The following is a 510,853-nucleotide window of genomic DNA, read 5'->3' as shown; positions in this document are numbered from 1 at the left end:
TTCAACTTTAATAACCTTTCTCCAGGACAGGGAAAATCGAGATAGGGTACAAATTTGAAGGTGGTGCGAGGGGGGGGGAGTGAAGGGGGGAGAGGGTGTGAGGGGTGGAGAGGGGGAGAGGAAAAGGGAAAGGGAGGGAGGGGAGAGAGGAAGGGAGATGGAGGGGAAGAGAGGGAGGGGAGGAAGTGGCTGCAGCAGTAAAAGGAAATGAATGTCAGGTGTCAGAGGTTGTGGGGAGAAGGGGAGAATGGGTTAGGAGGGAGAGATAGATCAGCCATGATTGAATGGCGTAGACTTGATGGGCCGAGTGGCCTAATTCTACTCCTATCACTTATGATCTTATGATGTGGTAAGATGGTGACTACGAGAGGTGGGTTGACATGGTGTTGGTACTGGCTGACAAGAATGTATACACGAGGGAGCTCTAAATCGGAAGGAATGAATGAAATATGAACCACTAGAGAGACAAGTAAACAATACTGGAAATATGAGATACAAAGGTTGGAGAGGCTGATTTACAGCAATAACTGAATTCAACGCATGTTTTGAATGCTCTCGCCTGCCAAGTTGGAAGAAGTGACGCTGTCCTTCAGTTGGTGGAGTGTCAGAGCCAAATGACAATGAGCTCAACTGGGAGTGGATGGAGAATTAAAGTGACGGGCAATTGGAAACACTGAGACACGAGAGACTGCAGATGTTAGAATCTTGAGCAAAACACAGTGTTGGAGCAAGATAGACGCAACATGCTGGAAGCAACTCTGGAGACGCGGGTCGGGACCTTCTTCAGTTTTAGAGACCTGGAGTGTCAGAGGTTCATATGACAATGAGCTCAACTGGGGTTGGAGTGGATGCAGGAGAATTTCCCGATGTTGGGGAATTGGAGGACACTGAGTCACACAAGAGACTGGGGGAGATCCTTAGAACCTTGAGCAAAACACACAGTGTTGGAGCAAGACAGAGGGTAGCAGCATGCTGGGAGTAGACTCAGGCAGGGCAAGGGGAGCAAGGGTCTGGAGAGAAGGAATCGGGTCGGGACCTTTCTTCAGACTGATTGGAATTGGGGTAGAGGTGGGGGGAAGAAAGCTGGTAAAGAGAGGTGGGGGGGTGGGGAGGGGGGGGTCAGGACAAAGCCTGGCAAGTGATGTGGATACGGGTGAGGGGGAGGTTTGATTGGCAACTGGGTGGTGCAGAGTAATGCCCCAGTAGGTAGACTAATGCCCCAGAAGCAGGTAGGGAGGTTTTTGTCAGTCTCCCTACCTGCTTCCACTACCTGCAACCTCCGGCAACCACCTGCAACCTCCGGGAACCGCACGGAAACCTTGGGTGGGGCGCAAAGTCTCCAGAGGTTTCCGTTCAGGCTTCCTAAGTGGGACAGGGGCATAAGTGACAAAGGCAAGAGGTGAAAAGGAGACAAAAGTGTTACAGGAGAGGAGAGGAATGAAATGGAAAGCCTGAGGAAGGTATGAGGGTGGAAGGGAACTCGAGAAGAGGGGGAACAACGGAAATGGGGACTTGGAAAAAGGAGGGAAAAAGAAGCTGTGTGATTGTGGGGTGGGGGTGGTATATGTTGTGGGAAATTGGATTGGAATGGGATGGGGGTGTGGATTGGCAAGCCTCGTGGTTGTGGTGAACGGGGTTGCAGTGAATAGAAGAGTGGGAACTGATGGAAATGGAAGTGTGGAACAGAGAATTGCAGAAGGAACAGTCTCTTTGGAATGTCAGGGGTGCGGCACGTGAAGGTATTAGAATATATGGTTTATTTCCAACATTTTCTGCTTATATATATCAGATCTAGTTTCTCCAGCACCTGCACTGATTTTGCTTGTGGATTAGCTAAACCACATCACCGCCAATCCCATTATAATCACATTGGAATTTTGTTTACAAAAGGAAGCCTTTTGCCGTTGTTAACCTCAGTTTTGATCCAATGAAAGGAAATCTTATCACGGTCGAGCGTTTTAAAATACCAAGGAACTGAATCGGATAGTCTCTGACTAAAGGCATGGCAATGGTAGCCATGTGGGAGATACGCTAGTGGTGTTTAAGAGGCTTTTGGATAGACACTGGGGTATGCAAGGAATAGAGTGATATGTATCATGTGCAGACAGATGTGATTAATTTAAATGTAATAAAAATGAATTGCAGATGCTGGTTTATACCAAAGATAGACACAAAATGCTAGAACATAGTTGGTGGAAGGGCCTGCTTCACCGCAGTATCTCTAAACTAAATCTGATGGGAATGTTTCTCACACATACTTATCTTAGCCCAGTCCACTTGGCAGGTTGTACAATGAATCACACAATGGATGCCAATGACTTTGCTGTTTCCTCTCGCAACCAGTTGCAAGATATCGCAAACAGTCACGTTGCTCTTTTCCCCCCCTGTATATAGTTGGAACCTGTCTTGGGTGTGGGGGAATGGAATGAATATGCTCCCTCCTATATTCAATAATCTGTAATCACAATTCAGGAAGATTCACTTCTTTTTCAAAACTACAAGTTCAGAGTGTTCTGATATTTAAGTAAATTGCAATCTAAGTGGATGGGGTTAAGATAACCCAAAGAAAAGGACATTCCAAACTGATGAGAGAGTCTGAGCACTTCTGTAAACAATCTTGTCAACCGAAGATAGACACAAAAAGCTGGAGTAACTAGAAGGGTCAGACAGCTTCTCCGGAAAGAAGGAATAGGTGAGACCTCCTCAGACCCGAAACGTCACCTATTCTTTTTCTCCAGAGTTGCTGCCTGACCCGTCGAGTTACTTCAGCTTTTCGTGTGTATCTTCGGTTTAAACCAGCATCTGCAGTTCCTTCCCACACACAAAAAGCTTGTCATCCACTTTGGAATTTAGCCCACCAGAAAATACAGGAAGAATGAGCAAAGTAGAAGGAATGCACAAAGCAAATATAAATTGCATGTATTTTAAATGATTTCTAATTATTTTGTGCCATCTTGTTCGTTAAGCAATAATATTAGGTCACACACAAGGCATCCATTAAAATCTTCCATCACATCAAATGCCATTAATACTCTTGGGAATACAAGAGCCTGCAGATGCTAGAATCTTTTCTTTCTCATACTGAAATTGAAAGTGTATTAATATCTTGATTCATCCTGCATTAAAGTTCAGCATTTATTGTAATTTCTAATCACATCAAACTATTTTTGTGTGAATGTTGGTGGTTTACTGGAAACAACTTATTTACAAATCTTAAAAGCTCTGTCATTACTTAATGTTTATGGCTACTAATGCTAGCATGGATGTACATAGTTTTTAACTAAATATTACATAGGAAATAGACCAACTGTTAACTGTATATGTGAATGATGCCAGCATAAATAATGCACCATAAAGGATCCATGTTATTTATTTGTTAGTTAAGATTACTAATTGTCATTTAGACGTGAGTTACGTGCGTATATCTTGGTCTGACGGGATGGCTTGTATGAACTTGCAGACTAATTATATCAAACATACCACTATAACATATCTCGACAAAATCTTTTAATCACGGCAAAGACATTCCATCTGATATTGCATTTCTTTCCTTAATACCATTTGACATCCTGACTCCCACACTGTCAAATGGGGCTGAATGTGGCGCAGCGGTAGAGTTGCTGCCTTACAGCGCCAGAGACCCAGGATCGATCCTGACCACGGGGGGGGCTGTCTGTACGGACTTTGTTCATTCTCCCTGTGACTGCGTGAGTTTTCTCCGGGTGCTCCAGTTTCCTCCCACACTTCAAAAACGTGCAGGTTTGTAGGTTAAATGGTTTCGGTAAATTATAAATTGCCTCTAGTTTTTCGGATAGTGTTCGAGTAGATGATTGGAGGCCACCATTGACTCGGTGGGCCGAAGGGCCTCTTTCCACGCTGTATCTCTAAAGTCTAATGTCCAAAGTCTAAAAGAAAAGTGATTTAATTAATTCTTGGATCTGGGATCTGCAATAAATGTTTTGTTGATTTGACCTTAGCACAAATTAGTTAGCGTTTAGACTCCTACTCACATTCACTGCGTTTCACACCCAGCTATTTCAACAAATAAACAGTGAAAACTTTGTTATTTTATAGAGAGACAAGGAACTGCAAATCTCATAGTACTGAAGGAACTCAGCAGGTCAGCCAGCATCTGCGGAGGGAAATGGACAGACGACCTTTCAGATTGGGACCTTTCTTCAGACATAGTAGGGTGTAGATAGCTGAAAAAAAGAGGTGGAGGTGGGACAAAGCCTGGCAAATGAAGAAGGGTCTCGACCCGAAACGTCACCCATTCCATCTCTCCGGAGATGCTGCCTGACCTGCTGAGTGACTCCAGATTTTTGTGTCTATCCTGGCAAGTGATAGGTGGATACACTTCACTACTCTTCTCTCCTTATCCGACACCCTTTTGTCTCCTTTTCACCGCGAGTCTTTGTCGATGACTCCTCTCATCTGCCAACCAATCCCTCTCACTTGTATCCACCTATCGCTCGTCAGGCTTTGTCCTGCCTCCGCCTCGTTATTGCAGCTTTCTCCACCCTACTCCAATCGGTCTGAAGAAGGGTCCCGGCCATAACATCACCTGTCCATTCCCTGCAGAGATGCTGCCTGACCCACTGTCCTCCCCCAGCAATTTGTGTTCTGCTGTCGTTTGATAACTCGGATCCTACCGTCCTTCGTAGCTTTATGATCCATCAGTAATTCTGGTTGTATGAGTACGGTGGTGGCACGAGGGGTAAATGAGAGCATGGTAATCCAGAGCTCTGAACGAATCATGGGGAATTCAAATCCCACCTTGGTAGCAGTGGAATTTAAATACAATTCATCCAATAACCTGGAAGGACTGGTGGAATGAGGGCTGTAGAGCTTCTGTCTGGTGCTGTCGATCGCTGCCACAGTGCTGTTTTGTATATTTTTGGTTGTTTGTTTGTTTGTGTCGTCTGTGAAAACCCCACAAAGATCACTTTCATGAGAGAGGTACTCATTATCAGACATACGGCACCTCCAAACATCGTTCCATCCGGGTTGCTACTTTTTTCTCACTCGCTGGATTATTTGTACATACTCGTCGGTGGGGCCGTGGCTGTGTTCAAGGTCTTGAGACGGAGGAGGAGGACCCGTGGGAAGCGCTCTGGAGCACTCACCCAAGTCTGGCGATGAGGATTACGTGCAATGCTCCCGAGTATATTCCATGCAAATCTACGTTCTCTCAACAACAAAGTGGACGAACTGCAACTCCTGCGCCAGACAAACAAGGACTTCTCTCGTGCCGCTGCCCTGAGCTTCACCGAGACCGGGCTGTGTGAGTCGACCCCGGACAATGCGCTGCAACTGACTGGCTTTCAACTACATAGAGCGGACCGCGAAGCAGAGGCAGCGAGAAAATCAAGAGGCGGTGGAATATGCTTCTATACTAACCAGGACTGGTGCAGTGACATCACGGCACTATCAAACTTCTGTTCTCCCAATCTAGAATCTTTCTTTATAAACTGCAAACCCTTTTATTCTCCGAGGGAATTGACCTCTTTTATTCTCGCTGGAGTTTACAACCCCCCCCCCCACCCCCCACAAGCTTGCGTACGTGAGGCGCAAATGCAACTCGCTGACCAGGTAATGAGGGTAGAGAGGGACTTCCCGGACTCCATGGTCATTATTTTGGGAAACTTGAATAAGGCTAACCTCAGCCGAGAGCTTCCCAAGTACAGACTTCATGTTACCTGCCCCTCCAGAGGGGAGAGAATACGCGATCACTGTTACACTTCAATCAAGAATGCATATCGCTCTGTTCCCCGGGTGACTCTGGGTCTCTCTGATCATTGTTTAGTTCACCTAATTCCAACCTACAGGCTGAAACTAAAATCTGCTAAGCCTGTGGTCAGAACAACGAAAAGGTGGACAACCGAGGGCATTGAAAACCTACAGTTCTGCTTTGACTACACTGATTGGAATGTGTTCAGGGAAGCAACCACAAGCCTCATTGACAATGTTCCCAATGTTGGGCAAGTCCAGAACCAGGGGCCACAGTCTTAGAATAAAGGGGAGGCCATTGAAGACTGAGGTGAGAAAAAAACATTTTCAACCAGAGAGTTGTGAATTTGTGGAATTCCCTTCCACAGAGGGCAGTGGAGGCCAAATCACTGGATGGATTTAAGAGAGAGTTAGATAGAGCTCTAGGGGCTAGTGGAATCGAGGGATATGGGGAGAAGGCAGGCATGGGTTATTGATTGGGGACGATCAGCCATGATCACAATGAATGGCGATGCTGGCTCGAAGGGCTGAATGGCCTCCTCCTGCACCTATTTTCTATGAGTATACAGACACTGTGACATCACATGTCATCTTTTGTGAAGACAGTTGCATTTCCACTGGGACCCAGGTCTGGTTCAACAACGGCAAGCCCTGGTTTACAGCAGAACTCAGACAGCTCCGCCAGTCTGAAGATGAGGCCTACAGGAACGGGAATGCAGACCTCTACAGGCAGTCCAAGCACAAGCTGAGAAGAGGAGTCAGAGCTGCCAAGGAAAGGTACTCTGAGAAGCTGAGGAGCAAGTTCTCAGCTAGTGACTCAGTTTGGAAGGGCTTGCAAGAAATCACCAGCTACAAGAGGAAAATCCCCAGCTCCTTGGACAATCGTCAGCTGACCAACGACCTGAACGAGTTCTACTGCCGGTTCAATAAACAGAAACTTAACCCTGGTACCACCTCCCCTCCCCCCTCCCCAACCAACACTTCACACCTACTCACAGCCTGACCCCAGTCTGCAAAGACTGGGCCCTCATCCACTACCCATCCCCTCCTTGCTGCTCAACATCAGTCTGGCCACTTCTCATAGAAATTGAGGAGGTGGAGAGGCTTTTCAGAAGACAGAAAAGCCAGAAATCTCCAGGATCGGACAATGTTTCCCCCTCTACCCTCAAGCTCTGTGCCGAACAACTGGCACTGGTCTACGCAGACATTTTCAATTAGCCCCTGCAAACCTGTACTGTCCCTGCATGCTTCAAAGTTTCCACTATTGTTCCCGTACCCAAAATGCAAGGATTACTGGTCTTAATGACTACAGGCCTGTCGCACTGACACCTGTAGTCATGAAGACCCTTGAAAGACATGCTGGACAAGCTGAAAAATATCACAAACCCCCTGCTGGACCCTCTGCAGTTTGCATACTGGGCCAATAGATCAGTGGATGACCCAGTCAACCTAGGCCTGCACTTCATCCTCCAACACCTAGACCACCAGGGGATCTATGTTTGTGGATTTTAGCTCTGCATTCAACACCATTGTGCCAGAGCTACTACACTCCAAACTCTCCCAGTTGACTGTGCCTGAACCCCTCTGTCAGTGGATCACCAACTCCCTGACAGAGAGGAAACAGCATGTGAGGTTGGGAAAGTACATCTCGGACCCACACACGCTCAGTACAGGAGCACTGCAAAGCTGCGTACTCTCTCCTCTCCTCTACTCCCTCTACACCAACGACTGCACCTCCACAGACACCTCTGACAAGCTTCTCAAGTTTGAGGACGACACAACCCTGATTGGACTGATCCAGGATGGGGAGGAATCTGCCTACCGGGTACAGGAAGTGACACAGCTGGCGTTCTGATGCCTTCGTAACAACCTGGAGCTCAATGCTCTAGACAGTAGAATTGATTGTAGACTTTAGGAGAACCCCCCCCCCCCCCCCCCCCCCCCCCCCCCCCACTCACCACTCACCCCACAACAACAACACAGTCACATTTGTAGAGCCTTTTAAGTTCCTGGGAACCATCATCTCCAAGGACCTTAAGTGGGGGGCCACCATCGACTCCACAGTCAAAAAGGCCCAACAGAGGATGTACTTCCTGCGGCAGCTGAGGAAGCACAATCTGCCACAGGCAAGGATGGTCCAATTCTATACGGCCATCATAGAGTTTGTTCTCACCTTCTCCATCATGGTCTGGTTTGGCGCAGCCACCAAGCACAACATCCTGCACCTATTGTCTATTGTCTCCTTTTGCTCTGGTATTTTATCTAATTCACATGTTTAAACTATAATGTTTTATTGTTTTATGTTTTATTCTTAATTGTCTACTGTATGTCCTGTTGTTACTTGCGAGCGGAGCACCAAGGCAAATTCCTTGTATGTGTACATACTTGGCCAATAAACTTAGTCATTCGTTCATTCATTGAGGGAGCCTGAATAAAAAACAAAGGGCATGGAATCGAAAAAATAAAATCACACGCTATCTTACCTATAGGATTCATTCGACCACCATTTTGTTGTCTTTGTAGGTGTTCCTTATACCAGACAGAACACATTCCAATTTGTCCGAGGATTCTCATAAAATCCACATCCAGTAGTACACAGCAGAGGCACTTGAGTTTGATTAGTCGCTTGAGCCATATTTGGACACTGTGTGAACAAGATTTATGGGATTGGTCACAATTTGGAACCATTTTACAACATTTAACGTCTTTCAATTTTACATTGGGCCACAACTATTTTATACATTCAATAAACAATACATCAAGTGTCAGAATTCAAAGAATCTTTCCACATGGATTTATGACTTGCAGCTACACAACACAAGAACACAAATAGGAAAAGGCCATCCAGCTCCATGGAGGCATCACCAGTACGGTGACATGCCTCAATGTCTGCCGACTGGTCACACCGATGCTTGAGGTGATGAAGTGGTTTGAGGGATTGGTTATGATACATATCAACTCCCACCTTGGCAAAGGTCAGGACCCAACACCATTCACCCCCACCCCCACCACATAGGTCAGTGGATGCAATCCAGTTTGTTGTTCAGACTGCAGCTTGGTGTTCAACACTACCATCCCCATCAAACGTAAACTGGAGACAAGGATGGAGGGAGTCGACGACAGTGGACATGAGAGCAAAGGGCTAGAGAGAATGAACCGGGGTCTAACCTTCCGTGAGTTCATGATCGGCTGAGGAAGGTGCCTCCAGGGCACGAAGGCTGAATGTAGCCGGGTGAGGAGAGGGGGCGACTGTTCACTGGGTGATTCAGATGGAGGCGATGGCTGGAGGCCCTGCAGCATCCTGGGCCTTGCCTGGATCGGGCACCACACCAGGAGACCAAGTGCATGGACCGGACTGGACTTTGCAAATAGCGCCAAAACCTGGCGAATCCTGCATGCTTTCTGAGTGGATTATTTCTATAGACTTTGTACTAATCAGGGATTGTGCTTGGGTATGGCAATACTTTACTGAACTGCATGCAGAAAAAAGAATTTCATTGTACTTCAGTATGTGTGACAATAATGAACCATTGACCATATGCTGTTAAACGACCATGATAATGCTTCAGGGAAAGACGTCTGTCCAAAGTTTCATGGCCTGCAGTGTCATCATTGTGGTTGACTCTTAGCCATTGGCAATTCAATTTCTCTCATATTTCCTCATGATGTAGATGGAGGCCAGTTGTGCCCTTCGTGTCCATACTAGCTCTGAGAGTTCTAGGATTATGATCTAGCGATGATGAAGGGAAAAAATCTCTCCCTCTCAACCCCATTCTCCTGCCTTCTCCCCATAACCCCTGACACCCTTACTAATCAGGAAACTATCAATCTCCGCTTTTAAGGTGAGATCAGTTTGGCATCATTCATCATCTCAAGTTATTGGAGGTAAATATTGTGAATGCTGGAAATCTGGAATAAGGATTGAAATGGTGGTTAGCTGAAATTGTTAATTCCAAAATATATTAAACCATGTAAGGAAATGATTCAAGACTTTGAATTGTTTCAAGTTATTAAGTATTTGCTACAGCCTCTGAGGTTTATTGCATGTCTATAGGCATTCTGCATAAATATTTCCTCAATTTGAAATCCTCTTTAACATGGACTGGCATAAAACAAGGTTGTCCCATGGCATGGCACATTGCCAATGTTAGGCATGGAACATCTGAATAAATCATTGGTGAAAGCTTTCTTCTACAGCACAGCACATTGTGACATTTTTTGCTTCCTTTGTTGCTGGAGGCATTCAGGGGAATGTTTCTCAGAAGTTAACGTTAGCTGTGCAGAAACAGTCTCTACCTTTCAAGTTGGAAGTGAACCAAGGGTCATATTAAACCAATAATAGTTATTCTGACTCTGGTGGAACACAGAGGAGAAAAACAATTCCGTGTTTATGCTACCAATTTCAAGTATTATTCTTGGAATTTGCGCAAATCACGCAAAAGCGACCATGATTTTTATTATTTCATGCATATGAGGTATTCCAGTTGTGTGGTAGACTTAGCTCCAGCTCGGAACAAGATTTGAAACGCCAGCGATTCAAAATTAAAAGAGCTACGCCCGGAAGTTTCACATAGAAACAGAAAATTGATGGTAGTTTAGTTTAGTATGGTTTAGTTTAGAGATACAGCATGGAAACAGGCACTTCAGCCCACCGAGTCCGTACCAACCAGTAATCTCCACGCATTAACACTCACCTACACAAACTAGGGACAATTTACGTTTTTATACCAAGCAAATTAACATACAACCCTGTTCGTCTTTGGAGTGTGGGTGGAAAAAGAAGATCTCGGAGAAAGCCCACGCAGGTTATGCGAAAACGTACAAACTCTGTGTAGACAGCAGCCGTAGTCAGGATCGGACCTGGGTCTCTGGCACTGCAAGGCAGCAACTCTACCGTTGTGCCACCATGCCGCCCATGTGTACAGGCTTTGCAGTGAGTGAGGATGGTGGATTAGGCAAAGCCTCTGCAGTTGCATGGTTTGGGAAGTAAGGAATCTATCTGTTCACTGCAGAAGAAAAGGAAGTTTAAGTTTAGGTTTAGGTTTAAGTTTTTTATTGTCACGTGTGGTGAGGTAGAATGAAAAGCTTTGTTTCGCCTACTATCGAATCAGATCAGATAATACTATTGAGTCAAACTCAAGTACAATAGATAGAGCAAAGGGGAAGATACAGAATATAGTTCTCAGCATTGTTGCGCATCCGTTCCTTAGACAAAGACCTATGTCCACACTGGGGTAGAGGTGAATCAGACAGTACCCTAACTTAGGGAAGGACCATTAAGAAGCCTAATAACAGAGGGGAAGACGTTATTCCTGAGTCTGGTAGTCTGCTTCTAGACCATTTGCCCTATAAAAGCAGGGAGAGAAAGGAGTGATTGGGGTGGGACAAGTCTTTGATTATGTGAAGTGTAGATAGAGTCAAAGATGGGGAGCATGGACTGTATGATGGACTGGCCGACATCTGCACTCACTGCAATTTTAACGGTCTTGGGAAGAGCTATTCTCAAAGCAGGCTATGATGCAACCCGGCAGTGTGCTTTCTATGGTGTAAATTTGTAGACATTTCTACGGATTTTGTGCGTTCTACCCGTGACAGTGTGCGTTTCCTCCGGGTGCTCCGGTTTCCCCCCACACTCCAAACACATACAGGTTTATAGGTTAATTAGCTTAGGTAAAACCGTAAATTGTCCCTGGTGTGCAGGATGGCGTTAGTATACGGGCTGAGCGCTGGTCAGCGCGGACTTCGTGGGCCGAAGGGCCTATTTCCACGCTGTATCTCTGAAATCTAAAGTCTACAGTCACTGTTTATGTTCCTATTAGAATGTCCCAATGTACTTCATAGCAATGAAGCATCTATGAAGTGTGGTCACTGTTGTAGTGTCATCAGTTTGAGCCTCGGAAGCAGGTGTACAATAATGATCAGCTAAATCGTTCCTGGTGATGTTCGACAAAAAACGCTGGAGTAACTCAGCGGGACAGGCAGCATCTCTGGAGAGAAGGAATGGGTGACGTTTCGAGTCGAGATCCATCCTGATGATGTTGGTTGAAAGATTGATTCTGACCTGGGCACTAGTCCCAACACCTCTATTCCTCTTGCTAGGAGTACCTTGTGGTGTTGAGGCTTCAGTTTAAAGGCACCATGCTCATAAGTTATAGGAGCCGAATTAGGGCATTCGGCCCATCAAGTCGACTCCACCATTCAATCATGGCTGATCTATCTCTCAATCCCATTTTCCTGCCTTCTTCCCATAACCCCTGATACCCATACTAATCAAGAATCTGTCAATCTCTGCCTTAAAGATATCCATTGACATACAGTCGCCTCCACATAGCCTTCTGTGGCAATGAATTATACACATTCACCTTGCCCTGACTAAAGAAATTCTTTCTTATCTCCTTTCAATTATTCTGAGGCCTTGGCGTCTAGTCCTAAACTTTCCCACTAGTGGAAACATCCTCTCCATATCCACTCTATCCAAACCTTTCACTATTCGGAAAGTTTCAATGAGGTCATAGAAACATAGAAACATAGAAATTAGGTGCAGGAGTAGGCCATTCGGCCCTTCGAGCCTGCACCGCCATTCAATATGATCATGGCTGATCGTCCAACTCAGTATCCCGTACCTGCCTTCTCTCCATACCCTCTGATCCCCTTAGCCACAAGGGTCACATCTAACTCCCTCTTAAATATAGCCAATGAACTGGCCTCAACTACCCTCTGTGGCAGAGAGTTCCAGAGATTCACCACTCTGTATGTGAAAAAAGTTCTTCTCATCTCAGTTTTAAAGGATTTCCCCCTTATCCTTAAGCTGTGACCCCTTGTCCTGGACTTCCCCAACATCGGGAGCAATCTTCCTGCATCTAGCCTGTCCAACCCCTTAAGAATTTTGTAAGTTTCTGTAAGATCCCCTCTCAGTCTCCTAAATTCTAGAGAGTATAAACCAAGTCTATCCAGTCTTTCTTCATAAGACAGTCGTGACATCCCAGGAATCAGTCTGGTGAACCTTCTCTGCACTCCCTCTATGGCAAGAATGTCCTTCCTCAGATTTGGAGACCAAAACTGTATGCAATACTCCAGGTGTGGTCTCACCAAGACCCTGTACAACTGCAGTAGAACCTCCCTGCTCCTATACTCAAATCCTTTTGCTATGAAAGCTAACATACCATTCGCTTTCTTCACTGCCTGCTGCACTTGCATGCCTACTTTCAATGACTGGTGTACCATGACACCCAGGTCTCGCTGCATCTCCCCTTTTCCTAGTCGGCCACCATTTAGATAATAGTCTGCTTTCCTGTTTTTGCCACCAAAATGCATAACCTCACACTTATCCACATTATACTGCATCTGCCAAACATTTGCCCACTCACCCAGCCTATCCAATTCACCTTGCAGTCTCCTAGCATCCTCCTCACAGCTAACACTGCCCCCCAGCTTCGTGTCATCCGCAAACTTGGAGATATTGCCTTCAATTCCCTCATCCAGATCATTAATATCATTCCCTCATCCAGGTCCTTCTAAACTCCAGCAAATACAAGCCTAGTGCTGTCAAACGCTCATCATAGGATCATTCCTGGGATCATTCTCATGAACTTCCCTGGACCCTCTCCAAAGCCAGCGCATCCTTCCTCAGATATGGTGCCCAAAGCTGCTCACATTACAGTGTTTCCATCAGTGGTGAACTCCCTCCATACTGCACCAGACCAGCAACCATTCTATGCAGCATACTCTGGGCTCACGGAGGCTAAAACTGTAGATTCAGGCATTCTCCATGGAAAAGAGTGGACAGCAGTTAAAGAAGTTCCAAGTCTAAAGAGAATCAAGAACTTTTTACCTCCTTTGAAGCTTCCAGTTACACCAGCACCATGGCCAAATCCCACTGAAAGATCAGGCCATTACCATTCAGTTCGAGTGGTATCTCAAGGGACAGATAAATGTCTTTGGCTAACACAAGTCAGCAGTACAGAACTTTTTGTTCCTTGGCTAAGCTTCTGGAGTGGCTTCCACTATAATTGCTTTAATACTTCCTAAACTCCACCAGCTTTATTACACCCCTGTTGCCAGTCAATGTCAGGCATCTGCTAACTTGCCCTATCTTGCTGTTATTGGATAACTCCCATAAAGAACAACAGTTTATAGATGGTGTTTAAAAACACACTAGCTAATTCGACAAGCATAAGGTCTACAATGTGTACAATTATAGTCATAGACTCATACAGTGTGGAAACAGGCTCTTCAACCCAACTTGCCCAATCCACCCAACATGCCCCATCTACACTAGTCCTACCCGTCTGCGTTTGGCGCCTAACCCTCTCAACCCGTCCTATCTATAGTATGTTTAGAATTTATAGGGTAATAGAAGTTTTATGGCAAGGGGGTAGGCCATTCGGTCCATCAACATTTGGCAATAACTGTTAGAGGAGACTCATCAGTCCCATTCCAGTCTATCTTTGCACAACCCTGCAAGTTATACTCTCCTAAATGTATCTCCTGGTCCCTTTTGAACAAACAGAAACTTTCACAGTCACCTCCAGGTTCAAGAACAGCTTCTTCCCAACAACCATCAGCCTCTACAGGGCGGCACGGTGGCGCAGTGGTATAATTGCTGCCTTACATCGCCAGAGACCCAATGGGTGCTGACTGTACAGAGTTTGCTCAACCAGTCCAGGAAAGGTCTTCTTAACCTTATCTTTTTTCCAATTGGGTACCAAGATTTGAATGTTATTCCCAATTCACAACCAGCTGAGTTACCACTAACCTTAACCAGAATTTGGCAATTTTCATTTAAGCATAGTCATACAGTGTGGAAACGGGTCCATTGGCCCAACTTGCCCACATGGACCATCTGCAATTGTCCCACCTGCCTGCATTTGGCCCATATCCCTCTAAACCTATCCTATCTATCTGCCTATTTAAATGTTTTTTAAACATTACAATAGTATCTGCCTCAATTACCTCCTCCGGCAGCTCGTTCTGTACATCTACCACCTTTTGTGTAAAAACGTCACTTCTAAGTTTCCTATTAAATCTTTCCTCTCAACTTAAACTTTGCCCTCTGGTTCTCGATTCGCCTACTCTGGGCAAAAGATCTTGTGCGTCTACATGATCTATTCATCTCATAATTTTGAACACTTCTATAAGATACTTCACTTCTACACTTCTATAACACTTCATCCTCCTGTGCTCCAAGGAATAGAGACTTAGCCTGCCAACCTCTCCCTATAGCTCAGGCCCTTGAGCCCTGGCAACATCCTCGTAAATCTTCTCTGTACCCCTTCTAGTTTGACAATATCTTTCCTATAACATGGTGCCCAAAACTGAACGTAATACTCTAAATGTGGCCTCACCAATGTCTTGCATAACTGCATTCTCTACTCAATACTTTGAATGATGGCCAAAGAGCCAAAGGTTTTTTTGACAAACCCTATCTACTTGGAATGCCACTTTCAAGGAACTATGTACCTGCACTCCTAGATCCCTCTGCTCTGCAACACTTCCCAGAGCCCTACCATCCACTATGTACTTGTAAGCTTGTACTTAAGCTTGTTAAATTTCAATCCATTACTTCACTCTGTGCTTTCCGAAGCTATGATTCATTTCTCCCGGATCAGTGAACCTACCTCGGCCATGTGAGTTGGAAAATGCAACTTAGTTAAAAGCAAAACTCATCATTATAAAAACTTAAAAAATAAGAATAAAAGAAATGTTTAATATTGCATAAAGTTACTGTAAATTAATTAAAGAAGATTATAAAGTGAAATAAGAATAAGAATTTAAAGCACGCTTTACCTTCACTTTAATGGAGACACAAGGAGTTTCAGGCACCTTGAACAAAGTGCAGATTGCACTTAGTTTAGTTTAGTGTTGTTTAGGGATACAGTGTGGAAACAGGCCCTTCGGCCCACAGATTCCGCGCCGACCAGTGATCCCCGCACATTAACACTATCCTACACACACTAGGTACAATTTATATATACACCAAGCCAATTAACCTACATACTTGTACGTCTTTGGAGTGGGGGAGGAAACCAGAGATCTCAGAGAAAACCCACGCAGGACACGGGGAGAATGTACAAACTCTGTACAGACAGCACATATAGTCGGGATCGAACCCAGGTCTCCGGCGCTGCATGCGCTGTAAGGCAGCAACTCTACCGCTACGCCACCGTGCCGGATTTAGAGATACTGCTCGGAACCAGGCCCTCAGGCCCACCGAGTCGAAGGTGGGGGGACTCGGAGGTGAGGGGCCGCTGAGAACTTGCGGCGGCAGGCTGTAGATAGAAACGTTTGGTACGTTTGTTCTAACGTTGTGGACACCAGACAGTGGTGACTCTTGTTGTTCTGGGACGCCAGTACCATCTGTTGAGCCTTCCCGAGGTGTTGTGGGCCTAACTCAACGAAACACCAGTGAAGGGGGGTGACCACTTGATAACCCCAATGATATACTTGCATCTATATGATTCGTTTTTTTAAGAGCTAGTTAACAACATGTAGGTCGCTGATTTGTGCAAACGGATGTTTATTGTCCTTAGCATAAGTTGATATATTCAGTTAGATACTTAGGTAATACTCTGGCTTTGAGCTTGGTTTTCTGAGTTGCGTGCTTATCCTGGAGTTAGAGCACGAATTTTGCTGTTAATTGTAATTACTGGGTTATATTCAAAACAAAGCATTTGACTGTCCACCTGGGTACATGTGATAATAAATTATCGTTGAATCATCGAATCAACGAATGACTGGGTGAGACAAGTCCTTGAATATGTTACAGTTAGTATACTGGCAGTCGGGCGGTCACGGTGGCACAGCGGTAGAGTTGCTGCCTTACAGCAAAATACAGCCCCAGAGACCCGGGTTCGATCCCGACTACGGGTGCTGTCTGTATGGAGTTTGTACGTTCTCCCCGTGATCTGCGTGGGTTTTCTCCGAAATCTTCGGTTTCCTCCCACACTCCAAAGACGTACAGGTTTGTAAGTTAATTGGCTTGATAAAAATGTAAAATTATCCAAGTTGGCGATATGCAGAGTACTGCCCTGCCGACTACTACAAAATTCAGGTTATAATGGATGTGATTTTTGGGAGCATCTGACCATCCACTATTTCTGAGGCCTAGAGCAGTCATAGAGTCATACAGTGTGGAAACAGGCTCTTTGGCAACTTGCCCACACCGACTAACATGCCCCATCTACACTAGTCTTACCTGCCTACCTGTGGCCCATATCCCTCCAAACCTGCCCTGTCCATGTACCTGTCTAAATGTTTCTTACTCCCTGCATCAACTTATCTCCTGCAGCTTGTGTGAAAAAGTTACCCCTGACCAGATGGATAGATTATTAGAATCCATTCCTCTTTGCACAGACGTGGACAGGCACCGCAAAGCAAAAAACGACATTGTCCACAGATATTTCAAAAGCCATATGGGATGGGGACAAGTAATGTATAAATTAAGTAAATAAATCTGCTTGGCTTGGGCATTGTTGAAAGGAGCTTTTCCATGCCACTAGTTTTGACTGTTTTTCTTGGAGTTTTGTCATTATGATGAAAGCAGCTTTAAAAGAAAATACATTTCTGAAGAAGGAAAGATATTTTTTGTTCATTGCGCTTTCTCAGACAAGGGTAGAGGCTGGAGGTTCTGGTCTCTATTGTCTATGTGCTGCTGGTGCAGCGGTAGAGTTCCTGCCTTACAACACCAGACACCCGGGTTCCATCCTGACTATGGGTGCTGTCTGTACCGAGTTTGTACGTTCTCCCCGTGACCCCCTGGGTCTTCCCCAGGTGCTACGGCTTCCTCCCACACTCCAAAGCTGTACAGGTTTGTAGGTTAATTGGGTTCAGTAAAGATTGTAAATTGGCCCTCATATGTAGGATAGTATTAGCGCTGGTCGATGTGGACTGAAGGGCCTGTATCCATGCTAAATCTCTAAACTAATCTAACCTAAGACAGAGAGTGTAGTTCTACCTTTTCAATTTTAAGACTTGAGATGTTCACATAATTGGATTGGAGTATCAATGATTCAATGGTTTCTTTACCATAACGTGTTCCAAGCTGCAGTGAGATTCTTTTTTTGCATACACGATCAGCAAGATTATTGCCACACATAAGTCCAATCCCTGGTGAAGTACAGAATGTAAAGAAACAGCCCACTGAGTCAGTATGCAAGAGTCGCCAGGTTTTGGTGTCATTTTCAGTCCCAGCTGCAGATGGCTCTCAAGGCCTGTTACAGCCGTCACCTACATCCAGTCGTCCCGTGAACTGTCTGTCATCCATCTCCTCAACCGGCCACCTTCAACCTTTTTACTTGACTCTATAGATACAGCGTGGAAACGTGCCCTTTGGTCTACCAAGTCCACGCCGACCAGCCAGAACCCATACACTAACACTATCCTACACACCTACAATCTTTACCGAAACCAATTTACAATTTTTACTGAAGCCAATTAACCTAAGATAGACACAAAAAGCTGGAGTAACTCGGCATGGCAGGCAGCATCTCTGGAGAGAAGGAGTGGGTGGAGTTCAAGTTCATGTTCAAGACCCTTCTTCAGACGAGTCTGAGGAATGGGAGACATGAGATATAGACGACGATGTAGAGAGATAAAGAACAATGAATGAAGGATATGCAAAATAGTTTGTTAGCTGTTTGTTGGGTGAATACAAGAAGCTGGTGCGACTTGGGTGGAGGAGGGATAGAGAGAAAGGAAGTGCCGGGGTTACTTGAAGTTAGAGAACTCAAATTTCATACCACTTGGCTGTAAGCTGCCCAAGCACAATATTAGTCCTACATACCTGCTCGCTCATGGAAACCTGCCACCCCAGATGTGTAAAAGCAGTGTAACGGTATGGCCGGCGATTCATGACAAGACATCCTTCCCACACTTCAGTGAGTTTACCAACCCAGTGAAGAAGTGGTGCACATAGCCAATACCACGTTCCAGTGCATCTAGCCTCTGACTGCCCTGTCTAGAGGCTGTTCCTTATCACCCATTTGCACTTCACATCTGTGCCCTCCATCCCAGACTGTACATTAGCCTGTGCATGCACTCCTAAGGAAAGGCAGAAAGTTCTAGAGTAACTCAGTGAGTCAGGGAGCAATGCTGGAAAACATGGATAGGTGTTTCGGATCGGGATTAATTGCGGGAAGGCCAAAGCATGGCATGTTTCACTAGTTCCCCTTTTACTGGTGCCCTTCCCTAATTCCCATTTACTGGTGCCCTTCCCTAATTCCCATTTACTGGTGCCCTTCCCTAATTCCCATTTACTGGTGCCCTTCCCTAATTCCCATTTACTGGTGCCCTTCCCTAATTCCCATTTACTGGTGCCCTTCCCTAATTCCCATTTACTGGTGCCCTTCCCTAATTCCCCATTTACTGGTGCCCTTCCCTAATTCCCATTTACTGGTGCCCTTCCCTAATTCCCCATTTACTGGTGCACTCATGGACCTATCTACAACAGTCTTTGGGACATCTTGTACATCTTGTATTTGAAATAATTTGCAAGTCGAATCGGTAATAAGGAAGGCACATTCAATTCTAGCATTTATATCTAGAGGACTAGAATACAAAGCCAGAGATATAATGCTGAGGCTCAGTAAGGCGCAGGTCAGGCCGCATTTGAAGTACTGTGAGCAAATCTGAGCCCCATGTCAGAGGAAGGATCTGCTTGCTCATGAGAGGGTCCAGAGGAGGTTCACAAGAATGATTCCAGGAATGAGTGGGTTAGCATATGATGAGCGTTTGACTACACTGGGTCTCTACTCGCTGGAGTTTAGAAGGCCCAGTTTGACCTCTTTGACCTTAAATACCTCTTTGAAACTTAGAGAATAATGGGTGTGCAAAGGATGGAGTGGGTGTGAGTCTAAGAAGGATATAGCCTCAGAATTAAAGGGTCTTTTAGAAGGGAGGTCTAAGACTTCTTTAGCGGGGTCATTAACCTGAGAATTACAAGGCTGTGGAGCTCTTTTCAGAAAGGATTTTTAAAGCAAAGGAACTTCTGATTAGTCAGAGCGTGGGTTATCTGTGGAAGGCAGGAAAATGCCACAGAGGGGCAATTCAGCCATTATTGAATTGCAGAGTAGACCCAGTGGCCTAATTCCACTCCTGTTTCTTGTGAACTTGTGTGAACTTGAGAAATACAATCTAATCAATCTGTGAATATCTGAGTATAAAAAGACACAATATGCTGTAGTAACTCAACGGGTCAGGCAGCATCTCAGAGAATACGGATAGCAGACCTTTGATGTCGAGACCTTCCTCGTGGACGTTTTGGGTCGGGACCCTTGTACATATGCAGACTATTTGAACCCAGTGCCGAAGCAATGCATTGCCTATCTTGGCAATGAGTTCTATTTGTATGGATCAATGTGCTACATTACATTGTGAGGTGATGCTTCATTGGCAGTGTAACTAAACGAGATACAAAACGCCTGAGTAACTCAGCGTCGTCAGCCAACTTCTCCTTTGGAACGTGGATAGGAAACGTTTTGGGTTGTGTCCCGGAACTGTCTCGCTTGGAGATGAGTCAATATTGATATTACTAATTACAGCAGTTGCTTCATACATTGGAAGGTGACATCTTGGAAATGCCACTGAATTAACATGTAATGGTTCCCATTCTATTGTCAACTGGTTTGAAATTTGTTGGCAAAATTGATTACAGGATCCAGGTTTTGGTTTTGAAATCTGGGTTCCCATGAATAGATCGCACAACTGAAAAGATTGTAATCTTTAGGGATTAAAAGCTAGCCAACATCACAAAATATTTGCAACCCTTCGAGATACAATATGTACATTAAAATGTACAGATATGGGATGACCGTCATGTAACTGGAATAAGTGCAGAGAAGATTTACAGGATATTGCCAGTACTTGAGCACCTGAGCTACAAGGAGAGGTTGGGCAGGCTAGGACTTTATTCCTTGGTGTGCAGGAGGCTGAGGCTGATATATTTTAGAAGTGTAATAAAACACGTCCTCCACTTTGATGACCTCGAAAAGATCATCCACACATTTATCTCCTCCCGCCTAGATTACTGCAACTCTCTTTACACTGGTATCAGGCAATCTTCCCTGTCCCGCCTGCAACTGGTCCAAAACGCCGCAGGGAGACTCCTGACGGGCACCCGAGAAAGGGACCACATCACCCTGATCCTGGCCTCTCTCCACTGGCTCCCTGTGCGGTTCCATATACATTTCAAGACCCTCCTCTATGTCTACAAAGCCCTCAATGGGCTTGCCCCCTCCGACATTAAAAGTCTTCTCACCCACCACTCCACCTCCAGGTCCCTCAGATCGGCAGACTTGGGGCTGCTGAATATCCCGCGGTCTAGGCATAAGCTCAGGGGCGACCGCGCCTTTGCGGTTGCAGCTCCTAGACTGTGGAACAGCATCCCCCTTCCCATCAGAACTGCCCCCTCCATCGACTCCTTTAAGTCAAGACTAAATCTTATTTATACTCCCAAGCATTTCCTGACGTCCACTGAGCGAGGGCTATATGTATAGATGTATGTAGTTTGTTTGTTTATACTATTCTTATAACAAATGTAAAGCACTTTGGCCAACGAGAGTTGTTTTTTAAATGTGCTATATAAATAAATGTGACTTGACTTGACTTGTATAAAATCATGTGGGGAATTGACAGGGTGAATTCACAGAGTCTTTTACCATAGGTCGGGAAATTGTGGTGGGAGGTTCTGGATGAGACTTGGTTAAACTGAAGTGAAACTTCAAGTGAAAATAAACATTCTTTTCCTGCTGACCCTATAATTTGCTGAATATTGCTGGTTTATGCAGCAACAATATTGCTCAATGCCATCTTTCCCCTCAAGAACGAGATCCAAGGTAAACTTGGCGGAATGAGAGTGCAAGATCATCAGAAGAGTTCTCAGGCTGCTATTTAATTGGTGTTGTGGTCATTGATGTGAACACTCCAGTTACATTGCATCTGTGTGTGGTGTGACCATTACAACTCTTTAAAACCAGGACCTGGAGTATTCAGAAACATATAATCAGCATATAAGAAACATAAGATTATAAAGGGATTGGACACGCTAGAGGCAGGAAACATGTTCCCGATGTTGTGGGAGTCCAGAACCAGGGGCCACAGTTTATGAATTAGGGGTAAGCCATTTAGAACGGAGATGAGTTAAAAAAAATTCTCTCAGAGAGTTGTGAATCTATGGAATTCTCTGCCTCAGTGGAGGCCAATTTTCTGGATGCTTTCAAGAGAGAGTTGGAGCTCTTAAAGATAACGCAGTCAGGGGATATGGCGAGAAGGCAGGAATGGGGTACTGATTGTGGATGATCAACCATGATCATATTGAATGGCGGTGCTGACTCGAAGGGCCAAATGGCCTACTCCTGCACCTATTGTCTGTTGTCTATTGTCTATATGGGAAGACATAGCTGTCCAAGATGGATATGGAGTCAACATGCCAGATGCATACTGCCACAAACAGCATAAATTGGGAGAAGTCAAAAGCAGGAATGGAGACAGGGGATGGAGTTTTTAAAACTATGAGCCGTTCCCAAAAGATGAACATGCTGCATAGAACAGTATAGTACAGGAGCAGGCTCTTTGGCCCACAATGTCGGTGCTGAACACGATGACGTTAACCTAACCTCATTTACCTGCACATAATCTGTCATCACAGCATGTTTTGGGAACAGCTCCATCCAAGACCACAAGAAATTGCAGGGAACTGTATACGCCGCCCAGACCATCATGCAAACCAACCTCCCTTCCATTGAGCCCTTCTTCACCTCACGTTGCCTCGGCAAGGCCACCAGCATAACCAAGGATGAGTCTCACCCTGGTCAATCTCTCTTCTCCCCTCTCCCATCAGGCAAGAGGTACAGAAGTGTGAAAACGCACACCTCCAGATTCAGGGACAGTTTCTTTCCCGCTATTATCAGGCAACTGAAACATATTATCACCAACTAGAGAACTATCCTGACCTACCATCTACCTCATGGGAGACCCTCGGGCTATCTTTAATCAAACTTAACTGGACTTTATGTTGCATTAAACGTTATTCCTTTTATCCTGTATCTGTACACTGTGGATTGCTTGATTGTAATCATGTATAGTATTTCTGCTGACAGGCTAACACGCTCCAAAAAAGCTTTTTACTGTTCCTCGCTACATGTGATAATTAAACTAAACTAAACAAAAGTGTCCTTCATTGAGCCATCAACGACTCAGCACTTCCTCCAGTTTCCGCATACGCTCCACAGACAGGCAGGTTTATAAGCTAATTGGCATGGTAAAATTGTAAGTTGTCCCTAGTGTGTGTTGGATAGTTTTTCTGTGTGGGATCACTGGTCGGCACAGACTCGGTGGGCCGAAGGGCCTGTTTCCGTGCTGTATCTCTAAACTAAACTAAACTAAATCAGATGACTGGCCTGATACTTTATTCCTGTGTAAACCGTGGTCCTATGAATTTATCTTCGATCAGTAATTATTTATTTATTTATTTATTTATTTTAAAAAAAAAAGTTTTTAATGTATATATTTTTACCTTTTCTTATATATTTAAAATTGCTCTTGTGAATCGCACCGTGGGATTGACTTTTAAATTTCGTTGTACCATGTGCAATGACAATAAAGAGATTCATTCATTCATTCAACTTGCATCTGTGTCACTGTTTGGATCCTTCCTCCTGTCACTCACCAAATGTGTTGTAGTTTGTGTATCTAACAGCTCAGCTGCGTGGCTCCTTGGAGCCCATTTTCTGTGGTGGCTCAGGGTTTCCCAAACTCCATCAGTGTCTGGAGTGTTTTGTCACATCGACCAAGTTTTATCTTGGGGGTTTATTGAACATAAAAAGGTGCAATTGTAGTGCGTGGGTCTCAAAATGAGGCAAGTAGTCTGAAGTTTGAGAAGCACTTTACTTTAATTCCTCCCGGTTCAGGGGAAGACGAAACCAGGAAAAGATGGCACCCAAACCCTGCCTTTTATACCCTCCGGCTAAGGACCGCCTCCGGACTGCGCCACTCCTGTGCCGAGGGGTTCGGCAGTATAATGGCACGACCCTTAGGAGCCGCCACACAATCACGATATATGTGCCCGACACCATGGCAAAATAAACTCATCTGCCTGCATATTAATCATACCCCTCCATTCCCTGCTTATTGGCGCAGTGGTAGAGTTGCTGCCTCACAGCGCCAGGGACCCATTCACTCCTGACTTTGTGTGCTGTCTGTATGGAGTTTACACGTTTTCCCTGTGACCACGTCAGTTTTCCCAGGGTGCTCGGGTTTCTTCCCACATTCCTAAGACATACAGGTTTGTAGGTTAATTTGGTTCTGTAAATTGACCCTAGTATGTGGGATAAATCTAATGTACGGGTGGATTCGGTGGGCTGAAGAGCCTGTTTCCATGGTGTATCTCTAAACTAAAACAAAACAAGAGGCCTCCTAAATGCCACTATCGTATCTGTCTCTACCTGGTGGTGTGTTGTTCAGGCACCCAACACCCTCTGTGTAAAACTACTTGCCCCGTACATCTCCTTTAAACATTGCCCCTCTCACCTTAACTACCGCCCTGTCGCCCTGACCCCAATAATAATGAAGTGTTTTGAACGCCTGGTGAAACCCCACATTACTGCCAGCCTCCCCTCATCGTTAGACCCCCTCCAGTTTGCCTATCGCCCCAACCGTTCTACAGAGGATGCCATCTCTACCACGCTGCACACAGTACTCACGCATCTGGAAAACAAAAACACATACGCCAGAATCCTGTACATTGACTTCAGCTCAGCGTTTAACACCATCATCTCCACAGAGACTTGTGGAGAAACTAACCCTGCTGGGCCTCAACACCACCCTGTGTCACAGGATCTTGGACTTTCTGACAGAGAGACCGCAGTCAGTCCGTGTTGGCAAGAACACTTCAGGCTCGATCACGCTGAGCACCGGCTCCCCTCAAGGCTGTGTGCTCAGCCCGCTGTTGTTCACATTGCTCACACATGACTGTGCTGCCAGATTCAGGGACAATAAGATCATAAAATTTGCGGATGACACAACAGTGGTGGGACTCATCAGCGGAGATGACGAATCAATGTACAGGGAGGAAGTAAAACAACTAGTGGACTGGTGCGGCAAAAATAATCTAGAATTCAATGTCGACAAAACGAAGGAGATGGTTGTCGACTTCAGGAGGGCGCAGCCAAAGCATACACCCCTCAACATCAGTGGCACTGCAGTGGAGAGAGTGGAGAGCATAAAGTTCCTCGGTGTGCAAATTACAGACAGACTCACCTGGTCCAGGAACACCACTGGGACCGTCAAATGGGCCCATCAGCGACTGCATTTCCTGAGGAAACTAAAACAGGCCTCACTCCCCACCAACATCCTCAGGACTTTCTACAGGGGTACGGTGGAGTCTGTACTCACGTACTGCATAAATACGTGGTACTCCACCTGCAACTGCTCGGACAGGAAGGCTCTGCAGAGGGTAGTGAGGGGAGCAGGGAGGATCATTGGCGTCTCCCTACCCTCGGTACAAGAACTGCTCCAGAGCCGCTGTCTGAAAAAAGCTCAGAGAATTGCTAAGGACAAACTGCACCCCCTCCACATACACCTGGATCTCCTGCCATCAGGCAAGAGATATCGAAGCATCAAAGCCTGGACTACAAGACTGCTAAACAGCTTCCTACCACAGGCTGTGAGGCTGCTAAACAGTCACTCTGTACTCACAGTCACTTGATTCTGCGGCTGGCACGGACACTTTAATAACTGGCACTGGCCACTCAAATCAGCTGCCCCGGACATTTTTATGATTGGTTTATTGTATTTTAATGTTGTGTTTTACCTGCTTTTAACTATTTATTTATACTGTTCCATCAGGGACTGGATTGTTTTTAGTGTTATTATGTGTGAAACGTTTTAAATTTCATGTGCGATGCTCCGCTATTCCCTGGGAAACGTCTTTTCATTTTGCACTGTACAACTGTTACCTGCAAGATGACAATAAAGGTTGATTGATTGATTGATTGATTGAATTGATTGATTGATTGATTGATTAAAACTGTGCCCTCTACTTTTACATTTCCACACTGGACAAAGCTCTGACTGTCTCCTCTATCTATACCTCTATTAGTTTTATATATTTCTATCGGGTGCCAAGATAGATGAAATACAGAACAAATGAGCATAATCAAGTTGATGAAGGGTCCCAACCCAAAACTCGAAGGCACAGATTGAAGGTGGGATGGGTACGTTTTAAAGGGGACCTGAGGGGCATGTTCTTCACACACAGAGAGCGGTGGGCATACGGAACATACTGCCAAAGGATGTTGTTGAGGTGGATACAATTACAATGTTTAAAAGATGCACGGAGCGAATGACTTTAATGGAATATTGGCCAAATACAGGCAAGTGGGACTAGCCCAGGAAGGCAACTTGGTCAGCATGGATGAGTTGGGCCGAAGGGCCTGGTTCTGTGCTGCATAACTCTATGACTGGTCAGGGACATGGACAGAAAAGGTTTAGAGAGATATGGGCCAAACGCAGGCAGGTGGGACTAGCGTAATTGGGGCAGCCTGGTCAGCACGGGCAATTTGGGCAGAATGGCCTGTGCCTGTGCTGATTAAATCCACAAGTCTATGACTCAAATCCCTCTTCAAAATCATTTTCAAAGTTATAATTTACAAAAGGATGTTGTGTAAATGCAAGATTTTTGGTTTACAATTTTTATAGAAACATATACAAGTAGACTTTTAAGATGTTGCAACTGGCTCACAAAACATCTGGCCAAGTGATATCTTGGCCAGATGTTGCCTTCCGTATGATGACTTCATAAATAGTATCAATAACTCCAGATTCAGGGAGAGTTTCTTCCTTTTACACAAAGCATGAAAATCGAGAACCATAGGTTTAAGGTGTGGGGAAAGATTTGATATGAACCAATGAGGGGCAACTTTTTTCACACAGAGGGTGCTGGAACAAATTGCCAGAGGAGGTAGTTGAGGCAGGTACCCTGTATATAAAGCATTTAAAAGACATTTGGACAGGTACATGAATAGGAACAGAAACATCCCTCTCACCAACTAGAGAGCGGTCCTGAGCTACTACCTACCTCATTGGAGACCCTCGGACTATCTTTAATCAGACTTTGTGTGTAGGAAGAAACTACAGATGCTGGTTTACACCGAAAATAGACACAAAATGCTGGATAGATCAACCCTGCTGAAGGGTCTCGACCTATTCCTTTTCTCCAAAGATGCTGACTGACTCACTGAGTTACTTCAGCATTTTGTGTGTGTCTTTAATTGCACTATATCATGTATCTATCTGTACACTGTAGTCAGCTTAGTTATAATCATGTATTATCTTTCTGCTGACTGGCAAGTACTCAACAAAAAAGTTTTTCATTGTACCTCGGTACACGTGACAATAAACTAAACTAAAATTGTCATCCCCTCCAGTTCACAAGGCACGGGACTAATTCCCTAAAAAGAATTAATACCAAATAGAACAATCAAAAACAAAAAAAGAACAATCAAAAAAAACATCTAGACATTTCTACAGGGTGATGATATTATTCCACAGCCTGTTTTTTAGCTTTCATATTGTCCACCAGATTTTTAAGTTTCTCCTCCAGTTCTGGTCAGAGTGCCTGTCCCAAAACCTGTGGGAGGAGCATTGTTCTTTTGTACAACACCACACTCTGCTGGTGGACCTTGAGAACTGCAATAGCAGAACTGAAACGTGACCGTTCCCAAGTTCTGAGTCTCATTCACGCAGGTAACTTTCATTATTTACCTTGCTTTGGCTACAACAAGTCAAAAATAATTTTCGCAAGGAAACGCGTTTATTCCCAAAGATACCCTCAGAGTCTGTGAAACCGTACGGCTGCTAGTCAGCAAATCAATGCATCGAAGCTGGTAGAGCTGCTGCCTCACAGCTCTGGAGACACTGGTTCAATCCTCACTTCGGGTCATGTCTGTGTGGTTTGCACTTTCTTCCTGTGACCACGTGGGTTTTCTCCAGGTGCTCCGGTTTCCTCCCACATCCCAAAGACGTGTGGGTTTTTAAGGCTAATTGGCCTCTGTAAATCACACCTAGTGTGTAGGGAGTGGATGAAAAGTGGCCCTGAGGTAAAGGCTGACACGATGAACTAAATGGACTTCTCAGGTTTAGGTTTCAGTTTATTATTGTCACGTGTATCGAGGTACAGTGAAAAGCTTTCCCATCTACAGAAAATACTACACCTAAATATAATCAAACTAGTTTAATTTATTGCCACATATATCGAGGTGTACAAAGTTAACAGCTTCTGTTGCATGCTAACCAGTCAGCGGGAAAACTATACACGGTTACAATCTAGCCGGCCACTGTGTGCAGATACTGTGCAGATACTTTAGAATAAAGGGGAGGTCATTTATGACTGAGGTGAGAAAAAACCTTTTTCACCCAGAGAGTTGTGAATTTATGGAATTCCCTGCCATAGACGGCAGTGGAGGCCAAATCACTGAATGGAATTAAGAGAGAGTTAGATAGAGCTCTAGGGGCTAGTGGATTCAAGGGATATGGGGAGAAGGCAGGCACGGGAATTGATAGGGGATGATCAGCCATGATCGCAATGAATGGCGGAGCTGGTTCGAAGGTTCGAATGGCCTACTCCTGCACCTATTTTCTATGTGTCTATGTTTCTATGCAGGATAAAGACTGTGACATTTAGTGCAAGAAATAACGTTTAGTGCAAGAATAACATTTAGTGCAAAACTCAAATACAATAGGTAGAGCAAAGAGGAAGACACAGAGTGCACAATATAGTTCACAGTAGTGTATTACAACAGTTCATTTGTCAAAGTCCAATGTCCGCAGTGGGGTACAGGTGAATCGGAAAGTACCTTAGCTTATGGAAGGACCGGTCAGAAACTTGATAACCGACGGATAAAGCTATTACCCTGCTGACATTTCTAATATGTTGCAGAGATCAATCAGAAATTTGGCCTGTATAGAGTGGAGTACAACATCCAACATAATATGGAATCATTTAAAGAGTTGGATTAGCCTTTGAAGAAGTGGACGCATGGGAGATATTAACTTTATGGGATAAAACTAATTGGATTGTATTTTGGACTTGCAAATCTCCCCAATGTTCCTGGAAAGAAATTGCTAATTGGAAGGCAAAGTTTTCAGATGGTTCGTCCATAGCATTGAGAGTGACCATCAGATTGAGAAACGTTGAGATCCTTACATGTAGAGCGACACATACCTGGCAGTGTGTAGAAATGAACTGCAGATGCTGGTTTATGCCAACGATGGACACAAAGTGCTGGAGTAACTCAGTGAGTCAGGCAACATCTCTGGTGAAAAAGGATGGGCGACATTTTGGATCGGGACCCTCCTTCAGACCTGTCTCGGGTTGGGATCCTCTTCAGACCCGTCCCAACCCGAAACGAGACCTTTTTTTCTAGAATGCTGCCTATCCTGCTGAGTTACTCCAGCATTTTGTGTCAACCTTAGATGCCTGGCGGTGATTGTTTGGTAATAAAAAGGAAATTGAGTGGGAAGGTTTAATACTTAACTATTGGACCTCATTGAAGTAGGTCATAAAGTAGTGATAGTAGCAGAATTAGGCCATTCGGCCCATCAAAACTGCCATTCAATCATGGCTGATCTATCTTACCCTCTCAACCCCACTTACTTACCCTGCCCTCTCCCCATAACCCTTGACACTCGTAGTAAACAAGAGTAAACGGCGTGACTGACGTTGCAGTGGCCCCTGCAGCCTGTCTGTCTTTTTTTTTGTCCTGTTGAATGTAGTTTGTTGTGTTCTTTTTATATTGTTTTTGGCTGTGTATATGTGGGGCGGGTGGGGCAACTTTTAGATGTCTACCCTGCACGGGAGACCCGACCTTTTTCCTGTCGGGTCTCCGTTGTCGATGGGGCCTAGTACCGCAAAGCGGGCCTCCAGCCGGAACGACCTGGGGGTTCCAGTCGCGGAACCTGCGGACTACTCACCATCGTGGGGCGGGAGGTGTGGTGGCGAGCGGTTGTGACCCGACTCTGGTGCTCGGAGGCTCCAGTCACAGGCCCGGTGGACGGTGACATCGGGAGCTCATGGGTCCCTGGTAGGAGACAGCTTTGTGGAGCTCCCGCAACGCAACTTCTCCCGCCCGAGTTGCGGGGTTGGAACAACCCGGAGTGGCGCGGTACATCGCCCGGCGCGGCTTTAACGGCCGCGGAACGTGCCAACGCCCGCCGGGGGCTCCCACATTAAGACATTAAGACCGGGAGCAAGGCCTTACATCGCCCGGCGTGGCCTTTACAGCTGCGGGACTTGCCATCACTCGCCTGGGGCTTTAACATCGGGAGAAGAATGGAACACAGAGGAGAGAAAAGACTTTGCCTTCCATCACAGTGAGGGAGGAGGAGATTCACTGTGATGGATGTTTGTGTGAATTAAATTGTTTGTGTGTCTTGTAGAAATGGTCTCTTTGGTATGGCTGTAGAAACAGAGTTTCGTTTGAGCCTCATTGGAGGTTGAATGATAATGAATAAAAATATTGTAAATATTGTAATATTGTATCCATCACTGCCTTAAAAATATCCATTCACTTGACCTCCACAGCCGTCTAATCCACACAGTAGGGAGGCTAAATAGATTTGGCACAAGTGCTCAGATCAGTGGGGAAAGAGGCAGCTGAGAGACATTCCCAGTAAATAAATGAGAAGAGGATTAAGTTCAGTGGATGGCAATGACTTTGCTATTTGTATTGGGACTGCGGTTCAGGATATTAGCACGGAGTGGTTTGTTTAGTGAGAATAAACTGGACAAGGGTTCAAGGGTAAATGGAAATAATAACATCAAACTCCAGATGTTAGAGATCTGAATTAACAGCAGGAAAAATTGAAAATATTCAGCAGGTCAGACAACATCTGTGGCAGGAGAAACTGTTTCATGATAAGGATTCATCTTTGTTGAAGTAATTCACTCACTAAAAACTGGTGTTAATAGTTGTGTAACTGTGGAATGGGGGTGGGGGAAGAGAGAGGTAGGTGTGGCGGTGAAAGAGAGAGGAGTTGGTGTAAGTGGGGGAGGAGGGGTAACTGGGCAAGTGTAGGTGGGGAAGAGTTGGTGTCATGGGGTGGAGGCCGGGGAATGGTGTAACCAAGTGAGTGCAGGTGGGAGGAATGTTATAACTGGGCGGGGATGGTGAAGAGACTAGTGTAACTGGGGTGTCAGGGGGAGAGTTGTGTAACTGGGCAGGGTGTTTTGGGCAATTGGAGATGGGGGGGTGGGGTCATGGTGTAATCGGGTGGGGGAGGGTGGTGGGACAATGTGACTGAATGAGGGGAGGGGAGGGTGGGTGAGAGAGTATATGTGGTGGGGGGGGGGGGCGAGGATGGTGTACTGGGTGGTGGAGGGGTGGGCGGTAAATGACGTTGTAACGGCATGAAGAGGGATCAGGGTGTATCTAGTGGCGAGACTGCATTGTACCAACTCCCTATTGCAGGCCTCCTGGGGGACCAGGCTGACTAGGAGAGGGGCCAGCTTCCCTCACCGTCTCCATTCTGAGGGGAAATGGCCTGATTCCTCGAACAGAATCGATAACAACACCTCCATAAACTGGCCCCATCACATAAAGTTCACCTCAGGTTAGTAACTTTTACTTGTTTCATTTCCTTTCGACAGCTCCCTGCACGTTAGCATTCCGTGCCAAAGGCCCAGAACAATCCCTCCTTGTTCGGAATCTCTTTGGCTGTTGATGCCCGCCTGTTTTTATTCTGTAATTGCAGCACAATTCGGTCTTGGCAGAGTGGGGTGGCCGGTTGTGGGCTCCTAGGACAATGGGCATCTCTGTGTACAGGCCGTCAGACCAGTGTTCTCACTGTCGGGGGGGAAGGTGGTGATATCATTCGATGCCGGGCTGCGACCTTAGTGAAAATCTGCTTGGTCAGCAGAATTCTTGGACAGCGTTCAGAGGTCAGGGGTGTGAGTGGGAACGGAATATGTAATTCATGGGAGCTCTGGTCTCTGGGAGATTTGCAATGAGCCTGGTTTGATTCCTGATGCAATCCAAAGGTCTTCAAGAGCCTTTGAGTCTGAAGAAGGCTACTGACCTGTCTAGTGATTGAGTCATAAAGTCTTACATATACGATATGATACGATAGAACATTATTTATCCCAGGAGGGAAATTGATCGGCCAACAGTCATAAAAACACAAAATACATGAAACATGAAATTAAAGTGACGAGTGGAAAAGACAGGGGATGTGCAAAGATTGGGAGGGGGAGGGGAGTCGGTCTACCCCATAATAGAAAGGGGAGCAGTTCTACAGTTTGATAGCCACAGGGAAGAAGGATCTCCTGTGACGTTCTGTCCTGCATCTTGGTGGAACCAGTCTTTTACTGAAGGTACTCCTCAGGTTGACCAGTGTGTCATGGAGGGGGTGAGCTGTATTGTCCAGGATGATCTACATACAGATATTAATCAAGAATGGAATGCCTTCCCCCATCAACCTCCAGCTAAATTCCTTCCTCTGTTCAAATCCTTGTCAACCATCGATCAACCATATTCAAGATTTAAGAGTTTATTATCATGTGTCCCAGATAGGACAATGACATTCTTGCTTTGCTTCAGCACACCAGAATATAGTAGGCATGAGTTCAACACTAGTTCTGTTGTTCCATTTTCTCATCCACTCCTTACACATTAGGGGCAATGTACAGAAACCTATAAACCTGCACATGTTTGGGATGTGGGAGGAAACCAGCGCACCCAGAGGAAACTCACGCTGTCACAGGGAGAAGGTACAAACTCCTCACAGACAATGGCAGAGGTCAGGATCGAACTCGGGTCTCTGGCACTGTGAGGCAGTGCCTCTACCAACTGCCATCCTTCAGGTGCCACCTACCAGATTAAAATGATACAGTTCCCAAGGCAACAGAAAGGGAGACTCAAGGACATTTGCTTCAGGTTCGGCATCATCAATGAACCGCATAAATGAAAGAGAATTTAATACGGTTACCCTCTTGTAACTCGTATGAATACTGCGTTGTTTACATGGATTTAGGGTTAAGTTAATGCTTTAAATAAAAATGACGTCAAGTCAATTGTCATATAGATGTGTAAGGTGAGGTCCAGGTACAATGAAAAGCTTGCAATCAGTATCACATGCACTCAAACACACACTCCAAAACATAACCCCTACAAGACAGTGAAAATAAAAAGATTATGAGTGTAAAAACAAGACATTAGTGCAAAAATACACAATTGGAAATCAAATCCATGTTTGTGCTAGAGGTCCATAGTGTTCCATTGGTGAGGTAGGTTATTATACATGTCGGTTCAAAAACCTGATGGTTGTAGGAAAGTAGCAGTTCCTGAACCTGGTGGTGTGAGACTACAGGCTTCTGTAACTCCTGCCCAACAGTAGCAGTGAGAAGAGGGCTACCATCTGGCAATAGCGAGGCCATATTTAGAGTATTGTGTTCAGTTCTGGGCACCATGTTACAGTGAAAGGCCTGGATAGAGTGAACATGGCAAGGATGTTTCCACTAGTGGGAGAGTCTAGGAACAGAGGGCACAGCCTCAGAAAAAAAGGACGTACTTATAGAAAAGAGATGAGGAGGAATTTATTTTGTCAGAGGGTGATGAATCTGTGGAATTCGTTGCCTCAGACGGCTGTGGAGGCCAAGTCATTGGGTATTTTTAAGGTGGAGATTGACAGATTCTTGGTTAGTCCAGGTGTCAGGGGTTACGGGGAGAAGGCAGGAGAATGGGGTTGAAAGGGAAAGATAGATAAGCCATAATTGAATTGGACAGTAGCCTTGATGGGTCAAATGGATCACTTCTGCTCCAATGACTAATGAACCTTATGAGAGGCAGCAATGAGTTTTACTCTTGCATCTGGTGCAGTGCTTTTGGATCCAGACTGAACATAACAGGACAACCAAAGCTGAAGAAGATTCCCGACCTGAAACGCCACCGACCCATGTTCTCCAGAGATGCTGCCTGACCCGCTGACTTACTCCAGCACTTGTGTCCTTTTGTTTTGGACAGGACAACAAATGTGCCCTTTTGAGCAAGTTAACTGAAGTGATAAATGAGTGGCATTGTTTTCTGAAAGTTATTCACCGTAGGCCAGCGAGTGAAGTCATCTCCTCTGGTTGACCTTTGGGTGAGAGCCATTTCATCATCAGACGCCGTGAGTGGGTGGAGAGGGTTAATTGCTGAAGCCACTTCCCTTGGCAGTGTGAAGAGCAGCCAATTTCAGACTCCAAAGGATAGATGATGGGGGTGGATGAAAGAATGGGTGGGAGGGGAGAAGGGAAGGGGGAGACGGGAAGGGGAAGAGGGTAAAGTGGAGGAGAGGAAAGCAAAGGAAGAGGGGGAAGGGATGAGTGGAAAACAAGGAGAATATAAAAGCAGAGGAAATCTCAACTCTTTATGTCTGGCCAAAACCAGACGTAAGCAAGTTTTTATCCACGAGTAGTTGCTCTACTCAACAGCCAAAAATCTGTAGCCTCCCTTTGATCTGGTATTTTTGTGGTTCACATGCTTGATCAATGGTGTTTTATCATTAATGGTTTTTTTTATTATTAATGTTTAGTGTATTCTGAGTCATTCGTAACTATCATTGTATGTCATGTTGTTGCTTGTGGGCGGGGCACCAAGGCAGATTCCTTGTATGTGAATACTTGGCCATTAAACTTAGTTACTTACTTATTTAGTGCATGAGATGAGCAAAACTGCAACCAGGTGTCTAGCGAGGTTGTGAGTAGCCCAGGTGGATATATTTTCTCTGCATACCTGTAAGCATTTGTAGTGGAGAACCCAGAACGAACGCTATAGCAATTTGGCACTCTGTGTGGGACAGTGCTAAGCAAGGTACTGTGGGAAGAGTTAAAGTAATCTCTGGCTGTAATAGCCAGAAATTGGTCCAGAGTTCCTGTGATCAGATTATAAACTCCTTGTGACATCATCTTTTCCCACCCTCGCCTCAATAATGCTCTGAATGTCACAAATCTTTATCTATAGAACGGGCATTTTTAGTTTGTATACGAGGTTATATTTTCTAACTGTAATCTGTGACCAGTCAGTTTCAAAGCTGATTTTTTTTTTCCGCCAGTACAAGATAAGAATGAAACATCACTACATCTTGTATTCCAATTTAGCTTTGCTCCTAGCCTGGCTGAGCTCCAGAGGGAGTCATGAAACGAATATCTACGAGGAGACTAACAAACAGAACGTTTAATGTTTAATTCAGAACTTGTAACCTTTAAGATTGATGATCTGGATCAGAATATTAAGAATGTTTATAGGCCAGATCAAAGGACGTTTTAACGGGAATGGGGAATAATTTAGATGTTTATCAGTGGGGACATAATACATCAATGCAACTGTGGATGAAGAACTAAAAGAAATCCTTGCATGAATTGAATTTGTCATCAAAAATAAATGCAACATTTAGGACCTTGGGGCATAATGGAATTGCATTGTCTGTTTCATATTGTGATGAAAAGATGACAATATAGCTTTAAATAACTTTGACCAGAGCTCACTCGAGCCTGAAGCATGGATTTCTGGGCAGCGGAGGCCGAGACCCTTTCCTGTGTGTTTACACAAAGCTTTTTGCACAATTCATTTGTCTGAAGGGCAGGGAGTTGTGTTGCAGCGAAACGCAGCCCCATTGTTGACTTTAGTTTATTTATTGTCACTTGTAGCGAGGTAGAGTGAAAAGTTGTTACGTTGTGTGCCCTCTAGTCAGCGAGAAGACTCTACATGATTACATTCAAGCTGCCCGCAGTGTAACGACACAGGATGAATGGTTTAATGTTAGTGCAAGATAAAGTCTGATTAAAGATAGTTTGAAGGTCTCCAATGGAGTAGATGGTAGGCCAGGGCTACTCTCTAGTTGGTGATAGGATGGCCCAGTTGCCTGATAACAGCTGGGAAGAAACTGTCCACCTGAATCTGGAGGTGTTTCACAATTCTGTACCTCGAGCCTGATGGGAGACGGGAGAAGAAGGAATGGCTGGGGTGAGGCTTTAAGGGGTGTGAGAGTTGTGGATTATGAAGCTTGGGGGGGGGGGGGGGGGGGGGGGGGTAGGTGGGTGGGGGGTGGGGGGTGGGGGTCCAGGTGGGGCACAGAGGAGGGAAGGGGGGTACCAGCGATCATCAATACCATTTTGAAAAGTCAGTTTCCACTTTGAGGCCTGTCTCATGGGCCAGAGTTTCGTAGGACTCGGTGGGATGTTAAATTTCTTCAAGGGAAGCTTGGAACACATCCTTGATTCCATTCCTCAGTCCATCCAATAATATTTTACAGTGGAACATAAATAATAGGGCAGAATATCATAAAACATTGAACATTGACCATAAAACAGCACAGGAACAGGCCCTTCAGCCCACAAACTTGGTGCCGAACACGATGCCTGTTTGTGATCCGTGCGTGTGTGTGACCTTGCCCCTGACATCTTCTGTAAACTTCTCCCCTCCCCCCGTAAAGCTATATCCTCAAGTCTTTGACATTTCCACCCTTGTGCGAAAGGCTTAGACTGTCTACCCTGTCCCTTCCCGGTCGACCCTGTCCATATAGGGAATAACAGTGTTTTAGGAGTGATTTATAAAGCAAGTCATTGTCAATCTCTCAGCTGTGTTCAAGTCCCTGTTTTTATTGAAAACAAATAATTGACCTCAATCCTTACATTATAGCAGGGGACATGTTTCCAAAATCTCTTCATTGGCGGTAAAATATTTTGGGATATTCGGGAGTGAGAGGTGGAGTGGTTTAAATGGGGAAAAAATGTATATTGGTGCCACGGCAACTGAACGGCTGACGTGACTAAATAATCTATTTTGGTGCAGCTGGTTGAGTGGTTACTTATTGAACCAGAACGTCAGGGAGATCTCCAGGTCTTTTTGCAACTGGGGCCTTGGGACATTTTTAATGCCCAGCTACTGAGGGCCTTTCACGAGCAGCATCGAGTTTAACAGTTATCTGTGTGTAAAAGATGGTACTGATCCAGAGGTTGTGAGAAGGTGCGGCAGGAATGGAACCCAAATATATTTGTATTCCAAAATGTCCATTTTTTAAACACATGGCATTTCCTCAGGGTGCAATCATGTTCCCAAGATGTGCAATGACAACTCCCTTCATTTAATACTAGAGGGCAGAGCTTGAAGGTGAGAGAGGCATAGAGCAGCACGGTGGTGCAGCGGTAGAGTTGCTACCTTATAACTCCAGAGACCCGGATTCAATCCTGACTACGTACAGGGTTTGTACGTTCTCCCCGTGATCGTGTGGGTTTTCCCCGGGTGCTCGGGTTTCCTCCCACACTCCAAAGACGTGCTGGTTTGTAGGTTAATTCGCTTTTGTAAAGATTGTAAATTGTCCCTAGTGTGTAGGATAGTGCTAGTGTGTGGGGCTCGCTGGTCGGTGTGGACTTGGTGGGCCAAAGGGCCAGTTTCCGTACTGTATCTCTAAACTAAACTAAAGTTTAAAGAAGATGGCAAGGAAAGACACAAAATGTTGCTGTAACTCAGCGGGTCAGACAGCATCCCTGGAGTGACGTTTCGGGTCTGGACTCTTCTTTAGACTCAGGATATGTACGGGGATATCTAGTTTTCTACACAGGGGGCGTGAGCACCAGAAACCTGTTGCCGTGGGTGATAGTGGAGGCAGATGCAATAGTGGCATTTAAGAGACTTTTGGATAGGCTCGTGGATATGCAGGGAATGGAGAGATATGGATTATGTGCAGGGAGATAAAAGTTGGTCTTGGCATGTTTGACACAGACATTGTGGGCTGAAGTACCTGCTCCTGTGCTGTGCTGGGCTATGTTCAGGCTGACAACCAGCTGGTGGAAGGATGAGCAAGAACAATCAACCATGGCTGTGTTAATCACAACTGAACATAGAACATGGAAACGTAGAAAGGTTCAGTACAGCAAACGCCTTTCGGCCCACAATGTCTGTACCGAACATGATGGCAAGCGAAACTAATCTCCTCTGGCTCCACGTGTGCGCCATATCCCTCCATTCCCTGTATATCCACATGATATCTAAAAGCCTCTTAAATGCCTCTATTATATCTGCTTCCACCACCACTCCTGGCAGCTCGTTCCAGGCACCCACCACCCTCTGTGTAAAATAAAATACATCTTCTTTAAATGTTGCCCTTCTCGCCTTTAAGCTATGCCCTGTAGACTTTGAGTAATTCAACCCATTAGTTTTGCTTATTGGCACATGTACCGAGGTACAGTGAAAAGCTTTTTTTTGTTGCGTGCCAACCAGTCAGCGGAAAGACTAAACATGCTTGCACTGGAGCCTGGGAAATAGGTTCTGACTGTCTACCCTATCTATGCCTCTCACAACTTTAAACTTCGAACTCTTAACATCTGCCGTTCGAAAGAATCTTGGTATTCTCTGGAACACAGGCAAATAGAGAACACTGGTTCACAGGGGGATTAACAAATTCATAACAGAAGTCGATTTGGAGTTAAGCTAGGTCTTGCAGCCAATACATAGAGTGCTCTGTCCAACTGGCTCAAGTCTATGTGGAGTCCACTTCTGCCTGCAGGAGCTTACAGCACAGGCTTGCTGATCACCACCTCTCCTGTTGCACGAGTGGTCTCCCAGTAAGGTTGGGTTTTCATTCCCTATGTTCCAGCATCCTTTTGGGATGCAAAACTGCTTGGTTTGGCAGCAGCACTCTCCCTGACCACGAGAAATTGCAGAGGGTTTTGTTTGTAGTCCAATCCATCACACAAACCAGCCTCTTTCTCCCCCCCCCCTCCGTGTTTCCTCATCTCCGTTCTAAATGGCTTACTCCTTATTCTTAAACTGTGGCCCCTGGTTCTGGACTCCCCCAACATCGGGAACATGTTTCCTGCCTCTAGCATGTACAAATCCTTAACAATCTTATATGTCTCAATGAAATCACCTCTCATCCTTCTAAACTCCAGAGTATACAACATATGCTCCATTATCTCAGCATATGACTGCCAGAGGACATTGTTGAGTCAGTTGCTATCACAAGGTTTGAAGCATTTAGGCAGGTACATGGATTGGATAGGTTGAGAAGGATAAGGGTCAAACACAGGCAGGTGGGGCTAGTGTAGATCGGACATGTTGGTCAGCATGGGCATGTTGGCCAGCATGGGCAAGCTGGGCTGAAGGGCCTGTTTCCACGCTCTGTGATTCTGCCACATTTGACACTCTAGTGAACTCATCTTTAAAGAAATAAAGCTGAATGTTTGGTGACTGCACTTTGTTGGAATGCAGTATAACAGTGCCGACGTATGCACTTTGCAAAGACCTGTGCTTGATCAGAATGGGTCCTAACACAGAACAGATCTTCAGGAGTGGCGCTGTGCATGTTTGTACCCATCAGAGAATTCATGTCAGCGTGAAGTGGTGAATTTTAGGGGATGTCAGATATCTTTGTACAGTCAAGACTGGATTTTATTCCTACTGTTAATTATCTTACAAGTCATTAGATGTTGGTGCTTTGTAATCTAATTAAACTTTGCAAGTTACCAACAATAAATGTTTGCAGATCAGCAATGAAAACGCTCGTCCTGATTATATCTCAATATTCTTGAAGATCTTATCTTTATCAGAAACAGGACTATGATTACATGTTAGATAAAAGCTTGTATAAACTAGTCTTTGCAGGGAAGGTGCAGCAGAATGCATTTAATAACTTTGTTTTGAGTAATTTCTTATGATATAGGAAGAGGCCAAATAGCCCACGAGTCTATGTTAGCTCGCAGTGCAATCCCATTAATCCAGTATTATGACAATAGACAATAGGTGCAGGAGTGTTTCGAGCCAGCACCACCTTCAAGCCAGCACTACCATTCACTGTGACCATGGCTGATCATCCACAATCAATACTTTATTCCTGCCTTCTCCCCATATCCCTTGACTCTGCTATCTGTTAGAGCTCTTATCTTATTGATATTGATCATTTGATTGGTTTATTTTTGTCATTGAGTGGGAAACTGTTTCGTGTGAGGAAACCGGAGCACCCGGAGGAAACCCACATGGTCACAGGTAGAACGTGCAAACTCCACACAAAGACAGCACCCAGGGTCAGGATCGTACCCGGGTCTTTGGCTCTGTGATACAGCACCAATCTAACTATAATAGCAATAATCTTACTGATCTGTACGCAAATAACTAAGAATTTGGCTGTACCTTGGTACACGTGATAATAAAAGAACCGTTGAAACCATTGATGTGGCCCTACCGCTGTGCCGCGGTGCTGTGCTACGCCTACAGCTGCACCACGGTGCTGTGCTACGCCTACAGCTGCGCCACGGTGCTGCGCTACGCCTACCGTTGCGCCATTGTGTTGCCTGTATCTTATGGTCTTGTAACCCAATAAGGAGGAAAAGGGAGAGGAAATGAAGAGAAAAGGAAGAGAAAAGTGACGAGTGGGGGAAGGGGACTGTTGTGGGGCAAAGGTTAACTAGCTGCCTCTAAACGTCGAGTGGAATAGAAAGTAACTTGGCTTGTGTTGCCTGTCAACCCCTCGGAGACTTTGCATTTGAGTCCTTCAGAAAGGTCGTGCGTGACAGCTCAATTGTCAACTCTAAGGGGATAGAGGAGAAGGAAAAACGCGATTGTGCGACTTTGGGCAAACATTGGCTATTGTTCCCTTGGCCTGGAGAAGCTTTCACGGGAAGAAACATTGACCAAAGGGCATTGAATAGAAAGAAAAGTGAAAGAAAAGAACAAGTAGATTGAAAGCACAACCTCGATTGCAAATGTATGGACCTCTTTCTTTAAGATGAGTCTGCACATTCCATGGACTCGTACACAATTTCGAAGCAATCCTTTGAATAATAACAGAGGAATGTCCACGCTGAGAGGATTCGCTTGCGCAGTAAGACTTAAAGATAAATTCTCCCTTGAATGACGGTGAATTGGACCTCACACACATGCTCTATTGAAGAGCGTCTTTCCTGCTCCCACTCTCAATCCCTTTTGTTGCTGATTCCAAGTCTTATTCATAGTCTGTTTTTGTGTCTGCCACAGCCAGACATAAAAACAGTTTTTATCCACGAGTAGTTGCTCTACTCGAGCCATAATTCTGTAGCCTCCCTTTGATCTGGTATGCAAACATTGGTTCACATGTTTGATCAATGGTGTTTTATCATTAATGTTTTATTATTATTAATGTTTAGTGTTTTCTGAGTCATTTGTAACTGTCACTGTACGTCATGTTGTTACGTGGGCGGAGCACCAAGGCAAATTCCTTGTATGTGAATACCTGACCAATAAACTAATTTATTTACTTACAGGCAGACACTCAAACCCTAAAAGCAGCTGCTTGTTTAAGAGCTTAAAAGGCACACAGCATGCAATTAAAACATTTTTAAAGCACAACTGGTTTCCCAGCGAGGGTGCCCACCACCCTGTTGATGGGAACTCCAGAGTCCCCTCTGAACTGACCCGCGCTCTCAGCTGGAACGACCCTGCACTGGCACAAGGTTGACAGTGGAGAACCCACATGAGAGACATCATGCTTGGCAGCCAGTCCACCAAGAATCTCAGCGCGGCCTCGTTTACCCCTCGGACCACCACTCTGATTATTGAAGATTGACCATGTTATTGTTGGAAGAGACATAGTCATAGAGCGTAGAAACGGGTCCTTCGGCCCAACATGTTCCATCTGCACTAGTCCCATCTGTCTGTGTTTGGCCCATATCCCGCTATACCTCTACTATTCTTCCCCCCCCCCATCCCCACCTTTTAACCATAAACGTATGTCCCCTGATTCCTCTATTCTGGGCAAGAGACTTTATGCATCTAGCCGATACCTAAATCCAGTAAATGCACAGTTTCATGCTCAGAGTACAGGATTTGGTAACCAGATGACACAGGTTGAAGGGGAGGGGGCGATAGATTAAATGCGAACCTGAGGGGGTAGCTGTTTTTACACAAAGGCAGGTGGGTGTACAAAACGATCTGCATAAGAGATAAGAGATAAGTATTTGACAAGTACATAGATATGGTAGGTTTAGAGGAAAATGGGCCAAAAGCAGGCAGTCGGGACTAGTTTAAGTGGGGCATGTTGGTAGGCATGAGCATGTCAGGCCGAAGGGCCTGTTTCCACATTGTATGACTATAACATGCTATAAACATTCAATTCTTCAATTTTGGGTTTCATTAACAACCCACATCCCCCCCCCCCACAATCAGTCCGAAAAAGGGTCCTGACCCAAAACATCACCTATCAATCTTCTCCAGGGATGCTGCCTGGCCTGCTGAGTTACTCTAGCTCCATGTGTGCATTGTATATTAACCAGCATCTGAACATCCATGTTTCTACAGCATGATTTATCTCCGTGTCATTCCTTCCTTCCTTCCTTCCTGCTGACTTCACAATTCACAACTCTTCACAGGTGATGTTTCTGGTCGAGACCATACTTCAGACACAAAGCATTTCTTCTCCGAGATGCTGGCTGATCCGCTGAGTGACTCCAGCATTTTGTGTCAATCTTCGGTGTAATCCTATCTGGGACACATGACAATAAACTCTCTTGACTTGACTTGAGATCAAGGATCGGCCCTGGTGGGGAAGGTTTGGCAGCATTACGGTCTCTGCAGTCCTATGTCTTAAACTCAGTTGTGTCAACATTTTGAAGCAGATGTTTTTCAGTGTGTTTCTTATCCAACATGGTTCTAAATGAAGCTGTCAGTGTTGTAGAGGGATTGGAATGTGCTGCACTTTGTTTAAACCTTTACCTGCTGGGCAACATAGTCATCATTGCTATGGATCGTTAACCAGTATCCTGGAGCAATACTAACAATACTCACTGCAAACACAATAAAACCATTAGCCCCTAATTGTGGGTGGGTATGAGTTTGTCGACAAGGATTTACAAATCTCCTCAGATATCAGAGTTTACTATTCCCTCATACATTAGCACACGACAATTCATCTCATTCAATGAAGAAATATCAGTGTGTGGGATTAATATGTTCATGTTAATGTTGAATGGTTAACTGCATTAAATACAAGAGAGTCGCAAGGAACTGTAGGCACTGGTTTACAAAAAGAACAACACAAAAGTGCTGGAGTAACTCAGTGGTTCAGGCAGCATCTCTGGAGAATATGGATAGGTGACAATTTGGGACTTTTTCCAGTCTGAAGAAGATTTCCGACCCAAAATGTCACCCATCCATGTTCTTCAGAGATGCTGCCTGACCTGGTGAATTACTCCAGCACTTTGTGTCTATCTTTGGTATAAAGCATCATCTGCAGTTCTTTGTTTCTACATTCTGTTCTTATGCCATTGTCTTTGATTACCACTGCTGATAACAAGAATCTGCATTATTAATGGCACTAAACTCCTTCATAAATGATCTGAAGTCTGAAGAAGGGTTTCGGCCCGAAACGTCGCCTATTTCCTTCGCTCCATAGATGCTGCTGCACCCGCTGAGTTTCTCCAGCATTTTTGTGTACCTTCGATCTTCCAGCATCTGCAGTTCCTTCTTGAACTCCTTCATAAATTATGTTGTTTATACATGTCATTTAAATAAAAGCAGTTGGGTTTATTAGAGGCTATAAATGGTCCCACCTTCATTCCTCGTCTTTATGACATCCTCTGGTCCATCATTTAGATTTCAATCTTCTAGTTACTCTTGCTTACCCACCACAGCACCTCCAGGTCCCTCAGATCGGCCGTCTTGGGGTTACTGACCATCCCACGGTCGAGGCATAAGCTCAGGGGCGACCGCGCTTTTGCGGTTGCAGCTCCTAGACTGTGGAACAGCATCCCCCTTCCCATCAGTACTGCCCCCCTCCATCGACTCCATCGTTGGATGATCAGCCATGATCATATTGAATGGCGGTGCAGGCTCGAAGGGCCGAATGGCCTACACCTGCACCTAATTTCTATGTTTCTATGTTTCTATGACTCTTTTAAGTCGAGACTCATCTTTACTCTCAAGCCTTTCTTGACGTCCTCTGAGGGAGGGCTATATTTATGTATGTACTTAATCTATGAACCAATGTTGTATAACGTTAGTACCTCCACCAATGTAAAGCACTTTGGTCAACGAGAGTAGGTTTTTAAATGTGCTATAGAAATAAATGTGACTTGACTTGACTTGTGTTTCCGTTGATCTCGACAGACTCGCACTCTCTGAACTCTCAGTCTGCAACTAGTTTCTAATGATCAATTACTCAACCGTGATCATTGTCTTTTAATCATCCCAGGTCACTAAATTGTTTTACAGGTTCGAAGATTCCCTTATTCCCTCTCATCTACCTCACTGAAGATCTTCAAACTATCTTTAATCGGACTTTACAGCATTTTATCTTGCATTAACCATTATACCCTTTATCATATCTCCACACTGTGGACGGCTTGATTCTAATCATGTATATATAGTCCTTTCACTGACTGGACAGCACGCAATCAAATTTACAGAAGCCAATTGACCTATAAACCCGCACGTCTTTGGGATGTGGGAGAAAACCAGAGCACCCGGAGAAAATCCACGCGGTCACAGGGAGAACGTACAAATTCAGTACAGACAGCACTTTTGGTCAGGCTCGAACCTGGGTCTCCAGAGCTGTAAGGCAGTGACTTTACCGCTGTGCCATCGTGCTGCCACAGTGCTGCCACATGTCTATAACCCTCGTATACACAAATCAAAAACAACTCCATGTACTTTTAAGGAGTCTGAAGAAGGGTCTCGACCCGACACGTCGGCCATTCCTTCTCTCCAGAGATGCTGCCTGACCCACGGAGTTACTCCAGCATTTTGTATCTACCTTCTACTTTAAGGAGAATGTTGACAGGTCCCAGAGGGATTTGGTGAGAAATCTCAATATTGAATTTGCTTTTCATGTGTGGTTGCCATTCAACTGTGGACAACACTGAACGGGTTAACACTCTGACAACGTTCCTGGGACTCAGTGGAATGCAAGCTACTAATTGTGTATGGCTGGAGTCAATACAGGCAGTTGTAAAATCAGGTTGGTGTCCCGGAGGGTTTTGTGTTGATGGTTTGTTTGCTTCTGATGGTCATAGAGACACAAGCTTTCACCTGCAGTTGTTGACCTCCCTTACGGGGAGAGGTCACAGCGATGCTAACTCCACATTGTCCATCGGGTGATTAGGGTCAATCATCATTTGATTAGTTCCCTATTCTGTGCTAACTTCACATATGTCGACCTGATTGGTATGTCAAATGGTATGTTCCCTATTCAATGCTTGACTCCGAATTTAATTGAAAGGTACAGCATGGAAATGGGTCCTTCAGCCCAGCGAGTCCATGCTGACCATGGATCAATTGTTTGATTCTGAATTTAATTGAGAGATACAGCATGGAAAGAGGCCCTTCAGACCACTGAGTCCATGCTGACCTTCGATCAACGTGTCACACTAGTTCTATGTTTTCTCTCACTTTCTCGTCCACTCCCTACACACAAGGAGCAATTCAGAGTAATCTACAAGTAATCTACAAGTCCACACGTCTTTGGGATATGGGAGGAAACTGGGGCACCCGGAGAAAACATACGTGGTTACAGAAAGAACATGCAAACTCCATACAGACAGCACTTGACGTCAGGATTGAGCCTGGGTCTCTGGCTCTGTGAGGCAGCAGCTCTACCAACTGTGCCACTGTGCCACCCTCTGCATGCAATGATCTGTAACTCTCAGAGGCTAGATTACACCCTTGTAAATCACAGCATGGTTTGAGAGGAGCTCCGTCCAAGACCGCAAAGAATTGTAGACAGTTGTGGACGCAGCCCAGACCGTCACGCAAACCAACCACCCTTTGCGTACATTTCACGCTGCCTCTGCAAGGCCACCATCATAATCGGGGACCAGTAACATCCCGGGCACTCCCTCCTCTCCCCTCTCCCCTCTCCCATCAGGTAAGGGGTACAGAAGTTTGAAAACACACACCTCCAGATTCAGGGACAGTTTCTTCCCAGTTGTTCTCAGTGTGCTACAGCTAAATCACAGCTGACCCATTGCTTACCCTCATTTGCAGGTAGAGGGTCCAGTGGTCTGAATCACCCTAACAAGAGGATTGGGCTCATGATGAGAATGGAATCTCCTCCCCACTCACATCTGGCAATAAACATTACACTTTAATTCCATCCCTCCCAATAGCTCAAAGGCAATTGTGCCTGACAAGTTGAAACTATCCAAGTCTTGGCATGAAGCCCTGTTTAAATTGGTTGGAGATAAGGTTAGCAAGATCGATGGAATGAGATAAAGGCATTCAAGCTATCAATCCTGTCTGCCCAGCGGGGCCATGCAACCAGGTATCTGCTGCTATCTTCACATTCCCACTACCTCAGAGTTGCTCCTTATCTCCCCCTACATTTAAAAAGGATTTATTACCTCGAGAGGAGATTTGGGCCTGGCTTGCTTCCTGCATTTGTCCTCTCAGCTCCTGTGCACATATTTCACAGCCGGGAGAGAGGTATTGGTTGCCGCTGGAGACCGGACCATATTTCCATTTCTATCATCAGCAGCTGGCACTGAGTGTGTTTGTAGACACAGAATGCTGGAGTATTTCAGATGGTCAGGCAGCATCTCTGGAGAAAAGGAATAGGCAATGTTTCGGGTTGAGAACCTTCTTCCGACTGAGCGTCAGGGGAGAGGGAACCGATAGTGATGTAAAGGTACAATAGAACAAATGAATGAAAGATATACAATAAGGTAGATCAAAGCCAGCAATGATGATCAAGGGGAGCCCACAATGGTCCATTGTTGGCTGTGGGGAAGGTGACAATGAGCAATACGATACAATGAAGATATACACAAAAAACTGGAGTAGCTCAGCGGGACAAGCAGCATCTCTGGAAAGAAGGAATAGCTGACGTTTCGGGTCGAGACCCTTCTTCAGACTGGTTAGGGATAAGGGAATTGAGAGATATACGCGATGATGTAGAAAGATAAACAACATTGAATGAAAGATATGCAAAAAAGTAACGATGATAAAGAAAACAGGCCTTTGTTAGCTGTTTGTTGGGTGAAAACGCGGAGCTCTGTGCGACTTGGGTGGGGGAGGGAAAGAAAGAGAGGCTCTCTGAAGAAATCAATATTCATACCACTGGGCTGTACGCTGCTTCACCAATTTGCGTTTAGCCTCAATCTGACAATGGAGGAGACCTAGGACAGAAGGTCTGTGTGGGAATGGGAAGGGGAATTAAAGTATTTGTGGGAGGAAACCTGAGGGAAACCCACGCATTACAGGGCGAGACACAAAATGCTGGGGTAACTCAGCAGGACAGGCAGCATCTCTGGAGAGCTGAAGGAATGGGTGACGTTTCGGGTCGACTGAAGAAGGGTCTCGACCCGAAACGTTGCCCATTTCTTCTATCCTGTCCTACTGAGTTATCCCAGCACTCTATCTTTTATTTAGTATATATATACCAGCATCTGTAGCTCCTTGTTTCAAGATTTAAAAAATATTGGTCTCACTGGGTGGTGGATCATTGTTTGATCGTGTACGGGCAGACGTGATTTGTTAACTTTGCCATCGTGTTCAGCACGGACATTGTGGGCCAAAGGGCCTGTTCCTGTGCTAAACTCCCATCCTACACGAGAGCTTTGATCAACCCCCTGACTCTGAAACTCCTACCCATCGCCTGCTCAGTTTTCACAAAGACTCTCAGGATGAAGTTCTATAGCAGTTTAGTTTCATAGCTCACTAAAGGTGGCAACACAAGAGGATAGAGTGATAAAGAAGGCACTAGGTGTGCCTGCATTCATTGCCAGAGGCATCGAATATAAGCGTCTAGTTTAGAGATGCAGCACGAAAACAGGCCCTTTGGCCCACCAAGTCCTAGCTGACCAGCGATCCCCGCACACTAACACTATCCTATACACACTTGGGTCAAATCACCATTTTACCAAGCCAATTAGCTTACAAACCTGTACGTCTTTGGAGTGCGGAAGGAAACTGGAGCACTTGGAGAAAACCCACATGGTCACGGGGAGAACGTACAAACTCCATACAGACAGCATCCGTGGTCAGGACCAAACCCAGATCTCCGGCGCTGTGAGGCATCAACTCTACCGCTGCGCCACCGTCCCGCTCTACAAGGAAGGAAGTGTCAAGAAGACATGATGCAGCTTTATGGGACTTTGGTTGCACATTTAGTGTATTGTGCGCAGTTCTGGTCGTCCCTTTACAGGAAAGATGTGGAGGCTTTGGAGAGGGTGCAGAGGAGGTTTACCTTGAATGCTACCTGGATTAGAGGGTTTTAGCTGCTGGGAGAAGCTGGATAGACTTATAATATTTTCTCTAGAACGTCAGAGGTGGAGGGGTGATAGAACTATATAAAAATTATGAGAGGCATAAATAGCGTTCAGAACATTTCTCCCAGGATGGAAATGTCTAACACTAGAGGGCATAGCTATAAGGTGAGAGGGGGAATGTTTAATGGAGATGTGTGGGGTAAATGACTTTTTGCACAGAGTAGTGAGAATTAAGGGACTGATGTTTAGGGGTAACATGAGGGGGAAACTTCTTTACTCAGAGAGTGGTAGCTGTGTGGAATGAGCTTCCAGTGAAGGTGGTGGAGGCAGGTTCGTTTTTATCATTTAAAAATAAATTGGATAGTTATATGGATGGGAAGGGAATGGAGGGTTATGGTCTGAGCGCAGGTATATGGGACTAGGGGAGATTATGTGTTCGGCACGGACTAGAAGGGTCGAGATGGCCTGTTTCCGTGCTGTAATTGTTATATGGTTATGGTGGTAGTGGATGCCTGGAATGCATTGCCAGGGGCGATGGTGGAGGCATATATAATAGTGGTGTTTAATAGGCTTTTAGGAAGGCACATGGAAGTGCAGGGAATAGAAGGAAATGGATCATGAACAGGCAGATGAGATCAGTTTAACTTGGCACCATGTTTGGCCCAACCATTGTGGGCCGAAGGGCCTGTGCTGTACTGTTCTCTGTGTGCCACTGTATTAAAGGCAGCGTGTAAATGTGCAATGATGATTTTGTGCCTTGAATGAACCTGGTCCCGACCACTACATTTTCCCTTGAAGTGTCAAGTGAAATGTGGAGTTGTGCTTTGCTCATTAATTCACAGGTTAAGTGGAGTTTACTGTGAGAAAATGTTAATCGCGTTACTGAAATCCTAGCGGGATTGCTTGACCTGGCAAATTCATGGGGCAGATTAGTACACTGATCATGCACTCGGTCTGCTCAGTGGAGCCCTCATTGTGTTTGGGGGTAAAGCTTGCAAAATGAATCAATGATTTACGGGGAAAACCTTTGTTTATATAATGGTCTTCATGGTCTCAGGCCAACTCTAAGTTTATTGGAAATTTTGTGAAATATAATCACCGTTCAAATGGAATAAATCCAATCTTTAGACTTTAGACTAAGCACGGAAACAGGTCTTTCGGCCAACTGAGTCTGGGCTGACCAGCGATCACCCCGTACACTAGCACTATCCTACACAATAGGGACAAATTACAATTTTACCAAAGCCAACTAACCTACAAACCTGTACGTCTTTGAGGAGACGGACGTTAGTTCCGCGGGCCGATCTGGTCAAAGACAACGGAGAAAGACCCTGCATGAACCTGCGGCTTGCCTGGATCGGGAGCTGCTTCAGTAGACAGAACATGTGGGCAGCAGACTGGACTTTAGACTTTGGAAATGGAGCCAAAACATAGCTGCGCCTGCATTGTGTAAATGTGTAAAAATAATTGAACTGTGCAGTTGCACATGTGACTACTAAAGCACCATGATGATTCAGAGTGTGGGAGGAAACCGGAGCACCCAGAGTAAACCCACACGGTCACAGAGAACATATAAACTCTGTACAAACAGCACCCATTGTCAGGATCGAACCCGGGTCTCTGGCAATGACACTGACACTGACACTGGCAGCATCACTACCGCTGAGCCACTGTGCTGACCCAGAATATATCAGAATTAATAAATGATTATCATGTAGCCATTCAAACTCCCTTTTTCTTTTGCCTGTTTGTAGAAGCACACACGCTGATGATCCTCTCCAGATGTGTTAGTACACCCTTGGCAGATCTATCAGAACTCATTATTATATAAAAAAAGGTATTTCAATTACCTGACTTCAGTGAGTCACATATGGTTAGCTGTTTGTACGCCTTGGGTGTCAATTGTACAAAACTTTGGCTTGTTATACAAGAGTGTCAGTAATTGACTAGGCCTGTGTGTAACAGAACTGGCTTGGTAATTATGTACTTGCAAAAGTGGTTGACTTATTGTGTGATTGGGGTTGACAAGGCTTTTTGCTAATCATGCAATTGCACAAGCCATGTCTCATTGCCGCTCGACTCCACTAATTTGAGTAGATGTGCTGTTGCTAAAAGCCTTAGGGAGCATCCTTTTGTTCCCCTGCACAGCCGAGCCTGGCAGACACACATCTTTATCATCGGATAACTCTCGAGAACATTTGTTTAACTTTGCACACCTCGTGTGCTGCGAAAGACAAGTTTTTTAGATTTAGGTTTAGGCTTATTATCGTCACGTTTATCAAGGTATAACGAAAAGCATTCCTCCAGATTCAGGAACTTCCTTCCAGCTGTTATCAGGCAACAGTCATCAGTTAGAGTGGGTTCCTCACTTCACCATCTTCCTCACTGGAGATCTTTTATCTGACTTCAATGTTATATCTGTGCACTAAATGTTGTACCCTTTATCTGTGCAATGTGGACAGCTTGATTGTATTCATGTATGGTCTTTTCACTGACTGGATAGTGTGCAAAAACAAAAGCTTTCCTCTGTTCCTTGGTAGACACGACAATAAGAAACAAAACGAAACTGTTTTGCACTATCCAATAGATCAGATTACTTACTACACTCAAGGCAAACTCGAATACAATAGATAGAACAAAGGGAGTGATACAGAGGGAAGAATGTGGTTCTATATTTGGGGTTTTTTTCCGTATCGTATCTCCGTCCGCACTGCGGCCTAACATCGTGGAGCTGGCGGTCTCTTGCTGGAGATCGACTTCGGGAGCTCCAACCGCGGGAGTTTGCTGAACTTAACATCGTAGATCTCGTGGTCCCTGGTTAGAGACCGACTTCGGGAGCTCCAAGCCGCAGGAGTTCGACCTCTTCTACTCGGCAGCTACGATCGCCCCGATCATGGGAACATTGATCGACCTGACACGGGGGCTTCAATCACCGGATGCAGAAGCTTCGTTTGCCCTGACTGCGGATGGTTCGACTGCCTGACCGCGGGAGAAAAGGTGGGAAGAAGATTAGACTATATTGCCTTCCATCACAGTGTGGAATGTGGGGAATCCACTGTGGTGGATGTTTATGTTAACTTTTATGTGGTTGTGTGTCTTGTTGCCTTTTTTAGTATGTCTGCATGGTTAATCGAGTTTCACTGTACCGTATTTGGTACACGTGACAATAAAAGACCTTTTGAACTTTTATTACATTTCTTGGCAGTCAAATCAAATTGAAGGCTAGACACAAAATGCTGGAGTAACTGAACGCTGCGTCAGGCAGCATCTTTAGACCTTTAGACTTTAGGTGTACAGCGCGGAAACAGGCTTTTTGCTACTGAGTCTGCGCCTTTATGACCTGTGCCTTCATGATCCTAAATGATGAAACGGAAGTAAACTGAGCCCCCAGAGAAAATCCCCACTGTCACAGGGAGAATGTGCCAACTCCGTACAGACTGCACCCGTAGTCAGAGTCAAATGTGGGCCTCTGGCGCTGTGAGGCAGCAACTCGAACACTGCACCACTGTGCCGCCCACATAGGCTTGAGTGAAGGAATTTCAGCTCCTTTGTGCCCAGTTTTCCCTCAACCAAAAGTGCCACATGCACCCGCATGAAGGGTTAACTGGCCAACAATGGGGAATGCGCTCTCTCTCCCCATCCCCTCTCCACTCCACCACCTCCCAGCTGAATCTAATCTTTGCCTCTCCTTCTAGCCCAGAGGCAGCACGAGGTGAAGAACATTAACACAAAGCAGAGACCAAGCTTGGGGCCTTTCTGCCGACTTCTGCACTGGGGAGAGAATGAATGTGCCTTTGGGCAGCGTCTCCAACTTGACGGAAAGATCTAAAAATGAAGTGTGAGCGGGTGTTGTGGAACTGAGCAACCTGGCTCTGCAACGTCAAAAGCAATTTATCTCGTTCCTGCAAGGGAACCCACACACGCAAATGTCAACCGCTGATCTTTGTGTGAGGTGCGTGTGATATGCGATGGCAGGCTTTGCTGAGGGCCTCTTTGTTGTGTCAGCCAGTGACTTAATGAAGATAACCTACACACAACCAATGTTGCAGGTTGTGGGGGGAAGAAAATTAAAGCCAGCCAGGAAGCACATGGCTCCTCTTAAACCCCAAGTCCCCCACACCACCTCCACTCTCGTACAGCTCCTTTCTTTCATTGCCAGGTGAAGTCTCCAGCCTCCCTCGACCTGTTGTTCATTACCAGATCTCACGGGATTCTTGCCTTGCGGAGGAAAAAAATGGTACCATTGGAATTACAGTGTGTCATTAACAAAAAAAAAGGTTTTTGGGCAAGATCAAAGGAAGCACTTGCGATGAAAAGAAACAGAATTTCTTTATAAAAAGCTGATATGAGCAGCTGGAATTGAGACTGGTGGGGTAACATTTCCAACCGGATTAGAGTTGCAATATCAGCATGGTAATTCCACAAGCTCTCTCATATCGTCCCTCTGATATATTTGAAGTTCTGAGTGGAATTGTTTAAAGGTAGTGCGGGAACAAAAAAAAAATCAAATGGTACACAGAAATGCTGGAGAAACTCAGCGGATGCAGCAGCATCTGTGGAGCGAAGGAAGCCTATTTCCTTTGCTCCATAGGTGCTGCTGCACCTGCTGAGTTTCTCCAGCATTTTTGTGTACCTTCGATTTTCCAGCATCTGCAGTTCCTTCTTAAACAAAAAATCAAATGGTCTTTGTCTTCTATGTCCTGGATTTGTTTGCGGTCCGGCCAGATTCTTCCCAGCTGTTATCAGGCAACTGAACCATCCTACCAACAACTAGAGAGCGGTCCTGAGCTACCATCTACCTCATTGGAGACCACCAGACTATCTTTAATTGGATCTTGCTGAACTTTATCTTGCATTAACTGTTGCTCCCTTTATCGTGTATCTGTACACTGTGGGTGGCTCGATTGTAATCTTGTATAATCTTTCCACTGAAAAGGTTAGCACACAACCAAAGCTTTTCACTGTACTTCTAAACTAGATCTAGCCAAGACCATGACCATTTGTAACATATTTATAGAATTATAGGTTAAATGAATCCATAGTCTCACAGTAGGTGCAGATAGTTGTGCTTTCATATGGGGCATACATACGAACAATATGAAAAGAGTAACTTGGCTCAAGAGCATTTACTATGATTCAAATTGTAAGAAATTGGAAATTCATTGAATCACAAACACAGAAGTAAAAGCACACTTTGTAATTTCAATATGATAACAAACTCAAATTCCACTCGTGTTCATGTCAAATATTTCCTCGTGCAATGTTGTCTTGTCTCTGTCACTTTTATGAGTTCACTGCAAGGCCTGGGGAAAAAAAACCTTCTCAATTTGCCTTGGCAATGTTGACATCAACAAGCATTTTTTCTCCCATTTTTCTTAGAAAGCACACCTATTTTTTATATCTTTTTGTCTTTTTTTTCCACACACACTTGAAAGAAAGTACAGTTTACCTCAACAGCACGCACTTGAAGTATCTTTGGCATACAGCTTACACTTCAAGGAAAGCCCCATTAATCTACCAATTCAATAAAGGCACACACGTGTATGATTTAGGCATTCTTCAAAGAAAACACCATATTTTTTTAAACAGCACACTAAAATCAAAGAAAGCATCTTTTTTTTCTTTCATTAAAGAGAGCACTCAAATTACTTTGATATCTCTTTTTTTAATTCCGTTGTCACATTTTTTAATTAAAACATAACAGACTCTATTCCAAAAGGGAGCATACTCATGCTTAACTCTGCACAGAGTTATCAAAATATTTAATATTGAACTTCAATATTAGGGATTGAAAAATAAACTGGTGTGTGAAAATGACCACAAAATGTCCCATCATATGGTTTTATACAGTGCAAGGCTAACTTGGTATACAAATGCTAGATCTAGTATTGATGAGAAATCTGTTCAGCATAACACTTGCAGTTCATTTCTTTTTGGGAACTTTTCTGTGTGATATTGGGAGGAGCCTACAATCCGGGCAAAACCATGTTTTTGGCATCTCATTATTTTCTGGCAATTTCAGGCATTCAAATTGAAACCATGAAGTAGGACATATAGTGTTGCCACACATGATCATTTTCCAGCTCTCCACCATTTTTGTTCATCCTGGTCATCGGTCTCCATGACACAGTCTGCCATATTTTTGGGAGGATTGGTAAAATACTTACCAACAAGCTCCGGCGACAATTCAACGGCTGCTGGGACCGAAGACGGATCCGCTGTACTGTCAGCCATAGTAATCAACACACTCGTGCTTGCCTCCAGTACGTCGCTTGTCCTCCAGAAGGCGTTGAGTGGCAACATTACGGGTCAGGTGTCAACTGTGCAGTCGCCCTATAAACTCTGTACCCATAGACTGGCTCCTTAGACAGGATCAAACCCGGGTCTCTGGGCAGCAACACTACCACGGCGCTGCTCTGTAACAGCACAAAATTAATACAACTGATGTCAAAAGTTGCATCTGAAGAAAGATCCTGATCCGAAAACCTACCCATCCTTTTTCTCCGGAGATGTCGCCTGACTCGCTGACTTACTCTGGCTCTTTGTGTCTATCTTCATTGTCTTGATCCAGACGCAGGTGAGTCAGTCAAGGGTGGCAAAACCAACCAAGAATGAAGAGGGCCAAATCTCCAAGTTTCTCATTAATTCTCTTTAACAAATAAATGCTGTCTTTCGCCAGCCAATCCAAGTTACAGTTCATAAAAATAGAGTCATACAGCATGGAAACAGACACCTCGGCCCAACTTGCTTATGCCAACCGACATGTCCCAACTACACTAGTCCCACCAGCCCACGTATGGTCCACATCCCTCTAACCTTTCCTATCCATGTACCTGTCTAAATTTTTTGTAATAGATGTGGGAGCAATATGATTTAGTAATGGGGGATTTTAACCTTCCCAGTATTGGCCAGGATTGCATGAAGGTGAGGGAATTTGTTGGGTCGGAACTTAAATACATGCAAGAAATAGAGTACATACGTGGAGCGATACAGCACAGAAACAAGCCCTTTGGCCCACACCAACTATCAGGGCAGCACAGGAGCACAGCCTCATAGCACCAGAGAACTGGGTTCGATCCTGACTGCGGGTGCTGTCTGTACGGAGTTTGCACGTTCTCCCTGTGACAGCGTGGGTTTTCCCCGAGTGCTCCGGTTTCCTTCCACATTCCAAAGATGTGCGGGTTTGTAGGATAATTGGCTTCTGTAAATTTCATCTAGTGTGTAGGACACAAAGGTGCGATACCATGGAACTGGCATGAACGGGTGGGTGACAGTTGGTTGCCACAGACTCGGTGGGCCGAAGGGCCTTTTTCCACTCTGTATCACCAAAAACTAATTAACCGCCCATTTATAATAATTTATATGAATCTCCTTTTTATTTTGCCACTTTCCCATCAATTCCACCACTCATCGATACACTCGGAGCCAATCTACCAACCGCCATGTGTTTGGGAACTGAGATATGCGAAACCAGAGCACCCTGAGGAAACCCACATGGTCAGCGGGAGAACGAGCAAACTCCACGCCGACAGCATCCGAGGCAAGGATTGAACCTGGCCCTCTGGTGCTATTAGGAAGCAGGTCCACCAACTGCTCCTTTGTCATTGTTGACTTTTATTTAGACTTTAGTTAGAGATACAGCGTGGAAACAGGCTTTTCGGCCCACCGAGTCCACACCATCCAGCGACCTCTCTAACTTACCCACACTATGGACAATTTTGACCTTATCAAACTTACCAAAGCCAATTAACCTACAAACCTGTATATCGTAGGAGTGAGGGAGGAAAATGGAGCACCCAGAGAAAACGCACGTGGTCACAGGGAGAACGTGCAAACGCCGTACAGACAGCACCTGTAGGCAGGATTGAACCCAAGTCTCTGGCGCGGTGAGGCAGCAACTTTACCGTTGTGCTACTGTGCTGCTCCACTAGTCACCTCTTCAATTTCCCCCCACAATAAAACGGTAGCATATAACCAGTTAACACAGTAATTCGCGCTGAGAAAAGAAATGATTCCTTACCAGAATAATGTGGGCTCGGTGTTTTACAACATTAAGTGGTAGGAAGTCCCCTGCAGCAACAGCAGGACCCAAGAATCTGTAGCCCTCCCATGTAGAAAAAGGATTATAAAGAGAATGAATGCATAAGACAAAATCTGGGAGAGGAAAGGACGGAACGGAAGCACAAGGATATCATCTTTGCGTTGTCAACTCTTGCCAAAATTAATTCTGGCACATAACTGTTTGTGGCTTTTCATAAATGCTTGGGAGAGATAACTCACTTTAATAGATAGGTCCTGGCGGCAGCTTCTGAAGAAGGAACTTGGCGCGGTTTGTAGACAGTAACGTACAACCCACCGCAGAATGCAGGGAACAATTCATTATCCCGCAGCAGGCAAGCAATTGAAGATTTGAAGGCACCTTTGAACGACCGGGGGAAAAACTCACTGTCACTGATCTCACTTCAATTTTCAGATAAATATATCTTTCTTTAAACTCTTACTTTACAAGGGCAGCTGCCTCTCAGCTGCCGCGCTCATCCCTCTGAAGTTGAAGACCTGGGAAGAACATCTAGGCTGATGGACTGTTGGAGGCGGCACATTTTCAGATGAGTTAATAATCTCAAGCTTCTCTTTGAAGTAACCGATTGAGAGATGGAGGGAGAGAATGATACAGCATGGAAACAGGCTCTTCGTTCCACTGTCTCCATGCTGACCATCAACCAACCCCTTCAGCCCACCAAGTCTGTGCCGACCAGCGTTCACCTCATACACTAGCACCATCCTACACACTAGGGACAATTTACAGTGGCTAATTAACCCACCAACCCGCACGTCTTTGGGATTTAGGCAGAAACCGGAGCAATTGGAGGAAACCCATAGTAGAACATCCCAACTCCACACAGACTGCACCTGAGGTCAAGATCGATCCGAAGTCTCTGGCGCTGTGAGGCAATGGCTCTATCACCAGAAGAAGATCCCACCAGTGGATCCACCACAAACCATCTCCCATTTTGGATCAGACTTCATTTGGATTTTTCCCGCTGAGATACTTCATCTCACCCCCAATCTTTCAGCAAACGTGGGACTGCCAGATGTCCAGTGGACACAAGTCATCAACAACCCCAAGGGACTACTCAAGAAGGAGGAACAATTTGGGACATTCCACTGGGGAGGGCTACATTGGACAAGCAGGTGAAGGTCGAATCACCGAACAAGGCGGACAGTTCTGGGTGAATACACTTGATGTTTCTTGCTGGTCCGACAAAAGAGCCAAATTTCACAACCTCATGAAAGCTTCTTGAGCCTTTGTAGTAATGTAAAATTTAAATGTCCACAAACTACAGCTAACGTTTAAGTACTGTAACCTAGGAACATCGCGAGGTGAAGTATTTTGCAATGTTTAACTGAAATGCTCTTTTGTTGTTGCTCTCCCAGCATCAGGTATATTTATACAATGATCCTTCTCTCTGTGATTATTATTTACAGTCACACGAGGCAATGTTAACAGATCAGACACATCCTGTAAAATAACTTAATTAAGTCAGTCATGGTGGCGCAGCAGTAGAGTTGCTGCCTTACAGTGAATGCAGCGCCGGAGACCCGGGTTCGATCCCGAGTACGACTGTCTGTATGAAGTTTGTACGTTCTCCTCGTGATCTGCGTGGGTTTTCTCCGAGATCTTCGGTTTCCTCCCACACTACTAAGACGTACAGGTTTGTCGGTTAATTGGCTTGGTAAATATAAAAATTGGACCTAGTGGGTGTAGGATAGTGTTAAAGTGCGGGGATCGATGGTCGGCGTGGACCCAATGGCTCGAAGGGCCTGTTTCCATGCTGTATCTCTAAACTAAACTAAAATTAATTGTTCTCAACAGCCACATTTAACTAAGGAAACAAAGCATTAGGTAGAGATACAAGGAACTGCAGATGCTGGAATCTTGCATAGAACATCAAGTGCTGGAGTAACTCAGCGGGCCAGGCAGCATCTCTGGAGGGTATGGATACTCTGCTTCATGAGACATTCTTCAGACTCATGGAACTTAGTATGGTATGGTATGCTACCATGGTACAGTACATGAGCCATGGTACGGTAATTGGATGGTAGTATATTAGAATTAAGGGACAGAAGTTTAGGGGTAATATGAGGGGGAACTTCTTTACGCAGAGAGTGGTGGCGGTGTGGAATGAGCTCCCAGTGGAAGTGGTGGAGGCAGGTTCATTGGTATCATTTAAAAATAAATTGGATAGGCATATGGATGGGAAGGGAATGGAGGGTTATGGTACGAGTGCAGGCAGGTGGGACTAAGGGGAAACACATTTGTTCGGCATGGACTTGTAGGGCCGAGATGGCCTGTTTCCGTGCTGTAATTGTTATATGGTTATATGGTTAATGCATTTCGGATTGGATTGGATTGGATTCAATTTATTGTCATTGTCTCAATTAAGAGACAACGAAATGCTATTTTCCTTACAGTCATACAAATTAAAAAAAAGCACAAAACACAGAAGTCCACGACACAACATCCCCACTTTTATAGAGCCAAAAGGATGTTATACTTAAGACAGACACAAAATGTTGGAGTAACTTAGTGGGCCAGGCAGCATCTCTGGCGATGTTCTCCCTGTGACCGTGTGGGTTTCCTCTGGGTGACCCAGTTTTCTCCCACGTCCCAAAGACGTGCGGGTCTGAAGGTTAATTGGGCTCTGTAAATTGCCTCATGTGTGTACAAAGCGGACGAGAAAGAGGGATAACATAGAACTGTGTGAAGAATGGATAGAAAATGCTGGAGCAACTCGACGAGTCAGGCAGCATCTCCGGAGGGCATGGATAGGTGACGTTTCAAGTTGGGACCCCTCTTCAGACAGAACCCCGGACCAGATAGAAGAATGGGGTTGAGATGGAAAGATAGTTCAGCCATGTTTGAATGGTGGAGTAGAATTGATGGGCCGAATGACCAAATTGTGCTCCTATGCCTCATGATCTTATGACCAAGATGATCAAGTCCTATTTTCCCATGTTTGGCCCAAATCCCTCTAAACCTTTCCTATTCAATGGTTCAATGGTTTCTTTATTGTCGCGTGTACCAAGGCACAGTGAAAGACTTTTTTGGCATACAGCTCCACAAGACTATCACCTTACAATTCCCCGATTAGTACAGAATGTACAGAACAGTCCACTGAGTCTACATGCAAGAGGTACCATTTTGGCACCAATTTACAGTCCCAGCTGGCCATGAAGCTGTCACCTCCATTCCAGTCATCCCATGAACCGGCGTCCCTTCCACGTACCTGTACAAATGCTTTTTAAATTCTGTTATTGGTACCTGTCTCAGATGATGAGTTTAGTTTAGAGATACAGCAGGGCAACAGGCCCTTCAGCCCACCGAGTCCCTGTCGACCAGCGATTACCCCGTACACTAGCACTAGCCTACACACAAGGGACAATTTCCAATCTTCACCGAAGCCAATTAACCTGCAAACCTGTATGCTTTTGGGATGTGGGAGGAAATCAGAGCACCCGAGGAAAGCCTACGCAGGGAGAACGTACAAACTCCGTACAGACAGCATCCATAGTCAGGATCGAACCTGGGTCTCTGACGCTGTAAGACAGCGGTTCTACCGCTGTGCCACTGTGCCGCCCTATTGACACCATCCTGCCTGGTTGATGGGGTTGGCACCAGCAGCTACAGGTGATCATTGAATAACCCACATTTGGGCAAATGGGATGGAGAGGATGAACAGGCTCCTTGTTTTAATTCCCCTTCCCATAACCATACTGACCTTTCAGTCCTGGGCCTCCTCTACTGTCTGAGTGAGGCCACACGCAAATTGGAAGATCAGCACCTCGTATTTCGCTTGGGCAGCTCACAACCCAGCGGTATGATTTTTGATTTCTCTAATTTCAATTAACCCTTGCATTCCCTCTCTCTCCGTCCCTCCCCCACCCTAGTCATCACACCAGTATCATTGTTCATATCTCTTCATTATCACCTCTTCCACAGCCAACAATGGACCATTGTGGGCTCCACCTTCCCTGGGTCATCGGTGCCGGCTCTGCTTTGTTCTGTACCTTTTCATACCTCTAGTTTCCCTCTCCCCTGACCTTTAGTCTAAAGAAGGGTCTTGATCCGAAACGCCACCTAGTCCTTTTCTCCAGAAATGCTGCCTGACCCGCTGGGTTACTCCAGTATTTTAGAGCCAAAGAGTGATTCAGTGTGGGAAAAGGCCCTTCGGCCTAACTAGCCCACACCGCCAATATGTCCCAGCTACACTAGTCCCACTGCCTGTGTTTGGTCCATATCCCTCCAAACCTGTCCTATCCATGTACCTGTCTCAATTTTTTAAACTTTGGAATAGTCCCAGCCTCAACTACCTCCTATGGCAACTTGTTCCATACACCCACCATCCTCTTTCTGAAAAAGTTACCCTTCAGATTCCTATTAAATATTTCCCCCTTCATGTTAAACCTATGCCCTCTGGTCCTCAATTCACCTACTCTAGGCAAGAGACTACCCGATCTATTCCTTTCATGATTTTGTACACCTCTATAAGGTCACCCCTCATCCTCCTGCGCTCCAAGGAATAGAGTCCCAGCCTACTCAAACTCTCCCTATAGCTTACACCCTCTTGTCCTGGAAACATCCTTGTAAATCGTTACTGTAGCCTTTCCAGCTTGACAATACATTTCCCATAACATGGTGCCAAAAATTGAACACAATGCTCTAAATGCAGTCTCACCAACGTCTTATATATTTGGTGTAAAGCAGCATCTGCAGTTCTTTCCTACACTCCTTGATACTGTTACCCTGCCTGCCCTCAATTGCTGTGATCCTCTATAATGCCGCACAGTGAATTACTAACCTGAAAGATCCCATGATAAAATAATTCCCCTCAGCCCATCTGATTCACCACTTCTTTCTTGAGCCAACAAGGCACCAGTTCAAGTATCAGATAGAACAAGGGCTAACTGATTCTTTCACAATCTACTTAGCACGGCAACAGTGCTTCTACAGTTAATTTGTTCTTTGTGTTGGAGATACAAAAATTTGAAGCATTTACAAATACAGTTACTGAAATCTCTTTATTCATATGAAGTAATGTAATCCTTTAATAGCCCCTTAAATGTAATTCCCTCACAATGATGTTATCCTCGTATGTCAACAGTCTGAAAAAGTAATGGAGTGATTGTACTTTAAGAATAGAACATGGAGTGGTTTCAAAATGTTTCATTATTTCTTGGTCACTTAAGCCAGGAAGCAGTTAGTCTTTATCCCAGATGGAGTCATTATTAGTCAATCAAAATTAACTGACAATAACTTAGAACGCACAGTAGCGCAATGGTAGGGCTGCTGCCTTACAGCGCCAGAGACCCAGGTTCGATCCTGACTACGGGTGCTGTCTGTATGAATTTTATATATTCTCTTTGTGACTGCAAGGGTTTTCTCTGAGTGCTCCGTTTTTTCCCCACACTCCAAAGATGTGCAGGTTTGTAGTTTGTTTGACTTTGGTAAAAATTGTAAATTGTCCCTAGTCTGTAGGATAGTGTTAGTATACGGGGTGATTGCTGGTCAGCATAGACTCGGTGGGCCGAAGGGCCTGTTTCCATGCTGTAGCACTAAACTAAACTTTCTGATATCATTATGCAACAGCTCAGAGGTGCTCACTTGAATCGATTGGAAAATACAACATTGAAATAGGCCATTTGGCCCACTGAGTCCATGCTGACCCATTCACATCAGTTCTATGTTGTCCCACTTGCACACACACTCCCTACACACTAAGGGCAATTTACAGAGGCCAAGTAACTCACAAACCCACAAGTCTTTGGGGTGTGAGAGGAAACTGTAGCATCTGGAGGCCATAGGGAAAACATGCAAACTCCACAGAGGCAGCACCTGAGGCCAGGATCGAACCCGGGTCTCTGAATTATGAGGCAGCAACTCTACCAGCTGCGCCACTGTGCCACCCTGGGAAACAAATCCTCACTGGAATAATGTTTTTACGAGGATGTTGCCAGGATTCTAGGATCTAAGCTATAGGGAAAGGTTGAGCAGACCAGGACCCTTCCTTGGAGCGCAGGAGGATGAGGTGTGAACTTGTAGAGGTGTACAAAATCATGCGAGGAATAGATTCGGTAGATGTACAGAGTCTGTCCCCCCAGACTAGGAGAATCGAGAACCAGAGGACATAGGTTTAAGGTGAGGCGGGAAAGATTTAATAGGAACCTGAGGGGTAACCTTTTCACACAAAGGGAGGTGGGTGTATGGGACGAGATGCCACTGAGCCACCCTGTTGTCATGGAGAGATAGAAGGAGATCGTTCAGCCGGTCAGGCCCAGACTAGCCCCCTCGCAAAACAATCCATTCAATCCCCTTCACCTGCTCTTTCGTAAGCTTTCCCTCAGGTGCATATCCAGTTCCATTTTGAAGGCAGTGATTCAGTTTCCCCACAAACAGTGAATTCCAGATGCTTATCACTTTCTACATGAAACATACTTTTCCGTGCACGTTGACCCTTTAACTTGAAGGCGTGCCTAATGCCTTACAAGTTGTTTTAAGGAATAGTGATATAATTAGCATGATGCCTGGAATTAATGGATTCTATGTTGTGTCTCTGTCTCGGCTTGTCTCTCTTTCTTCCCCGTCAATGGTAAATAAACCACCAGCGAGGCACTGATCACAAAGAATAACTTTAACGTTTTTTTAGAACATTAGAGATGATTATTGCCTTGTAAACTCTGACCTAGACAGGATGGTTCAAGTGCTCCCACTGTGGATGATGTGCCCTAAGAACGTGCTTAGCTTCGAGCATGTTCACTTAATCTTGACAACTTCACAAAGCTGTTCCTTGTTTCTACATTTGCAAAATCTCCTCATCTCTTTCAGCTTTCTTACCCTTCCCCACCCCTTATACAATCAGTCTGAAGAAGGGTCCTGGCCTGAAACGTCGCCTATCCATGTTCTCCAGACATACCATGTGACCCGCTGAGTTTAGTTTAGTTTAGAGATACAGCGTGGAAACAAGCCCTACGGGCCCACCGTGTGCGCGCACATAGACTGAGTGGGCTGAAAGGCCTGTTTCTATGCTAAAACTAAACTAAACTGGTGCGCTACAATTCTGACAACTATATTCTGCACTCTGTATCCTCCCCTTTGCTCCACCTATTGTACTTGAATTTGACTTGATTGTATTAATGTATAATGTTATCTGATGATAGGTCAGCATGCAAAAACAAAGCTTTCACTAAGATTCAATGATATTTTATTGTCACGTGTACCTAGTGAAATGCTTTGTTTTGCGTACAACTCAGTAAAATCATACGGCAGAACCTCACCTAGGCAGCGCACAAGTGTCGCCACATACCTGGCGCCGACATGGTTACCAAAGTTGACCAAACAGTCCTATCTTCTGTACCTCGGTACACGTGACAATAATACACCTAAATCTAATTTGCTCAGCCAAGTGCCGGCCCCTCCATTTCAGACATATCTGCCTGTCCCGAAAGCTAGAAGGAATTTCGTAAAGTCCCGGGACAGGCACAATGGCTCACATTGTACACTGCCGATGGTGGGCCGCTGAGGAATTTGTCCTCGACCGTGATTACTGAGAGTCCTGCACACTCTCCCGCAGTTTGGAATTAATCGGGGAGGAGGTTGTGCCTGACGTTCACTGACTCAGATCTGGGAAGCTGCTCGTTGTATCCAGTAAGTGTTCGCTCTCTGAAACCTCGTGCCACTGGACGCACCTGTTGTTGCCGTGTAGAACTTACTTTAGCTGTGAGGCTTTATTTGGGATGTTGTTGTTTATTAATTATAAGCAGAATGGTTGTCGAGCCATCACCCCTGTCATTTATGCATCGAGTTGGCTGAGTAATGCACGGTGTGACAATGGGTATGCATGGAACGGGGGCAACCCTACAAATGGAGCCCTAAAGGGATTTGGGCTTTTAACCTCAAATGCGTTTAGCTCAAGGCTATGAGTTAACTCTGATCACGTTGCCCCACTTGCTGCGATGGGATGTTGCTTGAGAGGCCAACGTTCTTTAGCTGAGAGGACTAGAAAGTAAGAAAGGTGTTAGCAGAAGGGAACAGATGTGGATTGAGATGGTGCTGCTTAGAGTAAGAACGGGGAATTAGGATTTTAAGATGGAATTTTGCATGTGTTCAGAAAACTGGGAATAATTTGCTGTTTGCCTGCAGTCGTTTCATTCTGTTGATCCAATATTGATCTGTTTGCTTGTCTGGATCTATCCCTCCCTCTCTCCCTCTCTCTCTCTCTCTCTCTCTCTCTCCCTCTCTCTCCCTCTCTCCCTCTCTCCCCCTCTCCCTCTCCCTCTCTCTCCTCTCTCCCTCTCTCCCCTCTCTCCCTCTCTCCCTCTCTCCCAGTCGTCTTTCTCTTTCTCTCTCATCCTGTCTGTCTCCTCCTTACCTCTGTTTCTGTTTCTCTTTTCCCCCCTTTTTGTCTCATCTTTTTCCACATCTGAATCTTCCTCTCTTGCTTTCCTAGTATTTATCTGTGGGCATTTATGTCTCTTGTTCTCTTCTATGTTTTTTTATCTCTCTCACTCACTCTGTCAGTCCCACGTACATGTCTGTCTCCCCTGCTATATATCACTCTGTTCGTGTCTGTACCCCGTGCATCTATCTGTACCACATTTTCTTTCTTTTTGATCCTGTATTTCACACTCTATCTCCCTGACTACCTTTCTCCATCACTCTATTTATCTCTCTATATCTCTCTCTAAATCTCTCTCGCCTTGTCTATCTCTCTCACTGTCAATCTCTCTGTCTCTCTCTCCCTGCCTCTCTCCAACTCTTCACTTCCCTCAATCTCACTCTCTCACTTCCTCTATCACTCTCTCGCTCTCTCTGTCTTTCTCTCTCTCACTCTCCCTCTCTCCCTCTGTCAATCCACCACCACCCGACAGTGTGTTCCAGGCGCCCACCATTCTCTGCGTAGAAAAAAAACCTTTCCTCGCACATCTCCTTTAAACCGCCTATTTCATCTTCAAAGTATTTTACATTAGAGATAGTCTGGAAACAGGCCCTTCGGGCCATCGAGTCCCCGCTGAACAGCGATCACCCCGTACACTAGCACCATCCTACACACCAGGGACAATTTACAATCTACTGAAGTCAATTAACCTGCAGGTCTTTGGAGTGTGGGATGTAACCCGGTCACTGGCACTGTGAGGCAGCAACACAACCGCTGCACCACAGTGTCACCTGGTCTTTGACATTTCCACCCTGGGAACAAGTTTTAGCAAAACCTGTCTTGCAATCATTTATAGGCAATCAAACATTTGCTGAACGTGGTATGTTTTAATATATAATGGACTTCATCAAAGGATAGAAGTGGGTGTGAGAAGTGACAGTGTGTTGCGACTATTATGGGGAAAGAGAAGGCAAGGAATGCAGGAAGGATGTGGAGACTTTGGAGGGAGGGCAGATGAGGTTTACCAGAATGCTGCGTGGATTGGAGGGTATTAGAGCTATAAGGAGCGATTGGATAGACTTGGATTGATCTCTCTGGAGCTTTGTAGGTGGAGGGAATACCTGGTAGACGAATATAAAATTACGAGGCGTAGATAAGGTAGACAGTCAGAGTCTTTTTTCCCAGTGTGGAAATATCAAAGATTAGAGGGCATAGTTTTAAGGTGAGAGGGACAAAGTTTAAAGGAGATGTGCGGGGCAAGGTGTTTACACAGAGAGGAGTGAGTGCCTGGAACTCAGTGCCAGGGTTGGTGGTGAAGGCAGATACAATAGTGGTGTTTAAAAGGGTTTTAGATGGACACGTGGATAAGCAGGGAGTGGAGGGATGTACAGTAGATCATGTGCAGGCAGAGGAGATTAGTTAAACCTGGCATGATATTCAGGATGGGCAATATGGGCCGAAGGGCCTGTTCCTGTGCAGTTCTGTTCTATGTTCCGTGTTCCATGGATTACCTGAAGAAATTGATTCAATCATTTATAGGCAATCAAACATTCATATTGCATCTTGTAGATTAAGGAATCATTTTGAACACCTTCAATATGGTTAGAGACAGGTGTGAAAATGTGCATTCTCTCCTCTGCTGTTCAGATTTTGTAATGATAAATGTGCATTTACTAATGCAAGACCTTCCCGATGTCGAACAAATGTTGAATGAAATGCTTTGTCATGCTTCAATGACTATTCCCATTGCTGGCATACCCCTTCCCAACTCTTCATCCACAGCAATTATAGAATGCAGAGAAAACATCTCATGTTAACTTAAAGTATGTGTGCCTATGTATCTCTTTCAGTATATGTGTTAATGTCTGCTTGTGTGTGTGTTAATGTCTGCTTTGTGTTTATTTATGTTAATATCTGCTCTATGTGTACATGTGTGTGTTTCTTTCTATGTGTTAATATCTGTGTGTGTGATGTATGTGCATGTAACAGGGAAACAATTCTAATAGCAACATGAGAGGCAATTTTTTCACACAGAGGTTGGTGGATACATGGGACAAGCTACCAGAGGAGGTTGTTGAGGCAGGTACTATAACAATATTTAAAAGACCTTTAGACAGGTACATGAATAGGAAATATTTAGAGGGATATGGGTCAAACATGGGCAGGTTAGAGCAACATGGATTGTGCATCTTGGTCGGCATGGACGAGTTGGGCCGAAGGGCACGTTTCTGTGCCGTATGACTCGACGACTCTGTGTTTGTGTTAGTATCTGCTTTATGTGTGTGTGTGTGTGTTTATATACATGCACGTGTGTGTGTTTAATTTAGTTCAGAGATACAGCATGGAAACAGATCCTTTGTCCACCAAGTCTGCGTCGACCATCGATCGCCAATACACTATTTCTACATTATCCACTTTTGCATCCTACACATTAGGGGCAATTTGCAGAAGTCAATTAATCTACAAACCCACACGTCTTTGGAATATGGAGCACCCGGAGAATCCCACGCAATCACTGGGAAAATATACAATCTTTACACAGACAACACCCATGTGTATGTGTAATTGTGTGCATGTGTCTGTTTGTGTATGTGTGTGTGTGCGTGTGCATGTGTGTGTGTGCGCGCGCATGTGTGTGTGGTGGGACAGGGAGGGGATTAGTGCTTGCATATGTTTATTCCCACAGTTCAGAACTGTCACCTCCATTATATTTTGATGCGAGTTTGCACTCTGAAGGTTCAGACACATTGGCATCTTGTGCGACAACTTGGTGATAAGTGGCTGCACTGACTTCAACACTAATTGATATTTGAATGCTCTGTCCGACTTTTCTCCACAACCACATGATTTAAGGCATGAAGTCATTACCCCCTGGTGGTTCTTCAGCAGACCCAGTGGCCTCCCACACACCACCCGGCTCCAGAGCACCAACGTTGCATTAATCAGAGTGAATAAATCAGTGATCAGTGAGATTACATTCCTGTACCGTGAGAGCATTTTTATTCGCTGAATTTAATTTGAGGTGGAGAAAATGAAAAGCCTCTTTTATAAAGATGATTTTTTTTTTCCCCCTTTGCTTCCCACTCAGATCGCTGTGTCTACCAAACTACCCAACACCAACTGAAGCCAAGCTCTGTCTTGAGGCTCAGGTTGTGTGGTTCTCCAGCAGCTTTTGACAAGAGACAAGAGACATTTATTTGTCACATGTATGGTCACCATACAGCCATACGAATAAAAGAGAGCACAGAACACAATAGTCTTTAACATAGACATCCCCACACAGTGGAATCAAAGTTTCCCACTGTGAGGGAAGGCACCAAAGTTCAGTCATCCTCCTCTGTTAATCACCAAAGGTGCATGGATGGAGTCTGAGTCGTACAGCATGGAAACGTGTCTTTTGGCCCAACTTGTCCACTACAACCAAAATGTAAGGTCTACACTTGTCCCACTTGCCCATATCCTTCCAAACCTGTCCTATCCATCTACCTGCCGAATTGTTTCTTAAAAGATGCGTTAATCCCTGCCTCCTCTGGTAGCTTGTTTTGTACACCCACCACCCTTTGTTGGAAAACAGTTGCCCCTCAGGTTCCTATTGAATCATTCCCCCTTCACCTTAAACCTATGTCCTCTGGTTCTTGATTCCTGATAGGAAAGGTTTAGAGGGATATGTATCAAATGTGGGCAAGCAGAACTAGTTTAGATGGGGCATCTGGTCAACATGGACAAGTTGGGCCGATGGACCTGTTTCCGTGCTGTATGACTCTCTGACTATGACTCTATGATTGTTAGACATGCTTGATTTGATGACCATGCCCTGTGATGAGTTAATGCCAATGACCATTGGATTATCATTGGCGCCAGCTTCAAGAGGTAACTGACCTTGTGTTAACAAGCTGGATATGTAATAAGGAACACACTTCCATTATACTCCAGCCTGGAGCCAAGCTCATACCCAGGGATTCACATCGTGGGCTGAAGGAGTTAACTGGCTCTGGTTTCTTTTGTCCTTTGCTGTATCAGCTGTGGCATTTGAATGGAAAGAGCTGAATCCTGCCCCATTTACATGGTCTTTTGTTCCACAGGAGGCTTGTTTGCAAAGCAATCGTTCCTCAGTGGCCATTGCTTAGCTTTGCTGTTTCGCATCGAGCTGGGCCGAGACCCAAGTAATCCACTGGACACCCGGCAGTTTGGCATTGGAGTACCTTGGCAAGCTGGGATGTAGATAATCTATAGGGCCTTGTTGGAAGAATGAACATTGTTTACAACCAAGACTAAAGCAGAATGCTGGGCATGTGGAAAGGGAGCCAGAGGAACAGAGAGTCAGAACTGTGGCTGTCTTACCCACCAAGAGCTGTAGTTGGTGCTGTCGACTTATTAAATCACAGACATATTCCACAAACATTCAAAATTATGCCAACTTAAAAGAATGGCTTTGTCATTGTACAGGGACTCCCTGGTAAATTCTCCCCAGGAACATTAGGGTGCTGCCTTACAATGCCAGAGACCCGGGTTCAATGCCGACTACAGGTGCCGTCTGTACGGAGTTTGTACGATCTCACTGTGATTGCGTCAGTTTTCTCGGGATGCGCCGGTTTCCTCCCACATTCTAAAGACGTGCGAGTTTGTAAGTTAATTTGCTGCGGTAAATATTGTAACGTTTCACATTCTCTGAAAGTGATGTTTTGGATCGGGATCCTACTTTGGCCTAAGAAGGGCCTGGTTCCATGCTGTATGACATTGAAAAGGTATATCTCCTGTACGATTAAAGGGAAGGATATTAAGGAGCATGGGTCGCTGATGTTAAATAGATAGCCATTGATAGAACCAATGAGGAATTTATCTCTAAATTAAACTAAATATCTGTGCCGAACATGACGTCAAGTTAAACTGACCTCCTCTCCCTGCCCACAATCAATATCCCTCCATTCTCTACATATCCATGAGCCGATCTTTAGTTTAGTTTAGAGATACAGAATGGAAACAGGCTCTTTGGCCCACTTGAGTCCGTGCCGACCTGAGATCACCCGTACACTAGTTCTAAGTTATCCCCATTTAGCCAATTAACCAACAAACCTGCATGTCTTGGAGTGTGGGAGGAAACCGGAGCACCTGGAGAAAACCCATGGGGTCACAGTGAGGATGTACAAACTCCGTACAGACAGCGCCTGTAGTCAGGATTGAGCCCGGGTCTCTGGCGCTGTAATGCCCCTGTCCCACTTAGGAAACCTGAACGGAAACCTCTGGAGACTTTGCGCCCCACCCAAGGTTTCCGTGCAGTTCCCAGAGGTTGCAGGTGGTTGCCGGAGGTTGCAGGTAGTGGAAGCAGGTAGGGAGACTGACAAAAATCTCCGGGAACCGCACGGAAACCTTGGGTGGGGCGCTAAGTCTCCAGAGGTTTCCATTCAGGTTTCCTAAGTGGGACAGGGGCATAAAAAGCAGCAACTTTACCGCTGTGCTGACTAAAAGCCTCTTCAAAGCCACTATTGTATCTACCTCCACCACCACTCCTGTCTGCGAGTTCCAGGCACCCACCCCTCTCAGTGTAAAGAAAACTTGCCCTGCTCTGCTATTGAGCATAGTTCTACAGAAATACAGAGCTACAGAACAGCGCAGAGCACAGGAAGAGTGAACGTTTACTAAAAGTGATTATGTATCATTGTTTGGGAAATATGTTGCAATTTATTTTCTCTCCCACATTAACAAATCATGGAAAGTGAAGAAGTCAGCAGGTTTTCACTTTTGATTAGAACTCACAGCTACTTCAAGCAGAACTGTGACATTTGTTTAAGCCCAACTGTCCTTTGCATTGACTTGTTGAATGCCGCTGGCTATGTGTCAGCTGCCTGTGTCACTTCACGGTTTGCTGATTGTCCTACAAAAACAACCTTCCCCCTTTTCTTTTAGCATTCCTCCCTTTCAGCAGCCTTCTCTCCCTTCTCCCTTTTCACCCGCCGTGCTTGCTGCCATGATGCTTATTTTCAAGCCAACGTGATGAAAGTGCGCACCACCAGACTCACGACCAGCTCCTTCCACTCCGTTATCAGGGTTCTCATCGGTCCTTCGATAGCATGGTGGCACAGTGGCAGAGTTGCTGCCTTACAGCACCAGAGACCCAGGTTCGATCCTGACAACGGGTGCTTTCAGTATGTTCTCCCTGTGACTGCGTGGGTTTTCTCCTGGTGTTCCGGTTTCCTCCCACAACTCCAAAAACGTGCAGGTTTGCAGGTTAATTTGGCTTCTGTAAATTGTAAATTATCCCCAGTGTGTAGGATAGTGCTAGTGTACAGGGATCGCTTGTTGGCTCAGACTCGGTGGGCAAAAGGGCCTGTTTCAGTACTGTATCTCTAAACAAAACTAAACTAAGTTAGAGATGCAGCGTGGAAACAAGCCCCTTGGGCCAAACGAGTTTATGGCGAACAACAAGATCACCCATATACTAGCTTATCTAGAAGATAAAGATTTAATAGGAATTTGAGGGGCAACTTTTTACTCAGAGGGTGATGGGTATATGGAACGAGCTGGCACAGGAGGTAGTTGAGGCAGGTCTATGGCAACATTTCATTTAGTTTAGAGATCAGGCCCTTCGGCCCAACGGGTCTGCGCCGACCAGCGATCACCCCATACACTAGTTCTATCCTACACACCAGGGACAATTTACAGAAGCCAATTAACCTACAAACCTGCAAGTCTCTGGAGTGTGGGAGGAAACCAGAGCACCTTGTGGTCAAATGGAGGTGTGGTCCATGGGCTCTGTACAGACAGCATCCTTTGTCAGGTTGAACCTGGGTCTCTGGCGCTGTAAAGCAGCAACTCTACTGCTGCGCCACCGTGCTCTTCAGGTACTAACTAAGGCAGGCTGATAAAGACGTGTGTTTTCATAGACAATGGAAACTGCAGATTCTGTGATCGTAATCAATGTGCAAAGTACTGGAGGAACTGAGCAGGTCAAGAGGCATCTGTGGAGGGAATATACAGGTCACATTTCGGGTCGTGATCCTTCTTCAGACCCTTCACTAGTGTGGCTTCCCCTTGATGCGCGTTGATTTCAGATTTAGCCAGGATTATCGACACCACAGTCCAATGCCACCTTAGCATTGAGCAGTCACTCTCACCTCACCTCTGGAACTTTGCTCGATGCTTTATAAAGAGACCGGGACGGACAACGTTTTGGGTCAGACTGAAGAATAGTGAGAGGGTAGAGTAAGTGTGGAGAGGATGTTTCCACTAGTGGGAGAGTCTTGGACCAGAGGCCACAGTCTCAGAATAAAAGGATATACAGGTATCTTTAGTCAGAGGGTGGTGAATCTGTGGAATTCATCGCCACAGCCAGCTGTAGAGGCCAAGTCGATGGATATTTCTAAGGCGGAGATTGAAAGATTAGTACGGGTTGAAGGGAGAAGCCAGGAGAAAGGGATTGAGAGGGAAAGATAGATCAGCCATGATGAAATGGCGGAGAAGACTTGATGGGCTGAATGGCCTAATACTGCTTCTGGAAGAAGAGCTACATTCCTAAAGGCCGATTGTCCATTTCGCTCCACAAATGCTGCCTGAGCCGCTAGATTTTCCAGTTTTGTTATTTCTCGGTATCAAGGGACCACCTAAGATTAAGATCATTGGAATGTAGAAGACTGCTATAAAGCCAATGGAAGTACTTTGGACATTACAATACCATAATAATATCCTCTATAAATACAAACACTAATTGTGTGGCAAACTTGCAGCCTTGCTCCACAAACAGCATTTTGTTTCTGTGTAAGTACCTGTTAAAATTAGTGCCCTACATGAGCGGAACCTGTAATCTACCCTTAATCCCTCTGTAAGGTGTGACATAGGATTGAGAAGGCAACAAGAGTTCAGTTTCACACATCATGGCCTCCTCATCACAGACTTTATAAAAAAATATGATGGGAAAATGGTTTTGTAAGCACACAACAGACTATGAAAATAACTTGTTTAAGAAGGAACTGCAGATGCTGGAAAATCGAAGGTACACAAAAATGCTGGAGAAACTCAGCGGGTGCAGCAGCATCTATGGAGCGAAGGAAATAGGCAACGTTTCGGGACGAAAAACGTTGCCTATTTCCTTCGCTCCATAGATGCTGCTGCACCCGCTGAGTTTCTCCAGCATTTTTGTGTACCTATGACAATAACTTACCTGCCACCTAACTCCACCCATTCCTTTTCTCCAGAGATGCTGCCTTTCCCGCTGAGTTACTCTACGCATTTTGTGTTTACCTGACTCCTTTCGCAGTTTAGTTTAGAGATGCAGCAGGGAAACAGGCCCTTCGGCCCACCGAGTCCATGCCGACCCATTCGATCACCCATTCACACTACTTCTGCGATATCCCACTTTCTCATCCACTCCCTACACTCTAGAGGCAGAGGCCAATTAACCTACAATCCTAGAAAGACACCAGGTGCTGGAGTAACTCAGTGGGTCAGGCAGCATCTCTGGAGGAAAAGGATGGGAAACATTTCGGGTCGGGACTCCTCTGCAGACAAACTTTTTCCAACAAATCTGCACGTCTTTAGGATGTGGGAGGAAACCGAAGAAACGCCACGCGGTCACAGGGAGAACTTGCAAACTTTACACACAGACAGAACTCGAGGTCAGGATTGAAGCCTGGTTTCTGGCTCAGTGAGGCAGCAGCTCTACCCGCTGCACCACTGTACCGCCCTTGTGTCCCCCAATGTAAAAGATTTGTCAAATATTTTTGCACTGATGGTGGCCCCTAAAATCTATTAAATTTATGATCACCTACCTTGTTTATGTGGTTGTGATAATGGTCCCAAAACACACCGACTTTGGAGCCAACCAGTCACGATAAAAATCAAACCATTTTGTTATTCTGAAATGCAATGCATTTCGTTGTCTCTGTACTGTACACTGACAATGACAATTAAATTGAATCTGAATCTGAATCTGAATCTGTGGTGAATTTTCCATTATCTGCTTCCAGCTTCCCACACACACACAGAGTGGAGCTTAGATTTGGATAAATAACTTTGATATTTGCAAGACTATCCAAAGACTGCCAGTTATTAGCTTCTTGAATTTGACTGGGGATAATTCGGTCAGCAGAAATTATTAGTTACTCACCCAAGTATTTGATACAAAATCGTAAGCTGATTCAGTGTTTCATCAACTTTTGTCCTGTTCTCCAATAATTTGTGATCGGTAGTTGATAGTAATGCCAGCTGGAGCCAGGAGTGACTTGTTGTCTAATTATTGAGGTAAGCAGGCATGATATCAAAGTTACTACTGACTAATCAGGTGGTTTGTTTGTTAACATATCTCTTGTGCAAAATTATGACTGATCATTGTTTAATCTTGTGTTATCTTAGAACCTTCCCGAACGTCTACCTCCATCTAAATCAAGTGGCCTTCACATCCCTCTAAACCTTTCCCATCCGTGAACCTGTCCAAAAGGGGTGGTAGGCTGGCGCAGCGGTAGAGTTGCTGCCTCGCAGCACAAGAGAAGCGGGTTCAATCCTGACTACGGGTCAAAGTTCTCCCTGTGACCGCGTGGACTTTCTCCGGGTGCTCCGGTTTCCTCCCACACTCCAAAAACGTACAGGTTTGGTGGCTTGGTATAATTGTAATTTGTAATTGTAATTTGTCCCTAGTGAGTATAAATTAGTATTAGTGGGTGAGGATTGCTGGTTGGCGCAGACTCAGTGGGCCGAAGGGCCTGTTTCCGCACTGTGCCTCTAAAACTAAAAACTAAAAAAATTATTGAGCTAAGCAAGCATTATGTCAAAGTTACTACTGTCAGTGAACATAATCTGGTGGTTAGTTTGTTAAAATAACATTCATGCCTCTTAGATTAAATTCGGACTCATCATGGTTTAATCTTGCATTACCCTTGTAACCTTCATGAAAGTCTATCTATCTCTGCGTAAAGGATTCAAACATCAGAGGTGCAAAGGGACTTGGGGTAGCTGGTGCAGGATTCCCAAAAGCTAATTTGCAAGTTGAATCTGTAGTAAGAAAGGCAAATGCAATATTAGCATTTATCTCGAGAGGACTAGAATGCATAAGAACAGGGATGTAATGCTGAGGCTTTATAATTGCACTGGTCAGACTGCATTTGGAAATGTTGTGAGCAGTTTCGAGCCCCATATCTGAGGAAGGATGTGCTGGTTTTGGAGAGGATCATAATAATCATATTTTATAAGCCAAGTATGTTTTGCAACATATGAGGAATTTGATTTGCCATAAAGGCATACCAATAAAAAACAACAGAACACACAAAATCCATTTAATATAAACATCCACCACAGTGACTCCTCCACATTCCTCACTGGAAGGCGAAACAAAAGTTCACTCTCTCCCTCCTTTGTCCTCCAGTGGTCGGGGGCCTCTAACCTTCCGTTGACGGGACGATCGTACTCCCGTAGCCGGCAGCGAGCCTCCTGCAAGCTCCTGCATCGGGGGGGAGGGGATGCAGAGGAGATTTATGAGGATGATTCCGGGGATGGTTGAGTTAACATATGATGAGCGTTTGGCAGCACAAGGTCTGTACTCACTGGAGTTTAGAAGGATGAAGGGCACTTCATGGAAACTTACCGAATAATGAAAGGCCTGGAGAGAGTGGATACGGAGAGGATGTTTCCACTAGTGTGAGAATCCAGGACCATACTTACAATAAATGGATGTACCTTTAAAAAGGCGATGGGGAGGAATTTTTTTAGTCAGAGGGTGGTGAATCTGTGGAACTAATTGTCACAGAAGGCTGTGGAGGCCAATTAGATGTGTATTTTTAAGGTGCATATTGACAGGTTCTTGTTTCGTAAGGGTGTCAGGGGTTATGGGGAGAAGGTAGGAGAATGGGGTAGAGAGGGGACGATAGATCAGCCATGATTGAATGAGAGAGTTGACTCAAAAGGCCGAATGGCCTAATTCTGCCCCTATGACATGAACATAAAACTGGTGGGCACCATATCCCTCAAAACCTTTCCTATCCACGGAACTGTCTTTTAAATGTTGCCAGAGTCCTCACCTCATCTACCTCCCCTGGCAGATCGATCCATACACCCATCACCCTCTGAGTATGAAGCTGCACCTCAGGTTCCTATTAAAGCTTTACCCTCCCACCTTAACTCTATGTCCTCTGGCATGTGCAATAAGGTGGCATCAGCTCTTTGGGCAGCGTCCGGGGAGGGAATGGACAGGACACAGTTTGGATGAGGACTGACCCGCTGAGTTCCTCCAGCACTTTGTGTTTTGCTCAAGATTGTGGCACCTGCAGCCTCTTGCACATGGCATCAGTTCTTGAAAGGTGCACAATGAATTTCTGCAGCATGTCCCTTCTAGACTATTCAATACTGTCCACTGTGACTCTAATGTTGCTGTTGTGGATCTTTCAGGAGTGCAGGAGGTCAGTTTATAAGCAGTGTCTATGGTGTATGGACATTATGGTGTAGCGTTCTGCTCACCACATTGGAGGAAGGATAAGAACCTGCCAATGGGCAGTGGATCACTGCATAGACCTGGCTCCCCTGCTGCCGAACAAGGGACCCTGCCTTGTGTGGGGACGATGCTTCAGGATGGGGGAATCAGGAGCCAGAGGACGTGCGTTTGAGGTTAGAGATGAGAGATTTGGTTGGAGAATTTGAGGGGTACCTTTTTTGCGCAGAGATAGTGGGTGCATGAAATGAGCTGCCAGAGGTGGTGGTTGAGGCAGGTACTCTAACAACATTTAAGGGACACTTTGACAGGTATGTGAATGGAAAAGATTTGGAGGGATAGGGACCAAACGCGGGCAGGGGGGACTACCGTATATGATCAGCCTGGATATGTTGGGCTGAAGGGCCTGTTTCTGTGCCATATGACTCTGACTGTAAATGAGACTAGCTTAGAGGGGACATCTTGGTTGGCACGAGCAAGTTGGGCCGAATGGCCTGTTTCCGTGCAGTATGACTATGACTCTAATATTTTCCCAGGTTCTTGTGTATAAAATCCATTCGTAGCGATCACACCAAGCAGTCTTTCAAATCTTGCACTCTGAATTTGAAAATAATGCATTTGTTGAATAGGTTTAATGCCTTTGCCAATAGTAATGCCTGTAACAGCTGCCCATTTAGTGGCTCCGGAGAGATTTTGTTTCTCTCCGTCTTTGCTGAATTCTTCCAGCAAAATGCAAGGACTTTCTAGGGTCTGACGTTATGTTCATCTTTGGATGAACCCCAGGCGGCTGTGCCGTTTCTTTGGTGTTGACTCTGAAATCGCTTCTATTTTGTATGGATTGTTACAGTCTTTTTGGTTGGGCATGTTACCAAATGGATACTCAAGAATCTCTATCTCCCAGAAGAGGTATTCAGCATGTGTTATTTGGAATTGGCTCCGTTTGGATTGAGTTACCAGAAACATGAGCCTATTTCCTAAGTCGCTAGAATATGTATTGCTGGCAAATGATGCTGTAACGTACAGAGGCTAGAGATGTTCAGTTTGAATTGCCCCTATTTGGTTTCTCGAGTCAAAGCACTGGCAAATTGCTGTTTGTCAACAGTTTAGAGATACAGCGTGCAAACGAGCCCTTCGGCTCACCGAGACTGCGCCGTCCAGCGATCACCCGTACACTAAGTTCTAACCCACAAACCAGCAACAATTTACCATAGCCAATTAAGCTACGAATCTGCACGTCTTTGGAGTGTGAGAAGAAACCGAAGCACCTGGAGAAAACCCACAAGGTCACAGGGAGAAGGTGCAAACTCTGTACAGAGAGCACCCAAGGTCAAGATTGAATGCGGGTCTCTGGTGCTGTAAGGCTACAATCCTTCCACTCTGCCACTGTGCCACCCACATTAGGTTGAAGTTCAAGTTTTTTACTGTCACTTGTATCGAGGTATAGTGAAAAACTCTGATTTGCATGCTATCCAAACAGATCAGATATACCATATGTAAATACAATCATATCAAACTCATGTCACGTTCAATATATGTAGAGCAAAGGGGAAGATACAGAGTGTAGAATGTAGTTCACATCACTGTCGCACATCAGTTCCATTGACTACAATGGGGTAGAGGTGAGCCAGACAGAACGTAGCTTAGGGCCTGATAACAGAAGGGAGGAAGTTGTTCGTGAATCTGGTGGCTTTCAAGCTTTCTGCCAGACAGGAGTGGGGGAAAAAAAGGAATGATCGGGGTGGGTCAGGTCTAATCTGTGTGGGTCATAGAGAACAGCACAGGAACTGACCCTTCGATAGGGGGTGGGTTTGGGTTGAGGTGTACTATTGTCACTCGTACCAAGGTACAGAGAAAAGCTGTGATTGCATGTTATCCAAACAGTTCAGATACACCTTACTGTACACCGATATAATCAGTTCAAACTCAAATGTAGTAGATAGGACAAAGGGGAAGGTACTGAGTGTAGTTCTCAGCATTGTAACGCATCGGTTCCAGAGACAAAATCCAATGTTCACACCCCAGGCGTTAATACAATTTGTTCGTAGCAAATCCCAACAATTTATTGATATTAACATCTCGGTCCACACACGAGGTACAGAAGTTAGGAAAAACAGACCTCCAAGTTCAGGGGCAGTTTCTTCCCAGCTGTTATCAGACAACTGAACCATCGTATCGCCCACGAGAGAGTGGTCCCGACCTAGTATCAACCTCATTGGAGACCCTCGGACTTTCTTTAATTGGACTTTACTGGACTATATTTTGCACTAAACGTCATTCACATTATTCTCTTTATCCTGTGTCTGTACACTGTAGGTGGCTCGATTGTAATCATGTATTGTCTTTCTCAGTGGCGGACTGGGTCCAAAAATATTGGTTGCCAGGAGACAAAGGGGGCCCACTTCATCAGGGGCCCAATTGATATAGGGAGCCCACTTTATCAGGGGCCCACTTGCCATCGGGCAAGCTGACACCCTGGCCAATCAGCCACTGGTCTTTCCACTGACTGGTTTGCACACAACAAAAGATTGTTACTGTACCTCAGTACACGTGACAATAAACTTAATTCATAAACTCATGTATAGTCTTTTCGCCGACTGGATAACGTGCAACAAAAAAGCTTTTTGCGGTACCTCGGTACACGTGACAATAATACACTAAACTGTAATAAACGGAACCAAACAAAACTAAATGTTGAAAACGTTTGGAATTCTCTAACTCAGTTGGCTGTGGATAGTGAAGTTGTCGAGTATATCCCAGGTTGAGAGTGATAGGTTTATTGAATCGGGAAAATTGGGAATCAGAAGAGAAAAGGGATGAGGCAAGGTATTTGAAAGGCACATCAAGCATGAGGGAACATTGGGGCCTTATCTTTCCTCCTTTACTTTTGTTATTCAAAGAAGTGTTGCTGGAGTTCAGAGTGAGATGAATGAAATAATTACTGATCAGTGATTGATTGCCCTAAGACTGGAAGACAATGGAACTGGTTAAAATGTACCTGGAGCATAAAGAGGAAAGGTTGTATAAGGGGTAATTTAAAGAGGGCCAATTAACGTACAAACCCACAGATCTTTTGGATAAGGGAGGAGACGGGAGCACCCGGAGGGAACCCATGTGGCCACAGGGAGAACGTGCAAACTCCACACAGACAGCAGCTGAGGTCAGGATCAAACTTGCTCTCTTGAGCTGTGAGGCAGCAGCTCCACCAGCTGCGCCACAAGCTAACACTTGTCTAGCAGTTAGCCTCATTTCTTTGGACTGCCTTACAATGGACACTCCCTGATGGATTAATAGTAAAAGCTGTCTGGAGTCTTAGCTAATCCTTTATGCTAGTGCCAGTAATCTGACATCCACTGCTCACACACAGCAGTCTGTATTTCAGCTATAGCCCGTGTGGAAATCATTTAGAAAAATCAGTGAACTTTTATCATGCTGAATCCACATGTTTGACCAACATATGAAACAAGTGCGCAAAGCTCACTTCAGAAAACATCCTTGCCTGACTTCTCGACTGAATCTTTGGGACTGTATCACGACACCAAGGGTGGCAAAACTGGCAGAGCCGCTGCCTCACAGCACCAGGAACCCGGGTTCGATCCTGACCTTGGGGTGTGCCGTCTGTGTGGAGTTTGCATGTTCTCCTTGTGACAGCGCTGGTTTCCTCTGGTGCTCCGGTGTCCTTCCCACATCCCAAAGATGTATGGGTTTGTAGATTACTACGTTGCCGCTGTGGGTGGGATAGCATCGAACTAGTGTGAGAAAAGGACATCAAATGGTGGAGTAACTCAGCGGGTCAGACGGCATCTTTGCAGAAAAGGAATAGGTGACGTTTTGTGTCGAGGCCCTTCTTCAGACTGAGAGTCTACCCTCTCGAGGGGGCTAGTTCAAAAATATCGCAGTTTGTTTTATATTGAATTTTAGCGATGCAGCGTGGAAATAGACCCACCGATTCTGCACCGTCCAGGGATTACCCAACACACTAGTTCTATCCTACACGCTAGGGGTAATTTACACAAGCCAATTAACCTACAAACCTGCACCTCATTGGAATGTGGGAGGTTAACCAGACCCACACGGTCACAGGGAGAACGTGCAAACTCCATACAGACAGCACCCATAGTGAGGATTGAACCCAAGGCTCTGGCGCTGTAAGGCAGCAACTCCACCGCTGCGCCACTGTGCTGCCCTCATTCTCCCAACAAAATGTAGATATGAGGAACAACACACAAAGTGCTGGAGGAACTCAGATCCAAGATGTTGCTTGTCCATTCCCCCCACAGGCGCTGCCTGACCCGCTGAGTTCCTCCAGCACTCTGTGTTTTGCCCAAGGTTGTTCCAATCTGTGTTTATCGGTCTAAAAACAGATGATCAGATAAGAAAGTCTCTGGCCTGAAATGTAAATTGTTTCTATTTCCACTAATGTTACCTGACACACTGAGTTTCTCTAGCACTTTGTGTTTTGCTCATTTCTTCCAGACTATTTCTCTTCCCGCAAATGATGCCTGACCTGCTGAGCATTTTCCGCATTAGTTTATAATTCTGGCATTTGCAGCTTTTCTTGTTTTTCGTCAGGTCATTATCACCTTGCGGTACATGGGGTTTTGCTGTGCGCAAATTATGGGCACATTTTCTTCAGCTACAAAACTATTTCATTGCTTGTAAAATGTTTTAAGCCATGACAGGTGTTGTATAATGAATTTCATCCTAATATCCATCATTCCCAGGAAAATTCGGCCCATCGGCAAACGCCGCCATTCAATCATGGCTCACCTATCTTTCCCTCTCAACCCCATATTCCTGCCTTCTCTCCATAACCCCTGACACCCGTACAGATCAAGAATATATCAATTTCTGCCTTACATATTGACGCCTCCACAGCTCTGTGACAATGAATTCCACATGTTCACCACCCTCTGCCTAAAGAAATTCCTCCCCATCTCCTTTCTAAAGGTGTGACCTTTTATTTTGAGGCTATGACCTCTGCTCCTAGACTCTCCCACGAGTGGAAACATCCTCTCCACATCCACTCTATCCAGGCCTTTCGCTATTCGGTAGTTTTCAATGAGGACCCCTTCATCCTTCTAAACACCAGCGAGTACAGGCCCAGTGCCGTCAATACTCATCATATGTTAACCCGATCATTCCAGAGATCATTCTCGAAAAGAACGAGACAGTGTGGAATTGGTCTTCAAGATATTGTCTCGATCCGAAACGTCGCCAATTCCTTCTCTCCTTAGATGCGCCTCACCCCGCTGAGTTACTTCAGCATTTTGTGTCTACCCTCAAGATATTGTAACACCCCTGACAAATAGAGACATTGAAATTGTTGTCAATCCTGCTAGGATTTTCAAAATCAATGACTTTATAGATTTTACATTCTTATGCCATTTGTACTGGTCAGTTAGAATGTAACTTTTTTGTAATTCACAGAATTACAGAAACTGTAAATTTATGTTTAAGGTTTTTGGGGAGAGGGGAAATGTTTAATAGAAAACTGAGGGGTGACTTTTTCGCACAAAGGTCGGTGGGTGTATGGAACGAGCTGTCGGAGGAGGTGGTTGACACAGGTACTATTGCAACGTTTAAGAAATGTTTAGACAGGTACATGGATATGGGCCAAACGCTGGCAGGTAGGACTAGTGTATGTTGATCGGCGTGGGCAAGTTTGGCCGAAGGACCCGTGTCCACATTGTATAACTCCATGACTCTGTGATTCTAAATGGCAAAGATAAAAAATAGAATAGTATGGCACAGGAACAGGCCCTTTGGCCCACAATGTCTGTGCCGAACATGGTGCCGTTAAACTGCCCACTGTCTGCATGTGTCCCCATATCCATGTGTCTATCGAACAACCTCAACTTTCTTATCTGCTTCTACCACCAACTCTGGCAGCCATTCCAGGCACCTGTCACTCTCTGCACATCCCTTTTAAACCTTGCCCCTTTCACCTTAAAGCTATGTCATTTAGTCTTTGACATTTCCACCCTGGGGGAAAAGGTTCTGACTGGCTACGTATGCATGCCTCTCAAAATGTTATATGATTCTATCAGGCCTACTCTCAACTTCTGACGTTCGAGAGAAAACAGTCCAACCTCCGGTGCTGGCTCGAAGGGCTGAATGGCCTCCTCCTGCACCTATTTTTTATGTTTCTATGTTTCTACTTGTCGCTATAACTCTCTAATCCAGGCAGCATTCTGGTAAACCTCTTCTGCACCCTATCCCAAGGCCCCATATCCTTCCTATTTTGGGGCGTCCAGAACTGCACACAGATGCATAAATGTTTAAGAAGGAACTGCAGATGCTGGAAAATCAGAGGTAGACAAAAATGCTGGAGGACCTCAGCGGGTGAGGCAGCATCCATAGATGTTGCCTAACCCACTGAGTTTCTCCAGCATTTTTGTCTACAGATACATAAATGGTAATTTTACTTATTTTCCTCTAGATTTCTGGTTAATTTTTCAATAATATTTGGCTGCCTGTGGAAAGTTAGGATGTCTTTACAATCCCTGTGCATGGTCACCAAATTATTGAAAGCTAGTCCTTTCTTACTACATGTGACTGATTTGATGACACCAGTCTCAAAGGCTCTAAAGCTATATCTTTAGGTCATATATCTGTCACATGAGTGGTGGTGCTGGCTCAAAGGGTCGAATGGCCTCTTCCTGCACCTATTTTCTATGTTTCTCAGTATGGACAAGCTGACTTTGGAGAGGGTCCAGAGGAGATTTACGAGAATGATCCTGGGAATGATTGGATTAATATTTGATGAATGTTTGACGTCTCTGGGCCCGAACTCGCTGGGGTTTTGAGGGATGAAGGGTTGCCTCTTTGAAACCTACTGAAGAGTAAAAGCCTGGACAGAGTGGATGTGGAGTGGATGTTTCCACTAATGGAATAGTCTAGGACCATTGGTGAATCTGTGAAAGGCCAAGTCATTGAGTATTTTTAAAGCGGAGATCGACAGGTTCTTGATTAGCAAGCGGGTCAAAGGTTACAGGGAGAAGCAGGAGAATGGGGTTTGAGAGGGAAAGGTAGATGAGAAGATGAGACATAATTGAAAGGCGGGGTAGACTCTATCTGCTGAATTTATCTAAAGGTAATATAAATGACGAGGTGCCTAAATGGCAGCTTTGGCTCAATCATTACTCAATTGATAACGTCAGGAAACTCAAGGGTTCAAGTCCTCGATCAAAAACTAGAAAGCAAAACAAATCTCATCCTGTTGGAGGTGCCATGCTATGAATGAGGGTGTAAAATTATACCCTTACAGGTGGATGTAAGTGAGGCCATCGACCTATTACAAAGGCGAATGACGTCGAGCCAATATTTATCCTTTGATGTGCTGGCCAATATTTACCCTTTGACCTCCAACATCAAAACAAATTATATGGTTATTGTCACTGCTCTGGGCACGTTTAGAATTAGTGGAAAGATACAGTGTGTAAACAGGCCCTTTGGCCCACCGAGTCCATGCTGTAGCACTATCCCACACACGAGGGACAAAGTACAAATTTACCAAAGCCAATTAACTGACAAACCTGCCCGACCTTAGAGTGTCAAAGGAAACCGGAGCACCCGGAGAATGCCCACGTGGTCACAGGGAGAACATGCAAACCCCACACAGACAGAGCAGGATCTTCTGGCGCTGTAAGGCAGCAACTCTACCGCTGCGCCACCACTGTTCCACCGTATTTCACGGGAATATACTTCCAACGTGCTTTTGTGGCCCAAGCCTTACATGGAGCTCCGAGAAGCAGCAATGAATCAGAACCAGGGAGAAGAGATTCTTGGCTGAAACCCGTGGGAGAGTGAAAAAGCAGTTTTAAACTGAGGAATTTGATTTGTAAAATGGTGAATTAGGCAATTTATCAGCTAATATAAGCAAGGTTGCTCTAGGGGAGCGGCCTTCAGAGGGAAGTGTCTTGAGAGTCTTCGACGAGAAGACTGAGGAGAGGAGACTATACCAACAGCTGGTGAGGACGGGACGTGGTGAACACATGGTGGGTAGGATGAGTCAGTGTGATGTTTGCAGGATGCGGGAGGACAGGGGCACTGATGGAGTCTCTGGCTGCTAGAACTGTGGTAAGTGTATCCAGGTTCAGCTCCTGTTGGGGCACTGGAGAAGCAGCTTGATGACCTCGGGGCCATCCGGGATAACGAGAGGTTGTCACGCCAAGGATGCGGGAAGAGCGAAGGTGTGTGACCGAGAGAAAGGGGAGTAATCGTGGAGTGCAGGAGAGCCAGGCGGCTGTGCCTAATGGAAACAGGTACACCCTCTTGGGAGCTGTCGGGGGGGGGGGGGGGGGGAGGGGATGGGGGGGGGGGGGGTGAGCGGGGGACAGGTCGGTGGCTGATGACTTCCAGTCTGAGCGGCGGACAGGTCGGTGGCTTCAATCCTAGAGATGAGACTCGACCCACGAGACTGACTTCGGGCACAGCCCTAGTGGTGGGTGATTCCATTGTCCGAGATGAGGACCGGAGATTCTGTGGTGGCAGGCGAGACTCGATAATGGGTCTGTTGCCTCCCTGGTGCCAGGGTTCAGGATGTCACGAGCCAAATTCAGAACATCCTCGAGAGGGAAGGTGAGCAGCCGGCAGTAGTTGTGCACGTGGGCACAAACGATGTCGGGAAGTAGAGGAAGAAGTTCGGCAACGTGAGTTTAGAGCGTTAGGAAGAAGACTGAAAAGCAGGACTTCTAGGGTGGTTATCTCTGGATTGCTTCCAGTACCTCATGCTAATGAGGGCAGGAACAGGGAGATAGGGGATCTGAATGTGTGGCTGAGGGGCTGGTGCAGGGAGCAAGGATTTAGATTTATAGACCACTGGGATCTATCTGGGGTAGGGGTCACCTGTACAAAAGGGACGGGTTACACCTTAACTGGAGGGGGACCAACGTTCTGGCAGGCAGGTTTGCTAAGGCTGCAAGTGTGGGTTTGAACAAAATAGTTGGGGGGAGGGATTGACAAATTGGGAGTATAAAGATGGAGTGAAAGGGGAAGTGACTACAGGAAAAGTTATAATAGACTCCTGAATTAATGAGAAGGAAAGTTCGAGAAGGGATAAGAGAGTAAGGTCAGGGCCAATTGTGAGTAGTGTGAGAGGGGGGGTGAATACCAAAGTCAAGGTGTTGTATATGAATGCGAGAAGTATAAGAAATAAAAGTCTAGAAGTTAGGCAAGGATGTTTTCTGAAGTGAGCTTTGTACACTTGTTTCATTCGTTGGTCGAACGGATGGATTCAGCATGATAAAAGTTAACTCGGATTTTTCCAAATGATTTCAGTATGGATCGAACTCAGGAATTGTAAGGGTAAAAAGACCCTAATGGGACTTATCTACAGGCCGCCAAACAGTAGCCTGGATATAGGGTGCAAGTTGAATCAAGAATTAAAATTGGCATGTCATAAAGGTAATGCTATGGTTGTTATGGGAGATTTCAACATGCAGGTAGACTGGGAAAATCAGGTTGGTGCTGGACCCCAAGAAAGGGAGTTTGTGGAGTGCCTCTGTGATGGATTCTTAGAGCAGGTTGTACTGGAGCTTACCAGGGAGAAGGCAATTCTGGATTTAGTGTTGTGTAATGAACCGGATTTGATAAGGTAAATTTAACTCGAGGTAAAGGAGGCATGAGGAGGTAGTGACCATAATGTGATAAGATTTCATCTAGAATGTGAGCTGGAGAAGGGTAAATCGGAGGTGTCCATGTTACAGTTGAACAAAGGGAGCCATGAGGGAGGAGCTGGCTGGAAAGATACCCTAGCAGGGATGACAGTGGAACAACAATGGCAGGTATTTCTGGGAATAATACAGAAGGTGCAGGATCAGTTCTTTCCAAAGAGGAAGAAAGATTCCAAGGGGAGTAAGGGACGACCGTGGCTGACAAACATCTTCTTATTTTGCACTGTACAGCTGTTGCTTTGCAAGATGACAATAAAGGTTGATTGATTGACAAGGGAAGTCAGGGACAGTATAAAAGTAAAAGAGAAGGTTTATTTCCAGGATGGCTGAACTGCCATATTCTGAGAGAATGGAGCGACTGGGCTTGTATACTCTGGAATTTAGAAGGATGAGAGGGGATCTTATTGAAACATATAAGATTATTAAGGGTTTGGACACGCTAGAGGCAAGAAACATGTTCCTGATGTTGGGGGTGTCCAAAACCAGGGGCCACAGTTTAAGAATAAGCATTTAGACCGGAGATGAGGAAACGCTTTTTCACACAGAACTGTGAGTCTGTGGAATTCTCTTCCTCAGAGAGCAGTGGAGGCCAGTTCTCTGGATACTTTCAAGAGAGCTTCATAGGGCTCTTAAAGATAGTGGAGTCAAGGGATATGGGGAAAAGGCCGGAACAGGGTACTGAGTATGGATGATCAGCCATGATCACATTGAATGGCAGTGCTGGCTCAAAGGGCCGAATGGCCTACTCCTGCACCTATTGTCTATTGTCTATTGTCTAAAACGGTTTCAGATAACCTAATATGTGAAAGTGCTACAAATCTCTTGTAAAATGCCTGTGAATAGTTCTGAGGTCAGTAATTTACACGTGAAAATAATTTAAATAATTATAATAAACATTTGGACAAGTACATGGATAGGATAGGTTTTGAAGGATCTGGTCCAAATGCAGGCAGGTGGGCATGTTGGTTGGTGTGGGGAATTTGGGCCGAAGGGCCTGTTTCCACACTGTAATACTCTATGACTTGGATTGGTGTTTAAAGTCTGTTTACTTTTCCACGTACCATTCCCCTTTCCTTGCCCTTTAACTCCCCAATTATTTTGGTAATTGACCTGCACTAGGGGTAGTTACTGGGTCAATTAACCTACATATGTCTTTGGCATAGGGGAGGAAACAAGAGTACCCAGAGAAAATCCAAACCTTCACAGGGAGATTGATCGTGCAAACCCCACACAGATAGCACTGGAGATCAGGATCAAAAGCAGGTTGTTAGTTGTGCCACTGTGCTGTATCCACTGTATTTGAGTCAGCCTTTAGTTTTACTCATCCATCCTGTCGGGTGGATTGCTTCCAATCTATTTTATCGCTATTTGCTTCCTGTTAACAGTTTCAAATTTACTTTGTAAATTGTCGACAAACTTTACAAAGTAAATTGTCTCCCTTCAAATTTAATTTGCCATGATTTGAATTAATTTCCTGCTTTTCATTTGGCTTGGAGCAATATTCCCACTTGATCTTATCCGCGCCATTAATATTTTGATCACTTTATTGCTTTGCTGCCTTTTTCCTAGAGAGTGCATATCTCTCATTACTGGAGTTCACTCATTTTTTTTTCTCGAAGGGCATCAGCTATGCTCCAAGTTTAAATTCCATTTGGAATATTTTGGAGGACCAAGAAACCAAGAACCAAGTGTGCTTAGACCATTTTTGGCCATGTATCTCAGAATGCTCTTACATTTGTTTTCAATTTAACAACCTCGCTTTCCAAAATCTATTTCCCAAACTTTGCATTACGAAAGAAGCACGATGGCGCAGTGGTATAGTTGCTGCCTTACAGCGCCAGAGACCCGGGGAAAATCCTGACCACGGATGCTGTCTGTACGGAGTTTGCACGTTCTCCCTGTGACATTTTGGTGTGGGTTTTCTCCAGGTGCTCCGGTTTCCTCCCACACTCCAAAGACGTGCAGGCATGTAGGTTAATTTGGCTTCAATGAAAACTGTAAATTGTCCCTAGTGTGTGGGGTAGTGCTAATGTATGGGGATCGCTGGCTGGCACGGACTCGTTGGGCCAAATTACCTGTTTTTGCGCTGTGTCTCTGAACTAAACTAAACTAATACGTGTATTTTAGCATTGACAACACGTATTACACTTTCATGTGGTATTGTTAATAAATAGTCCTTGCTGTCTATTTTTAGCCAATCCATTAGCTGAAAAAAAAGTGGATAAGTCTCCAGGTCCTGACAGGATATTCCCTAGGACATTGAGGGAAGTTAGTGTAGAAATAGCCAGGGCTATGACAGAAATATTTCAAATGTCATTAGAAACGGGAATAGTCCCCGAGGATTGGCGTACTGCGCATGTTGTTCCATTGTTTAAAAGGGGTTCTAAGAGTAAACCTAGCAATTATAGACCTGTTAGTTTGACTTCAGTGGTGGGCAAATTAATGGAAAAGATACTTAGAGACAATATATATAAGCATCTAGATAAACAGGGTCTGATTAGGAACAGTCAACATGGATTTGTGCCTGGAAGGTCATGTTTGACTAATCTTCTTGAATTTTTTGAAGAGGTAGGGAAATTGACGAGGGTAAAGCAGTGGATGTTGTCTATATGGACTTTAGTAAGGCCTTTGACAAGGTTCCTCATGGAAGGTTGGTTAAGAAGGTTCCACTGTTGGGTATAAATGCAGGAATAGCAAGATGGATTCAACAGTGGCTGAATGGGAGAAGCCAGAGGGTAATGGTGGATGGCTGTTTATCGGGTTGGAGGCAGGTGACTAGTGGGGTGCCTCAGGGATCTGTGTTGGGTCCTTTGTTGTTTGTCATGTACATCAATGATCTGGATGAAGGTGTGGTAAATTGGATTAGTAAGTATGCAGATGATACCAAGATAGGGGGTGTTGTGGATAATGAAGAGGATTTCCAAAGTCTACAGAGTGATTTAGGCCATTTGGAAAAATGGGCTGAAAGATGGCAGATGGAGTTTAATGCTGATAAATGTGAGGTGCTACACCTTGGCAGGACAAATCAAAATAGGACGTACATGGTAAATGGTAGGGAATTGAAGAATACAGTTGAACAGAGGGATCTGGGTATAACCGTGCATAGTTCCTTGAAGGTGGAATCTCATATAGATAGGGTGGTAAAGAAAGCTTTTGGTATGCTAGCCTTTATAAATCAGAGCATTGAGTATAGAAGCTGGGATGTAATGTTAAAATTGTACAAGGCATTGGTGAGACCAAATCTGGAGTATGGTGTACAATTTTGGTCGCCAAATTATAGGAAGGATGTCAACAAAATAGAGAGCGTACAGAGGAGATTTACTAGAATGTTGCCTGGGTTTCAACAACTAAGTTACAGAGATAGGTTGAATAAGTTAGGTCTTTATTCTCTGGAGCGCAGAAGGTTAAGGGGGGACCTGATAGAGGTCTTTAAAATGATGAGAGGCATAGACAGAGTTGATGTGGACAAGCTTTTCCCTTTGAGAATAGGGAAGATTCAAACAAGAGGACATGACTTCAGAATTAAGGGACAGAAGTTTAGGGGTAATATGAGGGGGAACTTCTTTACGCAGAGAGTGGTGGCGGTGTGGAATGAGCTCCCAGTGGAAGTGGTGGAGGCAGGTTCATTGGTATCATTTAAAAATAAATTGGATAGGCATATGGATGAGAAGGGAATGGAGGGTTATGGTACGAGTGCAGGCAGGTGGGACTAAGGGGAACAAAATTTGTTCGGCATGGACTTGTAGGGCCGAGATGGCCTGTTTCCGTGCTGTAATTGTTATATGGTTATATAATTGTTCCGCAATGATTTTTGTATCCAGAAGTCTTTCATGTGTTACTTTTGTGACAACACGTCTTTGGCTCTTGAGCAAATGACAAAGCGCTGGAGGAACTCAGCGAGTCGGGCAACCCATTGTGTTCATCCGGTTCTTTGTCTTTGCTCAAGATCCCGAAAGCTGCCTGACCCACTGTGTTCCTCCCGCACATTGTGTTTTGCTCAAGATTCTAACTTCTGCAGTTCCTTGTACCTCCTTCTTTGGTACTTCTTTGACAGCTGAGCATTTTGAGATGTGCTGAGGTGTGGGATAGTGATAGTGAGGTGTTGGCGCTCCACTAGAAGACTTTAGAGATAGAGCACGGAAACAGGCCCTTCGGCCCACCGAGTTCACGCTGACCAGTGATCACCCTGTACGCTAACAGTACTGTATGCACTAGGGCCAATTTACAATTTTTACCAAAGCCAATTTACCTACAAACCTGTGCTGTGATACAGTGACAAGCTTTGTTGGCATGCACTCCAGTCAATGCTGTACATGAGTGCAATCGAGCCATAACCAAGTCCAACAGTTAGTGCAAAGAGAAAAATATCAGGTTGAAAATATAACGCTGCAGCATTACAGTTACAGAGAATGTGCAGATGAATAAATAGCGATTTGAGTGCCAAAGAGAAAGTTGTGTTTTGACAGCACGTTGAGTTATGGGTGAATACTCAACATTAAAGATCGGCTGTATCTACTGGGAGGGGCTTGTTATGCAACTCACACATGTATGACCTGCTGAAAGAATGCTCGATACCACCATTAAATGCAATACGTGGAAACGTTTATTGTTCTCTTATGCTGACATTCCTCAGTTCAGCAGCACAAATTTCCCTGCTGCCTCCAAAGAAAAAAAAAACATATTGGAGCATGAGGTCAGTCATAATTCCAAACGTTTTGAAATAACATTGGTAGCGAGCCAGCGATTGCCTGTTTTTTAGCAATGTAACTCTTGTATTACATAGAATCACATACCGAGCGGACAGAGAGAAAACCGTGAATAGAGCCTCTCTGTCTCTTTCACCACTTCAAATATTTCTCTGTTGTGTCATCAGTTCTTGTATAATTTTACCATCTGTGTTCTCTTTTATTAACACTAACGTACCTCTTGTGGCATTGTTCAGAGTGAGTTGGATGGTGTTCTTGTTCATAATGTTGGTAGTGTCGCTTCAAGCTTTGCAAAGTGTGCTGCACTCTGGTTACCATGTTAAATGAGGTTTAACATGGTAACTTCTTCAAGGGTACATAATTGAAGGTGTCAGACACAATGAGGTAAGTTGGACATTCGTTACCTTTTAGATAGAGCGTGGAAACAGGCCCTTCAGCCCACTGAGTCCATGCCGACCACTTATCACCCCGTACACTAACACTATCCTGCTAGGGACCATTTTACAGCTTCCTGAAGCCAATTAACCAACAAACCTGCACGTCTTTGGAATGTGGGGGGAAACCGGAGCACCCGGACAAAACCCCCACATGGTCACAGGGAGAACGTACAAACTCCGTACAGCCAGATCATAGTCAGGATCGAACCTGGGTCTCTGGCGCTGTAAGGCAGCAACTCCACCCCTGCGTCACTGTGCCGCCCAAATAAGAAACCAACCGGGGTGAAAGAATTATTTTTCTGAGCGCTTGGTCTTGTGAAGTGAAAGGGTTTATATTTTAAAATGGTTACATGGTGTTATGACCAACTTTGTATCTATTTTTTAAATCTTTTTAATTAGATACATTAATTTCAGATAAAACCACGAGCAATTTATGATGATGATGATGTAATTAAGTTGGAAAGGTTACATCGAGATTCACCGGGATGCTGCCAAGGTTTAAATTAGTTTAATTTGGTTTAGTTTAGATCGTTGCGGGCTAGAGATATAGGGAGTTTTTAGCTTATCTATAAATTAAACTAAAAAGTCTTCTTAGATTGCATTGCTCTTCGAAGGACATTGCAAATTGGTGAACACATATCATGTGAGGTCTTGAAAACTAGAGATTTTCGATGACGTATTCGATGAACACCAAGAAATCTAACGAGGATTTCAGAGAAAACATCTTAACCCAAAGAGTGCTGACAATTGGGAACTGGTTCCTTCAGTGATTGAGGTGATTTGTGTTGAGGCAATTAAACAGTGCCCAGGGAAGCATATACAACAATAAGAGTTTAGTTTTAGTTTAGTTTAGACAGTAGACAATAGACAATAGGTGCAGGAGTAGGCCATTTGGCCCTTCGAGCCAGCACCGCCATTCAATGTGATCATGGCTGATCATCCCCAATCAGTACCCAGTTCCTGCCTTCCCCCCATATCCCCTGACTCGCTATTTTTAAGAGCCCTATCTAGCTCTCTCTTGAAAGCATCCAGAGAACCCGCCTCCACTGCCCTCTGAGGCAGAGAATTCCACACTCACCACTCTCTGTGAGAAAAAGTGTTTCCTTGTCTCCGTTCTAAATGGCTTACTCCTTATTCCTAAACTGTGACCCCTGGTTCTGGACTCCCCCAACATCGGGAACATGTTTCCTGCCTCTAGCATGTCCAAACCCTTAACAATCTTATATGTTTCAATGAGATAACCTCTCATCCTTCTAAAGTTTAGAGATACGGTGCGGAAACAGGCCCTTTGGCCCACCGAGTTCACGCCGTCCAGCCATCCCTGTACATTAGCACTATCCTACACACTAAGGACAATTTACAATCATTACCAAAGCCAATTAACCTAGAAACCTGTACATCTTTGGAATGTGGGAGGAAACCGGAGCTCCTGGAGAAAACCCACGCGATCATGGGGAGAACGTACAAACTCTGTACAGAGAACACCCAGGATTAGACAGGATGGAATTTCTGGTGCTGTAAAGCGGCAACTCTACCGCTGCGCCACCCTGCCACCCATGTTAGTTCATGTTGATAGATTTGGATGGGTATGAGGGAAGAAGACTCAAGTGGAACCCAAATACCAAATGCAGTAACCCAGCAGGTCAGGTGCCTTGTGTAGAAGGAATAGATAGACCGGCAAATGGGACGAACTTGGATGGGACATTTTGGTTGGGCTGAAGAGCCAGTTTCCATTCTGAACGACTCTATGCCGCATAGACCCAGAAGGGTCCCAAGCTGAAACGTCGCCTCCTCATTTCTTCTATAGGTGTTGCCTGACCTGCTGAGTTACTCCAGCACTTTGCGTTTTGCTCGATTCCAGCAGATCCTTATATCTCCTAGCCTGAAGAAGGGTCCTGACCCAAAATGTCGCCCATCCTTTCTCTCCATAGATGCTGCCTGACCCCTTGAGTTACTCCAGCACTTTGTGTCTATCACTGATTGGGCCTAATGCCCAGTTTTGTGTTGTTTATCCTGTATTTTGCACTGGGTTTAAAGAGAGTGAAGGGATCTATAGAAATAGAGGTTCTTTTGTTTTAGCATTGGTGCGGATTGAAGTGGAAAGATATATGTTACAAAGTCTGACAGGGCCCATTGAACACTATGCCTAGAGCATGAAGGAATGTTAGTCACACTGTACAGAAGGACAAAGAAGGAATGCTGCATGTTACACTTTCCGGAAAGATGCCAGAGTTTGCATACATCTTTTCCTTCTTTGACAGTAAGTCATAGAGTCATACAGTATGGAAGCAGGCCCTTCGGTCCCAACTCTTCAATGCCGACCAAGATGCCCCATCTAAGCTAGTTCCATGTGCCCGCATTTGGCAAACCTTTCCTATCCATGCACCTTGCCAAGAGACTTTTAAATACTGTTACAATACCAATACCTGCCTCAACTACCTTCTCTGGCAGCTCATTCCATACACCCATCAACTTCTGAGTGAAAAAGTTGTCCCTCAGGTTTGTATTAAATCTTTTCCCTCTCATCTTAAACCTATGTCCTCTGCTCCTTGATTCTCCCACCCTGGGGAAAAAGTGTCTGCATTCACCCGATCTATTCCCCTGGTCGTTTTGTGCACTTCTAAAAGATTATCCCTCAGCCTCCTGTGCTCCAAGGAATAAAGTCCTAGCCTGCCAAACCTTTCCCTATAGCTCAGCCCCTCAAGTCCTGACAACTTCCTCATAAATCCTCTCGGCACTTTCCAGGGTCCATTGACTCTTTTGATCTCCCTCACCTTCAGCTCATCAATTTGACCCCATCTTTGACTGCTTCCTTCACCTTTGCCAAACTCCTATCCAATGTTCATTCCAATCCCAACCCTTTTAAAAATGCTGGGACATTTTAATCTGTTACGCTGCTGTTGTACGCAGTATTACACCAGTCCATGTATGTGAGGCATTTAGTTAACTCTGCAAAGTCGGGGCGGCACAGTGACGCAGTGGTAGAGTTGCTGCCTTACAGTGCCAGAGACCCAGGTTCGATCCTGACTACGGGCACTGTATGTATGGAGTGGTATGTTCTTCCAGTGACACCATGGGTTTGCTCCAGGTGCTCCGGTTTTGTCCCACACTCAAAAGACGTACAGGTTTGTAGGTTAATTGGCTTCGGTAAAAAATGCAAATAGAGTCATAGTCATAGAGTGATACAGTGTGGAAACTGGCCCTTCAGCCCAACTCGCCCACATCGGCCAACATTGTCCCAGCTACACTAATCCCACTTGGTCCATATCCATACAAACCTGTCCTATCCATGTACCTGTCTAATTGTTTCTTAAACGATGTAACTTACCAACTACAAATGTGAAGCTCACCGGCCGATAGTTCCCAGCATTTTCCCTGCAACCCTTCTTGAAAAGAGGCACAGCATTTGCCACCCTCTAGTCTTCCGGCGCCTCTCCTGTGTGTAAGGACGACTCATAAATTTCAACCAGGGCTCCCACAATTTCTTCTCAAGTTTCCGCAATGTCCTTGGATATATCTGATCTGGCCCTGGAGAATTTTGTACCTTCAAACACGATAGTACCTTCAGTACTTCTTCGACGGTAACCCTGACTGCTCGCATGCCACTTCCAGTGAGACACATCTCCAATTACCTCCATCCTACTGTCTTTCTCCTTGGTAAATACAGAGGAGAAATACTCATTGAGGACTTGCTCATCTCCTGTGGCTCCACACAGAGGTGACTGCTTTGATTCCTGCGAGATCCCACTCTCTCTCTAGTTACCCTTTTCCCCCTAATGTATTTATGAAATATTTTGGGAATGTCCTTAATGCTACCAGCCAGAGCTATCTCCTGGCCTCTTTTTGCCCTTCTGATGCCCTAACCATAACCCTTTTTCAGTTTACTCCTTAGTTCCCGAAACTCCTCCAGGGATGCATTTGATCCCAGCTGCCTATACCTGTCCCATGCATCCTTCTTGTTTTTGACTAATGTTTCAATTTCCCTCATCAGCCAAGCCTCCTTACGTTTGCCTGTTTTGCCCTTCACTCTAACAGGGACATGCACATTCTGAGCTTTCTTCAGCACACTTATAAAAACATCCCACTTGTCCGATGTTCCTTTCCCCTCTAATAACCCGTTCCAGTCAACTTGAGCGAGACCTTCTCTCATACCCTCAAAGTTGGCCTTACTAAAGTTGAGCATTTTAACACATGGACCCTCTCCGTCCCTATCCATAACTATCTTAAACCTAATCGAACTGTGGTCACTGGTCCCAAAAGGCTCCTCCACACACACTTCTATACTTGCCCCTCCCAATTTCCCAATACTGGATCCACGTGTGGGGGCCTCCCTGTACTGCGTAAGAAAACTCTCCTGAACACTTTTGAGGAATTGCACCCCATCTAAACCCTTCGCGCTATCATTTTCCCAGTCTATATTGGGAAAGTTAAAATCCCCTACTACCACAACCTTATTGCAGCTGCCTGCAATCTCCCGGCACATTTGTTCTTCTAATTCTCGTTGACTATTTGGGGGTCTGTGGTACACCCCTAACAAGGTGATCATCCCTTTCTTGTTCATCAACCTCCACCCATATAGCCTCACTAGATGAACCGTCTGTAATATCACCTCTGAACACAGCCGTGACATCCTCCTCAACCAAAAATGCAACACCCCCTCCTCTTTTTAGACAATAGACAATAGACAATAGGTGCAGGAGTAGGCCATTTGGCCCTTCGAGCCAGCACCGTCGTTCAATGTGATCATGGCTGATCATCGCCAATCAGTACCCCATTCCTGCCTTCTCCCCATATACCCTGACTGCTGTTTTTAAGAGCCCTATCTAGCTCTCTCTTGAAAGCATCCAGCGAACCTGCCCCACCACCCTCTGAGCAGAGAATTCCACAGACTCACCGCTCTCTGTGAGAAAAAGTGTTTCCTCGTCTCCGTTCTAAATGGCTTACTCCTTATTCTTAAACTGTGTCCCCTGGTTCTGGACTCCCCCAACATCGGGAACATGTTTTCCCTCACCCCTGTCTCTCCTGAAACTCCTGTACCCCGGAACATTGAGCTGCCAGTCCTGGCCCTCCCTTAACCAGATTTCAGTCATGGCTTCAACGTCTGAGTCGCTCAAATCTATCCAGGCCCTAAACTCATCTGCCTTACCCGTCAGTCCCCTTGCATTAAAATACATGCAGTTTAAACCAACTCTCCTTCCTCGCTCTCCACCTTTCACCTGCCTATTCTGTCCACTAGCCTTTCCCACACCACCCTCCATACCAACATCTGGCTCTCGTGCCTCTGTTCTGCATGAGACCCCTCTCCCCTGCCAATCTAGTTTAAACCCACCCGTGTGCATTAGCAAATCCACCCGTGCAGCATTAGCAAGCCCACCCGCTAGGATGTTGGTCCCCTCCAGTTTAGGTGCAACCCTTTTATACAGCTCACCCCTTCCCCCGGAAGAGATCCCAATGATCCAGAAATCGGAATCACTGCCCCCTGCATCAACTCCCCAGCCTCTTCTTCATTTCCCCTATCTTCCTATTCTTACCTTCACTAGCACGAGGTACTGGAAGAAACCCTGAGATCACCACCCTGTAGGTCCTGCTTTTCAGTCTTCTACCCAATTTCTTGTTGGGTAAATTCTTGTTGCCAAACCTCCTTCCTCTTCCTACCTGTATAATGTTGTCGCTAGTGTGTAGAATGGTGTACGGAGTGATTGGTGGAGGGCATGGACTCAGTGGACTGAAAGGCCTGTTTCTGTGCTGTATCACTAAAGTCTAAAGTCGAAAACGCGGCTGGAATTCCGTAAAACATACTCTTATCAAATGTATTTTTTTTTAAAACTCTATTTCCAAAGGGTATGGCCTTTAAGGCATTTTTCTTTATCAAGACCATGTGGTCTTGTTATGTTGGGCTGTAGAATTTCTGGCAGTTCACATTCCAGCCCCTTGATGGGTATAAGAGGCTGATCATTCCTCAGTGAACTGGAATTTCTGAAACACAAATTCACAAAGTACATTCGGGGCAGGGAGTGAGTTTTTATGGAGCTGCTAATCTGATAGATTGTGTGGTGTCTATGTTTGATTGATTAGGTGTGTTACCTGTTCAACCTGAAAGGATTATCAACAGATAAAGGAAATTCTTGGTGAGGACAAGCGAGTTAATTGCAATGGTACACAAAAATGCTGGAGAAACTCAGCTGGTGCAGCAGCATCTATGGAGCGAAGGAGATAGGCGACGCCTATCTCCTTCGCTCCATAGATGCTGCTGCACCCGCTGAGTTTCTCCAGCATTTTTGTGTACCTTCGATTTTCCAGCATCTGCAGTTCCTTCTTTAACAAGTTAATTGCAATACATGGTTCCTGAGACTAGTGACTGTTTGCTTGCACAAGTGAACCCTCCTGCTTCATAATGTTTAGATTAGTTTGGTTTAGAGATACAGCATCGGACGAAGGCCTTTCGGCCCACTGAGTCCGTGCCGGCCAGTGATCACCCTTGTACACTAGCGCTGTGCAACACACTCGGCACAATTTTACCAACGAACCTGCAAACCTGTAAGTCTTTGTAGTGTCGGAAAACCTGGAGAAAACCAGTGTAGTCACAGGGAGGTGGTCACATAAAGCCGGAGTAACTCGGCGGGACTGGCAGCCTCTCTGGAGAGAAGGAATGGGTGACGTTTCGGCTCGAGCAGAGAGAATGTACATACTCTGTACAGACAGCACCTGTAATCAGATTGAACCTGTGTCTCTGGCGCTGTAAGGCAGCAACTCTACCGCTGCACCACTGTGCTGCCCCTGGAAGCTGCCAATACAACTGGAGCTTCCTGTTGACTTGTTATCAAAGGTTCAAAGGTTATTTTATTGGTCACATACACCTAGGTGTAGCGAAATGCTTCTTGCCAATGCAGCACAGAAAGAAAGAATACAAACATAACAGTTATAAAGAAATTTAAACATTAAAACAAAACCCCGCGCTCTGGTTCCCATTATGAGGGAAGGCACAATGTCCAGTCCCCATCCCATGTCCACCCATAGTCGGGCCTATTGAGGCCTCCACAGTTGCCTTTACAGAGGCCTGATGTTCCAGGCCGTTCTCGCCGGGTGATGGTGCTCTGGCGTTTGACAGTTGCATCATTTTGAGTCATCGGCCACTCTTGTTTTTACAAGCGAATCACCTCACAGTGCCAGAGAACTTTGTTGTATCCTGACCCCTCCTGTACTGTTTGTGTGGAGTTTGCATGTTCTCCCTGTGACCGTGTGGATTTCTTCAAGGTGCTCCTGTTTCTCTCTCTCAACCCATTTTCCTGCCCTCTCCCCATAACCCCTGACACCCGTACTAATCACAAATCTATCAGTCTCTGCTTTAAAAATACCCAATGACGGCCTCCACTGTCACCTGTGGCAATGAATTCGACAGATTCACCACCCTCTGACTAAAAAAATTCCTCCTTGTCTCCTTTCCAAAGGTACGTCCTTTAATTTTGAGGCTGTGCCATCTGGTCCTAGACTCTCCCACTGGTGGAAACATCCTCTCCACATCATCTCCATCCAGGCCTTTTACTATTCGGTAAGTTTCAATGAGATCTTCACCTCATCCTTCGAAATTCCACCGATTACAGGCCCAGAGCCGGCAAACGCTCATCGAATGTTGTGAGTGGACCATGAATTCTTGGCTGTTTGCCTTGTATGGATGTCAAGAGTCAAGAGTATTTTATTGTCATGTGTCCCAGACAGAACAATGAAATTCTTACTTGCAGCAGCACAACAGAATATGTAAACATAGTATTCTGGGAACAATGTCACAAAGCGGGACAGGCAGCATCTCTGGAGAGAAGGAATAGGTGACATTTCGGGGCAGAACCCTTCTGGAGTCTAAAGAACCTGAAATGTCACCCTTCTCTCCAGAGATGCTGCTTGTCCTGCTGAGTTACTCCAGCATTTTGTCTCTATCTTCAGTTTAAACCAGCATCTGTATATGTATATATATGTGTATATATGTATATTTATATATGTGTGTGTATGTGCGTGTGGATATATGTGTGTGTGTGTGTGTATATATATATATATGTATGTATGTATATATATATATATATATATGTATATATGTATGTAGATATATATATATATATATGTATGTATGTATGTAGATATATATATATATATATGTATGTGTGTGTATATATATATATATATAGTGGGGGGGAGGGTAGGGACTGCTCTGGGTGGGGAGAGTGGCAAAGAGAAAGGCTTACGATTGAGAATTTGAAGGATAATAATGGAGAGGAACTGACAGTTCACAGACTGGCCTCTTGATACCCTGTAGATGTCGAGAAACATAGGCCGCAACATCTGGGAATGTGTGATCTTTCAGGCCAGTCTCCTGGGCCATTTGCCAGCAAGGTTCTGGCATGGAGGAGTAATATTCAGCTGGTCGGCAATTCCGACGATGTTGACGTTGGAACTGGGGTGAAGCTGAGGTTCCTGTGCATTTGGTGGCGAAAAGCGGTTCAGCTTTCTCCCCACAACCCATCAGAATGCTACACAGGATGCCGTTAAATGTAACCACTCTACTAGTGCGTCTGCTGACTTGGTGTGGAGCTGCCATGCGGCCACGTGCCATGTGTTCCATCCAGCAACCCTGTGCTCCTACACATCTCATTCCAGCTTGTAAAATGTCGGTGGCTGGCAACTCACACGCCTCCTACTTTTGTGGGGAGCTGACTAGCCAAAGACCAATGCTATAAAGGCACAGGCCCTTCAGCCAACCGAGACCAGGCTCATCATTAAATGTAGAAGGCCAAGACGGCACCCAGGCCAGGCGACTCTCTGAAGTGGGTCTACTATCATTCATTACTAATGCTCCACTCTTTTAAATCTTTATTTCAACAACAACATTTCTTACTCTGTGCCCACTAAACGTTATTCCCTTTATCCTGTATCTGTAGCCCATCTACCTAGGAAACAGGATCCCCTATCTATGCCTCACATATATTTTTTAAGTTGAATCAGGAATCTCCTCAATCTCATGCTCCAGAGAAATCAATCCAAGTTTGTTCAACCTCCTGCAGCCAATATCCACTAATCGAGACAGCATTCTGGTAAACCTCTTGTGCCTTCCCCCCCACCCCCCTCAAAGACCCCACACCCTTCCTGTAATGGAGTGACCACAATTATTCACACTAGTGTTCATCTGATGAGAAACTGTTTGACACTTGCTGCTCATCTACAACAACTCTCATCTCTGTGGAGTTTGTACGTTCTCCTTGTGACCGTGACGGTTTCCTCCCACATCCTAAAGACATGCAGGTTTATAGATTAATTGGCCTCTCCAAAATTGCCTCTTGTGTGTGGGGAGTGAATGAGAAAGTAGGATTAGATAGAACTAGTGCAAACAAGTGATCGATGACCGTCTTGGACTTGGTGGGCCCAAGGGCTGTTTCCACGCTGTATCTCTAAACTAAAGTAAACTCAACTAAACTAAACACAGCACAAACCCTATGAACTCCATCTGGTTTGTGTTTCATTAACTCCTGTAATCAGAGTTTATATTCCAAGTGATTTATATGAAATATTCACGAGCCCCGCTGTTATAGCACAGGCATTTAGTGGAGTTGCTTTTAGTGTGATGTTACTTTTACTCTTCTTGATTTGAGTGGATGGCGTTCCCTGTTCTAACACGGAGCAGGGCCTGTGATTGATGCAACCAGGGAGCACACACGGGGCACAGTGACCATTGTAGTACTAAAGCTGGATGATGTTGGACTCTTTGAGTAGACAAGTTCTTCCCTCTGAAGGCTGACTGAAGTTTCCACAGTTTGATGACGTACACTCGCAGTCAATGTGATTCCCATCAATTGGGAGTACGACATGTCTGGGTTCAATCCTGGCCACGGCTGCTGTCTGCACGGAGTTTGTACATTTCCCCTGTGACCGTGTGGGTTTCCTCTGGGTGCTCCAGTTTCCCTCGACATTCCAAAGACGTGTAGGTTTGTAGATTAATTGGCTTCTGTAAATTGTCCCTAGTGTGTAGGATAGACACTGGTGATCGTTAGTTGGCATGGACAGGGTGGGCCAAAGGTCCTGTTTCTACGCTGTATCCCGAAACAAATCATAAAACTGTCATATTGCATGGTTAAATCAGTTTCTCTATCACTCCATGATTGGCGTTGTATAAGTAGATTCACATATAATGAAAGGCCTACATAGGGTAGATGTGGAGAGGGTGTTTCCAGCAGTGGGAGAGTATAGAACCAGAGAGCACAGGCTCAGAATAAAAGGACGTAGCTTCAGAACAGAGATGAGAAGGAATTTATTTGACCAGAGGATGGTGAAACTGTGGAATTTATTGCTACATGGTGGTGGAGGCCAAAACATTGAGTATTTTTAAAGCAGAGGGTTAATAGGTTCATCTGAGGCAACTGTTCAAGAAGGCATTTGAACAAAATCTCTGATGCAATTATGGTTGGAAGAGAAATGCTGGTTGTTCCAAAGACATTCTTCTCCAAATTAATAAAGTCTGCTACAGTTCGTTATAAATGTTGAAAAATGTACTACCACTTTGTCAAACAAACAGCAGTAACTAGGAAGGACACAAAGTGCTGGAGTAACTGGTGGCATCCCTGGAGAACATGGATAGGTGACGTTTCGAGTCAAGACCCTTCTTCAGAGAGCTAGTGATTTCAACTCTAACTGTTGGAATGTGCGTTTCAGTGATTCCCAACCTGGGACCATATGGCAAATTTCAGGGGGGCCACAGAAAGATTTGGGGGGCCACAGGTTCAATGAAGGGGGCCCACTTTTTTTCCGCTAATAATGTCAGGGGGGGGTGCACAGAAAAATTAAAGAGCCCAAGGGGGCCATGAACTAAAAAAGGTTGTGAACCACTGCGTTAGATGACACAAATGGAAATAATTCACCTAAAGTGAGTTTCAAACTTTGCAGCCCCAGGTGAAGGCGTTGCCTTGGTGAATTGTTGAGATCATTATCTTTAGTCAAACAATATTTGACCTTGTCACTTAACTTGCTTCTAGTCCGAGCCTGCAGAGTTCATCTCTGTACACTGTCGCGTGCATTTCTTTAGTTTAGTTTAGAGATATAGCATGGAAACAGACCCTTCGGCCCACCGAGTCCGCGCCAACCAGCGATCCCTGCACATTAACACTATCCTCCAAACACGAGGGACAATTTACACAAACACCAAACCAATTATCCGACAAACCTGTACGCCTTTGGAATGTGGGAGGAAACCGAAGATCTCGGAGAAAACCCACGCAGGTCACCGGGAGAACGTACAAACTCCGTACAGATAGCACCCTTAAGACGGGATCGAACCTGGGTCTCTGGCGCTGCAAGTGCTGTAAGGTAGCAACTCTACCGCTGTGCCACTGTGCCGTTTCTGTGTCTCTGTGGGAAAAACCTTGGCCCTGGCTCGGAGAATTCATGCCACACTCTAGCAGTGTGGTGAGGCACAGTGGTCGAGTTGCTGTCTTATAGCGCCAGAGTCCCGGGTTCGATCCTGACAATAGATGCCGTCAGTATGGAGTTTGTGCATTCGCCCTATGACTGTGTGGATTTTCTCCAGGTTGCTCTGGTTTCCTCCCAAATTCCAAAGAAATACAGGTTTGTTGGTTAATTGGCTTCGGTAGAATTGTAAAAAAAATTGTTGGTAGTGGTCGGAGAGGACTCGGTGGGCTGAAGGGCCCGTTTCCACACTGTATCTCTGTACTGAATATTAGCATAGACTTAATGGGCCAAAACGCCTCTTTTTATATTGAATGGAAATATGAGCTTAACATCTGTCAAATAAAAAAATGTTAGGAACTTTTCTTAAAGACATGAGAAAAGAGCACATGAGCAAGGTGATTAGTCATGGTTTGATCAATCTATGAAAATGCAACATCTGCAGACAAAGGGGAACTGGTGAATGTCTAATACTCAGATTTCCAGGAAGCATTTGATAGGTTGCCGCAACAAAGGTTTAGAAGAAAATGAAAACTGATTGTGTGGGAAACTGTAGTGACATTGTGTTGTATTGGCATAGATAGAAGATTGGCTGTTGAACAGAAATTTCAGATGTTGGTTTTCTGTCAATCTGGCTGAATCAGGTTTATCAGACTTAATGAATCCCTTTACAGTCTGAAGAAAGATCCCGACCCAAAACGTCAACTATCCATGCTCTCCAGAGATGCTGCCTGAACCAATGAGTTACTCCAGCACTTTGTGCCTATCTTTGTTATAAACCTGCATCTGCAGTTCTTTGTTTCTGAATCAATGTTTCAATGGAGCTTTATTTATCACACGTGCAACTGCACAATTACTTTTATTTTGCATAATTGCCATTTTTGGCGCCATTTCCAAAGTCCAATGTCTGGTTGTCCCGAGCGCTCAGTCTACTGGAGCAGTTCCTGATCCAGGTAAACCCCAGGCTCCTGCAGGGCCTCCTCTGTTGCCTTTGACTGGATCGACCCGCGAACCGACGTCCGGCTCCTCTCCCGACCATCTTTGTGTTCCGGGTGCACCTCCTGCTGCCGACCTTGAAGGCACTGGAGGAATTACCCTGATTCACCCTCCTACAGGCCCTGGTTTGGTCCTCCTGACTGATGTCTCCAGTGGCTCCTTCATCATCAGTTCTCCGGTCTCCAGTGGACGAGCAGGCCACGGGCCTGAGGGTTTCCCCCGACGGGCCATGGTCCGCTGAGCCTACAGGTCCTCCGGGCGGGTCCAGGTTTATCAGGTTTATGTTTATTTGTTCCGTTGAACAGACGGCTTGTATTTTCTCAGCACCCCGTTATAATGCCGTTAATGAAAGCTTCTAATGTTTTCTTCTTCATGGATGTTTACACCCTTCATAGTTTATTGAACATTTACAGACTATTTATTGACAATACTGTACCAGCTGGCGAACATGTATGAGGCACACTCTATTCTAGAGAAACATATGAGGCACACTCTATTCTATGGCAAAGTTAATTTACTCATGATGCAGAATAAATCAAGGTGGCGCAGTGGCGCAGCGGTAGAGTTGCTGCCTTACAGCACCAGAGACCCCGATGCGATCCTGACTATGGCGCTGCCTGTATAGAGTTTGTACGTTCTCCCGGGTTTTTCTCTGCGTGCACCAGTTTCCTCCCACACTCCAGAGATGCGCAGGTTTGTAGGTTGATACAAAATGCTGGAGTAACTCACTGGGTCAGGCAGCATCTCTGGAGAAAAAGGAACAGGTGACGTTTCAGGTCAGAACCCTTCTTTAGACTCGTGAAGGTTTCTGACCCAAAATGTCACCTTTGCCTGTTCTCCAGAGATGCTGCCTGACCCGCTGAGTTACTCCAGCATTTTGTGTCTGTCTTTGCGATAAACCAGCACCTGCAGTTCCTCCCTACACAGATTTGCGGGTTAATTGGCCTCGGAAAATTGCCCCCAGTGTGTAGGATAGAACGAGTGTACAGGTGATTGTTGGTCAGCGCGGACTTGATGGGTTGAAGTCCCTGTTTCCCCTGCTGATTCTCCAAAAAAAACTACATTTATTCTGATACAAAAACAATTTAAAGAGTAGGGGGAAGAGAAACCACTCTAGCTCGTCCCCCCAAAACCAGGGGAATTTCAGGAAAGAGACTTTGGAAGCTGGTTCGATATAAATAATGTGCATTAAATCAGTCGCAATCAGTTACCAAACCTATTGAGATGGAAATGACCAAACCATCTCCTCTTTGCACGACTCTATTGTCATGCTAAGCAGCCTAAGCAGCATTTAGACTTGTTTTTTATCTAAAACCTGCAGGAATAGAAGCTGGAATCTCTGTTGAACCTGCTCCACTGTTAAATGTGGATATATCCTTTGGTTTGCCAACAATCTATCCATCTCAGTCTTAATTGATATCTCCCGAACCCCCCAGGGTACAGGATTCCAAGGATTACAAGCCTGCATCGGAGGAGAACTCCCTAATTCAAGACAATTCTGATTTAGGAAACACCTGCCTCTCCAGGGGGGTTTGGAATTGCCCTCGGGTGCTGCACAAATTGGAGGCAGTGTGAAGTTTGCTTTATCCAACACTATAAATATGCCGGAAGGAACTGCAGATGCTGGTTTAAATTGAAGATAGACACAAAAAGCTGGAGTAACTCAGCGGGCCAGGCAGCCTTCACTGGAGAGAAGGAATGGGTGACGTTTTGGGTCGAGAGCCTGCTTCAGACTGAAGACACTATAAATGTGCCATCGCCTTAATTCAGAGACCACACATTTTTCTCACACCTGTAGTAGTAAAACTACACAGCATTCTGGCCATTTTGGCAATCAAGTCAGTGCTGTCAGTTTCAGAAGCCTATCCAATTTTTAATTCCCTACTTTTTCCCCCTTTATCCGTGCAAGTACTTGTGTAGGAAGGAACTGCAGAGGCTGGTTTACAAACGTTAAGACACAAAGTGATGGAGTAACCTAGCTGGTGAAGCAGCATGTCTGGAAAGCATGGATAGGCGACGTTTCAGACTGATACAAAATGCTGGAGTAACCCAGCGGGTCAGGCAGCATCTCTGCAGAACATGGATAGTTGATGTTTCAAGTAAGAGACTCTTCTTCAGACTGTTCTGCCTTCACCATCTCTTCATTTAGCATTGTAATTAAATGTTGTGGGAGTGCCTACCTCCACCAGATCCATAGCCAGTGCGTTATAGGGTCCAAAGGCATTTTTCGTCAGCCCACTACACTCCTTTTGGACTGACTTTCTTTGGTACTGGGTCAGGTAAAAGGTCAACTATGATGGGTGGCTCAGCGGTAGAGTTGCTGCCTTACAGCGCAAGAGACTCAGGTTCGATTCTGACTATGGGTGCTGCCTGTATAGAGTTTGCAGGTTCTCCCTGTGACCATGTGGGTTTTCTCTGGGTGCTCTGGTTTCCTCCCACATGCCAAAGACGTACAGATTTAACTTCTCTACATTGGCGAGACCAAGCACAGGCTCGGCAATCGCTTCGCCCAACACCTCTGCTCAGTTTGCACTAACCAACCTGATCTCCCGGTGGCTCAGCACTTCAACTCCCCCTTCCATTCCGAATTCTGACCTTTCTGTCCTGGGCCTCCTCCATTGCCAGAGTGAGGCCCACCGTAAATTGGAGGAACAGACCTCATATTTCGCTTGGGTAGTTTACACCCCAGCGGTATGAACATTGACTTCTCTAATTTCAGGTAGTCCTTGTTTTCTCCCTCCTTCCCCTCCCTTTCTCAGCTCTCCAACAAGCCTACCGTCTCCGCCTTTTCTTTTCTTTTTCCCGCCCCCACCCCCCGACATCAGTTTGCAGAAGGGTCTCGACCCGAAACGTCGCCTATTCCTTTTCTCCATAGATGCTGCCTCACCTGCTGAGTTCCTCCAGCATTTTTGTCTACCTGCAGATTTATAGATTAATTGGCTAAAGTGGAATATCATAGAAGTAGTGTACAGGTGATCGCTGGTCAGTGTGTAATCGGTGGGCTGGATACAATCTCCCGTATACAATCTCCCCTACACAGCACGGACAATTTACAGAAGCCAATTAACCTATAAATAACAACCAACAACTCACCTACAAACCCGCACGTCTTTGGAATGTGGGAGGAAACTGGAGCACCCGGAGAAAACCCATGCAGGGAGAACATGCAATCTCCGTACAGAATGCAGGTTTGCAGATGTATTGGAGCAGGGTGGAGCATAGAACTAGTGTGAACGGGTGATCGTTGGTCAGTTTGGACTCGGTGGGCTGAAGGGCCTGTTTCCACTCTGTACCTCTAAATTAATATTAAAACAACTAGTCACCCCCAAATGTCAGTGAATATGTCTTTCTTCTAACTTGGTGCAGCAGGTGTTTGTCCTCTGACAATGATGAAAATGGAAGCTCTCCACATGTAGAGGGTTTAGCAGGAGACCTGTGACTTGCTTGTTGTGGGCTATGTAGAAACAGATACTTCACCAGCTGAAAGAATATTCCAGCCCGCAGAGTTAATAAGACAGAATTGTATTTGGCACCCACTTGGTTGATACATAAAGGTTGTTACTAAGTGACGGTTCATTTTCTAACCCCATACACCTCTATCAGAAGTTTATGACCCCATACCTCTCGATCTAGAATGGTGGGCTTATGGGAGCGGCTTGGCATTTAGTAACAACAGAGGTAAAACCATGGCAGTAGACTTCAGACTTTATAGATACAGCGAGCAAACAGACCTTTCGGCCCACCGAGACCGTGCCGACCAGTGATCACCCCGTGCACCTTACAGAAGCCAATTAAGCTACAAACCTGCACATCTTTGGAGTGTGGGAGGAAACCGGGGCACCCGGAGAAAACCCACAGGGAGAACGTACAAACTCCGTAGAGACAGCACCCGTAGTCAGGATCAAACCCTGGACCCTGACATTGTAAAGAAACAACTCCGCGTTGCCGTGCCGGGAGAGGCAGCCATATACGATGAAAGACAAGATGTCGATCTATTGAGAAGGAAAATTCTATTTATTTATCTTTGTGTCTCTGGGAGTGTGTGTACCTTGGTGCTTTCTTTGACCTTTGCTTGGCACACTAGTAAACATGTCCCACTCTGATTGCTGAATTGTAACTGGTTACAGCTCATTTCCGCTGGTGGAGTTTAAAGAAACAGGTAATTATCCTTCAGAATGATTGATGTACCTTGTGTGGAGTGAAGTTATACACTAGCCATCAAGCCCCAGTCTCAGCCGCATGTAACTGTGTGGTCTTGCAGGAACAGAACGGGGAAGCTATTCTGGTTTAGTTTAAAGATGCAGCCCGTAAACAGGGAACCTCGGCTCACCGAGTCTGCATCGACCAGCGATCCCCGCACACTAACACTATCCTACACGCTAGGGCCAATTTACAAACTTTACCCAAGCCAATTAACCTACAAACCTGAACGTCTTTGGAATGTGGGAGGAAACCAGAGCACCTGGGGAAAACCCACATGGTCACGGGGAGAACGTACAAAAGCCCCTGTCCCACGATGCGAATTTACCCAAGAGCTCTCCCGAGTTTGAAAAAAAAATCAAACTCGTGGTACTTCATCACAAGTATTTTTTTACTCTTGGACATTTTTCACAGTGTTGAAAAAACTTCACGAGTTACCGCGTTTCCCGAGTACCTGCCGTTAGCATTACGAGCTGCGACGAGACATCCACGAGCTCCGACGTAACCGCAAAGTACATTCTGCGTACTTACCACGAGTTTGATTTTTTTTTTAACTCGGGAGAGCTCTTGGGTAAACTCGCATCATGGGACAGAGGCTAAACTTGGTAAAGACAACACCCATAGTTAGGGTCGAACGCGGGACTCTAGCGCCGTTAGGCAACAAGTCTATCGCTGCACCAGCGTGCTGCCTCTCTGTGAATGAATAATACTGAATGAATGAATGATTGAATGCATGAATGAATGAATGCATGAATGTGCCACCGTGCCATCAGCGGTCTATCCATGGGGAATATTTGAAGGACTATAGGGGAAGTCACAAGAATAATTAAATCCCAATGGGCAAGTTGTAAAGGAGGCAAATAAACCTTTGGATTGGTTGTACCTGTGAAGCTTCAGCCTCCAGCAAGTCTGGCTTTGGTAACATAAATACAGCAGAGTAAATATTTGGCCACCCACACACACAGCTTGCATTCCCAGTCCAATTCCTTGCCACATCAACATCTTCAACATCTGCATCAGTCATCAGGCTAGAAACTCACTCTGGTACGTGCTCATTGGGCCGTGGGTTTAAGGTTTCCCTTTAAAGATTCTCGTTTATGTAGTGGAGATATGGAACTGCAGATGCCAGTGTATGAAAAAAGGGATATAAAGTACTGGAGGAACTCAGCGAGTCAGGCAGCATCTGTGGAGAACATGGACAGGTGGTGTGTGTAGGAAAGATCTGCAGATGCTGGTTGATATCGAAGAAAGACACAAAATGCTGGAGTAACTCAGCAGGGCAGGCGGCATCTCTGGATAGAAGGAATGGGTGACGTTTCAGGTCGACTGAGAGTAGGGTTCCCAAATAAGGGACAAAAGGTCAAAATAAGGGACAAATTCCTGACGGCATAAAGTACAGAAGATCTTTGTCGAGTCACTGCCGACGGGCTTTTTTGCTTCCCATTGCTTGTTATAGCTGCACAGTTGTCATTTTGCAGGTTTATTAGTAGTAGTCAAATACGGGACAAGGGCGGTCCCATATGGGACAAACCAATTTAGCCCAATATACACGGGATGTCCCGGCTAATACGGAACAGTTGGCAACCCTAGCTGGGAGTCAGGGGAGAGGGAAACGAGGTCTGAAAAGGTACAAAGAACAAATGAATGAAAGGTGTGAAAAATAAATGTCTTCCGAATTCCCGAATAGTTTTGCAGGAATTCCTGAAAGTTCAGGATGAGCTGATCTTCAAAGCGTCTGGGACCCAGGGCATAAGCTGCAACGCAAAGCGTTTTATGTTGTGTGAGTAAAGGTATCTGTATTACACCAACCTGGTCATTAAAGTAATGACTGTGCCAGCTTTAACACTAATGATTTAAAAATGTATATATTTTCCCCAGCTTTGTACTAAGATCAAAGCAGCCAGGCCGAAAGATTGGAAATTACTAACCAGTAAAACAGTAAATTACCTTGCAGGTTTGGATCTGGATCTGGAGTCTTGCCAAATGCAATTAGACTTTCAATTGTAAAGCATATCGTGAGGAAGGTTCAGTTACTTCTGCCCTGCCATGGTGGTTATTGAAACCCTTTTCAATGGGTCTTCAATGGTGCTTTATTGTCACGTGGGCACTGCACAGTGAAATTATTTTTGCATTGATCACACATGCACGAGTCGCCAGATTTTGGCGGCATTTGTAAAACGTCCAAGGTCCGGTGCAGGTGCTTGATATCCCCCCCACACTGGGTCCCTCTATGTCCTCTCGCCCCCCAGTCACACATGGTACCAAGCGCATAGGAATTTATTTTATTCCGAGTAGATTGTGGGAATAATAGATTGAGAGATAACAACTTGGATCAGGTATTTCTGGGCAAAATCTATGCTGGTGCTTCTGACAGATGGCTCTTCAGGGTCTGTGTGAAGAAGGATCCCAATCCAAAACATCTCCTGTCCATTCCCTCCACAGATGCTGACTGACCCATTGAGTTTAGTCTAGATTAGTTGAGAGATACAGTGTGGAAACAGGCCCATTGGCCCACCATCCCCAGCGATCACCCCATACACTAGTTTGATTCTACACACACTAGGGACAATTTTACTGAACCCAATTATACTAGAAATCTCCATGTTTGGAGTGTGGGAGGAGACTCGCACTTGGATAAAACCCACGTTGTCACAGGGAGAACGTAGAAACTATATAAAGACAGCCCCCTTAGTCAGGATCAAACCGGATCCGGAAGTGGCTGCGCTGTGAAACGGCTGCGGCTCGCCTGCAGTCTGTCTGTTTTTACTTTAAAAAAAAACATTTTTTTTGTCTTGTTCAGTTAAACTTTTGGTTATTGGGTGGTGTTAGGTGTGGTGGGGGGGGAGGTGAAACAGGGCTTTCTGTCTCTCCCTTCGGGGGAATGCGACTTTCTTGTCGTATCCCCCTTCTCTTCCCCCGTCTGAGCTGAGGCCTAATGGCGGAGCTGGCGGCCTCCAACCTGCAACCGACCTCGAGGATCCGGAGGTTGAGCCAGCCAGGACTTACCAACGCGAGGCTGGCCGTCTCCGAGCTGCGGCGGTGTTCGGGCAGCGGCTCGACTCGGCGCTCTGGTGAGGGCGGACGGCGCGGCGCGGGGCTGAGACACTCCCGTGAGGGCAACCGGCTCCCGGCTAGAAGGCGCTCCCGTGTGGGCGGCCCGGTGCGGGGCGGAGACGATGCTCCGGTGGCTGAGGCGGTGTTCTGGGGGCGGCGACCTGAATCCGGGGCTCGGCCGCGGGCCAGTGGACGACATCGTCGGGAGCTCGCAGGTCTCAGGCTGGTGCCTGTTTCCCGGAGCTCCCGTGGCAACAGCTGCGTCCGCTGGGCTGGAGGGCGGCAGCTTCGACCACCCCCGGGCCGCGGAGCTTGAACCGTGGGACTGACTTACCATCGCCCGGTGGGGTATCGCCTCAGCGCAGAGGGAGAAGAGGAGGGAAGAGACAGTAACCCTAAGACATTTGCCTCTATCACAGTGAGGAGGTGCTTGGTGAACTCACTGTGGTGGATGTTAATTTGTGTTTATTGTGTGTTGTTTATTATTACATGTATGGCTGCAGGCAACGACATTTCATTCAGACCGAAAGGTCTGAATGACAAATAAAGGATTCAATTCAATTCAAAACCCAGGTCTCTGGCGCTGTAAGGCAGCAGCTCTACCATTGTGCCTCTGTGCCGCCCTAGTTAGTTTCGTTCAGAGACACAGTGTGGAAACAGGCTACCTACAAACCTACTCGTCTTTGGAGTGTGGGGGGCACCTGGAGAAAACTCACACTGTCACAGGGATAACGTACAAACTCCAAACAGACAGCACCCGTAGTCAGGACCGAACCCGGGTCTCTACTGCTGTGCCACCGTGTTGCCCTGTAAAACATGAAGTTCCTCCAGCACTTTGTGTGTTGACCAAGTTAATGCCTGTAGATTCTTGTTCATATTGCAGTTCAGTAAGATAATTAACTAAGTTAGAGTTTCTACCAACAAGCCTTATTTATGTTTAAGAAGGAACTGCAGATGCTGGAAAATCGAAGCTACACAAAAATGCTGGAGAAACTCAGCAGGTGCAGCAGCATCTATGGAGTGAAGGAGATACCCTTCTTCAGACTGGACCAAGCCGTATCTATGGTTAACTACACCCAACCTGGTGGTTGATGCAACAATGTGCTTGTGTCAACGGCTTGTATTTATGAATCAGCTCTAATGTCGTCCTCACAAGTGCATCAGGAGATTTGTTGGAAGGCTGTTAGAGAAGCGGGGTTCAGGTATAGGGGAGCAGAAGGGCATTCAAACCTGGGGCCATTGGGCTAAACATCAGTGCTAGTAAATCTCCACACAGACTACTGTCCAAATATAACCAAGGCAATTCAATTAAAGCTTCAGGTGATTAATGTGTGCCTCAGGAGTGGAAATAGTTTAGTCCAGTCCAGTCTAGTTTGGTTTGGTTTGGTTTGGTTTATTGTCAAGTGTACTGAGGTACAGTGAAAAGTGTTTCTGTTGCGTGCTATCCAGTCAGCAGAAAAACTATACATGATTCCAATCGCGCCATCCACAATGTACAGATAAAGGATCAAGGGAATAATATTTAGTGCAAGATAAAGTCCGATTAAAGATAGTCCAAGCATTTTTGTTGCATGCTATCCAGTCAGCGAAAAGACTATACATGAGTTTGAGTTTAGTTTATAGTCAGGTGTACCGAGGTACAGTAAAAAGCATTTGTTGCATGCTATCCAGTCAGCGGAAGGACAATACATGATTACAATCAAGCCGTCCACAGTGAACAGGTACAGGATAAAGTTTTGTGCAAGATAAATTCCAGTAAAGTCTGATTAAAGATAGTCCAAGGATCCCTAATGCGGTAGATGGGAGGTCAGGACCATTCTCTAGTGGGCAATAGGATGGTTCAGTTGCCTGATAACAGCTGGGTAGAAACTGTCCCTGAATCTGGAATGTTACACTTCTGTACCTCTTGCCTGATGGGAGACGGAAGAAGAAGGAGTGACCAGGGTGAGACTGGTCCTTGATTCGGCTGGTGGTCTTGCCGAGGCAGTGCTAACTGTAAATGAAGGGAGGTTGGTTTGTGTAATGTTCAGGGCTGCGTCCACATTCTCTGCAATTTCTTGCGGTTTTTGGATGGAGCTGTTCCCAAACCTTGATGCGTCCCGATAAAATGCTTTCTACCCGATTCTTATCCGATTTGGCATATACGACTCCAAACCCACCCTTCATGGTCTTGTATAGAAGCTAATAGACGCAATATAAAGGCACTACTTGCGGTATTGATTGTATGTGGTTAATCTGACAGAGCAAATCTGCCCAATTTGACTGAAAGCCAAGACAGCTCATAACTGAGGCATGAAGTAATGAAATAAGCTGGTGACTTTATTGTATCATTCTGCTCACTTTAAGAACAATGCCGCTCCTAAAGATTGATTCATCTGTAATGTGGAGAGTGATTTGGCCCACTGAGTCCGCGCTGACCTGCCACCACTCCATACACTAGCACTAACCTACGCACTAGGGCCAACTTACAATTGACAGAAGCCAATTCACCTACAAGCCTGCAGGTCTTTGAAGTGTGGGAGGAAACCCGGAGGGCCTGGAGAAAGCCCACAGATAGCACCCGTAGTCAGGATCGAACCCGGGTCTCTGTCGCTGTGAAGCAGCAACCCTACCGCTGCACCACAGTGCCGCCCCTGGTAGATGCAGCTGGGAGGACGGACCTTTCACATGGGCTTGGAACAGCGCAGAGTGGGCCTTGGAAGGGTTATACTTCAGGGGCGATGCAGTGCCAGTGCTGTGTGGCCTCAATCAGATCTGGTTAAACTCGTGGAACAAATGTAACAAACTTGACAGAGAGCCAGTGTGGATCATAACTGAGGCATGAGGTAATGAGACCAATTGAACTGTGTGTGAGAGCTCAGTGTTATAGTCTAGTGGTCGGGAGCTGAAAGAGGGGTGGGATGTAATCCTGAGCAGTTTTGGGCCCCATATCTGAGGAAGGATGTGCTGGCGTTGGAGAGGGTCCAGAGGAGGTTTATAAGCATGATACTGGGGATGATTGGGTTAATGTATGAAGAGCGTTTGATGCATCTGGGCCTGTACTCGCTGGAGTTTAGAAGGATGAAAGGGCATCTCATTTAAACCGATCGAAAATGAAAGGCCTAGATAGAGTAAATGGGGAGAGGATGTGAAGAGACTTGGACCAGAGGGCAGAGCCTTAGAATGAAAGGATGTATCTTTAGAATGGAGATGAGGAGGAAGTTATTCAGCCAGAGGGTGGTGAATCTGTGGAATTCATCGCCACAGACGGCGGTGGAGGACATGTCATTGGGTATTTTTAAAGCGCAGATTGATAGGTTATTGATTAATAATGCCATCAAAGGTTACAGGGAGAAGGCAGGAGAATGGGGTTGATGGGAATATAGATCAGCCATGATCGAATGGTGGAGCAGACTCGATGGGGTTGTTCTGGCCTTCTCTAACGTTCAGTCTGAAGAAGGGTAGAAATGTCTGAAATGTCACCTTTTTTTTACTTCAGATATGCTGTCCGATCTGCTGAGTTACTCCAGCATTTTGTGTTTATCTTCTGTATCAATTTTATACACGTCTACCAGGTCTCCCCTCAGCCTCCGACCCTCCAGTTTTTCCACCCTCTCCAAGGCTAATACCTTCTAATCCAGAATGCTGACTGGATTAGTTGGTATTAGCCATTTGGAGAGGGTGCACAAACTTGGATTGTTTTCTCTGGAGGGTCAGAGGCTGAGGGGAGCCTCGTAGAAGTGTATAAAATTATGAGAGTCATAGATAGAGAAGAACCTCTTCCCCAGAGTGGAGATGTTAAGTATTAGAGGACAGACCGGAGTTGCCTTCTAGAGGGAAGTGATTCAAAGAGTTTGTGGTCAGGGTGAGAGGGGTCAGAGACGATCTTACCCGCTCGTTTCTTGGCCCTCGCAGTGTACAGTTCATCAATGGAGAGAAGGTTGCAGCCAATTCTCAACTAATCAGACGATTCGCTGCAGCCTCCGGATATCGGGCGAGGTGGCTGAGCCAAACCAGTCCATGATGGAGAAGGTGAGGACAGACTCTACGATGGCCGTATGGAATTGGATCATCTATTGGACAGGATAGAAGTGGTATTGATGCCTTACAGCGTCAGAGATCCTGGTTTGTTCCAGACTACGGGTTTCTGTTTGTATGGAGTTTCCTCTCACACACAAAAATCTCCAAAGGTTTGTAGGTTAGTTGGCCTGGTATAATTGTAAATTACCCCAGAATTTTGTGTCTATCTGCAGTTCCTTCCTACACATAGTTTAATTTGGCATCATGTACGGCATGGACATGGTGGGCCGAAGGGTCTGTTCCTGGCCTACACTGTTCTGTGTTCTATGAAGATCCTGAAATGAATATTTTTGTTAGACAAGACATTACTTGTAAGAGAACCGAGACAGGAATAAAATATCTATTATCATGGAAGTTCAAAGGGCCACACGACCAACATTCATTCAGATAACATCAACGTTTACTGAGATCAGGACGAATCTGGTGGGGGAAGGGAATTGGAAACTGGGTTGGAAGTGTGGTTCCTTTTGATTGATACTTGGGTTGCCAGCTTCTACAAGAATTTATCTTATTGAAACATATAAGATTATTAAAGGTTTGGACAAGCTAGAGGCAGGAAACATGTTCCCAATGTTGGGGGGAGTCCAGAACCAGGGGCCACAGTTTAAGAATAAGGGGTAAGCCATTTAGAAAGGAGAGGAGGAAACACTTTTTCACACAAGGAGTTGTGAGTCTGTGGAATTCCCTGCCTCAGAGGGCGGTGGAGGCCGGTTCTCTGGATACTTTCTAGAGAGAGCTAGATAGGGCTTTTAAAGATAGTCAGGGGATATGGGGAGAAGGCAGGAATGGGGTACTGATTGGGGATGATCAGCCTTGATCACATTGAATGGCGAATGGTGCTGGCTCGAAGGGCCGAATGGCCTACTGCTGCACCTATTGTCTAGTCTATAATTTTGAAAATATACTTTATATTACTTTGGTTTAGAGATGCAGCACGGAAACAAGCCCTTTGGCCCTCTGAGTCCGCACCGATCAGTGATCCCCACACGTTAACACTACCCTACATACATTAGGGACAATTTTACATTTACACCAAGCCAATTAACCTACAAACCTGGATGTCTTTGGAGTGTGGGAGGAAACCGAAGATCTCGGAGGACACCCATGCAGGTCCTAGGGAGAACGTACAAACTCCGTGCAGAGAGTACCCGTGGTCAGGATCGAACCTGGGTCTCTGGCGCTGTAAGGCAGTAGCTTTGCCGCTGCTCCACCATGCCGTCCAAAATCGCATACCAGTCCGTCACTGCACTTGTAGCCTCAGTCAGTTTGATGACTGAGTGAGGGGGCAGAACATCAGGATTGGATCCACTTTGGGATCACTCTCGCCAGCCTTGGGAATGGGTGGAAGTCATTTAGCTCCTCAAACCTCCCCCAAAGTCTTGTATTTTATTAAAACATAGAAGGAAGCCATGCTGGTTCTATTTTCAAATAAATCATGGCTGATAAATAGGGCATTAAGTGCTGGAGTCACTCAACGGGTCAGGCAGCATCTCTGAAGAACTTGGATAAGGTAACATTTTGAGTCGGGACCATTCTTCAGACGAAAGAAAAGTCTCGACCCAAAACATCGCTGGTCTCTGGCGCTGTAAGGCAGCAACTCTAACGCTGTGCGGCCATGCCACCCAAATATGAATACCTTTTGACAGTTTTAATGTGGGTAGGGTTGGCAATTGTGACTCCAACAACAAGGGCGGCATGGTGGCGCAGCGGTAGAGTTGCTGCCTCACAGTGCCAGTGACCCGGGTTCGAGCCTGATTTCAGATGCTGTCTGTGCAGAGTTTGCATGTTCTCTCTGTGACCTTATGGGTTTCCTCTGGGTGCTCCGGTTTCCTCCCACAATCCAAAGATGTGGATGTTTGGAGGTTAATTGGTTCTGTAAATTGCCCCTAGTGGGTAGGATTCACAAGTGGGGCAACATGGAACTAGTGTGCGGGTGATCGATGGTCGGCGGGGACTCGATGGGCCGAAGGGCCTGGTACCACACGGTATCTCAAAACTAAACTAAACCAACAAACCAGGGATTGTTCATAATCATTCACTAACAGGGATTGTTCTTCAGTCTGAAGAAGAGTCTTGAAACCGAAACGTCGCCCATTCCTTCTCTCCAGAGATGTTGCCTGTCCCACTGAGTTACTCCAGCATTTTGTGTCTCCCTTCGATTTAAACCAGCATCTGCAGGTCTTTCCTGCACAACAACCAGGGAACCTATTAATTGTGGGATAAATATTGGTCCAGAATACCAGGAAGCTCCAGGCTTCAAAATAGTAAGAACATATAGAATGTTTATCCAGTTCCTACCTCTTGCCTTTTGGGCACAATGGATTAATTAAGCCTGCCTGCGTGGACCATAAATAGCCTAGCTATTTATCTTTTGGTATTTTTGGACAGAGAAAAAAATGGATGGAAAAAATTACAACAGTAAACCACTGTAAAGGAAGACATTTTGGACAAGGAAGGGTAAAGAGACCGGAAGGGAAACGGGCATTTAATTTGTTTGGTTGTTGATACCAATTTTGGAATTGGACAGTCTGCAGCCAAGACCCTGAATATCCATCGCCACTTAAATGTATAAAAATATCCACGCAATTGTTAAACCCTTCATGCTGAATCTTGTGCTGCCTTAAATAAATGTTATGGCAGTTGTATTTCTCACCCCAAAGATGTTTACAATATTGGAGTTGGCTAAACGTTGCACTCTGGAGAACCTTGCCAAATCTAGGCAGAGCAATGTTGATATGAAATCCATTCTTTGACAGCAGTGCCTCTTTACTCTTCAAAAAATCCGAGTCCTGTTTCAGTTGTTGCCATTTCCATGTAGATTACTTGAGTCGTCGTCAAACAGCACAGAAACAGGCCCTTCGGCCCGACTTGCTCATGCCGTCCAAGATGCCCCATCTAAACTAGTCCCACCCGCCCATGTTTGGCCCATATCCCTCTAAACATTTCTCATCCATGTACGTGTTTGAGTGTCTTTTTAATGTTGTTATAGTAACTGCCTCCACTGTCTCCTCTGGCAGCTCTTTCCATATTCCCACCACCCTCTGAGTTAAATCGAACATCTCTGGTATTAAATTGCCCCTCTCACCTTAAACCTATGTCCTCTGGTTTAGTTTAGTTTAGAGATATGGCGTTGAATTAGGCCCTTTAGCCCACCAATTTGGTGCCGACCAGCGATCCCCATTCACTAATTCTATCCTACACACACGAGACAATTTACACAAGCCAATTAGCCTATAAACCCGCACGTCTTTGGTATGTGGGAGAAAACCAGTGAACCCGGACATCACATGGTCACAGGGAGAACGTACAGACTCCACACACTCAGCATAACACACTGAGGTCGAGATCGACCCCAGGTTTCTTGCACGACGAGGCAACAACTACCGCTGCACCAGTCGTTCATGATTCCTCCACTCTGGGCAAAAGACTATGCATTCACCCTATCTATTCTCCTCACGATTTTATACACCTCTATATGATCAACCCTCATCCTCCTGCACTCCCAGGAACAAAGTCCCAGCCTGCCCAACCTCTCCTTGTAGTTCAGGCCCTCAAGTCCTGGCAACATCTGTATTAATGTCTCCACTCTTAGCAGCTTTTGGAAGAAGTTCCAAATTATCCCAGTAAGCAAAATGTACACATCGAGTATGTGCCTCTAAATTACATTGTGCGATGACTTTCAACCTGCTCGTTCTGCTCATTTTAAAGGCAAGCTAATATTAAGTGGCTCTGTAAGGCAGCAACTCTACCATTGTGCCATCGTGCCACCCTCGAAGGCGACGGCCAATATTTTGTATATAGCCAAACATGGCGGAAAACTGTGTGTATTATGCGATACATATAGAGCCGTGGTACCAGATAGCTCTGTACTGCTCGAAATCTGTACTGCAAAAAATGCACAAAGAACTGGAGTAACTCAGCGGGTCAAGCAGCATCTTTGGAGAGTGTGGACAGACTGCGTTTCCCAAATTGACACCTATCCGTGTCCTCCAGAGATGTGACCTGACCCACTGAGTTATTCCAGCACTTAGTGTTTTGTTTTGTAGACCAGCATCTACAGTTCCTTAGATTGACACAAAAAGCTGGAATAACTCAGCAGGTCTGGTAGCATCTCTGGAGAAAAATAATAGGTGACGTTTCAGGTCGAGACACTTCTCGAAATCTGAAGACTCAGGTACTGGTTTATTAGGGGCAACAAAATAGCTTTACTTTACATTGTGGTTATGGTAAACCAGTAGTCGATCAGGCCTGCAATGTAGATCTGGAGATATGTGTTCAAATACCATATTGGGAGTTGAAGAATTCCATTTTATGTAATTCCATAAATATGTTGTGGAAATTATTAAATTACTGGATTGTGGTGAAGATGCATCTGGTTTTAATGTCCTCAGGATAATAACATCTGCCGTCATTACCCATCTGGTCTATATACATGTTTACTTTAGAGATACAGCTTGGAAAGAGGCCCTTTGGCCTCCTGGGTCCACGCCGACCAGCGAGCAACTAACACCCCATGCTATCCCTCCGTCTACGCTGCATCTGCTCCCAGGGTGAGGTGTTCCACACCAGGGCATCGGAAATGTCCTCATTCTTCAGGGAACGGGGGTTCCCCTCCCCTACTATAGATGAGGTTCTCACCAGGGTCTCTTCAATACCCCATAACACTGCTCTCTCTCCCCACTTGTAACAAGGGCCGAGTCCTCTTAGTCCTCACCTTTCACCTCACTAGCCGTCACATAGAACAAATAGTCCTCCGTCATTTTCTCCACCTCCAACGTGACCCCACTACTCCACATATCTTCCCATCTCCCCCCCTGTCTGCTTTTTGCAAAGACCGCTCCTTTCGTAACTCCCTGCTCAATCCCTCCCTCCCGCTCCACCCCCTCCCCGGGCACTTTCCCTTGCAACCGCAAGAGATGCTACACTTGTCGCTTTACCTCCCCCCTCGACTCCATTCAAGGACCCAAGCAGTCGTTCCAGGTGCAACAAAGGTTCACCTGCACCTCCTCCAAACTCGTCTATTGCATCCGCTGCTCTAGATGTCAGCTGATCTACATCGGTGAGACCAAACGGAGGCTTGGCGATCGTTTCGCCGAACACCTCCGCTCGGTCCGCATTAACCAACCTGACCTCCCTGTGGCTCAGCACTTCAACTCCCTCTCCCATTCCGAATCCAACCTTTCTGTCCTGGGCCTCCTCCTTGGTCAGAGTGAGCACCACTGGAAATTGGAGGAGCAGCACCTCATATTCCGCTTGGGCAGTTTGCACCCTAACGGCTTGAACATTGACTTCCCCAATTTCCGGTAGCCCTTGCTGTCTCCCCTTCTCAGCTCTCCCTCAGCCCTCTGGCTCCTCCTCTTCCTTTCTGCTTTCTTCTCCCCACCCTACATCAGTCTGAAGAAGGGTTTCGGCCCGAAACATTGCCTATTTCCTTCACTCCATAGATGCTGCTGTACCCGCTGAGTTTCTCCAGCACTTTTGTCTACCTTCGATTTTTCAGCATCAGCAGTTCCTTCTTAAACCCCATACTATCCTACACACTAGGGACAATTTACAGAAGCCAATTAACCTACAAACCCACACGTCTTTGGAATGTGGACGGAAACTGGAGCACCTGGAGAAAACCCACCGAGTCACGGGGAGAACATATAAACCCATACAGACAGCACCCTTAGTCAAGATCGAACCCAGGTCTTTGGCGCTGTGTGGCAGTAACTCTATTGCTGCACCACGGTGTCGCCCAATGTATTCCAGACCCACAAATGTGGCCCCTTCAGGGTCAATTAAGGATGGAGAATAAATTTCTGTGGTGTACGCATCCCAGAATCAAATCAAATAAACGGTATTGCAACTGCTCTCCTCGTTTGTCAACATGTTAGATGCTGTTTACAACCTTTTACTTTCCACAAGGATGACACCGCCATTAACTCATTCCTTTCTTCTGGGCAAATGTATCTTTGCGCTGGATTTATTTAATAACTTCAGGTACAGTGTAGGCTTCCCTTTTGGTGACTTAGAACAAATGAACGGAATGTTCTGGAAATATTTGGCTCCATGTATGAAGAATTGGTCACCAGAGCTTTAAACAAAAGTTTTCTGCACATTTTCTCTTCATGAGAGTTTCCAACATTTCCTAGATTGATATAGAATATTTTTTTAGTTGAGTTTATTGGGTAAACCGGAGCGATACATTTTTCACACAAAGGGTGGAGGGAATTTGGAATGAACTTCCGGAGGAGGTAGATGAGGCAGGTGCCATCGCAACATTTAATAAACATTTAGACAGGTACTGTACATGAGCAGGACCGGTTGAGAGGTATATGGGCTAAACGTAGGCAGGTGGGACTAGTGTAGATGGGACGTATTTGTCAGTGTGGGCAGGTTGGGCCGAAGGGCCTGTTATTGTGCTATGTCACTTTGTGAATGCAGGACATGGTGAAGTCAGAAGTCAGGAATGATGCAAATGAATCAGGAGGAGAGCATGGTTTAGTTTAGCTTAGAGATACGTAGTGGAGACAGGCCCTTTGGCCCATCGAGTCCGTACTGATCAGCGATCCCCGCACATCACCACTATCCTACACACGCTAGGGACAATTTACACATACACCAAGCCAATCAACCTACAAACCTGTACGTCTTTGTAGTGTGGGACGAAACCGAAGATCTCGGAGAAAAAAGGGTCATGGGGAGAACGTACAAACTCCATCCAGACAGCACCCGTAGTCAGGATCGAACCCGGGACTCTGGCGCTGCAAGCGCTGTAAGGCAGCAACTCTACCGCTGCGCTACCGTGGCCACCCATGGTCTTTTAAACTGTGAGCATTTTCCCAGTGCACTACTGAGGCAGCAGTTACAATGTCAAGACGAGCAGAGGCAACACGGTGGCTCAGCGGTAGAGCTGCTGCCTCACAGCGTCAGAGACCCTGGTTTGATCCTGACTATGGGGCTCTGTATGGAATTTTCTGCATGGGTTTTCTCTGGTTTCCTCCCACACTCCAAATATGTGCGGGTTTGTAGGTTAATTGGCTTCAGTAACTTGTAAATTGTTCCTGGTGTGTATGATAGTGTACGGGGTGATCGCTGGTCAGTGCGGCCTCGGTGGGCAGAAGGGCGTGTTTCCACACTTTGAACACGCTTTTGAACACAGGACCAGTGTCCTGGTTTCCTCCCTCATTCCAAACACGTGCAGGTTTGTACGTTAATTGTGTTCTCTAAATTACGAAGGATCCGAAACTGAGATCACAGAAGTAATGTACGGATAACCGCAGGTCAGCGTGGACTCAATGGGCCGAAGGGCCCGTTTCCACACTGTTTTTTTAAACTAAACTAAAAAGAGCACTACTTCTGACACCAAAACATAGCCTTGATCAGCCGGGCAATGAGGATTCTTCTCAGCTGTTTGTTCAAGGGCAGCAATCTCGGTGTTCAGGCCAACAACCCCTCTCAAACACCAAGCAATTTACTGATCACTTATCTTTGGCAGCGGGAGATGGAAGTGGTTGTGGATGGGGCAATATTGTCCATGAAACACACTGGTGTGTTTACTCCTGTAACAGAAGCCACTGCACTTCAAAGTAATTCATTGATGGCCAAATGTTTCTGAAGTTATTGAAGGCCATTATACAGTGTAATGGAAATGTGGGCAGTTACAATGACCCACTCAATCCAGGCATCTCATTACACGCTAATAGATCTCAGTTTGCAATATCCTTTGTATCCTTTTGTTAGTGCTTTCTTGCTGCGTATCCTGGTGCATCTTTCCCTGGATAAGAGAGTCTAGAGTGTTTAATTGACATATATTTAAAGTAATAAACAGATGTGGCAATGTGGTACAGTTGCTGCCTTACAGTGCCGAGACCTGGGTTAGATCCTGACAGGTTCTGTCTGTACGCAGTTTGTATGTTCTCTCTGTTGCCGCGTGGCTTTTCTCTGGTTGCTCCGGTTTCCTCCCACATCTCAAAGACATGCAGCTCTGTGGGTTAATTGGCCTCTGTAAATTTCCCCTAGTGTGTAGGATGTGAAACTGGGATAACATAGAACTAGTGCGCGGGTGATCATTGAGCGGCGTGGGCCAAAGGGTCTGTTTCCACGCTGTATCTCTAAACTAAACTAATGCACTGACAACTGAACAATTAACTTCTTACTTGCTTCAGCTTAAAGGGCCTGTAAACGCAATTTTAAGCTGAGAAATGCAAAAGCTCCGTACCGTGGGAGGGGAGACACCTCCCTCGCAATTTCTCGTTCTCAACTCCCACCCTGTAATCGTCATGTGTATGGACAACTGAATAATGAAACCCTTACTTGCAGCAGCATAACAGCCCTATAAAAAGATAAATATTATCATTTTAAAACAATAAATTAATTGATAACTGCAACACCAGTACAAAAAAAAAAGCAAAGTCCTCAACCAAAGACAGTCCATAGTTGTATTGTGTTCATGAGCTTGGTTGGGGAGAAGCTGTTCTTGAGCCTGGTGGTCACGGTTTTCAGGCTCCTGTACCTTCTTCCTGATGGTAGGGGCAAAATGTTGTGTCGTGGGTCTTTGTTAATATTGGCTGCCCTTTACTAGATCCCTTCAATGGTGGGTAGGTCAGTACCTATGATGGATCGAGCAGTGTCTACCACTTTCTCTAGTTTCCTTCATTCCTAGGTGTTTGAATTGCTGACCAATTTTTACTTTTACTTGGCTGGTCAAGCAGCATCTCCCCATCGGGAGGGGAGCAGAAGTATTATTTCATGTCAAAGTAAAATCTATCCTCAGATGCTGCCTGATTTCCAGCATTATTATTCGGGTCCTGTAAAACGTTGAGGATACACTCTTGAAAGATGTTTAATGACAAATCGGAGAACTCTCATGGTACGACTGGGATTCTAAAACTCTACTTTATAGCAAACTCCTACCTTGAAACCAATCTCCCTGACTAAGCCCTCGGTTGTCTGCATCCCCCCAGTCCAATAAGGTGAGCAGAGTGCTTTCTTTGATCAGGCGTTAGGCCCCAAATGGGATGTGCAAGATGTTGTCGGGGAAAGAATAGTGAGGGCTAATAACTAGTAAATGGGGATGTAGATTGTATTAATGTGGTGACAGGGAATTGTAGACGTGGCCCTAAATGTAGAGAGACATGGAATGCAGGAGTGACAACACCCATGTATCAGAACTTCACTGATTATGTTATAGCGTGCACCCATAACAGAAAATTGAATCTACTGACAAGTAAGTTAGACTTGTGGTTAACCATTTTATTCTGTAATCGAGTCCTAGTTTATTACCTAATTGTCTTTCTGTCACCTTCATGGTGTAATCGAGAGCTAGTTTTACTGTTTCACAATATATTCACTAATGTCTGTGTAATCTGAGAATATCAAAGCTGTACTTAAATCGTGCTCAGGAGATCAGTTTTGACGGGTCACCTGGTGCGCACCAGTTTTATTAAATCGCCCGTTACTTCGAACGCCAACTCCGCGTGGCTTTCCATTTGCTCCATTTGTTTTGTTTTAAGGCCTCCACATCGGAGCAATTTTGTTGTATCCAGATTATATTTGATGACTTTGAACTTATTTCACAGTAGGTGTCACCAAGAGGAAATCCGAAATGGGAATCCGAGCCAAATCGTGCTTTTCCTCCTGAGCATCTCATGTGGTGATGTGGCCGAGATCAATTATCACAGCACAGATGGGGAAAACCCACTATCTTATTGAGCAGCTCACTATATTATTAGGTGGTGCCTTGATGCACCAAGGTTTTGAGGGACTTCAAAGACTTTATTGAAGACACCATGCATCAGCAATCAATTTAAGTGTACTCATATTTCTGGGTCAAGGAGTAACTGATCCATCATTTGGACAACTCTACGGTATAAATGATTTTGCCTTCCCCCTGCTCACTTTGGGCCAGACTCTTGTTTCTAATTGCACGTCAATCTATCTACACTCCCACAGGCTAATTCCATCCAATTTACTCTAATTTCTCGGTAATGAAGGATGAAGTTATTTGACAGTGTAAACAGTGTCAGGTTCAGTAGAATGTCACAACTGCCTTGAAGCAGCAGGAGTTAAGGGTGGGTCGCAAAAAACCTTTAGTGGCAGGTGTCACTGACCGAGTCATAAAACAGCAGTAGAGGCAAAGATGCTGTGGACTTTAGACTTTAGTGACGCAGCGGGGAAAAAGGCCCTTTGGCCCACTGAGTCTGTGCCGCCCAGCGATACCTGGCACTATCCTACACACCAGAGACAATTTACAATTTACAGAAGCCAATTAACCTACACACCTGTATGTCTTTGGAGTGTGGGAGGAAACCGCAATACCTGGAGAAGACCCATGTGGTCACAGGGAGAATGTACAATCTCTGTACAGACAGCGTGTGCAGTCAGGATGGAACCCAGGTCTCTGGCGCTGTGATGAGGCAACTCTACCATTGCACCACTGTGCCACCGCACTGCGGTGCGTTTTGTAAGTAGTGTTTGCATTGCAACCTGATACTTGGTCAAGCCAGAAGACTACCTTCAATGATGGTGGATGCAAGACATACCAATAACCCACTCACCGCACAATCATGTTGGGTTCTTCCACGGCTAATCATCTCCAGACCTCATCTGGTCCTGAAATGAGCATAACAGCTGACTTCAAGATGTCAACATGAACATCTTGACATCAATGCAGCTCCTGACATTAGGATCCCTGGTAAACCAATGTCAATGGGAATCAGAGGAAAATCTGTTCACTTGTTGTTCATATATAGCCGTGGTCGGCCACAGCTGGAGTAATATGTGCACATGTGGTCGCCACACTGTAGGAAGGACCGTATTATCATAGAGTAATTAGCATGAAATCAGGCCCTTCCACCCATAATGTGGATGTGAAGAGGATATTTCCACCAGTGGGAGAGTCTAGGACCAGAGGCCACAGCTTCAGAATAAAAAGACTTACCTTTAGAAAGGAGATGAGGAGGAATTTCATTAGCCAGAGGGTGGTGAATCTGTGGAATTCATTGCCACAGACGGCTGGGGAGACCAAGTCATTGGGTATTCTTAAAGCTTGATTGAGGGGTTATGGGGAGAAGGCAGGAGAATGGTGTTGAGAGGGAAAGATAGATCATCCATAATTGAATGGCGAAGTAGACTTGATGGGCCAAATGGACTAATGCTACTTCTTTCACATGAACTTATGACCTTGCCCACGTTGACCAACATGTCCCATCTACACTAGTCCCACCTGCCTCGCTTGGCCCATATCCTTCTAAACCCATCCTATCCATGTACCTGTCTAAATTTTCCTTAAACGTTGTGGTAGCACCTGCCTCAACTACCCCTTCTGGCAAATCTTTCCATACATCTACCACCCTTTGTTTAAAAGAGTTACCCAATTATGCAGGGCTTAGATAGGGTAGTTAGAGGGGAAGGAAGGGGGTAGAGAAAGGCCAGAGTCGAGAGGGGGTGGCATAGATGGATAGAGGTGAATGAGGGGTAGAGAAGGGCAAGGAAAAGGGCTAAAAATGGGGCAGGAAGAGTTTTAGGTTTGGAGAGTCAGGAAGAACAGGGAGGGCTAGAGAGGGGTGCAGACCCAGATGGAGGAGTGAGGCCAGGGAGGTGGGTGAGAGAGAGTTAGGGGAAGGAGGTAGAGAAAGACAAGGAGCTGAGGTGGTATAGAGGAGTGGGGAGAACGTGTGGAGAGGGGCAAAGGTATAGAAAGGGCAGGGAGAATAAAAATATTTTTCCATAGCAGAGGTATCAGAAATTAGGGGCTATAGGTTTAAGGTGATGTATAGGAGGTTGGGATCTAAGGAAGAACTATTTCCATCTATTGTGTAGTTGGAGTCTGGACCACACTACCTGAGTGGGTTTCGGAGGCAGAAACTCGCACAACATCTAATAAGAATCTGGTCAAGCTGCTGCCATAGACCCGGGTTTGATCCTGACTACAGGTGCTGTCTGTACAGAGTTTAGACTATACGTTCTCCCTGTGACTGCGTGGGCTGTCTCCAGGTGCTCTGGTTTCCTCCCACACTCCAAAGACTTGCAGGTTTGTAGATTAATTGACCTGTAAATTGTACCTGGTTTTATTTAGTTTTTAGTTTTAGTGACACAGCACGGAATCAGGTCCTTGGGCCCAATGGGTCCAATTGTGCCAAACAGTGACCCCCACACATTAACACTACTATCCTACACACAGCAAGGACAATTTACACATACACCAAACCAAATCACGTACAACCCTGTACGTCTTTGGAGTGTGGGAGGAAAACGAAGATCTCGGAGAAAAAAAAGGCAGGTCACGGGGAGAACGTATACACTCTGCACAGACAGCACCCGTGGTTGGGATCGAACCGGCGTCTCTGGCGCTGCAAATGCTGTAAGGCAGCAACTCTACCGCTGCGCCACCGTGCAGTGGGATCGTGTGTAGGATAGAACTAGTGTACAGGGTGATCGCTGGTTAGCATGGATTTGGTGGGCCGAAGAGCCTGTTCCCACACTGTATAACTAAACTAAACTAAACTAATCTAAACTAAACTTAAATCACCAACTCATAGAAGGCTATGGACCAACGGATGGTTTCTATGACTGAATAAATCCATATCGGCAAGCAGTAAAACTGAGTTAACATTCAGTTGATCAATAACCAGTAACCTTCACACCACACACCTTATTCAACTAGAATGAGTCTAACTTCCCAGCCATTGTTGAGTCCCACCCTTAGTGTCTGGAACTCCCTCGGAGGTGGAACATTCCCCAGAGGTCCAAGAAGGTGGCTCACCTCCTGCCTTTGAAGTAACTTTGTGATAGGCAATAAATAAAAGGGCAGCATGGTGACGCAGCAGTTGAGTTGCTGCCTTACATCGCCAGAGACCGGGTTCGATTCGGACTACGGGTGCTGCCTGTAGGTAGTTTGTACATTCTCTCTGTGACCGCGTGGGTTTTCTTTGGGTGCTCTGGTTTCCTCCCATTGAGGTTTGTAGGTTAATTGGCTTCTGTCAAACTGTAAATGGTCCCTATTGTGTAGGATAGTGCTAGTGTATGGGGTGATCGCTGGTCAGCGTGGACTCAGTGGGCTGAAGGCCTGTTTCCATGCAGTGTCTCTAAAGTCCAAAGTGTAAATTCTGGCCTCACCAGCAATGCTCTCATGGTAAGTGTGGCCAAAAGGAAATGAATGATGATTGGGAATTTCTAAGGCGTAGACATTGGTTTTATATTAGCTAATGAATGCCCTATGACCTTTCTGTCATTGCTTCACTGTTAATGACCTTATCTTCAGCCACTACGGGACTTCCTTCGCTAAACCTCTCCACCTGTCTTCTCCCTCGTGTGCACATCTTGAAACCTCACTTTGAGCAAACATTGGCCACCAATAGCAATTTATTAGTTGCATTTGTGTGGCATCTTCTGCCTAGCAAAATGCTTCCTAAAATTCTGTCATAAAAAAAAAAAGTTGCCACTTAGCCACTGGTGAGCCACCGTTGTGAAAGCATGCTGACAATACAAGTGACGATGAACGAGCTATGAACCAACACCTAAGGAGCAAAGATAGATACACATTGCTGGAGGAACTGAATGGGGTTGGCAGCGTCTCTGGAGAAAATGGGTAGGTGACGTTTCGGGTCGGGACCTTTCTTCAAATTAATTGTAATGGGAGGTATGGGAAGCTAAAAAGGACCAGGACAAATCAAGACCATTGTGGTAAACTGACTTTTAATGGTGGAAGTGGGAAAGATGGAGAAGAGTAATTGTGTAAATTATCTAGAATTAGAGAATTCAATGTTCGTACCGCTGGGTTGTAAGCTGGCCAAGGAGAATATGGGGTGCACTTCCCTCAATTTACGTGTGGTCTCACTCTGGCAATGGAGGAGGCCCAGGACTGAAAGGTCATGATGGGAATGGGGGGGAAGTTCAAATGGTTAGCAACCTGGATATCCAGTAGGCCTCGGCACACCGAGCATAATTATTCTTGCTTACAGTTGCTCCCCTCCCCAATCTAGACTGAGGAATGGTCCCGATCCGAGACATCACCTGTCCGTTTTCTCCAGGGATGGTGCCCGACTCGCGGAGTTACTCCAGCACTTTGTCAGGGTTATGGGGAGAAGGCAGGAGAATGGAGTTAGGAGAGAGATATAGATCAGCCAAGTTCGAATGGCGGAGTAGACTTGATGGGCCGAATGGCCCAATTCTGCTGCTAGAACTGATGAACACTTTGTGTCCATCTTTGGGATAAACCAGCATCTGCAGTTCCTTTCTATTGCATCGAAGGAGCAAACATTCCTGAGTAGGGATTTCTCCTCAGGAAAATGACCAGAAAGCAACACAAAAATAATTTTTCAAAGAGGACAGAAAACGACTTCATGGACTTTGTTCTGATAGCAGGCCAATCGTGGCTTGCTGTCTCTATGAATATGTAAGGTGCCGTTTGCCCTAACTAAGCTTTCTATTCCTCTTTTTCAATAAAGTTGCCAGTCTTCGGTATGGAGCCCACAGTCAGATGTGACTTTATTCAATCGAATCCATTCATTATCCTACAATTTACAGATAATTTCAAGAAAAAAATGGAGTTGTGAGTGAAATGATATTCCCAATTTCACAGAGTGGGCTGTAGGCTGCCAAATATTGTTTCAGGGAGCAATTGCCTCCACTGGATGCTAACAATGTGATGTAGTGTTGAGGGTGCCTGGGGTTCTGGGCTGAACACAAGGATATACATAGAAGCACCTGTATATCCACTGTAATTGGCTTCCGATTGAACTGATTTAACTGAATGTTAGTGGAGGTCAACGATTAACCTATGATAGACACGGAGTGCTGGAATAACTCAGCAGGTCAGGCAGCATTTCTGGAAAATGTGGGCAGGTGACATTTCAAGTCAGGACTGGAGAAGACGGCTGCAATCTAAAGAAGGGCCGCGACTCAAAACATCGCCCTATCCATGTCCTCCAGAGAAGCTGCTGGACCCGCTAAGTTACACCAGCGCTTTGGGTCTTAGTGACTTGTTTGCCTTTCAGTCCCATCAACTTTTCCAATTGCTTGACCCTCATAAATGAACCTACAAAGAATGAAATTAGGCTAAATCTAAATGGATTTGGACAAGAGAGCAGCACAGTGGCACAGCAGTAGAGTTGCTGCCTCACAGCACCAGAGATCCGGGTTTGATCCTAAGTATCGTTGCTGTCAGTGCGGAGTTTGCAAATTTTCCCTGTGACTGCGGGAGTTTTCTCCAGATGCTTCAGTTTCCTCCCAAACACCAAAGACGTACAGGTTTGTAGGTTAATTGGCTTTGGTAATTCGGTAATTGTTAAAACTATTTGTCCCCAGTGCATTGGATGGTGCTAGTATATGGGATAATCGCTGGTTGGTGTGGACTCGGTGGGCCGAAGGGCCTGTTTCTGCGCTCATCACCAACCCAGTCGCCAGGACAAAACTCTGGACTAACAGGTTTAGGTTTACTTTTGTTTAGTTTAGAGATACAGCGTGGAAACAGGCCTTTCAGCGCACCGAGTCCACGCTGACCAACGATCACCCCATACACTAGTTCGATCCTACACCCTCGGGACAATCAACTCAACTACACACCTACACGACTTTGGAGCGTGGGAGGAAACCGGAGCACCCAGAGGAAACCCTCGCGGTCCCAGGGAGAACGTGCAAATTCCGTACAGACAGCACCTGTAGTCAGGATCGAACCCGGGTCTCTGGTGCTGTGAGGTAGCAACTCTACCGCTGCACCACTGTGCCACCCCAGGTGCCAAGCATACCAACCCTCCCTCCCCCATCATACTCCTGGTGCTTCAAATCCCATGCCAGACAATGGAACATAACAGCCAGTCCGAGACACCATTGCAACCTCTCCATTCAGTCCACAGACATTAATTCATTGCCCTATCAGAGAGGTGGCATATAAATCTGGGGGGGGACCTAGGGTTTACAGGGAATGTGTAATAACGCTACATTATGCTGACATTTCCGATGAAATGACTCCTTTTAATTGCCAGCTTATCCTCGATTGCCAATCTAACACCCTTGAGATGGAACAAGGCTTTGCAGCAAGTTATTCCAAAGGGGAAATTTGAACCAGCCCCAAATCTGGTGCAGATTGTAAACAGATTTCATATCAAAGACCTGCCATTGGTTATCACGACCGAGTGAGAGAGAGTGGGGGAGAGAGAGAGAGTCAGAGAGAGAGTCACAGAGAGAGAGAGAGACACAGAGAGAGAGAGAGACAGAGAAAGAGGGCAAGAGAGAGAGTGACGGTTAGTTAGGAGATGAAGGGAGGAGGGGAGTGAGGAAAGTCTCTATGAAGTCATCAGGAAGCCTGCACCATTTCCCTTGCTGCGCGCTGCTCCCTCATTAATGGGGCCATGTATTCCTAGTCACGACTGGGATTGTGGAGAGCTCCGACCTGCACAGTGAAGCAAAAATAAGTCAAACCTTTCTGGCTACAATCCACGTTTGTAAATCCTCGTCCCTGGAGCGCCCAGGGATTTCTCAACGGTTGCACAGAAAATGGGTTTAGCAGGATCTGCTGTGTTTTTTCCAGCTTGGTTTCAGTCGAGTCTGTCACTCCATCAGTTCTGCCTCTTCTCCCAGCGGATCTGACTCTCAGAGTTCCATTGTCAATGGTTACTGCCTCTTACCTCATCCGAGTGGCCGATCTTCACTCTTGACTATGACTGTGACTCCCTAACTCGAAGCATGCACAGATAGAAGATGAGCTAGCAAACATAGACACAAAAATCTGGAGTAACACAGCGGGTCGGGCAGCATCTCTGGAATAAAGGAATAGGTGATATCTTGGGTCGAGACCCTTCTTCAGACCCCAGTCTTGACCCAAAACATCACCTTTTCCGTTTCTCCAGAGATGTTGCCTGACCCGCTGGGTTACTCCAGCTATTTGTGTCTATCTTCAGTGTAAACCAGCATCTGCAGTTCCCTCCTACACGTAAGATGAAGAGCCGTTCCGTGAGTTTACGTTGAACTTCATTACTATAGTGCAGGAGTTGAGGAGGACGAGGGCAGTGTGGGAGAATGAATTAACATCTATGGACTGAATAAAGAGTTTAATTTACAGTCACAGCATGGAAACAGGCCATTTGGCCCATCGAGTTCACGCCGACCAGCGATTCCCGCACACTGGGTGCGATTTACAATTTTACCAAAGCTAATTAACCTACAAATAGTACGTCTTTGATGTGGGGGAGGAAGCACCTGTAGTCAGGATCGAACACGGGTCTCTGGCGCTGTAAGGTGGCAACTTGATCGCCGTGCCATGGTGGTTATGTAAGATTCTATTGCAATGGTGCCTCAGACTGGCTTTTATGTTCCACTGTCTGACATGTGATTTGAAGTGCCAGCAATCTTCACCTGGAGTATGAAAGGGGAGGTGGGGGCGGTAGGCTTGTTGCCTGGGGAGGCAAGGCTTACAACCTAGACTACCTGTCTTTGGTGGTGTATGCAGCAAGTGTTGCAGTCCAGTGGGTGAGCCCGTTCATCGGATGCTTGCTGACCTTTTGATCCAAAGCTGAGCTTCCTAAAGAGAAGAAAAGCCCGCATTTATTTAGCAGCTTTCACCACCCTGAAGTCCCTGCGTTTAACGATGCACTTCGGAAGACCGGCCAAAACTTTAACCCATTGAGTTTCACTCGCACTTTTTTCCTCAGAAGTCTAGTCATTCTTCTAGTGTCCACACCATTACATTATGTCTGAAGAAGGGGTTTGACCCTAAACGTCACCTAATTGTAGATTGGTTATTTCCTACTAACCAATTGTAGTGCTTGTTAGTAGTTGCTCTGCCTAATGTGCGATTTATATTACCAAGATCTTGCTCACGTAATTCAGTCTGAGGAGCTGCTAGTTACTGTAATGTCCTGCAGACCAATACTGTAAGTGGACTTTAATAAATATGTGTTGTATCTTGACGTGTGTATGACCCGACTCATTACATGGTGTCAAGAAGTGGGTCTTACCTCCTCCGTTCATGTTTATCGGGTTTTGTTTTTTACATTTGTTTTATGTGCCTGTTATCTCTATCATGGCAAACTTGTCTTGCCGTCCTAATCCTCTGATCTTTGACTCTGGCATTGCTGAACGCTGGCACCTTTTGGAGCGCAACTACATTCACTTCATTCGCATCGTTCATCGCAATGATCCTCCAGATGTACATTATTCTGTGTTGCTAAACCTGGCTGGTCCTGAGGCAATCAAACGTGTGGACCGTTTTACTTTTGAGCCTGCTGCTTTAGACGGTCAGATTCATGTGCCTGCAGAACTGATTGATGACCCTGCTGTCCTACATGCAAAGTTTAGACAGTAGTGGGACCTCCCCTCGAACTCTATTATCGAACGTAACAAGTTTTGTTGCTCGTAAGCAACAAGTCGGCGAGCCAGTAGAGCGCTTTACCAACGACTTGAAACACATGGCTGCGCGCTGTCATTTTCGAGATTTATGCGATGAACTGATCCACGACAAACTCGTTAGAGGTATGCTCAGTGACAAGGTGAGAGACAAATTACTTTGTAACACTGAACTGACTCCTAATAAAGCCAATCTCGCCTGCCAGATTGCTGAGATAACGGCTTCTCACACTAAGTCTGTGATCTCTGGCCAGCGTTCCCAGTATAGTGTCAACCTTACAGACACCTCCTGTCATAACAGGCATCTGCAACCTTCCCCGTCCTGTCAGCAGAGAAGGTTTGCTGCTCGATGTCCTAATTGTAAATATTCTCATGCTCTGGGTCGGAAGTTCTGTATTGTTTATGGTAAAAATTGAAATTTCTGCAAGAAATTCAACCACTTTGCAAATTGTTGCCGTTCCCGTGCGACTCAATCCATCTCAAGGCCGAATTTGCACCTGTTACAACATGAGTTTGCTGATAACGAAAGCCGAGAGCTTGAGGTGTCATCCTCTGCTCAGCTCTCTGAAAGTGATGATAATGGTTCAGCCATCCACTCTCTCCCCCCTTCCTCTAATGAGCAACTTGATCCTGAGGTAACGATGTTTGTGAATAACAAGCCCGTGATTGCAAAGATTGATACGGCGCGAAATGCAATGTCATCTCGTTATCTGAGCTTAAAAAAAAAAGGTAATAATTAACATGTTGAAAAGGCCTCGGCCACGCTTCGGGCCTATGGGGGTGATGTTCTACACCCGCTTAGACAAACGGATTTAAAGTGCCTCATAGACTCGCAGTCTCATACCCTAAAGTTTCATATCGTCAAGGGGGATTCTGAAACTGCTTGGTATCAATGCATGCTACGATCTAGGCCTAGTCTACTTTGGCCATGCTGTCCATCAACTCTTTCTCGCTGAGGGCTCCACTCAGCAAATACTCTCTCAATATAGAGAACTATTTAACGATGAGCTTGGGAATCTGCCAAGTACAACATTTCTGTTGATCCCACTTCTGACACCATGTAATGAGTCGAGTCGTACACACGTCAAGATACAACACATATTTATTAAAGTCCACTTACAGCATTGGTCTGCAGGAGATTACAGTAACTAGCAACTCCTCAGACTGAATTACGTAAGCAAGATCTTGGTAATATAAATGGCATATTAGGTGGAGCAACTACTAACAAGAAGACAGAAGAAGGGCCTCGACCTGAAACGTCACCCATTCCTTCTCTCCAGACATGCTGCCTGCGTCACTGAGTTGCTCCAATATTTTGTGTCTATCTTCAGTAAGTATTTCATTGTTCTGTCAGGGACATGACAATATGACAATAAAACACTCTTGACACTTGACATTTCTGCTAGTTAGTACTAAGAACTAAATACTAAGCTTTTTTTGTAAATTATACCGTTTTTTTGTTACAGTGTACTATGTTCACACATCTGTTGTGCTGCTGCAAGTAAGAATTTCATTGTTCCATTTCGGGACATATGACATTAAAACACTTATGCAAAAAAAAAACAAGGCATTAGTGCAAAATGCAGGCAGGAACAAGTCCATAACAGTGGAAGAGGGGATCCGTGGTGTTCTGTTGCTGAGGTAGTGGTGGTGTTGTGTAGGATGGATTTGATGGCTGCAGGAAAGTGACTAATACTTGAACTTGGCAGTGTGGGACTTCAGACTTCTTTACCTCCTGCCTGATGGTAGCAGTGAGAAGGAAGCACGGCCCGGAGAGTGTGGATCTTTGATGATAGATGCCACCTCCCTTAGGCTGTGCCTTGTGTGGTAGATGCTTTCAATGATGGGGAAGTGCTATGTCCGTGATTGACCGGGCTGAGTCCACCACCCTCTCTGCTGCCTCTTGCGTTCCTGTGCGTTGAAATTGCTGTACCTGGCCATGGTGCATAATTTTTGCAGTGCGCTAGTGGAATATTCTTGGACATGCCAAGTCTCAGGTTCTCAAACTTCAAAGAAAATAGATTTAATACACACATATTCCGAACAGCAGTAGGCTGCTTGGCCTCACAAAAAAAAATGCTTTGCCATTTAATAACATCATGCCTTCTTGAGACAGCACCTCTTCTCCCCTCTCCCATCAGGCAAGAGGTATGGAAGTGTGAAAACCCATACGTCCAGATTCAGGGACTGTTTCTTCCCAACTGTAATCAGGCAACTAAGCAGTCCTCTCATCAGGTAGGATGCGGTCCTGACCTCCCATCTACCTCATTGGAGACCTATGAACTATCTGTAATTGGTCTTTCAATGTTATATATTCGCACTAAATCTTGTACCCCTTATCTGTGCACTGTGTACGATTTGATGTTTTTCATGTATAGGTTCTTTGGCTGGATAGCACGCGAACAAAAGCTTTTTACCATACCTCGGTGCACATAATCATAATCTAAAGTAAACTAAACTAAACTAAACTAAACTAAACTAAACTCTTGCAGATAATGGGGGAATCCAGACAGCTCTTGGTATTGAGTTCCCAACATTACGATTAATTTTCAAGACTTGATGGGCCGAATGGCCTACTTTTGCTCCAATCACTTATGAATACGAAGACCCTAACACATAGGAGCAGAGTTATACCTTTCAGTCCATCGATCCACTATGGACTGTTCTCAATGAACTCTTCCCAATCTTGGGAAAGCAACATTACTGATCATGTTCATAAGTTCTACAAGCAGAATTGGGCCATTCGGCCCATCAGGTCTACTCCGCCATTCAATCATGGCTGATCTATCCTTCCCTCTCAACACCCTTCTCCTGCCTTCTCCCCTTAACCCCTGTCACCCGTACTAATCAGGAACCTGACAAACTCCATCTTAAAAATACCCAATGACTTGGCCACCCTCTGACTAAAGAAATTCCTCCTCATCTCAATTCTGAAGGTACGTCCTTTTATTCTGAGGCTACGTCCTCTGTGTCTCTTTCAAAAAGAACAGTCGCAATGGATTCACTCTAAAACGAAATGCAGATGAATCTGCTTTTTGCATATCTTTCATTCATATGTTCTCTTTATCTTCTATTTCTTCATTTCCCTTTCCCCGGACTCTCAGTCTGAAGAAGGGCCTCGACCCGAAACATCACCTATCCCTTTTCTCCAGAGATGCAGCCTGACCCGCTGAGTTGCTCCAGCTCTTTGCGTCTATCGCAGACGAGTCTGACTTTTGTTTAAGCAACGAATGCCTCTCCACAACTCCGAGAGGAGGAGCCCATGGCCGTATGCACGTGGCTGAGTAAAGCTCTGAAAACAACATCCTCCCGTGACTGTTAGTCATTAAAGATCTCAGTGCATCATGTGATCAATGGCTTGGGCCAAAGAAAACAGGAGAGTGTGCCACAGCACATTGACGTGTTGAATGATGCTTTAATTCATTCAGCGGAGCGGCAGCATATATTCCCTTAGGCATCCCAGCGACTCTTCCATCGGGCTGTTTTTATTAGAGGCAGGCCAGAGGCCGCAGATTACAGCAGTTTTTCCAATAATGCAGGCAGCTCCCCCACTGTAAAAAAAAACAATCCTGCCACATCACTAGCAAACAGAGCAGAGAGGGAAGCACGGGAGTGCTGGAGGAACTCAGTGGGTCAAGCAGCATCTGTGGAGGGAACGGACAGGAGATGCTTCGGGTCGGGACTCTCACTCACTCTATCGAGGAAGGGTCCCGACCCAAAACGTCTCCCACTCCTTTTCTCCAGAGATGCTGCCTGACCCGCTGAGTTACTCCAGTATTTTGTGTCTATGTTTGGTATAAACCTGCATCTGCAGTTCCTTCCTACACATTTTGTGCAAGGAGGGGCCTGATTCACTTCAAAACGAAGCGCATTTGGACAGGTCAAGACACATAGTGCTGGAGTAACTCAGCAGGGCAGGCAGCATCCAGAATTGGAGAACATGGATAGGTGGTGTTTCAAGTCGGGAACCTTCTTCCGACTGTCTGTGTGCATGGATAGGACAGGTTTAGAGGGGTGGGAGCAAAAAGCAGTGACTCATGCAGATGGGGCATGTTGTTTGGTGTGGGCAAGATGAGCTGAAGAGCCTGATTCCATGCTGTATGACTCTATGACCCTGTGAGCTTTGGTGAATGTGGATACAGTGGGCGGAAGGGCCTGCTTCCTTGCTGTATCCTTCAATCAAGCAATCAAGCAATATATACCCTCTGCCCGTCACTGATATACACTATATATTGTCTACTATTTTTGATAACAGCAGGGTAATTCACAACTCCCATTGGTGTCGGATGAAAGAATTCTAAAAGCATATTGGTGGGCTGTGTGAGAGGGGAAATGGGACTGATGGGAACTAGCTAGATCCTGATGGGCTGAATGGCCTGTCTGTATTGTCTGCTTCTTGCTTAAATGTAGTGCCTGACTGTACACTGTCTGCCTTACAGGGACAGCTAGTAACTTCCAAACACTATATATTATCTATACTAACATTTACAATTGCTGCTATCCATGATAATAAATACAAAATCTACTGTTTACAAAAATACATATTGCCTGTTCTTTACTGATAGGTGTATACACGTCTTATATAACACCGTGTATGTATGTGCATGTATGTATAATATTCCGTGTGTATGTGCATGTGCATACATAAATATAAACACATAAAACACTTACACACACTCAAACATGCTGAGTCAGCTATTTATCAAAACACATACATGGACTACTTTGTACTGTGGAGTGAATGCTGTCTGCTTTGCATTCTAGTATACACAGTGTCTACTGTTAATGTAATGTATGTGGGGCTTGCTATTCATTAATATGTTCAGGGCCCGCTATTCACAATAATAAATCCAGGGTCTCCGATTGTTTGGAGGGTTAGGGTCGCACCACAGGCAAACCCTAGTGGAGAGTTGCTTGAGAATGGACTGTTTGACAGAGATTGAATAAGAAGTCAGAAGGTTGGGGGTGGGAGAAGTGTTGGAATTAATGTTCCCTGCGGGTCGAGTGAGGGAGACTGGATGTTCAGCCATCTGAGTCGGTTGCTGATGAAATCCATGGGGTTTTGAACGTTCAATGTTGTGAGAAAGGCTGGGTTAAAGGCACCACTAAACACCGCTGGATATTCCAAGTCCCACATTCGTGTATCGTGGGAGAGCAATGAATGGAAAGTGAGACAGCATCAGATGTTATAGGGAATGTTATAAAGGCATCAAATGCATAGAGGATTTTTCCACTAGTGGGAGAGTCGAGGACCAGAGACCACAGCCTCAGAATTAGAAAGGAGATGAGGAGGAATTTCTTTAGTCAGAGGTGATGAAACTGTGGAATTCATTGCCACAGAAGACTGTGGAGGTGAAGTCATTGGGTATTTCTAAGGTGAAGATTGACAGATTCTTGATTAGTACGGGTGTCAGGGATTACGGGGAGAAGGCAAGAGAATGGGGTTGAGAGAAAAAGATAGATCAGCCATGATTAAATGGTGGAGTAGACTTTTAGTTTAGTTTAATTTAGAGATACAGCACGGCAACGGGCCGATCCGCCCATTAAGTCCACGCCAAAAAGTGATCCCTGCATACTAACACCATCCTACACACTAGGGACAATTTTTTACTAAGCCAATTAGTCTACAAAACCGTACATCTTTGGAGTGTGGGAGGAAACCAGAGCACTCGTTGCTCCAGTGCATTTCGTTGTCTCTGTACTGTGCACTGACAATGACAATTAAAATTGAATCTGAATCTGAATCTGAATCTGAATCTGAAAACCCACGCAAGTCACAGGGAGAATGTACAAACTCCGTCCAGACAGCACCCGAGGTCAGGATCGAACCAGGGTCTCTGGCGTTGTGAGGCAGCAGCTCTAATGCTGCACAACTTCGCCACTGTGTCACTGTGCCACGCTAAATCCTGGGTCAAGTGCTGGCTTGGGTGGAGAAGGTAGAGAAAGGGTTTCTAAAATCTCCCAGGAGCCCAGAGACAGATAGATGCCCAGTTCTCTCTCAACGCCCACTGTGATTAAAGTGAGAACTGCATTTTACATTAAGGCTCTTGATGTGGCTGAGGTTTCAAAGCATTAGTTGGAGAAGCTATTGAGCTTAGCACTGCTAGGTAATAAAAAAAGAGGCTTGCTTGGACATTGGACCAGTCTACACAGAAGGCACTTTGTTGAATTTCACATTATTGATGAATATTAACTCAAGGCAAGAATTCTCCATTCCAGCTCCTGCTCCATAAAGAAATTTGGCTCATTGTAGATGAAGGCAAGCAATGAAAAGAGGGAAATCAATCTTTAGTATTACAAAGGCACGGTTCCCAGGCAAATAAAACAGCCGCTGTTCTGATGTTGTTGAAACTGCAACACTTATAGCGCAAGATCTAGTTTCAATGTCTTTGGCTTGAGAAATGACACCCATTGATAGAGTTGATAGTGTGCCAGTCAGTGTTCTACTGGGTGATATGACTGTCATAGTTGAATAGTCAGCAGCGGATGGAATGTATAAGATGGAGGTCACAGGTTGGCTAAGCTTGTGTGAGGCGTGATTAACCTGTGGAAGTTTTGAATCCTGAGTTCGATCCTGACCTCGGGTGCTGTTTGTATGTGGAGTTTGCATGTTCTCCCTGTGGCCAATGTGGGTTTCATAGTTCATAACTTCATAAGTTATAGGACAGAATTAGGCCATTTGGCCCATCAAGTCTTCTCAGCCATTCAATTATGGCTGATCTATCGTTCCCTCTCAACGCCATTCTCCTGCTTTCTCCCCATAATCCCTGACACCCTTGCTAATCAAGAATCTGTCAATCTCGGCCTTAAAATTACCAATTTACGGCCTCCACAGCCTTGTGATGCATTGATTCACCACCGCCTGACTAAAGAAATTCCTCCTCATCTCCTTTCTAAAGGAATGTCCTTTTATTCTGAGGCTATGGCCTCTGATCCTAGACTCTCTCACTAGTGGAAACATCCCCTCCGCATCCACTCTATCCAAACCTTTCACTAAGCAGTACGTCTCAACGAAGTTCTCCCTCATCCTTCCAAACTCCAGGCCCAGTGCCGTCAAAAGCTCAACATATGTTAACCCATTCATTCCTGGGACTTTTCTCGTAAACCTCCTCTCGACCCTCCGTGTGCTCCGGTTTCCTCCTGCATCCCAAAGGCATGCAGGTTTGTAGGTTAATTGGTCCATTGTAAGTTGTTCCAAGAGCCTAGGGAATGGGTGAGAAAGTGAGATAACATAGAACTGGTGTGAATGGGTGATCGCTGGTCGGCCAGCGTGGGCAATGGGCATATTGTAAGGGAGAAGGTCCAGCTGGACAGCCTTGCATGGAGCTGGCATGCACCTTTGCATACCTTTTATCCGTTTGTTCTTTGTACCTCTTCATATCTCTAGTTTTCCTCTCCCCTGACTCTCAGTCGGAAGAAGGGCCTCGACCCAAAATGTCACCAATTCCATTTCTCCAGAGATTCTGCCTGATTTGCTGAGTTACTCCAGCATTTTGTGTCTATCTTCTATCATTAATCCTGTATCGGTACACAGTGGATAGCTTGATTGTAACTATGTATAGTCTTTTTCCTGACTAGATAGCATGGAATCAAAAAGCCTTGCACTGTACCTTAATACATGTGACAATAATAAACTGAACTGAACTAAACTAAACTGGTCAGGTCGGGGGGGGGGGGGGGGGGGACTAAACCTCCCCCCACCTGGTTTGCCAGGTGAGGAGGGGGCTGTGGACCCCCAGCAGGACCAAAAACAAGACCTGTCAATGGGCGGATGAGCTTCTAACGAGCCAACGGCCATCCAGACTTCAAGAGCAGTTACGATCACTGTCGTACACAGCAGTGTAAGGAATGATGATAAAGCACACAAACCGAAATCCTATACTTCCAGCGGCGGAAGTCCGCAGGAACTGGAGGACAGAGATGTGTGGTGCGTCCGTCACCGTTCCCGTTGGAAACCAGCACCACTGCGTCGCTAATGTTTTCAACGATGATGAATGAATGAAAAACTAAACATAGATACAAGTTGCTGGAGCATCTCAGCGAGTCAGGCAGCATCTCCGGTTCAGAATCCTTCTTCAGGCTTGAAGAGCGACCAGTCTGAAGAAGGGTTACGACCCAAAACTTCACATCCCTTTTCTCCAGAGATGCTGCCTGACCTGAGTTATTCAAGTACTTTGTGTCTATCTTCGGTGTAAACCAGCACCTGCAGTTCCTTCCAAAACTTAACTAAACTTTGATGCAGCCAACAACGTGACTGATGCCAACGAGCTTAGTGAAATAAATCACTTGCTTGTTGGGATAAAATCAGCTTATGTAATAATCAGCATGTAAATAAATGTTTAAATCCACCTTGTCCTGCACTGGTTGCAATGAGATTATCAGTATATCGCTCTATACAAACTTGTCCTGATGTTAACAATACAAGCTTGGTCGCAAAGAGCTGGTCTGGGCATGAATCCATCAGAAGTGATCTTGCAGAAAGGAGATGAATGATGAAAATAATTCAGGTACACACTTAATGAACTTGACTGATCCATCATCCTCTCCTCCCTCGGTCTTTAATCATGCACTGGGCTGTCTTATCAATATATTGATTTATTGGGCATTTGTCTGAGGTGGAAAATTCTTGTAGGGACACATTTGCCCGAACAGGGTGTGGGAGACAAAAAAAAACACATTCTCAAAGTGATGAATGTCCAAGGTGCTAACCCTTGCAGATTCTGTTCTGCAAGAATGTTAGGGATGAAACTCTTCGACCCATCAAGATAATGGCTTTCCTGTTCATCACAGCAGATGACGAGACTGAATACAGAGATGAAATTCAACCTGTGGTTCGATCACCTGTATTTCCGCCCTTTCTTGCAAAATGTGCTGATCGTTTTTGTCACTTGCCAGGGTGGATAAAATCATATTTTTCCATTACTCCCCCCCCCCCCCCCCCCCCCCCCCCCCCCCTCAAGAGGCTGATGTGAAATCTGGAGCATTAAACAATGAGATGAATTAATAGCTTTCTACCTTTGCAACTGGCTGACCCGTATTGTCTAAGGTGAAAGATTGGCTCCAGAAGTCTGATTACTAATGCAGCAGTGTACCTTTCTTCTCTTTTAGTTTCGTTTTGAGATACAGCATGGAAACAGGCCCTTTAGCCCATCGAGTGATCGCCGACCAGCGATCACCCGTACACTAGTTCTATCCTACACACTAGGGCCAATTTACCAAAGCCAATTAAGCTACAAGCCTGCACATCTTTGGAGTGTGGGAGGAAACCAGATCACCCAGAGAAAACCCACGTGGTCACAGAGAGAAGGTACAAACTCCAGGCAAACCCGCCCCCCCCCCCCTTAGTCAGGATCAAACCCGGATGTCTGGCGCTGCAAGGCAGTAACTCTACTGCAGCGCCACTGTGCCATCTTCTCTTGTTGAATGTACACTCTTTTACCCAAAGGGGAATCAAGAACTAGAGGCTGTAAATTGTGTCTTGTGCGTAGGATCGATCTAGTGTATTTGGGATTGTTTGTTGGTGTGGACCCAGTGGGCTGTAGGGCTTGTTTCCACGCTGTATCTCTAAAGCTTTTTCACACAGAGCATGGTGGGTATATGGAATGGGCTACCAGAGGTGGTTGTTAAAGCACGTACTGTAACAGCATTTAAGTAACTCTTGGACAGGTACATGGATAGGACGTGTTTAGAGGGGTATGGGTCAAATGCAGACAGGTAGGACTAGTGTAGATGGGGCATCTTGGTTGGCGTGAGCAAGCTGGGCTACAGGTCCTATTTCCGTACTGAATAACTCTACATGAAGTGAGTAAACCTACTAAGCGTTGTGATGAATGTCCATATAGTAATCTCATCCTCGGAGTTAGTCGTCCTTGCTGAGAGCTAGTTTTGCAATAGAGCAATACATATTGTGGCTCGAAAGGAGCAGGGATAACTTAACTGGATCGCACTGGATTGCTGGCATTTATCACCTTACCCTAATTGCCCCTGGAACAAGGAAGCAGGTGAACAATTATCATTAAGCTCCGTTTACATTCGTACTGGACTGCACACCATGCTAAATTAAGGAGAATGCTGTTTAAATGGTTTCCACTCAAAAACTGCAGCTGATAAGGATTTAATTACCAATATTTGCTTTGCTTGCCGTATGGGTGTCAGATGCTGGGAGATGATCAGCAGGTGTTACCATAAGACATAGGAGCAGAATGAGGCCATTCGGCCTATTGCTCCACCATTCGATCATGGCTGATCTATTTTTCCCTCTCAGCCCAACCCTATTCTCCTGCTTTCTCCTCGTAACCATGGACACCCTGACTAATCAGGTGACTGTTGAGGCTTTGTGAGATCTAAGTTGAGTCAGTAATGGGTCATAATATTATTTCACTAGGATCCATTTCCTCTGCAGCTCGATTTTTCTGTCAGATAGAAACTTACTCATCCATTGCCCTTGATCTGGCCCATACAGGTTAAAACACAAAGTACTGGAGTAACTCAGTGTGTCAGACAACATCCCAGGAGAAGGTAAACAAAATTGCTGGAGAAACTCAGCGGGTGCAGCAGTATCTATGGAGAGAAGGAAATAGGCCGAAACCCTTCTTTGGCCCAAAACGTTGCTTATTTCCTTCGCTCCATAGATGCAGCCGCACCCGCTGAGTTTCTCCAGCAATTTTGTCTACCTTCAATTTTCCAGCATCTGCAGTTCTTTCTTGAACATCCCAGGAGAATACGGATCGGTGATGTTTTGGGTCGTGACCCTTCTTTAGACAAAACTTGACGAAGGGTCCATACCCGAAACGTTATCTATCCATGTTCAGAGGACTTTCTTTTAAAAAGGTGAGGAGGAACTTCCTTAGTCAGAGGGTAGTTAACCTGTGGAACCCATTGCCCCAGAGGGCTGAGGAGGCCAAGTCAGTGGATAATTTTAAGGCAAAAATGGGATTAGGTGGCAGGGATCGGCCATGATTGAATGGTGGAGTAGACTCGACGGGCCGAATGGCCTAATTCTACTCCTACAATTTGTGAACTTCTCCAGTGATGCAGCCTGATCCAGTAAGTTACTCCAGCACTTTGTTTCTTTCTTTGTAAATCATCATCGGCAGTCCCTTGCGTCTTCCAGGTTAACGGTGGCTCAGTGGTAGAGGTGCTGCCTACAGCGCCGGAGACCCGGGTTCAATTTTGATTGCATGTGCTGTTTGCACGGAGTTTGTACGTTCTCCACCTGATCGCGTGGGTTTTCACTGGGTGGCTCCAGTTTCCTCCCACACTCCGAAGACATACAGGCTTGTAGGTTAATTGGATTCGGTAAAACTTGTAAATTGTCTCTTGTGTGCCGGATGGTGCTAGTGTACGGGGATCGCTGGTCGGCGCGGACACGATAGGCAAAACGACCTGTTTCCGGGCTGTCTCTCTGAACTAAACTAAATTAAACTAAACTAAACTGGTTAGGTTATTGAGAGAACTCCTATGTATTAGCCCGGACCTTTATCCTGTATTCATTTACTACGTTCGGCTCGATTGTAATCATGTATAATATTTCTGCTGACTGGATAGCACGCAACAAAAGCACGTTGCACTATAGAGAGGACTGCAGACACTGGTTTAAACTGAGGACAGACACAAAATGCTGGAGTAACCCAGCGGGTCAGGCAGCACGTTTTGGGTCTGAAGAAGTGTCTCGACCCGAAACGCCACCTATTCCTTTTCTCCAGAGATACTCCCTGACCCACTGAGTTCACTGTACCTCGGTACACGTGACAATAAACTAAACTAATCCAAGTTCCAGCAGCGCTTCTTCAAGTCTGACAGCAATTACGGGGAGTTACAGGATGATGTTGACTTTTGTCAGGAGTGTCTGTGTTTGTTGGAGTTTATCTTGGCGGGTGTGATTGTTTACAGCAGGGAGGGGATCCAGAGATTAACTCAGTAATTTGAAGGGAGTATCAGGGAATATGTCATTGTTTACAAGTGCTAGCAGCTAAGAGTGTGTCAGTGTTTATAGATGGTATCTGGGAGGGCGAACTTGTTTATAGGGCATAGACGCGGAAAGCTGGGGTAACTCAGCAGGCTAGGCAGAATCTCTAGAGAGAAGGAATGGGTGATGTTTCGGGTCGAGACCCTTCTTCAGAAGGGCAACGTGTTAGTTTTTGTAGGGAGTATCTGGTATTTGTTCTGGGAGTGTGCCGTTGTTTACAAGAGGTCCCTGGAAGTGTGTCAGTGTTAATGTGGTAGCTGAGGATGTGTCAGCATTAGGAGGGGACTTGGAGTCACCAGGAGCATTAGTAATTTCCGACGGGGCAGAGGTTGTCTCACTGTTTCCAGAGCGACTCCCACACAGAGGAACAGTATCTTCAAGCATTTTATTCATGAATCATCTCAGACTTTAGACTTTACTTTAGTGATACAGCACGGAAACAGGCCCATTGGCCCACCAAGTCCGAGCCGACCAGCGATCACCCTGTGGTACATTGTGAACGACACGTGTAATGCCCCTGCCTCACTTAGGAAACCTGAACGGAAACCTCTGGAGACTTTGCGCCCCACCCAAAGTTTCTGTGCGGTTCCCAGAGGTTTTTGTCAGTCTCCCTACCTGCTTCCACAGCCTGCAACCTCCGGCAACCACCTGCAACCTCCGGGAACCACCTGCAACCTCCGGGAACCTGCAACCTCCGGGAACCACCTGCAACCTCCGGGTTGGGTGCGGCGCAAAGTCTCCAGAGGTTTCCGTTCAGGTTTCCTAAGTGGGACAGGGGCATTAGGCACTGAAGTAATGCGCATCATTCTTTGGCAAAACACAAAGTGCTGGAGTAACTCAGCGGGTCAGACAGAATCTGTGGGGGGGGATGGATGGGCAATGTTTTGGGTGACCCTTTTTCAGACTGATTGCAGTAGGGGGAGAAAGCTGGAAGAGAGGTGGGGGGGGGGGGGGGGGGGGTGTTTCCATGTCACGCTTTCTCCTTTCTTGCAAATTTCCCTCAGGTCCTCATTCTTATGGGTGGACAAAGGAAGGTGGGGGGGGGGGGGGGGGGGGGGGGGGGGGAGGGTTTTGTTCCCACCAATACTCCCACACAGCTAATAATCCACTGCCTCACGCTGACAGATAATTGGGTTTGATCCTTGTCTCGGGAGCTGTCTCTGTGGAGTTTGCATGTTCTCCCCGTCACCCAAGTGGGTTACTGCTGCGTGCTCTGATTTCCACCCTCATTCCAAAAACTTGCACTGTTAATTGGACTTGGTAAACTATCCTTATGTTTAGGTGAATGTATAAAATCACAAGAGGAATAGATCGGGTAATGCACTGTCTTTAGCCCAGGGTAGGGGAATCGAGGACCAGAGGTTCAAGGTGAAGGGGAAAAGATTTAATAGGAATCTGAGGGGTAATTTTTTCACACAAAGGGTGGTGGGTGTATGGAACAAGTTGCCAGATGAGGCAGTTGAGTCTGGGACTATCCCAACGTCTAAGAAACAGGTACATGGATAATTCAGGTTTGGAGGGATATGGACCAAGCGCAGACAAGTGGAACTAGTGTAGCTGGAACATGTTGGTCCGAGGGCCTGTTTCCACACTGTATCACTCTATGAGTTTAAGAATAAGGGGTGAGTCATTTAGAACGGAGATGAGGAAACACTTTTTCACACAGAGAGTTGTGAGTCTGTGGAATTCCCTGCCTCAGAGAGCGGTGGTGGCCGGTTCTCTGAATACTTTCAAGAGAGAGCTAGCTAGGGCTTTTAAAGATAGCAGAGTCAAGGGATATGGGGAGAAGGCAGGAATGGGGTACTGATTGTGGATGATCAGCCATGATCACATTGAATGGCTGATCAATGGCTGGCTCGAAGGGCCGAATGGCCTACTCCTGCACCTATTGTCTATTGTCTATGACTCTATGAATGGTAGAATTTAGGGGGACATTACAGGTATGTGAGGAGAATAAAAGGGATTAATATATAAGTGCATATGATGGTGGATGATCAGTGCAGACTAGATAGGCCTGGCTATGACATTTGGAAACATTTGGAAACAGAAACAGGCCCTTCGGCCCACCGAGTTTGCGCCGACTAGCAATCATACCGTACACTCGCACTATCTCGCACACTAGGGACAATTAAAAATGTTAGCAAAGCAAATTAACCTACAATCCTGTACGTCTTCGGAGTGTTGGAGGAAACTGGAGCACCTGGAGAAAACCCACAAGGTCACATGGAGAACGTTCAAACTCCGTACGGGCAGCAATTGTGGTCAGGATCAAACCTGGGTCTCTGGTGCTGTAAGGCTGCAACTCTACCGCTGAGCCATTATTCCAGCCCCATGTGTATGGGCCAAATGTAGGCAATTGGAACTAGCCCAACGGGACTAGACTAAATGGTGGGTGTGGATAAGGTGGGCTATAGGATCTAACTCCATGCTGTATAACTCAATAAAAGAAAACAGAATTTAACCACTGAGGTGGGACAATATAATCTCACACTAGTCTTCCCATCATGACTTTGCAGGTGGTTTCATTTTCATGACAGTGCACATGGTGAGTTGTTTGTCTCGCTGTTTGTCGGCCAGACGGTCGGGTCATGGGGACCAGACTGTAGAGAACCACGTCTGGCTCCCACAGCTGCCCATGAAACCAAGCTCCTTTGGGAAAGGCTGCAAGGTGGGGCCCACACCTTCTTAAAAGGGCAATGCTGCACACTCCGCACTCAGTTGTAGCTTTGTACCTATGATCGTCACGTGTATCAAGATACAGCGAGAAGCTTTATTTTGCTTGCTTTCCAATCTATTCAGATAATACTATACATATATACAATTACAATGGATAGTTCAAATACAATAGGTGGAGTGTAGGGAAAGATACAGAGTGCAGAATATAGTTTCTTAGCATCATAACCCAACAGTGCCAGACAATGTTTAAGAAGGAAATGCAGACGCTGGAAAATCGAAGGTAGACAAAATTGCTGGAGAAACTCAGCGGGTGCGGCAGTATCTATGGAGCGAAGGAAATCGGCAAATTTTTCCGTCCGAAACCCTTCTTCAGACTCCAGACAATGTCTGTGAGGAAATAGAAGTGAATCGGACAGTTTAGTTTAGTTTAGAGATGCAACACGGAAATAGGCCCTACGGCCCACTGATTCTGCGCTGACCAGCAATCCCCGCACACTGACACTATCGTTCACACACTTGGGGCAATTTACACTTATACCAAGCCAATTAAATTACAATCCTGTATATCTTTGGAGTGTGGGATGAAACTGAAGAAAGCCTACGCAGATCACAGGGAGAACATACAAGCTCCCTGTAGACAGCACCTTTACTCAGTATTGAACCCGGGTCTTTCGCACTGTGAGGCTGCAACTCTACTGCTGTGCCACCAAACAGGCACGGAAATCGCTATCAAAATATGGAGGGGACAGTGGGGACACAATTTCTTGGCGGCCGCACACACTCACAAACACACGCGAGGCTTCGGTGACTCAATCCAGCGCTAAATGCAGCTCAACTCTGCCTGTCTCGCCGGGTTAACCTGCAGCCCTGCCTGGATAGACGGGACACCAGCGCTGCTTCTCCACGCAGGTCTGTGCCACGTCTCCCTCCTCCAATCACTGCGCTGAATCATCATGTCCCACCCCCATTGCCTGCTGACTGATGTCTCTCTCGTCCAATTGGCGCCCTCGATCAGCAGTCCCACCCCCACTGTCTCGCGAAAAGTGGAGATTGCACCGGGTTTTAAAAACCGGGATTACAAAAAATGGGGGGGGACAGTCCCCCACCTCTCAAAACAGAGGGGGGAATAAGTAACTCAACAGGTCAGGCAGCACCTCTGGAGAACATGGATAGGTGATGTTTCGGGGCAGTCTGAAGAAGGGTCCCAATCCCAAAGGTCATCTAACCAAATTCCCCAGAGATGCTGCCTGACCCGCTGAGTTACTCCAGCACATTGTGTCTTTTTTTTGTTGTAAACCAGCATCCGCAGTTCCTTTGTCTCCGAGTTCCTCTAGCGGTTTGCTTGTTGCTCCAGATTCCAGCATCAGCAGTACTGTAATAATTTCTACGTCATCAATGTTTACTGCCTACGAGCTGAAATTGTTTTATTGTTAAAGTGATCCCACAAACATCAAAGGGTTCTCGTAATGCAATCTAGCTTTATAGCTTCTGTGAGGGGCCAAATATATTTTTAGTTTCTTAATGACACACAAGGAAGCCAATTGACACATAAGGCTATGACCAATTCAAAGCAATTCCCTTTTCCCATTATTTTTTTCCCTGTAAATTATTCTCCCCATATTGCCATAAATGTGCCGTAGATTCTACCACTCACCTACACACTGGGGCCAAATCCACAGTGGCTAATCAATCTACCATTCCATACGCCCTTGGAATTTAGGAGGAAACCAGAGCACCCTGACCCAGTTTAGTTCAGCTTAGTTTAGTTTAGAGATACAGCGTGGAAACAGGTCCTTCGGCCCCACCGTATCCACGCCGACCAGCACTCACACCGCACACCAGCGCTATCCTACACATTAAGGACAATTTACAATTTTTACTGAAGCCAATTAACCTGCAAACCTGCACGTCTTTGGAGTGTGGGGGGAAACCGGAGCACCTGGTGAAAACCCACGTGGTCACAGGGATAACGTACAAACTCGTACAGACAGCACCCGTAGTCAGGATCGAACCCAGGTATCTGGCACTGCAAGGCAGCAACTCTACCGCTGCGTCACAGTGTCGCCCACAAGCATGTTGCCTATTTTCATGTGTGCAAATATGTTAATGCGCTAATCTGTGTGTACTTGTGTCTTTGTAGGTGTTATTTGCGTTTGATGTGTGTGTGAATGTGCATGTGTGACCATATCAGTAAATCTGCCGTGAGTTCACATGAGTTCCTAAACCTCTGTTTTAAGGAGACATAGAAACATAGATAGAAACATAGAAATTAGGTGCAGGAGTAGGCCATTCGGCCCTTCGAGCCTGCACCGCCATTCAATATGATCATGGCTGATCATCCAACTCAGTATCCTGTACCTGCCTTCTCTCCATACCCCCTGACCCCTTTAGCCGCAAGGGCCAAATCTAACTCCCTCTTAAATATAGCCAAATGAACTGGCCTCAACTACCTTCTGTGGCAGGGAATTCCGGAGATTCACCACTCTCTGTGTGAAAAATGTTTTTCTCATCTCGGACCAAAGAGATTTCCCCTTTATCCTTAAACTGTGACCCCTTGTTCTAGACTTCCCCAACATCGGGAACAATCTTCCTGCATCTAGCCTGTCCAACCTCTTAAGAATTTTATACGTTTCTATAAGATCCCCCCTGAATCTTCTAAATTCTAGCGAGTACAAGCCGAGTCTATCCCGTCTTCCAGTTTAGCTTCTTTAACTGAATGCCTTATCGAGCAACTGAACCATCCAAACAACAACTGCTACTATCTACCTCAGTGGAGACCCTCGGACTATCCTTGATAATTTACTGGACAGTATATTGCACTAAACGTTATTCATGTTATTCCCTTTATCATGTATTTGAACACTGTGGACTGCTCGATTGTAACCATGTATAGTCTTTCCACCGACTGGATAGCACGCAACAAAAGCCTTTCACTGTACCTCGTTACATGTGAGAATAAACTAAATTCAGCCAGGGAATATTGTATTTCCTTTATGAGCTATTGTATTTGAGTAGACACTCTGTTGCCTTAAAGGGACATTTACTGTGCAGAGATTTTGATTCAAGGCACATAGGACCCTTTGCCTATAGGGTCCAGTGCAGTTGGGGACTTATGGACTAGTAGTCTATCACAGGGGGCTTTCAGAGGAGAATTGGATGTATAATGAAAGGCTTATTCCTAATGCTGTCAGGAAAATGTTCAGAGCAGTTTATAGTTAATACTCAGCTGACTCCCCACAAGTTCAACAATATGATTGGATTATTTGCATCAATGATCTAAGCTGTGGGAAATGTGCCTGGGAACAATAATAATAATAATAATAATAATAATAATAATAATAATAATAATAATAATAATAATGCATTTTATTTATGGGCACCTTTCATGACTCTCAAGGACAAATTAAAACAAGCATGAAACAAAAACAACATATACAGCACCAATACACAATTCGGAGAGATAGCAGCAGCAGCCAATCGCGCTAGCGTTCACTCTCACCGCCAGCAGCCATGTTTTCCGAGCCACAGCAATAAAAATAAAACACAACATTGAAGAATTTAAGATAAAACATAAAAACATCCCAACACAATGGTTCCCACTGTGAGGGAAGGCAACAAGTCCAGTCCTCTCCCTCCTGTTCACCCATGGTCGGGCCTATTGAGGCCTCCGCAGTCGCCGCGACAGCGGCCCGATGTTCCAGGCCGTCTGGCCGGATGGTGGAGCTCTGGCATCGGGTGAACACTCTCAGCGGCTTGGACTGTCTGGAGCGGCCGCTTCCTCCCCGGAGACCGTGGCTCCTGAAGTCCACAGGCCGCGCTGGTCGGAGCTCTGACACTGGCGATCTCGGCGAGAGATCCCAGGCTCCACGGTGTTTAAAGTCACCGCCGCCCACAACTGGACGCTCTGCAACCACAGCTCTGCGATGTTGGAGTCGGCGGTCACAGCACCCCAGAGCTTACCACACGGCGACCCTCGGTAAGGCATCGCCCGCTCTGTGCTGGTGCTTCAGTGGAGGCTGTAGAATCAACAGCCCAGAGTTTTACCCCTTCAACGGTTCAATGGTGCTTTCATCATCACCTGTACAAAGTGGTAACACAGTGAAATTCTTCATCTTACAAACAGTCCAGTATAGTGTTGCCATACCCCCGAGCTACAAACCTGCACGTCTTTGGGCTGTGGGAGGAAACCAGAGCACCCGGAGAAAACCCACACGGTCACAGGAAGAACATGCAAACTCCGTACAGACAGCACCCATTATCAGGATCGAACACGGCAAAACACAGAACATTAGTGCAAAAATAATTAATCATCGTTGAAAACATTAGCGACGCAGTGGTGCTGGTTTCCGACGGGCACGGTGACGGACTCATCACACATCTCTGTCCTCCATGCAGCCGGCAAGCTCCTCTTTTGTCTCTACACGTGCGTCTTCCATCAACGTCTTCAGCATCGTCCGGATCGGCCGTCCCGGGTCGCGTCTTCCATAGGTGGGTTCCCACAGCACCACCTTGTTTGCTGGCATTGCTGCACGGTTTTTTCTGCAAGTATATTTCTGCAAAAATAAACAATTAGAAAACAAATCCGTGGGACTTGTGGTGTTCTGTTGCCGAGGTTGGACTAGGGCAAACCATCTTATTGACACTGAGATTGGACTTTAGACTTGAGAGATACAGCGCGGAAACAGGACCTTCCGCCCACCGAGTCCGTGCTGTCCAGCGATCAACCCAGCGTACACGAACAATATCCGATACACTAATGGGAATTTTTACAGAAATTGCCAATTAACCTACAAACCTGTATGTTTTTTGGAGTGCTGGAGGAAGCAGGAGCACCCGGAGAAAACCCACGTGATGTCAGGGAGAATATACAAACGCCATGCAGAGAGCTCCCGTAGTCAGGATTGAACAGGGGTCTCTGGCGCTGGAAGGCAGCGACTCTACCTCTGCGCCACTGTGCCACTCTAAACCTTAAAAAGGTTTAAACTCTGTTCTCATTCAAAGAAATGCAAGCAGGTATCTATGTTATTTAAATGACAAATTGGTTTTTGTATGAGCTACCACAGTCTCCTCAGACTGTGTTGTGATTTGGGCAATTTATTAACCAGATTTATGGCTTTGAGGTTGCATCATACATTCCTTGTCAAGAAACTTAGCTTCTTGTTGAAAGTTAACGCGTACGTTTCTCACACCACAAACTGTACATCATTATCCTCCGGCTCTGTTTAATACTCAAGGAATTCAGATAAATCCGTCAGGCATGACTTGCTTTCCGTAAATCTTTATTTGCCTTTATTCATTTAAATGTGCTTTACATAACAACATGAAATGGTTCTTGCATTGTGGACGGAAAATTAAACGGCCTGTCCCACTTTCCCGAGCTGCTGACATATTCTCCCGAGTTTTCCCCTTGATTCAAACTCAGAGAATGTTCGTAACGGGTCTGTAGGCGGCCGTACGATTCCGTAGATATATCGTAGCGGCTCGTTATGCCAACCGTAGGTACTCGGGGCATCAGGTAAGTCGGGCCTTTTTTTCCAGCATGCCAAAAAATGTCCACGAGTAAAAAGACTGTAGGGTGGAGAAAAATTGCAACATTTAATGCCCCGACGGCTGACATAGCGAGCCGTTACGATATATCTACAGACTTCCATGGCCTCCTATGGACCCGTTACAAACATTCTCCGATTAGTAAGCAGCTCAGGAAAGTGGGACAGGCCCTTAACTCTTCCCAATCATGGGAAAAGAGCATTACTGATCATGTTCATAAGTTCTTGGAGCAGAATTGGGCCATTCGGCCCATCAAGTCTATTTCGCCATTCAATCATGGCTGATCTATCTTCCCCTCTCAACACCATTGTCCTACCTTCTCCCCATAACCCCTAACACCCGTACTAATTGAATCATATCAATGATCATGGAATCATACAGCACAGAAACAGGAACTTCAGCCCAACTTGTCCATGCCAGCCAATCTGAGCCAGTCCCAATTTCCCATGTTTGGCCCATTTGATGTTGTCAAGCTGGAAAGGGTGCAGAGAAGATTTATAAAGATGTTGCCAAGATTTGAGGACCTGAGCTACATGGAGACGTTGGGCAGATAGGACTTTATTCCTTAGAGCATAGGAGGATGAGGGGTGATCTTATAGAGGTGTATAAGATCATGAGGGGAATAGATAGGGTAAATGTACAGAGTCTTTTACCTAGAATAAGGGAATCAATAACCAGGGGACATAGGTTTAAGGTGATGGGGGAAAGATTTAATAGGAACCTGAGGGGGAATGTTTTTACACAAAGGGCGGGAGGTATGTGGGGTGAGCTGCCGGATGCGGTAGCTGAGGCCGGTACTATTGCAACGTTTAATAAACATTTGGATAGCTACATGGATAGGATAGGATTAGAGGGATATGGGTCAAATGCAGGCAGTGGGACTAGTATAGATGGGACATGTTGTTCGGAGTGGGCAAGTTGGGCTGAAGGGCTTGTTTCCACACCATATGACTCTACGATCTATTGTCTTTTAAATCCTGTTATAGTACTTGCCTCATCTGCCTCCTCTAGCTGCTCTTTCCATATACCCATCACCCTTTGAGTGAAAAAGTTGCCCCTCAGGTTCTTGTAAAATCTTTCCCCTCTCACCTTAAACCTGTGTCCTCTGGTTCTTGATTCCCCTCCCCTGGGTAGAAGACTCTGTGTATTCAAATTCACTCTGTGTTCCTTTGCTTTGACCACAAGTTGCAGTCACCTTCCAAATTGCCCCAGTTTTATTTCCATGAGAGATTTTAGTTTAGTTTACTTTTGTTTATTGCCACATGTACCGAGGTGCAGTAGAAAGCTTTTTGTTGTGTGTTATCCAGTCAGCGGAAAGACTATTCATGATTCCAATCGACCCGTCCACATTGTACAGGTACAGAATAAAGGGTACAACATTTAGTGCAGGATAAAGTCCAATTAAAGATAGTCTGAGGGTCTCCAATGAGGTAGATGGTAGGGTCAGGATTTCTCCCTAGTTGGTGATCGGATGGTTCAGTTGCCTGATAACAGCTGGGAAGAAACTGTCCCTGAATCTGGAGGTGTGCGTTTTCATACTTCTGTATCTCTTGCCTGATGGGAGAGGGGAGAAGAGGGAGTGGCCAGGGTGAGACTGGTCCTTGATAATGCTGGTGGCCTTGCCACAGCAGCGTGAAATATAGATGGAGTCTCTGGTAGAGAGGTTGGTTTGCGTGATGGTCTGGGGTGTGTCCACTACTCTGTGCAATTTCTTGCGGTCTTGGATGGAGCTGTTCCCAAACCACGCTGTGATGCATCCCGATAAAATGCTTTCTACGGGCACTTCGGTAGACATTGTGGAAAGTTGTTGGGGACATGCCGAACTTCCTAAGCCTTTGAATCTGCTCAGACTGTTCCTGCTGCCTTGTGAATTTGGAAACATGCCAAGCTTTATGCAGTCGAGTGCTCTTTTACCTCTGATTCACAAAATTACCTGCTTGCCTCTCCCTTGAGGAGGTTGTGATGCACATGAAGCAGCGTGGGTGGCCTGTACAGGACTGAGTCACTGCGGCAATGTCTGCATGAGATGTTGAACATGCCCTACTGTTTGGGTGGTGCTATTCTGAACATCCCATGCATCGGCCTGGACAAGTTATTGAATTTAGACTTTAGAGATTTTGGAGATACAGAGTGGAAACAGGCCCTTCGGCCCATCGAGTCCATGCCGATTGGCGGTACACTGGCACTATGCTTCACACTAGGGACAATTTATAATCTTACATGTCAAGAGTCAAGTGTGTTTTATTGGCATTCGTCCCGAAATGGAACAATGAAATGACATTCTTGCTTGCAGCAGCACCACAGATATGTAAACATTGTACTCTGTAAAACCTGTAATGAGCAACAAAAACACAGTTTATATTGATTATATATACATGGTCACAGTTAGAAATGTACAAACTCTGTACAGACAGCACCCGTAGTGAGGCTCGAACCCAGATCTCGGGCATTGTAAGGCAGCAACTCTACCACTGTGCCACTGTGCCACCAACTTACTATACATAAGCACAATCCCAGACAAAGTGTCTGAGTCTGAGACCATGAGGTTTAACCATCGGCAGGTTTTAGCGCCATTTTGAAAATCCAAGCTGTTGCTGGCCATACAGGGCCGTTGCCATGGCAACGTTGCAGGGTTGGCCTGGCCAAGTGAAGCACTGTGGGGGAGTGCAGCTCTTTCACACTGGGGACCCGAGGTGTCGGACATTGCACAGAGCTGTTCCATGCAATAGATTTTGGACAGATTACAAAACCTCAGGCTTGTTCCTTGTCTTTGTTGCTTCCGAAAGGTTGTGACCCATCTCTGAGTTGAATTGTCTTCGATAAATTGCCCCTAGTGTGTCGGATACAACTAGTATATCTCAATGGGCTTTCTCCCACCTACATTAAAAGTCTTCTCACCGACCACTCCACCTCCAGGTCCCTCAGATCGGCCGACTTGGGGCTGCTGAATATCCCGCGGTCTATGCATAACCTTTGCGGTTGCAGCCCCTAGACTGTGGAACAGCATCCCCCTTCCCATCAGAACTGCCCCCTCCATCGACTCCTTTAAGTCAAGTCTAAAATCTTATCTATACTCCCAAGCCTTTCCTGACGACCACTGACTGAGGGCTCTATGTATATATGTATGTAGTTTGTTTGTTTATACTATTCTTATAACAAATGTAAAGCACTTTGGCCAACGAGAGTTTTTTTAAATGTGCTATATAAATAAATGTGACTTGACTTGACTTGACTAGTATATGGGTGATCATTGGTTGGCATGGACTCGGTGGCCAATGGACCACTTCCCATGCTGGATCTCTAATCTAAACTAAAGTAATAATTTACTGAACTGTAAGGAAAAATAGAACTTCACTGTACCTCGGCACACGTGATAATAAAGAAATAATGATGACAACTGATTAAAATATGTTAGAATCCCGAGACACTACTTTAATTAATCAAACGTTCACAAGATACTCCTTGTCTCAATTATTCCTGTTAACTGTGAGTGCCATTATAATCAGGATGATTCCCATTACTTGATTACGTTTGAGGATGAGATAAAATAGGTTACGTGGGGTTAAGCTAATTCATTACTTTAAACGTATTTTTCAATAGGCAGCAATAAACACAATACCCTCTGAACTCCTTGGATTATCAAATAGGAACGGCTGTGTTTTCTAAGCTTGATTGCTGAATTGGCGATTTTGTTTGATAGCCTTTTAGGGGCCATGGGGAAATTTGATAGTGTTTTAGTTTGTTGAAAGTCTTACCTTTTCACACAAGGTTGGGCAAGAATACATAACAGGGCAGTTATACATGGTCGATTGGCTGTGAAGAATTCACGGGCCGAGCTGCCTTTATCTACATTCCACATTTGTAAGGCTTCGAAAAAATGATGTCGCGGGGTTCCAGTGTGTGAACTCGCACAACACATTCATCTCAGGTTCCTATCCCTGATACAGTAGCGAAGATGGATTAACGCAGCCGGCTTCAAGCAATGTTTATGTCCCAAGCTGTAACTTCAAGGGCTACGTCCCTCTTTCTGGGCCTGCGTAGCATCTGGTGGTCTTGGAAAGAAGGAGCCTGGTGTGGAGCAGGTGGCTTTTACATTACAGTCCTGATCAATCCAATTTTTTTAGTGCTCAGATGCAGAAAGGGGCCGCTGCTAGTAATTTATGCATTTAGCGTAAGGGGACATCATGGATTTGTCCGTGGGCTTATAATGTGCAAAGTGTAATCAACGATTCTATGACACTTCATTATCACATGTCACAGGGGGTGGCACGGTGGTGCAGCGGTAGAGTTGCTGCCTCACAGCGCCAGAGACCCGGGGTAGATTCTGACCACGGGTGCTGTCTGTACGGAGTTTGCACGTTCTCCCCGTGACCTGTGTGGGTTTTCTCCGGGTGCTCCGGTTTCCTCCCACACTCCAAAGATGTCCAAGTTTGTTGGTTAATTGGCTTCGGTAAAAATTGTAAATTGTCCCCAGTGTGTGTAGGAGAGTGTTAGTGTACGGGGTGATCGCTGGTCAGCGCGGGCTCGATGAGCCGAAGGATCTGTTGCCTTGCTGTACCTCCAAACTAAACTAAATTAAACATGCACATAGGTACAGTCAAATGCTTTGTTTTTGCATACAACCCGGTAAAATCATCTAGGTAGTACATACTGCAAGTGCATGTTTCTAGTGCCGGCAAAGCTACAAAGGTTCACCCAACAGTCCTAGCTTTTGCCTGCCGTTGCATGTGAGAGCAGTCCCCTCCTCCCCCCCCTCCGCCACCACACCGGGTCCCCGTTTGTACTCGATGGCCCCCACCCCTGCCAGGGCCCTCTTCATTTTCGGTGGCTCCCCCTCATTTTCAACGCTCTGAGGGTGGAAACTTGAATCATTCCAGTTTGGAAGGATGTTCTTGATGGAATTGGCAATACTATAAGGATTAGAGGGTATTTCCCTTACAGACCGCTGTGTGAGAAAAATGTTTGCATATTCATTGCCACAGAAGGGTGTGGAGGCCAAGTCACTGGGTATTTTTAAGACGGAGGTTGACGGATTATTGATCAGTACGGGTGTCAGGATAATGGGGAGAAGGCAGGTGAATGGAGTTGAGAGGGAAATACAGATCAACCACGATTAAATGGTGGAGTAGACTCTATCGGCTGAATGGCCTAATTCTGCTCCTATGACATGAGCTTCTGAACATGAACTCTACATAATATCAGGTCCTGTTGTGATGTCCCACTGTATCACTGATACAACAGCCAAACTTTATTATTTAAAAAAATGCAGCATGGAAACTGGCCCTTTGGCCCATTGAGTCCATGCTAGCCATCAATCTCCCACTTACACCAGTTCTATGTTATCCCTCTTTAGCATCCATTCCCTATGCACTAGCAACAATTTACAGAAGCCAATTAACCTGCAAACCCGCACGTCTTTGCCGTTTTGGGAGGAAACCGAAACACCCGGAGAAAACCCAGGGAGAAGGTACAAACTCTATACTGACAGCACCTGAGTGACAATTCTACAGTCCAATGAAGGATCCCGACCTGAAACGTCACCCATCCTTTTTATCCAGAGGTGCTGCATGATCCTCTCAGTTACTCCAGCACTTTGTGTCTATCATTGGTACAAACCAGCACCTGCAGTTCTTTGCTTCCATATTATCTGTGGAATTGGTGACGTTACAAGTTGTAGAGTATCTTGCTTTTACCAGATCGCTGTGCCATCATTCCCTGCACATTATCAGTTCCCCTTGTGTGGTCCCACCCTGGAATGCAGGTAGATAGAGAGCAGCCAGTGTTAGCTGCCCTGTACCTTTTGACCTCAGTTGCAAACCGGCAGTAATTATGAGCAGGTGGATCGTTGGTTCCTGACTTCCTGAGCCCTTTATGAGCACTTACTTCACCTAAGATGACTCTTCCCTCGCACTTTTGACCTCTGCGTCGTTCAGATTGTGGATCAACGTGCGCTCTGCTGCAGATTCCCCTTCACCCCACCCTCGCCAACCCCCTCCCGTCCCTCCCCGAAGGCTTACTGATAACGTGTGTTGACATGCATGAAGGAGTAAATTCCTGGTTGTTTGGTTTAAGAATGTGCTGGGGTTTTACGGCACTCCTGCCTTCTCCCTGACTTCCTCCAATGCTGAGTGGTTATGATTAAGAAAGATGTTTCTTTCGGTCAACGAACATGGAGCATAGAACGTAGAACAGTACAGTGCAAGAACAGGCCCTTCAGCCCACAATTGTGCCGAATATGATGCCTCGTGAATCTGATTTCATCTGCCTGTACATGCTCCGTGTCACGGGACCGTTGCTGGCTTTGCCACAGATACCACGTCGTACTAACTCAGAACAAACTATGAGTTTCCCATTTAAAATGTCCCTACACTAGTCTAGACTAGAAGATATTACCAAATGTTGACTTGTCCAAATTGAACAGGCTGCGAATGGGAAGTGCAAAACCGCCTCCACGTGTGGCTCCTCTTCCCCTCTCTCTATCGGGAGTTCTGAGAGACCATTGGGTGGCATGGTGGCGCAGCGGTAGAGTTGCTGGCTAACAGTGCCTGCCGCGCCAGAGACCCGGGTTCGATCCTGACTACGGGTGCTTGCTGCACGTTCTCCCCCGTGACCTGCGTGGGTCTTCTCTGAGAACTTTGGTTTCCTCCCACACTCCAAAGAGGTTTGTAGGTTAATTGGCAGTATAAATGTAATAAGGATAGTGTTAATGTGCGGGGATCTCTGGTCGGTGTTGACTCGGTGGGCCGAAGGGTCTGTTTCCCCACTGTATCTCTAAACTAAACTAAACCTTTTGTCACTGCTCCCCCTTTGTGATCACTTGCCTAGCATTGTACGTTCTCCCTGTGACCGTGTGGGTTTTCTCCGGGTGCTCCAGGTTCCTCCCACACTCCAAAGCCAAACGGGTTTGTAGGTAATTGGCTTTGGTAAAAAATAGTAAATTGTCCCTAGTGTGTAGGATAGTGCTGGTGTACAGGGATTGCTAGTTGGCACGGACTTGGTGGGCTGAAGGGCCTGTTTCTGTGCTGTATCTCTTAAGTCTAAAGACGTTGCCTGGACCATTAAGTTCCTCCAGCTCTGTGTGTTTTGCTGAAGTCAGGGAACGCTCTGTTACTAGCCCAGCTGTTAACAATATTAGGATATTAAATGTCCAACTGGCTAATTCTACATTAGAATTTGTGTTGGTTCGTGAGTTTATAAACATTGAGACCACTGCATTGTCAAATCTCTGCTTTCTCTCTCACCTGCTCTATCTAATACCTCCCTCTGAGATATCCCACGCGATATCTCTTGTTCATCCCTGAACTGAATCACTCCGTCGCTGGGGGGATATGGGCCAAATGCGGGCAAATGGGGCTAGGCAAGATAGGGTATCTTGGTCGGCATGGACGAGTTGGGCTGAAGGTCCTGTTTCTGTGCTGAGTGACTCTAGAAGTTCTAGGAGCAGAATTAGGCCGTCAAAGTCTAATCCACCATTCAATCATTGCTGATTTACCTTTCCCTCTTAACCCCTTGCTCCTGCCTTCTCCCCATAACCCCTGACACCCGTACTCATCGAATGTGCATTGTCCATTCAGCTGCCAAGGCCGTAACTTTGTGAATTCCTTCATTATACCACTCTTCCTCTCCAGCTTTCAGTTGCCCTGTTGCCGCCTGCGTTGAAGACACGATGTCAATGTCAATTGTTGTTGTTGTAACCCCGGCCTGAAAGTCAAAAAGGTCACTTTTCCTGAGTGTGGGAAGACGATGGATAAGTTGAACAAAGACAAAAGTCCCACCAACTCATGAGGAAATTATTTCAGGAGATTTGTCTTCCTGCACCAGTCCTCTTTTACCTCTTTCACAAGGCAAATACACAGAATAGAAAGAAACATTTGCATTTCTATAGACGTTTTCATGACCTCAAGATGGACCCAATTCTTTAAAACCAATGAAATACTCTTTTGAAGTGTTGTTGGATAGGAAATGTGGCAATCAAGGTTGTATAGCACAAACATTCAATGATCAATGGTCAATGCTGCTTTATTTTCACACGTGCAAAGGCACAGTGAAATTCTTGTTTTTGCAACAGTTCAGTAAAGTCCTGCGGTATCGAAATACAATCCCCGCTTAGCAAAGTGTACAGAAATAGTCCACTGAGCACGCATGCAAGTGGTGCCAGGTTTTGGCACCATTTTCAAAGTCCGGTACGTGCTGTAGGTCTCATGGAGCGGTGCCCGATCCAGGCGAGTCCCAGGCTGCTGCCGGGCCTCCAGCCGTCTCCTTCATCCAGTCATCCAGCGAACCGATGTCCCTCTCCTCGCCTGGCCATCTTTGTGCCCCTGGGGTGCCTCCCTCAGCCGACCTTGAGGATGTGGAAGGCACGACCCCGGTTCAGTCTCCTACATCTCGCACCTTGTGTCCGCCATCGCTGGCTCTCTCCTCTCCGGTCTCTGGTCTTTGGGGGACGAGCAAGGCCTGGCTAACACCTACAGTCCGCGGCCTGCTCGGTCTTTGCCTCAAGCCTATCCACTGATACACGACAAGACTGCCTGGGGTATGAATGTTGGTCAGGAGTCTGGGTGTGACACAGGGACGTAGCTGGTGGAGCTGATAGCAGACAACACCAGCGACAAGGGTTCAATTCACATCTCTGACGCTGTTGGTGTGGAGCTTGTATGTTCTCCCTGTGGCCTCATGGGTCACCTCCATGACATGGGATAGGTTTAATGGGCCAATTAAATTGCTCCCTGCTGAGGTTGACAAAGTCTGGGGAGTGTTGATGGGAATATTGGGAGAATATAATCGATTGGAATAAGTATGTGCCCGATGGTGGCACGGTGGCGCAGCGATGGAGTTGCTGCTTTACAGCGACAGAGTCCTGGGTTCGATCCTGACTATGGGTGTTCTCTGTACAGAGTTTGTACGTTCTCCCTGTGACCATGTGGGTTTTCTCTAGGAGCTCAGGTATCCTCCCACACTCCAAAGACGTGCACGTTTGTTGGTTAATTGGCTTTGGTAAAATTGTAAATTGTCCCTAGTGTGTGTTGGATAGTGTGAGTGTGCGGGAGTCACTGTTCGGCGTGGGCTCAGTGGGCCCAAGAACCTGTTACCGCGCTGTATCTCGAAACTAAACTAAACTAAACTGATGTTCTATGCAGACTCGCTGGGCCGAAGGACCTGTTTCTATGCATTATGGCTCTTAGACCAACATTTGCTCTTAGTTTTAGTGTTTAGGGATACAACATGAAAACAGGCCTTGGGGCCCATCCAGTCCCACAGTGAGTACTCTCCAAAAGGTAACATTTCAGGTCACAGACTCTTTGTTCTATTTTTGTTTTAATTTATTTTTAATTTTCAAAGTCTGCAGAACACTTTGCGACTTGCTGGGATTGGAAAAGGATTCCTTCTTTATTGAAGTGCAAATCTCCCTTGAACAAAAGCAGCTCGATAGCTTTTAAAGCAGTCAAATACCCAGTGTTTTTTTTCTCTACAGTTTTTCCACGGGACACCCTATTTATTAAATGCATGACTCTGGGTAAGTTATATATGAAAGGATTTGTAGCCAGTGTACATTCTGGACCTTTGCACACTGTTGACCTAAGATATTCCATTATCTGCCCGTTCTCACCTTTGATCTGCTGCTTGACTCACCATTCCAGTTTGCGATGGCATCAAGTGCTTGGCTATAAAATACTATATAGACACCATCGATCATCAGCCATCACTTCACAGCTGGATTAGGTTTGCAGGCACCATAGCAGAAGGCTAGCCGGTACATTTATCCCTTGCGTACCTGTCTCTAAAGTATGCTGGTGAATTATCTCATTAACAGGCCTGACCTCTCAAGATGTTTCCAAGGTATCACCCACCCACAACAAAGGCCCCGGGGCTAGATTGTTTTCTCGGCGTTACGCAACCGTGAAGATCTCGTGTTTGTTCTTTCTGCCTGTTATTCTTTTATCTACAATAAATGTCAATCACCCTCTAATGGCGATTTGAGAGTTAGGATCTTGCGTTAGCTGCGCCTCAGCAGTATCTTCATGTCGGGGTCAATATACACTGTGGTCAAGTCCCAGTCTCAATGAGTGTCAGAGTGAGACAGGCCCATTGGTCCACCGTTGGGGCCTGACCCGCTGAGTTCCTCCAGTGCACTTTGCGTTTTGCTCCAGATACCGGCATCTGCAGTTCCTTGTGTCTCCTTCCTCGACAACGGAACACTATGGACCACCTCATGAACAGCCGTGGACTGTTGGTTTGCAGAGTCTTTTCCTTTTCAATGTTTTACTTGGTCACAGGGAGAACATGCAAACTCCGTACAGACAGCACCCCTGTTCAGGATTGAACCGGGGTTTCTGGCGCTGTGAGGCAGCAATGCTGCCACTGTGCCACTGTACCACCCCGGTACCTGGTACTGTTGTGGTGTGTCGAGATGCAGCAGATACAACAGCCCAACTTTATTATTTTTGCTGAAAGATGCAGCATGGAAACAGGCCCTTCGGCCCACCAAGCCCACACTGACAATCAATCACCCGTTCACACTGGTTCTATGTTGTCCCACTGTTGCATCAACTCCCGACACACCAGTAGCAATTTACAGAGGCCAATTTCTCGACAAACCCACATGCCTTTGGGATGTGGGGGAAATCGGAGCACCGAGAGGAAACCCATGCGGTCACAGGGAAAACGTGCAAACTCCACACAGACAGCATCCAAGGTCAGGATCGAACTGGGTCATTCCTTATTGTCCCCTTGCTCCTTGCACCCATCGGGCAAAAGGTACAGAAGCTAGAAAGTCCGCACCACCAGACTCAGGAACTGCTTCTTCCCATCTCATCAGGCTCCTGAATAGTCCTTCCATAAGCTAGGGTACCATATGATTCACCTCTACCCCATTGTGGACATTGGACTTTGTCTGTGGGACTGATGCGCTACAATGCTGAGAACTATATTCTGTATCTTCCCCTTTGCTTTACCTATCAATACCTGAGTTTGACTTGATTGCATTAATGTACAGTGTTATCTCTGAACGGTTAGCATGCAAAACAAAGCTTTTCACAGTAGCTAGGTACACATGACAATAATAAACCCAAACATAAACGTTTTAAATGGACGTGTACTTCACTTTATTTGTGCATATGACAATCAACTCACCTTGACTTGAATTGACCAGACAATTTAGTTTAGTTTACTTTAGAGGTACAGCGCAGAAGCAGGCCCATCGGCCCACCGAGTCCACGCCGACCAGCAATCCCCGCACACTAACACTGTTGTACACCCGAGGGACAATTTCCAATTTACCAAAGCTACTTAACCTACATGCCTGTACGATTCTGGAGTGTGGAAGAAAACCGGAGCACCTGGACAAAACCCACACAGGTCACGGGGAGAAGGTACAAACTCCCCGTGGATCAGGGTGGTATCCGGGTCTCCGGTGCTGTGAGGCAGCAACTCTACCACTGCGCCACTGTGCCTTCCCTCTAGGGCAGGACTGCCATATCTGTCCCACCAATTCTTTTCTTTGTTTTCCGCCTGAACCTGTTTTCTATTTGGTATAGGCCAAGATCAAACTGGGCATTTATTCCAGTATTGTCTCAGATTGCTGGTTCTGAATCACTGTTAGACAAAGAGTTATAAAATCATCCAGTTTGGAAACAGGCCCTTTGGCCCAACTTTCCCATGCTGATCAAGACGCCCTATTACACTAGACCCACCTGCCCGCGTTTGGCCCATATCCCTCTAAACCTTGCCTATCTGTTTACATGTCTGAATGACTTTTAATGGGCTGTGCCCTTTCAAGATTTGACGTCATTTTATCCTTCTGCTTCACAACTCTGTTTTATTGGTAACAGATAACAATAATAAAAAAAGTGGCCTGTGGTTTGTGGTTAACCAATGAATTGTGTATTCAACAACTTTACAGGGCTGGTTTTCTCAACAAGTCAAACGTTTATCAGGTTTTTCTGAAACTTCCACATGTCTGGAGCAAGTTGTGTTCGTGACCATCGCCCATTCACACTAGTTCTTTGTTATCCCACTTTCTCATCCACTCCCTACACACTAGGGGTAATTTACAGAGGGCAGTTAACCTACAGACCTGTACGTCTTTGGGATGTGGGAGGAAACCAGAGCACACAGAGGAAACACCTGCAATCACAGGGAAAACCTGCAAACTCCACACAGACAGCACCCAAGGTCAGGATCTTACCCGCGTCTTTGGCGATTTGAGGCAGCATCTCTACCATCTGCACCACTGCCACTGCTCTTGCAGAATTTATATATAATTCATATATAATTAATGTTTTTGTATATGTGTTCTGAGACTATGAGCCTGCGATGCTGCTGCAAGCAAGAATAAAATACCCCAGTCATTCTTTCTTCTCCCCACTACCATCCGGGGAAAAGGTACAGGGACCACCAGACTCGGGAACAGCTTCTTCCCCTCTGCTCTCAGCCTCAGTGTTAATAGGCGATTGATGGTAGGTGGACAATGGGCCGAAGGGCCAGTTTCTACGCTCTTCGGCCTAACATTTGCTGTGTGTGCTTAGAATTCCGGGTGAGATCATAAACTCAGGCAGGGGTGGGGAACCTTTTCATGTTAGAATGCCACATTAAGTTAGCTGTAATCTAATAAGGCTGCATCCAAGAAACTTCAATTAGATATACTTCAAAATGTATATTACTTGGTAAAAACCTAACTTCAAGAAAATGAAAAAAAATTGTTAATTCTAAAGTTAACTAACGTTTTAATGGCTATGTTGTGAATGCTTTTTGTGGGAAAGCATTTGAATATTTGGTTGCAACCTGGAGGTACGCAGTTTCAGCTGATCTTCTAGATGGGTATCTGTCATTTGTGTCCTTAAGGGCTTAGGTTAGGTAGGAGAATGTAGATTCACAGCAATAAGTGGTTGAAAAGCAAGAGAGCATTTTGCGTGTGGGGAGAATTGTTTTGTTGAATCATTTACTCTGTGGTATTTTAAATACGTTCATTTTAAGATAAAAATAAAAATAATAAAAGACGAACAAAAACATATGAATAAAAATAAAATGATTTGTTCTACAAAATTTGGATTCATTCAAAAGGCTGTACTTAATGGCCTAGAAGGCAGCAGGTTCCCCACCCCTGAACTATGGTCTCATTTGTTCTTGCAGGTGAACAAAAGGGAATCCACACACTTACTACCTGGCCTTTAACTATTTTGCTATTCATGTGAGCATGTTGCATACAAAATGACTGCCTCGCTTCCTTCATTAAAACAAGGAGGACATTTGTTAAAAAATTGTTAATTTGCCTGCAGCTGCATAATGTTCTTCAAAAGCTGTGACACATAAACAGGTTCTTTCTCTTTAAAAGATATTTTAAATGAATTGCCAGGTAGTTTGGAGAAACGGTTTGATCCTTTCAGTAAAAAAATATCCTTTTCTGTTTAGTTGGAGCATGTTTTAAAAATTGTCAAACATCTAAAAAACTATGTTGTTGCCAAATAACCTTCAGTCTTCTCTGATCTTGATTCCTCACCCAGTATTTACAACTTCCTCAATAAAGAGACTGCAACACACTTTAAGTCTATCATCGCTGCAGGCTCCATAAAATACAAATGTCTCCCTTGCCTCAGCAAGCTTTCCCTAGCACATTGAGAGTGGCTTTTAACGCTGTGTTCTTGGCGCCTTCTTCTATTGCACAAGTCCCATGAAAACGCAAGACTGTGGCACCACAGTAAACTTAGCAGACAGTAGACAGACACAAAAGGCTGGAGTGACTCAGCGGGTCAGGCAGCATCTCTGGAGAAAATGAACAGGTGACGTTTCGGGTCGAGACACTTTCTCAGACAGGAATGGTCTCGACACCAAAACGTCACATATTCCATTTTCTCCTGAGATGCTGCTTGACCCGCGGGGGTTATTCCAGCATTATGTGTATATCTTCCGTTTAAACCAGCATCCGCAGTTCCTTCCTACAGATCTACCAGACAGATCTATTTCACACAAAGGGTGGTGGGTGTAGGTGTGGGTGTATGGAACGAGCTGTTGGAGGGGATAGTTGAGGGAGGGACTATCGCAACATTTAAGAAGCAACTAGACAGGTACATGGATAGGACAGGTTAATGGGCCAAAAGCAAGCATGTGGGGCTAGTGTAGAGGGGACATATTGGTGGGTGTGAGCAAGTTTGGCTGGTGAAGGTGGGGGGGGGGGGGCTGTTTCCACACTGTTAGACTATGATTTTATGACTCTAACTTTGCCACTGCCGTCGTTTTCTGCTGTCTTAACTTAGTGCGCAAGCATATTTACCATGACGTTATTTTGTCTGCTTTATGAGACCCTTAAGCCTTTTATAACTTTACAGTGTATTTTCTCTGGTTATTCCCCCCACCCCCCCCCCCCACCCCCCCCCCCCCCCCCCCCCCCCCCCCCCCCCCCACCCCCCCCCCCCCCCCCCCCCCCCCCCCGACACACACTATCCCTGGGCACATAGTGGCACAGCAGTAGAGTTGCGAGCTTACTGCGCCAGTGACCCGCTTCAATCCTGACTAGGGGTGCTATCTGTACTGCGTTTGTATGTTCTCCTTATGTTCACCATGGGGTTTTCTCCAGGTGCTCTGGTTCCACTTTCCAAAGACGTTCAGGTTTGTAGGTTAACTGGATTCTGTAAGTTGCCCCTAATGTGTGTAGGGTGCGAACCCGGAATAACATGAAACTGGTCTACAGATGATAGTTGGTTGGTGCGGACTCAGTGGGCCGATGGACCTGTTTCCACATGGTATCTCTAAACTATCTACAGGGAGTTCAGCTGCTCCTCAGCTCCCTCTACCCAGGTCTGATTCTGACCTTAAATGTGTGGAGTTTGCACATTCTCCCTTTAACCACATGGGTTTCCTCCAGGTGCCCTGGCTTCCTCCTAATAGTTGGTAGGATAATTGCCTCTGTAAGTCCCCCCTCGCTTTGGGTAACGTGGAAGATTTGGGGATGGGGGTGAAGTTAATGCCAGAGAGAATAGGGCCGGTTCCTGTGCTGTACTTACCTATCCTCAACATTGTATTTGTGTGTGGGAGGAATGTACATCAGAACTGAAGCCAAACAATGTGGGTGTTGGAAATCTGAAACAAAAGCAGAAACTGCTGGGAATAATCAACGGGTCAGGCATCATCTGTGGAGAGGGAAAGAGAGAAAGTCAATGCTGCATGTCAGTTCCTTTTCAAGAGTCAGTAGTCCCAAGTGTTTAATTGTCATGTGTACCAGGTACGGAGCAATGAAAATTTTACTTGCTGTAGGTTTACAGGCACGTTAAACGTAACCCCACCACAAATAAATATGCAAGAGATTATCAATGTTCTAAGAAAACCAGACTTTGATAATGCAAACCAAGGTACATAGAGCAACCTTGCTAGTACCAAGTCCATTGCAGGACCTTGGCCGATGCCATCTCCCATACAGTCTAACTCCCCTTTCCATTCCCACACTGACCTTACTGTCTCCGGATGCTCCAGTTTTCTCCCACTCGCCAAGAACCTACAGTTTTGTAGGTTAATTGGCTTCAGTAAAAATTATTGTTAATTGTCCCTATAGTTAGGATTATGTAGGGAGGAACTGCAGATGTTGGTTTAAATCGAAGATAGACACGAAAATGCTGGAGTAACTCAGCAGGACAGGCAGCATCTCTGGAGAGATGGAATGGGTGACGTTTCACCCAAACATTTCTCCCATTCCTTCTCTCCAGAGATCCTGGACCTCCAGAGATCCTGGACCTCCTCCATGGTCAGAATGAGGCCACATGCAAACTGAAGAAACAGCACCTCATATTTTGCTTGGGCAGCTTGCAACCCAGCCGTATGAATATTGATTTCTCCAACTTCAAGTAGCCCTTGCATTGCCTCTCTCCCCGTCCCTCCACCACCCTAGTCATCCTTCTAGTTTCACTATCGCCCTTTAGTTTCACTGTTTGTATCAACTCATATCACCTTCTCCACAGCCAACAATGGACCATTGTGGGCTCCACCTTTCTTTGATCATCGTTGCTGTCTTTTATTTGTCCTTTTCGTTCATTCGTTCTATATATCTTTTCATGCCTTTAGTTTCCCTCTTCCCTGACTCTCAGTCTGAAGAAGGGTGTCGACCCAAAACGTTACCTATTCCTTTTGTCCTGAGATGCTGCCCGACCCGCGGAGTTACTCCAGCATTTTGTGTCCATCTGTGGTTCCGGTTGCGCTGGGTGGTTCAGGAACATGATGTCTGGTGGGAAGAACAGACTTTTCAACCTGGACACAATGGTTCTCAGGCTCCTGCACCTTCTTTCTGATGGTTTGGTTTCGATTAGTTTAGTTTATTGTCACGTGTACCGAGGTACAGTGAAAAGCTTTTGTTGCGTGCTAATCAGTCAGTGAGATGAGAGCATGGGCAAGGTGGTGTGGGTCTTTCATGATATCAGCTACTTTCTGGGGCAGTGTTACCTGTAGATCCCTTCGTTTGATGGAGAGGTCAATACTTGTGATGGGCCGGGCAATGTCCACCTCTTTCAACAGCATCCTTCAATTTTTATTGATATTGTAAATATTGTAGGGGCATTTACGAATTGTACTTGCCTAATAGGTTACCTAATAGGTACGTAGATATGCATGGAATAAGGGAGGTGGGGGGGAGATGTGGGGGATAATATGAATCAAAAATAGGCTGAGAAGATGAGTTTAACTTAGCATAATATTCAGCAGGCATTGTGAGCTGAAGGGCCAGTTCCTGTACTGTACCCTTCTAAGTACAAACAAGGTTAAAGAGCACGAGAGCAGCAGTAATCACAGAGGGGGAGCAATGAGAGCGAGAGTCTCGCAGAACTCCAGAGGGTGTGAGGAAGACAGCCTCTTCAAAGTGGGCATACTTTGAGGAAATGTTGCTGTGAATCAGTAAAACGGAGAATGCTGGCACTGGAACCTGGAGCAAAATCCACAAAGGGCTGCAGGAACAGCAGATCTGTGGAGGAAAAACTATAATTGATATATCGGTTCGGGACCTCTCTTCGAAATGGTCACAGTATTTACTGATCGAGTGGGGAACCTAATGCTCTTGTCCATAGGGCTGAAAAAGATTGCTATTTCTTGATTCCTCGAACTCCAATCATTTGATTTGTGAATATTTGCTATAATGCCATTGAATGTTTGGGGTGCGATTTATCATTTATTTTCTGTAATCATGCATAATGCATTTTCTGTTCCCTTGGCAACGTACTCTCTAAAATAGTAATGATGCATTTTGTCCAGCCTGTCAATTTACAATATTTCACTTCACAAAACATCTTCCAGGAACACATTCCTTTCATGACTCAAGGTATGGCTGTACATTTTCCCTGATTCAGAAAATGTTGGATCTTTGATCGGAACATGGATATCGGGCAGCAGAGATCATACTGTGGGCCAAAGGGTCGTCCCTGTGCTGCTCGAAATTAAACAAAGCACTGAACTAAAAACTGAAAATGCTGAAAATACTCAAGAGGGTCAAGCTACATCTATGGAGAAGGACATGGAGTTAACGTGTAGAAAGGAACCGCAGATGCTGGTTTATACCAAAGATAGACACAAAGTGCTGGAGTATCTCCATGGGTCAGGCAGCATCGGTCTGAAGGAGGCTTCCGACCCAAAACATCACCCATCCTTTGTCTCAAGATGAGTAACTCCAGCAGTTACTTACGTAACTAAGAAGGCTCATCAGCGTCTCTTCTTCCTGAGGAGACTGAAGAAGGTCCATCTGTCTCCTCAGATCCTGGTGAACTTCTACCACTGCACCATCGAGAGCATCCTTACCAACTGCATCACAGTATGGTATGGCAACTGCTCTGTCTCCGACCGGAAGGCATTGCAGAGGGTGGTGAAAATTTCCCAACGCATCACCGGTTCCACGCTCCCCTCCATTGAGTCTGTCCAAAGGAAGCGCTGTCTGCGGAGGGCGCTCAGCATCGCCAAGGACTGCTCTCACCCCAACCATGTTTACCCTCCTACCATCCGGGAGGCGCTACAGGTCTCTCCGTTGCCGAACCAGCAGGTCGAGGAACAGCTTCTTTCCGGCGGCTGTCACTCTACTCAACAACGTACCTCGGTGACTGCCAATCACCACCCCCCCCCCCCCGGACACTTATTTTTTTTTTTATTCAAATCGTTTGCTATGTCGCTCTTCAAGGGAGATGCTAAATGCATTTCGTTGTCTCTGTACTGTACACTGACAATGACAATTAAAATTGAATCTGAATCTGAATCTGAATCTAAAGTTACTTTGTGTCTTTCATCGACATACAGCTTACGCTTGATCGCTGGCCTTTTTTAGGGTTGGTTTAGTTTAGACAAACAGCGCGGAAACAGGCCCTCCAGCTAACCAAGTCCACACCTACCAGCAATCACCCCATACATTAGTTTTATCCGACACACTAGGGATAATTTACAGAAGCCAATTAACCTACAGACCTGCACGTCTTTGGAAAGCACCTGGAAAACCAAAGCACCTGGAGAAAAGCCAGGTGGTCACAGGGAGGGTGTACAAACTGTACAACAGCACCCCGGAATCAGGATGGAAGCTGGGTCTCTGGCGCTGGAAGGCAGCAACCCAATGGTTGCGCCATTCTGCTGCCTCATTCATTGTCCTATTGAACTTTATACAAGATTTCCTGCATCAGCAGTTTATTTACTTCCCCATCAATGTGGCGAGAAATGACTTTGCTTCAGCTAACAAGCAACTGATTTGCAGTCACTTCACACCTAATTAAATTTGTCAAATGTTTGTACAGTAAAAATTCCTCTGAAGTGTCTTGGGGAGTATTCATGCTTCAAAAGTGCAGTGCAAATGAATGCTTTCATCACTTTTGTAGCAAGCAAAACATCCCAAGGCACTTCACGTCCCAAGGCACTTCGACTTTTTAATATGAGATTTTCATTGTGCTTTTCTATATGACAAACACTAAAACAAATACACATGATTGGAAAATGGTTCCCAACCCGAAACTCCCATTACTAGTGGGAGAGTCTAGGACCAGAGGCCACAGCATCAGAATAAAAGGACGTACCTTTAGAAAGGAGATGAGGCGGAATTTCTTTGGTCGGCAGCTGGTGAATCCGTGGAATTCATTGCCACAGAAGGCTGTGGAGACCAAGTCAATTGCATATTCTTAAGGCGGAGATTGAAAGGTTCTCGATTAGTACGGGTGTCAGAGGTTATGGGGAGATGGTGGGAGAATGGGGGTGAGGATAAAGATAGATTCGCCATGGGGGTGTAGACTTGATGGGCTGAATGGCCTAGTTCTGTTCCTATAACTTGTGAACTGTCCATTCTTTCGATAGATGCAGCCTGATCCGCTGAGTTCCCCCAGCATTTTGTGTTTTGCTCATTCACACATAGTAATTTTCTGAATAGTGCTGGAGTAATAAGCGAGTTCGGTATTCCAAAAAACGCAAGAAATCATGGGATTTGTCAAAGGACAGTCGAGAAAAAAAACAAACCCGGGTGCCAGGTCGCGGGAGAGCAGGGTGTAACAGTGAGAGAGATGGAGGAGATGCGAGTGGGAGACGGGGAGAGACTGGACCGGCGGAGAGATGCTGAGAGGTGGGGGAGAGAGAAGGAGGGTGAAAGACGTGCGTGTTGGTATTTTGCTTACTGATGTGTTTAGTTTACCATTCCGTGGGGAGTGCCGGGGTTTGCACGCTGGTTGCAGAGGTGGGAAATGTCTGTGGGGGGGGGGGGGGGGGGGGGGGGGGGATGCATGGCTTGTGGCAGTTCTTGTGGAGATGGGGTGTCTGGGACCTGCAGTGAAGCCGCGATAGCGAAGTTCCTCTCTCCCCATCCCTTTCCCCATCCCTCTCCCCTCCATCTTGCCTTTACCTGCAGACAGGCGTCGTTATGTAGGAAGGAACTGCAGATGCTGGTTTACACTGAAGGTAGACACAATGTGCTGGAGTAACTCAGCGGGACAGGCAGCATCTTTGGAGAAAAGGAATAGGTGACGTTTCGGGTCGAGACCCTTCTCCAGAGATGTTGCCTGACCCGCTGAGTTACTGCAGCATTTTGTGTGTATCCCCGTTGATGATAGGTGCTCGGCCTTCGCCGGCACCGAGGAGGTTAACGCCACTGGATAAGGGGAGAGGTGCAGCTGACGGTCCCCGGCCCGACCCGGCCTGGCCCGTCGCGGAACGGGTTCCTCGGGAGTTGGAGCAGAGTTGAGCTGGAGCTAGTACTTCTGCTCCGTGCCGACTATAAGCCTGGGGCCACCAGTGCTCCGGGCCAGTGTCCTGTCAGTCCAGGATCACCCCAGGACATCTTCGGCTGCCCCCGGACCAGGATGGGTCACTTGGGAGGAGACAGGGAGGGTAGTGAGACTGCGCTCACAAATCTGCCTCCTGGGGTTATGCAGGAGAGGGGTGCATGGTTCGCCTCTGTATAATAACCCTGTATTAAGTCAAAGTCAATTTTATTTGTCACATCTCTGAAGGTGCAGTGAAATGAATTTGCCAGCAGCGATACACTTAACAAAACCCACACAACAGCCAATAAAATTTTACACAAACATCCACCACATCATTCTTCACTGGTGGAAGGTAACACAGTCAGTCCTCCTCCTTTGTTCATCCGTGTCCGGGGCCATAAACCCTCCACAGTCGCTGCTACCGACGGCCCGATGTACATGCAGCAGTTGTGCTGCCGAGAATGTTTATCTCCAGTGTCCTATGACCTGGGCATGCGCAGTCGGAATACCAAACTTGCTTATTCAGGCAGTGTATGTGTCAGCATCTGTAGTCTCTTGTGTCTCCAAACCCAAGCACTAAACTGTAATTAACATAGAGTCGTGGAAACAGGTCCTTCGGCCCAACTTGCCCACACCGACCAACATATCCTTTTTACACTAGTCCCACCTGTCTACGTTTGTCACATATCCTACTAAACCTACCCTATCCATGAGCGGGCGCAGCGGGTGGAGTGGATCCTGACTATGGGTGATGTCTGTACAGTTTGTATGTTCTCCCTGTCTCCTCCCACAAACTCCAACGATGTACACGTTTGTGGATTAATTGGCTTGGTAAAAAAAAATGTAAATTGTCCACAGTGTGTAGGATAGTGATAGTGTACGGGGGTCGCTGGTCGGTGTGGACTCCGTGGGCCGATGGGCATGTTTCCACGCTGTATCTCTAAACTAAACTAAATGAGTACTTGCCTCAACTACCTCCGGCTGCTTGTGTTATACTCCCACCACCCTTTGTCTAAAAAAGTTACCCCCTCAGGTTCTTATTAAATCTTTCCCTCCTCATTTTAAACCTATGTCCACTGGTTTCGATTCCCCTACTCTTGGCCGATCAATCCGGCAGTTCGTTCAACGGAGCCGCTAGTACCTCCAAAGGGTTAAACGAACGAGGCCGTTCCTCTCTCTCCCTCCCTCCACTTACACATATTTACCCTCTGCTGATCTTCAGTGACGGCAGGTGATTTCAAAGTACGCCAGTTGTGAGGCAGAGATTGCTTATTGGTGGCCCGTTCCCTCCCTAAGTCACTCCTCCATCTTTCCCTGTATGTGTGTGTGTTTTTTAATCTCTTAATGTCTCAGGAGTTGGCAGGTTTGATGCAGAGTGTTGGCTGGACTGGACTCGCTGCCGGCTTGTGAGTGTGTGTGTGTGGGTCTCCTTTATTTGTTAAGGGAAGGCTCCCGGAATAAGACAAGTAGAATCCCTCCCCCCACACTCGCAGCCCGCACTGACTAGACATTCACCTCCTCCTCTCCCGCGGCAAGTGGCGATACGACCCCGCTTGGAGCCAAGTGTGAGTGAGATGCGTTGATGGGTCTTTCTGTACAGTTAAGTGATTATTATTGTCGTCTGAATTTTTCCGCGGGTATGTATGGATGTATGTATGTATGTTTGTGGCACGCCGTGTTTTGGCAGTGTTGAGGACGTGTTTCCACTTTGCGACTTTCTGTATCAGACCAAGATGCCGTGCTCCCTCCCGTGCAGAGAGACAACTGTTTAGAAGCCGCGAGTCGCGCAAAAGGAACGACCAGCAAACAATTGTAAAGTTTGTTGCTGCTGCTTTGGGAGGGAGAGATGTGGCATTTAATGCTCGCCAGAAGGGGAAGGGAGGGAGGGAGAGGAGAGGGGGGGAATCTCTTGGTTGGGGCGATTTGGGGCAGTTTAATTGCTGGGGCTGTCGCTTGTTGAGGATACAGTCGTTGTTGATATTGACACGGGAGCGCTCCACTCCACAGGTGCGCTGCGCTCTGCAGGGCTCTGCATCGGAGGGCAGTTTACACCGGGGCAGCTAGCTCTCACTGACCCGGCTTAAGCTCTTGTCGGGGAACCCTCTATCACACCCTCAAACTGCAGATGATTAACTGGACGTGGCTGTCTCGAAGAGGCGCCGTCACCTTTGACTGTATCACGCATGTGGAATTTCAGGTACCAGGGGAGGGTGCCCCAGTTTAACATTGGAGACGTCGGTGCGAACAATCAGTTTAGATTAGTTTATTGTCACGTGTACCGAGGTATAGTGAAACTTTTTTGTTGCGTGCTATCCAGTCAGCGGGAAGACTATATATGATTACGATCAAACCATCCACAATGTACAGGTAGATACACGATAAAAGGGATGACGTGAGGGTGGTGCAGCGGGTAGAGCTGCTGCAGCCTGAGACCCAGGTTTGATCCTGACTACGGGTGCTGTCTGTATAGAGTTTGCACGTTCTCCCTGTGAACCGCGTGGGATTTCCTCGGGTGCTCCCGTTCTCCTCCCCCCCACCCTCCAAAGCCGTACAGGTTTGCAGGCAAATTGGCTTTGGTTAAATTGTACATTGTCCCTGGTGTGTAGGATAGGGTTAATGTACGAGTTGGCACGGACTCGGTGGGCCGAAGGGCCAGTTTCCACCCTGTATCTTTAAACTAAATTAACTAAACAAGATGAAGACGGATCAATTTCATCTGTAAAGCATACATGTACTTGCAAGCATCTGCATTTTGCGGGGTGTATTATTTTTTGCTGCTGGTAATCCCATTTTCTGTATCTCAGCTGGATGGATAATAATTGATCTGCTTCCTCTCTCTGTATCCCACATGTGGCCTCTGGAACAAGGCAATTGAAAAAGAAGTTGCATTTGTATAGCATCTGCCGTGGTTTCCAGAGCAGTATGTTTGAGTTTAGTTTATTGTTGTGTACCGAGATACAGTGAAAAGCTTTTGTCGTGGGCTATCCAGTCAGTGGAAAGGCAATCCATGATTACAATTGAGCCATGTACAGATACAGGATAAAGGGAAATAATTTGAATAAGTGCAAGGTAAAGTCGGAACACAGATAGTCCGAGGGTTCCAATGGAATGTAGGAAGATTAGTGTTGCAAAGGTGGTAGTCAATGTGCACACAGCAAGATCCCAGGGGCAGCCAGAGGAAGGATTTGAGGCAAGAACAAAATACAATATTCAGGGATGCTACCTGACCTGCTGAGTTACTCCTGCACTGTGTACTTTTTTTTTTTTAGTTGGTCAGATCGCATTTGCAGTATTGTGAGCCATTTTGAGCCCCATATCTGAGGAAGGATGCGCTGGAGAGGGTTTATGAGAATGATCCCAGGAATGACTGGGTTAGCATATGATGACCATTTGACGACACTGTGCCTCTACTCGCTGGAGTTTAGAAGGATGAGCGGGAAACCTCATTGAAACTTACCGAATAGTGAAAGGCCTCGATAGAGTGGATGTGAGGATGTTGCCACTTGTGGGAGAGCCTTGAACCAGGGGTCATAGCCTCAGAATCAAAGGACATTTCTTCACGAAGGAGATGAGGAGGAATTTATTCATTCAGAGGGTGGTGAATCTGTGGAAGTCATTGCCACAGAAGGCTGTGGAGGCAAAGTCAATGGATATTTTTAAAAGCAGGGATAGATAGATTCTTGATTAGTATGGGTGTTATGGGTTATGGGGAGATGGCAGGAGAATGGGGTTAAGAGGGAAAGATAGATCAGCCATGATTGAATGGTGGGGTTGACTTGATGGGCCGAATAGCCTAATTTTGCTCCTATCTCTTATGAATGTTATGGAGTAGAACTCTATGAAGAGCAACAGTCCTCTTACATTACTCTAGCAAGTGATAGGTTAACAGAATGTTGTTTGTAAACTAGCATTTGCAGTTCCTTGTTTCTACAAAGAACAGAATGTTGGAAGACCTTGGCTATCAAGCCATTAGCGAAGAGCAAATGACTAGACCCCCTTCTCTGGGTAAATGAATCTGCCTTTCTTGTATGTTTTCTATGTTGATGCCATGTTCCTCCATGTTGAGTGCTCCTGTAATTTTGGATCTATTAAGTATTCTCTGTAATGATCAAGCAAGGTACTCGGTTCAAAGGCAATCTGGAATGGGGAATGATCGCCAGCTTTGCCAATGGCATACAGAAATGTGAACGCAAAGGGTGGTTTGCCCATTGCTGCTGAAGTGAATGATAGAACCTGTGCGTTAATTTGGTTTTACGTTAAGCTGATCATCAGCATTGTTTCCCGAATCACATCTTCTCCTGTTCCCCAGTGTTGTACCTTATATGGTTTTGTGTATTGAACTGGGCGGCACAGTGATACAGCGGAAGGAACAGGCCCTTCGGCCCATTATGTATGTGCTGAACATCGTGCCAAGGTAAACCAATTTAATCCATGTGCCTGTCTAAAAGCCTCTTAAACTCCACTGTCATATCTGATCATATCTAATAGAGATCATAACATCTCTGTACTAAGATAGAGATACTGTGATCTATAGTAAGGATCAGATATTAGATGATATCTCATTTCCTCCAGGTGCTCTGGTTTCCACCCGTATCCCAACCACGGACAGGTTTGTAGATTAATTGGCCTCTGTCAATTGCTGCTGGTCTGTGGGAATGGATGTGAAAGTGGGATAATGTAGAATTAGTGTGGTCTAGTCCATGGTCGGCATGGACTTGGGCCGATGAGCCTGATTCCACGCTGGTATCTTTCAATCGATCTATCAATTGTTTTATGTTTTTTTCTTTCCCCAAGGTGCCTACAAGGTGCCTACCCCACACCATAGAGACAAGACCGTATGTAGTTCTGCCAGAGTCCACTAGATAGTGCACAAGAGCTAGTCACTTTGTTCTCCACCTTCTGCACCCCACCTTCTTCAGGGAAATGGCTTCTTGGTTGGGGCAGTGGGGGTTGTCTCAAACCTCTGGGGAATATATTCCAATTCTTCCTGGATTCCCAGTGACAAGAAGCTATGAAAGTGGGCGAGATGTCCATCCTTAGACCTGTGCCAGTAGTTTCATTTCACGAGGCAAAGGGAAGTGGATGGAGGCTGTTTGGCCCATCCAGCCAATGCCGGCTCTCAGGACAATCTCATTCCTAACAAATTGGTATCTTGTAACCTCTTCTTAAATTCCCACGTTGGGCAGCACAATGGTGCAGCAGTAGAGGTGCTGTCTCTCAGTGCCAGAGACTCTGGTTCAAACCTGATCCTGTTGTACCGAGTCTTGTATGTTTTCCCTGTGACAGGGAACCCTGTGGGTTGTCTCGTGGTGCTTCTCTCGCACTCCAAAGACATACAGGCTTGCAGGTTAATTGGCTTCGCTAAAACTTGTAAATTGTCCCTAGTGTGTAGGATAGTGCTAGTATACAAGGAGATCACTGGTTGGCATGGACTTGCTGGGCCGAAGGGCCTGTTTCCACGCTGTTTCTCTAAAGTCTAAAAGTCTAAATTAACGGCAGCATCTCCAGCATTGTAACAGTGACTCCATTTCAAGAATTATTTATTGACCGGAAAGTGTTTTGGGAAGGGGTGCAAAAGGCGCTATCTAAATGCAAACCTTGTACATAACTTGGGGGCACTTTCAGTCCACTTTACTTGTGTTGACTCTGACTGTTCATTCCAGCCGGTGCCACACCCCAGCTCAAAATGGGTTCCAATCCTAGTTGGGCTCCAATTCTCAGTGGAGAATTGTTCTTAAATCTGCTGGCACTCCAGGCAGTGTGCTGCTGATCACAGAGGGCTGTTGTGCAGATGTGTTTTTTCTTATTCTCCTTTTCCTTCTGGTTTCTTTGCTCATCATGTGAAATCTGTGCCCTCTGGTTCTCCATCATCCTGCCGGTGCAAACAGTTTAATCTCTTTTAAGTTTACAAAGCGCTTCATGTGTTCATCTGTGTCGCTTCCCTTCTCTGTGGAAAGCTTCCAACCATCAGTTTCAAACGCGTAGTGCCTCCAGGCCCCTTGCTTCTGTGCAGTCCGTTGTCTAGAAGTGGGAATTTTTAGAGCCTCTAGAAAGAACACAGAGAAGATTTACGTGGATGTTGATGTGAGATTGGACTTTTCCTAGAATTTTATTCCTTGAAGCACAGGAGGCTGAGGGGTGATTTTTTTTATAGACGTCACATGGGCTTACTTAGAATGAAGATCTCTGGAGAAAATGATCTAGGTGGCTTACAAGTGCCTGTGGAGAACATGCTGTGGGATATCTCTGTGTGCATGTTCTCTCTGTAACACCAGCGGTCACGGGGAGATCGTGCAAACTCCACACATCCAGCACACGAGGTCAGGATTCGAACTCGGGTCCCTGGTGCTGTGAAGGGAGGCGCAAAGTGCTGGAGTAACTCACCGGGTCGGGCTGCATCTGTGATGCACAAAATGCTGGAGTAACAATGCTGGGGTCAGGCAGCATCTCGGGAGCAACTCAGCGGGTTGGTTAGACATCAATGGTGCTGTGAGGCAGCAGCTCTACCAGACAGCATTCCCACCTTTCAAGTCAAACATGCAGGTTTGAAACCAAATTACAGGGTGCCCCAGTGAGTTCCAGTCTGGGTTTGACATCCACAGGAAGTTGCCCTTGGGTTCCAAGCAAATCTTTCCCCCCTCACTTTAAACCCATGTCCTTTTGTTTCTCTGTTTCCCCTGCTCTGGGCAAGAGACACTCTGCATCTAACCCAATCTATTCCTCTCATAAGAGTAGCAGAGGTAGTTGAGGCAGGTACTATAAAAACATAGGGAAAAAGACTTGGACAGGTACAAGGATAGGAAAGATTTAGAGGGATATGGGCTAAATGCAGGCAAATGGGACTGTCGTAGTTGGGACATCTTGGTCGGTATGGGCGTGTTGGGCTGAAGGGCCTATTTCCGTGCTGTAGTTAGATAGTGAGTTTGAAGTGCTGTTGGGACTTCAGGCGCATCACAGTAGGAGCCAACCTTTCATTTAAATGATGCCCAGGTGGATGAAATTTGTACCAAGGAGATTCATTGTTGCCCTGGGATAAGATATCGTTATTGTTGATCTTGCTGACGTTCACTTAGTTCATAAGTTATTGAAGCAGAATTAGGCTATTCAGCCCATTTAGTCGACTCTGCCGTTGAATCATGGCTGATCTATCTTTCTCTCTCAATCCCATTCTCCCGCCTTCCCCCTCATAACCCTTGACACCCGTACTAATCAAGAATCTTTCAATCTCTGCCTTGAAAATACCCAATGACTTGACCTCCACCGACGTCTGTGGCAATGAATTCCACAGTTTCACCACCATCTGACTAAAGAAATTCCTCCTCATCTCCTTTCTAAATGTACGTCCTTTTATTCAAAGGCTATGGTCACGGGTCCTAGACTCTCCTGCTAGTGGAAACAATATCCAGGCCTTTCACTATTTCGTAGATTTCAATGAAGTCCCTCCTCAACCTACTAAACCCCAGTGAGTACAGGCCCAGTGCCATTAAACGCTCATCATGCGTTATCCCATTCCTGGGATCTTTCCCATAAACCTCCTCTGGATCCTCTCCAATGCCGGCACATCATTCCTCCAAAATGGGGCCCAAAACTCCTCACAATATTCCAAATGCGGTCTGACCAGCGCCTTATAAAGCCATAGCAATGCATCCCTGTTAACCAACTTAACCAACTACCCAGAGTTCCCTCAGTCACAGTGCGGGCAGCTGTACACTGGGCAAGTTCATCCTTCATCTGGCTGTTACCCTTGGCAACAAGATGGCCAGAATCGCAGCAAGCCTTGTATTGAGGATTGCAATCGGTCGGTCCCAGACAGAGCCGACTGGAAAAGTCCCCATTTGTCTGTCAAAGTGTCAATGACATAACCGCTTTAAGTCAAGCTTGTTGCCTTCTGCTGTGGTTTGCCAAAAAGACATCAGATGGCAATGAATGCTTTTGGAAAGGGAACTTGCGGATAATGCAAATAACTGCTCTGGGATATAAGCCAGGCAATTAGTTTGTAAATAAAGTGCTTTGTGCCCAATGGTTATAGTTCAAAGCTCCGTTGCGCAGTCAAATCTTTCACGGCGTCATTCTGACAATGTGGCAAGTCGATTGTTCTTTTCAAAATATTCCAAGTCCCCAGCTTTAGAATTTGGCCGGTTTCCAACTACTAAGGGACGGCACAGTGGTACGGCAGTAGAGTTGCTCCTTTACAGCGTCAGAGACCCAAGTGAGATCCTGACCGTACGGAGTTTGTCCGTTCTCCCTGTGACTGTGTGGGTTTTCTCCGGATGCTCCGGTTTCCTCCCACACTCCAAAAACGTAGAGGTTTGTAGGTTACTTGGCTTCTCCAATATGTAAGTTGCCCCTACAATGTAGGACAGGGCTGGTGTATGGGTTGAGCGCTGGTTGGCGTGGACTCGGTGGTCTGAAAGGCCTGTTTCCGCGCTGTATCTAGAAAGTAAATTGAGTAACTAAGGGACTGCAATGATCTAAGAAGGCCGACGGCACTGTGACTGTACGATGGCTCGCCTCCGCTTTCTCACGGGATGGGTGATAAATACGGTTGGTGCCCAGATCCTGAAGATTGAAATATATGTAAATACTCTACCTGTGGAGGCCGAGTCATTGGATATTTTTAAGGCGGAGATTGACTAGTATTTTTGATTAGCAAGGGTGCCAAAGGAAGAGAAGGCAGGAGAATGGGGTTGAGAGAGAAAGATAGATCAGCCATGATTAAATGGCAGAATCGGTTTGATGGGCCGAATGGCATTATTCTACTCCTGTGACCTATGAACTTATGCAGAGCATTCATAATAAGAAGCATTCAACCTCGGAGGTAGTACACTGTGACAAGAGGTGTGCAAACACTCAGGGTCCATACTCCTGGGTCACATAGTCACGCTGGCTCCCAATGATTTATTTTCTGAAAGGCCTCTCTCATTTGCATTTGAATAATTCCAAAACGACTTCCACCGTCACCCTAGGGAGCCTGTTGTGCAAATTGAATGCCTGCTCACTCACTCATCTATAGGGCAGTTTAACCCTGTCCACCCGATGGGAAGCTGAGAGGAGTTGCTCTAATGTGTAGGAAGGAACTGTAAATACTGAAGATGGGTGGCATGGTGGCGCTGCCTTATGCCCCTGTCCCACTTAGGAAACCTGAACGGAAACCTCTGGAGACTTTGCGCCCCACCCAAGGTTTCCGTGCGGTTCCCGGAGGTTTTTGTCAGTCTCCCTACCTGCAACCTCCGGGAACTGCACGGAAATCTTGGGTGAAGCGCAAATTCTCCAGAGGTTTCCATTCAGGTTTCCTAAGTAGGACAGGGGTATTACAGTGCCAGAGACCCAGGTTCGATCCTGGCTATGGGTGCTTGTCTGTACATAGTTTGTACGTTCTTCCCGTGAGCGATTTCTCTGAGATCCTCGGTTTTCTCCCACACTCCAAAGACGTACAGGTTAGTAGGTTAATTGGCTTGGTATAAATGTAAATTGTCCCTAGCATGGTGTTGTCCCGGTGGGCCAAAGGGCCTGTTTGAACCACTGCAATTCTTCCGGTGAAGATGCTTGGGGTGATGGATCTGGGATTTAAACCTAACGAGGAGGCAGGAGTGGTGATCCACTTTCAATTCAGGAAGTCGTATGTTGAAGGACTTTATGTAAAAGATGCTGTAGCAAGGCGCATGGTGGTGCAGCGGTAGAGTTGCTGCCTTACGGCGCCAGAGACCTGGGTTCAATCGGGTGCTGCCTGTATGGAGTTTGGACGTTCTCCCTGTGACCACATGGGGTTTCTCCGGGTGCTCCGGATTCCTCCCACATGTTGCAAAAAAAATTATCTGGGTGGGTAGGTCGGTGTACTGGGTGAACGCTGGTCAGCATGAGCTCGGGCTGAGCGGCCTGTTTCCACGCTGTCTCTCTAAACTAAACTAGTGCTGTATCAATGCGTGTTTATCCTGCTGGTTTCTGAGCTTAGTAGTCGGGGAGGTAGATAAACAAGCCCAAGCCCTCCATCAGTTTAATCACTCTACTGCTGATCATCATTCTGCTTCTGCTTGCCAAGGACTCTTATCTTCCAATTCACTCCTCCCATTCCTTCTCTCCAGAGATGCTGCCTGTCCCGCTGAGTTACTCCAGCATTTTGTGTCTACCTTCACTACTCCCTGAAGCTTTGCATCTCTCTCCTTTGTTAACACATTCAGTAAAAGAACACTGAAAATTAAAAAAAAAATACAGGTTTAATGTAGCATTGGTGTAAATGGGTGGTTGTTGGTCAGCACAGACTCGATGGGCCGAAGGGCCTGTTTCCACGCTATCTCTCTCTCTGTACAGCTGCATGATACCGACACCTAACCCACCGAGCTTTTGGTAATTGGCCCAATGTAATAATTCTCTTGTGAAGCACGTTGGAGCCGGTGTTTGTTTTGCTAAAGAGCGGAGTGGATGTAAACTGTTGTTGGAGTGGTGCTGCGAGGAAGTGGGGCCTTCATCTCACTCAGTCCACGACAAGCATCCATTTACACCGATCCAACTTTTTTTCCTTCTGCCCACATCCCACTAACTTCCTCTCACCTACACACCAGTAGGAATTTTCAGAGGCCAATTAACCAGCCAGCCCGCATGACTTTGGGATGTGGGAGGAAACTGGAGCGTCCGGGGCGAAACCAATATAGTCATGGTGAGGTTTGAACCCGTGACTCTGGGTGTGTAAGGTAGTGCCATTATTAGCTACATCACTGTGCACGCTTTATTTAGGGAAAAAAAATCATTTCATCCAGAAGAAACATTGGAAAAGCAATCTGGCAGCGAAGACGTGTTGGAGAGGTGGGGATTAAAATGACGGATGTTCAGTTTAGTCTAGAGGTATCGCACGGAAACGGGTCCTTCTGCCCACTGAGTCCATGCCAACCATCAATTACCCATTCACACTGGTTCATGCTATCCCACTTTCTCATCCGCTCCCTACACATGAGGGGCAATATTTGGATGAGAGTCCAAATAGCCTACAAACTTGTCTCTTGGATGTGGGAGGAAACCGGAGCACCCGGACGAAACCATCACGGTCACACGGAGAACGTGCAAACTCCGCACACAGACAGTACCTGAGATCAGGATGGAGACCGGGTCACTGGCACGTTCTACCAGCTACGTTATTGTACATGTCTCCCTCGATATGCTTTCAAATAAATGTTGTGCCAGGGTAAAGATTGTACACGCAGGATAAAAGCCCCCTGATAATTGAACCCATTTGCTCAATACTTTAATTGGCCAGGAGTGTTTTATTATGAATCCCAAAACGGAATAATGAACTTTCTACTTTCATCCATATGACATTGGGATAGACGCACAATGCTGGAGTAACTCAGCGGGACAGGCAGCATCACTGGAGAGAAGGAATGGGTGACGTTGCAGTGGAGACTCTTCTTCAGAAGGGTCACCCATTCCTTCTCTCCAGGATGCTGCCTGTCCCGCTGAGTTACTCCAGCATTTTGTGTCTTATCTTTGGTATAAACCAGTGTCTGCAGTTCACAATATGACATTGGCTACCTTTCCTTGTATGTGTGGATCTATGATAATACCCACTGAGAAAGTAAACGGCACCCTTTCTATATTTGTGTTACAGAGGATCACAATGTTTAGACCTAGTGTGAGTTTGGGATTGGTCTGAGTGAGAGGAGATGCGGTGTTTATTTACGATGATAGGCCCTCAGATTGTTAATGTTCGGTGCTATCTCCCTGTCCTAAAACACGAGTCTACTTCTGTTTATCAATACCCTGTACTGGTCCCTGATTTGGAGATTTATAGACCACCTTTAACAAGAACTTAATTATCCCACCCAGAAAGGGGTATGTATTATTGTTTCATCACTTTCACAGGATCACTTTGTGAAGCTTCAGTGAACACAGTGAGATCTCACAACAGTGTTGAGAAGAATAAACAGTTAACATGACACTGGGAAAATGTCATCCAGGGCTATCTAATTCTTTAGACACATGGAACTGCAGATGGTGGTTTACAAAAAATAGGAACAAAGTGCTGGAGTAATTCAGCGGGTCAGGTAGCGTCTCGGGAGAACATGGATAGATGACATTCAGGTTCAGGACCCTTCTTTGTGTCTGTCTTTTATCTGATAAGTTTCCTACACAGCTGCTCTCTGAAGATGGGTCCCGACTTGAAACATCACCTATCCATGTTCTCCAGGGATGCTGCCTGACCCACTGAATTACTCCAGCACTTTGTCTTTTCCGCTAATTGTTTTTAATAATGCTGTGGTATCTGTATTTACCTGAAACCAGTGGTTTTGGCAAATGGATCTTGGTTTAAAACTGTCTTAGCATTAATCTGGCGCCTGTAATTATGACTCTTAGTCTAGTTTGAGAATGTATTCTGATCCCCAGCAGAAATAAATAGGTGCTCGTATTTTAGAGTCTGAATGAGAAGATTCACGAGGATGTTGCCAGTACCCGAGTGCCTGAGCTACAGGGAGAGGTTAGGCAGGCTAGGGTTTTATTCCTTGGAATTTTTAATTCCCTATGTTCTATTTCCACTCTCTCACAACTTCCAACGCTTAATTGGAGTAGGTACGTGGACCTAGGAGAGGTTGTGCCTAGAAACCATTGATGCATGACTTTCGCTGGAACAAATGGAAGCATTTTTTGAGTTGGTCTGCTTGCATGCTTGTGTTCTGCACTCCTTCAAAGTTGTTGAGCAGCTGATGCCCTGTGACTGTGCAGATGATAAGCGGTGCTTTGATGGGAGAGCGTTGGAAGTGAACAGCCCTCAGGAAATATGTGTCAATAAAACAAACTGTGCTGAAAGGTCCTTATTGCTGGACTGTTTATTATTGAACTACAAGTTGTCATGTGCTTGCCAGAGGGTAGAAGAGGAGGGTTTGGCTTCAGAGACCTATATTTACTGGGTTCAGTAGGAAAACAACTCTATCTAAATAATACAATCACATGTTAGTAGTTTAGTTCAGTTTGGAGGCACAGTGTGGAAAGTGGCCCTTTAGCCCACTGAGTCCACACTGACCAGTGATCACCTTGTACACTAGCACCATCCTGCACACACTAGGGACAATTTACAATTTTACCGCTGTCAATTAACCGACAAACCTGTAGGTCTTTAGAGTGTGGGAAGAAACCGGAGCACCCGGAGGAAACTTGCGCAGTCAAAGGGAGAATGTACAAACTCCATATAGACAGCACTCATGGTCACGATCAAACCGGATAGAAGGATGAGTGGGGATCTCATAGAAACATAAACATTCTTAAAGGATTCTTCTTTCGTGTCCATCTTCAATGTTTCAAATGTTGACCTCGCTGTCATCGTCCGCCCTGAAAAGGACGCAAGCTTCCCGAGACAAACCCCTGGCCCTTGTGGCTAAAGGGATCAGGGGGTATGGAGAGAAGGCAGGTACGGGATACTGAGTTGGATAATTAACCATGATCATATTGAGTGGCGGTGCAGGCTCGAAGGGCCGAATGGCCTACTCCTGCACCTATTTTCTATGTATCTATGACAATCAGTGGGAGCCATCACTTGTTGCAATAGATGATGGTGGTAGCAGAATTAGCTCGGGATTCTTCCAGTTCCCAGCCCCGCGAACTTGGACACTTTTGCTATGGGGCCCTTAAAGGATTGGGCAGGCTAGATGCAGGAAAAATGTTCCTGATGTTGGCAGAGTCCAGGGGTCACAGTTTTGGCCATTTAGGACTGAGGTGAAGAAAATCTGCTTCACCCAGAGAGTTGTGAATCTGTGGAATTCTCTGCCACAGAAGGAAGTGGAGGCCAATTCATTGGATATTTTCAAGAGAGAGTTAGATTTATCCATTGGGGCTAAAGGGATATGGGGAGAAAGCAGGAACGGGGTACTGATTTTAGATGATCAGCCGTGATGATATTGAATGGCTTGACAGGCTGAAAGTGTCCTACTCCTGCATCTATTTATTTATTTATTTTAATGTTTCTATATCTGACGCTGTAATGCAGCAACTGTACTACTGCACCACTGTCCCGCTATATGTGCATCTTGTTCCAGAATTTAGCTCGGCAGTGCACAACAGTTTTAACAATTAGAGTACACTTTGAATTTGGTTTATCTTGAGTGCATGGGGCTTCATGATACAATCATTGGTTGGGGGCGGTACAGTTGCGCAGCCCCAGAGAACTGGGTTTGATCCTGACCGCGGGTGTTGTCTGGACGGAGTTTGTACATTCTCCCCGTGACCTCGTGGGTTTTCTACGGGTGTTCCGGGTTTCCTCCTACACTCTAAAGACTTGCAGCTTTGTTGGCTCATGGGGTTCGGTAAAATTGTGAACTGTCCCTGGGGTGTAGGATAGTGCTAGTGTACTGTGTGATCGCTGGTCAGCACGGACTCAGTGGGCCAAAGGGCCTCTTTCCGTGCTGTATCACTTAAGGCGGCCCATAACCCGAAATCATCCGGCCCGCAGGCGGATTTCTTTCTTCTATAATCGTCTGGCCCGCCGTGCACGGCCGAGCTGTCTCTGGCTGTACCGCATCCTGCGCAAAGCTGCCCGCACGGCATCACACCTTCGGTGAACACGTTTAAGAAAGATGGTAGACAAAATTGCTGGAGAAACTCAGCGGGTGCGGCAGCAACTATGGAGCGAAGGAAATGGGCAACGTTTCGGTCCGAAACATCGCCACTAACTTCCATTCGGCACTCAAATAACCCTGGACCATTCCCTACCATTTCTTAACCTCACTAAATAAGATGGTTTCGGCCCGAAACGTTGCCTATTTCCTTCGCTCCATAGATGCTGCTGCACCCACTGAGTTTCTCCAGCAATTTTGTCTACCTTCGATTTTCCAGCATCTGCAGTTCCTTCTTGAACCTTTAAGAAAGACCTGCAGATGCTGGAAAATCGAATGTAGACAAAAATGCTGGAGAAACTCAGCGGGTGAGACATGAAAGGATTACATGAAGCTGCCTCGCCCGCTGAGTTTCTCCAGCATTTTTGTCTACCTGTGAACACGTGATTTGATGCCTGCCATCCGGGGATCCATGTGTACACGTGATATATGTGGCCCGCCATCCGCTCACAGACATGCATCCCGGCCCTGATGCAGAACAAGGTTGCCGACCCCTGTTCTAACGTTGAAAATCTGCATACTGGTGGCGCACGTGTTGCTCTAAGATGTTGCTGACTTTCAGCTCTTCTCTTGAGAAGTGCATTCAAAATCTCGGTGTTACTGGGAAGCAGACGGTGGGGGGGTCATCTGTGGTAAATTTTTATCACTCATTTAGTGTAGGTGATAAATCATGTTATCTGGTTACAAACACCATCATCTTTGGCAGGGGTTTGTTGTGCTAGGGCACCACAGAGGTGCAGCTGGTAGAGCCGTTGCCTTGCAGCACCAGAGACCCAGGTTCGAGATCCTGACCTCTGGTGCTGTCTGTGTGGAGTTTGCACATTCTCCCTGTGACTACATGGGTTTTTCTCCCACATCCCAAAAACCTGTGGCTTTGTAGGTTAATTGGCCTCTGAAAATTGCTCCTCGTGTGTAAGGAGTGGATGAGAAAGTGGGATAACATAGAACCAGCATGAACGTGATCGATGGTTCAGTATGGACTCGGTGGGCCGAAGGGCCTGTTTCCATACAGTATTTTCAAACTATATTAAACTAACCTAAATTCGTTGCCCTGTTTCTTCAATATAAATATAGAACAGTACAGCGTAGGAACAGGGCATGTGTTGTGTCAAACATGATGCCTAATTAACCCCTTGTTATTGCATGTGATCCATATCGCTTCATACTGTCCATATTCATAAGCCTATCTAAAGGCCACTTTCGTATCTGTTTCTACCACCACTGTCACACTTTAAGGTTATGCTCTCGAGTATTTGCAGTGGACATTAGTTTAGTTTAGAGAAACAGCAGGGAAACGGGGCCCTTTGGCCCATCGAGCCCATGCCAAACTTGAATGACCTGTTCACACGGGTTCTACGTTGACCCACTTTTCTCAATTAACCTACAGTCCCGCACATCTTGGGGATGCAGGAGGAAACCAGAGCACCCGGAGGAAACCCATGCAGTCACAGGGAGAACTTGCAAAGTCCCACAAGGTCGGGATTGAACCCGGGTATCCAGGGCTGTGAGGCTATAGTTCTACCAGCTGTGCTCTGTGTTTATGCCATTGTATGGTACATAAACTGTGGCGTGAGGCAGTTGAGTTAACTAACGTCAATGAGCTGTATATATTTCTAACACTCTCAGCCCTCTCCACTGCTAACTCCCCATCGCTGCCCTGCCGCTTCTTCAAAGGCTTGGTGGGTGGACGTACAAAGACAAAGCTATCAGTGGTGGTCCTGGCTGCTTGTTGATATCTACGCCAGGTCTTATCCACGCTGCTGACATTGCATGTGAAATGAGTCTTAAACATTTTGCGAAGGCAGTAACTGAACTGGAATTTTTTTAACTTCAGAAATAATCTATGTAAGAAAAAAAATATTTTCAGCCACTTTAAAGCATGCCTGAATTCTTGGCATATTCCTGAGCGCCGGCAAGTCTTTGCAGGGTCCTGATTTGTTCTGCGATGTATTGTAGCTGTAAATCTGAACACCAGCTCAGAGCGGTTTAATTACCCGTGACATGATTCACAATCGGCTTTGAACCAGGCAAGGCCGAGTTTGGCTGGAGGTAGCAATCCCGAGGTTGTCGAGATGCCTGACTACTGCACGGGAAGAAAATTTTATTCCCTGATCATTAATCTAGTGCTTTATGTGATTGTTTTAAATATGACTGAAATGTTTAGTTTGGAGATCCAGCGCGGAAACAGGCCCTTCAGCCCACTGAGTCCGTGCCGACCAGCGATTCCCACGCACTAACGCTATCCTACACACACTAGGGTCAATTTACTCATTTGTACCCGTCGGAAATGAATCCCAAATATCTGAAACTGGTGCCCGAGTTTGTCTGATCCCCGAGGGTGGCTACGGAAATATCTTCGAGGTAGTTTTGTTTATTATTGTCACTACTTGGGTGAGTCCCCCTTCCCTGCCCTTGGTTAGTAGCAGAATTAGGCCATTTGGCCCATCGAGTCTATTCTGCCATTCAATCACGGCTGATCTATCTTTCCCTCTCCACCCCATCCTCCTGCCTTCTCACGGTTATCTTTGCCACCCTGACTAATCGACCTCCACTTTAAAAATGCCCAAAGCCTTGGCATCCACTCTGGGTAAATCACATGATAATGGGGCTTATCAATTCATGTCATAGGAGCAGAATTAGGCCATTCAGCCCATTGAGCTGACACCACTCAATCATGGCTGCTCTATCTTTCCCTTTCAACCCCATTCTCCTGCCTTCTCCCCATAACTATTGACACCTGTACTAATCAAGAATCTGCCATTCTACTCCATGTAGATTGTGACTCCAAGTATGTCTGCTCCCCTTGAAAGCATGACGCAAGGAGTACAAGAGTCAGGAAGTCATGATGCATTTCTCTAAGATTTTGCTGTGGGCCGCATTTGGAGTATTCTGTGCAGTTCTGGTTGCCCCATTGCCAAAAGAATTTGGAGGCTTAGTAGAGGTTTCAGAAGACGTTTCCCAGCATGTTGAAACATTCTGGAGTCTGAAGAAGAGTCCCGATCTGAAACGTCACCTGTCTATGCTCTCCAGAGATGCTTCCTGACCTGCTAAGTTACTCCAGCACTTTGTGTCCTTTTACCAGAATGTTGCCTGGATAAGGGATATTATCTACATGGAGAAGCAGGACAAACTTGTAATGGTTTCTTTAGAACGCTGGAGATTAAGGGGAGAACTGATGGAAGTATATAGAATAATGAGGTTTGACGGTCAGAACCTTTTCCCCACTGGGAAGGGCATAGCTATAACGTGAGATGGACCAAATGTAAAGGTTATGTGCGGGGCAAGTTTTTTGTTTTTGTTTTTCCTTCTGCACAACGGGTGGTGGGTGCCTGGAATGTACTGCCAGGGCTGGAGGTGGAGGCAGTTACGATATTGGCATTTAACATAGGCGCTTGGATATTGCAGGGAATGGAGTGAGATGGATTATGTGAAGACAGATGAAGTTAGTTCAACTTGATGTCTTCACGGATACATGGGCCAAAGACCCAGTTCTTGTGCTGTTCGGTTCGATGTTCTGTTTAGTTTAGAGATACAGCATGAAAACACTGGGTCTGTGCCACCCAGCTATCATCAATACATTAGTTTTACCCTTCACATTAGGGGCAATTCACAGAAGCCAATTAACCTACAAACCTGCACGTCTTTGGCATGCGGGAGGAAACCAGTGCACCTGGATAAAACCCACATGGTTCAGGAGAGAACGTACAAGCTCCATACAGTCAGCACCAGATGTCAGGATCGAACCCGGGTCTCTGGTGCTGTGAGGCAGCAACTCCACCACTGCCCCGCCCCTAATGCTATGTTGTAGATACTGTTAAATGTGAGGAAGCTTTCTGCCCACAACTTCTGTAAATTCTCCCTAGTGCGTAGGGTGGAACTAGTGTATGGGTGATCATTGATCAGAGCGGACTTGCTGGGCAGGAAGGACAGGGTTTCCACACTATATCTCTAAAACTAAACTGAACACAGTACATACATCAGGCAGTGAAGTGCAATCTCCCACCACTCTTCAAGTGAAGAAATCTCCCCTTGTTTAGTGACCTCACTAGTGTGAGGCTTGTTTAACACTAGTCAGTAGGTTTGTTAGACCGCATTGAACAGGCTGTTGGAAGCACGTCCTACACTTGTGGTTTATTTCAGTGGAGAATGGAAAAAGAAGCTCAAACATTAGCCTGTAGCGTTTTGAGTTTTGCACGCTGCCTAACAACATCTTTATTGATACAGAACCTCTCCACATAGAGAGGTCTGAAGAGTGAAAAAGGATATCGGTGCCATTTTATTGCAGGTAATGTGGTTTGCAAAGGGGACAGAGTATGCTGCAATGGAATGTTTACTCATTTGTTAATAAAACCTGGTATGAGAATAAAGGTTGGATCTATAGTTCTTTCGCCAAATCAGTTGAGAGGACATTCTTTCCCATCTATCCACTGGTCAGCATTCAACATTCTTCCCTTCGGCCTTTTTGCCATTTCATTTGGCATTTTGAGAGCGAGCTGAGAGTAAAGGCATAAGCTTTTGGCAGGAACACAATTAGAAAAGGTTCAGAGAAAAATGTGGGGAAATGGGCCTACACATGGTGGGCATGGGCATGTTGGGCCAAAGGGACTGTTTCCGTGCTGAATGACAACGACTCTGGGGTGGAAGACTGCAACCTTCGCGTGGTCCGCCCTGTTTCGACTAATGCAATCAACTCGACGTGCACAAACGGAAGATCAAATAGAACAAGTTGTCCTACAACTTTAGGCTGCGCACGCAACACGAAAGAAGAAGAAGACAACGACTCTAAGCCCTGGACTGTGTGAGAGAATGAGTGGGATTAGTATAGTCATACAGCGTGGCAACAGGCCCATCGACCCACTGAGCCTGTGTCGACCAATGATCACCCGTACCGTAGTTCTATCTTACGCACTTGGGACAATTTACAGAAGCCAATTAACCTGCAAACCCGCACGTCTTTAGGATGTTACCATACCGACTGGTTTAGTATTTCCAGCATGCTCTGTTTTAGTTTCATATTTCCGGCATCTGCCTTATTTTGTTTTTGTGTTGGTCCCTATCCCACAGCAGACATGGAGCGGATGAGAAAGTGGGATAACATAGAACTAGTTTGAACGGGTGATCATCCAAAAATACGCTGCATCATTAGATGTCCCACGCTGGTCATTCCTTTTTTTCCGGCACAAGTTTGAAAGTGGGCACCACCAGATCCTGGAACAGCTTCTTCCCCTTTGTCATCAGGCTTCCGAATGGTCCTTCCAGAAGCTTAGGGTACTGTCGATTCGCCTCTACCCCGTTGTGGACATTGGACTTTGTCTCTGGAACTGATGCGCTACAATGCTGAGAATGGCTGCATATTCTGCACAATGTACCTTCCCCTTTGTTCTACCTATTGTACTTGAGTTTAGCTTGATTGTATTTATTTATAATATCTGTTCTGTTTGGATAGCATGCAAGAGAGAAATTTTCACTCTACTTCAGTACATGTGACAATAATAAACCTGAATCTAGCCAAAGGTTCTTGGAATGTCATTTTACATTTGCAGCAGGTTCAGTCTATTAATCAGATTCTGATGAGATTTCTTCATTCACGAAAGCCTCATTGAAGTTTCGCTTTGTGCATTTCTTTGAAAAGAATGAAGTCATCTGCGGCCATTCCATGGGAGTGTCGTAGAATGGAATTTTGGCTTCAACACCACCGTTGAATCGGCCGATTCCATCCCAGTACTTCATATGTCAACTGACGTGGAAACTAACGCAATCAATTCAAAATCAGTACAGGTCCACCACCGATGGTCTGCCACCTGCTTTAATCTGGACAAAATGACAAGAGCGCACTTTAAATCTCCACTGGAAGTACCCCCGTAAATGTGGCACCTAGGCTGGGAGAGGTGGCCGATCTCGACCTCATCGGGGCGGCCATTCAGCGGGTCGTGCATTTTCCCCCCCATTATGGCTGGGGCAATGGAACTGCAGCCTGGCCAGTGCCGGCAGATCCGTTCCCATAGCCGACTTTGCGAGCCGGTAATCTCGGCCCCCGTCTATCACCATGTTGGTGAGGCAAAACGATGAATCCAGCAAGGCTCTGGAACCAAAGGTGCTGGAAATTCGATGGTGAACTTGTATTACTTTTCTGTAATTTTGTCTGCAATTTAGCCTGGGCTTTTTACAGTTCATCTCTCAGTTTGTGTAGGTCATTTAATCATGATTCTCAGATCTCGCATCCTTATAGTAAATCTATTGGTGTGATCCATCCCAGGGGGCGGCACTGTGGCGCAGCGGTAGATTTGCTGCCTCTCGGTTCCAGTTCAATCCTGACCTCGGGTGCTGTCTGTACGGAGTTTGGACGTTCTCCCTCTGACCGCGTGGGTTTTCTCCGGGTGCTCCGGTTTCCTTCCACAGTCTAAAGGCGTGAGGTTTGTAGGTTAATTGGCTTCTGTAAATTTCCCTTGGTGTGTAGGATCGAACCAGTGCGGACTCGGTGGGCCGAAGGGCCTGTTTCCATGCTGTATCTCTAAATTAAACTAAACTCTCCTCTCAAGAATTGTTTTTGTTTTCTTTGATCTTGAGGACCGCTCTGAAAATCGCACTTTAGGATCGCAGTTTAGATGTCACAAAACGGTGAATGGACTGTAACTTGATTTTGAATGACAAGTATGTGTTAAACTCTTGAACACAGGGGCCAGAACACCAAAACATGTTTAAGAAAGGGAGATCCGGTTTGCTGAATTTTCCCCTTCTTCCATTTGGAACAGGAGGGTGATGGTAGCAGGTGTGCCAGTGACATTTAAGATGCTTTTACACAGTGGGCTGAAGGGCCTGGACTTGCGCTGCACTGTTCTATGTCCCATAAAACCACTATATTGATGATGCAAAAGAACGGGGCGTGTGTTGAGTTCAAGCAGGGCTATTGCTCACAGTTTCACCTCTAGCCCATTGTGGACATTGGACTTTGTATGTGGAGTTGGTGCTACAATGCGGAGAGTGATATTCTGCACTCTGTATCCTCCCCCTTTTCTCTACCTATTCTACTTGAATTTGGCTTGCTTGTATTTATTTGTAGTATTATCTGGTTTTATTGGATAGCGTTCAAAACGATACTTTTCCCTGTACCTCCGTGCACGTGGCAATAATAAACCTAAATGGCAGAGTTGCTGCCTTGGAGAGACAGGTTCGATCCTGACCTCGGGTGCTTGTCTGTAGGGAGTTTCCACGTTCTCCCCGTGACCGCGTGGGTTTCCTCCGGGTGCTCCGGTTTCCACCCACACTCCAAAGACCTACAGGTTTGTAGGTTAATTGACTTTGTTAGAATTGCCTATTTTCCCTAGTGTGTTGGATAGTGCCAGTGTACGGGCTGATCGCTGGTTAGTGCGGACTTGGTGGGCCAAAATTCATAGGTTTTAGAGCAGGATTAGGCCATTCGTCCCAGCAAGTCTATCCGCCGTTCTATCATGGCTGATCTATCTTTCCCTCTCAACCCCCTTCTCCTGCCTCCCCATAACCCCTGACACACGTACTAATCCAGAATCCATCAGTCTGCACCTTAATGATAGCACTGACTGCCTCCACAGCTGTCTACAGTCCATATTGGACAAGAGTCTTGGAGTCGCATTCTATACCCATGGAGTCAATAAAATGAATGGACTGGGCTCTTTACACTGTCATCGTGTGGATGCATTTAACATGCATTCCGTCGATTTCCAAGCATCCGAGACATGTTAGTCAGAGGTCTGTATTCATAATGCTAAAGATTAGGTGATAACACACGTTAAATCGTTTCTGTTGAATGTGATGTGGTTAATGTTGATCATCTGAATCACCCTTGTCATATCACTGTCGGAGCTGTTGCTCACCTGATTAACCTTGAGGCTTTACTCGTTTTTTTCAAACCATTCTGGAAAACAAGATAAGTGCCAATAAATCAAAAGCATTTCAAATGCATAAAGCAAGAAAGACAGTGTGAATTATGGGCTGAGAAACGGCATCGCATTACCAGCGCGGGTCCCACCTGCGCACATTAAGTGAATGTATTTAAATTGATTGTGTTGGCTTGACAGCCAAATCCTGTGGCGGTTTGGTTGCTTTGGTTTATTGGAATCATTGAATAGTTTAGTTTATAGCCCCCACATGGAAATGGACCCTTCGACCCACCGAGTCCATGCTGACCATTGGTCATCTGTCATGCTAGTTCTATGAGGGAGCAAGGAACTGCAGATGCTGTTTTACACAAAGTGCTGGCTGGAGTAACTCGGGCGGTATCTCTGGAGAATAGAATCGAGGAACTGCAGGTGAAGAAGGGTCTGTTTTACAAAAAAGGACACTAAGCCACATCTACTCCCTAAGAGCAATTTACAGAGGCCACAACATCCACAAACATGCACGTCTTTGGGATGTGGGAGGAAACTGGAGCACCCAGAGGAGCGGTAGAGTTGCTGCCTGATAGCGCCAGAGACCCAGGTTCGATCCTAGCTACGGGTGCTGTCCGTACAAAGTTTGCATATTCTCCTTGTGACCGCGTGGGTTTTCTCTGGGTGCTCCGGTTTCCTCCCGCACTGTAAAGACGTGCAGGTTTGTAGGTGAATTGGCTTCTGTAAATTGTCCCAAGTGTGTAGGATAGAACAAGTGTACAGGTGATCGCTGGTCGGCACAGACTCGGTGGACCGTTTCCACACTGTAGCTCTAAACTAAACTAATCCCACGTGGACTCGGGGAACATGCAAACTCCACATAGACAGCAGGATTGAAATCGGACCTCTGGCATTGTTAGGTCGGAAGTCTACTGCCGTGCCACTGTGCAGCCCCAAAGCTCTTTGTGGCATGCTGCATCTTCACCTTTGTTCTACCTATTTTACTAGAAACTGAACTGGCTGAATAGCATGTAAAACAAAGCTTTTCACTGTACTTTGGTACATGTGACAATAATAAACTTAAACCTAGTTCCACCGTTTGGCTGCCGAGTGCTTTGGAACGTCCTGCGAGGGATATGCTGGGCACTATGTAAATGCAAGTCTTTCCCACTTGTCAGTCGATGCAGAAGCCATTCATTTCTGAATCAATTCATACAAATTAGTTAATTACAACACAGACAAGTTCTTGCTTTTAAATATCACAAGATGCCTTGAGGTGTGTTAGCGAACAGATTATAGTGCAGAGCCACAGGAGATGTATGGAGAGATGATTGAATCTTGGCAGTACAGGTAAACTCTCATGAGTATAGACATGTTTCAAGAGTAAATCCAAAGTACTTTGACCAATTCCATTGCTCAGTCCGCATCTTAATCAAAGCTAAATAAAATGGCATAAAGTGCTGGAGTAATTCAAGAGCAGCACGGTGGCGCAGCGGTAGAGTTGCTGTCTTCCAGCGCCAGAGACCTGGGTTCGATCCTGTCTATGGGTGCTGTCTGTACTCCACTTGTACGTTCTCCCTGTGACCTTGTGGGATTTCTCTGGGTGCTCTGGTTTCCTCCCACACGCCAAAGATGTGCAGGTTTGTAGGTATATTGGCCACAGTAAAATTGAAACTTGTAATCGAAGTGATGACTGGTCGGTGCAGCCTCGGTGGGCCAAAGGGCCTGTTTCTGCACTATATCTTTAAAACTAAACTCAGCGAGTCAGACAGAACACGGGGAGCATGAATGGGTGATGTTTCTGGTCTGGACAATTCTTTGGCCCAGAAACGTCACCTATCCATGTTCTTCGGAGATTGTGCCCGACCTGCTGAGTTACTCCAAGACTTTGTCTTTTTTTTATGTGAACCAGCATCTGCAGTTCCTTTCTTGCCTGTCTTCATGTACTTGAGGGGCTGAGTCTGGTGAGGCGTTGAACAAGGGAAGGCGACATCACCCCCAAGGGGCCACATGAGTGGAAGGGTGCGTTGTGTAAAGACTGGTTTAGTTTGCTATTGTCACATGTACCGAGGTACAGTGAACAGCTTTGTTGCTGCGTGCTGTCCAGTCATGGAAAAGCCATTACATGATTGCAGGAGCTGGTCTTGGCATCCTGTTCAGCAGAGACATTGTGGGCCAAAGGGCCTGGTCCTTTGCTCTACTGTTCAATGCTTTATGTTATAACACTAGGGTATGACACCCACTGAATGTATAGATGCTAAGAATAAATGAAGAATTATTTGCGCGTTTTTTTGGTTTGTTTATATATTTTTATTCTGCAGAAAATTTTATTTTTTGAAAAGTTTAATTAAAGCACAAATTTGCATCCCTATCCTCTTTCCATCCCCCATTAATAATTAGCTGTTGTGCAGGGGCCAGTATGATGAATCTGCAATGTGTGCTGAAATGCTAGTTGGACTTTAAGTCTACGTGTGTGTTTGTAGCTAGTGCTGGTTTTGGCTTAATGTTGTGGAAAATAGAGGAATGTTATGCAGAGTGGCTCTGGCGTTGGCCTTGCTAATGGAAGGCAGCTGAGTGGCTGTACAGTAGAGACGGCAGTCGTGTAGGAAGGAACTGCAGATGCTGGTTTATACCAAAGTTAGATACAAATGCTGGAGTAACTCGGGGATCAAGCCGCTTCTCTGGAGAAAAGGAATAGGTGACGTTTCTGGTCGAAGCCCTTCTTCAGACTGAGAGACGGGGGACTGGACCGTCGTATATAAGCAGGTACAAAGAACAGATGAAAGAAAGGTATGTCGCAGTTGATCGCCCCAGCTCTGTGCCTAATGGGCTTGTTTGTCACTGTGATTTGGGCAATTTGTGAGAAAGATGTAATTACAGAATTTGCCCGGTGTACGTTGGTCTGCTGCTTTGTCCCTGGGATTCAATTGAGCAATTAGTGTCAGCAAAGTATCACGAAGAACTGGTGGCCTGAAGATTTGGGGGATGGGTGGGGAGGGGGAACTATTTGTGTGCATTTGTTTAGTAACAACGTCTGTTGAATTTAAGGGCCATGATTAATTCCCAGGGACTGAGTGCCAACTCTCTCCACCAATGTGTTGCGATGGGATTCTGTTCTTAAATCGTAGGAGTAGAATTAGGCCATTCAGCCCATCAAGTCCACTCTGCCATTTAATCATGGCTCAACCCCATTCTCCTGCCTTCTCCCCGTAACCTTTGATACTCGTAATATACCAGAACCTGACAGTCGCCATTTTCAAAATACTCAATGGTTTGGCCTCCTCCACTGTCTGTGGAAATGATTTCCAAAGATTCACCACCCTCTGACCAAAGAAATTCCTCCTGGTCTCCGTTTATATTCTAAGGCTGTGGCCTCTAGTCCTAGACTCTCCCACCAGTGGAAACATCCTCTCCACATTCACTATATCCAGACCTTTCACTGTTCGGTAAATTTCAAAGATGTCCCCTCATCCTTCTGTACTGTACTACAGGCCCGAAACGATCAAATGCCCATCGTACATTAACCCAATCATTCCCGGGATCATTCTCATAAACCTCCTCTGGACCCCCCCTCTCTCCAACGCCAGCACATCCTTCCTCAGATATGGGGCTCAAAGTGGGTCACAATATTCCAAATGCAGCCGTTTTTAAATTCTAGTCCTCTCAAAATTAATACGAACAATGCATTTGCCTTCCTTACTACTGATTCATCTCGCAAATTATGATCGATTAAACGATACAGCATGGAAACGGGTCCTTCGGCCCACCAAGTCCACTCTGACAGTTGATCATGTTCGCACGAGCTCTATGTTATCCCATTTTCTCATCCACTCTCTACACACTCAAAGCAATTTACTGAAAACCAGTTAACTTTCAAACCCGCATGTCTTTGCGATGTAGTGGGGAAACCGTGGAGAGAGAGTGGCTGTTTTCTGTGTAGTTCCCATCTGTGCGCTGTGCTGAATGCGAGATGGACAAGCCAAAACTGTAACAGTGTTGCAAATCAGAGACTGGACAATGAGTTGCTCTCAGAATTTTTCTTCCATCAAGCATGGACCTATTGACATGTTAGGGGGGAAATCAACTTGCCTTGTCTGGTGGAGGATTTGAAGCCTGTATTTTCACGCTGTAAGGGTTTTCCTGGTTGGAAGTCAGTTATGTACGAACATAGGCACAGAAAAAGATCTCCGTCCGTTGAGCCTTTTCCATCATCCATGATTAATCTGATCTTCACTGCTCCTGGTTTACATCCATAACTCTAAATACCATCCCTCCTGGCTATATAACTCTCTACTTATCTGACAGCCTTTTGTCTCCTTTTCACCTCTATCCTTTGTCCAGCAGTCTGCCAGTCACCCACCCCCCCCCCCCCCCCCCCCCTCCTCACCTGTATCCGCCTATTGCTTGCCAGAGTTTGCCCCACCCCCCCACCTCCTTCCCCCTCCCCACCTCCATACAGCAACCAGTCTGAAGAAGGTCCCAACCTGAAACATCACCTTTCCATTCCCGCCATAGATGCTGCCTGGCCTGCCGAGTTACTCCAGCAGTTTTTGCTTGGCTCTAACAACCCTCGTTTGGAATATAAGGGCAAAATAAATCGATGCAAAGATGGTCTATTTGGCCCCTCATTCCTGGTCAGCCATTAAATAAGATCATGGTTGATCTTTCATTTCTGCGCCACTATTCTGAATCTCATCTCAAGGCTCTGCCTCGGAGGGCGGTGGAGGCCGGTTCTCTGGATACTTTCAAGTGAGAGCTAGATAGGGCTCTTAAAGATGGCAGGGGATATGGGGAGAAGGCAGGAACGGGGTACTGATTGGGGATGATCAGCCATGATCACATTGAATGGCGGTGCTGGCACGAAGGGCCGAATGGCCTACTCCTGCACCCATTGTCTATTGCTCCCTCAATAAATATCTTGAATCGATTCTATGCCACAGCCTGAGCTGAGGGTGGGTAGGAATTCCAAATTTTAATTTTATAATTGTACTGAAAGGGAGCAAGCCCTCAAGTCTAGGACCAGAGGGCGTAGCCTCAGAATAAAAGGATGTACCTTTAGAAAGGAGATGAAGAGGAATTTCTGCAGTCGGAGGGTGGTGAATCTGGGGGAATTCCTGTGAAGGCCAAGACATTGGGTATTTTTAAAGCGGAGATTGAGAGGTTCTTGATTAGTAAAGGTGTCAAAGGTCGCCGGGAGATGGCAGGAGAATGGGGTCGAGAGGGTAAGATAGACCAGCCATGAATGAATGGCTGAGTGGACTCGATGGACTGAATGGCCTTATTCTGCTCCTATGAATTATGAACTTATTTTGACCCAAACAGCCAGAAAAACACCACCCCAGCTGACTCCAGCCTCTGCTGCTATTTTACTGGATAAAATTCCAGATGTCCCCTACACCGTGTATAAACAAGTCATTCAGTCTTATTTCTGGGCTCCCTCACCAGAATTCAGCCCAAATGTGTTTTAACTATTTTGTTTTGTTCAGACAACTGTGCCAAGGGCCATTGCCCCATAAAGAATCTGATTTAGTTTGGTTTAGAGATACAGCCTGGAAACAGGCCCTTCGGCCCACTGAGTCCATACCAACCATCAATCAAGCCCTTCATACTAGTTCTGTTATCCCACTTCCCGAAAAAACTGGGGCAATTTACAGATGCCAATTAACCTGAAAAAACCTGCACATCTTTGGGATGTGGGAAGAAACCAGAGCAACCTCCTAACTTGAGGGCCTGGGTTATAGGGAGAGATTGGGCAGGATCAAACATTATTCCTTCCAGTGCGGGAGGATAAGGGATGATCTTATAGAGGTGTATAAGATCACATGAGGAACAGATTGGGTGAGTCTTTTACCCAGACTAGGGTAATCGCGAACCAGAGGACATAGCTTTAACGTGAGGGAGGAAAGATTTAATTGGAGCCTGAGGGGCAACCTTTTTACACAAAGGATGGTAGGTGCATGGAACAAGCTGCCAGAGGAGGCAGTTTATGCAGATGCTATCACAGTGTGTAAGGAACATTTAAATAGGTGCATGAATAGAATAGGTTTACAGGGATATGGGCCGAATGCAGGCAGGTGGGACTAGTGTCGATGGGATATGTTGGTCAGTGTGGGCAGGTCGGGCCGAAGAGCCTGTTTCTCCACTCTGACCTGGAGGAATTGCACATGGTCATAGTGGAACCGTGCACACCTACACAGCACCCGTGATCAGGATATAACCCGGGTCTCTGGCGCTGTGAGGCAGCGGCACTACCAGCTGCGCCACTGTGCGCCCACGTATATGAAATCATACACTTCGATGTGAACCCAGCTGAAAAACATCTGCAAACAAGAGGAGAGATTTCCCTGTGGTCGGCAAGCTGACACAAAGTGCTGGAGTAACTCAGCGGGCCAGGCAGCATCTCCGGAGAAAAATGAAGGGGGACGTTTTGCATTGGGACTTTCTTCAGACCAAAGATCCTACAGCAGAGCAAGATAGGCTACTTCTGCGAAATGCAATGTGCCGACGTGTAGTACGCTATGGAGGGGATCATGGGCATTTTTCCCCACCCATTTTAGTAACCGGAACCTACCTGACCCGACCCGACTCACAGTGTAATCAACGTTGCGGGGGATCAGTTTTTGTGTGTGATATAGGGTTAGATTCATAGTTTTGTTAGTTCATACTTCTGTTAATTCTTGTTAAAGAATAAAATGTTTATAAACACCCATACATGAATGTGATATAAATGTATATAATCATATAACACACACAATTATATTTCTTCTGATTTTTATATCCAACGATGAACTATTTCAGACTAGACAAGGGACATTAAATAAGAAACATTGTAAACCTCCCCACAACTTCACACACATTAGGCCCTATCTTCCCCCGGCACTCCCTCGCCTCCCCCCACACTACAATGTCTCCCCACCCCCTCCTATGCTGTAGTCCCTTAACCCACCAGCCCCCAACCCCACATCTCTCCCCATGCTCTCTGCACCCCGGCCCCTACCCCACCTCTCTTTCTCTCCCAAAGATCTTATAGCAGAGCTCTGCTATAAGATCTTTGCTCTCTGCACCCCGGTCCTACCTAACCCTCCTGCGCCACCACTACCCCACTTGCACTACTCCCCTCCTCTCTCCCCGCTGCCCCGGGCCGCGCACCCCCTCTCCCCGCTGCCCCAGGTCACACACCTCCTCTCCCCGCTGCCCTGGGCCGCGCACCTCCTCTCCCCGCCCAAGTCAAAGACTTGCGAAGATACGGGAGCGGAGGCGGAAGCAAAGATTCGATCTTTGGCCGGAAGCAAGATGGCGGAACAAGATGCTGGAGGCTGGTTGCTAAAATGGGTCCTATAATCGCCCATGAATCTGCCCATGACCGTACTACGTGTTTTGCGTAGGAGTAGGCCACCTTGCTCTGCTATAAGATCTTTGCTTCAGACTGAAAGTTGAGGGGGAGGGGTGGAAGGGGGGGGGGTGGAGCTAATAAAAGACAAGAACAAAGCAAAGCGGGCAACAGATGACCAAGGAAGGATGGAAGCCACAATGGCCCATTGTTGGGTGGGGAAGAGGTGATAACGAAGGGATAAAGGTATGCGAACAGTGGAAGTAGTAGGATGTCTATGGTGGCGGAGGGTGGAGAGAGGAATGTAGGGGTTGCATAAAATTAGATAAATCAATGTTTGTACCGAAGATAGAGACAAAATCCTGGAGTACCTTAGCAGGTCAGGCAGCATCTTTGGAGAAAAGGAATAGGTGATGTTTTGGGTCGAGACCCTTCTTCAACCCATACTGCTGGGTTGTAAGCTGCCCAAGCGGAATATGAGGTGCTGTTCCAGCACTTTGTGTCTTTCTTCGGTATGATCTGACATCTGCAGTTCCTTTCTACACATCTGGTGGGCGGCAAGGTGGCATTGTGGTAGAGCTGCTGCCTTAGTGCCAGAGACCTGTGTCTGATCCCGACTATGGGCGGTGCCTGTATGCAGTTTGTACCTTCTCCCCCTTGGCCTGCATGAGTTTTCTCCGGGATCTTCAGTTTCCTCCCACACTCCAAAGATGTACAGGCTTGTAGGTTAATTGGCTTTGTATAAAAAATTAAAATTGTCCCTTGTGTGTGTAGGGTAGTATTCACATGCGGGGATTGCTGGTCAGTGTGGACTCGGTTGGCCGAAGGGTCTGTTTCTGTTCCTGTATCTCTCAACTAAACACGGGTGTAGTTTGTGTAGTCAGATTCCTGACCTCTGCCCTCTGATCCCTTGTGGGCCTTGTAGCTAAACAACCAAGAAGGGCAGTGAGGTCCCAATTACATAAAATGCCTGGTTCATGAGACCATGGACCCATCTGTACACGTTTCTCATCCCAGATGTTATCGGTAGAGCAACGAACGACCTGCTATGTGATGGGGCAGTCGCTGAGTTAGAGAGGCTGGGTGATTCTTGAATCTATCACCGGTTTGTTACGCTCCGTATAATTCTGTCGCATGGCATTCTACCTTAATTCATCTTTGATCTCGTGTCCACATCTGTAGACATTATTGGGAGCAGCTGGAAGCTTGCAGGACAATTGCAATCCATCTGCTGGAGTGGGAATTGAACTGTTGGATGTCCAGCTGTAAATTCCACTCGTGTTCTTAAATGGTTTTCAGGTAGAAATATTGAACTTTATTAATATATTAATTTTATTCAAATATTACCATGAAGCTTTTTTTCTACCAAGTGAGATTGAACAAAAGAAAACTGAATTCAGTTTAGTTTCTTCTTGTTACATGTACCGAGGTACAGTGTAAACCTTTTAGACTTTGCAATAGACTTTTGAGATACAGCTTGAAAATGGCCCTTTGGCCCACCGAGTCCGTGCCGATCAGCGATCACCCCGTACACCAGCACTATCCTACACACTCGGGACAATTTACTTTTTTTTTTTACCAAGGCAAGTGACCTTGGTAAATTGGTTACATGTGGGAGGAAACCAGGGCACTCGGACAAAACCCAGGTGATCACAGGGAGAATGTAGAAATTTTGTGCAGCCAACTCCCGTGGTCAGGATCGAACCCGGGTCTCCGGTGTTGTAAGGCAACAACTCTACCAATGTTTTACTGTCCACTTGTTTGCATGCTATCCTGTAAAGAAAGTGACAAAGGGGCGGCGGATCTGTGGAATTCATTGCCACAGACGGCTGTGGAGGCCAAGTCAATGGTTATTTTTAAGATGCAGATTGATTCTTGATTAGCACGAGTGTTGGCGGTTACCGGGAAAAGGCAGGAGAATGGGAATTGAGCGGGAAGGATAGATCAGCCATGATTGAATGGCGGAGTAGACTTGATGGGCTGAATGGCCTAATTCTGCTCCTATAACTTGTGAACGTGTCAAATAAGGGTAGAAAAGGATTGAAAATGGAGGGAGGGACATGGTAGGAAGGGGGTGGGGGAGGGGAAAGGTGGGCATGTTAATATGGTATAGGGAGGAGAGGGAGGAAAAAAGGTGGATGTCACCGGATATTGGCAAATTCAATGTTCATCCCATTGGGTTGCAAGTGATTACAGTCATGCTCTGTGTGGTTGTGTCTTGGACGGGACTATAGAGTCGGACAGCATGGAATCAGGCCCTTCAGCCCAACTTGCCCCTGCTGACCAAGCTGCTCCATGTGCACTAGCCCCACCTGCCCATGTTTGGCCCATATCCCTCGCCTGGATCACCTGAGGTTGAGGGGAAACCGGTAGAAACATATAACCTATATTCCCCCCCAGGGTGAAAATGTCAGAGACTAGAGGGTGTAGTTTTAAGGGACAAAGTTTAAAGGAAATGTGCGGGGCAAGATTTTTACACAGAGCCTGGACTGAGTTACCAAGGGTAGTTGTGGAGTCGGATATGATAGCAGCATTTAAAAGGCTCTTAGATAGGCACATGGATATGGAGGGATATGAGTCACATGTATGCAGAGGAGAGGGGATAGTTGGTCGACACGGAGGGCCGAAGGGCCTGCCTCCATACTATCTCTAAACTAATCTTGTTTAACTTTTGGATAGGCATACGGGTACGCAGGGAATGAGGGATATGTGCGCGCAGGTAAAGGTTGATCTTGGCATCATGTTCAACACAGACATTGTGGGGCCGAAGGGCCTGTTCCTGTGCTGTACACCTTTTCTCCACTCGCTTATTAATGCAGAGAAAAAGGGGCAGCACAGCAGTAGAGTTGCTGCCTTACAGAACTAGAGACTAACCACGGGGTGCAGTCTGTACGGAGTTTGTACGTTCTCCCCGTGACCACGCGGGTTTTCTCCGGGTGCTCCGGTTTCCTCCCACACTCCAAAGCCGTCCAGGTTTAGTTGGTTAATTGGCTTCAGTGAAATAAATTAAAACATTTCCCTAGTGTGAGTGTGTGTGGGATATTGTCAATGTGCGGGGATCGCTGGACGGCGCGGACTCAGTGGGCCTGAGGTCCTGTTTCTGCGCTGTATCTCTAAACTAAACTGTTCTATATTCACAACGATGCACTCATGCCGTGCTGTCTGTTCACAAGCGAGCAGAATCACTCCATGCACTTGGCCGGCTTTGCCCCTTTAATCCTTTCGACAGATAGTGTTTGGCGTAGAGGGATTGCTACGATAAATTTGCAAAACAGATCTGCTGGGAGAAGTGGCTTGTGTCTCGCCCACGTCTATAGAGAACGGGAGGGAGGGAGGGAGAGAGAGAGATATACCTGTTATAGAAAACTCGCAACCCGTCAGAAGGATGAGAGGGAATCTCATTGAAACATATAAGATTATTAAGGGTTTGGATATGCTAGAGGCAGGAAACATGTTCCCGATGTTGGGGGAGTCCAGAACCAGGGGCCACAGTTTAAGAATAAGGAGTAAGCCATTTAGAACGGGCACGAGGAAACACTTTTTCTCACAGAGAGTGATGAGTCTGTGGAATTCTCTGCCTCAGAGGGCAGTGGAGGCAGGTTCTCTGGATGCTTTCAAGAGAGAGCTAGATGGGGCTCTTGAAAATAGCAGAGTCGGAGGATATGGGGAGAAGGCAGGAACGAGGTACTGATTGGGGATGATCAGTCATGATCACATTGAATGGTGGTGCTGGCTTGAAGGGCCGAATGGCATACTCCTGCACCTATTATCACTGTGCAGTAACCAAAACAGTGAGCCAAACACACAGTGCTGGTGGAATGCAACGGGCCAGGCAGCATCTGTGGAGGGAAATAGGCAGGTGACCTTTGGGGTCGGGACCCCTGGAAAGTTTTCTAAAGATTCTTTCTGCTTAATAACTCCAGCATCTGCAGTCTCTTACATGTGCAATCAAGGCAAGAGAAGATAGACACAAAATGCTGCAGTAACTCAGAGGGTCAGGCAGCATCTCTGGAGAAAAGGAATAGATGACGTTTTGGGTCGGGACCTTCAGGGGAGAGTACAACTAAAAGTATGAAAAGGCTCGGAACAAATCTGAGCCCGTACCGATGGTCAAGGGAAAGTAGAGCCCACAACACTCCATTGTTGGCTGCGGAATAGGTGATATTGAAGGGATTTAAGGATGTGAACAATGGAACTAGCAGGACGTCTAGGTTGGGGCGGAGAGAGAGGGAATGCCGAGACTCCGTTTCCCATGATGTGGGTTGGGACAGTATTGATACATTCGGGGCAATTTACAGAGGGCCAATTAACCTGCAAACCTGCGCATCTTTGGGATGTGGTAGGAAACCCACATGGTCGTGGGGAGAACGTGCAAACTCCTCACAGATGTTCATCTCGTTTGGGTTGGAAAGCTAGCCCAGTGGAATTGTTTCTCAAAAATACCAGTACTTGGGCAAAGTGGTAGAACATAGCAGTCGGGTGCCAGGATGAGTACTTGCTAGGGTTCTCTGGCTGAAATTGTGACTTAGGGTTTCACCAAAATCCCTTTAAGAGAGCCTGCTCGCTTGACTGTGCCAGAGGACAAGAGGAAAGAAAAGCCTGAATTCTTGCAGAACGCAAGGGGAGGGTTTGTTTGTTGTGGGGAACCCTGTGCCTGATACTATCTGGGTCTCCTAGGCTGGTGATGTGTGTGTGTTCATAGCACAAGTTACACAGGGCTGTACTGGAGAGGAATGGCTCCCTCCGATATACAAGACGGCTCTCAAACTCCTGCACAGAGATGTAGGCAGAAGGGAAAGGGGTGGGGGCGGGGGATTAAATATCCGGGCAGCCATGCTTTGTGGAGCCTTTCTGTTAAAATTGTTCCTCTGTGCGTGCTGCCTCCCTTTCTCTCGCACTCCCTTGCTCTCTCACACACTCTCTCTTTCTCACTCTCTCTCTCTCTCTCTCGCACTCCTCTCTTTCTCACTCTCCTCTCTCTCACACACACATCTCTCTCTCAAACACGCGCACACACATTCACTCACACGCACACACTAACGTTTTTTCTCTCACTCACCCACTCTGTGTGTGTGTGTGTCTCTCTCTCTCTCTCTCTCTCTCTCAAACTCTCTCACACTCCCTCTCTCTCTCTCGCACACACACACACACACTCCACCCCTCCCTCGCATGCCGACAGACCTGTGCAGAGCCAGGTCTCGCTTTGGTTCCCTTCTTGTGGTGATTGGAGCCGGGCCAAGGATCATCAAGCATGCAGGGAGAGGGGGTGAGAGGAAGCGTACACTTGTCCACCACTCAGCCGTTTGTGTTTGTTGCAGGTAACAGAGGGGTGGGGATGTGTGTCAGAGGGAAGGCGAGGCGAGGGGGGGGTAACCCGAACCTTGTACCTGCTCACTTGTTAACAAAAGAGGAATGGGTGTTCTTTTAAAATGCATTCCAGAATCTGTTGCTATGCGGAAAGTGAATTGGTTTCCAAAGTCGGTGTGTGTCTGTGAAGGGCATGTGTCTATGGTGTTTATATGTGCATATCAGTTTATCTGTGAGTTTGTATTTGTGTGCATGCATGTACCTGCGCTTATGTGGGGATTTGTGTTTTATGTGTATATATGTGGGCATTACTGTTTACATACCTGTGAATGCGTGATGTCTGTGCATGTACACACATGTTTGTGTTGATATGTGATGTATATGTGTAGTGTGCATGTGTCTATTTGTGCTTATATTTGTGTTGTGCGTGTGTGTCTGTGTGTGTACTTGTGCAAGTATGTTGTTTGTGTGTGTGTTTCTATTTGTATGGATGTGTGGTGTGTGTATGTCTTTGCCTAAATGTGCACTTGTGCTGTGTTGGAGTGTGTGTTTAGTTCAATTTATTGTCACGTGTACTGAGGTACACTGAAAAGCTTTTGTGTGCTGACCAGTCAGCGGACAGACAATGCCTGATTACACGGGCGTCCGCAGTGTGCAGATACACGGTAAAGAGAATGATGATGTTTCCAAGATAAATTCCAGTAAAGCCCGATTAATGCTAGTTCCTGGGTCTCCAATGAGTGGTTATTTGTTGGTGTTTGTATAATTGTGCTTCTGTGGCAATGTTGTGTGTGGTGCGTATATGTCTTTGAATGTGCACGTACTGTGTTGGAGTGTGTGTGCGCATAAATGTGCTTGTGCATACGTGTGTGTGCTTCTATTTGTATGTGCGGTGTGTGTGTGTGTATGTCTTTGAATATGTACTTGTGTGCGTTTCTGTGTGTGTATAACTGGTGGGTATGTGGCGTGTGTGTGATTGTATTTGTGGGAAGGTGGTGTGTGTGTGTGTGAATGTTCTTGTGTGTATGTGGCGTGTGTGCGACTGTACTTGTAGATGTGTTTGTGTGTGTGTGTAATTATACTAGTGGGTATGTGGCATGTAAGCAAGCAAGGTGCACCTCCAGTCCCTTACCCGTGATGCTGCTGCTGGCAGTAGGTGGGTGGGCAGAGGGAGGTGCACCTGTGGCCTCTCCATCTCCAGGGCTGTAACTCTCCTTCCCTTTCCCTCCCGTCCACAGGACTGTGCTGGCTTGCAGCGTGACGCCTCCGTGAGGACAACCATGAAACTCCTGTGGAACTGCTTCGTGCTGCAGTTTCTCACGGTGGAAGGCTTTGGAGCGCAGCCCACGGCAGTCAGTGGCAACCCCAGGTTGAAGATATCTTACAACGGTGAGTCGCCATACTTATAAATAAATAAATATATATATATTTTAATTATTTTTAATCAAAAATATTAATTCAGATATTAAAATAGTACAGTAAAAAAGAACAGTACCCACCACCATAATACATGACAAACGATAAACTGTTATACAACTATCTTGCATTCCTTGTCAAGGAGCATTCAACCCCCCGCGGTGTCCAGCGGTCCCGGAAATCCCCCAGGGAGCCCATGGACAGCGCGTGGACTCGCTCTAACACCACCCGGGCACGGACATAACCCCGGAAAAGGGGCCTGGCAAAATCATTAGTGGCAACTTCCTCGTAAATCTCCTCTGCTCTCTCTCTCCAGCTTGACAACAACAGCTTTTGGTTCTGTTTGGGTCTGCTTTCAGCTGTCTTTCACCATAGTGGTGGATATTACTTTCCTGCCCTCTCCATCTACTCGGCAACTATGCACGGGCTTATTTTACTGCTTTGTCCTGCTCCAGCCAAAGCTATAAGCAGAGGAAGGACGCATTTGGATTATTTTCTCTGGAGTGTCAGAGGCTGTGGACAAACCTGATAGAAGTGTATGAAACGATGAGAGACATAGATTGGGTAGGTAGCCGGAATGATTTATTTTTCCCCGGATTGGAAATACCAAAGATTAGAGGACGAAGCTTTAAAGTGGGAAGGGGAAAGTTTGGAGGAGATGTGCGGGAGAAGCTTTTTACACAGAGGGTGGTGGGTGCCTGGAATCCCTGTCGAGGATGGTGGTGGAGGCAGATACCATAAGGGTATTTATGAGGGTTTTTAACAGGCGCGTGGATATGGAGGGACAGTGATCACGTGTGAGCAGAGGTTAGTTTAACTTGGCATTGTATTTGGTACTGCAATGGTGGGCCTAAGACCCTGTTGCTGTACTGCACTGATTTGCCCATTCTGAATTTGCATTCCACATGATGACGGATATAAACCTCTGCAACATGGCGAGATATTTGGCTGGTTATACTGCTTCCTGAGAACATCAGGTGCAACGTTCCTTGACCTCCATTGCTTAGTCTGCACCCCAAAGCGGGCAACGCTGTTGAACTCCTCCGACCTCCGAGCGGCGCCATTGCCCCTTGCTGAACCATGCTCCGTTGAACTTCATGATGGTTAGCTGAAGATAAAGTCTTGCATTTGAATAGCGCCTTCCATAGATTCCCTCTGCAGTGGGTGGATTTGTTTTTTGAAGAACAGTTGCTGTTATAATGCGCGAAATGAAACGTCTAATTTGAGTGGAAGAAACTCCCACAAGCATATTGGTGATGGCGACTGGATGATCTATTTAGAGATACAGCGTGGAAACAGGCCCTTCGGCCCACGGAGTCTACAACGACCAGCGAGTACTCTGTGCGCTAGTTCTATGTTATCCAACTTTCTTATCCACTCCCCACACACCAGGGGAAGGTTTACAGAGGGCCAGTCAACCTGCAAACCCGCAAGTCTTTGGAAACCGGAGCACTGGAAGGAAACCCATGTGGGTTGTCCTTGGTGTGTGTGTGTGTGTTTGTAGGATAGTGTTAAGGGCTTGTCCCACTTTCACAACCCAATTCACAACCTTTTTTACTCGTGGACATTTTTCATCAGGCTAGAAAAATGCTCCGACCTACTTGATGCCACGAGTAACTACGACTAGCATCACGACCTACCTACGACCTCCTAGGACATACGACCTTGTGACGACCATGCTGCGAGTATGAGTCGAGGGCAAACTCGGCAGAGGTCGTGAATTAGGTCGTGACAGTGGGACAGGCCCTTTAGTGTGCGGGTGATCGCTGGTCAGTGGGGACTCGGTGGGCCGAAGGGCCTGTTTCCGTGCTGTATCTCTAAACTAAAACTAAACTAGTGTGAATTGGTGATCGATGGAAGGACTGGACTTGGTGGGCTGAAGGATTCGTTTCCATGCTGTATCGTTCAATTTAATCCAATTCGATATTTATTTATTTATCCAATTCCCAACAGCAGATCCTGCTTCTGCCACAGGCTGTTCCCTCTGGATTCGGCCCACGGTCCGTGTAAGGATGTGAAGGATTTAAAAAATATATGTTTTTAATCTTTACTGAGGTGTTCAAAATCACGAGCGGAATAGATCGGGTAGATGCACAGAGTCTCTTGCCCAACAGTAGGGGAATCGTGAACCAAAGGGCATAAGTTTAAGGTGAAGGAGGAAAGTTTTGTTTAGGAATCTTAGGGGTAACATTTTCACATAAAGGGTGGTGGGTTTATGGAATGAGCTGCTGGAGGAGGTAGTTGAGATGGAGCGTATCGCAATGTATAACAAGCATTTAGACGGATACATGGACAGGACTGGTTTGCGCTGAGATTACTTGGTTTATACTCTCTAGAATTTAGGAGATTGAGAGGGGATCTTATGGAAACTTACAAAATTCTTAAGGGGTTGGACAGGCTAGATGCAGGAAGGTTGCTCCCGATGTTGGGGAAGTCCAGGACAAGGGGTCACAGCTTAAGGATAAGGGGGAAATCCTTTAAAACCGAGATGAGAAGAACTTTTTTCACACGGAGAGTGGTGAGTCTCTGGAACTCTCTGCCGCAGAGGGTAGTCGAGGCCAGTTCATTGGCTATATTTAAGAGGGAGTTAGATGTGGCCCTTGTGGCTAAGGGGATCAGAGGGTATGGAGAGAAGGCAGGTACGGGATACTGAGTTGGATGATCAGCCATGATCATGTTGAATGGCGGTGCAGGCTCGAGGGGCCGAATGGCCTACTCCTGCACCTAATTTCTATGTTTCTATGTTTAGAGGGATTTGGACCAAGCACCGGCAAGTAGGATTAGTGTGTTTGGGACGTGTTGTACAGTGTGGGCAAGTTGGGCCAAAGGACCTGTTTCCACACTTTATGGCTCTGACTCATCCAACAATAACATGGTCAACCTTCAATAATCAATACACTTAAAGGAGGGGTGATCAGAGGGGGAAACAAGTCTGCGCTGAGATTCTGGGTGGATCGGTTGCCAAGCATGATGTCTCCCTGGGTTCTCCGCTGCCAACGTTGTGCCAGTGCAGGCTAGTTATAACTAAGCGTCCAGCTGAGAATGGGTAGGTCCAGAGGGGGCTCTGGAGTCCCCATCGAGGGGGTGGCAGGTAGCCTCGCTTCCACCAGTTGTGCTTTGGGGAAGTTAAGACTGCATGCCGAGTGCCTTTTAAGCTCCTTAAAAAGTCACTCCCTGCATTTTTCATTGCCACCACACCCAGGTTGTGGAAACACCCCCAGGAAATTCTGACCTGCTGCATTCCACAGGAGTTTGTTTGAACTCCCTCCATCTTCCCCTGGTGCAGAAGGTGCACGGAGGAATTGTCCCAAACATTCCTTTGATGTCCAACGTAACCTGGCCGCTCCTTTGTTGCACAGACTGAGTCACCGATCTCTGCCTCTGGACTCTGTGCAATCACCTTGTGCCAAAGAGATTCTTTGGGCCAAAGAAAACGGTGGTTGTAACGTGGAACCCTCCCACCTCACGGTGGATTTGAATGACACTTGGGTTCGCAACAATCCAGGCTAGAATTTAATTGCAACTCCTGGCAGAGCCGATCCCTCCTGTGTTCTTGTTTAACTCTCTCCCTCGGCTCTGGAAAGAAAGAAAACATTCAAAGCATTTCCAGTCCAAGTCCACCGTCTGATCAAGACTCGAGTTCTCAATGGGAAGCAGCGTCAGTGTGTTTAGTTTAGAGATACAGTGTGGAAACGGGCCCTTCGGCCCACCGAGTCCATGCCAACCCATCGATCACGAGTTCACTAGTTCTATGTTAATCCTGGTTTTGCACCCTACACGCTGGGGACAATTTACAGAAGCCAAGGGTAGTGGGAAGAAGCAGTGGACTTGTGGCCTTGCAGCGCCAGTGTCCCGGGTTCAATCCTGACCTCGGGTGCTGTCTAAACGGAGTTTGTACGTTCACCCTGTGACCACGTGGGTTTTCCGGTTTCCTCCCCCATTCCAAAGACGTGCAGTTTGTGGGTTGGTTGGCTGTGTAGGATAGAACTAGAGTCCGGGGGATCATTGGTTGGCGTGGATTCGATGGGCTGAAAGTCCCGTTTCCATTCTGTATCTATAAACTAAACTAAATTAACCCACTCAACTTGGATGTCTGACCAGCGATCACCCCATACACTAGCACTATCCAACACATTCGGGACAATTTACAATTTACAATTTTACATAACCTCCAAACCTAAACCGGGGCACCCAGAGAAAACTCATGCAGTCACAGGGAGAACGTACAAACTCCATTCAGACAGCACCGGTAGTTGGGATCGAACCCGTGTCTCTGGCGCTGTAAACCAGAAACTCTGCCGCTGTGCTGCTCCAATCCATGTGGTTGGATTTCAGCTGTTCGCGCTCTTGTCTCTGACCTTGGAGGTTGCCGATTCCCATTATTGTCATAGTCCGAGGCAAGTGAAACTGAAAGGGTTGTGGTGACCCCAAACACCCACTCCCAAACCTATAGTCCATGTGAAAGGCCAAGTCCAATTCATAGGTAGTGCTACACTGCAGGAGGCACCACTGTGCAAAGGAGACCCCTTCTACTCTCTCAGAGACCCCATGCTACCTTAGAACATTACTATAACAACATTTAGGAAACATTTGGACAGGTACATGGATCAAATAGGTTTAGGGGTACATGGGCCAAACTTGGACAGTTGGGACTAGTTGAGATGGGGATTCTTGGTCGGCGTGGGCAAGTTGGGCCGAAGGGCCTGTTTCCATGACGAATGACACTTTGACTCTTCTGTACACTCTCCAAAGCTACCACATCCTTCCTGTAATTGAGAAACCAGAACTGCACATGTCTCCAAATGTCACCTCACCAAACCTTTGCCCCATTGACCAGGCACCCAGAAATATCACTGCTGATTAGTGTGGTTTTGTTTGTTATGTCTACTGAGGTACAGTGAAAAGCTTTTTGTTGAGTGCCGTCTATGTTAGTCTGCGGAAAGGTGATACATGATTACAATCGAGCTGTGTACAGAAACTGAAGTTTGCATCGCCTCCCTTTGCTTACTTGAGGTTAGTTTAATGTCACGTACAGAGGTACAGTGAAAAGCTTGTTGTTATGTGCTATCCAGTCAGTGGAAAGACTATACATGATTACAATCAAGCCGTCCACAGTGTACAGATACAGGATAGAGGGAATAACGTTTAGTGCAAGGTAACATCTGATCAAAGATAGTATGAAGGCTTCCAATGAGGTATACGAGAGATCAGGACAGCTCTCTGGTTGGTGATAGAATGGTTCAGTTGCCTGATGATCGCTGAGAAGAAACTATCCCACCATGGTACCAACGGTACCACGGCAACCAATTTCCTTTATACTTTTTACTGTGGGCAACGGTAGGTTCCAGAACTAAGGGAAGGCAGTAGAGTGTTTTGAAGCCAGATGCTGCCCCCACCCCCCCCACCCCGAATCCTGGCTTCATGTTGCTCATGGGAGGTCAGCTCATGTCACAGAAAATCACACTTCCTCACTTCAAGCCTGCAGTTGGGTTCAGGGGGATTTGGAGCCTTGGGGAAACCTGCAATTGATATTGTTTCTCCAGTTACAGACAGGTGTAGTCGTAAACTCTTAAGTAAGCGTGAGATGTGTAGGTGTGTGTACACGTGCTCCCTGCATTCTAAACCGGTGCAGCATTTTAAACAGGCTCTGATATTCTTCAGGAGAAGCTGAAACGTGTCCTTTGGCCCATCAAATCCGTGCTGACCAGCTCCCCGCACACTAATACTACACACTAATCCCCGCAATACTACACACTAATCCCCTGCTCCAGGAACAATTTACAATTATACCAAGCCAATTAGTCGACAAACCTGTACACCTTTGGAGTGTGGGAGGAAACCGGAGCACCCGGAGAAAACCCACGCAGGTCGCGGGGAAAATGTACAAACTCCATATTGACAGAACTCGTAGTCAGGATTGAACCCGGGTCCCTGGCGCTGTAAGGCAGCAACTCTACCAGCTGTGCCATGCAGGTTGGGACCCTTCCTATACTACATTCTTTATGTCTGAAGAAGGGTCATGCCATCTCTCCATTCCCTATACATTTGCGAGACCTGCTAAATTCCTCCAACATTTTATTCTTTTGCGCATACATTTGTGTGTGTTTGCGCGGTGTTCGCGCGAGTCAGAAGTAACGAAGGCACGAACGACTACGATGCAGAAATCTTCAACATAACAACGTGCCGGAAGAACTGGTCAGGCAGCATCAGTGGAGAGAGTGGACAGATGATGCTTCGATCCTGAAGAAGGGTCCCAATCTCTCTATTCCCTTCAGATGTTGCCTCAACTGCTGAATTTCTCCAGCACTTTGTGTTTTGAGTCAAAAGAAATATCTGGCTTGTAAAATTGCCCCTAGTGTGTACTATAGTGTTAGCGTGCAAGGTGATCGCTGGTCACCGCGGACTCTGAGCCGAAGGGTCTGTTTCCGCTCTGATAGGGAAGTCGGGTCCACTCTCCAGTTGGTGAGAGGACGGATGAATTGCCTCATAACAGCGGGGATGAAACTGTCCCAGAATCTGGATGTATGCATGTTCACACTTCAATACAGCTTGCCTGATGGAAGAGGGGAATGACCCGGATGAGACTGGTCCTTGATTATGCTGGTGGCCTTGCCGAGGCAGCGTGAAGTGTAGATGGAGTCGATAAAAGGGAGGTTGGTTTGTGTGGGAGGGAACTGGCGATAGAAAATGCAGCGGGCAGATGCATCAGTAACCGAATGAGCTGATTATGTTACTCTGGGTCTCTTTGCTTGTAGAGGGATCTGGTAAACAGATCAGATGGGGAACATACTACATTAGTATTACAAATCACAGCAGTTGTTTGGCAGCTGAGGAAATAAGGAATCCAGACCTGTCTGTCTGTTTTTCGTCCCCATCACTTTCTATCTCTCACTTGCTCCAACTCCTGTCTCTCCCAAGAGGCCAGGTATCAATTGACCACGGCTCAAAACATTTATACTGTTGCATAAGAGATCCTGCCACACCAATGGAAGTAAAGTCAAGTCAAGTTTATTCGTCACATACACATACGAAATGTGCAGTGAAATGAAAAGTGGCAATGCTCGCGGACTTTGTGCTAAAAGACAAACAAACAAACTACAAACAGAATGGAACAGAATCACACGTTCTTTTACATATTCAATATTGTGGGCGGAAGGAAAAAGGGAAAAAAAAAACATCAATTAAAAAAAAAACACAGTAGCAGGAGCAGCATGGTGGCGCAGTGGTAGAGACCCAGGATCGATCCCGACTATGGGTGCTATCTGTACGGAGTTTGTACCTTCTTCATGTGACCGTGTGGGTTTTCTCCGGGTGCTCCAGTTTCCTCCCACACTACAAAGACTTGCAGATTTGTAGATTAATTGCATCTGTGAATTTCAGTTTTGTTTATTGTCGCGTGTACCGAGGTACAGTGAAAAGCTTTTGTTGCGTGCTAACCAGTCAGCGGAAAGACAATACATGATTACAATCGAGTCATCCACGGTGTACAGATATATGATGAACCGAATAACGTGAATAATGTTTAGTGCAAGATAAAGCCAGTAAAGTTCGATCAACGATAGTCCGTGGGTCTCCAATGAGGTAGATGGTGGCTCAGGATTGCTCTCTAGTTTGTGATAGGATAGTTACTTGATAACAGCTAGGAAGAAACTGTCTCATAACCAGGAGGTGTGTGTTATCACACTTCTGTACCTCTTCCCCGATGGAAATTGTCTCTAGTGTGTACGGGGTGTTCGATGGTCGGCACTGACTTGGTGGGCTGAAGGGCCTGTTTGCAAGCTGTATCTCTAAACTAAATTAACCTAAAGTAGCAGAGGGGAGAAGGAGCTAAGGAGAGGTTGCAGATTCTGCTCAAATCTGTGACTGGACAGACACTTTTGATGCATAAATCCATCTGCAGCAGCTGAAGAGATGGGTGGAATGTTTCTCTGTGTTGATGCTCCCAGCCGGCGGAAGTTATTCTTGTAAAATAGCCTGAGGAATTGCAATAGTTCTAAACTCAATTAACTAGTTTTTCTGTTTAAGAAGGAACTGCAGATGCTGGAAAATCGAAGGTAGACAAAAATGCTGGAGAAACTCAATGGGTGAGGCAGCATCTATGGAGAAAAGGAAATAAGCAACGTTTCGGGTTGAAACCCTTCTTCAGACCAGTTTTTCTTTTGCTTTTGGCATTCGCTAATTCCAGCAAGAAAAACTTGCTTTACTGCAACCACAGTTTCTATGGATAAGAAGGAACTGCAGATGCTGGAAAATCGAAGGTGGACAAAAATGCTGGAGAAACTCAGCGGATGCTGCCTCGCCCTCTGAGTTTCTCCACATTTTCTATGTACTTACATTTGCTGGAGTAAAATACCTTTGGGTGCTGCACAAATATCAGAGATAAACTTTGGTCATTGAGCAAGGTTTTGATGGAGCTCCTATAAGGGGGAATGAGAGTTGGAAGGGTTAAGATTTATTTTAGTTTTTGGTTTGGAGATACTGCACGGAAATCGGCCCTTCGGCCCACCGAGTCCGCGCCGACCAGCGATCACCCCGTGTACTAGTGCAATCCTACACACTAGGGACAATTTACAATTTTTACCAAACCCAATTGATCTACAAACCTGAACATCTTTGGAGTGTGAGAGGAAACCGGAGCACCCGGAGAAAACCCACACTGTCATAGGGAGAAGGTGCAAACTCTGTACAGGCATCATCTGTAGTCAGGATGGAACTCGGGTCTCTGGCGCTGTGAGGAGGCAACTCTACCGCTGCGCTACTGTGCTGCCGCAATGTTTTGGGGGGAATATCCAGTGATCGGTGGATTGGTCACCATGATGTGGTGATGTTTCAGGTCGGGACCCTATCTTCAGGCTGAAGATGATCCCTGAAGATGTTGTTTTCATCAAATGAGAGCGGTTATCATGGGATGTCTGTAACGGAGGCTAATGTCATGTTGCCTGATATGTTGTGTTTCTCAACAACACAAATGTTCACAGCACAATGGTAGAGTTGCTGCCTTACAGCGTCAGAGACCCAGATTCCATCCTGTGACCGTGTGGGATATCTTCAGGGGCTCCTCCCCCGCTCCAAAGACGTGCAAGTTTGTCGGTTAATTGGCTTTGATAAATTGCCTCGTGTGTGTGTGTGTAAGATAGAAGCTAGAAATAGAAAATTGAGGGGGAGGGGATCTTATAGAAACGTACAAAATTCTTAAGTGGTTGGACAGGCTAGATGCAGGAAGATTGTTCCCGATGTTGGGGAAGTCCAGAACAAGGGGTCACAGTTTAAGGATAAAGGGGGAAATCTTTTAGGACTGAGATGAGAAAAACATTTTTTACACAGAGAGTGGTGAATCTGTGGAATTCTCTGCCACAGAAGGTAGTTGAGGCCAGTTCGTTGGCTATATTTAAGAGGGAGTTAGATGTGGCCCTTGTGGCTAAAGGGATCAGGGGGTATGGAGAGAAAGCAGGTACAGGATACTGAGTTGGATGATCAGCCGTGATCATATTGAATGACGGTGCAGGTTCTAAGGGCCGAATGGCCTAATCCTGCACCTATTTTCTATGTTTCTATGTAACGTATAGGTGATCGTTGGTCGATGTAGACTCGGTGGGCTAGAGGGCCTTTTTCCACGCTGTGTCTCTAAACCAAACTTCTAAATCCTCCATTGAGGAGGGTAAATCTTCCTGTTGCGGGGAGATACGGGCCGGAGCTACAATGATCTCATTTTCAGTTGGAGATTAAAGTTGATACTTTGGGAAGTGATTTTTATTTTTAATCGGTGGGGTTCGTTTTGCATTGACATCATTCACCGCAATACTCGGCTGGTAACACAGAAGGGTTTAACATTATGTTGATGCCAATTTGCGAGCCTGGGACCTTGGCCATGGATACAATTCCCATGGATGAATCAGAATATTTGAGGATATCTGATAATCTGAAGAGTGGTTTTGGTGACAGCAGAACAAATTAAATGGCAAAGCATTTATTGAAGAATTTGGAGCTAGTCACAGCTGAACTGCATATCAGGCACTTGCCCAGGTTATTGAATGATAGAGCACAGCGGTAGAGTTGCTGCCTCACAGCGCCAGAGACCCGCGTTCCATCCTGACCTTGCAGTGAAACAGTCCAAATGTAGAAACAAGGAACTGCTGATGCTGGTTTGTGAAACAATGAGACTGAGCACTGGAATAACTCAGCGGATCAGGCAGCACCTCTGGAGAACAGGGATAGGTGATGTTTCGAGTTGGGACCCTACTTCAGACTCGAAGAAGTCTTTACTGACTTACTCAGAACGGACCTGAAACGTTAACTATCCATGTTCTCCTGAGATGCTGATTGACCTGCTGAGTTACTCCAGCACTTTGTGTCCTTTTGTGTAAATCGACATCTGCAGTTTGTTCTTATGCTGCTGGAGTAACTCAGCGGGTCAGGTGGCATTTCAGGTTGTGACACTTCACCTGAAACGTCACCTGTACTTTTCTCTCCCTCCTCCCCCTGTTTGTATAATCATTTACAGAGCATCTCTGGTGTTCTGCAATAGAGAATCTCAAGGTTTACAGCACTCTATGAAATTACATTTCTCCTTATCTTGGTCCCAAGCAACCCAACCCTTGGCTTGAGATTAAACCCTTCATTTTGTTTAGCTTTAGGTTTCGGTTTGTTATTGTCACGTGCACCAAGATAAAGTATAAAGCTTAGTTTAGTGATACAGCGTGGGAACAGGTCTTTGGCCCACCAAGTCCGTGCCGACCAGCGATCCCCGCACACTAACACTATCCTATGTACACCAGGGACAATTAGATGAAGCCAATTAACTACGAACCTGTAAGTCTTTGGAGAGTAGAAGGAAACGGGTGATCCCGGAGAAAACGGTCATGGGGAGAACGTACAAACTCCGTACAGGCAAGCGCCCATAGTCAGGATGGAAACGCAGGTCTCTGGCGCTGTAAGGCAGCAACTCTACCGCTGAGCCTTTCTGTTGCTCTAATTGCTGTTGAATTAAATCGGATACTAGTTCTATATTATCTCACTTTTGCATCCATTCCCTACACACCAAATGCCCTACAAACTTAGGAAACTGGAGCACCTGGAGGATAGACCCTGGGTCTCTGGCGCTGTGAGGCAGCAACTCTACCAGGTTAAAACACCCCTGTGTTTTAATGTCCTGTCTATTAGAGGCAAGTGTGTTTAACTGTCTTCTCTACTCCCCCTCTTCACCCCCCCCCCCCCCCCCCCCCCCCCCCCCCCCCCCGACAATCCAATCTCACTCGCTCTCCAAACACTGCCCTGTACTCTGTAACAATCTCAACATATTTATTACACCTGCTGACAAGGGAAATGCCATTGTAGGCTGGCAGGTTGACCTGTACAGTGCTGAGGCCAGGCGCCAGCTCTAGGACACCTCCTCATTCGGACCCCTTGACCATGACCCTACCGACCAACAGAATGTTGTTTCTGATATCATGGCCTCTGGCGATCTCCCTTCCACAGCTTCTAACCTTACTATTCCCCAGCCCCGCACTGCCTGCTTCTATCCCCTCCCCAAAAATTAAAGGTCTATAGAAGGGTCTCAACTCGAAACGTTACCTATCCATGTTTTCCAGAGATGCTGCCTGACCTGCTGAGTTACTCCAGCACTTTGTGTCTCTCTTTGGTATAAACCAGCATCTACAGTTACTTGCTTCTACATCCTATCACCAATTAGAGAGCGGTCCTGACCTACCACCTCCCTCTTTGGAGACCCACGGACTTTTTAATCCGACCTTATCTTGCACTAAACGCTATTCCCTTTATCCTGTATCTGTACACTGTGGACGGCTTGATTGCAGGCTGATACAATCAGGTACAGTCTTTCTGTTGACTGGATAGCACGCACCAAAAAAGCTTTTCACTGTACCTCGGTTCATGTGACAATAAACTAAAACTATAACTCCAGCACATTGGTCTGGTGAAGGGTCTTGATCGGAAACGTCACCTATTCCTTTTCTTCAGAGAGGCTGCCTGACCAGCTGAGTTGCTAACGCATTTTGTGTCTGTCTTCGGTGTAAACCAGCATCTGCAGTTCCTTCCTACACTACTGACAGTGTCCCTTTGTCTTTAAATTGTCATATGTATCAGCAATGGAATGACAAAATTGTTACCTGCCTCGGCTCGACAGGCCTAGGCTTGATCGAAAGGCAGCTACCTGCCAACTTTAGTCCTCCCCCCCCCCCCCCCCCCCCCCCCCCCCCCCCCCCCCCCCCCTCCTTGCCACCTTCCAGAAGACAACGGCACGACTGAGACCTGCCGAACCAGCGTTTTTGTCCCACCCAAAACATACGCTAATATATGATACGATAGGATAGAACTTTATTTATTCCCGGAGAGAAATTGTGAGGGAAACATGGCCTCCAGTCGGCACGATGATCATCTAAGACGGACACAGCATGCTGGAGGAACTCAGCGGCTCACACAGCAGCTCTGGAGAGCAGGAATAGATGACGTTTCGGGCCGAGACCCTTCCTCAGGCTGGGATTCAGGAGGGAGGGAATCGTACAAACTAAACTTAGGTTTTATTTGTGTTTCGATCTTTGGGGTAATTAACATATTATGCCTGGCAGCTCAATCAGTCGGCAGGGTTAGGGGTTTGTTTAAATTTAACCTCCTGTTGGAGATTTAGCTCATTGTATTAAATTACCCTGAATTCATTGGCACTGCTTGCCCCAGAGACCACAGGAGGTTGGCTTGTATAATTGGAAATGTAACATGGTACAGTGTAGTTGGACTTATTCAAAGGTTGCAATTAAGCCTCAGTCATGATCAGATTACTTTGTGTGTTACATCTCGCAATGCTCACCGCTGGCTATTCTCTGAAAGGCAATAAAGAATAGGCTTTAAATGTTGACCTTCCCACCTCTTTGTAAATTAATAAAAGATTCCCTCCCCCCCCACAACCGCTAATTTTGATTTGGTTTAAAGAATTGAAATTGCATGCAGCGATTCAGGAGAGAAAAGGATTTGCATTTGTATGTTGCATTTATATATTTGCATGTGAAGACTTCCTAAAATGCCCTATATTTATTGTATCGATCACCGTTCGTAAACAAAGCAGCAATAGAGCAATACAGCACAGGATCAGGCCCATCGGCCCATAACGTTTGTACCAGAGATTTAAGCTGGAAAAGGTGCAGAGTAGATTTACAAGGATGTTGCCAGGACTCGAGGGCAGGCTGGGACTATTCTTTGGAGCGTAGGAGGATGAGGGGTGATCTTATAGAGGTGTATAAGATCATAAGAGGAATGGATAGTGTAAATGTCTTTTACCCAGATTAGGGGAATCAACAACCATAGGTTTAAGTTGAGGATTGAAAGATTTAACAGGAACTTGAGGGCCAATTTTTTAAACAAAGGGTGGTGGGTTAATGGAACGAGCTTGTGGAGAAGGTCGTTGAGGCAGGGACTATCACAACATTTAGATGGGTCCATGGGTAGGATAAGTTTGGAAGCTCTTGGTTCTTGGTTTCTTGGTCCTCCAAAATATTCCAAATGGAATTTAAACTGGAGGTGGTACCTCATGGTGCTTGGGCTTGGGCCAAACATAGGCATGTGGGACTAGTGTAATTGGGGCATATTGGGCCAAAGGACCTATTTCGTCCTTATGACTCCACCAATCTAACTCATCTCATCTGCCTGCAGAAGGTCCATGCATCTCTATTCCCGGCCGTTTCACGAGTCACTTAAACGTTGATATTGTATCTGCTTCCATCCCCAACCCCTGGCAGTGGGTTCCAGGCTCCTAACGCATGTGTGTGTAAACAAGAATATCTCCTTTAAACTTCTGCCTCTGTTTCTATCAGGTTTCCCCTCGGCCTCCAATGCTCTAGAGAAAATAATCCTGATCTCTTTCTAGCTGCACTTTATAAACCTTTATCCACTTTAACCCAAGCATTATGGCTAAAGAACCTCTTCTGTAGCCTCTTCAATGCCTCTAGATTGTTGCTGATGTAATTAGGTTCATTTGATTAGGTCCTGCAATGAGATTTAGTACAGAATACTGGGACGCATTCTTCTGGTTTGTATCATGGAGTGCCTGACGATCTTTACCTGCGTAGATTGGTATCTAGATGACCATGTCTCCGACTATAAAATCTCATTCAGCACAGCTTTAATGTGACTGCCTAGCAGTCCAACCAACCTCGCTTCCACTGCCTCCATCTACACTTCATGCTGCCTCGGCAAGGCCACCTGCATAACCAACGACAAGTCTCGCCCTGGTCACTCCCTCTTCTCCCCCCTCAAAGGTACAAAAGTGTGAAAATACACACCTTCAGATTCAGGGCCAGTTTATCCCCAGCTGTTGTCAGACAACCGAACCATCCTGTCCACAACTATAGAGTGGTCCTGAGCTACCCCATTGGAGACCCTCGGACTATCTTCAATCGAACTTTAGAGACTGTCTTCTGAAGAATCATCTGAGGTCGGTTTATCCCCCAATATTTGTAGGTTCAGGCCCTACTCCAGGTCTCCCTCTGTACTGAGCTTAAGTGCAACTTAAAGGGTGACACAACGGTAAAGTTGCTGTCTTGCAGCACCAGACACTCTGGTTCGATCCTGACTACGGGTGCTGTCTGTACAGAGTTCGTACATTCTCCCTGTGACCACGTGGGTTTTCTCCTGGTGCTCTGGGTCCCTCCCATGCTCCAAAGACATGTAGGTTTGTAGGTTAATTGGCTCCAGTAAAAATGGTAAATTGTCCCTAGCATGTGGGATGGTGCTAGTGTACAAGGTGATCGCTGGTCGGTGTGGGTCGAAGGGTCTGTTTCCACGTTGCGTCTAAAGTATAAAGTAAATCAGTTCCTTGCGGGAACTCTGCAGTTCCTGTGTCTCATTCGGAACTGGGTTACTTGGTGCATGTTTAGTTGCTGGGAAATGGATCTTTCTTCCCAACAAAATCTGCCATAAAAATTAGGAGGAAGTTTCTGAAATGTTCAATTGTGCTCTGTTCCACTGTAGAACTTTAATATGGGCAGAGCTGGCGGAACACAAAGCAGCTGCTCAAATTAAATGCAGAGACTTTGATCCCCTGTTGGGTAAAATTAAGTGGGTAAATATGCTTCGAAAAGTGTCAATCTAATCAGCGATAAGACCGCAAAGGAATTCTTTAAAGCTACACCTAACTTTCTTCGATTTGGATTTCTCCCAAAAGGAAATTCTCCTGTGTCTCCATCATAAATTCTGGGTTATTACTGAAATGGATTGCAATGTGTTGTCTGAATCTCTCCAGTCACCAGCATGTGACGTGGATGGGCTTTGATGCCCAATTAATGGATCTGCTTTGAGAAATATGCTTCCTGGTGTCATGTCAGTCATTCACATTTAAAGAGAATTGTTGATGTCGTCAAGGTAAAGACAGGGAAACAAAGATGAGTTAGACACCAGCCTTTACTCCAGGAAGTGGATTGACTTTAATTCAGATTGCAGACTGAAGTATTTGCTTTTCAGATGCCAGTGCTCCCAGCTCTAATGTGAAAAGTCATGGGTTCATTTGCAAAAGAGGATAAATTCCAGTGCAGGACTGAGGGAATGTCACGCTGACAGAGGAACTGTGTGTTCATAGATATGGGAACATAGAACAGTACAGCATAGGAACAGGCCATTCGGCCCGCAGTGTTTCTGCGCAACATGAATTGGGGATCTTTGGACTAGCTTTAATTGTACTTTACTGGCCATTATCCTGCACTAAACGTTATTCCCTTTACCCTGTACCACTGTGGACGGCTTGATTGTAATCATGTATAGTCTTTCCGCTGACTGGATAGCATGAAACAAAAAAGCTTTCCACCGTACCTCTACACGTGACAATAATAGTAAACGAAACTAAATTATAAACTAAACTAAATTTAGTTTGTAAATTATCCCTCTCCATCATGCCCACAGAGTCCACATCATCCATCACTCACCCATTCACGCAGGTTCCATGTTATTCCCACATTCTCATCTGCAACCTACACACTAGTGGCAATTTACAGAGGGCCAATTGGTGAGAGGGGAATGGTGGAGATTTGGTTTGAATACATGACTTTACAGATACAGTGTGACAACAGGCCCTTCGGCCCACCGAATCCACACTGACCACTGATCACCCTCGTACTATCCTTAAACTAGGGAGCATTTACAGAAGCCAATTCATCTACAAATCTGCACGTCACGGGAGTGTGGGAGGAAACTGGAGCACCCGGAGAAAACCCACGCTGTCACAGGGAGAACGTCCAAACTGCACACAGACAGCACCCGTAGTCAGAATTGAATTTGGATCTCTGGTGCTGTGAGGCAGCAACTCCACCACTGTGCCACCCTGAATGACCTTCAATGCTTTAGCTATAGCTGGCAAAGTTTGTAGATGGACAAAAAGTGCTGGAGTAACTCCGCGGGTCGGACAGCATCTCTGGAGAAAAAGAATGGATGACTTTTCGGGTCGGGACCCTTCTTCGGACTGAAAGTAGAGACCCAAAATGTCACTCGTCCATTTCCTCCAGAGATGCTGCCTGACCCGCTGAGTTACTCTAGCACTTTGTGCCCATCTTCGAAGTAAACCAGCATCTGCAGTTCCTTTCCACACAAGGTCGGGAGGGAGATCTCTGTTATCTGTGTGGTCTCCCTGTAGTAAAGGCCATGAGGTCCCTCAGCGCAGTCCACAATCCAGCAAACTGATGCAAAGCCAATGTAGAGATTGACAGTGGCATTGGAAAGCCAGCTGCTGACGGCAGCTGATGCATTCCTCTTTAATAAGACTTTGTTATCTGCCAGAGGATTTTTAATTCCTTGCCAAATATCGCCTTACTAGGCGGTCTCTGCTCACTGTGTTCCCTCTGCCTTCGGGACTCTGTAGCGGTGGGAGTTTTGCCTTGAGTAGCTCCACTACATTGAGCCTCAATGGCCAAGCCTGAGACTTGTCACAGAGCAGAACAACATTATCTGGAGTCAGACACAAAATGCTGGAGAGCTGGGAGGCCCGACTTTATGTGCTGTCTGTGTGGAGTTTGCAAGTTTGCACATTCTCCCTGTGATCACATAAGTTTCCTCCGGGTGCTAATGTTTCCTCCCACATGCCACCGACCTGCAGATTAATTAGCCTTTTGTAAACTCAGCAGATCAGGCAGCATCTCTGGCGAAAAAGGAATAGGTGACATCTACAATACAGTATATCAATGACAGAACATACAGAACTAGATTAGCAAGTTTGCTGAAGATACTAAAGTATGTGGTTTTGCAGATAGTAAAGATGGTTGTGAAAGATTGCTGCAGGATCTGATCGATTGTCCGGGTGGGCTGAGGAATGGTTGATGGCATTTAATACAGGGAAGTGTGCGGTGTTACATTTTGTGATGTCTAACAAGGGCAGGACCTACACAGTGAATGATAGGCCTCCGGGTAGTGTTGTAGAGCAGAGGGATCTAGGGGTGCGGGTGCATGGTTCCTTGAAGGTTGAGTCGCAGGTAGATAAGGTGGTCAAAGAGGCTTTTGGCACATTGGCCTTCATCAGTCAGAGTATTGAATATACAAGTTAGGAGGTCATGTTGCAGTTGTATTTGACATTGGTGAAACCGCATTGAGAATATTGTGTTCAGTTCTGGGCAGCATGTTATAGAAAAGGTATTGTCGAGCTTGAAAGGGTTCAGAGAAGATTTACGAGGATGTTGCCAGGACTAGAGGGTGTGAGCTATTGGAAGAGGTTGAGTAGGCTGTGTCTCTATTTCATGGAGTGCAGGAGGATGAGGGAAGATCTTATAGAGGTGTACAAAATCATGAGAGGATTAGACAGTCTCTTACTCGGAATAGAGGAATCTAGGACCAGAGGACATAGGTTCAAAGGTTTCAAAGGTGAAGGGGAAAAGATTTAGTAGGAAACTGAGGGGTAACTTTTTCACACAAAGAGTGGTGGGTGTATGGAACAAGCTGCCAGATGAGGTAGTTGAGGCTGGGACTATCCCAACATTTAAGAAACAAACAGGTACATGGATCGGACAGGTTTGGAGGGATATGGACCAAGCGCAGGCAGGTGGAACTAGTGTAACTGGGACATGTTGGCCGGTGTCGGCAAGTTGGGCTGAAGGGCCTGTTTCCACACTGTATCACTCTGACCTTATGACAGATCTGAGCCACTGGTTGGGAATTGGAAGATTGGAAATGAATCTGTAGGGCCTGAAACCAGTTGATTTAAGTTGAGGGAATAAGACACACAAGCTCCTGCATTCAAAGAGAAGTGCTAAATCAGATAGTGGGGTGGCGCTGTTGGTAGAGATGCTGCCTCACAGCGCTGGAGACCCAGGTTCGATCCTGACCTTATGTGCTGTCTGTGTGGAGTTTGCACGTTCTCTGGTGACCACGTGGGATTCCTCTGCGTGCTCCGGTTTCCTCCCATATCTCACAGGCATGCAGGCTACACCTTAGCGGCACAGTTGGGCGGCACAGTGGCGCAGCTGTAGGGTTGCTGCCTTACAGCACCAGAGACCCGAGTTCGATCCTGACTACAGGTGCTGTCTGTACAGAGTTTGCACATTCGACCTGTGACAGTGTGGGTTTTCTCCGGGTGCTCCAGTTTCCTCCCACATTCCAAACAAGTGCGTGTTTGTAAGTTAATTGGTTTCAGTAAATTGTCCCTCATGTGTAGGGTAGAGCCAGTGTACCGGGGGGGGGGGTTTGTTGGTCGGCACTGACTAGATGGGCCGAAGGACTTTTCTCCACGCTGTTTCGCCAACTTAAACTGAATTATATGTCCTCACCACTGGCTGGAAATCGTAGAACCCAGAACAGTACTGCACAAGAACAGGCCCTTCAGCCCACAACATCCATACCGTACATGATGCTATGTTTAACTAAACATTCCCTGCATATCCATGTGCCCTGTCTAAAAACATTTTAAACATCTGCCTCCATCACCACCCTGGCAGGGCTTTCCCGGCACTCAGTGTAAAATGGAAAAACCTGCCCCGCACATCTCCTTTAAACATTGTCGCTTTTGTAGTTTGGAGCGGCATTCCCCGCTGGGCCCTGTTTCCTCACCGAAGCCATGGAGCAGATGCCGGCTGTGACATCCGTTAGATGTGTTCCCCTTTGGAACAGATCTGCTTCCTGCCTCGGCTCATCCCCACCAGCTGCTCCTCGCGGGGTTCATGGAAGATGAGAGAGATGCCGGAGGTGGGGAACTGCTGGGAAGTGCAGATGGGAGCGGGCTGCTTCCATTCACTTCCCGCAGATGTGGGGAAGATGATCGCCTGAGGTGTTGGAGCAGAACACTGCGATAGGCAAGCGTCGGTGTGATTGAGTGAATTACATCTTCCTCCGTTCCTGCTACTTTTTAGCAGTTTAGTTTGGGCGGCACGGTGGCGCAGCAGTACAGTTGCTGACTTGCAGCGCCAGAGACCCGGGTTCGATCCTGACCACGGGTACCGTCTGTACCAAGTTTGGACGTTCTCCCCGTGACCTGCATGGGTTTTCTCCGCCACTCCAAAGATGTACATGTTTGTAGACTAATTGGTTTGGTAAAATTGTGAATTGTGCCTGGTGTGTGTAGGATTGTGCTAGTGTGTTGTGATCGCTGGTCAGAGCGGGTTCAGTGAGCCAAAGAACCTGCTTTTGTGCAGCATTACTAAAACTAAAGATACACTGCAGAAACAGGCCCTTCGGCCCACCAGGTCTGTGCCGACTATCACCCATACCCAGTCTGAAGAAGGGCTCCCACCCGAATCGTCATCTATTCCTTTTTTCCAGAGATGCTGCCTGACCCACTGAGTTACTCAATCAGTTTGTGTCTTATGTTCAGTATAAATCAGCATCTGCCATTCTTTCCGACCCCATAGACTAGTTCTACATTATCCCATTCACATCCTACACCCAGAGCAAGAACGAAACTCACTATCAAAACATGGAGGGGACGGGGGACACAATTTTTTGGCGGCCGAACGCGCATGCGCACACTCACACACACACACACACACACACACATGCACGCACGCGGGAGGCTTCGGAGGCTCAAACCAGCGCTAAAAACTGTGATTTTAAAATCGGGATCACAAAAACTTGGGGGGGGGATGTCCCCCAACTCTCAAAACATGGGGGGGGGGGGGGGGGGGGGGGCGTGTCCCCTCTGGCCCCCCCCCCCCCCGGGTTTTCCGCCCCCGACCCAGAGGCAATTTACAGTAGCCAATTAACCTACACTCTGCACTTCTTTCGGATGTGGGAGGAAACTGGAGCATCTGGAGAAAACCCACACGGTCACAGGGAGAACATGCAAACTCCACACAGACAGCACCCGAGGTCAGGATCAAACACGGGTCTTTATGGAGCCAGGACGGGAGTCAGTCAAAGGAAGAGGAGGGGGTGGGGTGCCAGGAACACTGTTCACCCTCCAGGAAGGTGCATTTTATCGCCAGGGCTCTACCGAGGATAATAGGGATCGACAAGGAGGAATCTGAAGAAGGGTTCCGACACAAAGTGTCACTTATCCCTTTTTCCCTCAGAGATGTTGTCTGACCCGTTGAGTTACTCCCAGCATTTCATGTCTATATTCTGCTGAGGGCAATATTGAATGAATGGTGTGCATTTGTGTAGCACCTCTTGCATCGCTTTAAGGTCTTCTAGAAGTGTGTGATGGCCCATTTAAGGCTGTGTGATTGGGCACTAAGTGCAACAGTAACTCAGCAGGTCAGGCAGCATCGCTGGAGAACATGGATAGGTGACATTTTGGGTCGGGACTCTACCTCTGACTGATTGTGGGGGTGGAGAAAGCTGGAAAAGAGGTGGGGGAAGGACAAATCTTGGCAATGGTCTAAATGGAGAGGATGTGTGGAAAGGATGTTTCAATGGGAGTTCCTGATAGATAGCACTATCCTACACTCTAGGGACAATTGATCATTTTACCAAAGGCAATTAACCTACAAATCTGTACGCCTTTGAAGTGTGGGAGGAAACCGGAGCACCCGGAAAAACCCATTCAGTCACAGAGAGAATGTGCAAGCTCTGAACAGGGAGCGCCCGTAGTCAGGATCGAACCCGGGTCTCTGGCGCTATTGCTGCGCCACCGTGCCGCCCCTTGGTCCTTCTCTTCAATTCCCACTCTTCCCTCCTGTCACATTGGCTCCACTGGATCCATAAACACACACTGCAAGTGGGTAAGGATTCATCCGCAAGGAGTTGGACCTGCGACGTTAACTGTTTCACTCTCCCATATCGACCTGAGCCGCTGAGCACTTTCCAGAACATTCTGTTCTCGTAACAAGAGGTGTGAGAAGTCTTTATAAATGACTGCTGGGCTCTCAACTGGAGTAGAGCATCCATGTCTGGGCTCAGTGCTCTGGGAGGGTGCCAGGGCCTCATGAAGGCCAACAGGCTTCGGAAAGCCATCTAATCCCTCTCCCTCTCCCTGTGGATGGAGTTCCTCTGAACACCGTGTATGTGCCCAATTCACTTTAAATATCTACCACTCATTCTGCTTTCATCATCCATTCAACGAGTGTTTCCCTTTATCCTGTATACTGTGTACTGTGGGCGGCTTGATTGTAATCATGTACAGTCTTTCCACCAGCGCAATAAAAAACTTTTCACTGTACCTCAGCACACGTGACAATAAACTAATCCAAACTCAACAAGGAGAGTGATCTTGATATCCAAACTCCCCCTCCCATTGGTACGGAACATTTGCATTTTCCAGCTTGAAATTGTGCAATATGGTGCATACTGTAGCGAGTCATAACTTACACTTGAATGCAATATATATGCTTTAAATTGGATTGGAGCGTTTTTGAAAGGGAGGAGGCTGAGCGATCACTGATCACTGGCCTTGGGGGTACCCGGTGAGGGAGTGGAGCAACCGAGTGGGGGGAGGGTGTCGAAGAAGGGTAGGAACGTTTTGAAATTTGATGTATTAAAATCATGTTTTAGTGCACTGTAGAAGTATGATTTCAATGTTTTTTGTATGAAGTGTTTTTAAGATGTAACTTTTTAAGGGGTAACTTTATCCACACAAAGGGTGATGGGTGTATGGAACAAGCTGCCAGAGGAAGTAGTTGAGGCAGGGACCATCCCAACATTTAAGAAAACGTTAGACTGATACATGGATAGGACAGGTTTGGAGGTATGGACCAAAAGCAGGTGGCGTAGCTGGGACATGTTGGCGGGTGTGGGCAAGTTGCACAGAAGAGCCTGTTTTCACACTGTATCACTCTATGACTACATTATACCTCCACCATGCATGAATGCTTCAAAATCAAGTGATCGAGTTTTAATGCCATATACTCAAGCATAGAAACATAGAAAATAGGTGCAGGAGTAGGCCATTCGGCCCTTCGAGCCAGCACTGCCATTCAATATGATCATGGCTGTTCATCTAAAATCAGTACCTCTTTCCTGTTTTTTCCCCATATCCCTTGATGTCGTTAGCCCCAAGAACTAACTGTAACTCCCTCTTGAAAACACCCAGTGAATTGGTCTGCACTGCCTTCTGTGGCAGAGAATTACACAGATTCACAACTCTCTGCGTGAAGAAAGTTTGTCCTCATCTCAGTCCTAACTGCCCCCCCCTTTATTCTTAAACTGTGACCCCTGGTTCTGAGCGCCCCCAACATCGGGAACATTTTTCCTGCAGTTACAGTAAGTGAAAATCTAGCAGGCAAGCAGGATGCTTTCTCCAACCACCCCCATTTGAAGTCCACTATCTTCCACCGTTTCTACCCAGTGCTTGGTACTTACTTCCAGCAGCCACTGGTTGTCCTCCAGGATGCACCGAGCCGCAGCCTGATCCATGCTGGTCACCTGGGCAAATTCGGCACAGAGACTCTCTCTCTCTCTCTCTCTCCCCCCTCTCTTCCGCTCACTCTCCTCTCAACCCCCCTCTCTCTCTCCCCCTCTATCTCTCCCCTCCCCTCTCTCCTCTCTCTCTCTCTCCCTCTCTTCTCTCCCTCTCTGTCTCTCCTCTCACCTCTCTCTCTTACCCCTCTCTCTCCTCCTCTTCCTCATTTCTCCCTCCTACCTCACTCTTCCCCTTGCCCTCGCCCCCCTCTCTCTTTCTCCTCTGTCTATCTTTTTCTTTGCCCCCCTATCTCTCTCTTTCCCCTGTTTCTCTTTCCCCCTCTCTCTCCCTCTCTCTCCTCTCTCTCTCCCCCTCTCTCTCCGATTCTCTCCATCCCTCCTCCCTCTCCACCCCTCTCTCTCTCTCTCTCTCTCTCTTTCTTCCCTCTCACCTCTTTCACTTCCCCCCCCCTCTCTCACCTCTCTCTCCCCTACCTCACTCTCCCCTCTCCCCCCCCCATCTCCTCTTCTCTCTCTCCTCTCACCCTCCTCTCTCTCTCCCCACTGTCTCCCTGTCTCCTTCCCCTCTCTCTCTCTCTCCACCTCCCATTGAGAGTCTGTCCCTTCGACACCCGGGACTTGCGCTGTCCGGAGCGCTCCATGGCCAGAGCTGCAGCGAGCGACTCGCAGCCCCGGCAAACACTCGCCAGTCCCGGATCCCCGCATCTGTTCCCGCCACTGGTTCTGCTCCCATCCCTCCCTCAGCCCCGGCTCTCCAACACCCGCGGACCATGCAGTTTATCCGAGTTTTTTAATTTTTGTTGATCACGGGATTTCTCACCACAGAGCGTGAGAAATTTCTGATCAGCGTGAGGGCGTGAGAGTTTGCTTCAGGGCGTGATTCTCACGCTCAAAGCGTGAGAGTTGGCAGCCCTGTAAATAGCAGCTCAGGACTGCTCTCTAGATCTTGATCAATCCTCGTTTCATCTCCTCCATTGACAATTATCCTGGCCACACACACATCCAATGAAAATCCTTTCTTATTTTCTCTACCAAACCCCTTCCTGATTTTGACTGCCACAAATAAATCTCACCTTCTCTGCTTTCTCCGTGGTGCTAAAGTCTGTGATTCTGTCTGTGATTCTGGTAAATTGGTCTTGAGGTGAGTGTGAGTGTGGATTACCATTCACATTAGGAAGAGGCTTGTGCCTTCACTCTCCTGAAGTGCCTCAAAGCCAACGCAGGCTTTAACATTGACCCACTTCCGGAAGGTAGGAAATGTGCCAATTTATTTGCGCGCAGCAAACTTCCACACCGAGCAATTGGAAATAAGAAAAACACTGCTGACTTTGGAAGTGAAAATCTGAGCAGCTGCCAGCACACAGCGGGTCAGGCAGCATCTGGAGAAATCAAATCAGATTTCAAAAAACAGAAATAAAAACAGACTTAACATTCAAAGAGTGTTCTTCCTTCTAAACCTGGAACTGCACCTCTTTCCACGGATAGATTTGTGACTGTTTGACCACTTGACTCGGTAGCTCAGAGGTAAGCTTTTATGGAGAGAGAATGGAGAGAGAGATGGAGGGAGAGAATAGAGAGAGAGAGATGGAGTGAGAGAGAGGTGGGTTGAGAGAGAAAAAAGATGGAAAGAGCCTAGTGTGTGAGAGAGAGAAAGAGAGAGGGGGACAGAGAGACACATGGAGAGAGCAAAATGGAAAGAGAAATGGAGAGAGTGAGAGATGGAGAGAGAGAAAGCAGCATTACCTACTGAGCTTTTGGATCTTTGCAAACACACAGCCTCTATGGTGTAAAGTTGTCAGCCAACAGTGGCCGCCTCTATGGCCTGAACTCGTGTTTGGAGCCAATGAGCCAAGGGTCTGGTCTGGTGGCTTGCAGTCACTCCCTCCCCCGACCCATTCTACTTTAACTACTACCTCGGGACAACTAATCGATGAAACGTGATAACGCCCAGGCTGATGAATCCATTTGCCAGAAAACCTTCAGCTTATAATAAATAATAACATGTTTTAAAAAAAAATGTTTTAAGTTATTAATGAGAAGCTCTTGGCAATTAAGCTCGAGTTTATGTCTGAAATGTAATCCAGACAAATGTTGTTTCAATTGTGAAATTGGGTCAGTGGCTAATTGCAACTAAATGGAGTCAGTCTGCACTTGGAGACTAAGTGGTGGTGTTTCATTTCTTTAGGAAATGCAGAAGCAATACTATGAATAGGATCCTTGTGCTCTTTAGAAGTGTGATCGGATCAGACAAAGTAGACGTGTTGCCGAGAAAAACCAAGACCCCCTAAAGAGTTCCATCCACTTTATTGCTGTGCTGAATGGTTTTAAAGGAAGAAGGGCTGTCTCTGTGTTGGTCTGGGAGAACATGCCACCTTTTTACAAAAGATAGACACAAAAGTACTGGAGTACCCAGTGGGTCAGGCAGGCAGCATCCCTTTTCCCCAGAGGCAATTGCGTGAATTGCAGATGTAGCCAATGGTGGGAGGTCTGGACCGTGTGGTGCACTGGGCTACATCCACATCTCTGCAATTTCTTGTGGATTTGGGCAGAGCCGTTCCCAAACCAGGTTGTGGAGGTATTCCAGTCCAACACGTAGACCATACTTCATCTGTACTTGGACTCATCTATGCTTCATGCTGCCTCAGATAAGCTGCCAACATAATCAAAGACTTGCCCCTGTCCCACCCTAGGTCATCGCCCCACTCCCATCGGGCAGAGGGTGCAGAAGCTTGAAAGCGCGCACCACCAGACTCGGATCCACCATCTTCCCCTCTGTTATCAGGCTTCCAAAGCCTGTCCACTGATGAAAGTGAAAATGTTTCACCTTTGGTTCTTTTCCCATCTGAGTCCTCTGCTGACCCACGCTGGAACGATTGCTTCATTTACTCTACACATTTTTTCTTCTCCTTCCCCATCTCCACCAGTTGCACTGGGACATCGCAAATTTAGATCGAGGATTCCTTCAATTCCTTCAATTCCTTTCCCCCTCCCCTTGTTCCTGGAAGGCTAAGAACTCTCAGCTTGCAACTCCCTGTCCAAACGCCCTTGCCAGCAATGTCGTGGACTCAATCGAGTGACTCATCTATGAATCACACCGCACTTTAACACCAGCTCTCCAGCATTGCTCCTTTCAAGGTCTTGGCTCCTGTTGTCCTTCCACTCTTGCTTCCAAATGATCCAGATGCCAATAGGGAAAGCAGCAACAAAGGCGGCACGGTGGCGCAGTGGCAGAGTCGCTGCCTTTACAGCGCCAGAGACCTGGGTTCAATCCTGACTACGGGTACTGTCTGTACGGAGTCTGTGTGTTCTCCCTGTGACTGCGAGGGTTTCCCCAGGTGATCCGGTGCAATGTCAAATCTTCCATGAACAAGCACGATGGGCTGCAATGGTCTCTTTTCTTCTGATACAAAGTAATCCCCAATGTACATGAAAAGGGGCAGCCCAGCCCTGTTTGACTATTACAGGTGGAAAATGGGTTGATGTTAAATATTTTAAATCAAGGAATTCCCCACTCCATTTGTGAGTGATAATTCCAAAGACGTACAGGTCTGTAGGTTAATGGGCTTGTAAATGTAAGAATTGTCCCAAGTGTATGTAGGATAGTGTTAATGTATGTGGATCGCTGGTCGGCGTGCACTCGGTGAGCTGAAGGGCCTGTTTCTACGCTGTATCTCGAAAGCCTAAAGTCTAAAACTATCAGATAAAGATTTCTTACCTCAGGACTAATAACTGTAATCCCCTGTTGGTAGAATTAATAAACCAAGGCTTTCAGAGATGAACTGGACTTGCACTTGAAGCTAAGGTGGAAGGACAGTGTGTTCTACAAAGAGCTAGCATGGACTTGAAGACTAAATGGCCTTCTGTGCCAGTGACCCAGAGTTTGTGTGGATGTTCCTAGAACCATAGTCATTTACAATAACTATCAGTTTAATTTAGTTTAGAGATACAGCGAGGAAAGAGGCCCTTCGGCCCACCGGGTCCATGCCGACCAGCGATCCCCGCACATTACCACTATCCTACACACACACTAGGGACAGCAATTTACACATACACCAGGCCAATTAACCTGCAGCCCTGCACGTCTTTGGAGTGTGGGAGGAACCCGATGATCTCGGAGAAAACCCACGCGATCACGGGAAGAACGTACCAAATTCATACAGACAGCGCCCGTAGTGGGGAATGGCCCCAGGCCTCCGATGCTGCAAGCACGGTAAGGCAGCAACTCTATTGCTGTGCCACCGTGTTGCCCTGGAGTGCAGTTCCCAAATGTGCTTCAGCCAGGTCATGGATCACGTAGTGAGCTTTATAAGTATTCTTTCTGACGTTAAACCTGATCCAGGTTAGCTTCAGAAATAATTAACCAACCTCATGTTTCTTTCCCTCTTATCACGATAAGAGATTTTTTTTTTTTTTTTCTGCAAGGTACGTAAAGTAACCCGGTATTTGAATTCCTAAGTGATCCAGTCACCCTTTTTGCCCGGAGAGCTGTGCAGTTTGTAGAGTGGTGCACCACTATGTAAATAAACACAGCAGTCTCCTTGGTAACCGTGGATACTAATACATGGTGGGCATCTTCAAACCATCGGCCTTGAATGGTCATTATTTATAAGATCTTTCCTTTCAAATATTTTTATTTTGTGTCTTGCTCAATGTTCGTTTTTTGCCTTCAAGTTTTCACTGCATGGTTTGATTCCAATGGACTCATGGGGGTTTAGAGATACAAGATGGAAACAGGCCCTTCAGCCCATCTGGCCCATGTCGACCATCGATCACCCGTTCACACGAGTTCCATGTTATCTCCGCTTTTTCATCCACTCCCTGCACACCAGGGGCAATTTACAGAAGCCAATTAACCTATAAGCCCGCATGTCTTTGGGATGTGGGAGGGAACCAGAGCACCTGAAGGAAACCTAATCAACCAGAGAGTGAACATGCAAACTCCACACATGGCATCACCCGAAGACAGGATCAAACCCGGTTCTCTGGGGCAGTGAGGCAGCTGCTCTACCAGCTGGGCCACTGTGGCATCGTAAATGTGACCTCTGACCCCCACCAATGGTTGGACATCATGCAATCCTCATAACCCCTCCCTACCAATACCCCTCTCGCCTTCAAAATTCCTCGCCAAATAGAAAAAACCTGCCTTATTTTCCAGAATTTATTTTTGTGCATCCATTTTGTACATGCTCAGCCTCTCTAGTGAGAACAGCATTGAATATTACGGCCACAGATGAACATCAGTTACCCATTACTGAGGCAGGTTCATTGGTATCATTTAAAAATAAATTGGATAGGCATATGGATGAGAAGAGAATGGAGGGTTGTGGTATGAGTGCAGGCAGGTGGGACTAAGGGGAAAAAAAATTTGTTCGGCATGAACTTGTAGGGCCGAGATGGCCTGTTTCCATGCTGTAATTGTTATATGGTTATATGGTTATTACAACGTACTGTCACACGGGGGGGGGGCATAGTGGCGCAGCGGTAGAGTTGCTGCCTCACAGCGCCAGGGACACAGGTTCGATGGGCCGAAAGCCTGTTTTCATGTTGCATCTCTAAACTATAATCACACAACTCGCATTGCACTCACTGTTAAAGTGACTTCATTAATACTAGTGGGCGGCACGGTGGCGCAGCGGTAGAGTAATCGGCTCGCAGCACCAGGGACCCGGGTCCAATTCTTACAGTCAAAAGACTGGGTGCTGTCTGTTCGGAGTTTGTACGTTCTACCTGGGACCGCGTGGGCTTTTCCATGGGTGCCCTGGTTTCATCCCACTCCAAAGACGTACAGGTTTGTAGGTTAATTGGCTTTGGTTGTAAATTGTTCCTAGTGCGTAGGATAGTGCTAGTGTACAGGTGATAGCTGGCCGGCGCGGACTCGCTGGGCCAAAGGGCCTGTTTCCACGCTGTATCTCTAAACTAAACTAAACAAAATGAAATACGAGATGGCACCAAGAAACAATCCCCTCAATTTAAGGCTGCAGAATTCTTCACCATTTTCACTGTTAACTGTTCGACTTGGCCTTGTGAAAACACAACCATCAACTTCTCCCTCTTCCTCTCCCCTCTCCCTCCCCCTCTCTCCCCCCCCCCCCCTTTCTCTCTCTCACTCTCTCTTTTGACAAATATTTAGTTCAGGCGTTGGATTTTTACGGCCTCTGCCTTCATTATTCTGCCAATTATGGACGCGCCTCAACTGTGAAGCAGTTGCCTCTAATGCATGCGTGCACAGAAGCAGAAACACACAGAAGGGGTTTGTTAGCCATTCCATGGACTGTAGCAATGAATGGGTTCCCCCTTCATAAAAAAGCCTCACCCGCGTTCCCACCGCGGGCCGTTCATTCATCCGACAGGGTCATTAGCATGTTGTGAGCCCAATTTAGCCGCAAGCAGGATCAATTAAGAATGAACTAACGTTAACTAGGGAGGGTATTTCCATTCAGGAGTTCACCCACCATTTCAGGCGGAAGCCCTTTACTCCTCTTCCTGCACCTGATACACAACTGAGCTGCACTCAACCCCTTGCGGCCCACCTGCTCTGTGATAGAAATGCCCAGCTGTGGGCTTCATGCCCCCACTTTCTCTGCCCTCTTTTAATTTAATTTAGTTTAGAGATACGGTGCAGAAACAGTGGTGGCACGGCGGCGCAGCGGCACAGTTGACACGTGTTCGATCCTGACTACAGGTGCTGTCTGTACATAGTTCATACGTTCTCCCCGTGACCTGCCTGGGTTTCCTCCGACACTCCAAGGTGTACAGGTTTGCAAGTTCATTGGCTTGGTATAATTGTAAATTGGCCCAAGTGTGTGTAGAAAAGCATAAATGTGTGGGTATTGCTGGTGGCAGACTTGGTTGGCCTAAGGGTACGGCATCTCTAAACTAAACAGGCTCTTCGGCCTACTGAGTCCGCACCAACCAGTGATCCATGTTACACCAGCACACACTACACAGTAGGGACCAAATTTACACCAAAGCCAACCCTACAGCTATAACGTATAGGAAGGAACTGCAGATGCTGGTTTAAACCGAACATAGACACAAAAAGCTGGAGTAACTCAGCGGGGCAGGCAGCATCTCTGGAGAGAAGGAATGGGTGATGTTTTGGGTTGACTTCTTGAGACTAGGTAGGGAGAAGGGAAACGAGAGATATATATACGATGATGTAGAGAGATACAGAACAATGAATGAAAGATATGCAAAAACATTACGATGATAAAGGAAACAGGGCTTTCTGGTAGCTGTTTGTTGGGTGAAAATGTGAAGCTGGTGTCACCCATTCCTTCTCTCCAGAAATGTTACTCAAGCTTTTTGTGTCTGCATGGATAACATTGCGTGCAGTTTCAGGCCTCATACCAGCGGAAAGATGTGCTGGCGCTGGAGAGGGGTTTTGAGGAGATTTACGAGAATGATCCTAGGAATGATTGCGTTAACGTATGATGAGTGTTTGCCGGCACCGGGCCTGTACTCGCTGGAGTTTGGAAGGATGAGGGGGGGGCTCAGCGTCGACATAGTTGGCTGAAGGTCCTGTTTGCGTTGTCTGCGGAGGGCGCTCAGCATCGCCAAGGACTGCTCTCACCCCAACCATGGACTGTTTACCCTCCTACCATCCAGGAGGCGCTACAGGTCCCTCCGTTGCCGAACCAGCAGGTCGAGGAACAGCTTCTTTCCGGCGGCTGTCACTCTACTCAACAACGTACCTCGGTGACTGCCAATCCCCCCCCCCCCCCCCGGACACTTATTATTATTTATTCAAATCGTTTGCTATGTCGCTCTTCAAGGGAGATGCTAAATGCATTTCGTTGTCTCTGTACAGGACAATGACAATTAAATTGAATCTGAATCTGAATCTGAATCTAAAAGTCTAACGTTTAGTTTTTAGCTTTAGACATACAGCGTACCACGTCCGCGATGACCAGCGATCACCCTTACACTAGTTCTATCTTACACACTTGGAACAATTTACAGAAGCCAATTGACCAACAAACCTGTTCGTTTTTGCAGTGTGGGAGGAAACCGGAGCACCCGGAGAAAACCTATGCAGTCACATGAGAAACTCCGTACAGACAGCACCCGAGGTCAGGATCGAACTCGGGTCTCTGGTACTCTACTGCTGCACCACTGTGCCAGACTAGTTAGGAAAGCAAAGAAAAAACAAGGAGGCAATAGCAGAGGGGAATACCTGGGGTTGATAACTAGAGGGTATCAGGAAGTAGCAGAGTATAAAAGCATTAGGGGGCACCAACAAATAGTCAGAGGAAGGAAAAACGATAAGATAAAATTAAAAGCTCTTTATCTAAATGTTCATGATGTTTGCAGCAAGATCTGTGAGTTAATAGCACAAATAGAAATAAACATGTACGTTCTGATAACAGCTAGCAAAGTTACGGTTTAAATTCAGAACCAGATTAGTTTATTGTCAAATACTCTAGGGTACAATGAAAATCCCTGTTCACGAAACTCACAGCGTAGACAGTATGCCTACAGTAATGATAAATGCAATAAAGGCACTAATCAAAACAGCAGAATGGTACAAAAATGGTAGTGCAGTCCAAAGTATTACAACAAATAAGAAGACTAAAATAGAATCATGGGATAACTGAATGAGGTTCATGTTCGTTAGTTATCGGAGCAGAATTAGGCCATTTGGCTCTTTAAGTCTACTCCGCCATTCAATCATGGCTGATCTATCTTTCCCTCTCAACCCCATTCTCCTGCATTCACCCTTAAGGGCCTGTCCCACTTAGGCGACTTTTTAGGCGAGTGCAGGATACTCTGCGCTCGTCTCATGATCGCCACATGTTCGCTGTTGGTCTCTGGTGAGTCTCCTTCATGGTCGCGAGGAGTTCCCGCATTCTGGGAACTAGTCGCGGTCTCAGAATGGCCGCCGCAAATTTTCTGCAACCAAAAATTGGTCGCCTTGGAGAAAATCGATAATCCTGTAGTCGTAGATGCAGTTGGAGAGGGGTCGCCATGTAGTCACGGGTAGTCGAGGCAGTCGTAGCTAGTTTTTGGTTAATCGTCTTCGCTGACCGGGCATTTTCATTGGCTCATTGGGGGAAAAAAATGTAAGCACGAGTTTTCAGAACCAAGGATAACCGACCGGTAATGTTGAATGCCTGCTGAACTTTACAGCTGTGTATCTCTGGCTTATTAAAAGATGCCTGGCTTCTTAAAAGTGTCTCCGCTCCTTCTCCCCCCTTCACCCCGCTCTTTTAAAGGACTTACCGTACACTGTGCTAGGCATCTTAGCCTTCCTGTTCATCGCGGTGTGTGTGTGTATCACGTTGGCTTTGCACCGTGTGAATTTCAGGTGCGCTCCCCCGCTTTCCCTGTCCCCCACTTTTGCAATGTGTTTGTGTGTGTTTTTGTGTGTGCGTATGTGTGTTCCACTCTGACAGTCACCGTTCCAGTTCCCAGTTTTTCAGGTGACTGCCTTGAACTTGATAGTCGCCGGCAGTCCGCTGAAAAATTGCCTAAGTGGGACAGGCCCTTTACTAATCGATCAATCTTTGCCTTAAAAATATCCATTGACAGCCTCCACTGCTTTCTCCGGCAATGAACTCCATAGATTCACCACCCTCTGATGATAGAAATTCCCTCTCATCTCCTTTCCAAAGGTACATCCATTTATTCTGAGGCTATGGCCTCTGGTCCCAGACTCCCACTATGGAAACATTCTTGCCACACCCACTCTATCCGAGCCTTTCATTATTCAGTTGAGTTACGAATAAGAGAACACGACGGTACCTCTAAGAATCGAGTTTGAAAGAGGTGATTCAGGCAAGAGGTGCAGAAGTGTGAAACGCACACCTACAGGTTCAGAGACAGTTTCTTCCCAGCTGTTAACAGGCAACTGAACCACCTTGCCAACAACAGCCGTCCACTGCTATCTACCGTATTGAAGACCCTTTATCTTTAATCAGACTTTACTGGACTTTGTCTTGCACTAAACGTTATTCCTTTTATCGTGTATCTGTAAACTGTGGACGGCTGGGTTGTCATCATGTATAGTCTTGAAGGATCACTATGAACTAGTGTGAGCAGGTGATGGATGGTCAGCATGGGCTCGATGGGTTGAAGGGCCTGTTTCCATGCTGTATCTCTACATTAAACTTAACTGAACTCTCCTCACCCAAAGGAATTGGCATGCATTCTGATCCAGCACCTTTTGGCTTCAGTGACTACTGCATCGGTTGAATGTGTTTCATTTTATACCTTTTAAGGACTCCTTGGCCCCCTATTTGAACTTCATCTTTTACCTTTAGAACACGACTTGTTTTTAACATCTGCACATTTTTTTGTTCCATTGTGTTGCAGTTGGCTGCATTGAATTTCCGCTGACATTAAAATGCACTGTAGCTCCCAGCCTGAGGCCAGTCTCTCTCTCCTCTTTCTCTCTCATTCCCTCTTTCCCTCTCTCTTTCCCTTGGGTGTGTGGGGGATCGGCCTGTGGTATCACACACACACACTAACCACCCACCCCCCCACACACACACACACACACTAAAGACCCCCCACACACACCCAATAACCACCCCCTTTGATATTATATTAATATTAACCATTGTCTCCTTTTACCCCACCCCACCCCTATCCACTGATGCATAGCCCCCAACTTGCAGGCGCATCTAGAGAGGGAGAGAGAGGGCAAAGAGAGAGGGGCAGAGACAGAGAGACAGAGGCAGAGAGAGAGGGGCAGAAACAGAGAGGAGGGGGGGGGGGGGGGGGGGGGGGGGGGAGAGGGGGGAGAGGGGGGGAGGAGAGGAGGAGGGGAGCAGGTCGGGCAGCGAGTGGCCGTCGGGCAGCGAACGAGCGGCGTCACTCACAGCGCATGAACACAGCGCACAGACCCATTGTGACGTCATCAGCCAAAGCCAGCTGGTTTTATTTTCAAACTTTCTTCAGATTTGTGAACATTTTGATTAATAACTCGAGAAATAAACATGAATTTTTCAGATAAGACGATTTCGGATTCCACGGGATAAATCTCTATCGGAATATGTACATTTTTTACCGTTAGCGCATTGTTTTTTCGAGAAGATGTGATTATACACACACACACGCACAAGCACACGCACACGCACACGCACACGCACACGCACACACACACACACACACACACCCCACAAGATCAGAATTTTATAATTATAGAGATATGCAGGATGATTTTCTATGCAGAGAGTGGTGGGTGCTTGGAATGCGCTGCCAAGGGTGGTGGTGGAGGCACATGCGATTGCAACATTTAAGTGGCTTTTAGATGTGGACCATGTGCAGGCAGAGGAGATTACTGTGTCTTGGCATCATGTTTAGCATGGACATTGTGGACCATAGAGCCTGTTCCTGTGCTGTACTGTTCTATGTTTTATGCTTGAATATTTCTTGAAGATGGCCATTGTTTGTGAGAGCAGTATATACTGGCCATTCCTTATTGCAAGCAGGGATAGATTTGAATCTTCTTTGTCTACTTGCCTGACTCGTATAAGGGTGATTTATTGGTGGTCCAAACCCAAGCAGTGGGTTTGGACCACCAATGCCTGGTCGGACGAGTTGTATCCAGTATCTAGGCTACACTCTGCAACGTGACCAGGTACCACAAATTGTATAGGAAATCACTCTGGAACGTGATGGCCTATATTCTCGCACGTGTGGCCTATTGCTCTTCGACACAGCAGCTGACGTGTGGGTGTTTGGTCTTTTCAGATCTGCTTTTCCGCGGCGTTGTCACCTACCAGCTGAATTATTCCTGCTGCTACAACACTCTGCTACTGGATGAGGAGAGAGGCCAGTTGTTTGTGGGTGCCAAGAATTACCTCATTGCTCTCAACCTGAACAACATCAGCAAGCACGAGAAGAAGGTGAGTTCGGCTCGCGTGTGGTAACCCAGCCTGGACTGTGCACCTAATGGTGCCATGGGGCTATTAATGTCACGTGCACATGCACAGTGAAATGCTTTTCTTACACGCAGGCCATTATAGTAGTCCCAAGACAGACACAAAACGCTGGAGTAACTCAGCGGGTCAGACAGAATCTCTGGAGAAAAAGAATAGGTGTGTTTCAGGTCGAGACTCGTCTTCAGACTGAGAGTCAGAGGATCTAGTATTGGAAAATTGGGAGAGGCAAGTATAGAAGTGTGTGTGGAGGAGCCTTTTGTGACCAGTGACCACAGTTTGATTAATTTATGATAGTTATGGATAGGGACGGAGAGGGTCCACGTGTTAAAATGATCAACTGGGGTAAGGCCAACTTTGAGCGTATGAGAGAAGATCTCGCTCAAGTTGACTGGAGCAGGTTATTAGAGGGGAAAGGAACATCGGACAAGTGGGATGTTTTTAAAAATGTGCTGAAGAAAGTTCAGGGTGTGCATGGCCCTGTTAGAGTGAAGGGCAAAGCAGGAATACGTAAGGAAGCTTGGCTGACAAGGGAAATTGAGATGTTAGTCAAAAACAAGAATGATGCATGGGACAGGTATAGGCAGCTGGGATCACGTGCATCCCTGGAGGAGTTTCGGGAACTAAGGAGTAAACTAAAAAAGGAAATCAGAAGGGCAAAAAGAGGCCAGGAGATAGCTCTGGCCAGTAGCATTAAGGACAATCCCAAAAGATTTTATAAACACATAAGGGGGAAAAGGGTAACTAGAGAGAGAGTGGGACCTCTCAGGAATCATAGCGGTCACCCCTGTGTGGAGCCACAGGAGATGGGCAAGGTCTTAAATGTGTATTTCTCCTCTGTATTTACTGAGGAGATATACAGTAGGATGGAGGCAATTGGAGCATTCACTGGAAGTGTCTTGAGGGCAGTCAGGGTTACGTCTAAGAATTTCTGAAGGTACTGTCGTGTTTGAAGGTAGGCAAATCTCCACGGCCAGATCAGATATATCCGAAGACATTGCAAGAAACTAGAGAAGAAATTGCGGGAGCACTGGTTGAAATTTACGAGTCGTCCTTAAATACAGGAGAGGATTGGAGGGTGACAAAGGTTGTACCACTTTTCAAGAAGGGCTGGAGGGAAAATGCAGTGAACCATAGGCCGGTGAGCTTAACATCTGTAGTTTGCAAGTTACTGGAGAGTATTCTGAGGGATGAAAAGGTACAGAACAAATCACAGCCAGCATCGATGATTCAGGAAAGGTGGAGCCTACAATGGTCCATTGTTGGCTGTGGAAGAGGTGAAAATGAAGTGATATGAACAGTGAAACTAGCAATGTGATTCCCATACCTAAGCACATCCTCGATTAGCGAAATGTACAGAAATAGTCTACTGAGCTCACGTGCAAGAGGTGCCATTAACAAAGTCCGTCCACGCTCTAGTTCTTAAGAATGTTGCCTGATCTAAGCCCCAGGCTACTGCAGGGCTTTGGATAGGCATATGGATGAGAAGGGAATGGAGGGTTATGGTATGAGTGCAGGCAGGTGGGACTAAGGGGAAAAAAAAAAATTGTTCGGCATGGACTTGTAGGGCCGAGATGGCCTGTTTCCGTGCTGTAATTGTTATATGGTTATATGGTTATATGGGCCTGCAGTCATCGTCTCCTTTGGAAGCAATGTTCCTCTCCTCGCCCCGCCCACCTTTGTTCCCCTGGGGGTGTCTCCTGCAACTGACCTCAAAGGCATTGTATTGTAAGCCAGACCTTGGTTCCCTCCGCTCTCCCACCGGCCGCGCTCCTCGCCTGTTGCATCCGTCAACGCCGGCTCCATCTTCATGGTCTCTGGTCTTCGGGAGTCGAGAAGGGGCCAGTTGGGCGGGATCCCCTCCCTGTAGGTTGTGGTTGGCCGGGTCCTGTGTTTGCCAGCGGGGGGGGGGGGGCGAGCATGTGCCGGCTTGGCGTCTCCGCCCCTGCAGGTCGCGGTTCACCGGGTCCGCTGATCGGTGGCCAGCTCTGGAGAGAATGGATAGGTGACATTTTGGGTCGGGGCCCTTCTTCAGACTTTGGTACAAACCAGTGTCTGCAATCGCTTGTTATTACATTTGGTTTTGAATTTGTTTAGAGATACAACATGGTAACAGGCTTTGGCCTACCAAGCCCACGCCGAACGTCGATCACCCGCTCACACTAGTTCCACGTTATCCCACTTTCTCATCCACTCCCTATACATTAGGGGCAATTGGGGACGTGGGAGGAAACCGGAGCACCTGGAGGAAACCCACACAGTCACAGGGAGGACATGAAAACCTCACACAGACAGTGCCTGAGGTCAGGATCGAACCAGGGTCTCTTGCAGTGTGGGGCAGCGGCTGTTTACTACCAAATCTATCAGCTGTGCCTCTGTTTATTTGATCTGTAGATATGTCCTGCAAGGATTTTCTCCTGTCATTCTCTCTTCTTTGGAAGTGACTCTGTTTTTCCGCAGATGTTAAATTACTCTGGTCCCGCAGTCAGTTAGCCTAACGTCTGTCAAATGTGTAAATGCTGGAATCCATTACAGAACAATAATAGCAGAACATTTAGTAAATCATAACACAATCAAATGGAAATAACGTGATCTTATAAATGGGAAATTGTATTTGACAAATGTTGTCAGGAAACGCGTGTGGATAAAAGGCAACTGAAAGATGCAGTGAATTTGGATTTCCAAAAGACAGCCAGCTAGGTACCACATCAACAGTTACTGCACTAGATCAGAGTTATATCAGAGCCAAGATAGAGTGGATGTGGAGAAGACATTTCCAGTATTGTGAGAGTCTGAGTCAGAATAGGTGGTCAGAGAATTATAGAGCCATACAGCTTGGAAACAGGCTCTTTGCCCACACTGACCACCATGTCCCATCTACAAGAGCCCCACCTGCCGGCATTTAGCCCATCCCTCCAAACGTATCCTATCCATGTACCTAATAAAAGGACGTTGCTTTAGAATGGAGATGAGGTGGAATTTCTTTAGCCAGATTGTGGTGAATCTGTGGAATTTATTGCCAGAATTGGGTGTGGAGGGCTGTCATTGGGTATTTTTAAGGTAGATAGGTTCTTGATTAGTGAGGATATCCAATGTTACGGGGAGAAGGCAGGAGAAGGGTTGAGAGGGCTTTCTCCTCTGTACTACAACAGTCCGAGGAAGGGTCCCGACCCGAAATGTCGCTTGTCCATTCCAGCACGGATGCTGCCTGACCCGATGAATTATACCTGCGATTTATGCTTTCCTCAAGATTCCAGCATCTGTAGTTCCCTGTGTCTCCAAGTTCCTACCTACGTCAGTTTTATGAAACATCCTCTTCATCTCGCACCTCTGTTCCCTCGTTGCAGATTCTGCCACCGATGGAAACATCCCAACACCCACCCTGACACGGCCCCTAAGGATCTTGTATGTTTATTTAAGATCACTCCCTGTTCTATTATACTCCAAAGAAAATTAATTTAATTTCTTCCGCTGATCATCTAAGAACAACCCAGGACGTCATTTGAATACGTTTGTTTTTAGCAGCACGGTGGCGCAGCGGTAAAGCTGCTGCCTTACAGCGCCAGAGACCCAGGTTCGACCCTGACTACGGGTGCTGTCTGAACGGAGTTTGTACTATCTCTCCTGTTATTGCGTTGGTTTTCCCCGGGTGCTCTGATTTCCTTCCACACTCCATAGATGTACAAGTTTGTCGGCTAATTGGCTTGGTATAAATGTGTATGTAGGATAGTGTTAGTGTCGGCGCGGACTCAGTGGGCCAAAGGACCTATTTCCACACTGTATCTCTAAACTAAACTAAACTAAACTAAATAGTATGATGGGACCAGATAACGGAATAGATAGGGTAAATGCACTTATTTTTTTACCCGGAGTTGGGGAATTAAAAAGCAGAGGACACGGGTTTAAAGTGAAGGAGAAATATGATTTAATAGGAACCCGAGGGATATTTTTTTTATACCAAGGGCGGTAGGTATATGGAATGAGCTGCCAGAGGAGGTAGTGGAGGCAGGTACTATCACAACATTTATAAGACATTTGGACAATATGGGCCAAGCACAGGCAGATGGGACTAGTGTTGATGCAACATATTGGTCAGTGTGGGCAAGTTGGGCTGAAACAAGACCACAACACATAGGAGCAGAATCAGGTCATTCGGCCCATCACGCCTGCTCCACCATTCAGTCATGGCTGATCTATTTTTCCCTCTCAACCCATCCTCCTGTCTTTTTGTTTAAGAGGGAACTGCAGATGCTGGAGAATCGAAGGTTACACAGAAAAGCTGGAGAAACTCAGCGGGTGCAGCAGCATCTATGGAGCGAAGGAAATAGGCAACGTTTCGGGCCGAAACCCTTCTTCAGACTGATCAGGGGTGGGGGTGGGTGGGGACAAGAAAGGGAAAAGGAGGAGTAGCCGGAAGGCTGGAGGGTGGGAGGAGAAGGCTGGAGGGTGGGAGGAGACAGCAGGGGAGCTGAGGAAGGGGAGGAGACAGCAAGGACTAACAGAATTGGGAGAAGTCGATGTTCATGCCCCCGGGGTGCAGACTCCCCAAACGGAATATGAGGTGCTGTTCCTCCAATTTCCGGTGCTGCTCGCTGTGGCCATGGAGGAGACCCAGGACAGAGAGGTCGGAGGCGGAGTGGGAGGGGGAGTTGAAGTGCTGAGCCACCGGGAGGTCAGCTAGGTTATTGCGGACCGAGCGGAGGTGTTCGGCGAAACGATCGCCCAACCTCCGCTTGGTCTCACCGATATAGATCTGCTGACATCTAGAGCAGCGGACGCAATAGATGAGGTTGGAAGAGATGCAGGTAAACCTCTGTCGCACCTGGAACGATTGCTTGGGTCCCTGAACGGAGTTGAGGGGGGAGGTAAAGGGACAAGTGTTGCATCTCCTGCGGCCACAAGGGAAAGTGCCCGGGGAGGGGGTGGACCGAGAGGGAAGGGAAGAATTGACAAGGGAGTTATGGAGGGAGCGGTCTTTGCGGAAGGCAGATATGGGGGGAGATGGGAAGATGTGGCTAGTAGTGGGGTCACGTTGGAGGTGGCGAAACTGACGGAGGATTATTTTTTGTATGTGATGGCTGGTGGAGTGAAAGGTGAGGACTAGGGGGACTCGGCCCTTGTTGCGAGTGCGGGGATGGGGAGAGAGAGCAGTGTTGCGGGGTATGGAAGAGACCCTGGTGCGAGCCTCATTTATGGTGGAGGAGGGGAACCCCCGTTCCCTGAATAGTGAGGACATTTCAGATGTCCTGGTGTGGAACGCCTCATCCGTGGAGCAGATGCGGCGTAGACGGAGGAATTGGGAGTAGGGGATGGAGTCCTTACAGGAAGCAGGGTGGGAAGAAGTGTAGTCCAGATAGCCATGGGAGTCAGTGGGTTTATAGTGTATGTCGGTTATAAGTCTATCACCTGCAATGGAGATAGTGAGGTCAAGGAATGGTAGGGAAGTGTCGGAGATGGTCCAGGTGTATTTCAGTGCCGGGTGGAAATTAGTGGTGAAGTGGATGAAGTCAGTCAGTTGTGTGCGGGTGCAGGAGGTGGCACCAAAGCAGTCGTCGATGTAGCGGAGGTAGAGGTTGGGGATGGGGCCCTGGTATGTATTGAACAAGGATTGCTCGACGTAACCTACAAATAGGCAGGCATAGCTGGGGCCCATGCGTGTGCCCATAGCTACGCCTTGTATTTGGAGGAAGTGGGAGGAGTCGAACTCGAAGTTATTGAGGGTAAGGACCAGCTCCGCTAGGCGGAGGAGAGTGTCAGTGGCTGGGTATGGGTTGCCGCTAGGCGGAGGAGAGTGTCCTCCTGTCTTCTTCCCACAATGTCTGACAGCCTTACTAACCAAGAACCTATTAAGCTCTGCTTTAAGAATCCCCAATAACTTGGATTCCCAATGTCTGTGGCAATAAATGACACAGATTCACCATCCTCTGGCTAAAGAACTTGTTCTTAATAATTTTTCTAAAGGTATGTCCTTTTATTCTGAGGCTGTGCCCTCGGGTCCTAGACTCTCCCACTATTGGAAACATCTTCTACACAACAGTTGAAGATGGATCAATACGAGGATGTCAAAGAAACCAATGTTCCCTGGTTCTCGAGATGGTACACGAGGTATATGGTATGATATAGGGCATTAGACAGAGAGGATTCTGCTGTTTTTTTTGTCAGCAATCCAAATGGCCCATCTTGCTAACTGCGAGATCACATGTTTTGGCAGAAAGTATTGAGAACAGAACAAACGCACACTGGGCAACATCGGAGCCAGTTTAACTTTGTGCAAGTAATTGTTCTGAGAAACCTGGCTTGTAGGCATTTCCACGATCCCCTGTATCTGTGTGGAGTCTACGTTAATGATGTGTTGTGAACTAATGTCCTCTCTCCAGGGTTTCTCATGTTTAATGTTTAAGCTGGAACGAGTGCAGAGAAGATTGACCAGGCTAATTCTTGGACTGAGCAGGCAGGAACTGCAGCCATTGGTTTAAACCGAAAGTAGACGCAAAACGCTGGAGTAACTCAGCGAATCAGACAGCATCTCTGGAGAAAAGGAATAGGTGACGTTTTGGGTCGAGTCCCTTCTTCAGACAGAAGGGTCTTGACCCAAAATGTCACATGTTCCTTTTCTCTAAAGATGCTGTCTGACCCGTTGAGTTACTCCAACGCTTTGTGTCTATCTTGGAGATGTCTAAAGGGGATGTGTTTTTTACACAGAGGGTGCTGGTGTCTGGAACACACTGAATGGGGATGGTGGTGGAGGCAGATACGATCATGGTGTATTTGAGATAGGCACATGGCTATGCGGGGAATGGAGGTATATAGATCACATGCAGGCAGAGGAGATTAGTGTAACCTGGCATCTTGTTTAGCATAGGGATTGTGGGCTGAAGGGCCTGTTACTGTGCTGCACTGTTGGAATAAACAGACTTGTCACCTAAAAAAATGTCTCCTCTGGTACCACAACATTCCCTCAGCACTTCACGAGAACATTAACATATAGTTTGTACATAGCTTGGCTTGAAGTTACACAGAGATCTCCATTATCAGGCTTCTGGACGGTCCTCCCATTAGCCAGGGTACTCGGATTCACCTCCACCCCATTGAGGACATTGGAACTGAAGCAGCTGAGAACTATATTCCGCACTCTGTATCTTCCCCTTTGCTCGTTGTACTGGAGTTTGAACTGATTGTATCCATGTATGGTAGATCTGATTTTGGGATAGCATGCAAAACAAGTGGCAGCACAATGGCACAGTGGTAGAGTTGCTGCCTTACAGTGCCAGAGACCCAGGTTCGATCCTGACTACGGGTGCTGTCTGTATGGCGTTTCTACGTTCTCCGCATGGCCGCGTACTCACTTTTCCCCAGGTACTCCGGTTTCCTCCCACACTCCAAAAGACGTAGAGATTTGTAGGTTAACTAACTTTGGTCAAAATTGTAAATTGGCCCTAGCGTGTAGTACATAGTGTAACGGGAATGTCTGGTCGGTGCAGACTCGGGGGGTGGGGTGTTGGTGGGGGGAAGGACCTGTTTCTGCACTGTATCTCTGAGCTAAACTAAACGAACCCAATTACTTGGGCAACTGTAACATGACCTCCCAACTAGGGCGGTCACGGTGGTGCAGCGGTAGAGTTGCTGCCTTACAGCAAATGCAGTGCTGGAGCCCCGGGTTCGATCCCGACTACGGGTGCTGTCTGTACAGAGTTTGTACGTTGTCCCCGTCACCTGCGTGGGTTTTCTCCCGAGATCTTCGGTTTCGTCCCACACACCAAAGACGTACAGGTTTGCAGGTTAATTGGCTTGGTAAATGTAAAAATTGCCCCTAGTGTGTATAGGATAGTGTTAATGTGCGGGGATCGCTGGTCAGGGTGGACCCGGTGGGGCCGAAGGGCCTGTTTCTGCGCTGTATCTCTAAATTAAACTAAACTAACCTTCTGTATTCATCTACATTTTTAACTGCGGAAGGGAAAATACCTAGCGGGTAGCAATGGGTTAACGTTCTGTTGACAGATCAGTCTTGCGCTCGTGAACGTTTTTTTGTTAATTGTGTAGACTGGGCCAGTAACTGTGGATCGCGGTGGGGATGGTTCATGACCTGACGTTCTGACAGGCTGGTGTGGCATTGAACTCTCTCTGGTTGTCTATCTTTCAGATTTACTGGCCGGCTCCTGTGGAGTGGAGAGAGGAGTGCAACTGGGCAGGAAAAGACTTACACGTGAGTGAGCCCACAGCTAATTGTCTCAGAAGCACCGTTTGACAGGCAGACTACGGCCGCCTAAAATCGACAGGGGTCCTGTCATCGCCCCCCCCCCCACATCTAAAATTCATTCCTCTTAACCTGCCGACTCGGTGTTCTCAATTTGCCAAACACATAATCGGAAAGATCAAGCAAGTAGATAGACACAAAATACTGGAGTAACTCAGCGGGACAGACAGCATCTCCAGGGAGCAGGAATGGGTGACGTTTTGGGTCGAGACCCTTCTACAGACTCAAGCAAGTGTTAAGTTTAGTTTGGTACTGCTGATAGGACGGTTCAGTTGCCTGATAACAGCTGGGACGAAACTGTCCCTGAATCTGGAGGTGTGTGTTTTCACACTTCTGTACCTCTTGCCTGATGGGAGAGGGAGAGACTGGGGGTGAGATTGGTCCTTGATTATGCTGCTGGCCTTGCCGAGGCAGCGTGAAGTGTTGCCAATCCTTACCTAGCCCTGAACCAAATTGCATCCTTGGTCATTTTAGATTGCAGGTAAGATTCAACTGCATCTGTGTGGACCTGGAATAACATCGGCCAGGCTGGGTAACCTCAGCGGGTTGCCTCCCCTAAGCAACGACTCAACAAGATGCTTGCATTTAACAGTGAAGGGGCATGGTAGTTATGCAGTGGATAAATGATCTGAAGTGCAATCCGGAAATGTACGTCCAAATCCCACCATGGCAGCTGCGGAATTTGAGTTCACTTAATTAAATTATCTGAAGTTGTTGAAAGTGAAAACTCGTCTCGGTGATGGTTATTAAATGGTTGTTAAAACCCATCTGGTTAACTAATATCTTTCAGGCTAGGAGGTCTGTGAATTTTCCCCTATCAGGTCAGAGTGGCGCAGCGTTAGAGTTGCTGCCTCACGAACCTGACTACGGGTGCTGTCTGTGTGGAGCTTGTACATTCTCCCTGTGACCACGTGGGTTTTCTCCGGGTGCACTGGTTTCCACCCACAGGGTTCTACATGAATTGGCTTCTGTAAATTGTCCCTAATGTGCAGGATAGAACTAGTCCATGGGTGATCGTTGGTTGATGCGGACTAAACTAAACTAGTTGGCGTTTAACTGCTCAGTAAATAGCTTTAGGCTATCTGTCCCACTTCATCCCACAGAGCTACAGTATCTTCGTTGAGTTCCAGACATGCGGGCACTGTGGATACAGTAAGACATAAATGAATGACTTGGAACTCTGGGACCAACACAGCTGAACATGTCAACTTCCCCACGACAGGCTGTTCAGCTACACACCACCTGCTCGATATACGGGGTTGGAGGGACTGGCCAGAGAATTAACTTGCAGTCCTGCTGTATGAGCTCATCCTAATACCCATCAGACTAAGTGGTGGGGAGGAGCGTGCAAGGAAACAGCTGCCACAGACTCTAGAAGGAGTTTAGTTAAGTTTAGTTAAACAGAAGACCGCGAGAAAATAGGCCTTTCGGCCCATTGAGTCCGTGCCGACCTGCGATCACCCCGTACAATGGCACTATCCTGCACACTAGGGAAAATGTATAAATTCAGGCTGAAGAAGGGTCTCAACCCAAAACGTCACCCCTTCCTTCTATCCAGAGATGCTGCCTGTCCTGCTGAGTTACTCCAGCATTTGTGTCTCTCTTTAGTTTAAACCAGCATCTGTAGTTCCTTCCTACAACATGTCTTCTATTGTAGTTGAGTTTGACTCGATTGTGTTTATGTGTTGTATTATCATATCTGTTTGGATAGCGTGCAAAAGGAGGCTTTCACTGTAGTTCTGGTACATGTGAGAATAAAATGCCGCAACCTGTTCTCCACAATAGCAGAGCTTGGTACTTTGCCCCCTTCTGTCATGGTCTGTAAGTAGATGCGAGGACAGAAAACAAGTCTGATGACACGGTGTCTCCTTACTCACTGTTGCTGACAACCTGACGGCAAGACATGAACCATGACTTGACATTTGCCATTTTTGGGGAACTTGAGCTGGGATGCTGGCTGTGTAAATGGTAAGATAAATGCAAAAAGGATCAGCAGGTCAGAGTGAGCACACATCAGTGAGGCAGCTCAGACTAGGTTTGGATTCCACAAGCTTTGCACCAGCTCCTCAAAAGCCTCAATGCCCACCCTGCTGGCTCCAGCCATCGCCCAATGACGCGTTGGTGGGCTGAAAGCAGTGGGAAATGGCCGCGAGGTGAAGGGGTTGTTGGGGACAAGCCGAACTTCCTCAGCCCTCCTCAGGAAGTAGAGGCATTGGTGTGCCTTCTTGGTCATTGCTTTGATGTGGCCGGTCCAGGCCAAATGATTGGTGATATTTATTGTGGATGCTTTCAAGAGGGAGTTAAATGGAGCACTTAGGGATAGCGGAGTTAAGGGGTATGGAAGGAAGGCAGGAACGGGGTACTGATTATGGATGATCAGCCATGATCACATTGAATGGCGGTGCTGGCTCGAAGCTCCTGCACCTATTGTCTATTGTCTATTGCCTATTCCACCATCTACCTCAGAGCTGCCATGTTCCCAGTGAATGAGGGAGTAGAAATGAAGGGTCAGAGGCCATAACTACTAATTGTTTCTCTGTGTGTCTATGCTACATCAAGCTAACATGTGGATGTATAGTGAAATAGAGGAAACAGAGGATTACTTAAGAGACGATAGACGCAGTCTTAACAGACTTTAAATCAGTCAGACTTGAGTCTGAAGAAGGGTCTCGACCCGAAACATCACCCATTCCTTCTATCCAGAGATGATGCCTGGCCCGCTGAGTTATTCCAGCATTTTGTGGCTATCTTCAGTGTAAACCAGCATCTGCAGTTCCTTCCTACACATTTCTCAAGAGACATGACTTAACAATGAATCGCTTAAAAGGCCTGACCATTTCCACCGCTGTGAATGAAGGTGCCAGCTTACATGTGGTGATTTGGTTATTATGCTGCCTGACCAGCGGAGTTAGTCCAGCACTTTAAGTCTGTCTTGTGCATCGGTTCTGCAGAAGAGCAGGGTGTGCTCCTTCTGGTGACCTGCCCAATACATCTCCCTCGGTCTGAATGTGCAGAGATAATCTCCTTGTCATCTCTGGGACCCCCCTTGAACACATTCCACCTGCTGCACTTCCTACAGTGAAAGTGCGCAATGCTCTGCTGTCATCAAAGGTGCTAGTCAAATGTACGTTTTAGTTTAGTTTAGAGTTTACAGCGTGGAACAGGCAGGCCCTTCGGCCCACCGAGTCCGCACAGACCAGCGATTCTCGCACGTTATCACTATCCTACACTGGGGACAATGTTTACACTTACACCTAAACCAATTAACCTACAAACCTCTACGTCTTTGGAGTGTGGGAGGAAACCGAAGATCACGGAGAAAACCCACGCAGGTCACGGGGAGAACGTGCAAACTCCGTACAGACTAAGCCCACAGTAGCCAGGATTGAACCCGGGTCTCTGGCGCTGTAAGGCCGCAACTCACCGTGCCGCCCAAACCCAAAAGAGTTTACCCAAATAAAAATGAAAGCCAACGTTGAAATAATCTCCCTGTGACAAATGTGATATTATCAATTAAAGATGTCACAAAGGGACTGTTGGCGGAAGCTTCCCATTTTGAATTTGTTTGATGTTTTATCCATTGATGTCGAATCTCTCCAGTTTATTTCCCATGCTGATAACGTTATACTGTCTACAAGTCTTTTCAAGGATTCTTCCCACTGGTCTCTCTGTCACAATAGCTTGCTAATGGACAAAAAATGCTGGAGTAACTCAGCGGGTCAAGCAGCATCTCTGGAGAACGTGGATACGTGATGTTTCGGGCTGGAATCTTTGTTCAGACTGAAGAATTTTAAATTTCGTTGTACATGGCTCATGTTACAATGACAATAAAGAAACTATTCTATTCTAAGAAGCTTTCCGACCCGAATTGTTCCACAAAGTTCATATGTTCTTGGAGCAGAACTAGGCCATTTGGCCAATCAAGTCTACTCCGCCATTCAATCATGGCTGATCTATCTTTCAGCCGACCAAGACCAAGCTGCCCATCACTAGTTCTATGCTAGCTGACTTTCGCACCCTCTCCCTACATTCCATGGGCAATTTTCGGATGTCAATTAACTTAGAAACCTGCACATCTTTGCGATGTGGGAGGGAACCAGGGAAAACCCACACGGTCACAGGTAGAACGTGCAAACGCCACGCCGACAGCACCCGAGGTCAGGATCGAACCTAGGTCTCTGGTGCTGTGAGGCAGCAGCTCTGTGCCGCCCACAGTGGCTTCAGTGGCTCACAATTCAGTCTTCAACTCTTCAATCCTTCTGCCTCACACCTTCTGTCATGAAGTCCCGCTATGGAGAGGAGGGAGGTGCGTGTGTTGACATTTTCCACGATATCCTGTCCTGGCAAAATTTGGCAGTACAGTGGAGGGGGGGGAGGGGGGGGGGGAATGTCTTGACACATGTTGGATATGGACAGAGTTGAGTTGGTGAGATCATTTTGGCGGACACAGCACAGCGAAACAAGCCACTGAAAGGGAAACTAACACGGAGAAACTACCCAGCGCCAAGAAAAATAATTGAAGCCAGGCTTCCTAATATGTGCAAAGTTTTGACTGATAATTAGGATCAGGCCTCTTCTGTCGAGCACTTTAAAGTCGATGTCTTTGTGTGTACACATGCGTGTGACATGGTATCATTATGTTGCGTGTGGCCTGGAGTGCTCTGCTTAGTTACTGGGCTTACTGAGGGACGGGATTGCAATGGGCTTGACCATCTCTAGGCCGGTACAGTGGCGCAGCGGGTAGAGCCGCTGCCTCACAGCACTGGAGACCCGGGTGTCGATCCTCATCTCGGAATGCTGTCTGTGTGGAGTTTGCACGTTTTCCGTGTGACCGCGTGGGTTTCCACCAGGCGCTCCGGTTTCCCTCTACAGCCCAGAGATGTGATTGCAGGTTCATTGAACTCTCGACTTTGGAGATACAGCACGGACTCGATGGGCCGATGGGCCTGTATCTCTGTATCTCTAAACCAAACTTATCAACTCTCAGCCATACCTGCTGGAGGATTATAACATGACCTCCAGGAGAAGGTGCAACATGGTCAACTCTGTCACAATCCATTGTATGTAGGAGACATCTTGACCTTAAGTGAAGATGTTTGAGGAGACATGGAGAACCTTCTTGGTCACAATCTACTTATTCATACATTTAGATATTTACCAGAATACTCCCAGTATCAGGGGGTATGAGCCATGAGGCGAGGTTGGACATATTTGGATTGTTTCCCCTGGAACAGCGGGGTCTGAGGGGAGTCCTGATCAAAGTATATAAAATCATCAGTCGCATGATTAATGTATTCAGTCTTTTTCCCAATGCGAATGTCTAAAACCCCTGTCCCACAGTACGAGTTAATTCCAAGAGCTCTCCTGAGTTTGCCCTGATTCAAACTCGGAGATTTATGGTAATGGCCACTCGTCGGTACTCGGGGCTCTGGTGGACATTTTTCATCATGTTGAAAAATCTTCACGAGTCTTCCCGTGCTTACCTGCCGTTAGCGAGTCTTCCCGAGTACCTGCCGTTAGCGTTAAGAGTCGTCCCCGAGCTCCGACGTACCCGCTACATTCATTCTCCGTGCTTACCACGAGTTTGATTTTTTTTAAACTCGGGAGAGCTCTTGGAATGAACTCGTACCGTGGGACAGGGCTATAACACTAGAGGGCAAATGGTGAGAGGGTCAAAGTTTAAAGATGTGCGATCAGGTTTTTTTTACAGAGGGTGGTGGGTGCCTGGAACTAAAATTAGATGATTTTGGAGAAAGGTGGAATGAGATGTTGAGTTTTTATTCCGCTGTGCGAGCAGCATTGACCAATTTTGTTTTGCAAATCGTAATGGTGAGATTTCAGCATAAGTGCGACGGTCCCTCTCCTGATTTTATACACTTCTATAAGATCTCCCCTCAACCTCCGACATTCCAGAGAAATAATCCATTTCATGTTATCTGGCAAGAACTACCTTAAACGAGACCTGGAGTTAAAACAGCAGCGGTCTCGCAAATGGATGGATCGATGGTCCGAAGAAGGGTCTCGACCTGAAGATTGAAAACAAATAGTGCTGGAGTAACTGAGCAGGTCGGGCGGGCAGCATCTCTGGAGAACATGGATCAACGTAGAAAATAGGTGCAGAGGTAGGCCATTCGGCCCCAAATCAGCACCACCATTCAATATGATCATGGATGATCATCCAAAATTAGAACCCCGTTCCTGCTTTTTCCCCATTTGGCAGCCCGAAACGTCACCTATCCATGCCCTCCAGAGATACTGCCTGGCCATATCCACCTATCCATGCCCTCCAGAGATACTGCCTGGCCTGCTCACTTACTCCAGCACGTACTTGTTAGTAATCCACCATCTGCAGTTCACTTTACTTTAGACTGAGACTTATAGTGCAGGTTTTAAATCTGTTTTTTATAGACACTCGGACTGAGCTCTGCTTACGCAGATTCAACAGTCTAAGGCCAAGAGCTGAGTTCCTAGCATTCCAAAATAAAGGCCGTCCAACACAAAGGAGCCTTTGTGTCTGTTGCACATTAATCCATGTGGAAGAAACCAAGCCTCCTTCTGCTCTTTTTGTGAGACCTTTCATTGTTCCCGATCTGTGATGTGAAGAGTCAGCTCAGACCTTCTCTCCACCGGGTGGACTTGTGGGTTTTACCATCGCCACCACTCCCCCCTACCCCCCGCTACCCCCCCCTCCCCTCAACTCAACACCACATCCCTCCCCACCACCTCTCCGCACCACCCCTCCCCTCCTCGCCCTGTCACCCCTCCCCATCGCCCCTCACCTCCCCACCACCCCCCCTCCCTGCCCCATCACCCCACCCCATCACCCTCCCACGGTGGGTCAGTAGCACTGCCAGCAACTGCTTTTTTCCACTTGCCTAGCATTGAGTTTCTCCATGAATCATTCTGCGTTAACACCAAGTCACTGAGACAGAGGCACATTTGCATTGTGTTAAAATGAACAGCAGAATGAGGGATATAAAGACAGCACGAGGTGAGAGGGGCAGGATTTAATGGGATCCTGAGGGGTAACCTGATCTGGAGCTTCATCCCCTTTGATCTCTTGTTTTCACACCTTACCCTTCCATATCTCTGTGGCTCCCTCTCCCTTGACTCCATCTGAAGAAGGGTCTCCCATCCCTTTGATCCAGAGATGTTGCCGTTACTTGGAGTGGGATTATGTTGGAGCTGGTAGGATGCGTGTAGTGATTTTGGTAAATAGTCATAGAGAGCCTTACTGTGGGGAATAGGCTCTTTGGCCCAACTTGCCCATGCCAACCAGCATGCCACATCTACATTGGTCATACTGCCTGCATTTGGCCCATATCTCTCTAAATCTATCCTATCCACGTTCCTGTCCAAATATTTCTTAAACATTGCGATACTGCCTGCCCCAACTACCTCCTCTGGCAGCTTATTCCTTACACCCGCCACCCTTTGTGTATAAAAGTTACCCTTCATGTTCCTATTAAATCTTTCCCCGCTCATCTTAAACCTAAGTCCTCTTGATTCCCCTTCTCTGCGCAAGCGACGCTGTAAGTTTAACCTATCTATTCCTCTTGCCCTCCTAGAAATAACGTCCTAGCCCGCTTTTTGAGGCATTGCTTAATACTTAAGCCTTTCCAGTTTTCTCTTAATTCCTGCTGGAGGCAGCTTTTATCCTCAGAAGAATGTCAAACAAGACTTTTTAACCCCTACTTGCTGTGTAAACAAATCGACTCATTAACTCACTATGTGTGACCTTAGGCGGCCTCACTGGTTTGTCCAAGGTTAAACTGGGCTGGGCCTCTGATTCATGGTCAAAGTATTTTCACTAACTCATCATCTTGGCTTTGACTAATTAACTAATTAACAGCCTGTCACAGTGACTCTCATCGTCGTACTATCATAGAGCCATACAGCGTGGAAACAGGTCCTTCATCCCAACTTGCCCACACTGACCAACATGTCCCATTGACACCAGTCCCACCTGCCTGCGTTTGGCTCATATCCCTCCACACCTGTCCTATCCATGTACCTGTCTAAATGTTTCTTAAATGTTGTGATAGTACCTGCCTCAACTACCTCCTCCGGAAGCTTTCTCCACACACCCATCACCCTTTGTGTAACAAAGTTACCCTTCAGGTTCCTGTTAATTCTTTTCCCCTCACCTGAAACCTATGTCTTCTGGTTCTCGATTCCCCTGCCCATGGCAAAAGACACTGTGCGGTTACCAAATCTATTCCTCTCAAGATTTAATACACCTCTATAACATCACCCCTCATCCTCTTGCACTCCAAGGAATAAAGTCCTAGCCTGCTCAACCTCTCCCTATAACTCAGGCTCTAGAGACTTGGTAACTTCCTCGTAAATCTTCTCTGCACCCTCCCCAGCATTCCACAATGACTATCTACAATTTCAGATTTTATCTTATATAATGTTCTTTGACCAATCTGCACACTCCCTTTATTTGAGACTGTCACAAATGTTGTGTGACACACACAACTGCAGATAGACACAAAGTGCTGGAATAACTCAACGGGTCAGGCAGCATCTCCAGAGAACAGGTCGGGACCCTTTTTCAGATCGATTGTAGGGGGGGAGCAACTGGAAGCAAGAAAAGACCTGAAGAGGAGCCTGAAGGGTCCCGACTTTAAACGTCACCTACTCCTTTTCTCCAGAGATGCTGCCTGACACACTGAGTTACTCCAGCACTCTGCGTGTATCTTTAGTAAAGACCAGGCCAAATCAGGGCCAGCAACAGAAGGCATCAGGCAGGGTGGTTCTGATAGGCCAATTGTTGGCCAGGGACAGTGTGATCCCAAGAGGGATATAACTACAGATGTTGGGTTACAAAAAAAAAAAACTATTTCCAATATTCTGAGAAACAAGAATAAGGAAAGGTAGATTTGGATTTCTATATTAGTTTTTTCGGTATCAGTATGTTCTGTGACTGTACTTCCAATCAACCAGTTTAGTTTAAAGATAGAGATACAGCAAAACTTGAAGTTAGAGCAATCAATATTCATACCGCTGGGCTGTAAGCTACCCAAGTGAAATATGAGGTGCTGTTCCTTCATTTGCGTTTGGCCTCACTCTGATATTGGAGGAGGCCCAGGACAGAAAGGTCAGTGTGGGAGTGGGAAGGGGAATTAAAGTGTTTGGCAACTGGGAGATCAGCCCAACTTGCCCATGCCGACCAAGACACCCCATCTAAGGTAATCCCATTCGTCCACCTTTAGCTACAAACCTTTCCTATCCTTGTGTACCTGTCCAGTGTCTTTTAAATTATGTTATAGTACCTGCCTCAACTACCCTCTCTGTCAGCTTTTTCCACATACCCATTACCCCTCTGAGTATCTATCTTTAATCAGACTTTACTGCTGGACTTTGTCTTGCACTAAACGTTGTACCCTTTATCCTGTGTCTGTACACTGTGGACAGCTTGATTGTCTTGTAGCTGTTACATATTTCTCAATCACCGACACACAGTTCAGTAATGTACTGTGCTTTTTGTGGAACCTTTCTACCTGCAAATTGTCCACCATTTCCTGCGTTACAAAGCTGTTCACGCTTCAATTTTAAGGAAGAGATAGAGAGATTCTTGATTAGTACGGGTGTCAGCACGCTTTGGGAGGTTGCAGAGTCCATACACAGCACTGGAGAAATGCAGGTCTGTCTTCAGCCTTCTCTGGACGAGACCAAGCGGAATGTCACGTACAGACAAAGGAATCAGTAAGAAGCTTTCACGAAGAGAGAAGGGATTGACGGACATGGTAGGCGGCCGGGGTTAGATGTGTGAGACTGGGTCATTTTCTCGTTTTGAATGTAACCTTGCCCCAGGCTACATCGCCGCTCTCTCCTCACACTTAGCATCAAAGTGTGATTTGGGAGAGCGGGCACATTCGTGGGCTGAAACCCAGCACTTAGGGCAAGATTGTAAGTACCAGGAATTCATCTTCACTGTTATGGCATTTCACCTGCTGCCTTTGAAGTCGTGAGCTTTCTTGTCTTCAGAGAGCAAAGGCCAGGATATCCAGCAGTTCAGTATTGATTTCAGGCTTTTAACACAAACATACCGCTGGAAAATAATCCACTGTAAACAAAGCAGATCATGTTCTTCCATGGCAAGGGAGTTGGATGTCAATTGAGTGTCTCGCTAACTTCTGCTGCTGCAATAACCTCGTTGCTCAGGCTTTTTAATTCTTCTACCCCATTAAATATTTCCTTTTATAGAATTGCACAATTCAGCAGATTCAGGGCCGTGATGTGGAAAAGATTGAGAAGTTTTAGAATTCATTTGGTGTTCTCTACTTACGAGACCCTAGCCTCTAATGGCTTATTGTGGAGAGTGTATTATAGATCTTTTGTTCTTGTTTCGCCGTTACAAAACGTTTTATCTCACGCAAATCTCTTGGATCAAATGGTTTTCATCAGATTTACTTACAGTGAGAGAGGATGGCTGTGGTTTTGTTATCAGATAACTGATCGTAATGCTCTGTTATTGTGGTTAAGTGTTGCCTGATTGTTGTGTTACATAATGCCACTGAGGAATAGTGGGCGGCATAGTGGCGCAGCTGGTAGAGCCGCTGCCTCACGGTACCAGAGACCCAAGGTTCGATCCTGACCATGGGTGCCATCTGTGTGGAGTTTGATGGATAGAATACATTTGAGGGGCTGAATAGCCCATTACCACACCCATTCCTTATGCCAACATGAAATTAATTAATTGGGCTCAGAGCCAAATCAGAAAGACAGGCAGCTTTGTTGGTTAATTAGCCGCTTGTGTGTTGGGAGTTGGATGCAAAAGTGGGATAACATAGAACTAGTGTGAAAGGGTGATCGATCGATAGTTGGTGTGGAGTCGGTCGGTCGAAGGACCTATTTCGGTGCTATATATATAGACTAAAATAAACTGATCTCTAAAATGCTGATAACTATATTCTTGAAGGGCCGAAGGGCCTGTTTCCATGCTGTATCGCTCAATCAATCATTCAATCAATCATATCAGACATGATGCACCTCTTTCTTTCGACGTTAAAGTTACAGCATGGAAACAGACCCTCCGGCCCACCGAGTCCGCTCCGACCAGCATCACCCCGACCAGCATCACCCCGACCAGCATCACCCCGATCACCCGCATCACCCCGACCAGCATCACCCCGACCAGCATCAACCCGTAAACTGAAGGCCCTGTCCCACGATGTGAGTTTACCCAAGAGCTCTCCCGAGTTTAAAAAAAAATCAAACTCGTGGTAAGTACGTAGAATGTACGTCGGAGCTCGTGGACGTCTCGTAGCGGCTCGTAATGCTAACGGCGGGTACTCGGAAAACGCGGAAACTCGTGATGTTTTTTCAACAGTGTGAAAAATTTCCAAGAGTAAAAAAATACTCGTGATGAAGTACCACGAGTTTGATTTTTTTTAAACTCGGGAGAGCTCTTGGGTAAATTCGCATCGTGGGGCAGGGGCTTAACGCTATCCTACTTATTACAATTTACAAAGGCCCTGAAATTAACCTGAAAACCTGCATGTCTTTGTAGTGTGGGAGGAAACCGGAGCACCCAGAGAAAATCCACGTGGTCACAGGGAGAACGTGCAAACTCCGTACAGACAGCACCCGTGGTCAGGATCGAACCCGTGTCTCTGGCGTTGTAAAGGCAGCAACTCTACTGCTGTGCCGCCTTTCTGTTTTTACTCCTGAAAATGGCTGTACTTTTCAGGTTTATTGTTCCAGGGACTTCAGTACATTCTGGGGACAGGGACAGGGACCCCAGGACAAGGATCTCTTTACCTTTAGCTCCCACATGGTGTGGATTTGAGCTACGTGGCATGCTTTAGATGCTCTCAGCTGCGGGTTAGTGAGTTGCGCTCTTATTACAGACTCAGTGCTTCTGGGTTCAAATCTCATTCCAGGCTTTCGAACGTGAAAATTGAGATTTCCTTCCCTGAGCCAGATGGGCTTTTACAGCAACCCAGTAATCTCAAATTCACCGTTGCAGATGCTTGTTGTTTTAATTCCAGATTTCTTTGTCAAACAGAGTTGTATAAAATCATGGGAGGAATAGACGCACAGAGCCTTTTGCCCAGAGTAGGGAACTTGAGAACCAGAGGACATGGGTTTAAGGTGAAGGAAAAGATTTAAATTGAACCTGAGGGGTAGATTTTTTACACAAAGCGTGGTGGGTGTATGGGACGAGCTGCCGGAGGAAGTAGTTGAGGCAGGTACTATCGCAACGTTTAAGAAACAATTAGACAAGTACATGGATAGGACAGGTTTAGAGGGATATGGGCCAAACGCAGGCCGGTGGGACTAGTGTAGCTGGGACATGTTGGTCGATGTGGGCCGAAGAGCCTGTTTCCATTCTATTCCATTCCATTCCAAACTGTAAACCCTGCAGTTGCAGTGAAGAGATGTGAACTCAAGTCTCCAATAGTTTAGGTTGCTGGATTACAAATCCTCTAACAAAACTACTATAAAACATGTCGAAACAAGGAACTGCAGATGCCAGTTGCAGATACTATAAAGGACACAAAGTGCTGGAGTAACTCAGCAGGTCAGGCATAATTTCTGGGGACATGATAGATTCTCCAGTGATGCATGCTCCATGTTCTCCAGAGATGCTGTCTGACCCGCTGAGTTACTCCAGCCATTTGTGTCTTTTTGTGTGACTAAATCTTGTTGGTTCTGATTTAAAGAACTCCTTCATCCCTTCATACTGTATCACAGACTGACTGAGGAACTGCATTAAACATCTACTAATTATTGAAAATCGTCGGAGCAGTGGCACCGCTGGTAGAGCTGCAGCCTCACAGCGCCAGAGACCCTAGTTCGATCCTGACCTTGGGTGTTGTGTGTGTGTGTGTGGAGTTTGCATGTTCTCCCTGTGATCTCGTGGGTTTCCTCCGGGTGGTCCGGTTTCCTCCCCACATCCCAAAGGTGAAATGGCCCTCTGTAAAATGCCCCTGGTGTGCAGGGAGTGACTGAGAAAGTGGGATAATGTAGAACTGGTGAGCGGGTAATCGATCGATGGTCGACGTGGACTGGGTGGGCCAAAGGAACTGTTTCCATGCTGTATCTCTAAACTAAACTGAAATACTTCCACTATTCTGAGAAACAGGGAGAGGTAACTGTGGGGTGGCACAGTGGCACAGCACTAGAGTTGCTGCCTCATAGAGCCAGAGTCCCAGGTTCAATTGTGACTATGGACGCTGCCTGTGTGGAGTTTGTACGTTCTCCCTGTGATCGTGTGGGTTTTATCCGGGTGCTCCAGTCTCCTCCCACACTCCAAAGATGTGCAGGTTTGTTGGTTGATTGCCTTTGGTTTAATTGTAAACTGCCCCTAGTGTGCAGGAAAGTGTCAGCGTGCGGGGTGATCGCTGGTCAGCACGGACTCGGTGGGCCAACGGTCCTGTTTCCGCGATGTATCTCTAAAGTCTAAAGTAAAGTCTAAAGGTTAATTGTTACGTTTTTAAAGCCACTGTTTTGAAGTCCAGGCTAACAGATGTTGGCAGAACAGAGACTCTTTTAGACGGACTGAGAGATGGGTTTGTTCGATTGTCTTTGACAGGTCAGGCTGGGTCAATTGCAGAGTGCATTCTGCTTACAGCTTATGGATACATTATGCTGTCAATTAGCCCACATAGCCATTATTTTCCCAGTTTAATTACAGCATAGAGTTCTGTACTTAGTTAAATTGACCTTTCTTTGTACTCAGTTAAAGAGCGAAAAGCCCAATGTAGAAAAATATGTGTTAGACCATCGGCTGGTGGCCTTAATATTGAAGGAACATGCCCTCCAAAGCACTATTCTCATCCATGGGACATCCAAATGCATTCCAAAACCAGCTTTTTCCCTCCCAACCCCATCACACCACTCCATCAGTCTAAAGTTCATGTTACAGGAGCAGAATTAGGCCTTTCACACCCATCAAAACTACTCCACCATTCAATCATGGCTGATCTATCTTTCCCTCAACACCATTCTCATGCCTTCTTTCCATAACCCCTGACACCTATACTAATCAATAATCTATCAATCTCCGCCTTAAAAATATCCATTGGCCTGGTCTCCACAGCCGTCTGTGGCAATGAATTCCACAGATTCACCTCCCTCTGACTAAAGAATTCAGAATACAGATTCACCTCCCCATCTTTCTAAAGGTACATCCTTTAATTCTGAGGCTATGGCCTCTGGTCCTAGACGCTCCCACTAGTGGAAACATCCTCCCCACATCCGCTCTATTCACTTTCACTAAATAAGGGTCCCGATCCCAAATATCGTCTGCCCATTCCCTCCTGACCCACTGAGTTCCTCCAGCACTTTGTAGTTTTCTGATCGGCCATAATACCATGCATTTCTGCTCTCTGTGGGTGTCATTAATGAACAACTGTCTAACCTGGATTTGTCGCCTTGCATGAACAAGTGAACAAATAATATTTGGAAATGGGTTTCCTCCGGGCGCTCCGGTTCCTCCCACATCCCGAAGACATTATATTCATTATATTCATTATAAAGTCTCCATTAAAAACATCCAGGAAACAAATTATCTTAAGGAGAGCGCAGTGGCTCACTGCCACACGTTGCCAGAGACCTTGTGTTCGATCCTGACCTCGGGTGCTAAATGTGTGGAGTTTGCACGTTCTCCTGGCAATCTCGTGGGTTTCCTCCGGGTGCTCCGGTTTCCTCCCACATCCCGAAGATGTGCGGGTTTGTAGGTTAATTTCCCTCTGTAAATTGTCCCTATTGTGTAGGGAGTGGATGCGAAAGTGGGATAAGATCCAGATTCAGATTCAGATTCAATTTTAATTGTCATTGTCAGTGTACAGTACAGAGACAACGAAATGCATTTAGCATCTCCCTTGAAGAGCGACATAGCAAACGATTTGAATTAAAAAAAGAATAATAAGTGTCCGGTGGGGGGGGGGGTGGTGATTGGGAGTCACCGAGGTACGTTGTTTAGTAGAGTGACAGCCGCCGGAAAGAAGCTGTTCCTCGACCTGCTGGTTCGGCAACGGAGAGACCTGTAGCGCCTCCCGGTAGGAGGGTAAACAGTCCATGGTTGGGGTGGTCCTTGGCGATGCTGAGCGCCCTCCGCAGACAGCGCTTGCTTTGGACACTCAATGGAGGGGAGCGTGGAACGTGATGCGGTGGGGCAATTTTCACCACCCTCTGCAATGCTTCCGGTCGGAGACAGAGCAGTTCCATACCATACTGTGATGCAGTTGGTAAGGATGCTCTCGATGGTGCAGCGGAAGTTCACCAGGATCTGAGTTAGACAGATGGACCTTCTTCAGTCTCCTCAGGAAGAAGAGACGCTGATGAGCCTTCTTGATCAGAGTAGAGGTATTGTGGGTCCAAGAGAGGTAATCGGAGATGTTGACTCCAAGGAACCTGAAGCTAGAAACATAGAACTAGTGTGAATAGATGATTGATGCTCAGTGTGGTGGTGAAGGGCCGAAGGGCCTGTTTTCATGCTGTATCTGTCAATCAGTCAATTAAATCCACCATCCTTAACTAGTCTGACTCCAAAGCTGCCAATGTGGTTGCACCTTGAATGCCTTCTTTATTCAGGAACATGGAGTCATAGAGTCATACAGCGAGGAACCAGACCCTTCAGCCCAACTTGCCCACGCCGACTACTGTAATATTCCCCATCTACACTAGTCCCAGCTGCCTGCGTTTGGCCCATATCTCTCTAAACCTGCCCTATTAATGTACCTGTCCAAATGTTTCTTAAACGTTGTGATAGTACCCACCTCAACTCCCTCCTCTGGCATCTCATTCCATTCACCCACCATCCTTTGTGTAAAAAAGTTACCCCTCAGATTCATTAAAAAATTTCCCCCCCTCACCTTAAACCTATGTCCTCTGGTTCTCGATCCCCCTACTCTGGGCAAAAGACTGTGCATTTACCCCATATCTTCCTCTCGTGATTTTGTACACCTCGATAAGATCACCCCTCATTCTCCTAAGCTCCAAGGAACAAAGCAGGCAATAAATATTAGCAAAAGAACCTGCACAGCATGCAATGGGTATAACGTGTCTTAGTTTTTAGCAGAGTTCAGTCAACGATAAATAAAACTTTGGACTATTAAGTGATCGAGACACCGAAATGTGAACTACCCACTGAGTTGAAGCGAAATCTGATGAGTTATATAAAACATTTTTACGGGCATTTTAATCCCTGGCTCTGCTGTGCTGAGTGGAGTGGTGTTTAATTTATTGACATTACCGAACAGTACACACTATTTAATGGTTATATTTGCCTGGGGAGTCCTATCTCTTTATCTTTATATAAATGCGAGATTGGTTTAAAGGGACCATTGAGAGTTTTACCGGAAATGTATGTGTGGGTCTCATAGTGAGATGGTGTCAGCACTGGCTTGGATGTCAATGTTTGATGTTTGTGAACATAAAGATGCAAAGTAAAAGAAATGGGCAAGGTGAAGGAAAATGATGGCCAAGCATAAGCCAATGCCAAGCATAAGCCATGGCCAAGCATAAGCCAATGATAGAAACATAGAAAACAGGTGCAGGAGGAGGCCACTCGGCCCTTCGAGCCAGCACCGCCATTCATTGTGATCATGGTTGATCGTCCCCTATCAATAATCCGTGCCTGCCTTCTCCCCATATCCCTTGACTCCACCAGCCCCTAGAGCTCTATCTAACTCTCTCTTAAATCCATCATGTGACTGACTTGTTCTCCACTGCCCTCTGTGGCAGGGAATTCCATAAATTCACAACTCTCTGGGTGAAAAAGTTTTTTCTCACCTCAGTCTTAAATGACCTCCCTTTATTCTAAGACTGTGGCCCCTGGTTCTGGACTCGCCCAACATTGGGAACATTTTTCCTGCATCTAGCTTGTTCAGTCAGTCCTTTTATAATTTTATATGTTTCTATAAGATACCCCCTCATCCTTCTAAAGGCCAAGCATAAGCCATTGGAGTTTGCATGATGGCCAAGCATAAGCCATTGGAGTTTACCAGTGGATGAATGTTGAGCAGGACTGTGATATACTGCCCTCCACCCTGTTCTTCGTCCTCTCAGGGTCATTCATAGAGCCATACAGTGCAGAACTAGACACTTTAGCTGACTATTGATTACACGTTTGCACTAATCCTGCATTTATCCCATTTGTAGAAGGTTTTCGTGTTAGCTTAGTTCACTATTGTCACGTGAACCGAGGTACAGCCAAAAGCTTTTTGGTTGCATGCTATCCAGTCAGCGGAAAGACCGTACATGATTACAATCAAGCCGTGTACAGATACAGGATAAACAGAATAATGTTCAGAGCAAGATAAAGTCCAGTAAAGTTTGATTAAAGATAGTCTGAGGGTCAATCAGCATGGGCAAGTTGGGCCAAAGGGCTTGTTCATGCTGTATGAGTCTATGACTCTAATGTTATTGTTAATTGTGAAGGGAATTCAAAAGTAGACAAGTTCTACTTCAGCTGGATAGGGCATTGGAATGTTCATATCTGGAGTAATACACAGTGAATATTAAAGGAAAGATGTTAAAGTGTTTGAAGGCAGTTCAAAGAATTCCCCGCCCCATTCCTGGAATGAGCAAGTTGTTTTATGAGACACACGGTCGGATAGGTTAGATTTATACCCCCTGGCGTTTGGAAAGATATGTTGGAAATATATAAGACCGTGAGGATTCTTGACAGAGTGAATACAGAGGGGATGTTTGCCTCTTGGGAGAATATCTAGAGCTGTTACTATTTCAAATAGGCAATCGTGCATTAAAAATCAAAATATGGTGATTTTCCAATGCCTTTATGAATCTTCGGAACTCTGGCGGTGAAAACAGAGTTAATATTTTCAAGGCAGAAGTATAGGCAGACACAATGGGTGAATGGTCGGCATGGGTAAATGGAAATGTGGAGCTGAGATTACACAGATCAGATACAATAGATGTGGTAGATATGGTAGAGAGTCAGAACCTTTGTTCCAGCCAGGAAGTATCAAAGACTTGAGAACTTTTAAAGTGAGTGGAGCAAAGTTTAAAAGAGATGTGCAGGGCTGTTCACTGTACCTCGGCATGCGTGACAATAATAACCGTAAGCAGTGGCGGACTGGCCAGGGTGTCAGCTAGCCTGATGGCAAGTGGGCCCCTATATCAAGTGGGCCCCCTTTGTCTCCCGGCAACCAATATTTTTAGACCCAGTCCGCCACTGACTGTAAGCATAAAATCAGAGGTTCTGAAGGTTTTCTATCCCACTTCAGAGAAATTTATAATCACAGTCATACAGCATGGAAACAGGCCCTTTGGCCAACAATTGCTCACGTCGGCCCTTATTCTTTCCTAACCTTTACCTCTCCAAGACTCTTTTACATGCTGTTATAGTACCTGCCTCAATTACTTCCTCTGGCAGCTCGTTCCATATACCCACCACCCTCTGAGAGAGAAAATTGCCCCTCAGGTTCCTATAAAGTCTTTGCCCTCTCACCTTAAACCTATGTCTCTGATGTTTGATTGCCCTATCCTGGGAAGAAGCCTGTGCATTCAACCAAACCATTCCCCTCATCATTTTGAACACCTCTAAAAATCACCCCTCAGCCTCCTGTATCTATCACCCTCCACCTTGACTGTGAACGCGAATACGAACTATTTGTTTTTATAATTGTTAGTCTTGACCTTCAAATTTACCCAGCCCCTCCGTTTGAAAATCTAGACTAAAGAATGATCTTAAAAATAAAATCTGTGACCTGGCCCCTCATCCTAAGGTCAGAGGAAGACTATTAGTAATAGAAGCCGTAGACTGAGGCAAATTAATGTCACGATCCGGCATTGTATGTGGGGATTGTGTTACTCCCGACAGCTTGCAGCTTGCAAACATGTTTGCCGTCATTAACTACTCTGCCATAAAATTCAATCCTTCTGAGGAGACGAGAATGGAACAGGAAATATTTGGAGTCCATAGAAGTAAGAACCTTTGAGTACAGTGGGGAAACAGCCCCTTCGGACCAGCGAGTCCGCGCCAACGCACAATAGCACAACCCTACACACCAGGGACAATTTACAATCTTACCAAAGCCAATTAACCTATGGGGTGTGGGAGGGATCCCATGCGGTCACGGGGAGAACGAACAAACTCCACAAAGCAACACCCAGAGTCAGGATCGAACCCCGGACTCTGGTGCTGTGAGGCAGCAACTCTACCACTGAGCCACCCAACATGGTATTTGGAGTATAGCGTGTTGGCCTATTAACAGGAAGGATGTGGGTGCTTTGGAAAGGGCTGCAGAGGAGGTTTACCAGAGTAATAATAACAAGGATGGGCTAGGTTAGATGGGGTATCTTGGTCGGCATGGCTGTGTTGGGCTGAAGGGCCTGTTTCTGTGGTGTCTGACTCTATGGCTCTAACTGCTTCTCGGCCTATGGGCAGCACAGTGACGCAGCGGTGGAGTTGCTGCCTCACAGCGCCAGAGACGCAGGTTCAATCCTGACCACGAGTGCAGTTGGTACGGAGTTTGTACGTTCTCCCCGTGACCGTGTGGGTTTTCCGCGGCTGCTCCGGTTTGCTCCCACACTCCAAAGGCGTAGAGGTTTGTAGGTTAATATAGCTTTGGGAAAAATTGTAAATTCGTGTGGATCTCTAAACTTAAACGAAACCACATTTATTGGTGCTGAACCCCCACACACTAACCGTTCACCCGATGCCACGTTGCCTTCAAGAGTGTTGCAGGTACCTAATAGATGGGGAATGGGGGCATGATCCAGCACAGAGCAACGTAAGCCAATTTCTGGTGCAGTCAAGCATCGCCTCTTGCTGGTTAAACATGCCCAGAGTAGCTCTTGTCTCTACAAAAATCCACAAGAGGATTAGGCCCTTGTACCGCATCCAGAAATGTGACAAACATCCTGCTCTACACAAGATCTGTGCCACGGTCCAGCTGCTAAGAATCAAAGATCTCCACCTGGGAGTGTACACTTCACTTCATGCATGCTCAGTCTGGTCTCGGTTTCGCACACATGTCATTATAAAAGATACATCTGTAGAGAAAGGTTGCTGCTGCTGCTGTATGCCTGCTACAGAAAAGGAGTCAATTCTGCTGGGGGAGCTGAATATGAATTCTCCACTTTTTGGTATGCCTGCTTCATGGATACCGTGGTGATTGGTGGATTCTTGATCAGCAAGGGTGTCGGGTGTAAGGGTACGGGCAGGAGAATGGGGTTGAGAGGGAAAGATAGATCAGCCATGATTGGATTGGTGGAGTAGACTTGATGGGCTGAATGGACTCATTCGTCTCCTATGTCTTATGAACTTATGAACATCCCCCATCCCTGTTTTCTCACCCCTCTCTTCACTGGTGAAATCATTGGACAAAGTCAGCATGGATTTACGAAAGGTAAATCATGGCTGACGAATCTTATAGAATTTTTCGAGGATGTAACTAGTAGCGTGGATAGGGGAGAACCAGTGGATGTGGTGTATCTGGACTTCCAGAAGGCTTTCGAAAAGGTCCCACATAAGAGATTAGTACAAACTTAAAGTACACGGCATTGGGGGTTCAGTATTGATGTGGATAGAGAACTAGCTGGCAAACAGGAAGCAAAGAGTAGGAGTAAACGGGTTATTTTCACAATGGCAGGTAGTGACGAGTGGGGTAACGAAAGGCTCAGTGCTGGGACCCCATCTATTTACAATATACATTAATGATCAGGATGAGGGAATTGAAGGCAATATCTCCAAGTTTGCGGATGACACTAAGCTGGGGGGCAGTGTTAGCTGTGAGGAGGATGCTAGGAGACTGCAAGGTGACTTGGATAGGCTGGGTTAGTGGGCAAATGTTTGGCAGATGCAGTAATGTGGATAAATGTGAGGTTATCCATTTTGGTGGCAAAAACAGGAAAGCAGACTATTATCTAAATGGTGGCCGACTAGGAAAAGGGGAGATGCAGCGAGACCTGGGTGTCATGGTACACCAGGCATTGAAAGTAGGCATGCAGGTGCAGCAGGCAGTGAAGAAAGCGAATGGTATGTTAGCTTCATAGCAAAAGGATTTGAGTATAGGGGCAGAGAGGTTCTACTGCAGTTTACAGGGTCTTGGTGAGACCACGCCTGGAGTATTGCGTACAGTTTTGGTCTCCAAATCTGAGGAAGGACATTATTGCCATAGAGGGAGTGCAGAGACGGTTCACCAGACTGATTCCTGGGATGTCAGGACTGTCTTATGAAGAAAAGACTGGATAGACTTGGTTTATACTCTCTAGAATTTAGGAGATTGAGGGGGATCTTATAGAAACTTACAAAATTCTTAAGGGGTTGGACAGGCTAGATGCAGGAAGATTGTTCCCGATGTTGGGGAAGTCCAGGACAAGGGGTCACAGCTTAAGGATAAGGCGGAAATCCTTTAAAACCGAGACCTCTGGAACTCTCTGCCGCAGAGGGTAGTCGAGGCCAGTTCATTGGCTATATTTAAGAGGGAGTTAGATGTGGCCCTTGTGGCTAAGGGGATCAGAGGGTATGGACCCAGGTACGGGATACTGAGTTGGATGATCAGCCATGATCCATAATGGCGGTGCAGGCTCGAAGGGTCGAATGGCCTACTCCTGCACCTAATTTCTATGTTTCTATGTTTCACCGCGCCCCACCTGGATGCTGGATACCCGGATACCCATTCTTCCATAATCCCAAAGATGGACAAGAAATGCTGGAGTAACTCAGCAGATAAGGCAGCTTTTCGGGAGAAAAGTAATAGGTGATGTTTTGGGTTGATCCGAAACATACCTATTCTTTTTCACCGGAGATGCTGCCTGTCCCGCTGAGTTACTCCAGCATTTTGTGTCTGTCTTCAGTATAAACCAGCATCTGCAGTTCCTTCCTACTTATTTTGTCTCCCATCTACCCCTCTTCTTTCCCTCCCCTCTCCATCCCCCTTCCACCCATATCCATTCCACTGGCTTTACATTTCAAACCTCTTCTCTCTACTTCAGACAGATAGCCATCAGGCTGTTAAACACTATGAGCCAATTATACTTATATTACAAATTGCCTTGGTTACACTAGCGATTTTTAATTTTTTTTCATTATATTTTTTAACATTATTGAACTTTTTTATTGTTTATTTATTATTTAATCTATTAAATATGTGTTTACAACCTGTTGTGCTGCTGCAAGTAAGAATGTCATTGTTCTGTTTCCATATTTTTGGCAATAAAATGCTCTCTAGATCTTTTGTCTTTTCATCTTTGGCCTTTGTTCAACAATCTGTCCATCAAAATCACCCGACCCAAAACGTCACCCATCCCTTTTCTCCAGAGATGCTGCCTAACCTGCTGAGTTACTCTTAGTATATCTTTGGTATCAACCAACATCTTGTTGTTCTTTGTTTCTACTTTCTTCCAGCACTTTGTGAACTTTTGTCTTGTATGTCTGCCGTCCTTTGTGTCTGGTGTAAGAAGGAACTGCAGATGCTGGTTTAAACTGAAGATAGACACAAAAAGCAGGAGTAACTCAGCGGGACCGGCAGCATCTCTGGATAGAAAGAATGGGTGACGTTTCAAAGGTTATTTTATTAGTCACATACACCTAGGTGTAGTGAAATGCTTCTTGCCAATGCAGCACATTAAGAAAGAATACAAACATAACAGAAATAAAGAAATGTAAACATAAAAACATCCCCCCACAATGGTTCCCATTATGAGGGAAGGCACAAAGTCCAGTCCCCATCCCATGTTCACCCATAGTCGGGCCTATTGAGGCCTCCACAGTTGCCTCTACGGAGGCCCGATGTTCCAGGCCGTTCTCGCCGGGTGATGGTGCTCCGGCGTCGGGAGAATCCTCACAGTGGCATGGGAACCCTGGAACGGCCGCTTCCGTACTGGAGACTGTGGCTTCCGAATCCAACAAGGCCGCGCCGGATGGAGCTCCACAACTGGTGATCTCGCCGAGAGATCCCAGGCTCCTGATGTTAAAGTTCAGAGCCGCCGCCCGCGGCTGGCCGCTCCACAGACCCGCAGCTCCGCGATGTTTTTTATCGCCGTTCTCAGCTCACCGGAGTTCCAGCGCGGCGACCCGGGCAAGGCATCGCCCGATCCGCAATAGCGCTCCAGCGCTGTGCCGCCGCCGATGCCGAGGTTCTGGGCGGTCCCCGACAGGAAACGCCGCCCCAGGCCCGCTGGTAGGCCGTGAGGACGGGTCGACGGTGCAGCCCGGAGAAAAGCCGCCTCTCCAACCAGGTAGGGACCCTAGAAAGCAGTTTCCCCCTTCCCCCCCCCCCCCCCCCCCCCCCCCCCCCCCCACCCCCCCACATAAAAAAGGCTAGAACTCCAGAACAAAAAACTCAACTAACTAAAATTAAAAAAAAAGAGAGAGAAAAATCGGACAGCTGCAGGCTGGGCAGCCAGACTACACAGGACGGCACCCCATGTGAGAGGTGGAGTCTGAAGAAGGGTCCCGACCCGAAACGTCACCCACTACCTCTCTCCAGAGATGCTGCATGTTCCGCTGAGTTACTCCAGCATCTTGTGCCCTTTGTGTCTTTCTAGTTTATATGTTGAATTGTGTCCCTTGTGTTTGGTCAACCATAGATGCTTGCTGGATGCTTTTAAATAAACTCCAGAAGAATCTATTCTTTTCTCCCTTCCATTTTCACCTGAAGGAAAACAAAATATGTGAGAATATTGCGTTAACGCTGATTGTAAGTGGTGATGTGGTCCGTTCTGGAGCCAGAGACCTGGGTTCGATTCTGACTACAGGTGCTGTCTGTACGGAGGTTGTACGTTCTCTCTGTGACTTGCGTGGATTTTCTCCGACATTTTTGGTTTCCTCCCACACTCCAAAGACGTACAGGTTTGTAAGTTAATTGGCTTGATATAAATGTAAAAATTGTCCTGATCCTATCCTAGTGTAGGGTAGTGTTAATTTAAGGGATCGCTGGTCATTGCGGACTTGGTGTTCTGAAGGGTCTGTTTTCGCGCTGTACCTCTAAGGGATATGGGGAGAAGGCAGGAACGGGGTACTGATTGTGGATGATCAGCCATGATCACAGTGGATGGCGGTGCTTGCTCGAAGGGCCGAATGGCCTCCTCCTGCCCCTATTGTCTATTGAAGCTAAACCAAAAGTGAGGTGGGGCAGAACAAAGTGTAGATTTAGGTGAAGACAGGATTTGAGTCTGAAGAAGGGTTCCAACCAGAAGCATCCCTCATCACCGATCCATGTTCTCCAGCGATGCTCCCTGGCCCTTACTCCGGCACTGTCTGTCCTTTGTTTTGTAAATGAGCATCTGCATTTCCTTTTGTCTACAGCCACTATATAGAGGTGTGAAGAGAGGTGAGGCAGGATCAAACCTGGGTCTCTGGTGGTGTAAGGCAGCAACTCTACCACCGCGCCACTGTGTCATTGTGGCACAGTGATGGAACAGGCTCGATGGACCATATAACCCATGACTGCTCCTAATTGTTAGCCGTTCATTTGTGCCTGTGTTACCATGTTACCTTACAACCCAGTGGTATGAATGTTGATTTCTCTCATTTCAAAAACCCCTCTCTTCACCCCTCCCCTACCCGAGTCGTCCTGCCAGTTCCACTGTTCGCATCCATGTATCCCATCTATCACCTCTTCCACAGCCAACAATGGACCATTGTGGGCTCCACCCTTCTTTGGCCATCGGTGCCAGCTCTTTATTTTGCTCTGTAACTTTTCAAACCTCTAGTTTCCCTCCCCTCCTGCACAGTCAAGCGAAGGGTCTCGGCCCGAAACTTCACTTATTTATTTTCTCCAGAGATGCTGCCTGACCCCATGAGTTACTCCGACATTTTGTGTCTCTCTTCGGGTGTAATCCAGCATCTGAGGTTCCTTCCTCCACATTGCTGATGTCTATTTGTCTTCTGTTGTAGGCAGAATGTGCCAACTTCATCAAAGTGCTGCACCAATTCAACAGGACCCACCTGTACACGTGTGGTACCGGGGCGTTTCACCCAGTCTGTGCCTACGTAGAGGTCGGCAACAGGTTCGATGTGAGTTCTTCTTTCTGTTGATTTTTGGGACTGTTATCTCGAATGAACAAGAAAGGCTGTTTTTTTTTCCTCTCCAGGTATTTCCTCCGACCCATTCCTCCGAGAGAACAACGGGAAGCTGTCGTGGATCTCCAGTGGTGCTGCCAGACCTGCCGAGTTACTCCAGCACTGTGTGTCTTTTTTTTAGTAACCAAGCATCTGCAGTTCTTTGTTTCTATTAGTCCGTATCGTAGTTCACTTTTTGGTAGCAGAGTGGTACAGCTGCTAGTGGCAGTGCCTCAAGGCACCGGAGATACCCTGACCGGTCTGCTTGGAGTTTGCACATTGTCCCGGTGACCACGTGGGTGTCCTCTAGATTGGTCATTTCATTAGTCATTGTCAATTGCCCCATGTGTGCTGGTGACTGGTTATACTTCGGGAGGTAGACAAAAATGCTGGAGAAACTCAGCGGGTGAGGCACTATGGAGCGAAGGAATAGGCGACGTTTCGGGTCAAGACCCTTCTTCATACTTTGCAGGATAAGTGAAGGGAAACTATTTAAAATTTATTTGGTTTTGAAGTTTACAAGGACATTAGGGCATGGGTTGAGGGTGAAGGGGGAAATATTTTATAGCAATCTGACGGGCAGCTTTTTTACACAAAGGGTAGTGGGTGTATGGAGCAAGCTGCCGGAGGAGGTAGCTGAGGTAGGTAGTATCGCAATGTTTCAGAAACATTTAGACAGGTACATGGATAGGACTGGTTTAGAGGGGTATGGACCAAACGTGGACTAGTGTAGATGGGTCGTTGGCTAGTGTGGGCAAGTTGGGGTGAAAGGCCTGTTTCCACGCTGTAAGACTTTATGACTATGACTCTAAGATAGACACAAAGTGCTGGAGTAATTCAGCCAGTCAGACAGCATCTCTGGAGAAAAAGGATGGGTGACGTTTCGGGACGGGACCCTTCCCCAGACTCTTCCATGACGTGTCTGAAGAAGATACCTGACCCAAACGTTTCTGCCTAACTACCTCCTAAATGCCTCAACCTGTCTGCCTAACTACCTCCTAAATGCCTCCACCAACTCCTTTGGCAGCTCATTCCAGATACCAACTGCACTCTATGTGGAAAAAATAATCTTTCCTTGAGATCCACTTTAGAGTCTGTTGCTCTCACCTTTCCCCTCAGAGTGTAATATATTTCTATCAGACCACCCACATGCCTTTTGGCTCTGGAGAAAACAAGCCCAACCTATCCAGCCTTTCAATCCCTCCCCATAGCCAAAGTCATTCAATCCAGGCAACATCCTGGCGAATCTCCTCTACACCATCTCCTCGCAGAGAAATGTCTGGAAGGCCCTTTGATTCTGTCCTGCACTGCATTGTGTTAATGTTCTACCACCTCCCTTGTTGCAGGAGCACCAGTTCAGGATTGACTTGAACCAAGTTGAAGATGGAAAAGGAAGGAGCCCGTACGATGCCAAGCACCTGTCTACCTCCATTTTGATAGGTGAGTGCTTGGAGATGGGATGGACTAACATCGGTGTGCAGTGTGTTTGGATTGAGGCAGCGGTGGAGTAGGCCGCTGGAGGCCACACAGCAGCCTGGGGCCGAACAAGTGGGTCAGATGGGGCCTGGGTCGGAGTTTCGACCCCCGCAACTCCGAGCCAGTGCCTCTGCCAGGGCAATGGGCCTTTATGGCCAAGTTAAGACTGTAACCTTGTTAATAGCTCTGAAGGTGAAGGGTACAAAATGGTGCTGGAAACATGGGGACTTGTGTACTGTCTCAGTGCAATCTACTGTCTTATACACTTATACTCAAGTATGACTATGTCCAACGTGTTGGGGCTGGAGATGTGAGGTCAACATCAAGTCTAGGAGCACCTGACGAGTTGGGGGAAACTGGAAATCCTTGCATTCCACGATTAGTAACTCGACGGTCCATGGGGAATGGGAGGCTGGATGGGAGAAGTGGAAGTCAAATACTGGAGTCATGATTTTGGGAGAGGTAGGTTGAAATTTTGGGATGGCATGGGGGGAGTAAAGGGCCTGTCCCACTGTACGAGGTAATTCAAGAGTTCTCCTGAGTTTCCCCTGATTCGAACTCGGAGAATTACGGCAATAGCCGCTTGTAGGTACTCGGGCTCTCGTGGACATTTTTCAACATGTTGAAAAAACTTCACGAGCTTACCATGTTTCCCAAGTACCTGCCATTAGCGGTACGAGCCGCTAAGAGACATCCCGAGCTCCGACGTATCCGCTACGTACATTCTATGTACTTATCATGAGTTTGATTTTTTTTAAACTCGGGAGAGCAATTGGGTAAACTCGTATAGTGGGACAGGCCCTTTAGCTGTAGATGTTTGTGCCCCGGTGAGTGAACCAGCAGTAGATTAGTGTATAGTTTACAGATACATCACGGAAACATGCCCTTCAGCCCATCGAGTCCGCGCCGACCAGCGATCCCCGTACACCAGCACTGGCCTGCACACTAGGGACAATTTACAATTTTTACAAAAGCTAAATAACCTACAAACCTGTATGTCTTTGTAGCGTGGGAGGAAAATGAGAGCACCCAGAGAAAGCCCACGCAGGTCACGGGGAGAACGTAGAAACTCTGTGCAGACAGCACCCATAGTCAGGATCGAACCCAGGTCTCTCTGTCGCTGTGAAGCAGCAACTCTACAGCTGCGCCACCGTGCCATCCCACTACACTGTTGCTACTCCAGTACATGGAGTTGAATATTGGAACCTGGGCGCTACAGTGGAACAGCGGGAGAGTTGATCACCGATTTCCGGCAACTGCCGGTTGGGCACCTCCTTTGATCTGGACAAAATTAGGAGAGTGCGTTCAAAATTGAAACTGGAAGCCCCCTCAAAAATGCGCCGCTGGGGCGGTCGATCTCGACCTCATCGTGACCTCCGCGGCCGATCGGTGGGTCGGATATGCCGAAGATCCGTTCCCATAGCCCGACTTCCGAGCCGGGCTGGTATATCGGCCCCCAGGAAGCCTAGGCGGACCGTTCCAGCACCGTTCGGGCTCCTCTCGGAGTCCGCGACCTCTGTCGGTCCGACAAAATGGCCAATCCAGCAAGACTCTGGAATCAATGCTGCCGGAATATCAGCTGGGTGGACCTGCACTTATCATTACTGTATGAATACTGTTTATTTAGTGAGCTTTATGTGAACTAGGAATTTCATTGCACCCTGGTGCGTATAATAATAATAACAAAATCTGTGAATCTGACTTCTTTCAACTCTTCATGGTCTTCCCCCCTCTGTGATTCTCCACCATTTCCGGGAATATTTTTGTGACGTCCGTTAAGACAGACACAAAATATTTTTTTAGTTTCTCAACTGTTTCCTTATTCCCCAATGTCATTCCTCCTGGTTCAGTCTGTAAGGAATTCGCATTAACCTTTCTTAGTCTTTTCCTTCATGCATGTCTTTGGAACTGTTACAGTCTCTTTACATGTTTCCAGCGAGATGATTCTCATTTTTCACTTTCCATTTCCTCATGAATGCCTTGGACCAGCTTTGCGGAATTCTGCACTATCCACAATCTACAGACATACTGGCTCTTTTTAAGCAACATTATAAGGCTTTCTCTTTGATCTGTTACTTTATTTCAATCCATAATGGAACCACAATGGAGGTGATGGCTGCACTGGGCCTTTGTGGCCTTCTGCAGCTGGGACAGTAAAATGGTGTAAAAATGGCCGCTCTTCCATATGGACTCAGTGGGCTGTTCCGTACATTCTATACTAACCAGGGGGGTTGTGCTTATGTATGACGATAATCTTGCTGAGCTGTAAGCAAGAAAAAGTATTTCACTGTACATTGCTTGGTACACGTGATCATAAATAAACCATTGACTTCTGTTGAGATTTTGCAGTGTAGAGGGCATATACTGCTATAGTCTATGCACTGCTTTTGAAAGGAATGGATAGGTGATGTTTGGGGTCGGGATCCACCTTCAGGCTAACCCAAATTACCACCTATCTTGATAATTGTCCCTAGTGGTGTATGATGGAGCTACTACATAGAGTGATCGCTGGTCGGTGCGGGCTCGCTGGGCTGAAGGGCCTGTTTCAACGTTGTATTTCCAAATTAAAAACTAAACTTAACTACTGGCGAGCCCATCCCATGGTGGGGACCCTTGGAGCATTCAAGTGGGTGGGTGGGTTGGCGGAAGGGAGTGGTCTTGGGGAATGGCTGCTGGGGGAGCAAGTGAGCGAGCATTCCTTGGCCGAGCATGTGATGTTTTATTGATATACGTCCCGAAACGGAACAATGAAATTCTTGCATGCAGCAGCACGACAAAGCACGATAAAACCCATAATAAACTACAGAAAGAAAAAGTTCAGTATATAGGAAAACCAGAATCAGACAAATAGACAATACTAGTGCCAAGTCAAAATATAATCCGCCCAAATCTATGTAGTTCAGAGCTTATTTGTAGTTAGGTTGAGAGGGAAAGATAGATCAGCCATGATTGAATGGCGGAGTAGACTTGATGGGCTGAATGGACTAATTCTGCTCCTAGAATGTATGAACACAAATAACCTGATGGTTGTTGGGAAGAAGTTGCTCCTGAACCTGGACGTTACAGTTTTCAGGTACCTTCTTCCCAACGGCAGGAGTGAACTGAGAGCGTGTCAGGGGGGTGTGGGTGTCTGACGATGCTGACTGCCTTTTTGAGGCAACAACTCCCGTAGATCCCTGCGATGGTGGGGAGGTCAGTGCCTGCGATGGACTGGGCAGTGTTCACCGCTTTTTGCAGTCTTCTTCGTTCCTGGGCGTACGAGTTGCCGCGGGCATCATAGAAGGGGGGGAGGTGGGGAGATGATTGAGGACGAGGGCATCCATTAAACGTTGCCTCCCGTGCGGTTTTGTCTAGGTGAGGAGCTGTACTCCGGCGTTGCCACTGACCTGATGGGCCGGGACTTCACCATCTTCCGCAGCCTGGGGCGGCGACACTCTATACGGACCGAGCAGCACGATTCACGCTGGCTGAACGGTGAGTCCCAACCTCCTGGGAGCAGAGAGAGGAACTTCAGCTTCATGCAGCTGATTCACTCTATGATAGTTTAGTTTAGTTTTGTTTATTAATTATATGGCAGTTTAGTTCAGTTTATTAACTCTATGAAGTTTAGTTTATTAACTACAATAGCAGTTAGTAAACTAAATAGTTAATTGTTGACCCTCGGACTATCTTTGATTGAACTTCACTGGACTATATCTTGTACACAATGTTATTCCCGTTATCATGTATCTGTACACTGTGGATGACTCGATTGTAATCAATTCTACATAGAAAATTGGGGATGATCAGCCATGATCACATTGAATGATGGTGCTGGCTCGAGGGGCCAAATGGCCTACTCCTGCATCTATTGTTTATCAGTGCAGGAGTACGTCATTCGGACCTTCAAGCTCACACCACCCATTCAATATGATCATGGCTGAGCATCCAAAATCAATACCCTGTTCCTGCTTTCTCCCCGTATCCCTTGATTCCATTAGCTCCAAGAGCTCTATCTACCACTCTCTTGAAAACATCCGGTGAATTGGCCTCCACTGCCTTCTGTGGCAGAGAATTCCATAGATTCACAATTCTCTGGGTGAAAAAGATTTTCCTCATCTCAGTCCGAAATGGCTTACCCCCTTATTCTTGAACTGTGACTTCTGGTTCTAGACTCCCCGTATAGTCTTTCCGCTGACTGGTTAGCACGCAACAAAAGCTTTTCACTGTACCTTGGTACACGTGACAATAAACTAAACTAAACTCAGCTTTATTTAAACATTGTAATTGTAGCCACCAGTATTGCTTCCTCTGGCAGCTCGTTCAATGTCCCGGCCTGTATATATGCAAAGTTTCCAGAACAAAATGCTGATGCGCAAAAGAAACACAACACGGCCTCAGTCCAGAGTCTGATAATTGTGTTACAGTCGACTCTTTGTTGCCCTGGAACAGGGCGTTGTCATCTAGGGGTAACATGGTAATCATGTCCATAGCAACGCGGAGGACAAGAGAGTGAGTAGAGGCCACATTTGGGGTATTGTTCTCAGTTTGGTCACACTATTGTAGGAATGATGCCATTAAGGGGGCATTAGGGTGGCACAGTCACACAGCAATAGAGTTGCTGCCTTACAGCGTTCGATTCTGACTACAGGTGCTGTCCGTGCAGAGATTGTATGTTCTCCCTGTGACCGCGTGGGGTTTCTCCGGGTGCTCCTGCTCTCTCTCGCACTCCAAAAACGTACAGGTTTTCAGGTTGATTGGCCAGTGTTGGTGTATCAGTTAGTGATCACCCCATACACTAACACTATCCTACACACTAGGGACAATTTATAATTTTACCAAACTCAAATCACCTACAAAATCCTAAGTCTTTGGAGTGTGGGAGGAAACCAGAGCACCCGGAGAAAACCCACGTGGTAATAGGAAAAACGTACAAACTACGTACAGACAGAACCCATAGTCAGGATCGAACCTGGGTCTCTGGCGCTGTAAGGCAGCAACTCTACCACTGCACCAGCCTGAGAGCTAACGCTGAATTATGTTGCCGTGCACAGTGCAGGAACCACAACGAGAGTCTCTAGCAGCATAACAACATGTCTGATGTTGACTGTCCCATTCCCTTGTTCTTTCCCTCTCCCACTGTTCGGTGTCACCGTGAGCGAGTGTGCAGCTGGCACGGTGTGAGTGTGTGTGTGTGTGTGTTGTGTGTGTGTGTGTGTGTGTGTGAGAGAGAGAGAGAGAGAGAGAGTGCTGTAACAGAGAGAGAGAGCCAGTGCTGTAAATTGTTCCTTTACTGAAGAGCTGGCCAAGGATTCTCTGGCAGATCGAGATACCAGCTACTGCCAAGCCTTGAGTGATTTTCAGAGGGATAAGTTAGAATGTCATGTGGAAAAGAAGAGAAAATATCTGAGGGGGGAGAGAGAGAGAGAGAGATAGTGTGTGAGAGAGAGTGTGTGTGAGAGAGAGTGTGTGTGAGAGAGTGAGTGTGAGAGTGTGTGTGTGAGAGTGTGTACTAGTGTGTGTGAGTGGGTGTGAGAGTGTATGAGTGTGTGTGAGTGTGTGTGTGGGTGTGAGAGTGTGTATGAGTGTGTGTGGGAGAATGTGGGACAGGGAGTGAGTGTGAGAGAATGAGTGAGAGAGTGTGAGGGAATGTGAGAGAGAGAGGGATGAGAGAGAGAGAGAGAGGAGGGAGGGAGAGAGAGAGAGGGAGAGAGAGAGAGAGAGAGGGAGTGAGTGAGAGAGAGGGAAAGGCAGCTGTAAGGCAACAACTACTGCTGCGCCACTGTTCTGCCCCAAACATCGCCTGTCCATTCCCTCCCCAGATGCTGCCTGACCTGCTAAGTTCCTCCAGAACTGTGCATTTTGCTCAAGATTCCAGCATCTGCAGTCTCCTGTGTGTCCAGATGCGTGAGAAAGCCTGGGACAGGAGGGAGACACAAGCTGAGCAGGGAAGCAAAGGAGCAAAGAGGAGAGAAGTGGGAAAGGTCGAGCGATGGGGGTGAGCCAAGAGATGAAAGAGGGAGGAGAGGGGAACAGTGTGGCACCGAGTTCCTGCTGGGCTTGCAAACATTGTTCCTTGCACCACCTTCAGGAGGCTCAGTGTATTGCAGGGGCTTTGGGAGTTGTGTGCAAAAGAACCTCAGAGATCGATCCAAAAAGCTGGAGTAACTCAACGGGGCAGGCAGCATATCTGGAGAGAAGGAATGGGTAACGTTTTGGGTCAAGACCTTTCTTCAGACGGGTTAGGGATTAGAGAAACAAGAGATATCGACTATCGCTGGTGATGTGGAGAGATAAAGAACAATGGATGAAAGATATGCAAAAAAGGAAGGATGATAAAGGAAACAGGCCATTGTTACATTGTTAGCTGTTTGTTGGGTGAAAATGAGAAGCTAGTGCGAATTGAGTGGGGGGGGTAGAGAGAGAAGGAATAGCGGAGCTACCTGAAGTGAGAAAAATCAATATTCATACCACTGCAAGCTGCCCAAGCAAAAAAATGAGATGCCGTTCCTTCTCTCTTAACATTTATTATAGCACTTGACAGCTAGTGGAATAATTTGAAAGTGCAATGCAGGAAAACAGCACCCAATTTGCACACAGTAATATCCTACAAACAGAGTTGAAAGCACAGAGCGTGAGGAATGAGACAGGGGCCCATCAAGTCTGAAGAAGGATCCCGACCCAAATCGTCATCCATCCATGTTCTGGATGCTGCCTGACCCGCTGAGTTACTCCAGCATTGTATATTTCAATGCTTGTAGGATAAACAAAAGCGCGCACCACCAGACCCAGAAACAGGTTCTTCCCCTCTGTTATCAGGCTTCCGAACGGTCCTTCAATAAGGTTGGTACTGACCGATTCACCACTACATCTTTGCGGACATTGGACTTTGTCGCTGGAACTGGTGCGCTACAATGATGACAACTATATTCTGCACGCTGTATCTGTTCTACCTACTGTACTTCATTTTGGCTTGATTGTGTTTATGTACAGTATTATACATAGTGTTGTATTTATGTATCAACCACAGTATTATCTGACTTGATTGGACAGCAAGCAAAACAAAGCTTTTCACTGTACCTCAGTTCACATGACAATAATAATAAATCTAAACTCTAAAATGTTATACCATCGATTTTCCCCTTGGTTCCAGAGCCTTTCTGGATTATCTGTTTTGCTGGTCCAACAGAGGTCCGTGTAGGCCGACTTCCAAGGCCGAGATACCTGCCCGCAATGTCGACCTTGGAAGTCGGCCATGGGAATGGATGTGCCGGCTCCAGCTGGGCCGAGGTTCCAGAGCCCCAGCCACGGGGGGCATGTTCGACCCGCCGATTGGCCGCGGATGGTCAAGATCGGCCACTTCACCCGGCCTAGGCTTCACATTGTTTTTTTTGGGGGGGGGGGGACATCCGGGGGAAGGATTTTAAGTGCGCTCTCGTAATTTTGTCCGGATTAAAAGAGATGCCAGACTACTGGTTGTCGGGAAATTGGCAGTGGACCTGTAGCAAAATAGTTTGTCTGTTTTAGCAACGTGGACTGAAGGGTCAAGGTTGCTCCGACACTGGGGATAATTCTCCCTCCCTCCCCCGAAGTAGTGCATCTTTTGGATCCATTTGTGGCGCCAGACAGGTTTTCATCTTGAAGTTTCATCTCCATGGTGGCACCCCTCTCAGAGTGGCACCCCCCCCTTTAATTGAGTATCTGCCGAGGTCTTTGTGTTGGAGTGGACTTGCAGCCACAATCCACGCACGCAGACCCTTCGGCACAACTCGTTCATGCCAACCAAAGTGACCCATCTAAGCCAGTCCCATTTGTCTGCGTTTGGCCCATATCCATCTAAACCTTTCCTATCCTTGTACCTGTCCAAATGACTTTTAAATGTTGCTGTATCTGCCTCAACCACTTCTTCTGGCAGCTCGTTCCATATACAAATTGTGTGTGAAGAAATTGCCACTCATTGAGTCGTACAGTGTGAAAACAGGCTCTTCGGCCCAACGCCCACACTGACCAACGTGTCCCGTCTGCACTAGTCCCATTTGCCTGTGTTTGGCCAACATCCCTCTAAACCGGTCCTATCCATGCACCTGCCTAATTGCTTCTTTAACATTACGATAGTCCCTGCCTCAACTACCTCCACCGGCAGCTCGTTGCATCCACCAACTCAGATGCCTATTAAATTAAATTGTTCCCCTCTCAACTTAAACTGCTTCTACAAATGAATCTAAACAAATTAATACGATAACTGGGTCTGTTCTGCTGTCCTGGTGCATAAGTAAATCATGTACATCTGGGAGACAAATGTTGTCGGAGTCCAGTTGATTGGTGATGACATTGAAACTTCCCAAAACCGCCCACCCCATGTCCCCAGACTCGCCCTCGTTTAGGAAAACAGCTGAGGTTTTTTTATCTTCTTTCTCTAACGCAGACCCCAAGTTTGTCGGATCATTTTGGATTCCAGAGAGCGACAACCCAGACGACGATAAGATCTACTTCTTCTTCCGAGAGATGGCCGTGGAGGGACAGAACCTGGGGAAGTCCACCTTCTCGCGGGTCGGCCAACTGTGTCGGGTGGGTCATCGAGGATTGGCGACGGAGACATATGTGACCTCCCAACTCAAGACGGAAGGGTGGTGGGAAAGGGTGGTCACCTCAACGGGGCCAGAGTTTCCATGGAGGTTGGGAGAGTTGCGCCCATGACTATGTTAGATGGATAAGCTTCATCATTTGTTCACAGGCTTTGTTCTAGTAACTAGTAAGGGCATCAAAGGTTACGGGGAGAAGGCAGGAAAATGGGGTTGAGAGAGAAAAATGGATCAACCACATTCGAATAGCGGAATAGACTCAATGGTTCGAATGGCCTCTTTCTAATCCTATGTCTCACAATCTTATGGTGTTTTAAAAACAGTTCTGGATGAGGTTCACCTTGATCCACTTATTAGCGGCCAGGCTTTGTCCTCCCTCTCATGTTTCTTAGATTTCTTTCCCCCCAACGTGTACAATCAGTCGGTGTACGCACAATGGCGCAGCGGTGGATTTGCTGCCTTATAGCGCCAGAGAGCCGGGTTCAATCCTGACCACGGGTGTTGACCGTACGGAGTTTGTACGTTCTCCCTGCGACCGTGTGGGTTTTCTCCGGGTGTTTTCCGGTTTCCTCCCACACTCCAAAGACGTGCAAGTTTGTAGGTTAAAATTGGTAAAATTTGATAAAATAGTAAATTGTCTGTGGCGTGTACGATAGCGCGGGTGTATGGGGGTGATCGCTGGTCAGCGCGGACTGGGTGGGCCAAAAGGCCTTTTTCCATTGTGTTTCTGTGGTCTGAAGAAAGGTCTTGACCCAAAACGTGACCTATCTCTGTTCTCCAGAGATGCTGCCTGACCCATAGTCGTTGGGTCTCTGGCGCAGTAAGGCTCTATCACCGTGCTGTCCCATTTGTGTCCTTTTCTGTAAACCAACCTCTGCAGTTCCTTGTTTCAAAATAGTACAAAGCTCCTTCAGAGTCCCAGCAGGACTATTGGCCCAGATTATACATTGGAGTTCCTGGAGTGGGGATTGAACCCTCGACCCCAGTGCATGAATCTAATACACTGACACTGCAGCTCCCTGCGCAGTGTGTGCTTGTGGGATCAGAATGGTCTCGATCGCTGAGCTATTGATTGTTCTACTCCCCAGCTTCCAGGGACCCCGAGTGGTCAGAGTGCAGGGCCCAGTTCTGTAGGAGTCACCACGGCAATTTGTCCCTTTGTTTCTCATTTATAAGTAACGACCTCTAATAGAGGACATCGCTGAATATTGCAGAGGGCAAACAGATCACAGCGTGGTTTATTAATAGAGCACTCAGTGGGAATGGAAAGTTGTAATCGACCATTAATCTTTAGACTTGATACAGAAACTCTGTAAGAGAGTCCTTGAAGGCCGGTGTATTGCTTACACCGCAGAAGGTTGCCGTCCTTTTAGAGATGGTTGGCTATGTTTGACACAGGCAGCACTTTAGAGATGCAGGGTGGAAACAGGCTCCTCTGCCCACCGAGTCCACGCCGCCCAGCAACCACCCCCACACACGAACACTATCCTACACACTCGGGACAATTTACAATTTTACTGAAACCTATTAACCTACAAACCTGTACGACTTTGGAATGTGGGAGGAAACCGGTGCACCCAGAAAACCCACGTGGTCACAGGGAGAACGTGCAAACTCTCTGTACAGACAGCACCTGTAGTCAGGATTAAAACCTGGGTCTTGGGCACTGTGAGGCAGCAACTCTATCGCTGCGCCACTGTGCCATAAAACATTGGCTTAAAATGTGGCCAGACCCTCAGCAACACTAAGTGTGCACGGTGGCACAGCGGTAGAGTTGCTGCCTCACAGCGCCAGAGATCCAGGTTCGATCCTTACTACGGGTGCTGTCTGTACGGAGTTTGTACGTTCTCACTGTGACCTTGTGGGTTTCCTCCAGGTGCTCCAATTTCCTCCCACATTCCAGACCTGTGAATATGTAGGTTAATTGGCCTAATATAATCATAATCATACTTTATTAGCCAAGTATGTTTTGCAACATCCAAGGAATTTGATTTGCCATACCATCATACCAATAAAAATCAACAAAACACACAAACTACAAATTAACATAAGCATCCACCACAGTGACTCCTCCACATTCTTCATTGTGATGAAAACCGAAAAAAAAGTTCCTTCTCTTCCCTTCTTTGTTGGGGGCCTCGAGCCTTCCGTTGACGGGGCGATCTGGGCTCCCGTAGCCGGCGGCGTTTTGGGCCCTCGCGTTGGGGCGATCAAACTCCCGCATCAGGGGGGAATCTCAGCTCCCCCGCGCCAGGCGATCTGATCCCTGGTCGGGGCTGGTCGAAAACCATCTGCGTCATTTGGAGCTCCCGACATCAGTCTCTACTTGAGACTGCGAGCTCCTCGATGGTGAAATCCACAGGCCGTGGTTGGAGCATCGATCCCAGGCAAGGGATTGGCTCCGATGGTAATTCCACGTCCCCGCAGTGGGGCTCAAAGTCAGATCTGTTGTAGATCTGTAATGTAGATCTACTGCTCCCACTGAGTAGGGAGTACATGTGAAAGTGGGACTATTGCACTTGCTGGTGGCTTTCACATTGGAATAGCCTAATACAAGACCCAAACCTTGAAGGAACATTCCCAAATGTCATATTATCTGTGTGAATAAAAGGCAGCCAGCATCATCAGAGACCCACACCACCCTGGCCATGCTCTCATTTCCTGCCATTGAGAAGAAGGTACAGGAGCCTGATAACAATGTGGAAACAGGCCAGTCGGCCCACCGAATCCATGGCAACCACCAATCGCCCCCTACACCAGCATTATCCTACACGCTAGGGACAATTTACAATTTGTTAACCAAAGCCAAATAAGATAGTTGTTGGGAAGAGGCTGCTCCTGAACCTGGACGTTGCGGGTCTCAGGGTCTTTTACTTTGTTCCTGATGGCACGGGTGGGATGAGAGTGTCATCCACTCTCAAGATGGCAGTGGTATGTGGGCTGTTAGGTTGCCTTTACCTGCCTAACGGCCTTCTCCCATATTTCAGAATGACCATGGGGGATTGCGAAGCCTGGTGAACAAGTGGACAACGTTCCTGAAGGCCCGGTTAATCTGCTCAGTGCCTGGCAATGAAGGCATTGACACCCACTTCGATGAGCTCAGTAAGTGGCTGGTTTCTTTGTTCTTTCTTTATTTTTTCCTTCATCCCCAGTCAAGCCTACAGCTGCAGCACCAAGTAAATATAAAATAGATCTTGGTTCGCAGAGACTTAAAAGAGAGAATCTACACTTTTAGTTTAGTTTGGTTTAGAGATGTAGCGTGGAAACAAGGCCTTTGATCCACCGAATCCATACCAACCATCGATGCCCATACACGTCAAGGACAATTTCAGGAAATCAATTAACCTACAAATCTGTACGTCTTTGGAATGTGGGAGGAAACCGGAGCATCGGGAGAAAACTCACGTAGTCACAGGGAGAACGTACAAACTCCACACTGACAACACCCGTAGTCAGGAACGAACCAGGGTCTCTGGCGCTGTAAGGCTGCACCTCTACGCTGCACCACTGTGTAACACCTCAACAACATTGGATTATTCAACTTCACGACATGATTTTGTAGTTTGAGTTTAGAGATACAGCATGAAACAGGCCTTTTGGCCCATCAGGTCCATGCTGACCATCTATCACCCATTCGCACTGGCACAACTTGTAGAGCCGATGTCCCACAGTGCCAGAAACCCGGGTCGGATTCTAATTATGGGTGCTGTCTGTACAGAGTTTGTACGTTCATTGTGACCACGTGGGTTTTCTCCAGGTACTCCGGTTTCCTCCTACATTTCAAAGATGTACAGGCTTGTAGGTTAATTGGCCTCTGTAAATTGTTATCCCACTTATTTAATCCCTATAAATTAGGGACAATTTACAGAGGGTAAATAAACCTACAAACCCACACGTCTTTGGAATGTGGAGGAAATCTGAGCACCCCGAGAAACCCCACGCATTCACAGGGAGAACGTACAACTATTTTTTAAAAACTATATATATATATATATATTTACAGATTATTTTCTTGTTGTTTCTGGTGGATTTTACAGAGTACCGTGTATACATATCTGTTGGGCTGATTGGGCAAGTAAGAATTTTATTGTTCCGTTTCAGGACATATGACAATAAAACACTCTTGACTCTGTATAGACAGCACCCGTGGTCGGGATCGAACCCAGGTCTCTGGCGTTTTAAAGCAGCATCTCTACCGCTGCGCCACCATGCCGCCCCTTTCTGAAAGACCGGGCCAGAAACAGGGACTGCTCTGTAACAAATAGGAATCTTTTATGGTCCATTTTCCAAGATTTTCCTTTGAGGAATGTTAACATGAATAAATGGGGCTGTAGTCAAGACTGGATCTTAGGCCACAGAAAGACTGACCAAAGACGAGGCCGACTCCATACTTCCAAAGCTCTATACTCATATTCCACACTTCCATACTTCCCAGTCTGAGGAATGGCTCCTTCCCGAAACATAATTATTCCTTTTCTCCAGAGATGCTGCTTGACCTGCTGAATTACTCCAGCACTTTGTGAAGCGATGATTGTTGCCTGTCTAATGGCCTGTTTGATCTTTCACCAGGGGATGTGTTCTTCCTGCACTCGAGAGATCGCAGAAACCCTCTCGTCTACACCATCTTCAGTACCTCAAGGTGAGAACATCAGAGATTATTGCACAACAGATCTTCTGCAACGGACCACGGATACGATGAACTGTCACCGTCCTTTTCCTAGGGTAGAGTCGTCTAAAACTGGAGGGCATAGGCTCAAGGTGAGAGGGGACAGATTTCAGAGGGATCTCAGGGGCAACTTATTCACTCGGAGAATTGTATCCAGTCCATATCCGGAATGAGCTGTCAGTGGAAGCTGGACAAGTGGATACGATTATGACTTTAGGAAGGGTTTAGGAAGCGACAGGAAGGACATAGGCTAAAAGCCGGCAAATGGACTGGCCCAAATTGCCAATTTGGTTGCATGGACAAGGTGGGCCAAAGTGCCTGTTTACGTTCTGTACAGCTCAATGACTCTACAAGCTCTGAGAGGGAATGATAAATTCATTTCAATGACTGATGGATTGTCATTATATGAGCAAGGAGTCTTGTTTCTGTCTTTTCTGTTGACTGTCCTGTTGTCCTGAACTGCTGTAGCGGACTGTGCTGACTATGTCTGGTGATGTTGTTGATTGATACAGACTAGTAGGGGTTGGAGGGCGTGTCATGATAGTTAGCACACACACCAGATACTGAGGTGTGGGGACTCAATGATTGATACACACATTGGATCCACATCTTGGATGGAGCTGTTCCCAAACCAGGCTGTGCTGCATCCCGATAAAATGCTTTCTCCAGCGCATCTGTAGATGTTGGAAGCATGCTGAACTTCCTAAGCCTTCTATGGAAGTAGATTTGACCCATCCCTATTTACATCCTCCTGGTGAACATTTCTTAGGTACCCACTTACCTTGGGGAGAAGGGGAGCGCCAGGCCATTTGTTTATAGGGAGATCTAATTCCTTTTCTCCAGGTGGACAATTGGGTCTCCAGTCCTTGTCCCAACACTCAGCGTACGGAACTGTTCCTGGCAGGTGCTGTTGCTGGGGACATGCTGAACTTCCTAAGGAAGTAGAGGCGTTGGTGTGTTTTCTGGTCTTGTGCCTCTTGCATTACCAGCCATCTGATTCTCTGTGTCATTTCTTCCAGTAACGTGTTCAAGGGCTCTGCTGTGTGTGTGTACAGCATGAATGACATCCGCAGAGCTTTCCTGGGACCCTTCGCACACAAGGAGGGGCCAAACTACCAGTGGGTCCCTTTCCAGGGCAAGGTGCCCTACCCCCGACCAGGAATGGTGAGTCTGGGTAATATATAACCCTAACATAGTGCAGGCTGCCCTCAATGTAATTGTGCGTTGTACCCAACAACTGGTATTACCCTGCCCACAAGTATATTTTGTAATGATTTCAATGTAACTAAGACAGCGGCTGACCATTCGGCCCATTGTCCTGTGACAGCCCACTGAAAGTTTAGTTTAGTTTATTATTGCCATGTATACCGAGGTACAGTGAAAAGCTTTTTGTTGCATGTTATCCAGTAAGCGTAAATATTATACATGATTACAATCAAACCATCCACGGTGTATAAATACATGATAAAAGGTATAGTGCTTAGTTGAATATAAAGTCTAATGTAGTGTTGGTTTGGCTTAGTTTATTGTCACATGCAACGAGGTACAGTAAAAAGCTTTTTGACGCATGCTATTAGTCTATGAAAAGACTATATTGATTACAATCAAGGCATCCATTGTGTACAAAAAGTAGTAAACACTGCCCAGTCCATCATCGGCTCTGACCTTCCTTCCATCGAGGGGATTTATCGCAGTCGCTGCCTCAAAAAGGCTGGCAGTATCATCAAAGACCCACACCATCCTGGCCACACACTCATCTCCCTGCTACCTTCAGGTAGAAGGTACAGGAGCCTGAAGACTGCAACAACCAGGTTCAGGAATAGCTACTTCCCCACAGCCATCAGGCTATTAAACCTGGCTCGGACAAAACTCTGATTATTAATAACCACTTTCTGTTATTTGCACTTTACCAGTTTATTTATTCATGTGTGTATATATTTATATCATGGTATATGGACACATTTATCTGTTTTGTAGTAAATGCCTACTATTTTCTGTGTGCTGAAGCAAAGCAAGAATTTCATTGTCCCATACAGGGACACATGAGAATAAACTCACTTGAACTTGAACTTGCAGATATAGGATAAAGGAACTAACGTTTACTGCAAGATAAAGTCCAATAAAAGCTAGTTCAAGGGTCTCCAATGAGGAAGATTGGCGCTCAGGACCACTCTAGCCGATGAGACTTTGGTTCAGTTGCCTGATAACAGCTGGGAAGAAACTGTCCTTGAATCTGTAGCTATGCCTTTTCAAACTTCTGTACCTGTTGCTTGATGGCTGAGGGGAGAAGAGGGAGTGACCGGGGTGAGACTTGCCTTTGATTATACTGCTGGCCTTGCCGAGGCAACAGGATGTAAATTCAGTCAGAGCTATACAATTAGTCGAACTCCCCTTCTGGTGCTGCCAGTGTCCCACATTGTTCTCATTGTTTGGATCAAGTTACAAAACATTATTTAATGCCAAAAAGACACAAAGTACTTGAATAACTCAGCAGGTCAGGCAGCACCTCAGGAAGACATGAATAGGCAACATTTCGGGTCGGGACCCATCTTCTGACCTGACCTGAAATGGCCTTTTCTGTTAACCAGCATCTACAGTTCCTTGTTTATTATTTAACACCAAAATAGACACAAGGTGCTAGAGTAACTCAATGGACCAGACAACACCTCTGGCAGGCGATTTGGGTCAGAACCCTTCTTCAGAAAGAAGGAAATATTCTGAATTGAAACACAACCTATCCATGTTCTCCAGAGATGCTGCCTGATCTGCTGAGTTACTTCAGAATTTTGTGTTTTCTTTTGTAAACTGGCATCTGCAGTCCCTTGTGCCTCTATTATTTAGCACAAAATCTTTTGCCAACAATCTTTAACAATCTTTGGGGTACAAATCTCAAATTGCTCCTTAAAGTTGAACATTACCCATACCACTGGTTCAATTTGCCAATGAAAATAATGTTTTCAGAGCGATACAAGATGTGGGAATCTGAGGCAACACACAATCTGCTGGAGGAACTCAGCAGGTCTAAAAACCCGATTCAAAGTTGCAAGCCAAACTAACCCAGGGGGCATTGGGTATAAGAGTCAGGAAGCCATGGTGCAGCTTTATATGACGTTGGTTAGGCTGCATTTAGAGTATTGTGTGCATTTCTAGTTGCCTTGTTGCAGGAAGTGGGGGCTTTGGAGAGGGTGCAGAAAGAGGTTTACCAGAATGCTGCCTGGGTTAGATAAACACAAAATACTGAAGTAACTCAGCAGGTCAGGCAACATCTCTGGAGATAAGGCCACCAGTATAATTAAGGACCAAACTCACTCTCTCTTCTCCCCTCTCGCATCAGGCAAGAGGTACAGAGGTTTGAAAACACATACGTCCAGATTCATGGGAAGTTTCTTCCCAGCTGTTATCAGGCAACTGAACAGTCTCTCATCAGCTAGAGTGTGTTCCTGACCTCCCATCTACCTCCTTGTGGACCTTTGAACTATCTTTAATCGGACTTTATCTTGCATTAAATGTTGTGCCCTTTGTCCTATATCCGTGCACTGTGAACGGCTGGATTATCTATTTTTTTCTTCAACTGGATAGCACGCAACTAAAAACTTTCCACTGTACCTTTGTACACGTGACAATAATAAACTAAACTAAACTAGTTCTCGTCATTGTAGAACAGATCCACCACCGATTCTCTGGCACCCTTGGGTCAAGAGCCTTGCCACATTATCCATTTTGCCAGACCAACATAATAATGATACAACAAAACATCTCTGACCGACTAATTATACCTCTCCCATGTCATGAAGGACCACGGACTGCTAGAAACTTCAATAAGACAAGTATTGAATGTGATGCCGCTTGGACCTTGCTTTGAAGTTATATCTGGGGTTAAATGTAAGCAAAATAAGCTAGGAATTGCACAGAACCGAGGGATCGCCACTAACAACTACAGATTGAAACAAATGGCTCCTGGGATGGAGGGACACATCCCAGAAGAGCGCGTGTCATATGCAGCGCCATCTGTGGCCATCCATGGAATTTCAAGTGTGCTCACGGAATTTTGTCTGGATTAAAGGAAGTGCCGGAAAATCGGTGGTGGACCCGTACAACAGTTCCACAGTCTAAGTTCAATGTCCGCTATGGGGTGGAAGGTGAATCGGACAGTACCCTAGTCAAAAATCCTCAAAGTCCTAAGAAGGGTCTCAGCCTGAAATGTAAATAGCTCGTTCTAAGCTTCCCCCTCAGTCTAGTTTCAGTCAAAAACCACTGAATCAAGCACTTGAACAACTAATCTTTATTTTATCAAAATACAATTACAGTTCGCACCACTGTACCGAACCACCGCGGGTTCGATCCTCGTATCTGCCTGTTCAAGCCCTCTAGGCCTCGCTCAAACAGAGACACTCCAGAAGGTCACGCAGTCCCAAGCGCTCTCCCAGAAGATCGCGCGGGACCTCGTGGTAGCGAACCTTTATAGGTCCTGGGACCTCGAGGGGCCGAACCACATGGGGGTGGTCTCTGAATAATCCAATTACAGATATCGATCAACCCCATACATAACAGATATTTCCTTAACCCAATAATACAACAGCTCAATACATTGTATTCAAACAGGGTTTCTCAAGGAAGCCAACTTAGAAACATTTACCCTGATCTGCATTAAGATTCAAGATTCAAGAGAGTTTATTGTCATGTGTCCCAGATAGGACAATGAAATTCTTGCTTTGCTTCAGCACAACAGTATATAGAAGGCATAAATACAGAACAGATCAGTGTGTCCAGACAAGGCTCAATACCTCATCCAATCAACACTCGGCAAAGTAGAACTCTGCAACATTATTTACAAGGTGCATGTCTGGTTTGCAGTCATCCAATCCAGTCTATGCATTTTGCACCTGATTGACAGGGTCTGCAGATGTTCTCATTCTTTTCCTGCAGCTTGTATCTAGGCTCTAGCCAAACTGGCACCACTCCGCAGCTTGTCCCAGTTCTGCAGAGAGCAATTCCAAATTGACCAAATCTCCCAGCAGTCCTGAGGTTTTACCCCATTTTAAAGTCCTAACCTCTCTAATTTAGCCAGGAGTAACAGAAACATCGCCTACTTCTTTTCTCCAGAGGTGCTGCCTGACCCGCTGAGTTACTCCAGCTTTTTTGTGTGGTCTGTCTTCCTCAAAGATGAAGCGTTCTCACGGCCGCCTGCATTGTTCCTTTTTTCTTTCCAGTGTCCGAGCAAAACCTTCGGTGGTTTTCAGTCCACCAAGGAGTTTCCGGATGATGTTGTGTTATTTGCCCGTAGCCACCCACTGATGTACAACCCCATTCACCCCATCAACCATCGACCTGTCCTGGTCAAGACCAATGTTGACTACAGCTTCACCCAGGTGGTGGTGGACAGAGTGGATGCAGGAGATGGTCGTTACGACGTCATGTTTATTGGGACAGGTAACGTTTATTAACCGGTGACGTGCCCATTGATCTTTCCTTTGTGCTGATTGCGCAGGCAGGTGGGAACAGCGGAGTCGAGTGTAGTTGGTCAGTATGGGCAAGTTGGGCCGAATGGCCTTTTTCCAACGCTGCATGACTCCATGACCACATTCAAGCCACTGTGCGTTTTCTCATAAAATCATAAGAAGTAGAAGGAGGAGGCTATTGGAACCCTTGTGCCGATACTAAGATTTATCAATGGCCACGGCTGATCATAGTATGGAGACAGGCCCTTCAACCCACCTTGTCCCTGCCAACCAGCAATCACCTGGACATTAACTCTATCCTACACGCTAGGGGACAACTTACAGCAGCCAATTAACCTACAAACTGCAGCACCTGGAGAAAACCCACGCGGTCACAGGGAGAACGTATAAACTCCATACAGACAGCGCCCACAGTCAGGATTGAACCGGGGTCTCTGGTGCAGTCAGGCAGCAGCTTTACCACTGCACCACTGTGCTGATGTTCCTATTCAGTACCACTTCCCTGCATAATACCTGTAAATCCCGATTTCCTTAATATCCAGAGATTTACCGGGTGGCTCATTTAAGGACAGCAGAGTGTCTCAGCGGGTAGAACCGCTGCCTCATAACGCCAGAGACCCCCGGTTCGATCTTGACCATGGATGCGTGAACTTTGTACGTTCTCCTTGTGACAGCTTGCGTTTCCCTCCATGCGCTCCGTCCGGTTTCCTCCCACATTCCAGAGACGTGTGGGTTTTTAGGTTAATTGGCCACTGTAAAATTGCCGCTAATATGTGGGGAGTGGATGAGAAAATGGAATAATATCGAACTAGTGTGAGTGGGGGATCGATGGTCAACATGGACTGGATGGGCCGAAGGGCCTGTTTCCATGTTGTGTCTCTAAACTAAACCAGTATCTGTTTAGTATAAATACAGTGGTTCAGCTCAAATACTGCACTGTGGCGCAACGGTAGAGTTGCTGCCTTACAGCAACAGAGACCAGGGTTCAATCCTGACTACAGGTGCTGTCTGTAAGAAGTTTGCACGTTCTCCCTGTGACCTCGTGGGTTTTCTCTGGGTGCTCCAGTTTCCTCACACACTCCAAAGGCATGCAGGTTTGCATGGTAATTAGCTTAGAGTCATTGAGTTGTATAGCGTGGAAACAAGACCTTCAGCTTTTCCCAAACCGACCAACATGTCCCACCTACGCTAGTCCTGCCTGCCTGCATTTGGCCCCTATCCCTCTAACCCTGTCCTATCCATGTGCCTGTCTAAATAGTTCTTAAATGTTGTGATAGTACCTGCCTCAATAACCTCATCCAGAAGCTCAGTCCATGCTTTGGGTAAAAAGGTTACTCAGGTTCTTATTAAATCCTCTGTCCTCACCTTAAACCTATGTCCTCTGGTTCTCTGCTTCTGTAAATTGCCCCTAGTGTGTAGGATAGTGCTAGTGTATGGGGCAGACTCCCTGTATCTCTATATCTCTAAAGTTTAAAGTCTAAAATTTAGGGTGGAGAATTCCTGAGGTTCATTTCACCCCTTTGTGGTCCGTTGTTTTTTCTGTAACTGTAACCTTTGGTTCTAGACTCCTTTGGCCGAGGAACCATCTAGTCCATTGAGGTCTATAAGAACTTCTTTTTGCATTTTAAATTTATAGACGTTGGGACGGTGTTGAAAGTGATCTCGGTGCCAAAGGAAAGCTGGCAGAACATGGAAGAACTAGTCCTCGAAGAATTGCAAGTCTTCAAGGTGAGAGAAACAAGGATAGGAACAGACCTTTGGTTTGTTCCCTCGTAGAAGGATGCAGAACAATAGGAGGTCGTTCGGCCCATCTTGCCCATGCTGTCACATGGAATAGACTGCCCATTCAGCCCCCCACTTCCTGCTCGCCCCCTCCCATTTCTAGCCTTGTATATTTGCCTCTTGCAAGTATTTATCCAATTCACTTCAGAAAGTCTCTTTACAATCAGCTTTACTGCCCTTCCAGACTCGACATTCCTGAATCCTGTAGTTCAATGTATAATAAATGTAAAACGACTTGATCCTACACAGAGTCTTTTACTAACTGTTTATTACAATCATTAACACACACTATGCAATAGCTGTCCGTGGTCATCACTGGAGCTAGAGAGCGAGCTGGAGGTGGGGGGGACCTTACAATTATACTAGAGACAATGGGGAGTGGTTAGTAGTGGTGAGGTCACTATGTTAAAGGAACATGCACTGATCTACAATAAATATCTTCTAATTTCTCCGCTGGTTCTGTTTCCTGGTGCTATTAATCTGCATCCTTCAGTTACTACATTTTCTACCACCCGAAGCAGTTTCTCGTTGGTATGAACAAACCCCTTCGTCATTTTAAGAATTTAAAAGTTATTACATTTTATTTTAATTTGCAATTACCTTTCACTTTTAAAATAAATATGGATGGCTGTCTTTACAAAAACATTCAACCCATTTGTCAGTTTTGACAAGTATCCTAGCCTTGGTGTGGCCTAACCAGGTGTCAATAGTATTTTTTTTTTCTAGCAATACTCACACGACAATTTAATTAGGTCCTGTCACACATGATACGATTTATGTCCAGAAAAATGTACACTGCGCAGATTTGTATTAAATCCCCATTGTTTCCATAGCCAGCTCTTGGTGCATCTTTCCCACAGGATGCCACTTAACTAGGTTTAGGGATACAGCGTGGGAACAGGCCCACCGAGTCCACGCCGACCATCGATCACCCGTTCACACTATGTTCTATGTTATCCCACTTCCTCATCTGCACACTAGAGAACAATTTTCAGAGGGCCAATTAACCTACAAACCCGCACGTCTTTGGGATGTGGGAGGAAACATACGCGGTCACAGGGAGTATTTGCAAACTCCGCACTGACAGCGGCTGAGGTCAGGATCGAGCCCAGGTCTCTGGCGCTGTGAGGCAGCAGCTCTTCCAGCTAGCTGCACCACTGTGAACCTCTAGCCAGAATTTCCGTCCTACTCTCTACATAAGTTGGGAGCGTCCAAAGTTGGGATTTATTATAGGAGGAAGTGCTGAAATAATTGATTGTGACATTAACAGGCGGAATGCAGTGTGAAGGCCGACTCCAAGTTCACATGGAGTGTGAGGGAGTTCTGAAGCCAAAGCATCGCGTTCAATGTGTTTGCGTAGGAACAAAATGTTGCCGCCGGTATATTAACCGAACATGAAAATGAAACAGAAATGTAGAAAGACCAGCCAATAAAGCACTCTCTGTGGAAAAAAAAACCCAATTATGTTCTGGATCAATGATCCTTCCTCCAAACTGTGGTCCCTGCACTGAAACATTAACTGGTGTCGCTGGCCACTGGCTGGCTGAATTCATCCAGCAGTTCAGTTTTTTCTTCTAGTTTAGTTTAGTGATACAGAGTGGAAACAGGCCCTTTGCTCCACCGAGTCCACACCAACCATTCGATCACCCCCTTTCACACCAGTTCCATGTTATCCCACTTTCACACCCACTCCCAGCACCCTAGGGAACAATTTTCAGAGTCCAATTAACTTACAAACCTGTACATCCTTGGAGTGTGGAAGGAAACCGGAGCACCTGGAGGAAAGCCACATGGTCACAAAATGAATGTACAAACTCCATACAGACAGCACCCGCAGTTGGGATTAAACTCGGGCTCTGGCGCTGTGAGGCAGCAACTCTACCACTGCCCTTCTGTGCCTCCCACTTATTTTCCCTTCCACTGAACAAACCTGTCTGCTTTATTTCAGGACTCTGCACCAATCACCAGTATGAAACTTTCCTCAAAAAGGGTGAGTACATCATCTCGCAGAACTTTTTATTTTATTTTAAGTATCCAACTTTTCCATAGCATAGCCAAGGTGGGAGGGGCACATTTTAAAGGTGACGTGCGGGGTAACCTTTTTTGCACAGAGAATGGTGAGTGCCTGGGACCAGTTGCTGGAGATCGTGGTGGAGAAGGTAGACCCAATAGTGGCATTTAAGAGGCTTCTAGATAGGCCCATGAAAAATGAATTGCAGCTGAAAGAAGGATATGGATCACATGCAGGTTTATAAGAGTTGGTTTAGTTTCATGTTTAGCACAGACATTGTGGGTTGAAGGGCCTGCTCCTGTGCTGTACTGTTCTATGTAGATACAAGGTACAAGCAAATGCTTTATACTTCAGAGATACAGCGCAGAAACAGGCCCTTCAGCCCATCGTCCACAGCGAGCAGCGAGCATCCAGTACACTAGCACTATCCTGTAAACTAGGGACAATTTTACTGAAGCTAATTAATCTCCAAAAAAGTGTATGTCTTTGGAGTGTGGGAGGAAATCAGAGCATCTGGAGAAAACCCATCCAGTCACAGGAAGAACGTTCAAATTCTGGGAGAAATCCTTTTGGGTGCAGGGGAGCTTTGTTGATAGAGGGATCTGATACCTTTTCTCCAGCTAGACAATCAGCTCTACATCCTTGTACACTCAATGTACAGAATTGTTCCTGTCAGGTGCTATCACAGTCTTCAACTGGCTCTGTACAAGAAATTAAACACTAGAGTCACAAGTAACTACAGAATCTGGAAGTGTGACGAAAGGGTGCTGGATAAGGGAAGAGGATTGGAGAGGGGGAGTGAAAATGTATAGCCAGAGGGAGGGATATAGGTGAGAGGGAACAGGCAGGAGGGGGAGTAAAAGAAAAATTGGGACAAGGGGGTGGGAGATGAGTGAATAAAAGGAGCAAGATGGTGGGAGGAATTGGAGATGGAGAAATGGGGTGAGGGGAAGGGTGGAGCCTGGAAAAGAGAGAGGGGCTAGTGGGGTTGTTCAATGCTCATTCTCAAAATGACACAAAGTGGTGGAGTAACTCAGCAGGTCAGGCAGCATCTCTGGACAACATGGATAGATGAGGTTTCAGGTCGAGACCCTTCTTCAGACTGATTGTAGGAGAGGTGGGTTGGGTTAGGCAGGGTTGTAAGCTGCCCCAAATGAAATATGAGGTGCTGTTCCTCCAGTTTGCATGTGGCCTCACTCTGGCAATGAAGGTGGCCCAGGACAGAATAGTTGAAGGACAACATCTTAGCACGGGAAGCAACAAGTGACAAAGGCCAAGGACCTGATCAAGATATTTTTGTGAAAGAGAATTTTTCGGAGGGGTTTTCCTCTTGCCCTGTCCTGGTTTGTTGGAACAGGTTTTAGTTTGATTTGGGCTTTATAAAGTTAAAGATCTTAGAGTCATACAGTCATACTGCATGGAAACAGGCCCTTCAGCCCAACTTGCCCATGCCAACCAACATGCCCCATCTACACTAGTCCCACCTGCCACCATTTGGCTCTTATCCCTCTAAACCTGTCCTATCCATGTATCTGTGCAAATGTTTTTTTAAACATTGTGATAGGAACTGCCTCGATCACCCCCTCCAGCAGCTCATTTCATACACTCACCACCCTTTGTGCAACAAAGTCATCCCTCAGGTTCCCATTAAGATTTCCCCTCTCATTTTAAACCTGTGCCCTTCTTGTTCTTGTTCTTGGGGCAAAGTATTTGGCAAGTACTTATGCTTCCAAAGAGTTTGTATAATCTCTAACTGCATGTTGGATTCTGATATTTTTCTCTGGTAAAAATAATTTATCAATGCAAATATAACACATCAAAGAAATTTCAACACAGTGAGTTTTTGTTAAAAAGATAAAATGAAATGATGCTTAGAAATATATTAGTTAGGAAAAGTTAATCTCTAATATTGAAAGGGAATGCAGTGATTGCTTCAGTTCTAGCTCCATCTGCTGGACAGTTTGGTTCAAACTATTAAAGTAAATGTGTGTAGGAAGGAACTGCAGATGCTGGTTTATCTTTGGTTTAAACCAGCACGACTTTGGAATGTGGGTGGAAACCAGAGCACCCAGATAAAACCCACGTGGTCACGGGGAGAACGTACAAACTCCTTACAGACAGCACCCGTAGTCAGGATCAAACCCGGGTCTCTGGTGCTGTAAGGCAGCAACATTGCCACAGAGGCAGAGTTTCATAGCAAATATATAGCTGCTATTTTATACAGCTGCATCATTCCACAGCGCAGCTAAAGCCAAAAGCAGCCAAAGGAACTTTGCAGCAATGGTTTGATCGGCTGGTGGTTATTTTAATCCATGAGAATGTTTTGAGAGGATGTGAACGGCGGGCGTTTGTAACCCTGTCACTAATCTCCGCAGATGTGTGGCTTTGTTCTCTTGTCTTCAACAGCAACAGCTGTATATCGGCTCGGACTCGGCAATCTCGCAGCTGCCTCTGCAGCGCTGCAGCATCTATGGGAAGGCCTGCGCCGAATGCTGCCTGGCCCGCGATCCCTACTGCGCCTGGGACGGGAACGCCTGCACCAGATACCTGTCGAACACCAAGAGGTAACCCCAGCATGCACGGAAAATAGCCGGCAACTGTCACCAGGGCCAGGCCGCATCTGCGGAAAGAGAAACGGGGCGGCCCAGTGGCGCGGCGGTGGAGTTGCTGCCTCACAGCACCAGAGACCCCGGTTCGATCCTGACCTCGGGTGCTGTCTTTGTGGAGTTTGCACATTCTCCCTGTGACCGCGTGGGTTTCCTGCATTTGCTCCAGTTTCCTCCCACATCCTGGAGACGGGCTGGTTTGTAGGTTAATTGGCCCTCTGTAAATTGCCCCTATTGTGTAGGGAGTGGATAAGAGAGTGGGATAGCATAGAACCAGTGTGAACGGGAGGTCGAAGTTTGGTGTAGACTTGATGGGCCAAAGGGCGCTGTATCTCTAAATCTAAAACTAAAAAACAGTGAGATGACTGTTCTCAAGGCGAGTCCAGCAGTTGCCATTGTCACAGCAAGATTGTCACAAAATAAGTGTTGAATCTTGAGTGAGTGGAGCGGCACAATGGTGGAGCTACAGCCTCTCAGCGTCAGAGACCCGGGTTCGATCCTGACTACGGGTGCTGGCTGTATGGAATTTGTACATTCTCCTTGTGACCGTGTGGGCTTTCCCTGGGTGCTCCGGTTTCCTCCCACAGTCTAAAGATGTCCAAGTTTGTAAGATAGTGTAGATGTGCCCTATCCTAGTGTGCAGGATGGTGCCAGTGTACGGGGTGATCACGGGCCTGCACGGAGTCAGTGCGATGAAGGGCCTGTTTCCGTGCTGTATCTTTAAAGTCTAAAGTGAATGGGTGACGCTTTAATCTGTATTTGGACGACTCCTGCCTCTCATTAGCGTCACAGATTACAAAATGTCAGCTTCTCCCGAGTGTGGCTTGAATTACTGACTTATTTCATGTGAATTTCCGAGCTCATCACTAACGCACCTGGATTGTGATTTTCAAATCTTGAAACACGGTTCGAACTCACAAACCACAAACCATTGTCCCAGAGGCAAGGGGCAGTACAGACGGGGGCGCACTGACATGCTTCAACATCGTGAACCCGTGTCTCGGGCGCTGTGAGGCAGCAACTCTACCAGCTGCGACACCGTGCTGCTTAAAGACACTCTACAGGACAAGCTGATCGTATGTTTGTGTCTCTTTGTAGGAGGTTCCGGCGCCAAGATGTGAGGAATGGGGATCCCAACGCTCTGTGTTCGGGAGGTACGTTTATCTGGTGTCCATTTATTTTTAGATTATGCCTTACCTGATGTAAACGAGTATTTGATGGCTCTACTGGCCTGAGGAGCATTTGATGGCTTTGGGCGGTGCTCGCTGGAGTTTAGAAGGACGACGGGAAGAGCTTATTAATAACGGGTCTCGACCCCAAACGTCACCTATTCCTTTTCTAAGATTGGAGGTGAGGTGGTTTTTGATCCAGCGTGTTAACCCCGTACAATAACTTTTACAGATCGACACCGGCACAGGGTCACGGAAAAGAAGTTGTATGGCGTGGAGGGCAGCAGTTCGTTCTTGGAGTGTATCCCCAAATCCCTGCAGGCCCAGGTCACATGGACCTTCCAGAGGCGCCCCAACGCCCCCAAGGACAAGGTGAGAAAAACTCCTGGGATATTGATCAAGAGAGGTGTACGAGAACGACCCTAGTGACGATTGGGTTAACATGAGGTTCTGGGCCTGTGCTCGCTGCAGTTTAGAAGGATGCGGGGGATCTCAATAAAATTGACTGAATTACGAAAGGCCTGGGTAGAGTGGATGTGGAGAGGATCTATCCACTAGTGGGAGAGTCTAGGACCAGAGGGCATAGCCACAGAACAGCATCATTTATTTTGTCTTTTTTATCTCTGGCCTTTGCCTGACTACCTGCATATCAAACCCTCCCCCCATCTGTATCCACCGATCACTTGCCAAGCTTTGACCAGCCCACACCTTTCTTCCAGCTTTCTGCCCTCCCCCCCCCCTCCCCCCTCCACATTGAGTCTGAAAAAAGATCTCAACCCAAAACGTTGCCTATCCACGTTCTCCAGAGACGCTGCCTGCCCCGCTGAATTACTCCAGCACTTTGTATCTTGTTTTGTAAACCAGCATCTTCAGTTCATTCTATCTGTATGGGAGGGAAAGATAGGCCAGCCATGATTGAATGGCTGAGTGGACTTGATGGGCCAAATGGTCTAATTCTGTCCCTATAACATGAACTTGTAAATCTATGTTATTTAGGTCAGATTGCTTGACTGAAGTTTAATGAAAGTGGTTACCTTGACATCATCTGCTTAGCAACAGCTCCATCTCTGCTGGACAATTCCTGCCCATTTTATAACGAATTGAAATGGAATTGATCAGCGCGCCACAATAAAATAACATGGAGGCCACTCAGCCCATTCTACTTGTGCTATCTCTGTAAAAGTGCAACCTTAGGCAATTCCACTCCATTGCTTTTGCTACACAGCCCCATGGCTTTCTGTTTTGTTTTTATGGTGTTTCTGTTTCAGAAATGTATTATTGCTTCCAGCACCTTTTCACACAGTCCGTTCCAAATCGTAAGCATTCATGTTGCTGGCTTTGTTCTAAAAGTCCTGTTGCTTTGGAGTTTTTGCCCAATTATCTTCCAGCTGCAAACTCTTGTTGCAGATCCAGCTGCCGGTGGGAACAGTTTCTCCCCACGCCCTTTATAGGTTTTTAATCTTTAGCTCTGAGCAGAATCAGTCAGCTCCTCCAGTGTAATTCAAGCTTGTGCCCCTTGTGATTAAAGCTGGTGTTTAGTTATGGAGAAGCTGAGGGTCACGGACCTTCGCTAACAGCTGCGATCTTCATGAGATTCGAGGAGAAAAAATGTTTTCTCCGCGTTTCGAAAAGTCCTGCCTCGCATTATTGTCGGAGCTTCCAAACTATGAACCATCCTGTCATCAACTGAAGAGCAGGCCTGACCTTCCATCTACCTCAGTGTAGACCCTTGCACTATCTTTATTAGGACTTTTCTGGACTTGAACTTACACTTAACGTTATTCCTTTATTAACTACTTGTACACAGTGGGCAGCCTGATTGTAATCATGCATAGTCTTTCCGCTGATTGGATAGTACGTAACTAAAAAAGCTTTGCACTCTACCCTGGTGCACATGGGCACTAAACTAAACTGAACGTGATAATAGCATGCATAGTCTCTTTCCGCTGATGTGGATCAGTATCGCCAAGGACTGCTCTCAAAACCAGGACTGTTTACTTACCATCCGCAGGCGCTACAGGTCTACCCCGAACCAGCAGGTGCAACAGCTTCTTTCCGACTAAAACGTACCTCGGTGACTAACCACCCCCCCCCCCCCCCCGACACTTAATTATTAAAATCGTTTGCTATGGCTCTTCAATGGAGACGCAACAAACATTTCGTTTTTCTGTACTGTACACTGACAATGTGCAATTAAAATTGAATCAATACGCAACTAAACTGTACACCACAACTAAAACCAAATCAAACTAAACCAAACTAAAGTAAACTTCACAAAACTATATCCCTCTTACTGAAACTACAAGCATTGGTTTGGTTTAAAGACTCCTGCCATCCTAGTTCCATGATATCTGGCCCCACTGCAGAAGGCTTCCTGATGGGAGACCAGGATGGGTGAAGGGAACCATGTGGACAAAGTTGCAATTGCTCTCTTCATGTACACACATGTGTGGATATGTGCACGGTGCCTTGTGAATGTATTCTCCCTTCAATGGATTTTAGCAGTTGTAGCTCATGATTTAGAGTTTCAGAGATTTAGAGTATTAGGCAAGGCAACAGGCCTTTCAGCCCACCAAGTGCATGCTGACCAACAATCCCCCGTACACTAGTTCCATCCTACACACTAGTAAGTAAGTAAGTTTTATTTATATAGCACGATTTAAGTCAACGCGCATTGACACCAAAGTGCTTTACATAAAATAGATAATAAGTTTCCATACAGACCATAGAAAAATGGTTACAGAAGCCAATTAGCCTACAAACCTGCACATCAGCCTAAATCAGTCTAAAACTTGGAGGAATAGATCGGGTAAATGTACAGCGTCTTTTGTCCAGAGTTGGGGAATCGAGAACCAGAGGACATAGGATTAAGTTGAGGGGGGGAAGATTTAATAGGAAGCTGAGGGGCAACTTTTTTACACAAAGGGTGGTGGGTGTATGGAGCGAGCTGCCGGAGGAGTAGTTGAGACAGGTATCATTGCAAAGTTTGAGAAACATTTAGACAGGTACATGGATAGGCTAGGTTAAAAGGAATAGGAGCCAGACACAGGTAAGTGGACTAGTGTAGAAGGGGCATGTCAGTGGGCAATTTGGGCCAAAGGGTCTTTCCACACTGTGTGACTATGATCACTTTGTTTCTTAGTTTTGTTGAGTTTTAGTTTATTGGCACGTGTGGAGAGAAAATCTTTTGTTTATGTGATAGGAGCAGTATTAGGCCACTCGGCCCATTGTCCACTCCGTTATTCAATCATGGCTGATCTATCTTTCCCTCTCAGTCCCATTCTCCTGCCTTCTCCCCATAACCCCTGACACCTGTACTAATCAAGAATCTATCTCTGCCTTAAAAATACCCATTGACAGCCTTCTGTGGCAATGAATTCACCCTCCGACTAAAGATATTCCTCCTCATCTCCTTCCAAATGAATGTCCTTTTATTCTGAGGCTATGACCTCTAGACTCTCCCATTAGTGGACACATCCTCTCCACATCCACTCTATCCAGGCCTTTCACTATTCGGTAAGTTTCAATGAGGCTCTCTTCATCCTGGTGGCCTTACAGCGAATGCAGCGCTGGAGACCCCGGTTCGATCCCGAACACGGGCACTGTCTCTACGGAGTTTGTACTTTCTCCCCGTGACCTGCGTGGGTTTTCTCCGAGATCTTCGGTTTCCGCCCCCACTCCAAAGACGTACAGGTTTGTAGGTTAATTGGCTTGGTAAATGTAAAAATTGTCCCTAGTGTGTGTAGGATGGTGTTAATGTGCGGGGAACGCTGGTCGCCGCGGACCCGGTGGGCCGAAGGGCCAATTTCCGCACTGTATCTCTAAAATAAATCCTTCTAAACTCCAGCGAGTACAGGCACAGCGCCGTCAGATGCTCATCATGTTGCATGCTATCCAGTCACTGGAAATACTATACATGATTACAATCGAGCCATCCACAATGTACAGATACATTATAAGGGGAATAAAGTTTAGTGCAAAATAAAGTCCAGTAAGGTCCGATTATAGTCCGAGGGTCTACAATGAGGTAGGTAGTAGCTTAGGACCACTGTAGTTGATGATGGGATGGTTCAGTTGGCCAATAACAACTGGGAAGAATCTCCCTGAATTTGGATGTTGGCTTTTGTGATTTAGAATCATATTTATTATAATTATAACGTTGGCTTTATAATTAGACTAAAAACCTGAAACACTGGGTTGTTGACTAGGAGATCATAAGATCATAAGCGATAGGAGCAGAATTAGCCCATTCGGCCCATCAAGTTTACTACGCCATTCAATCATGGCTGATCTATCTCTCCCTCCTAACCCCCTCCTGCCTTCTCCCCATAACCCCTGACACCCGTACTAATCAAGTTTATCTACCCCTGCTGTAAATATATCCACTGACTTTGCCTCCACAGGCTCCTGTGGCAAAGGATTCCACAGATTCACCTCCCTCTGATTAAAGAAATTCCTCATCTCTTTCCTAAAAGAACTTCCGTTAATTCTGAGGCTGTGACCTCTAGTCCTAGACTCCTCCCACTAGTGAAAACATCCTCTCCACATCCACTCTAGCCAAGACTTTCACTATTCTGTATGTTTCAATGAGGGGTTCCCCCCCCCCATTCTTCTAACCTCCAGTGAGTACAGGCCCAGAGCCGTCAAACGCTCTGAATCTTCCTCAGTAGCGGGTCTGTTGGAGGTGGGGCTCCTCTATAATCTTTGGTGTTGACCTGCATTGATGTTGTGTGTTCTTCTCCCCCAGGTCCACTTGGATGAGCACGTGGTCCAGACTGAGCGCGGCCTGCTGCTCCGCAGCGTCCAACGCAAGAACGGCGGCACGTTCTTCTGCCACTCCATGGAGCACGACTTCACCCAGACCCTGATGCAGATCTCGCTGGAGGTGATCAGGCTGGAGCAAGCGGATGAGCTGCAGGGCAGGGAGGTGCCGGTGCTGCCGCCGGCGAGCCACCCCAACCAGAAGGTGTGGTACCGCGACTTCCTGCAGCTGTTGGACCACCCCGGCATGAAGACGGTGGAGGAGATCTGCCAGCAGGCGTGGAGGCGGAGGCACAAGCAGCCGAAGCACAAGCGCGACTCCCTGCGCCCCTTGCAAGCCAAGTGGAAGCACCTCCAGGAGACGAGGAAGGGGAGGAACCGGCGCACCCACGAGCTGCCTTCCCGCGCCGAGCGGATGCCCCGGAGCGCCATCGTGCAGTGACCTCGAGGGGGGGCGACCGTGGAGACAATCCTGGGAGTGATGGCAAGGACTAAGGAGATGCCACGCCGCCGTGCCTGGCACCAACCTTCTCTGCACAAGGTTTACATGGACCTCCTGAGTGAATAGACACTTCCCTCACTATTAAAACCACTATGACACTAACACCCATCACCTTATGTTCTAGTGTGTAGGAATTACTTCTTATATTCAAGGCTATGGATAGCAATAATAAGTATTAGGGCTTATTAGGATTGCCAGCGGTCTCCTGGGTCTTTGGAGACTCCTTCTGTCCCTGTGGGCATTACAATAAGTCCATCTTGTCCTTGGGGACATGTCTCCCTCTTTCCATCTCACTCATCCCATTGACCATCGACCTTCGAGGCTGTAGACGAACCATGTTGGGGAATTTTTAATTATTTTCATCGGCTGGACGAGAACTTTTAATCCTTTGCAGCTCACCTGATCCAAATTCTGCCGACGTTTTCAAGTTACGAGGCGGTATTGTAAATGAACAGGGGTTGGGGGGGGGGGGGGGGGGGGGGGGGGGGGAAACTAACTATAGGAGGCCCCAGTAATTGAAGCACCAATGTCTCTGGGTTTCTTCTTGGGAACAACCCAAATGCATAACACTCCTAACGGCAGATCGAATCGACGGCGTTGGTATTATGAGGGCTGTAAAGGGTTAATTGAAGATCTGAAGAAGCCTTAAAATCGGTTCAGGGTCTCTGGACTGAATGTTTTTTATTTTTTGGTTTTACCCTGTAGTCAGGTGTTGATGCCTTTGAGACCTGCTGCTACTTCATGCCTCTCTCTTGCTAATGTTGGCAACGTCCGCGCAGTCCGTTCACCCTCCCCGTGACGTGAGCTTCAGAGGGATCCAAACCTCACTCCAGTCTAACTCCGACGAATGTAGACCACGCTAACTATAACGAAGTCTCGCTGCTCGCACAAAAATGCAAGGAAGAGAAAAAAGACTTGACGGAAAAGTGCCTTGAAGAGAACTTGAGCCCAACGAGGGGAATGACGAGAGACTGATCGATTATGAGAAGATGGAGGGCACGGTTAGTGACCCTGTGAAGATAGAAACTTTGGGGAAGGTCATCAGTAATTGAAATGGTTCTCTCTCTTTCCCTTCGTGGACCAGTGTCAGGGTGGACCTGACCACAGGAGGGAGTATGTTTGGGTCACTAATTAGCACAGAGCTCAAGTTCAGAGGGCAAGTTAATTCTAAACAAAACACTCTTGGTGCTGTAATCAAACTGCTCCAAAGACACAGGTTCGATCCTGACCACGGGTGCTGTCATTGTGGAGTTTGCACGTTCTATTCTGTGACCTTGTAGGTTTCTTCTGGGTGCTCCGGATCCTTCCCATATCCCATATACCTGTGCGAGTTTGTGGGTTATTTGGCTTCTGTAAATTGCCCCTGGTTTAGTTTAGTTTAGAGATACAGAGCGGAAACAGACCAGCGATCCCCGCACATTAACACCATCCTACACCCACTTGGGACAGTTTTTACATTTACCAAGCCAATCAACCTACAAACCTGTAGGGGTGTGAAGGGGTCATTCCTAAACCAACTATCCCAGGAATACACGTTAAAAACTCCTGTGGCGAGGAGAAATTGAGTTAACATTTCTGGTTGACTGGTTTACCTTTTTTTAAAAAGATGTTTTATTTAGAAATACAGATCCTTCAGCCCACCGAGTCCAGTCCGATCATCGATCACCTATTCACACTAGTTCTATGTTACACCACTCTCGCATCCACTCCCAACACCCAAGGGGTAATTTACAGAGGCCAGTAAACCGACAAAGCCGCACGTCTTTGGGATGTGGGAGGTCACACGGGGAGAACGTGCAAACTCCACACAGGCTGCACGCACCCGAGGTCGGGATCGAACCCGGGTCTCTGGCACTGTGAGACGGCTACTCCACCGGCTGCGCTACCGTGCCATCTATCAGCACGTTTCTCGCGAAGCGGTAACTTTTTGCATTTCCACGGAGGCTGCCTGACTGGCCGAACATCCGCAAAAATGTTCTGTTTCTGTGACAACGCTCGTCATGAGAAGAGTCAAGAAAATGTTTACTTTGTTCTAATCTCCAGTTCCACGACAAGCTTTGAGCCCTTGTGGAGTCAACACCTTTAGAATTTACAGTTGGGTTATACAATGAATGTCAATTGCTATTTGACCAGTACCATATTATTTGTGAGGTACAGATTCTGTTACATGCTGAAGAACTAAACTGTCATTGTTTTTACCTTCCAATAAATTGTTTTGATCACTAAAGCCCAGGTTCAAAGCAAGTTGTGTGTGGACTGTGATTAGCCAATTCTGGGACTATTGCTACAGAGACTGCAGATGCTCGAATCTGGAGCAGAAACTGAAGATAGACGTAAAATGCTGGAGGAACTCTGTGGGTCTGACAGCATCCGTGGTGGGAAACGGATTCATTTGACTCCGGTCTATGACCACGTGGGTTTTCTCCAGGTGCTCCGATTTCCTCCCACACTCCAAAGGGAGAGATGATGTTTCAGGTTAAGACCAGGTCAGGTCAGAAAGTGCGACGGGGTGGCACAGCGATAGAGTTGCTGCTTTACAGCACCAGAGACCCAGGTTCGTTCCTGACCTCCGGTGCTGTCTGTGCGGAGTTTGTGCGTTCTCCCTGTGACCGTGTGGGTTTTCTCCGGGTGCTGCAGCTCCTCCCACACACCAAAGACGAGCAGGTTTGTAGGTTAATTGGCTTCAGCAAATGGTAAATGTTCCCTAGTGTGCGGGATAGTGCTAGTTTTCGGGGTGATGCTGCCTGACCCGTTGAGTTTCTTCAGCATTTTGCTCAAGATTCTAACAACTACTGTTTCTTGTGATCATGCTATCTGAGTTTATTTATTTGTGTAATGAGGAGGAACTGCAAATGCTGGTATACCAAAGAAAGACACCAAATCCTGGAGGAGTTACTCTAGTATTTATTATCTTTCTTTTTTTTTGTACATTGGTTTATCTGCTAACAAACAAAATAAGAATTCAATTGTGAACTAAAGTAGATGGGTTTTTTTTTTACACAGAGGGTGGTAAGTGCCTGGTACACACTGTCAAAGGTGGTGGTGGAAGCCAATGGTAGTGACACAATTAAGAAAAATAGACACAAAGTGCTGGAGCAACTCAGCAGGTCAGGCAGCATCTCTGGAGAACATGGATAGATGACGCTTCAGGTCGAGGCCCTTCTTCAGACTGATTGTAGTGGGGGATGGGCCTGGGGCTAGAAAGCTGGAAGAGAGGAGGGGGCAGAACAAATCCTGGCGAGTGATAGTTGAGGGGAGCTTTTGGTGGGCAGATGGTTGGACAAAGCCAAAAGATGTCAGATAAGGGTAGAAGGGAGTGCGAATTGTGAAGCCAGAGGAAGGAATGTATGTGGAAGGGGAGGGGGTGGAGAGAAATTGGTGCATGTCCAATTGGGGCACAGGGAAGGGGGAGGGGTGGAAAGGGGAGGGGAGAAAGGGAAGTGGATTAGAGACGCTGTCCATAAATTCATAAGTCATAGATGCAGAATTAGGCCATTCAACCCACTGTGTCCACTCTGCCATTCAATCATGGCTGATCTATCTTTTTCTCTCAACCCATTCTCTTGCCTACTCCCCATAAAGCTTGGCACCCTTACTAATCTAACGCTGGTAGATAAACATTTGGATATGGAGGGGATGGAGGGAGATGGCTCACATATATTGACATCATGTTCAGCACACACATTGTGGGCCGAAGGGCCTGTTCCTGTGTGTACTGTTCTACATTCTAGTACTTACGTGACAGAAGAGACGTTGAAGGGGGTGATCTGGAACGGGGATAGGCTGGTAGTTAGACACTCGGTCTCCATCTACCAGTCAAGGTCTGGGCCTGGCGTGGGATAGATGTTAATGCTAGTGTGGGTACATGGTGTGAAAGGGGTGGACCACAGGGCCTAACCAAGGTGAATGTGACAAGGTTCAGACATTAGTTGCTGCCTTCTCTTTGCGCTGGCCTGGGTGGGTAACCCTTCACACAGAGCGGTGGTGTGTTCATGAAACGAGCTGCCAGAGGAGGTAGTTGGGGCGGGTATTCTAACATTCAATAGACATTTGGACAGGTGCATGAATAGGCAAGAATTAGAGGGATGTGATAACGAGGAACTGCAGGTGCTGGTTTATACCTAAGATAGGCTTAAAATGTTGGAGTAACACAGCGGGTCAGGCAGCATCACTGGGGAACATGGATAGGCGACTTCTGCTGGCACGGACTCGGTCTGAAGAAGGGTCCTGACCCGAAACATCACCTACCCATCTTCTCCAGGAATGCTGCCTGACCTGCTGAGTTACTCCGGCATTTTATTTTAGAGGGATATGGGCCAAAATGGGACTTGGTGTAGATGGGGCACCTTGGTCAGCATAGGCAAGTTGGGCCGAAGGGCTTGTTTTTGTGCCGTATGACTCTAGGAACAGCTTCCTAGGGCGGGAACAGTCTTCAATTCACAATGGCAGCACAAATCACAAACGCAAACCTGGTTAGAATCATGGATATGTGGTAAAAATTGATGGTGAGAAATAGTTGTGTGAGATGGGGAGTTATAATCGCAGAGAAACATTCACATAGTTGATCATTGTAAACCAACTAGGCCCTCAAAGCTTTGCTAGGCACTAACAAATGATGGTCTAGAGATCACCGCATGGCCCATTGATTCCCATGTGATTTATCGAAGCCACTCCCTCACCCAATAATGGAGGGAAACAAGAAAATTAATTCTACAAGCGTTGTACATGTCACCTCTGTGGGGCTGCTGCAACCTGACACCAGTTGGGCATGTAGGTCAGTGTAACTCCTAGCTAGCCCTTGGGGTTTAGTTATTGGAGGTTTATCAAGGTTAGGAACCTCTGCCCCCATTCCACAGGTACACCAGATCCATCTGCCATGATTTATTCTCAGCCACAGTCCCTTGATGCTCACAAACATCTCATAGTCATCCAGCATGGAAACAGGCCCTTCGGCCCAACCTGCCCACACAGACCTACATGCCCTATCTATACTTGTCCCATCTGCCCGCGTTTGGTCCACATCCCTCTAAGCTTTTCCCTTCCGTGTAGCTGTCCAATTGTCTCTTAAATGCTTGTGATAGTACCTTCCCCAACCATCTTCAACTAATAATGCATCGATCTTAAGGTGGTGTTTTACAGATGACAATAAAATGCAAACACATTTCCAATTCTGTCAGAATTTTTCATTTCGAACCAAAGATTGTTAGCTGTCGGGCCCTGAAGGTTTGTAACACATTGATTTATGACATACAGCATCATTTTTTTTGGTACAGTGGGGAATTAAGTGGTTTCCAAATATTTTGCATTAATGTCTAAAGTTTTTGTTAATAAAGTTTTATTGTGCAACTGGACACAAAATCTGATTTTGCGTTGTTTATAACGGAGCAGAGGACGAGTTGCGAAGTGAGTGGTGATGGATAAACTTGGAAAAAGACTGAAGATAGACACAGCATGCTGGAGTAACTCAGTGGGTCAGGCAGCATCTCTGGAGGAAATGAATAGGCGACGTTTCGGATCGAGACCATTCTTAAGACCGAGAGTCGGGGCAGAGGGGAACTAGAGGTATGAAAATGGTCAGAATGAATCAGAGCCAGCACCGATGACCCAGGAAAGGTGGAGCCCACAATGGTCCATTGCTGGCTGTGGAATGCTGCCTGACCCGCTGAGTTACTCCAGCATTTTGTGTCTATCGACAGTGTACACCAGCATCTGCAGTTCCTTCTTACGAAGGAAGGGTCTCGACCCGAAACATTACCTATTCCTTCTGTCCAGAGATGCTGCCTGACCTGCTGAGTTGCTCCAACATTGTGTGTCTTTCCACGGTATAAACACACATCTGCAGTTCCTTCTTACACATTGGAAGGAAGACAGCTCCACATCGCCAGCGGAGAGGCAGTTATAGCTAGAGTCCTTGTGATTGCCCATGGTTACACCTTTGACATGTGGAAAGTGAGAGATATCCAAGTAGAAATTTGTTATCGGTGAAGACAAGTTCCACCGGGTGAGGAGGGGAACGGGTTAGATCTACAACAAGAAAGAAGTGGAAGATCCCTTGTCCTCTCTGGCGGAGGATGCAGGTGTGAACTGGACATCCATGGTAAAGATAATATGGTTGAATCCAGAGTATGGAAGCTGTTAATATGGTGGATATCATACAAGGTGCAGCCTTTGGCACGGCGGTAGAGTTGCTGCCTCTCAGTGCCAGAAACCAGAGTTCGATCTTGACTGGGTGCTGCCTGTACGGAGTTTGCACGTTCTCCCCGTGACCATGTGGGTTTACTATGGATGCTCCGACATCCTCCCACACTACAAAGACGTACAGGTTTGCAGGTTAATTGGCCGGTAAAGATTGTAAATTGTCCCTAGTGTGTTGGATATTGCTAGTGTATGAGGATCGCTGGTCGGTGCCGACTCAGTGGGCCGAAGGGCCTGTTTCTCTAAAGCTAAAGTCTACGGTGTCGTGAATGTAGGTGGGAAATAACTGGAGGGGAGGTGGGGGGGCAAGATAGCGTTGAGGTATGAAGAGAAAAGTTGAGTCCAGATGAAGAGACCCAAAGCATCGACTGTCCAGTTTCCTCCATGAATGCTTTCTGACCTGCTGAGTTCAACCAGCAGTTTTTTTGGCTCCAGTTTCCAGCCTCTGCTTCCAATGTAGTTAGACCAGAACTATGTAGTTTTTCGCCATTCGGCCCATTGCGTCTGCTACGCCGTTCAATCATGGCTGATCTGTTTCCCCCACTCTCCTTCCTTCTCCCCATAATTCTTGATGCCCTACTAATCAAGAACCTATTAATCTCCACTTTAAAAATACCCAGTGACTTGGCCTCCACTGCCATTTGTGGCACTGCGAGGATGAGGATGAGGAATGAGGAGGATGAGGAATCTGGGAGCAATTCATGGGACGTTGGGAAGAATTAAAAATGGGATTAATATAGGATTTGCATAAATAGGTGGTTGATAGTTGGCCTAGATGGGCTAAAAGGGCTGTCTCTGTGCTTTATCTGCATGACTATATCCTTATTGTTTTAGGCATCTGGATATGGAGGGGATGGAGGGGCAAGGATCATGTGTGGGCAGATGAGGTTGGTCTCACTGCACTCTGGCTAAAGAAATCCCTCCTTATCTCCATTCTAAAGGTATACCCTTTTATTCTTGAGACTGAGCCCTCCGGTTCTAGACTTTCCCATTACTGAAAACATCCCTGAGTTGAAACCGGCATAGTGGCACAGTGGTAGAGTTGCTGCCTTACAGTCCCGGAGACCCATGTTCGATCCTGACCACGGGTGCTGTTTTTACGGAGTTTGCCTGTCTCCGCATGGGTTTCTTCCGGATGCTCCGGTTTCATCCCACATTCATAGGGCCAAAGGGTTTGTTTCCATGCTGTATCTCTAAACTAAACTGAACAGAACTAAACAGCATAAACTTCCACAGGTTCCCATTTACTGTTTCATCACAAGATCATCGCCAGCAGAGGGCAGCAGTGTACAATGTTCAGAGCTCAGCGTCCACCTTGAGCTGAACATTGAGCACAATAAGCTGAGACAATTGTTAACACACTGCATAATATCAACTGGTTTATAATGCCCTGATCACAAAGAGCAGTTAATAAAAGGTATATAGAACACAAGTACCTCAGCTGCATCTATGGACCACAATTTGAATCTGGACCCTTCTTCCGATTCTTGCTGCCTGACCCGCTGAGCTTGGACTTTATTGCCTTCCATCACAGCGAGGAATGTGGGAATCCACTGTGGTGGATGTTTATGGTAACTTTTATGTAGTTGTGTGTCTTGTTGCTTTTTTTTTAGTATGGCTGTATGGTAATTCGCATATCACTGTACCTTAATTGCTGCACATGACAATAAAAGACCTTTGAAACCTTTGAGCTACTCCAGCAATTTGTGTTCTTTGTAAGATTCCAGCATCTGCGGTTCCTTGTGCCTAAAACAAGGTATGTTTACTTAGTGTCATAGTCATTCAAAGATGTAGCACAGAAACAGGCCCACAATGTCCATGCTGAATCCTCATCCTCAGGATGAGAGGGGATCTTATTGAAACATGTAAGATTGTTAAGGGTTTGGACACATTAGAGGCAGGAAACATGTTCCCGATGTTGGGGGAGTCCACAACCAGGAGGTACAGTTTAAGAATAAGGGGTAAGCAATTTAGAACTGAGACGAGGAAATACTTTCTCTCACAGAGAGTGGTGAGTCTGTGGAATTCTCTGCCTCAGAGGGCAGTGGAGGCCAGTTCTCTGGATGCTTTCAAGAGAGAGCTAGATAGAGCTCTTAAAGATAGCGGAGTCAGGGGATATGGGGAGAAGGCAGGAACAGGGTACTGATTGTGGATGATCAGCCATGATCACATTGAATGGTGGTGCTTGCTCGAAGGGCCGAATGGCCTACTCCTGCACCTGTTGTCTATTGTCTATTCCACCACTTAACTGCAACTGTGGGACAATTTAATAACAGCCGCTGGTTTTTGGGATGAGAGAGGAAACCAGAGCACCCAGAGGAAACCCACGCGGTCACAGGGAGAACGTGCAAACTCCACAAACAGACGGGGCTAGAGGTCAGGATCGAACCCCGGGTGCTGTCTGTGTGGAGTTTGCACATTCCCCCTGTGATCGTGTGGGTTTCCTCTGGGTTCTCTGGTTACGTCCCACACCCCAAAGAGGTGCAAAGATGGTTTGTAGGTTGATCAGTCCTCTACAAATTGTCCCTTGTGTGTAGGGAGTGGGATAACTTTAACCGGTGTGGATGGTCGGTCGATGGTCAGCATGGACTCGGTGGGCCGAAGGGCCTGTTTCCATGCTGTATCTCTAAAATAAACTTCTAGACTAAAGAATATGCAAGGAATGGATATGGATTATGTGCAGGCGGATGAAGATTGGTTTTGGCATCAGGATCGGCACAGACATTGTGGGTTGAAGGGCACGTGCTGTACTATTCTATGTACCGTTCTATGTTCTATTACATTGTTTAATATTCCACTGCAATTTAGACTTTAATGTTCCACCTGACATACAGTACCTCTGGCACTGTGAACCCCCCTCTGTATTACAGTCAAGGGTGAGCCCACATTGTAACTGCTGGAGTGTTTTTGATTATAGTTTAGTTTAGTTTACTTTAGTTTACTTTAGTTTGGTTTAGTTTATAATGGTCACATGTACAGAGGTACAGTGAAAAGCATTTAGTTGCACGCTATCCAGTCAGTGGAAATATACATGATTACAATCAAGCCACCCCAGTGTTTCATTACAGGATTAAGGGGATAATGTTTACTGCAAGATAATGTTCAGTAAAGTCCGAGTAAATTTAGAACGAGGGTCTCCAATGAGGTAGATGGTAGGTCTGGACCACTCTCTCGTGGGTGATAGGATGGTTCAGTTGCCTGATAACAGCTGGGAAGAAACTGTCCCTGAATCCAGGGGTCTGCGTTTTCACACTTCTGTACCTCTTGCCTAATGGAAGAGGGGAGAAGAGGGAGTGACCGGGGTGAGGCTGGTCCTTGATTATGCTGGTGGTCTTGCTGAGGCAGCGTGAGGTGTGGACGGAGTCAATGGAAGGGAGGTTGGTTTGTGGACATCTAATCCTTCTAACGCAAGAGGCGATGAGTTGCGAGAATTTCCCTTAGTCACATCTGCACATTTCCCAGATCGGTGACGGAAGCTGAATGCTGAATGCTTTAAGAAGGAAGTTGACAATTACTATAGAAAGAGCAATGTCATTCAAATGCCCCGGGATGTGGAGCTAAGTGGACAGCTAATTTCAGGGCTTTTTGTTGTGATGGTTGCGGTGTAGCGAAACCTCTATAAAGTTAAACATCATTATTTTGTTTTCCGGCCATGCATGTTTGTTAATCACATCTACTGGCATCTTTAGGTGAACCAAAAAGAAAACACTGGCTAATTCAGAGAATGAACGGACGTGGGTTTGCACCTTGTTCAGCCAGTGGTTCAAGCAAAGACGCAAGGAACTGCAGATGCTGGGTTTAAAAAAAGACACAAAGTGCTGGAGTAGCACAGTGGGTCAGGCAGCAGAGCTGGACAACATGGATGGATAGATGACGTTTCGGATCAGGACCTTTCTTTCGACTGATTTTTTTTTGGGGGGGGTCAAAAAAAGCTGGAGGGGCAGGGTAAATCGTGACAGGTAATAGGTGAACACATGCGGGGGGCGGGGTTGATACTTGTTACTTGTTGTTACTTGTGGGCGGAGCACCAAGGCAAATTCCTTGTATGTGAATACTTGGCCAATAAACTTACTGATAGGCAGATGGTTGAACAAAGGCACGGAAATCGCTTTCAAAATATGGGGGGGGACCAGGGAACAGGGGGGACATGATTTCTTGGCGGCCGTGAGCGCATGCGCTCACACACACACACACACACACACACACACACACACACACACACACACACACACACACACACACACACACACACACACACACACACACACACACACACACACACACACACACACACACACACGTGAGGCTTCGGAGGCTCAATCCAGCGCTAAATGCAGCTCAACTCTGCCTGTCTCGCCGGGTTAACGTACAGCCCTGCCTGGACTGACGGGACACCAGCGCTGGAGTCGTGGAGCTAGCGCTGCTTCTCCACACTGGCTGTAAACCTGGGCCATATTTCCCGTAAGTCCAGACAGGGCTGTAGGTTAACCTAGCGGGACAGGCAGAGTTGAGCTGGGTTTAGCGCTGCTTCTCTGCGCTGGCTGTGGGTCTGGGGGCACAGCTCCCGTCTGACTCCTGACGTCTCTGGCCAACCCCGGGGGGACACTCGGGTGAGGACAGGGCGGTTCGGCAACGATTGCAGTGCCGTGGAGCCGGGATCGATCCTGGCTGCGGATGGGGCGCAGGCCTGTGTCCAGGGCTGCCGAGAGTGTTTTGTCACGTCTCCCTCTTCCGGACTACAAAAAATGGGGCGGGAAATCGTCCCCCACCTCTCAAACCAGGGGGGGGGGGCGTGTGTCCCCTGGCCCCCCCCGGGATTTCCGCCCCTGGTTAAACAAAGGCTAGAGAGGCACAGGGGTGGGACGGTGGCACAGCAGTACAGTTGCTGCCTTGCAGCGCCAGTGACCCGGGTTCGATCCTGACTATGGGTACAGTCTGTACGGATTTTGCGCGTTCACCCTGTGACCACGTGGGTTTTCTCCGGGTGTTCCGGTTTCCTCCCATATTCCAAAGACGTGCAGGTTTGCAGGTTAATTGGCTCTAGTAAAATTGTAAATTGTCCGTAGTGTGCAGGATAGTGCTAGTGTACGGGTGATCGCTGGTCGACACGCTGGACTCGGTGGGCTGGAGCACCTGGAGAAAACCTATGTGGTCCCAGGAAAAACGTACAAACTCCATACAGACAGCACCCATAGTCAGAATCGAACCTGGGTCTCTGGCGCTGTAAGGCAGCAACTCTACTGCTACGCCACCGTGCCGATCCTTCTTCAGACCAATTCAATTTGTTCCACATAGTCAAAAATTGGCTGGTTACAGCAAATACTAGTGCATGTGTCAACATCAAAGCTTCAGGAGTGGATACCTCTCCTCCAGAACTGGATGTTCCAATACAGTTACTATTCAGGCATCTGTCTAACCAGGTGGAATATTGCCCAGGTCTGGGCTGATCAAAAGAAAGTAAGACAAACCCAGCCTGGCTGATGACCAAACCATCAATCTACCCTCAATCATCAGACGTGTGATGAAGCCCATGTTGACAGTGTTATGGAACACCACACTCATCCGTAATACCTTGATCTTTCATCATCACTGTGTCTAAATCTTTCCGACCTTACTGCACTCTGGGAGCTCCTTCACTGAAAGACCTTGGTTCAAGACAGCAGCTCACCACCGTCTCCGCAAGGAATCGCTATAAATGGCGGGATCGATGCCAACATCTCAATGTGCCAATATCTTTAGGGCGGCACAGTGGCACAGCGGTAGAGTTGCTGCCTTACTGCTGATCCCAACTACGGGTGCTGTCTGTACAGAGTTTGTACGTTCTCCCTGTGACCGCGTGGGTTTTCTCCGGGTGATCTGGTTTCCTCCCACACTCCAAAGACGTGCAGGTTTGTAGGTTAATTGTCTTCTGTATATTGTACATTGTCACTGGGTGCAGGATGGTGCTAGTAAACAGGGTGATTCCTGTTCGTTGAGCTGAAGAGCCCGTTTCTACACTGTATCTCTAAAGTTTAAAGTTTAAACTAAACTTATCACATTCCGCCAGATGCACCTTTTTGTCTTCTCCACTAATCACCTGCGGCCCTGTTTACTTTCATCACCTTTCCCTCCCCATCCTGACACATGTACCAGTCACCCCCTCCTCACCTGGATCTATCTATGTTGCCAGCCCTTGCCCAGCCCCTCACCTCTTCCTACCACCTTCCTCCCCTCGACCATCAGTCTGAAGAAGGGTCCTGACCCAACATTTCGCTTCCACGGATGCTGCCTTATCCTCTGAGTTCTTCCAGCAGTTTTTTTTTGTTTGAGAAAGGGAGACTGGAGAGGACACTTCGCATTAGCAGACACTAGGAACCGCAGGTGCTGACGTAAGAACAGTAGACAGGATATGAGTCCAAAATAATATTACCGAAGGAATACTATGGTGGAAATAATTGACGTTATACTGAAGCAAAACACCAAGTGCTGGAGTAACTCAACGGTTCAGGCAACTTTTCTGGAGGACATGAATAGATGATATCTTGGTTCAGGACCCTTCTTTAGACTGACTGTAGTAGAGGGCAGACAGTGGAAAAGAGAGGTGGGTGAGACACAACTGAAGACTCGTCTGAGCACTCAAGTGATTGTCAACAATACTCGGCTATACAATTAACTAATAGAATCTAGATACAATGCATCTAGATACAGTGAACTACAGATGCTGGTTTATAAAAAAAGACACAAAGTGCCGGAGTAATTCATCAGGTCAACCAGCACATCTGGAGAACATGGAGTCAAAGGAAGGGGGCGATATCTCGGGAGTAAAGGAACTGGTGACATTGGGTCTGAAGAAGGGTCTCGGCCTGAAACGTCACCTATTCCTTCTCTCCAGTGATGCTGCCTGACTGGTTGAGTTACTCCAACATTCTGTACAAATACCAGCTATAGATCCTCCCCAGCCAACAATGGGCCATTGTGGGCTCTACCCTTCCCTGGTCATCTGTTGCCGGCCCTGATTTGTTCTGGCATTTTCTTACCTCCACTTCCTTCCTCTCTACTTTCAGCCTGAAGGAGGGTTCCGTCCCGAAATGTCACCCATCCTTTTCCTTCAGAGACGCTGCCTGACCTGGCGTTACCCAGCACTTTGTGTCTATCTTTGGTAAATACCAGCATCTGCAGTTCCTTTCTACATCTTAGGTTTTTAGTTTTTGTTTTAGAGAAACAACATGGAAACAGGCCCTGCAGCCCACCGAGCCCACGCCGACCATCAATCCCCAGTTCTCACTAGTTCTTTGTTATCTCATCCACTCCCCACACACTAGGGGCATTTTACAAAGGGCCAATTAACCTACAAACCCGCACGCCTTTGGGGTGTGGGAGGAAACTGGGGCAGCCACATGAAACTCACGTGGTCACAGGGACAAGATGCAAACTCCACACAGGCAGCACCCGAGGTCAGGACCGAACCCGGGTCTCTGACGCTGTGAGGCAGCAGCACTACCAGCTGTGCCGTGGTGCTGCCTATTAATATAAATGATTTTAAATGTTTCTGTACGGTTAAAAAGAGCCAGGTATGAACGTGGCAGGAAACCAGAGTACCTGGAGAAACCCACGTGGTCGCAGGGAGAACGTGCAAACTCCACAAGGGCAGCACCCGAGGTCAGGATTGAACCCGAGTCTCTAGCACGGTGAGGAGGCGGCTCTACCAGCTGTGCCTGCTGATCTGGAACAAACCTGTTTGTGTTCACAGGCCGGTCATGCTGCTGCAAGTAAGAATTTCATTGTTCCTTGGTCGGTACATGCAACAATTAAACACGCTAGACTCCTGACTCTGCTGACTTGGTTGAGGGCGTCTTGTGTTTGCACAGGCTGCTGAGGGAGCTCGATTCATTGCAATCCTTTCCGGATTGGATTGCAACGTTTTTTTACGAGCTTTGGGCTGTGCTTTTTACGAGAGAGCGTGCCGTAGTTAGTTGCCAGCACCAAGCTCTTTGCCAAGACGTGCGCGCAAAAGAGGCAGGACAACATATCCAAAATAAAAGCATATTCAACATCTCTCAGCAGTCTAGTTTAGTTTAAAGGCAGACATAATGTGCTGGAGTAACTCAGCGGGTCAGGCAGCAGCTCTGGAGAACATGGATAGGTGACGTTTCACAGAGTGCTGGAGTAACTCAGCGGGTCAGGCAGCATCTGTGGAGAACATGGATAGGTGACGTTCTGGGTGGGGATCCTCCTTCAGCTAGTTTAGCTTAGTTTAGTTTTGAGATACAGCACAGAAACAGACCCTTCGGCCCACCGAGTCCGCGCCGGCCACTCATCACCCCGTACACTAGTACTATCCTGCACACGAGGGACAATTTACAATTTACAGATCCAATTAAAATGACATATCTGTGTGTCTTGGGATGTGGGAGGAAAGGGGAGAACTCGGGGAAAACACACACGGTCACGGGGAGAACGTACAAACTCCGTGCAGACAGCAGCCGTAGTCAGGATCGAACCCGCGTCTCTGGTGCTGTGAGGCAGCAACTCCTGACGTGTGACATTACCAATGCATGGCCCCATTCTGATGAAGCACAACTGAATGTTTAGTTTATATCTCAAGACCCCCTGCAATCCAAAGTGATTCTTCTGGTGTAGAGTCTGAGAGAGAGACCTGTTCACCATTAAAGGTCAGCTCAGGTCGCTCACTACCCCATTGCAAGCTGACAAATAAATATTTTCGCAGCTCCTTCTGCTCACTGCCAATGATCTATCACCATGATTAACTGAGGGGAAGAAATCGATCAAAGTGACAACTAATTAAAGCCCCTTCTCTCCTTGTATAAACCACAGGGTCCTGGAACCTCCCGTAACCCTCCGTGATGCCACCACTGTGAGGGGGAAGTGTGGAAGGAAGGGGGTCTCTTGCTGAAGAGTCGAAGGTGGTCAGTCAAGGTAATGAGGTTGTCTTTCCACCCGTCGGCCCACTGAGTACTACGGACTTGATGGGCCAAAGGGTCTGTTTCCACGCTGTACCTCTAAAGTCTAAAATGTCTGTGCCGACCAATGTTCACCCCGTACACTAGTTCTATCCCACGTACTAGGGACAATTTCCAGTAACTAATTAGCCTACAAACGTGAATGTCTGTTGAATGTGGGAGGAAACCGGAGCAACCGGCGAAAACCCACGAGGTCACAGGGAGAACGTGCAAACTCCTTACAGACAGCAACTGCAGTCAGGATTGAACCCGGGTCTCTGCTATTAGGCAGCAACTAAACTGTTGTGCCACTGTGCTGCCCAGTTGGTGAGAGGGGGGGGGGGGGGGGGGCCATGCCACTACGACAGATGAACCACACCTCAGCATGTAGCTCAAGAGAGTGAGCAGCTCGTTCGATGAACGATCCTGATAGTGATGGAAATAAGATTAAGGTACGGTATTCTTTGGTCGGGCCATTGGGTATAAGATGCAGGAAGTCACGTGGCACCCTCATAGGAGTTTGGTTAGGCCGCGTTTAGAAAAATATAAAACATAGAAAATAGGTGCAAGAATAGGCCATTCAGCCCTTCGAACCAGCACCACCATTCAATATGAACATGGCTGATCATCCAAAATCAGTACCCTGTTCCTGCTTTCTTCCCATATCCCTTGATTCCATTAGCCCAAATAGCTAAATATAATTGTCTTTTGAATACCTCCAGTGAATTGGCCTCCACTGCCTTCTGTGGCAGAGAATTCCACAGAATCACAACTCTCTGGGTGAAAAAGCATTTCTTCATCTCAGTCCTAAATGGCCTACCCCTTATTCTTAAACTGTGACCCCTGGTTCTGGACCCCCCTCCAACATCTGGAAATTTTTTCCTGCTTCTAGCCTGTCCAAACCCTTAAGAAATGTATATGTTTCTATAAGATATCCTCTCATAGAAACATAGAAATAGACCCTTCTAAACCTTCTAAATTCCAGTGAATGGAGTATTGTGTGCCGTTCTGGTCGCTCCATAACAACAATTGGCACAGAGGCGTTAGAGATGGTGCAGGAACGATTTACTAGCTGAATTACCTGGTATTAGCTACAGGGAGAAGTTGGACAAACTTGGGTTGTTTTCTCTGGAGTGTCGAAGGCTGAGGGGAGACCTGATATTTTACGAGAGGTATAGATAGGGTAGACAGCCAGAATCTTTTTTCTAGGTAGGAAATATCAAAAACCAGGGGGCATTACTTTCGGGTGAGAGGGGTAAAGTTTAAAGGGGATGTGCGGGGCAAGTATTTCTACACAGAGAGTGATGGGGGCCTCAAACTCGTTGCCAGGGGTGGTGGTGGAGGCAGATACAACAGTGGCTTTGAGGAGGCTTTTGGATAGGCACATGGAAGTGCAGGGAGTGGAGGCATATGGATCGTGTGCAGGCTGGGCAGATTGGTTTAATTTGGCATCATGTTTGGCACGGACTCTGTGGGCTGAAGGCCCTGTCCTGTCCCTGTGGAGTATTGTTCTATGTTAGATGCAGCAGATGCCAGCCACGCAAGGTTAACCCAATCCTCTCTTCCTGCTCTTATTCCCCCCCTCTCTCTGTTCCTACTAATGTGGCACGTCCTGCTCTCTGCATTCATCCAAGTGTCTGCCTTTGCTTTCCTAATGCAGAAGGGAGCTGCGGTTGGAGGCAGGAGCCACATAAAGGCTTAAAGTGGCAAACGCATGCATCATACTTCCTGCTCTGAGGAGCATGAATGAATCAGATTGGTATGAATATTGAAAGCAATATGCCCTGCTTCACTTTCTCCCTTGTTCCGAGACTCCCCCCACCCATTTCTCCCACCATCTCCTGCCCCCACTCTCCCCAGTCACTTTGCCCCTTTCCCCTCCTTCATACCCTTTTATCCCCCTCTCTCTTTCCCCACCCCCTGTTCTCTTCCGCCCACATCCTCTCCTTCTCCGTCACCCTTTTGTCTCCTTGTCACTGTCACATGCTCTGCCCATCCTCCAAACGAACCCCCGTCATCAGTGGGCAGCACGGTGGCATAGCGGTAGAGTTGCTGCTTTACACGCCAGAGACCCGGGTTTGATACTGACTATGGGTGCTGTCTGTACAAAGTTCTCTACCTTCTCCCTGTGACCGCATCGATTTACCCGGGTGCTCTGGTTTCCTCCTGCATCCCAAAGACGTGCAGATTTGTAAGTTATTTGGCTTCTGTAAATTGTAAATTGATAGTGGGGTGATTTCTCGGCAGCATGGACCTGATGGGCCGAACAGCCTGTTCCCGCACGGTGCCTCTAAAGTCTAAAATCTAAAGAAGGGTCTCAAACCAAAACGTCACCTATTCCTTTTCTCCAGAGATGCTGCCTGACCCGTTGAGTTACTCCAGCATTTTGTGTGTTTATCTACGGTGTAAACCAGCATCTGTAGTTCCTTCCCTGCATCTATCATTTGCCAGGCTTTGTTGCCCCCCACCTCTCTTTCACAGCTTCCTCTCTCCCCTTCCACACTCAGTCTGAAGGAGGGACCCAATTCAAAATGCCATCCCTCCATCTCCTTCCACAGATGCTGCCTGGCCCGCTGAGTTCCTTTGTCGGTTGCTCAAGATTCCAGCATCTGCAGTCTCTTCTCTCCCCATTACACAGAACCATGGGGTTTAATAATCAGCTTCAGAGATGCTAGATTCTTTCATTCCTATTTAAGTTACTTGAACGAACTTTGCAACTGCCTTGGTGGGCTTGTGGATCGGCTACCCTACCTACCCCAGAGTTTATTAGAGGGTCTCATCTTACTGTTTGGGCTTCGTTTTTTATTGCGGATGTCCAGCAGCATATAACATTCATGAATTATCTGGAATGAAATGTTTTGTCATTTGGTAACTCAGTGTCAACTTGTCATCAGCACAGCTTAGGGGGGCCGGTTGGGAGAATTAAAATGGATTTGTTTATTTATTCATTCCTTCAGAAATGGAGACCATTTTTTTGGAAAACCCAAATAATGTTAGTGCCTCTTGCAAGGCACGCAGGTTTTGTAGAGCTAGACCACTATTTCCTTAGATTCCCATAAAAATTCCAGTGGGTTATGTTCCACCCCAGGCACTTAGTCATAGAGTTATACAGCGTAGAAACTGGCCCTTCGGCCCTTCGGCCCAACTAGCCCACACCAACCGCATGTCCCATCTACGCTTGTCCCCCCTGCCTGCATTTGGCCCTTAATCCCCTAAACCGACCTGTCCTATCCATATACCTGTCTATTGGTTTCTTAAACATTGCAATAATCCCTTCTTCAGCCACCTATTCTGGCAGCTCGTTCCGTACACCCACCATCTTTTGTGTGAACAAAGTTACCCCTCAGGTTCCTATTAAATCTTTCCCCCTTCACCTTCAACCTATGTCCTCTTGTTCTCGATTCCAAATGGACAAAATGTGTAGGAAGGAACTACAGATGCTGGTTTATACCGAAGATAGACACAAAGTGCTGGAGTAACTCTGTAGGTCAGGCAGCATCATTGAAGAAAAAGGATGGGTGACGTTTTGGGTCAGAGATGCTGCCTGACCCACAGAGTTACTCCAGCATTTTGTGTCTCACTCCAATGGACAACTCCCACCTCCAATGTTATTTTGGAACTGTGTTAGACATTCAGAGATAAATCTCGTTGTGATTTAGTGATCCAATCTCTGTCACTGCTCTTGCTGCCTTAGTTGGTAAGGATTGATAAGATCTCAAGAGTCTGTCTCTTCCCCTGGTGCCCCAACATATTCACCTATTCAGGATCAGAGACGGTAAAACAGTGCAGACAGCCAATAGAGCTGCTGCCTCCTAGATCCACAGCAGCGGTATGGTGGCACAGCAGTAGAGTTGCTGCCTCACAGCGCCAGAGACCCAGATTCCATCCTGACCTCGGGTGTTGTCTGTACGGAATTTGTACGTTCCCCCTGTGACTGCGTGCTCCGGTTTCCTCCCACACTCCCGAAGCATCATCTCAGGAGTCTGGAGGAAGATCCCAACCCAAAACGTCACTTATCTGTGCCATCCAGAGATGCTGCCTGACTCGATGGGTTCCTCCAGAACTTTGTGATCTATGCAAGATTCCAGAATCTGCAATTCCTTGTGTCTCCACTTTAAGAGACAATAAGCAATAGACAATAGGTGCAGTAGGCCATTCGGCCCTTCGAGCCAGCACTGCCATTCAATGTGTTCATGGTTGATCATCCACAATCAGTACCGCGTTCCTGCCTTCTCCCCATATCCCCTGACTCCGCTATCTTCAAGAGCCCTATCTAGCTCATTTAGAGGCATTTAGGTAGACTCCTAAATAGGCTAGGCACATGGGGAGAGGCAGGAGAATAAGGTTGATGGATCAGCCATGATTGAATGCAGAGTAGACTCGATGGATCAAATGGCTTACATCTGCTCCTATGACATGAACGTACGGATATAGGCTGAGTTTAAATGGGATTGGTGTAGACGAGAGGAAATGTTGGGTTGGAGTTTAGTTTAAAGATAAAGAGCAGAAACAGGCTCTTCGGCCCACAGAGTCTGCGCTGACCAGTGATCATCCCATACACTAGCACTATCCTACACACCAGGGACAATTTACAATCTTTACCGAAGCCAATTAACCTACAAACCTGTACGCCTTTGGTGTGTGGGAGGAAACTGGAGCATCCGGAGAAAACCCACGCGGTCATGGGTGGAATGTACAGACTCCGTACAGACAGCCCTCGTAGTCTGGATCTAACCCGGGTTTCTGGCGCTATAAGGCAGCAACACGCGGTGGGAGATTGCAACCTTCACGTGGTCCACTCTGTTTCAACGAATGCAATCAACCTGGCGTGCACAAACAGAAGATCAAACAGAACAAGTTGTCTTACAACTTTAGGGTCTGCACGCCATTTGCAAGAAGAAGAAGAAGCAGGGAGCAACACTAACGCTGCGCCACCGTGCCATCCTTAGTGAGCTGAAGGTCTGTTTCTGTGCTGTCTGACTCTATGGCTCATTTGTTTGGCCAACTGTGAGGATGGTTCCCATTCAGGGCTGATTGAATTGCTGTGTGATTGCCCGAGCAGGCAGCTGGATGAATTGCCGGATGTGCATCTGTAGTTGTCTATGCCCACCTTTCAGTAGAACGGTTATCAGATTATCAGCAATTGTTTGCAATCCTTTTCCAATTAGCTAATGGAGCACAGACCGAGATATCGCCACATCCTGTAATCAAGACTGGAATGGAAGCCAGGCGGTGCTACTTGTCCTGATTGCTTGCCATTTGTTACACTTCCTCTTGAGAGACCACAATCAAACCCTGGGATGCAGCTTCAACAGAAGATATTTACCACTTGTCTTGGCCGCTTCCTTTCCTGAGGCTGTTCACGATGCCGCAGTTCAGACAAGCCAAGAACGTCTCTGAACTCTGGAACTCATTGCTCCTTTCGTTGTTCCTCTCCATTCCCCCCCCCCCCACTCTGTAGCACAGTGGCCTGGCGCGTAGAGCTACTGACTCACTGCCAGAAACCCGGCTTTGATCCTCACCTCGGGTGCTGTCTGTGTGGAGTTTGCACGTTCTCCCTGTGACCGCATGGATTTTGTCCGGGTGCTCCGGTTTCCTCCCAATGTCCCAAAGACATGCTGGTTTGTAGGTTAATTGGCCTTTATAAATTTTCTCTAGTTTTAGTTTATTTAGAGATACAGCGTGTAAACCGGCCCTTCGGGTCACTGAGCCCGCACTGACCAGCGATCACCCTTTACTGGTTCTCTCCTGCACAGTACGGACAATTTACATAAGCCAATTAACCTTCAAACCTGCACATCTATGGAGTATGAGAGGAAACTGGAGCACTCAGAGAAAACCCACGTGGTCACAGGGAGAACGTACAAACTCTGTACAGATAGCACCAGTGGTCAGGGTTGAACCCAGGTCTCATGCGCTGCACGGCACCAATGTGCCACTGTGCTGCCTGATGTGTGATCCAGCACTTTTGTGGCCCATTTAGTTCTCTCAGGTTTGATATTAGAATAGGTTAGTATTGGTACAGGGGTAATAGTATTGTGTAGGAATCAATTGTCTGCAGATGCTGGTTTACACCGAAGATACGGTAGACACAAAATGCTGGAGTAACTCAACGGGTCAGGCAGCATCTCTGGAGAAAAGGAATAGGTAACGTTTCGGGTCGAGACCCTTTCTTCAGACTGATGGTGTCTTAGTTCAACAGTTCCATTAAAATATATTGTTTCTTTAAGCAAGGTGGGGGGGGTGGGCGACCCGAAATGTCACCCCTCCTCTTTCCCAGTGATGCTGCCTGACCTGCTGAGTTACTCCAGCATTATATGTCTATCTCTGGTATTAGCATTGGTTTAATATTATCACATGCACCGAGCTACAGTGAATAAGCTTTGTTTTGCATGCTGCCCAGGCAACTCAAAGCATTCAGGCAGTGTAAAGGAGAAAAATAAACAGAATGCAGACAATAGTGTTAAAACTACAGAGAAAGAACAAATAAAACAAAGTGCAAAAGGGCCATGACCAAAGGCGGTCTTTAGTCTGGCCGAAACATGTTGGTCTCCCAGCAGAGCAAGATCTCCGTCAGGGAATGTTGCTGGCTGGCTCGCTCCAGACTGCAGGAGTACGTGCTGAGGGACCCACTGAAGCTTGTTGTAGCCAACGCCAAGGTCCTGTCTGTCGCCAGTCTAGAGTCTTTCTGCAGCTGGACATTGAGGGGCAGAGTCCAGTGGGGACGCCCCTCAAACAAGGGAAGGGATATCACCCCAGAGGCCACATAAATGGCAAGGGTGCTTGGTGTAAGGGTAGGTGCTAACACTACCGAGTATGACCCTGGTAAATATATGGACACTAATAATGCACAAACAGTTTTTGTTTTGTGATTTTTTTTAAAATTACGAATAAAGTTTGTTTTTGAAATAAAACAAAACAACCACAGGAGTTTTGTCGTGCTTAACTTTGTGTGAATTTCAACTTTGTGGAGATTCTTTGAACGAGATAGATGACTGGTTAAGGTTTAAGGTGAGGGGGGTAAAGATTTAATAGGAACCTAAGGGGTGACTTTTTCACACAAAGGGTGGTGGGTGTATGGAATGAGCTGCCGGAGGAGGAAGTTGAGGCAGATACTATAGCAATGTTTAAGAAACATTTAGACATATACATGGATAGGACAGGTTTAGAGGGATATGGGCCAAACGCAGGTAGGTGGGACTAGTGTGGACAGGTTGGATGGAAGGGCCTGTTTCCACACTGCATGACTCTAGGAGCAACTTGCTGAGTGCTGCCTTTGTTATGCACTCACTGGCAATGCACAGACTCCTTAAACCTCCAGTCTGTATAAATAAATCCCACAAAGGCTTGTTCTTTCCGAGTAAGAAAGGTGGAAACTTTAAACTGGACAAACAGTTCTGCTAACAGTGTTTTATAAATCTTGACAGGGCATCAGGTTTCGAGGGTTCAGCCTAAAAGTTTGCAGGTTGTGCTCTGTAGGTGAAGCTAAAGAAGTCGCGTTTCATTCGTAATTCTGAATAAATTAGTGTTTTCAATCTATGGTCATTGGGCCACTCATTGAAGGTTGCTATCGTGACTCACCTCTGCAATTCTTTCCTTCTCTTCCTTCCGATGCTGATAATTTGTGTCGAGGTTACATATCTGTTGTGCTTATGAACTTATCATAAGATCATATCATAAGTTATAGGAGCAGAATTAGGCCATTCGGCCCATCAAGTCTACTCCGCCATTCAATCATGGCTTATCCATCTCTCCCTCCAAACCCCATTCTCCTGCCTTCTCCCCACACCTGTACTAATCAAACTTATGAATGATATTAGATCCCCTTCTGGTATCAGCACCTGGCTCCTGCGCCATCTTGGTCTGGGCCAAAAGGCCTTGTTTCCATGCTGTATAGTTCTTTCATTCTAAAAAAAAACAGTGCTGTTGCTGCACTGCTTCCCTCAACCCACATTTTGTCCTGACCTGTGGTCTGTGGTTCTCTATGTGACTGCCTTAGGTAAGTAGTTGGAGAATCAGGCACATAGACAGAGACAGGCAAAATGGGACAAATGGCCGCCTTCCAAGACAATATGAATAAATACGTTCATAAGTTATAAGAACAGAATTGGGACATTCGGCCCATCAAGTCGACAAGTGTGTGGAATTCTCTGCCTCAGAGGGCGGTGGAGGCAGGTTCTCTGGATGCTTTCAAGAGAGAGCTAGATAGGGCTCTAAAAGATAGCGGAGTCAGGGGATATGGGGAAAAGGCAGGAACGGGGTACTGATTGAGGATGATCAGCCATGATCACATTGAATGGCGGTGCTGGCTCGAAGGGCCGAAGGGCCGACTCCTGCACCTATTGTCTATTGTCTATTGTCTATTGTCTACTCCGCCATTCAATCATGGCTGATCTATCTTTCCCTCAACCCCATTCTCCTGCCATCTCCCCATAAACCATGAAACCCATGATTCCTGGGATCATTCGCGTAAATCTCCTCTGGACCCTCTCCCATGTCACCACATCCTTCCCCAGATATGGGGCCCAAAAACTGCTCACAGTACTCCAAATGCGGTCTGACCAGCGCCTTATAGAGCCTCAGCATTACATCCTTGTTTTTTTAATATTCGAAGTTACTCAAGCAGAATATGAGGTGCCTCACTGCTTGAGCCTCATTCTGGCAATGGAGGAGGCCCCAGGCCAGAAAGGTCAGTATGGGGATGGGAAGTGGAATATAAATGGTTATTAACTGGGAGAGCCAGCAGACCTTGGCGGACCGAGCGCAAGTGTTCGGCAACAGAGTCCCCTAATCTATGCTTGGTCTCGCCGATGCAAAGGAGGCCTCATGAGAAGATGAGGTTATACTTCACTTGCTATTAAGTGGTTTGAGAAATAATGAAAGGCATTCCAGAAATGTAACCATTTCCTTCTTCAACCATCTGTGCTCTCCTTTCACCTGGTCATGCATTCAATATTCAAGACACTCTCTTGGTGGAGAGATTTCTGTCGAATTTGTTATTAGATTTCTTGCTGAGTAGTGTGTTGCTTCATCTCTCAATCCCCACGACGACATTTTTTTGCTGAGTTCAAGTTTGGAAACCAGACACTGAATAAAATTCTTGCTGGAATGTGTTGGGAACAGTCTGCCGTTATCTGCCGGGGGAAGACACAAATGCTGCCTCTGCCTACTTATGAAATAAAACTCTGCAGCCTTGCTGGATTTAAGGGTGTGGGCGTTAGGTCCCTCGACTCGGTCTCTGATCTATGTCGGTTGCCAAGGGTAACATTCCAGGGCAAAGGAATGCAGCTGCACACAACTGCATGAACCAGCAATATAGATATTGTACAAGTAAGCACAGAGAGAAATTGTTTTCTTATTTGTGCAAAATTTTGATAAAATTGTGTGAAAAACAAAATCATTATATTTATTGAGTGAATTTGCAAGTTGAATCTGTAGTAAGGAAAGCAAATGCATTTATTTCGAGAGGACTAGAATATAAAAACAAGGATATAATGCTGAGGCTTTAGAAGACACTGTTCAGACAGTATTTGGAATAATGTGAGCAGCTATGGTTCTTCTTGGCTCTTGGTCCACCACAATATTCCAAATGGAATTTAAACTGGAGGTGGCGGAGGGTGGACTTAAGCAAAAAAGGATTCTTGGAGAAGAAGAGCTGCCTTAAATTAAGTTGCGTTTGGTTGAATAACTATGGCAGGGTGAAGACTATTCCATGCTTTAATTGTGCGGGGGAAGGATGAATTCCTGTACACATCTGTCTTGGTAGCTGGTATCTCAAATTGGCCCAATATCTGAGGGCAGATGTGCTGGCGTTGGAGAGAGTCCAGAAGAGATTTACGAGAATGGTCCCAGGAATGATTAGGTTAACATATGATGGGCGTTTGACAGCACTGGGCCTGTACTCGCTGGAGTTTAGAAGGGTGAGGGGAAGATCGTTGAAAATTACCAGATAGTGAAGGTCATGGATAGAGTGGACGTAGAGAGGATGGTTCCACTAGTGGGAGAGTCTAGGCCATAGTTTCAGAATAAAAGGAAGTACCTTTAGAAAGGAGATGAGGAGGAATTGTTTTAGTCACGGGGTGGTGAATCTGCAGAATTCATTGCCACAGAAGGCTGGGTGCCAGGGGGTATGGGGAGAAGGCAGTAGAATGGTGTTGAGAGGGAAAGATAGATCAGTCATGACTGAATGGTGGAGTAGAGTTGATGGGCTAACTTGCCTCATTCTGCTCCTATGAACTTATGGACCCAATGATATGAGCATTGAATTGTCCAATTTTAGGCAATACCCCCCCTTTCCCCTCTTTGTCAGAAGCAATGACTTTTTTCAGTGAGAAATAAAAAGATGCAAAATGCTGGAGTAACTCAGCGGGAGAAGGAATGGGTGACTTTTCAGGTCTTGACCCTTCTTCCGTCAACAAGGGGTGCATTACAGCATGGTCTGGGAACAGCTCCATCCACGACCACAATAAATTGCAGAGAGTTGTGGATGCAGCCCAGACCATCATGCAGGGAAGACAGGGATATGCATTATGTCCCGGCAGATGAGATCAGTTTAATAGGCATCATGTTCGGCACAAACATTGTGGGCCAAAGGACCTTTTCCTGTTTGTACTATTCTAATGTCAAAAAGCAGATGGTGTGGCTTACATATCTTTGCTCCATGTGACATCCTGAGGTCATAAAGGTGCTAGCATAGGGTGCTAGCATTAGCAGGGCGGCACGGTGGTACAGCGGCACAGTTGCTGCCTTACGGCACCAGAGACCCGGGCTCGATCCTGACCACGGGTACTGTCTGTACGGAATTTGTATTCTCCCTGTGAGCAGATGGGTTTTCTCCAGGTGCTCCGGTTTCATCCCACACTCCAAAGATATGCAGATTTGTAAATTAATTGACGTCAGTAAATTGTCCCTAGTGTTAGTTTATGGGGTGATCACCGGTCGGTGTGGACGGTGCGGACTCGGTGCGGACTCGGTGGGCCAAAGGGCCTGTTTCCACGCTGTATCGCTAAAGTCTAAAAAAAATCCAACTCCTGTTAGCTAGAAAGCTGGTCGGAAATGGTAGTCACATTAGTTCCAGCATCAACCCTTGTAAAACCGTGAATGATTTGGCAAAAGATAACAAGGTACCTGTAACATACCAATGCAAGATTTTTACGATCGGTTTTATAATTTGGGTTACGGTCGACTGTTGGTGTTGGCTGGCCGTCAACTTTCCATCTCAATTTTGTTTGCGTGATTTTTATGTGAAATTGGGCTGGTGGAGAGAGGGCACTTTCCTCAGTCAGCCTGGCCTTCTGTAAGAAATTAATCTCTTTGTTTAGGTTGAAGGAATATTTCTAAAAACAGTAGAAATTCCAACAGCCCAATTTAAAATTTCTCTGGTGTTCGAGCTCCAGAATGGCTCGATTGTAATCATGTGTGAACGTTCTGCCGGCTGATTAGCGCGCAACAACAAAGCCTTCTCACTGTACCTCGGTACACGTGACAGTAAACTAAACTGTTCAAAGGGGGAGGATTCATGAAGTGGTGAGAATAAGGCTGGTATTCGCATAGCGCCTTTCACCGCCCAGAATGCTTGGTACTCGATGAAACATGTGTCACATGCGATTCCACAGTGGGCGGCATGGTGGCGCAGCGGGTAGAGCTGCTGCCTCACTGCGTCAAAGACCTGGTGTCCACCCTGAACTCTGGTGCTGCCTGTGTGGAGTTTGCACGTTCTCCCTGTGACCACGTGGGTTTCCCTCTAGATGGTCCGGATAAATAAATGCCAGTCTCGCCAGTGATATCTGGCACTGTCAGTAAATCAGACAGTCGACCCACACTGACCACACATTCATATTGCGTGGGTTTACTCCGGGTCCCAAGTCTCAAACACATGCGGGTTTGTAGGTTAATTGGCCCTCGGTAACTTGCCCCTAGCGTGTAAGGAATAGATGCAGCAGTGGGATAAGACAGAACTACTGTGTAAGGATAGGGATGCGAAAGTGGGATAACATAAAGCTGGTGTGAATGAGTGATCAATGGTCGGCATGGAGTCGTTGGGCCGAAGAGCCTGTTTCCATGCTATATCTCTAAACTAAACTGAGCTAAATCTACACAGTCTGAAGTAGGGCCTCGACCCGAAACGTCACCCATTCCTTTGCTCCATAGATGCTGCCTCACCCGCTGAGTTTCTTCAGCATTTTTATCTATCTTAAATCTAAACAGCGATGTGAAAATGGCCAGATGTGAATGTGTTTGATGGATAACAAATGAGGAAATAAATGATGGAGGGGACACGAGAGAGAACAGGTCTGTTCTTCATCCATTTAGGATGTTTTACAGCTACCTGACAGACTAGATAAGGTCTCAGTTTAATGTCTCATCCAAGAGACGGCACCTCTCCACAGAGAGGATTTGGTTTCCCATTCAGTCTTTGTAACCTGTCTTAAAGACATTCCAATGGTGTTTGGACCAATACAGGTAGATGGAGTTGAGACACAGGTCAAATAACAGATCTATCTCACTGGCTCCCTCTCTACTTTCTGGATAGAGTGAATTCAGAGAGGGTGTTTCCACTGGTGGGAGAGTCTAGGACCAGAGGTCACAGCCTCAGAATAAAAGGACATACCTTTAGAACGGAGATGCGGAGGAATTTCTTTAGTCAGAGGGTGGTGAATCTGTGCAATTCACAGCTGTGGAGGCCAAGGCAATAGATATTTTTAAGGAGGAAATTGAAAGATTCTTGATTAGCACGGGTCAGTGCTTATGGGGGGAAAAGGCAGGAGAATGGGGTTAAGAGAGAAAGATAGTGCAGCCATAATTAAATTGTGGATTAGACTTAATGGGCCAAATGGCCTAATTCTACTCCAACAACAAATCAATATGAACATGAACTTTCTGCTGAACCACTAGAACTACAAGAATACTTACGAGAGTATTAAATATACAGAGTCTTTATCCCAGATCCATTCCGGATGACCATTTAGTGTGAATAGACACAAAGTGCTGGTGTAGCTCAACGGGAAAGGCAGCATCTCTGGAGAAAAAGGATGGGTGATGTTTTGGGTCAGGACCCTTATTCAGACCTGAAACCTCACTCATCCTTTTTCTCCAGAGATGCTGCCTGACCCGCTGAGTTACTCCAGCACTTTGTGTCTATCTTTGGTATAAATCAGTATCTGCAGTTCCTTTTTACACATTTCTACATACTTAGTGTAGCATGTTCAGATTTGATCTCGCTGCTATAGGAAAGATGTCATTAAGCTAGAATGAGTACAGAGAAGATTTATGAGGATGTTGCCAGGACCTGACCTCTGAACTATAGGAAGAAGATGGGCAGGCGAGGACTTTATTCCTTGGGGCGCAGGAGGCTGAGGTGTAATCATGTACAGGTGTACAAGATCAGGAGAGGAATAGATAGAGTAGGTGCATGTAGTTTCACCCAGAATCTATCAGGTGCTGGTAAGGCAGCGTTTGGAGTAATGCGAGCCAAGTTGGGCCCCATACCTGAGGAAGGATGTGCCGGCTCTGGAGAGGGTCCAGAGGAGGTTGACAAAAATGATTCCAGGAATGAGTGGGTTAGGATATGATGAGCGTTTGACAGCACTGGGCCTGTACTCGCTAGAGTTTAGAAGGTTGAGGGGGGACCTCATTAAAACTTACAGAATAATGAAAGGCATAGATAGAGTGGATGTGGAAAGGATGTTTCCACAGGTGGGAGAGTTCCTCCTCATTTTCTTTCTAACAAATCTCCCTTTAATTCTGAGGCTAGGACCTCTGGTCCTAGCCTCAGAATTAAAGGGAGATTTGTTAGAAAGAAAATGAGGAGGAACTTCTTTAGTGAGAAGGTATCTGTGGAACTCGATGCCACAGAGGGCTGTGGAGGCCAAGTCAGTGGATATTTTTAAAGCAGAGATAGACAAATTCTTGAATAGAATAGATGTGAAGGGTTATGGAATGAAGGCAGTAAAATTAGGAGGCCGAGATCAGTCATGATTGAATAGCGGAGTGGACTCGATGGGCCGAATGGCCTAATTCTGCTCTTAGAACTTGTGAACGTGAACCCTGAGCAAATTCTTGAGCAAAGTGCTGGAGGAACTCAATGGTTCAGGCAGCATCCAGAGAGGGAATGGACAGGTGACTTTTCGAATCGGGCCCCTTCTGCAGATTGGAGTCACAATCGATCATTATTATCACGTACAGTGCTTTTTTTGTATAAAAAGTCAGTAAAGTATTGCCAGACCCAAGCACAATTTCCAATTAAGCACAAAGTGTATGCAAATAGTGCGCTGAGACCCTAAACAATAGTCGGCAGGTTTTGCACCATTTCCAAAGTCTTGTCCAGTCTCCACACTTGATCTACTGGGTGGTGCCCGATCCTTGTGAGTCCCAGGCTGCTGCAAGGCCCCAGCCATCTCCTCCACCTGGACTGTCCAGCGAACCGCCCAGCAATCTTCAGCCCTTGTGCCCCCCTCCTGTTCCTATATATGGCTTGGCACAGAGAGTGTGGCGCAGTGGCACAGCTGGTAGACCTTCTGCCTCATACGCCAGAGACCTGGGTTCGATCCTGACTATGGGTGCTGCCTGTGTGGAGCTTGCACGTTCTCCCCGTGACCCCGTGGGTTTTCTCCGGGTGCTCCAGCTTCCTCCCACACTCCAAAGAAAGGTGTGCAGCTTTGTAGGTTAATTGGCTTCTGTAAATTGCCCCAAGTGTGTAGGATAGAACTAGTGTACGGGTGAGAATTATGAAAGGCATGGATAGTGGATGTGGAAAGGATGTTTCCACTGTTGGGCGAATCTAGGACCAGCGGTTATAGCTCAGAATTAAAGTGCGCTCTTTTAGAAATGAGGTGAGGAGGAACTTCTTTAGTCAGAGGGTAGTTAATCTGTGGAACTCATTAGCACAGAGGGCTGTGGAGACCAAGTCAGTGGGTATTTTTAAGGCAGAGGTACACAAATTCTTGATTAAAACCAGTGTCAAGGGTTATGGGGTGATCGCTGGTCGGCGCGGACTCAGTGGGCCGAAGGGCCAGTTTCCACGCTTTTATCTCTAAACTAAAGTGAACTAAATGATACAGATTGCTGGACATGTGTGGAGGTTGGTTGCCTAGAAGGGGCTGGAGTTTCCATTCTCGCTGGGAGAGCTGACGCTGCAATCTCTGATAAAATGAACAATGGTACAGATAGAAACAAATGCAATTACATTTTTTTTTGCTAACACAGTAAATTAGTTGACGCGTCTCCTGACATTATGGAGAGTCAGAGTTATGCAGCAACCATGAACAGCTGGAGGTGATATATTCAAGGGGTGTATGTGATGCATCCATTTTGATTCCAATTATTTTCTTACAGACTCTAATTATTGAAATGCCTTGGTCATGGCTGCTTGTCCACTGCCTTTGTTCAAAATATAGATATATATCTTGGGCGGCACGGTGGCGCAGCAGTAGAATTATGCCCCTGTCCCACTTAGGAAACCCGAATGGAAACCTCTGGAGACTTTGCACCCCACCCAGGGCTTCCGTGCGGTTCCCGGAGGTTGCGGGTGGTTGCCGGAGGTTGCAGGTAGTGGAAGCAGGTAGGGAGACTGACAAAAACCTCCGGGAACCTCCGGGTTTCCATGCTTCACGGTATGGTACAGCAGTTGCACCGTAGCGGACAGGAAGGCACTACAACGGGTGGTGAAAACCGCGCAGTACATCATCGGTGCCCCGCTCCCTGCCATGGATGCCCTCCACCGAAAACGGTGTCCTGAGACGGGCCGGGAAGATCATTAAAGACCCCTCCCACCCCAAACATGGACTGTTTGCCCTCCTCCCATCAGGGAGGCGGTACAGGAGCCTCAGGTCTCGTACCAGTAGGATGAGGAACAGCTTCTACAATAATACCATCACACTGCTGAACTCGGAGTCCCGCCGATAGACGTCTCCAGTCTCTCCGTCCACATTGTTCGATTATTGTTTGATTATTCTGTATTTTATTTTTATTTCTATATTGCACTATACTATGGACTGACGCTAAACTGCATTTCGTTGTACCCATACTCGTATTTGTGCAATGACATTGAAGTTGAATTGAATTGAATTGAATTACTACCTCACAGAGAGATGGATTCGATCTGACTATGGGTGCGGCCTGTATGGAGTTTGTACGTTCTCCGCGCGATTGTGAGGGTTTTCTCCGGGTTTTCCGGTTTCCTCCCACACTCCAAAGACGTGCAGGTTTGAAGGCTTATTGGGTTTGGAAAAAATTGTAAGTTGTTCCCTGTGTGTAGGATAGTGTAGTGATAGTGTACGGGGCAGTCGCTGGTCGGCACGGAGTTAGTGGGGCAAAGGGCCTGCTTCCGCCCTGTATCTCTAGACTAAACTAAAGTATAAATCTTTCCCATTGTTTTGGCAGCATTATTCCGCGGAGGTAAGTCATCGCATCTATTCTGAGGATTTATTACCAAATGAAACTCAACCAAATGAAGTGGCTGTGAAAAGATGGAATTTCTCTCATTCCGTTGTGACATTATCTCACTGTACAGTCTGCCCATTGTTTTGTTAACATTATTCCTCAACTGTCCTTGTTCAAAGTATATTTCCAGGTTGCAAAGCAGATTTTTCTCTCCACCAGAATAAGTACATTAGTTATAGGGCCGAATTAGGCCATTCGGCCCATCAAGTCTACTCTGCCAGTACACAAAAATGCTGGTGAAACTCAGCGGGTGCAGCAGCATCTATGGAGCGAAGGAAATAGGCAACGTTTCGGGCCGAAACTTTGCCTATTTCCTTCGCTCCATAGATGCTGCTGCATCCGCTGAGTTTCTTCAGCATTTTTGTGTACCTTCGATTTTCCAGCATCTGCAGTTCCTTCTTAAACACAAGTCTACTCTGCCATTCAATCATGGCTTTTCTATCTCTCCCTCCAAACCCCATTCTCCTGCCTTCTCCCCATTACACCTGACACCTGTACTAATGAAGAAACTGTCAATCTGCGCCTTAAAAATACCTAATGACGACCGCCACAGCCGTCCGTGGCATTGAATTCCACAGATTCACCACCCTCTGGCTAAAGAAATTCCTCCTCATCTCCTTTCTGAAGGTGCGTCCTATTATTCTGAGGCTGTGCCCTCTTGTCCTAGACTCTCCCGCTAATGGCAACATCCTCTCCACATCCACTCTATCCAGGCCCCTCACTATTCGGTAAGTTTCAATGAGGTCATCCCTCACCCTTCTAAACTCCAGCGAGTCATATGCTCATCATACGTCAACCTGATCATTCCTGGGATCATTCTCATCCAAGTTTGGATGTTTTTAAGGCAGAGGCAGATAGATTCTTCTTATGCAAGGGGGTTGAAATGGCCTGTGTGTAGGAAGGAACTGCAGATGCTGGTTTACACCGAAGATGGACACAAAACACCGTGGTAATTCAGCGGGTCATGCAGCTTCTCTGGAGGAAAGGATGAGTACTACTTCTTTTCTCCATGGACGCTGCTTGTCCCATTGTGCTATCCAGGTTTTTGTGCCTATCTTGGGTGATGTTGCTTGGTTTGGCAACTTGAACACTCAAGAACGAAATAGATCGCAAAAAGTCGTTTACAGGAGTTGCTGCCTCAAAAAGGCATCATCAGAGACCCACACCATCCTGGCCACACACTCAACTCTCCCCTGCCATCTAGATTAAGGTACAGGAGTCTGAAACCTGAAACACTACAACCTCCATCTAAACTCTGAACTACATAGACGCGGGGGGCACTGTGTTAGTCTTTGCGTTATTATTGCTTGTTTCCTTTTATACTGAACTTATTTTTGTTGTTTATTGTCGTGTGTACAGAGCGCTGTTGTTTACATCTGTTGCGCTGTTGCAAGTAAGAATTCCTTTGCACCATTTCGGGACATATGACAATAAAACACTCTCGTCTCGTCTCTTGTCTTAAAATCTTGGATGAAGCCACTAAATGTTCGGTCGCTAAATCTACCCAATGACACAAAGGTAGCTATGGAAGTAAGTTGGTAAGAAGGCACACAAAGACTGTCAGGGGATATAAGAGGAGAAATGAGAATCTCTTTATTTCAGTTGAAAAAAATATCAGAGCTTATTGTCAAAATGGTGAGAAATTGCAAAGCTGGGCTTGTACACTCTGGAGTTTCGAAGGATGAGAGGATATCTTATTGAAACATATAAGATTATTAAGGATTTGGACTCTCTAGAGGCAGGAAACATGTTCCCGATGTTGGGGGGAGTCCAGAACCAGGGGCCACAGTTTAAGAATAAGGGGTAAGCCAGATAGAACGGAGATGAGGAAACACTTTTTCACACAGAGAGTTGTGAGTGTGGAATTCTCTGCCTCAGAGGGCGGTGGAGGCCGGTTCTCTGGATACTTTCAAGAGTAAGCTAGATAGGGCTCTTAAAGATAGCGGAGTCAGGGGATATGGGGAGAAGGCAGGAACGGTGTACTGATTGGGGATGATCAGCCATGATCACATTGAATGGCGGTGCTGGCTCGGGGCCGAATGGCCTGCTCCTGCACCTATTGTCTATTAATTCAGATTCAGATTCAACTTTAATTGTCATTGTGCAGTGTACAGTACAGAGACAACGAAATGCAGTTAGCATCTGCCTGGAAGAGCGACATAGAATATGAGTAATAAATAAATCTATTTATATGCATACAGTCATAGTGTTTTTCCTGTGGGAGGAGTGTCCGGGGGGGGGGGTGATTGGCAGTCACCGAGGTACAGTGTTGAGTAATGTGACAGCCGCAGGGAAGAAGCTGTTCCTGGACCTGTTGGTCCGGCAACGGAGAGACCTGTAGCGCCTCCCGGATGGTAGGAGGGTAAACAGTCCATGGTTGTGGTGAGAGCAGTCGTTGGCGATACTGAGCGCCCTTCGCAGACAACGCTTGCTTTGGACAGACTCAATGGAGGGGAGCGAGGAACCGGTGATGCGTTGGGCAATTTTCACCACCCTCTGCAGTGCTTTCCGGTCGGAGACAGTGCAGTTGCCATACCATACTGTGATACAGTTGGTAAGGATGCTCTCGATGGTGCAGCAGTAGAAGTTCACCAGAATCGGAGGAGACAGATGGACCTTCTTCAGTCTCCTCAGGAAGAAGAGACGCTGATGAGCCTTCTTGACCAGAGTAGAGGTATTGTGTGTCCAAGGGAGGTCATCGGAGATGTTGACCCCCAGGAACCTGAAGCTGGAAACACGTTCCACCTCCGTCCCATTGATGTGGATGGGTGTGTGTGCGAAACAGCCTACAATGTGTGCACCTAACCTGGTTAAACTGGTCTGCTCCGCCTGCACGTGATCCATATCCTTCCATCCCCTGTATATCCATGTGCCTATTTACGTCACATGCCAAACATGATGCCAGATGAAACTAATCTCGTGCCTGCATGTAATCTATATCGCTCCATTCCCTGCAGTTCCATATGCCTAATACCAGCATTGTATCTGCCTCCAGCAGATGGATATGAAGAACACACGCATTGTGGGACATCTTTGATTTGGTGCCAGCTCTGATCTGTTCTGCACCTTTTCATATCTATAGTTTCCCTCTCCCCTGACTCAGTCTGAAGAAGGGTCTTGACCAGAAACGTCACCTATTCCGTCGTCTTGTCGAGTTTCACTGTCTGTACAGCTCATTATCACCTGGCCCACTGCCAACAACGGACCGTTGTGGGCTCCACCTTTCTTTGATCATTGTTACCTTTTGCATTTCTTTCATTCATTTGTTCTATATCTCTCCATATCACCGTCTATATCTCTTCTTTCCCTTTCCCCTCATTCTCAGTCTGGAGAAGGGTCTCGTACCGAAGCGTCACCAATTCCCTCTCTCCAGAGGTGCTGCCTGACCCGCTGAGTTACTCCAGCATTTAGCATCTAACTTCGGTGTAAACCAGCATCTGCAGTTCCTTCCTACACGTTCCCAGGACACGCTCCGAGGACATGTTGTTACCCGCTTGTAGTTGTGTTTCAGAGATTAAAAGGGCTTGAGACGGTACCACTAAAAGCATGGCATTGTTAGGAGGAAGATAATGCTGCTCAGGACAGATTGTGTAGCCCGTAGTGTTCAGCGTGTGAACTCTCCACTGTAAAAGCAAAGGTTAACCATTCCCCATTCCCTCTGAGGGACAAGACTTCCACAACGTTTTGCTTTGCACTTCATCAATCAGCCAGATCCGGAAGGGAAGTCATGTAAAGCTGTGAACTGACAACCAGCCAGTGATTCCCTACAGAGCAAACCCTCTAAATATCAATCACGTCTGCCCTTTAAACTGGGCTTTCACGATGCGAGCGTGGTTTTGACAAACGTCCCCACTTCGTGAAGCAGCACCTGTACATTCCCCCTCTAATCCCACCTGTGTCCCACTTTGGGAAGTCCATGATGGACTGCTGGCCTTGTGTGGGCCGTGGATTTTACTACCATCTCCTCGGCGCAGGAAGGGCTTGGAAATATCTCCCCCCTCCCCCCTTTCTCTCCCCCCCTCCCTCGCTGAACCTTTGCTCACTCACCAGCCCCTTCCTCCTGCTGGTCGGAGGGAGCTTGAAAGAATCACGGTGGCGCAGCGGTAGAGTTGCTGCCGTACAGCGCCAGAGACCCGGGTTAGGTGCTGCCTGTACCTTCTCCATGTGACCGCATGGGTTTTCTCCGGGTGCTCCGGTTTCCTACCGCACTCCAAAGACGAGCTGGTTTGTAGGTTAATTGGCTTCAGTAAAAATTATAAATTGTCCCTGGTGTGTAGTGTACGGGGCGATCGACGGATGGCGCTGACTCAGTGGGCCGAAGGGCCTGTTTCCGTGCAGCATCTCTAAAGACTAATGTCTAAATTCCAAGATGGAACGTGGCAAGGATGGGTGACATTTCAGGATAACACCCTTCTTCAACAATCTGAATGAAGGTCCCAACCAGAAACATCATCTACCCAGAGATGCTGTCTGACTTGCTGAGTTATTCAAGCACTTTGTGCCCTTTGTGCACTTCCTTGCTACTACAAGGAACATAACAGCATTGAAACAGGAGCAGGCCATTTGGCCCATGGATCCTGACCCACTGTTTAATGCTTTCAAAGCAGATCTGCAAACCAACTCCACATTCCCTTGCATTCCCTCTCTCTCCGTCCCTCCCCCATCACAGTTACTCTGCTAGTTCCACTGGTTGCATCTATCTATCCCTTTGTTAAGCCAACAATGGACCTTTGTGGGCTCCACCTTTCCTTGATCATTGGTGCCGGCTCTGATTTGTTCTGAACCTTTTCATACCTCTACTTTCCCTCTCTCCTGACTCCCAGTCTGAAGAAGGGTCTCGACCCGAAACATCACCTATTCCTTTTCTCCAGAGATGCTGCCTGACCCAGCACTTGTGTATTCCCAAATTTTGGTTCACTTTCTGCTTGATTATTGTAGTCCACAATAATAAAATAATGAACCAATTCCAACATCAATGATGTGTACACATTTGGTCCCCATAGCACTGAAACATAGCAATCTTTCCCTATTTAAAATCGAATCCATCTTTCTATAATGTTTCTATCAAAGTGGATTACCTCTGCAATGTCCTTGTTCCTTCACTTGAATGTATATACACTCTGAATCTTTCTCACCATTTCTGCCCCATCAGCAAACCTGGATACAATAACCTTAATTCCCTCATCCATTTTATTGACATCGATTATGAACAGCTGGGGTCCAAGCACTGTTATCCCTAGCACCACATCAACCCTAATCAAAGACTTGTCCCAGCCCAGTCATTCCTGCTTCTCCCTGCTCCCGCATTAGGGAACAACATCAAATTCTTTGGGTGCACCTCGCTGCTGACCTCTCCTGGTCCCTCAACACTACACACCTGGCTGGGAGGGCTCAGCAGAGGCTGTACTTCCTCAAGAGGCTGAAACGACCGAGGCTTCCCCCACCCATCCTCTGTGTGTTCAACACAGGTGCCATAGAGAGGGCCATGACCGACCGGCTGCATCACCGTCTGGTACGGGAACCGCACCGTATCAGGCAGGAAGACCCTGCAGCGATTAGTCAGCACAGCGGAGAATATCATTGGGGAGCCCCTCCCATCCATTCCGGACATTGTCAACAAAAGATGCCTCCGAAAAGCCTCCAACATTATAACGGACTCCTCCCACCCCTCCCATGGACTCTTTGCCCCTCTGCCGTCTGGCATGAGGCACCGGAGCATCAAGGCCAGCACCACCAGGATGTACAACAGCTTCTTCCCCCTGGCTGTTAGAATGATGAACACCCTGCTGGCCCCCAACACACACACACACACACACACACACACACACACACACACACACACACACACACACACACACACACACACACACACACACACACACACACACACACACACACACACACACACACACACACACACACACACACACACACACACACACACACACACACACACACACAACACACACACACCACATGTGAACGCACACACACACACACACACACACACACACACACACACACACACACACACACACACACACACACACACACACACACACAACACACACACACACACACACACACACACACACCCACGTAAAACACACACACACACACACACACACACACACACACCACACACACACACACACACACACACAGCACTGGCATCTTGCACCTCAGCCTCGTGAGCAATGACATTTCGTTCAAATGTGTACTTATATGTTCGAAAGACAAATAAATAATAATAATTATTAATATTATTATACAGATACAATTATATTATAATTGTAATAATTAGATATTATACAGATACACCGAGATTCCCTCTCAATCTCCATCCCTCCCCCACCCGTCAACACCTAAATTCCCTCTCCCTCTCCAATTAGAGAAGGACTGCATTCCCTCACTCCCTCCATCCCTTCCCCACACGTCACACCAGCTATTTGTTCTCAATAGTCAATTTTATTCATCGCCTACACCCGAAGGTGCAGTGAGATGAAGCAGTGCAATTAAAAAAGAACACACAATACACAATAGGGTTTAACACAAACATCCACCACAACATTCTTCACTGTGGTGGAAGGCACAAAGTTCAGTCAGTCCTCCTCCATTGTTCACCTGTTGTCGGGGCCATAAACCTCCGCAGTCGCAGCTACGGATGTACAGGCCCTCTCGTCGGGATGGTCGAACACACTTGGAGGTCCTGAGTCGTTGCTTTCTTACCGGAGACCGCGGCTTCAGGATGTTGTAGGCTACAGGCTGGCGGTCGGAGCTCTTCTCTGGCTATTCCCGGCGAGGGATCCCGCTCCGGATGGTAAATCCACGCCGCGCTCGTGGGTAGAAGCCACGTAGACCGCGGCTTCAGGATGTTATAGGCCGTGTGCCGGCGGTCGGAGCTCACCTAGCAAACAGCTAACAATTCCTTTATCATTATTACTTTTCATCATTACCTTTCATTCATTTGTTCTACATCTCTCTACATCATCGTCTATTTCTCTTGTTTCCCTTTCTCCTGACTTTCAGTTTGAGGAAGGGTCTCGACCCAAAACGTCACCCACTCCTTCTATACAGAGATGCTGCCAGTCCCGCTGTTATTTCAGCATTTTGTGTCTATCTCTAATAAAACAATGTCTGGCTAATGTGTTTTTTAGATTGCAGTAACAAAAAAATAAGCTTATTGCAACTGAAAAGATCTTTACTTTTGAAAAAGCAGCAGGAAAAATAGCTTTGTTATTGCGAATCTGAAACTCTGACACAATTGTCTTTATAATATTATAATATGACATTTCTTAGGAACACAGTTAACATGTGCAACAGAACTATCTGTATCCATGGAAACTCTGGCAATTAATTTCAATGCCAGAATATCTTGGAGAGAATTAGATTCACTGGTTCATAGTAAAATATAATACGTTGCCTTAAGAAGGTAAAACGTCCAGATTTTGCATGCCATTTGCTAGCACTATTTCAGGGACAATGGATTACAGCTGTAAGGCCACACTGGAGAAGCTGGGATTGTTCTCTTTGAAGGCGAGAACGTTGAGAGGACGTTTATTGGATCTTTATAAAATCACCGCAGGTTTTGACAGGGTCAATGGAAGAACGATGTTCCCAGCTGGTGGGTAGATGGTTCAAAAACCAAAGAGCACAGCTGTAAAAAATATAAGCGGCATAATATGTAGGAAAGAACTGCAGATGTTAGTTTAAACCGAAGATAGACACAAAAAACTGGAGTAACTCAACAGGTCGGGCAGCATCTCTGGAGAGAAGGAACAGACAACTTTTCAGGTTGAGACCCTTCTCCAGACTGAGAATGAGGGGACAGGGAAATGAGGGATATAGACGGTGATATAGAGAGATATAGAACAAACCAATGAAAGATTTGCTAAAAGTAACGATGATTAAAGAAAGGTGGAGCTCACAAAGGTCCATTGTTGGCAGTGGGCTAGGTGATAACAAGTTATACAGATAGCGAAACTCAACAAGATGACAGTGAAACTAGTATCGCGACTAGGGTGGGGAAGGGATGGAGAGAGAGGGGATGCAAGGGTTACTTGAGGTTAGAGAAATCAATATTCATACCGCTGGGTTGGGAACTGCCCAAGCAAAATATGTGGTGCTGTTCCTCCAATTTGCATTTGGCCTCACTCTGACAATGGAGGAGGCCCAGGACGGAAAGGTCAGTGTGGGAATGGGAAGGGGCTTAATGTTCTCCTGAACCTTTGATTCTACGATTCATCACCTAACAACAAGGAAGTATAAAAGAACCTATTTATTCTGGGTTTTTAAACTAAACCGAAGGGCAAATTGATGGCTGGAACCCATTTAATCATATTGCAATCCTATGGTCCAATTTTCAAAGAGGGAAAGTTAGGTTAATGGCTTGCAGGCCCACCTCAAGGAGAAGAGTAGAGACACAAGTAACAGCAGATGTTGGAGACAAAATGTAGTGCTGGAGTAACTCAGTGGTTCAGGCAGCCTCTCTGGAGAATATGAATGGGTGATGTTTTGGAATGGGCCATTGTGGCTTCCTGAAGAGAAAGAGCGCTGATATGCATAATAATCATAATAGTACTTTATTAGCCAAGTATGTTTTGCAACATACGAGGAATTTGATTTGCCATACCGTCATACCAATAAAGAACAAGACACCCAAATACACGTTTAACATGAACATCCACCACAGCGACTCCTCCACATTCCTCACTGTGATGGAAGGCAAAAAAACGTTTTACCTTCTTCCCATCTTTGTTCTCCCGTGGTCGGGACACTCGAACCTTCCGTTGCTGGGGCGATCTTGGCTCCCACAGCCGGCGGCCGAGCCCTCTGCATTAGGGCGATCAACCTCCCTCATCAGAGGGAACTCAGCTCCCCCGTGCCGAGCGATGGGAGCCCGGGTCGGGGTTAGTCGAACCTTCTGCGACTTTGGAGCTTCCCGACATCAGTCTCTACCCGAGACTGCGAGCACCTCGATGGTGAAATGCGCAGGAGCGTCGATCCCAGGCAAGGGATCGCAGGCTCCGATGGTAAGTCCACGGCCCCACGGTTGGTCTCAAAGTCAGTCTCGAGCAAGGCCGCCAGCTCCATGATATTAGGCCGCGGAGCAACCGGAGATACGACCCGGAAAACAATCGCATCTCCGGCAAGGTAAGAGATTGAAAAAAAGGTTTCCCCCGACCCCCAACCCCCACATAAAACAAACCTGAGAACATTAACACATACTTTTAAAACACACTGAAAATAACAAATAAGACAAAAAGACAGACAAACTGTTGGCGAGGCTGTTATCGCTGACGGCGCCACCCGGTTTAGAAGACTATGTTGGGATTTACAGCACCTCTTTCAAGCACTCACACAATAACTTGTACGGCTGTGGGGGCCAAATCAATGGATATTTCTTTAAGGCGGTGATTTGACATAATCTACATTAGTAATGGCATCAGGGGTTATGGGGAGAAGGCAGGAGAATGGGGTTGAGGGAAAGCCATGATTGAATGACAGAGTAGACTCGCTGGGCCGAATGGTCTAATTGTGCTCCTACAACTTATGAACTTCCGAACTCCCAGTTTACAGCAAGAGTGTCTCCGAGGATCCTCCAGTGCTTCTACGCAGTGGCGGTGGAAAGCATCTTGTCCGGGAACATTACCATCTGGTTCGGGAATTGCTCTGCCAAGGACAAGAAGGCTCTGCAGAGAGTAGTGCGTTCGGCCGAACGCACTAGGGGAACTTCACTCGCCCCCCTGCAGGAACTATACAACAGGAGGTGCAACTCCAGAGCAAATAAAATCATGGGAGACCCCTTCCACCCCTGCAACGGACTGTTCCAGCTGCTACGGTCAGGCAAACGCCTCCGTTGCCATGCGGTGAGAACGGAGAGGTTGAGAAGGAGTTTCTTCCCAGAGGCAATTCAGACTGTAAACGCCTATCTCACCAGGGACTAACTTTACTGAACGTTTTTCCTTCCATTATTTATTATGTAAAAGAATATGTGTGTTATGATTGTGTTTATAATTTGTTTGGTTGTTTTGTTGTTTGTCTTTTGCACAAAAGTCCGCGAGCATTGCCACTTTCATTTCACTGCGCATCTCGTATGTGTATGTGACAAATAAACTTGACTTGACTTGACTTGAGGGCGTCACGGTGGCGCAGATAGAGTTGCTGTCTTACAGCGCTTGCAGCACCATAGATCCGTGTTTGATCAGGTGCTGCCTGTACGGAGTTTGTGCGTTCTCCCCCAGACCTGCGTGGGTTTATTCCAAGATTGTCGGTTTCCTCCCTCATTCCAAAGACGTACAGGTTTGTAGGTTTATTGGCTTGGTATAAGTGTAAATTGTCCCTTGTGTGTGTTCATGTGCGGGGACCGTTGGTCGGTGTGGACTTGCGAGGGCAAAGGGCCTGTTTCCGCGCTGTATCTATAAACCAAACTAAATGAGGGGATAATGATCTAATGGAACCCCATTTACAAGTAATTCCTCTTTCAGATGCAGTTTCCTTCATTATCCAGAGTCATTCTGCCCACCTCTGTAAACATATGACATCTTACTGGATCCCGACCCCCAGGTCATGCCGACCCAATGACTCAAAGCAGGGCTGACTTCTCCGTTGTGTCTAATGTACGCATACAATGAATTATCAAAGTAAAAATACCAAGATATCAAGATAGTGCAAAACAACATCACGTTTCCAATCTCATCGAGGCATCTTGGTAACCTTTAGTCTGCACTTCTCCAAAATGAAATTTAAAAATGAGGGTGAAGGGTAGTTAATGACATAGACAGATTAGAAAATTGACCACAGGTACAAAAGGATTAATGTTTAAAAATAAAGGGGGTGGCACGGTGGCACACGGTGGAGTTGCTGCTTTACAGCGCCAGAGACCAGGGTTCAATCCTGACTATGGGCGCTGTCTGTATGTAGATTGACATTCTCCCTGTGGTTTCCTCCCAAACTCCAAAGAAGTGCAGGTTTGGATGTTAATTGGCTTTGGTAAAATTGTAAATTGTCCTTTGTGTGTAGAAGGATAGTGGTAGTGTACGGGGATCTTATAGAAACTTACAACATTCTTAAGGGGTTGGACAGGCTAGATGCAGGAAGATTGTTCCCGATGTTGGGGAAGTCCAGAACACGGGGTCACAGTTTAAGGATGAGGGGGAAATATTTTAGGCTCGAGATGAGAAAAACATTTTTCACACAGAGAGTGGTGAATCTCTGGAATTCTCTGCCACAGAAGGTAGTTGAGGCCAGTTCATTGGCTATATTTAAGAGGGAGTTAGATGTGGCCCTTGCGGCTAAAGGGATCAGGAGGCATGAAGAGAAGGCAGGTACAGGATACTGAGTTGGATGATCAGCCATGATCATATTGGATGGCGGTGCAGGCTCGAAGGGCCGAATGGCCTACTCCTGCACCTATTTTCTATGTTTCTATGTTTCTATGATCGCTTCTCGACGTGGACTCGGTGGGCTGAAGGACCTATTTTCATACTGTATCTTTAAACTAAACGAAATAAATTTTATCTCTATACTAAACTAAACTAAGAAATTTTACCAACTGCTTTCCATATCCCCCGTCGCCGAAGAATTTATTTCAGAAGTGCAATCATTTCTTTGGAAATACTATTACAGTGTAAGGAGGTCTAATTTAATTTAGTTTGGAGATACAACGTGGAAACCGACTGTTTGACCCACAGACTCCACGCCGACCAATGATCACCCGTACATTTGACCCATAGTTTTATCCTACACACTTGGGACAGTTCACTGAAGCCAATTGACCTACAAACCTGCACGTCTTTGGAATATGGGAGGAAACCAGAGCACCTGAAATTATCATCTATCCATGTTCTTCAGAGATGATGCCTGACCCACTGAGTTCCTTCAGCACTTTGATGCAAGTTCTATATGTTTCCAGCTTTAGGAAAACTTTACTGCTTTGTTTTTGTTTCGACATCTGCAAACTTCGCCATCAAGTGTCAAATAAGTATAAGGTTTTAAGGTTTCAAGGAAGGTTTCAAGGTCAGTTTATTGTCACGTACCAATTAAGGTCCAGTGAAATTCGAATTACCACACAGCCATACTAAAAAAAAGCAACTAGATACACAACTACATAAAAGTCAACATAAACTTCCACCACAGCTGATTCCCCACGTTCCTCACTGTGATTGGAGACAAACTTATTCCTCTTTTATTCTCTCGCGGTCGGGGCAATCCAACCATCCGCAGCCGGGGCGATTGAAGCCCCCGCAGCCGGCAGTCGAAGCCCCTGCATCGAGGCGGTCGAAGCATCCGCGTTGGGGCGGTCGAATCTCCTGCGGCTTGCAGTTCCAGAATTCGGTCTCTAATCCGCGATGTTAAAGTTCACAGGCTCCCGCGGTGGAGCCCCAAACTCGATCCCTGGCAAAGGGATCATGAGCTCGGCGATGTTAAGTCCGCAGGCTCTGGCGGTGGAGCTCTCAAAGTCGGTCTCCAGCAAAGGCCGCCAACTCCTCGATGTTAGGCCGCAGTGCGGACGGAGATACGATACGGAAAACAATCGCATCTCAGTCGAGGTAAGAGATTAGAAAAAGTTTCCCCAAACTCCCCCCCCCCGCCAACCTCCCACATAAAACAAGCTAAAGAACACTAAAAACAGCCATTTAACACATACAAACAAACAACAAAGAAGGAAGGGACACACAGACTGTTGGCAAGGCAGCCATTGCTGGTGCCGCCTGGTGGATACATAAGTACAATTCCCAATTAAGCACTGAATGTCTGGAAACAGGGCACTGGGTCTATGTACAAGAGTCGCCATGTTTTGGTGCCATTTCCCAGTCCCAGCTACAGCTGGCCATAAAGGGCCGTTGCAGCCATCGCCTCCGTCCGGATCGTCCAGCGAGCCGTCGTCCCTCTCCTCGCCCGGCCGTCTTCAGCGTTTGAATCCTGGGGGCCGCCTCCTTCAGCCGGCCTTGGGGGCGCTGAAGGTTCATTCATACCGGCCTTCAGCCCAGCATCTGCCGCCGTCACCGACTCCCTGCATCCTCCTCTCCGGTTTCTGCTCCTCGGGGACGAGGCTCGGACAAGGCACCCACTCCAGGTGGGTTTTTTCCGGTTCCACGGTGGGCGGGCCAGGCCTGTTGCCGAGGTGTGGCCGCGGCCCGTCACAAGTGTTCCTACCATGCGTCTAACGGCATGTTGCAGGCAAGGTGGTCAACAAGGGCCATGGACGGCTCTCAAAGATGCTTGCAGCAAAGAGGCAACTGGAGATAGAATATACTTGGAAGGTGGAGGTCATATTTAGCAAGGGGGAAATAAGTGAGCAGAGAGTCATTCATATAACCCAAGGTCTAAAAAATAACATTCTTAGCAAAGAATAACAACCTCAAACCTCAAAAACCAAGCCAAAAAAACAGGAAATTGGAATTTACTAAGATATATCTCCCTCGGGGTGCTACCAGGAAGCTGTTATAATGAAAACAGAGGAGAGAGAAAGTGAAACAAATAGGACAACTGAAGGACACAAAGTGCTGGAGTAACTCAGCGGGTCAGGCAGCATCTCTGGAGAACATGGATAGGGTTTTGGGTTGAGATGGATGTGTTTCCATCCTATATCTCTCTATGATTCCATGTACATAACATAACGACATCTTGCAGTAACGAGGGAGTCGGGCACTGGAGGGCTGTTTCTCAAACAACTCGCAAAACCCAGACCTCATATCTTCTCCACGCACAAATAATGCTTTAACTTCCTCGAGTCCCTCCCCCACCCTGGTCTTCCTGCTGGTTTAATTGTTTGTATCCCGTCATTATCCCAGCGCTATGAACGTTGAATTCGGATTGTTCAACTCCCTCCTCCAGCAGTTCGTTCCACACGCCCACCACCCTTTGTTTAAAAACGTTACCCTCTCAGGTTCCCATTAAATCTTTCCCTCTTCACCTGAAACCTATGTTCTCTGGCTCTCAATTCCCCTACTCTGTACGTTTACTCGATCTATTCCGCCCATGATTTTGTACACCTCTATAACATCACCCCTCATCCTCCCACGCTCCATGGAATAGAGTCCCAGCCTACTCAACCTCTCCCCATAGCTCAGTCCCTCGAGTCCTCGCAACATCCTGGTAAATCCTCTCTGACCCCTTTCAAGTTTGACGACATCTTTCCTATAGCATGGCGACCAAAACTGAACACAATACTCTGAACATTGAATTCTCCCAATTTTCTTAGCCCTTGCTGTCTCCTCCCCTTCCTCAGCCCTCGGGCTGTCTCCTCCCATCCCACAGCCCTCGGGCTCCTCCTACTTCTTTTCCCTTCCTTCTCCCCGCCACCCCCTATCAGTCTGAAGAAGGGTTTCGGCCCGAAACGTTGCTTATTTCCTTTGCTCCATAGATGCTGCTGCACTCACAGAGTTTCTCCAGCATTTTTGTGTACCTACAATACTCTAAATGTGGCCTCACCAACATCTTATATAACTGTCACATGGTCTCCCAGCTTCTATACTCATTCTGAATTGGTCTGAAGAATGGTCCTGACCCCACATGTTTGTAGAATGCTATTGAACCGATGTTGTTAAAACAGTGGCTACCTTTGTGCAGATCTATCATGTTGTGGGATCTTTGGAAGTCTTCTGCCAGGCGAAGGAAGTCTCGGGTAGAAACATCTTGGGAGTCCCGTCGAGTTTGAGTGGGAACTCTACTCTGAACCCAACCCATTGACAGGAAAGGGACACCAAACTATGTCAGTTCCTCGAACTAACCGCGCTCATTGGGGAACCACGCACATCATAAAGGGCACACATTGTACACCCGTGGCGCACACTGAGCTGAAACACGTTTTTACTATTAACCCGGAAAATGTTTATCTCATCTTTCTAAGGAACTCATCCATCTTTTGTTGACAGAATATTGCAAAAACCACAAGAGGCCGAGGTTAGGAGTGCCGAATACAGCAGAGGCTGCAGTGATAACGGCAAAGAGAACAGAGTTGGAAAAGTATCAAATTATGCGGCTGGGTATTGGGAATCTCGTCGGAAATGAGGTCATTGGTTTGCAACAGTGACCCAGCGTCCGTATTTGCTTCCTCTTATTAGATGTGCAGACATCTCCTTGGGCTCACTGATCCACGCCTCACATCTGGTGATCTAACTGCTTGCTGGGAGGTGGGGGGTGGGGGGGGGGGGAGGAAGGCTGCAGTTTTGAAAGTGTTGTTCCTGTGCCAATACATTGCCCAGTCCCTGGGATTCTACACAGCGCTCTGACCAGATACTGCTGCATATCCTGAGCCAAACCAAGAGTGACTTGAAGGAAGAGTGGGGGGTGGGGGCAGCACAGTGACGCAGAGGTGGAGTTGCTGCCTCACAGCGCCAGAGACCCGGGTTCGATCCTGACTACGGGTGCTGTCTGTACGGGGTTCGTACATTCTCCCTGTGACCATGTGGGTTTTCTCCAGGTGCTCCGGTTTCCTCCCACACATCAAATTGGCTTCACTATAATTGTAAATTTCCCCTAGTGTGTGAGATAGTGCTAGATGGTGTCGGGGACCGCTGGTCGGTGCAGACTCGGTGGGCCGACGGAGACACATTAGATATCTCTACAGTAAAGTCAAAAGGTGATGCATGCTTTATTTCCTGGCTGATTTGGAAAGACAAGTATTTCTTCTGCACGGGATAACAGGCTCGAAATTAGCCGTGACTGATGTAGCATAATGGTTTAGTTTAGTTTAGTTTAGTGTAATTTAGTTTAGTTTAGTATATTTTCACGGGTACCAAGGTACAGTGAAAAGCTTTTTTTGTTGTGTCAGCAAAAAGACAACACATGATTACAGTCAAGCTGTCACCAGTGTACAGATACAGGATAAAGGTAGCTTAGTCAGAAAAGCTGCTGTTGAAATAAAGATTTAACAGAGTGGAGTGATTGTAATGAATGATTGCAGATCCACTTCTGAGACCAGCATGCAGAGAATCACCTGGCTTCCGTGCCATCCTCTGATAATATCCAATCGAGAATAATTTTATCACTCAGAATGATTTTTTTTCAGTCAGAGAGTGATAGTCATACTGCGGCTCAAATTGCCCACACCGCCAAACATGTCCCAAATATCTGTCTGAAGAAGGCTCACTTGTCTGAAGAAGGGTTTCGACCCAAAATGTTGCCTATTTCCTTTGCTCCATAGATGCTGCCACCCGCTGAGTTTCTCCAGCATTTTTGTTTACCTTTGATTTTCCAGCATCTGCAGTTCCTTCTTAAACATTTTGTCATGTCCCAAATACACTAGTTCCACTCCCCTGCGTTTGGCCTACATCACTCTAAGCCTGTCCAAATGTTTCTTAGACATTGTGTTAGTACCTGCCTCAACTACCTGCTCCGGCAGCTCGTTCCATACACCCACCACTTGTTCGGGCATTTGACCTTGTGCAACGATAAGGTGTGATGCAGTTGCCTGCAAGATACAGCATGGAAACAGGTCTTTCGGCCTACCGAGTCCACGCCGACCATCGATCACCCGTTCACACTAGTTCCTTGCTATCCCGCTCACTCATCCACTCCCTACACACTTGGAATTTTATAGAAACCGATGGACCTACAAACTTGCACTTCTTCGGAATCTGGGAGGAAACCGGAGCAACCGAAGGAAATCAATGCCTTCACAGGGAGAACGTGTACATTCCACACAGACAGCACCAGTGGTCAGCATTGAATCCAGGTCTCTGGTGCTGTCAGGCAGCAGCTCTTTGAATGAGATTTTGGTGACCATTTTCCTGAGGTTCAATTTGAATTTTCACTTTTGATATTCGCCCCTGGGCATCACCACGAGACAATTTATATTATAACGTCTCGTTGACAGATTGTTGACGTCATTAATACAAAGTGTCATCCTAGAACAGAACCGGAAAGCATCACGTACCTCTCGCTCCCAGTGGTCCTGCAATACATTATTTAGTGATTAGATCAGCTATCCCTCCCTCCCTCCCTCCATATGTGAATTCCTGAGCCCCTGATATAGACAAGAGCCCTTTAACTGCGGGAGAGAGAGAGAGAGGGAGGGAGAGAGGGAGAGAGAGAGAGAGAGGGAGAGAGAGAAAGAGAGAGAGAGAGAGGAGAGGGAGAGGGAGAGAGAGAGAGAGAGAGAGAGAGAGAGAGAGAGAGAGAGAGAGAGAGAAGGAGAGAGAGGAAGGAGAGAGAGAGGAAGAGAGAGAGAGAGAGAGAAGAGAGAGAGAGAGAGAGAGAGGAGAGAGAGAGAGAGAAGGAGAAAGGGGGAGAGAGCGAGAGAGGGGGAGAGGGAGAGAGAGAGACTGCATAAAAGAGACCACATACTAGCCTTTTACTAGTAGATTGCTAAGGGCTACATAAAGATTGTTAAGGGCTTGTACACACTAGAGGCAGGAAACATGTTCCCGATGTTGGGGGAGTCCAGAACCAGGGGCCACAGTTTAAGAATAAGGAGTAAGCCATTTAGAACGGAGATGAGGAAACACTTTTTCTCACAGAGAGTGGTGAGTGTGTGGAATTCTCTGCCTCAGAGGGCGGTGGAGGCAGGTTCTCTGGATACTTTCAAGAGGGAGCTAGATAGGGCTCTTAAAAATAGCGGAGTCAGGGGATATGGGGAGAAGGCAGCAACGGGGTACTGATTGTGGATGATCAGCCATGATCACATTGAATGGCGGTGCTGACTCTAAGGGCCGAATGGCCTACTCCTGCACCCATTGTCTATTGTCTATTGTCTATAGATAGAACAGTGCAGCACAGGATCTGGCCCTTCAGCCCACAATGTTTGTGCTGAACATAGTACCGTTCAATGAATCTGCCCCTACATAATCCATAACCCCTCTATTCCCTGCACTTCCATGTGCCTATCTACCAGCCTCTTATGATGCCTGCATTAGAGGGTTTTAGTCTCAACTGGAGTGTATCCTTTTAAACACCACTATCATATCTGCCTCCACCACCCCCACCCCAGACAATGTGTTCCAGCCCCCCCCTCCTCCCCCCTCACTCCTTGGGTAAAAAAAACTTACCCCGCACATCTCCATTAGTCAAGAGTGTTTTATTGACATACATTCCTAAATTCTTACTTGCATTAAACTTTCCCCCCTCTCACCTTATAGCTATGCCATCTAGTGTTGGACATTACCACCTTGGGAAAAAGGTCTCTCTACCCTGTCTATGCCTGTCATCATTTTATATACTTTCATCAAGTCTCCCCTCAACCTCTAATTGTCGATGTCACATTATTGGCAAGGTCAGTATTTCATGCCCACCACCAAACATCCCTTGTGTCTGACCAAGCCTTCCATCTGAAGAAGGGTCTCGACCCAAAACGTCGCTCATTCCTTCTGTCCATATATGCTGCCTGTCCCACTGAGGTACTCCAGGATTTTGTGTCTGACCAAGCCATTTCAGAGGCTGATTAAGAATCAATTACATTGCCAGGACTGGAGTCACGTAAGGATTGAAGATTTCCTTCCCTGAAGAAAATTAGTAGACCAGATGGGCTTTTTTTTTTATTGCTTCATGGATATTAGCAATATTATCTTTCCAATCCCAGATTTATTTAATTATAACTGCTGTGGTGGGATATGAACTTACATCTCCAAATCAACATGCCTCTGGCAACTCGCCCAGAATCTAACCACAGTGGTGCTTACCTCTGCTGATGTGGGGACTCTATTGAGCATTAATATGCATCTTAAACCAGTTTGAATTCCCTTGTCCAATTTTGATTTACATATGAATTAGGAGTAGGACCCAACTATTTGGCTCCTTGAGTCTTGTCACTCATTCAATATGACCAAGATAATCTTGCAACCTTTACTGATTAACATTCTCTAATCCAACTGTAAACCTTCTCATAGACTCTGATCCCACCACATTTAAGGGAAGAGAGTTCTGAAAACTCAAGGCCACTGAGACAACACAAATCACCTTTTGCATAGACACAAAGAGCTGGAGTAACTCAGCAAGTCAGGCAGCGTCTCTGGGGAAAATGAATAAAATGAGAAATTGGAAGGAGAGTCCACACCCGAAATATAACCTATGGCGTCACAATGGTGCAACTGCGGTAGAGTTGCTGCCTGTCTGCGCCAGAGACCCGGGTTCGATCCTGACTATGGGTGCTGTCTGTACGGAGTATTACGTTCTCCCTGTGACCACTTTGGTTTTCTCCTGGTGCTGCGGTTTCACACTCTACACTCTACTCCCACACTCTAAAGACGTACAGGTTTGTAGGTTAAATGGCTTTGGCAAAAAAATAAATTGTAAATTGTCCCTAGTGTGTAGGTTAGTGCTGGTGTACAGGGTGATCGCTGGTTGGCGCGGACTCGGTGGGCTGAAGGAGCTGTTTCCCGCTGTCTCTCCAAAAGATACTGCCTGAAACATTAGTTACTCCAGCATTTTGTGTCTATCCTTGGTATAAAGCAGCATCTGCAGTTCCTTTTTATTACAGACCATCTCATTTCTATCTGATTTGGCGACCCTGTATATTAAGTGACCCCTTGTTTTCTCCGACAAGATGATGCATCCTCGTTACATCCACTCGATCATGGCCCCTCATGATCTGACAAATGTTAGTTTAGTTTAGTGTTGGTTTACAGGTACACAATGGAAACTGGCTCTTCGGCTCACCAGGATCACCTGTTCACACTAGTTCTATGTTATCCCACTTTCACATTCGCTCCCAGCACGATCAAAGGAATTTTGCAGAGGCCAACTAAACTACAAGCCCGCACATCTTTGGGATGTGGGAGGAAACTGGAGCACCCAGAGGAAACCCACGTGGTCACAGGGAGAACGTGCAGACTCCACATAGACAGCATCCGTGGTCAGGATCAAGCCAGGGTCTCTGGTGCTGTGAGGCAGCAGCTCGATCAACAGCCACCATCAAATCTGATCCCCTCTCGTTCTCCTGAACTCCAGTGGATACAAACCAATCTTTCCTCATGAAACAGGTCGCAACCCACCCATTCCAGATCCCGATCTTGTAAAACACAAACTGTTGGAGGAACTCAGAGGGTTGGGCAGCGTGAATGGAGGGAATTGGACCGACTGTTTCAGGTCTGAATCTTCTTCAAACTGAATGACCATTAAGCTGAAGAAGGGTGCAGACTGTCGTCTGGACATTTCTCCAGCGGGTGACAGAATTGGGTGGGATTTGATGGGAATGTGGGGAGAGTAAACGGGATTAGTGTAAAAGGGTGCTTGATGGTCAGCAAGGACATGATGGGCCAAAAAACCTATTTCCATGCTGTACAGCATTATCACTCCAATAACAAGACCATGAATTGAGCTTGAGAGAAAAACACTATTATTTTACAAGGATTCTGACACTGAGATCAGTTTGACTTTAAATGTAACTCCTTAGAAGTTAACAATTCCATTGTTATTCTGTAGAATCTGTTCTTGCTAACATTTCACCTTATAAAGGTCTCCAATAACCATCTCAATGCATGATTTCATATTTCATAAAATGAATAGGAACAGATAAGATCAGTTTTATTATTTACCATAGAATGAATGGCTAATGCATTTTTAATAGAATTGAGTCGATACCTATGACGGTATTTATAAATATTTCATATCATGCCAGGATTTTGTATATTAGGTCCATTGTGGGTGTGAAGTAACTGGATCTTGACCCCTTAAGTGTTTCCATATAAAACTTTAGAGGGGTACATTTCTTTTTGAGTATTTCCATTTAAATCAAACAACTGCGAACAGACCTTCATGCGTACAAGATCTGAACGGTGTGGTCAAGTCTAATTCAGAGCTTAAAGACATTGGGTAAGTCGCGTGATATTGGGGCTCATAAGTTTATACAGTAGGTTCATAAGACATGCAAGCTGAATTAGGCCGTTTGGCCCATTGAGCCTACTCCGGTCTTCAATCATGGCAGATCTATCTCTCCCTCTCAACCCCATTCTCCTGCCTAATTTACTGAACTTTTCGCTAAAAAAGAATTTCACTGTACCTCGGTGCATGGGACAACAATGAACGATTGAACCATTGAACTAATGCAGGGATGTGGATCAAGGTTTCAAGCTGTTTATTGTCACATGTAACAAATAAGGTCCAGTGAAATTTGAGTTGCAGGCAAACGATATTAGTTCACCCTGGTATCATGTTCAGCATGGGCATTCTGGGCGGATGGGCCTGGTCCTCAGAAGATACTGTGCTATGTTTGTTTAAAGAACATTAATGAACCATATGGTTAGTTACAAGAGTCCTGCGGTATTATAGTTAATGTATTAGGACTGGGATTTTGTTGATTAATTACTAAAATTTTAATTTTCCAGTAGCCACATTGGTTACAAACTCAAGGCCGTAGATCAAGGTTTAGTTTAGTTTAGAGATACAATGCGGAAACAGGCTCTTCGGCACACCGTGTACATGCCGACCAGCGATCCCTGTACACTAACACTATCCTGCACACTAGGGACAATTTACAATCTTTTTTACCAAAGCCAATTAACCTACAAACCTGCACGTCTTTGGAGTGTGGGAGGAAACCGGAGCAACTGAAGAAAACCCATGTGGTCACAGGGAGAACGCACAATCTCTGTACTGACAGCATCCATAGTCAGGATTGAAGCCGGGTCTCTGACGCAGTAAGGCAGCAACTCTACCGCTGCACCATTGTGCCGCACCGCACCAATGTTCTTTAGAGGTTCTAAAGCATTGACTGCTAATCCAGTGAATTAACCACCAAAGTGCTGTATCCCCAACTTGAGAGGGCAGCTAAGGCCTAACCTCATCCAAGACACAGAACATAGGGATCAGTAGAGCATCCCGTGTAGCCAGGGTCCGGAGGGCAAGGAGCACCACCACTCCACAGAGGAGTGGCTCTGCTGTCAGTGATTGAAGGACTGGTGACGGGATCTAGGGAGTGGGCAGGTTTGAAGATGTCCTGGTTGGGTTGGTCCTAGGCCTGGCCAAGCTGGCCATCCGCGAGTCATGGCGCCAGGCGGAAGAGGGCTTTGCCCGAGCCAGGTGCTTGCCCCTCTACCCGGGTTACGTCCGCACCCAGGTGGTGTTGAAGAGGGCGGTGATATTTGTAACATAGTTTTTTGTAATTTAATGTCTGAATAGTTTGTTGATTCTGTAATACGGTGGTGGCTATGTCACCACAGTTTGGTTTTGTTTGGTTTTTGTTTTGGAATTTAAATAAAAAACATTTCTGATGCCAAAAAAAAAGACAAAGAACATCTAACAGCGTACTGTTGTAACAACCAACAACTGAGGCCAAAGCACCTTGGAGCAGAAGTTTATCTAAGGTAATAGTGACCACCCACTAGTTCTACCAAGATGCGTTAGGGCAGCACAGTGGCGCAGCGGTAGAGTTGCTGCCTCACGCCACATGAGACCTGGATTCATTCCTGACGATGGGTGCTGTCTGTATGGAGTTTGTATCTTCTCCCTGTGACCACATTGGTCTCCTACAACTGTTCTGGTTTCCTCCCACACTACAAAGATGTGCAGGTTTGTAGTTTAATTGGCTTCTGTAAAAAAATCAGGGGTTGTTGTTAACTGTACAATAGCCCTTCTCCCTGACATTACTCTTTTACCATTGAACGTTGGAACACTTCCTACTGACGCTCAAATTAGGCTGCCTTGTGCTCGAGTTTCGTGAACAGGGTGGATGTTGAATGAGCAGCTCCTGTGTAATGGGATATTAGTGAATAGGATTCGCAAATACCACAAATATGTCACCGTGCATTTCATAATGCCAGGAGGTTCAACGGGACCGTCCAATTCACATCTGCCAAACAAACCCAAGTCTTCGACTGTTTTGCTGTGGATCAGAGTTACTGCCATGGAAAATTTACATGCTTTTAGCGTTTTAACAACTAATTTAGTGGGATGTGGTGGCAATGTGTAGTTTAGTAGGTGATTTAGGGTCATTAGTTGGAAAGAAATAAGCCGTTTGTATTACTGCAACAAGAGACTCCAGAAACAGCCCTGCCTTTTCTTGAAAGATTGGAAACTGATGTTAATTCCTAACAAATTAAGTTAATTAAGTTGTCTCAGCTTCGTCTGGGGAATAAAAAGGAGCCTTTTTTGGGTCACACCACTATTCGTGAGCATTAGCGTGGTGATTTGTGGTCATGAAGTAAATGATCAAGTTCAGATCCATGGAATCGTGGAGTCGTGCAGCACAGCCACTTGCCCACACCGACCAACGTGTCCCATCTACATGCGTCCCGTCTGCCTGCATTTGGCCCACATCCCTCCCAGCCTATCCTATCCATGTATCTTACACTATCCATGTAGTTTAGAGATACAGCATGGAAACAGGCCCTTCGGCCCACTGAGTCCGCACCGACCATCGATCACCCATTCACACGCGTTCTATGTTATCCCACCTTTGCGTTCATCCCGTACACACGAGGGGCAATTTGCAGAGAGGCCAAACAGGAAAGCGGAGCACCTGGAGGAAGCTCACGTGGTCACAGGGAAAACTTGCAAGCTTCACACACACACCCAGATTCCTCTCCTCCCATCTCCCATTAGGCAGGAAGTAGATGGGAGATCTGGTCAATCAGGTTGGTGATAGTACGGTTCCATTCCATTCTCGTTTTGGCCAGAAATATGCCTTTCATGCCAATCCAGCACCTTAATGCTTAACTTTACTGAGACTGTTCAATGAATTTCTTGAATTTTAAATCCACCCCAGATGCCGTGGAGAGATTTGAACTCTTGCCTTTACATCATTGGTACACAGCTCACACTGCTAGAACTGTAACCCAACCGTTCAATGGTTCAAAGATACCTGATCATCACATATCTCGATCCCTCTTCTCCACTCTCCCATCAGGCAAGAGGTACGGATGTTTGGGAATGCATGCCTCCAGATTCAGGGACGGTTTCTTCCCAGATGTTATCAGGCAGCTGAACCATCGGGTCACCAACTAGGGTGTACAATCTACCTCATCGAAGACCTTCAGTATCTTTAATCAGACTTTACCTACCACTAAATGTTATTTCCTTTACTCCAGAGAGCCGGGTTCGAGCCTGACATTGGCTGCTCTTCGTGTGGTGTTTGTACATTCTCCCTGTGACCTCGTGGGGTTTCCTCCAGGTGCTCTGGTTTCCTCCCACAAGACGTGCGGGTTTGTAGATTAATTGGCCTCTGTAAATTGCCCCTGGTGTGTAGGGAGTGGATGAGAAAGTGGGTTAACACAGTACTAGCGTGAACGGGTGACCAATGGTCGGCATGGACTCGGTGGGCCAAAGGGCCTCTTTCCATCGCTAAACTAACCCAGTACAGACCTGCTGGGCAGAATGGTCTCCCTTTTGCCCCCCCGCCCCTCTCCAACAATTCAGAGCAGGAAACTAATCAATGGTGAAGGGTTGGTGACAAAACCCATCTGCCGGAGATGCCTCGGCTCAGGGAATTCTCACCAGTTAGACATTAAACTGCAGATGTTTAATATTTGGATTTAAGTCAGGGCGGCACATCACACTAGGCCGGGCCGGCCCACACACTAGTTCTCCGTTATCACACTTTCGCATCCTACACACTAGGGGCAATTAGCCTACAAATCTGATAGAGTTGCTGCCTTACAGTGCCAGAGACATAACCTTGAACCCGATTACGAGTGCTGTCTGTATGGAGTTTGTACGCTCTCCCCGTGACTTGCGCGGGTTTTTTCTGGGCACTCCGGTTTCCTCCCAAGACTTGCAGGTTAGTAGGTTAAGATTGTTGCCCTAGTGTGTGTACGAGGGTATTAGTGTATGGGGATCACTGGTCAACATGGACTCGGTGGGCCGAAGGGCCTGTTTCCACGCTGTATCATTAAACTAAACTAAAGGAAAACTTACAAAATGGCGAAAATGTCAGAGCTTCTACTTCTGAAAAATAAATAACTTAGCGCTGAAAACCTGCAACCTGGAGGAAGAATAATTTGGCATTTTATACATCTGTTTATAGTTTTCTCATCAAAGGATGTTGATTATTACCAAGAGTTTGGTGTTTCCTTTCAACTCATAATTGTATCTGAGAGCAGGGCTGGAGACGCGTTCCGTTCAGGAAGTCTCCTGCACTCCAGTCCTGTCTTTCTCAATTCCCCTCTCAGGTCACCCCTGCTTAGTGAATGTTCACCTCATGAATCTTAACATCAAAGGCTTTCATTTCATCTGATGCTTCACTATATTGAGGTTTAACTCTCTGCCATTAACGATTTAGGAATGTATTTTATTTTAGTTTATTTACCCCTCCAACCCACCAACTTAAACAAGGAAGGGTCTCCTCCCGAAACATCGCCAATTTCTTCTCTCCAGAGATACCGCCTGTCCTGCTGAGTTACTCCATCATTTTGTGTCTGTCTTGTGTCTATCTTCAGTGTAAACCATCATCTGCAGTTCCTTCCTACATATATATTTTAGTTCAGTTTAGTTTATTTTAGTTTGGTTTAAAGATACAGCCTGGCCACAGGCCCTTTGGCCCGTCTTGTCCAGGCCGGCCCGCACACTAGTACTACGTTAACACGCTTTCGCATCCTACACACTAGGGGGCAATTAGCCTACAAACCTAAAAGACTTCGGAAAATGGGAGGGAAGCAAAGCGCCCGGAGAAAACCCACGTGGTCATAGGGAGAACATGCAAACTCCACTCGGACAGCACCCATGGTCCGGGTGGGACCCAGGTGTCTGTCGCTGTGAGACAGCAACTCTATCGTTCAACCTTAAGTGTTCCAAAGAAAACCTTGAGTGGTCCTGGGCTAACAATTCTCATCGGTTAGCAGAGTTATAGCATCAGGTCGTGACAATTTCTTCCCATGACAGAGTTTGTATTAGTCTTCTTTGGTGTCTGACACGACCGCTGCACCACCGTGCCACCCTGTACTGACCTTTCCAAAGATGCGCAGGTTTGTAGGTTCATTGGCTTCTGCAAATTGCCCCTCATGTGTAGAATGCAAAAGTAGGATAACACAGAACTAGTACACTTGAGTGTTAGGAGAATTGGGGGGTCAATGGTCAGCATAGAGTTGATGGGTCGAAGGGCTTGTTTCCATGCTGTGTCTAAACTCAACTAAACTAAAACTAAACCATCAACCACCCATTTCCACCAATCCTACATGAATCCCATTTTCTATTCTCCCCACATTCCCTCCAACTCCGCCCAGCTTCCACCACTAAACTGTTTCACTTATACACTGAAATTATTTGCTCAAAGTCAACGTGGCCAAAATGTATAAAAATATTCAATGGGGTTGCTGATCTGCACAATATTTAACATTCTGCACTCATTAAAATACATTTTCCAGGCTGTGAAATCTCGGTGTGGGCCCTCAAAAGATTTATATCTAACATTATATTGCACTAATTTGTAAGAAAAATCCTCCATAATTGAAATCAGAGCCAAAGAGATGCTGGAAAGAATCAGTGTGCCAAGGAGAATCTGTAAGCAGGGGAATAGTGTCAATGGTTTACATCAGTGACCTCTCACCCAATAGTCAACTGATCTGCCAAGCATTTGCAGGATTTTTTTTAAACCATTCTTTTCATTTTTCATACTTTCTAACGGCACAAGAGGAGGTCACGCTGTCTCGCATAACAATTCCTCAATGACATTCCCCAAACCTCTATCGATAATCTATTCGCTCGTCAACCAACCTGCGCCTACGTGTTCACCAGAGACGATTTACAAAGTCCATTTAACCTGCCAACCTGCAAGACTTAGGATGTGGGAAGTAGAGATACAGCATGGAAACAGGCCCTTCGGCCCACCGAGTCCATGCAGACCATTGATTCACACTGATATGAAAGTGGCATTTTAGTTTAGTTTAGTGTAGAGATACAGCACAGACCCGTTCACACTAGTTCCATGTTATCCCACTTTCCCACCCACTCCCCGCACACTTGGGACAATGTACAGTGACCAATTAACCCACAAAAATGACACGTCTTCAGGATGTGAGAGGAAGCCGGACCCTCCGGAGGAAACCCACGTGGTCACAGGGGGAACGTGCAAACTCCACACAGACAGTGCCTGATGTCTGGATTGAACCCATGACTCTGACGATGAGGCAGCAGCTGATACCTGCTGCGTTGCTGCAATACATTATGTAACAAATAGACAAATAAATAAACAATAAAGTCAAAAATAGTGCCACCAAGTCTATATAGTTTGGAGCTCGCTTGGATGTTGTTGTGTTTAATAGTCTGATGGTTATAGCCATGGTCAGGATCGAACCCCTGACTCTGACACAATTCTACTGCTGCACCACTGAACCACGGACTTGCTCTCGAGGTCCCTCTGTACAATAAAGGTTTTGGGTGGTGGAGGGAACTGGTAATCTAGAATAGTTTGAATCCATGCCCCAGAAATAATGGGCTGGCTCTGATTTGTTCTGTACCCTTTCATACCTTTAGTTTCCCTATCCCCTCGCTCTCAGTCTGATAAAGGGTCTCGACCCGAAACATCATCTCGTCTCCAGGGATGCTGTCTGACCCGCTGAGTCACTGCAGCATTTTGTGTCGATCCCAGTAATAAAGGCAGACGATCCTGGAAAAAACAATTGAAGATACCCACAAAATGCTGGAGTAACTCAGTGGGACAGACAGCATCTCTGGATGGAAGGAATGGGTGATGTTCCAGGTCGAGACCTGAATCTAGACATGCAGCCTGCCCCGCTGTGTTACTCCAGCTTTTTGTGTCTATCTTCGGTGTGAACCAGCATCTGCATTTCCTTCCGACACTAACATAAACTATCTCTCCCTTATCCTTCTATCAGCACTTTGATTGAGGCTGGCAGCCGGCAGGAAGAATAATAAGGAGGGGTCTGTGACATGCCAGCCCACCTGCTCAGGGACACTTTCTTCCAAACAAGCTCATGTCTCTTGAGTTGGATGAGAATGTGGAGAGGACAATGGGTGCTTGTGTTCCACAGCTAGTTCAAGCAACAGCAATTGGGACGGACAGCACCTCGATACAATGAGGACATGCAGCTCCCTCCGCGGGAACCCGGGACAGGTGACGCTTAGTCAGGTTAGCACAGGGTCGCTAAAAGCATCGTAGAGTAACCGGGGGATGCAGCGGGGAAACACGCCCTGCAGCCCACCCGATCCGCGCCGACCACCCGGGGGGGGGGGGGGGGGGGGGAGAGATTTAAGAGGAGCCTGAGGGGCAACTTTGTTTTTATACTTAAAATGGGGTAGGTATATGGAATGAGCTGCTGGAGGAGGTCATTGAGGCAGGTACTACGTCAATGTTTAAAAGACATTTGGATAGGTACGAGGACAGGAAAGCTTTAGAAGGATATGGGCCAAACGCAGGCAGGTGGGACTAGTGTAGAGGGGGACATGTCGGTCGGTATGGGGAAGTTGGGCCGAAGGGCCTGTTTCCACACTGTATAGCTCCAAGGTGGCTTTATAGAATGGGACTGCAGCCAGGATCCTACTCCAAGGCCAAGCCATTGGGGATATCAGACAGCTGGCCGGCCAATTGGAAGTCCCACCATCTGTACCATCCAAAGAAAAATCTGAACTAATCTCCCGATCGCCAAATAAAAGAGAGGGTTCACATTTAAAAGCCGTATTCTAATATACTTCAGCTTTATTGAAATGAAAGAGTATAAATACACACAAAGTAAACATTACAACTAAACTCTATGAAAACTGATTAAATACAGTGTTCGATTTAACACAGTTCCATTTAAAAATAATTAAAGCTGCAGAATGCCAATGGTCACTTGGTTTAAATTAAAGAAGATTTACAGCATTATGGAGAAATATTTGCTCCTCTAAACATCCACATCACAGACTGAGCTCCTTTCAAAAAAAAAATCTTCTTCCATTCTTTTACTTCCTAGGTACAAGAATCAGAATCGGTGTTTTAAAATAAACTTCCCTTTCCAAATATTCCAGGGGTTTGTGACAATGAACCTCTACTCAGCTATTTCCTAGAGTTTAGAATTTAGAGATACAGCATGGAAACAGGCCATTCTGCCCATCGAGTCCACGCTGACCTTCGATCACCCGTTCACATTAGTTCTATGTCATCCCACTTTCATATCCACTCCCTACATGCTAGGGATAATTTTATTGAGGCCAATTAACCTACAAACCCGCACGTCTTTGGGATGTGGAAGGAAACCGGAGCACCCGGAGGAAACCCATGCGGTCACAGGGAGAACCTGCACCTCGACCCAGAGGTCAGGATTGAACCCAGGATCTCTGGTTCTGTGAGGTGGCAGCACTACCAGTTTTGTCTCAGACTTGTTAATATAGAAACACAGCATAAGAACAGGCCCCTTGGCCCAACAAGTCCATGCCGGCCATCGAACGCTGGTTAGCAACTAGTTCTGTGTAATCCCACTTGCTCATCCACACTCTACACACTAAGGGCAATTTTCAAAGGCCAATAAACCCTCACATCTTCAACTTGCGATGCTGTGGGTCAGTAGACCAAGGAATCTCGGCAGCTTTACGTCTGTAATCATAAATACTTAGTAATTCTTTCAATAAAGAAAAATAAAATGAAAATCACATTGTCCCATCGTCGTATTCAAACTCCAAGCTTTGAGGCAATTTATAACTGGAAACACAATCAATAAGAGAGAAAACATGAACTGTAATAACTAATCTTGTACAACATACTACAAAGTAAATATATACAGTATTTTACAAATTGCAACTGGACACAAATCTCCGTGAAGCAATAGTCATTGATAAGGAACACCATACCAATGTTGCTCAGTGACGGTATATTCACAATTACAAATAGGGGAGTGATTAGATTTTTGATTTGTTTTACTCAGCACTATCATATTTTCCCAATTATTTTCCTGTACCCTCTTCTAACCAACGGCTCCCGAAACCTCTCTGGTGAGTTGCCAGTGGTGGTACGCTTTCTAGAGGCATGTGTTAGGTCACCAATTGCCACGCCACACTGTCCTGTCATTAGTCAGTCAATGTCGCCAATTGGAAAATAACTGGGCAATTCACAAACGCTCCCCTCCCGCTCTCTCCTTGCCCCCTTCCTCCTCCCCAGTCATTTTACCAGTTCCATAGTTCTCAACATTGATCCTCTTTGGGTCACCCCTTCCTAGCCTCCAGTGGACCTACCAGGCAATGTCCTGCCTGAGGCTATTTGCTTAGTCCTGGTCTTTCTTCACCTCCAGCTCTTTACCTCCTCCACCCCACCGCCTTTCAATCTGAAGAAGGGACCCGACCCGAAACGTCACCCATCCTTTTTCTCCAGAGATGCTGCCTAACCCGCTGAGTTACTCCAGCACTGTGTGTCTATCCATTGGATGATCAGTGGCCCTTAATCATAGGATTATTTTCTCTACCTCTACCAACCTGCATGTCTTTGAGAGGAAACCAGAGCACTCGGAAATAAGCCACATGGTCCATTGTGTAGACGATGGGCCAAAGGACCTGTTTCAATGCTGTATATTTCATTCATTCATTCATTTGATCGATCAATCACAAATGGAGGAGGGTATTGGAAATGTGAGTCTGGTGCTGTGAGGCAAGACCAGCAATGCCACCCTTCAAGCATGTACACAGTAACCAAAATCAGAATGATTTCAGCTGTGGCATATGGTTACTTGAATAACCCAATAGCAATTTATTTGAAGACTTGCATTTTTTTTTACAAGGTTGCTAGCATCATCAAGGTCCAGTCTCACCCAATCACTCCCTGTAGGAATGTTGGTTTTTGAGAGATATGGCGTGGAAAAGGGCCCTTCAGCCTCCTGAGTAAATGCAGGCCATTGGTCACCCATATCTTATCCCATCCTACACACTAGGGGGCAATTCACAGAGGGCCAATTAACCTTCACGTCTTTGGGATATGTGAGGAAACCGGCGCACCAGGAGAAAACCCACGTGGTCATAAACCCACGTACCGACAGCACCCGAGGTCAGGATCGAACCTGGGTCTGTGGTGCTGTGAGGCAGCGGCTCTACCAGCTGCGCCACTGTGCCGCCCGGACATCTCCACCAAGAGGAATCCACTTGTCCCCCAATCTCTGCTCAATCCCCATGGACCAAGACAAGTATTCTTTTTTGAGTATGTGTTTAATGCACTTTCGAAAGTTTCTCTTTAGATCTTAAACGTTAAAGATACAGTGCCGATCACCAATCACCCCAGACACTGACACTATTCTACACACGAGGGACAATTTACATTTTTTTCCCAAAGCCAATTAATCTATAAACCTGTGTAGGAAACTACTGTGGATGCTGGTTTATATCAAAGATACACACAAAATGCTGGAGTAACTCAATGGTTCAGGCAGCATCTCTGGCCAAAAATAGATGACATTTTGGATCTGAACCAATCTTCAGACCTACAACCCTATACGTCTTTGGAATGCGGAAGGAAACCAGAGGATCAGGAGAAAACCCACGGGATCACAGGGAGAATGTACAAACTCTGTATTAATTATATTTTTTATTTCCATCTAATCCATTTGAAACAGTGCAGATAATTTATTCCATTTTTGGACATTGTAACTTGAAATGAGACTTTCACTGAAGAATTGATAGCATGTTTATCCAGTATTGTTAAGGACCAAAAGCGCAATAGTCAGAAATTGTTTAGTTGCAAAATTCGCATCTGAATTTTATTCTACCCCCAATAAAATCTCACGCTAAGCTATTTTTTTTCCTGCAGTTCATGAAAATAATCGAATGTATTTCTGATCAATGCCAGGTCCTCTATTTACAACGTAAATCACAACTTGTTTTTCTTTAAGTCTGGTTTTAATTAAACAGCATTAAAATGAACTTCATTCAGGCAATGGGAAATGACGGAAGTGTGATAAGCACGCAGTGAAGCATGGAAAAGCAACTGGAATATAGCCAATGGAAATATCAGAGCTTATCCTTCAAAGTTTATACGATAGAATATACAATTCATAAACATTAGAATATGCCTATTGTTATATATCTTTGAATATATCCATCAGAATATACTCATCTGTATACACCAATTGCACAATCGATTAGTTTAGAGAAACAACGCGGAAATAGGCGCTTCGGCCCACCGTGTCCACGCCGACCAGCGATCACCCCATACACTAGCACTGTCCTACTATAAGATGCAATATACAACCTTTAGCAAGGCCAATTAACCAACAATTCTGTACGTCTTTGGAATGTGGGAGGAAACCGGAGCACACAAGGAAAACCCATACGGTCATGGGCAGAACGTGCAAACTTCGTACAGGCAGCACCTGGAGTCAGGATCGAGCCCGGATCTCTGGCGCTGTAAGGCAGCAACTCCACCCCTGCGTCACAGTGTCGCCCATAGCTGATGGAAAATATCTACTGTAATATATCCATTGGAATATATTCCTTGAAGGATATTCCTTCAAGGTGATCTTTCAGAACGTACCATTGAATGATAGCCTTTGAAATATATATCTTGTAAAATGTCCTCATTGGAAGGTACTGCAAAATGCTGGGGTAACTCAGTGGGGCAAGAAGCATCTCTGGAGAACGTGGATAGGCAACGTCTTGGGTTGGTTCTGTGTTACTCCAACACTTTGTGTTTTTGTCAGCAGTTCCCTGTTCCTGCATTGGAATGCATGCATTAGAGTATATTCTTCTGCATGTTGATAAATGTATGTATTTCTATGAGGATACATATTTCTCCAGTTGCAAAGGTTCATAAAGCAAGGACTGTTGCTCAGAGTTTGGTCTGCAAAGCTATTTTCTATGAAGCAGTGGAGTTAGCTCACTCAGTTTCCTCACCAGCGGACCTCACATATTGACACCTGGAAATCTAATGATAATGGAATCTCCCTCAAACATCAGGGCACACTTTCCATGTCGATTAGTAAAGTGATGAGCTTTGGATGGCCCTGGACCTGTAGTCGATGGAGTTTGGAAGAATGAGGGGGGATTTCAATGAAACTTACCGAATAATGAAAGGCCTGGGTAGAGTGGACGTGGAGAGGATGTTTCCACTAGTGGGAGAGTCTCGGACCAGAAGGCACAGCCTCAGATTAAAAGGATGAACCTTTAGAAAGCAGATGAGGAGGAATTTCTTTAGGCAGTGGGTAGTGAATCAGTGGAATTCATCGCCATAGACGGCTGGGGAGGCCAAGTCTTTGGGTATTTTTAAAGTGGAGATTACCAGGTTTAGTTTAGAGATACAGCACGGAAACAGGCCCTTCAGTCCACCGATCCACACACTGGTCAGTATGGTACAAAGATTAAGGACAATTTACAACTTTACAGAAGCCAATTAGCCTACAAACCTGTATGTCTTTGGGGTTTGGGAGGAAACTGGACCACCTGGAGAAATCCCACGCGGGCCATGGGGAGATCGTCCAATCTCCATACAGACGCATCCGTAGTCAGGATTGAACCCGGGTCTCTGGCGCGGTAAGGCAGCAATTCTACCCCTACGCCACTGTGCGCCCATAAGCCATAGGTTCCTGATTCGCGAGGGAGTCAAAAGTTACGGGGTGAAGGCAGGAGAATGGGGTTGAGTGGGATAGATAGATCAGCCATGATTGAATGGAGGAGTAGAATCAATGGGCCAAATGGCCTATTTCTGCACAATTGACTTATGAACTCGTGAAAATATAAAGGATCAAATCTTGCCCAGAAAAGTTGGGTGTCCAGTTCTCCCCAAGACAGTACTGTGCACACTTTGATACCCATCCATTCCTAATCTAATACGCGTCTTTGACTGATGCTATCAAAGACATGGTACTGACATGTACCAGGCATTGAACAAGATACACTCTGGTGTACTAAAGGTATCAGATCTTGCTCTGTCATTTACTGAATTGATTTATCCATCCCTCTATTGAATTTCTAATGAATTATTAAATAACATGTATAAATACACAGATCTTAATGTTACTTTTCAACATGATAAAAAAAAATGAGATCATATGATGCAGTGGATTCACAAATAATATGGTAACTTAGTTGATGGAGTTAAGGTTGTAGTAACAGTAAAAGACTTTGGTGACCTTTGGTTCCATATTTTTCTCCTGATGTTTTGAGCAGTGAGGGTCATAGCCCCAGCTGAGGAATGTTTCTGAATGCACGGTTACTTTGCTGTCCCATGAAAGCCTAGTCTAAAGTTTGGCCTCTGGAGATCCTCCAATGCGTGTGGAACCGGGCCAGGTCTATGTGCCGGCGACGTGCCTGGGCGTTCTGTTGCGGGGTCTGCTCTTCCCCTTCTTGCCCCCTTCCGACAGGAACTTCCACTTGCCGGCCATCATCTTGCGTTTCCTGCGCTGCTTCTCGTTGCACCAGACCCGCTCGCAGTACTCCTCCATCCGGTGTAGGTTGGAGTAGCCGATCAGCTGCATGATGTCCTTGAACCAGGGCTTGTGGCTGTGCGGCCTCCGCGGCTGAGGGGTGCAGGGCCGGTTGCTGCGCTCCTCGTCGTCCCGGTTGAAGATTTCCTCCAGCTGCTCGTTCTCCAGCACCTCCAGCGAGATCTTGGTCACCGTCTGGGTGAAGCCTTGCTCCATGGTCTGGCAGTAGTACGTGCCTTCATCCATCCGGTAAATCTTCCTGAACAAGAGGCCATGTTCAGTCTTGATGATCCTCTCATCCGTTTTCACCTGTAAACATTACAGAGGCAAGTCAAGTTGAGTTTATTGTTTTGTTTTGTTTAGTTTAGAGATACAACGTGTAAACAGGCCCTTCGGCCCACCAAGCCCACACCGACCACCGATCACCCATACACTGATTCTATCCTACACTCTAGGAACAATTTACAGAAGCCAATTAACCTTCAAACCTGCACATCTTAGTTTAGTTTTAGTTTGGAGAAGCAGCGTGGAAACAGGCCCTTCGGCCCAACGTGTCTGCGCCAACCAACAATCAAAACCGTTCACACGGTTTCTATGTTATCCCATGTTCGCATCCTTCATCCTAGGGGCAATTTACAGAAGCCAATTAACCAACAGATTCTAGACTTTACTTTGGGCTTTAGAGATACAGTGTGAACCAGGACTCAGGAACTTCATTCCACTGAGTCCTTGCCAACCAACGATAACCCCGTACACTGCACTATTCTATGCAATTTATGATCAACAGAAGCCAATTTATCTACCAACCTGCACGTCTTTGGAGTGCGGGAGGAAACTGGAGAAAACCCACGTGGTCACAGGGAGAATGTACACTTGCTGAAACTGACTGCTAACTTTTGTGATTTGGGCAGAAGAACACCTACTCTATACCTTGTTCAACCCTTTACAGCTCCCTCTTATATAACGTCATACATTCCCCTGTTAAACTCCATTTGCTAATATCACCCAACCTCATTGAATTTACTGTTGTATTAGTTGCTGTATTTATCATTATTGCACATGTACTGTTTGCTCTGTGAGTTTAGTTTAGAGATACCACGCAGGAACAGGTCCTTCGGCCCATCGAGTCCACGTACACTAGCACTATCCAAAACTAGGGGCAATTTACAATTTTAGCAAAGTCAATTAACCTGCAAACCTGTATATTTTTAGGGCGTGGGAGGAAACAGGGAGCACGTACAGGGAGAACGGACAAACTCCATACAGACAGCGCCCATCGTCAGGATCAAACCCAGGTCTCTGGCGCTGTAAGGCGCCAACTCTACTGCTGCGCCACTGTACAGCCCAGTGAGATTCACATGAACAAGGAATTTCATTGCACCCTGGTTCAACATGCGCCTTAATTTAGTTCAACAAAGAAACTGACAAGTTACTAAAGAACCTAATCTAATCTAATCCGATTTAACCTAAATTAGTGGTAAATTCCTGGATTGAACCCGGGACCCTGGCACTGTAATGCAGCAACTCTACTGCTGCGCCGCCCCACTTCTTGGTGCAGTCCACAAGTTCTATTCGACAGACACCTGAAGAGATTTTGTAATACATGCACGTCCACAAGGTCTTGTTCATTCCAGGTCACTGCATTCAATGCAAGAACCTTTAATACATGGTAACACTCTTCCCCCAAATGCCATGTGGTCTAATCTTTTGCAGCAGCTGTTTTAGGTGGCACCTTGTAAAAAGTCTCTGAAAACCTAATAAACCGCATCAAATCCACTAAACTTCTGAAAACCCAATAGACTGCATCAACCTAATCCAAATACATGAGATCAAATCCATACACATTACATCAAACTGCATTCCTTCTATCAACTCTGCTTATTACATTGTTAAAGAATGACAATGATGAGCATCCATAATCCAACATATATTATCAGTCCATCGACAGTTGCTAAATCTTTTGGAATTCATCTGGAAGAAATTCTACTTTGTCATCCTTAATCCTGCTGTCATGTAACTGGAAAGAACACAACATCTGATACTGGTTAATGGAAAGGCATAATTCCAAATTCTGCTCATAAAGAAAGGTTGGGTCCTCATTCAATAATAAAAACTATGGCTAACAGGTCAGGCGGCATCTGTGGAGAGAGAAATAGAGTTGACATTTTAAGTTGATGGTCTCCCACAGTGAGTTCTAATGAAATGTCTTCAACCTGAAACATTCACTCTTCCTCTCTCCATAGTTGTTGTCCTCCAGATTAATTTCCAGCATTTCTTTTTTAAATTACAATTCTCCATCATCTGTAGATTTTGGCGTTCTTAAGATTTAATTCTTCTTCTGACAACTGCCACTGCTTTAAAGTCTCAGCCCCAGTTTAGTTTAGAGACACAGCGCAGAAAACAAGTCCTTCGGCCCACCGAGCCCGCGCTGACCAGTAATTCCCGTACACCAACACTATCCTACACACTAGGGACAATTTACTTTTTTTTTTAACCAAACCCAATTAACCTACGAACCTGCATGTCTTTGGAGCGTGGGAGGAAACCAGAGCACCCGGGGAAAACCCACAGGGAGAACATACAAACACAGTAGTCAGGTCTCCGGCACTGTAAGGCAGCATATTTAGTTTAGTTTAGTTTAGATACAGCGCAGAAACAGGCCTTTCAGCCCACGGAGTCAGCGCCGCCCAGCGATCCCTGCACATTAACACTATCCTACACACACAAGGGACAATTTTACATTTACTCCAAGCCAATTAACCTACAAACCTGTATGCCTTGTACGCAAGTCAAGCGCTGCACCACTGCGCCACCCTTCACACAAACACAGTGCACAGACACGTCACATACATATATAACACAAAGGTCGGTGGGTCAGAGTGCATGTGCTGAGCTGGCCCAGTGAGATCTGCAGGAGGTGGAACTACCAACGGGGCACAGAGGGACTACAGCAACAAACAACATTCACCTCATCCTTCTTCTGATCCACAGCTCGCTGGATGAACCATTTGACAGACGCCTGAAGAGATTTTGGAATGCATTCAAGAAAGGTGCTGTTGTGTTCAGTCCCATAGACCACCCTCTCCTCCGCGTTGTCAAACTCTTCCACTGTGAATAATCAAACACAGTGAAAATCAGCACATACTGCAAACCTTAATATTGAGAATGACATTCAAATCGCAAAGAGCCAAACCTTGTAGATAAGGACATGATGATTTTAGCAAAGCACGAGACCATTCAGCCCACCGTGTCCACGGTAATCAAGAATGGACCTTAAGTTAATCCTACTCCCCAGCCTTAGGTCCACTGTGCTGCAGGACTTGGCTCTCAGGGATTCAAAGAGCCGTACACCACAAAAATGGGCCCTTCAGCCCACCATATCCAAGCTGACATTTTTTTACCCATCCATACTATCCCATTTTCCCATGCAACTTGATACAAGTGACAATAATAAACCTAAACCTAAGAGAAGGAGAGGCCATTTTGAGGGAGGAACAAAACCTCTAAAATGTCGGTCGCCGAATAAATATACAATGCTGACTCCAACAGGACTGACTTTGTGAAATGAACCACAATGTACAGACATTATTCATTCTACTTTTAGCACAGGGGTTTGGGAAAGTACTTCTATTCCATAACATGACATACTTTATTTAAAGAAAATTAAAATTAGACATCATGGTATCTGAACGGACGTGTGCCATTTGGAGGATTGCTTTTGAAGAAGAAAATGTGTACGCTTTTGGCTGCAGAGAGAGTGGTGAGGTAATACAGGACAAGAATGGGGGAGGGAAAGCCTGTGGTCGACGTGTGGGTCTTTATGAGACTTAATTGGGAAGGGAAGAAAAGGTCGCATTCAAATACGTCTATTTTTGATTCATTTCTTTCATTCGTCCTTTTTTGACGTTTTGATCCTTGGCAGCAAGGCTGGGAAAAAGAGCCGCTCCCAAGACCTCTTTCCATTCCGCTCAGCATCAGACTGCCCCTCGGGCAACTCCATGGCTTCACGAGGGCCTTGCTCCCCTGTGTGTGGGAGCAAGCACCTGACAAAACAGTGCCGCCATTCGGGATCATGGACGGGACATGGGAGGCTCAGGCACTGGCCCCTCGCCTCCCTGATAAATAATCTCTCTGCAAAGCACCAAACATCAGCAGGCATGGGACTATAGTGAAGAACAAAAACATCTCTGTCAATATATTGCAGAATTTCCCTTCTAATGGGCAACTTCGGGTGGCATGGTGACACAGCGGTGCAGTTGCAGCCTTGCAGCACCAGAGACTCAGGTTTCATCCCTAATACGGGTGCTGTCTGTATGGAGTTTGCACGTTCTCCCTGTAACCAAGTGGGTTTTCCCCACATGCTCCGGTTTCCCCCCACATCCCAAAGATGTACCGGTTTATAGGTTAATTGGCTTTGGTAAAGATTGTAAATTGTCCCTAGTGTGTAGGGTAGTGTGTGGCGATTGCTGGTCGGCATGGATTCGGTGGGCTGAAGGGCCTGTTTCCACGCTGTATCTCTGTATCTCTGTATTTGCTGGCAGCCATTTTCAGAGTTCAATATCGTGGCGGTTGACAGAAGAGTAAAGCATGAAAACAGGCCCTTTGGCCCAACGAGTTCACACCAACCGTCGATAACCTGTTCTGATGAGTTCTATGTTAGAGGGACATGAGTCAAATGCAGGCAAACTAGCTCAGATGGAGCATGGATGAAATGGGTTGAAGAGACTTTTTCAGTGCTGTATACCTCTAATATGACTAGTATCTATTTCAGATTATTTGCCTAATTGGATTTAAACAATGATTCAATGATACTTTATTGTCACTTCGGTACAGTGAAATTCTTTGTTCTTGCATACAACTCGGTAAAATCATACAGCAGACCTCATTTAGGCAGTAAGTAGGCAAAGAGTTGTCACGTTTCTGGCACCGACAAAGTTACAGAAGTTGTTAGTACAGTCTTATCTTCTCCAGCAGCAAACCAGGCTTGCTGCAGCACCGACGGGGCTGTCGGCAGCCCACTGAGCCTCTCTTATTTCTCTGCGCCCCCTTCTGGGTCCCTCTCAGTTATCAGATTTGATCTGAATTTCTGATACATTGTTCTGCACCATTCCAGTAACTTATTGGCTGTAGAACTATAACGTCCCCTGTCCACCCAATGCCACCCACCTTCTTCGTGTTCGCTACCTCCCCAAGTAAAGGCCCTGTCCCACTTTCCCGAGTTACTCAGGAATTCTCCCGAGTTTTCCCCTCGATTCAAACTTGGAGAATTACGATAATAGCCAGCAGTAGGTACTCGAGGCTATTTTTTTTACTTGTGGACATTTTTCAACATGCTGAAAAAACGTCCCGACTTACCTGATGCCCCGATGACCTACGGCTGGCATTACGAGCCGCTAGGAAATATCTACGGACTCGCTACGGACATTCCCCGAGTTTGAATCAAGGGGAAAACTCAGGGGAAGTCGTGAGTAACTCGGGGAAGTGGGACTGGGCCTTAAGGCTCAGGTTAACCCTGTGGGATGAGTGGAGAATGTCACACTGCGGTACCCACGGTGACGTGATGGGAGGGCACTTATAGTCATAGAATAACACAGCAAGGAAACAGGCCCAAGACTTCCATGCTGACCAAGATGCCCATCTGATCTAATCCCATTTGCCTGCATTTGGCCCATATCCCTCTCAGTTTTGCTAACCATTTGCCTGTCTAAGTGAATTAAATGTTGTTATTGTACCTGCCTCAACCACTTTCTCTGGCGCTCTTTATATACACGCACCATCCTCTGTGTGAAGGTAACTGAGAGAGAGCAGTCTTGAGCTACCATCCACCTCATTGGAGACCCACAGACTATCTTTAATTGGACTTTACCTTGCACTAAATGTTTTCCCTTTATCCTACACCTGTACACTGTGGGCAGCTTGGTTGTAACGTTAGTTTTGTTTAGTTTAGAGATACAGAGTGGAAACAGGCCCTTCGACGCACAGAGTCCGTGTCAACCAGCGATCCCCGCATACTTATGCCCCTGTCCCACTTAGGAAACCTGAACGGAAACCTCTGGAGAGTTTGCGACCCACACAAGGTTTCCGTGCGGTTCCCGGAAGTTCCCGGAGGTTTTTGTCAGTCTCCCTACCAGCTTCCACTACCTGCAACCTCCGGGAACCACCTGCAACCTCCGGGAACCGCACGGAAACTTTGGGTGGGGCGCAGTGTCTTCAGAGGTTTCCGTTCAGGTTTCCTAAGTGGGACAGGGGCATTACACTATTACACACACTATGGACAATTTACAATGTTACCAAGCCAATTAACCTACAAACCTGTACATCTTTGGAGTGTGGGAGAAACCAGAGATCTCGGAGAAAACCCACACAGGTCATGAGGAGAACGTACAAATTGCGTACAGACAAGCACCCGCAGTCAGGTTCGAACCCGGGTCTCCGGCGCTATAAGGCAGCAACTCTACCACTGTGCCACCATGCTGCCCTGTGGAGCCGTTATGTTGTGGATTGTCTTTCTGCTGACTGGAGAGCATGCAACAAAAAAGCTACATCCGACCTCGGAGTCTGATCTTGACATAAGGACATGAAACGGGAACAGGTCCTATTTCCCAACGCAAACATCCCATATTTTGCTGACCACACTTGATTTAAAAAAGAGAGTCTTAGGCTGCTGCATGTCAGAATTTAATGGACAAACCTCACAGGGAAGATAACAGTGTGTTAACAACGCAACCGTTGCTTCTAATGTTGCACCGTCAACCACGTTTACGGGATGAGGAGACATGGTGTAAAATTCCAGTCTCCATAATTCAATTTATAGCTCGCGTAAGTTGTCTCACACTGTGTTTTACCTTCAATCGCCACTCTTAGTTTTAAAAGCCGACTGCATTTGAATGATGAAGTTATCAGGCAAGTTTATCTAAGAAGGAGGCAAGATTTTTCTTACCACTCAAATTCTGGTCCGGGCACTGGTGAATGGGGTTCCCGTTCCAGATATCTTGCCTTCGGAAGCGTCTAAATAAACAGAGATGTGGGGTTAATCTAAGTCTGGTTCCTTTTCATCCAATCTGCAAGGTTTAAATGTAGAAATTAATACGTGTACACAAAAGGGCACAAAATGCTGGAGTAACTCGGCATGTTAGGCGGCATTTCTGGAGATCATGGATAGGTGATGTTTTGGGTCGAGACCTTTCTTTGTCGACCTATTACCCGCCACGCCCCATCCCGCCTCTCCCCTTTACCAGCTTTCTTCTCCCTCCCCCCCACAATAAATCTGAATAAGGGTTTTGACCTGAAACGTCACCTATTCATGCTCTCCAGAGATGCTGCCTGACCCGCTGAGTTATTCCAGCACTTTGTTTCCTACAAAGGGAACATTGGTGGTTTGGGAATGTATGACGTGTGTGCAAAAAAAGTATTTGCATTTCCTTCTCCTTGAAGTAAAAGAGATGATATAGAAATACTATTTTACACACTAGCCTGTTGTGTGCATGCGTGTGCGTGTGTGCGTGTGTGCGTGTGTGCGTGTGTGCGGACAAAATATGGCGACTCGGGCATGTGTGAGCTAAGCAAAAATAATTTCTTATTCGAACAGAATGTGCAGTGCTTACAGTACGTCACAATAAACACCATTGAACCATTGAACCTCCTCAAGGACATGCAGTTGTGAGCCAGTGTAGGTGTGTTACCTCTTGGCCGTGGGCTGGTATCTGGTGCATGTGCTGCCGTCCCACGCACAGTAAGGGTCTCTGGCCAGGCAGCACTCAGCACAGGCACTGCCGTATGTCTCACACTGATGGAGCTTCACCTGGGCCACCCCCACTCTTGAGGCGATGTACAGTTGTTGCTGCAAAGAAGGTGGACAACTGTTTTTATCCATGCGCCCTTTGTGGCCATCACATTATATTCTGCACTCTATATTTTTGTACAGGTCCCCCATCAATTTTCTGGCATCTGGTGGTCCGGCACCTCCTTTAATGTGGACAAAATTATGAGAGCGCACTCGAAACCCCCCCACCCTGGATGTCCACCCCAAAAGTGTGGCTCCTAGGCCGGGTGAGGTGGCCGATCTCAACCTTATCGGGACCTCCACGGTCAATGGTTTGGTCGAACTCGCTCCCTGCGGCCGGGGTTCTGGAATTCCGGCCGGGCCGGAGCCGGCAGATCCGTTGCCATAGCCGACATCCGAGGCTGAATTTACGGACCGTTACAGAACCGTTGGACTCCTCTGGGAAGCCGTGTTCTCTGTTGGTCCGGGAAAATGGTTAATCCAGAAAGCTCCAGAAGCAAGGATGCGGGAATATTGGTGGTGGACCTGCACTATCTGATGTAGTTGTGTATAGTTTGATTGTACGCATTGATTGATTGATCGAAATATACCGTTTGGAAACAGGCCCGTTGGCCCACCGGGTCCACGCCAACATCCATCATTTGTTCACACTAGTACTATGTTGTCGTAGGAGGGGCAATTTACAGAGGAGGCCAATTAACCTCCAAACCCACACTTTATTTGCAATGTGGGAGTTTACTTCAGTTTCATTTGGTTTAGTTTAGAGATACAGCATGGAAAAAAGGCCCATCGGACCACGCCAACCAGCAACCACTTGTACACTAGTTTTACCCTACACACTAAGGGCAATTTACAGAATCCAATTAACCTACAAACCAGCACTGCTTTGGAATGTGGGATGAAACTGGAGCAGCCGGGAAAACCTACGTGGTCACAGGGACAACGTGCAAACTCCACGCGGACAGCACCCGAGGTCGGGGCTGAACTCGGGTCTCTGGCGCTGTGAGGCAGCAGCTCTACCCACTGCGTCACTGTGCCACCCTCATGTATGGTGTGACGCCTGAATAACATATGAACTAATTCGTTCACTGTATCTAGGTACAGGTGACAATGCTAAACCAAGGCTAATACTAAGTAAACAGAACCTGAGAAGATCCTTCTAGAGGGAAAGGTTCACTAGGATTTGACCTGGGATAGTGTTTCAGCTCTGAGGAGAGAGGAAATGCAATGGGATGAGTCTATTTTCCATGGAGCCGAGACTGATGAGGAGTCTGACAGACATACAAAATTATGAGAGGCAGAGGTCGAGAGAACAAAAGTTTTCCCTATGATGTGGGCGTCTAAGACCAAAGGGCACAGGTTTGAAGAGAGGAGTAGGAGGATCGGAGGTAGATTTTTTCACTTAGAAGGTGTTTGTCATCTTGAACGAGAAGGTGGTGAAGACAAACACTCAAAACATGTAAAAAAAAGCACCAGGATGCATACTTAATTAAGCAAGGCCATTGAGCAAGTGTTGGTAAACAGCATTAGCACAGATCGGTATTTGATGGTCAGCATAGACATGATGGGCCAAAGGGCATGTTTTCCCTGAGTTGTGAGACTCTATGGAAGGAGAACAACCAAAGGACACAAAGGAGCTGAGATACTCACCCGTTTCACCGAGATCTCCATCGCCGTGATGGGATTTGAAACCTGCCAATGTTAAAATGGACACCGTCAATCAATGTACTTCAAAACAACCAATTTCTCTCAATTCCAGAATTCCCTTCCCTTAGGGGTAATACTGAATTTGGCTTCATCTCATTAAGGAGGTCAGCAGGTTCACATTCCTATTCCATGACTTCAGATAAAAGTTTAGGCAGTGACGAGGGATAGAAACATAGTAAATAAGTGTAGGCCATTTGGCCCTTTGAGCCAGCACTGCCATTCAATATGATCAAGGCTGATCAGTACCCCATTCCTGCTTTCTCCCTATATCCCTTGATCCATTAGCCCTAAGAGCAGTATCAAACTCTTGAATATATCCAGTTAATTGGTCTCCACTGCTTTCTGTGGCAGAGAATTCCACAGATTCACAACTCTCTGGATGAAAATATCTTTCCTCATCTCAGTTCTAAATGGCCTACCCCATATTCTTAAACTGGGACCCGTGGTTTTGGACTTCCCCAACATCGGGAACATTTTTCCTACATCAAGCTTGTCCAATCGCTTAATAATTTTACGTTTCTATAAGATCCCCTCTCATTCTTCTAAATTCCAGTGAATACAAGTCCAGCCGATTCATTCTTTCATCATATGTCAGTCCTGCCATCCCGGAAATGCACCTGGTGAACCTATGCTGCACTCCCTCACTAGCAGGAATGTCCTTCCTCAAACTAGGAGACCAAACTGCACACAAAACCCCAGGTGCGGTCTCACCAGGGCCCTGTACAACTGCAGTACGACCTCCTTGCTCATATACTCAAATCCTCTCGCAATGAAGGCCAACATGTCATTAGCTTTCTTCACTGCCTGCTACACCTACATGCTTACTTTCAGTGACTAATGTACAAGCACACCCAAGTATCGTTGCACCTCCCCTTTTCCTAATCTGACACCATTCAGACAATAATCAGCCTTCTTGTTCTTACCACCAAAGTGGATAACCTCACATTTATCCACATTCTACTGCAACTGCCATGCATCTGCCCACTCACCCAACCTATCCAAATCACCCTGCAGCCTCCTAGTATGCTCCTCGCAGCTCACACTGCCATCCAGCTTTGTGTCATGAGGTTGGAGATCATTTTATATCGAAGCCAAACTCTATCTTACACCTCCAGTCTTTTAGTTTAGTTTAGTTTAGAGATACAGCGCGGAAACAGGCCCTTCGGCCCACCGACCAGCGATCCCCATACACTAGCACCATCCTATGCACTAGGGACAATTTACAATTTTTCCCAAAGCTAATTAACCCCCAAACCTGTATGTCTTTAGAACGTCGGAGGAAATTGGAGCGCACAGGGAAAACACATGCGGTCACGGGGAGAGCGTGAAAACTTCATACAGACAGCACCCACAGTCAGGATCGAACCCGGGTTTCTGGAGCTGTAAGGCAGCGACTCTACCGCTGTGCCACCATGCCACTATACCTCCTCCAGCAACTTGTTCCATACACACATCATTCTTGATGTAAAAAATGTTACTCCTCAGGTTCCCAGTAAATATTTTCCCCCTCACCTTAAACCTATGTCCTCTGGTTCGCGATTCCCCTACTCTGGGCAAAATATTCTCTGCGTTTACCCGATCTATTCCTCTCATTTCTTCAACACTTCACGACCTAATGGGAGACAGTGAGTACCTTGAAGACCTGGAGCTCCTCCAGAATGACTTCCTCACTCTGCACAGCGTTCCCCTTCCGCAGTGCGATTGTCTTCAGTACCATTCCAGTATCTGCAAAGGAAGAGGACACCAGCTCCACTCACTCAGCTCTTCAGCAAATACAATTTAGAACAAAAAAGACAACAAAATACATTCATATGTTCAATGGTCATGCCCTGAGATTCTGCTGCCTCTCTGTCTCTTGAATCACAGGGAATGGATGGATGTGGATCACATGCAGGCAAATGGGATTAGTTTATCTTGCCACCATATTTGGCATGGACATTGTGGGCCAAAGGGCCTGTTCCTGTGCTTTACTCATCTAGCTTAAACAGTACGTGCTACATTCTATCATGCACAGCTTAACATTCACCTCTGTAGGACCACAGATGAGGTCCGAGGACACAATATTGACAAGATGTATGGGAGTTCTCCTTGGGCAATTAATGCAGATGAAGTCGCTAAAACAGGGTGTGTTATGTGGCCTTTATCCTATTTCTCTTTCAAGATCTTGCTGTGTACGGATCCTACCTTAGTACCTACACTTTGACTGGTTGTCAAGTATATTGGGAATGTCCTGGGTGGCAGAGTGGTGCAGTTGGTAGAGAAACTGCCTCATTTCTCCAGCTAGATGGATTTGATCCTGACCTCTTCTGCCCCCAAATGCCCTAAATTCTTGGTGCAACCAAAGGCCGTCCACAGAGGTTCATAGTTGAGGTTAGTGTTGTGTAGTGTTCAAGAGCTTGATGAAGTTATTCTTGGATCTGGTAGTCACAGTTTTCAATCTCCCGACGGTAGGAGTGAAATGAGCGCATTGGCAGAGTGATGTGGGTTTTGCATAGTATAGTTTAGGGGTACAGCGCGGAAACAGGCCCTTCAGCCCACTGAGTCCACGCCGACCAGCAACCGCCATACACTAGCACTATCCTACACACTGCGCACAATTTTAGCTCAAGCCAATTAACCTACAAACCTGTACATCTTTGGAGTGTGGGAGGAAACCAGAGCACCCTGAGAAAACCCATGTGGTCACGGGGAGATCTTACAAACTCCGTACAGATGGCACCAGTAGTCAGGATCGAACCCTTGGTCTCTGGCTCTGTAAGGCAGCAACTCTACCACTGCGCCACTAAGGTGGTTGATGAGATTGGCTTGTTGAAACAGCGCCACCTCTAGATCCCTTTGGTGGTGGGGTGGTCAGTACTCATGATGGACTGGGCAGTGTCTACCATTCTCTGCTTTACTACTGCCAAATGCCTAATGGATACCAGGAAATCTAACAACTACCATTTCCTGTCATTGTGGAGGTGGAGGTGGAGTGGGAGGTATATTTATTAAAAAATTTGGAATCAAATAAATCTTAATAGATCCTGTTATTGAGCGTTGCTGAACCATTGGCTCCGTGGTGTAATTGAACTTGTGCACATACTGTACAAATCCTCCAGTTTGTTCAATTTTACATGTTTGGTGTTAAGATACGGGAGACTCAATAGCACAGCGGTAGAGCTGCTGCCTCACAGCGCCAGAGACCCGGGTTTGATCCTGACCATGGGTGCTGTCTGCACTGAGTTTGTACGTTCTCCCTGTCATTGCGTGGACGTTCTCCGGGTGTTCCGGTTTCCTCCCACATTCCAAAGATTTGCCGGTTAATTGGCTTCAGTAAATTAGTGTGTAGGATGGGATTGCGAGATTACAGAACTAGTGTGAACTGGTGATCGATGGTCGGCGTGGATTCGGTGGTGCAAAGGGCTTATTTCCAAGCCGCATCTCCATTTATATCTCGAAGAAAGAACATTGCTGCACTGTGCAAGAACATTGAACGAGTAATTCAGGGAGGGGATTGTATGGAATGGTGTCAATAAGGGGACAGACACAAAATGCTGGAGTAACTCAGCGGGTCAGGCAGCATCTCTGGAGCAGAGGAATAGGTGACGTTCCTTCATCGGGCAGGCTTAGTCTCATCACAATGGAGGCCGCACTGAGACAATACCCAGCCTTGGTTAAACGTTGCATCAAGCTGGCTGCAGGAAGACTCAGCGTCTAGGCTTTGCCAGCCTTGCACAGCTGGCGGTGAAGGATGCTGGTTGAGTGACCTTGGAAAATGACCCTGCAAATGTCGAAGTTCAATGCAAAAGCAAATTCTGACAAGAGGCCGATGGAATTGCATTGTCCATTCATGGAATATGAAAGGCCTGGGCACTGGTCAATAGACAAGCAATGCAGTCAGTGCGAGGAAAATTGATTCAAGACGGCATTTGAAGGGCAGCACATATGACGCAGCGGTAGAGATCCGGGTTCGATCCTGACCGTGGGCGCGCAATGTACATTCTCCCCGTGACAGCGTGGGGTTTCCCCGGCTGCTCCGGTTCTTCCCATATTCCAAAGATGTATGCAGGTTTGTAGGTTAATTGGCCTTTGTAAATTGTCCCTTGTGTGTAGGATAAAGCCAGTGTACGTGTGATTGCTCGTCAGTGTGGACTCGGTGGGCCAATGCACTTGATTCAATACTGAATCTCTTAACTGAATTCTTGATTAGTACGGGTGTCAGGGGTTATGGGGAGAAGGCAAGAGAATGGGGTTGGGAGGGAAAGATAAATCAATCATGATTGAATGGCAGAGTAGACTTGATGGGATGAACAACCTAATTTTGCTCCTATAATTTATGAATTTACAAACTTAATCTAAGGCTCTGGCGACCCTCTCATTTTGGGGGAATAGCAGTGTGGTGGTTAATTCACTGAATTAGCAGCCAGTGGTTGAGAACCCCTAATCCAGGGGCATGAGTTTGAAATCAGTGTGGCAACTGGAAAAATTCAAATTCTCGTAAAATATCCCGGTCACTGTACATTAACTACAATACCTCTGGATTGTTGTAAATACCATCTGCTTCATTAATGTTTAAAAAAAAAACATAGAACATGGAACAGGAACAGGCCCCAAGGTGCATAACGTCAATGCTGAACATGATGCCAGGTTGAACTAATCATCTTTACATGGATGTGGCATCACACACACACTATCCACTCCCCACACACACACTAACATCCCCCCCTGATGTTATATTATTATTCATTCGCTCCTTTTACTCCCATTACCTGCCCTATCCACTCACACATAGGGAGGGGGCAAAAAGAGAGAGGGCAGAGAGAGAGGGCAAAGGAGAGAGAGGGAGAGAGAGAGGCAGAGAGAGAGGGGCAGAGAGAGAGGGCAGAGAGAGAGAGAGCAGAGAGGGAGAGAGAGAGAGCAGAGAGAGAGAGGCAGAGAGAGAGAGAGGCAGAGAGAGAGAGAGAGAGAGAGAGAGAGAGGGAGGCAGAGAGAGATGCAGACAGAGAGAGACAGAGAAAAAGGGGAAGGGGAGGGGAGGCCCTGATGTTATATTATTATTCATTCGCTCCTTTTACCCCATCGCCTGCCCTATCCACTCACACATAGCCCCCAACTGCACAGGTATGGCTAGAGAGGGAGGGGGGCAAAGAGAGAGGGGGCAGAGAGAGAGGGGGCAGAGAGAGGGGGAGAGGGAGAGAGAGAGAGAGGGAGAGGGGGAGAGAGGGAGGGAGAGAGAGAGAGAGAGAGGGGGAGAGAGAGAGAGAGGCAGAGAGAGAGAGAGAGAGAGAGAGAGAGAGAGAGAGGCAGAGAGAGGCAGAGAGAGAGGCAGAGAGAGAGAGAGAGAGGCAGAGAGAGAGAGAAAGAGATGCAGAGAGAGAGAGACAGAGAGAAAAGGGGAGGGGAAGATCGCGGAGGGGAGGAGAGTGGAGGGGAGGAGACCGGAAGGGAGGAGAGGGGAGTGGGAAGAGAGGGGAAGGATTGGGGTTGAAGGTAAAAGAGCGCCTAGGGGCAATACAAACATATGGAGATCCTCCTTGTCCCTCTCGCTCACACACACACATATGCATATCAGCACCCGGCGACACACGCGGTCGGGCGTTGACCCGAGGACCAAGGTCCACGAGTTCGGCCGCTCATCTCCGGGCTCGTTTATTCTGCGTCTTTTGAATAACGGGGGGGGGAGATTGTGCGTGTGACGGAGCCAAGATGGATCCGATCAGACCCATTGTGATGTCATCAGCGATAGCTGCTCGTTTAAATTCAAAGCCTTTCGATATTTTTAAACATTTTCAGTAATAAGTCGAGAAATAAAGCATAACATTTTCAGATTAGGTGATTTTGGACTCGATGGGAAAAATGTCAACCGGAACATGTAAATATTTTATCGTTACCGCATAGTTTTTCTGTGAAGATTTAAAAACACACATAGGTGAGGGGAAGTGAGGGGAGGAGAGGGGAGGAGAGGGGGGAGGAAAGGGGAGAGGAAAGGGGAAGAGGCGGGGAGGGGAGGAGCAACGTCCCATTGTCATGTCACTGTGGCAGTTGATAGCCAGCTTGAGAGCCCATTGTGATTGGTGCACTGTTAGAGGCATTGTGACATCATTCGGTTTTTTTTCTCAAAACTGGTTGAGTTTGGGCTGTTTTTTAAATTTCAAGGATCAAAAAGTTCAGAATTATAAGTGGAAATGCAACAAGAAGATGTTTATCGCCCCCACGGGAAAAAAGTGAATAGAATGTGTGAAAATGGGAAGGCTGTGGCCTAGCGTTTGGAAGAAAATAAGAATTAACCCAATTGTGCCCAGATTACACACACACCCACTCACATATACATACACACAAGCAAGATGAAGATCTTAAGTAATACAGATATATACTGAACTTATATTTTCTTGTTTATTATATTGTTTATAGAGTATTATGTTTACATATTCTGTTGCGCTGCTGCAAGTAAGAATTTAATTGTTCTGTATGGGACATATGATACTTTACATACAATGACTTTTGACAAAACTAAACTAATTATAACTTCATAAGGTCAGAAGTAATAAGAGCAGAATTAGACCATTCAACCCATCAAGTCTACCCTGCCGTTCAATCATGGCTGATCTATCTCTCCCTAATCCTGTTCTCCTTCTCCCCGTAGCCCCTGACACCCGCACAAATTGAGAATCTATCAATCTCTGCCCTAAAAATGTTTGGCTGAGCAAAGCCTAATCCAAGTGGTACGTAACCTACCTGTCCCAATGAACATGACATCGTACTGCCCATCCTCTGCCTCCACTCTGTCCACGACTATCTGGGTCATCTTGTACTGGACGTTGGTCTTGATGAGCACAGGGTGCTGGTTTATTGGATACACAGAATGGAACATCAGTGGGTGGCTCCGGGCAAAGTGCAGGACATCGTCTGGGTAGTCCTTGGTACTGGTGTTTCGGCGACTGGGCTGGGTGGTTATCTTACTGGGGCACTGTAGGACGAGAGCACAAACAAAAAACATTGGAAGGAAGTACTAGGGCAGCACGGTGGCACAGCAGTCAAGTTGCTGTCTAACAGCGCCAGAGACCTGGCTTTGATCTTGATTGCTGGTGCTGTTTGTACAGAGTTTGTACATTCTCCTAATTTCCGCGTGCGTTTTCTCTGGGTTCTCCAGTTTCAGACGTACAGGTTTGTAGACTAACTGGCTTTGGTAAAATTGTAAATTGTCCCTAGTGTGTAGGATAGTATGAGTGTGCAGGGATCGCTGGGCTGACATGGAGATATAGACTTTAGAGATACAGCGTGGAAATGTTTCTTTTCAATCTACAAGTCCAACCTCCACAGTTTTGGGGACAGAGCCTTCTCCAGGGCAGCTCCCGGACTCTGGAACTCCCTCCCCCAACTGATCAGCAATTCCGTGTCCCTCACCATCTTCCAGTCCCGCCTCAAGACCCATCTCTTCACCTCTGCCTATCCTTAGCCCCACGTCCCCCTCCCTTTTCATCTGTGCATTAATTGCCTCATATTGTGTTTTGAATTGTATTCTGTATTTACTTTGTGTACTAGTCACGTCTCTACTATTTATTTCATTCCCCTTACATGGTTTTCCTCTACCTGGTAAATTTTTGTAAGGTGTCCTTGAGACTCTTGAAAGGCGCCCATAAATAAAATTTATTATTATTATTATCAGTGAGTAATATTTCCATCCAAAGTTACTCACAGACCCAGGTCTTGGATACGGCACTTTGCCCTCAAAAGCCGTCCATTGATAATCAGGCCCTTCCCTGTGTGCGTAAGGTCCATTGAAGACTTCTCGGATGTCAGCCATATGATACACACAAACAGCGTAGCCTTGGAATACGTTGCTGAAATAATATGGAGAGCATTAACAAAGTCAAATGTTGGTGGAAGATCGTCTTGCAATACAAGTTATACTATTCCAACTCCACACAGAAACTGGTGTTGCTCCTTCAGTGCCTTGCTGAAGAGTGTTGCAGAGCCAGAGCTGCCGTCTCCCACATGGCATGTTAAAGCAAGATCTCGTCTCAAGAAGATAGGAAATAGGAGCTTTCTTGCATGTTGAACTTTCTAGTTTAGTTTGTTATTGTCACGTGTACTGAGGTACAGTGAAAATATTTTTGTTACACACTATCCAGTCAGGAGAATGATTATACATGATTACAATCAAGCCGTCCACATGATAAAGGGAATACTGTTTAGTGCAAGCTAAAGTCCAGTAAAGTCCGATTAAAGATAGAGGGCAGCTAGAGGTGGTGGTGGAGGCATTTAAGATCATCATGTGCTGTACTGTTCTATGATCTCAAGTTCAAGTTCAAGTTTGTTTACTGTCATGTGTCCCTAATATGACAATGACATTCTTGCTTTGCTTCAGCACACAGAACATAGTAGACTATCATGTCAGCAAACTCAGCAAAGACCAACAGCCAGCGGAAACAATCATTGCTATTGTACAGGAAGGAACTACAGATGCTGGTTTCAACCGGATAGACACAAAATGCTGGAGTAACTCAGCGGGACAGGCAGCATCTCTGGAGAGAAGGAATGGGTGATGTTTCAGGCCGAGATCCTCTTCTATTGTATGTTGCACTATGATCACAAAGAGTGACATTGCTTCATCTAGGGTCATATCGCTAAAACATCTGCTTTCCTTGCTTTTGTTAAACAAACTAGTAAACTTAATTCTCACTCCTAATTATAGATAGCATGAAAGTTGAAGTGGCCGATGCTGATACTAGTAGCTGCTTGGTGACATGGAGACATACAGCATGGAAAGAGGCTCTACACTCCACCGTCCACGCCGACTATCTCAATCACCCATGTACACTAACCCTACATGCGTGTGTCTCTGTCATATTTACAAGAGTATTGTTAGGATTGTATACTATGGTATAGTGGTATATGGCCACACTGATCTGTTCTGTAGTCATGCCTACTATGTTCAGGTGTGCTGAAGCAAAGCAAGAATTTCATTGTCACACCAGGAACACATGACAATAAACTCTCTTGAATCTTGAATCTACTAATGTGGGCTTGTATCTGGAATATAGGTGGCAGAGTGAGACAGTGGTAGAGATGCTGCCTTACAGAGCCAGACACCTGGGTTGGATCCTGACTACTAGTGATGTCTGTACGGAATTTGTACGTTCTCCCCGAGATCGTGTGGGGTTTTCTCCAGGTGCTCCAGTTTCCTCCCACACTCCAAAGACGTGCAGGTTTGTAGATTAGTAAGCTTCTGTGAATTGTAAATTGTCCCTAGTGTGTAGGATAGCGCTAGTGTATGGGGTGATTGTTGGTCGGCACGGACTTGGTGGACTGAAGGACCTGTTTTCACGCTGTGTCTCTAAAGCTACCCTGCCTGATGTCTAAATACCATCCACCCAGGTCCCAAAGCTGCGACACATGGTTCTGGACTTCCCAGCTGTTGGTTTGTCTAGTTTGGTTAGAATGTTACAGGTTTCTTTGAGATCTCCTCTTATTGTTCTATTGTTCTAATATTGTTATTGTTCAATGGCTAGTTTTTATTGTCCTATAGGTTAACCGTGTAAAAGACACCTTAGATTCTCACGTGGCACTGGGATTGTGTGTCTTGGTTAAACATTTAGCTTGCATGTTTGTTACTATGTAGATAGCTAATTACAGAATATGGAGCTAGTAGTTGTCCTGTCACATAAGGGTCTATAGGTAGTGGAAATACCACTTTGGCATTGGGCTTGGTTTTCCTGGTTGAGCACTTAGCCTGGTGTTACGGCACAAGTACTTTGTGTTTAAACAGTCATTCATCATCCTCAAACCCACATTGTAAGTATGAACAACAAAGGTGTGAACAACTTCAGAGTGAATGGACAACAATTACACGGGGATGCCTGTGACTGTGATGGGCCCCATTAAAGTGTAGTATGGATGTGCCCATCACCCCCACTGCATCTATGTCCACCATTGCCTACTCATTTGGCAATAACTAAAATGGCTTCTTACCTTATTGTGCTAAAGATAGCATAGATTTCAGGATTCTTCTCATCCTTGGTCCTTAGGACAAAGACATCCTCTGTGACACAGAAGACCAGACAGGTGCAATGTTACAATGTAGTCCATAGGAGACTGACAGATTCTTAATCCTTGATTAGTACGGGTGTCAGAGGTTATGGGACGAAGGTAGGAGAATGGGGGGGGGGTTGAGAGGGAAAGATAGATCACTCATAATTGAATGGCGGAGTCGACTTGATGGGCCTAATGGCCTAATTCTGCTCCTAGAAGTTATAAAATTTTGAACCATTGGGCGAATCTATTCTCTGAAGTGAGCATTCTAACTGAGACTTGCTCTCTCAGCTCCGTTGAGAGAGGGGCTGAGATAGTGTTTCAGAATGGCCCCATGGAAAATCTGCAGGCAATAGGCAATAGACAATAAACAAATGGGTGCAGGAGTAGGCCATTCGGCCCTTCGAGCCAGCACCGCCATTCAATGTGATCATGGCTGATCATTCCCAATCAGTACCACGTTCTTGCCTTCTCCCCATATCCCCTGACTGCTATTTTTAAGAGCCCTATCTAGTTCTCTCTCGAAAACATCCAGAGAACCGGCCTCCACCGCCATCTGAGGCAGAAAATTCCACAGACTCACCACTCTCTGTGAGAAAAAGTGTTTCCTCGTCTCCGTTCCAAATGGCTTACTCCTTATTCTTAAACTGTGGCCCCTGGTTCTGGACTCCCCCAACATCGGGAACATGTTTCCTGCCTCTAGCGTGTCCAAAGACGGTGTATGAGGGTTAGATTCCTGGGATGGAGGCTAGAGACTTATGTACAAGGTCACTTCTCAAAACCAAGGGTTCAAAATCAAGGCAATAAGAAGGGGATAACCTGATTGTTATGAACCAGTTCAGGGGAAGTATGAAGTTGTTTCCAAGGGCCATTCTAAACAAGAGGGCATAGCTTTAAGGTGAACGGAGCAAAGTTTAAAGGAGATTTTAGACTTTACAGGCCCTGATATCCACAAACTAATCTCTCCTGCCTGCAAATGATCCATTTCTCTGCATATCCATGTGACTATCTAAAACTGTATGAGAAAGGGTCCTTACCCAAAACAGAGGAGATAGCGCGGAAACAGGCCTTCCGTTCCACCGAATCCGCACCGACCAGATATCTCCCCGTACACTAGCACTAGACTACACACTAGGGACAATTCACAAATTTTACCGAAGCCAATTAACCTACAAACCTGTACGTCTTTGGAGCGTTGAAGGAAACCGGAGCACCCGGAGAAAACCCTCGCGGTCACAAGGAGAACGTACAAACTCCGTACAGAGAGAACCCGTAGTTAGAATCAAACTCAGGTCTCTAGCACTGCAAGGCGGCCACCCTGCCATTGCACCACTATGCCAACCTCAGATGGGCTGGGAAGGTTTTTTTTAAAGTGATTCAGTGGAACACACTGCCAGGGGTGTTGCTGGAGGGAGATATATAGACAGCATGTGGATACAAGAAACTGCAGATGCTGGTTTACAAAAAAAGACATATAGTGCTGGAGCAACGCAGTGGGCCAGGCAGCATCCCTGGAGAACGTGGATAGGTGACGTTTTGGGTCAGGATCCTTCTTCAGACATCGATACGCAGAGATATGGATCATATGCAGGCAGAAGAGATTAGTGTAACTTGGCATCATGTTCACCACAGATATTGTGTTCCATAAGATCATAAGATCATCAGTAATTGGAGCAGAATTAGGCTATTTGGCCCATCATGTTGACTCCGCCATTCAATCATGGCTGATCTATCCCTCCCTCTCCATCTGTTCCCATTCCTAATCCCTGAAGGGGCTGCTCCTCAAGTTTTGGCTGCACTTCAGCCCATGCTTCTGATCTTTGGTCACAGAGGGGGGAGGGACGGTCGGGTTGGGGGTGGGTCGGGGCGGATCTCCCTGTCGGTTTGTCTTGGGCCTGGCCAAGATGGCCATTTGCTGGTCCAGGCAGCGGGCATTCGAGGGTTCTGCCAGAGTCGACTGCCTGCCCCGTCTTCTAGGCCTCCGTCCCTGGAGATGGAGCAAGCGATGACCACGGGGACTCTGGAGACCTTCCGTGAATGCTGGTTGCCGCGGGAGGCCAAGTGCATTGTGGATAAGGTTGACAACATTGTAATTTGATAATTGGTTAGTTGTTGTTCCAATGGCAGTCTTGATTTTTTCACTAATCTGTATTTGTGATTAATTTGATAAAAACTCTTTGTTAGGGAAAACAAAACGACTCCCATTATCCGCACGGTAATAAGCACGAAGCGTGTACTCACCAAGCTCGTCAAAGTGGGTGTCGATGCCGTCAGGCCCTGGGACAGAGCAAATCAGCCTGGCTTTGATGAATGTGCTCCATTTGTTCACCAGCGCTCTCTGGCCTCCAGCGTCATTCTGAAAGAGACCATCAGAAACATCTCAGCCATGGTTCGTGACCTCTGACACCAACCAATAAAACAGCATCCACTGTCAGAGTGAGGCCACACGCAAATTGGAGGAACAGCATCTCATATTTCGCTTGGGCAGCTCACAACCCAGCGGGATGAATATTGATTTCCATAATTTCAAGTAACCCTTGCATTCCCTCTCTCTCTCTCCATCCCCACCCCCACCCTGGTCATCCTGCTAGATTCACTGTTCGTATCCCTTCATTGTTGCCTTGTCCACAGCTAACAATGGACCATTGTGGGCTCCACCTTTCTCCAATCATTGGTGCCGGCTGTGATTTGCTCTGCACCTGCACATACCTCCAGTGACCCTCTCCCCAGACTATCAGTCTGAAGAAGGGCCTCGACACGAAAAGTCACCTTTTACCTATTCTCCAGAGGTGATGCCCATCGTGCTGCGTTACTCCAGCATTTTGTGTCTATCTCCAATCTGATTTAAATTAGTTTGATTAATTTAATTTTTATTTTAAAGGTATAGCATGGAAACAGGCCCTTCAGCCAACCGACCAGCGGCCACCAGCAAAATGAATAAGTGAAACCCAATGACTTTCATTACTTCTGAAAATGTCATAAAAATCCAGGTCCAAAGGACCCCTTGAGCAGTTGGAACAATCGAAGGTAATTTAACTAATGGTTGGGGAAGCAAGAACTAGAGGACTTGATGAGGGGGGGAAATTTTATGCAGCGATGAGGTGGGAAAATTTAATAGGAACCTGAGGAATAACTTTTTCACAGATTGGTGGTGGGTGTATGGAACGAGCTATTAGACGAGGTAGTTGAGGCAGGGACTATCGCAACATCAAATAAACATTTGACAGGAACATGGACAGAGCAGGTTTAGAGGGATATGGACCAAATGCAGGCAGGTGGGACTAGTGTACTTGGGGCATGTCGGTCGGCATGGGCAAGTTGGGTCGAAGGGCCTGTTTCCACGCCGTATGACTCTCTGACTTTGCGAGTTGCTACCTTTTCCCTGGACTCCAAGACATAAATAAAAGGAAAAGCTCAGATGCACACCAAGGTATTGCAGAAGACTCCGGAAAAAAGCTCTTTCACACGCTTCCAACAAAGCTCCTAACATTCATTGAGGGAATGGTTTAGGAGCTGGAGAAAAGAATCACTAGCTTCCTGGAAAATCCCATGAAAGGAATAATCCCGTCAAAACTGTTAAATAAGAATCCACATTCGGACAAACGAAAATTACATTAAAAGTAAAATAACTCTTGTCAAATTCATAAAAAGCTTCCTGACATCTACCAAAGTATTTCCTGCATTGAAAATGTGACCCTCGAGTTTGGTCGCACCGTTTGTCCTTGCCTTTGCAGCTATGACAACATTGGCTGCAAGAAGAATTTAATCATCTTCAGACTTGAACCTTAAATAACAAATGGACAAGTGTAATAAACAATAAACATCTGGCAAAGATTATTGGAAGAAGGGACGCCAGAGGAGTGGGGAAGCTGTCTGCTGGGGTGGGGGTGATTTAGGGAATGTGAGATAAATTTTTGCTTGTAAAAATCAAAAACACAACCTTTGATGCTGGAAATCTGAAATAAAACCAAAATATGCAGTGAGATCAGTTAGCATTGTTCAGTTTAGTTTAACCTAGCGTAGTTTAGCTTCAATTAAGTTTAGTTTAGTTTAGATAAGTTTAGTTTAGTTCAGTTTAGTTTAGTTTAGATTAGTTTAGTTTAGTTTAGTTTAGTTTAGTTTAGATTAGTTTAGTTTAGTTTAGTTTAGTTTAGATTAGATTATATTAGTTTAATTTAATTTGATTTAGTTTAGATTAGTTTAGTATATTATTGTCACGTGCACTGAGGTACAGTGCAAAGTTTTTTGTTGCATGTTATCCAGTCAGCAAAAATATTATATATGATTAAAATCAAGCCGTCCACAGCAAAGATCCTCTCTAAGATCTTTGGTCCACAGATACAACATAAAGGGGATAACATTTAGTACACGATAAAGTCCAGTAAAGTCCAATTAAAGTTAGTCCAAGTGTCTCCAACGGGGTGGATGGGGGGTGAGGACCCCTCTCTAGTTGGCGATAGGATGGTTCACAGAATAAATGTTTCAAGTCAAAGACCCTTCACCAGATCTCGTTGCTTGTGTTTCTCATACAACTTGAAAACAGGTTCACCGCCAACCAAGATGTCCCATCTGCGCTAGACCCATCTCCCCACATTTGACCCATATTCTTCTAAATCTTTCCCATCCATGTACTTGTCCAAACGTCTTTTAAACATTTGATTAAAAAAGAACTGCAGGTGCTGGTTTATACAAGATGGGCGCAAAATGCTGGCGAAACTCAGCGGGTCAGGCAGCATCTCTGGAGAATTTCTCAGCATCTCTCTACGATTCCACCTTTCTGCCCTTCAGTCTCCAACTTACTGCACAAATGCGCCCGATCCGGCTGTATATGGCCCGCACTTTGCCCTCTGACTCCATCGCTTTCTCGGTGAAGAAGAAGTAGACCTTGTCGTTGTCGCGGTCAATGTTGTCCGGGATGAGGTGAGCCGCCACGAACTTGGGATCTGCGAAAGATGGAGGAACAAGAACACTGAGATGGTGGTGGAGGAGGAGGGACATTCACACTTCTGTACCTCTTGCCTGACCGGAGAGGGGAGAGGAGGGAGTGACCAGCGTGAGACTGGTCCTCGATTATGCTGGTGGCCTTGCCGAGGCAGCGTGAAGTGTGGATGGATGTTGGTTTGTGGGATGGTCTGGGCTGCATCCTCAACTCTCTGCGATTTACAATTTGCAATTCTCTCTGCTAATGGAGGAGGGAGATACTGTTTCCTGCTGGCACCAGAGGTGGTGACACTCTCCCTGGACATTTCAGGCAGCACGGAGTCTTGGAGGTGGAGGTGGACTCTTTACTTGAAATAATTAACACTAGTAAGTGGTGTTTGGAAATGGAATGCGTGCTAGATTTGTTCTGAAGGACCTCTGCATACTGGAAAATGGAGAATCGGTAATCAGTGTAGTCTCAATTAGTTTAGGTTAGTTTAGTTATTGTTAGATTATTGAAAGACCACCAGCATAACCAAGAATGAGTCTCACCCCAGTCACTCCTTCTCCTCTCTCCCATCAGGCAAGAGGTACAGAAGTATGAAAACACACACCTCCAGATTCAGGGACAGTTTCTACTCAGCTGTTATCAGGGAACTGAACCATCCTATCACCAACTAGAGAGCAATCCTGACCTACTATCTACCTAATTGAAGAACCTCGGACTATCTTTAATTGACTTTACAGGACTTTATTTTGCACTAAACGCTATTCCTTTTACCATGTGCACTGTGCACTGTGGAAGGTTCAATTGTAATCATGTATAGTTTTTTCGCTGACTGGTTAGCACCCAACAAAATCGCTTGTCACTGTACCTTGGGACACGTGACAATACATGGAACTATACTGTACTAAACTAAACTAAACAAAACTAAAAAATGCTTGTTACCGTGCTTCAGTATACGTGACAATAAACTAAACTACACTAAACTAAGTTGATTAAACTACACTGACTACCTATTCTCCATTCTCCAGTTATCAGAGATCCTTCAGAACTCAACAAATCTAGCACACAACCCATTTCCAAACATGTTTCAAGTTAAGAGTCCACCTCCACCTCCAAGACTCTGAGCTGTCTTAAATGTCCAGAGAAAGTGTCGCCACAGTACCTCCCTCCTCCATTTCTAGAGAGAGTTGCAGAATTTCAAAGTGCAGAGACCTGTGGATACAGCCCAGACCATCACACAAACCAACCTCGCTTCCATTGACTTCATCTACACTTCACGCTGCCTCAGCAAGACCACCAGCATAATCAAGGACCAGTCCCACCCTGGTGACTCCCTCCTCTCCCCTCTCCCATCAAGCAAGAGGTACAGAAGTGTGAACATGCATATCTCCAGATTCAGCGACAGTTTCTTCCCAGCTGTTACCAGGCAACTGAACCATCCTATCACCAACGAGAGAGCGGTCCAGACCTCCCATCTACCTCATAGAAGACCATCGGTCTATCTTTAATCGACTTTACAGGACTATATCTTGCACTAAACATTATTCACGGTGGCAGGCGCGGGCACACCGCGACGCCCTGTGTCTCCCTTTCAAGGAAGATGCTAAAAATGCATTTCGTTGTCTCTGTACTGTACACTGACAATGACAATTAATTGAATCATTTCATTTCATTTTTTTTTATTCCCTTTATCCTGTATCTGTACACTGTGGATGGCTTGATTGTAATTATGTATAGTCTTTTCACAGACAGCACAGCACGCAACAATAAAGCTTTCCGCTGTACCTCGGTACCATTGACAATAAGACTAAACTAAACTACTAATAAACAAAACTAAACTATCGGGTGTAAATTGCTTTATTTTCTCTACCCTGAATTTGACATGGACCAAGTCTAGAAATTCAACTCTGGGCATTAGTGCCACGCGCATTTACAGTTCTTAGGGTGCCTTCTTTACTCCGTGCCCAAAGGATGGTTACGTCAACTTCACGGACAGGGTTTTGATGCAGGATACAACATACAACAGCTGAGCAGGAATGGGGTGACAGCTCAGTCTTTGCTGCTCCACTCTGTCATTGATCTCTCCCCTCTCCGCTCTTCCCTTTGACCAACAACATATTTTTTTTTTAATTTCCCAGTTCTGACGAAAGATCATCAATCTTAAGTACTGAACGTGTTTCTTTTTCCACAGATGCTGCTGCTTGACCTGCTGAGTATTTTGTGCGCCTTCGGTTTTTATTTTTGGGTAACTTCACATTACATATTGAAGCACCTGGCAAACTTCCCCCCCTAACATCGTATCGGGTACACCTTATATTGCATGGTGTGAAGGACACTTTCGATTCAATTCTGAACACTGTCCTGCATGTTTTTATTTTATAGTTACACGGCACAGTGGCACAACTGCTTCATATCGCCAGAGACCTGGGTTCGATCCTGACCTCGGGTGCTGTCTGTGTGTGGAGCTTGCACATTCTCCCTGTAACCACGTGAATGCCTCTGGGTGCTCCGGTTTCCTCCCACATCCCAACGATGTGCAGGTTTGTAGCTTAATCGGCCATCTGCAAATTCTCCCAGCGTGTAGGGAGTGGATGAGAAAATGGGATAACATAGCTCTAGTGTGAACTGGTGATCGACAGTCTGCATGGACTTGGTGGGCTGATGGGCCTGTTTTTATGTTGTATCTATCTTTCAATCAATCGGTCAGCGATGAATCAATTGGTCATGGATCAATCAATATGTCAATCAATCAATCAATCAATCAATCTATTTATTGATCAATCGATCAATCAATCGATCAATCAACAGTAGCGTTGCATCATATGGACTTACAGTATGTGCCGCATGCATCATGGAGATCACTAAAGACGTCTGTGTCGGTTACCTTGCAACAGACGCTGGTCCAGCTCAGTCCTCATGGCGGAGCGAGACCCCAGGCTGCGGAAGATGACGGGGTCCCTCCCCAGGAAGTCAGCAGTCAGGCCCGTGTAAAGCTCACCACCTGAAGATTGGAGCAAAGCACAATCTAGAGAGTCAATCTCTGCAAACCTTCCCAGCATTGGCTCATCACATCCAATAGCTATCTGTCTGTCCCTCTCTCTCTGTCTCTCTCATAGAGAGGGGGAGAGGGAGAGGGGGAGAGGAAGAGGAAGAGGAAGAGGAAGAGGGGGAGAGAGAGAGAGGAGAGGGGGGAGAGGGGGGGGAGAGAGGGAGGGAGAGGGGGGAGGGAGAGAGGGGAGGGAGAGGGGAGGTGGAGAGAAGGGAGAGAGAGAAGGGAGAGAATGTGTGAGAGAGAGATTGTGTCCATGGAGAGGGAACACGCAGTGTCCAGGGGGACTCTGGAGGCCTTCCGTGGGCGCTGGTCACCGCGTGGGGTTGAGAGTATTGTGAACAATGAATGCAATGTTGTAGTATAATGATGCTTGCTATAGTGTAATTCTTGTTTATGAGAGGATGAGTTGTATCGTAGGTTTGTGTCGAATAAAGTTTTTGAAAGGAAAAAAAAAAGGTGTGGGGGAGAGGGGGAGGGGAGGGGGAGAGGAAGAGGGAGAGGGGGAGGAGAGGGAGAGGGGAGGGAGGGGGAGGGGGAGGGAGGGGAGAGGGGAGAGGGAGAGGGAGGGGGAGGGGGAGAGGGGGAAGAGGGAGAGGGAGAGGAGAGAGGGGGAGGGGGAGGGGAGAGGGAGGAGAGAGGGGGAGAGGGGGGGACACGCGGGGTCCAGGGGAGGGGGGCCTTCCGGGGGGAGGGTCACCGGGTGGGGGAGAGGTATAGTGAACAATGAATGCAATGTTGTAGTATAATGATACTTGCTATAGTGTAATTCTTGTTTATGATTTGATGTGTTGTATCGTATGTTTGTGTCGAATAAAGGTTTTGAAAGGAAAAAAAAAGGGGGAGAGGGGGAGGGGGGAGGGGGAGGGGGAGGGGGAGAGGGGAGAGGGAGAGAGGCAGTAGATGGCAGTAGAGCAGAATCCTGGCCTCAGACTGGATAATAAATGGTGTAGGGTATCTAGGATGTCCTGGGACACTCAGATCTCATTCAAAGACCGAGTTGATGGTCGGGTTTTTCTTCTGAAATGGAAATCTTGACAGCAGGAGAGGTTTAGGAGAGCGAGTCTTGGCATTGAGGCAGCCACAGTGAGGGACTTACACCAGCGCGAGGAACAAGCTGCTTGTTTCTACAGCAAATTCCCCTATCCTCACATCACCAACATCCCCTTACAGCCATTGCTCTGCCTTGCTGGTGTTATAATTGACAAAACATGACCACTAATTTACAAGCATCCACAAAGAGCTTTGAGGGAAGGAAGTTTATAGTGAAATTGATTGAAGGGTACAGATTGACCTTTCCACTGAGAATAGCTCCTCTGTTTCGCTACAGCATGCAGTGAGATCTTTTACATCCACCTGAAAAACGCAGGTGGGACCATGGATTAACGCCTGGTTCAAAAACAATTACCCGCCAATCCTCAGGGGCATCATCTTATGATGTTGTGCTCAAGTCTATGAAAATACACGTCACAAGAAAGTGCAACGAAAGTTCACCAGACTAGTTCCTGGGATGGTGGGTCTGGGCTGAAGGAGATTGGGACTATGTATATTCACTAGAGCTGAGAAGAAAGAGAGGGGATCTCATTGATACGTACAAAAAGCCCTGGCTGAACAAGGGTCTCGACCTGAAACGTCACCTATCCATGTTCTCCAAAGATGCTGCCTGACCCGCTGAGCTACTTTGTGGCCTTTTGTGAATTAACCAGCATCTGCAGTTCTTTGACACCACATTAAGCCCTTTTGATTCGTCAGCTGATGATGGAATGGACTATAGAGGAACTCTCAGTCTGATGAAGGGTCCTGACCCAAAACATCGACTGTCCATTTCCCTCCACAGTCATAGAGTCATACAGCATGGAAACAGGTTCCTCAGCCCAACTTGCCCACACCGACCAATATGTCCCATCTACATTAGTCCCACCTGTCCACTCTTGGCCTTTGACCCTCAAAACCTATCCTATCTATGTACATATCCAAATGTCTCTTAAATGCCATGATGATACCTTTCCTCAACTACCTCCTCCGGCAGTTCATTCCATATACCATATAACCATATAACCATATAACAATTAAAGCACGGAAACAGGCCATCTCGGCCCTACAAGTCCGTGCCGAACAAATGTTTTTTCCCCTTAGTCCCACCTGCCTGCACTCATACCATAACACTCCATTCCCTTCTCATCCATATGCCTATCCAATTTATTTTTAAATGATTCCAATAAAAAATAAATATACCCAGCACCCTTTGTGTAAAAAAAGTTACCTCTCAGGTTCCTATTAAATCTTTCCCCCCTCACCTTTAAACCTATGTCCTCTGGTTCTCGATTACCCTACTCTGGGCATGGGACTGTGTATTTACCCGATTTATTCCTCTCATAGATTTGTTCATCTCTATAAGATCACCCCCCATCCTCCTGCTCTCACAGATGTTATTTGATCCGCTGATTCCAACATCTGCATTCTCTTGTGTCTCCATTTTACTTCTTCACTATGGAATCTCTTCAAGAATATTGCTACTTTGAAAAAAGATAGACACAAAGTGCTGGATTAACTCATTAAGTCAGGCAGCACTTCCTCAGGCTGAAGAGGGGTCTCAACTGGAAACGTCACCTATTCCTTTTCTCCAGAGATGCTACCTGACCCCCAAAGTTACTCCAGAATTTTATGTCTATCTTTGATGTAAAGAAACACCCGCAGTTCCTTCCTGATACTTTGAAGATGTTCTGCTCAAAGCAGTTTGAAGGTGGATCGCAACCTGAAACATTGTTTGTCCATTCCCCTTCACAGATGCTGCCTGACCCGCTGGGTACCTCCAGTATTTTGTTATTTTCTCCTTAAGATTGATCCCTGGGATGGCGGGACTGTCATATGAGGAAAGATTGAAAAGACTAGGTTTGTATTCACTGGAGTTTAGAAGGATGAGGGGGATTTTATAGAAAAACATAAAATTATAAAAGGACTGGACAAGCTAGATGCAGGAAAGATGTTCCCAATGTTGGGCGAGTCCAGAACGAGTTGGCCACAGTCTTAGAATAAAGGGGAAGCCATTTAAGACTGAGGTGAGAAAAAACATTTTCACCCAGAGAGTTGTGAATTTGTGGAATTCCCTGCCACAGAGGGCAGTGGAGGCCAAGTCACTGGATGGATTTAAGAGAGAGTTAGATAGAGCTCTAGGGGCTAGTGGAATCAAGGGATATGGGGGGAAGGCAGGCACGGATTATTGATTGGGGACGATCAGCCATGATCACAATGAATGGCGGTGCTGGCTCGAAGGGCCGAATGGCCTCCTCCTGCACCTATTTTCCATGTTTCTATTCCACCGACTGTAATCATTTGCGCATTTCACTCCCAACATGGATTGTACGATTATATTAGAAGTTACTACTCACCAATAAAGATGCTTGCAAAAGGTCGGTTCGGGTCGTAAGGACATTTGCCTCGTCCATTTTCCACGCTGTTGATCTCCATCCTGAAGGCGCGCTTGAGAAACACAACACGGAGAATTTGAGTGAGGTCCTAGTGTGACTAATGATGGCTAGAATCTAAACAGCATGGTTCATAGCAAATGCTACCCCAATTATAGAGAGGCCCTCACCTCCCATCTACCTCACTGGAGACCTTTGAACTCTCTTTAGACTTTAGAGGTACAGTGTGGAAACAGGCCCTTTGGCCAATCGAGTCCGTGCCGACCAGCGATCACCCGTACACTAGTTCTATCTTACATACTAGGAGCAATTTACAGAAGCCAATTAACCTACCAACCAATATGTCTAGAGAGTGTCGCAGGAAACCGGAGCACCCGAAGAAAACCCATGTGGTCACGGAGAGAACATACAACCTAAATACAGACAGCGGCAGTAGTTAGGATCCAACCCGGATCTCTGATGCTATTAGGAAGTAACTCTACCACTATGCCACCATGCCGCCTTTAAACAAACACATGCATTCGGACATTACTGGACTTTATCTTGCACTAAACGCTATTCCCTTTATCCTGTATCTGTACACCATGCAAATCATCAATGGTCTTCGCTGACTTCGCACTTTTCACCATTCCTTGTTGCACGTGACAATAATAAACAAAACCAAACTAAAACAAAAGTCCAAAAGCAATATTTTGCGAATGCTATAAATACTAAGCATTAGTATTGCGCAGGTCAAGCAGCGTCTGTAGAGAGATGCACTACACCTGTTCAGTCCACAAGAGTAACAGTTGCTTGGTAATTTAGTTCCCAATCCCAATCTAGCTCCCACTGTGTCCCGTCTTTGGTTCATGAAGCCCAGTGTCAGCTCTAGACAGCACCTCATCTTCTGACCTCTCCCAGTACATGCCTGAGGCCTCAACTATGAACTAGAGAGTTTCAGATATCCAGCTTTCGCTATTTCTGGCATTCAGCTTTGCTGTGTCGGAGGGAACTGCAGATGCTGGTTTATACTGAAGACAGACACAAAGTACTGGAGTAACTCAGCGGGTCAGGCAGCATCTCTGGAGAAAAAGGATGGGTCGGAACCCTTCTTCAAATTGAAAGTAGCGGGGGGTAAACTGGAGGTAGGAAATGGCCAAAACAAATCAGGGGTGGCACCAGATAAATATGGAAGGGAGGAGCCCACAAAGATCCATTGTTGGCTGGGGAAGAGGTGAGGACGGGGGGGGGGGGGGGGGGGGGGGGAATATATGGATGTGAACTGTGCAACTGGTGGGAAGACCAGGGTGGGGGAAGGGGGAGAGAGGAAATGCAGGGGAAGCTTAAAATTCAGCTTTTCTTGTTGTTCTCCTCAGATATAATTTGTCCTCTGTTTACACCGCCCTCAAGCGTCCATTTTGTTATTCACCAGCCAATGTTCTTCACTCTCTCCTGGTCTTGGACAATGTCGTAGACCTCCCCATTTGTTCTCCCTACCCATTCCTCTTTCCCTGTGTTAATACTGGATTTTTCATATTTTCCAGTTCTGATGACATCAATCTGAAACGTTAACTCTCTTTCTCTCTCCACATGTTGCCCGACTTAGTTTAGTTTAGTTTAGTTCAGTTCAGTTCAGTTGGTTTTTCGAATTAGAATGGAAGAACGTTGAATTGGACTCAACAGATCTCAATCTCAATGGGCGGCATGATGGCACAACGGTAGAGTTGCTGAAATCCGTGTTCGATCCTGACTATGATGGGTGCTGTCCGTGCGGAGTTTACACGTTCTCCCCGAGATCGTGTGGCTTTTTTCTGGGTACTCCGGTTTCCACTCATACTCCAAAGGCATACAGGTTTGTAGGTTAATTGACTTCGGTAAAAGTTGAAAATTGTTCCTAGTGTGTAGGATAGTGCTAGTGTACGGGGAGCAGGGGTCGGCACGGACTCAGTGGGCCGAAGGGCCTCTTTTGGCACCATGTCTCTAAACTAAATCTCTAAAGTAAATGCATTCTCAGAGAAGATGGAGCACTTGGTGAGGAGTAAAACTCAAATAGGATTCCACGACAAACCATAAGGTTTGGACTCTACAATACTGGACAATTTCCCTGTTTGAATGAAGTTCTACACAAAACAATTTGCAGTGCTTCTTCGGTGTGAAGAGCATTCCATTTCACCAGTCTTTCCTTAACCAGTCTCTTGGGTAAAGTAATATTTAGTCTGAACTCTTCTTCTATTGAAGTTAATGGTCCCACCTTCTAGTCTCACAAAGTCAACAGCCATGTGTAGAATTTGTTCACCACTGTTAAACTCTATTATGAGGAAGAGATTCCCATCTACACTTGTAAACGTCAGGCAAATATCCATCAATTATGCTACTTTATATGCCGAGATGTAATATGAACCATTAGAACCCACTCCTTCCCGGTTGACAGATAATATTATAGCTTTCCCCTCCTCACGGGTGTCAGTGTCAAATATTTCCTGTCCACAAGCCCTCAGCCAAATAATAAGGTTGTAAAACTGTACGTCAGAGCTCCCTTCTCCCCTAAAGTAACCTCAACATACAAGGTTCTCAAGGGGCTCGGCAAGGTAAATGGAGCAAGGATGTTTCCCTGAGACAGACCCAAAATGCTGGAGTAACTCAGCGGGACAGGCAACATCTCTGGAGAGAAGGAATGGGTGACGTTTCGGGTGTCTGAAGAAGGGTCTTCCGATGTCGGAAGACCCTTCTTTAGATGCCCGAAACATCACCCATTCCTTCTCTCCAGAGATGCTAAATTACTCCAGCATATTGTTTCTATCTTCGGTTTCAACTAGCATCTGCAGTTTCTTCCTACACAAGGTTGTTTCCCTTGACACTGTGATCTGGAACCAGTCTTTGAACAAAGGGCATCCATTTGCCAGGGAAGGGAATCAAAAAAATGAGAGGTCATACGTTTAAGGTGAGAGGGGAAAGATTTAATAGGGACGAACGAACAAATGTATGAATGAACGATAGTTTATGATCAAATGTGGCATTTGATAATGTCTTGTTCTGGGCGGCTCTCCCCACGCCGGCTCCCTCTTTGTTCTCTCGGAATGTGAAGGCAATGTCTTCACATCGAAGTTTCGGGTTGAGACCATGAAGAAGAATCAAAGGGTGTACACTGCAGAAGGGTCCCGACCCGAAACGTCACCTCATGTTCTCCAGAGATGCTGTTTGACCCGCTTGGTTACTCCAGCACTTTGTTCTATTTTTGTAAACCAGCATCTGCAGTTCATTGTGTCTGAGGGACAATCTTTTAGCACAGAGGGTGATGGGTGTATGGAACAAGCTGCCAGAGGAGGTAGTTGAGAAAGGTACTATAACAATATTTAAAAGTCATTTTGCCTGGTACATGGATGGGAAAGGTTTATATGTTCACAAATTCCTAAGTGTAGGAGCAGAATTTGGCCATTTGGCCCGTCAAGTCTACTCTGCCATTCAATCCTGGCTGGTTTATCTTTCCCCCTCAACCTCATTCTCCTGCCTGCTCCCCATAGCCCTGGGCAAGTGGGGCTTGTGTAGATGGTTGGCATGGGCAAGTTGGGCTGAAGGGCCTGTTTCCATGCTGTATTACTCTATGACTTTAACAATGTGGACTGAAGATTCTGTTCCTGTGTTCTAATCTCTGGGCTGCTCTGTCATTCATGACTGAACTACAGTAACCACACCTGTCCCTACACCTTCTCCCTTGACTTTATCCAGGGACCCCGACAGTCCTTTCAGGTGCGACAGCGGTTCACTTGCACCTCCTCCAATCTCATCTACTGCATCCGGTTCTCCAGGTGTGGGCTCCTACATATTGGCGAGAGCAAGTGTGGACTTGGCAGTCGTTCCGCTGAACACCCACGCTCAGTTTGCTTGGCCTACGCAATCCCCCAGTTGCCAAACACTTTAAGTCCCCTTCCCATTCCCACACTGACCTTTCTGTCCTGGGCCTCCTCCACTGTCAGAGTGAGGCCAAACGCAAATTGGAGGAACAGCACCTCATATTTCACTTGGGCAGCTAACAACCCAGCAGTATGAATATTGATTATTCTTATTTCAAGTACCGCCTGCATTTCTTTACTACACCCCCTCCCTGCTCCACTATCCCCCCACCGCCTCCACCCTAGCCACCCTACTAGTTCCACTGTTCATATCCTTGTATCCCTGTTGTTAGCAAATCTTTCCCAGCCAACAATGGGCCATTATGGACTCCTCCCTTCCGTGGGGGGTCATCTGTAGCCGGCCCTGTTTAAATCTAGTCTTCTCTATCTTTCAGTCTGAAGAAGGGTTCCTACATGAAACGTCACCTATTCCTTTCCTCCAGAGACGCTGCCTGACCTGCTGGGTTACTCCATCACTTTGTTCCTTTCTACATTAACCACACTCCTGATCTATCCCAGCATCCTGTGACTCTCGACCCGCAGATATCTACCAAACCTATCCTATTTAACCATTGAGAATTCCAGGAACTTGCTCTCCCCAGCTTGAAGAAACTTGAATCCCACTTTGTCAGCTCTTGAAGCTGCGACAAAGATCCTTTAATTCAAGATTTTCCACAGTTACAGCTCACAACGCGAGGTTCACAGCTGTGATACTTGAGGGAGAAACTCAAACCATGTTCAGATGTCATACAGTCTGTTGCCTGCAAGGGTTCTGAGTGATTCCAATCTTCCAAGACCAAAGACAGCCAAATGAAACATAAGGAGCTCTTTGCGGATCTCCGAACGAGTTATTATCTCATTGCGGCTATTCGTTTTCTTGGGACAAGTCTAGTAATTGATTATTATTATAAAGGACTCCCGGCTGCATTTGGGCCCACGCTTGTCTGCAGATCAGAGCCAGGGTCTTGTGGAAAGTTCACGACTCTCCAGCCAGTCACTAAAGTGGCTCATTGAGGGAGAAGATTTCATCCAGTTGCCGTGGTAACACAGTAAGAGTTGAGGAATGTTTCCTGCTTCCTTCAAATCCTTCAAGGAAACATAGAAAAGGATAGGAGCAGGTTTTGGGCTTTGAGCCCACTCAACGTCATTGTGACTGGTTCTAGATCACAATATCATATTCTCTCTGTCTCCTTCTCTGTCGTTCTCTCTCCATGCATCTTAATGCATTGTGTACCTCAAACTCTGTCGACCTATCACCTTAATGTACAGGTCCACCACCGATTTTTCCGGCACCCTCGGTTCCAGAGCCTTTCTGGATTATCCGTTTTGCCGGACCAACAGAGGTCACGGCCTCCGAGCGGAGTCCAATGGTACTGGAGAGTTGAGCCTAGGCTGCCGGGGAACCGAGAAACCGCCTCGCAAAGTCGATCACGGAGGTGGGCTATGGGAATGGATCTGCCAGCTCCGACTGGGCCGTAGTTCCAGAGCCCCGACCGCAGGGGGAAAATTCCACCCGCTGATCGGCCGCAGAAGTCTTGTTGAGGTTGAGTGCGGTCTCGTAATTTTATCTGGATTAAAGGAGGTGCCAGGCCATCAGTTGCCATAATCAGTGGTGGACCTACATTTGTTGATTTGGCCTCCCATGCTGCTTGTGATTCTCATTCTAATGCCATACCACAAGGCAATAGCCCCCTGTTGAACCCCAAGAAAAGAAAACATCTTCCTCAGCCAACAATGGGTTATTAGTTTTCTGGTTTTTCTTATTTCATGTACCACCTGCATTTACTTTCTACACCCCCTACCTGCACCCCTCTCCCCACCGCCACCACCCTAGCCACCCTACTAGTTCCACTGTTCATATCCTTGTATCTCTGTTGTTAGCAAATCTTTCCCAGCCAACAATGGGTTATTATGGACTCTACCCTTTCTGGGGGGGGGGGGTTGCCAGCCCTGTTCCGGCCTTCTCCATCTTTCAGTCTGAAGAAGGGTTCCGACCTGAACAGTCACCTATTACTTTTCTCCAGAGATACTGCCTGACCCACTGAGTTACTCCAGCATTTTAAGTCCTTCAATGGAAAACCTTACCCTATTAAACTCTAACAGAATTCTATATGTTTCAATGATACCCCCCTCTCTTATTATTCTGAACTCTAGTGACTACAGGCCTAATTGATCAAATCTCTCATACAACAGCGGGGCCATTTATCCCCTCTCCCATCAAGCACGAGGTACTGAAGTTTTGAAAAACGCACACCTCCAGATTCAGGGACAGTTTCTTCCCAGCTGTTATCAGGCAACTGAACCATCCTACCACCAGCTAGAGAGCAGCCCTGGCCTTCCATCTACCTCATCGGAGACCTTTGAACTATCTTTAATCAGACTTTATCGTATATTAAATGTTATTCCCTTCATCCTTTATCTGTACTTCGCCGACGGCTTCATTGTAATCATGTACAGTCTCTTCTTTGACTGGATAGCATGCAACAAAAAGCTTTTCACTGTACCTCGGTACACGTGATAATAATACACTAAATTATATCAGTCTGATTAATTATCATTGATCTTCTTCTGTGGCAAGCATATCAAATGTTTTAAGGTAGCCAAAAAACTGGAGAAACTCAGCGGTTGAGGCAACATCTATAGGCAAATTGGAGGAACAGCATCTCATATTTCGCTTGGGTAGTTTACACCCCAGCAGTATGAACATTGACCTCCAATTTCAGGTAGTCCTTGCTTTCTCCCTCCTTCCCCTCCCCAGCTCTCCCACAACCTACTGTGTCTGCCTCTTCCTTTCTACCCCTTCTCCGCGCCCCCCGCCCTCCAAGATCAGTCTGAGGAAGGGTCTTGACACGAAATGTCGAAAAAACCTCCTCTTTCAAATGTTTTAAGGCTGTATTTAGAAATTTTCCAAGAATAGGAAAAAAGCAGACACATATTCCCAGTGTGCTTGCTATGTTCAATGATTATGCTTCTTCTCTGTCTACAGGTCATTGTGAGAAAATATCTTTCTCACTTCCTCTGATATCAGCTCCAGAAACCTTAAATCTATGTTCCCAGTCCTTGTTCTATCAGCAAATCTTCCCACTCCATTTCTTTGGCTAGAGATGGTTTGATGGAATCTGAAACACTGGTGTCATAATGCGATTTATATATATTTTAAACCTGAAATATTCACAGCTGGTAAAGCCACTGCCCCACAGTGCCAAAGACGCAGGTTCAATCCCGGCCTCGGGTGCTGTTCTGTGTGGAGTTTGCATATTCCCCCTGTGACCAAGTGGGTTTCCTCTGGGTTCTCCGGTGTCCTCCCACATCCCAAAGACGTGCAAGGTTGAAGGTTAATTGGCCTCTGTAAATTATCCCTAATGGGCAGAGAGTGGTTGCGGAAGTGGGATATATATAGGACTAGTGTGAATGGATGACTGATTGTCAGCATGGACTCAGTGGGCCAAAGGGCCTGCTTCCATGCTGTATCTCACAGTTAATCAAACGCTGGAATTAAGAAGGTATGAAGGGTCAACCTGAAAGGTCGCATGTACATGTCCTCCAGAGATGCTACCTGACCTGTTAAGTCACCCCAGCACTTTGTATTCGACTACTGAAATTAAGATAATATGCTACACATGATGAGAGGACGTAAGAACCATTTGCTGAGCTATTTTAATTGAATGCCTCCCCTTCATTCAACATTTTATTGCCCATTAAAATTGGCGAGATGTTGCATTTTTAAATAATTTCAATACAAGAACATGGGAATTCCTAAGGCTCAGTCTTGTCTATCGTGCCCTACAATAGATAAAGTACATTTGATGGCTTCATCCCTTCGGGCATAGCAGATGCCTTTCTCAAGGGACTCCAATCTCCTAACCCGTCGTTTAGCGATTGCAAGTCAAGGTCTGTTTCCCCCGAGCGATGTAATCATTGCCTTGTGGACGAGGAGAAGTCTCTCTCTGTCCATGCTTTGTGTCTCAGCATATGGAGGCTGAAGGGTGACTATTGATTCGTTTCTGTGCAAGGCAGGGCCACCTAAGTGAGCCGTTAAATCAATTAAAAATGCACATAAATCAAACAAAAAAGCCATTCGAAAGGTCATAAAACAAAATCTAAGTTGATATACCCCCTTTGGCGTTCTCCCACCCTGCTGTACTCTCCAGCGCCGAGTACTGTGTCATAGAGTCATACAGTGGGCAAACAGGCCCTTCACCCCAACTTGCCCACACCAGCCAACATGTCCCATTTACACCTGCCTGTGTTTACCCCATATCCCTCTAAACCTATCCTATCCATGTACCTGTCCAAATGTCTCTTAAACATTTTGATTGTATCTGCCTCAACTACCTCCTCTGGCAGCTCGCTCCATACCCCTTCCACCCTTTATGTAAAAAAATTACCCCTCAGGTTCCTTTTAAATCTTTTCCCCTCTCATCTTAAGTTTATGTCCTCTGGTTCTTGATTCCCCTACTCTGGGTAAAAGACTCTGCGTGCGTTTACCCACTCTATTCATCTCATAATCGTATACGCGTCCAAGATCGTCCCTCATCCTCCTGCGCTGCAAGGAATAAAGTCCTAACCTGCGTAACCTCATAGCTCAGGTCCTGGCAATGTCATCAGACTGCAGTGACTGACGCCCGCAGTCGCTGAAAAACCGTCAAGTTGTACAACAGGCCATGACACAGTTGACGTCAAGCTGCGACAATCTGCGTTAGCCGATGTCACAATTTCCAGAACCCCAACAGCGACAGCATACGACAGCGCCTCTCTTCTTAAACCTCTACACTCCATTGATAGACTCCCCTACCCTGGGATAAAGACTGACCATCTTTAGCCATTGGTATCAGTTGTCATTGGTGTTTCTATTGGTGGATTTTGAAGTTTGTCTGCATAATCTTCTCCAGTCACTCAGCCTTTTGTGATCGATTGATTGATTGAAAGATCTTTAAGACGTCCTGTCCGCACACGGGGCGGGCATGGTGTCACAGCAGTAGAGTTGCTGCCTTACAGCACCAGAGACCCGGGTTTCATCCTTAAATACGGGTGCTGTCTGCCTCATTCGCCAGAGACCCGGGTTTGATCCTGACTATGGGTGCTGCCTATGTGGAGTTTATACGTTCTCCCTGTGACCGTGTGGGTTTTCTCTGGGTGCTCTGGGTTCTTCCCACACTCCAAAGACATGCGGGTTTGTAGGTTAATTGGCTTCTGTAAATTGTCCCTATTGTATGGATAAAACTAGTGTATGGGTGATTGATGGTCAGTGTGGACTTGGTGAGCTGAAGGGCCTGTTTCCACTCTGTATCTCTAAACTAAACTAATAAAAACCAAACAGTGTTGCACACACATGTGAATAAAATGGATGTACCTTGCCCGAACAGCTTATGCCTCATATTGTAGTTCAATCTGCACAGCCTGGATGTACGAGCTTAAGACTTCACAGAGGACTTGCATCTTATAGAACACACATTTCTAAACTGGCTCTGTATCAAAAGCAGATTGCTTACGTGTTTAGGCTGTTGATTACCAAATAAATCTCCGTTAGCGCCAAATCCAAGCCAAAGCTTTGATCGCATTTGTTGTCATTTAACCCAATCTCCCAAGAGGAATTCATTCTGATAAAGATCGACCAAATGATGCAGTCAAACTCTTGTGAACTATGGCTCTTGGTTTTGTTGTGACCGGCTGGCAACAAGAGTCACGGAGTACACGCATTTCATTCCGTCATGTCCTCCGCAGTGTTTACTTTATTCCATTGTCAATAGTAAGTGCAGATTGTAAGATTATTTAAAGATACTTTTCATTGTGTCTTGTCCTGTTGTCCATGCATCTTTCCCTGTGCTCCACTCGATTTTTTTTCTCATTGTCTGCCTCTGGTGTTTTCTGACCCCTTTTCCGTGACTACTCTGTCTCTGTCCTCTCTAGAAGGCTTTCTATAAGCCTCCATGAGCCCTTCTATAAGCCTCTCCCTCTGACCTCTCGCTGCACTCATCCCTGTGAACTCCCCTTGGTGTGCGTCCTTCGTCGGGTTCATTTCTCGGCCTCTCTACGTGACCCTTCTCTGTAAACCTTCTGTCATCCCTCTTTACGATCTCCCCATTTTCCTCTCTATGTAACTTGCTTTGTCACTCTGTGCCTCTCACTTTGTCCAGCTCTTATGCCTCTCTCTATGTCCCAATCAGTGGCGGACTGGGTCTAAAAATATTGGTTGCCAGGAGACAAAGGGGGCCCACTTCATCAGGGGCCCACTTGCCATCGGGCAAGCTGACACCCTGGCCAGTAGGCCACTGGTCCCAATCGATATCTCTATATGTTTCTCCATGTCTCTCATTATCACCATCACTCTCCATGTCCTTTATCTCTCAAAATATATCCCTTTCTGTCATTCTCAATGTCCCCTCTGTCTCTCCCTCTCTCTCTATGCCTCTCTCTATGTCAAAAAGACACAATGTGCTGGACTAACTCAGTGGGTCAGACAGCACCTCTGGAGAACATGGATAGGTGACGTTTCAGGTCAGGCCCTCTCCTCAGACTGATTGTAGAGGGGGTGAGAAAGTTGGAAGAGAGGAGAGACAGGAGAAAGCATGGCAGGCAATAGATATTCTCTCTGTCCCTCTATCTCTCTCTTTGTATATCCATCTGCCCCTCTCTGTCCCCTCTATGTTTCTGTATGTCTATCTATCTCTGTCTCTATGTCCCTATCTCTCTCTCTCTATGTCTCTCTATCTCTATCTCTGTCTCTGTCTCTATCTCTCTCTCTTTGTCCCTTTACCTCTCTCTATGTTCATCTCTCTCTCTCTCTCTCTCTCTGTCTCTATATCTCTCTCTCAATGTCCATCTAGCTCTACATATGTTCGTCCATCTCTCGCTCCACATCCCTCTGTCACTTTCTCTATGTCACTATCTCTCTCTCTCTCCCTCTGACTCTCTCTCTATGTCTCTCTATGTCCCTCTCTGTGTCCACTACATGTGCTGTTTAGCGCCTCGCTCTGTGTCCCCTCTATGTTCCTCTCCTTCTCTGGGCCTCTTGCCTCTGAGGGCTTGCTTGGCACGCTTTACTTCCCTCATTCATCTCGAATGCTCACTTGATGTTGCGTACAGATTTCCAGCCCCAGGGATGAACAATGATCTTTGTAACTGATTACTGTCGGCAGTTACATCTAACCCTGGTCCCAGTCTGAATGTTGGCATCTATCTGCTTATTAAGTACAGCCTCATAATGCTCAAGTGATGGGAGGCAGGCAGGGCGATGTTCAGGAGCATTTGGCCGCAATACGTAATACTGTTTTACAGTTGGATATATCCACACAGATTCAGCTTTTCCAAGTTTTTCCTTCAATAAATCAACTTTGATTGGATTTAGGATTGGGTCTGTGACAGCTGAGGAGGATTTGAATGAAAATTTGAAACATGATACAAAACTTAGAGGTAATTTGCCCTGATAGATCTTTCACTCGGTTGGTCTTTCCTCATTGTAGCAATAGAACAGGAGCAGGCCATTCGGCCCTCAATGTCCATGCCAAATATGATGCCAAGATAGATTAACCTCACCTTCCTGCACATGCTCCATATTCCTCCATTTACTGCATATCCATGTGACCATATAAAGCCTCTTAAAATTTTCCATGCAAATTTTTTTCCTGTTGTGGGTATATGCTTAGATTGCTTTAGAAAGATCACATTGAATCAGGTGTTCAGGCTGTGAATTCCAGATCACAATGCAAACAGTGCTTCTATCATGCCCTTTTGCCTTTGAACTGGGGTCTGTGTCCTCTGCCCATGTTTTATAGACTCATAGAGTCATACAATGTGGAAACAGGCCCTTCTGCCCAACTTGTCCACACCGACCAACATGTCCCATCTACACTAGTCTCACTTGCCTGAGTTTGGCACAAATCTTTCTAAACCTGTCCTATCCATGCACCTGTCTAAATATTCCTGAAATGTTGCTATAGTCCCTACCTCAACTACCTCCTCTGGCAGCTCGTTCCATACACCCTTTGTGTGAAAAATATACCTCTCAGATTCCAAATAACTCTTCCCCCCCTCACCTTAAACCTATGTCCTCTGGTTCTCGATTCCCCCACTCTGGGCAAGAGCCGCTGTGCAGCTACCCATCTATTCCTCATGATTTTGTACACAGTTTCTGCCACCGTTTCTCCTTAATTACGTTATCAATGCCATCCTTGATTTTGAACAGTTCATTTAACCTTCTCATCCCAAAGAAGAACAATCCCAGAACGTTTAGTCTCACCTCATCATTGCAACCCAGCCCATTCCAGAAAGGGAGTGGATGGAGAATCACCAAGTTTGTCTGGTGACAGACTACAGGGACATCTTTAAAGAACAACGTAGCAACCTGGTTAACTTCCCTCAAGATATGGGACCCAAAACCACTCACAATACTCCAAATGCAGGCTGACCAGTGCCTTATAAAGCCTCGGCATCACATCCCTGCTTTTATATTCTAATTTGCTCAAACATTCAATTTTGAGAGGACTTGAATAAAAAAACAGGGATGTAATGCTGAGGCGTTACAAGTCACTGGTCGGACCACATTTGGAGTATTGCGAGCTGTTTTGGGCTCCAGATCTGAGGAGAGATGTGCAGGCATTGGAGAGGATCCAGTGGAGGTTTACGAGAATGATCCTGGGGATGATTGGGTCAATGTATGATGAGCGTTTAATGGAACTAGACCTGTACTCGCTGGAGTTCAGAAGGGACCTAATTGAAACTTACCGTATAGCGAAAGGCTTGGATAGAGCCGACATGGAGAGGATGAGAGAGTGGGAAAGTCTAGGACCGGAGGCCATAGCCTCAGAATAAAAGGATGGTATCTTTAGTAAGGAGATGAGGAGGAATGTCTTTAGCTAGAGGGTGGTGAAGTTTTAGAATTCATTGCCACAGTGGAGGCCAAGTCAATGGATATTTTTAAGGCAGAGATTGACAGATTCGTGATTAGTATGTTAAAGGTTTTTGAGACAGATGACAGGAGAATGGGGGTGAGAGGGAAAGATAGATAAGCCATGATTGAATGGCATAGTAGACATGATGGGCCGAAATGCCTAATTCTGCTCCTGTGAAGTATGAACTTATGAGCTATCTTTTCCTGTTCTGTGTAGAATCAGGTTCACAGTCATGAATACCAACTGATGAAGATTAATGCAGGCGTTTCACAGCTAACTTTGAACTGCACTCTATCATTTGCAAGTCGGCTGTTGTACAGGCGTGATAGATTCCAGCAAGGTATGCAGTCATCTGCTACAATAGTTAACGTGAATGATACATCTCAGCCAACCTTCGCACAATTAAATCCGCATGAAGTGAACTTTTGCTTCACTCACGGGGGGCAAATCAAGATTGAGCATCGTGTCCTAAAGCAAAATATTGGAAATTTCAAATATTATTCAGGGAATGCTTAAAATACTCAGCATGGCAGGCGGCATCCAAGGAGAGAGGAATGGAGTTAATGTTTCAGTCCACATCTATTCAAGAGGAAGAATCGTTGAGCTGCATCTGAGTTGGATGATCAGCCATGATCATATTGAATGGCGGTGCAGGCTCGAAGGGCCGAATGGCCTACTCCTGCATCTATTTTCTATGTTTCTATCATAGGCTGCCGAATGCTGGGAGGTTCGGAAGAGCCCTGGATGCAATGTGGAAACGAGGAACTGCAGATGCTGGTTAATACACAAAAGGACACAAAGTGCTGGGGTAACTCCAGGCATCATGGTGACGCAGCGGTAGAGTTGCTGCCTCACATACCAGAGATCCAGGTTTGATCCTGACCTCGGGTGCTGTCTGTACAAGAATTTGTATGTTACCCCCGCAACCACGTGAGTTTTCCCCGGTTTCCTATTTACTCCGGGTTCTCCAGTTCCCTCTCACACTCCAAAGACTTGAATGTTTCTAGTTAATTGACTTCTGTAAATTATTCGCAGAGGGTAGGATAGAACTAGTGCTCTCGACTGGTTGGCGCTGACTCGGTGGGCTGAAAGGCCTGTTTTTTATTGTCACTTGTACCGAGGTACAGTGAAAAACGTTTGGCTGCATGTTACCCAGTCAGCGGATAGACTATACATGATTACAATCAAGTTGGCCACCGTGTACAGATACAGGATAAAGGGAATAACGTTAGTGCAAGATAAAGTCCAGTACAGTCCGATTAAAGATAGTTTGCTCTCCAATGAGGTAGATGGGAGGTCAGGACTGCTCTCTAGTATATGATAGGATGGTTCAGTTGCCTGATGACATCTGGGAAGAAACTGTCCCTGAATCTGGAGGTGGGCGATGTCACTCTTCTGTACCTCTTGCCTGGGGAGAGGGGGAAGAAAGAGTGACGGGGTGAGAGGGAGTGACGGGGGTGAGGAGGGAGTGACGGGATGAGAGGGGGTGACGAGGGGGTGACGGGGTGAGAGGGGGTGAGGGGGAGTGAGGGGGTGAGAGGGAGTGGCAGGGTGAGAGGGAATGACGGGGTGAGAGGGGGGTGAGAGGGAGTGACGGGGGTGAGAGGGAGTGACGGGGTGAGAGGGGGTGAGAGGGAGTGACGGGGTGAGAGGGAGTGGCAGGGTGAGAGGGAGTGACGGGGTGAGGAGGGAGTGTCTCTGGTTGAGAGAGTGTGACTGTGGTGATTTTATATGATGAGTGCTTCGATCATTTATGTTGTTCCCCTCCATCATTCGAGAATTGAAAATATCTAAAATGCCTACTAAAATGAATATTGCAACAATTTTTAAAAGCAAATATAATTTTCCTGGAATTGCATCAGTCTTGTTTATAGTTCAGCTTTGAGGTTGTCCAATAATCAACAAACAGTTCCTCCCAAGAAGCACCATGCTGGCTTGGAAATAAACACAATCTCACTGCACTGTTAGCCCCAGACTAGCCATCAGGGTGGGATCCAGCAGCTGATTACACAGGGAATATATGACTGCGGTTGAATATAAATCAATATGAAATATAGAGCTGCTTTTAGTTTAGTTTAGAGATGCAGCGTGGTAACAGGCCACCCAGCCCACCGAGTCTGCACCAACCAACGATCGCACACTAGTTCTATCCTACACACTGGGGCAGTTTACAGAAGCCATTTAACATAAAAACCTGCACGTCTTTGGAATTTTAAACTTTAGAGATATAGTGTGGAAATAGGCCCTTTGGCCCACTGAGTTTGCGCTGACCAGCGATCACCCTGTACATTTGCACTATCCTATACACTAGGGCCAATAGACAATAGACAATAGGTGCAGGAGTAGGCCATTCGGCCCTTCAAGCCAGCACCGCCATTCAATGTGATCATGGCTGATCATCCCCAATCAGTACCCCGTACCTGTCTTCTCCCCATATCCCCTGACTGCTATTTTTAAGAGCCCTATCTAGCTCTCTCTTGAAAGCATCCAGCGAACCTGCCTCCACCGTCCTCTGAGGCAGAGCATTCCACAGACTCACCACTCTCTGTGAGAAAATTTACAATTTACAATTATTTTACCAAAGCCAATTAACCTACAAACCTGCACGTCTTTGTAGTGTGGGAGATAACCGACGCTCCCAGAGAAACTGGAACTTTGAAAATGATGCCAAGACCTGCCAATTCTTGCATATGGACTAAGTGGGCTGTTTCCATACACTCTGTACTAAATCTGGGATTGTACTTATGTATCCTGATAACCTACTGAACTGAATGCAAAAAAAATAATTTCACTGTACATGTAATAATATGAAGAACCACTGCCAAACATTTAAACTCCCATTCCCATTCCCACACTGACCTTTCTATCCTGGGCCTCCTCCATTGTCAGAGTGAGGCTGCACACAAATTGGAGGAACAGCACCTCATCTTTCGCTTGGGCAGCTTACAACGCAGTGGTATGAATATTGATTGTTCTAACTTCGTAACCCTTGCATCCCCTCTCTTTCTGTCCCTCCCCCATCGTAGTCGCCGTACTAGTTTCACTGTTGTCCTGCTGAGTTTCGCCGTCTGTATAACTCTCGTCATCGCCCATCCCACAGCCAACAATGGACCATTGTGGGCTCCACCTTTCCTTGATCATCGTTGCTTTTTGCATATCTTTCATTCTTTTGTTCTATGTGCCATCTTTATCTCTCGTTCACCTCTCCCCTGACTCTCAGTCTGAAGAAGGGTCTCGACCCGAAACATCACCTATTCCTTTTCTACAGAGATGCTGCCTGACCCGCTGAGTTACTCCAGTTTTTATGCATCGATCATGCAACCGTCTTTTTTTACCCGAAAATGCAGTAGTGGAGGGTAGAACGTAAAACAGAACAGCACAGGATCAGGCCCTTTGGCCCACAATGTCCGAGTCGAATAAACTAGATAAACTAATCGTGACAAAGTATGGCTGGTTGTTAATGCAAGGCAATCTCATAATACAAGAAGGCGTGGTTTATAAAATCCAGCTGTGGAGTACAATCCCATGTGGAAGCTGCTACTGCAGTTAAGATAACGCTATGTGTTTAGAGGGGATATGGGTCAAACGCGAGCAAGTGGGATTGGCTTAGATGGGCATCTTGGTTGGCACGGCCAAGTTGGGTCCTGTGCTAGATGACTCTAGTGTAAGGCAGCTCGCTGTAATAAAACGATGACTGCCAATTGTCTAAGATTCTATAATCATGCTGCCTTGGCAAGGCCATCAGCATAATCAAGGATGAGTCTCACCCCAGTCCCTCCCTCTTCTCCCCTCTCCCATCAGGCAAGATACAGAAGTGTGAAACGCACACCTCCAGATTCGGGGATAGTTTCTTCCCAGCTGTTATCAGGCAATTGAATCATCCTCGCACAAGCTAGAGAACGGGCTTGACCTTCCATCTACCTCATTGGAGACCTTCAGACTATCTTTATTCAGGCTCTATTTGACTTTATCTTCTCTATATCCTGCATCTGTACACTGTGGATGGCTCGACTGTACACACGTATAGTCTTTTCGCTGTCTGGATAGCATACAACAAAAAAGCTTCTCCCTCTATCTCTGTGATTGTGATGATAATAAACTAAACTAAAGGCAGCTCTATACTTAATACTGTTCTAGGTTCAAACCACAGTCATATTTTCAGTCTATATTAAATCAGTTGCTGCTGAATTCACTGGAATGCCGCCGAAAGGCAAAGGCTGTGACGAGTTAACACGGTATCGATGGGCCAAATGGCCACCAATGTTGTAAATGTTCCATGATTCGGAGTAGACTCAATGGGCCGAATGGCCTAATGGCCGAATGGCCTAATTCTGCTCCTATAACATGAATGTGAATTGTAGTGGGGATAGACACATAAACTGGGCTCTGCAGGAGGTCACGTGGGAGGAGATTAACCCTCAACGTCCCAACTAGTCCCTCGCCCTTCGATCGTTCCACCCAGCTCAGTGCCCCCACATTCCCAACAATCACTGACTTACAAGGGAGCAGGACAGTCACTTACCTCCCCTCGGTGGCCCATATACACCAAGGCACACAGCGGCTCAAAGGCACCCGTCCCACAGGCCAGCAGGTGGGAGCGGTTGTACGGGTGCAGAACCCGCACGTAGTTGGCGCAGTCACTCTGTAAGGGAAAGGAGAGCGAGGCATTAATATTCCGGGGATCCCAGCCCAGTTAAATTGTTCCTAGTGTGTAGGATAGTGTTAATGTACAGGGATCGCTGGACCCGGTGGGTTGAAGAGCCTGTTTCCGCGCTGTATCTCTGAACTAAACATGTCGATTCTACAAGGCAGTGAAATGAAGAAAATTGTGCAAACAAAAAGCAAGACATTAATGCAGTTGGAAAACATGTCCATGAATGTGCAAGAGTTGATCCGTAGAGTCCCACTGTTCAGGTATGATTGGCACTGATTGGTTCAAGAACCTAATGGTTGTAGGAAAGAGCCTGTTCCGGAACCTGATAGTGTGGGCCTTCAGGTTTCTGTACCTTCTGCCTGATGGTAGCCGTGAGAAGAGGGAATGGCGGATGGTGAGGATCCTTGATGATAGATGCTGCCTTCTTGAAGCAGCGCCTCGTGTAGATGCTTAAGATAGGAGGCGTACTGGCTGCATTTAAAAGTTATTTTGATGGGAACGAAGATAGGAACCTGGGGTAAATTTATCCCCGGGGGGTAAATGTCGCCCACCCAGGGGGTAAATTTATTGATTCTGGATTTGTACATATTTTTTCTCATTGACTGATTGTATTTGATTCTGGTATACCAGTATCTGTTCATCATTAGTTGTTCATTAATAAGTGAAATAACATTATTATGTGCTATTAAAGTTGCCAGGGGTATACTGGATGAAAAAGGTTGGGAGCCCCTGATTTAGAGGGATATGAGCCAAATGCAGGCAGTGAGATTAGCACAGTTACAAAATCTGCTCGACATGGATGAGTTGGGCTGAAGGGCCTGTTTCCGTGCTGTGTGACTAGTTTAGTTTATTGTCACATTTACCGAAATACAGTGAAAAACTGCTTTTGTTGCGTGCCAACAGACTGTGAAAAGACAATACATGATTACAATCGAACCACCTGCAGTGTACAGATACATGATAAAGAGAATAACGTTTAGTGCAAGATAAAGTCCAGTGACGTTCAATTACAACTAATCCAAGGTTCTCCAAAGAGGTGGATGGGAGGTCAGGATCGCTCTCTAGTGACTGGGAAGAAACTGTCCCTGAATCTGAAGGTGTGAGTTTTCACACATCTGTACCTCTTGCTGGATGGGAAAGGGGAGAAGAGGGAGTGACCGGGATTGGACTCATTGTTGATTTTACTGGTGGCCTTGCCGAGGCAGCGTGAAGTGTAGATGACGTCAATGGAAGTTAGGTTCGGTTTGTGTGATGGTGCTGGGCTGAGTCCACAACTCTGCAATTTCCTGCGGTCTTGGATGGACTATTTCACCTGCTCTTTTTTTCTGGGGAGCTTGTGTGACCAGAGCCCAGGGAAGTCCTTGCTCTGTGGGGCACGGTCAGCTATTGTGGTGTCTCAGGGCCAGCAACCAATGAAGGGAAGCAATAGAGCGTTTGAGAAAATGTAACCACTGTTAGATCACTGTGCCAGCTGTTTCACCCAGGCCCCTAGACTAGAAATTCTTTGCCTTTTAAGGCTTGATGATACTCTTAATGTAACAGTTCTCCTTCCCATTGCCCCGTCTCCAGGGAGGATATGGTCAGCCTTTTGTTATAGTGTGTTCCTGTACAGCAGCAACCACCATCGAGATACACATAGTCTACTCCTTGGACATGTTCAGTTTATTATTATTTAGTTTATTGTTACTATTATTGTCATGTGTACTGAGGTAGAGTGCAAATCTTTTTTGTTGTGGACTATCGAGTCAACGGAAAATACTTTATGTGATTATAATCAAGTTGTCCAGAGTGTACAGATGAAGATTAAAGGGAATAGCGTTTAGTGCAAGATAAAGTCCACTAAAGTCCGATTAAAGATAGTTCGAGGGTCTCCAATGAGGTCAGGACCACCCGCTAGTTGGTGATAGAATGGTTCAGTTGCCTGATAACAACTGGGAAGAAACTCTCCCTGAATCTGGAGGTGTGCGTTTTCACATTTCTGCACCTCTTGCCTAACGGGGGAAGAGGGAGTGACCAGGGTGGATGGGAGGATGGTTTGCGCGATGGTCTGGGCTGCGTTCACAACTCTCTGCGATCTCTTGCGGTGTTGGATGGAGCTGTTCCCAAATCGTGCTGCCATGCATCCCGACAGAATGCTCTCTACGGCGCATCAGGAGAAGTTAATGAGTAGTTTGGGTCATGCCGAACTTCATAAACCTTCTAAAGAAGGTATGCACTCCTGTAGGCCATCAGCACCCTTGGAGAAACCCCCTCCTGAGCTGCCAAAGGGTCTTTGCTGAGCTTGGAAAACAGGAATCAAAATCTCCAATAGAAATGAAAATATATCATCACTGCCAAAGAAAGTACACAGGACTTAGGAACAGAGGAGTAGTGATCAGTTCCCTAGTGCAGGCCAAAGGAACACAGTCAGCAGTAGAATCTCACGTCTCACCCATCACGAAGGCTAGGGTGCAGAGGAATGGAAATAGAAGGGTTGGCCCACGTAACTCCCTCTCTTACACATCCAAATGTTGTTTTAAGGCTTCCCGATTATCATTGATGCAGACCCTGTCTCAAATAAAGACCCTCAGGATAGGGCAGCACAGTTAGAGGGCAGTTGGTAGAGCCTCACAGCACCAGAGACCTTGCTCTGATCCTGAACTCGGGTGCTGTCTGTGCGGAGTTTGCATGTTCTCCCCATGGGCGTCCTCGGGTGCTCCAGATTCCTCCCATGTCCCAAAAATGTATAGGTTCATTTAGGCTCATTCATAAATACCAGGATAGGCTCCTTTTTTTTTAATAGAGATACAGCATGGAAACAGGACCTTCAGCCCACCGAGCCCATGCTGACTATCAAACACCCATTTACACTAACTTTCATTAGGTCTACAATCTCATCTTTTCCACATTCTCATCAACTCAGTGGCATAGCGGGTAAAGCTGCTGCCTCACAGCGCCGGAGACCCGGGTTTGATCCTGACCTTGGCTGCTGTCTGTGTGGAGTTTGCACGTTCTTCCTGTGACCACGCAAGTTTCCTCCAGGTGCTCTGGTTTCCTGCCACATCCCAAAGATGTGCAGGTTTGTAGGTTAATTGGCCCTCTGTAAATTGTCCATAGTGTGTGGGGGGTGGATGAGAAAGTGGGATTTACAAAGAACTAGTGTGAACAGGTGTTTGATGGTTAGCGCGGAACTAGCGTATCTTTAATCTAAACTAAATAGTATCGATGATACACTCCTCATTTACTGCTCTCAGCGGTCTCCAGATTCCACCACTCACCTGCACACAAGGGCAAGTTACAGCAGACCAAGTAATCTACCAATTAACATCTGGCACAGACAGGGTAGAGAGTCAGAATCTTTTTCCCAGGATGGAAAAATTAAATACTAGAGGGCATGGATTTAAGGCAAAGTTTAATGGAGATGTACGGGGCAGCTTTTTTTTTACACAGAGGTTGGTGAGTGCCTGGAACACACTGCAGTTGGTGGTGGTGGACGCTGGTATAATAGTGGCATTTAAGTGGCTTTTGGATAGGCATATAGATATGCAGGGAATGGAGGGATATGGATTACGTACAGGCAGATGTGTTACGGGTCTTGGCATTGTTCAGCATGGACATTGTGGGCCGAAGGGCCTTTTCCTCTGCTTTATGTTCTATGTTCAACCTGAGCATTTTTGGGATGTGGGAGGAAACTAATGCACCTGCAGGAAGCCCACGCGGTCGCAGTGAGAACGTGCAAACTCCGCACAGACAGCACCCGAGGTCAGGATCAAACCTGGGGACACTGGAGCAGTGAGGTAGCAACTCTGTGCTGCTTATCAGCTTTTATCCCTATGCAAGAAGAGATTATCTAATCATTCTCTCATCTTGTAACCTGTGGTGCACCGTTGGCTGCAGTGTAACGTTACAGCAGTGACCACACTTCCAACGCATTGACTGGGAACCCCACTGTGACTCTTTCTTTTGATCTTTCTTGGCGGTGAGGACTAGGGCTCCCAAGTTCCACATTTTGTGTAAAATAAAGGTTTTCTCTTTGCCGTGAGTTCCCTGCATCTTCTGGGATTGCAGGAAACCATTAAAGAGTTTGTAAAGAAGAGTGAATGGCCATTACAGATGAAGTTTAGGATGGAAGCAGTGGTAAATTCCCAGAGGTAATCAGAAGCATTTCTGATTAGTTTAGTTCAGTTCAATTTAGTTCAGTTTAGTTTAGTTTAGTGTTGTTTCATCTAGACAGACAGTGGGGAAACTGTCCCTTCGCCCCACCGAGTCCGTGCCGACCAACATTCACAAATACACACTGGTTCTATGTTATCCCACTTTCTCACCCACACACTACACACTGGGGGCAATTAATAGAAGCCAATTCACCTCCAAACTCGCACGTCTTTGGAAAGTGGGAGGCAGCTGCAGCACCCGGAGAAAACCCACCCGGAGAAAACCCAGGCGGTCACAGGGAGAACTTGCAAACTCAGTGCAGGCAGCACCAGCAGTCAGGGTAGTTTAGTTTAGAGAAACAGCATAGAAACAGGCCCTTCAGCCCACCGAGTATGTGCCAACCATCAATCACCCCACATACTAGTTTTATCCTACACACCAGGGACCAATTAACTTATAAACCTGCATGTCTTGTGGGTTGAAACCAGAGCACTCGAAGAAAACCTGCGTGATCACATGGAGAACATACAAACTCCGTACAGACAAAGCACGTTGATTCCGGATCACTGGCATTGAGGCAACGGCTAAACTGCTGTGACACTGTGCCACCCAAATTGATTGCATGAATGGGAAGAGATCAATGCCTAGCTACTGTATATGGAACTGTTCTATAACACATCTAGTCATAGTCATACAGCATGGAAACAGGCCTTAGGCCCAACCTGCCCACACCAACCACCAAGGTTTCACGCTCCCCCTCCTTGCGTCCAAAGCAAGGCTGGACGCTGTCGGCCAAGACTGCTCTTACCCTCCTACCATCCGGGAGGCGCTACAGGTCATGAGGAACAGCTTCTTTTCGCACGGCTGTCACTCTTCGTTGGCCAAGCTGGGCATCCGCGAGTCAAGGCGCCAGACGGTGGAGGGCTCTACCCGAGCCGGCTGCCTGCCCCTTTTCCGGGGATACGTCCGTGCCCGGGTGCGGATAGAAACAGAATACGCCCTGTCTACGGGCACCCTGAGGGAGTTATGCGACTGCTGGGCACTGAGGGGGGTTGAATGTATCCTGGACAAGGATTGCAATAGAGTTGTTTAGCAGTCACTTACCATATTTGTTCGTCTCGTATTATGGTGGTGTTTTGTTTTATTGTATTGTAAATACTATTTTAATATTTGAATAAATATTTTTGATTAAAAAAAAATAAATAAAATAAAATAAAATAAAAACATGACTCTTCGACACTAGTCCCACCTGCCTATGTTTGGCCCATATCCCTCTAAACCTGTCCTATCCAGATACTTGTCTAATTGTTTCCTAAACGTTGCGATAGTACCTGCCTCAATTACGGCCTCCGGCAGCTCGTTCCAAACACCCGCCATCTTTTGTGTAAAAAAGTTACCCCTCGGATTCCTATTAAATCTTTCCCCCTTCATCTTAAACCTATGTCCTTTTCATTGCAAATCTATTGAATGATATTTTCCCCTTTAGACTTTATTATAGACATTAAATGCCTTACACTTACAAATGGGTCTTTTCCCTTGAGGGCACATTCCTGCTCTTGACCGGGCAGCGCAGGCCAGTAAATCTGCAAGAGAACAAGGAAAAGAATCGTTAAAGTAGAATTAAATAACAATAAATCCAATGAAGCGATTCACGCACAGAAGTCCATCTTGCTGGATGTTGTCTTAAAGCGTGTTAATCACTAATTAACCTTACCTTTCGATGTTGCCGCAACGGGACTTTGATTCACCATTAATATTTAGTGACGCATTTTTCTTCCATCTTTATCAGATTCCGGAATCTGGCGCTCAAAGATAGCAACTCTACCGCTGTGCCACCATGCCGCCCAAACTGAGATCTTGTGCAATCTGACATGACTTCAATTATAGAACAGTGCAGCACAGGAATAGGCCCTTCAGCTAACATTGCCTGCGCTGAACATGATTGCAAGACCAACTCCTCTGCTTTCCCTTAATCCCTATCCCTCCATTCCATGCATACTGTTGCCTCTCTCCAAAAGTCTCTTAAATGACCCGACCATACCTGCCTCCACAACCACCCCAGCAGCGTGTTCCAGGCACCCACCACATTCTGTGAAAAAAAAAAAAAACTTGCCCCGCGCATCCCTTTTAAACTTTGCCCCTCTCACCTTAAAACTATGCCCTCCAGGGAAAAAGATTCTACCGCTGCGCCATCATGCCGCCCAAGCCTATGCAAATGGTTCATTGGGAGGTTAATTGGCCCTTGTGTTAACGGGACCCTTGTGTGTAGCCGAGTGGTGGAATAACAGCAAATGGAGTGTGCATCATTGATACAATTTAGTTTATTTTAAAGATACAGCATGGAAATAGCTCCTTCAGTCCACTCCAGTTGCCAAGTTGCCCCACATTTGGTTTCAAATGTTTAGTTACTGATAGACATTGTGACAAGCAGATACTGCGATGGTCACACCCTGAGATACAGGATGGCTTAGAATAAGATTTACAGTTTAGGTCGCCACACTACAGGATGGATACGGTGGCAAATAGTGAGAGAGAGAGAGAGAGAGAGCGCTGAACAGATTCACCAGGATGTTGCCTCGAATTAGGGTTGTGGTTCTCAGGGGAGATTTTTTTTTTTTTTTTTTAATCACCAGCCAGAACCCACCACCATAAATACAATACAAACATATATCCATACTAAACTATTATACAATTATGATACAATCCTTATTGAGGATACATTCAACACCCTGCGGAGCCCAGCGGTCCCGGAACTCCCTCAGGGTGCCCACAGACAGGGCGTATTCCCTTTCTAATCCCACCCGGGCACGGACGTAACCTCAGGGGAGATTGGATGGGCTGGCTTTGTTCCCACTGGAATATTCAAGGCTGAAAGGTTTATAAAATTATGAGGGGGCAAAAATCGGGCAGATAGTCAGAAATGTTTTTCCCCAGAGTGTGAGAAAGTCCAGAACTAGGTCCAGTACACAGGTTTAGTTTAGTTTACTATTGTCACGTGTAGAGGAAAAAGCTTTGTTTTGTTGTGTGCTTTCCAGTCAGCGAAAAGACTATGCATGATGACAATCAAGCTATCTAGTGCACACATACATGATAAAGGGTCCCTCCATAACTCCCTTGTCAATTCTTCCCTTCCCTCTCGGTCCACCCCCTCCCCGGGCACTTTCCCTTGTTTAGTGTTCAGGTGCACAGAGATAAAGTCCAGTAATCGTTTCGCCGAACACCTCCGCTGATGAAAGATTTGTTGGCTCAGAAACTCCCCTCCCACTCCGGGCTCCATGGCCACAGCGAGCAGCACCGGAAATGAGGTAGGTTTGGGGACGTCACCCCGGGGGCATGAACATCGAATTCTGCTCTTCTGTTAGTCCTTGTGTCTCCTTGGATGTCTTCCAGTTCCTTGATAACAGATCAGTCTGGGCAGAAGCTGTCCCTAAATCTGGAGGTGTGCGTTTTCACACTTCTGTACTTCTGTCTCATGGGAGAGGGGAGAAAAGTGAGTGGCCAGGGTGAGATTCTCGGTCCTTGAGGCAGCGTGAAGTGTAAATGGAGTCAATGGGAGGCGGGTTGGTTTGGGGGATGGTCTGGTCGGTGTCCACAACTGCAATTTCTTGCGGTCTTGGATGGAGCTTTTAAGGTGAGAGGGGAGAAACTTAAAGCAGGTCTGAGGGGTATGTTTCTGATACAAAGGGTGGTGAATATCTGGAACGAGCTGCTCGAGGAAAGACTAATAGACGGGATGTCTTGGTCAGCCCTTCAAACTATCTTTAATCAGACTTTAATGTTTCTGTGCTACATGACTTTATGAGTCTACGATAGTTACAGCGAGATATTTTGCAAACTACAGATGCCAAACCGTGACATGATTGGAATGTCATAGAGTCAGTCTTACAGCATGGAAACAGGACATATGGCCCAACTCACCCACATCAGCGAACATGTCCCATCTACACTAGTCCCTCCTGCCTGCATTTGATCCATATTTCTCTAAACCTGTCCTATCCAAGTACCGTCTAAATGTTTCTAAAACGTTGCGATAGTCCCTGCCTCAACTACCTCCTCTGGCAGCTCGTTCCATACACCCACCACCCTGCAATGTCCCAGGCACTGGTCTCTTGTGATTCCTATTAAGCTGCATTCAGGGAAAGTGCTGAACACATCTTTCACTGGAGGTCCATGTGTGATCCATGTCCTCCAATACCAGGCAATCAAAGCCAAACCAAACATTGACACAACTAATTAGTATAAGACTAGAGATTTGGGTAATGGGAGTGATCCTGTTAGATCAGTTTCCCTTCATTTTGAAGGTTATTTGTTTTTGGCTTTGCTTCATTTTTCCATGTAGTTAATTAAATTTCACTTCACCGTTTGCCTTGGGCTACGATGACCTCAGATTAATACCAGCCCCCGGCGATCTCCCAGCCGAGAGTTTGGTTTCACTTGCCTCAAACGCACAAGGACCTAGGGAAACGTTGTGTTACTTGGTCAACATATGAAAGGGGGCGAGTGCGGGAGGAATGGGATGGATGGGATATGGCACAGCAAGACTGCAGGAATTGCGTTACATGCAGCTGTTCATTTAAACAGGAGAAAGTCGGAATAGGAAAAGACAAGAACTGGGCCCGTGGGAGATTGTTTCCAGGTATTAACTCCCGCACCTCACAGGTCCGTGTGCAGGTTTCCATTATCTGCAAGATGATAATCTGGTTTGGGTTTGAGCAACTGCAGCCTCATTCCTTTCAACAGCACCCAGCTAAATACTTCCAAGTGATAGGATCTCAAATTAGAAGTTCTCTATTACAGTTCGGCACGCTATACTCCAGCGCTGATCAGTGTGAAGGATGACATGCCTTGCAGAACTGCCCTCCCCCCAGCAGAGTTCTCCCTGGCATAGACCCAATGGTTCATGCCAACACAATAGAGCCCAAGGATGGCTTTATGATGAATGGACATCATTGTCGATTGGAATTCCTGAGAGGTCACGGGCAGACGCTTTAACAGCTGAACTGAATCATAAAATCATTGAATCATAAAGTTGGTAAACTTGCAAACTGAAGAAGGGTCCCAACCCAAAACATTACCCATTCTTTATTCCAGAGATGCCTGACCCGCTGACTTACTTCAACATTTTGTGTCTAGCTATATATACCAACGTCTGCAGTTTCTTTCTACACATAAAACAGTATAGTACAGAAGAAGCAGGCCACTTGGCCCTTTCGGCCTATACTAGCTCCCAGAAGAGTAAGCCCATCTGCCACATCGACCCCTGTAAGAGACTTCTGGAGGGTTACGGTCTGAGCGCAGGTATATGGGACTAGGGGAGATTATGTGTTCGGCACGAACTAGAAGGGTCGAGATAGCCTGTTTCCGTGCTGTAATTGTTATATGGTTATATGGTTATTATATGGACTGGCACATGGATGTGCTGGGGATGGAGGGATATGGATTATGTGCAGGCAGATCAGTGCAGCACGGTGGCGCAGAGGTCGAGTTGCTGCCTTGCAGCATGTGAGACTCCGGTTCGATCCTGACTACTGGTGCTGTCTGTATGGAGTTTGTACATTCTCCCTGTCACCATGTGGCCTTTTTCTGGGTGCTCCAATTTCCTCCCACACTCCAAAGATGTGCAGGTTTGATTACTCTGTACCGACAGCAACCGTAGTCAGGATTGAGCCCGGGCCTATAGCACTGTAAGGCAGCAACTCTACCGCTGTGCCACAATACTGCACTTACCTAATCTCATTTGCCTGAAATTTATCCATATCTTTCCATTTCCTGCTTTTCCATGTGTCTATCTAAAAGTCTCTTGAAAGCCACTATTGTATCTGCCTCCACCAGACCCCTGGCAGTGTGTTCCACGCCCCAACCACCCGCCGTGTATCAATACTTGCCCCGCACATCTCCTTTTAACTCTGCCCCTCTCACCTAATAGCAATGGCCTCTGGGCGTTGGATATTTCCGCCTTGCGAAAAAGATTCTGTCAACTTTATTTATGCCTCCCATAAATTGTTATACTTCTCTCAAGTCTCCCCTCAACTTCTGACATTCCAGAGAACGTTGAAACATTGTTTTAGAAATGCTTTTCTTTGGAGTGTTTTTGAAAAAGTATGGATGACTATTGTGCAGGCCCGTGAGGTTTGCTTGTTTTATCACCAGCTCATGGGGATAATACGCCCGGTTTCTGACAGGGAATGCTGTATAGGTTGACAAGACTAAGTCAACAAGGAAGTCAGCACTTCTGGGAAGAGATCGCAACAAACAGAGATTATGAAAACATAAACAACACCAGCGGAGCCGCAGGGGGTTGTATGTTTGTCTTGTGGAGTCAGGACAGGGGGAAATCGCATTGCGTTCGAGGTACAGTAGCTCCAACCATCCCGGTGACCCTGCCTGAGGAACGGCCGGGAGAGACTTGGGGCCTTAGCCTCCACATCGTGACTGTGCGCAAGGAGAGTCTTGATTGAGAAGTGGCTTCCTGCCTATTTACTCTGGCAAGCCGGACGATTTCCAATTAGTTTCAGTGCTGGCCTCAACTGTTTGCTGGGCTCCGTGGAATAACATTTATTGAAATGGGAGAGTAAGGCGTTTCTAAAGTAACCACAGTAGCAAAGAAAATCATCATCTTGAAAATCATCTTGATCTAATCACTCATTGTTCTGCGTTTTCACTTGGGTGGATTTCCTTGCATTGGGATTAAATGCTCTGTTGGCCCAACTCCTGGCAACAAGAGATGACAAAGTCACTAACAATGTACATTGTAACCATGGTTTCCACCTTTAATTCATAAATTTTTTAAACATTTAAAAAAAAATCTGATCATTGCTGGCAAGGCCAGTATTAGTTGTCCATCCCTTATTACCCTTGGAGAAGGTGGTGGTGAGCCACCTTCTTCTGGTGAAGTCTTCCCACAGTCCTGTTGGGGAGCATTTTATTGGATTTGGTTTAGTTTAGTTTAGTTTAGAGATACAGCACGGAAACAGGCCCTTCGGCCCACCGAGTCCATGCTGACCACAATCCCCGTACACTAGCACTGTCCTACACACACACACGGGACAATTTACAATTTTACCAAGTCAATTAGCCTACAAATCAGCACGTCTTTGGAGTGTGGGAGAAAACCAAGGGAACCCCTTATGGTCACAGGGAGAACAAATTCTATACAGACAGCAACCATAGTCAGGATTGAACCAGGTCTGTTTGACCTGGTTAAGAGCCCGACTTGGTTGAGAAGCCGCAGTGTATATTTGTAGATAGTACACACTTCGCTCTAATGGTGGAAGGAAGGAATGCTTTGAGTGGATTGAGTGCCAATGCAGTTTGTCCTAAATGCCTTTGGGCTCACTCAGACTTGAAGCTGAGCAGTGTCAACCAGGGGCTTGGATAGACATGGGAGGGATAACTATTTGCAGGAACCCGGGGAAAAGAAGAAACCCAGGGAGTTGGAATGAAGGTAGGAACAAATACACTGCAGATACTTGTTTACGCAAAAAGATACAAAAAGGGCAGAAGTAACTCAGTGGACCAGGTAGCATCTCTGGAGAATAAGGATTGGTGACGTTTCGGGTCAAGACCCTTCTTCAGATGTGGGGCATAGTCCATTACATTCCTGAATCACGCCTTGTACATGGTTTAAAAACTTTGATGGGAGTGTGGGAGCTGTGTGTGGTCCTGTATTGATATCATTCCATTGTATGTTTGGATAAGTTAGGCTAATTTTTAACATTTGTTATTACAGTCCCACTAAGGGCTGAAAACTGCCTTTACACATACGACTACCTCCTCTAATTAGAAGAACATTGCCCATTTGATTTACGATGCAACACATACATAGTTATGCCATTCTATTTCTATCTCACATTTCTTGCTGGACCAGGAATACAATGAAAGACCACGACCTGATTAATGACCCCCCTGAATCACCTCAAACTCACTTTACGCTTCAACCTTGCCCATATGTTTACTTGATTATTACATTAATCCCTCCTGTGTCAATTTGATTCAGCTCCATGGAATCGTAGAACAGAGTTTGAGTAGTTGCGGCACAGAAGGAGGCCATTCAGTCATCACGGCGGTGCCAGCTCTTTGTAACGCAACCTCTTCCTTCCAATTAGGATGCAAAGTGCTGGGGTAACTCAGTGGGTCAGGCAGCATCCCAAGAGAACATAGATAGGAGACCTTTGGGTTGGGACCCTCCTTCAGACACAAAGAGATGGAGTAACTCAACAGGTCAGGCAGCATCTATGGAGAACATGGATAGGTGACGTTCCGGGTTGGGGATCTTCTTCAGATGGCCATTGGATAGACAGTGTCTGAAGAAGGGTCCTGACCAATAATGTCACCAATCCATGTTCTCCAGAGATGCTGCCTGACACGCTGAATTACATCTGCACTTTGTGTCCTTTTTTGTAAACCAGCATCAGCAGTTCCTTGCTTCTACCTTCGTACCAATTCCCTGCCCTTTCCCCCAGGGCCCTGCAAATAATTTTTCCTCATGTGTCTATCCAAAATCCCGGTTGACTCTCCTTCCATAATCCTTAATAAAGACAGGAAGATCCATTCCTCAAACAATCTCTTGCCTGTTGGGAGAGGGGAGAGGGGAGAAGAGAGGGTGACCAGGGTGAGACTGGGCTTTGATTATGCTGGTGGCCTTGCTGAGGAAGCGTTAAGTGCAAATGGAGTCAATGGAAGGGAGGTGGGTTTGTGTGATGGTCTAGGTCATGTCCACAATTCTCTGTAATTTCTTGCTATCTTGGATGGAGCAGTTCCCAAACCATGCTGTGATGTATCCCGATAAAATGCTTTATACGGCACATCTGTAGAAAATTGGGGACATGCCAAACTTCCTGTGCCTTCTATAAAAGAAGAGGCATTGGTGTGCTTTCTTGGCCTCTAAAACAAAATGTCAGTAATTCTTTCATCAGACAAGTATGCCCCAGAGCACACAAATGAACTAATAGGGACTGAGAGTGAGTTACCTCCTTGGCATCAATGGCTGGCTGGTCAAGTTGAAGGGAGTACAGGGTATCTTTGGCTCCAATGAACAGCTCATCACGATACTCATCCAGAAACATGGAACGGAAATCCAGGAAGCCACGGTGGCCAAAGAAGATAACAGATCTATTGGCAGTCAGCAGGTCTGAAACAAAAGTAACAGCAGTGTTTAGATGTTTAACATTGCCAGTAAACTCTTTGATTCCTTTCTTTAGTTTCTCAGAAGGCTTAGAAAGTTCGGCATGTCCCCATCGACTCTCACCAACCTCTGCAGGTGCACCATAGTAAGTGTTTTATCGGGATGCATCACAGCTTGGTTTGAGAACAGCTCCATCCAAGACCGTATGAAATTGGAGAGAATTGTGGAGGCAGCCAAGACCTTCACGCAAGCCAACCATACACTTCACGCTGCCTCGGCAAGGCCATCAACATCATCAAGGACGTCTCACCCTGATCACCCCCTCTTCTCACTTCTCCCATCAGGCAAGACATACAGAGGTTTGAAAACACATACATCCATATGCAGGGGCAGTTTCTTCATAGCTGTTATCAGGCAATTGAACCATCTTATCACCAACTAGAGAGTGGTCCTGACCTACCATTTACCTCATTGGAGACCCTCGGATGATCTTTAATCGTAATTTACTAGACTTTGACTTACACTAAACGTTATTCCCTTCATCCTCTATCTGTATGCTGTAAATGGCTTGACTGTGATCATGTATACACTTTCCGCTGACTGGACAGCACGCAACACAAAAGCTTTTCACCTTGGTACATGTGATAATTAACTAAACTAAACTTTGTCGTGCAAATATTGATTGATTGAAAGACACAGCTTGGAAACAGACCCTTCAACCCACCAAATGCATGCCGCCCATCATTCACACTAGTTTCATGTTGTCTAATTTTCTCATCCACTCCCTACACACTAGAGGCCAATTAACCTGCGAGTTTGTAGGTTAATTGGCCTCTGTAAATTGTCCTTAGTGCGTAGGGAGTGGATGCGAAAGTGGGATGACATAGAACTAGTGATCAATCGTCAGCACGAACTCAGTGGGCTGAATGGCCTGTTTCCATGCTGTATCGCTAAACTAAACTCAGCGGGTCAGGCGGTATCTCCAAAGAACATGGACAAAGTGGTTTGGGATCCAATTTCTATCTATCTTCTCCAGAGATGCTGCCTGACCCGCTGAGTTACTCCAACACTATGTGTCTTGTGTTGGAGTAAGTGTTGTTTGGAGTTGTACAGTGGAGACACAAGAGACTGCAGATGCTGGAATCTTGAACCAAAATCAAACTGCTGGAGGAACTCAGCAGGTCAGGCAGCATCTGTGGAGGGGATTGAAAGACTGTTCATTCTCTCCACAGATGCTGCCTGATCTACTGAGTATCTCCAGCAGTTTGTTTTTTGTTCAAGATTCCAGCATCTGCAGGATCTAGTGTCCCCATCCAGCATTGATGGAAACAGAAGAAAGAATTAAGGTCCTGTCCCACTTGGGCGTCATTTGCACGTCACGCAGGTAGCACGTGAAGATTTTGTGAATACCAAAATCCTGGGATGTTGCACACGACCGCGTGTCACTGCCTACGCCACCACGCGCCATGCGCGCGTAATGCACGCCATGCACACATCACGTGCGCGTCATGACGTGCGCATCATGTCGTGACGCGTAAACGATGTCGCGTAAATCATGTGGGACAGGCTCTTTAATGTTTCAGGTCAAGGATAAGCTCTGACCAAGAGCCTTTTGAACGGAAATAATTTAAATCGCTTTACAAAGAAGCTACTGAACCTGCTGGGTTTTATTAAATCTTCTGCTTTTATTTCAGATTCCCAGAATCATCGTTTTATTTTGTTTTCAACCACAGGGGTCTGCTGCTCCATGAAACATTTCCAAGTTCTGGTGGGGAGTAGGGTTAGGAGGGATTTCAGTTCCTACTGTTAATGCCTGTGAATATTTCCTGTGGATTTTTTATTAATGCAGAAAATGAAAATCTGAATGAAATGCTGGCAGGTTTTGAGAGTAGATGTCCTGGATACCGACACAGTCATCATCTCTTTTGGAGAGGGATGGAGGAAGATCAAAGGCAGAAATATTTGGCATTCACAATCACAATCAGTGGTGCAGTGGTAGAGTTGCTGCCTTACAGTGCCAGAGATCCGGGTTCGATCCTGACCACGGGTGCTGTCTGTCTGGAGTTTGTACATTCTCCCTGTGACCGCATGGATTTTCTCCGGGTGCTCCGGTTTGCACCCACACTGCAAAGACGTGCAGGTTTGTAGGCTAATTGGCTTCAGTAAAAATTGTAACATTGTCCTTTGTGTGTAGGATAGTGCTAGCATACGGGGATTGCTGGTCGATGCGGACTCAGTGGGCCAAAGGACCTGTTTCCGCGCTGTATCTCTAAACTAAACTAATAAACAAGCCACTTTTTATCGGTGATGTGAGGTAACTGCGGCAATTTGGGGACTGCAGCAACTTATTTATGCACAGCAAACCCCCCACAAACAGCAGTGCATTCATCAGCAGGGAAATTTAGTTCATTGATGCATATTCGTGAGGACTCCAAAAATAGTCCATCCCCTTGTCCTCCTTAAAATAGTGCCAGGGGTTCTTTTCCACTGACCTAGGAAGGTGGATGAGACCCACCAGGAAGTCCATGGCTAACTCTAACATCAGCCTGGATTTAGTGCTGAAGGCTCCAGAATGGAATACTCGGATCTCTCACCATAAAGCTATGGCCTCTTAGAGCCATAGAGTCAAACAATGTGGGAACAGGTCCATCAGCCCAACTTGCCCACGACAACTAACATGTCCCATCTACACTAGTCTCACCTGCCTGCAATTGGTCCATATCCCTCAAACCTATCCTATTCATGTACCTGCCAAAATGTTTCAGAAACTTTGCGATAATACATGCCTCAACTATCTCCTCAGGCAACTCGTTCCAAAAAGTTACCCCTCAGGTTCCTATTAAATCTTTCCCCCTCACCTTCAACCTATGTCCTCTGGTTCTCGATTCTCCTACTCTGGGCAAGAGACTCCGTGCATTTACCAAATCTATTCCTCTCATGATTTTGTACACCTCTATAAGATCACCCCTCATCTTCCCCCGTGCTCCAAAGAATAGAGTCCCAGCCTGTCTTGTTTTTGACACGCTGTTTCCACACTGTTTGTTTGACTCTATGACATATAAAACATTAAACATTGATAATGTTTCCCGTGCTCCAAAGAATAGAGTCCCAGCCTGTCTTGTCTTTGACAAGCTGTTTCCACACTGTTTGACTATGACATATAAAACATTAAACATTGATAATGTTTTATTATTAATGTTTGATGCTTTATGTGTTATTCTCAACTGTCACTGTATGTCATGTTGTCACTTGCGGGCGGAGCACCTAGGCAAATTCCTTGTATGTGAATATACTTGGCCAATAAACTTATGCATTCATTCATTCATTTGGCCAATAAACTTATTAATTCATTCAAACTATCTTTGTTTCTAATCTTTGGTTTATTATATAGAAAAATGGCAGTTTGCCAGGGTTTGGTCTAACCAATTACTTTAAATTCTAAAGCCCAAGGGTAACCTCAGGGAAAATTATATCTCACCGCATTCAATATTCACTCAACTTTGAAACCAATTGTTTGCACAGAGTAAGTAAATAAACAGCAGCATTTGTTCAAGACTCAAACGCTGATGTAGAAGAAAGATACAAAGTGCTGGAGGAACTCAACGGGTCAAGCAGCATCACTGGAGAAAAAGGATGGGTGGTGCTTTGGGTTGAAACCTTTCTTCAGACTCAATAACTTTTCTTCAGAGTTTGAAGAAAAGTTCTGACCTGAAACGTCACCCATCCTTTTTCTCCAGTGATGCTGCCTGACCCGCTGAGTTACAACTCCAGTACATTGTGTCGATCTTCGGTATATACCAGCATCTGCAGTGCTGTAGAAGAAAGGTTTTTTACTCCAATATAACAGGACTGCTCACAACTGGCATCATACACTGACCAGAGGTTTCATTCTGGTTTGGTTGAACTAGTTCAGTGGAATTTGTTTAATAAACTGTACTGGGCCCGCATCTAATCGCAGTGTTTGATTAAATGTTTGGTGTCATGAACTAATCCATTGAGCAATCCATTGGTGCTTTATTGTCACAGTGAAATTCTCTCCATGCATACAGTCCAGTAGACTGTAGAGTATTCCTATACCTAAGCACAATCCCCAATTAGCAAAGTGTACAGAAATAGTCCACTGAAACTTCATGGAAGAGGCACCAAGTTTTGGAGCCATTTTCAGAATCCAGTCTGGTCCGCACTGTGGACCTTATGAGCGGTGCTCGATCCAGGCGAGCCCCAGGCTAATGCAGGGCCTCCAGCCATCACCTTCCATGGATCTCCAGATTGTCCAGCGAACTGATGTCCCTCGCCTCACCCGTCCACCAATGTGTCCCAGAACCCTTCTTCAGACCCCAAATGTCACCTGTTCCTTTTGTCCAGAGATGCTGCCTGATTGCTGAGTTCCTCCTGCATATTGTGTCTATCTTTGGTATAAACCAGCATCAGCAGTTCCTCCCTACACACTTGGAGACCCCCCCCCACACACAAAGTCAGACAGCAAAGGTGTCCAAGTATATTTTGGTCTCCTTTATCTGCGTTTAAACATTGTCACTTTATTTATTTCTGGTGGTGAAGAAGTGTTTAGCTGTGGTTTTCATCTAACACCATGCCTGCTTTCCCCTCAGCACATGAGTCCTGTGAATTCCAAGAGAGTTCAGGGCTATTCCCATTCATAAATCTCGGGAAGGTGATGAAATCGACTAATCTCTGTAGCATTTACACCTCGGTCCTTGGCAGATCTGACACATAACTCACCCGAGCTGTCAGAGCTAGCCGGACACCATCCGTTTGTTCAGCTGGTATTTTCCACAAAAGAACTACTCTGTGTCCGCCTCATCCGAGCTACTTCATTCCCATTCCCCTCCATCCCGCTGCTTCCCGTGCATCGGCCTGTACTCTAATTCCATGCCATAACATTTGGACATTGTTGACTCTCTAAAAGGGGGATAGCCATATCAAGCCAACCACACCATCAGTCAGATCCCCGATAATCTAATCCCTATATTGGAGCAGGCTGCTCTCAAGTGTTCACAGGGACACCTAACACCAAAGTTAGAAGGGTGAACAATGGTGCAGTGGTCGAGTTGCTGCCTTTACAGAGCCAGAGACTTGGGTTCAATCCCGACTATGGATGCTGTCTGTATGATGTTTGTACGGTTTTCCTGTGACCACATGGGTTTTCTCCAGGTGATCTAGTTTCCTCCCACACCCTAAAGATGTGCAGGTTTGTAGGTCATTTGGCTTTGGTAAAATTGCAAATTGTCCTTGGTGTGTAGGATAGTGCTAGTGTATGGGATGATCGCTGGTCAGCGCAGATTCGGTGGACCTGTTTCCGCGCTGTATTTGAAGATGTTCAGTTTAGGCACAGTGGCCTGATGTGCTTGTTTCTGTGATGTACAACTCTTATACTCTGTGAAATGGCCAAACCAGACACAGACAGAGAATGCAGATTACATAATTTGATATTGAGTCAGGAGTTTGTAAAGATGGAAGAAGAGGTGTCGCTCCTCAAGCTCGTGTAGGAGTCTCATTAGAGCAGTGCTGGAGGCAGAGACAGTGAGGTGCGACTGGGAATGGGCAGTGATGTAAGGTGGAAGCTGAAGGCTTCCTTATGGCTTCCTTTGGAGTTGCTGAAAAATAAATGTGCAGCAGATCTCCTCCCTGCTAAGGATGCATTCTCGATCTTCCCATCTACCTCGATGGGGCCCTTGCACTTTTTTTTTTATCGGCACTTTCTCCGCAGCTGCAACACTATATTATGCATTCCGTTTCCTTGTTTCTTTCCTGGGGCTACTTAACAATCCCTCTCTGTCAATCTCTGCTACAGACTCATGGGTTAGAATTTAGATGTTACTGGACAAATATTATACCCAAACATTGGTTGGATTGAATTAAGATGTGGAAACGAGGAACTGAGAGTTAGGAAAGGGCATCATTTTGTCCCGAGAGAGAGAGTGGCTCAGGTAGAAAGGAGAAGAGAACCATTTTAACAGAGATGTCAGCCACCAGTCATTTATAATTAGACTGGCGTCTCAGGTTGACATGCTTCATCCTTTCAATTAAGTCCAGGTTTTCATGTGCCTGTTTGCCATCACTTTAGTTTTGATCTGATCTTCCGCTCCCGATATTGTCCCCACATTGACAGCCTTTGTCTCCCTCGCATATCATTTGTAGCGGGCGGTGAGAGGCTGTGTGGAGATGTGTCGGGAGATGCGGGGGAGAATCATCACACAGCAGCCTCTCTCAGCAGCTTGTCGGACACCACTCAGGGGAACCTCGGCAGTTTGTAACTGCATGGCACAAGACTAAAATCACCCAACCTCCCAAGTCTTTAAACCGTGGAACAGTACAGAAGATAGACACAAAATGCTGGAGAAACTCAGCGGGTCAGGCAGCATCTCTGGAGAGAAAAATAATAGGTGACAGTTCAGGTCGGACCCTGCTTCAGACTAAAGGGGGGGGGGGGGGGGGGGGGGGGGGGGGGGGGGGGGACTGGAGGCGAGAAACAGCCAGAACAAATCAGGGCCGTCAACAGATGACCTCAGGAAGGGTGGAGCCCACTATGGCCCATTGTTGGCTGGGGAAGAGGGATACAGGAATGCGAACAGTGAACCTGGGCCATTAGGGCCCATGAACCCACTGCCAGGGGTGATGTTGAAGGATGCAGATACAATAGCGCTTTAATGAGGCATTTAGATAGGTTTGAGTTAAAATTCAGGGAGTATGGGTGGTAAGACGGTGGATTGGAAGCATCTGGAAGAGTAATATCTACATGGATATCTACATGGATAGGACAGGTTTTCGAGGAATATGGACCAAATGCAGGCAGCTGGGACTAGTGTAGCTGGGATATGTTGGCCGGTGTGGGCATGTTGGGCTGTGTGGGCATGTTGGGCCGGTGTGGGCATGTTGGCCGGTGTGGGCATGTTGGCCGGTGTGGGCACGTTGGCCGGTGTGGGCACGTTGGCCGGTGTGGGCACGTTGTGTGGGCACGTTGGGCTGTGTGGGCATGTTGGGCTGTGTGGGCATGTTGGCCGGTGTGGGCATGTTGGCCGGTGTGGGCATGTTGGCCGGTGTGGGCATGTTGGGCGGTGTGGGCATGTTGGCCGGTGTGGGCACGTTGGCCGGTGTGGGCACGTTGGCCGGTGTGGGCATGTTGGCCGGTGTGGGCATGTTGGCCAGTGTGGGCACGTTGGGCTGTGTGGGCACGTTGGGCTGTGTGGGCATGTTGGCCGGTGTGGGCACGTTGGCCGTGTGGGCACGTTGGGCTGTGTGGGCATGTTGGCCGGTGTGGGCATGTTGGTCGGTGTGGGCATGTTGGTCGGTGTGGGCATGTTGTTCGGGTTGGGCATGTTGGCTGGTGTGGGCATGTTGGCTGGTGTGGGCATGTTGGCCGGTGTGGGCATGTTGGCCGGTGTGGGCATGTTGGCCGGTGTGGGCATGTTGGCTGGTGTGGGCATGTTGGGCTGTGTGGGCATGTTGGGCTGTGTGGGCATGTTGGGCTGTGTGGGCATGTTGGGCTGTGTGGGCATGCTGGCTGGTGTGGGCATGTAGGCCGGTGTGGGCATGTTGGCCGGTGTGGGCATGTTGGCCGGTGTGGGCATGTTGGCCGGTGTGGGCATGTTGGCCGGTGTGGGCATGTTGGCCGGTGTGGGCATGTTGGCCGGTGTGGGCATGTTGGCCGGTGTGGGCATGTTGACCGGTGTGGGCATGTTGGCCGGTGTGGGCATGTTGGCCGGTGTGGGCATGTTGGCCGGTGTGGGGATGTTGGCCGGTGTGGGCATGTTGGCCGGTGTGGGCATGTTGGTCTGTACTCCCAACGTACTACTGTATGACTCCATGACTCTATTAAACTAAAACACAAATGAAGATTTAGTTTAGTTTAGTGTCACGTGTACCAAAGTAGGGGTGGGAGATTGCAACCTTCACGTGGTCCAGCTTGTTTCAACAAATGCAATCAACCTGGCGTGCACAAGCAGAAGATCAAACAGAACAAGTTGTCTTACAGCTTTAGGCTGTGCACGCTATACACAAGACGAAGAAGTACCGAGGTACAGTAAAAAGCTTTCTTGTTGCTTGTTATCCAGTCAGCAGAAAGACTATATATAATTACAGTCAAGCCGCCCACATTGTGAGTCGAAGCAGGGCTGGGATCATGCAAAACTCCGGAAGATGTCGGCAAACAATTGTCTCCAGCCTCAGACAGTTGCCGGGGAAATGGTTGGTGGGCAGGGAACCAAATACAATGGCCTTAGTCTTTCCCCATGTTTAGTTGGTTGGTCATTTTAGGTCACAAAGGTGAACAAGCCACATGATCTTTTCCTTCCCTGTCAACATCTCTTCACTCGGGGCTCCAAGACCAATTAATATCTATACACACGAACACTGGTTAGTTGGTCATGGAGGCTGAAGCTCGATGACATGGACATCTGCCTCAGGCTTACCGCCGTAATAACACAGGGGCACTGTTTTACATTTGGTCTCCTTCAGTCCGCTGACAACTCAGGCATTAAACCCTCTTTGAGTGAGAACACATTCTTTCTATTTACCCTGCCTAAAATCGCAAGAAATTGTAGAGAATTGAGGACGCAGCCCAGACCATCACACTAACCAACCTCCCTTCAATTGACTCCATCTACACCTCACATTGCCTTGGCATAGTCAGGTCAATCACTCCTCTCCCCTCTCCCATCAGGCAAGAGGTACAGAAGTGTGAAAATACACACCTCCAGATTCAGAAGGTAGACAAAAATTATGGAGAAACTCAATGGGTGAGGCAGCATCTGTGGAACGAAGGAATAGGTGACATTTCAGGTTGCTCTGAAGAAGGGTCTCGACCCGAAACGTCACCTATTCCTTCGCTCCATAGATGCTGCCTCACCCGCTGAGTTTCTCCAGCATTTCTGTCTACTTTCGATTTTTATAGCATCTGCAGTTCTTTCTTAAACACCTCCAGATTCAGGGACAGTTTCTTCATAACTGTTAGCAGGCAACTGAACCATCCTACCACCAACTAGCGAGTGGTCCATCTACCTCATCGGAGACCCTCCAACTATCTTTAATCGGACTTTACCTTGCCCTGAATGGTATTCCCTTGATCCTGTATCTGTATACCATGAATGCCTTGATTGTAATCATATATAGTCTTTCCGCTGACTAGTTAGCAAGCAACAAAAGCTTGTCACTGTACCGAGGTACACGTGACACTAAAGTAAACTAAAGTAAACTAAATCCTTCAACTAGTAGAACTGCCACCTCAAGTTCCAACTGTACAGGTTCTATCCTGACCTCCGGTGCTGTCACTGTGAGGTGTGTGCGTTCACCCTAGGACCAATTGGATTTCCCAAGGGTGCTCCAGTTTCCTCCCACATTGCCAAGATGGGCAGCTTGGTCGGTTTATTAGCCACTGTATATCTTCCCCAGTGGTGGTAAGTAGCAGAATCTTGTGGGAGGGCAATGTGGTGGCTTGATGGAAATACAAGGTTACAAGGAGTATGATTACTCTGTGAGCTGGCATGGTCTAGATGGATTGCATGACAATGTTTGGTTCTGGGCACCATGTTAGAGGAAAGATGTTGTCGAGCTGGAAAGGGTGCAGAGAAGATTTACGAGGATGTTGACAGGACACGAGGGCCTGAGCTGGAGCGAGACGTTGAGCAGACTAGGACTCTATTCTTTGGAGCGCAGGAGGAGGAGGGGTGATGTTATACAGGTATACAAAAATCATGAGGGGAAGAGATCGGGTAAATGCAGTCTGTTGCCCAGAGTAGGGGAATCGAGAGCCAGAGGACATAGGTTTAAGATGAGGGGGGAAAGATTTAATAGAAATCTGAGGGCTGACTTTATTGCACAAAGGGTTTACGGAACACACTGCCAGAGGAGGTAATTGAGACGGGGTACTATGGCAGGGTAATAAGAAAGGTTTACACAGGTACATGGATAGGATAGGTTTAGAGAGGCTAATTGCAGGCAGGACCAGTGTAGATGGGGCATGTTGGTTGGTGTGGTCGAAAGGCCTGTTTCCGTCTTGTATGACTCTATGACCCCATGTATGTCTTTCATATCAAATTTAGGTGTTCGAGGTATTGACGGAGAAATTACTTTCTCCGCTGAAAGAAAAGTTTCTATAAAGGGTCGGATGTAATCTTAAAAAGAATGTTTGTTAAGGGTACAATCACAGGGTCGTGGACAATAAATGTAGCCTTTCCTATTACATTGATCGAGGCAGGGTGTGGGGAAAAAATGTCAACATCAAGATCAATAGATGTTTATTTGAGGAGTGCATTGGGTATCATGGTGATAAAGAGAAACTGTAATATCGCTGAATAGGAGGATGGGAACAAAGGACTGAGTGACCTATTTATGTTCCTCTGACAATCATAGTGCATTGAAGGCAAAATGTTTCCATATGCTGGGAGGAAAGAGGCTTGGTCTGACCCACCCTGGCCCTCTTTCACTGCTTTGTCACAGTGTGGTCCTGACATCACACACTGTTTTCTCAGTGAAAGCCAACAGCCAACAAAAGCAAACTAACTCCCTTTTTCTCCATAGCAAAAGAGTAAAATGCATCAAGGCATGAAAGACATTGCTATTTTTAAAGTTCCTTTCAGCAGCTTCGCCCACTGTCTATAAAAGTGTTGAACTTGGCAGACAATGTTGGAGCGGTAGAGTTGCTGCCCTACAGCGCCAGAGACCCGGGTTCGATCCAGACCATGGGTGCTGTCTGTACCTACTGTGTTTTCCACATGGGTTTCTCCAGGTGCTCCAGTTTCCTCCCACACACTCAAGACCTACAGATTTGTGGTTCTGTAAAACTGGCCTGACATGTATAGGATAGAATTATGGGTGATTGCTGGATGGCACAGACTTGGTGGACTGAATGGCCTGTTTCCACGCTGTATTAAGTTTAGAGATATACACCACGGAAACAGGCCCTTCGGCCCACCAAGTCCGCACTGACTGGCGATCCCCGTACACTAGCACTATCCCACACACACTAGGAACAATTTACAATTTTACCAAGTCAATTAGCCAACAAAACTGTACGTCTTTGGAGTGTGGGAGGAAACCGGAGCACCCGGAGAAAACCCGCGCAGGTCATGGGGAGAACGTACAAACTCCGCACGGACAGCACCCATTGTCAGGATTGATCCAGCGTGCCTGACGTTGTATGGCAGCAACTCTACCATTGCACTACTGTGCCTCCCCAGTTCAACATATTTACAGACAATGCTATTTAAAGTAACTTAAAAATAACTATTTTGATGCCTGCATGCGTGAGAAGGATATGTAATTCATGGAAAGTCCTGGGTAATTCTGGAGACTTGACATTTCTACTCAACGTGTTCTAACGGAAGCCACCGAGCCTGTCCCCCGCGGCCTAACGCAAGGCCCAGCAGACCCACCCATGCTCGTCCACTGAAGGCCGGAGACCGGGAGGAGAGGGATATCGGTTCACAGGTCGACCAGAGAAGGCAACGGCTGGAGGCCCACAGTAGCCTGGGGCTTGCCTGGAACAGGCACCGCTCGTAACAACCAGGGAGCGGACTGGACTTTGAAAATGGCGCCAAAACATGGCGCCTCTTGCACATCGGGATCAGTAGACTATTTCCGTACATTTTGCTAAATTAGCCAACTGAAACATCCTACCAACAGCTGGAGAGTAGTCCAGGACTCCCATCTACGTCATTGGAGACTCTCGGACTATCTATGATCGAACTTTACTGGCTTTATCTTGTACCAAATGTTATTCACGTTATTCTCTTGTATTGTGAATCTGTACACCGTGGATGGCTCGATAATAAAAATGTATTCTCTTTCTGCCGTGTGGGAAGAAACCAAAGATAGGCACAAAAAGCTGGAGTAACTCAGCGGGACAGGCAGCATCTCTGGAGAGAAGGAATGGGTGATGCTGCCTGTCCCGCTGAGTTACTCCAGCTTTTTGTGATTGTCTTACCGCTGACTGGTTAGCACGCAACAAAAGATTTTCACTGCGCCTCGGTACATGTGACAATAAACACAACTCAAACTAATCGGGGATGTGCTGGGGGTTTGGCAATACTCTACCGGACTGTTTGTGAGAAAATAATGTCACTGTGCGTTTGCACTTCGTAAATGTGACACATTTAAGCACCATTGGAAACAAGCCTACTAGAGTGAGCCAAGCCCATTGTTACAGCATAAGATATCGATAGCCTTAAACCACTTTCTGCAGGCACAGGGGATCATTTATTCTTGTTACTACACCGCCCTAAGTTGTAAAACATCTTGTTAACAGATACTTTTGGTGCCCAGCTCATTACCTGCCATCATAAACATGCTGCCTACCTGCCTTTCTAGAGTTTAATTGTTACTTCAAATGTCAGAATCCAGTGCGTTAAATAAGTACCATGGAACCGTTTACATCACAGAAACTATTCCTCAGCAGTTAAAACAGCTGCGGAGAAGGCAACTTGCTGATATTTCACTCTGGGTGGGCTGAAAGTTAATAAAATCCTGACTGCTTATTTATTGTGGAGGAAGTGACTGGTTTCATGGGCACAGAGAATATTTTGTGGATCGTGTTGTTCTTCTGACGGTGGTGAATGTTAAATTGACTTAGCCGCACAGGTATTTAGATCAGGCTTTGAAGTTAGACATGGGGGCACTGGGCCTGTCTGTGCCTCATAGAAACATACCGAATAATGAAAGGCTTGGATAGGGTGGATGTGGAGAGGATGTTTCCACTAGTGGGGGAGTCTAGGACCAGAGGCCACAGCCTCAGAATAAAAGGATGTGGCTTCAGAAAGGAGATGAGGAGGAATTTCTTTAGTCAGAGGGTGGTGAATCTGTGGAATTCATTGCCACAGAAGGCTGTGGAGGCCAAGTCAATGGATATTCTTAAGGTGGAGAATGACAGATTCATGATTAGTAAGGGTGTCTGGGGTTATGGGGAGAAGGCAGGAGAATGGGGTTGAGGGGGAGATAGATCGGCCATGATTGAATGGCGGAGGAGATGAAGGGCCGCATGGTCTAACTCTGCTCCTAGAACATGGATTCTGACATTCTTACTTAAAGACAGATCTTGCATACCTTTATATAGTTGTGGAGACAGTATGTTGATTTGGGACTCAGTCTGTAATCAATAACGTCTCACATTATAGAGTGTACAAAATCATGAAAAGAATAGATCGGGTAGATGCAGAGCCTCTTGCCCAGAATAGGGGAATCGAGACCCAGAGGACAAGGGTTTAAGGTGAGGGGTGAAAGATTTAATAGGAAACTGAGGGGAAACATTTTCACACAAAAGGTGGTGAGGGTATGGAAAGTTGAGGCAGGTACTATCGCAACTTTTAAGAAACATTTTGACAGGTGCATGGGTAGAGCAGGTTTAGAGGGATATGGGTCAAACGCAGGCAGGTGGGACTAGATAGGACATGTTGGTCAGTGTGGGCATGTTGGGCTGAAGATTGTTTCTACTTCTCCCGTCTCCCCTCAGGCAAGAGGCACAGAAGTGTGAAACCGCAAACCTCTAGATTCAGGGACCGTTTCTTCCCAACTGCTGTCAGGCAACTGAACCACCCTTACACCAACTAGAGAGCAGTCTTGACCTCCCATCTACCTCATTGGACTATCACTGAACATTATTCCCTTTATCCTGTTTCTGTACACAGTGGACGACTTGATTGTAATCATGTATAGTCCTTCCGCTAACTAGATAGCACACAACAAAACAACTTCAATGTACCTCAGTACACGTGACAATAAACACATCTAAACTAAGCTTCATCCCCAACAACTAAAACGAAGGCACTTCTCACATTGTTTTCCAAATAGAACAGGAAACATGAGAAACCGCCCTCTGAACAGTTACCAGGTTGACCACTTGAAAGATGATCATTCAAAGAAACGAGGCACCTTAACCCAAACATGTCGCAACTAACTCCAGCTTTAATTGGTAGCGAGCAGACACTAGTCCGATTCAATTTAGGCCACGTTACCAGAATCCTTCTTTCCTTGCCGCGCTCATAGCCTGGAGGCTTAGAATCATGTTACAGTTCAGTTGCAAGTGCACCCGAGGCCTCCATACCGTGTCATTCATCATTTGCAGAGCCGGGTTAGGCCATTTCACTGTGCAGTGTGGGCTTTGTGGCAATGATGCTGCAGTGAAGTAAGGAAGCCAATCCTAAACAGCTAAAGAGATGCAGGGAGAAGCTGGTCAGACTTGGATCGCTTTCTTTGGAACGCGAGAGGTTAAGTTGAGACTTGATATGCAGGAAGTCACTTTGCACCATTAGAGGGTTTTGATTAGGCTGCACTTGAAGCATTTTGTGCAGTCCTGGACACTCCATTACAACAAAGACATGGAGGCTTTGGAGAGGGAGCGGGAGCCGAAGAGGTTTACTAGTGTGATGCTTGGATTAGCTGGTATTAGCTACACGGAGAGGTGGGACAAACTTGCGTTGTTTTCTCTGGAGTGTTGGAGGCGGATAGAAGTATATAAAATGAAGAGAGGCATAGATAGGGTCGGCAGTCAGAACCTTTTTCCACCAGAGTGGAAATGTCCACCACTAGAAGTAGAGGACATAGCTATAAGGTGAGAGGGGAAAAGTTTGAAGGAGATGTGCGGGGCAAGTTATTTTTACAGAGCGTGTTGGAGGCCTGGAACGCCAAAGGTGGTGGTGGAGGCAGATACAATGGCGGCGTATTACGTCCAAGGCCCAGAGACCCCACGCCGACCATCGGTCACTCATTCACACTCTGAAGAAGGGTCTCACCCATTCCTTCTCTCCAGAGATGCTGCCTGATCCGCTGAGTTACTCCAGCTTTTTGTGTTCTGGCCATTCACACTAGTTTTATGCTATCCCACTTTCTCATCCACTCCCTACAAACTAGTAGCGATTATACAGAGGTCAAATCATCTAAAACCTGCACATCTTTGGGATGTGGACGGAAACCGAAGCACCCGGGGGAATGCCACACGGTCACAGGGAGAACGTGCAAACTCCACACAGACAGTCGATCCTGCTGAGGTCAGGATCGAACCCGGGTCTCTGGCGCTGTGAGGCAGCGGCTCTACCAGCTGTGCCACTGTGCTGCCATTGTCACAATGTCAGGTTATGTTGAACATATGCTTGGTCAGAAAACACCGCAAACTAAACAAACTCGGAGTCTGAAGATAGGTCCCGACCCGAAATGTCACCTAACCGTGATCTCCAGATATGCTGCCTGGCCCGTTGATTTACTCCAGCACCGTGTGTTTTGCACAAGATTTCCACATCTGTAGTTCCTTGTGTCTCCATTAAAGAAAGGAAGTTTCTTAATACAAAGGGAACACGTTGAAACCCATATAATTGTATGTCGTGGGTTTTCACACATGGGTACTGAGGAAAAGGTTTGTCAATGACTCACAGCTTGTTGTTGGTGGAAAAAACGCCTTCGGCATTAAAGTATCCTTTCCTGCCTCAATTATTTACAACGGCCTCTGGTCCCGACACGGGCAGAAAAATCAAGACTTTTGCAACATAAGGTGATTAATCTAAACATCTGCAAGATGAAAGGTCTTGATTAGGGTTCCCACCAAACAAGCCACAGGAATTGCTGTTGCACAGATGTAAATTCACATACAAATAGATTAATAGTTTGCAGGAGTGGTGTAATTAGCATTTATACAGAGCTTTCCTTTGATGATCGTTCTGCCTCCGTGATTAGAGATCTTAACTCCATGGCAGGAGATTGCCAATTACAGACACAGTTTAGTTTAAAGATGCAGCGCGGAAACAGGACCTTTGGCCCACCGAGTCTGCGCCGTCCAGCGATCCCCGCACACTAACACTATCCTACACATACTAGGGGCAATTTACATGACAAAGAGGGAGAGAGTCAGGGGAATTGTAGTGAAGGCAAAGCCAAGTGAAGTGAATGGGACGATGCAAAATTTGGATGCAGGAAACAAATGTTGAGAAGGCAAATATTCCCGCAAGTAACATGTTTGCTCGATACCTTCATTGGCCGGGGCGGCACAGTGGCGCAGCGGTAGAGTTGCTGCCTAATGCCCCTGTCTCACTTAGGAAACCTGAACGGAAACCTCTGGAGACTTTGCGCCCCACCCAAGGTTTCCGTGCGGTTCCCGGAGGTTTTTGTCAGTCTCCCTACCTGCTTCCACCACCTGCAACCTGCAACCTCCGGGAGCAGTGTTTACTACGTTTTGTAGTATTTTCCTCTCCAGGGCGCTCAAATTGCCGAACCAAGCCATGATGCAACCGGTCAGTATGCTCTCTACTGTGCACCTGTAGAAGTTAGATAGAGTCTTCCTTGACAATCCGACTCTCCGTAATCTTCTCAGGAAGTAGAGGCGCTGATGAGTTTTCTTGATAATTGCATTAGTGTTCTCGGACCAGGAAAGATCTTCAGAGATGTGCACGCCCAGGAATTTGAAGCTCTTGACCCTTTCAACCATCGACCCATTGATATAAACGGGGCTGTGGGTCCCCCTCCTACTCCTTCCAAAGTCCACAATCAGTTCCTTGGTTTTGCGGGTGTTGAGGGCCAGGGTATTGCGCTGGCACCATATGGACAGTTGCTCAATCTCTCTTCTATACTCTGACTCATCCCCATCAGTGATACGCCCCACAATAGTGGTGTCGTCAGCGAACTTGATGATGGAGTTCGCACTGTGACTGGCTACGCAGCCATGAGTATAGAGTGAGTACCGCAGGGGGCTGAGCACGTAGCCTTGAGGTGCTCCCGTGCTGATTGTTATCGAGGCTGACACATTTCCACCAATACGAACAGACTGTGGTCTGTGAATGAGGAAGTCGAGGATCCAATTGCAGAGGGATGTGCAGAGACCCAGTTCTGCGAGTTTGGTAACCAGCTTGGAGGGGATGATTGTGTTAAATGCCGAGCTGTAATCGATGAATAACAGCCTGACATATGAGTTTTTGTTGTCCAAGTGGTCCAGTGCGGAGTGGAGGGCCAGCGAGATCGCATCCACCGTTGATCTGTTGTGGCGGTAAGCGAACTGCAGTGGGTCCAGGTTTTTGTCGAGGTAGGAGTTGATTTGCTCCATGATCAACCTCTCAAAGCACTTCATCACCACCGGCGTTAGTGCCACTGGTCGATAGTCATTGAGGCACGTCACCTTACTCTTCTTGGGCACCGGTATAATTGATGCCCTTTTAAAGCAGGTGGGGACCTCAGACCTCAGAAGTGAGAGGTTGAAAATGTCCGTAAAAACTCCAGCCAGTTGGTCCGCACAGGTTTTTAGAACACGACCGGGTATACCATCAGGACCAGGTGCTTTTCGGAGGTTCACCCCTCTGAAGGATTTCCTGACGTTGGCCTCTGAGACTGAGACTGAAATGCCATCACAGTGAATGGGGGATCGGGAAGGCACATCAGTATTTTCCCTATCAAAGCGTGCGTAAAACGCATTGAGCTCGTCAGGGAGTGATGTTTCGCTGACATTCGAGCTGCCTCCTGGTTTCGCCTTGTAGGAGGTGATTGCATTCAGGCATCTGTCTCATCCTCCAGTTTGGAGCAGAGGTCCCTTTTGGCCTTTTTGATGGCCTTACCAAGGTCGTATCTGGACTTCATGTAGGCCACTGTATCATTGGAAGTGAATGCCCTGTGTCTGGACTTCGGAAGAGTTTGTACATCCTCCCCGTGACCTGCGTGGGTTCTCTCCAGGAGCTCAGTTTCCTCCCACACTCCAAGGACCTACCAGTTTGTAAGTTAATTAGCTTTGATAAAATTGTAAATTATCTCTAGTGTGTGCAGGATAGTGTTAATGTATGGGGATCACTGGTCGGCGCAGACTCAGAGGGCCAAAGGGCCTGTTTCCGCGCTGTATCAGTAAAACTAAAAACAAAAACTAAAAAAGCTGGAGTCAGTCTGAAGAAAGGTCCCGACCTAAATCACATCACATATCCTTTTTCTCCAGAGATGCTGCCTGGCCCACTGAGATACTCCAGAACATTGAGTCCATTGCAAGTAAGAACTTCATTGTTCCGTCCTGGTGCATATAACAAGCAAACATTCTTGACCCTTGACTCTTAACCCGGACTGCTCAACTAATCTCACCCTCAACTAACAGCGTGCAAAGCTCCAAAGAAATGGGCCAAGGAAATCCACACCCAACACACTGTGATTATTTGTGTTTCGCCACATTAAAACGTACTTATAAATAGTGCACTGCTCTTGAAGACAGGAAGAAAGAGCTGTGACTCAGGCAGATCCGACTCAACACTTTGTGAACGCATTGTATGCGGGTCGAGCTGGAGAGGTCCATTAATAAAGGAGAGAAAAATTGGCTGTTGGAAGTGACAGTCATTGTTTCAACAATGTACTTTGTGTTCATGCCAGAGTCCTATTGTCCGTATAATGTGGTCTCAACAGATAAGCTATTTCCTCTGCTGTGTGAAATCGTTTTTCAAAATAAAGTTGTTTTCCAGCATTTTTCCACCGTGGAAAAAAGAAAGCTCCATTTAATTGGCGACTTCTCATGAACTGAAAATACATTATAACAGCTAAATTATGTTGTAAAGGGCCTGCCCTACTGGGGCGTTATTTGTGCGTCATTTATGCGTCACGACGCATGCACAGCGCTTGATGCACAGGGCATGCATTACACGCGCAGGGCATGCATTACACGCGCAGGGCATGCATTACACGCGCAGGGCATGCGTTACACGTGCAGGGCATGCATTACACACACGGCACTTGGTGGCGTAGACAGTGACGTGCGGTCGCGCACGGTGCCCCAGGATTTTGGGATTCTCAAAATCCGCGAGCGCCACCTGCATGCCGCGCAAATGACGCCCAAGTGGGACAGGCCCTTAACAATCCAGGGATTGACTCTGTAAATTGTCTCTAGTGTGTGATAGATCCAGGGTAGGGGTAATTGCTGGTCACCACACACCTGGTGGGCAGAAGGTCTTGTTTCCATGCTGTATCTCTAAACTAAACCAAAGATGTCCTCTTGCTTTTACAGTGTTTCCCTTACCCTGGATAAAAGACTGTGCATCGACACGATCTATTCACCTCATGATTTTATACACCGAGCATAATTCTGCTCTGTTTTTACTGTGGAGAAATACATGAAGGCTTGGTGACTTGGGACAGTTAATGGAGACATCTTGAGGACAGTTTGTATTATAGATTGTGCTACAGACTGAAACACTCTCTGGGCACTGCACCAGAAGTGGAGGAAGGAACTGCAGATGCACAAGCTAGACACAGTACTGGAGTAACTAGGTGGGTCAAGCAGCATCTCTGGAGAAAAAGGATGGGTGACGAACGATTCAGGGTGGAACCAACTCTACGTGGATCCGGTACCAGCCCCTCCTATGTCTGTGACCCGATCCACCACAATTTGGACTCTCTCCCTCTTTCTCATCCCCAATTCTCATTCTTCCACTTTCAGTCACAGTGCTTTTAGCTGGTGGCCTCTAAAATTCAATGATGATTCAATGATAATTCTCATGTGTACCCAGGTTCAGTGAAATCCTTTGCTTTTGCATTCAACCCGGTAAAATCATGCAGCAGACTTCATCTAGGCAGCACACTAAACGTCACCACGTTTCTGGCACTGACAAAGTTACAAAACGTTCATCGGGCAGAGTGTAAGAAAGAACTGCAGATGCTGGTTTAAATCGAAGGTAGACTCAAAATGCTGGAGTAACTCAGCGAGTGAGGCAGCATATCTGAAGAGAAGAAGTGGGTGACTGTTCGGATCGAGACCCTTCTTCCTGCTGCCTCGCCCGCTGAGTTACTCCAGCATTTTGTGTCTACCGTCGTTCATCGAGCAGTCTTATTTTCTCGCGGTGGAGAACCAGGCTTGCCGCCGCAAGAAGACGAAGGAATTGTCCGTAGACCTTCGAGACAGGACTGTGTCAAGACATAATCTGGGGAAGGGTATAAAACAATTTCTGCAGCATTGCAGGTCCCGAAGAACACAGTGGCCTCCGTCATTCGTAAATGGAAAAACTTTGGAACTACCAGGACTCTTTATAGAGTTGGCCGCCTGGGCAAACTGAGCAATCGGGGGACGAAAGGCCTTGGTTAGGGAAGTGACCAAGAACCCAATGGTCACTCTGACAGAGCTCCAGAGTTCCTCTGTGGAGATGAGAAACTTCCAGAAGGACGTCTATATCTGCGGCACTCCACCAATCAGGCCTTCATGGTAGAGTGGTCAGACGGAAGCCACTTCTCAGTAAAAGGCACATGACAGCTCGCTTGGAGTTTGCCAAAGGGGTTGTTTTCTCTGGTGCTCTGGTCTGATGAAACCAAGATTGAACTCTTTGGCCTGAATGCCAAGCGTCATGTCTGGAGGAAACCAGGCACCACTCATCACCTGGCCAATCTACAGTGAAGCATGGTTGTGGCAGCATCATGCTGTGGGGATGTTTTTCAGGGTCAGGGTTGGGGGAAAGATGAATGTAGCAAAGTACAGAAAGATCCTTGATGAAAACCTGCTCCAGAGCGTTCTGGACCTCAGACTGGGGTGGAGGTTCGCCTTCCAACAGGACAATGACCCAAAGCACACAGCCAAGACAAGGCAGGAGTGGCTTTGTGACAAGTCTGTGAATGTCCTTCAGTAGCCCAGACAGAGCCCAGACTTGAACCCGATCTAACATCTCTAGAGGGACCTGAAAATATCTGTGCTTCGACGCTCCCCATCCAACTTGACAGAGCTAGAGAGGCTCTGCAGAGAAGAATTAAGAGAAATTACAGGTGTGCCAAACTTGTAGCGTCATACCCAAGAAGACTTGAGGCTGTAATCGCTGCCATAGGTGCCTCAGCAAAGTACTAAAGGGCCTGAATACTTATGCAAATGTGATATTTCAGTTCTTTCTTTTTAATTACATTGCAAATAGTTCTAAACACTTGTTTTTGCTTTTTTATTATGGGGTATTGTGTGTAGATTGATGATTTAAAAAGAAAAAGAATTGAATCCATTTAAGAATAAGGCTGTAACGTAACAAAAATGTGGAAAAAGTGAAGGGGTCTGAATACTTTCTGAATGCACTGTACATATTCCACTGTTAATTTACAAAACATGCGAGGCACCGGAACCCATTTACTAGCACCATCTACATGCCCGACACCAGTATGAAACAAAACAATAATGGGAGAGGTAAAAGAAAGCAAGGATTAATTCAGATTCAGATTCAATTTTAATTGTCATTGTCAGTGTACAGTACAGAGACAACAAAATGCATTATTCACAGAAATGTTGTATGGATTCTCAAATTGGAACTTAATGAACGGATGAGAGACGCTGGCTTCTAGGGATCACTCATTGTCTATGCCTTGACCTCAGGAAACAGTTAAACTTCACTGCTGCAACAAACAGTGTAGCTGGGCCAACTCCTGCCCAGAGAGGAAGCAATCCATTCTCTAATTATGATCAATACAAGAGAATGAGAGAATCCCTGTGGTACACTACGTGGAATAACATTCCGCAATAAACAATTCAATCCGTCTTAGACCCGCAGGCAGTCCAGAGCTCAATCAATCCCGCTGATCACTGTGCGTAGGAAGGAACTACCAACGCTGTTTTTCACCGAAGATGGACACAAAATGCTGGAGTAACTTGGCAGATGCTGCATGACCCAATGTGTTACTCCAGCATTTTGTGTCTGTTCTCATCACTGTGTCGGGGATAATGATTTAAACTTCTTGTGAACACTTTAAACCTTTTGCTTTACTGTTTTATTCGTGTCGTTGGAGAGCGAGAGAGTGCGAGAGAGATGACACAACAATGGAAATCCACATTGAGATCCACAGTGGGAAGATTCAATGCTCCTCCAGTACTATGCTGGATATCAAATCAGTGGCCCATAAAGGACACTGTCATGACCTTTTTTACTCTTGGGCATTTTTCATCATGTTGAAAAAACGTCCCGACATACTTGATGCCACGAGTACCTACGACTAGCATAGCGACCTGCTACGACCTTGTGACGACCATGCTGCGAGTACGAGTCAAGGGCAAACTCGGCAGAGGTCGTGAATCAGGTCGTGAAAGTGGGACACAGGCCCTTTACAGCGCCTCTGTCAAATGTGCCATCATTCGGATGAATCTTTAAAGTACAGCACCTTCTGAATGGGATGCAAGCAGAAGCCTCCACGTGGCGCATCCTGGGCAATGCTGATGACAGAAACTGTACCACAGTGACTGACTGAAGCAGCCAATTCTGCAACCACTGACCGTCAACCGTCACTGACCAACCGGAAAGACGTGATATAGAAGATGGCCGGACACGAGGAAGAAGAAGACCTTCTGAATTTCCAGATGATGTGCAACCTTCCAAGCACCATTTCCACAAAGACTTTTCCCTCACACCCTATGGATGAATTATCCCTTGACTAAACATTTAACCAAGACTGTTAATATCACGGTGCTATTAAATGGAACTTGCCGTGTGATTTAATGATAATGATTCATTGATACGTTTTTCATTGTCACAGGTACCTAGGTACAGTGAAATGCTTTGATTTGCATACAGCCCGGTAAAATAAATAATAAGATGCTGTGCACCTGCCTCAGACAAGATGCCAAGTGATTGTAATTACTGGGTTGAGCAGCATCGCAGGAGGAGATGGATAGGCGAGAATTTGGGTCAGAGTTAGTCATACAGCATGGAAACAGGCCATCCAGCCCAGCTTGTCGACACCGACCAACATGCCCCATATACACGTCCCACCTGCCCACACTGGGGGGGGGGGGGGGGTGGGGAGAACAAATGGGGACCTGGTACCGATACTGTGTATTCTTTGTAACTTTGTAAGTTTGTCAGACATTCTTATGTGGTGACTATTTGCATATCGTGGGAATGCAAGCAAAGAATTGCACGTTGACTTGTCACATATGATAATAAAGCATCGATTCATTCATCCATTCAGTCATACCTGCCTCAAGAAGAAACCCAAAACATCGTCTTGAGTTACTCCAGCACTTTGTGGCTTCATTTGAAAACCAGCATCTGCAGTTCCTTGTGTCTACATTCTGAAGTAATTACCGCCTCCGAGTCAAATAGCCCAACTCTTCATCTGACACAAACGCCTGCGGCTTTAACCGATTGCCGTCAGTAAAGTAATCTTACCACTTGTACCCGCTTGGTTGACAAAGGAGCCATTTTGAAGTCAGATCTCCAAGCCTATCCCAGCATACACTTGGGCCATTGCCATAGTAACGGGTTGCCATTTCTTGACGATGCTCAAAGCAATGCCGGGGATTTGTTAAATCTCAGCATTCCATGAATATCTCTAATTTATGAAGTTTTAATGGGCCAAACTCAAACCATGTATAGATTGCAATCTCTCATGGTTTAGGGTGTCCTGCAAATCCCTCATCTGGATCAATGCATTTGTGCTGTCACTGACCGTATGGAACTTAGTGAACCGTGAAATCAGGGTGGATATAAATTCTGTTTTATGATAAGGATCACAAATTTTAATTTAAATTCAACTTCAAAGGTGCACAAGATTGAGTTCAGCTGCAGGAAGGACTGGTGTGAGATTAGGTGTGCATGCAGGGATCCCTCAGGGTTTAACACAATGAGTTAGTGCCCATGCTGCAGAGGGCAGAGCTGTCGAATGGAGATTTAGGTTTATTATCGTCACTTGTACCGAGGTACATTGGAAAGATTTGCTTTGCATGCTATCCAAACAGATCAGATGTTCTTTACATAGATACAATCAAACCCAGAGGGCCAAGCAAAGAGTCAATATATATATATGACAATAAAACATTCTTGACTCTTTGCTTGGTTCTCTGGGTTTGATTGTATCTATGTAAGGAACATCTGATGTGTTTATATATATATATCCACTGCCTTACGGCGAATGTACGCCAGAGACCCGGGTTCGATCTTGACTGTGGGTACTCCCCATGGGTTTTCTCTGAGATCTTCAGTTTCCACCCACCATCCAAAGACGTACAGGTTTGTAGGTTAATTGGCTTGGTAAATGTAAAAATTGTCCCTAATGGGCCAACATCGCAAACATGTCTCAGCTACACTAGTCCCACTTGCCTGCGCTTGGTCCATATCCCTCCAAACCTGTCTTATCCGTGTAGCTAATTGTTTCTTAAACGATGGGATAGTCCCAGCCTCAACTACCTCCTCTAGCAGCTTGTTCCATACACCCACCACCCTTAGTGTGAAAATGTTACCCCTCATATCCCTATTAAATCTGTCCCCCTTCACCTTGAACCTATGTCCTCGATTCATCTACCCTGGGAAAAAGACTGTGCATCTACCCAATCTATTCCTCTCATGATTTTGTACATCTCTGTAAGATCACCCCACAACCTCCTGCGCTCCAAGGAATAGAGACCCAGCCTACTCAACCTCTCCCTATAGCTCACACCGTCTAGTCCTGGCAACATCCTTGTAAATATTTTCTGAACCATTTCAAGCTTGACAATATCTTTTGTATAACATGGTGCCCAAAACTGAACACAATATTCTTACCGAGGTCTCACCAACGTCTTATACATCAACAATACAAATCCTCATTTGGAGACACAAACACTAAGAGCATCTCCATTTATATAGGACATAGGACTTTGCCATTGAATTACTGGCATGGGGATATGTTCTGATACAGGAGGAGGAGATGCCACCCATCATAGGTATCCCAGCCTTTAGCAGAGGTTACTGTCAATTACATTCCCCATAGACCTACAAATACTTTGGTCTCATGTAGCCTGTACAATTGCTTGAAAACCCTGATTGATTCTGCTTCCACTATCTCTGCAGGCCATAAGGATGTTCTGCATAAAATATAGATATATGTGAGAAATGAGCAAGGAATGTTCACGGTTGCTTTCCATAACCAAAGGATTACTCAGCACATCACAACAGGGATTCTGAATGACAAATGGTCGTTCTAAATTATAGAAAATGTATTCTTGACATCACCAAGTCAAATCATCCCGCTCCCACAATTTTGTGGTGGTCATAGAAACATAGAAAATAGGTGGAGTAGGCCATTCGGCCCTTCGAGCCTGCACCGCCATTCCATATGATCATGGCTGATCATCCAACTCAGTATGTTCATCCAACCTGCCTTCTCTCCATACCCCCTGATCCCTTTAGCCACAAGGGCCACATCTTACTCCTTCTTAAATATAGCCAATGAACAGGCCTCAACTACCTTCTGTGGCACAGTTCCAGAGATTCACCACTCTCTGTGTGAAAAATGTTTTTCTCATCTCGGTCCTAAAAGATTTCCCCTCTATCCTTTAGCTGTGATCCCTTGTCCTGGACTTCCCCAACATCGGGAACAATCTTCCTGCATCTAGCCTGTCCAACCCCTTAAGAATGTTGTAAGTTACTATAAGATCCCCCCTCAATCTCCTAAATTCTAGCGAGTACAAGCCGAGTCTATCCAGTCTTTCTTCAGATGAAAGTCCTGACATCCCAGGTCGATCTCAACCTCAACAGAATAACAATTCTGGACGGCACAGTTGCTACCTCACAGCACCGGAGACCCGAGATCGATCCTGACTACGGGTGATGTCTGTACAGTGTTTGTACGTTCTCGCCATGAGAATGTACAAACACCCATGTGGGTTTTCATTTGGGTGCTCTGGTTTCCTCCCACACTCCAAAGACATACAGGTTTTGCAGGTTAACTGCCTTCTGTAAATTGTCCCTATTGTGCAGGATAGTGCTAGTGTAATGGGTGATCACAGGTCAGCACGGACTCGATGGGCCGAAGTGCCTGTTCCCACGCTGTATCTCTAATGTCTAAAGGCTAAAACAATTGAGATGATCCGGCCGCTTTATATGGGAATTGTACGCCGTGTTATTCAGTTCATGGCACGCAATGAATTAGAGTCCGGGACTGACTGTATCCAGCTGGACTTGCCATGCATGAATCTCATGGCCTTCACCCATCATATCTATCAGTTTTCCACAGTAGGAAAGCTCCGTCAGAACTAATACACTTGTCAGCTCCTCTGCTCCGTAACAAACCCACGGCTCATCCAAACCAAATACAAGTTCCCTGGAGAGAAGGTCTGATGAAGGGTCTCGACCCGAAACGTCACCCATTCCTTCTCTCCAGAGATGTTGCATGTCCTGCAGAGTTACTCCAGCTTTTTGTGTCTATCTTCGGTTTAAACCAGTGTCTGTAGTTCCTTTCTACATAAGTTCCCTGCAGGATTTAATCAACTATTGCTCACGTTCATAAGTTATAGGAGCAGAATTTAGCTATTCGGCCCATCAAGTCTACTCTGCATGGCTGATCTTTCTATTCCTCTCAACCCCAACCCCCTGCCTTCTCCCCATAACCCCTCATATCTTTACTAATCAAGTAATCAAACTACTACTTTTCCTTTAATACTCCACTAGCTAATTAATATCAAGTCAAGAGTGCGTAATTGCCCTGTGTACTGATAAAATAACTATGAAAGTCATGCTTGCAGCAGCTTAACAGGCCGGGAACCTCAATACCTGCAGATAAGTATAATCAAAAACTTCAACCAATTAATAAACATAATACTAATGCAAAAAAAAACAACTAAATCTGTAGTGTAACCGCAGACATGGACCACAGACGTTTACCTAGAAACAAGGTACTGCAGATGCTGGTTTACAAAAAAGACACAAAGTGCTGGAGTAGCACAATGGGTCAGACAGCATCTCTGGAGAGCATGGATAGGTGATTAGTTTAGTTAAGTTTAGTGATACAGTGTGGAAACAGGCCGTTCGGCCCACCAAGTCCGCACTGACCAGTGGTCCCCGCATTTTAACACCACACTACACACACTAGGGACATTTTACAATGTTTTGATGTTTCGGGTCAGGACTTCAGACAGAACTTTATAGTTGCGAGGTTAATGTTGTGCAGTGTTCAAGAGCCTGATATTCCTTGGATTAAGCTATTGGAAGATCATGATTTTCAGGCTCCTGTACCTTCTTCCCAATGGTAGGAGTGAAATGAGAGCATGGCCTGGGTGGTGTGGGTCTTTGATGATATCGGCTGTCTTTGAGGCAATGGCTTGACTGTATTCATGTATAGTATTATTTGATTTGATAGCACAGAACAAAGACTTCTCACTGTACCTCGGTGACAGTGATAAACCAAAACCAAAAAGAGGTGTTAAGATCAAGCTGACAACTCTCACAACATTCAACACATGCGCCGTGGAAAGCACTCTATCGGGATGCATCTCAGCATGGTTTGGGAACAGCACCATTCAAGACGGCAAAAAATTGCAGAGAAATGTGGACATAGCCCAGACCACCACACAAACCAACCTCCCTTCCATTGACACCTCATGCTGCCTCAACAAGGCCAGCAGCATAATCAAGGACCAGTCACAGCCTGACCACTCCCTCTTCTCCCCTCTCCCATTGGACAAAAGGTACAGAAGTGCAAAAACACACACCTCCAGATTTAGGGACAATTTCTTCCCGGCAGTTATCAGGCAACTGAACCATCCTATCACCATCTAGAGAGCGGTCCTGAACTACTATCTGCCTTGTTGGAGACCCTCGGACTATTTTTGATCGGACTTTACTGCCATTGTCTTGCATTAAATGTTATTCACGTTATTCTCTTCATCATGTATCTTTACACTGTGGATGGCTCAATTGTAATCACGTACTGTCTTTCCGCTGACTGGCTGGCACGCAACAAAAGCTTTTCACTGTATCTCGGTACATGTGATCTCGGTACACTGTGTCTTGGCGGCCCGGCGCGGGGCTGGGACGGTGCTGGTCGAGACGCTCCAGTGGCAGCGGCACGACTCGGCGCTCCGGTGAGGGCGGCCCGGCGCGGGGCTGAGACGCTCCGGTGGCAGTGGCATGACTCAAGGCTGGGACGGCGCTCCCGTGAGGGCGGCCCGGCACGGGGCTGGGACGGCGTTCCAGTGGCTGTGGCAGCCCGGCTCGGGGCTGAGATGGTGCTCCGGCGTTCTGGCGGTGGCGACCTGAATCCGGCACTCGGCCGCGGGCCAGTGGACGACATCGTCGGGAGCTCGCAGGTCACAGGCTGGTGCCTGTTTTCCGGAGCTCCCGCGGCAACAGCTGGGTCCGCTGGACTGGAGGGCGGCAGCTTCGACCACCCCGGGCCGCGGAGCTTCAACCGGCCCGTTCGCGGAGCTTGGTGAGCCGCGGGACTGACTTACCATCGCCCAGTGGGGTATCGCCTCAGCGCAGAGGGAGAAGAGGAGGGAAGAGACAGTAACCCTAAGATTTTTGCCTCCATCACAGTGAGGAGGTGCCTGGTGAATTCACTGTGGTGGATGTTATTTTGTGTTTATTGTGTGTTTTGTTGTTTATTATTACATGTATGGCTGCAGGCAACGACATTTCGTTCAGACTGAAAGGACTGAATGACAAATAAAGGATCTAAGTCTAAGTCTAAGTGACAATAGACTAAACTCAAACTAAAATATAGCCACTCAGACTGGTACTGTCCGACTGCAGTTTGGATCCCAAGGCTCGCCATGGTCTGTCAACCCAGATAATTGCCTACAGATTTAACCTTAAATTATTCCCCATCTGTTTGGCTTGGAGGCATGATATAGATCCGCTCACATGTTAGCGGTTTACATTTACTCTCTGCGCCACCAGGAATAAGACATTAGCAATTTCTGATGAAGTGCTGCCAGTCATTAGTTTAACAAAGAATGTCCTGTAATTACAACAAACAGGTTAACAATTAGTAGAAAAGGGAATTTTGTGCAAGTATATTAATCACTCCACAAGGCAGATTTTAATCTTAAACCTTTAATCTACTGTTTGGGGCAATTTCTTTAATAGTCTTTCATTCTCCACATCTCTGGCCTTGGGCTGCAACAACGTTCTGATAAAATTCTTTCCATCAGGGCTGCACAGTGGCGCAGTGGTAGAGATGCTGCCTTACAGCGCCAGAGACCTGGGTTCCATCCTAACTACGGGTGCTGTCTGTACGGAGTTTGTACGTTCTCCCTGTGGTGGCATGGGTTTCCTCCCATACTCCAAACATGTACGGGTATGCACATTAATTGGCTTTTGTAAATTATCCCTTGTACGTACGATAGTGTATGGGATAAACGCTGGTCGGTGCAGACATGGTGGGCCTGTTTCCACACTTGGATATAGTATCAGTCACCCCTTCATACTAGCTCTATGTCCACTCCCTGCACACTAGGGGGCAATTTTACAGAGGCTAATTAACCCACAAACCTGCACATCTGTGGGGTGTGAGAGGAAACCGGAGTACCCGGAAGACAGCCAAGAGAAGAATGTGCAAACTCCACCTAGACAGAAACCAAGCTCAGGATCAAAATTGGGAGTTCAAGAAGGAACTGCAGATGCTGGAAGATCGAAGGTACAAAAAATTGCTGGAGAAACTCAGCGGGTGCAGCAGCATCTATGGAGCGAAGAAAATAGGCGACGTTTCGGGCCAAAACCCTTCTTCAGACCGAGTCAAAATTGGGTCTCTGGCACCGCAAGGCAGTGGCTCTACCAGATGCACCATTGTGGTGCAGAGCTAAATCTTTAGAGGTTTCTGCATTATAGCCTTGTGGTGCATGAAAAAAGCTTGCATTTTGTATATGATCTGTGCATTGTAAAATCTTGTTTGTGGGTAGTGATAATCACATTGGCTGCAACAGAGTGCTGGAGTAACTCAGCGGGTCAGGCAGCATCTCTGGAGAACATGGATAGGTGACGTCTCCAGACCGTTCTTCAGACTCTACATATTCCAGAGTGAGACCACATGCAAATTGGAAGAACATCATCTCACATTTCGCTTGGGTAATTTACCCCCTTCCTCCTCCCTAGTTGTTTAACCAGTTCTACAGTTCTCTACGTTATTTCTCTTGCAATCACACCTTCCCTGGTCAACAATTGACCTACCTGGCACCGTCCTGCCTGTGGTCATTTGTGGCTGGCTCTGATTGTCCTGGTCCTTTCCTTCCTCCAGCACCTCCCCCCTCCTTTCAGTCTGAAATAGGTTCCGACCCGAAACGTTACCCATCCTTTTTCTCCAGAGTTGCTGCCTGACCCGCTGAGTTACTCCAGCACTTTGTGTCTATCTACATTGACTAACCTGTGATTTGTTTCTGCATGGCTCCCCAATTATCAATCGAATGATACCCATTTGATTAGTTTTACGATATGTGTAATAAAGATAAAGCTTGTTCGATTTACCATGGTGAGAATGCAGTGCAGTGGCACAGTGTCCGAGTTGCTACCTTAGTGCCAGAGACAACGTTTGATCCTGGCTATGGGTGCTGTCTAGGATAGTGCTAGTGAATGGGGCGCGTGCTGGTCAACAGGCTGAAGGGCCTGTTTCCATGCTGTATCACTGAAGCATAAATGCCTAAACTCTAAAGAGCGACTTGGTTACTGACTTTACATTGCACACTTCATGGAGCTGCCTCAGAAAAGCAGCCAACATAATCAAAGACTTGTCCCATCCCAATCATTCCTTCTTCTCCCAGCTCTTGTCCGGCAGAAGGTACAGAAACTTGAAATCGCACACCACCAGACACGGGGACAGCTTCTTCCCCTCTGCTATCAGGCTTCTGAACAGTCCTTCCATAAGCTAGTGTACTGTCTGATTCAACGTGTACCCCATTGTGGACATTGGACTTTGTCTATAGAACTGTTGCACTACAATGCTAAGAACTATATTCCACAATCTCGATCTTCCCCTTTGCTCAACCTATTGTTCTTGAGTTTGAACTGAATGTTTCTGGGTATGGTATATCTGATCTGTTTAGATAGCATGCAAAGCAAAGCTTTTCACTGTACCTCAGTATATGATAATAATATACTTAGCCTAGATCTCAGGTCCAGTTTAGTTTATCGTCATCTATAGTACAGTGGAAAACTTTTGTTGCGTGCTATCCAGTCAGCAGAATACAATACATGGTTACAATCGAGCCATTTACAGTGTGTAGATACATGATATAAACGAATAACGTTTAGTGCAAGCAAAGTCCGATCAGGGATAGTCCAAGGATCACCAATGAGGTAGATAGTAGTTCAACACTGCTCTAAACCTAAATGTAGACATTTATCATAATTCCGATGATATATCGGAGAAAGCAATGGCTACAGAAAACAATGGAGGGCAAAAGCCCTCATAATAAGCTCTGAGGGAACAATGTTTTTTCAACGCTGATGAGACCCTGAAGGCATGAGAGAGATATCCAAGGCTTAGCACTCACTGGTGTCCGAGTGTGGAATTTGTTCATTTGTCCCTTGCTTTGGTTTACTTAGCATCCCAATGTTTGTTTTTACAAGCTTTCCATTTATTTCAGTTGGACACAAGCTTATTTTCTCTGCTGCTGTAATTATTTAACACAAACCCGCTCTTTGTTTTGCTAGGCTGTGGGCAGATTGACAGAGATTTATTAGGGAAATCAGAGTAATTAAAGCAAATTGACCTCGATTGACAAGTCTCGGTGCGAGCTCCCCACACATCTGGCCCATTGGGGGTGTGGAGACCAAGGCGGATGGGGATCGGCAGTAGTTTAGTTTAGTTTAGATATACAGCGTGGAAATGGGCGCCTCGACCCACAGAATCTGCGCAGACCAACTAGAACCAGCTGGAGAACCAGTTAGGGGCAGCATGGTGATGCAGCGGTAGCGTTGCTGCCTTACAGCGCCAGAGACCCGGGTTCCATCCCGACTACGGGTGTTGTCTGTACGGAATTTGTACGTTCTCCCTGTGACCGCGTGAGTTTTCTCCGGTTTCATCCCACACTCCAAAGGCGGACAGGTTTGTAGGTTAATTGGCTGTGGTAAGATTGTAAATTGTCCCTAGTGCATTTAGGATAGTCTTAATGTACGGGGGCCGCTAGACGGCGCAAATTCGGTGGACTGAATGGCCTGTTTCTGCGCTGTTCCTCGAAACTAAACTAAAAACTGGCGGGCCATTTACAGAAGCTAGTTAACCTACAAACCCACACGTCTTTGGAATGTGGGAGGAAATGGGAGCACCCGGAGAAAACCCACGTGGTCACAGGTAAAGCGTACAAACTCCACACAGACAGCACCCATAGTCAGGATCAATCCTGGGTCTCTGGCGCTGTAAGGCAGAAAATCTACCGCTGCTCTGCCGTGCTTCCTCAAAGAACCCTATTACTCTCTCACCAGACGCTGCCTGGCCAGCTAGATATTTCCAGCATTTCCTTTTATTTACGATATCCAGCAAATCCAGTGTTAGTATTTCATAGTCCCATCTATGATATTTCCCCCCTCTTATTAGCCCAACACACAGACACTGCATCTTAAAGGAGTACTTTCATAGTCGCTTGATTGAGGAGACCCAGAAGTTTTAAAGTAATTATTCCTGATCAGGTGGCCCTGTACGTTTTGTGCTGACACAGCAAGGCAAATGTCAACCCCCATCTCAAACTCCTTTGAAGATTTTGTCTGGATCCTTCATTCCGCAAGTTTCACTGATTATTTCCCCTCTTCTTTCCACTTATAGAAGATCCTGATCTGTGCACTGGCATGGAAATATTAAGTGCAGTTTTGGTCACCCCATGACAGGATGTGGTAGCTTTGGAGAGGGTGCGGAAGAGGTTTACCAGAGGGCTGCCTGAATTAAGGGGGGGGGGGGTATTAGCTACAGGGTGAGGTTGACCCGGCTTGGATTGTTTTCTCTGGAACGCTGGAAGTTGTTGGGATTCCTGGTAGTATATAAAATTATGAGAGGTATAGATAGCATCGACAGTCAGATCCTTTATCCCCAGGGTGGAAATATCAAAGCCTAGAGGGCATTCGCTTTGGGTGAAAGGGGTAAAGTTCAGAGGAGATGTATGTGGTGGGGGGGGGGGGGGGGGGCACATTACTTTTTACAAAGAGAACGTGAGGTGCCTGGAACATGCAGCCAGGGTGGTAGCGGAAGTAGATACAATAGTGGCATTTAAGAGGCTTTTGGATAGGCACATGGATATGCAGGGAATGAAGGGATCTGGACATAGGTAGGCAAGATTAGTTTACCGTGGCATCATGTTTAGCACAGACATTGTGGTCCATCGGGCATGTTCCTATGCTGTGCTGTTCTACATCCTGTGTGCCATGTACAGTTCCTAGCCACTGGGCTCCTCTTAAATCGGTCACGGTGGCACAGCGGTAGAGTTGCTGCCTTACAGCGAATGCAGAGCTATAGACGCAGGTTCAATCCCGACTACGGGTGCAGTCTGTACGGAGTTTGTACATTCTCCCCGTGACCTGTGTGGGTTTTCTCCAAGATCTTCGGTTTCCTCCCACACTCCAAGGACGTACAGGTTTGTAGGTTAATTGGCTGGTAAAGGTAAAAAATGGCCCTGGTGGGTGTAGGATAGTGTTAATGTGTGGGCACGGACCTGGTGGGCCGAAGGGCCTGTTTCCGCGCTGTATCTCTAAAACCAAATGAAGTTTCCAATTAGGGTTAGTCGCCAGAGGGAATCCATTGCATGGCATCTAGCGTCTACTATTTGTACATGCCATTGGCATATATTTATGCTACTGACAAATTAATGCCATCAATGAAATTAAAAGCTTTTTCGAGTCATAGAGTCTGAGTCATACAGAACAGAAACAGGTCCTTCAGCCTAACATGCCCACACCGACCAAAATGCCCAATCTACACTGGTCCCACCTGCCTGCGTTTGGCCCATATCCCTGTAAACCTTTCCTATCTCCTCCACGAGATGTTTGCACACCATTCCAAGTAACCCATTTTCAATTTAGTTTAGAGATACAGTGTAGAAACAAGCCCTACAACCCACCGCATCCATGCCGACCAGTGATCCCATGTACACTAGTTCCATCCTACACGCTAGTGACAATTTACAGAAACCAATTAACCTGCAAACCTGCGCATCTTTGGAATGTTGGAGGAAACCGGAGCACCGAGGGAAAGCAACGTGGTCACAAGGTGAACGTGCAAGCACCATACAGACAGCACCCATAATCAGGATCGAACCCAGGTCTCTGGCGTGATAAGGCAGCAAATCTATCACTGCGCCACCACGCCGCCATTTGTGCCCGTCCTCGAACAGCACAACGCAGGAGGCGAAGGGGTGATCTGATTGAGATTCATCAAAACATGAGGGGAATAGATCAGGTGAATGCAGTCTTTTACCTACACTAGATGTAATGAAGTACCAGAGGACATACAGTAGATTTAAGGTGAGAGGGGAGATTTAATAGGAACACGAGTAAGTAAGTTTTATTTATATAGCGCGTTTAAATTAACTCGGGTTGAAACCAAAGTGCTTTACATAAAATAAATAATTAAGTTTCCATAGAAAAAATAAAAAAGAAAAGAAAAATGACACAACACATTATAGAATTGAACACAAATGTGCCCCCACAACAGAATCAATTTTTTTCCACCAGAAAGGCACCAGAAAGTTTAGTCCTCTTCATCTGTGACCATTTGTGGCCTTGCAGCCAGTCCAATTGTTTCCCGAACAGCAACTTTTTTCACTCATAGGGTGGTGAAATGAGAATGAGCTGCCAGAGGAGGTAGTTGAAGCAGGTATTTAAACATTTCAAAAACACTGGGTCCAGGGGTAGAAAAGATTTAGAGGGATATAGGCTGTACACAGACAGCACGGTGGTGCAGCATTAGGGTTGCTGCCTTAAAGCGCCAGAGACCCAGGTTCGTTCCTGTCTCTGAAGAGCCAGTTTTTGTGCTGCATCTCTCAACTAAAAAAAATAAACTAGATGGAGCATTTTTGGTCGGCACGTGCAAGTTGGGCTGAAAGGCCTTTTTCTCCCCATGCTGTATGACTAATCAAACTCTAGCCTTGAATATTCTTCATCCCAGTCTGTGTGTATAGGAGCCCAAATTCTCTCCAGGGAAAATGTATAGTTTCTGTGGCTTAGGAGGTGCAGTCTGCTTGTCTGGACTGAAACCCCAGTAGCCATTGAACCGCAGTTAACCAGATTATGTGCTTTTAATTGTAGATACCGATCAGTCCGGATCAAAGGACATGCATTAGCAAACAAAATTATTATCTTTAATGAGAGAGTTATTTAAATAAATGGGTTAGCACCTGGCCAAAAATAATATACAGAGGAATGTTTTACAAAGGAGTTGAACACCAATACTTCAGGACGGTAGCTTTTGCCTGTGGAACTTGTGAGCTGAAGCCTCATTATGGAGAAAGTTAAAGAGAATAATCTAGACTGATGTCTTCTGGCAAAATCACAGGCAGACTGAACGAGAATGGGATTGAGAGGGAATGATAGATCAGCCATGATTGAATGGTGGCAGGGTCTTGATGGGCCAAATGGCCTAATTCGGCACCTATGTCTTCTTTCTTTCGGAAATTTTAAGTGCAATTTATATATCAGTTATGTTTAATTTGTTTGTTACATTTGTCCAAATTTATGTGTCTGTGATGCTGCTGCAACTGTACCTCACCATACTATGTAGTTTAATTTAGTTTAGTTTAGAGATACAGTGCGGAAACAGTCCCACCTGCCCCAAAGAGTCTGCGTCCACCAGTGATCCCCACACACCAGCACTATCCTACACACTCAGGACAATTTTACAAATTTACCAAGCTAATTAACCTGCAAACCTGTACGTCTTTGGAGTGTGGGAGGAAACTAGAGCACCCGGAGAAAACCCACGTAGGTCACGGGGAGAACATACAAACTCTGTACAGACAGCAGACCCGGGTCTCTAGCGCTGTAAAGCTGCAACTCTACTGCTGCACTACTGTGCCACTCCTTGTAAATTGTCCCTAGTGTGTTGGATAGAAAAGATTTAGAGGGATATAGGCTGTAGGTGGGCAGCACGGTGGTGCAATGTTAGAGTTGCTGCCTTACAGTGCCAGAGACCAAAGATCCTATAGCAAAGCTTTGCTATAAGATCTTTGCCAGAGACCCAGGTTCGTTCCCGACTCTGTGGGCTGAAGAGCACATTTTTGTGCTGTATCTCTTAACTAAAATGAGACGGCACATTCTTGGTCGGCATGGGTAAGTTGGGCTGAAGGGCTTTTTCCCCCATACTGTATGACTAATTAAACACTAGCCTTAAGTATTCTTCATCCCAGTCAGTGTGTATAGGTGCCCAAATTCTCTCCAGGGAAAACATAGTTTTTTGTGGCTTAGAAGGTGGTCTGCTTGTCTTTACTGAAACCCCAGTAGCCATTGAACTGCAGTTAACCAGATCATGTGCTGTTAATTGTCGATACCGATCAGTCTGGGTGGGCTGAAGAGCCTATTTCTATGATCTATCTCTCAAGTAAACTAAACTCCCTAATTGGCCTGCCACCATGACACCATCGAGTTAGCATCGCACTTGTCATTCCTACCGAGCTTTAGACTTTACAGATACAGCATGGGAACAGGCCCATTGGTTTGCCCAGTCCACAGCGACCAGCAATCACCCCGTATACTAGCACTATCCTACACACTTGGGACAAAGTACAATTTTCTGAAGCCAAGTAAACTACAAACCTGTACGTTTTTAAAGTATGGGAGGAAACGGGAGAAAACCCACGCGGTCACAAGGAAAATGCACAAACTCCGTACAGACGGCACCCGTAGTCAGGATCGAACCCTGGTCTCTGATGACGCAAGGCAGCAACTCTACCACTGCGCTGCCCCAATTGCTAGTATTTTCTGAATTGAGACCTCAGTCAAAAGCAAGTGATTAATAACATATCCGAGTACATCTGACTTAATAAGCGCAGTAAAACTCAACCCCCTGTCTGTCAATTATTTTAAACAACTACTCACGTTCTCCAAGTATGTTTCAGTTTGGTTGTTGGCCCATTGCCCCAGGTTACACATCTTGAATATCCTTTTACGGGCCATTGAATTGACGTGTTTAAAAGACAGATGACACACAAGAGCTCTATATATTTACAGTGTTCGTTTAAAGTGGATGCACCCTCTGTGTTACGATGGGCTGAGGGGCTGGAGAGAGGATGGGGTTTAGAATTGTAGAGATACAGCATGGAAACAGGCCCTTCGGCCCATCGAGACCACTGAACACAGGGTCACACTAGTTCTATGTTATCCCACTTTTCTATGTTATCATGTTTCTACATTATCCATGTTTTTGTTATCCATGTTTCTATGTCACACCAGTCACACTAGTTCTATGTTATTAAGGCCCCCAACAGCCTGGGACCTACCTGGAACAGGCATCGCTCCTAAGAACTGGAGCACGGACTTGGTAAGTTTTCACCTGAGCGTCTTTGGCGTGTGGGAGGAAACCGAAGATCTTGGAGAAAATCCACGCAGGTCACAGGAAGAACATACAAACTCCGCACAGGCAAGGACCCGTAGTCAGGATTGAACCCGGGTCTCTGGCGCTGTGAGGCAGTAGCTCTGCCACTACGCCACTGTGCCACCCATACCCTTCACCAAGCCTTTGAATCATGAGGTGCCCAAACAGGTGTCATTGAAAATCCAGGCCCTGCTCATCACCAGCTAGCATCTTAGCTTCATGCATCGCTAGGTAGATAGGATAGCTAAAAATGCTTTTGGCACGCTGGCCTTCATCAGTCAGGAAATTGAGTGTAGAAGTTGGAACGTAATATTACAATTGCACAAGACATTGGTGAGGCTGCAGTTTAGTTTAGAGATACAGCACAGAAACACACTGGGGACAATTTACCATTTTGGCCAAAGCTAAATTAAACTACAAATGTGGGAGGAAATCAGAGCACCCGGAGAAAACCCACAAGGTCACAGGAAGAACGTACCAACTCCATGCAGACAGCACCCGTAGCCAGGATTGAATAGCACCTGTAGTCTGGTGCTGTAAAGCAGCATCTCTACAGCTGCGCCACTGCCTGCAGAACTGAATATTCTCAACTACATACTGTGGGCTCAAGTAACCTTCCAGTGCAAACATCTAGGTTTGACAATCCAGAGTGTTACCAAGGCGGCTATGTTGATAAGAAGCCAAAAATTCACCATACTCTTTGGTCTTTAAAATAATCCATGAGATGAGCTCCAATCTCCTAATAAACCTTAACAGTTTATTAAACCTTAACAGTTTGGATTAGAGATATAGCATGGAATCAGGTTCTTCTGCCCACCATGCCAATCATCAATCATACTAGTTCAACGTTATCCCACCTTTACATCCACTCCCTACACTCCAATGGCAATCTATAGAGTCCAATGAATCTACAAGCCCGCATGTCTTTAGGACGTGGGAGGATGTACCTTTAGAATGGAGATGAGGAGGAACTTCTTCAGTCAGAGGAGTGGAGAATGTGTGTAATTCTTTGTCACAGGTGTCTGTGGAGGCCAGGTCATTGGGTATTTTAAAGTGGAGATCGACAGATTCTACATTATTAAGGGTATCAAAGGTAACAGGGAGAAGGCAGAAGAATGAGGGAGAGATAAATCATTCATGATTGAATGGCAGACAGAGACTTGATGGGCTGAATGGCCTAACTCTGCCCCGATGACTTATGAAAGTGTGAAACCAGAGGACCCAGAGGAAATCCATGTGGTCACAGGAAGAACGTGCAAACTCCACAAACAGTACCGGAGGTCAGGGTCGAACCGAGGTCTGTGCCACTGAGAGGCAGCATCTGTACCAACTGCACCACTGTGCAGCCCATAACTAATGCCACCAAAATGAGCCCTTGGTATTGCGTATTGCGATTTTTTGTTTCCCCGGTAACTTGAATTCAAAATGGCTGTTATGCCCTTTGGGACATGGCCAAGGAGTTAATAAATGCAAGTCCTTCTTTATTTACCCAAAATGAGCCCAATTCTTAGTTTGATCTTGAGTTCAACAAAGTATTGTGGGAAGAATGGTCCCGACCCGAAAACCTCACCAATCCATTTTCTCCACGGATGCTGCTTGACCCGCTGAGTTGCTCCAGCATTTGGTGTCTATCTGAAACATTGTTTCCATTTGTCAATTCTGCAGCGACCCCACTCTCCATCTCTGCTTCCAATTCCATTCTGGATAAAGTAAAACATCTTTGCTGCTTGATTGGGTGTGAAACTGGCCTTCAGACTTTGTTTCTCACTCTATAAAACCACAGATTCTATTTGAGCAGAGCAAGTGCCAGATAGCCAGAAGGATTTTATTACCATGGACCAAAGGGCCTTAGGAATAAATGCTTAACAGGCCACTAAACAGGCAGAATGGTAGAGTTGCTGCCTTACAGTGCCAGACACCCGGGTTCGATCCCAACTACTGGTGCTGCCTGCACGGAGTTTGCATGTTCTTCCTGTGACCACGTTGCGGGTGCTCCGGTTTCCTCCCACATCCCAAAGACCTGCGGGCTTGTAGGTTAACCGGTTTCTGTAAATTGTCCCTAGCGTGAAGCGTAGAGCTAGCACACGGGTGATCGCTGGTCAGCACGGACTCGGTGGGCCACTGGGCCAGATTCCAAGCTGTACCTCTAAACTAATCTAGGATATGTGGCTGTAAGGGAACAGAGGTTGGTATCAGGAGGGGAGGGGGTGGAGGACTGAATAGAATGAGAGGAAATGGAGGAGCCAGTGTTCAGGGTGGGGGAGAGAATTCTTTTGACCTGAAGTGTAGACAGTTCAATGTTTTTGTAAACTGTCGCCCGTCTTGCATGTTTACAAGAGAGAAGAGGAAATCTTCACAAACGCTTTTATTTGATGCGTCCACAAGATAATAAGCAGGAAGGTTTCTTAACAAATACATTTCACATCAGAGCTCCCTGCCACAGCAATTTGCCTCTCCACCTCCCACTGGTATCTGTGCCGGTTATTTTTACCATCTCTGGTTATTGCTGCTCCCTCCCGGAGTTTCCATGTTTTTTTTAATTTAGAGATACAGCGCAGAAACAGGCCCTTTGGCTGACCGAGTCCACACCACCCAGACACTAGTTCTACCCCACGCACTAAGGACAATTTACAGAAGCCAATTAACCCACAAACATGCACAGAGACTTATCTGGTTATGGGGGGGGGGGGGGGGGGGTTATGGGGGGGAAACCGGAGCGCCAAGAGGTAACCAACAGGCAGAACGAGCAAACTCCACATAGACAGATAGCACCCGAGGTCAGGGTCGAACCTGGGTCTCTGGTGTTGTGAGGTGGAAACTCTGCTGCTGCGTCACTGTTTAATGTCTCTGCAAACTCTCCCTTATGGGGAGAAGGCAGGCATGGGTTACTGATTGTGGATGATCAGCCATGATCACAATGAATGGCGGTGCAGGCTCCAAGTGCCAAATGGCCTCCTCCTGCACCTATTTTCTATGTTTCTATGTTGAAGCTTCTTGAAGCCACCCGACCTCTGTCTCCCAAGTGACCTCACCAGCCTCAACAGATCAAGGCCATTCCCCCCTCATCGTGCCCGTGCTATCCCATGGGCAGAGCTACATCAGATCCACAACCCAGTTTGTTCCTGCATAAACCAAGTGTCCTTTCCCACGACACACCCAATTGTTTTTTTTCAAAATTTGTGTGGGAATTGGTTCCTTAAGAAAACACAAATCCTTTTTATTCAATGAAGGTGTTTTTCTTCAAAGGCATTAGAACAACAGGAGGAATTGTCAAGCGACAGAGCAAATGTTTGGGCTGCAATAATGTTCACTTCTGCGCCATGGGAGGTGGGTTGAAGATAAAGAAAACAAGCTAAACTTTAAATACACTTTCTACCTAAACTAGCCAACCTGAACATAATCCAGCTAGACCTAAATCGATCCGGCTAGTCATAGTCATACAGTGTGGAAACAGGCCCTTCAGCCCAACTTGCCCACACCGGCCAACGTGTCCATTCTGCATTAGTCCCACCTGCCTGCATTTGGCCTACATCCCACCAAACCCGCCCTATCCATGTATTTGTCTAATTGCGATAGTTCCTGCCTCAACTACCTCCTCTGGCAGCACATTCCATACACCCACCACCCTTTGTGGGAAGACCTAAAGAAATCCAGCTACACCTACAGAAAAAAACTAATGGTTCAATTGTGCTTTATTGTCACATGTGCACACGTACAGTGAAATTATTTTGTTACAAACAGTCCAGTGGTGTATTGCCATACCTAAACATAATCCCCCAATTAGCAGTGTGTATAGAAATAGTTCACTGACCTCCATGCAAGAGGTAGATAAAAAAGCTGGAGAAGCTCAGTTGGTGACAGCATCTATAGAGCGAAGGAATAAGCAACGTTTTGGGTCAAGACCCTTCTTCAGACTCCCCTCTGTGATTCCTCCTTCACCCCCCTCTGCGATTCTTCCTTCCCTCCAACTCTATGGCCATGTCTTAACCCAGACCCGTTACCACAGCCACGTTTGTTTTCTCGGGACTTGCCTGTGCCTTCATCTTGTATATCCCCCCCCCCCCCGCCTCCCCGCATGCTGTATGACTCAGGGATTGAAAGGTCAATTAACCATTATAAATTACCCCAAATGGGCAGGTGAGTGGTAGAATCTGAGGGGTTGAAGAAATTAGGGGTGGGGGTGAGGGGATGGTGGAGGCGAATCAAACACAAACTATGCAGGGTTAGTATAAACTAGACAAAGTAGGACAGGTTGGGTCCCTGTCACATGGGAGGCCTGGTCCCCCAATGCAACCCGTTCCCTCAACGCAATTTTCCACCACTCACCCATAACCCCCCAACTGCACAGGGGCGGCTCATTTCCCCTTATTCACCCTCCCTCTTTTTAAACTTAAAGAAAAAATCCAATTGCAATTGCTGCCAGGACTCGGTGTCCTGGGATTTGCAACATTGTAGCAGGCAGGGCTACAATCCCATTGTGACGTCATAGCTGTAACTACCACTGCAACTCCATTTTTCTTAAAGTAGGATTTTGTAAAGTTAGAAATGTGAATAACTTTTAAAATATAACATCAATCTGAATGAAAAATGATTTAAAAAAAACACACAGGACAATTGTGAGTAAGATGCTCCAAAAATTATAGCGCTATTGTGTACCGTTTTGGCGTAAATTCAGGATCACATACATAGGCATCCACATACACAGACACACATAGAAACAAATAAGATGAGAGTTTTAGTAATAAATAGATAGATGGCTCTCCATGTTGTCATGGGTCATGAAGGATATATTTCCCCGGTAGAACAACCATGATCGTATAGAATGGCGCATCAGGCTTGAGACCAAGTGGCTCTTCTATTTGATAGACACATAATGCTGGAGTAACTCAGCGGATCAGGCAGCATCTCTGGATCAAAAGGAATAGGTGACATTTCGGGTCAAGACATTCTATTCCTTTGGATTAGAACAGTACAGCACAACAGGCTCGTCGGTCCACAATTTCTGCGCTGAACATGCTAACAAGACAAACTCTCATCTGTGTGCACATCATCCATAGCCCTCCTGTCACTGCACATCCATATTCCTTTCCAAAAACCTCTTGTAAATGCCATTTTTGGGTTCTTGTGTTTCACTGACAGTTTATACAACTGTGGTTAAAGCACAGAAATAAAAACAAGCCATTGCATTTAAACGCATTCGCAAAGTCCACAAGTCGTGAAAGACACAAGTTAAAAAAAAGCCTTGCATTGTTAATAACGTAGTTAGTACAGCAGATACCAATAATTGACCGGCCCAGCTAGCATTTTAGCGTGACATGCTGGTCATATGCCAAACTCTCCAGGGGTTCATTCCACATCTGTTTACTCGAAGTTAAGTGGTAAAATGCAACAGCGCAGGAGCAAGTTGGATGCACTCCAGGTGACATCAAAAGGTGTTGACCTTCGATCCTAATGGACACACCCCACTGTCCTCGATGACCAACACAGAGCCCCACTTTCCACACCACCCATGCCCATCAGTTATTCGCTCCCCCCCCTTTCCCCGTTTTTCTCGCAAATAATAAAAAGCCTCGAGAAGAAATAGAAGCCAAAATCAAACAAAAAAAATTGGCCTTGAACAATTTTGTTTCCCTCAGATCTCTGGACAGCAGTGTCATAAAACAAATGCATCTCCTGCTCATCTCAGAGTTTAATTATTTCTCCAGACTCTGTTCAAGGAAGCCTCTTCCATTATTGTTTACTAATAATAATAAGAATGAAAGCCAAGAAAAATTAGCTTCAAATATTTTTTCACCGTCTCTCTCTCTCTCTCTCTCTCAGATCTCTTGACAACAGTGCGATGAAGTGAATGAATTTCTTGATCTCCAAATATAATTGATGCTCCAGACACCCCCCAGCTGCCGATCCCAAGGTCTGGACTCTCCTCCCCCCCCACCCCCCAACCACTCTGCCGCAGCACCTCGCCTTCCCCCCCGAAAACCAACCTCTCCCTTTAAGGGCATCTGACCTAACCCTTCCCATCAGTTAATTTCCTAATTAGCCTCCAGTAAATAAACATTGGGGTATGTTTTTGTTACATTGAAGGACGGCACACTGGCACAGCGGGTAGAGCTGCTGCCTCACAGCGTCAGAGACCCAGTTTCGATCATGACCTCGGCATGCCGTTTGTGTGTGGAGTTCTCCATGTGACCTTGTGGGTCTCCTCCTACGTCCCAAAGACAAGAGGATTTCTAGTGGCCTCTGTAAATTGTCCCGTCTTGTGTAGGGAGTGGATGAGAACATGGGATAAAATAGAACTAATGCAAATGGGTGTTCAGAGGGTCAGCAAGGACTGTTTATGTTGTATCTCTAAATACGTGCCATTCCCAACCTTTGACCTGCTTCAGACACGCCGAGCAGGGGTTGACCCAACCCCACCCTCTCCCGTGTCCCTCAGCCACTCGTGCTCTTCCACATTCCAAGGATGTGCGGGTTTGTAGGTCAATTGGCCTCTGTAAATTGTCCCTAGTGCGTAACGAGAGGATTAGGAAAGTGGGATAACGTAGAACTAGTCTGAAAGGGTGATCAATGGGTTGGTGTGGACTCGGTGGGCTGAAGGGCCTACTTCCATGCTGTGTTTCTGAACCAAAAGTAAACTAAACTTAATGGAGGCTGTCGTTTGCTGCCAAACCTTAATGTATGTAGTCCTCAGGGTATCTCGGGAGGGCAGCCAAGAGTGCAGTGGGGAGGAACAATCAAAGTGTGGGCATTCAGTCTCCCTGACATCATCTGGCCAGGTGCACGTTTGGCTGCCTGTGGGGGTGGGGTGGTGGGGGGTGGGGAAGAAGAGAATAATGTCGGCTTTCCCGTGAAACAGGAAGCAAACAAGACAATAAGAAAATCATAATTTTTTTAACAGCTGCGGCCACAGTTAACATCAGCCTCTCCCGTGAGACCAAATAGAGTTGCTGCCTTACAGCGCCAGAGACCCACGTTCGATCCTGACCATGGGTGCTGTCTGGACGGAGTTTGTGCGTTCTCTCTGTGACCATGTGGGCTTTCTCCGGTTGCTCCGGTTTCCTCCCACGCTACAAAGACGTGCAGCGTTGTAGGTTATTTGGCTTCTCTAAATTGTCCCTAGTGTGTAGTACGAGAACTGGTGTCCGGGTGATCATTACTTGGCGTGGACTCGGCGGGCCGAAGGGCCTGTTTCTGTATCCCTGCATCTCTAAATGAAACCAAAGTGAAGACTCTGTGGCTCAGGTTGCTTTCTTCAAGGTTCAATTGTTGGATTCAATATTCAGTATCTTGCTTTTATCTCAACACTTATTGATTTAACTTTTATCACCTCATTCCTTGAAGATAAACCAGGATCCGGTATGGGAAAGTGTTTCTTGTTACTCACTTCTATCTGCAATAACACATCTTGGAGTTAATTATTAGACCGACTTACCCCAAGTCACAGAAGGCAGTGTTTGTCTTATTCAACCACCGCTGGGAAATCTCAGAGTTACATCCTGAAACTTATTCTTCTGTAACTAGAAAGAGCAGCGCAGTAGCGCTGCCTCCCAGTGCCAGAGACCCTGGTTCCATCGCTAAATCTGGGGCTGTGCATGTGGCGTTTCAACGTTCTCCCCACAATTGCATGGGTTTCCTCTGGGTGCTCTGGTCCCAACCCCCACCAACATCTCAAAGACATGCAAGTTTGTAGGTTAATTAGCCTCTGTAAAGTTAGCCCTAGTGTGTAAGGATATTCTATGCCGCTCTTCATATTCTATGTCGCTCTTCTAGGGAGATGCTAACCGCTAACATTTTGTTGTCCCTGTACTGTACACTGCACGATGACAATAAAGTTTGAATCTGAATCTGAATATAAAAGTGGAATAACATATTACTGAAGAACCAGTCGACATAGGTTCGAGAACCAGAGGATATAGGTTTAAAGTGAGGGAAGAAAGATTTAATATGAACCCGGGGGGTAACATTTTCCACACAGAGGGTGGTGGGTATATGGAACGAGCTGCCGGAGGAGCTAGTTGAGGCAGGTACTGTCGCAACGTAAAATAAACATTTGGACAGGTAGATGGATAGGACAGGTTTAGAGGATATGGGCCAAACGCAGGCAGGTGGGACACGTATCGATGGGGCATGTTGGTCGGTGTGGGCAAGTTGGGCTGAAGGACCCGTTTCTACGCTGTATGACTCTATAACTAGTGCGAATGTGTGATTGATGGTCATGTGGACTCGGTGGGCCAAGATCCTATATAGTATATCGGAACTAAACGCAATATGCATTACCATGCAGGATGAGGCCATTTGGCCCACAGCACATGTTGTAACCTAGAGTTAACCCGTCAAACACATCCACTCACTACTTATTCCCTGCACCCCTGCCTAGTCTTTCACTTTATCATTTTGGCACTTAAGGCAGCATCTCTGGAGAACACGGAACGGTGAAGTTTCAGGGTCATGATAATTCTTCAGAATTTTCTCCAGAGATATTATCCATGTTCTCCAGAGATTTTTTCATTTTAATAAAAATCTGCCTGACCCACCAAGTTAGACACAAAATGCTGGAGTATCTTCAGCACTATGTTTCAGTTAGTTATCAGGCAACTGAACCATCCTATCACCAATTAGAGAGTGGTCCTGACCTACCATCTGCCTCAGGGACCCGTGGACCATCTTTAATTGGACTTTACCTTGCACTAAACAATATTCCCTTTATCCTTTGACCATACACTGTGGGCGGCTTGGTTGTAATGTTGTATAGACTGTTCGCTGACTGGATAGCACGCAACCAAAACTTTTTCAATGTACCTCGATGCACGTGACAATAATAAACTAAACTAACACACAACTACCTGCTGTGCCACAGTTGCTGTCTAGAATGAGAGCTGGAACCACAAGGGCTTGACAGAGGGATGCAAGTTCTTCCACTTTTAATTTGGTTTGAGATAGTGCAGAAACAGGCCCTTCAGCCCACGTAGTCCGCACCGACCAGCAATCCCCGCACACAAACACTATCCTGCACACTAGGAACAGTTTGCAATTTTTTTTAAGAAATAAAAATAAATGTAGACAACATTTATAAGGGGCCCCATCTCACTCTGGCTGTCCACCATAAGCTCATAAGGTTCATGACAAAGGTGAAGAATTTGGCCATTCGGCCCATCGAATCTACTCTGCCATTCAATCGTGGCAGATCTACTACCTTTCCCACTCTACCCCAATCTCCCGCCTTCGCAACAAAGCCCATGACACCCTTGCTAATCAACAATCTGAATCTGTCCATCTCACAAGAGCAGGGGCAGGCCATTAGGTTTAAAGGCTTACAACCCATCTCTTCCCCCCCAGGGGCTCCCAAGCAAGCAACCAACTATACTGGAAGCAAACCAAGGAAGTTGAAGGCCAAAGGGATTAAGTCACTCCGGCTCCTCTATTAACCCCCCATCTCACTCGAAGATCAGATTATAACTGTTATGCTGTTCCTACAAGCACAGCCACCACACAGAGCCAAGAGCCAGCTCATGCATGAGGAAGTGAGCAGAGAGAGATTGGGTCTGGCCTTTCGCTGCTGAACAGCCCATTGTTCCCCGAGGCAGAGAAGGGAACACACTGGGTGTGTTACAAACAGCGACAGAAAGACTTTCTCTAGAAGTATTTTGCCAACAGCAACTCTGCCTAGTACAAAGTGTGTGGCTTTGCAATAATACTTCAGCAGATAAAGATTGTGTGTGTGTGCGCATTTACCAGCTTCCAGATGCTGCCTCAGTATGAAACCATCCCAGTGCCAGCTACTAATTGGATTTGATCCCCACTGTGGAAAAAGACTGCTCAGCATTAACCCATGATAAGCAAGATATACACACAAAGCAGTTATTATGATAACTAGGTAACTAATTGCTCGTGTTACTTTATTCACGTCTTTCTGCTTCCATAAATCAAACTACTGCAGATGGTGGCTTGTCATAACTAGAAGCATTTTGGATCGCAATCACAGAGGAAAGAAATTTAAGCCAAGTCAAGGTTTATACATAATTAGCTTCTGTAAATTGCATCCAGTGAAAGGAGTGTATAAAATCATGAGAGGAGTAGATCGGGCGGATGCCCAGAGTCTCTTGCCCAGAGTAGGGGGAAACGAGAAGCAGACAACATAGGTTTATGATGAAGCAGGAAAGATTTAACCCGAGGGGTAACTTCTTCACCAAAGGGAGGTGGGTGTATGGAACAAGCTGCTGGAGGTCGTGGTTGAGTCAGGGACTATCACAATGTTTAACTAATTAGACAGGAACGTGGATAGGAAAGGTTCAAAGGAATATGGGTCAACGCAGACATGAAACTAGTGTAGATGGACATGCTGGTCGGTGGGGGTAAGTTGGGCTGAAGGGCCTGTTTCCACACTCTATGACTATGACACTCTGACTATGACTATGATCTACAAAAAGTAATAAACACTGCCCAGTCCATCATCAGCTCATATCTTCCTTCCATCGAGAGGATTTATCGCAGTCGCTGCCTCAAAAAGGCTGGCAGTATCATCAAAGACCCACACCATCCTGGCCACACACTCATCTCCCTGCTACGTTCAGGTAGAAGGTACAGGAGCTTGAAGACTGCAACAACCAGGTTCAGGAATAGCTACTTCCCCACAGCCATCAGGTTATTAAACCTGGCTCGGACAAAACTCTGATTATTAATAACCATTTTCTGTTATTTGCACTTTACCAGTTTATTTATTCATGTGTGTATATATTTATATCATGGTATATGGACACATTTATCTGTTTTGTAGTAAATGTCTACTATGTTCTGTGTGCTTAAGCAAAGCAAGAATTTCATTGTCCTATACAGGGACACATGACAATAAACTCACTTGAACTCGAGAGGAATGCAAAAGGGGGATAATATGGGCGGCACGGTGGTGCAGCAGTAGAGTTGGTGCCTTGCAGCGCCAGAGACCCAAGTTCGATCCTAACTATGGGTGTTGTCTGTTTGGAGTTTGTACATTCTCCCTGTGACTGCGAGTTTCCTCCCACACTCCAACAAAAATTGTCCAGTTGTAAAAAAATGTCCCTAGCATGTAGGATAGGGTTAGTCTATGGGGTGCTTGCCTGTTGGCGCGGACTAGGTGGGCTGAAAGGCTCGTTTCCAAGCTGTATCTCCAAAGTAAACTGAACTGGAACTAGTGTGAATGGGTGTTGGATAGTCAACGTGGACTTGGTTGGATGAAGGACCCCTTTCAATCCAGTCTAGTTTATTGTCATGTCCACATGTACGTTGCGGTACAGGTACAATGAAAATCTTGCTTGTAACCACATCACAGGCACAAAGACTCAGACCAACACGCTCAATTATAAATTAAACATGAATTCTTCAAGACAGTGGAAAGAAAAAGACTGTAAAAAAAATAATGAATTTGTACCTCGACAATCGGCAAGCCAGTCCACGTTATTGCGAGAGATAGTGCACGGCGCTCCGTTGCCGAGGGAGCATTAGGGTTGTACGGGTCAGTTCCAGAACCTGGTGGCTGCAGGAAAATCGTAAATCTGGTGGTGCGAGTCTTCAGGCTTCTGCACTTCCTGCCTGGTAGCAGTAGCGGGAAGTGGGCACGGTAGTGGGGATCCATGATGATCAATGCAGTCTTCTCGAGGCAGGGTGCTTTCAATGGTGGGGACGGCAGGGCCGTGGTGGACTGGGCTGAGTCCACCACTTGAATTGGTCAGGCATAGAAGGACAAGGACCAAGTTCTGGAAGGTGGGATTCACGGAGGTAGGTGACCACTAGTTAACATGAACAATGTGGGCCAAATGGAAAATTTCCATTTTGAATAACACTATGAAGACCAACATTTTAATTTGGGGGGGTGGTGGGACTGAACAATTGCTGGCCTCAACACACCCTGTATGGTCCAGTGGAAATTCAAGGAAGAGATCTCCATACATGGAGGGATATGGAATATATGCAGGCAGATAAGAGTTGGTCTTGGCGGCATGGTCATTGTGGGCCATTTAACCCGTTTCTGTTCTGTGTATGGTCACACAAGCGGTAGTTGCTGCCTTACAGCCACCAGAGACCCCGGTTCGATCCCGACTACGGGTGTTATCTGTGTGTAGTTTGTAAATTCTCCCTGTGACCTGCGTGGGTTTTCTCCAGGTGCTCCGGTTTCCTCCCACACTTTAAACACGTACAGGTTTGTAGGCTAATTAGCTTTGGTAAAGTGTAAATTGTCCCTAGTGTGTGTGTGTAGGAAATTGTTAGTGTACGGGTGATCGCTGGTCAGCACGGACATGGCAGGCCGAAGGATCCATTTCCCTGCTGTATCTCTAAACTAAATTAAACTACAGTTCTATGTTCCGTTTCCAGAGAACGTCATCACATGGGATGAGCAGGGGAAGCAATGGGCCAAAGGGCCTGTTTCCCTGCTGAGTGACTATACCTCAACAATACGATTCAGAGTCAAACGTCAAACCCAGTGCCAAGCTTGGCCCTCAACACAGTTGTCAGGAACAAGCTTATTTCCCTTGGACGTGCAAATTACTGTCCAAGGAGTCTGGGAGAAAAATTAGAGAGGATTAATTACCAACCTGCAAAAAACTTTTGTCATCCCTCAAGTGCTTCTAATTTTAAACATCTGTGGTATATGTAGACCACCCAGGTAGATGCAGTGGCAAGAATATAATCTAGGTGCAATTAACCTTCAACTAAACTTGTGAACATACGAGCAGTGAAAGACCATTTCACCACCTCCCCCCTCCCAGAGTCTGTTCGCAACTCAAGTGATATCACGACTGATTTCTAGCCCAAAGCCATATGCTCTCCCATTTCCACATATCCCTTAATCTCTTAAATACATACGGTTGGGCCCCGCACACTTTAAAAAGAAAGAATTATAGCAGAAACCAACAGTCCCAAAGATACAGAAACAAAGAACCGCAGATGCTGGTTTACATCAAAGTTAGATACCAAGTGCTGGGGTTACTCTGCGGGTCAGGCAGCATCTTTGGAGAAAAAGGAAAAGGTGACTTTTCGGGTCGAGACCCTTTACGATGTATGTAGATGACGTAGTTGTTACCTGCCCTGATTTATCTTTTCTCGCCTCCAGCTCTTTCCTTTCCCCACCCACCAACCCTTACTTCAGTTTAATGAAGGGTCCCGACCCAAAATGTAATCTATCCTTTGTCTCCAGATACCGCCGGACCCGTTGAGTTCGTCTAGCACTTGGCGTCTATGTTTAGTCCCAAAGATACTCCAGGTGATGGGAACATGCACCAAGTTAGTGCCCATATTTCTCAATTTCTTGGAGCCCGATGATTTATTAACTTATACAGTTTTGTTTCACGATGTTGGAAAGAATTCTCCTCCTGGGAGCTTGGGCCTGGTTGTTTGCGTTTCTTTGCTGGTTACATTTTAGGACAGAGTGCTTGGATTGATTTAGATAGCCTGGCCCATAACCAAGTAGTAAACAGCGTTCGATATCACCCTTTGATCAGTACAAGAGTTGGCATGGCCCGGAACACTTTGGGCCAAAAAGGAGATATTGAGAAAATGTCTCCACTTTTCCCAAGTACGTAGCACGAGCTGGAATAGCACCAAAAAAATGGATTAAGATTATGCCGCATGGAATTATCACCAAGATTGATGCTTTGAAGAAGACCTAATCCAAAATTCACCAGGACAAGAATTTTCACCATTGCTGTGTTAAGAGTCAATCAATCATCTGACGAAGCTGAACCATCACTTGCGAACCTGAAACATCACTCACGATAGACACAATATGCTGGAGTAGCTCAACAAGTCGGGCAGCATCTCCAAAGAAAAAGAACAGATGATATTTGGGGCGGAGACCCTTCTCCAGACTGAGAGTCAGGGGCGAGGGAAACCAGAGGTAAAGGCAGGAAAGGTGGAGCCCACAATAGTCCATTGTTGGCTGCGGAGGAGGAGGAGGAGGTGATACCGAGGGGATACGAACAGTAACACTAGCAGGATGACTAGGGTGGGGGAGGGACAGAGCAAGAGGGAATGCAAGGGTTATGTGAAATAAGAAAAATCTACATTCATACCGCTGAATTGTAAGCTGCCCAAGCAAAATACGAGGAGCTGTTTCTCCAATATGTGAGCGGCGCACTCTGACATCACGTACCCATGTTCTCCAGGGATGCTGCCTGACCTGCCGAGTTACTCCAGCACTTTGTGGCCTTTCCAGTGCACAGATCTCCCCATGATGATGTGTTTCCACAAGGTGCTCTAATATTCTCTCACAGGCAACATGGTGGCGCAGCAGGTCGAGCTGCTGCCTTACAATGCCAGAGACCCGGGTTCAATCCTGACCTTAGATGCCCTCCAAGTAGAGTTACATACATAGATACGTAGACAATATGTGCAGGAGCAGGCCATTCGGCCCTTCGAGCCAGCACCGCCCTTTAATGTGATCAAGGTTGATCATCCCCAATCAGTACCCCGTTCCTGCCTTCTCCCCATACCCCTTGATTCTGCTAGCCCTAGGAGCTCTATCTAACTCTCTTTTGAATGCATCCAGTGAATCGGCCTCACTGCCTTCTGAGGCAGAGAATTCCACAAATTCACAACTCTGTGCGAAAAGGTTTTTCCTCATCTCAGTTCTAAATGGCCTACCCCTTATTCTTAAACTGCGGCCCCTGGTTCTGGACTCCCCCAACATCGGGAACATGTTTCCTGCATCTAGCTTGTCCAATCCCTTAATTATTTTATTTGTTTCTATAAGATACCCTCTCATCCTTCTAAATTCAAGTGAATACAAGCCCAGTCGCTCCATTCTTTCATCATATGACAGTCCCGCCATCCCGGGAATTAACCACGTGAGCCTACGCTGCACTCCCTCAAAAGCAGGTATGTCCTTCCTCAAATTAGGAGACCAAAACTGCACCCAATACTCCAGCTGTGGTCTCACCAGGGCCCTGTACAACTGCAGAAGGACCTCTTTGCTCCTAGACTCAACTCCTCTCGGTATGAAGGCCAACATGCCATTCGCTTTCTTCACTGCCTGTTGCACCTGCATGCTTACTTTCAGTGATTGATGTCCAAGGACACCCAGGTCTCGTAGTACGTCCCCTTTTCCTAACCCAACACCATTCAGATATTAATCTGTCTTCCCGTTCTTGCCACCAAAGTGGATAACCTTACAATTATCCACATTATACTGCATCTGCCATGCATCTGCCCACTATAATGCACGAGTGGGTGTGAAAGTGGGATAACAGAATTATGTTAATGGGTGATCGATGGTTGGCATGGACTCAGTGGGCTGAAGGGCCAATTTCCATATAGCACCTTTTAATCAATCCTAAAGGTCCCACCTCACAACTACAATCGGTCTGAAGAAGAGCCCCACACAAAACACCAACTATCCATTCCCTCCACAGATACTGCCCGACCTGTTTAGTTCCTCCAGCACTTTGTCTTTAGCCATTTGTAATTTCGCTGGATTTACCATCTTTTGCCTTTAGCTAGACTACACTCTACTCCCTTATCCTGTATCTATACACAGTGGATGGCTTGATTGTAATCATGTATAATCTTTACGCTGCCTGGATAGCACAGCTTTTCACTGTACCTCTATGCATGTGACAACAATAAACTAAACTAACACTCAACTACCTGCTGTGCCACAGTGCTAAACTAAACGGCAATTGCAAATTGCCCCTAGTGTAGGCGGGGCGGTGGGAGATTGAGGGAAGTTTTAACATGTGTGCGAATGAACAGGGTTACAGAGAAATGGCTGGAAACATGGATAGACTCATTGAGCTGAAGAGCCTTCTTCTGTGTTGCAAGGAAATATGGGAAATATGAGATGCCAGGAGCAGTGACTTTGTGAACTGATAATCGGCAGCTGCATATGTTTGGAATCACAGGCTTCAAATTCTTGGACAGCTTGGTGGAAAATAATAAATACTGAATATCTGATTTCAAAGGATGAAATGCTGCAAATACTCAGCAGACCAGGCTGCATCTGTGGGTAAAGTTAACATTTCAAGTCGAAGACCTTCTGTTGAACCTGGAAAAGGAATTATTTCAGATTGATGATCCTTCTTCAGAACCGAGAGGTGCAGGGTAGAAGCATGTCCTATAATGGAAGTGATGGGCAAGGGGGGGGGGGGGGGCAGATTGAATGACATAGATTGTGGTGGAGACTTAAGGAACTGCAGATGCTGGAATCTTGTGTAAAACGCAAAGTGCTGGAGTAATCCAGAGCGTCAGGCAGCGTTTGCGGAGGGAATGTACAGGCGATGTTTCAGATCCCGACTGCATGGATTGTCACCGAGTGTTCCGGTTTACTCACACATTCCAAAGACATTCAGGTTTGTTGGTTAATTGACTGCTGTAATTTTTCCTGTGTGTAGGATCGGACTAGTGTATGGGTGATCATTGGTCGGTGGGCTGAAGGGCCTGTTTTTATGCTGTGTCTCTAAATCAAACTAAACTTCTAACACAAACAGGATGGGTTGGCTATCTGAACTTGTTGTATGCAGTGTTAGGTCTACCACAAGCCAGCTAAAATCATGGGGATGGATTGAGAGACCCCTACTGTACACCAAATAATAATGGGAGTTTGCCTTTGTGTAACACCTTTAATGCAGTAAAACAGCAAATCCATACACATTTGTTTACCACAACAAGGGAACTATATGATCAAGATATAGATACTGAACAGAAAGCTACTGAACAGAACAATTCATTAGCTACGGATGAAGTGCCACAAGACTGGACGTTGGCTAATGTTGTGCCTCTATTTAAGAAGGGCTGCAAGGGAAATCCTGTGAACAAGTTACTGGAGAGGATTCAGAGGGATATGATATGAATGCATTTGGATAGTCAGCATGGTTTTGTACGTGGGAGGTCATGTTTTACAAATCTGATTTTTTATTTGAAGTAGTAACTAAAAAGGTTGATAAAGGCAATACATTTTGTCCAGAGATACTGCCTTCCCTGCTGAGTTACTCACGCATTTTGTGCCTATCTTTGGTACCAACACCTGCAGTTCATTTTTATTGCATTTGCCATATTATTCAGGTTTTGGTCACCCTGTTACAGGAACAATGTTAAACTGAAAAGGGTGCAGAGACGAGTTACGGGGCTCAAGGAACCGGGGGCCTGAGCTACAGGGAGAAGTTGAGCAGGCCAGGACATTATTCCTTGGAGTGCAGGAGTGATCTTATAGAGTTGTATTCCCGACGAATAGATCGGGTGAATGCACGGAATGTATTATCCAGAGTAGGGGGAAAACTTTGTATATGCAAAGGGTGGTGGGTGTATGCAACGTGCTGCCAGAGGAGGTAGTTGAGGTAGATACTATCTCAACTAGTTTAAGAACATTTAGACAAGTACATGGACAGGGTTGGTTTAGAAGGATATGGACCAAATGCAGGCAGGTGGGGCTAGTGTAGATGGACTTGTCGGTCAGTGTGGACAAGTTGGGCCGAAGGGCCTGTTTACGCACTTTATGATTCTAGTGCAAAGACTATAAAAAAAATTTAAAGTGCACATATAAGAGACGATGTATTCGAGAGAAGTGAGGGAATGGGATTGCTCCCAGAACCATCAGGGACTCGATGGGTTGAATGGCCTATTTCATGGAAATAGTATGAAATGTGGTCATCCAACCCACAGGGGGATTGCAGAGTATTTGACAGATGTAGATTGAATGGATTTTCTAAAGCTCCATATTCTCAGTTGGAAATTGGCTCCATGACAAGTTTTACTTGTGTGTCCGAGTTGAACACGAGACAATTCAGTGTCGTCGTGCTTCCATTCCATTCCTCCTCCCCGCTGGAGAGTCAGACTGCTGACACGGCCCTTCAGCCCAGTCACTTCCCACATCCAACAAACGACTTCCTCAATAACAGAACTAGTGCGTTTAATTGTCTCATTTTGTCGGATGCATTTCCTGCATCAAATTATTCCGTAGCCTTATTTTTAGCAAGTCTTAAAAATATCGTCCTTGCGTCATCAGTCAGAGGCCGATGTCAGGAAATCCTTCAGAGGGGTGAACCCCCGAAAAGCACCTGGTCCTGATGGCATACCCGGTCGTGTTCTAAAAACCTGTGCGGACCAACTGGTGGGAGATTTTACGGACATTTTCAACCTCTCACTTCTGAGGTCTGATGTCCCCACCTGCTTTAAAAGGGCATCAATTATACCGGTGCCCAAGAAGAGCAAGGTGACGTGCCTCAATGACTATTGACCAGTGGCAGTAACGCCGGTGGTGATGAAGTGCTTTGCGAGGTTGATCATGGAGCAAATCAACTCCCTACCCTGGACGATAACAAACAACGGTGGACCCGCTGGCCTCCACCACTGGACACTTGGACAACAAAAACTCATATGTCGTGTTATTCATCGCAGCTCGGCACAAACAGATCAAAACGGTGGAAACTGCAGAACTGGGTCTCTGCGCATCCCTCTGCAACTGATCCTCGTCATCCAATAGTCTGTTCGTAGAAATGTGTCAGCCTCGATAACAATCGCATGGGAGCACCTCAAGGCTGTGCTCAGCCCCCTGCTGTATGGTAGCAAACCAGCGCAATCAAGTTCGCTGGCCCACTCAATCACCATGGGGAAACCAAGGAAACTGATTGTGCCACTTTGGAACACCAGGGAACTGATTGTAGGGAAGGGGGGAGGGGGACCCACATCCCCATTTATATCATCGGGTCGATGGTTGAAAAGGTCAAGAGCTTCAAATTCCTGGTCGTGCACATCTCTGAAGATCTTTCCTGGTCCGAGAACACTAACGCAATTATCAAAAAAGCTCATCAGCGCCTCTACTTCCTGAGAAGATTATGGAGAGTCGGATTGTCAAGGAGGACTTTCTCTAACTTCTACAGGTGCACAGTAGAGAGCATGCTGACCGGTTGCATCGTGGCTTGGTTCAGCAATTTGAGCGCCCTGGAGAGGAAAAGACTACAAAAAGTAGTAAACACTGCCCAGTCCATCATTGGCTCTGACCTTCCTTCCATCGAGGAGATCTATCACAGTCGCTGCCTCAAAAAGGCTGGCAGTATCCTCAAAGACCCACACCATCCTGGCCACACATTCATCTCCCTGCTACCTTCAGGTAGAGGTACAGGAGCCCGAAGACTGCAACAACCAGGTTCAGGAATAGCTACTTCCCCACAGCCATCAGGCTATTAAACCTGGCTCAGACAAAACTCTGATTATTAATAACCCATTTCTGTTATTTGCACTTTACCAGTTAATTTATTCATGTGTGTGTATATATTTATATCATGGTATATGGACACGTTTATCTGTTTTGTAGTAAATGCCTACTATTTTCTGTGTGCTTAAGGAAAGCAAGAGTTTCATTGTCCTATACAGGGACACATGACAATAAACTCACTTGAACTTGAACTTGAGCACTGATATTTACAGCATTGAGGAAAGATTCAGGCTGAAGTGAACGCTGAGCATGACCCCTACTCAGGGCTCTTCTGAGAGTGTTCTTTAGGAACAAGGATAGACCAGAAAAAAAAGTTGATAAAAGATTTGACACCCAAAGATTGATTTTGACAGAAGGTAGATACAAAATGCTGGAGTAACTCAACAGGTCTGGCAGCATCTCTAGAGAAAAGGAATAGGTGGCATTTCAGGTCGAGACCCTTCTTCAGATTGTGAGTCAGGGGAGAGGGAAACTGAAAAGGTACACAGAATAAACGAATGAAAGGTTTGCAAAAGGACAAATCAAAGCCAGCAACGATGATCAAGGATAGTTGGAGCCCACAATGGTCCATTGTTGGCTGTGGAGAAGGTGATAACCAGTGGATACAAACAGTGAAATTAAGCAGGACGACAGTGAAACTAGTAGGATGACTAGGGTGGGGAAAGGACAGAGAGAGAGGGAATGCAAGGGTTACTTGAAGTTAGAGAAATCAATATTCATACCGCTGGGTTGTAAGTTGCCCAAGCGAAATACGAGTTGCTGTTCCTCCAATGTGTGTTTGGCCTCATTTGTCTCCCTTCATGATTTTGACAGATTAGGCGGAGGAATGTTGTTCCCCTTAGCAGATGTTTCAAGGACTAGAGTCACGGTCTAAATTCTTGGATGGAAGGGCATGCAGAGTGATTAAAGGGTTGTCAGAGCAAATTCAAATTGGGGGTTTTGCAAAGAAATTCATTTGGGTCCAGGGTAAATAATGTATAAGAAAAGAGATTAATTTGCTGCGCTCCCCTCCACAGTCTGACAGTGTACTCCGCTTTTAGCCAAAATAACACAAAGCGCTGGAGTAACTCAACGGAACGAGCAGCATTTCTGGAGAGCATGGATAGGTGACGTTTCTTCTTCCGAAGAAGGGACCCGACACAAAAGGTCACATATCTATGTTCTCCAGGGATGCTGCCTGACCTGCTGATTTACTCCAGCATTGTGGCTTTTATTGTTAAAAACAGCATCTGCAGTTCCTGGTTTCTATACTCTGATTTTATTTCAGATTTCTAGCATCTGCAGTATTTTGCTTTGAGTTCTGCCTTAAGCAATACGAATCTCTTCACCATAATCATTTAAAAAGTGGGTGATGCTGTTCATATCACACTGTGGGAGCAGAAACTGGCTATGCTTCAACATCATTTAATTGACTGTAATGTGCTGCATGACCTCTTACAGTCAAGAACATCGTTTACATAGTCATAGAGTGTGGAAACAGGCCCTTTGACCCAACTTGCCCGCACCAACCAACATACCCCATCTAAACTAGTCCCACCTACCACATTTGGCCCATATCCTGCTAAACCTGTCCTATCCATGTACCCGTCTAAATGTTTCTTAAACGTTGCGATAGTTCGTGCAAGTTTCCTTTAGGTGGGAATTCTCATTAAAAAAAAAAAAAAGAGATTAGTTAAACTTTTGGAAAAAAAAAAAATCCAAAACTTTCTGGGTCAAATTGGATTTTCTTTCAAAGAGGCAACACAGCTCAAAGGGGGTAGAATGGCGTCTGTCTGGTTTGTTGCTTTTAAGATTAAATGGCAGCCCGGGTAGGATAGTGCAAGCCAATTGTGGCTTCAAGGAAACAGTTTCACCATTTGGCACCTACAATTCATGTTCTGAATTCAGACAAGGATTTTGGCAAATGATGATTACAGGAAATTAGCTTTATGTTACAATTCAGGCAGTTCTCACAGACCCAATCTGCAGAGTGAAGAAGTGTTTCTCCCAAATGGTAATTGCACACATTTTCGACAGACAATTTGGATCCAATTGACGTGGCTTCACGGAAGTTCATAAGTTCATGTCATAGGAACAGAATTAGGCCGTTGAATCTACTCTGCCATTCAATCATGGCTGATCTATCTCTTCCCCTCAACACCATTCTTCTGCCTTCTCCCCGTAACCTTTGACACCGTTCTAATGAAGAATCTGTCAATCTATGCCTTAAACATACCCAATAACTTGGCCTCCACTGCCATCTGTGGCAATGAATTCCACAGATTCACCAACCTCTGACTAAAGAAATTCCTGCTCATCTCCTTTTTAAATGGACATCCTTTTATTCCGAGGCCATGGTCTCTGGTCCAATACTCCCCTACAAGAGAAAACATCCTCTTCCACATCCACTCTATCCAGGCCTTTCACTGTTTGGTAAGTTTCAATAAAGTCCCCCCCCTCATCCTTCTAAATTCCAGCGAGTACAAGCTCATTGCTGTCAAACGCTTATCGTACATTAACCCAATCATGCCCGGGATCATTCTCCTCTGGACCCTCTCCAATGCCAGCATTCCACAAAGGATATCCATGGGGCCCAAAGGGTCCAAGAATACTTTGGCTGGTTCTCACCTGAAAATGTATTGGCCTGATCTCCAGATAAGCAAGTGGAGGGAGCTGTCTTAACGTAGGGGCAAATGGAGTGGTCTTCCTTGACACATGAGCAGATGGGAGGATATTCTCATATTAACTTTAAATTGTGAGAAAACTGTCCACTGCCCTAAATCAGGTGGAATTCAGATGAAAGATTATCAAACTGAAGCATTCACTCTCCACAGATGCTGCCCGACCTGCTGTCTATTTCCATTTTTTTTTATTTTTGGTCTCCAGCATTTGCAGTTTTTTCGCTTGTATAATTTGGGGACGGCAGTCCACCTGGGAAGGAGTAGGAAGGAACTGCAGATGCGGTTAGATAAGAGACAAAATGCTGGAGGAACTCAGCGGGTCAGGCAGCATCTCTGGAGAAAAGGAATAGGCGACGTTTCAGGTCGGGACCTTTCATCTGTTTTTGTATGTTGTCTCAGTCTATCTCCCTAGGATGCTGCAGCAAACAAGATGTCGATTGTTTCTGTACCTCACTCTACCTGTGAACATGACAATAGACTCCACTTGACTAAAGCTTGATTAGATTATTGTTACTTTGCAGGTTGTGGGAGCTCCTTGTGTAGAGTCAACCCTACATATCCAACACTTCTACACGTATATATTTCATTGGCTGCAGAAAGCTTTAGGGTGCCCAATGTTATGAAATGTACTGTGGAAATATTCTGGGTAGTAATCTAGGAAGTGGCCAGATTAAGCCAGTCGCAACCTTTAGACAATTCTTCTTGAAACTATGAAATTAGAGGAAACCAAATTCACATCAATAAACAGACAAGAACAAAGACAATTGTGGGAACTTTTTTTTTGGCTGAGGAATACTGAGTTCTGGGTAAAGGGGCAGCCATTCAGGATTAAGATGCAAGACATTTATTCACACGTAGTGGGACGCTTTGGCATTCTCTGTCCCAGAGGAGCAACTGGGAATATATTTAAGGCTGCAATCGACAGAGCTTTGGAAGGAAATGCAGATGCTGGTTTACACCGGAGATTGACAAAAAAAAAAGTTGGAGTGACTCAGCGGATTAGGCAGCATCTCGGAAGAAAAGGAATGGGCGGTGTTTCAGGTCACGACAATTTTTCTGACTGAGAGTCAGGGGAAGGAAAAGATATAGAAGGTGAATAGAACAAATGAATGAGGGATTTGCAAAAATGATCTAGGAAAGGTGGAGCCCACAATGGTCCACTGTTGGCTCTGGGGTAGGTGTAGGTTGCCGAACCCCGTCCTAGATGTTTGGCCTCATTGTGGTCCTCCCCATGCTTTACAACCGATTCACCTGGTTAGTTTTATCTCCGGCTGCTTCATGTTGTCGGCGGCTGCACATCCAACCAAGAAAGAAGAGAAGAGAAGAGATGCGACCGCACTCACAGCCGCCAACTGACGCACTTCCCCAGACTGCACAGATCGTTGTGATGTGGCGCAAAAAGACAAACTGTGCAGCGACTGAAGACAGCGTGAGAATTCTGTCATCAGTGTGAGAATTGGCTGAAATGCCTGACTCTCACGCTCAAAGCGTGAGTTGCAGGCCTGTCTAAGGCCATGATGTGACAACAGACGCATGGGAGACACATACACGAAGACACACACAGGGAGACAAACACACACACACACACACACACAGGGAGACAAACACACACCTTTCCTTCCCCCCCTCCATCCTCCCCCTCCCTCCCTCTATCCTCCCCACCCCTCTCTTTGCCTCCATCCCTCCCTTTTTTTCTTTCTCTCTCCCTCCCCTCCCTCTTTCCCCGGCCGCGCAAATGGGGAGTCTGGCAGGGAAGGTGCAGCATGGATTGGTGGCGTTGGCGTTGCCGTGTGAGTTGAAGGGCAGGAGGGAGGGAGGGAGCGAGGTTGCCGCAGCAGCCAGAAGCGCAGCGCTCGCAGATAGCGCACAAAAGCGCTGACACCCGCTGCCTGGGACCGACGCGCTTTCCCAATCCGTACAGATCACTGTCATGTGGCGCAAAGAGACAAACTGTGCAGCAAAGATCCTATAGCTCTGCTACAGCTCCGCTATAGGATGTTTGCTGTGCAGGGACTGAAGACAGCCTGTCAGCGTGAGAATTCTGTCGTCAGCGTGAGAGTTGGCTGAAATGCGTGAGTGTCACGCTCAAAGCGTGAGAGTTGGCAGCCCTGGAGAAAGTACAACTCTCTACAAACAGCGAACCTGGATCTCCCCCCCCCCCCCCCCCCCCCCCCCCCCCCCCCACAGGAGACAGGACCTGGCGCTGCCTCCGTTTATCTTTACCCCTCAGGTTTCCATTTAAAGACTCTAGTATATTGCTTCTTCTAATTCTTCATATTAAAATGTAACAGTGTCATACAACACAAATACAGGCCCTCTGGCCCACCAAGTCCACACTGACCATCAAACACTGAAGAAGTTTGAACAAGTCTGAAGAAGGGTCTTGACCAGAAATATCACCCATTCCTTCTCACCAGAGATGCTGCCTGTCCCGCTGAGTTACTCCAGCATTTTGTGTCTACCCATTTACACTAAAGCTACACGAATCCCATTGTTTCCCTCATTCTCATCAACTCCCCCTACCACCCATCTACACATCTGCAGTAATTTACGGTGGCCAATTAACCTACCAACCTTTGGGATGCAGGAGGAAATCTAAATCACCAAAGTGGTAAACCACACTGCCACAGGGAAGACTGTGCAGACAGCACCCACAGACAGGATTGAACCCGGGTCTCCGCTACACTGAGTTGGCACCTCTATTTTTCACTGTACTCCAGTACATGCAAGAATAATAAACTAAACTGTACAATTAGACAGAATGTCCTGTCAGTGCTCATGAGTCTATTACTCTGACTGTCTGGCTTTTCCCTTCCCCACTGTGTCTCGGAGCCAGGCCCGACACCGCAAGCCAGACCCCTGTTGCGTTGATGTTGCCCATTTTTCCATTCCTTGTAAAATGATATCGAAGAGAATTATCTCCCCACAAGTGGCTGATTCACATTGAATCTGCAAGTCGTGACCTTCCACCTTCCTCACTGGAGACCCACGGATTATCTTTAATCGGACTTTACCTTGCACTAAACAATATTCCCTTTATCTTGTGTTGGCACACTGCAGACAACTTGATAGTATTGATGTATACCCTTTCTGCTGACTCTATATCACACAACAAAAGGGAGACACAATGATGCACCAGTACAGTTGCTGCCTTACAGCACCAGAGAGACCCGGGTTCGATCCTGACCATGGGAGCTGTCTGTGCGGAGTTTGTAAGTTCTCCCCGTGACCACGTGGGTTTTTTCCCGTTGCTCTCCCACACTCCAAAGGCGTACAGGTTTGTAGGTCAATTAGGTTCTGTTAATTGTAAATTGTCCCTAGTGTGTAGGATAGGGCCAGTGTACAAGGTGATTGTTGGTTGGTGTGGACTCGAAGGGCCGAAGATCCAGTTTCCACACTGTATCTCTAAAGGTGAATCGGACAATACCCTAGCTTGTGGCTTAATGTACGAGGAGTGTATGAAGGCTCTGGGCCTGTAGTGCGGGGTGATCGCTGGTCGGCAAGGAGTGGACTCGGTGGGCGGAAGGGTCCGATTCCATGCTGTATCTCTAAAATCCAAAGAATAATCTTTTCACTGTAACCTCTGTACAGGTGATGACAAACTAAACTAAAGTCAACAGTTTGCATCACTGGCGCTGGTGTGTTATAAATGGGAGTGGAATTAGAAGGGCTGGTGTCCCAAACTGTAACTGTTAGTGGCGGCTGGCCTGCTGAACACAATGACAATAAATCGAGCCGCTGTTCATTTATTGTCCTCTGCTGATTTTTAGGCCGGTTCTACACACAACACAAGAACAAGGCTCAAGAGGGTCACAGTGTATCGCATCTCACATCCTGTAATTACAGAGAGCCGCAGCAGTTAGCAGCTCGTTGGGAAATATATCAGATGCGTTTTAATGAAAGGGCCATAAAAAAAAAAATACACATGGCACAACAAATATGGAGTTACAAACATTAGTGGAGTACGTTACATAGACCGCTGGGATGGTCACGCCATTACTGAGGAAGCTTGAAAGGATACAGAGAACACAGTGGAATTAAGAGCTGAACACTCCAGGGTGTTTTAAAGCAAAATAGTTTAACTTCTCTATGAATACGGTAGGCTTAAACATTTCCATCAATCATCGAGAAGGCCAGAAAAAAGAAAAAAAACCCATATTATACTTTAGGTAGTTTGGAGTCCATTGCGACATTCCATTGTTCATACGTACATTAGTTGTAGGGGCTGAATTAGGCCATTCAGCCCATCGAGTCTAATCATGGCCGTACTATCCTTCCCTCAACCCCATTCTCCTCCCAACAACCCCCGACACCCAGACTAACCAAGAATCTATCAATCTCCACCTTACAAATATCCTTTGACGGCCTCCGCAGCCGTCTGTGGCAATGAATTCCCTGTTACCGAGTCACAATGTAAATTATATAACAATTATATGTGGGAATTGTCAGCTTTCAGTAGGGGGGGGGCTTTGACAAAGTGAACAATGGGTAAGGCAACTATGGAGCGAAGGAAAAATGGTGGCACAGTTAGTAGCTCTGCTGCCCCCACTGTTCCACTGACCTGGGTTTGATCCCGACCTCCAGCATTGACTGTGTAGAGTTTTCACGTCCCTCCTGTGACTTCACCAGTGTCCTCGGGGTGCTACGGTTTCATTGCCATACTCCAAATAAACCGTGTGGACGGGTAGGTAGCTATAAATTACTCCTTGCACGCAGTTGCGTTGAGTTGAGTGTCACGTGCACCGAGGAACAGTGGAAAGCTTTTTGTTGCATTCTAACCAGTCAGCGGAAAGACTATACATGATTACAATCGTGCCGTCCACAATGTACAGATACAGGATAAAGGGAATAACATTTAGTGCCAGATAAAGCCAGTAAAGTCCGATTATGAATGGTCCGAGGGTTTCAAATGAGGTAGATAGTAGTTTAGGACCGTTCTCTAGTTGTTGGTGGGATGGGTCATTTGCCTGATAATAGTTGGGAAGAAACAGACCCTGAATCTGGGCCTAGATGTCGGGTGGGGGCGGCGAGGAGATTGAGGGGAATATGGGGAGAATAAATTGGGTCCGGCACGATTAGTGTAAACGTTTCCGTAACAGTTGGCGTGGATGTAGTGGGCTTAAAGACTTGTTTCCATGCTGTATCTCTCCATGACTCTGTTAGCAAAGTTCAGTGGGTCATCACAGGTGACTGACCATAACTAGGTTAACCATGGGCCATCTGAGCAAGACCAAAGACCCACCAGGCCCACAGACAAACGTATTAGAATTAACAAAGTAACTAAGACGTCCAGGCATTAGCCTCAACAATTGCATCATTAAATAGCACATCATGCTGAAGGAATTCCATGTCCTCTGTTGAAAGCGTAAATAGTTGCGCCTCTCTCTGGTGCATTGAACCATGCTGATCGGGAGGTGTAGGGGACACGTTCCACCATTCCCTGCAACCTGCAAATGGATATGTGTGGCCGCTGTGTCTGGTACAGAGGTGGGAATGAGGGGGGGATTGGGGGAGGCGGCGTGACCTACCATTGATATGCGTCCAGGAACAGTACGTTAACACACACACACCACCAGTTTATGCAACAACAGTTTGTTTATTTAGAAAGCCTTGGCATTAAAAGGCATCTTGCTCATAATGAATGAATTAGCCCTTGGCTTGCACCCAACAACTGCAATGCTGTAAGCTGGCAAGCCAAACACAAAAGGAAGAGAAAATTCACAAAAGGTTATCTCCCATTTATACTTATGCCCCAGCGAGCAGACAGTGGTCTCCATGGGTATTCCCCGTTGCTTGGGAATTCCTCTTAGTTTAGTTCAGAGATACAGCATGGAAACAGGCCCTACGGCCCACTGAGGCCACGCCGACCATCAACCACCCTTACCTTTAGAAAAGAGATGAGAAGGAAATTCTTTAGTCAGAGGGTGGTGAACCAGAGGAATTCATTGCCACATCCGGCTGTAGAGGCCAAGTCGATGGATATTTTTAAGGCGGGGATTGACAAATTCTTGATTAGTACGGGTGTCAGGGGTTATGGGGCGAAGGCAGGAGAATGGGATTGAGAGGGAAAGAGAGATCAGCCCTGATTGAATGGCGTAGATTTGATGGGCTAATGGGCCTAAATCTGGTCCTAGAACTTGTGAACTAGTTCGATCCTACACACTAGGGACAATTTTACAGACGGTGGGACTACAAACCTACCTAGTACTTGCACGTCTTTGGATATTAAATTTCCCAGGAAAGTAAATCATTTGAACTGCCCTAACGCAGGAGATTGTGTACAGGTTTATACACAGCAGGCTCCCATGAACAGATAGGGAGGTTAGGATCATAGACATTGTGTCAACCTTCTATGAGCAAGTTGGGTCTGAATCCAAAGGACCATGTCTCCAAGGATTTCTTGCATCTTAATCTTTAGACTTTAGAGATGCAGTGTAGAAACAGCCCCTTCGGCCCACCGAGTCTGCGCCGTCCAGCCATTCCCCTACACTAGTTTTACCCAACGCACTAGGGACAATTTTACAGCAGCCAATTGACCTACAAACCTGTATTTCTTTGAAACCGGAGCACCCGTAGAAAACCCACATGGACTCAGGGAGAACGTACAAACTCCGTACAGACAACACCCGAGATCAGGATCGAACCCAGGTTTCTAGCGCTGTTCATTGTCAGTTACAGTCACATGCAATGCTGCCACGTGTGACTGTTGCCCTAGTTTGCCTGTTGAGAGCAGAAGATAAAACTGCTCAATTAACTTTTTGTAACTTTATTGGCGCCAGAAATGAGGCTAAACCCGTGTCCTGCCTAGGTGAGGTCTGCTGTATGACTTTACTGGGTTCTATGCAAAATAAAGCATTTCTGCCTAGAACTGTACCTGGGTACATATGACGATAAAGTATCATAGAATTCATTAATGTTTCCATCAACTTTAGTTTCCCTGGATAAATCTGAATGCTACAGAATCAGATCCTCACGAGCACCAAAGGACAATCCTGCCCCCCCTCCTCCTCTCCCCTCCCCCCCTCTTCCTCTCCTCCTCTTTCCCCCCCCCCCCCCCCCCTCCCCCCCCCCCCCCCCCCCCCCCTCTCACACACCTCACACTCCTCTCTGCAAAACACACTCTGCAAAAGCACTTCTCATCTCATGGAAGAAGTCATTATGCCATCTATTGGGAGTCACAAACTTCACTTCAGTGGTCGAGTGTTACCGGAAGAGTCGACAGGCTCGTGAAGAATTGCATTTTGTGCCATTGCCCACCGGGAAAGCAATCCACAGCCAAAATTAATAATTTTTAAAAAAGGAAGAGGAAGTGAGGAAATGGATTACAAGTGTCTTTACACTGGCATTCATCCTACGTACAGAGTCAGACACACAAATAATACAGCCACATGCACGCAGGGATACACATGTACATGTCCAACCTCCAAATAAGCTCTGGACAACATAGACTTGGGTGCTTAAGAAGGAACTGCAGATGCTGGAAAATCGAAGGTAGACAAAAATGCTGGAGAAACTCAGCGGGCGAGGCAGCATCTATAGATCTGAAGTGGTGTTGGGTAAATTGAATGGATTAAAGGCCGATAAATCCCCAGGGCCAGATAGGCTGCATCCCAGAGTACTTAAGGAAGTAGCTCCAGAAATAGTGGATGCATTAGTAATAATCTTTCAAAACTCTTTAGATTCTGGAGTAGTTCCTGAAGATTGGCGGGTAGCAAACGTAACCCCACTTTTTAAAGAAGGGAGGGAGACAGAAAATGGGGAATTACAGACCAGTTAGTCTAACATCGGTAGTGGGGAAACTGCTAGAGTCAGTTATTAAAGATGGGATAGCAGCACATTTGGAAAGTGGTGAAATCATTGGACAAAGTCAGCATGGATTTACGAAAGGTAAATCATGTCTGACGAATCTTATAGAATTTTTCGAGGATGTAACTAGTAGCGTGGATAGGGGAGAACTAGTGGATGTGGTGTATCTGGACTTCCAGAAGGCTTTCGACAAGGTCCCACATAAGAGATTAGTATACAAACTTAAAGCACAAGGCATTGGGGGTTCAGTATTGATGTGGATAGAGAACTGGCTGGCAAACAGGAAGCAAAGAGTAGGAGTAAACGGGTCCTTTTCACAATGGCAGGCAGTGATTAGTGGGGTACCCCAAGGCTCAGTACTGGGACCCCAGCTATTTACAATATATATTAATGATCTGGATGAGGGAATTGAAGGCAATATCTCCAAGTTTGCGGATGACACTAAGCTGGGGGGCAGTGTTAGCTGTGTGGAGGATGCTAGGAGACTGCAAGGTGACTTGGATAGGCTGGGTGAGTGGGCAAATGTTTGGCAGATGCAGTATAATGTGGATAAATGTGAGGTTATCCATTTTGGTGGCAAAAACAGGAAAGCAGACTATTATCTAAATGGTGGCCGATTGGGAAAGGGGGAGATGCAGCGAGACCTGGGTGTCATGGTACACCAGTCATTGAAGGTAGGCATGCAGGTACAGCAGGCAGTAAAGAAAGCGAATGGTATGTTAGCTTTCATTGCAAAAGGATTTGAGTATAGGAGCAGGGAGGTTCTACTGCAGTTGTACAGGGTCTTGGTGAGACCACACCTGGAGTATTGCGTACAGTTTTGGTCTCCAAATCTGAGGAAGGACATTATTGCCATAGAGGGAGCAGAGACGGTTCACCAGACTGATTCCTGGGATGTCAGGACTGTCTTATGAAGAAAGACTGGATAGACTTGGTTTATACTCTCTAGAATTTAGAAGATTGAGAGGGGATCTTATAGAAACTTACAAAATTCTTAAGGGGTTGGACAGGCTAGATGCAGGAAGATTGTTCCCGCTGTTAGGGAAGTCCAGGACAAGGGGTCACAGCTTAAGGATAAAGGGAAAATCCTTTAAAACTGAGATGAGAAGAACTTTTTTCACACAGAGAGTGGTGAATCTCTGGAACTCTCTGCCACAGAGGGTAGTTGTGGCCAGTTCATTGGCTATATTTAAGAGGGAGTTAGATGTGGCCCTTGTGGCTAAGGGGATCAGGGGGTATGGAGAGAAGGCAGGTACGGGATACTGAGTTGGATGATCAGCCATGATCATATTGAATGGCGGTGCAGGCTCGAAGGGCCGAATGGCCTACTCCTGCACCTAATTTCTATGTTTCTAGATGCTGCCTCACCCGCTGAGTTTCTCCAGCATTTTTGTCTACCATAGACTTAGTTGCTGGTGCACTTAGGTGCATTGGTTTTGTCTTTTTGCACTATTATTGTTTGTTTATTTACACACACACACCAATATATTACACAAACTTAACTTTTTTCTTGTTTATTATATTGTTTACGGAATGCCATGTTGACATATTTTATTGTGCTACCGCAAGTAAGAATTTCACTGTTCTATCTGGGACATATGACAATAAAACACTCTTGATAAATATATATACATATACATAGTCACACATGGGCATGGACATATACACTCACATACACTGTGCTCATTCACATAGCATCAGCTCCAACTACATCAACCGACTCCAACTGGTCCAGAACGCAGCCGCCCGACTCATCACCCACACCAAATCCTGGCATCACATCACTCCAGTCCTCAAACAACTTTACTGTCTTCCCATCTCCCACCGGATCACCTACAAAATCCTGATCCTCACCTACAAAGCCCTCCACCATCTGGCCCCCCCACATCTCACTGACCTCCTCTCCCCCTACCAACCCTCACGGTCCCTCAGATCCACATCAGCTGGTCTCCTCTCCATCCACAAGTCCAACCTCCGCAGTTTTGGGGACAGAGCCTTCTCCAGGGCAGCTCCCAGGCTCTGGAACTCCCTCCCCCAACTGATCCGCAATTCCGTGTCCCTCACCATCTTCCAGTCCCGCCTCAAGACCCATCTCTTCACCTTTGCCTACCCTTAGCCCCACGTCCACCTCCCTTTTCATCTGTGCATTAATTGCCTCATACTGTGTTGTGTATTGAATTCTGTATTTACTTTGTGTACTAGTCATGTCTCTACTATTTATTTCATTCCCCTTACATGTTTTTCCTCTACCTGCTAAATTTTTGTAAGGTGTCCTTGAGGCTCTTGAAAGGCGCCCATAAATAAAATGTATTATTATTATACATGTATACGTAAGCAGATACACACGAATGGGTGACGTTTCGGGTCAAGATCCTTCTTCACACCCATTCCTTCTCCCCAGGGATGCTGCCTGTCCCACTGAGTTACTCCAGCATTGTGTGCCTATGTTTGGTTTGAACCAGCATCTGCAATTCCTTCCCAAACATTTTAGGTTACTCAGTCTTCATCATTCCACATCAAACTACAATGCATGTCATACATTGGCCACAAATTCTAACCATCTGTGTGGGATCTTCTCAAAAGCCTTCCGAAAATCCAAACACACACCACAACCACTGGTTCCTCCTCAGCTGTAGTACGAGCTACTTCTTCCAAAACACTCCAATAGATTATTCAAAGATGATTTTACTCAGCGATCTTCTTGTACACACGAACTGCTTGGCACCTTGCTTAGTTTAGTTTAATTTAGAGATACAGCACAGAAACTGGCCCCTTGAACCCCCACCCCCCGAGTCCGCGCCGACCAGCGATCCCCGCACACTATCCTACATACTAGGGACAATTTACAATTTTTAACAAAGCCAATTAGCCTACAAACCTGTACATCTTTGGAGTGTGGGAGGAAACCAGAGTACCTAGGGAAAACCAATGTGGTTTAGTTTATGGTCACATGTACAGTGTAAAGTTTTTGTTGCGTGCTAACCAGTGAGCAGAAAGACTATACATGATTACAAATAAGCCCCCCCACAATGTACAAATACAGGATAAAGGGAACAATGTTGAGTGTAAAATAAAATCCAGTAAATTCCGATTAAAGACAGTCCAAGGATCTCCGATGAGGTAGATAGTAGCTCAGGACCGCTCTCCAGTTGTTGATGGTTCAGTTGCCAGACAAGAAACCGTGATGTATATAACAATAAATTAACATTCTTCCTTGTGGTTCAGATGGAGCCAACATTTTAATTAAAAGGGTTAAAGCTGCAATTGACCCAGTCCCTGGGCATACGGTGAAAACAGTATTAGTAGGAGCAAGGAACTGGACAAAGCTGGTTTACAAAAAAGGCACAAAGCGCCATAGAGTCATACAGTGTGGAATTGGGTCCTTATGCCCAACTTGCTCACGTCAACCAATGTTCCAACTACACTAATCCCACCTGCCTGCATTTGGTCCATACCCTTCTAAACCTATCCTGTCCATGTACCTGTCCAAATGTTTCTTAAACATTGTGATAGTACCTGCCTCAACTGGCAGCTCATTCCATATACCTACCATCCTTTGTGTAAAAACGTTGCCCCTCAGGTTCCTATTAAATCTTTCCCCCTTCACCTTAAACCTATGTCCCTTGGTCCTTGATTCTCCTAGTCTGGGTCAAAGGCTTAGTGCATCTACCCTGTCTATTCCCCTCATGGTTTTATACACTTCTGCAAGATCACCCCGGTGGGAATCGGGGTCTGGTCCAAAGATCTTATAGCTATAAGATCTTTGGTCTGGTCTACCAGGTCCTCGAGGATGGCTGCAGGAGGTGCCCCCAGGGAACAACAGTGGAGACAGGCCCTTCTGCCCAACTTGCCCACACCGACCAACCTGCCTCATCTACACTAGTCCCATCTGCCTGCGTTTGGCCCATATCATTCGAAACATGTTTATCTAATCATTTTGTTTTTTGCTCAAGGTTCCAGCCTCTGCAGGATCATGTGTTTCCACATCCGTGAATTGTGTTGGGGTTTATTGGGAAAGAAACACTTTTTTTTAAAACTACTTTTAAATGTCCCAAAGTGCCTTACAATTAACTACACAATCTAATTGCTCCATTTAAATCGAAATTAGGGCAAATCACGCTGTAATTAAGTGTAGATGCACACACATATGCTCTCACACGCACACACTCTCTCACACACCAACACCAACTCACACAGTTCAAACGTTACATCTTCTGACCCTCATTTTTAAACACGTCACAAATTAGGAACGGCAGATGCAACCGCACTGGGAAATGATATACAGTGTTAAGGAGCCCGCAAGACTCTGCACAATTCAGGTGGGAAGCTCTCTCTCTCTCTCTCTAGACGGTGCACGGGAATGATGATATGCAGATGTTACCAGCTGGGGGAGAGATGACGGACTCGCCACTCTAAACGTGTCACCCCACCACGGGGGAATTTCGTGGAATGGAAAGTCAGTCCGTCCTTTCCCACTTCAGACAGCCAGCGCTCTTGGCATTCAGTGTAGTGTATCTATAGTTGAGCTTCACTGAAGGCTGTTTCTCTGTAATCTACTTCCCCGGTCCGTCCGTCTCTGACCCACACTTGTCCAGAACTTCCCCAGTAGTCTGGAGTGCCGGCGGCTCTGCACCTTCCCAGCCGGTCACGCCTCAACTCTGATAGTTGGAGTAGCGGCAGCGGTAGAGCTGCTGCCTCACGGCGACAGAGAGCCGGGTTCGATCCTGACCTCGGGTGCTGTCTGCTGTCTATACGGAGTTTGCACGTTCTCGCTGTGATCGCGTAGGTTTTCTCCCACATCCCGTTAATTTGCCCGGGTGAAATTGCCCTAGTGTGTAGCTTAGAAAGTGGGCTAACACGTGAACAGGTGTGGTCGGTGGGCTGAAGGGCCTGTTTCCATACTATATCTCTAAACTAAAGTAGTCAGGCGAGGCAGACCGATCTAAAAACACTAACCACATCCATCTGACACTGTCCCTTTATAGTAGTCGCGTGGGAAAAAATATTATCTGTTTTTCTATAAACAAGAGATCATCAAAGGAAGAAAACTAAAAAGCTCTTAACAACCGCGTCCGATCACAATCTTTACCCAATATCCTTGAAAGATCAGGCAGATTCACTGGTCAATTTCATATCGATTTCATTCATTTCAAACCGGTTACATTAGGCAGTTGATCACAGATTGCTGCGATATATATCATCCGTTTATCATTAATAATTCCATTAAAAACTCACAATATTCTTTAGATAATAAATCCGATTCCGGTTATAAATGCAGTGTTGCGAATTTAACCCGAGCAGTCTAAAAGTCATGAAGTGTACAACTTATTAAATTTGGGGTATTTAGTCAACCTAACTCTCACCCCACCACCGCGCACCCAAGAGAAAGAAAACCAACAGATACAATGCATGTAAAGGCAATACATTAATTCACGTACCTTTATAAGTCAGCTTGAGTCTGGGAATGTTCACTTTAGCCCCCACGCCCCACAGATTAATAATATTCCAAAAGAGCAGCGTGTCCAGAGCTCCAGTCAGTGATGTTGCAGCCTTCATGGTTTTATTTTAGAATAGTGAGAATTCAAGTGTTGCAATGTGACAAATTCTTCCTGTTTATACTGTGGGAAAACCAACACCTCCCGAGTCGGTGTGGTCACAGGTGTTGAGTTTGTCTCAGTGAGAGTCCCGGCATCAAGGATCACCAAACTTTGCTGCTTAAATCCCAAGGTTGGGCGGCTTAAGCACGGCCGGCGATCCCTGGGCTGATATTGGGCGAGCGAGGCGCCCCTGTCTCGCTATTGAGCTTTTATACAATATTCGCGCCGCCCCTCCCAGTCCCCTACACCCAGGGTGACGCCTCCCCTTCTCTCTCCATTCACCCCCTCGAACCGCGGCTAACAAACAGCCACACCATCTCCTCCATTTAATTCCATATAACTCTCCGCCCCTCTGGAAAACCCGCGCAGGTTGTTCACATTTGATAAAGACCCAGTTCTGCACAAAAATAAAGCGGCGCGGGCGGCTGAAGTTTCATTAGGTCTTCGAGTGCAGGTGAGATAGTGTCAAGAGTGTTTTATTGTCATGTGTGTTGTGTCCCAGACAGAACAATGATATTCTTACTTGCAGCAGCACAACAGAATATGTAAGCATGATACTCTGTAAACAATATAATAAACGAGAACAAATGTTCAGTGTTTTTCTATAATGATAATAATAATTCGTAGGGAGGAACTGCAGATGCTGGTTTATACCG

General features: G+C 46.3%; 2 protein-coding genes across 5 annotated transcripts; one reads left to right on the top strand and one right to left on the bottom strand.

Moving 5' to 3' along the window:
* The first annotated feature begins 63,510 nt into the window (after positions 1–63,510).
* sema3b (sema domain, immunoglobulin domain (Ig), short basic domain, secreted, (semaphorin) 3B) lies at positions 63,511–312,659 on the top strand. 4 transcript variants are annotated; one of them, XM_055648019.1, is made up of 18 exons: positions 63,511–63,632; positions 209,361–209,511; positions 244,006–244,160; positions 252,334–252,396; positions 277,274–277,393; positions 278,785–278,878; positions 282,269–282,388; positions 287,319–287,461; positions 290,463–290,577; positions 292,045–292,114; positions 293,161–293,305; positions 297,352–297,571; positions 299,237–299,328; positions 301,331–301,372; positions 303,800–303,957; positions 305,098–305,153; positions 305,401–305,540; positions 309,916–312,659. In XM_055648019.1, exons 2-18 carry the CDS (start codon positions 209,403–209,405, stop codon positions 310,369–310,371), a joined length of 2,298 nt encoding a protein of 765 aa, XP_055503994.1. In that variant the 5' UTR covers positions 63,511–63,632; positions 209,361–209,402; the 3' UTR covers positions 310,372–312,659. The 4 variants fall into 4 exon arrangements, with proteins under 4 accessions (XP_055503994.1, XP_055503992.1, XP_055503991.1 ...); XM_055648017.1 differs by lacking the exon at positions 63,511–63,632 and adding an exon at positions 174,291–174,612; XM_055648016.1 differs by lacking the exon at positions 63,511–63,632 and adding an exon at positions 175,052–175,244.
* A 57,837-nt stretch (positions 312,660–370,496) lies between these two features.
* On the bottom strand, positions 370,497–510,471 carry sema3bl (sema domain, immunoglobulin domain (Ig), short basic domain, secreted, (semaphorin) 3bl). Its single transcript, XM_055648015.1, has 17 exons — positions 510,039–510,471; positions 437,633–437,793; positions 430,184–430,246; positions 424,398–424,517; positions 407,080–407,170; positions 403,526–403,642; positions 400,515–400,657; positions 397,956–398,070; positions 395,655–395,724; positions 393,379–393,523; positions 392,418–392,649; positions 387,337–387,428; positions 385,647–385,688; positions 383,896–384,053; positions 383,154–383,221; positions 379,182–379,321; positions 370,497–376,522 (listed from the first exon to the last, which is right to left on the bottom strand). Exons 1-17 carry the CDS (start codon positions 510,154–510,156, stop codon positions 376,079–376,081), a joined length of 2,319 nt encoding a protein of 772 aa, XP_055503990.1. The 5' UTR covers positions 510,157–510,471; the 3' UTR covers positions 370,497–376,078.
* Positions 510,472–510,853: the final 382 nt, after the last annotated feature.

The sequence above is a fragment of the Leucoraja erinacea genome, chromosome 16, assembly GCF_028641065.1.
Source record: "Leucoraja erinacea ecotype New England chromosome 16, Leri_hhj_1, whole genome shotgun sequence".
Classification (NCBI taxonomy): Eukaryota; Metazoa; Chordata; class Chondrichthyes; order Rajiformes; family Rajidae; genus Leucoraja; species Leucoraja erinaceus.
The sequence above is the reverse complement of the archived record's forward strand: the minus strand, read 5'-3'. Positions and strand labels throughout refer to the sequence as shown.

Coding starts and splice junctions, on each gene's coding strand:
- sema3b (XM_055648016.1), top strand. CDS start 175,173: ATGATTAACTGGACGTGGCTGTCTCGAAGAGGCGCCGTCACCTTTGAC. Junction 209,512..244,005: donor GTTGAAGATATCTTACAACG/GTGAGTCGCCAT, acceptor TGGTCTTTTCAG/ATCTGCTTTTCCGCGGCGTT. Junction 278,879..282,268: donor GTCTACCTCCATTTTGATAG/GTGAGTGCTTGG, acceptor GGTTTTGTCTAG/GTGAGGAGCTGTACTCCGGC.
- sema3bl (XM_055648015.1), bottom strand. CDS start 510,156: ATGAAGGCTGCAACATCACTGACTGGAGCTCTGGACACGCTGCTCTTT. Junction 395,725..397,955: donor CACCCACTTTGACGAGCTTG/GTGAGTACACGC, acceptor TCTGTGTCACAG/AGGATGTCTTTGTCCTAAGG. Junction 392,650..393,378: donor CGTATCCAAGACCTGGGTCT/GTGAGTAACTTT, acceptor CTCGTCCTACAG/TGCCCCAGTAAGATAACCAC.